Source organism: Schistocerca piceifrons, chromosome 3 (assembly GCF_021461385.2).
Source record: "Schistocerca piceifrons isolate TAMUIC-IGC-003096 chromosome 3, iqSchPice1.1, whole genome shotgun sequence".
Taxonomy (NCBI): domain Eukaryota; kingdom Metazoa; phylum Arthropoda; class Insecta; order Orthoptera; family Acrididae; genus Schistocerca; species Schistocerca piceifrons.
In genome coordinates this window covers 860,231,367-860,808,082 of record NC_060140.1, presented here as the reverse complement: position 1 = coordinate 860,808,082, position 576,716 = coordinate 860,231,367, and the positions used below count along the sequence as shown (strand labels likewise).

The 576,716-nt window shown below is 42.9% G+C and overlaps 1 protein-coding gene across 1 annotated transcript; it reads right to left on the bottom strand.

Annotated features, from left to right (window-relative positions):
* Window positions 1-29,447: 29,447 nt before the first annotated feature.
* On the bottom strand, window positions 29,448-30,539 carry LOC124789128. Its single transcript, XM_047256418.1, has one exon. The coding sequence runs from the start codon at window positions 30,537-30,539 to the stop codon at window positions 29,448-29,450; it is 1,092 nt and encodes a 363-aa protein (XP_047112374.1).
* Window positions 30,540-576,716: the final 546,177 nt, after the last annotated feature.

Here is a 576,716-nt window from a genome sequence, read left to right as displayed (position 1 = left end):
TATTATTTCCTCAACATGTGTTGCACTTATCATTAGTGTAGTACCCAAGGATGTGCAGAACTGAAAATGTTATGTTTTCTTAAAATTCACAGAAAATCAGTTGATGATACTTTTAAGTACTTTGTTTATCATTTCTTCTCTTTTGGTACAAATGCTTCGTTTAATTACAATACTAGTATCATATGCAAAAAGAACTAATTCTACTTGTTGTATATTAGACGAAAGACTGTTTACATAGATGAGAAACAGTTGTGAACCTAAAATTAAACCTTGGGAAACCCCATCTGTGATTTCTCCCCAGTCAAAATTATGCCTCCACATTATATTGCCTGCATTCTTTTAGTTAGCTATGACATTAGCCATTGGTTGGATACACTATCACTCCCATAAAATAACAGTTTAACCAGGAGAATACTGTGATTCACACAGTCAGATGCCTTAGAGAGGAAATACCAACTGGTGCTATTTTATTATTTAATGCTTATAAAATCGGGTGAGTGGCTGTGTAAATTGCATTCTCAGTAGAACAACCCTTCTGAAACCCAGACTGTGGTTTGCTAAGGATACTATTGTTGCTAAGGTGAAATGCTGTTCTAGAATACAAAATTTTACTATCAAAACTTTCGAAGAATGAAGTCGGCAGTGAAACAGTTTGGTAGTTATTCATATCTCTCTTAACATCTTTCTTAAAGAGGGGTTTAACAATGGAATATTTCAGTTATCTCTGGGAAAATGCTTTGAGTTAGTAGTGTATTATAAATTTCAGATAGGACTGCATTTATTACATGGGAACAAATTTTTAATACTCTATTTTTAAGTGACTGTATATTTTAAGAAGGAGAAGTTGGTGATATGTTCATATGATTGAATTTTATGGAAGTTATGTTTTCAACATATTGCTGTGATTTTGCTCTTGTACTGTTTGTCCCTCTGCTCTCTACTGTATGCAAGAAATAATTATGAAATGTGTTTAGTGATATTGTTTTGTATTGTGGCTGGGTTTTCTGTCCCTCATTTAGATTATAGATTAGATTAGATTGAGTTCTCATCCCATGGCCCCAAAAAGAGTTGATTCTCAAGGCTGTAGAACGTGTCAGAAAGTATAACATACAAAACGTAGAACATTTGAATATACTAGTACACACTTCTTTAATCATTTGTCAGGAGATTGTCAAAACATGTGAATACCTTATAGTAAACTGGAACTGTTAACATTTATAGAATTAATAAACTGCCCAAATGAAATACAGTTGTGTACTTTTAATAAATTAATCATATTGAAAATACCCAACCTTGACTGTTGAGACCAACTGAAATGCACAGACTTTTTACTGAAGCTGGTCCAAAAGTCTCTGTTATTCATGGATAGAGCAGAATGAGCCACCTACCAAAAAGTCTTTTAAACTCTATTTAAAACGCACTTTATCTGAAACCAAATTTTTAATGGTTGCTGACAATTTATTTAAAATGTCTACTCTTGAATACCGAACATCTGTTTGGACCAAGGTGAGTAATTTTAGGTCTTTATGTGGATTGTTCTTTTTGCTAGTATTGATACTATGAATTCAGCTATTGGCAGGAAATATAGACATATTATTTTTAAGAAATTTCTTGAAGGAATAAATATACTGAGAAGCAGTCGTTAGAATACCCAGTTTCTTGAACAAGTTTCTACATGACAGTTCAGAATTTACATCACAAATGAGTCTTATTATAAACTTTTGCATTCTTAAAAGTTTTACTTCTTTTGAAGATTCATCACGAAATATGATCTCATATCACATAACAGAATGAAAGTAAACAAAGCATGTAATTTTTTCACATTTATGCCTGCTACATATGACATCATTCAATTGAAAATACCGGTTTCTTTAGGTGTTTCAGCAATTCTTTGGTATGCCCTCCACACCTTAATTTATTATCAAGTTGTAATCCCATAAATTTAACACTGTCAACTTCTGCTGTCTGCATATTTTCATATGTCATACATATGCTTGAAGAAAATCACTTACATATTCTGCATATACTGAGTCTTTTCAAATTTTAATGACAGTGAATTAGCTTAAACCATCACTACCTCAGTGAAAATTTGATTAGCAGCCATTTTCAAATCTGTACCTGACTTGCAATGTGTTGTAATGTTTGTATCATCTACAAACAAAACAAACTTGGCATCTGACAATGTAACAGAAGAGAGTTCATTAATGTACGCAAGGCAACGCAATGGACCCATGATGGAACCACCAGGAATACCACATATAATTAATTCTCAGTCAAATGAAGACTGACTGCTTATTCTGCAGCTATTCTGGAATGACACCCTTTGTTTCCAGTTAGTTAGGTAAGACTCTAATCATTTTGCAACACTGCCAGTAATGCCATAAAATTCTAATTTACTTGAGAAAATGCTGTGATTCACACAGTCAAAGGCTTTTGACAGGTCACAGAAAATTCAATTAGCCTCAGATTTGTTATCTAATGAATTAAGTAAATTCTCACTGTACGTGTATTAAATAGCCTTTTCTATATCAGAACCTTAAGGAATCCGACCTGTGACTTGTACAATATATTGTCTGCAGTCAGATACTTAAGAAGACACTTGATGACAAGCTTTTCAAAAAGCAAACAAAATTTACAGTTACCTAATATACAATTAAACCTAGTTTTTACTTGGTTCACTACAATGGCATCAATATTAAATTTGAACTTTATATTATAATGAACTAAAATGTTGTTAGAGATTTCTCCACTTGTTCCTAAATGTGTCTATAAATAATTGTGAGTGCCTGTGAGTCAGTCATCTGCTCAACATTACACAGTTACCAGGAATCATTCAACATGATAACATTGTTTAGTACTTTGTGTTACGAGTAATATCTTTTGTAAAAGTTCTTGCAGTTTGCTGGAGTCATACATTTTGATAGTAAGAGGAAGTAAATGAAGATGGTGTGGGAGACATGATATGCAAGAAGAATTTGAAAGAGCACTCAAAGACCTAATTTGCAACAAAGACCCTGCAGTAGATGAAATTGTTGAGAACCTTAGGAGAGCCAGCCATCACAAAAATATTCCACCTGTTATACAAGAGGCATGAGATAGGTAAAATATCCCCAGACATCAAGAATAATGTAAAATTCCTATTCTGAAAAAGGCAAGTGCTAACAGGTGTGAGTATTACACGAATATCAGTTTAATAAGTCATGGTTGCAAAATACTGATATGAAATATTAAGAGAGGAATGGAAAACTGGTGGAAGCCAACCTTTGACAAGATCAGTTTGGGTTCCAGAGAAATGTAGGACACCCAAGGTAATACCTATCCTGCAACTTATTTTAACATAAAGATATGCAAACCTATGCTTAAAGCATTTGTAGATTTAGACAAATCTTTTGACAATACTGACTAGAACACACTCTTTGAAATTCTGAAGCTATCAGGTATAAAATGCAGAAGTGAAATGTTACCTCTGGTATCTACGAAAACTTATAATGCAATTGTAGGAGTTAAAGAACATGAAAGGGAAGCAACAGTTAGGAGTGTGGGACATATTTGTAGCTTATTAAAGATGTTTCTCTACCTGCACATTGAGCAAGCAGTAAAAGAAACCAAGGAGAAATTTGAAAAGGAGATTTAAGTTCAGAGAGAAGAAATAAGATCTTTAGCAATTCTGTCAGAAAGCAAAGGACTTCAAAGCAGTGGCATAGCAAACATAAGAGAAACACATATTGTGTTGCATTGTTTTATTGGTCTTTTCCATTTTTGTGTGGAGATACAAACTGATATTGGAGATGTCAGTTTTAGGGAAAGGCGAAATGAGAGAGCATGAATCAGTGTGATGATTATAAATTGCGTATCAATTATAAATATACAGGAGCTAACATACAAAAAAGGTGCAAGCAAATTATTGCTTCACACAGTTATAATTAGTCATTTTAATTCAGACTGTTATTAAATCTAACGAAAAATAAATGGATGAATACTTTTATTAAGAACAAAGAAAAGCAACAGGATGTTTACCATTCTTACCACAATCTGTGATCATAGTCTACATCATCATCTCTTTTTGCACAAAAGACACAAATACACACTATAACATCATACTCTGATTATGGATTTACAACTATTGATCTAGTTTTAAAAATTTACAGTTTTTGCAGTGTGCTTGTGACCATAGTTTAAAACTGCAGCTTTTTGTATAAAAGACACAAATTTGGAAGTGGCGTCTGGCACAGGGCACCATATCTTTGTGACTTTGATTCTTTGGACTGCTTCATTCCAGTCATAAGTTTCGATGCGTAATATGTTCAACTGTCCTGTTTGTTATATACAAGTGGTTAATAAATGCGTATTGAATACTTGGTGTTATCTCTCAATTAATCCTACATGATAACCACAAAAGATATTTACAGTTTATACAACATTGTGATAAACTGTGTTGTATGGTATTCTAGTTTATTATGCTAACAAAATCTATTATACTGTAAAAGCATTTAGTGAGGAAGTTGTAGTGTGCAGATCCTTGAATTTTGCTGTCTGTTTTTACTGTTTCACACTTACAATCTATACAAATTTCCACTATCACTATTTATAAAAATAATCATGTACATGTTTACATTGTAACCTGATAAGTATTCAGCTACACTACAATATTACTTGTGCAGTTGATAGGTATGAACAGCTTCTCTAAATACTAGGAAATTTTTCTTCATTTTTATGTTACAAAGCAGTTTGTTGTACAGATTGTTTCCTGCTTGGATTCGTCCATTTTGTTCCAGTGCTGTATTTGAATGCTCGACACTAATATCCTAGATTCTTTTTGTGTTATGTGAGTAAATACCCTGTTTTCCAACTACAAGCCGGTAATTATTATCTAAGATTTTCCATATAAAAAGTATTACTTACAAAATATGTAAAGAAGGCAATGATAGAACTTCAAATTTTCTGAATAAAGGCTAGCGGGAGCTTCTGGGGGCTGCCCTTAATATAATATACTGAATTTACTGTAACAATAGTAATGATAATAATAATAATAACACAAACGTAAATAAAATGTCGCACCTACCTTAGAATATCCCTAACATATTACAAATATTCACTACTTAACTATGCTTCTACAAAATGTTATGCTGTTTTTCGGTATAAATACGGACACAGGCTCAAGTTAAGCTTCGATTTGAGCCAAAAATACAGTTAAAAAAACAAAACTAGTAAATGTGTCTGTCAGTCGAAAAATCGTACAGTGGTATAATACAGAATTGGTTACAAAGATTCAATTTACATATTTATATAACTGTTTTAAGACATATAGTTATTATACATTTAGATTAGCAATAATAGTATAATATTATAATATAGTAATACAAGTAAGTACTACATTTACATTTCTCTTGCCTTTGGTGATGCAGAGTTATCAATTACATGACCAAAGTCGATCATTTAAAATTTTTCTCTTTCCACTCTTGAAAATACTAGGTTACTTACGACGATCTTGTCTCATCGTTGCCCATAGATATGCGACAATTAATTTGAATGAAAGTTCACAGTTGTTAATTGATGCTGAACTGGTATTTGATGTGCGACTCCTAGCTTTGGAAAAATATCTTCTCCATAGGAGATCGAAACGTTAGAAGCTCCAATGGAATTCTAGGTTCAATACCTTTTTTACTGTGGTGTAACGTCTTGCAGTAACATATTCTGACATAGAGTTATGTTCCATTAAAATATGTATTATAAAATTCACCCAAATGTTTACTCTCCTTTTCAAGACCATTGTCATCATCAGCTTTGTTTAATAAATTTCAACATCCAGTAAAAATCCAAATTGGGAACTAAGATTATGTAGTGAGGTAAATCGTGTATCAATTTCTCGTTGCATACAATCAAGAACGCTTTTCATAACGCGATAAATTTCACTTTCAGGGCGTTTTCTAGCATCGATTGTTATATAAATATCCCATTTTTCATACAGGAACTTAGCCTTTTCTATTGCCCTTTACAGATTTCGTTCAAATTTCTGCAAGTTCAGTCGCTTATGACTCAAAGTCATGGAATGTTTTTCTAAAATTTATTTTAGGATGTCGTAATCTGAGCTGCACATGATAAATTCTCCTCAATATATCATACCAGAAGTGGACTAAGGTTACGAAATTGAAATTCAGTGTATTTTTGCAATGAAACTGCAGCGCCACTTCTGATGTCACTTGTGGCAGTCTGCTAACTCTTCTAACAGTTTTTATAACTCTTCCAGCCCATCGTTAATAAAGCTCACCGCTTGTGGTCTGGTGTTCCAAAGCATTTCAGATTCACTTTTAACAATGTTCTTTAAAGTATTTTCAACAATTCCCATTGTAATGTTGAATATGAGAAAAAGACATAAATGTTAGCAGTTACTGCAAAACATTTTACAACAAGTGGATCTTGATTAGCTGCAGTAACTCCTATTAAATTTAAGGAGTGGTTTTCACAACTTACAAATAATGCTTTACTATTTTTTTCCAAACTTCTTTGTTGAACACCAGATATGTGACCAAGCATTATGACACTACTGTCATAATATTGCGATTTATAGTTTGTTAAAGAAATCTGATCGAAATTTCATTTTTCTATAAATGTATATCAATTGAGTATGTCTCTGCAGCATGTACTTCGATAAATCCCAAAACACATTCTATAACAAAAACCTTTCTGTTGGTAAAATTAACATCTACATACCGTTGATGAGGGCTACTTTGGCCTGATTTTTGCTTGTCTTTTTATATGTGGTAAGATAACAAAGGAATTAGTATCCTGTATTTCAAATGACCTATATAGATCAGCTGAAGAATGGGATACTAGTAACAGCCAAGCTGAAAAAAAACGATAAATTTAAAATTTGTATCCTGTACTTCAGGTCACCTGAAGAATTGGATACTGTTACTAGCGAAGGCGAAAAAAGCTACAAAAGAAAAAAACTGTATCCTGTACTTCAGATGACTTTCATAAGTCAACTGAAGGATAGGGTACAAGTACTAGCGAAAAAAAAGCCACAAACCTGAAACTTTATCCTGTACGTCAGCCAGTGGTGGATACGTATGGGGGAGGGGGGTGCACGAAGTGCACGTCCACCCTCTTCCCCTCCCCCCCCTTGCGGGACCGTGCATTGCCAGCCGCGCTGCCTCTGCCACTCAGCCTGCATGCTACTTATTCGGTACTTTCATCAGTCGACTCGACTGAATCGGATAGTCGTACTTTCCTATGTAGCACGCGCGTCTGTGTCGTCAAATTTGATACATTTCTGTCCAGCACATAGATAGCTAACACACACCTAAGTGAAAAGTCATGGCAATTCTGGTGATCCAAATACGTTACTCTTTCTGCTATTTGTTCGAGAAAAGTCACGAATATTCTACCGTTTTCTTGTACAGAGAACCTTCGATATGTAGCATTATAAATACTGAATATTCGTCAAACAGGAAGCTATTTTACAGAAGTGAAGACTGAATAATGAATAAGTAAAAACTCCTAGTTGTAAAAAGTTCAAATGTGAAGATCAGTCAAGAGTGAGTGTGATCAGTTGATCGTGAAGTATTAATAATAGTAATTCATAGTAATTTCTCAGTAAAAATATTTTTAATTAATAACGTAACAATAGTTTCCTGTACCTAACTCATAATACAAGTTAGGTATAGGAAACTATTGATGCATATATCTCCAGTAATACGAGGTGCATTCAAGTTCTAAGGCCTCCGATTTTTTTTCTCCGGACTGGAAAGAGATAGAAACATGTGCATTGTTTTAAAATGAGGCCGCGTTCATTGTCAATACGTCCCAGAGATGGCAGCACCGTACAGCAGATGGAATTTTACCACCAGTGGCGAGAATGAGAACTGTTTTAAATACTTAAAATGGCGATGTTTTCCTTACTTGAACAGCGTGCAATCATTCGTTTTCTGAATTTGCGTGATGTGAAACCAATTGAAATTCATTGACAGTTGAAGGAGACATGTGGTGATGGAGTTATGGATGTGTCGAAAGTGCGTTCATTGGTGCGACACTTTAATGAAGGCAAAACATCGTGCGACAACAAACTGAAACAACCTCGGGCTCACACAAGCCGGTCTGACGACATGATCGAGAAAGTGGAGAGAATTGTTTTGGGGGATCGCCGAATGACTGTTGAACAGATTGCCTCCAGAGTTGGCATTTCTGTGGGTTCTGTGCACACAATCCTGCATGACGACCTGAAAATGCGAAAAGTGTCATCCAGGTGGATGCCACAAATGCTGACGGATGACCACATGGCTGCCCGTGTGGCTTGTTGCCAAGCAATGTTGACACGCAACGACAGCATGAATGGGACTTTCTTTTCGTCGGTTGTGACAATGGATGAGACGTGGATGCCATTCTTCAAGCCAGAAACAAAGCGCCAGTCAGCTCAATGGAAGCACATAGATTCACCGCCACCAAAAAAATTTCGGGTAACCGCCACTGCTGAAAAAATGATGGTGTCCATGTTTTGGGACAGCGAGGGCGTAATCCTTACCCATTGCGTTCCAAAGGGCACTATGGTAACAGGTGTATCCTACGAAAATGTTTTGAAGAACAAATTCCTTCCTGCTCTGCAACAAAAACGTCCGGGAAGGGCTGTGCGTGTGCTGTTTCACCAAGACAACAATGAAAGACACTCTCCGTGGCCATACATTCACCAGCCATGCTGCTATTGCCTCAGCGATTTTCCAGTGGTCAAAACAGACTCCTAAAGAAGCCTTCGCCGCTGCCATGGAATCATGGCGTCAGCATTGTGACAAATGTGTACGTCTGCAGGGCGATTACGTTGAGAAGTAACGCTAGTTTCATCGATTTCGGGTGAGTAGTTAATTAGAAAAAAATCGGAGACCTTAGAACTTGAATGCACCTCGTAGTGACTTTCAAGAATATTCCTCAATACTCATTGTTACTATATACATCCTCTGTCGAATGCACTAGAAAGGAACAGAAACGACAATAAAAGTTCAGTATTGGAACTAAGTATGCCCTACCACAAAGTACCATTATGCAAGATGGTGGAGATGACGTCATCCAAGATGGCGGCCATTAGTCATTCAAGATGGTTGATTATGGTGGGAAATGACCACGCCCCCCCCCCCTTCTCCAGAAAAAATGGTGGGAAGTTCAAATTCCAACAGGATAATGCACCACACCTCTGTTATCTCTACTAAACAAAGAAAATGGCGGGAACATATTTCACTTGGGCTACCTCCACTAACCTAAGTCACCCAACCGCCACTTTCTCCTACGAACTGTTGCCAACTTTCAATTTTGGTTGGAAGATAGCTCACTTGGGGTTTCGCTGCTAGATCAAAAGAAAGGACACCTGTACTAACCTCAGTCGACTCCCCCACCTAAGGATTCGTTGTAAAAAAGCACTTTTCTTTGTTATTTAACCAATTTCAAGCAGGTGTGTTCGCCACTGGATCTGGACTCCAACTGGCTTAGTTCTCATTGCCACCAGCAGAGGGAGCTCTCAGCTCGTCAGGTGATGACGCAAGTACCATTATACAAGATGGCGCCACCCAGTGTGTCCACCAAGAGGTCCAAAGTCCAACTGACTTAGTTTATATCATCGCCACCAGAGGGCACTACCGTGACGTCAGGTCATGACGCAAGTACCGTTATTCAAGATGGCTGCATACATTTTCTTCACCATGTGCTCTAGGACACACAACCACTGCACGGTCCCGTTACATAGTCCCAGATCGTCTGTTCTACCTCTCTCATGTTTGTGGCCAGTGAGCGCATGACTGCTGATGTCACAACCTCCAGCCAGCACATTCATATCCGCGCCACACATAGTCTTCTTCAAATACCATAACGAATGTAACTGAACACATGTGATACCCATATCGCGCATCCAACCGATCAATTACCTAAGTACTTAATTCCAATTCAATTTTAATTATATTCCATATATGAATATGTTATTTCTATATTCAGTTATCAAATGAGAATTTTCACATTTTCCCAATAGCAGCGCAATACTCATTCATTCATCATGTAGCACCCCCCCCCCACACACACACACCTGGTGCGAAAATGACTCAGCCTGGGCTGGGGTGTTGGGGAGAGGAAGGAAGCAGTGCACTCTATTTATTTTTGAACATTTTATTTATCACACTCATACAAAAGATATCCTTTGGGCCATCTCACACAGTCCCCAGACTTGTAAACTACTTCTAAATAATGCTCTCCAGACATGGAAACAACTCCTAACATTCTACATTACACACTTGCAGACTCCTCCTAACTAATGCAGCACAGGGATGTGTAGACACACTCAGTACTCGTAAACTTTCCAAATAACACATAGCACAGGTTCGATCCCAAAACAATACAATCAACACACGCAAGCACCCTCCACCAACTCCTGTCCAGTAGAGTGCACAGACAACCCCAACAAAAGGGCGTAGCCGTCAGCTTTCAACCCACGCTCAGGTCCCCACTCGGGTCCCACAAGCAAGAGGCAAACACATCCCTTTTCATACTTGACACAAGAGTAATACCTATCACAATACGTGTTCACCCACACACATGTCCTGGCGTGACCAGCCAGGGATGCATGCGCTGTCACAGTTGGGAGTTTGTAGAGAAATAATTTAGATTCTACACTACTGGCCATTAAGATTGCTACACCACGAAGATGGCGTGCTACAGACGCGAAATTTAACCTACAGGAAGAAGATGCTGTGATATGCAAATGATTAGCGTTACAGAGCAATCGCAAAGGTTGGCGCCAGTGGCGGCACCTACAATGTGCTGACATGAGGAAAGTTTCCAACCGATTTCTCATACACAAACAGCAGTTGACCGGCGTTGCCTGGTGAAACGTTGTTGTGATGCCCCGTGTAAGGAGGAGAAATGCGTACCATCACGTTTCCGACTTTGATAAAGGTCGGATTGTATCCTATCACGATTGCGGTTAATCGTATCGCGACAGTGCTGCTCGTGTTGGTCGAGATCCAATGACTGTTAGCAGAATATGGAATTGGTGGTTTCACGCGGGTAATACGGAACGCCGTGCTGGATCCCAATGGCCTCGTATCACTAGCAGTTTACATGAAAGGCATCTTATCGGCATGGCTGTAATGGATTGTGCAGCCGCGACTCGATTCCTAGTCAACAGATGAAGACAACAACCATGTGCATGAACAGTTCGACTAAGTTTGCAGCAGCAGGGACTATCAGCTCAGAGACTGCGGTTACCCTTGATGCTGCATCACAGACCGGACCCCCTGCGATGGTGTACTCAACGATGAACCTGGGAGCATGAGTGGCAAAACGTCATTTTTTCGGATGAATCCAGGTTCTGTTTACAGCATCATGATGGTCGCATCCGTGTTTGGTGACATCGCGGTGAACGCACATTGGAAGCGTGTATTCATCATCGCCATACTGGCCTATCACCCAGCATGATGGTATAGGGTGGCATTGGTTACACGTCTCGGTCACCTCTTGTTCGCATTGAAGGCACTTTGAACTGTGGACGTTACATTTCAGATGTGTTATGACCCGTGGCTCTACCTTTCATTCGATCCCTGCGAAACCCTAAATTTCAGCAGGATAATGCACGACCGCATGTTGCAGGTCTTGTACGGGCCTTTCTGGATACAGAAAATGTTCGACTGCTGCCCTGGCCAGCACATTCTCCAGATCTCTCACCAACTGAAAACGTCTGGTCAGTGGTGGCCGAGCAACTGGCTCGTCACAATACGCCACTCACTACTCTTGATGAACTGTGGTATCGTGCTGAAGCTGCATGGGCAGCTGTACCTGTACACGCCATCCAAGCTCTGTTTTACTCAATGCCCAGCCGTATCAAGGCCGTTATTACGGCCAGAGGTGGTTGTTCTGGGTACTGATTACTCAGCCCCTATGCACCCAAATTGGGTGAAAGTGTAATCACATGTCAGTTCTAGTATAATATATTTGTCTAATGAATACCTGTTTATCAGCTTCATTTGTTCTTTGTGTAGCTATTTTACTGGCCAGTAGTGTATATCTTGGGAATTATGTTGCACTAACGATAGGTAGGATGTCGCCTAGTGCTTGATATCGAAAAGTATGGTGAAAATAGTGTAATATTATGTATAAAATATATGTGTTGTTTAACTCCGGAGTCTGGAGATGTGAGTAGAAAAGCGAGCAATCAAGGAGCAGAAATAGTAACGCGTTTGTGCCAAGGGGAAACAATCTCCAATTTGAAGAAGAGTTCTGACATCGACTTTGATCCGCTCAGGGTGCTCTCATGTAAAAGGGATGATTTTGTATGGCGCTGAATGTCACGTCTGTAGAATGAAAGAAATCGCTGATGGTGCTTCCCTAGGACTGGGGAGCATGGTGACATATAGCCTGTGTGAGTGTAGGCATAGTATTATTTGCAGGTGCTGTACAGATATAAAAGATAATTGTATTGTTTGTGTAAAATGTTTATATACTGTATTGTAAAGTTAATGTGGCTTACGAGGTGTATAGTGTGTGTATATTGCATTGTAAAGTTGTTATGGCTTATGTTATGGCGTGACTCGAGAGGATGACTGTGTGTCCTTTAGTAAGAGTCTTTCTGTATTTGACGATATGTATGGTAGTTTGTATGATTTCATTCTCAGTACAGAATGGCGATCTATGCAAAATAACCCCTGAAAGTCTGGTCTGCAGAAGGAAGAAAGGTAAACAGTGCTTCGATATCGGAGGGTAAATTCGATAAGAACGAATTGTAATGCTCGATTGGTTGACATCGTTTGTGCTTGGATATAGGAGCCTCTACATAGCACTGAGGACGTTTGCGTATGTTGAGTGCAGGAAGAAAATCACTTTAGGTGCGCTGGGACGAGTTTATTGGATGTTATTTTCGTAAACAGGTTCTGTTAGGGTAAGAATTTCCTTGCATACAAGATGAGACAAGTAGAAAGCGAGCATTAGCTATTTCTGGGACACTATACAATTTCAGAGAGGTCTACTTGGCTCTTATTTTTTTTAAAAAAAATCCATGTGACGTAAGAATAAAATTGAGAACGTTTTAGATGGCGAGTCGCCACCCAGACGTTTCGCAGCGAGGCGAGAGCCACGCTGGGTAGTTAAGTATGGTTAAATGGGTGTCTCATGTCGTGCTAGGAGAAATGTGCCACGTGCTTTTCTCTCATTGGTAGTAAAGATATCCGCTGCTCGGAGGTGTCTCGTGTGAGAGTGTCTTGGAATTCAGTGACGTCAGTATAAGCGTGAGTGTATACAAGAAAATGTGGGCAGGCGGAGGCCTGTGTGTGTTTTGACAGCTGACGACCACGCCCCTTCGTTGGGGTTGTTTGTGTGCTCTACTGGACAAGGGTAGGTAGAGGGTGCTTGCGCGCGTTGATTGCATTATTTTGGGAGCAGGCTTGTAGGCTGTGCTTTGCGTTATTTGGACAGTTTACGAGTACTGAGCGAGTCTACACATCCCTGTGCTGCATAAGTTAGAGGGAGTCTTCAAGTGTGTAATGAAATTATTTGGCAAAGTTAGGTGTTGTTTGGGTGTCTGAAGAGCGTTATTTAGAAGTAGTTTACAAGTTTGTGGACTGTGTGAGACAGTCCGAAGGATATCTTTTGTATGAGTGTGATAAATAAAATGTTCAAAAATAAATAGAGTGCACTGCTTCCTTACTCTCCTGAACTAAGTCAGTTGGGCTTTGGACCTCTTGGTGGCCACACTGGGTGGCGCCCTCTTGTATAATGGTACTTGCGTCATCACCTGACGAGCTGAGAGCTCCCTCTGCTTGTGGTGATCTGAACTAAGCCAGTTGGAGTCCAGACCCAGTGGCAAACACACCTGCTTGAAATTGGTTGAATGATAAAGAAAAGTGCTTTTTTACAACGAATCCTTAGGTGGAGGAGTCGTCTGAGGTTAGTACAAGTGTCCTTTCTTTTGCACCAGCAGCAAAACCCCAAGTGAGCTATCTTCCAACCAAAATTGGCGCCAGTTTTTAGGAGGAAGTGGCGGTTGGGTGACTTAGGTTAGTGGAGGTAGCCCAAATGAGATATATTCCCTCCATTTTCTTTGCTTAATAGAGATAACAAAGATGTGGTGCATTATCCTGTTGGAATTTGAACTTCCCACCAAATTTTCTGGAGGAGGGGGGCGTGGCACTTTTCCGCCATAATTAGCCATCTTGAATGACGTAATTGCAAGCATCTTGGATGACGTCATCGCCGACATCTTGCATAACGGTACTTTGTGGTAGAGCATACTTTGTTCCAATACTAAGTTCCACACACATAAATTGCCAGATGATGTCATAAACTCACCCTTATATTATACATTGTAAGGTACATATTGTCGCTTTAACAGTAGGTTTTTGTTCACACTTCATAAAAGTCTGGAAGCGAACATTACAGCAGCCAATGTTCTCGAAACAACCGAGCCACATATATAAGGGAAGCAGAGTCACTGCCCCGTAGCCAGTTTGAAAGCTACAATCGTCGCGATAACTTGGAAGTGATAAAAAATGAACAAATGTGATTATTGGCTATTACCATGGACTCCAGTCAGTGTTGTGTTATACTACAAATACGTGGTGTGTGGCCGTGTGTGCCTTAGTGCTAAGCGTACTAGTGCTGCATTTTTCAGTGTTGGCATCTAATTTACCTACAAAGTAACAATATAATAAAATGGATCGCTATGTAATAAGAAAAAGAAAAGTAGAAACATCTGAAGATTCCGGTCACCATTCAGCCACAAAAGCACCACCAGATGTAGAGGCAGAGCCCTGAACTTCTTCGAAATTTCCACAACAAAGTTCATCGACTAATTACTTTAATCCCACAGATACTGGCAATTATTTGGATGTATTAGCGTCAGGAAATATTAGTGATGATATAAAACACAAGCTTCTCACAGCTCCAAGGTTATGTCTTTCCTACTTCCAAGCACAACAAGAGGGGACAGGTTGAACGCAGACAAGTGCACTTTGAACAGTATCCATGGCTGATGTTCTCACAATTTGAAAAGCGACTTCTTTGCTTTAACTGTTCAATTTTTGTGAATAATAAAATGGTTGGAGAAAAGAAATCCATTATCGCCAAGAAACGTGCGACTGAAACGACGTTTGCTAGACTTATCTGTAAAGATGGTGACCTTGAGACCCACGCTCAGCTCAAGTACCACATTATAGCGTCAACACATGCAAAATTATATTTGGTGACACGAGACAACCGCGAACTTCAGGTGAAAAAATCAATTATCACAGAGAATAGAAAGCATAAGGGAAAACAGAGACCATCTTGTACTTACAATAAAAATAAGTCATATTTCATGGAACGCCAAATTATTCCTCTGCGGGGGCACAAACATGATGGGAGTCTATTAGAAAACGAAAATGATCGTGAAAGTATAGTGGATAACGAGGAAAACTTTAGAGCTCTTCTAAGATTTAGAATTGACGCTGGAGAGTAACAACTAAAACATCACCTTGAGACCACTAAAGCGAACGCCACTTACATAAATAAAACAACGTGTAACGAACTTCATACTGTGAAATAGTGATATTATAGAGAATACTGGAGGAAATCAAAGATTCTTGTTATTACAGCATAATTTTCGATGAGACTGTGGACATGGCGCACATCGCCCAACTGAGCTTAGCTGCAAGATGTGTTGATGGTGACAGCAAATTACACGAAATATCTTTATGTTTCGTTGACATCATTAAGTCAATGATTGTAATGGAAACATTGACGATGAACCTCAAGAGAGTCAAGATGGAGAGTGTAGCATTACTGGTGAAGTGTTAGGTACAGCGACTCTAAGGAGAATGGAAAGCCTTTCTCGGTCACTGGACAACTGTGTGGGTATAGGCTGTGATGGTCGCTCAGTTAATATGTCAGAATTGAAAGGAACTGTGGCTACAATAAAAAAAGAATCTATTAACAGGCAAGTAGCACCGTGTCAAAGTCATCAGCTTCACCTCACCATCTCTCGCAGTTGCAAAGCTACAAGTGTGAGAAACTCACTTAGTACTATTGAAGAAGTAGTATCGTTCTTTACGGAGTCTAGCAAGCGGTTCGCAACATTGAAGAGTCACCTAAAACATTCACTGCAGTCACATTGTCAAACGAGATGGTTGAGCGATGTGATGCTTTATTCAATTCGCAGCTGATCTTGGAACAGTTTTCTAAGCTCTTAAAGAAATACAGTGTTGGAGAGATACAACATCAGCTGTCAGAGCCAATATTATCCTTCGAGCTCTCTCTAATTGCGAGTTTATTATCTCTCTGTTTACACTGAGTGACATTATGAGCATAACATATCCAGTCAGCAAAATCTTACTAGACCCTAGCTTGGACGTCGCGATGGCAAAAGCAAAATTAGATTCGATGCTCAAGGTGTGTAACGGCATGAGAGCTAATTCTGATAGCCACATTGCTCGTATTGTTGAAGAGGTGAAGGCAGTTATTTCCAGAGATAGACGTGGAGATGAGTGCTCCTCATCTTACAGGCATACAAAGACACAGGGAAAACTGCGATCATTATGATGATGCTATGACATATAATGAAAGAACTGTTTTTATTCCAACACTGGACTATGTTATGGCTGAAATGAGAGAACGTTTTGCTCGATGAAATATTTATAATTTAAAATTCAACATACTTTTTCCCTCACAACTACTGAAACATAACGGAAATGATCTGGCACATAAATTGAGTCAGTACTTAACTGAACTACTGTTCTTTGAAGAAGAATCACTCTTTGTGATTAAAAAGAGGCTAATGGGAGAGATTTTTCAGTAGCAGCAAACGAGCATAAACTCCCTCAATGATAGTGATTCTATTATGCCAGCGTTGTCTGTTTGTCCTAGATCTGACTGTCTTACTTTGCACACACTGTACTAAAATTTGCTTGCCCACCTGCATCAATTGCTACAGTAGAAAGAAGTTTTTCGACACTGCAGCGTACAAAGACATGGCTGAGGTCTGCAATGAAGGAGGATCGATTTAATGGCTTAGCTGTGTTGAACACTTATAACACTCCTCTCCGCTCGTTATACTGGCATGCAATTTACCTTGTGACGACAATGTTTATTTTTGCCACAAGGCAGTCACATATAACTCTATTGCGATAGTAAATTTGCCAAATATGGCCTAAACTTCCAGTAAATGTTACCCTCTGAGAGGAATTTAGAAAAGTGATCGAGTAATACTTAATGGTTTTGTCTTATCGAACTTAATACCAATGTTACTTAAAGACACAGAAAGTGGCAGATCCAATTTAGAAAATGTTTTAGCTAATCACATTTACTCAACTGAAATACAAAACGGTCGCCAGCCCAATCAGGCATAAAAATGTGAAACATTTCTTTTAAATAAACAATGAATAGTTTTGATGGAAAAACACAACCTATACCTCTTTCTCACAGAAGTGCAACGAACCCTTTTACAAGCAGACAGTAGTATAGTGGATATAACCAGTTGCAATAGAAAATGCAAGTTCTCACAAACACAGTTGACGCTTTAACACTCATCAACAGTAAATACTTTACCTGTCATAAGTTATTTGATCAACAATAAAAGTGGAAATCAATGTTAAACTAAAAATGGACATGGACCTAGTCCTATTTCATCAGATACTTTCTAAACAGCAGAAATTTAACTAAAATTCACTTGCAGTAAGATTTACACATTCCTTAACAAGCAATGTTGTAACTGTTTTCATGAATAAGGGCACCCACACTAACTTCACCTACAGTAAGAAAAACAGTAAATGGAGGCTCACAAGCTGATATTATACTTTTCGTCCCACAATGTACACAAAATTCAACATTAACTTCAAATGCATTTAGTATATTCGTTAAAAGTAAATTTATGCATTTTGAGCAACTTAAAATGGGAGACCATTTTTCTAGACCATCTCCATAAAACAATCTAACCACACTTTTATAAACAAACCAAAGGAAGCAAACTTTGGAAATGCTCTTTCACAACTTTCATTCACCTGGTATGAATTTTATGACAGTCAATGCAGAAGATCTTTTCAACAGGATTTTCAAATATGGCTTTAGGATCATTTACTTCTAACTAACCTCAAAATCGTGTGGCCTATTTGTCATCAGCACAAACGTAAATATATTCAGACAGAATTAAATCAGTTCTCGTAACACTGACACTTTGAACTAGAGCAATTCAGTTACTGGAGAGGCTTTTATAAAAACATTTAATTCCTTCTTTAACTTCAATAAAATCCATAGTAAATTTAGGCAACTTTTTAGCACTCAGGTTTAAACAAAAGTAATTAAACACTTGGTTTTTCACCAGTTCTCATAATCAGGGTACTCAGGAATCACTGTTTAAGACGAATGGATCCTAAAAGGTATCATGATAGGAAACAAATCAAGGTTGGTACACAAATTTAACATGAGTTACCTTATATTTCCACATACTTTAGTATATGTGCTGATCCATACACTTAACAAAAGTTCTGACTTCTCCTCTCTGCTGAAGTGATTGCTCAATGTTGGTGACGAGTACATAACAACAGGTGGACTTTCCATTGTAAGTAATTTGCTCTGTTATTATCTTCTTGCCGATGATAATCAACTTTTATGGTATTTTCAAGAAACAGAAGAATATTTTAGAGCTATTTATCCAATAAAGGCTTTTCTGTAATAACTCCAAGTACTGGTAGCTTCACTCAGCACCTGTGTTGTGCACTTTCCAGTTACTAGTTGCTGACTGTATGGTTGCTGGTCTCCGACTGACTCTCGTTTCCACCATTCCCTTCGCATCAACCATGTTTTGCTCACACTAGCTCACTTTCGTTGCAGAGGGAAAGTACACCAGGTTTTAACTCGATATAAACCAAAAGCCCTAAGTGTGGATCAGCGTGTACATAGTTACATATTCATATCTCTTGCAAAACCCTTTCATATCTACATATTAGCAATTCAACAAAGAAAATACATTTTATTAAAGTCATCCTCCTCCAAATGAGGCAAAGAGTTTAATCGGTAAAGAAAAACCATATTATACATCTTTCTATATGAAAGATTACATATCAAATTAAACATACTGTATACAAACCATAATTAATCAGAAGAAAATTTGGTATCTTAACTATTGTGTTAATCACTCACCCTGACATTGATAGTCCTATTGACAATGTAATTAACCAATTTGCTAGGAAGAATAGGCGCATAGAAATTATCATTTAAGAAAGAGAACCACAACTGTAACTTTTTTATATCATAAGATGGCATTGTCTTGTATATGTGTATAATCAGTTTAAATAAAACTTTCTTAAATTTTGAATGTGACTTGATTATTTTTATTATGGTAAAAGTGAAGGTAGCTCAAGATGGCTTTAACACCCCCTCCTTGAGGTTTTTCTGTATCTGCCACTGACTTCAGCTGACCTACAATTATAAAGGTCAACTGAAGAATGGGGCACTAGTATTAGCAGAGGTGAAAAACGTGACAAATGAAAAATTTGTATCCTGTACTTCAGCTGACGAATGTAGGTCAAATGAAGAATGGAATACTAGTGCTAGCGAAGGCGAAAAGAGCGACAAACGTAAAATTCGTACCCTGTACTAAGTTTATATAGGTCAGCTGAAGAGTAGACTACAACATTCGTAGTTCAGTTGAGGTACAGGATACCACCGTCACATACGTCGCTTTCTTTATTTTTCTTTTTGTTGTCTTTACTAGTACTAGTATCTCATTCTTCTGTTACCTACATAGTACAAGAAACGAATCAATTGCAGGGGAAACAGCAATTGGGGTGACTCACTATCAGACAAAGGCATGTTTCAAAACATGTGCACAAATGATTTAAAATTACCACAAGTGACAAGAATTGTACATAATATCTCTTAGTACTGCATCAATTTATTTCTGTTTATGATTACGATGCTTTGCACAGAAGATAAGTAAAAGTACTGATAACAACGTCCTCCTAAGTAGTCCCGCCCGAAGACCCGAATGGCGCACTATTTTACCTCCGGAATATTTTACCCAAGAGGACGCCATCACCATCATTTAACCATACAGTAAAGCTGCATGCCCTCAGGAAAAATTACGGCTGTAGTTTCCCCTTGCAAGGCCGTTTTGGTTAGCGTTACAAGGCCAGATCAGTCAATCATCCAGACTTTTGCCCCTGCAACTACTGAAAAGGCTGCTGCCCCTCTTCAGGAACCACACGTTTGTCTGGCCTCCCAACAGATACCCCTCCATTGGCCATCTGTATCGCTGAGGCACACAAGCCTCCCCACCAACGGCAAGGTCCATGTTTCATGCACAGAAGATAACCAAGTTAATATCTATGGCTTGAAAATAAACAAATTAATATCTATGACTAAAATATAACTTCATTAGTCACAGTTGACGAGTTGTCTCCTATTCTTCTCTTAATAATGACAGAATGCAAAGTTTCACTCACCTTACTTTTAGCTTCACTGTCGTGATCTCTCCAGACAGAAGTTTTGGAGACGCAAAAGCCGCCAAAATTTTTAGGATCTACAAAAACTTGAGTGATTCCAAGTTGACAAACACAATTTCACGTCGTGAAACTCACAGACATCTACATCGTTTGTTCCACATTTCAAATGCATAGTGCCTTGTTTGTTCTATGGTAGCGCCGTTACTTTCGTGGGGGAGGGGGAAAAATTAAAACTTTTTCTGACAAGTGGGCAATTGTTACCCGCAAAGGGCCAAAGTAACCACAACTTACAGTACCTAAAGACTTGCAAAATTTGTTCTGGAGGAGTTGAATCAAATAAAACTCCATTATATTTATTTCTTTTGGTGTTATTTATCAGCTGATTTCAACTATGGATGCCAGAAGATGATTAAATTCATTCTGAATTTTTGTTGATGGGTATGATACAGTTCTTGGAGTTTCCATGACATTTGTAAGATGATTTGCCAGTAATGGATCAAATCGAGATACAAGTTTAAGTAATGGTAATAGGTGTCCAATAGTTGTACCATCTTGAAGTGCTAGATTTTCAACATGATCACCCAGAGGAAGATTTTGTACGATCAGACACTTGATACAAACTAATATTCGTTGCAATAAATTTCGCCACAGTTCTTTTTCAGTCTGTATATTTGTTTCCAATGACACACTGAGTCCCATTCCGTTAATTAACCTTCTTTCTCTTTCTTTCCAAGTTGTAAAGGACTTTTGGTGGTTTGGTCTTCTTTCATGGCTTGTCAATTTATCTATTTATTGTTTGCTCCATTTATTAAATCCACATGCAATTACGAAAGATGATTGTGTAGAGGAATTTGATGTAATAAGCAGTAAGTAACAAAAGCAGTATGCTGCATTATTTTCTGGTGAATATAATAATCAAGGTCGATTAACTTCTTCTTCTTCATTACTGACCTGCCAAGAAAACTAAGATTTTCGCATTAGATGATGCTGCTACTGCATTTAGACTGCATTCGTTTTGAAATACGAGAGATCCAAGAATAATCATTTCTGTGAAGTTGTTTAGATATTAGCGGAAGATTATCACTGAATTTTAAATAAACAACATCTTTGAACTCGAGAACATTTGGAATTACAGTGATAGATTTTGTTGCAATTTTTTTCTTTTTGTTAGATATAGACTTTGATTTGAAACTTTAGATGCACTTAGGTCCCTGTATTCATGATCTTCAAAGTCTTGCATTTGTTGTGACGTGTTATCACATAAAAATTTAGCAGAAGTAAAAGTACAACCTGAATCCGATTCTGACTGACTGTACTTCTTCATTGTTGTTATCATTTGGTTTTCCTACTTACAATCTTTTTACTAAATATGATTCCAGTGTTATTCTGGCTTTCTGAGCGCCTTTTCTTGCTTCAGTATTCTTTTTCTTTTCGCTAAGCTTTTCCCAGGCAGTGACACAGGCAAAATAAGAATTCGAAATTTTTTGATGTTAATTAAGATATTATTTTTACACAACACAATAAAAATAAATAAAATATAAAACTAGAAATTACTTCATTGTGAACTGCAACAGAATAGAAATAACATTTTGAATATTGGCTATCTCTTCAATTATTTTATTGAAAACTGTTATAGCAACTTCACTCATACACTGTTTGCCGAATAATAAATTCGGGAAGTTAATGTTAAAAAATGCAAGTTATAGGGAGTGTGCGATTGCAGCGGTTTTGACTGCAAGAGCCTCTAGAGGCATGAGTGGAAAACTTCATGAATGAGAGACCGAGAGGTCAGCTATACATCAAGGCAGTAGGTTGGCAAGCACTTTTAGATGGGGTCTGGATACTTTAGAAAATTTTTATCGAAGTCCAGAAAAAAACCTCATATCTATTATTAATTTTTTGCTTTAATTTTCACTCACAAAATGATATGAAATATAGTAGCTAGCCATAATTGCATTCAAAAATCCAGAAAAAAGCTCATATTCGTTACTAGTCTTTTATTTTAATTTTCACTCACAAATTAATATGAAATACCATAAACAGAGACACTTTTATTTAAAAAAAATCCAGAAAAACTTATGTTGATCATAATTTTTTATTCTTATTTGCACTCAAAAATAAATGAAATAAAATAGGCAGGCATATTTGTATTGAAAAATCCGGAAAAAGTTGTATATTCTGTACTATTTTTATTTTGATTTGCTCTCACAAAATATAAAATACAGTAGATAGGCATATTTGTATTAAAAACAACGGGAGTAATTACATTTGTGGCTTTGGGCCAGTTTCTTAAAGTCAGGTTCATGTGGAGAGCAGCTTCTGCGAATATTGTCTTCAAGGTGGACCATGTCATTAATCTTGAGCGATTCCTGTTCTTCAATAAATTAATTTCTGAAAATGAAATTTCACAATTATATGTGCATCCAAACATAGTAACCAGGTCAATCCCTAATTTTTTTGCAATTTTCATATTTTTCTTAGGATGCACACTCCAAAATTCTTCAGTGGATGCAGTTTTATAAATTTTCAAGGAAATGTCTTCCTGTAAGTGTAGAACCTCCATTTAGAGTAAAGGCTTTGAAAAGCAGAACAACTTCATAGCCACATGTGTCCATTCTACCGCTGCACAAACTTCAAAAGGTCATTTTGACAATCACAACTGCTTCACTATTTATGATAGTCTTGTAATTTAGCTGCAAATTTATTCTTAAGATTTGACATAAAATCTGAGAATACTGAAATGTCTATTTGAGAAATATTTTTATATTCAAAAATTTCTGGGAAGTGAAAAAATTCTTTACTTGTAATGCTTTTTTCCAAAGATGTCCAACTTGCAACAGAGAGAAGACTTACTTTATCTCAGATCATAGATTAATTTCCCATTTCCTTGAAACTCGGTATTAAGTGCATTTAAATGTTTCATAATGTTTCAAGAAAGCCGCAGCTAGCTTACTGCGTTCCTTTGCTAGGATTTTGTGTTTAAATGTTTCAGAATGTCTTTCAAGAAAGCCACAACTAGCGTACCACTTTCGTTTGCTAGGAAATCCAAATGATTTCTTGCTTCCTGTGAACTGAAGTTTTCTAACAAGGATGTTACTACTTCTTTTATTTGCCAAAAAGTTCAGTCACTTGTTCTTTACTTAGCCAACGAACATTGTAGTACCACAGTAAGTAAAAATGCGCAGAGTCCTCCCCAGGGTGAAACTTTTTAACTGCCTGTGCTGAAGAGCAGAACGAGGCCTCATAAAATTGATCAACTTGATCAACCTGCCCATTACTTCTTTCGGAGTCAGACTAAGTTTTACAAAATGGTTCAAATGGCTCTGAGCACTATGCGACTTAACTTCTGAAGTCATCAGTCGCCTAGAACTTAGAACTAATTAAACCTAACTATCCTAAGGACATCACACACATCCATGCCCGGGGCACGATTCGAACCTGCGACCGTAGCGGTCGCTCGGCTCCAGATAAGTTTTACACAAAGGGCTTCCTGATGAATTATGCACTGATAAGATAGTAGCCCAGAATTTTTATCTTTGCTTCTCTTTACTGATCCTTTTTCTTTTCTGATCATCGCTGGGGCCCTGTCAGTTGAAAGAGACACCATTTTATCATAACTAATGTTTGATTTTGTCATGAAGTCATCTTAAGTCTTGAATAAATCTTTTCAGCGAGTCTTGCCTTTCAATGGCAATATTGTTAGCAATTCTTCCCTAAATTCTTTACTTTCATTATTCAAAAATCGCACTAAAATGGACGTTTGTTCTTCATCAACAATATCACTGACTCGTCTAGTGCTACAGCATAGCAAGGCGTCTTCTGCAGAAGTTCGAATGAACTACTTTTATTGTCAGCAGCGAAAATTTCGGCTCGTCTTATATTACTTCTTACTGACACTGAAATAACTTTAATTGCGGCAACAACATCATTTTTCGCTTCAAAAAGGGCCACAGCATGTATTTTTCTATTATTTCAGAGTCTAAAAATGGCTTCTGGTGTTCATTAAGCTTCCAACACACGTGTATCACTGCTTCTGCAAACTTTTCGTGGTCGCTCAAGGAGCGAATTAGGAAGGCCATGCTTTTTTGTAATAAGATAGATTTGGCTGAAGCTTTTCTTGACGAGCTTCGAAACTCAGAGGAAAATTTTTGTGGAATTGCTCATGAGTTGCTTCATAGCGTTGCCTTAAATTGGCACTTTTAACAAGAGCGACTGTTCTGTTGCATATGAGGCAAACTGGAACAGCTCTAGCCCTATCAGGCAGCGTAAAGCAATGTTGTTCAGTCCATTCAGTCAAAAAAATCCTACTTTCACTATCAACTTTACGGTTTTTAGGATCCATATCTACGCAAACGAAACGTTATAAGCCTCGATGATAACGAAACGCTCAGTACGAGATCACAACTACTGACTAATTGCCGATAAAATTTCTGTAGTATATTTAGATTCGTTCTTTAAAAAATAACGGCGCCCGGCGAACAGTATTTGCTGACGACTGCAAAGAAGCTTCTTCCGTGTCAAGGCAACGCCACCTGTTTCTAGGTGGCGTTGGTCAAAGTGTATGCTTTTGTACACCACAGGACCCGAGCCGCAAAGGCGCTTCGTTGCCAAAGATAGCCGTCGCCGAGTGAACTCGCCCGAAGTTTCTTAAGGTAGCTTTAAGCTATCGTTCGAGTTACTAGTACAAAAAAACGGTGTTTAAATGAATATGTCTTCTCCAATTTAATAGAGGTTTCAGAGATTGCCAGAGTCGGAAATCGATGTATAAAATTTCCTTGTTCGTTAAATGAAATTCTTGTGTTGCATACGTGTGTACAGAACTTTAACATGAATCGACTTGGCCTGCTGCGCCAGCTTTCTCCCTTCCACCCCACTCCCCAGCACATTCTGCTGCACTGCACAGCATAGCAACTATGTATTTTATCTACCTATATCTAGCCATTAACAACTCTAAATACTCAGCAGTTAATTACACACTACTAGAAACATTATAAGGGCGGCTCCCAAACGAATTGTTATCTACAGAGAAATATTTTTGTAAATAATGTGAATGCGTAATTTGTACCTTCAAAATATTTTTGGCGGGCCAGTTTTTGACCTTCCTTGGTACGTACCTACACCGCGGTTCGCCAGTTGCCGACCACTGGTCTCAGGTATGGTGTTTGTTACTAAACGACTAATTTATGTTGGCTTGCAGAATGTAAAATGTCACAACTCAGGATAGTACAGTTAACATTTATATAAGTACCTGTAAACCTCCTACCATTTAAAGAATCGATTATCGATGCATAAAAAAATTTAAAATTTCATGAGTTCATGTGTTAAATATTTGACATTCAGCATGTCAAAGAGAAAAAGTTCACAAAATATTAGAAATTATGCTGGGAATTTGTTGGAAGTCGCTAAGTACTTCCGTTAGTTGGGTAAATACAATCTGAGTAATTTGCGCTACATTTGAAGCAAATGCTAGTTATTTACGATTGTGACGTCATTTCTCCACAACTATGCGTCGTACAATGATAGTGTTGTGGATACAATCAGTGGTATATGTGAATGCCATCTGAGAAATGTGACGAGAATGGAATTAGTACCGTAGGAAAAAAGTAAAAAATTAAAACGTCACCCTTGATGTTGAAGTTTGATCGCATGTACAGCGAAATTCTGTGGGGGTTGTCAGAGAGAAAAGTTTCGTAAGGGTTTGAAAATGTGTTTCAAGCTTGCTGGAAGTTGCTAAGTGCAGTCATTTTCAAGAATGGATCAACGAAGTTCGACTATTTGAAGGCCATCAGTTATGCAGCTTCAGACGACTAAATTTTTAAATTTTTTGAGCAGTTTATGCCACAGTATAATAAAATGTAGCGAGTATTTTATTCAATATTATCATCTTCGTAGGAAAACTGGCTTATGAACAGTGATTTTCCTGGAGATACTGACAGATTTCAGATAGATTACATTATGGTAAGACAGAGATTTAGGAACCAGATTTTAAATTGTAAGACATTTCCAGGGGCAGATGTGGACTCTGACCACAATCTATTGGTTATGAACTGTAGATTAAAACCGAAGAAACTGCAAAAAGGTGGGAATTTAAGGAGATGGGCCCTGGAAAAACTGACCAAGCCAGAGGTTGTACAGAGTTTCAGGGAGAGCGTAAGGGAACAAATGGCAAGACTGGGGGAAAGAAATACAGTAGAAGAAGAATGGGTAACTTTGAGGGATGAAGTAGTGAAGGCAGCAGGGGATCAAGTAGGTAAAAAAGACGAGGGCTAGTAGAAATCCTTGGGTAACAGAAGAAATATTGAATTTACTTGATGAAAGGAGAAAATATAAAAATGCAGTAAATGAAGCAGGCAAAAAGGAATACAAACGTCTCAAAAATGAGATCGACAGGAAGTGCAAAATGGCTAAGCATAGATGGCTAGAGGATAAATGAAAGGATGTAGAGGCTTATCTCACTAGGGGTAATATAGATATTGCCTACAGGAAAATTAAAGAGACCTTTGGAGAAAAGAGAACCACTTGTATGAATATTAAGAGCTCAGATGGAACCCAGTTCTAAGCAAAGAAGGGAAAGCAGAAGGTGGAAGGAGAATATAGAGGGTCTATACAAGGGCGATATACTTGAGGACAATATTATGGAAATGGAAGAGGATGTAGATGAAGATGAAATGGGAGATACGATACTGCATGAAGAGTTTGACAGAGCACTGAAAGACCTGTGTCGAAACAAGGCCCCGAGAGTAGACAACATTCCATTAGAACTACTGACGGCCTTGGGAGAGCCAGTCCTGACAAAACTCTACCATCTGGTGAGCGAGATGTATGACACAGGCGAAATTCCCTCAGACTTCAAGAAGAATATAATAATTCCAATCCCAAAGAAAGCAGGTGTTGACGATGTGAAAATTACCGAACTATCAGTTTAATAAGTCACGGCTGCAAAGTACTAACGCGAATTCTTTACAGATGAATGGAAAAACTAGTAGTAGCCGACCTAGGGGAAGATCAGTTGGGATTCCGTAGAAATATTGGAACACGTGAGGCAATACTGACCCTACGACTTATCTTAGAAGCTAGGTTAAGGAAAGGCAAACCTACATTTCTAGCATTTTTAGACTTACAGAAAGCTTTTGACAATGTTGACTGGAATACTTTCTTTCAAATCTTGAGGGTGGCAGGGGTAAAATACAGGGAGCGAAAGGCTATTTACGATTTGTATAGAAACCAAATGGCAGTTGTAAGGGTTCAGGGGCATGAAAGGGAAGCAGTGGTTGGGAAAGGAGTGAGACAGGGTTGTAGCCTCTCCCCGATGTTATTCAATCTGTATATTGAGCAAGCAGTAAAGGAAACAAAAGAAAAATTCGGAGTAGGTATTAAAATCCATGGAGAAGAAATAATAACTTTGAGGTTCGCCAATGACATTGTAATTCTGTCAGAGACAGCAAAGGACTTGGAAGAGCAGTTGAACGGAATGGATAGTCCTCGAAAGGAGGATATAAAATGAACATCAACAAAAGCAAAACGTGGTTAATGGAATGTAGTCGAATTAAGTCGGGTGATGCTGAGGGTATTAGATTAGGAAATGAGACACTTAAAGCAGTAAAGGAGTTTTGCTATTTGGGGAGCAAAATAACTGATGATGGTTGAAGTAGAGAGGATATAAAATGTAGACTGGCAATGGCAAGGAAAGCGTTTCTGAAGAAGAGAAATTTGTTAACTTCGAGTATAGATGTAAGTGTCAGGAAGTCGTTTCTGAAAGTATTTGTATGGAGTGTAGCCATGTATGGAAGTGAAACATGGACGATAACCAGTTTGGACAAGAAGAGAATAGAAGCTGAAGCGGTAACGTGCTGTATCCCCGCTTACAGTCGCTCATGTGCAGTGAACCGGCATTTATCACCGCGCCCACGCACTGTGCTCATGGGAGAGGCTTTGTGGCAATAAATGACTAAAGCGGTTTCTGGACAGGACACATTTATTTTTCCTGCCGTTACAATAAATGACAAATAATATACTTCGCTAATGTCCGCCTATATAGGCGCGTTGCACTGGCGGCACGGCTCGGTCACCGATCCCGGAGGGTGCACACTCCAGTGACGAGCCGTGGCGCGACCGCGTGGACTGAGCGAGACAAAAGGCCGCGTCACAGAATGTTCTGCTCTTGGCGCGACCGGAGGCGCCGTAACGTCCGCGAAGAAGCGAAAGACAATTTAACGGCGACTGCGTTTACGACCGCGCGTACGCATTTACGGCGGAGTCACGTTGACTCGATGCACGTGGTCCGCGGCGGAAGAACTGGGGAGACGTGTGTCGCGTCGCGTCGACTAGCTCGCACTGTTGGCAGCTTTTTCCCGTGCGGTCCGGTGTGCGACGCACCGTTGCCGAAATTCCGCATAACGGTACAGCTGCCCCTACTTGTGTCGGCAGTGCCGTAGTTCAGCCCTTCGTGCGTTGGACGGTGCTGCCGCCACACAGATCCCCCCTTGGAGAGCGGAGCTCCGTAGCTGCGAAAACGCGGCGATCGTTCGCGTGTGTTTAAAGTTCGTGCACTGCGTGATGGCAGTGCGGCAGCTTTGGCGGGGGTCGGTCGGCGTCGGAAGGGTGGCGGCCCGTGACGTCAGCGCGCCGGACCGGCGAGCGTGCGGTGGGCGTGTCCTCGCGCTGGCGGCTAGTGACAGCGGCAGCAGGCACTGGCTGCGACTGTCCGTAGCGATGCGCGTGAAGGCGCGCGTTGCAGGTCATTGGTGGTGACGTCTCGAAGGCGCTTGCGCGAGTGCGTTACCGTCGGAACTCGAATGCGGGTCCGGGAGCTACTACGGACAAGCCGGGTGGTGTGGTGCGCGATGTCCGGAGCTCGACGGAGAAGCGAATGAGGTAAGCAGGCGCGGGTGCCGATCCGGCCTCAACGCCCGACGCGGCGGAGGCAAAAGACGCGAACGCGGGTCCAGGAGCTGTGACGAACGCTCGACTGGAGTTACCGGCCGAAGGCACTTGCAGCTGGAGGTCGGGTCTCTACAGCGGACGGCGGCTCGTGGGCGCCGAATTCTGACGGCGTTCGGCGGCTCGGGCGCGTGACTGCCGGTTTCGGTGTCGTGGCGCGCTGGCGACGCAGCACGGCCGTTTGAATCGGACGCGGCGGCCGGCGCGCGTGACGTAGTCCGCTGGCGGCTGTGGTGGGGGCGACCGGTGCGCCTGTGGTGGGCGCGGTCCGGGCGGCCGTACCAGCTGCCTGGGCGTGGTGGAGGGAGGCGCACGTGGCGGCGCGATGACAGCAGGCTGCAGCTGTGCGTCGCCGGCGGCTCCGGGTGCGGGTTCCGTCTGACCGCTGGCAGAGGAAGTGTCGTCCGTGAACAGATCTTCTGCCGGGTCGAAGAAATGCGTGGCTGATGGAGCGGGCAAGACGTAGGCTGGTTTGACGCGGTCGACTGACACTGTCGACGGCTTTCCGTTGCACTCGAGGACCAGCGTTTTGTCTCCTCGGGCGATCACGCGGTGCGGCCCACTGTAGGGCGGTCGGAGAGGTGGCCGTACTGCTTCGGTACGCAACATGACGTGCGTGCAGCGCTGCAGGTCGGCGTGGACGAATATCTTCCCGGTGCCGTGCCGCGTCGGTGCGTGCGCTCGGAGGCCGGCCATGTGACTGCGCAGACGTTCCGCCAGAGTGGGTGCCACGGCGTCGCGTGGGAGACTTGCATCTTCGACAAAATCGCCCGGGATTGTCAGAGATTGCCCGTAAACGAGGTCGGCAGGTGACGCGCCGATCTCCTCCTTCTGTGTGACTCGCAGGCCGAGCAGCACCAGTGGGAGCGCCTCTGGCCATGAGGTGTCGTGGCAGGTTAGAGCGGCTTTGAGAGTCCTGTGGAACCGTTCGACCATGCCATTCGACGCCGGATGGTAGCTGGTTGTCCTGTGTAACTGGGTGCCACACAGTCTGGCGACGTGCGTGAACAACGCGCAGTCAAACTGGCGGCCGCGATCAGTTGTCACGTGACTGGGACATCCGAAGCGTGCCACCCAGGTGTCGACGAATGCGGTGGCGACGGTCTCGGCTGTGACGTCCGCGACGGGCGTTGCTTCCGGCCAGCGAGTGAAGCGGTCCACCATTGTTAGGAGGTACCGCTTGCCTTGTGAGAGAGGAAGCGGGCCGACGAGGTCCACGTGGACGTGCGCAAATCGGCGTGTCGCGTCCGGGAAGGTGCCCACGGGTGCGTGGGTGTGCCTCCCGACTTTGGCGCGCTGACATGCGGTGCAAGTGCGCGCCCATTCGCGACAGTCCTTCCGAAGCCCGGGCCAGACGAAACGCGCAGCCACGAGCGTCGCAGTGGTGTTGGTGCCGGGGTGTGACAGTCCGTGGACACGGTCGAAGGCACTGCGTCGGAATTTCTCCAGGAGAAACGGTCGGTGCGTGCCGGTTGAGGTGTCACACCAAATCTTCCGTGCGGAGCCGGGGACAGGCACCAGCTCCAGTTGCAGGCCGCTGGAAGTGTCGTGACGGAATCGGTGTAGTTCTTCGTCACTCTCCTGTACTTGGGCCACGTCCTCAAAGTTCACAGGGGGTGAAATAACGGCACACGCTCGGGACAAACAATCGGCGACGATATTGTCTATCCCCGAAATGTGTCGAATGTCAGTCGTGAATTGCGACACGTACTCTAACTGCTGGAGTTGGCGCGGTGAACACTTAGTGTGGTTGTTCTCGAACGCGTGGGTAATGGGTTTGTGATCGGTGAAAATGATGAACTGTCGGGCTTCTATGGACGGTCGGAAGTATTTCACCGCCGCGTACACCGCAAGCAACTCTCGGTCATAAGCGCTCCAAGCACGTTGCGAATCGGAAAGCTTTTTGGAGAAAAAACCGAGAGGCTGCCAACTCCCGCCGACGCGCTGTTGTAACGCCGCGCCGATGGCGGCCTGGCTGGCGTCCACGACTACAGCTAAGTCCGCGTCATGTACCGGGTGCGCGAGCAGCGTCGCTTCCACGAGATTCCTTTTTGAGTCCGTGAAGCTCTGCTCCATTGCGTCTGTCCAATTCACGAGGGTCTTCCCTTTAGAGATAGGACCTTGTAACGCCTTAGTCAGCGGCTCTTGCACCGCTGCGGCGTTGGGCAGGTGTCGACGATAAAAGTTCAACATGCCGAGGTAGCGTCGTAATTCTTTGTGCGTCTGCGGACGCGGCATGTTCTGTATTGCCTTAACTTTCTCCGGTAGCGGTGTCGATCCGGTGGGCGTAATTAAATGGCCGAGGAACTCAATTTCCGTCACGCCGAACTCGCATTTAGCGGGGTTAATGACGATGTCGGCTTCACTCAGGCGCTGAAAGATGGTCGTTAAGTGGCGGCGGTGGAGTTCGGGCGACTTGGAATACACCAAGATGTCGTCGAGGTACGCGAAGCAAAATGGCAAGCCTCGCAAGACGCCGTCCAGGAACCGCTGCCAAGTCTGGGCAGCATTCCGAAGACCGAAAGTCATAAACAGGCTTTCGAAAAGCCCAAAGGGCGTTACGATGGCTGTTTTTTCGATGTCTTCGGGCGCCACCGGAATTTGGGTGTACGCCTTTGCGCAGTCAATCTTGCTGAACACCGCGCAGCCCGCCAAGGCGTAGCTGAAGTCTTGAAGGTGTGGGACTGGGTATCGGTCCGGCACCGTTCGCGAATTAAGGGCGCGATAGTCCCCACACGGGCGCCACGAATTGTCTTTCTTGGGCACTAAATGCAACGCCGATGACCATGGGCTGCTCGATGGTCGCACGATGCCTTGCCGCAGCATGGCCTCGAACTCTGCCTTTGCTGCTGCGAGTCTGTCCGGCGCGAGTCGACGTGGGCGACACGATGTGGGGGGTCCGGGTGTGGTTATAATATGGTGCACCGTCGAATGTTTGATGTCTCTCGGTGCACCGGCTGGGCGGGTGAGGTCGGGGAATTGTTCCAGAATGTCAGCGTACGGTCCGGGGCACTTCACGGGTTTAACGCTGTAGTATGCAGCCTGCCGGCGCTGTCCCGCTATCTTTAACTTAGTCGTGGCGTCGATGAGCTGGCCGTTTGCGATGTCGGCTAGTAGCCCGTAGTGGCCGAGAAAGTCTGCGCCCAGGATCGGCTCATTGACGTCGGCCACGGTAAAAGTCCACGAGAACGTGCGCCGTAGGCCCAGATCTATATTGCGGCTGTGTGTGCCGTAAGTTTTAATCGTGGAGTTGTTCGCCGCTGTAAGGCAGAGTGCCTCGGCCCGCCTGCGGTCTCGTAACATAGAACGGGGGAAGATCGAGAGGTCCGAACCCGTGTCGACGAGGTACCTCACGCCTGCCCCCCGTTCCGCAACAAACAGACGCTTCGATATCATATTGCAGCCGGGCGCGCCTAGGTCCGGTCGCAGCTGGCGTTTGGGTGCGAGCAAGGAGCGCGGCACCTGGTTGCTTCGTTGCCGAAGCGGGCGTGGTACCAGCAGTAGCCGCTTTGTGCGTGCTGTGACGTCGGCGGGGTACCGTTGGAGCGGCTGTTGCTGCGTTGCCGGCTGCGCGAGCCACGCCGCCTGTCGCCCAGTCTGCTGCCGCTGCGGCGCGTGCTGCCCTCTTGCTGCGAGCGCGCCAACCGGTCGACTTGCGTCGAGAGAGCTGCCACCTGTGTGGTCAAGTTTTGCACTAGCTGGTGCAGGTCGGCATCCGATGCGGGTGCGGGAGGCGCTGGCCGCCACGGTGGTGGGGGGACGGAGTCGTAAGCTGCCGCAGCCGCGGTGCTAGGCGCCGTTGTCAGCGCGTCGTGCACCCTGTCGGCCAAGTTAGCGACGGCGTCCGCGCGTGTAGTACGTGCCTGTAGCTCACTCTCTAGCCTCGTGTTGCGTGCGAGCAGTTCCTCGACGGTCTTTTGCAACTCCTCTAGTGTCGCCATCTTAGTTCAGAGTCGAATCCTCGTACAAGAGGAAAGTACACAGTGAAAATAACACAAGGGAAACACACGAAAAGAAAAAAAAAATAACACTAAGCAGTCCGCGATCAAAATATACGCACACAAAAACAATAAAAAAAAGTAAGTTAAAAAAAAATTACTACGGAGCACTGTTCGGCGCGGGCGTATGCGCGCAAGCCTACTCGCGGTTCCACGTCTCTTGTACCGACGAACGTTTGTCACCACGTGTTTTTTTTAGCCTCAGATCACGTCGGGGTCACCAATGAAGCGGTAACGTGCTGTATCCCCGCTTACAGTCGCTCATGTGCAGTGAACCGGCATTTATCACCGCGCCCACGCACTGTGCTCATGGGAGAGGCTTTGTGGCAATAAATGACTAAAGCGGTTTCTGGACAGGACACATTTATTTTTCCTGCCGTTACAATAAATGACAAATAATATACTTCGCTAATGTCCGCCTATATAGGCGCGTTGCACTGGCGGCACGGCTCGGTCACCGATCCCGGAGGGTGCACACTCCAGTGACGAGCCGTGGCGCGACCGCGTGGACCGAGCGAGACAAAAGGCCGCGTCACAGAATGTTCTGCTCTTGGCGCGACCGGAGGCGCCGTAACGTCCGCGAAGAAGCGAAAGACAATTTAACGGCGACTGCGTTTACGACCGCGCGTACGCATTTACGGCGGAGTCACGTTGACTCGACGCACGTGGTCCGCGGCGGAAGAACTGGGGAGACGTGTGTCGCGTCGCGTCGACTAGCTCGCACTGTTGGCAGCTTTTTCCCGTGCGGTCCGGTGTGCGACGCACCGTTGCCGAAATTCCGCATAACGGTACAGCTGCCCCTACTTGTGTCGGCAGTGCCGTAGTTCAGCCCTTCATGCGTTGGACGGTGCTGCCGCCACAAAGCTTTCAAAATGTGGTGCTACAGAAGAATGCTGAAGATAAGGTGGGTAGATCACGTAACTAATGAGGAGGTATTGAAGAGGATTGGGGAGAAGAGAAGTTTGTGGCACAACTTGACTAGAAGAAGGGATCAGTTGGTAGGACATGTTCTGAGGCATCAAGGCATCACCAATTTGGTACTGGAGGGCAGCGTGGAGGGTAAAAATCGTAGAGGGAGACCAAGAGATGAATACACCAAGCAGATTCAGAAGGATGCAGGTTGCAGTAGGTACTGGGAGATGAAGAAGCTTGCACAGGATAGAGTGGCATGGAGAGCAGCATCAAACCAGTCTCAGGACTGAACACAACAGCAACAACAACAACTTACTACTACTGTCTTCTGGACTGTATTTTGAACCAAGCAATGACGAGCGCTTTATCTGAATAATAATTGCTTACAGCTAAATCACGTGTTCGGGATTTTTTGAAAAAGGCATTACATTCTATCCTTCATCAGTCATCAATGGGAGAAGCAACGACGGAGTCATCTGTACCAAGAGGTGAGTAAAACGTAATTAGTGAGGCTAGCTGACTTGAAATGGGATCGAATGGCCACTGTTATAACATGAAAAAACTAGAAAAGAAATTATTCTAATTAGTTAATGCAATCTGCAAACTGATTGTGGTCAAAGTCCCGCGATGCGCTCAACCTAATTCCATGAGCTACTATTTACACAGCCTCAAGAATAAAGTAAAAATTAAGCAAATTTTTCATCCAAGTCAGTTATGTCGTAATAGAAACTACCTCTGGTGTACCCGAGCAAGAGAGAGAAAAAAACGTGCTTAAATGACATACATACAAGCAAAACATACGACATAAAAAAGGAGTATTCTTCCTTTCGCCAATACAACCTGCTTGTGTGCGATGTGAAATAACAAATCGTAATAGAAGCACTCCAACTTCAGACATTGTTTTTAAGCATGCAGAATTATTTGCATTATTCATTTTCTCACAGGCCACACAAATGTATCATTACAGCCTACAAGGCGCACACACACACAATTTCTTATTGGAGTGCATGTTTTAACGTGTTAAATTTGACATTTTACCCCTTAATGTGTAGATTATGATGGCATTTTAAATTTTTAAATTCGGTCAATAATTACGCGAAACACACACACGTACAAAACGTAGTTGCCTCTCGAAGCCTGCAACTGGAACGGGTGACGATTTGCACGAACTGGGTGTCGCCATAGTCGTTTAGAAATATAGATCAGTGAACCTACCGCCGTAATATTCTGAACTGAAACCTGTTAGCCCTGACTGTGTGACAACAACATGGTCCTTCACTGTTTAAGTGCTCTTGTGGTGAAAGTAAGAACGTTTTGTATACTGAGATATTTGATTGATTTACCACAAGTGTTAAGTATAACATTTTATCAGACTAATTAAGAAACGAAATACGATAATTAATTATGTTAACACTGGTTATTAATTTAAAATATCTTTCCCAGAAATCGGTCAAAATAACAATCGAGATTTTCCAGAAAGCCTTGTTTGTCTTGGAGACAATTGAGTGCCCCTCAGCAAGTGGTGCCTGGGGCATGATAGCAGATAGGTCCCCCAACACCCCGTCCATCGCTAAGCAGTTCACATAATATGCAAAAAATTGGTGATTTCTCAAACTGGGGAACAATCAAGAATGGGGTGCTGCAAGGTTCAGTCTTGGGTCCTGTGCTGTTCTTAATATACTGTATATTAATGACTTTCCATTCTATATGCACAAAGATGCAAAGCTGGTACTTTTCGCCGATGATACAAGTATAGGTATCACACCCAACAGACAAGAATTAACTGGTGAAATTGTAAACGATGTTCTTCAGAAAATCATTAAGTAGTTCTCTGCAAATGGGCTCTCATTAAACTTTGACAAAACATGGTGTATACAGTTCCACAAGTTCCACACAGTAAATGGAATGACACCATTAATAAATATAGACTTTGATCAGAAATCGGTAGCTAAGGTAGAATATTCAAAATTTCTAGGTGTATGCTTTGATGAGGGGTTGAACTGGAAAAAACACACTGAGGATCTGCTGAAACGTTTGAGTTCAGCTACTTATGCTATTAGGGTCATTGCAAATTTTGCCGATATACATCTGAGTAAATTAGTTTATCACACCTATTTTCATTCTCTGCTTTCATATGGCATCATATTCTTGGGTAATTCATTGAGTAAAAGAGTATTCATTGTACAAAATCGTGAAATCAGAATAATTACTGGAGCCCATCCAAGATCATCCTGCAGACACTTATTTAAAGAGCTAGAGATCTTCACTGTAGCCTCACAATATGTATATATTCACTTCTGAAATTTGTTACTAACAATCTGAACGAATTCAAAAGTAATAGCAGTGTACATGGCTACAACACTAGGAGAAAGGATGATCTTCACTACTCGAGGCTAAATCTAACTTTGGCTCATAAGGGGGTAAATTATGCTGCCACAAAAGTCTTTGGTCACTTACCTAATAGCATCAAAAGTCTGACAGATAGCCATATAGCATTTAAAAGGAAATTAAAAGAATTTCTTAATGGCAACTCCTTCTACTCATTAGTTGAATTTTTTGATATAGTAAGTGGGTAATTTCCCCAACCCATAAAAAAATTACAAATATCAAGTGTCATGTAATATTTTGTGTAATGTAATATCTTGTATAGACACCTTTTATTAATCTGACACGTTTCACATCATTATGAAGTGTCGTATTCATGATCTATGGAACAAGTACTAACCTAATCTAATCTATTCTTTGTAAGATCAATTAAATGTAAAGAGGTCACAAGATAAATATCAACAAAGATGAAAAAGGTAATGGGATTAAGTAGACTAGTTAGATTAAGAAATGAGAGACTTAAGCTGTAAGAGAATCTTGATATTGAGGCACCAAAATAATTGATAATGGCTACAGTAGAAAGGATGTAAAATACAGGTTGACAATAGTAGGAAATGCATATTTGCAAAGAGGAATTTGTCAAAACGAAATATAAATGTTAGAGAGGCGTTACTGAAATTATTTATAAAGGCATGTAATGTGGATGATAAACGTTGAAGTGAGAATGAGAATAGAAGCATTTGCAATGCAGTGATGTTTAACTTTGCTGTTATTTGTTTTTGGGGAAAACAAAACTCAAATTTCAGTAGCAACATATTTAAGAAAGAGTTAAATTTTTATCAACGTGACTGCTTTAAAATTTTCTTCAGACATACTTCAAATAATTTTTCACTAAACAGTGTGATTGACTCATCGTTTATGAAAGTGCAATACAATATGTTTCTGCTACTATCTGTACCAACCTTGTGGTTTCTTCACCATGACAGTCAAGCCAGTGTGGATAGCTGTGAAACCAATAGTCAGTGGAGCAGTGCATCAAACCAGTCCTCTAACAAAGATGACGACACCAACAGCTCTGTAGATGATGGTGTGATACAATGAAATAAAAAATTACTTTTATTTATTTATTGGACAAGTAAATCTTGTATACAAATGCGGCGTCTCTGGCGCAGAGTGTCCAATCCTTGGCACATTCCTTCTTTCTACTAGTATGTTCTTGTGTGAATTTTCGGCATGCACATGTGTAACAGCCATTCTTTGTTTTATGTATGAGTGACCAATAAATGTGTATTCAATATTAAGTGTGTTATCTCTCGACTAATGTTCCATAATAACCAAAGTGGTGACCCCGACACTGTCAACGTCTCATCCAGTGTTATTTGTGCGTGATTTCATCATTCACTCACATCGCGTGCCAAACTGAATCGTTTACGTCACAATGGATCTAACAGTGACTTTCGGTGCAAGTGTAATGGGCTCCATCAACTCTGCCGTTTGGAACCAGGAGTGGACAAGTGTACCTCCTTTGAACTTGGTTAAAAGTGAACTGTTACTTACTCCCTGCCACGCCGGCAGCCACCTAACCTTACCTGTTTCAACATGGCCACCGCCTAGTGTGGTGGCACAACAACAACAACCACTACATGGACAGTGCCCGCTGCCTAACCATAACATGGAGGACCTTCCAGTTAAAGACTATGTGGTTTATTCTCCATATTCGCCATTACCTTCACGGTGTAAAACTTGCCAAGATGAGGTTGAACATGCCCGCTGACCTTGCTGCGCTGGCATGGAATGCACGCATGGCTCCAGATGTCACAGTCATGCTTCACACCAGGCCAGACAAAGCGCTCCGTAACCAGCTGCTTCGTGGCTCATGTCCCAGGATGAGCTAAACCATGTAAAGACACTATGACGAAGGGTGGCAGGGACCAGAGGGGGGGGGGGGGAGACAAAGGACAGGGTTTGCCGAACCAGGTGCTATATGGGGCTGCACAGAGAGCGATGAGCCATTGTCTGATTATATTCACAGTATATCATCGTCATAAGCTTGTAGTTGGGCAAGTACCTCCGGTTCAGTGGTGCAGTTACACACAGATGCAGGAAAGGTAGTCTGCCACAACATTCTCCGTGCTGTGGATATAGCATGCATCAGAAGAATGCTGATATAAGTAGTCCATATGGCGGAAACACCTAGGCAGAAGGTCCTTAGTTGGATTACAAATAGCATTCACGAGTAGCTTGTGATCTGTATTGATCATGAAGAGTCGCCCCTCAAGGTCACTATGAAAATGTTTCATTGCCTTGTACACAGCAAGGATCTTATGGTTGAAAGCTGACCACTTGCACAGGCTTTTAGTTATTTTCTTGGAAAAGAAGTGGAGGGTTTGGGTGGAGTCGGTGGTGTGCTGCTGTAAAATGGAGCTCACAGCTGAGTCACTGGCATCAGTCGTGATCAAGACATGGGCCTCAGGCCCAAGAAGGGCATGTGTGACGGCTTTGGCGAGGGCCATTTTAAGGTTACCAAAAGCGTTGAGCATGGGTTGGGTCCACTCCAACTTCCATTTTCCAGTGGTGTTCTTGCCAGATAGAGAGTCAGTGAGGGCAATTTTGAATGTAGGCAGCTTGAGGAATGGCGGCGGTAATAGTTTGCCATACCAACAAAACGACGGAGCTGAGCATAATCCTTGGGCAGAGGAAGCTTAAGTATGGTTTCGACATGAGAACTCGTCAGTTGGGGGCCATCAGCAGAGACAGAATGGCTGAAGAAGGTAACGGATGTAGAACACAATTGAGATTTATCATGGTTGATCACCATGCCGTTGGTAATGAGGGCCAAATTGACTGCATCGAGGTGAACTTGATGCTCCTCAGTGGAGGAAGAAAAGATAAGGATATAGTCTAAGCAAGTGTAGGAAAAAGGCAGAGGGAGCAAAGTGGAATCAATGAACCGCTGCCATGATTGCACAGCATTTTTCAATCCCTCAGGCATGTAACAGTATTCAAATATGTCAAAGGGTGTGATGATTGCCGTCTTCGGAATATCTGGTTGATGCATAGGATCTGTTATACCCTTTGTAACAATCTAATATGGAGAAAAAGGTAGAACCATGAAGCAACTGCGTGAAATCTTGGATATGTGGAATGGGGTAGTTATCGATAATGGTGCAGGCATGAAGGGAATTTCAGTCCACACACGTGTAAGGTGCTGTTATGTTTGGGAACAAATTGAATAGTGGAAGACCAGGTGCTATTAAAGGGGCAGAGGACACTCTAGGCCAACTGATCCTGAATGATTTCCTTGGTACACAAAAGTTTGGAAGCGTTAAGGTGCCTGGCCTTATAACAAACAGGTAGGCCGGCGGTGGTGCGAATCTTATGGCATGTACCATTACTGATGGCCGATAATCATGCAGGGAAGTCAACATGAGGAGCCAAGAAGGTACCCTCAGGCAACATTGATTCACTGACCTTGATGAACTGGGACAACGTAGGCTGGGCATTGGCTGCAGTCAGTGACAGGAGGCGCAATGCATGATTGAAGTGACATGAAGAATCTTGACAGGCACATGCAGGTGCACCTTGGAGATTCATCTGCGGCAATCCGAAAAAAGCAGCAAGCAATAGAATGCACGACACTGGAGCAGTTTGGCAAGGAGAGGGTGTAGAGGCGTGTGCTGGACCACCTAGCTGCAGGGCTGCAGATAGGTGAGGTATGGTACACCATGCATGTGACAGTTCGGCAGATGCAGAGGTGGTGTGGGCACTTAAGTCATCATTCTGTATGCCGAGTTCATTGATCTGGGAGCGCACGTACAACAGATCAGAGAGCCGTGTGGTTATGCGTTTGACCAGGGAAGCATACGTGGATAGCATAGCCAAGGAGGCAGAGAGCGAAGTGGTGCTGAACTTGGGTGTGCGCTGTAAAGCTGGACATATGGCAGAGTGGCTGGCCTGCAGGTCAGGTGAAAGTTTGTAATGGTGTAGAAAATCTAACTTGATCTCAGGTTCATCCATGTCAGCAGTGTGCGAGGTCCAAGGGAAGGTGTGAACCAGTGAGAGGTGAAGTAACATCTTGATGGAGCCATGGACGGCAATGGGAGAACAGTTGATGGCGATCAAGGCAATAGTAGAGGGGGATAGCACATTGACAGTGTGTTTGGCTGGGATGACGCTAATGTCAGAGCCAGTGTTGACGAGAAAGTGGATTCCGGTCAAGATATCTGTGGCATAGAACAGTCGCATCACTGGAGCAGATGGTGCAGCATCGGAAGATAGGCACCATGAAGGTATCTGGCGGGACATGGCGCCTAAACTTTCCCAGCAGTCTCGTTTAGGTAGATGCAGGGTGCGTGACAGTTGTGGGTGGTGTTGACATAAATAGTGTGGAACCAGCACAGTGGGCAGGCCAGTTGGCAGGCCAGCGCAGTGTTGGTGGGGGTTGTGGCTGACTGTGTTGGGGCTGGTAGCCGATTGGCCCACTGCTCAGGTGAGGTCGGCAGCTGTTGGGAGCCCACTGGCAGTACATCCTGTAGGCCGCTAGGTGGCAGCTCCTGACAGACAGCCAACTGAGGATGGTGGAGATGTTGTTTGTAACAGGTGGTGTTGGTGACGAATAATGGCGTAAGCCTGATCTGCCATGTGTAATCGAACCTTGACACGGTCAGCGATGTGAGACAGTAGATGAAACTGCAGATCTGAAGGCATTTTAACTACCCAGAGCGTCCAAAGGGTGGTGTCAGACAGTGTGTGGTCATCGATTAGAGCACGTAGACACTTCCAAGGTTGCGAAGGGATGTGGTCATCAAGATTCTCCTCGTGAATGATTTGATGGATCACCTCTGCCAGAGGGCAGGAAAGGTGCTCGATAAGCAGGGATTTGGCCGTCCAATATTTGTGCAAGGTGGGCAGTGAGAGGATCAAGTTGCTTATGAGTCTGTATGTGCATGAAGATGGCACACCAGGCAGGCAAAATGGGTGCCGTCATTGGAAATGCCGTGGATGTCCAGGAGGTGGTCCACTAAGGTGAACCAAGTTTTTGGATTGTCTATTTGCATTGCAGGTTGCCTAGGGAACCTACCTGGTAACACATGTTGGGGCAGCACCGGTAGATGGAGATCTGTGTGGGTAGAGCAAGATGCCAAAAGTGTGGTAGCAGTGAGTGGTGTATTGCCCGAGGCCTGGGGGGGAGCGGTGGCTTCAGGCATCACATGATATGGAGTGGACGGTGGAGGCAGGGTGCATGTAAGAAGTGAGGTGTGTCCAATCGGCAAGACTGACGAGGTGCGCAATGGGCATATAACGGCCGGTGCTGTGGCAACAGTGGACGGGGTTTGGTCATGGTGGAGCGGCGGGCCGGTGGACTTGGTAACTGGTGCAGGCGGAATGGCCAGCGCCATTATGAAAGTGAGCAGAAAGTGTTCATAGTGCAACAACGGTGCAATGGTCACGGAAACCAGCGTGGTCAAGCCGACCGGCATCGCTGAAACAGTGTGTGGGGGGGTGTAGTGACACTATGTAAATGAGAATGTGCTACCCCGTGCATAGAAATGTTTGATTCATGGTCATGGAAATTTACTGGCACATCAAGCCATCCCAAAGGTAACATGTCCATATCAATGTCATTGGTCCCCTTTCTCCATCTGAGGGCTACAGATATATCTTATCAATCACTGACTACGCGACCCACTGGGTTGAGGCAGTCCCACTTACTGATGTCACAGCTGAGACCATCGCCTGTTCCTTCACCTCGGCATGGGTTGCTTGCTTCGGCTGTCCCCTATCTCTCACCACCAACCATGGACATCAATTTGAATTTACATTCTTCACACGACTCTGTGAACTTTGCGACATTGACAAGTTTCATACCACAGCATACCACCTACAGTCGAATGGCCTCATTGAGCAGTGGCACCGCACACTGAAGGCCACCCTAATGTACCACGGAGGCCTATGGTCCGCGGCCCTCCCATGGGTCCTGCTGGGCATCCACTCAGCTCATAAAGAAGATCTTAATGCCTCACTCACCGAGGTTCTGTATGGCAAGCCTCTCCTTCTCCCCAGAGAGTTCATCGAGCATTCACCTTCCGCCGCATCTGAGGATCTCCCCACTCTGGTCTAGAGTGTCCACACACATGTCGCACACCTCTGCACCCCCCTCCCCTTCCCCACACTGCCCCCTCTGTGTTCCTCTACAAGGACCTAGCTATGTGCTACTTTGTTATGCTGTGGGATGACATTGTGCGCACAGCCTTCCAGCCGCCCTACTTGGGCCCTCACTGCATGCTACATTGCGATACCAACACATTCATCATCCACCTTCATGGGTGGCCCCAGACAGTCTTAGTTCATCGACTTAAGCCGGCGTGATCCCTCAACAACAACCTTTCTCCCGACATTGCCATACTGCCTTCGGCCAATTTATCTGTGCCCGATGTCACCTCTCACGTGCAGCTGTCAGAACCACTGAGCTGCAGCAGCACCGGCACTGCGCCGGCCGCCGCCAACAACTGGCGTGTTGGCACCAAGATTATGACTTTGTCTTGTGAGCCTTCCCTCCGCCATTCTCTACATTACTGGGGGGGGGAGTCACTCTGTGGCGCCTATGGCACAGAGTGCCCTATCTTTGGCACCTTTCTTATTTGGACTAGTATGGTCTTGTGTGAATTTTTAGCATGCAGATGTGTAACAGACATTCTTAATTATATGTACAAGTGACCAATAAATGTGAATTCAATATTATTAAGTGTGTTATCACTCAACTATTCTTTCATGATAACCACACAAACAGTGTATTACAAATGTTGGACATATTTTACAGTGCAGTGGTACTACGCAACTATCTGTTTTGTTACTCATATAATCTGACAAAATGTAAAAGGCAGAGTCCATATCAATTCAGGCAGGCTAGGAAAAAGTTTTGCCTTTATAGTCTAGGATGTTATTGAATTTAGCGTATGTTAAAATGAAGGACTAAATAAGGGACACTTATTATTTTTGTTTTCTCCAAAAAAATTTCTGTTCTGAGATACAGCCCTCCAAAGATGACACTATGCATACCATTTTGAAGATGCAAATTTCAGATTTTTTTTTAAATGCTGTATCTATGTAACAGTTGTAGATATTTTGTTAGAATTTTTTTATTTGAAAGATAATTACTTTATGATTACAATGGTATCCTCCATTTGAACATATCTGTCAAAGTTCTTTTACTGTTGCCTTTTGTATTTTTTTTTATACTTTACAGAATTTTTTTTCGCAAATGGCAATCCAGAAAAGTTTTTCTGTTGATTAGTACCATGTATTACTATATTCTCTGTAAAGGAGATTTTCCACTTTTAAGTTGTACAGGTTTTATTTTAAAAAATCATTTTTTTTAACTTTCAAGAGTAATGTATGTCTTCACTGAAGTGGTTTCTTACTAATTTCTTTGTGACAATGTTTATTTCTATTGTCTTTGTTGCAGTTATTTCTTGTCACTTTCTTTGTTTCAGTTTTTTTCACTTTCATTGTTGCTGATATTCCTTACAATTTGTTCTAGTTTCTTGTCAGTTTCTTTATTGTGGTTGTTCATTGCAGGTTTCTGTATTGCAGATTTTCAGTTCTAATTTGTTTAGTGAAGTGGCTTCTAAGAAATCTGAGACCATACAGTGAGTTCTATTTTTGTGAGGTATTTGCCAGCTGACATAGTTGCAGTGTGGTGTGTGAAAAGGACTGTTTGAAATGTCTTCTGACTGGGGCCACAGGAGAGTGAAGTGTGCTGACTATTTGCTAATCCATAAAAGACTGATATATAAGACCAACAAAAAACAGACTTTGTTCAGGTTAGGAATAAGTGTTCTCATTTGGAGACTCTGTTTCAAAATGATGTTTCTAGTGATGACATTTTGTGTTCTAAATGTTTTGACAGAATAACAACTATGACAGCATCTGAACAAGGTGAAGCTTCCCATGGTGCAGATGATGCAGATTTTGTATCAATAGAGGAGAACTAAATACCCTGACTCAGTCAACTGCAGAGGTAGGTATTAGTCTTGTTAACCCTTTGACAGCTCTGGACGTGTTAGTGCACATGCCTTTGTACCTGTCCCTGTGTGCTCTGAATGTAGACACATTCAGAGTACCAGGTAGACGGACTGGTGGCACACGTAAACACGTTCAGAACACACAGGGACAGGTACAAAGGCGTGCACATTAACACGTCCAGAGCGGTTAAAGGGTTAAGAAACCATGGTCAGTGAAGTCGAGTCATAAGTTCTATGCATCAAGAAAGTGCAGAGGAATTAGTAAAGCCATGGATGAATACACTACAGCAAAACTGACCACACTCTTCAAAGTAGAAATTCTATCTTCAGAAGAAAATGAACCAAATACTCGTGCACCTCTTGCTGGGAACTTTCACAAATATCAATTCAGTTGTTGGCTATTGTGCATCCTACAGTGAAAATGTGCAAGTTTTAACTATTATTCCAGAGGCAGTTTCAAAGAAAACAATCTTGAACAGCATTCTATCAGTGTCAAAGTACATGGTAGATAAATCACAAAATGTGAGGTCTGTAAAAGGAGTCTTTGCAAGGTGAGGTTCCTACTACAGTTATCCCGTAGGAGCAGCTCAAATTCAAATGGTGCAGTCATTTTATTTGGAATATAAATGGGACTGTTGTCGCCAGTGTGCCAACAAAAAAGACACTATAACCGTAACAGTTGAAGGTCAAAAAGTTATGAAAATGAAGATATACAGGACTTGCAGTATTAAAGAAACTTTTGCAATTTATAAGAGCAACTATACAACTTCACATGTTGGAAGATCAAAATTTTATGCACTACAGCCTAAGTAGACCCTCCTAGAGATGTCTTTTTATTGTGTGTACTGCACGAAGTGTGAACTTTGTGTGGTAACTTTGAAGAACTTACTGGAGTATTTGGTTGGGCATGTGAAGTCATCAGTAGTCTGTGACAAAAAGCAAGAGATTTGTTTGTTTCAAGAATGTGGCAACTGCTCTGGAAAGGAAGGACCATCTTTTCAGACACTTGGCCTGGAAGACATAGCAGATAACTCTGCAGAAATTACATATGTGTCATTGGAGGAAAATAAACTAATTAAGAAAACTTTTGCCTTTGACAGTGTCATTGATGAACTTGATAAATGGTCAGTAAAAGCAGTAACACACCAGCATCTGAAGAAATTGCAACACATTGCAGAAGTGAAAGGGTGTGTGCAGGCTGAAGAACTATGTTTAGTGCTTCAGTGTGATTTTGCTGAGAACTGGTCTGTAACTCTCCCATGAGAGATACAAGGGTATCATTGGAGTAATGACCAGGTTTCAATTTTTACAGGAGTGACATACTTTCAAAACAAGACCACAAGTGTTGCAGTTATTAGTGATGACACAAGTTAAGACTCAGCACATGCCTTGCTAGAAATGCACAAAATTCTTCAACTGCAAGCAGGGGCAGAGAAGATCATCTTTTTTTTCTGGTGGTGTTCCTTGGCATTTTAAAAATTGTTACCAGCTGTTTGAATTGAGGAAGTTGCTCATGCCAACTGACTGGGTATACAGTGTAACCTATCACAGGAAGAGGCCTTGTGACGGTGTAGGAGGCCTGCTGAAGCACCATGCTACAAAACCTAATCTTTCCAGACTAAATACAGCTGTGATTCAGAATTCTGAGTATTTTATGAGAGTCATGAAATCTTACACATCCACAGCCCTCATTCTCTTGTCCAAAGAGGAAATAAAAGAATTCCATGAGCAGAAAGAAGAAGAATGGTTCAGACAAACTACTCCTGTGTAATGAATTCAGAAGACATATTATTGGACTCTAAGTGATGGGTGAACTCATATTGCACACACTTTAAAGAGCAAGAAAGAAAAAAATTTCATTTGTTCGGCCAACACCTCTGAAACAGCAGGATAATATTCAGATTCACAACCTGAGAAGGGGAATATCTATGGCATGTGTGTACGACAGTGACTGGTAGACTGCAGAGATCATGTACACCAGTTATAAGTTAAATGAAATTGTAGCGAACTTTATGCTACCACATGGACCAGCTGCTGGATACAGGTTTCCAGCTGACCAGCTGAAGGACAGCAAAAATGCCATCAATGCTTAATTCCTGTCCATGCTCCAATTCCTATTGGTTCAACGGGAAAGCTTCACCCTGTATCAAAGGAAGAAACTGAAGCAGTGGAACACATTTTTAGTTCATTGACTGACTAATTTCAGTACAAAACAGAGTGCACAGAAGTTGCATAAGTTGTAACCTTTAACCTTTGGACCTCTCACATACATTTTGGAACCATTTAAAATACTTTTTTTTCCATAAATTATAAAAAAAGTTCAGAATACTACAGTAAAAGAACTTTGACAGATAAGTTCAAATGGAGGATTTCTTTGTATTCATAAAGCAATTATCTTTCAAATAAAAAAATCAACAAAATATTTAGAACTATTCCACAGATATAGCATTTTAAAAAAAATTCCAAAATTCGCATCTTCAAAATGGTATGTGCAGTGTCATCTTTGGAGAGCTGTATCTCAGAGCAGAAATTTTTTTGGAAAAAAACCCAGAAAAATACATGTTCCTTACTTAGTCTTTCATTTTAACATGTGCTGAATTCAATAACATTCCAGACTATGAAGGTAAGATTTTCTCCTAGCCAAGTGAATTGATATTGACTATTCCCAAAGTGTATTCATCTCTTGGCCTCCATCTACAAATTTTAATCCACCATGCTGCCCTCCAATATTAAATTGGTGATCCCTTGATGCCTCAGGACATGTCCTACCAACCAGTCCCTTCTTCTAGTCAAGTTGTGCCACAAATGTCTCTTCTCCCCAATCCTATGCAATACCTCCTCATTAGTTACATGATCTACCCATCTAACCTTCAGCAGTCTTCTGCAGCACCACATTTCAAAGGCTTGCATTCTCTTCTTGTCTAAACTGTTTATCATCCATGTTTCACTTCCATGCATGGCTACATTCCATACAAATACATTCAGAAAAGACTTCCTGACATGATGTTAAGAAACTTCTCTTATTCAGAAACACTTTTCTTGCCATTGCTAGTCTACATTTTATATCATCTCTACTTCAACCAGCATCAGTTATTTTGCTCCCCAAATCGCAAAACTCATCTACTACTTTAGTGCCTCATTTTCTGACCTATTTCCCTCAGCATCATCTGGTTTAATTTGACTACATTCCAGTTTCCTCGTTTTGCTTTTGCTGATGTTTATCTTGTATCTTCCTTTCAAGACACTGTCCATTCTATTCAACTGCTCTTCCAGGTCCTTCGCTGTCTCTGACAGAATTACAATGTCATTGGCAAACCTTAAAGTTTTTATTTATTCTCCATAGATTTTATTTCCTACTCCAAATTTTTCTTTTGTTTCCTTTACTGCTTCCTCAATATATAGATTGAATAACATCAGGGATAGGCTACAACCCTGTTTCACTCCCTTCCCAACCACTGCTTCCCTTTCATGCCTTTGACTCTTATAACTGCCATCTGGTTTCTGTACGAACTGTAAATAGCCTTTAGCTCTCTGTATTTGAGCCCTGCCATCTTCAGATTTTGAAAGAGAGTATTCCAGTCAACACTGTGAAAAACTTTCTCTAAGTATATAAATGCTAGAAATGTAGGTTTGCCTTTCCTGAATCTATCTTCTATGATAAGTCGTAAGGTCAGTATTGCCTCACATGTTCCAACATTTCTACAGGATCCAGACTGATCTTCCCCGAGGGTGGCTTCTACCAGTTTTTCCATTTGTCTGTAAAGAATTCGTGTTAGTATTTTGCAGCTGTGACTCTGTCAACACCTGCATTCTTTGGGACTGGAATTATATTCTTCTTTAAGTATGGTGGTGTTTCGCCTGTCTCATACATTTTGCTCACCAGATGGTAGAGTTTTGTCATGGCTGGCTCTCCCAAGGCTATCAGTAGTTCTAATGGAATGTTAACGGCTGAAAGCAAGGGGAAACTACAGACGTAATTTTTCCCGAGGGCATGCAGCTTTACTGTATGGTTAAATGATGATGGCGTCCTCTTGGGTAAAATATTCCTGAGGTAAAATAGTCCCCCATTTGGATTTCCAGGCGGGAACTACTCAGGAGGACGTCGTTATCAGGAGAAAGAAAACTGGCATTCTACGGATCAGAGCGTGGAATGTCAGATCCCTTAATTGGGCAGGTAGGTTAGAAAATTTAAAAAGGGAAATGGATAGGTTAAAGTTAGATATAGTGGGAATTAGTGAAGTTCGGTGGCAGGAGGAACAAGACTTCTGGTCAGCTGAATACAGGGTTATAAATACAAAATCAAACAGGGGTAATGTAGGAGTAGGTTTAATAATGAATAAAAAATATGAGTGCGGGTAAGCTACTACAAACAGCATAGTGAACGTATTATAGTGGCCAAGATAGACACGGAGCCCATGTCTACTACAGTACTACAAGTTTATATGCCAAATAGCTCTGCAGATGACGAAAAAATTGAAGAAATGTATGATGAGATAAAAGAAATTATTCAGGTAGTGAAGGGAGATGAAAATTTAATAGTCATGGGTGACTGGAATTCGACAGTAGGAAAAGGGAGAGAAGGAAACATAGTAGGTGAATGTTATATCCTAGCCAGTAATGCCACCCGAGCCCGCTGCCAAAAGGTTGGCAGCATCAAAGTCCGGACGCCGTCCGCATAAGCAGCGCCAGCGAGACAGGAAATCGCCGCAAGTCTGCGCGCGCCACCGCTGGCTTCTGGGTTCTTAAGCGCTGGAGTCGCGAGCGCTAGGACAGTTCTGTATTCGCCGCTCAGTTGTATACTCGCCACCGAATTGTGTACTTGCTAGTCAGTTGTGTGCTCATCGCAGCCGAGTTGTTGTTTGTCGTCAGCCGACGCTGACCTAGCCGCTCCGACTCGAACTAGACAGATTTCTGTAGACGCAGAGTTCACTACTGTGTTTCTGTATCTTCATTAATAAAGATAAGTACCGACTTTTATTTAATCAGAGTGTTTGGGTTTTCATCTTTCTGTTCACTGTTCCAGCGGACCGGTCGGCCCGCTATTAAAAGTGTGGCGGTGACTTCGTAAGCCATTTCTACAGCCAAGTGTTTGTCGCTACGAACACCGCCACAAAAGTGAATATGGATTGGGGGCTAAGAAATGAAAAAGGAAGCCGCCTGGTAGAATTTTGCACAGAGCATAACTTAATCATAGCTAACACTTGGTTCAAGAATCATAAAAGAAGGTTGTATACATGGAAGAATCCTGGAGATACTAAAAGGTATCAGATAATGGTAAGACAGAGATTTAGGAACCAGGTTTTGAACTGTAAGACATTTCCAGGGCCAGATGTGGACTCTGACCACAATCTATTGGTTATGAATCGTAGATTAAAACTGAAGAAACTGCAAAAAGGTGAGAATTTAAGGAGATGGGACCTGGATAAACTGAAAGAACCAGAGTTTGTACAGAGTTTCAAGGAGACCGAAAGGGAACAATTGACAGGAATGGCGGAAAGAAATACAGTAGAAGATGAATGAGAAGCTCTGAGGGATGAAGTAGTGAAGGCGGCAGAGGATCAAGTAGGTAAAAAGACGAAGGCTAGTAGAAATCCTTGGGTAACAGAAGAAATACTGAATTTAATTGATGAAAGGAGAAAATATAAAAATGCAGTAAATGAAGCAGGCAAAAAGGAATACAAACGTCTCAAAAATGAGATCGACAGGAAGTGCAAAATGGCTAAGCAGGCATGGCTAGAGGACAAATGTAAGGATGTAGAGGCTTATCTCACTAGGGGTAAGATAGATACAGCCTACAGGAAAATTTAAGAGACCTTTGGAGAAAAGAGAGCCACCTGTATGAATATCAAGAGCTCAGATGGAAACCCAGTTCTAAGCAAAGAGGGGAAAGCAGAAAGGTGGAAGGACTATATAGAGGGTCTATACAAGGGTGATGTACTTGAGGACTATATTATGGAAATGGAAGAGGATGTAGATGAAGATGAAATGGGAGATACGATACTGCGTGAAGAGTTTGACAGAGCACTGAAAGACCTGAGTCGAAACAAGGCCCCAGGAGTAGACAGCATTCCATTAGAACTACTGACGGCCTTGGGAGAACCAGTCCTGTCAAAACTCTACCATCTGGTGAGCAAGATGTACGCGACAGGCGAAATACCCTCAGACTTCAAGAAGAATATAATAATTCCAATCCCAAAGAAAGCAGGTGTTGACAGATGTGAAAATTACCGAACTATCAGTTTAATAAGTCACAGCTGCAAAATATTAACGCGAATTATTTACAGATGAATGGAAAAACTGGTAGAAGCCGACCTCGGGAAAGATCAGTTTGGATTCCGTAGAAATGTTGGAAGACGTGAGGCAATACTGACCTTACGACTTATCTTAGAAGGAAGATTAAGGAAAGGCAAACCTACATTTCTAGCATTTATATACTTAGAGAAAGCTTTTGACAATGTTGACTGGAATACTCTCTTTCAAATTCTAAAGGTGGCAGGGGTAAAATACAGCGAGCGAAAGGCTATTTACAGTTTGTACAGAAACCAGATGGCAGTTATAAGAGTCGAGGGGCATGAAAGGGAAGCAGCGGTTGGGAAGGCAGTGAGACAGGGTTGTAGCCTGTCCCCGATGTTATTCAATCTGTATATTGAGCAAGCAGTAAAGGAAACAAAAGAAAAATTTGGAGTAGGTATTAAAATCCAGGGAGAAGTAAAAACTTTGAGGTTCGCTGATGACATTGTAATTCTGTCACAGACAGCAAAGGACTCAGAAGAGCACTTGAATGGAATGGACAGTGTCTTGAAAGGAGGATATAAGATGAACATCAACAAAAGCAAAACGAGGATAATGGAATGTAGTCGAATTAAGTCGGGTGATGTTGAGGGTATTAGATTAGGAAATGAGACACTTAAAGTAGTAAAGGAGTTTTGCTATTTGGGGAGAAAAATAACTGATGATGGTTGAAGTAGAGAGGATATAAAATGTAGACTGGCAATGGCAAGGAAAGCGTTTCTGAACAAGAGAAATTTGTTAACATCGAGTATAGATGTAAGAGTCAGGAAGTCATTTCTGAAAGTATTTGTATGGAGTGTAGCCATGTATGGAAGTGAAACATGGACAATAAATAGTTTGGACAAGAAGAGAATAGAAGCTTTTTAAATGTGGTGCTACAGTAGAATGTTGAAGATTAGGTGGGTAGATCATGTAACTAATGAGGAGGTATTGAATAGGATTGGGGAGAAGAGACGTTTGTGGCACAACTTGACTAGAAGAAGGGATCGGTTGGTAGGACATGTCCTGAGGCATCAAGGGATCACAAATTTAGCATTGGAGGGCAGTGTGGAGGGTAAAAGTCGTAGACCAAGAGATGAATACATTAAGCAGATTCAGAAGGATGTGGGTTGCAGTAGGTACTGGGAGATGAAGGAGCTTGCACAGGATAGATTAGCATGGAGAGCTGCATCAAACCAGTCTCAGGACTGAAGACCACAACAACAACAACAATGGAATGTTGTCTACTCCCAGGGCCCTGTTTCGACTTAGGTTTTTCAGTGCTCTGTCAATTTCTTCATGCAGTAGTATGTCTCTGATTTCACCTTCATCTGTGTCCTCTTTTTTATTTATTTATTTATTTATTTCTTACACCATGGATCCAACTGTGACAATTTCACATGGATGTAGTGTGTGTCAATTTTTACATTGTCAATGACAAGTACTTGTACACTATGTTTACAGGTAAAGAATATAAAGTTACTTAACCACTACAATGATCCATAACACAATATAATGGAATGAGAATCCTTAGACCTACAGATTACAGGTGTAAAACAAAGTAAATTAAACCTGAAAAGGTCATATAACCCAGACTGTTAAATATAAGCAGGTAACACTAAAAGAGTTACATATGTGACAAGAATGTTCAGCTTAATGTTCAATTTATATGATAATACATCTTATTTTAAGGCCGTTTCTCACTGTGTTTCATAAACTCTTCCAAACTGTAAAATGACATGGCTAAAAGAAATTGCCTCAGAAGCTCTTTAAATGTAGATTTGTTGGCAATTTCACATTTGATTTCTGGAGGAAGAGCATTAAATATCTTTATACCAGAGGACTGTACACCCTTCTGCACAATCTTCAAATTTTTACCTTCAGTGTGGAAATCATGTTTCCTCCTTGTGTTATACTGATGGTATTCACTGTTACATTTGTATAAATCAGTGTTTTTACTTATGAAACACATAAGTGAGTATATATATTGAGAAGTAGTTGTAAGAATTCCCAGATTCCGGAATAGGCTTCTGCAGCTGCATCTAGGATCTACACCAGACATCACTCTTACAACACGCTTCTGAGCAATGAATATTTTCTTTGCAAGAGGTTGATTTCCCCAGAAAATAATTCCATATGCCATCAAAGAATGGAAGTAACCATAGTATGCAGCTTTTTTAATGCTTAAGTTTGCACTGACAGAGATGATTCGCATTGCAAAAACTGAAGAGCTGAGTCTCTTGTAAAGATCTAAAATGTGATGGGACCAGTTTACTCTACAGTCAATCTTCACGTCTAGAAACTTTGTTACTTCCACTCTTTCTATGACCTGTGTGGCATATTTAACAGTCATTTCTTCCTCAGTTTTGGCTGTTGGGGTGAACTGAATATAATTAGTCTTACTCAGGTTAAGTGAAAGACCATTTGCAGTAAACCATTTCATTAAATCTATAAGAATAGTATTGACAGACTCTTGAACATTTTCACATTTAAGACCATTAACCATTATGTTAGTATCATCTGCAAAGATGGTAAAATTGCACTGAATCATTGAAGAATAAGGTAAATCATTTATAAATAACAGGAACAGTAAAGGACCAAGAATAGAGCCCTGTGGAACTCCACAATTTATGTCTCTCCATTCCGATGAAATCATTCCACCACACAAATTGTCTGACTTATCTAAGACTACTTTCTGTTTCCTCTCTGTCAGGTATGACTGAAGCCAGTTATTTGCTACACCACTTATTCCTAGATGGTCTGCCTTCAGTAACAGCATTTGGTGGTTCACAGTGTCAAAGGCTTTACATAAATCACAAAATAACCCTGTTGTCACCATTTTCTCATTTAGAGATTCCAAAACCTTATCTATAAAAGCATATATTGCTTGTTCAGTTGACAGACCTTTCCGGAAACCAAACTGATGTTTGCTGAGAATATTGAATTTATGTAGGTGTTCTAAAATTGTAGAATACATGAGCTTTTCTAGTACCTTTGAAAACACAGTCAGGAGAGATATTGGTCTGAAATTTTTAACATCAATTTTCTCCCCTTTCTTAAAGAGAGGCTTCACGATAGCATACTTTAGTCTATCAGGAACAATTCCTTGCTGCAAAGAGGCATTGAAAATATGACACAGTATATTGCTTACAGAAGTACAACACTGCTTTAACAATTTGCTAGAAATATTGTCTACTCCACAGGAGTTCTTGGTTTTCATGGAGGCAATTGTTCTTTTAATTTCTGATACTGTAACAGGTCTAATATGCATTTGGATGATTTTGTTAGGGAAAGCATTTCGCAAAAAGGTCAGGGCATCATTCACAGAACCCTTGCAGCCCATTTGCTCAGACACTGACAGGAAGTGTTTATTAAAGATTTCAGCTATGATCTCAGGATTTTGCACAAGATTCCCTTCATGTTTGATTATGAAGTTTTCTACAGCTCTTTTTTTATTGTTCCCTGTCTCCTTGTTAACTATTTGCCAGACAGTCTTCAATTTATTATTGGAGTTATCAATTTCTTTTACATAATACAGTGCTTTTGATGTCTGAATAACTTTCTTTAGGATTTTACAATACATGTTATAATGGCTGATTAATTCTCTGTCCCTTGACCCTCTGGTTGCAACATAAAGTTCTCTCTTATATTTACATGACACTCGAATACCCTTTGTGATCCATGGCTTCTTTAAGGACGAGGAAATATTGTTCCTAACAAACTTTTTAGGAAAAGCTTCTTCAAAGTGGGATAGGAATTCATTTATGAATATGTTGAACTTTGTATCAACATCATCTACTCTGCGAACTGAATTCCAATCTTCATGCTGCAGCTTATGGTTAAAAAATTCCAGGGTCTCTTTGTTCATAAGTCTGATTGCCTTCCAGGATGGGACTGCTTTCTTGACAGGTCTGTAGTCATGTAGAGTGAGGAGCTGTCCATCATGGTCTGATATGCCATTTACTATTGCAGTGACAGTGAAGTTCTGGTATAAATTTACATCTAAAAATATGTCTATCAGAGATTGACAGTCAGGTGTGATCCTAGTAGGAAAGTCAACCACTGATGTAAGATTGTAGGAACTCAGCAAATTCTGGAGCTCTACTTTGTTGTTGCATTCCATTGCGAAGTTGACATTAAAGTCCCCAAGTAAGATAATGTCATTATTTTTAGAAAATAAGATTGATAGTAACAATTCTAACTGAACCATAAAGACTGTGAAATTGGTTCCTGGTGCCCTGTACACTGTAACTACTATTAATTTGGAACTGTTTAATGTCACTTCTATTGCACACACTTCAAACTGTTGGTCACTGCAATATTTCCTTACATCTACAGATCTAAAAGTTAAATTATTCTTAATGAAAATTACTACTCCACCTTTTCTCATGCTATCTCTACAGTAGTAGGTGGCAAGGCTATAACTGTCTATATGTAACATTTCAATTCCTTCTGTAATATGGTGTTCTGAGAAACATAAGATCTGAGCATTGTTCATAAAGTTTTTGTTATTTATGTTAACTTCTAATTGATCTAGTTTGCTTCTTATTCCCCTTATGTTTTGATGAAAAATGGAGAAGTTGTTTGGATTATTACCTATTTTGGTGGTTTCTTCTTTCTCGTGCCTGTGGTTAAAAAATCCTTCAGATGAGGAGGACACACAACTTTACGTTTACCTCCTGTTCTCTGTGATGATGTCGATTTTTCTTCAGTAGATGCTTCCTTCTTTACTGAAGATGATGAAACTGATGACTTGCTTGTTGATTTACCTTGAGCTGATGCTGTCAATTCCCTTGGAGATGATGAAGCTATTGACTTGCTTGCAGGTGGGGATAAGATTGCTGTTGCTGTAGGCTCCAGGGGTTGTACTGCTGTTGCAGCTGGTGTTTCTGCTGGCAGTGATATTTTTGACGAACTGCATGTAGGCAGGTGCACAAGTGGTGTTGCTGTAGGTTCACAGAGTGGAAATGCTGCCTTTTCTTCTTCTGTAGTACATGTAACCATTGAGTTATCTCTGTTTGGTGAAGAAACAGAATCATCTGAGCATCTAGGTACTGAAACTTCTGATCCATTCATTTTCTTCGTTTTTGTTATTAAGCATACTGGCAGAGGGATTACAGCACGACCTTCCACTGTGTTGCAGTTAATAGAATTCAACAATTGTTTGCACATAGCTTCCTTTCCCTGTGTGTTCCTGTGCATACCATGCTTTGTAAAGTGAGCTCTCTCCATGCTGTTTGCGTCAATAAAGGTAGCCTGTGGGAAACTGCAGCAGAGTTTTCTTATTTTCCTGTTGACTTTGTTAATTTCTAGGTTAACACACGAGCTACTTATTAAGTCATGCCTATGTGGAACACTAAGCACGAAAACTTTTATATGTGAGAGTTTTTCCAAAGTTTCTTTGAGTGCTCTTGTTGCATGATGGCTTTCATTACGATAAACATCGTTTGCACCACCTATTATGACACAGACAGAGGAATTTTTTGTTAGCTTTTCACAGTTTTTCACAATCTCGCCAAGAGGTGCACCTGATTTCACAACACTAGTAATTTTGTAGCGAGATTGCATAGCTATCATTATACTGGCTACTCCTTTGGCATGGCTATCTCCTAATATACATATTTCACTTTTATTTGGCACTGGATTGACATTAAGTTTCTTCCCTGTAGATTTACAAGTTAAACTCACTTTTTTGAGGTTGCTGTTTTCATCATTGGCAGACTTAAACATCACACTCGCAGCATTTAATTGTTCAGTAGGCCTGTATAATAACAGCTTGCTGCACTTGTTAGTATTTGCCGAGAATAATGTTAACATAGGTTCATGATGTTTTGAATGGATCGTTTCTATAGGATAAGGGAAACGATTACAAATAACACTTTCTTCAGAGTTTCTTCTTTTTTCAAAAGAACTTACCACTTTTTCAATGTCGAGGACGTACTTTCTTGCACTCTGTAAATCCTGTTTCAAACAATCTTCAACGGATTCATTGTGACCATTTAAAAATTTCGTGAGAGCAGTTACTTGTGGATCACACTGCGCCTGGCCACAACAACATGAGTGATCTGTCGTATTTATTTTACACAAACACGATGAGTGAATCCACTTATTAATCACTGGACACAATCTGATACCTTCTATAACCTCTTCATTGCACAATACGCAATTTATATCAATAATACTACTAAATTTCGCGGAGCAGTTTACTATAACGTCTATACTCGCCGCCATCTTACAGTATACGTTATCTCCATAATATTGCCTTCAAGTACATCACTGTTATACAGAACCTCTACATACTTCTTCCACCTTTCTGTCTTCCCTTCTTTGCTTAGAAATGGTTTTCCATTTGAGCTCTTGATGTACAATCAGTTCTCTTTTCTACAAAAGTCTCTTAAATTTTCCTGTAGGCAGTATCTATCTTACCCCTAGTGAGATATGCCTGTACATCTTTACATTTGTCCTCTAGCTATCACTGCTTAGCAATTTTGCATTTCCTGAGGATCTCATTTTTGAGATGTTTATATTCCTTTTTGCCAGCTTCATTTACTGCATTTTTATATTTTCTCCTTTCATCAATTAAATTCAATATCTCTTCCATTACTGAAGGGTTTCTACTAGCCCTCATCTTTTTACCTATTTGATCCTCTGCTGCCTTCACTACTTCATCCCTCAGAGCTACCCATTCGTCTTCTACTGTATTTCTTTCTGCCATTCCTGTCAATTGTTCCCTTATGCTCTCCTTGAAACTCTGTACAACCTCTGGTTCTTTCAGTTTATCCAGGTCCCATCTCCTTAAATTCCCACCTTTTTGCAGTTTCTTCAGTTTTAATCTACAGTTCATAACCAATAGATTGTGGTCAGAGTCCACATCTGCCCCTGGAAATGTCTTACAGTTTAAAACCTGGTTCCTAAATCTCTGTCTTACCATTATATAATCTATCTGATACCTTTCAGTATCTCCAGGATTTTTCCATGTATGCAACCTTCTTTTATGATTCTTGAACCAAGTGTTAGCTATGATTAAGTTATGCTCTGTGCAAAATTCTACCAGACAGCTTCCTCCTTCATTCCTCACCCCCCATTCCATATTCACCTACCATAAAACGGGGTGAATATCAACAAATTTGAACTTTGGTTGAAAAATTTACTTATTGTTTGTCAAGTTTAAACAAAAACATAATACCCAAAACTCAGTCTGTATTGCTCTTATCAGCTTATGATATTATTATCAAATTATTTTCTTTCAATAAATAAGAAAAAATTTAACATGGTGTTTCTAATCACCCCACAGATAGGAGTGAATAGAAACAGTGTTATAGAACTATCATTGTTTCTTTTAAAAGCAAAGAGGGGTTGATAAAAGCTATGAAATATATTTTTATATTATAAAATAAACAGATAAACATTTATTTCAAAAAATAATGGTTCATGAATTTTAAAAGTGAGTAAAATCTACAAAATGTTTGTGTCACAGGGCTCATCAAATCAAACTTAAGGTGAAGTAACAGAACACAGCTGTTTACCATGAGCCTACTACTGTATTATTAATAAATTGTTAAATCAGACAGGTCATTCTCAAAACATAGCATGTCTTTGAAATGACCACTTGAACTGAGACCCAGAGACAACAATTTTAGGACAACATTGTTTCCTGAGACAAAAGATTCTTCTTCAGTCATTGTGAACTTTTTGGTTGAGAAACTCTTTTTAAAAATATTCCAACAAAACCATTGTGGGTAATTAAGTTTCCATACATAACATTGAAAAGATGATGTTTTACCATGTACTTTGACCACCATATAGTCACCTTGGCTTATGGAGAGACCAGTATTTTCATTTTGATCTGAAGAATCTGAAGAGGACAAAATCAAGTCTTCATCTCTCTCCTGCACTGATTATGCATCTTCATCCTCTGATGATGAATCAAGACTTTTTTTGTCTTGGCTTGGCTTGTTTAGATGTGCAAGGGCTTGGATCACTGTAAAGTGAAGAATTGGGGGTTCAGTCCTCCCCATCCATGTCCCAAAGTCATCAACACTAACACTTCTGCCAGGTTGAACATTAACTTTTAACTTTTGTCCTTTTTCTCCTTTGTTTAGGAGTCTGGTCTTGTCTACGACTCTGGAAGAGTTCTTTAAAACTGTTGTCAACAGCATTAGTGGATTCTTCAAGATTGTTCTTATCCTGGTTTTCATTTACTGGTATACCGGTACCAGTACCTGGAAGCATTGACAACACTTTATTGCAATCTAGAGGCACAATCCCACATTTCCTAAGACCTGCACTAACATTTTATTCCTTCTAGGAGTCACACAAGTTTTTCAAAAGTGGAGGAAATTTATCCTTAGGATCGGTTGCCTCATTTTTTCCTGGATCTTTCTTCCATTCTTCTAATATTTGACACCAAGTAATTTTAAGAGGCTGAAAAGTGCCACATCCAGTGGTTGTGTCAGGTGTGTTGAATTAGCTGGTACGAGTATAAATCTTATGTCATTATCCTGACACAGCTTAAATCACTCTATGGACAGACGTGAAGATAAATTGTCTCTGATGAGAAATTTCTTACCTTCCAGCTTTTTCAGATATGGGACAGCAACTGTAAGGACCCAATCATTGAAGCAGAATGAATCGAACCAGCCAGATTTTGTCTGATTGTATCTAGCACATTTTGGCCGACCTTAGGTCCAGATTTGGTATAAATGTAAGCCTTAAACATGACATAAGGGGATAGTATATTGTCATCTGCAACAGCTGCAAACATTATGTAGATTGACGCTTTTGAGGAGTTCATGACCTATTTGGGATATTTAGTTCCCCTTTCATTTTCCTGGATCATGTATAAGGTTTGTCTCATCATAATTTATTATATTAGATGGCGGCACAGTCTCCAATTCCTATGACAGTTCATCGAAGTAACTGTTGATAGTTTCTGCTGTAACACCAGCTCTGGAGTGTTTTATGTATTGGCACATTAGCACTGCTAATTGATCTTTGTGTTGCCTGATAAATGATTCCACAAAATCATGACCAGGGAGATTATTTGTAAGCCTTCTCACTTCCTTCCCCTTATGTCCAGAGAATCCATTACTAGAAGTCTTAAGGTTGTAAAGTCAATAGGATAGCCCCATTCGCTGCATATTTTCAATCGGTCTACAAACAGTTTCTCTTCTTCAAAACACAAAGCAGTTTGTCCACCCCAAGGTTTAATGTTGACGCCTCTTTTTAGGTGTCTGCATAGTATGTTAAAATGAATCCTATGTTTTTCAGCTGCTTTCCACAAGCTAACCCATGATTTGTTGTCAGAGAGGGCATTGTTTATATGATTAGGTCTGTGTTTTTGTAGCCACCTCCTATGATGGGATTGTATTTCCATGGCATATTTGAACAACAACTCTGAAACAAAGAAGATATGTTAGTTGTGAATGTAATATAACTAGAGAATTATATAGCATTAATATGGCACACTAATAGAAACACCAGAATTCATTTTTCTCTATTCACCCCACAAAGTTTACAAACATAACCTAAAAAATTTGAAAATTCACAGATCTGATTTCATTGAAAGTGAAACAAAAACCAACCCTAACTGTTTGATATAGATGTTACACCCAGTACTTACAATGACAGTAACTGCCATATGTAGAATACATGTTTACTTACCAGAGAAATTCAGAGTATGTAGGAAAACAACTTCGAGTCTCGGTCGGGCACACAGTTTTAATCTGCCAGGAAGTTTCATATCAGCGCACACTCCGCTGCAGAGTGAAAATCTCATTCTGGAAACAGGAAACATCCCCCAGGCTGTGGCTAAGCCATGTCTCTGCAATATCCTTTCTTTCAGGAGTGCTAGTTCTGCAAGGTTTGCAGGAGAGCTTCTGTAAAGTTTGGAAGGTAGGAGACGAGATACTGGCAGAAGTGAAGCTATGAGGACTGGGCGAGAGTCGTGCTTTGGAAGCTCAGATGGTAGAGCACTTGCCCGCGAAAGGCAAAGGACCCGAGTTCGAGTCTTGGTCGGGTACACAGTTTTAATCAGCCAGGAAGTTTCATATCAGCGCACACTCCGCTGCAGAGTGAAAATCTCATTCTGGAAACATCCCCCAGGCTGTGGCTAAGCCATGTCTCTGCAATATCCTTTCTTTCAGCAGTGCTAGTTCTGCAAGGTTTGCAGGAGAGCTTCTGTAAAGTTTGGAAGGTAGGAGACGAGATACTGGCAGAAGTGAAGCTGTGAGGACCGGGCGTGAGTCATGCTTTGGTAGCTTGCTTCGGTAGCTCAGATGGTAGAGCACTTGCCCGCGAAAGGCAAAGGACCCGAGTTCGAGTCTTGGTCGGGTACACAGTTTTAATCAGCCAGGAAGTTTCATATCAGCGCACACTCCGCTGCAGAGTGAAAATCTCATTCTGGAAACATCCCCCAGGCTGTGGCTAAGCCATGTCTCTGCAATATCCTTTCTTTCAGCAGTGCTAGTTCTGCAAGGTTTGCAGGAGAGCTTCTGTAAAGTTTGGAAGGTAGGAGACGAGATACTGGCAGAAGTGAAGCTGTGAGGACCGGGCGTGAGTCATGCTTTGGTAGCTTGCTTCGGTAGCTCAGATGGTAGAGCACTTGCCCGCGAAAGGCAAAGGACCCAAGTTCGAGTCTCGGTCGGGCACACAGTTTTAATCTGCTAGGAAGTTTCAACTTAAAAACTATCAACACAGGCACAAGGATAAACATCAACCTGCAATGCTGCCAAGCCAACAAAACATAATTTCCTTGTTAGTCTGAAGTGTTGCCAACCCAAAAACAATAATAGTTAAAATGAATGTCCAGTACAGCCTTATAGTATTCATAGTAATTGTGTATATGAAGTTTTGTTTCTATTCATCCTGCCGTTTCTATTCACCCCATTTCACGGTACTACTTTTCCTTCTCTTGCTTTTCCTAGTATCAAATTCCAGTCCCCCATTGTGATGATGCTCACCCACTTTGTTTCTTCATTTGTTGTCCCGGGTGTCGACATACTGGCTGAAAAAATAGGAAGTGGATGTGTAGTACTGTCTGCTGTAAATGATGTAGCCAACAGATACACAGTTGTGTTTCACAGTCTTTTATTTTCACTTTTACAACCCCCCAATAATACGCAGTTATATGGCCAGTGCACTATTGTTTAACTTCTGATAAACCTCATTAGTAGTTTTCTACCAAAGTAGTTTACTACTGAACATCTACATCTAACCACAAGGTTCACAGTTCTTGATGAATAGAAAGGTATGTATGTATGTCATTGTTTTAACACATAGCCTATTGGTGTAACACTGTTATGTTGACGCATTGTTGTCGTTCTAACCAACACAGGTTCCTCCTCTGAAACTTGGCTCTGGACTGACTGTCTTGTGACAAAAAATTGGGCCCTTATGTATCATCACAATAAAGCGTACTGAAATTACACATTGTTCAAAGTTAAATTTACAGAAATTACAATTAAAACTTAACTCATTAAATTAACTGAATACATTGAAAAATTGGTTCTTTTTAACAGTTTTGTCTACTGCGAGGGTTAAGCTGAATTATCTATTGAAATGGTGACAATAACAGATATCGTTATGGAAACACTACTTCTGACAAAACTGAATTGCTTTGGAATGGATTAAGGGCTGGCTTTGATAAAATGTTTTTGAACAGAGCCAAATAGATACTTTCAGGTTACATAATTTTTATTTGTTTATATTTCAACAATAGAATTTAAGTTACGAAACAGTTACTGATTTCACCCTATGATGAAAGATACTAACTAGTAGTGGTCAAAATAAATTAGAAAATTAATTACATACATGAAACTAAGCACAAAATTAGATCTGGTGTTATATTCTTTAAAACTGAGGGCCAACCTTCCTATTTTATGAAAATGCAGATTATATTCATGTATGTTAACGGTAATTAGTGAAAAATGAGAAAAAGAATCTAAGTAGGCAGATGGCAAAACAAGAGGGGAAATAAAATTATCCCAGCTTGCTTTGTCACACCATGACCATTAAATTTTTGTCCCCTTCACTATCTGAATAACTTCTTTTATTTCATCATACTCTTCAATCTCTTCATCATCTGCGGAGCTAGTTGACATATATACTTGTACTACTGTTGTATTGTGTACAATAATTTGTTCACTATGCTGTTTGTAGTAGCTTACCCATGCTCCTAATTTTTTATTTATTATTAAACCTATCCTGCTTTACCCCTATTTAATTTTGTATTTATAACCCTGTATTCACCTGACCAGAAGTCTTGTTCCTCCTACCACCAAACTTCACTAATTACCACTATATCTAACGTTAATCTACCCATCTCCCTTTTTAAATTTTCTAACCTACTTGCCTGATTAAGGAATCTGACATTCCACACTTCATGCCACAGAGCGCCAGTTTTGTTTCTCCTGATAACTACGTGCTGCTGAGTAGTCCCCACCCGGAGATCTGAATGCAGAATTATTTTATCTCTGGAATAGTTTACCCAAGAGGATGTCATCACCATTTAAACATACAGTAAGGCTTCATGCCATCAGGAAAAATTACAGCTGTAGTTTCTCCTTGCTTTCAGCCATTCACAGTACCAGCAAGCAAGGCCGTTTTAGTTAATGTTAGAAGGCCAGATCAGTCAATCATCCAGACTGTTGCTCCTGCAACTACTAAAAAGGCTGCTGCCCCTCTTCAGGATCCACGTATTTGTCTGGCCTCTCAACGGATACCCCTCCATGGTGGTTGCACCTATGGTATGGCCATCTGTATCACTGAGGCACGCAAGCCTCTCCACCAAAGGCAAGGCCATGATTCGTAGGGAGTGTATCAGAGAAAAATACACAGTTCTTACAATTTCAAGAGTTGCATTGCTGGTTAGCTCTCTGATTTTCTATGTTACTTTAGAGAACTGCGAGTTAAAGGATGTTATGTGAGAGTTCCATTGTAGATTTTCTAGCAGGCAAAGACCAAGAAACTTTTGTCACAAAGACATTCGAAAATTCATGATTGTTCATATGAGTTGCTTGATTTTCAGTATGTTTATTTTGCAGGGGCTGAAAGTAGCGGGCAGAGTAATCATTTTTCCCATTCCTATAGGTCCATTGTGAAACTTTATCTGTGAAGACACCTGCAGCAGTCGTAAGAATTTTACTGTTTTTCACTTCAATATGCAGATTGGTACCATCTGCAAATAGTACTGCTTCTGCATTCTTTACACTTGAGGGGAGATCATTAATACATGAGGACACGTTATTAATATGTACTAGAAAAAGATATGTTCCTAAGACAGAGCCCTGTGTTACATCATATATTAGTCAGGATGGGCCTGAAAGGTATTTCCATGTAGTGTTAAAGTGTCTGTGTTGGACTTCTGTAACCTGAGATCAATTACTTAAGTAGTACATTTCAGCCACTCTCACACACTATAACAGTAATGCTTTTTAAAAAGAATTGAATGACCCATAACATCTAAAGCCTATTAAATCTAAGAAAATTCCAGAAATTATTCAGTACATGAAGAAAGGTGGAAACTTAATTGTGATGGGTAGAGGGTGGGGGTGGGGGTGGGGAGGCTGGAATTAAAAAGGAGAAGAAGAAATTGTAGGAGAACATGTATTGTAACAGAGGAATAAAAAAGGAAAACGTCTAGTAGATTTTTGCACAAACACAATTTGACTATTTTTAATAGTGATTTAAGGATCACAAAAGTACGTTCCATATTACAAGCCGTCAGAAGGTTACCATGAGATGATATAATGATAACAACAATGGACATTCCAGGATGGAGTAATCTTCTTCTTTTTCTTGTGGCTTTGACACCCATAACTGCAGGGTTAGTATTGTTATTAATGGATTGTCACTGTTAATTTAAGGAGTGGCCAGAAGCCCTTGCTGTTGCCACCACATTACCCCCCTCCCCCTCTCTGCCTGGGATGGAATATATGTAACCCCACCTATCTGCTTGTATTGTTATTCATGTGGAAGTGAGTGAAAGTTTCCTAAATGTTTACATATTGTGTAACTGAGGCAAGACCTATGCTGATCACAGTTGTGTGAATTTGGGTGTCTGTATGGTTGTGTGTGTACTTCTAGTAGAGAAAGCGCAAGAGTTTGAAAGCTAGTTTAAATATGGTTTTCTGTTGTGTGTTTCTATGTGCCGCACATGAGTCATCTGTAGGTGAGTCTTTGCATTTCATTTGATATAATGGCAAGTCTGGGTTGGGTTGATTTGGTGGAAGAGACCAAACAGCAAGGTCATCGGTCTCATCGGACTAGGGAAGGATGGGTAAGGAAGTCAGCCGTGCCCTTTCAAAGGAACTATCCCGGCATTTGCCTGAAGCAATTTAGGGAAATCACGAAAAACCTAAATCAGGATGACCGAACGCAGGACTGAACCATCATCCTCCTGAATGCGAGTTCAGTGTGCTAACCGTTGCGCCACCTCGCTCAGTATATAGGTGAGACAGAGGTTAAAAAATATAAGTTTAAACAGCAAAACATTTCCATGGGAGATGTGGACTCTGTAATGTCTTGACTGCTGTTCATTAATATTCATTTACCCACAGTTGGTATTGTAACTTACATGCAATTGGTGATAGTGATGTTACATTAAGGCTGTCAAGTTGGCAAATACAAGGTATATCGCTGGCTGATGACAGTTCTGGCAGCCACTTGCGTTTGAAGCAGCATGGGAAAGGGCTGAGCTACACAACCGGTTCAAATATGCTGTGCAAAAATGATAATTTGGTAAGCATATTTAAAGGAACCAATATTAAATATTTAACTTTTTCTTAAACACTGCATCCTGCAAAAACCGGTATTCTGATATTTTGAAGTGAGTGTCAATCATAAACACTGCAACAATGTGCAGTTAGCAGCATGTTATGTTGCACTTTCTACGAGGCAGCAGCATGTTATGTAGCACATTCTACCAGGCTGAAGAAGACTCAGAAGCCTGTGATCTCATTCATAAAGATGAAAAACATAACACATTTACACACTCTGACCATAATTTATTGATTACTACATGCAGATTCGAACTGAAAAATGGCAGAATTTTAGTAAACCAAGGAGATGGTAACCAGATAAGTAGAAAGAATTAGGGGTTTTTGAGAGTTTCATGAGAAGCATTAGACAACTATTGACTGAACTGTGAAAAAGAAATACAATAGAGATGAAATGGTGAAGGCAGCAGACAAACAACTAGCCATATTGATGAAGTCCAGCAGAAATTTTCTGATAACGGAAAAGATATTCAGTTTATTATGTAATAGCTGAAAGGAGAAAATATAATAATGATGCAGCAAAGAGAACCATTGTCTAAAACATTAGGTTACCAGAAAATTAAAAATGCTAATGAAGGAATTGCTAGAGGGGCAATGCAAATCTGCAGACATATGTGTGTCCATGGGGGAGATAGATGCTGTGTATAGGAAAATTAAAGCAATCTGTGCAGGGAAGAAAATCAGCTGTAGGTTTGTCAAGAGACCAGATGACAAGTGGGTACTAAGCAAAGGAGGGCTGAAAGGTGGAAGGTGCATATAGAAAGGCTAGGTAAAGCAAATAAACTCAAGGTTAATATTATGGAAAGGAAAGAGAGGGTGGACAAAGATCAGACTGATTATGTGATACTGGGAGAAGAATTTCAGAGAGATCTACTTCAGAACAAGGTAGCATTATTAAGATCTTTTTGAAAACCAATCATGACAGAGCTCTCCCACTTAGCATGCAAGGTATATGCCAAAGACAAAATATCCTCAGATTTCAACCCCAAAGAAGACAGATTTAGACAGATTGTTTATTGCTGAACCATCAGTTTGATAAGTTATGGTTGCAAAATACTAATATGAATTTTCTAAAATGGAATGGAATGATTGATATTGATGAAAGTTAAACCTTCATTTGTAGTGTTTTTGTATTCAGAAATAGCTTTTGATGATATTTATTGGAACATCATCTTTAAAATTCTGAAGAAAGCAGGGATAAGGTATGAGGTGCAAATGATATTATTAGTGGATCTTATCAGGCGCAGATTTCAATACAGCATGCCCAGAGGATGTGTATGTGCAACTTGTTGCCAACTTTCACACTTTGGCATGAAGGACCTGGGAGTATCATACTGACAGATCACAAAGACATTGACTGCAGAATGAATGGTGACAAGATGAACTTGGGACAATAATGTGCTAAGAAGAGTAGGCATGCATTCTTCCAGAAGGACTATGCTTTGAGGAAAGCAGTCAATTGTTCAACTGGCTCTGACAAATAGACAGATGACAACAGTTGAGGTTCAGACAGTGTACATATCACTCACACAGGGATCATGAGAATAAGATTAGAATAATTACTGCAGCACAGAGCCATTCAATCAGTCATTCTTCCCAGGCTCCATATGTGAATGGAACAAGGAAAAATGCTAATAACTGGTACAATGGGATGTACGCTGTGCCATGTAGCTCACAGTGGTTTACAGAGTACAGATGTTGATGTAGATGTGTCACCAAGAACAGTCGGCAACAGGTTAGTGGAAACTGAGTTCAGATCTTGAGTTGCCATACATCATTTACAACTCACAGTTAACAATGGAGACCTGCTTGCTGTTAAGCCAGAGTCAACTGGTATGTTGAGTGGTATTCTGTGATTTTCAGCTATGAATCTCATTTCTGTTTGCGTTGGTCAGATTGATGCCCAGGTGACCTGGTGAAGGCCACAGAATGCAACAGTTCTTGAGGCCCGTACCTCTCCAACTCCTGGAATAATAGCATGGGGTGCTAGTGTATATGATAACCTATATGGTTTGGAAGTTGTTCAAGGAAGGCTGATGCTTGCCAATATGTGACAGGGATGGTAAACCCTTTTACTACCATTTTTGCTATAAATGAGTTGGTCAGATTCAAAATATGCCAATTTGTAAGAACTGTATTTTATGTGTCACAAAAAACTTACTAGATTCCACAGAATTGGTGGTTATCCATCCAATATACAAATAATAAGTACGTACTATCAAGGGTGGGCATAAAATGATAATTGGTCTTTCTACTGCCCACCAGACCTGGCACCTGATGTAACCAAATCTTTAGAGGAAGCCTCAGTTCTATTGTATGTCAGTTCCCCAGTCATACTGTAATCATTAGTAGAGACTTTAATCATCCAACAATTAACTGGGCGCTACAGTCTGGAACCGCGCGATCGCTACGGTCGCAGGTTCGAATCCTGCCTCGGGCATGGATGTTTGTGATGTCCTTAGATTAGTTAGGTTTAAGTAGTTCTAAGTTCTAGGGGACTGATGACCTCAGAAGTTAAGTCCCATAGTGCTCAGAGCCATTTGAACCATTTTTTGAATTAATTCGGAAAATCACAGCTTTGTTAGTGGTGGACATGATAAGACATCCTGTGAAACAGTAGTAAATGCCTTCTCTAAAAACTATCTATAACAGATAGTTGGGAACTCCACTCATGACAGAAACACATTGGATCTAATGGCAACAAATAGACCTGACCTCTTTGAGGATGTCTACATCAAAACTGGTATCAGTGACCATGATGCGGTTGTGGCAACCATGATTACCAAAGTACAAATGACAACAAAAACAAGCAAAAAGATATATATGTTCAGTAAACTACATAAAAAATCAGTAGTGTCATATCTCAATATGAACTTGAAACATTGAGCGCAGGACAGGGCCATGAAGATGGTTATGGCTTAAGTTTAAAATAAGTGATAATCAGCAAATTAGAACAAGAACTAAGCGAATATGTGAGCAGTGAAAAGTGGTGTACCGTAAAAAGTGCGTCAAACACACACAATTTAAAATCACAACTAAAGATGCACTCATGTTACAATGTATCTGCAACGCCAACAGTATCCAGAAAAAGTGCGTCTAAACAAGTAAGTGTACTTTCAGATAAAGAAACTGTTCTGATGTCAGTGGAATGTGTAAGAGTAACTGAAGGCAGTGTTTACATGGCAATCAGTGAAAACAAAACTGTAATGAACGATACCAATAGCGTTCCAGAAGATAGAGCACCTGAACATATGAAACAAAATTACAAGTTAAGGAATGCAGTACACAATCCGAAAGTTTTAATAGTGAGCAACAGCCAAGGCAGGTACTGCAGAAACATTCTGGAGACAAAACTAGACACAAAATATGACATTCAAAGTTTTATTAAACCAAATGCTCCTCTCCGTGAAATTTTTAATCGAATTGACAAATTAGCAAAAGACTTGAATGTGAGTGATGCTCTTATATTAATGGCTGGGTCGAACGATACTGAAGACTCCTACAACAACATTGTGGAAAGCATTGATAACGTGTTACCAAGTGTTCTCCAACTCAGTAACAAGACATGTATCATTTTGCATCCAATTCCCAAGAGATTTGACAAAGAATTTATAAACAAAAAAATTGACATGGTTAATCATCATTTAGTGCAAACAGTGAACTGTTCAAAATCTTGCAACAAAAGTAGAATATCCATAAATTTTGAAATGGAAAGACTGTCTGTCTCATGATAAATTCACATGTCATGGATTCCACTTGAACAGACAGGGGAAGGAGCAAGTATGCAATAGACTGTCTTTGTTAATTAAAACTAACAATCATACAAACCAGATGCATTTATCTCTGAATCAACCAGTCTACCTGAAGACATCAGTGTTTCACCAAAATAAATACAATGTGAAAACCAGTGCAATACAAGTGCCTAAAATGAAACTAATGCTACTTGACAAGTGGATCACCTTTAGAAGCACCACAGCACACAAAACATAGGGCTCAGAATCCAGGGAACCAGCTAGCAAGAAGACACCATCCACATCTCAAAACAAGGAGGATTTTTTACATCTAACAATACTAGATGTAAAAAAGAGGTAAGTGGTCAAGCAAGACACAATATAGTCCCTGCTTCATACTTTAAATTGTTCCATCAGAATGTTCAGTCTCTTTCCAATACACTGAATGAAATACAAATTTTGTTAAATGACATGAGTGATATTTTTGTTTTTATGCTTTACTGAGCACTGGCTAAATAAAGACATGATAGAACTAGCACATGTACCTCAGTTTAAATTAGCTGCCACACTTTGTAGAGAAGTGATCAGGCATGGTGGTAGCTGCATATATGTTAGAGAAGGTATAGACTTCACTAATATAACCAAATTTGACAGCTTATCTAAAGAAAAAGACATAGAACTCTCAATAGTAGAACTTCCAACTAGAAATTCTGTAAGCATCTGTGTGTATAGGTCACCAGATGGCGTTAAAAAGGTTTTTCATAATCATATGGAAGAGCTGTTAGAGGATTTCAACACCCTCAAAAAAAAATATTATCATATGTGTAGATTTGAATGTTGACTTCTCCAAACCCAGTAAATTCAAAGATGAAATCAAAGACTTACTGAAGTCTTTTAACCGAAAAACAACTATAACTAACCCAACTCGTATAACCACTACTTCTGCAACAACCATAGATCAGGTGTTTGTAAATACAGATAAATATATCTGCAAGACACAGTGATCACAATGCCCAAATACTATCAATCGCTATTCCAGGAAACACGAAAGCCCAGAAAACTAGAGCTATTGTCAGGAAGTTTAATAATGAAAACATAGATTACTTTTGTTCTCTCTTGAGAAGAGAAATCTGGAGTGATGTTTACAGTTCAAACAACATAGGTGACAAGTTTGATAAATTTGAAGGAGGTAAAGTAATGACCACGGTTCTCTCTTCTAATCATCAATACTTTTATTACACGACAAACGTACAGGCCGAAGACTAGGCGGGAACTGAGGTCCCGGAAGTATACAAAACAAAGATCAACTCGAAGACATAATACACATATGATGTTCTGGCCTATTGATCCGTGGATCGACGCCACATAGCCCCCCCCCCCCCCCCCCTGCAGTATGGAGTACGTACCCGAGGGGAGGCGGGGGTGGGGGTTGGCGAGAGTTTAAGTGGGTTACAGTGAGTTCCTTCACATCTAACGGCACAGGCCATGTGGGAGGAGAGCGTGGAGCAAATCCTGGAATGCTGATGCTGAAGTCTTGAAGCAACGTCAGCGGTCATAGTCATTGGTCAGTGTGGGAGCACTGGTGTGGAAGGGTGTTGTTGGCAGGGAATCTAATGACCACCTTTCCACTTGGCCTAACATAAGCATGTAGGTTGCCACACATAGCACTTCCGAGAGATTTTGAAACGCTTCACTACACGTTGTGACATACCACCTAACAAGTCACATGAATCATCACACGCAAGCAGCACTAATGCGGTATCACCACTAACGACAACAGATAAGCCACAAATGTCATTAGGATGAACGTGGGTAGAGAGATCGTAAGTGGCGCCTGTTAACAGAGAGGTATGCTGAGCCGGTGGGGTGGGGAAACTGTAGCACGGTGAGGGCGGTGTGCTATGAGTAGAGGGGTGAGTGTCAGATGGTGAGGTCTGAGTGGGCATAGTGGAAACCTGCAGGCTGCACCGGTTAGAAGAGCGGCGCGATGTGCTGTCGCACGAAGATGGAACTGTTATATTAGAACCGTGGGAGCTGGGGCCTCTGCTATGGGAGCCAGGAGGCAGAAAACCATGGAATGAGTGTGGGCTCATTTATGAGGCCGGTGTTGGCGTGAGTTTACTCGAATCATGAGCAGAGGAAGAAGGCCGAGGGTGGCCAGAGAGCGTGGTCTCTTCAGTGATGGGTGAGGTAGGGGAAAACTCGACACAAGCAGGTTTAACCCTGTTGAGGGAGACAGTAGTTACTGAGCCCTTAATTACGATTTCCATTGTGTTACTGGTTCGTTTGACAACTCTGTACGGGCCTGTGTAAGGGGGCTGTAATGGAGCTTTTACAGTGTCGTCGTGAAGGAACACAAATTCGCAAGTGTCGAGCGCCTTGGGAACATATGTGTGCAGTGGAGTGTGGCTGGAAGGGGGCGGGGTTGAAGCTTGTTACAGTGTAACCTCACCCGTTCTACCAAGGACGGCAGTTTGGATGGTTTGGCAACTGGAGTAGGAGCAACAAGTTCGCCTGGCAGTGTAAGGGACTGGCCATAAATGAACATGGCCACTGAGCCTTTAAGGTCTTCCTTGAAAGTGGTCTGCAAACCGAGTAAGATGAATGGCAGGGCTTCCATCCAAAGGAGGCCATGGCAACGTAGGGCTGTCATAAGCATCCCATGCCAACGTTCCACGAGGCCATTGCTTTGGGGGTGGTATGCTGTTGAATGAATTTTCTTGATGCTGCACAGCCTACATAGCTCTGAAAACAAGGCAGACTCAAATTGATGGCCTAGGTTGGTCGTCAAGTAAACAGGGCAGCCAAAGCATGAAATCCAAGTGTCTATGAAGGATCGTGCCACTGATTTGGATGTAATATTCGGTAGCGGGGCAGCTTCCACCCAACGAGAGGTTCTGTCTATAATAGATAGCACTTATCTGTAACCCTCGGAGGGGGTGAGGGGGCCCACCAAGTCAATGTGAACGTGCTGGAAGTGACTGGGAGCAGTGGTGAAGCTGCCTAGTGGGGCGATGTGTGCCACGAAACTTTATTTTGTTGTCACGGAATGCAGGCACAGGCCCAGGCTTGGCAGTCGAGATGCATGTCACGCCAGACGAAGCACTCTGAAATAAGTCTGGTAGAGGCTCTCACATCTGGATGAGCTAGGTTGTGTAATTTGTTGAACTGTAGAGGTTTGGGTATGAAGGGACGCAGCGTACCAGTTGATTCGTCACACCAAATCTCGCCTATGACACCGGGAAAGGTGGATCGCACAGGTTTGAGTGACGAGCTGTGATCGGAAATGAGGTCCATAGTGTCCATGTCAGCAGACTGCAGCTGAGGCAAGTTAGAGAGGTCCATCAGAGTTGTGAGAGTGCTGACACGAGACAAAAAATCTGTGACCACATTATCTGCACCCTTGATGTATCGTATGTCAGAGTTAAATTGCAATATAAAGTCCAAATGATGGAAGTGTCTAGGTGGAGGGTCAGTCAGGGGTTAAAATGTAGAAGTCCCTACCCTCAACCTCGGCGCAAAAGTGTTTCACAGCCTTGTAAACTGCCAAGAGCTCCCTATCAAAGGCTGAGAACTTTTTTTGAGCGCTGTTGAGCTCTTAGAAAAAACTGCATAGGAGAGGTAGTATCTCCGATGGTTTGGCTGACAGCACCTACTGCGGTATCACTGGCATCCGTGGTAATAAAAAGTGTGGCGTCCCGATGCAGGTGGGCAACAGTCACTGCATTTGCTAGTAGGTGCTTCAGTTTGTCAAAAGCTTGTTCCATGGCAGTGGTCCAGGGGACCGGGTGGATACCGGTCGTATTTTTGCCAGCAAGGGCGTCTGTTAGGGGAGCCTGAACCTCGGCTGTGGCAGGCAAGTGCTTCCTATAATAGTTAACTGTTCCAATGAACCTGCACAGCTCCTTAAATGAGTGAGGGCGTGGCAACTCCAGAACAGGTTTGATTTTATGCTCAGGAGGAGTGAGGCCCTTAGCTGACACGATGTAGCCTAAGAATCTTACCGAAGTCTGGTGCAACTGGAGCTTCTTATTATTCAGTTCAACACTGGAAGTGGTAAGAGTTTCTTTAACAATCTGCAAATGTTCCTTGTTCTTTTGCAAAGTAGGACTGAAAATAAGAATGTCGTCCAAGTAAATGAAACAAAAAATCCAGATGAAACAACACCTTGTTTATGAAACTCTGCCAAGTTTATGCAGCGTTGCGGAGGCCAAAGGGCATGAACCGGTACTGGAAAAGGCCGAAAGGTGTTGTAACAGCTGTCTTTTCAATATCCTCTGGTGCCATCGGAATTTGATGATAGGCCCTCCTACAGTCCACTACCGAGAAATATTTGGCGCCTGCAAGAGCATGGTTAAAATCCGTGGCATTACGAACCGGCTGCTTGTCTATGATAGTATGAGAGTTCAACTTAGTATAGTCGCCAACCATACGCCAGGTGCCGTCACTTTTTGTGATGAAGTGGATAGGCGAGGCCCAGCATCCAGCAGATGGTTCGATGATGCCGACTGTTAAGAGATCGTCTATTTGTTCGTGAGCCACTTTCATGAGTTCTGGCTTGAGACGGCGTGGTCGGCAAGAGATAGGCAGTCTGTCTTGCAAGCGAAGTTTGTGGGTGGTGCCGTCTGTAACCACGGAAACACGCGACGCGGTACACGAGGCAACTGTCTGTGGTATAGTGTGTGCAGCGGCTGCTAGACTGGGTTGTGGCGCGGACGGCGAAAGTTTGCATAAGTGCCAACTGTTGGGTGGCTCGGAGTGACAAACAAGTCAGCTACGTGAAACAAGGTTAGTACACTGTTTATTAGTAACCGAAGGCACCGCTGTTGAGCTTGGTGGTGGTAGCGGGCAGCTGATGGCAGTAAATCAAAAACATTAACCTGCACCTGGAAAGTTAGCTGCCCAAGTGAGGAGGAGGTTGAATGTGTGCTCGAATTAACACAGTTAGAGCTGGAAGGAGCATGGACACTGTAGATTTTATGTGGCACACAGTCACAAATGCACTCGGGCGCGAGAACACTGTAGTGGTACCGACTAACCTTGTGTTGTTGCCGAGGTGTTGTGTGCTGCAAGCTGCTACTGAAGATAACTCATTACTTAAGTCGTTGAGGCGACGGCGTAGCTCAAGCTGTCCCAAGTGCAGGCATGTAGACTCGACACGCTCCGTGAGCCACTTATTGGTCCATGACAAGAGCTCGGAGGAGGGGTTATTACACTTCCTAGCCAGGTGGACCTGTTTAGCAGTACTATTGACACTCGATGAAGCACATGGGATGTGTTCCTGCATAGGGTGGTAGAACACTGTGTTCTTGATGAGGTCAGGCCACAGTTTGTGGTGTTGTACAAAGTCGATGCCCAAAATGGGATCGTCGATGTCAGCCACCAAGAAGGACCACTTCAGGTTGCAGTCAGGCGAGAGGGACACTGCATATAAAGTAGAACCTAAGCATGACAAACTACGTGAGTTTACAGCATGTCGTACAGTTTTGTGTAGTTGGATCTTTTCAGCAGCAAGACGAGATGGAAGTAGGGAAAGAATCTGCGCCCGTGTCGATGAGACAGTTTGTGCCAGAGTTCAAGTCATGGACATAGACTTGTTCATTTTAAACATTAGTGTCGGACACAGAATGGAGCGTGGGACAGCACCTGTTGTTTACGTCGCAGGAGGTGGCGCCACTGCCTACCTGTGGTTGAAGTTTGGGTAGGAGCACGGAGGTTTACAATTGCGTGCTTGTTCCCCGAATTTTGCATGGAAGAAACAGTATTTATGGGCAGATGTCTGCTCCTGCAAGTGGTCAGACGGTGGCAGCCCAGAATCTTCCACAGAGTCAGATGTGCTGTTGTTGTGCGGACGTGAAGGTGCCGGTAGTGCGGCGAGCTTGACAGACTTAGGTTTAGTGGGGCATCCACGTTGGGGGCTTGGTTGTGGTTAGAAACTGGCATAGCTGCCAGACTACTGGGCATGACGTTCACGTTGTAGAGTGGAGTAAGCTCAGTCAGCGGCGCGCAAGCATTCTCTATTTGGTCTATCTTCATAGGCGGAGATGGCCGTTTGGACAGACAGAGGCAGCTTGCCCATCCAAATTTCGGTGAGTGTGGTGTCTGGCACGTCGCATGCACCGATGAGGAGATGAAGGGATGGAGATCTGTTGCCGAGGCATTCTTCATAGACGAGCTATCAAACGTTTTCTCTTCTTGTCTTGGAGGCAAGTTCCAGTATTGCTTGTTTAGCTGTAGCGTAATTCTCGTTTGGAGGAGGTGACTTAACCAGGTCATAAATTAAATTGACACGGTTGTGGAGGTGGTTCATGAGGCATGTGAAACGGGCATTGTCATCAAGTGCACAGACACTGAAAGTTTGCTCAACCAGGTTGAACCAGAATTCCGGGTGGGCAGGTTTGAATGCTGGAAGTTTTGGTAGATTCGACAAACTGGCGGTCGAATAATGCGGGCAGCTGCTCACAGACGCAGGAGTAGGCAAATCAAAGTTAACTCTGTGGACGGTAGAGAGGAAGCTGTGTTCATAGTAGCTGGAGGGGAAGCGAAATCCATTAGCAGGAAGCCCAGCATGGAGAGAAGTGGGACCAGTTGTTGCGGCAGAAGGTCAAAGTGGTCATGGTGGTTGCTCGACAGGTTATTATGCAATTGATCCTCCACATCTGCAGCGAAATTGTCCATCACAGAGTCACTGATGAGCTTAGTGGAACCTGACGTGCTCAAATTACTGCACTGATGAACACTCGGAGTAACAGGCTGACGAATATCATTCACATATTGTGCAACTGGAGAGGAGTGATACACATGTGGAGCTTGCACATTCAAAAAGGCGTTCTGTTGTGGCACATTATGAAAATTATGCTCCCCACTATTTACAGTACTTGCATTAAAGTTCAGTATCAATGTGTAGTGGTTTCTTGCACTGCTGTGCGGCGAAAACTGAAGCACTTTGGGGCTAACAAAGCTGGAGTCAGAGACCGCTGGCGTCATGTTCAAAACCACTTCACCTGATGAGGTCCCTGGGTTCTCGAGGTTATAGGACTGCGGAAATTCATGTCAGGCACTGACTACAGCTGGCGTGCTTGAATTTAGTTGCTGTTGCTGGTGAAAACCGGGTGGCGGCGCATGTTGTGGAAGGCCATTGTGTAGCGGTCAAAGGTCCATGTGGAACGTGGAAGCCAGCGCGGTAGTCACTTTGTACTCGGTTCGACGGGTTATTCGAACTTCGTGGTCGCCACTGAAGGAGATATCAAGGTTGTGAGGTAATGACCATGGTTCTCTCTTCTAATCATCAATACTTTTATTACACGACAAACGTACAGGTCGAAGACTAGGCGGGAACTGAGGTCCTGGAAGTATACAAAACAAAGATCAACTCGAAGACATAATACACATATGATGTTCTGGCCTATCGATCTGTTGATCCACGCCACAAATTTATGGTCACATACAAAATTTTTTTTGAAATAGCCTTTCCTAAACAAATGTCACTTATAAATTCTGTACACAAACCAAATAAATGAATCACAACAGGAATAAAAATATCATGCCAGAATAAAAGGAACTTATATTTATTTATTCATCTGTAGACAACTTGTGTTGTATGGATGTTGTCAACTGTATACATGGAATGAGTATATACATAATAGTACTTCTGGTAGTAGATATTTCTATGGTGCAACTTAATCGTTTGTACACAAAACAAATACACACCAATCTTAGTTACAAATAAATATAAATTTACAAACGTATTCTTGCATGGATTACACAAAACAAATACACACCAATCTTAATTACAGATAAATATAAATTTGCAAAGGTACATTTATCTGCTAAATAATTTTTTGCAGCTTTCCTAAAGGCATGTATTCCAGTTTCAGCTTTGATCTCCTCTGTAAGTCTATTATACATTTTTAATCCATTAAATAATAAACTATTTTGGGTTTTTGTTTTGTTTTTTTGTATGAGATGCAAATGGTGGCAGGATCTAGTTCAGTGTTGGTGTATAGATCTGTTTTGTGTGTACTGGTCAATGTGTTTCTTTATATATATCACAGTCTGAAAGATGTATTCACATGGTACTGTCAAGATTCCCATGGTTTTGAATAAATCAGTACAGTGAGCTCTCTTGCTGCTTTTTGTTATTATTCGTACTGCCCTCTTTTGCAGCTTGAAAATTGCTTGTATGTTCTGCACATTTGTACCCCAGAAGGTTATGCCATAACTAATTATTGAATGCACATATGCAAAGTCTTAGCATATGAACTATTACATACTGACATAATTATCCGGAGTGCATAGCAAGCAGTAGCAATTTTCTTTTCTAGTGCTGCAATATGGTCGGTCCAGTTAAGCTGTGAGTCAACATGCATTCCTAGGAATTTTGTGTTTGTGACACAATCTATAAGTTCATCTTTAACTTTTAGGCCTATGCTATTATGTTTTTTATTTATGTGGAAATTAATACTGTTTTTTTTTTTTTAATATTGACAGTTAATTTGTTGCTTGCTACCCACTTGTATACATGATCAAGAGTTTCTTCAGCTTTGTCTCTCAATTTGTCTGGTGATTCATCACTGATAAGGATGCTGCTATCATCTGCAAATAGTATTGCTTCCCCGTATTTGACACTCTGGGGAAAATCATTGATATATATTAGGAAGAGTATTGGCCCTAACACACTTCCCTGAGGGACTCCTATGTTAATATGTTCTGGTTTGGAAATGTGTTTTGTCAATCTGCTGAACTTCATTTGTGAGATCTCTACACACTTTACCCTATTTTCCAAGTACGATTGAAACCAATTATTTACTGTTCCCCTTATTCCTAGTGCCTCCATTTTGTTTAGTAGTATTTTGTGGTCTACCATGTCAAATGCTTTGCTAAGGTCGAGGAATATGCCTGTTACATGTTCACCTTCGTCAAGTGCTTCTAAGACAAAATTTGCGAAGTGAGCTACTGATGAACCTGTGCTTCTTCCTGGCCTGAAACCAAATTGTTCTTTACACAGTAGGTTGTACTTGTTTAGGAAATTCATTAGTCTCTTTTTCATTATATTTTCTATTACCTTGGAAAAGGATGAGAGTAATGAGATGGGCCTATAGTTTTCTATATTTTCTGGATCGCCTTCCTTAAATAGAGGCAGGACTTTTGAACGTTTTAAGTATTCTGGGAAGCAGCCTGCAGTGAAAGGTTCATTTATGATGTGTGCCAAAGGATGTTGTATGCTGTCAATGCAGTCCTTCAGTAAGTACACTGGCACTTCATCTAAACCTGCTGATGTTTTATTCTTTAGATTCTTCACAACCATCCTTACTTCTTCTGTAGAAGTCGGTAACAGTAACATTGAGTTATCCATGTTGTTGTTGTTGTGGTCTTCAGTCCTGAGACTGGTTTGATGCAGCTCTCCATGCTACTCTATCCTGTGCAAGCTTCTTCATCTCCCAGTACCTACATCCTTCTGAATCTGCTTAGTGTATTCATCTCTTGGTCTCCCTCTACGATTTTTACCCTCCACACTGCCCTCCAATGCTAAATTTGTGATCCCTTGATGCCTCAAAACATGTCCTACCAACCGATCCCTTCGTCTAGTCAAGTTGTGCCACAAACTTCTCTTCTCCCCAATCCTATTCAATACCTCCTCATTAGTTACGTGATCTACCCACCTTATCTTCAGCATTCTTCTGTAGCACCACATTTTGAAAGCTTCTATTCTCTTCTTGTCCAAACTGGTTATCGTCCATGTTTCACTTCCATACATGGCTACACTCCATACAAACACTTTCATAAACGACTTCCTGACACTTAAATCTATACTCGATGTTAACAAATTTCTCTTCTTCAGGAACGATTTCCCTGCCATTGCCAGCCTACATTTTATATCCTCTCTATTTTGACCATCATCAGTTATTTTACTCCCAAAATAGCAAAACTCCTTTACTATTTTAAGTGTCTCATTTTCTAATCTAATCCCCTCAGCATCACCCGATTTAATTTGACTACATTCCATTATCCTCGTTTTGCTTTTGTTGATGTTCATGTTATATCCTCCTTTCAAGACACTGTCCATTCCGTTCAACTGCTCTTCCAAGTCCTTTGCTGTCTCTGACAGAATTACAATGTCATCGGCGAACCTCAAAGTTTTTATTTCTTCTCCACGAATTTTAATACCTACTCCAAATTTTTCTTTTGCTTCCTTTACTGCTTGCTCAATATACAGATTGAATAACATCGGGGAGAGGCTACAACCCTGTCTCACTCCTTTCCCAACCACTGCTTCCCTTTCATGCCCCTCGACTCTTATACCTGCCATCTGGTTTCTGTACAAATTGTAAATAGCCTTTCGCTCGCTGTATTTTACCCCTGCCACCTTCAGAATTTGAAAGAGAGTATTCCAGTTAACATTGTCAAAAGCTTTCTCTAAGTCTACAAATGCTAGAAACGTAGGTTTGCCTTTTCTTAATCCTTCTTCTAAGATAAGTCGTAAGGTTAGTATTGCCTCATGTGTTCCAACATTTCTACGGAATCCAAACTGATCTTCCCCGAGGTCCGCTTCTACCAGTTTTTCCATTCGTCTGTAAAGAATTCGCGTTAGTATTTTGCAGCTGTGACTTATTAAACTGATAGTTCGGTAATTTTCACATCTGTCAACACCTGCTTTCTTTGGGATTGGAATTATTATATTCTTCTTGAAGTCTGAGGGTATTTTGCCTGTCTCATACATCTTGCTCACCAGATGGTAGAGTTTTGTCATGACTGGCTCTCCCAAGGCCATCAGTAGTTCTAATGGAATGTTGTCTACTCCCGGGGCCTTGTTTCGACTCAGGTCTTTCAGTGCTCTGTCAAACTCTTCACGCAGTATCTTATCTCCCATTTCATCTTCATCTACATCCTCTTCCATTTCCATAATATTGTCCCCAAGTACATCGCCCTTGTATAAACCCTCTATATACTCCTTTCACCTTTCTGCCTTCCCTTCTTTGCTTAGAACTGGGTTGACATCTGAGCTCTTGATATTCATACAACTGGTTCTCTTCTCTCCAAAGGTCTCTTTAATTTTCCTGTAGGCAGTATCTATCTTACCCCTAGTGAGACAAGCCTCTACATCCTTACATTTGTCCTCTAGCCATCCCTGCTTAGCCATTTTGCACTTCCTGTCGATCTCATTTTTGAGACGTTTGTATTCCTTTTTGCCTGCTTCATTTACTGCATTTTTATATTTTCTCCTTTCATCAATTAAATTCAGTTTTCTTCTGTTACCCAAGGATGTCTATTAGCCCTCGTCTTTTTACCTACTTGATCCTCTGCTGCCTTCACTACTTCATCCCTCAGAGCTACCCATTCTTCTTCTACTGTATTTCTTTCCCCCATTCCTGTCAATTGTTCCCTTATGCTCTCCCTGAAACACTCTACAACCTCTGGTTCTTTCAATTTATCCAGGTCCCATCTCCTTAAATTCCTGCCTTTTTGCAGTTTCTTCAGTTTCAATCTGCAGTTCATAACCTATAGATTGTGATCAGAATCCACATCTGCCCCTGGAAATGTCTTACAATTTAAAACCTGGTTCCTAAATTTCTGTCTTACCATTATGTAATCTATCTGATACCTTTTAGTATCTCCAGGATTCTTCCAGGTATACAACCTTCTTTCATGATTCTTGAACCAAGTGTTAGCTATGATTAAGTTATGCTCTGTGCAAAATTCTACAAGGCGGCTTCCTCTTTCATTTCTTCCCCCCAATCCATATTCACCTACTATGTTTCCTTCTCTCCCTTTTCCTACTGACGAATTCCAGTCACCCATGACTATTAAATTTTTGTCTCCCTTCACTACCTGAATAATTTCTTTTATCTCATCATACATTTCATCAATTTCTTCATCATCTGCAGAGCTAGTTGGCATAAAAACTTGTACTACTGTAGTAGGCATGGGCTTTGTGTCTATCTTGGCCACAATAATTCGTTCACTATGCTGTTTGTAGTAGCTAACCCGCACTATTTTTTTTATTCATTATTAAACCTACTCCTGCATTACCCCTATTTGATTTTGTATTTATAACCCTGTAATCACCTGACCAAAAGTCTTGTTCCTCCTGCCATCGAACTTCACTAATTCCCACTATATCTAACTTTAACCTATCCATTTCCCTTTTTAAATTTTCTAACCTACCTGCCCGATTAAGGGATCTGACATTCCACCCTCCGATCCGTAGAATGCCAGTTTTCTTTCACCTGATAACGATGTCCTCTTGAGTAGTCCCCGTCCGGAGATCCGAATGGGGGACTATTTTACCTCCGGAATATTTTACCCAAGAGGACGCCATCATCATTTAATCATACAGTAAAGCTGCATGTCATCGGGAAAAATTACGGCTGTAGTTTCCCCTTGCTTTCAGCCATTCGCAGTACCAGCACAGCAAGGCCGTTTTGGTTAATGTTACAAGGCCAGATCAGTCAATCATCCAGACTGTTGCCCCTGCAACTACTGAAAAGGCTGCTGCCCCTCTTCAGGAACCACGTTTGTCTGGCCTCTCAACAGATACCCCTCCGTTGTGGTTGCACCTACTGTACGGCCATCTGTATCGCTGAGGCACGCAAGCCTCCCCACCAACGGCAAGGTCCATGGTTCATGGAGGAGGGAGTTATCCATATAGTTCAATTTTTGTTCAGGCTGTTTTTTGCCAAACTTTTGCTGTAGCTTGGTAGCAACACTGCTGAAGTACTCATTTACAGTATTTACTAGTGTATTTGGGTTATGTATAATAGCACCATTAGGTTTAATTTGAATGTTTACTGTTTTTAATTTATTACTGTTTGTTTCCTTTTTGGTAACAGTCCAGGCTGCTTTAATTTTATTTTCTGCCTTTTCTATAATACTGTCATTGTGGGCTTTTTTTGCATCTTGTAATACTCTTCTGTATATTCTTTTGTATGTGTGGTAGTAGTTTAGGAAACCAGGATCACTATGGTAGTTTTTTAACCTGTTCAGTTGTTTGAGTGTTGCAGAGGATTTCCTTATTCCTTTGGTCACCCAGGTATTTCTTTTGTGTGAGTGTACTGCAGTTTGCACCTATGGGAATGCTTCATCAAATCTGAGTTTAAATAGTGACATGAATTTCGAAAATTTCTTATTTACACTAGTTTCAGCATACACTTCTTCCCAAGTTATACTGTTTATTTGCTTGGCAAATTCTGATCTGTTTGGTTTGGAGAAAACCCTTCTGTATGTGTATGTTTTAGTTGTATTGTCTATATTTATGTTTAATTTTAGGATTTGACAGGAGTGATCAGAAAGGCCAAGGTTATCTACAATAATTTCACAACTTTCTTTATGTCTGTGATGATGTGATCAATTGTTGATGATGAGTTTTTGGCTATCTTCGTGGCTCTGTTAACTAATGGTGATAACTTATAACAGCGCAATATATTCAAGAATGAGTTACAGAATCTATTTGGGTTTTGTGTGTTTATATTTAAGTCTCCACAAATGAGAACCTTCCCTTTAGAATTCGAAGCCATGTCTAGAATCTGGATTAGTTTTGCAGTGAAAGTATCTATATCACCACTGGGTGAACGGTAAATACATATTATAGTTAACCTGTGTGCCTCATCTGTCTTGCTCATCTCTATGGCTGATATTTCTATGTGTTTTTCCTCACTTACAGAATTAATATCATTTCTAATTTTATAGGCAATTCCTTGCTTAACATATATACATGATCCACCACCTCTAATGGTGGTTCTACTATAATGACATGCTAGTATATATGAGTTTAAATTTATTAATGTTATTTCAGTTCCTCTACACCAATGTTCAGTAATGCATGTGACTGAACTGTTTAAAGTTTGTAGTTCCACTTCTAATTGTTGCACTTTGCTTCTGACAGATTGTATATTTTGATGAAAGACTGAGAAACGAGCACAGCTTACCTTGCCTGTATCTTGTTTGCATTTTGTTGACAGTGACTGATGCTTTGCACTGGTTTGTCCCAGTTTTTTTCTCCTCTTGGTGCTGAACCATAAAAAATCCTCCTTTGGAGTGATGTACTTTCTTGTCCTCTGGCTCCTTCTGATGGGGTGTGGTTTAGCTGGTGGCTTCTCCATTGGTACTGTCGTTTCTGGTGCTACTGCTGTTGTTGGCTTTGCTGTTGTCCGTCCCACTGTTGCTGTGTCTCCTGTTCTTATTGTTGGTGGTGGTGGTGAAGGTTCTGCTGATGTCAGTTCTGCTGCTGACGAGATGACTGCCTTTGTTGATTTTTCTTGTACTGTGGAATGTTCTATTACTGATAGTGGTATAACAGTTGTTTTTGTGTTGAAGGTGTTTTGAAGTAGTTTTAATTCCTTCATTATCATGTTCGCCAGATATTCTTTCCCAAACCTGTTTAAGTGTAGTCCATGTTGTGTATGGAATATGAATACTCAAAGCAAACCACAAATCCTGTATTTATCAACTACTTTAAACAATATAAACAAATACTTAGACAAGTCATAACAAAAGCAAAGTAAATGGAAAACAACAAACAAATAAAAAATTCCATGAATAAGACTAAAGCACCTGATTGCCAAAACATTACAACTCACAACCAGACAGCAATACACTCCAGTCAGATACAAAAATTCTTATAAGAACCCTATTCATGTCTCCTACAACACCTGAGACATTATCTGTCATTATAAAAAGGTTACCCAATAAGTATCTAGCAGGTACTGATGAAATACCAGATATTATCATCAAAGCAAGTGTAGCATCTATCATAGAACCATTAATGGATATTTTCCAGTCATCAACCGTGAGTAGTGTATTCCCGAAAAATCTGAAAATGGCAAAAGTGACACCACTGTACAAGAAAGGGGACAAACATGAAGCTGCAAACTATAGACCTGTATCAGTAGTGTCAGGCTTTGGTAAAATTCTTGAAAAACTATTTCTTAGAAGGCTGACAGCATTTCTAAATAAAGAAAACATAATAAGTGATGTGCAACACAGATTCAGAACTGGCAGACCAACACAGTCAGCTATTTATACCTTCTTAAATGGAATTATAACTGCAGTAGATAATAAGCAACATGTGTCTGGCATATTTCTTGAACTTAGTAAAGCCTTCAATGTAACTGATCATAATACTCTGTTGCAGAAGCTAGGTAATTATGGAATATGAGGCCTGCCAAACAAGTGAATACATTCTTACCCTCATGACCGTCAACAGATCACTCAAATAAAATACAAAGACATAAAAACACAAAAAATTTGTAATTTTTACAGTAATGCACAAAACATTACACATGGAGTTCCTCAAGTGCCAGTCCTTGGGCCAATTCTTTTCATTCTTTATGTTAAATGATTTGTCAGAAAAAATAACTAAAGGGACAACAGTACTTTCTGCAGATGACACAAATATCCTAATCGAATCATGTGATGAGGAAAGCCTACAAAAAACAGCTACAGGTATAATACAAAATTTAACACAGTGGTTCAGAACAAACAAGCTAATAATAAAGAATGCAAAAACAGTGACAGTCAATTTCCACAATTCACAGAAACTACATCCTGCAAGACCAATTTTTAAAATTGATGGAAAAACTGTCTGATCTGTGAGCAATAGGTATACATATTCAGCAAAACTTAAAATGGGAGACACGTCTCAATCATGTAAATAAAAAGTTAAACACACTTACGTATGCAGTAAGAATCCTCGCACAAAATACAAGCTGTGCATTAGTGATCACAATGTACCATGGCAGTATTCAGTCACTGCTGATGTACGGCAGTATCCTTTGGGGAACTCCTTAGGTACAAACAAAACATTTAGGCTACAGAAAAAGATTGTTAGAATAATAAACCATGCTAAGTACAGAGACTCCAGTAGACCAGTATTTAAAAATCTCAATATACTGCCTCTTCCTTGCTTATATATGTATGAAATACTAAATTTCACAAAAGGAAGTATTTTAAAAGATGGAAATATCTTCAAGTATAACTGTGTATACTACCCTCATGATACTAGGCAGAAGCATTATTTGCATGTCAATACAGTAAGTACAAACATTTGTAAGAGAGTAGTGTATCATACTGGCATAATGCTGTACAATGGAAATCACGTGCCATCCTATCTGAAACAGATGCAAAATTTACAAAAGTTTAAAGTGAAACTGAAAGAGTACTTGCATGACCACTGCTTTTATTCTGTTTCTGAGTTTTTAGAGTACCAGAAAAGTATAGTGTAACTGCTCAAATATTCTTAACCAAGATTATTACATAACAGGTGTAAATTAAAGTGTAGGGCTATAGATACAGAGATGCTGAGTGAAATGTATGTGGCTGTCAAGAAAACAATGCATGATGTCTTAGTGACTGCTGTAGCAGAATATTGTCAAATGATCTTTCACACAACCTAAAGAAATTCAGGTTAAATGTAAGTACTGTTAGTGGCACCAAAGTCAATGTTCAGTCCGTAGCAAATGAGACAGGAACTGAAATTGAGGGTAGCAAAGCAAGAGCTAAAATGCCTACCTCCATTTTCAAATGCTCCTTTACAAAGGAAAACTCAGGAGAATTGTTCCAATTTAATCCTCATACCACTTAAATGATGAATGGAATAAATATTAGTGTCAGTGGTGTTGAGAAAGAGATGAAACTGTTAAAATTGAACAAATATCCAGGGTCCGATAGAATACCTGTCAGATTATATATTGAATTTGTGGGTGATTTACCCCCTCTTCTAACTTTAATCTGTTATAGATCCCTCAAACAAAAAAATCATGCCCAGTTCTTGGAAAAAAAGCACACATTACACCCATCTACAAGAAGGAGAGTAGAAGTGATCCACAAAACTACTGTCTGATATCCTTGACATTAATTTGTTATAGAATCTTAGAACATATTCTGAGTTCAAACAATATGAGGTTTATTGAACAGAATGATGTCCTCAATGCCAACTAGCATCACGGGATTTTGAAAACATCGATCATGTGAAACCCAACCTGCACTGTTCTCACTTGACATACTGAAAGCTTTGGATCAAGGCAATCAGGTAGATGCAGTATTTTTTGATATCAGAAAAGCATTTGACTCAGTACCACAACTACACTTACTGTCAAAAGTTCGATAATATGGGGTATCAAGTGAAATTTGTGACTGGACTGAGGACACAGCATGTTATCTTGGATAGAGAGTCACTGTCAGATGCAGAAGTAACTTTGGATGTACCCAAGGGAAATGTGTTGGGACACTTGCTGTTTATATTATATATTAATGACCTTGGAGACGATGTTAATAGTAACACCAGGTTTTTTGCAGTTGATGCAGTTATCTATAATGAAGTACTATCCAGAAGGAGCTGCATAAATATTCAGTCAGCTCTTGATAAGATTTCAAAGTGGTGCGAAGATTGACAACTTACTTTAAATATTCAGAAATGTAAAATTATCCACTTCACAAAATGAAAAAAAAAAAAAAAAAAACATTAGTATCCTCTAACTGTGATATCAATGAGTCAGTCTTAGAATTGGCTAACTCATACAAATACCTGGGTGTAACCCTCTGTAGGGATATGAAATGGAATGATCAATTACACTCAGTCACAGGCAAAGCAAGTGGTAGAATACTCTTAAAGCAGGTGGTAGATTTCAGTTTATTAGTAGAATACTGGGGAAGCACAATCAGTCTACAAAGGTGATTGCTTATAAATCACTCATGTGACCCATCCTAGAATATTGCTCAAGTGTGTGGGACCCATATCAAAGAGAACTAACATGAGATATTAAACGTATACAGAGAAGTGCACCATGAATGGTCACAGGTTTGTTTAATCTGTGGAAGAGTGTCATAGAGATTGTGATGACTGTGATTCTACCCTGTCACTAAGTATCGCCAAAATACCCTAAAAGTACCGTGTTAACTAATGCAGTCCAAATCAAGTCGAATCCAAATAGACGTTTCTCCAAATTTTACTTCCCAACACAATATCTGACCGTGCATTTATCCCAGTTTAGCACAGAACAACCATATTAAATAAGATTGAAGGACATTGACAAAAAAATTTGTTTCTACCATCAATAAACAAAAGAATACCAAAGGTGAGTGATGAACCCACAATTTTACACGACTCTCATTCAAAGTAATCACAACCCGTGTGGTTTGACAGCTACCCACCTTTGAATTACCCACTATAGAATGTTAGCACCAATAGCAAGCGAGCTTCACTGTCATTGGTTGGCGTTTAAGAAATTAATGGCGGGCGCCCTTGTCCAAGTAGCAAAGCATTACAATACTTCTGGTAAATGCTACGGCACACGAATTTACACACATACCCTCCAAAAGTTATAAAAAAAATACATATCAGCGATAGCGGATTTAAAATGTAAAAAAAATGAAAATGGAAATCATTATAAGGGAAATGGCTACTGCTAATGAAAGTCAACAATGTCTACACAGAACACACCACTTCGTGGGGAACACTTTTATTCTAAAGAAGACAAATGTTACGTGTATGTCAGCCAAAAGGAAATTAAAATTGTTTGCAATAATTTTGAGTCTTTGAGAGGAGAGTGCTGCTTTTAAATCTTATCTTGTGTGTTGTGACGATGGTCGCGATATCGACGGCAGCTGGCTGGTCCTGGTGAAACGCTGAGATCTGCCCCCCCGGTCGTGTGATTGCAGCTGATGATTTTTCCTCGTAATCGGGTGGGCGGTGGTATTCATTAAGCTGCAAATCTGATTACAGTGGCGTTTTGCAGGCCACAGGTTGGTCGATGTAATTGTTGTTACAGATGTCCGTATGTGCACAGTATTAATGTTTCTGGCACACACAATTTAAGTTTACTTATGCCACACACAGTTTATAAAACTTGCCGACGGCGAATTCTATAGAAAGTCAATTCGTATTATGACTGCCGCGATCAAGAAAAACCGTCCTGGGCAGGAATGTACTCACACACGATAGACAGTTCGCATAAGTTCATAACGACTGTTACTGATTATAGGCGTCCGACAGTTCATCGAAACGCGAATAAATATGTAAGTTCACAGTACTTGAGTGTACGAAAACACAGTCAAAATACAAGTGCAGTTCAATTCACAGACACAGAGCTACAATACCGCCAATTCTTGGTTGCATTGTCATAGTTACTTCGTCTCACGGCACAGTCTCAGTATTTACTTCGCCCAGTTTCTACACTCACTATTATCATATCACGTACTGGTACCAAACAGTCATTCAAAACGTACATCGCTTGCCACTAAGCTCAATCTTCACCAGTTCGTAAAAGTCACAACTCGCACAGTAAAACATGCGTCTGCCTCTCTAGCTACCCAACGACACACACCCTCTTTGTTGGATCGACTATCGATATTGCTCTCTCTCTTTCTCAATACTCTCACCCACAGTTTATACAACATCAAAGTAAATTACATATATCTTCACACAACTATTTTCTACCAAACTTATTACAGTAAATGAAAAACACAAAAAAATTAAAGCTTTCCACAATCAATAAACTCTAAACATATTTATCTACTTACAAAAAAAGAAATAATTTCCAGTTACATATTACATCTAGAAAACAACTTTTATCTCTATATTACAGGACAAAAGAAAAAAATGCGCTACAACAGATGGGGAAAAAACAATATAAAAATGTGTATCTATTGCAAAATAACGATGTCTTCACAAGATATTGAAGGAACTGAACTGGAAGACTCTTGAAGATAGATGTAAACTATCCCAAGAAAGTCTATTAACAAAGGTTCAAGAACTTGCTTTAAATGTTGACTCTAGGAATATACTACAATCCCCTATATATAGTTCACATAGGGCTCGTGCGAATAAGATTAGAATAATTACTGCATGCACAGAGGCATTCAAATAATCATTCTTCCTACCCTCTGTATGTGAATGGGACAGGAAGAAACCCTAATGACTGGTACAATGGGATGTACCCTCTGTCATGCACCTCACAGTGCTTTGCAGAATATCGACACAGATGTAGGTTTTAAGTACCCCTCTTGCAGACATCTATGTTTTTACAACAAATACTTTGAGGATTGTTGACTGGTCTGCCTGTTCCCCTGACTTATGACACATAGAGCATATCTGAATTGTGATGAGAAGATTTGTACATTAATATCAGCTTCCAGCCAGCAGTTTTCACTACCTGACACAACGTATGTTTCAGGCATGCCAGGAAGTTCCACAAGACCACATCCAGAGATTGTTTATCTCCCTGCCACATACAATACAAGAGTGTATTCACTATGTTGGCCCAGAACTCAAGACTGATGGATATCACTTTCAAATTAAAAGAATGTTTAATTACTTAATACCTATTATGGGATACAATAAGTTATGTAAAACAGATGTTACATTCACACTTTTAAAATATTCAGAAAAGTGTTAAAATAATGTTTCAAGAAACCCTAAATTTCAAAAACACCCCCTATAAGGTCACAGTACCAGAATCCTTTTGCATTGTGTTTCCTCATAACAGTAGTGCAGGTGCATTTTTTATAGCTGCAAAACTGCTAAAACTAAAATTTGGCAACTTCGAAATTATAAGCAACAGTTTCTAAATTATTAATTTAGCTTGAGAAGTTGATCACCATAAAGCAGTAGCCATAGTCACAAAATGTGTCTCAGAGATTATGCCATGGGCACTACTGAACAAAAGGATGCAAGTCAATGCAAAGAGGGAGATTTCTAAGTGCAAAGCAGACAGAAATGAGCTTTTTGGCCTACTTATCCAAATAATGGTGCCACCTCAATTTATTATCCATCTGGATGCCTAAGAACTTCACACAGGGAGCATCACCCTATGTATGCCCATTGATCTCTACTTCTGATATCTGTAAGTCATTTTTATTTCTTTTTGACAATATTGTGAAAAGGATAGTTGCTACTCACAATATAGTGGAGCTGCTGAGTAGCAGATAGGCACAACAAAAAGACTGTCAAAAAGTGAGCTTTTGGCTGACAAGACTTTAATCGGAAACAGATAACACACACATGCACACTCATGCAAACGCAACTCACACACACATGACCACAGTATCTGGCTGCCGAGCCCACACCACGAGTAGTAACACATGATGGGAGAGGCCAACGGGTGGTGAGGGTAAGGGGGAATCTGGGGTGGGGAGGGGGAAGGATTGAAGGAAAGGATGAGGGACAGTAAAGTGATGCTCTTTGGAGCATATATCCTACACTCTCATAACCCTCATGGCCTCAATCTTCATTAGTCATTGTCCTTACCCATCTGCACCCTACCCTGTTCCCATTCCAGCATTTCTCAGCCCTCTATTTCACCATACCCTCTCTCCACCTCATCCTAATGCTGCTCTTTACCATTCCTCGCCCCTGTGCTGCAGTGGAGGAAGTGTTGTAAGGATAACTCCCATGTGTGAAGTTCAAAAATGATGGTGGTGGAGGGGAGGGCCCAGAAGGTCCAGGTTGTGAAGCAGCCATTGAAATCAAACAGTTATGTTCAGCTGCATGTTGTGCCACAGCGTGGTCCATTTTTCTCATGGCCACAGTTTGGTGGTGACCATTCATCCTGGTTGCTGGGTGGTGGGAGGTTTTGGGGTGTGTGGGGATAAGGCACAGGAAATCTGGGGGATAGTGCCTATCTGTGAAGGGCTTTGTGAGACATTCAGCAAAGAGGAGGAGGTCAACATCCAGGTAGGTGACACACTGAGTTGTGGAGGACCAGGTGAAGTTGATGGGAGAGAAGGCATTGAGGTTGTGAAAGAATGAGGATAGGGTTTCCTGTGCCGGAGTCCAGGTCATGAAGGTATCATTAATGAGCCTGAACTTGACCAGTGATTTAGGTTTTTTGGAGGCTAGGAAGGTTTCCGCTAGATGGCCCATAAACAGGCTGGCATAGGAGGATGTGCCATGTGGATGCCTATGGCAGTGCCATGGATTTGTTTGTGTTCCTTTCCTTCAAAGGACACATAGTTGTGTATTAGAACAAAGTTCATAAGGTGTACAAGGAGTGAGATGTGGGTTTGGAGTCTGAAGAACATTGGGAGAGGCAGTGTTCAGTACCAACAAGACCATGGCCATGAGAGATATTGGTGTATGGGAGGTGGTGTCAACAGCGATGAGAAGGGATGCAGGAGGTAAAGGGGTGGGGATGGTGAAGAGTTGTTGAAGGAAGTCATTGGCATTTTTGATATGAGAGACTAGATTGGTGTTGGAGGTGTTGGTCAATGAGGGTTGAAATTGTTTCAATGAGAGCACAATAACCAGCTACACTGGGACATCCAGGATTGTTGGGTTTGTGGATTTTGGGGAGCACGTATAAGGTGAGTGGGCATTGTGTCATAGGGATGAGGAGGCAAATGGATTCAAGGGAGAACTTCTGGGAAGGGCCTAAGACACCAGTAGTCACTGTGATTCACAACAACAGTGATGGTACCTTTGTCCACAGATTTGAGGCTGTGTATGGCTGTCCTTTTTCATGCTGAAAAGTTGGTGTTCTAAAGAAGAGACCTGCAGAAGGATGGTGAGGCCAAGTAGGTGGTAAGAAATATCCTGGAAGGTGACAAGGCTGTACTTAGAAGGGAGAGTGGAAGATTGTGGTGAGGTGGAGGAATGACTGGGAGGCATGGTTCAACATTAGGATCAGGTTGTCATTGGTTGGAGGGATAAGTGCCAAAGAAGGGATTGGGTGAAGGACTGTTGGACTTTGACAAGTCCAACATTGTTATGGACGTTAGGCCTTTGGTTAGGGTTTGAACTACCGTGGGGCTGAGGATTTTGGTGAAAAGTTTAACAAAATTGTTCTGTAACTGTTTCAGCTTTGGATTTAGTAGGGTGTTGTAGGGAATTTTGAAGAATGTGTCAAGTTGAGAATGGCAGCTAGGCGGTGTCTGATGCTATAATGGGCTCATCAGATGGAAAACTGTAGTAGTATAAGGGTGCTTTAGTGGTGCCTCAGTGCAGCAGTAGGATGTCAGCAGACTGGGCAACTTATGGAGGTGATGTGTGGAATATTCTTCCAGATGATTGAGTGCAAGGGATTCAATTTCAAATATCTGATGCATGTAGTAGGGATTGCACAGCACAGTATCTTTCAAAGGGGGCAGAGGTGGTTCTGGGATGCCCGTGCCATGGATATGTGCTTATGCAGTACCATGCTTGTGAGGAACAGGGACTGGCAGAACCTGAAAAGTTGAAGGTCATTGTGAAAGGAGTGGAGGGTTCCACAGACAGTATTTGTATGGGCAGGCCATTGGATGGGACTCCATGGTTTAGACAGCATTTAAGGAAGAGGATGTGGGACTGAGTTTTAGAAACAAATCCACAGCACAGCCATGGGCACATGCAAGGCACCCTCCTATCTACATACATAACCACAAGCTGCTGTACAGTGTGTGGCGAACGGTACCTGGTACCACTACTAGTGATTTCCGTTCCTGTTCTGCTCACAGATAGGGTGAGAGAAAAATGACTGTCTGTATGCCTTCACATGAGACCTAATTTCTCATATCTTATCTTTATGGTCCTCATGTGAAATGTATGTTGGTGTTAGTAGGATTTTTGGGAATCACCTTCAATTGATACTTCTCCTAAATTTCTCAATATTGTTCTCACCAAAAATAGTCACCTTCCCTCCAGGGATTTCAATTTGAGTTCCTGAAGCATCACCATAGCATTTGTGTGTTGTATGGATCTACTGTTAACAAATATAGCAGCCCACCTCTGGTCTAGATTCCAAACGCATTAATGGTACTCAACAATGGATTGTGATAGTGTCCTATATGCAGTCTCCTCTGCAGATGAACCACACTTTTCTAAAATTCTTGCAGTAAACCAAAATCGACCATTCATCTTCCCTACTGCAGTCCTTACACGCTCATTCTATTTCATATTGCTTTGCAACATTAACCCAGATATTTAATAACATGATTGTGTCAAGCAGGACACTACTGATGCTGTATCTGAACATTACAGTTGTTTCTCCTACTCAACTGTCTTACTTTATACTTTTCTACATTCAGAGCCAGTTGCCATTCATCATACCACCTAGACATCTTATCTAAGCCATCTTGTATCATCTTGCGGTCACTCAACTTCAACACCTTCCATACACCATAACAACATCAATAAACAAATGCAGATTGCTGCTCAATTCTTGTCTCACCATCGAGGACAAAATTCTGGGTTCTATTACTTAAGAAGTCTTTGAGCACTCAGATATCTGTAAACCTATTCTGTATGTTCATAACTTTGTTAAGTCTGCAGTGGGGTACTGTGCCAAATGCTCTTCAGAAATCTACAATATCATCACAAGGAGGGAAGAGTAGGTATACAACAGTAGATGTGCTACCACTCTAAGTGAACAATTTTTTAGTAAAAGGCAACAAGAGGCAGAAATCCAAAAGATAAGCCCTGAAAAACGTTTGAAAACCAATCACCATAGTGTTCAGTGTGTTAGCAATAAGAGCATGGATCTTAAAATATGTTACCTTAACGTTCAAGGACTGAAAGATAAAGACCTTATCATAAATGAGTTTGGACTTGATAACCAGTTTGATATTTTTTGTCTGAGTGAACACTGGGCTAATGAGAATGAACTTGCAGTTGCCAAATTTGACAATTTTAGTATAGTAAATAGCTACTGTAGGAAAAAGCACATTAGAGGTGGTGTGGCAATTTATTCCAACCAGTCACTCAATTGTACAATAACCAAACTAGACCTAAATTCCTTGTGTGATGAACAGCACTTTGAAGTTACGGGTATAATCATTAATAGTCATAAGCTAATAGTAGTATCCATGTACAGATCACCAAAGGGAAGCATTAACATATTTATAGAAAAAATGGACATGCTATTGAGTGAATTAAGTAATATTAAATGGCTACATTATGATATTGCAATAGGAGGTGATTTGAATGCTGATTTTGATGTTACTAAATGTAAGGGTAGTGTTGCAGATCTGGAAAACTTGCTAAGACAATACAATTTACATCATGTTAATAACAGGCCCACAAGAAACAAAGCATGTTTAGATAACATCTTTGTAAACTTCAAGACCACTGAAAACACATGCGAAGTTGTAGTGTTCCCATTCTCTGGCCATGACTCCGTATCTCTAAATTATGCAAGTAAAATTCCCCTCAATAGGTGCAATGCAAACAGACCTTTCTCTGACCATGACTCCGTATCTCTAAATTATGCAAGTAAAATTCCCCTCAATAGGTGCAATGCAAACAGACCTGTCCCAACAGTTGTGATTACCAGACCCATAACTGAGGATAAAATTAAAACATTTCGTAATTCCCTTGCTGACAGAGACTGGTTTGGCCATTGTAGTGTCGATGGACATTACACATCAAGTAATGATCTGCCAGCCAAAATAATATTTGATAGATTTTTTAATGCATTCTTGACCCTATTTAACCATAGTATTCCCATAAAGAAAATAAAAATAATGGACAGCAGCCACAAATCCAGATCTCAAAACAGACAAAATATATGGTACACTAAACAGCTGACAGATCTAAAGAAACAAGTTTTGTTACTGTACAACATATACAATAGTATGAAGTCTGACTGTGCCAAATCAGCCTATGTGGAATGCAGGAATGAATACAAAAAAGCCATCCGGCAAGCCAAAAAAACCTACAATGCCAACAGCATACATAATTCCACCAATAAATGCAAAACTGCGTGGAAAGTAATTAACAGTGCTGCCAGAGATACTAAAAAAGACAAAATTAATATCCCACCACAAACACTCAATGAGTTTTTTATTAATTCAGTGAAAGAAATAGGAGACGCAATTATCAAACCAGACATTAGTCCGTCAGAGTTACTCTCCCAAAATTGGGGTAGACAGTCACTAAATACAAGCATGGTAACCTTCTCCGAAGTATCGCCTAGATATGTACAAGGGGTCATAAAACAACTGAAATCATCTGATAGCTTAGATATATATGGCATATCATCCAACCTGCTAAAAAAAAGTGTGTGACTGCATTCTCTACCCCTTAACCCATTGTATAAACAAGTGCTTACTTGAGGGATATTTTCCTGATGAGTTAAAACTGTCTAGGATCGTCCCAGTATACAAAAAGGGAGATAAAGACTCTCCATCTAGCTACAGGCCTATTTCAATAGTACCCACATTCTCCAAGGTAATAGAATGCATCATGTACCAACAATTATCATCTCACTTTGAGAATCTAGGAATAATTAATGCTACACAATACGGGTTTAGGAAGAATCTGTCGACCATTGATGCAATCAACACAGTAGTCAGTTACATGCTCAAAGTTTTTGAGAACAAAGGCTTTGCTCAGGTCTCATTCTGTGACCTAAGCAAGGCCTTCGACTGTGTTGAGCACATGCCACTACTAGAGAAACTAGAATTCTACGGCATCAAAGAAAACAGTCTCAGACTATTAAAAGCTTATCTCAACAACCGTAAACAGGTAGTTTGTGTTGGTAAGGAAATGTCAAACATAGAAAATGTTAGAGCAGGTGTGCCTCAGGGATCTGTACTGGAGCCCTTCCTGTTTCTGATAATGATCAATGACCTCCCCTCGTTTATTAGATCCACCACTGTATTGTATGCAGATGATACGACTTTTCTCCATAGCAGTAACAGTCTTAATGATCTTAAAACCTGTGCTGAAAATACACTCACTCATGCAGCATATTGGTTCAGAGCAAATAGTTTCCTGCTAAATGAAAATAAAACTCAGCAGATAATCTTCACTCTAAGAGACAAGCCACTATCTGATGACCCTAGTTCTGTTAAATTCCTGGGAGTTTATTTAGACGAAAAGTTATCCTGGGGCCAACATGTAAACTATATTAGTAGTAAACTATCTAGAGTAATTTATTTATTAAGACAACTCAGAAATTGTGTACCTGAAACATACATCAGATCATCTTATTTTGCATTTTTCCAGAGTATAATATCCTATGGCATTATCTTGTGGGGTAACTGTAGTCATATACATGACATCCTATTATTGCAGAAGAAAGCCATTAGGATAATTACAAATTCTTCACATAAGGCTCACTGCAAACCCTTATTTACTAAACAAAAAATTATGACTGTAATAAACCTCTATATATACAATGTCTTAATCTTTACGAAGAAGAACCTACAAGATGTGAAACGTAGAGAAAATGTACATTGTTACAACACAAGAAGCATCAAACACATATACACGCCTTACCACAGACTATCAAAATCAATAAATAGCTATGAAGTCACAGGGCACAAGCTATTTAATAAGCTGCCACATGCCATACAGGATCTTCCTGAACATACATTCAAAGAAAGACTGCATGAATGGTTTATTGCCCACCCATTCTATGATATCAATGAATTCTTCAACTGTAAAATGCAGTAATCTAACAGATGACCCACTGTACATTGATTGTAATATAAGCTAAAATATTTCAGTAGTCAATACCTTATCACACTGTATTATAAATTGTAACTTCATTTGACGTTGTCAATTGCTGTAATGGTCTAAAGACAATAAAATCTTTATTATTATTATTATTATTATTATTATTATTATTATTATTATAAGAATATGAATCTGCCTGTTGCCCATCATTTATAGTTTGTAGGATATCGTGTGAGAAAAGGGCAAGCTGAGTTTCACAAGAATGATACTTTCTAAAACTGTGCTGATTCAAGGGAATAAGCTTTTTTGTCTCTAGGAAATTTATTATTTTCAAACTCAGAATTTATTATAGAATTCTGAAGTGAACTGATGTTAAGGATATTGGTCTGTAATTATGCAGGTCCATTATTTTATGCCAATCTGTTTGTGGGCCATCTAGAGGAAGTCTTCCTACCCTCCCAAACCCCCAAAGCCCATGTCTGGTTTAGGTTAATTGATGATATCTTCAAGATCTGAATTCATGGTCAAAACATCCTATTCTCATTCCTTCACACCCTGAACACCTGCTCTCCCATCCACTTCACCTAGTCCTCCTCAACCCAGTGTCACCTTCCTGGACATTGACCACCTCCTCTCTGATGACACCATCTGCACTTCTGTCCACATTAAACCCATCACCCACTAACAGCACCTGCATTTCAATAGCTCCCATTTCTTCCACACCAAAAAATCTCTCCAATGCAGCCTGGCCACCTGGGGAAAATGTATGTGCGGTTGCATGAACATCCTCGCAAAATGTGCTGAATGTCTCACAAATGCCTTCACAGGTAGGCACTAACCCCCAGACGTATCTGCCAGCAGATTTCCCATGTCACATCCCCACACTCCTCCAATTCATCCCCTTACCCCCCAGAACAAGATACAAAGCTGCACCCCCTTCATCACCCAATACCATCCCAAACTGGATCGAATGGACCACATCCTCCTGTCAGGGCTTTGAATACTTATCATCATGCCCTGAAATGAGGGACATCATACCAAAGATCCTTCCTTCCCCTCCTACAGCAGTGTTTCATCGCCACAGCATCCTTGCCCATCCCAATACCACTCCAAATCCCAACCCCTTGCCACAGGAATCATATCCCTGTGGAAGACCCAGGTGCAAGACCTGCCCAATCCACCCTATTCCAGTCCTGTCACAAATGTATCCTACTTCATCAGAGGCTGGGCCACCTGTGAAAGCAACAATGTCATATACCATCTCTGCTGCACCCACTGCACAGCTTTTTCTATTGGTGTGACTACCAACCAGCTGTTCACCTGGATGAACGGCTGCCACCAAACTGTGGCCAAGAGCAAAGTGGACCACCCTGTGGTACAACAAGTGGCAGAACATAACATGCTTGATTTCAATGGCTATTTCACAACCCAGGCCATCTAGATCGTCCCCTTCACCTCCAGCTTTCTGAACTATGGGAGTCATCCTTAAACCCATTCTCTGTTTCCAAAATTATCCCAACCTCAATCTACAGTAACCTACTGTCCCTACACCCTCCGCCCAATAGTTTCCAATACCCCTTCCATCCTATCACCTCCTCCCTATTCTCATGCCCTCACCTTCTTTGTGTGCCACCCTCTATCAGTGCACTCGCCTGTCTTTTCCCTTTCCTGCTTCTCACCTTTTCTACTCCCCATCCTTCCCCCCTCCCCTTTCCACCTTGCTTCTTCAGCATGTGCGCATGAGGTATGCTTGCTTATGTGAGTGAATATGTGTGTGTGTGTGTGTGTGTGTGTGTGTGTGTGTGTTTCCATTTCTGAAGAAGGCTTTGGCTCACTATAGCAAACTTGGTGGCAAGTGAGGGTTAAGTTTTCTCTGCATGTTAGTGTCAGTGCTAAGGCACCTGACAAATGTCTCAGTGGGAAAAAAATACTCCAGCCCATCATTGCCCACAGCAAGCTTTCGTGGAACAACAGCAGGTTCTCACCACCACTCAAAATCAAGTGGAAGGTTACTCTCCTGTCAGTGCAACCATCACCCTTTCCAGTGTATGATGAATCAGCTGAAGATTGGGGCTCCCACAAGATACAGCTATGACAACACTGCCAGGTTTTTCACATAGACAATGCAAACCTGTGTAGGGCTTTCTTTCTTTCCTGGTTTTGCCATGCATTTATCATTTGTTGTGCCAACTTGTGCCTTTGCAAGAACTGGCCAGGTTATTATTTGATAAAATATGTGAGCTTCTCTCAACCAATTACTGTGACAGAACACATGTCATTGTGACATGTGTAGAATTTTACCATTGTCAGAAACGCACAAACCAATCTTACAAAACCTGAGCTGCAGAACTACATGGGTCAGGTCATCATTGTAAATTTTTGCTAGTACTCATCATGAATCCTACCTTGATCACACGGTGCATGATGTTATTATTCATCTGGCTCCAGATAGGGGAATCCACAAAAGAGCACTCCAGTGTGAGAATCCAACACTTACGGATGTGCTCTACATAGCACAGTCCTTTGAAGTGTCACAGGCCACGGGTGATCTGATTACTGAATGAGGAGAGGTATCAGAAGCTGCTCAGTCCACCCCTGTTAGGCACACCGCAAGTGTTCAGGATGATGGGGAAGCCATTGCAGCAGTACAACCTTCAACTCAGTGTAGCATGGGGTAGTGTCAGTTATGGCAACAACAGGAACAGAACACATCACAGCTGTGGCCTCATGCCCCCCTAACATCTTGCCCATACTGGTTCATCCAACATGAGCATGCTGTATGCCTGAAGTGTTGGGTGGGAACTTTGCAACAAGTGTCGAATGAAAGGCCACATTGCATCTGTGTATAACTCCTCTTCAAACATGTTGGACACAATAGTACTGATGGACATAAACTGTATCTCTACAATGACTGTTTCCCTGAACAAATTGTTTATTGACATGCATGTGTTTAATAAATCCCTAAAAATGCAATTGGACGCAGGAATTGCAGTGACTTTAGTAAATGTGCAAATGTACATGGACCTGGGATCCCCTCCCTTCACACAGGTTTCATAGAAGTTGGTTAGCTACAATTAACAGCAGTTATGATCCTAAGTAAGTTCTCTGTCTGTATCTTACAAATCTGTTGCTTGCCCTCTCACCTTCCTCGTTCAGTATCATTCCCACACTGCATACCTGATCAAGTTAGATGTGTTAAATGTTCTCGGTTTCTCCACTTCTGAGGAGGTAAATTTTGTGTCAGATCAAGTGCCATATCAGCAACAGGAGTCCCTTTGCTCTGAGTTTTCATCCTTGTTTTCTTCTGGGCATGGTTGTGCTACCAGTTTTCAGGCCCACACTACCATGAAAGAGTCTGCCCATCCTTGTTGTTTTCAGGCACAACAGATCCCTGTCACTCTGCAGGAGTCTGTCAAGGCCAAATTAGACCATCTGAAATTTCTCAGTGTCCTTTCACCTATTTCTTCCAGTGGATGGGCTACACCACTGGTTATCATTAAGAAGCCGATGGGTAAGCTATGCCTCGATGGTGACTTCAGTGTCATGATTAATGCACAGTCTGTGGTAGGTACATACCCTTTGCCCCACCCTGACAAGTTGCTCGCAAAATTGTCAGGTGGCCACTACTTTTGCAAGACTGATTTTTCAGCAGCATACTTCCAGCTCCACTTGAATTAGGCCACTAGATGCCTTCTGATAGTCAATACACCTTTTGGCCTGTGCCAGTATCAATACTTGTCTTTTGGTGTTGCTACTATGCCTGCAGTTTTTCAGTGTTTTTAGAATAGCTGACAGCCTCTGTATCCAGCTGCATCACTTACCTTGATGATATCATTGTTTTGCGTTCTTCCATTGGAGATCACCTTAGCAATGTCCAATCATTGTTTTCTGTTTTGCAGTCGGCAGGTCTGAAGTGGAGTCTTATCAAACCTCAGTTTCTTCAACCATCAGTTGAATACCTAGGGTTTGGGGTTTCTCACACAGGGTTCAAGCCATTGTATCACCATGTTGACATAACTGTAGCTTTGCTGCCAACCTCCATTAAGGAACTGCTGGTGTTTCTAGGTAAAGTTGCATACTGCCACAAGTTTTAGTGGACACATCCACTGTTGCTCAGCCCCTGCATGCAGTTTTGCATAAAAGTGTGCCATTTTTTGTGGTTCACAACACGTGACTGAGTTTTTGTTTCGCTTAAATCCAAACTTCAATCTGCCCTATGTCTGGCCACTTTTCAGCGAGGTCAGCATCTAGTGTTGGCTACAGATGCCTCTCAGCATGATCTGGGCGTGGTGTTGGCACTCAAATATGCAGACAGAACTAAATGACCCATTGCCTATGCTCCCAAGAAAATAACTCCCATTCAGCAGTGGTATTCTCAGATTGAAAAGAAGGCTTTAGCGATCCCATTTGCCCTCAAGAAATTTTACATCCTCTGTATAGTTCTAAGTTCCATTTAATCACAGATCACAAGCCGTTGACTGCTATTTTTAACCTTCCAGCTTCTGTGACAGAAAGAACAGCACATTGTTTTCAGCGGTGAACTCTCTTCCTCTCCAATTATCATTATCAGATCCATTACTGGCTGACAGCCCAACACGCCAACACCTATGCCTTATCTCACCTTCCGATCAAACCAGACCTGGTGTTTGATCAGGATGAGTTGCTTCACTTCTATTTATATACTGACAACCAGAACACAGTCATTGGTTTTCCCATCACTAGTTCCATGATAGCATTGGCCATCACTGTGGACCCTACACTTAGTCAGGTCCTCTCTTTTATGTAGCACTGTTGGCTGGAAAACACCTGGGCCGTGCCTTGGATCTGTTGTGTAATTACTTCTCCCTCCAGCACCACCTTTCTGTGTCTGACAAGGTTCTTTTGTTAGCTAGGAGGATGATACTCCATAGGTTGTGATTCCCGCTTCCTTACACCATGCTGTACTGCAGCTTTTGCGTGTTGGTCATTGAGGTACCTATCGCATAATAGCATTGGCCCTCTGGCTGGCTTTGGCCAGCCATAGATGGGGACATTATGTGGCTTATTGCTGCTTGCACATACTATATTTAGCAACAGGCAACCCAGCAGTTGTCTTTTTCCCCCTAGCTGACATTCCAGAGCCCGTGGGAGCACCTACACGTCAATTTTGCTGGGCCCTTCCTAAATCGGTATTGGATCATTGTAATAGACATCTATTCCAAGTTTCCCTACATGGCACATTGTCCATTCACCTCTGTGGCAGCCACTATTTGGGCTCTGTCTAAGATTTTTGCAGTTGAGGGACTTCCATATACCATGGTTACTGATGATGGCCCCCAGTTTGTTTCTTGAGAATTCACATCTTTTTGTCAGGCTAGTGGTGTTTGCCATCTCACAATGCCCTCCCCCCACCACTGATCTCCATTTCACCCTCAATCTAGTGGTGAAGCCAAACAGATGGCTCTGACCTTTTAAGCAGAGTGCAAAAAAACTGTGATATACATGATCTTTTACCAGAAAAGACAAAAATTTACAAATAACCTAACTCAACAGATCTTTGTGCCAAAAAAAGTGCTTTCCATGTGGGAGTTAAATTTTATAACAAACTTCCTGAAAAAAATAAAAGCTATTAATGAGGTTAAAACCCTTGAATAATCTGTAAAGTCATATTTACAGTGTCACTGCTTTTACCCCATTGAAGAAGATTAAAATTTTTGAAGTGTGCTATATAAATACTTAATGCATGAAGTGTTTTATTGTAACCTTAAATAAGTAAGCCTAGAAATCACTTTCAAAAGTTTACTTATAACTTGACTTGTCCAATGTCAAATGCAAAAGATGCTTTTGTAGACAACAGGATGAATAAATACAATCCAGTAGAATACTCAGATGCAGAGTTATGTATCCAGCAGGTCCATGAAGCAGCTTTAGACGATTTTTTGAGTTTGTACCATTTCACCCTAGTGAGGGACAAGAGGCCGGCAGAGCTGCTACTTGGGCACCAACTGCGGACCTTCCTGCACCTGCTGCATCCGACATCATGTCTGCTGGCATCACCAGCTCTGTGATAGTTCCGACTGGGTGCACCTGTCTGGGCTCGTGGTTTCAGCCACTGGCCAAACTGGATTCCTCCCATCATCCAGCATTGCCAAGGCCAGCACCTGTGTGTTGTCCACACTCCTCACTCACAGATGTCCTGTCACTTTGACCAGCTGCAGCTGCCCATGTCATGGTCTGTTCCAGCGGGCCCACCACCTCCTCTGCCCCCAGCACCGCTGATGCCTGTCCCTGTGTTGCAGATGGTCCAGTTTGTGCTGCAACAGGGGTTGCTCCCTGAAAAATCACTGTCTGGGGTTCCAGCCTCCACCCCTACTACTCAACTGCCTTGCTGATGCATCTCCCACTGCATGTGATGCCAAAGACTCTGCCACCTCTGTTGGTGGGTCCTGTGTGCGTGTTGTCTCTGATGCCCCTGCTGACACCTCCAGTGCTGACTGCTGACCTCAACAAGGATGTCACAATGGAGATGTCATCTCTGGTCTTGCCCTACAGCCTCTCATGAGAGGGGAGAGACAGCGTGCCAAACTGCTCCCTCGTCACTTTCACACCTGTTGGCCAGTGCCTGGCAACCACATCTTGCAGCAGCAGCCATAGTCATGTGATGAAATGGACATCAGGACAGTCTTTGGTGTTTTCCATGACTTGAAATCTCAGTGCCTTTTGGGATCAGTATCCCCCCCCCCCCCCCCCTCAGTATCGGTGGTTATTTGGTTCTAGTACTTTTTTCTGTGCCATGCATTTTTTCTGTACTATGTATTTTTCTTTGCCTAGAGTTTTTATGTATGTGGTTTTCCCACCTCTGGAAGGGGGGAGTGATGTACCTTCACTCATGACATGCGCAATTTTAGAGATCGCACGTCCATACAGTTAACAGGCCTGCTTATAGAGGGACTGCTCCTGCTCATTCTGGTGAGCTGCTAATGAAACATTGTTATTTAAGTGATCACAAATGAGTGCTCAGTGTATTCTGTAACCTGTATTATTGTAGTTTAGTCAGTGCGTTAGGTGCTACACACAACCTGCACTTTATGGTATCTTACGTGTTTCTCTATAAAGTACTATGTTCCATAAATTGCATTTGTTCTTGCTATTCCACATTTGCTTTACACTGTTCTAGATTGTTTTTCTTTTAGGTTTCAAGTATTTTATTTCTGTAGTTAGGAAAATTTTCATTTTTTGTTACAGATTGAAGAACTTTACAGTACTGGAGGTCATGGAATTTCATCTGCATTTACATACATACTCTGAAAGCCACCATATGGTGTCTGGGGGAGAATATGTTGTACCACTGGAGGGTAGGAAGGTTTCCTCTAGATGGCCCATAAACACACTGGCATAGGAGGGTGTGCCATGTGGATGCCTATGGCAGAGCCATGGATTTGTTTGTGTACCTTTCCTTCAAAGGACACGTAGTTGTGTATTAGAATAAAGTTCGTAAGGTGTACAGGGAGTGAGATGTGGGTTTGGAGTCTGAAGAACATTGGGAGAGTTAGTGTTCAGTTCCAACAAGACCACAGCCATGAAAGATATTGGTGTATGGGAGGTGGTGTCAACTGTGGTGGGTAGGGATGCAGGAGGTAAAGGGGTTGTACCATTCTCTTTCCTGTTCAATTAGCAAATTGAATGAGGGAAAAACAAATGTCTATATGTTTCTGTATGAGCCCTTTTGTCTTTTTGCATGATGTATGTTTATGGCAGTAGGATCATTCTACAATCTATTGAAAATGCTGGTTCTCTTATCTTTCTGAATGGTGTTTCATGAAAAGACCATCTTTTTCCCTCCAGGTATTTCCATTTGAGTTCATAGATCATTTCTGTAGTATTTGCATGTTGACAGAACCTATCAGTAACAAATGTAGCATCTTGCCTCTCAGTTGTTTTGATGCCTTTCTTTAACCTGACTTGGTGGGGATTTCAAACACTTGAGCAGAAACTGTGAGAGGTCACATAAGTGTTTCATATGTGATCTCCTTTATAGATGTGCTATGCTTTCCTAGAACTCTCCCAATAAACCAAAGCTGACCGTTTGGCTACCACACTACTATCCTTCTGCATTCATTACATTTCATTTCACTTTGCAACGTTACTACGAGATATTTAATCAATGTGACTATGTCAAGTGGCACACTACTGAAACTGTATTTGAACATCTGCATTATCTCACATTTTCCCTCATTTAGAGCGAGCTTCCATTCATCAAACCAAATAAAAATTCTCTCTAAGTCATCCTATTGCCATCTTCAGTCACTCGAGATGGCACTTCTCAGTACACTACAGTGTTATCAGCAAATAGTCTTAGATGGCTGTCCACCCTCTCCACCAGATTGTTTATACATGTAGAAAACAAGAGTGGTTCTAACACGCCTCCATGGGGCATTCCTGATGATGCCCTTATCTTTGACGAACATTTGTCCAGGACAGTGTACTATGTAAGAAGTCTTTGAGCAACTCAAATATCCTCAGACCTTCATTAACAGTTTGATTCCATCTGTTCTCTAAACTAAGCAGAGGTCTCACTCCTTGGCAGAATGTCAGTTAATCTCAAGTCCTATATCCAGTTGATGTCACTGATTCTGTTTAGCTCTTTCCACATTTCAGCATATTATTGAGGTGGTACATCATTGTTAGAGATGCATGCACTTGCATGTGTGTGCATGCATGTGCACACACACACACACACACACACACACACACACACACACACACACACACACACACACACACACCACATGCACACACACACACATACATATAGAGAGAGAGAGAGAGTCAGTCTTTCATCTCATGCATCATCTTCTGCAGTTCCCATCAATAAGAAGAACCTTCAGAAATGGGGAACAATTCAAGGTACACGTTAGCAAAAGACAAGCAAATTATGGAAACTTAACCTGTGTGTTGTATTAACAATGGAGTAACATAACATGGCACTGCTTAGTGCTGTTCACACTTATGCCAACCAAATTTAATCAAGTACATCAGAAAGATTAGATTAGATTAGATTAGTACTTGTTCCATAGATCATGAATATGACACTTCGTAATGATGTGGAATGTGTCAGGTTAATATAAGGTGTCTATACAAGATATTACAATACACAAAATATTACATGACACTTAATATTTGTAATTTTTTTGGGTTAAGGGTGGGGAAATTACCCACTTGTTATACCCAAAAATTCATCTAATGAGTAGAAGGAGTTACCATTCAGAAATTCTTTTAATTTCCTTTTAAATGCTATATGGCTATCTGTCAGACTTTTGATGCTATTAGGTAAGTGACCAAAGACTTTTGTAGCAGCATAATTTACCCCCTTCTGAGCCAAAGTTAGATTTAACCTTGAGTAGTGAAGATCATCCTTTCTCCTAGTATTGTAGCCATGTACGGTGCTATTACTTTTGAATTCGTTTGGATTGTTAATAACAAATTTCACAAGTGAATATATATATTGTGAGGCTACAGTGAAGGCCTCTAGCTCTTTAAATAAGTGTCTGCAGAATTATCTTGGATGAGCTCCAGCAATTATTCTGATTACACACTTTTGTGTAATGAACACTCTTTTACTCAATGATGAGTTACCCCAGAATATGATGCCATACAAAAGCAGAGAATGAAAATAGGTGTGGTAAGCTAATTTACTGAGATTTATGTTGCCAAAATTTGCAATGAGCCTAATAGCATAAGTAGCTGAACTCAGACGTTTCAGTAGATCTTCAGTGTGTTTTTTCCAGTTCACCCCCTTATCAATGCATACACCTAGAAATTTTGAATATTCTACCTTAGCTACCAATTTCTGATCAAAGTCTATATTTATTAATGGTGCCATTCCATTTACTGTGTGGAACTGTATATACTGTGTTTTGTCAAAGTTTAATGAGAGCCCATTTGCAGAGAACCACTTAATGATTTTCTGAAAAACATCGTTTACAATTTCACCAGTTAATCCTTGTCTGTTGGGTCTGATAGCTATACTTGTATCATCGGCTACTACTTTGAATAAAACTGCTCTCTCAGTTGTACCTGAAGGCTACTGTTTATCTGCAGTTTGTACCTTCATAGTTTCTTGACTATATTTGTATTTTTCAGAGAAAGCAGTTACTTAGGTCTGTAAATACTGATTATCATTTACAGTACATCACTAACTGCCATGTAGCTTTATTTTTGTAAAGATGAGCTGCACACAGAATTAATGGAGACTAATTCAGGCTTATTAGACAGTTTGAGATCTGTTTCAGAACACTTCCAGATCAGTACAGGCTGTCTTAGAGCAAGCAATCCAATCCAAGTTCAGTTCAGATGGTATCAGAATTCCACCACCAACAACCAGAGTCCGAAATACAAACACCATAAACCAGATCAATACACTGATTGGCATGCACTTCACTGATTGCATTACGGTTGACTCAGACCAGCCCTAGGTCAGCTTATGTGCAGGAATCTTGTTTGGTCTCATCAGAGGGCACTTTGATGACAAGCTTCATCTGTGTAGTGGCATCACATCAGTCAACAGTACTGCTGCACCAGCTACTTAATTTCCATAGTGATGTTGTTTGGCACCAGCACATGTACAGTGAACTCTGCTACTTACTAGGCAGCTAACAGAAGTTTTCAACCCCTGAATGTAGATAGTCAATAATTTATAAATAGAATGGCTAATGAGATGTATTTCTAATTTTATTTTGAATTCGTAAGGATTCTCATATTTATTCATCTACATCCACTGCTACATGATTGCTCTGCAGTTCCCCATCCTGGTAGAGGGTTCATCGAACCACCTTTCAGCTTCTACTCTAATGTTCCACTCTTGAATGGCATATGGGGAAAAGAAACACTTAAATCTTTCCAGGTAAGCTATGATGTCTCTTATTTTATTATGACAGCCATTTCTCCCTGAGTGGGTGGATGCCAAAAAAACATTTTCACACTCTGAGGAGAAAGGTGCTGACTAAAATTTCATGATGAAAGCCTGCTGCAGTGAAAAACACCTTTATTTTAATGACAGGCTCCCCAATTTGTGTGTTGTATCCATGGTGCTTTCTCCCTTATTTCACAATAATAGAAAACAAGCTGCTCTTCTATGAATCTTTTTGATGTCCTCCATCAATCCCATATGATGTGGATCCCACACAACACAGCAGTACTCCAGAAGAGAGTAGACTACCATTGCATAAGCAGTCTCTTTAGTAGGTGTGTTATATTTTCAAAATGTTCTGCCAATAAATCAGTTTTTGGTTTGTGTTCCCCACAACATTATCCATGTGGGTGTTCCAATGTAAGTTGTTCATAATTGTGGTTCCTCAGTATTTAGTTGAGTTTATGGCCTTTAGATTTATTGTGTAACACAAATTTTGTGGATTCTTTTTTAGTGCTGGTGAGGATAAATTCAAACTTTCCATGATTTAGAGTCAATTGCCACATTTTTCACCATAGAGATATCATGTCTAAACCATTTTACTGTTTGTTTTGATCATCAGATGACATTATATGATGGTTAATGACAACATCATCTACAAACAATTTAAGAGAGGCTGCTCAGATTGTCTCCTAAATTTTTTATGTAGATCAGGCATGACAGACAACCTGTAACACTTCCTTAGGGAACATCAAATATTACTTCTGTTTTGCTTGATGACTTCCAATTAGTTATTATGAATTGTGATCTTTGTCAAAAGACATCATGATTCCAGACACACAACTGAGACAATATTCCATAGGCATGTAATTTAATTAGAAGTCGCTTGTGAAGAACAGTATCAAAAGTCTTTAGGAAATCTAAAAATATGGAATTCATTTGATAACTCTCATTACTTCATCAGGATAAAGGGTCAGTTGTGTGTCACAAGACCAATATTTTCTGTGTATGTGTGGGCTATATGTCAATAAATCGTTTTCTTCAAGGTGATTCAGAATGTTTAAGCACAGTATATGTTCCAAAATTCTACTGAAAATCAATGTTTGGGATAAGGGTCTGTAATACAGTGGATTGCTCCTATTTCCTTTCTTGGATACTGGTGTAACTTGTCTGGACAAGAAGCCTTGCCTTCTTAAGTATTTTAAGCTGCTTTGCTACACTGAGGATATCTACTTCTAAGTTTATCATGTAGTCAGTTGTTTTCGATTCCTTTATCACAGATGGGAGCTTTTCAATATCTTCACATCGGAGTACATAACTCCGAACCCATTCCTCACCAAGGAGGTAAAGTTGACCTGAAAATAATTTTTGTGCCTTGTATTGTGACTGTGCAAAGTAAATTTAAGTGGAAATTGATTTTTAATATTAACAAGGAAAACCATTAAGGAGCAAACATAATGGGCAGAGAATTCCAAGACCCTTAAGAAGACTTCTGTGAGATGTATAGTCATCTATTTTACATGTGAATTATTCTACTTGCTTCTCATGAATAAACATGTTATTTGCCTCCCAGTGAGCTACACTGCAATGGCACTGCAGCTTGATTGAAGTGAGGGGCTGTAAAAGGCAACATTTAAAATTGCAAGCAGATCTGCTCATGAGCTTCTCATCACCTGATTGCTGGCAAGTGATTCCTTTACTCATGAGCAGCTTAGTGGGAGCCAGCTGCTGTCAGTTTTTCCAGCAAGCTGAAAGGGCTGCTCCCACTCAGTGTGAATACTACTGTTGCATGGACTATGTGCTCAAATGCAATTTGGTGTGCAGAATTCTCACGCAGGGCTCTCCACACCAGTTTTTTCCTCAAGTGGTTACATTATTCTTCAGTGTATGCATACCTAAAAGTGCATTGTAATTGAAGTGTGTATTATGAGGGCAAATCAGAAAGTCTTTGTCCCTACTTTTTTTAGCCAAATTACGGCTGTAAATGTGAATTCAACATATCAATTCCCAGCATTGGACATTCCTTGGCTCATACTGGCTTTATCTGGCAGTAGTTCTGCCGCTTGGCACTCCTGTCAGTTGTTAGAGGTGGCGGTTGTGCTTCACATGCCCACAGCGTTAGAACAACAAAGTGCAATTCGTTTTCTATGGAGCAAGGGCAAATGCCCACCAAAATCTACAGGGATATGCAGCCTACATGTGGGGAAAACTGTCTCACTTTGAGAAATGTGAGGTGGTGGTGTTATGCATTTGACAAAGGCTGTGAAGTCTCTCATGACAGTGAGTGGTCAGGGAGGCCATGTTCGTCACTGACTGACAACAACATTTCTGTGTGGATGCAATGGTGAAAGCAGATCAGCATGTGCACATTGAGCTCATTTCCCTGGAGCTTGGCATATCATATGGGAGTGCTTACGACATCATTCATGGGTCCTTAGGGTACTGGAAGATTTCATGTCAGTGGATGCCTAAACAGTTGGATGAGATGATGAAAGGCAAGCAAATGATGTCTTCATTGAATCATTTGGAATGATACTCCAAGGTGGGTGAAGGTTTCCTGAACCACACCGTTGCTGGTGATGAAGTGTGGATACTGCATTTCACGTCAGCAGAACATGATGTGAAACATCCAGGGGCGGGGGGGGAATAATAATAATAATTTTAAAAAATCATTCAGTGCCATCTGTTGGGAAAGTGATGTTGTGATGTTAACAGCCTTCTGCGACAGCCACGGGCTGCTCCTGCTCGATTTCATGCCACAAGGTGCAACCATCAATGTCAATAGTTATTATTCCACACTGTCACGTCTGAGGGCTGCTATCAGGTGAAGGGACCAAGGTATTCTCGATGTGGACAATGTGATTCTGCTCCAAGACAATGCATGACTGCATGTGGCAATCAGAACTGCCAAAAAGCTCCAGGCATTTTACTGGGAGATTCTGGACCACCCACCATACAGTACAGACCTCACCCTTAGTGATTTTCATGTTTTTGGGCCATTGAAGAAGTTCCTGGCAGGACAGCGATTCACATGTAATGATGAAGCTGAGATGGCAGTCTGATGGTGGTTCCATAGTCAGCCAGATGAATTCTACCAAAGGGGCATCTCAAATTTAGTGCTGTGATGGGACAAATGTGTGAACTGGTGTGGGGACTGTGGGAAAATAGTGTAAGATACATAGAATATGATGTATGTGTGTCATTACCTGTGTGTACCTTACTTAAGCTACTAAAACATAAGAACAAAGACTTTCTGAGTTGCCCTCATGCTAATGCTGCAGGATGCCACAGACATCCAGCACAACTACAATACTGATGGTCAGCTATGTGTGTGCATAAGAAAAGTGAGAAGGAAAATGTAGCGAAAAATATGGACAGACAATTAACTCAGCACCTCACCTACATGTTTAGTCTTTCCATTATTTATATTCTGTGAAGGGCTTTTTCTTCCCATATTTATTTTGCTACATGCCTCTCTTCCTCCCTGTTACCTCATGGCATCCATACTTTTTTCCTATCTCATCTTCTACTTTGATTTTCTCTCTCTCTGTGAGTGTGTGTGTGTGTGTGTGTGTGTGTGTGTGTGTGTGTGTGTGTGTATGTGTGTGTGTGTGTGTGTGTGTGTGTGTGTGTGTGTGTGTGTGTCCACATCAAGATGTTAATAAATTCATCTAAAAAACTTTAGCCTTCAGGTAACAGTTTTCAATGACATAAGATTCCAGAGCACAAACACAGCTGAAATACAGTTTTTTTTCATTAATCAAATTTTACAAAGAGTACAGCTTTTGCATGAATGAATATGGAAACTTCTGGTAATTTTAACTTATGCATAGGACTACAAAAGGGATTGTTCTATTGTCTCTCTCTTTTTCTCTGACTATGTGATTTTGCAAGGGTATATCTTTTACATGTTTTATGTCTTGGTCTTTACAAGGTGGATAGGACAGCATGTAATAAAGTCGGTCCACAGGTTACAATGAAAGAATACTTTTACTGGTAACATACATATGAACATTTCACAGTTCTGATGTAAAATAGAAAATAAGAGCACTTCTGGTAGAAACATAGAGTTCTCACTGTAGTTCAGTTTGATGTCCCATGTCAGTGTCTGGTCAATACCCAGTTGAGGTCCAAAACGATGATCTGGCCAATGTCTGGGTTGGTGTCCAGCTCGGTCAGATGCAGGTAGGTTGGCATGTTTGCTGTAGTCCTCCACTTCACTGGGTCAGTGTCCAGTCAGAGAACAGGTTGGTACTGAAGACTGATGCTGAAGATCAATACCGACAGATGAACTGCAAGGAGCAGCTGACATTGAGCCCAGAGCAAGAGCAAATGCTTAGGCTACTGGTAGTGCGGCATCTTCAGTACTCTGGTGGTAGAATTTTCATGACCATCATGTGTGATACAATCACATGTCACATTGACTAAATGTAGAGACATGTTTTCAGTGCCATGATCAGCTTCATGTGCTGCCGGTGGGCAATGCTGGTGTCTCTCGTGTAGCCCACTGGATCTGACATTTACACAGGGGGGCTGCTTATCCTCCTATTGTCCTCTGGCGTGTGCATTGAAATGTGTTGCTACCATCATTTGTCATGTACATGAAGTGGTGTGTACGACCAGAACTGGGATTGCCCCATGGGTCTGGCTTCAGTGGATGGCACCTAGGGTACGGCAATGTGCCAGCAACAGATGCATTTCGCATTGGTATGTGGCCAGGCAAGAGGCCAGATACTATAACATGCATGCATATGCAATTTTGGGATACTTCCTGCAATTAAGTTCTCAATAAAAGTTTTGATTTACATTTCAAACATGTTCAGTGTGCCCACCACTGAATGTGTGATGAGCATTCATGTGGTAATCAAACTCAGCCCATACTTTTGAGACCTGTTCACTCATAGTTGTCAGCAGGAAAGTTAAATAGACAGAGTCTTTCACAACCCCACCAAAAAACACCAATGTACAATGAAAACAGATTATCAGTGAGGCCTTTGATGCAATGCAACATATGCACATCCCTTCTGGCCAATCCATTTTTGAGGAACCTCATTGTTAATATATGCTATAACATACAGCCACCAGTGTGTTGGTATTCTGTCCTGCTGTAAAATGTAATTGGCAAGTTCTTGTAATTTTGAAAAAAATTCAATCTCCAACATATCACCAAGTGAGGTGGCATGGTGGTCAACACACTGGACTTGCATTTGAGAGGACAATGGCTCAAATCCCCATCCAGCCATTGAGGCTCAGCTTTTCTGTGGTTTTCATAAATCACTCCAGGCAAATTCTGGGATGATTGCTCTGAAAAGCATATAGCTGATTTCCTTCCCCACCTTCTCATAGTCTGAGCTTGTGCTCCATCCCCAATAAACATGATATTGGTAGCCTTCCTCTCTTTCTTCCAAAATATCTAGATATATGATTCCAAACAAGATAACTGGACCAGTAAATCTTCTACAGGCCTTTACATGAACCGATAATGCACAAATGGCATTGGGGTCAACACTTCTTTTTGAGGGTCAAGTTAAAAGTTACCCCAAGTTTTTAGCTTCATTCATGTAGAAGTTATAGTTTTGTATCACCAGAAGAATCTCTTTTAAACACACTGCAAAACTCACCACTCATTTTTCAGTAAATGATTCCAGCATTTCCTTTCAACTTATCAAGCCAACCATTAGATCTAGTAAAATTTTCTATTTCTATCTTGCTTACAATGTCTAGTGCTTTGCATTAATGACTAATTGAAATACGCTCACTATTTTTATTTACTTAAATTTGGCATATTTCGTGACAGTACCTTTTCCGTGAAATGTTTACAAGATGATATTTGTCTTGGCTTCAGTCGTCTAGTGGAAGTATGATTCCACAATGCAGTTTCGTCAGCTGCAGAAATGACCTGGTTCAATGCGTTTGTCTCATTTTTGGTGCTTCAAATACCATTTCTTCGAATGTGGTTTCTTCTTGAAATTTATGTAAAAAAATAGTAACATAATTCATTTTTTCCTGTTCACTAGCAAATATTTATAATGGCGACCTGCACATTGTTTTACCGTCAACACACACCAAGAGTTCACTGCCGACTGACTACAGTCAAAGACGACTCCAGTGTCAAAGACATTTTACACAACACACAAGCTTCCACTTGTAATCAGTCTCTTTGATATTCTTCGCCACATCTACTAATAGTAATCAATATGCTGCCACTCTCAAAAATATAAGTAAATTAGCATAAAATAAGGCAAATTACAATTAAAAAAATGTTCTGACAAAAATATAAGAAAACATTACCAACTTACCACATTAAATTTGGTATCGACAAATCCAGTAGAAAATAACAGATCTCCCAGATCCATTACATAATCCACTTAGAGATACTGATACAGTCCTACCTTGATGTAGCCCCTGAATTTAAACATTTTCCAGTTCATCCTACCTCCCAGCTTTCACTTTCTGGCAGTTCTTTACCCCTTTGCAAGCTATTTTTTTTCGACCTCCTTCCATCTGCTAACAGTAATTCAGTACATCAAAGATGGCAGCCCAATGGATTATAGATTACAGGTTTTTTCCATTATGGAAAACATTTTACTGTACAGAAATGAAAACATTGTTCCCTGAACATGCTCCTTGTCATATGTAGCTGTGTTTGGAAATCCTTAAGCAACTTTACCTGAGAGATAAATGCAGTCCACAGCTGGAAATGAGGGATGCAGGTAGGAGGAAGGCATCCCATGTCTGGTTGTTAACAATGGCCTGCCCCTTTCCTTGTGTTACCTAGTAAGCCACCCCCCAGTTGCTGACAGGCTTCTTCTAGCCTCTCAAGCTTCAAAAAAAAAAAAAAAAAAAAAAAAAAAAAAAAAAAAAAAAAAAAAAAAAAAAAAAAAAAAAAAAATTTACAGTGTTTTTTGTACTGGTGACAGAAGCTTCAAATGAGAGATACTATGTACCGATCATGTTCTTATGGAAGTTTTTGCAGGGTGGGGGTCCAGGTGTGTTAAGCTTGGAAAACATTTTAGATTGGAGCATTTTAATGGTGTTTTACTCTATTACAATTAATGCATCCCTTCATGTCATACAATGGATGTGCAGGTAGTCACTCATATATTGTTTGTTCAAACAAATGTTTACAAAGATCTTACACAACTAATGAAAGCTTCTTAGCACTGTGACAACATAGATGGTAATTCATGTTGATGGTCTACAATGTTGCATGATCTTATATCTGCTCTTTCACACAATGTAACAATACATGCTTTCCTTGTGTTTTACTTTGGCAACTTCTTGTTCATATGAGTTAAAACAGAGAACATATGTAGATATTTTATAGTTGTGAATTTTAAAATGGCAAACAGTGGTTTAGGGTTTGTTTTAAATGATCCAGAAAGAACTCTTACAACCTTATTTTGCAGTAAAATCTGTCAACAGCAGGAGGGTTACCCCACAAGATTATACCATATGAAGAAATGCTGAAAAAAATTCAAAATAAAATGTTATAAAGCGGACTTCAGGTACACAGTTTATAAGATACTTTAACAAATAAATTGCACTAGACAGTACACCATTAATATGTGGGTTTCCTAGCTATAGCAACTGACCGCGCACAGAAAATTCCAACTTATTGTGAATGAGCACTTTTATTACAGCTCATATAATAACACCAGACACAGAAAAAACCTTACAGACAGTAACAACTCAAACATTTACACCAGAGTCAAAAGTACACAAAATCCTAAAAACCACAGAGTCCAAAGACAATTTACTCTGCACTTGGCAGGCAGCAGTTACTGCATTCGATGGTTGCCACAGAGACAACCTCCCCCCCCCCCCCCCCCCCCCCCCCCGCCCCCCTGGAGAGTGCGGAACATTGGGTGGTGGGATCCTCACTGGTTGATTAGAGGCACGTGTGAAGAGTCCATGCTGTCTGTGCAGGTTAGACTGATGATGGTATAGTCCGCCAACCAGTGGGGAGGATGGACTGGTCGACCTGCATGCGTGAACTGGACTGGCACCGAAGATGTTGGCATTGGAGTACAGGTGGAGAGGGGAATGCAAATCTTGAGTGTCCCCAACAGTGCTGAACGTTGCTGCTGTGCCAGCTGTATCCACCCCACATTGGGTAGGGACTGTATGAATTGGGTAATAAGTGATGTGGGATGTAGTGGGGCAGGAAGGGGGGGGGGAGGGGGAGGAGGAGGAAATAGCATAGTTTGGGGGAAGCAGTAGGACACTCTGTGGAGGCACTGGATGCCAACACTAACAATGGGGTAATGTCACCCGCAAAATTAGGTTGGGCCTGAGGTTGTGATCGTCACACAAAATGCCTGAGTGAAGCGAGAGTAGAACATCATCATACACAACAACTGAGCTGCCTAAAGGTGTAGGGTCAGTGCACATCTGATCAAGGTGGGGCGCAGGGAAGTGGGCAATATGAGTGAGATCAGAGCCGTCGTGTGGTGTGTGGCGGTGCAGCATGGACAGAACAATAGACCGGGCAATGCCCCTGGATGTATCACATCATAGTGGCCTGACTGAGCTCATTAGGTTGCAGGAAATAATCTGGAGGGAAGTAGCAGGGTCCTGTGAGAGGTTGTGCAGTTCAGTATCATTGTCCTGTAAGAAGACCAGTTCGTCAAAATTAATGGGGGACAAAATTGCATTGATAAGTGATAAGTAGTTGGCCCCAACATTTTCTGAACCTCAGATGTAACGGATGTCTGTTGTGTATTGGCAAATGAAGTCCATCTGACGAAACCTACCTGGAGGAAGATCAACAGCAGGGTTACAGATAGTACCTGTGAGGCAGTGATGATCTGCAAAAATTGTTATGTTCCTACCTTCAATGTCTGTGCAGAAATGTTATACAGCTTCATACACTGGAAGTAATTCTCTGTCAAATGCAGACCATTTGTGTTAAGCTGTAGATAGTTTTTTTGGAAAAAAAATAGTGGTTTGTTTACCATCCAATGCAGGGCTTGAATGGCTGCCTCTATCATTAGGTTACAATCGTAGAAATTGATGGTTCCTAAAAACAGGTGTAGTTCTGAAAATGATACTTGGAGAGGTAGATCACGAATGCAGTCAACCCACTCCCAAGGAGGCATATACCTTCAGAGGAGACAGTGTACCTCAGAAAGTGACAGCGGTGCATCGAAGTTGTGACTTGTTATTGATTCGATTGCGTGTCAGTAGGTCCTGTATCATGGCCAGGTGGAGTTCATGTTCTCTGTCAGAGGAGGAAAACATTATTATGTCCTCAAGGTCTGCATAACAATATGAGTAGTTAAAAAAGAAATGAGTCTATAAAACTTTGCCAAGTTTGGGCAGTATTTTTGAGACCATAAGGCATGTAACAAAATTTGTAGAGGCTGAAGAGTGTGATCAACACTGTCTTTGGTATTTCACTCTGTTCCATGGGTATCTGTAAATATACCTTGCAGCAGGCCAAGACACTGCTAAGTACTTACGTGAAGTTTTGTATTTGAGGTACAGGGTAATTGTCTAATACAGTCTGTGTGTTGAGGCAGTGATAATCACCACAGAGGCACACTGTGTTGTCCTTTTTGGGAACTAAATGTTTGGGCAAAGACCAGTTACTGTCCAACAGATGAACAAACCCTGACCGCAAAAGTATCTCCACTACGGCCTTAGCAAGCAGTGCCTAATATTGGGTCTTCTATGTGATCCATGTACAAGGACCAAGTGCAATGTTTGCCAGATGTGAGATCAATAGGTAACTCAGAAAAATTATCAACACAAAGTGATGATTTATTTGGCTGATATTGTGTCCTTTACAGTAAATGGGGGAGGTATGAGGCTAACATCTGCTCTGGTGTTGATGAGAAAATACCAGTGTGAACCTAAATCCATGGCCTACAGGAATCCTTGTGAGGTGGAGGATCTGACAGAATGCATCATCTGTGGGTGCCCTTCCATGTATTCATGAGCTGTGGCACCTACTTCAGCCCCCATGTGTCGTTTGGAAATGCACAGGGCAGGCAACAGTTGTGAGCAGTTTTTCCATAAGTGGAGTGGAACCAGCATATGTGTGAGTCAGCTGTACTTGTCCCACCATCCAAAGGACCTGGCAAAAGGAAGGCAGGGAGTGCAGGCGCTAGCCTGGTTGGGGTTGGGAGTGGCTGGCTCTGAACCACTGGCAATTCCTGGTCTTGGCCACTGGTTGACTGCTGTTCCATGTGCTGTCTGCAATTTTGCATGCGCCTGGCTTCTACCACCTGATGGTGGAAGTATAGTCAGAGTGTTACCAACCTTGGCAGTATTAGGTGCTGTGCTATGTGAAGGGAGGTGGCGGTGCCAGATAATGGCATATGCCTGGTCTGCCAGCTGTAGTTCGTCTTCGAGTGGTGCTGTGGCATGAGGAACTAAATGTAATTGTAGTTCCTGTGGCAGCTTCACCAACCACAATGCCCACAGTGCTAAGTTCAGCAAGATCTCAGTAGTGACCTGTGCACGCAAGAGTCACCACTGCTGGGAAGGGTTCCATCACCTAAAGTCTCGCCATAAGTAATGTTGTGAATAGTATCGGCTGGTGGACGAGTAAAGTGATTGATCAGTAGTGATGCGCAAAGGCATATTGGTTGCTCTTGGGTGGGTTCAGCAAAAAGTCACTGATAAGATCAGGTTGGTCATGCAGGTGGTTCACTAAACACACAAAACGAATGTCATTGTCCACAATGCCAAGTATATCCAACACGTTGTCTATCAAGATAAACCACATCATTGGGTCGTCCAGTTGTAATGGCGGCAGCATTGGAAAATGACCTGGGGCCAGTGCTTGTGGGAGTGTAGGAAATGCGTGAATCGTGTGGGATTCTGCATAGTTTTCGCTGATATTAACTGTGCCTCGGTGACAAGTGATGTGTGTTGAAAGTGTGGTCGCTGTGCAGGTGAGATGTGATATTCAGTCCTTGTAGGAAGGAAATCTGTACAGTCACATGACAAGCATGGTGCGGCAGGTGTGGAAGGGTTGATGGCCAATGCAGACGAAATCTCGAGCAGAGGGGTGAAATCGTGATTGAGTGCCATGTCACAGGGTGGAACCATAGCAGGTGTGTTGCCTTAGGTGTGCACAGGGCAGCAGGATGGATATGTGACATGTGGCCCAGCACAGTTGACACTAATGTCCCTTTGACTGGCATGGATGGGGACACATTAAACGAAGGGCTGCTCTGAGGAGAGGGCAGCCATACGTGTGGACCCCAAAACTAGACAGCCAAATGGTTTGTTTTGGAGTGTGGTAGAAATTTGGGCTAGGGGAATCCAGAATCTTTTGTTGGAGAAGCATCCTGTCAAGTGTAGAATGCCCTAGAAGCCATCTGCACTGATGTGTACAGTGCCCGGTGTGGTGTTCTGGCCGAGGTTAGGATCGTCTGGCCTGTTGAAGCAAACAGTGGTGACATGAACATGCACACAGGGTAAAGCATTGCACTTCGCAGTCGAAATTCCATTCATGGGTTGCGGTGTCCTGCACTCCCGGAAAAACTGGAGGTTGCGACATTGTCTATTGACATGAAACCAGTGATACACAGCAACTGAATGCAACATACTGTCATGTCTTGGTCACCAATGTGGGTTTTCTAGATATGGTGACTGATCATGCTCAGAAAAGTCAACTTATTATGATCAGGTATTTTCATTACAGCTCATATAATTACACCAGACACAGGAAAAACATTACAGACAATAACAACTCAACACATCTACACCAGAGTCAAAAGCACACAAAGTCTTAAAAAACACTGAATACAAGACAATTTGCTCTGCACTTGGCAGGTGGCAGTTACTGGAAGTTGATGGTCACCACAAACATATTGTACATGACATCACCATTATTAGAAGTCTTCCTGTTCCATTCACATATGAAGCACAGGAAGAATGATTCATTTGAATGCCTCTGTACGTGCAGTAATTATTATAATCTTATAGATATAGACAGGGACACTCAGATGTTTAGGACAGGTGGTAGGGACAGAGCATCGAGTGACATTATACTGAGTGCACTATCCGAAAATTACCTCGAGCAATTAAACAGAGAACTGACTCGTGGAGATAACATCTTGGACCGACTGATAACAAACAGACCCGAACTTTTCGACTCTGTAAGTGCAGAACAGGGAATCAGTGATCATAAGGCCGTTGCAGCACCCCTGAATATGGAAGTTAATAGGAATATAAAAAAAGGGAGGAAGGTTTACCTGTTTAGCAAGAGTAATAGAAAGCAGATTTCAGACTACCTAACAGATCAAAACGAAAATTTCTGTTCCGACACTGACAATGTTGAGTGTTTATGGAAAAAGTTCAAGGCAATTGTAAAATGCATTTTAGACAGGTATGTGCTGAGTAAAACTGTGAGGGACAGGAAAAACCCACCGTGGTTCAACAACAAAGTTAGGAAACTACTGTGAAAGCAAAGAGAGCTTCACTCCAAGTTTAAACGCAGCCAAAACCTCTCAGACAAACAGAACCTAAACGATGTCAAAGTTATCATAAGGAGGGCTATGCGTGAAGCGTTCAGTGAATTCGAAAGTAAAATTCTATGTACCGACTTGACAGAAAATTCTAGGAAGTTCTGGTCTTACATTAAATCAGTAAGTGGCTCGAAACAGCATATCCAGACACTCCAGGATGATGATGGCATTGAAACAGAGGATGACACACGTAAAGCTGAAATACTAAACACCTTTTTGCAAAGCTGTTTCACAGAGGAAGACCGCACTGCAGTTCCTTCTCTAAATCCTCACACAAACGAAAAAATGGCTGACATCGAAATAAGTGTCCAAGGAATAGAAAAGCAACTGGAATCACTCAACAGAGGAAAGTCCACTGGAGCTGATGGGATACCAATTCATTTCTACACAGAGTACGTGAAAGAACTTGCCCCCCTTCTAACAGCTGTGTACCACAAGTATCTAGAGGAACAGAAGGTTCCAAATGATTGGAAAAGAGCACAGGTAGTCCCAGTCTTCAAGAAGGGTCGTCGAGCAGATGCACAAATCTATAGACCTATATCTCCGACGTCGATCTGTTGTAGAATTTTAGAACATGTTTTTTGATTGAGTATCATGTCATTTTTGGAAACCCAGAATCTACTCTGTAGGAATCAACATGGATTCTGGAAGCAGCGATCGTGTGAGACCCAACTCGCTTTATTTGTTCATGAGACCCAGAAAATATTAGATACAGGCTCCCAGGTAGATGCTATTTTCCTAGATTTCCAGTAGGCATTCGATACAGTTCTGTGCTGTCGCCTGATAAACAAAGTAAGAGCCTACAGAATATCAGACCAGCTGTGTGGCTGGATTGAAGAGTTTTTAGCAAACAGAACACAGCATGTTGTTATCAATGGAGAGACGTCTACAGACGTTAAAGTAACCTCTGGCGTGCCACAGGGGAGTGTTATGGGACCATTGCTTTTCACAATATATATAAATGACCTAGTAGATAGTGTCGGAAGTTCCATGCAGCTTTTTGCGGATGATGCTGTAGTATACAGAGAAGTTGCAGCATTAGAAAATTGCAGCGAAATGCATGAAGATCTGCAGTGGATAGGCACTTGGTGCAGGGAGTGGCAACTGACCCTTAACATAGACAAATGTAATGTATTGCGAATACATAGAAAGAAGGATCTTTTATTGTATGATTATATGATAGTGGAACAAACACTGGTAGCAGTTACTTCTGTAAAATAACTGGGAGTATGCATGTGGAACGATTTGAAGTGGAATGATCATATAAAATTAATTGTTGGTAAGGTGGGTACCAGGTTGAGATTCATTGGGAGAGTCCTTAGAAAATGTAGTCCATCAACAAACGAGGTGGCTTACAAAACACTCGTTTGACCTATACTTGAGTATTGCTCATCAGTGTGGGATCCGTACCAGATCGGGTTGACGGAGGAGATAGAGAAGATCCAAAGAAGAGCGGTGCGTTTCATCACAGGGTTATTTGGTAACCATGATAGCATTACAGAGATGTTTAGCAAACTCAAGTGGCAGACTCTGCAAGAGAGGCGCTCTGCATCGCGGTGTTGTTTGCTTGCCAGGTTTCGAGAGGGTGCGTTTTTGGATGAGGTACCGAATATATTGCTTCCCCCTGCTTATACCTCCTGAGGAGATCACAAACATAAAATTAGAGAGATTCGAGCGTGTACAGAGGCTTTCAGACAGTCGTTCTTCCGGCGAACCATATGCGACCAGAACAGAAAAGGGAGGTAATGACAGTGGCATGTAAAGTGCCCTCCACCATACACTGTTGGGTGGCTTGCAGAGTATAAATGTAGATGTAGATGTAGATCCTCAAAGTCCCTGTGTGAGCGATACATAGGGGGCTGTGGTATATCCCTAGAGTAACCATTTAAAGCTTGTTTCATGAAACTTTGTTAATAGACTTTCTCAGGATAGTTTATGTCTGTCTTCAGGAGCTCAGTTTCTCAAGTATCACTGTGACACTCTCCCATGGATTAAACAAACCTGTGCCCATCATGCTGCCCTTCTCTGTATACTTTATTTTTAAGGCTATTGAGTATGATGATGGTGTATAAAATACTGTGTTGGATCCTGCAATGTGGATGTGGCAGTGATACCTTTTTGTGTCCTTTATAAAGAGCCTCTCTTAATTTACTATGTTGCAAATGTTAATTTTAAATATCATTACTTCCAAGTAGTAACCTCTTTAGATGCAATAAAAGTACATAACTTTTTAGGAAGGAACCTTTAAAAATTTTTATAAACATGTACTAAAACTGCAAATAGCACCAGCGTCTAGAAGTTGTGATGACTGCATGGTGTTAATAAAAATCATCAGATCCAGGTTTGTTGAATGGACAGGGCAGAAGTATTACAACTTGCTTCCACATATTGGATATTTATTTCAAATCCATACCACGTGCCACAGATTAACAAATGATGTTCATTTTCATAAAATATCACAAACATTTTGAAAACACACATACTGCCTAGTGGTACATACATGGCAAAGGCCCTTATGCACTGATCATGGTTATAGCTACAAAACAAGAAAGCCACTCTTGGTGCCAAAAACAGATAGTCTATGCATTCCACTTTGTTGTAGAAGCTTCTAGGCTGTTCGATAAATCAAGTTAGTAACAAGAGTCTTTTTGTTTTTTAGTTTTAACACAGTTTCAAATTGATGGCTATCATTCAAAAATGTAAATTATTTTAGATAGTTGTGAATATGACAAACATTGACAGAGATATCAAAATAAGGTAAATATTTCTAAAGTTACAGCTTTTGTGTTATGTTGTTAATTTGATCTGATATTCATTATTAAATCAATAAAAACATAAAACTCACAGTTGCCTTGAACAGTAGAAAACCACTTCACAAAATAAGAATAACTGATAAGGTTGTATTCTAAATGCTTCCACTATCATCTGTTGGAAAACTAATTTGCGCAGAATGAGATTTTCACCCTGCAGTGGAGTGTGCACTGATATGAAACTTCCTGGCAGATTAAAAGGGTATGCCAGACTGAGACTCAAACTTGAGACATTTGCCTTTTGCAGGCAAGTGCTCTACCATCTGAGCTACCCAAGCACAACTCACACCCTGTCCTTTACTACACTGTACTACACTGTATAATACAAGAAATTTCTTGAAATTTGGTTCTTCAACAGTTAACATTATTTACCCTATACACACAGAATGAAATGTCTGACCAATGACCAGTTTCTTTATATTTCATTTGTCAAGACACTTTCAACACTTCTTTCCTACCTTAACAATTATTCAAACATTAATTAATGGATTACATAAGTAACATTAACATAATGCAGTTGTTGCTTTTTCCTTCACAGTGAGTGCTAACACACAACAAATTAAAACATAACTGAGTAATATATCATGACAGAATATGTTTATACATCAGTATGTGTTCACCATTTGGGTTCCCACACACAACAAAATGAAACATGAGTAATATATCATGACAGAATATGATTATGCATCTATACATAATACATGTTTAAATCATCCTTATCAAAAACCACCAGTACACCAAGTTGAAAACTGTATACTTGCTCTCAAATTAGCAAAAGTGTATCATCAATTATATCAAAGATTATCTATACATGTGACATCTTTGAAACTCAGTATATTTAATAATTCAGAAATGCTGGCTTGTTTCCCAGATCCTCCTATACAATAGGCTTTAGCAATGAAGACATATGCATGTGGACACAGCAAAGGACAGCTTGGTACTCTGGTGAGAAGTAAGAAATTAAACTGAAGATTCGGAGTGTTGGTGCTGAAGAAGAAAAGATGACAGACCCCTAAGATAGGAAATCCCCCTACCCCCCTACCCAGCACTCCCACTGTTCGAGTGCTTCACTGTGGTACTGGAGGGAGAAATGTGTTCGGCATTCCCTACAGAATGGACTTGCCACAGCTTCACCTTCCCAGTCCCTGAAAATTAACCCCAACACTCCCTATTAACTGACTGACGAAGGGTAAACAATAGCATTCTGCTAGACAGAGTAATTGAAATATTTAACTTTGTATTAGTTAATACACATATCACATGCTAGATATAACCAGCTAACTTGCAAGCAGTTCCTCTGATATCTGGTTCAGATCAAACATAATTAATACATAAACTTGAAAATATAGAAATAAGGTACACAAATATCATATCAAATCACTATAAGTTTCATATCAATAAACAAATAAAATGGAATGCCACTTTGGGCTGATCATCCAAGTGCGAAAAATGCTCTCATTTTGAGAAGAAGTTTCTCATGCATAATTAGGTAAGACAAACTTATTTAATTTAAAAAAAATGAATAGTGTGTTTACCACAAGAAACAACATCTGATGAATATCACTTTGTCAGAATTAGCAATATGTGTCACTGAATATTCATAAACTTTCACATAATTGCTAGACACCTTAAAGTCAGGTGTGAAAACAGTGTGCCAATATCAAGCCCTAACCTACCTAAACATCCAATACATTCATATATACATCATCATCATCATCAAACCAAAATTTCAAATATCAATGTATAATCCACTTCATTGCAAATTTGCTACCACAACAACATCATCATCTCTCACAGACTTACAGAATTTCAATAATTTCTACAGTAACATACATAGTTATCATGCACTTATCTCCATAAGAAAAACATCTCTAGTCGTAATCTAACATCAGTTCATTTCAAAAATAAGTCCCCTTGTCTTACATTTCATAGGCATGGCTTACAAAATCAGCATAAAATCTTACCACCTCTTACCACAAAAATCTTTCTCACTCTGTTATATTTTACTCATACACAGTGGCAAACTACTACACGTTGAATCTTAATAAGAAAAATGGATATCGTTTTTGAAAATACTGGTTACTAAAATATGAAACTGTGTTGTTTTTGTTTCCCACACTGTAAGTTAAGTGACTGGTCAAAATATTGTCTTGTGTCTTACATGTTGCACACTGTATACCCTAGGATAGTAGAAGAAACCTAACTGCTCTTACTATCTAGATAGGATAGTAGAAGAGGAGTGATTCCAGAAAATAAATATGAAGTCACTGGCTGAGGCAAGGCACCATATGCCACATGGTGTATCTACGAAAGTACCACAGATCCCCTACCTGTTAAATTTCACTGCAAAATTACTGAAAAAAATGTTTCTGAGAGGATTTTCACCCCCAAATTTTGCCTTGACTGTACAGTGCACAGAATGCAGTCTTAACTATTTCAACTTCTCACATCACTTTTTAATTCGTAATTTATGATGGATACAAGAATTCAAAAAAATTTTCAGATATTCAGTGATAACAGATGAGAATAAATTTCTTTCTATTAGTTGTTTCGCTTTCACTGGGTTAAAGTACTCACTGTAGGGTTTGCTAAAGTATATAGTATGATCTTGACTGTGTAATGTAAGATGCATTTCAAATAAATTTCGAATGGTGTGTCAGATATCAAAGAACAAATATCATGATGCTAAATGGGTAATTAAGATTGTCTGTACAATTTTAGCTGTGTAACATCCCTAAGTCCAAATAACCTTTTGGACTTTGGATATACAAGTCTGTATGCATTTGGATGTGGATTTTCAACAATTTCAAATGGTCCTACATAAATATCAAAAAAAATTTTAATTTCATTATTTAGACCTTTAGATATGGTGTAACTTTTTGTCAGAACTAAATCCCTAACTTTGAATTCTGTGTTTTATATGTGTTTGTCATGCCATTTCTTTCTTTTTTCATAATAGCCATTCATGGTTCTTCTAAGTACTTCCTCTCTTTCAGCTACTATTATACTTTTACATGCTGGAAACTCTATAAGTTCTTTAATTAAGTAAGGTGGCTTTTTATCAAACATGATCTCATAAGAATGAGATTTTCACTCTGCAGCGGAGTGTGCGCTGATATGAAACTTCCTGGCAGATTAAAACTGTGTGCCTGACCGAGACTCGAACTCGGGACCTTTGCCTTTCGCGGGCAAGTGCTCTACCATCTGAGCTACCGAAGCATGACTCACGCCCGGTACTCACAGCTTTACTTCTGCCAGTATCTCGTCTCCTACCTTCCAAACTTTACAGAAGCTCTCCTGCGAACCTTGCAGGACTAGCACTCCTGAAAGAAAGGATATTGGGGAGACATGGCTTAGCCACAGCCTGGGGGATGTTTCCAGAATGAGATTTTCACTCTGCAGTGGAGTGTGCGCTGATATGAAAGGTAGGAGATGAGATACTGGCAGAAGTAAAGCTGTGAGTACTGGGCGTGAGTCGTGCTTCGGTAGGTCAAATGGTAGAGCACTTGCCCGCGAAAGGCAAAGGTCCCGAGTTCGAGTCTCGGTTGGGCACACAGTTTTAATCTGCCAGGAAGTTTCATGATCTCATAAGGACAGTATCCTGTGGTAGTATGTTGTAGGCTATTCATAATATCTTCAGAATCATTGATATAATTTAACCAGTTGGTATGATCTTTCTGGCAGTAAGTTCTACATAATCATACAATTTCCCTCATATAATGCTCAGCCAGGTTACATTTTGGTGAATAAGATGAAATTAGGATATGTCTGATATTATATTCTTCTGCAAATTTCTTCCAAAACTTGGAAGTAAACTGACTCCCATTGTCTGACAAAATTGCTTTTGGTATACTCACTTTAATATAGTAGTCTTTCACAAATTTGGTTGCTATTTTCTTGCTAGTTGCTTTCTTTAAAGGATAAAATTTTACATGTTTTGAAAATAAATCTGCAATAACAAAAATATATTGAAACCCTCCTTTAGCTCTCAGAAGTTGGCCATACAAATCTGTTCCCACTAAATCCAACTGTTTATGAGGTATCACATTTTGTAAAAGACACTTGTTGGTTTTGTTACTAACTTTTGTTCTTTGACATTGATCACAACTGGTAAGTAAAGTCCTAACCCTCCTAGACATGTAATGAAAATATATACATTCTTGGATTTTTTGAATACATTTCAATACACCTCAGTTTTCAAAACTTTCATGTGTATATTTTATCAAAGAACTGATGTGAGAATCTGGCCAGCAAACTTTCTGTATGTCACTTTATGGGTTTTGTCTATAAAACAGAATACCTTTGAAGACTTGGTAGTACCTTTATACCTTCTCATGACCTTTCATCCCTAAATAACGTTTAACAAGCTTCCAATGATCATCACCATTTTGGTGTCTTCTCAATTGATTACAGATTTTCCTAATTTCATTTCCTTCTTCCACACCTTTAAAGTACATAATTTTGAAATACTTTCCTTGACTGTCATTTTCCCTATCATTTACATTTCCCATTGACATTCTTGAAAGGGCATCAGCAATTACATTTTCCTTTCCTTTTATGAAATGAACTGTATATCTAAACTGCTGTAAGAACATTGACCACCTGGCAATTCTCCCATGATACAATTTACATTCCTGTATGTAAGTTAATGCTTTATCATCTGTATAGACTTTGACTTCATGCCCAAACAAATAATTTTTAAATTTTTTTGAATCCCCACACTATTGCCAAAAGATCCTTTTCTGTAATCATATAATTTCTCTCATGTTTTTGTAAGGTTTTACTTGCAAATGCTATAGAATGATGTTCTATTTCTCCACTGATTTCCTTTTCTTGGAACAAATGTACCCCCAAACCATAATCACAACTGTCAGTCATCAAGCAAAATGGTAATGATAAATCAGGCCTATAAAGGATTTCACTTTTTATCAACTCTTTCTTAATTTCCTCAAAAGCTAATTGACATTCATCAGACCAATCCCACACTTCACTTTTTCTTAACAGGTTATTTAAACATGGTGCTTTAAGTGCCTGTGTTTTCACATATTTTTGATAAAAGTTTGCTAATCCAAAATATAACTTCAAATCTTTTGTTCTATGGGATTCTGGATACAGATCATAATATATGTAATAAACGGTTCCCTATATACACATATATTTTACCATAAAGACTGATACACATGAACACTGCATGAAGTACAAAAGCAGACTGAATTAAATGTGGCAGCTCGTCAGAGCAGTTAATGTTCCAAAGATTGTAATTTGTGTGGTCGATGTGACCGATCGACGCCACCCCCCCCCCCCCCCTCCCATGCAGTACAGAGTATGGCCTATGAGCCCTGAGGGGAGGTCGTGTGGGTGTCAGCATTGACATGAGTGGTGCTAGGCGGCAGGCACATGGCCGGAAGCTCCATCTCCGTCAGGTCAGCGTGCAAAGGTACGGCAGGCGGCTGCTGGTGCAACTAACAATCCAAAAACGAGCCGGGGGGAATGATGCATCAGCCAACTCGGGAGTAGTGGTATAGGAGAGGAGGCGGCATGTGAGCGTGGCTTCCCCGAATGCATACTGAGCCATTCGAAGAAATGTAAGATCGAGCACATGACGGGTCTCACTCTTGTGGGAGGGACAAGCTGTGCACTATCTTGATGTTGAGTTCCTCGGTGAGGGTCCGGTCTGTGCTGTCGGTGAGCAGTACAAGCACATGAGTATCTAACACCATAATCAACACGTCGTCGACATGGTCAGGTGGTACGTTGCAGTGCAAAACGAAGGATGGGGCGTCTGCGTCTCTAGTACCTGAAATGTCTTCAAAACCTGTGAATGGGGATGATGATGACGTGCCTGAGGAACCCACGAACTGTGTTGGTGACTCGTTGGAAGGAGAAAACCCAACCGTAGGTTGAACGGACTCATTAGCGGGTTTGTCAAAACAACACGTGCTCGGGCAGTGCGACTGGGACGGCAGAGGGGTGCCAGAGTCTATGGAGGCAGGCTTGAGCCTGTGTAGAGAAATGATTTGCGGGCGATGTTTTATCATAATGTCGAACGTCATCTCGTCCCTCCGGAGTAGTTTGAAAGGGCCCGGGTAAAGGGGTTGTAAGGGTGGTCTGATAGAGTCGTCCCTGAGCATGACGTGTGAGCAAGTGCTGAGTGCAGTCGGCAAGTAAGTGTCAAAGTGTCAGGTGGGGAATGGCTGACAGGTGGGTGTAGCCGGGTGTTTCTAAAGTGTGCACGCATCCTTCCAAAAAAGTCTGGGAAGGAGGGGGAATCCTCAGGATCTTGGGGGAGAATTAGTTCCCCAGGTAAAACCGGGTTTTCGCCAAAAACGAATTCGGAAATTGTCCCATGTAAATCTGGTTTACTGGTTATCACTGTTAGCATTCAACCACGATTCTTATACATATATTTTAACAACGCGTTTCAAGAGACAATGCTCTCATCATCAGGTTGTAAAGTCTATGTTATGAAATTAAACAGACTAAAAGGACAAAATACCATCACAAGTAGTTGGGAAATCCATAGAGTAAAACAGAGTTATGGAAAAGTAATAAGGGCAAAAAGAAAAAACCTGATGGAGAGAAAGTGAAAATTATCACGATGCCATACTACGGAACAGTCTCACAAAAGATAGCAAATATTTTTAAGCCATACGATGTTAAAATAGCTTTTCAGACTAATAACCTAGTGAGGTATAACCATAAGCACGATATTGGTGAGAAGAGAAATAAGTTTGAAAGATCGGGAGTTTATAAGATTCAGTGCAGAATATATAGGGCAGACAGGAAGATCATTCGCGATCTGGTATAAAGAACATAAAGATGCGTTCAGGTTAGGAAATTATGACAAATCAGCTGTTGCAAACCATATATATGAAATATGCCATCACCTTAATAGCATTGAAGATAATGTAGAAATATTGCATATAGTAAAGAAAGGGAGGAAACTTGATTTACTAGAGGAATTTGAGATAGCTATCCATGAAAAGAAACAAAGCAATATTCTCAATGCACAAGATAATTTTAAAGAAATGAGATTTTTTGGCGGGTTTTTAGAATTATTTTAGGGTAGATATGCGACTTTAAACTTGTAGCATGTCACTGACGGAGTTGCGAGAGGCTAACGATGGCAGACCAATGCAAAAAGGAAATAAGGCACCCAATAGCATAGCGTTACTGTCAAGCACATGGCTGTAACCACGCCACAACACCTAGGCACATCAGTCCGCAACAGCTCCCGAGCCGGCACAGTGCGACAGCATACTTGGTAGCTATGGGACGGCCATCGACTTGTGTCAACAACTTCAATGTAAGACGAGGACCCACAGTCCAATATACTTTTAATTTTTTTTTACTCTATGGACTTCCCAACTACTTGTGATGGTATTTTGTCCTTTTAGTCCGTTTAATTTCATGACATAGACTTTACAACCTGATGATGAGAGCATTGTCTCTTGAAACGCGTTGTTAAAATATATGTATAAGAATCGTGGTTGAATGCTAACAGTGATAACCAGTATAACAACAACTGATACCTCGACTCCATATTGATTATATTAAATCTGATTTAAATGTAGAATGCAGGCCCAGCAACACCCAAGGAAGTGCCTCGGATCAGAGACAGTCATGGCACTTGAGTGCCTTGTAAGGGTGCGGTGCCATTGTTCCACCAACCTGTTGCTTCGTGGGTGGTAGGCTGTCATATGGATCTTTTTAATACTGCAAAGATTACAGAGAATTGTAAAAAGTACAGATTTGAATCGGTTGTGATGGTGGATGGGCAGCTGAACCTAGTGATCCAAGAAGAAATGAATCCTTTGGCCAAAGTCTGCTGTGATGTTGAATAAGGGGACGGCTTCCAACCAATGAGAAATTTGGTGTATTGTGGACAGGATATACCTGTGGCCCTCTGACAAAGGCAGGTGACTGATAAGGTCGATATGTACATGACAGAAATGTCCCTTAGGGATGTCAAACTTGCCAAGTGGTGGAAAGGTGTGACGTCCTATTTTGTTTTGTTGACAGGAAATGCAGCTGTGTGCCCATGTTTGACAGTCCCGTTTCACATCTTTCCACACAAGACACTCAGTGACAAGGCGATTGGTGGTTCGGACGCCAGGGTGGGCGAGATTATGCAAGGCGTAGAAAACCTGTCGGCAGAGCTTGGGCGGGTGCAAAGGCTGCAGAATGCCCGTAGAAGAGTCACACCACATTTCATCCAAAATGCCAGGGAACTTAGCCTTAGTAAACACAAACGAAGACTACAGGTCCATGAGCAGACCCTCGGCGTCCTCATCCAAAGCCTGTAGAGCAGCGAGGTCAGATAAATTGACGATGCTTGAAACAGCATTGATCCATGAGTGGAAATCAGTGGGGATGTTCTCTGTGCCTTTGATGTAGCGTATGTCTGTAGTAGATTGAGAGACCAGGTCGAAGTGGCAGAAACGTTGGGTGGGGGATCCTCTGGAGGGTTGCAGAAGGCGTCTTCCAGCGGTTTGTGATCAGTAAGGACGGCCCTCGATGTCAGGGCAGAAATGTTTGACAGCCTCATACACTGCCAGAAGCTCTCTATCAAAAGCAGAATATTTCTTCTGTGCTGTAGACAGTTGTTTGGAGAAGAAAAGAAGTGGTGAAACTGTTCCGCCTTTGCTCTGCTGTAATACTGCCTCAGCCGCGATGTCACTGGCGTCTGTAGTGATGAACAAATCAGCAGACGGATCAGGGTCGGTGAATACGACTGCGTGAGCTAAAGCTGTTTTAAGAGCCCTGAAGGCCTCTAGCATGGGTTCAGTCCAACCGACTGGTTTAATGCCTGAAGTTTGTTTGCCGGAGAGCGAGTCCGTCAGAGGAGCCTGCACGGCGGCAGCAGAAGATAGATGATGGCAGTAGTAATTTTAGTACCTAGGAAACATCTGAGTTCTTTGTATGTAGCTGGGGGTGGCAATGACATGATAGCCTACATGTGGGATTTGGGAGGCTGTATTTCATCTGCGGAGACAGTGTGGTCTTCAGTCGATTCGCTGGAAATGAGTATGATATCCAGGTATGCGAAGCAGAACTCGAATCGTCGTAAGATTGAGTCAATGAAACGTTGCCATGTTTGTACCGTGTTCTTTAAACCAAATGGCATGAAGTTGTACGGGAATAAACCGAGCGGTGTGATGATTTCAGTCTTTGGAATGTCTTCCTGTGCTACGGGAATCTGGTGATAAGCATGTTTGCAGTCAATCACAATGAAGATTGTGGCACCCGATAATAATAATAATAATAATAATGTTTATTTGTCCATGTTAACTTCACAGTCTTGGACATCATCGATTTTTGTACAATTATATCAATATCATGTCATTTCAAGAATGAATATATACCTCAAGTAGCACATTGTACATCATTCCATGCAATGATGTTATAAACACATTAGCACATTATATATCACTCCATACATATAATGATTATATACATCAATTAGACAATTATAACAATACCACCACTAATATACTGCAGTATGTAAAAGAATAAACTAACAGTACTGCAGCTCAGAATTCTTTTAATGAGTATAAACATCTTTCTATTAACAAATTTTTCAACTTGCCCTTGAAAAGATTGCCTTGGAGTTGCTTTATATTGTTATATATTTTTGGCAAGTCTTAAGAACAAGGGGAGCTATTATATTTGCAAGACATTTTAGTAAGTAAATATTACTAGAAACCTTTTTACAGGTGGAGCCAATACGTTCTTTCCAAGTGAGATGTTCATGAATCAATATGCCTAAAAACTTATGTTTGTCAGATGTTTCAACTGTAGAAAGTGATTGAGTATGAGTATTATTAAAATGTAGCAAGAACTTTATTACTGCAGTCTTGTCCTTATTCAGTGTAAGCTTATTCACTGTTAGATATTCTGTGATCATTTCAAAGTTCTCTTTGTTGCTTTGGAATGCTGCCCACTCTGTACAGCCCCAGCTAATAATAGATGTATCATCAGCATAGTTCACTAGTTTGGAGTTTTGTGGCTGTGTTATATCATTAATATATACTATAAACAAGAATGGTCCAAGTATACTTCCTTTGGGACCTCCACAATTGAGAGTTCTGTATGCTGACTTTACTGTTTGGATCTTACCTTCATTCTTATAATTTAGTTTTGTGCACTGTCTTCTATCAGATAAGAACTTAGTAATTTTAGAGCTACTCCTCTTATCCTGCAATTTTCTAATTTGTGTAACAGTACTGCATGATTCACAGAATCGAATGCTTTAGACAGATCTAGGAAAGTCCCTATAACTTTGTTTCCTTCATCCAGCCTGTTCAGTAGTTCATGGAAAAAAGTTGCTAATGCTGTTATTGTAAATTGTCCTTTTTGAAACCCATGTTGTGTTTTGTTTAATAGTTTGTATTTACAGAAGAAGGATTCCATTTGATCCAGGATTATTCTTTCAAGCAGCTTACCAAGTGTTGAAGTCAAAGAGATTGGCTGGTAGATATTTATGTCTGTGATAGCCCCCTTTTTATACACTGGTTGTATCTCAGTGATCTTTAAAAGCTCTGGAAAGCTCTCCTGGCCAATTGAACTGTTAATTAGATGTGTTATTGGTTTTATTAACTCATTTTTGCATTCTTTAAGTAGTGTGGACGATATGTCATCCCAGACGCTAGATGATATTACTGTGAGTTTTGAGATTATATTCATGACCTCAAACTCTGTTATACTCCTTAGGAAAAATGAATTACTCATTTTAACTGTGTTTATTTTCAGGGCTGATTCATATTTTTCTTCTCTGCATGCCTTACTAAAATGTTTAATGAAGGCCTCACATACAGACTTTGGTTCATTCAACAGTATTCAATTTTCTTCTAATGCAATGTTGCTGCAGCCTGGTTTTTCTATATGTTTACATTCTTTGTTTACAATATGCTAAGCTGTTTTGCTAATGTTACTAGTTTTTCTTATCTATTCAGTGTAATGAAGTGCTTTTAGCCTCTTCAGGGAAATATGAGTGAAATCTTTTATGTTTAGCATGGGGTAATTGTTCATGACAGTGAGAGGATTTAAACATCTGTAATCACCACACATTCAAAAAGAACCATCGTGTTTGGTGAGAGGTGAATTGGTGAAAACCAATTGCTGTCCGATGGCTGTAGGATGCCTGCCTCTAGAAGTTCGTTAATTTGCTGCTGGGCCACATGCAACTTAATGGGGTTGAGGCATCTAACCTTGTGTCTAATAGGAGGGCTGGCAGTGGTAATTATCTTGTGTGTCATTCTGTCAGTGACGGAAGAGACTGAGAACTGCACAAGAGGCTGAGTAACATTCTGACGTGGAGCTTTGGGATGACTGGGGCACGATGAGGTGTAGCCGTTAGCGATAGTGGGAAAAGGCAGCATGAAAGTCACATGCCATGCAGTTAATGTTCCAAAGATAGTAATCTGTGTGGTCGATGTGACTGATCAATGCCACAGTTCCTAGGTTTTGGGAATTTTGTGATGGCCTCAATCTTTTCTCTATCAGGCAAAAACCCTCTTTGACTTATGCCATGGCCAAGAAATTTTAATTGTTTCATTGCAAATTTACATTTTTCTAATGTTAGTGTCAAACTCCCATGTCTCATTTTCTCTCCAATTTCCTTTAAAATTTGTGTATGCTCTTCCCTGGTCTTGCTTGATACTAAAATGTCATCCACATATATGATCAATTTTTCCAAGAGTTCTTTACCCAAAACAAAGCCTAATCCCCTAATGAATTCTGCTACAGATACATTTAAACCAAATGGTACAAGACAGTACTCAAAACTTTTTTCATTAAACAAAAATGCAGTGTACTTTCTAGAATCTCTCTCCAGTTCAATCTGATGAAACCCAGAAGTTAAGTCAAGGCTTTTCAAACTTGTTAAGCAGTTCATCTATACTTTCTGCATAGTCAGTTTCTCTCTTTAAGTATCTATTTAAATGTCTTGAATCAAGAAATAATTGGATATCCCCATCTCATTTTGAAACCACCACTAATGGGTTATTGTATGACCTACAACTTTTTTCTATTATTTTCCACCTTTCCCTTGTCTGAAGCTCTCTTTCCACTTCTTTTCTTTTGCAGATGGGAATAGCATATGGTTTAATTAAGAATGGATCATGCACTTTTAATTTCATTTTATATCAATACCCTTTTACTCTCCCAGGTTTTACATCAAATATGTCATTATAATCCTGCAAAAAATCCTCAAGTTCTCTTCTGTTCTCTACATTAAGGCTTTCAGTTTCAGACACTTTTTTAGCTACCAGTTCACTTTAGGAGTCAACACTGTTATAATTAATGCAAAATTCTTCCCCTTCCTCACAATAACCATCACCGTTAGTCTCTTGCACCCCTCTAATCAGATTACTTTGGCCATGATCTTCCATTACAATACTAGCTTCCCCATGAACTCCATTCTTTGGTTCAACAAACGTTATTTTCATGTCACCCTAGATAAAATTTACTTTTGCCTTAGCTATCCAGTTCATAACCAATATCAAGTTTTCATTCAAATCATCAATCATTAAACATCCCTGTACAAATCGCACATCATTAATTTTAAATTCTAGTAAGATGTAAGACTTGTCTGGTAATCAGTTTACTACTTTTTCCTGTTGCACTCATTACCCTTACCCCTGTTACTAGAAATTCTGCGAAATTCTCATTATTTTTAATCCTATCTCTTAGCTTCTTTGATAATCCTGTAATTGGGCTACCTGTGTCCAGAAGACAGTTTCCAATCAGAAATCTGTACTACAATATATGGACTTTCAAGTTCTTTACGAATTTCATTGACTTCATTTTCAAATAACAGATCTTCCTCTATATCCCAGAAATTCGCTCCTTTGTCACAATTATGTCTTTCTTCTGTTTCTACACATCAACTGATTATTTTTCTATTAGATAACTGTTTTAGATTTTCAAAACAACTTTCCTTTCCTAAATACACATTTTGACAAATTGAAAAATTGGTCACTATGGTTACATTTGTTATCGTAGTCACTAACTACTTTCACTATTTTATCACTGATCAAATTTTCTCTCTCATTTTCATTAATACAGTCAGACACAATATCACTAATATCTACTGGCAAAATTAACCTATCATGTACTTTTTTACTTGTTTTAAAATCATCACTCAAGCTTACATCAGAGTTTCCAGGATCATTCAGCATACAATCATCAACCTTAACTTCTGCATATACCATTCCATCCAATTCTGTGAGCAATACAGTATCACCAACCTCATCATCATAATCAACATTAGAAACATTATCATCACACTTAATATCATTCTCAACACTAAATTCATTTCCATCTTCACACACTTCTTCAAATACACCAACATCTTCAGTACTATGATGATTCTGTTCTACCACATCATCATCTTTTTCCTGTTTATTGCTTACTGAAATTTTATCTGGAATAACACTGTCATCTTCACTTTCATTTCTAAGTACATGATCATCAGCTTCCATACATACAACACCATATCAGTTCTTTCATTCATTTCACAATCACTCCACATTTTACTAAACCGTTCTCATCAGATCTGTTCTTATGACTATCAGTAACTACTATTACATTACTACTATCAAAGAAATTTGCCAAAATGTTTTCCTCTATTTTAAATTCAGATTTTCTTTTCCTTTTTTGTTCATCTTTGTTTTCAGATAAAAAATGTTCCAGAAATTCCCTATCAAAATTTATTCTGTTCATTTCAGTTTGTCTTCTGGATACATAGTTTTGGTACACCTTATTTGCTCTACCTGTTCCCCTTCTGAAATCCCCACAATGTGCCTGATTATAAACACCATTTGTATTTGCCTCACTCTGCCAGGCTCCAAAAGAGGCAGGCCTTAGTTTCCTGGATCATTCCTTCTGTTATCAAAATTGTTACCATTATTTCCATGATGTCCCCACTGCCTATTTCTTGATTCAAAATTTCTCTTCTCTGGTCTCTGCTTATCATTTCTTTCCCCATTTCTTCTGTCATCATTTCTGAATCTACTGTTTTTCATTTCTAAAATCTCCCCTCCTATCCCTATGTTCAAAATGATCATTGAAAGCTCTGTTGCTTCTATTTCTACTGTCATCTTTCCTGTCATTATACCTTTCATTTCTTTCCCAGGCTAAGTCTAATCTGTCACCATATCTCAAAAATTCCTCAATAGTGCCATCAGGTCCATAGACCAGACTCCACTGTACTCTTTGTGGCAAACGTCTTTTCAAAACATCAATTTGAATCATCTCATCTAGTGGCTTACCTAAATGCACTAATGTTTTTAACTGCTGTTCACAAAATATTTTCATTCGACCACTACATTGCTTGAAATTTGGACCATTTAAGAACTCAGACTTGATTCTGGCTTGTCTAGTTTCTGACCAAAATTTATTCATAAAAGCACGTTCAACTTCACAAAAAGTCATGTCAGGTTTGATTGCCTGGTTAGCCCATGAGAGAGCCTCGCCATCCAAGAATTTTTTAATGAATTTAATTTTTAAATTGCCACTCATGATACTTTCAAAATTGTCTTTAATTTGAAACATCAAGTCGACAGGATGTAAATTCCCTTCCCCTGAAAAGGTTTTAATATTCATATTGTTCCAAAATCGATTGTAGTTGCTGAAAGATTTTATAGTAACAGTGTCCTCAATTTCCTGAATTTTTGAACAGAAATTTGAAATTTGCCCTAATCTTCTTTTAGTTCTGTAAAATTATCATTTGCAATTTTGGTAAAGTTTTGAATACTTTTATCCATCTTTGTTAAACTTTTTTAAATGCTGAAATTCTGAGGTTGAAAAGTTTTTGAAACTATCATCTTTTCTTTCTACAGAAACTAACCTTCCTTCAAAATTCTGCTGTCCTTGTTTTAAAGTAGAAATTTCCCCCTCTATAACTGACACATTTTTGGTATTTTTGTCTACTTGTACCCAACATTTTTCTAAGCTATCTTTTGTTTCACACTTTTGGTTCCCATAGAGTCAAGTTTTTGATCAAGAGAAATTTTATGTTCATCAATCAACTTTTTCTGTTCCTCCCTTAGTTGAACTAATCTATCCAAAACAGACACGCTTGACTCGAACCCACAAAAAGGTGAACATACACTTACATTATTGTGGTCACTGTTCTCCCCAATTCCATTGTTTTGATTAGCTACATTATCTTCATCACGGATCGATGAGCAAATACTTGCGCCATTATCATTTATTTCCTCCCCACTAACATTTACACCATTCTGATTATTTATGTCAACCTCTCTGTTGTCTTCCATATTAACAAAGCTAGGGAAAAATTAAAAAAAAAAAAAAAAAAAAAAATTGTACGTACAGTACTCTTCTTCTTCTATGCTTTTTGATTATTTAAGTTTACCTCATTTTTGGCATTCTTCATTACATTCTTCGTATTGTAGTGCTGCTGATTACCATCTCGTAACTTTCAAATACAATATAGAATGACAAACTTTTTCTGAAACAAAGTGTAAGATTAATTTACAAAATCATGACATATTCCAGCTCCATTCACCACATGTGAAATTATTATTAAAATTCTTATAATTTTGTAGGGTGTACTCATCCAACTGCTTTTTTTTATCTGATGCTGCCACAAGCACTGTGTTCCTTCATGTCCACTGTAACTTGGTTTTTACACCAATAATGACCAATCCTAACATTATGTTTCAGAGCCTTTATTCTATATCATGTCATAATTATTATGTTACATTGACAAAATGCAAAAATACTGACATGCTTACAACACTGAGGTACATCTTTCTTAAGCAATTACATGCTTCTTACACAAAATCTCATAAGACACTGACATAAAATGCAACATGGCTGCCCCTTTATATATAATTCCGAACAATCCTTGGTATTGTTATAAAGGGTTTTTTTAATAAAATTACAATTAAAACTGTTGCCTCAAAATTTATGACATATTTGAACAGTTGCACTGGCTATTATAGAGCAAATGCATACATGGATTTTCAAGCATTTGACATTTTAGGAGTGTGCAAATACTCAAGGGGACTGATGACCTTCGCTGTTTAGTCCCCCTTAAACATACCAACAACCACCACCACCAAATACTCAAAATATGAAATATTAACAATACTTTTATTATTTTTATAAAATACAAAAGATACATGGTTTGGAAAATGTTCCTACCAATTACATGACCTATACACTTCAATACAATTATAACTGCAATAATTCTAAACGCACAGATCCACTTTTTGTTTACATGAGTTATTACTGTTTATTTCAAACTGGATAAAAATGTATGTGTTTTAAATGGGTTTCAGTGGACTGATACATCTCAGTAGTGAGTAGCTTTTGTACTGTTAGGTATTTTATTTCTCATGCTGGTGCAATAAATTACTTTTATTCACAATGTCAGTGTACATCCTGGTTTTATAGTGAACAGTATTCCCACAGAGGAATTGGTTGCAATACATGTAGTGTGCAAATTTATGTGTAGTCACAGGACCAAAATTTTGTCTCTTAATAGAGCAGATGCCACTATTACCACATTTTGCAAAGAAGGCAGCACAGCTTACATGTTCCTTTACTTAATTCATTTATCTTTTATCATTTTCATGCAATAGATATTGTCATTATGTATACAAGTGTATATTGATTCTTGATTCTTGTCTATCTACATGATAAGGCAGTTATATTAACAAAATATTAATATAAATTATTCTTTCTTCCATTACAAGAGAGAATGTGGAAAATTCAGCTATTCATGGTAAATTAAAATAATTAATGTTTCTTCATTCATTGATGTTATCATATATATGACTGATTGTCATACCATGAAGCTACTGGTTACATCATTAACACATTGTAACTAAACATTTCTATACCTTACATATATTAAAAATTACCTGAAAGATGGACACTGGAGAGTAGCTACAAATGAAACAGTCTAAATGAAATAGAACCGGTAATGAGTACAGTCAGGAAGAAATGCATTTCATTTTTCGGACATCTAATCAGAACACCAGAGGACAGGATCATCAGGAGAATATTAGAAAAATTGTGGAATAGTAAGTGCAACATCAAGTGGCTTACAGAAATTGAGGAAAATATGGAATAGCTACAGATCACATTGGAAGATCTACGAAACAAAACTAATAAAATCAGGAAACTCACAGACAAACAAACCAGACTGCAAATGAGAATCCACAAACAGACAATAGGAAGGATGATTTCCGATGAAGAAAGAAGGATGAGATCTGAGAGAATGAAGAAGTACTAGGATAACAGGAAACTGAAAAATTCTTTGTTTAAAGTTAGCTAGAATGGTCCAACGAAGGCTATAAAATGTAAATAAAATAATTTTAAAAATTACAACAGATCCATATGAAGACTAAGCTGAATGAGACTTTTAATATCTCTTCCTGCTTTGAAAATTGTGTACCATTCCAGCACCTACACTAAAAATATTATTTGGATTTATAATTATATCCTTTGTCAGATGTCACTATACTCTCTTGTACCCCTCCAGTACTCACCTAACATTTCGTTGCAGATCAACTTTTCATTTGTTCCACTTTACCATGTTATTACTATGACATCACAAGCTATTCATAGTACATTATTCAAACATATATGTTTAGCTGCAGTTTGCATTTTCTTGCCTACTTCCTGCCCCACCACCTTGCCCTCTACGAAACTCAACAACATCTTCAAACTCCATCTGAACTAGTTTTTATTCTGGTACAATGAGTGGCTTCCGAACACCACCATCAATCCTTCCAAGGTACAGCCAATAACTGTAGGATGATCCAATGACAGCTTTCGCCTCCATTACTTGTACCCCACTAGTTCCCAGCAAGCTAAGACTCTCCAGAACGCACACTCCCTTGGGGAATATGCCATCGAAACTGGGCTGCACACCACCTTGAATTACAGCAAAGGTGTTGTGACATGCAGGGATCTGGTGGACATTCCCCAAGAGGAGCTGAAAGATGAGTAGGGTCCAGCAGGAGTAGTTGACATGCAAAATATCATGAGGAGGGTGGATGGGGTTCTTGTGAAGTCCAACTCCTTTATCCTGACATTTAATATCACGAAACAGAAGCCACAATCATGGATGATTGGCAAGGCTAACTGGACATTGTTCAGCCAGTTGGCTGTGTTTGAACACAGTAACAGCATCCAGGAATGGGTGGATCACATCACATATGCGATCCATCATGCTGCTGATCTCTCCATCCAAAAGTCCTTCAGCTCTCTCCAGAGGCGACCTGTCCCTTGGTGGACAGAAGAATGCCATTTAGCTATCCGGGACAGGTGTGTGGCTCTTCGACAGTTTAAATGCCTCCCGACAGAGGACACTCTTTCAACCTTTCAAATCGCAAGAGCCAAGGCTCACCGTGTCATTAAAGAGAGCAAAAAGCGGTCATGGCATGAGTTCCTGAATTCAATAAATCATTCCACTTGTTCTTCAATAGTATGGGCAGCCATTGGGAGGATTGTATTGTATTGTATGTTAACCGGGGCCTAGAAACAACAGAGAGGCTCCGTCCCCACCGCAGCCACAGTGGTCCACAACCCCATGATGACCACCACAGTCCACATCACCCCTCCATCGCCCCACACTGAACCCAGGGTTATTGTGCAGTTCGGCCCCCGGTGGACCCCCCAGGGAACGTCTCACACCAGACAAGTGTAACCCCTATATTTGCATGGTAGAGTAATCGTAGTGTATGTGGAGAACTTGTTTGTGCAGCAATTGCCGACATAGTGTAACTGAGGTGGAATAAGGGGAACCAGCCCACATTCGCCTAGGCAGATGGAAAACCGCCTAAAAATCATCCACAGACTGGCTGGTTCACTGGACCTTGACAAAAATCCGCCGGGCAGATTCGTGCCGGGAACCAGGCGCTCCTTCCCGCCTGGAAAGCCGTTAGACCGCATGGCCAACTGGGCCAGCTACCGGGAGGATTACCAGTAAACATAGCCATTTACCAATAGCTGCAGTCCTGAACCATGGGTTGCCTCCAAACAACGCCCACAGACATTGCTCAGACACTGGAAGAGCATTTTGCACAAACTACTGCCAATGCAAGCCAGGATCCAGCATTTTGTCACTACCGTGCGACTGTTCAAAGAGCAAAATTGGACTTTCGGTCAAACAGTTCTGAGGCATACAACTCCTCTTTCACCATGTGGGAGCTCGAATTGGCACTGACTGAGACTTCTGACACTGCACCAGGTAACGACCACATCCAGTATTCCATTCTTCAACATCTGCCAGCGGCATCAAAGGAAATCCTCCTTGAATGTTTTAATCTCATATGGCAGACAGGCATGTTCCCCACCTTGTGGAGGGAGGCAATTCTCATCCCTCTACTCAAACCAGGAAAGGACTGCACATGTCTCAGTAGTTATCGGAGTATCACCTTGACGAGCTGTCAGAAAGACCCTGGAACAGATGGTTAACCGTTGTCTGGTCTGGCTGTCAGAGACCAGTCAACTACTTAGCCGCTCTCAGTGCGGATTCTGAAAATTTCGGTCCATGGTCGAGAACCTGACCCTCCTAGAGGTGGCTGTTCAGCAGGCTTTCCTCCATCAGCATCACTGTATCAGCATATTCTTCGATATCAGAAGGCATACAATACTACTTGGAGACACTGTATTCTGAGACAACTGCATCAATGGGGCTTTCGTGGCCACTTCCCCATTTTCATTCGGTCTTTCCTGTCTCAGCAGTTTTTTCAGACCCGAGTTTGTCACACACTGTCTGATCAATTCAAGCAGGAGAATGGTGCTCCCCAGGGCAATGTTTTAAGTGTTACCCTCTTTGCCATAGCCATCAACAGCATAACGTCTACGGTAAAAAGTCCAGTACAGTGCTTCTTATTTGTGGGTGACTTTGCTGTTTTCTGTTCCTCCTCCAGTGCTGCAATGGTGAGCCGTCAGCTGCAATTTACAGTGCGGCAGTTAGAAGAGTGGGCTACAAACATGGGTTTTCAATTTTCTGCCAGTAAGTGTGTTTGTCTTCATTTTAATCATTCTCGTCGTTTTTTTAATTTGCCTGCCTTGTATATGGGGGACACTATCCTACATTTTAGAGACACAGTGTGGTTTCTGGGCCTCATTTTTGACTCCAGATTGTCGTGGTTGCCACACCTGCGAGACTTAAAAGCCTGAACCCTGAAGGCGCTGAACATCCTCAAGTGCCTTAGCCACACATCTTGGGGAGCAGACAGGGCACATCTCCTCCAGTTTGATTGGGCTTTTGTGCATTTGTGGCTGGACTATGGGTGCATGGTGTATGGGTCAGCTAGGCCCTTTTATTTGCAGATCCTTGATGCTGTCCACCATGCGGGGATTCGACTGGCTACGAGTGCTTAATGGGCCTGTCCCATACCCAGCCTCTGTGCTGAGGCCAGGGAACTGCCACTTACCATCTGGCAGCATCTCCTACTAGTGCGCCAGGCTTGTAAGTTTCTTGCACCTCCAACCTCGCCTGCTCACCATATTGTTGCTCATCTGTCTCTGGACCGTCTTTTTTCCCACTGTCCCTGGCCCACGATGCCGTTTGGGATCTGTGTGCAACGTGTGCTGGAGTCCCTCAGTGTGGAGTCAGTATGACACCAAATCCAGGGTTTTATCTGCCTGCCATCCTGGTTACTGGAGAGGCCCAGAGTGGTTTTGGACTTGGTGTGGTACAAGAGAGATAGCACTCCTGCCACCGTTTTTCATGCAACATTTTCTGCCATGTCATGTAAGCACCACAACTATGTCTCTGTTTTTATGGGTGGGTCGAAACAGGGGGATTCCATTGGTTGCTCTGTTGTTTTTCCAGGTCATGTCCTCAAGGTCCGACTGCCTCCAGCGTTACTGTCTTTGATGCAGAATTGTCTGCGATCTTGCGGTCACTGGAGCAGATGAGATGTTCTTCCCATCCTAAATTTCTTCTCTGTTTTGATTCACTAAGTGCCCTTCACACATTGCACCATTTGCATCCAGTGGATAAAATAGTCCAGACCATCCAGATTGCTCTCCTCCAACTACAACAACTGGGGAAGGAGGTGGCTTTCTGCTGGGTTCCAGGGCACATCTGCATTGCTGGGAATGAAAGGGTAAATCTCACAGCCAAGGAGGTGTGTCTCGATCTGCAAGTATTTCAGTGTGCCATCCCCCTGCATGCACTCACCTCACTGTTGAGCTCACAAGTCATGCATCGGTGGGAGGATGAGTTGCTGGCAATGACTGACAATAAGCTCCATTTAGTCAAGCCCACAATGCATGTGTGGTGTACTTCCTTCCAGCCCCATAGAACAGAGGCTGGCAGGTGTGGCCAAGTGGTTTGAGGCACTTCAGTCTGGAACAGCGCGACCGCTATGGTCGCAGGTTCATATCCTGCCTCGGGCATGGGTGTGTGTGATGTCCTTAGGTTAGTTAGGTTTAAGTAGTTCTACATTCTAGGGGACTGATGACCTCATATGTTAAGTCCCATAGTACTCAGAGCCATTTTTGAACCCATAGACAGGATGAGGTTCTCCTCACTCGGCTTTGGATAGGCCACAGTCCTATGACGCATGGCTTCCTGCTCCAGTGAGAGGACCCACCACTGTGTGGTGCTTGTGGTGTCCAGGTCACTGTGTGCCACATTTCATTGGATTGCATTTTATTTTCTGACCAGTGGGCCACAGCTGACTTGCCGACAGATCTGCCATCTCTTTTAGGAAATACTCAACTGAATGTGGTTAAAGTTTTTAAGTTCTGTGAATTGTCCAATGTTTTTACCAAGATTTTAGGGAGAGGGTCATAATTTGTTCACAGGGTGACTGGCTCACCCATATTTTATGTAAGTGGCCAGCCAGTGACAATTTCCTGTGGCATTCTTGATGCTCTGTTTTCGTTTTAATTTCTTATACAGCATTTTTCTTCTTTTCCTGCTTTCTTTGCGTGTATGCTTCCATTTTGCTAAGTTTGTCCACATTCGTTTCATCTAATATGTGTCACGGCTCTGATGACCTCGACATGGAATGCCTGTAAGCTCAAACACACACACACACACACACACACACACACACACACACACACACACACACACACACACACAAACATACACACACACTGTTTTAAAAGGCCATTTATATCTAAAATAACAGCTAGACAATGGAAAATTCAGGATGGAATGTAACAGCATTACAAAAAGGATAGTTGCTACTGACCATATAGTGGAGATGCTGAGTTGCAGAAAGGCGCAACAAACAGACTGTGAGAAAGTGAACTTTTGGCCAATATGGCCTTCATCAGAAATAGACAACATACACACACACATACACTCACGCAAATGCATCTCACACACACGTGGCCACAATCTCTTGCTGCTGAGGCCAGACTGCAAGTAGCGGTGCATGATGGGAGAAGCAGCCCAGTGGTGGGGATAAGGAGGAGGAATAGCACAATCGGGTTGGGGGACAGTAAACTGCTGCTTGTAGGAGCATAAAGGGAGGAGGTGGAGGAAGGGTAGGGCAGCTAGATGCAGTCAGGACAGTGTTGGATGTTTGAGGACAATGACTAACGAAGGTTGAGGGCAGGAGGGTTATGAGAATGTAGGATATACTGAAGGGGAGTTCCCTTCTGCTCATTTCAGAAAAGCTGGTGTTGGTGGAAAGGATCCATATGGCACAGACTATGAAGCAGTCATTGAAATGAGGGATGTTATGTTGGGCAGCATGCTTAGAAACACGGTGGTCTACTTGTTTCTTGGCCACAGTTTGTCAGTGGCCATTCATCTGGACAGACAACTTGTTGGTTGTCATGCTCACATAGAATGCAGCACAGTGGTTGCAGATTAGCTTGTAGATCACATGACCGATTTCACAGGTAGCCCTGCCTTTCATGGTGATGTTCATGTCTGGACTCGAATAGGTGGTGGTGGGAGGATGTATGGGACAGGTCTTGCATCTAGGCCATGAGGTAAGGAGTAGGTAGCAGGGGTTGTGTTGGGATGGATGAGTACATTGTGTAGGTTTGGTGGATGGCAGAATACCACTGTGGGAGGGGTGGGAAGACCTCTTGTCGTACCCTGAAATGAGAAATGTCTTGCCCACCATTCTTCCCACCCCTCCCTCAAGAAACAAGTGGACCATCCTGTTGCTGAGCATGCTGCCCAACATGACATCCTCCATATCAATGACCGTTTCACAGCCTGTGCTAAATGAATCCTTCCCACACCTTTTATGAAGTGCACAAGTGGGAATTCTCCCTGCAATATATTTTACGTTCCCGTAATCCTCCTGTCCTGAACCTTTGTTAGTCATCGTCCTCGCCCACCCAGCCCCTTTCCTGTTCCCATTCCAGCACAACACAACCCTAGTCTTTTTACTTCTCTCCTTTTCCACTACCCTCCTCCCCCCGCCCTCCTCTGTCGTGCTCTCTGTCTAACCTCCCAACTGCACCTAGGTGCCTTCCCTTTCTCCACCTCATCCCTGTGTGCTCCCCAGCAGCACTTCACTGTCCCCCACCCATACCCTACTATCCCTTCCCCTCCCTGCCCCAGCCTCCTCCTTACCCCCACTCAGTTACCACTCCATCATGCACTGCTGCTGCTCCTTGCAGCGTGACTTCGACTGCCAGAGACTGCAGTTATGTGTATGTGTGATGTGTTTGCATGAGTTTGTGTGTGTGTGTGTGTGTGTGTGTGTGTGTGTGTGTGTGTGTGTGTGTGTGTGTGTGTTTGTGTGTGTGTGTTGTCTATTTTCGACAAAGGCCTTGTTGGCCAAAAGCTTATTTGTGACAGTCTTTTTGTTGTGCCTATCTGTGACTCAGCACTTCGCTGCCATAATATTGATACCTTCAGATTTCCTACATTTTCTGCAAACTCAACACAAACCATCCAATTGCATTATTGCTTATAGAACACTAATGTGTCCCATCCTACAATATTGTTCAAGTGAATGAGAATCATACCAAATAGGACTAACAGTGGGTATTGTACATATGCACTGAGCAACTTAGCACAGTAGTTAGCACACTGTACTCACATTCAGGAGGAGGATGGCTTCCAGCCATCCTGTGACTTAGATTTTCCATGATTTCCCTAAACTCCTTAAGGCAAATACCAGGCTGGTTTGTTTCAAAAGGGCATGGCCACTTTCTGTCTTTATTGATCTCTAATCTGACTAATCAGAGCTTATGCTCTTTCTCTAATGATCTCATTGTCGGTGGGACATTAAACACTGATCTCCTCCCCCTCCTGGATGTATGCAAAGAAGGGCAGCACAAATGGTCACAGGTTTTTTTTACCCATTGGAGAACATCATGGAAATGCTGAAAGAACTGAATTCCAGGGAGATTTCAACTAGCCTTTAAAGTCTTCTTTCAGGGAGCAGTATTGAATGAGGAATCTAGAGATATGCTACAGCACCTTATGTATTGTACATGAAGGGAATGTGAACACACACACACACACACACACACACACACACACACACACACATATGCATGCACACAAACACACACATACACAAAACCACGCACAATTACATATTCTTTCTGCACTCAATATGTGAACAAAATGGAAATAAATCCTGATATGTGGGTCATTGTGGAGACCCTCTGCAGTTCAGTTACAATTATTATCAGAGTATAGATGTAGATAAAGATATAGAACAGTGATTGCTGGAAAAATGTAATAAATACGTTATCATCATTCTTTGCCTATCTACAGTCTAATTTAAAACTGGAATGTATGTATAACTGTATATTCATTCAGAAGTCAAGTATGATGACTCATATGTAAGGTTATATGTTAGCTTATCTGTTCTGTTATTTATATGATAAGAACACTGTACTTGTGAACTAAACAATAATTTGTAAAAAATTGACTCATTCTATATCCAGAGATATATTATCATATGGATCTACAGAACTTAAAATAAATAAATAAAATAAAATAAAATAAAATAAATAACCAGCCAACCATTCCTCAGACAATTATAGACTGAACTTACATTTACCAAGAAAGAATAAACATAAAACTCAAAACAGCATTTTTTACCAAGGAATAGGACTGTACAACAAATTGTCCAAGAGTAAAGAGATTACTAAAATGAACTTATTTAAAAAGACAGTTCCTATTAAGCAGTATACTAGACACAGTGAAGGAATTCTTATATGATGCAGAATAAGGTTTGATAAAAATGCAACCCATATAAACAATAATAATGCTAATAAAAATCTGTAATTTCACATAACACTTTCACACTATGTTCTTTCTTTCTTTTGTTTTCTTCTTTTTATTCTTTTCTGGACAGCTAATTCGAAAAGTTATGCATCATATAATACTAAAATCTTACCCTCTCTCGGAGTTCAACTCCTCACTCATTATTGAGGGACACTAATTCAGTTTTCCAGGCTATCAAATGGAAAATAGCATTACATAAAATGGAAAATGAACATAGTCACTATGTTCTTGATGTCTGCTTATAGTGTGAGTAGTGTTTAATTATGAAATAATGTGTGTATTGTGTGTAATGTAGCAGTGAATGGGTGCAAGAAATGAATGGACACTGTAACACCAGCCTTTTAGACCATTAAATAACTTCTTTGTAAAACTTCTTTGTAAAACCTACATGCATACTGAGGATAAACTGAATGAGGTAGCACTATTTTAAACAGACTGCCTTGTACTTAGGAGGGTGGAGGCTTCAGTCTTCATCAGGCCATCCTGATTAAAGTTTCTTTAAATTACTTGAGGTAAATACTAGGCTGGTTCTTACTTTAAAGCTACAGCCAACTACCTGTCCCATACTTGTCCAACTAGACCTGTAAGTATGTAATTGCCTGTATATATGAATTATGTTACTTTTCTTCTTCTTAAATTGTAGCACCATGGCATGTCCAGTATCCTACTACTCTAAAATAAAATTGCTGCTTCTACTGTATTGTTTATTACTTGGTGTTACTAACAATACTGTATGAGAAACCCCACTCTGCCTTCTTTCATGAGTATATTTATATAGGCTAAGCTGAAGAACTTTTATACCAATTGTAGTACAAAAACCATCTAAACAGGCTTATTTCATACAGTTTATGCTAGAAAAAGTTTAATTAGTTAGTCATGTTAGTCATGTTGTTGTGGTCCTCTGTCCAAAGATTGCTTTCATGTAGCTTTCCACATTGATCTATTCTTTACAAGTCTCTTCATTTCTCCATAACTAGTGAAACCTACATGCATCTGAATAAGCTCACTGTAGTTGTGCTTTCACCTTCCTTTACAGTTCCTACTCCCAGCATTTCACTCCATTGGCATATTGATTATTCTTTGATACCTCAGCATATCTCTTGTCAACTTATCCCTTTTTTACCAAGTTGTTTAAAAATTTCTTTTCTCACCTAATCAATTCACTACTTCTTCATTTGTTACCTGATTTCCTATCTACTCTGTTGCAGTCTTCTGTAGCACTACACTTCATTATTTATCATCCATGTTTCACTTTGGTACAAATAATCTAAGAAAAATTTCACAACAATGTCATGTTGACATTGAGGTCATTAGGGATGGAGCACAAGCTCAGATTGTTTGAAGGATGGGGGCCATGCCCTTTCAAAAATGCCATCCCGGCATTTGCCTGGAGCGATTTAGGGAAATCACGGAAGACCTAAATCTGGATGGCCAAATGTGGTTATGAACCATCATCCTCCCAAATATGAGTCCAGTGTGCTAACCTCTATGCTGCTTCACTCAGTAAAGTACTTGGAATTCCTGAGTGTTTTCAGTTGGGCTAATTTGTGTTTTTACACTCTTAAAGCACATTAATGCTTTTCACATGTGTGAGCTGGACAGCAGTCTGCAACTCTAAGTTGCTATGGTGCTACAATTTATGAACAAGAAAAGTAACATAATTCATATATAGAGTCAATTGCCTACAAGAAGGCAGGGCAGCTTCTGGAATAATTTTGGGGGATCCTCTTGCCCTCGGGGTTGCAAAGTGCCCTCAAAAGGTATCAGAACTAGCAATGACACACAACATGTTCCTTATGGTTAATACCTGTGCAGAAGTCATTGTGTATCACGAAAACACCTACATCTATAATGCACCGTTATTGTTTTCCCCCATCTTTGTTCTAATTGTGAATGGTGCACAGGAAGACCAACAGTTGGTAAGCCCCTGTGTGAACCTTAATCTCTCTGATTTTTCCCATGTCATGATTTTGTGAAATATGTGAGGGAGAAATTAATATTTTACCTGGCTCTTCTTGGAAAGTATGTGCACGGAATTTTGGTAGTAAGCCTCTCCATGATGCAGAATGCCTGTCTTGGTATATCTGACACTCGAATTCACTGAGAAACTCTGTGATGCTCTCATGTTTCAATGAATTCATGATGAAATGTGCTGTTCTACGTTGCATGTTCTTCGTTTCTGAGACTGATGAGCAGTACTCAAGAAGCAGCTAAACTAGTGTTTTTTAAGCCATTTCTTTTGTGTCTGACATACATTTCTTTAAGCTTCTTTCAATAAGTGTCATCTTGTCATCTACTACTCCTGCAACTAGTTTTACGTAGTCATTCCATTTTAGATTGCTCCAGACTTTTACTTATAGATGTTTTGCCATTGTTATTGTTTCCAGTGTTTCATTGTGAACAATATAATTGATGAGGAATGGGTGTTGTAAATGTAAAATGCTATTTGAGGGTCAACTGCCCACCCTGCACCAAGAATCAGTCCTCTGCAGCTTTTCCTGCATCTCACTGCAGTCTACTGGTGTTTCAACCGTCCTATAGATAACAGTCTTGATGAGTTACTAGTGTTATCCACTATATCTTTTATGTACAGTGTAAACAGCTACTGCAACATTCACTCAGAGTAATATAGCACTCTGTCTTCAGGTCACGAGTAGCCTACGGGGACCATCCGACCACCATGTCATCCTCAGAGGAGGATGTGGATAGGAGGGGCGTGGGGTCAGCACACCACTCTCCTGGTCGTTATGATGGTATTCTTGAGTATTCTTGACCGAAGCCACTACTATTCGGTCGAGTAGCACCTCAATTGGCATCACGAGGCTGAGTGCACCCCGAAAAATGGCAACAGTGCATGGCGGCCTGGATGGTCACCCATCCAAGTGCCGACCACGCCTGACAGTGCTTAACTTCGGTGATCTCACGGAACTGGTGGATCCACTGCAGCAAGGTCATTGCCCACTCAGAGTAATTTGAATGTATTTTACATCTGATAATTTTGCCCCATAAAGCACAGCATGTTGAGTTCAGCCTGGTAGAAATTTTTGAACACATTCAAAAAATTGGTTGAATATTCTGTACAGGTTCGCTAATTATGTATAAGTAGTGATAGTGCGGAATTGGATTGAAGGGTTTCTGGAATTCAGTAATCATGACATCAGCTTGAGCTCCGCTACCAGCTGTCATATGGATCTCTCAAGTGAAGAGAGCAAACTGGGTTTACACTATCAGTGCTCCTAGATATGAGTTGGTTGATCTCGAGACAAATCCTAATACACGAATACCAAATATGTTTCATTTCCTGCCATTGGTTCCTCATCTCAGAATAAATTAGTATATAACCGTCTACCGTCTGTATGGTTTTGACCCCTTTATCTCGTAGAGTAAAGTACGGGGTGGTTCAAAACATTTTGTTTTACCCTTACATGGGAAAGTTAGTCATAATACCAGAACTAATACAGTCTGCCACGTGTTAATGTAGACTGCGAATGGCACTGCAGTGACTTCATTCTACTGAAAATGGAGTAGACATCTTTTCACAAAGACCTGGACCTGCACCACACTGTAATGCGGCCATGCAGACTTCTAAACCCTGCAATCTCCAGAAGAGAAATAACTTTTCCTGCCGTTTCTGCTTTGTTAATGTAGCTATAGCTGACTCCACTACTTTCTGACGACTTCACGGGTGAATTGCAATCCGACGATGACAAAAGCACTTCTTACACTCTGCTAAATTTTCTGTTATAGAGTGCAACAGTTGAGCTTTTGCCACAAAGCTTCAGGCCAGTAGATTCTTACAGGTCGTGGACAGAGAGAGCCAAGTTAATTATGTGTCTATAAGCTTCCCATCCAGCACCACGTCGTCACCTACTGCACAAAATAAGTTCCTATAAGATATATAGCCAGGTTTGCGAGCAGATCGAACATTTCGTGGCCGGCCGGAGTGGCCGAGTGGTTCTAGGCGCTTCAGTCCAGAACCGTGCGACCGCTACGGTCGCAGGTTCGAATCCTGCCTCGGGCATGGTTGTGTGTGATGTCCTTAGGTTAGTTAGGTTTAAGTAGTTCTCAGTTCTAGGGGACTGATGACCTCAGAAGTTAAGTCCCATAGTGCTCAGAGACATTTGAACCATTTTGAACATTTCGTGACAGGCAAGACGCAGAATGTTAGCCTGAAAAAATGGTTCAAATGGCTCTGAGCACTATGGGACTTAACTTCTGAGGTCATCAGTCCCCTAGAACTTAGAACTACTTAAACCTAACTAACCTAACGACATCACACACATCCATGCCCGAGGCAGGATTCGAACCTGCGACCGTAGCGGTCGCGCGGTTCCAGACTGTAGCGCCTAGAACCGGTCGGCCACCACAGCCAGCTGTTAGACTGAATCGAGAGTCATCTAGAGGCAGTCAGATAATATATGTGTCTTAGGGAGGAGTGTAATATTATTGGCGCTGTTCATCTTGAACGTTAATGAGTTAGCGGATAGTATTGTTTGGAATGGCATGTTATTCCGGATGATGCAATCACGTATGAGAAAATTGTGTTCGGCAAAAACTGAAGGAATTTGCAGTTATGCGCTGACAAAATATCATTTTGGTACTAAGGCGGCAACTGGATCTTTATAAAGAGAAATGTGCGGTTCTGCACATTGATAAATGTACACTACTGGTCATTAAAATTGCTACACCAAGAAGAAATGCAGATGATAAACGGGGAATCATTGGACAAGTATATTATACTAGAACTGACATGTGATTACATTTTCATGCAATTTGGTTGCATAGATCCTGAGAAATCAGTACCCAGAACAACCACATCTGGCCGTAATAACGGCCTTGATACGCCTGGGCATTGAGCCAAACACAGTTTGGATGGCGTGTACAGGTACAGCTGCCCATGCAGCTTCAACACGATACCACAGTTCATCAAGAGTAGTGACTGACGTATTGTGACGAGCCAGTTGCTCGGCCACCATTGACCAGACGTTTCCAATAGGTGAGAGATCTGGAGAATACGATGGGCAGGGCAGCAGTAGAACATTTTCTGTATCCAGAAAGGCCCGTACAGGGCCTGCAACATGCGGTCGTGCATTATCCTACTGAAATGTAGGGTTTCGCAGGGATCGAATGAAGGGTAGAGCCACGGGTCGTAATATATCTTAAATGTAACGTCCATTGTTCAAAGTGCAGTCAATGGTTCAAATGGCTCTGAGCACTATGGGACTCAACTGCTGAGGTCATTAGTCCCCTAGAACTTAGAACTAGTTAAACCTAAGGACAACACAAACATCCATGCCCGAGGCAGGATTCGAACCTGCGACCGTAGCGGTCTTGCGGTTCCAGACTGCAGCGCCTTTAACCGCACGGCCACTTCGGCCGGCAAAGTGCAGTCAATGCGAACAAGAGGTGACTGAGACGTGTAACCAATGGCACCACATACTATCACGCCGGGTGATATGCCAGTATGATGATGACGAATACATGCTTCCAATGTGTGTTCACCGCGATGTCGCCAAACACGGATGCGACCATCATGATGCTGTAAACAGAACCTTGATTCATCCGAAAAAATGACGTTTTGTCATTCGTTCACCCAGGTTCGTCGGTGAGTACACTATCCCAGGCGCTCCTGTCTGTGATGCAGCATCAGGGGTAACTGCAGCCATGGTCTCCGAGCCGATAGTCCATGCTGCTGCAAACGTCGATAAACTCTTCGTGCAGATGGTTGTTGTTCGCAAACGTCCCCATCTGTTGACTCAGGAAACGAGACGTGGCTGCACGATCCGTTACAGCCTTGTGTATAAGATGCCTGTCATCTCGACCGCTAGTGATACGAGGTCGTTGGGATCAAGCAGGGCGTTCCGTATTATCCTCCTGAACCCACCGATTCCATATTGTCCAAACAGTCATTGGATCTCGACCAACGCGAGGAGCAATGTCGCGATACGATAAACCGCAATCGCGATAGGGTACAATCCGATCTTTATCAAAGTCGCAAACGTGATGGTACGCATTTCTCCTCCTTGCACGAGGCACCACAACAACGTTTCACCAGGCAACGCCGGTCAACTGCTGTTTGAGTATGAGAAATCGGTTGGAAACTTTCCTCATGTCATCACGTTGTAGGTGTCGCCATCGGCGCTATCCTTGTGTGAATGCTCTGAAAAGCTAATCATTTGCATATCACAGCATCTTCTTCCAGTCGGTTAAATTTCGCGTTTGTAGCACGTCATCTTGGTGGTGCAGCAATTTTAATGGCCAGTAGTGTAAAAGCGTGGTAACGTTTGGCAATAGTATTAATGAGTCAGAGGTGAGCTAATATTTGAGGGTAATAACGTGTAGAGACGTGAAGTGAAACGACGGCATAGGCTCAGTTGCGGGTAAAGCTTACTGCTGGCCACAACTCGTTGAAAAGGTACTCACATTGTACTGAAAAACTAAAGTTGGGCTGCAAAAGTGACTGCGCACAAAAGACTCGTACAGCGTGTACTGGAATACTACTCTACTGCGTGCGGCACACGCCAGAGTGGACCAGGTGGGGACTCAGCGCAAAAAAAAAAAAAAAAAAAAAAAGTGTGATGCACGTCGCCACGGGATTGTTTGGCTGAGTGTGGTGGTCGACTGCAGACACTCGGGAAAAAAGAGTACTCATCGCGAGGAAATTCTTACAAGCGAACCTCTCCATCGCACCCCCCTCAGATTTAGTTATAAGTTGGCACAGTGGATAGGCCTTGAAAAACTGAACACAGACGAATTGAGAAAACAGGAAGTTGTGTGGAACTATGAAAAAAGTAAGCAAAATATGCAAACTGAGTAGTCCATGCACAAGATATGCAACATCAAGGAGAGTGTGAGCTCAGGAGCTCTGTGAGCTCAGGAGCTCCGTGGTACCGTGGTTAGCGTGAGCAGCTGCGGAACGAGGGGTCCTTGGTTCAAGTCTTCCCTCGAGTGAAAAGTTAACTTTCTTTATTTTCGCAAAGTTATGATCTGTCCGTTCGTTCATTGACGTAATAAGTTTAGTGTCTGTGTTTTGCGACCGGACCGCAAAACCGTGCGATTAGTAGACGAAAGGACTGCCTCTCCAATGGGAACCGAAAATATTTTATCGCAAGGTCATAGGTCAGCCGATTCCTCTCTCTTCCGTGCGCTGTAGTCGACTGACGTCAAGTGTTTCGATGTTTGTTTCGGTGTAGCGTCCCCATACTACGGCGCAGTTACATCGCATCGGACGGACGGACGGACAGATAATAATTGTGTGAAAATAAAAAATTAAAATTTTCACGCCAGGAAGGACTTGGACCTAGGACCTCTCGTTCCGCAGTTGCTCAGCTCACAGCATCCTTGATGTCGGTTATCTGGCTCATGGACTACTCAGATTGTAAATTTTGCTTATTTTTTTTTCATAGTTCCACACAACTTCTTCCTGTTTTCTCGATTGATCTGTGTTCAGGTTTTCAAGGCCTATCCACTGTGCCAACTTATAACTAAATCTGAGGGGGGTGCGGTGGGGAGGTTCCCATGTTAGAAAACTTCGAGAACCGACTTTCAGATGGGACACTGCGAATTATGTCGAGCCCCTGTAGACGTGGTACGATTGGGATCAGACGAGCACGGGCTCGCAGTGACGCACAAGCAGTCGCGTTTACCGCGATTCGGCCTTCAAAGGAACCAGACGGAACGTCGTACCTTCAAATCTGGCGCAATACGCGTACTGTCTGCCATCTGACTGACAGATGTAGATGTAGACCCCATCGAAGAACAGCTGCGGTATCGCGACGTAGAGCAGGGCCCGTGTCGCCAGGTTGCGTAACAGCGCACAGGCACTGCCAGGTGGATGCGGCGCCGGTGCAGACGGGCTGATAGCGAGGGCGAGGTGTCGCGGACAAAGGGCACGGCGGCGCGGCGCAGACAGTGCAACGTCCCCCCGCGGGCCACCGAACTGCGCTAGCCGCAGCAGGCGCGGGCTGCACGGGAAGCAACCGGTTTGCACACATTCTTTGTTTTCTGCAGGTCGGCCGCCGCTGCACGGCCGGCGACGGCGGGAATTTTCGGCGGTCCTGCCGCGGACTGCAGACAGGCGGTGACCCCGCCGCGCCGGCGACACACTGCCGGCGGTCCGTCAAGGTCGCCGGCCAGGGGGAAGGAGCACCGACAGTCGGACAACTTATTAAGGCGTACCTGCGATCCCCTCGACAGTGGCCGCTGCCGGGTCCTGCGCCGAGTTTGAGGCAGCATCTCTCACTGCTCCCACTCGCGTTCTTAATGTACACTACTGGCCATTAAAATTGCTACACCACGAAGATGTGCTACAGACGCGAAATTTAACCGACTGGAAAAAGATGCTGTGATATGCAAATGATAAGCTTTTCAGAGCATTCACACAAGGTTGGCGTCTACAGCGTGCTGACATAGCAAAGTTTCCAACCGATTTCTGATACACATACAGCAGTTGACCGGCGTTGCTTGGTGAAACGTTGTTGTGACGCCTCGTGTAAGGAAGAGATATGTGTACCATCACGTTTGCGACTTTGATAAAGGTCGGATTGTAGCCTATCGCGATTGCGGTTTATCGTATCGCGACATTGCTCCTCGCGTTGGTCGAGATCCAATGACTGTTTGGACAAAACGGAATCGGTGGGTTCAGGAGGGTAATACGGAACGCCCTGCTTGATCCCAACGACCTCGTATCACTAGCAGTAGAGATGACAGGCATCTTATACACAAGGCTGTAACGGATCGTGCAGCCACGTCTCGATTCCTGAGTCAACAGATGGGGACGTTTGCAAACAACAACCATCTGCACGAACAGCTTGACGACGTTTGCAGTAGCATGGACTATCGGCTCGGACACCATGGCTGCGGTTACCCTTGACGCTGCATCACAGACAGGAGCGTCTGCGATGATGTACTCAACGCCGAACCTGGGTGCACGAATGGCAAAATGTCATTTTTTCGGATGAATTCAGGTTCCGTTTACAGCATCACGATGGTCGCATCCGTGTTTGGCGACATCGCGGTGAACGCACATTGGAAGCGTGTATTCGTAATCGCCATACTGGCGTATCACCCGGCGTGGTGGTATAGGGTGCCATTGGTTATACGTCTCGGCCACCTCTTGTTCGCATTGACGGCACTTTGAACAGTTGACGTTACATTTCAGATGTGTTACGACCCGTGACTCTACGCTTCATTCGATATCTGCCAAACCCTACATTCCAGCAGTATAATGCACGACCGCATGTTGCAGGTCCTGTACGGGCCTTTCTGGATACAGAAAATATTCGACTGCTGCCCTGACGAACACATTCTCCAGATCTCTCACCAATCGAAAACGTCTGGTCAATGGTGGCCGAGCAACTGACTCGTCACAATACGCCAGTCACTACCCTTGATGAACTGTGGTATCGTGTTGAAGCTGCATGGGCAGTTGTAGCTGTACACGCCATCCAAGCTGTGTTTGGCTCAATGCCCAGGCGTATCAAGGCCGTTATTACGGCCAGATGTGGTTGTTCTGGGTACAAATTTCTCAGGATCTATGCACCCAAATTGCGTGAAAAAGTAATCACATGTCAGTTCTAGTATAATATACTTGTTCAATGATTCCCCGTTTATCATCTGCATTTCTTCTAGGTGTAGCAATTTTAATGGCCAGTAGTGTACATAAATGATCTTCCAGTGACATGACGGGAAGCTCGAAATCTGTAACGTCTGTCACGATGTCACAGGCGTAGTAATGAAGAGTCCAGACTCGACAACAAACACAGCTCATGTGATATCAGAGCAATCCTACAAGGTGCTTGCGGCCAACAGTTTCTTAATCCCACAAGCATTCGAACGACGTGACGTCAAACATCCAAAAACGACCTCCTAGTATACATTAATGGGCACAAACTAAGTGAAAAGCCCTGTGTAAAATTTCGCTGCGGCCATTATTGAATGACAAGTTGAAATGGAGTCAACACATAGACGAACCAATAAAGAAACCCACTCCAGTATGTTTTGTCCTTAGAAGCATCTCACATTGTGTTAACCTAAAAAGAAGAAAGTTGTTTGTTTTGCATATCCCTGTCGTCTTATGGGAGTAACTCCTGGAATATTGCACCTGTTAAGTAAATAAAGTGTTTATTTGGAATTTTGGAAATTTGTGGCAAGTTCAAATGGTTCAAATGGCTCTGAGCACTATGGGACTTAACTACTGAGGTCATCAGTCCCCTAGAACTTAGAACTACTTAAACCTAACTAACCTAAGGACATCACACACATCCATGCCCGAGGCAGGATTCGAACCTAACCTGCGACCGTAGCGGTCACGCGGTTCCTAACTGACGCGCTTAGAACTGCACGGCCACACCGGCCGGCCCTTTGTGGCAAGTTCCTGTGGGACCAAACTGTTGAGGTCATCGGTTCCTCGGCTTACACACTTCTTAATCTAATGTAAACTAACTTACGCTAAGGACAATACGCACGCACCCATGCCTGAGGGAGGACTCGAACCTCCGACGGGGGAAGCCGCGCGAACCGTGTCAAGGCGCCCTAGAATGCGCGGCTACCCCGCGCAGCAAAAGCGTTTATTCCGCACAAGTGAACAGTGAGATAGTGTCAAAAGTAGGTAACCGTACGTACGTTTTATAGAACCCTGCATAAACATTTTGTAATTCATGTACTCACTTTCCAAAACATTCGTTCCTTAATGGTTTCTGTTGCTGACAATAAAAATGAGCCCCAGCTGAGCTACGAATTGCGCCATCATAGTATAAAGTGCAAAAAATTACTTTCGTGTAGGCTTTGTCTTCTTGTCTACGGCTCGGATTGGAGTAATTCACTCTCGCCCAAAGGTATTCAGAAATGGGGACTCCCAACCAGCCTGAATTGTTCCACGTTCTTGTACATTCTCATTACTGATGGGATTTACGGAGCACAGCGAACAAATGAGTGGTTTCCGCTGAGTTTACTGCATGTACAGCTGCTCCAGGAACCTAAAATGGCCTTCAAATAGCCATCTTGTGAAGCTGATTACTCGGCCTGTTTGGGAGACAGTTACCATTGTATCGTATACGCTGCTCACTGACCTCTTCTAAGCCTCGTCTGCCTGTAAGATTGTCGCTGCGCCGCTGAATATCAGGAAGAGGTGCGAGATTCCCTCTGCCCTCAGCCGGCTGTTGCTGACGTGCCAGGCGCCGCTAGACGGTCATTACAGCAATTGTGTCTCCGGGTACTTAAAAGTAGAAGGAATTCCTACAAACGGGGGACAAAGGGCATAAAAGTTGACATTCCTTATGAACAGTTATTTATTTGACACGAAGAAACAAATATTTCCTGATTTTTGTTTGGCCTTACTAGCAGAGATGCTTGCATTAGGCTATCAGCTATCAATTACCAGTGCAAACGTTAACGACAGGAGTGTTCAGTTCACCTTCATACTAAAAGAGAGATATCCTACACCTCAAAATATTCTCTTATTAACTTGTTGCCATGTGTATTCAGCTCTAAATGCCAGCAGGAGGTAATGCTAACCGTATCCAGACTGCGCCCATCTGCTTACACAATTCAGGGCTGTTTGACATAACCACACCCCTTTAAAGCGACAATGGAAAGCGTCGTCTGCGAGTTAGACGAGCAGAAAGGCAGATCGTTACCAGTTGTCAGTGGTATCAGCAGCTGTGTTGTCCAGCTGCCTCCCTACCTGGAGCTGGAGGCCTGGGTCGACGACAGTAGAGCAGAGCGGGGCGTCCAGACAGTGTACGGTGTACGGTATGTACCGTAGTCCCGCACAGACATACCGTCGTGTCCACCCTCAGCTGTGTTCTCCGGACTACTGGTGCGTGCATGTGTTTTGGTTTGGGAACTTATAGACGGCCTCCTCGGGCCTTTTTCAGCTTTTTCGTTCTGCTGTTGTAGCGTATCCAAAATCTGCTCCTATGAAGGCGGTACTTTAGAGCCCAAGCAATACTTTGTAGTCCAAGACGATCGTACTGCAATAAAGACAAATATGTGGCACTGTTTTTGGACACATGATGACGTCGCCTTTCCCAAGGAGTGTTCTCACAGAGGAACTACACAGTTCCTCTCTCTCCAGTGAGCGTCCTTCCACCGAGGGCAGGGTGGGATCCAGAAAAGACTCCAGGAAGCTAAAATGGCCTTAAAATAGCCATCTTGTGAAGTTGATTACTCGGCCTGTTTTGCCATATTGGGCACTGGAAGTTCGTCAATAAATCCACACAAGAATAGCCTCCATGTCGCCCACTAAAAAGTTTATTTACACGATATCAAATAAAATTTATAGCAGGTAAACTGTAGATAAAGTTTCGTTTTAAATTTAACTTACGAAGTTAGAAAATAAATACATTAGTAGATTCATTGAAGGAAGATGACTGTTCAATGTCCCGTCGAAAAACGGAGCAGAAGCTTATATTAGGGAAGGATTAAGAAGAAAATCGTCCGTGCCCTTTTGAGTGAACTGTTGTGGCGTAACAAGACAGCCACGCCACTCGGAAGTAGCCGAAAGGCACGCGCTAAGCTCACGCGGAATAGAGATAGGTCTGCAACAGGATACGTAATGAATGCTATAAAGAAAAGTACGTAGCTCCTGGAATACTTAACTTTAATCCATCCTTGTGGTACATCGCTCTTGACGATACAAGTGAGACTCTTTAGATACAAGCTATGTAAGGCTAATGGCGCCTTGCTAGGTCGTAGCCATTGACTTAGCTGAAGGCTATTCTAACAATCTGCTCTGCAAATGAGCGAGGCTTCGTCAGTGTGCATCGCTAGCTACGTCGTCCGTACAATTGGGGCGAGTGCTAGTAAGTCTCTCGAGACCTGCCGTGTGGTGGCGGTCGGTCTGTGATCACTGAAGTGGCGACACGCGGGTCCGACATGTACTAATGGACCGCGGCCGATTTAAAGCTACCACCTAGCAAGTGTGGTGACTGGCGGTGACACCACATTCCTCCCCCGCAAATCGGCGAACGGTCGTGTTACAAGGCTTCCGCCCGCCGTGGGGAGGACCCCATGTTGACGTATGCGATGAGGTGGGGAGCCTAACAACAGGCGAGGCTGTGCCACCCGCACCCGGCCATTCGGTCCGAGGGGAGCTAGGAAACGCCGGAAAACCTAGTCCAGGGTGCACGTCAATATGCGGTGTATGCGCCCTTAGAGATATAGGAGGGGCCGAAGGGTCGACCTCCATGTGGTCGGGGCACCCGACGGGCGAAGACGACATCTGGTCCGGAGCGGGCAAGAGTTCCATGGCGGAGGACATCTGGTCACGGGAAGCGATCGGCGGCGCGTGACCCAGGGAGGCGCCAGGCGGTTGCAGCGACGCGTCCACTGCGGGCGGCGCCGGCGGGAGAACAGGCGGCAGCGGCGGCGCGTCGCCATGGGGCAAAATGGAAGGCAGCGTCGGTAACACCTGGGGATGAGGCGAGCCAGTAGATGGGTCCCCAGGGCGCTGACCGGATGGCACCGTCGCTGTAAGCAGACGGGGAGCGGCAGAACCCGGGCGACGACAGAGGCGCAGCTGATTGAGATGCCGACGCACCTCACCAGAGGCCCCCAAAACCAAATACATCGCGCGGCCGAGGCAGCGAAGAATGCGCCCTGCGAGCCAACGCCGTGACCCTCGATAGTTGCGATAGAATACAACGTCGCCGGGATCAAAAACAGGAGTCTGCCGCTGCAGAGGAACCTGATGCGGCGGATGCAGCAAAGACATCAAGGTTCGATGAGGACGACCGTGGAGCAACTCAGCCGGCGAGCGACCATCTCGGGGCTGAGAGCGATACGAAGACAAAAAGAGCAACAACGCGTCCTCCCGAGAATGCGACTCTTTCAACTTCAACATCTGTGCCTTGAAAGTCCGGACCAATCTTTCAGCGGCACCGTTTGACTGAGGCGGAAACGGCGCGGATGTCAGATGTTGAATACCATTGGCCCTGCAGAATGACTGAAATTCTGCGGACATGAATTGTGGGCCATTGTCGGAAACAATAGTCAGTGGAAGGCCTTCAATTCAAAAGATAGCAGATAACGCTTCGATGGTGGCAGATGACGTCGTGGAAGACATCCGGACAACAAAAGGAAAATTACTGAAAGAATCGACCACAACCAACCATCGAGCATTCCAGAACGGACCAGCAAAATCGATGTGCAAGCATTGCCAAGGGGAAGTGGCTTTCGGCCATGCAAAGAATTTTCGCGGCAGTGCGGATTGTTGTTCGGCACATGCCATGCAAGAAGAGCACATATTCGTAATCGCAGCATCGATTCCAAACCAAGTACAGTGCTGACGAGCAAGTTGTTTCGTTCGCACTATACCCCAATGTCCTTGGTGAAGAAGCCGTAAGACAGAGGACTGTAACGAACGTGGGACCACGACTCTGGACTGATTATTATCAGAACGCAACAACAAAACACCACGTCATACAAAAAGTCTCTCCTTGTGAGCAAAAAATCGGCGAACCAACGGATCCTCGATCCGTGACTTTGACAAGGGCCATTGCGTAGCAACAAAACGCAAAACGGTAGCAAGGACAGGGTCAGCAGCTGTGGCTGTAACTACACGACGAAAATCAATCGGAAACGATTTGACCACGTCATCGGTTTCCGCATCAATGAACATGCCAGCAAGTTTGGAAGAATCGAATGCTTTATCCTCAGCAACAGGCAAACGGGACAACGCATCGGCGTTGCCGTGCTTAGCAGTGGACCGATACAAGATATCGTAGTGGTACTGCAAGAGGAAAATAGACCAGCGAATGAATTTCTACGCTGTACGTGGAGGTACAGGCTTGTTCGGATGAAAAAGCGATGTCACAGGTTTGTGGTCTGTGATGATGGTAAAATGACGACCATACAAGAAATCATGGAACTTAGTAACACCAAATACGAGAGCCAAAGCTTCTTTCTCGATCTGTGAATAATTTCTTTGCGCAGACGACAGCAATTTGGACGCAAAGGCAATAGGGCGATCATGTGAGCCATCGTTGTGCGCAAACACAGCACCGATCCCGAAATCCGATGCATCTACCATCAACAAAAGGGGTTTCTGGGGATCGAACGGCGTAAGTCAAGTATTTGAAAGCAACGCCGATTGCAACTGGCGAAAGGCGCGTTCGCATTCCGTCGTCCAGACGAACGGAACACCTGTACGGCGTAAGCGATGAAGCGGAGCTGAAAGAGAAGAGGCATTGCGCACATTCAATCACACCTTGTGATCCCAAATCGTGTAATGTTCTTGCTACCTCATCACGCAATGCATGGGGAACATTGCGCGCTCTGAAAAATTTCGGTTGCGCGTTGACTTTCAGTTTCAAATGTGCTTCATAGTTCTTAGCGCAACCAAGGCCCATGCAAAAATGTCTGCAAATTCGTCACATAGACGAGAAACATGGCGGAAGGCACAGTATGGTTCACTGATAGGACCTGATTGACTATTGACAAGTTAAACAACTGAAATAAATCTAAACCAAACAAGTTCACTGCAGTAGAAGAATGAAGAACGTAAAATGGCACAAGTTGAGTTTGTCCCTTGTATGTTGCAAGAAGAGTGCACTGTCCTAACACAGGGATATGCTGTCCTGAATAACTAGTGAGCTGAACATTTGCGGCACGCAATGGAGGTTTGCGTAGTTGTTTGTACGTGTCGTGATTGATCAACGAAACTGCAGCTCCGGTATCGAGCTGTAATGGTATCACTTTGCCTTCAAAGTCCAAAGTCCACAAAAAGTTTATTGTCCTGCTGACGACAAGAGCGACTGTCTCGTGCAATTTGAACTGATACAGGTACAGAAGCACTTGCGACCTGACGGGATTTCCGTCGACGTCGACGCACACGTTTTGTGGGACGAACAAAGTCACTGTTAGAGAAAGTGGCACTGGGCGGAGTGGAATTAACTACATGAACGTCCATGGGTGAAGGTTCACGAGCCTGAGTATTCGTGGTTCTATTCTGGCGCGAAACAAAGGGCCTGGAATGGTTGTGATTGTCTGTTCGAAGCTTTTTCTGGCAAACACTTTGAACATGTCCTTTCTTATTACAGTAAAAGCAAATAGCACGGAGTGATGGGCAATTGTCACGCGAATGTCTAGTTGCACACTGCGGGCAAGATTTTAGAACTGCATTGGCATGATTACGTGGCACACGTGGAGAGCTAGGCGGCAGCTGCGCGGACGAGCGCGAGGGCTGTTTATCGTTCCGTGCAGCGCGCCCGGCGGGCCGGTTAACGTGACAAACGGCTGGCGAAGTTTCAAATGATTCCTGTGCAAAGTCAAGTGTGTCTTGCCTATCTAATACGTCGATCACTTGTTGAAGGGAGGGATTAACTAGTTTCAAAATCTGTTCCCGTATACGAACATCAGAAACGTTCTGTGCAATTGCATCACGTACCATTGTATCTGAATAAGGGAGTCCACATTCACACTCAAAAGCACAATCCCTAGTAAGGCCTTGCAATGTTGCAACCCACTCCCTATTAGTCTGACTGGCCGTACGTTTTGTACGAAAGAACGTATGCCTTTTTGCAACGACATTGACTGTTTCTTTGAAATAGGCATCTAATGCCGACAAAATTTCTTCGTAGGATAGAGTTGCTACATCGCATCGGGGAAACAATTTCACTATCAGACGGTAGGTGGACACACCTACACAGGCCAGTAAAAAAGGCTGCCGCTCGTTACCTTGAATTCTGTAGGCGGCGAGATGGAATCCAAATTGGCGTGACCACTCCGTCCATGTTTCCACGTCCGCTTGAAAATTACGGAATGGGGGTGCAACTGCATGTTGTGGCTGCGGTAGCGGTGAAGCGGCGGTCGCCGCATCGGTTTGCATTGCACGTTGACCCTGGACGAGCTGTCCAAGGGCATCCAATAACGCCTGCGTCTACTGAGTCTGCAACTGATAAAATTCGGACAGTACATATGGAGATCGTGGCGAAGCCATGACACAAGTAAATTTAAGCAAAGCAAGTATAAAGAAGAAGACCGCTTTTACTCTCGTCGCCAACTGTTGTGGCGTAACAAGAAAACCACGCCACTCGGAAGTAGCCGAAAGGCACGCGCTAAGCTCATGTAGAATAGAGATAGGTCTGCAACAGGATACGTAATGAATGCTGTAAAGAAAAGTACGTAGCTCCTGGAATACTTAACTTTAATCCATCCTTGTGGTACATCGCTCTTGACGATACAAGTGAGACTCTCTAATACAAGCTATGTAAGGCTAATGGCGCCTTGCTAGGTCGTAGCCATTGACTTAGCTGAAGGCTATTCTAACTATCTGCTCTGCAAATGACCGAGGCTTCGTCAGTGAGCATCGCTAGCTACGTCGTCCGTACAACTGGGGCGAGTGCTAGTATGTCTCTCGAGACTTGCCGTGTGGTGGCGGTCGGTCTGCGATCACTGAAGTGGCGACTCGCGGGTCCGACATGTACTAATGGACCGCGGCCGATTTAAAGCTACCACATAGCATGTGTGGTGTCTGGCGGTGACACCACAGGAACCATCCCAGCATTTGCCTGGAACGACTTAGGGACACCACGTAAAACTTAGATCTCGATGGCTGACGGGGATTTGAAACATCGGCCTCCGCAATGCAGCTTCGTTAAAGGCATGGACGTTAGCATCACTTCTAGAATTGTCACAATGTGCTACAGACACTGAACAGATTACACTTTCATAGACTGCCACAGGCGATGAGCACACACTAGTACATATACAGAAGAGACAAATCAGCTGAATACGCACTCAATAATGCAGTGTCTCTAACGACAAACACCCATTCTACGTACGCTCTGCGAGTATACTGGTACTTTCCACAACCTACTGTAACCTTTCTTTGGTCGCCTTAGGGAGCTGGAGTGACCAGGTGCCAGACAGCTGCCTGAGAGACTATTGCCATGGGAGGCATCCAGCTGTAATATGTGCAGCAGAGGTAACGACAAATACCATATGAAACGGCTTTTCCGCAGGGATCAGTGTATGGTCAGGAACTTCGGGATATAGCATTGGAGCCCATACAATAGAAATCAGATGACAGCAGTAACATAAGCGGACTGGTGGCATTTGCAGATGACGTGTTTTTCATCTTAAGCGCTGACTGCAGAAGAATTACAGAAGCCAAATGTAATGCAGCATTGCACGAAATTGAAGGTTGGTGTCGAAGTGTCAAACTGCCAGCAGCCTCACAAAACTACGTACCACCTGAAGAAAGGGAACCTAGCAAGAAATCCTAAAATAAAATTAAACGACGTGATGATTAGAAGAAGCGTAGTAATGAGATTTCTTGAAGTATTCCTGGACGAAATTCATAATTTCACACATCGTACAGAGGAGGCAGGCAGAAAAGGTACAACGTGGTGCACAAGATCGTCAGTATACAGCGTGACGATGTTACAGACTTGCAAGGATGATGCAGAAGGGTAAAAGTGTCAATTAGAGGCAAGGGGCCTTAGTCTGGAAACGACTGAGTCGAAAGATATAAGCGAAAATCTACTCATGTTCGGCAGCGCTTCAAAATCAAGGTGTAGACACATGCGAAAAAAGAAGAAGTTCACGTGACGTGTACACTGGCACCAAATTTCATCACAATTCTGCCCAACGTCACCGTGAACGTCTCACGCGATGGGAAAGTCGGCACACCTCCATTTTTCACCCCTTCTTTTAACGGCTCTGCTTTGGAGGTCACACTGACGGTCAGAATTGATACAAAAAGGCCTAGGCCCCCTCCACGAGTTGTCTTCGTACACGTACATTTTTTGTGTGCTCAGCAAAGGTGCGTGGGTGAGACTGAGGGCTCTGACGAACCGGGGTATCTTAAAGGGGCACTTTGTTACTTTTATTGACGCATGTGTCAAAAAGTTACTCCCCCCCTGTGATCACGCCACAGCAGGGTGCGAAGCAGAAGGTGTGAAGAAGAACAAGAAGAAGAAGAAGCACCGTTTGGTGCTTTGAATCACGTTCTCATAGAATGGTTTTGAATGGTCCATAGTGGTTCCGCCCTGTAAATCAGACTACAAATTGCGGTCGCACTACAGTCCAAAAGGGTTCCATTGTGGTCAGTGTAGGACCACGATGTCCTTAGAGGAGGTTTGAACCGCCGAGTCCAGCAGTGTCAAAGCACGTCGTCCCGTTGTTATTTGACTGCTGAACTTTTCACTTGAGTACTCACGGTATTATCTAGTTCCAAGAACTCAGATGTGTATGAGGTGACAGGAAGTAAAAAGTTTTGAGGGTCTTGATTAGGATGCAGTATGGTGAGGTATGGAAGAAATTGGCTTTCGTGACATCGAACTCGCTTAAAAGTCCCAAAATTCCGTTAACAATTCTTTTAAAATAGTTCAAATGGCTCTGAGCACTATGGGACTTAACTTCTGAGGTCATCAGTCACCTAGAACTTAGAACTACTTAAACCTAACTAACCTAAGGACGTCACACACATCCATGCCCGAGGCAGGACCGTAGCGGTCGCGCGGTTCCAGACTGTAGCGCCTAGAACCGCTCGGCCACTCTGACCGGCACCATTCTTTTAAAAGAAAGTGATTTTTCCAGCTTAAGTATCAAGCTTTTGACCCGATGCACTTGGAGTCTGACGTCAGGGAGCATGGGACTAGAATGATGAATTCTGACATACACTAGCTGACCAAAAAGTTCTCGCGCTCAAATTATTCTTGCGACCGAGAGCTGGCTGAAACCCAAAGTGAAAAGCTGTGAGATATTTAGCGAGTCATGGAATGTATATCGTAAAGACAGATTAGAGGCCATAGGAGGGGGAGTGTTCACTGCACTTGACATAAATATTATCTCTTTTGATGTCGAAGATGAGTGTGACAGGGAAGTTATCAGGCTACGTATTACAGGTGTATGTGAAATCAAGTTAATTGTTTGGTCTTTTTACTGACCACTCGACTCCGCTGTGACAGTTCTAGAGATATTCAAAGAACGTCTACGGTCAGTAGCGCAGAAATACCGAAATTACGCAATACTGGTTGGATGCGACTTTAACCTACCGAGTGTAGGCTGGATATTTATGAATTCATTGCGGGGGGTATAGAGAGACAGTCATGCGAAATACTTGTGAAGATGTTTTCTGACAACTGTCTTGAGCTGTTACCCCGGCAGCCCACATACAATGGAAATATTTTAGATCGTGTAACTACAGATAGGCAGGACCTTATCGACAATGTCGATGTAGAAAAGTTGGTTAGCTCATGATGTATACCAAGCGAGGTGGCGCAGTGATTAGCACACTACACTCGAATTCGGGCCATCCTGATTTAAGTTTTCCGTGATTTCCCTAAATCGCTTCAGGCAATTGCCGGGATGGTTCCTGTGAAAGGGCACAACCCATTTCCTTCCACATCCTTCCCTAATCCGAGCTTGTGCTCCGTCTATAATGACCTCGTTGTCAAAAAAATGGCTCTGAACACTATGGGACTTAACATCTGAGGTCATTAGCCCCCTAGACTTAAACTGCTTAAACCTAACTAACCTAAGGACATAACACACATCCATGCCAGAGGCAGGATTCGAACCTGCTACCGTAGCAGCAGCGCGGTTCCGGACTGAAGCGCCTAGAACCGCTCAGTCACAACGGCCGGCTGATCTCGCTGTCGACGGGGCGTTAAATACTAACCCTTTCCGATCATGATGTCATTATAGCGACTATCGTTACGAAAGTTAATAAATCAGTGAAGAAGGCTAGAAGAATATTTCTGCTAGATGGAGCGGATAAGCGGTTGTTAACATCTCGTTTAGACAGTGAACTGGACAGTTAGTTCCAGTAAGATGGCTGTAGAGGAAGTATGGGCAAAGTTTTATCTGATTGTAAATCGTGGTCTGGAGAGCTATGTGTCTTGTAAGTGGATAAAGGATGGAAAAGATACACCATGATTTAATAACGAAATTCGGAAGATGCTGAGAAAGCAGAGGGCTGTTGCCCTCCTGGGCATTTGAGATGTGGTGCTATAGACGAATGTTGAAAATTAGGTGGACTGATAAGGTAAGGAATGAGGAGGTTCTATGCAGAATCGGAGAGGAAAGGAATATGTGGAAAACACTGATAAGGAGAAGGGACAGGATGATAGGACATTTGCTAAGACATGAGGGAATGACTTCCATGGTACTAGAGGGAGCTGTAGAGGGCAAAAACTGTAGAGGAAGACAGAGATTGGAATACGTCAAGCAAATAATTGAGGACGTAGGTTGCAAGTGCTACTCTGAGATGAAGAGGTTAGCACAGGAAAGGAATTCGTGGCGGGCCGCATCAAACCAGTCAGTAGACTGATGACCAAAAAAAAAAAGCCATCTCTGACAACTAGCTGTGACGGCTTACTGCTACAGACTGGATAGTGGTTTAAATGTGTCGTCTTTAGTGCTCCTCGATACATCACAGTCGACTCTGCCTTCCAGTGGCATTTGCTGTTGTTTCTGTTCCATCATGCAGTAGAACTTTCCTCCCTCCTTTCTAGCAGAGAGAACCAGTATAGGAAGTCTATAGTACTTTTAAAAACCCAATCACGACATCAGATTCCTGATTGTTTAATTCATTGTTTCCAATAGTTGTAATGCGTGCACGCATGCGTTTGATATGGGAGGGAATGGTCTGTGTCGTTGTGGGTCTCTCTCTCTCTCCGAGCCGGCACGGACTGGGTTACCTTACAGTTGGCGGATGGCGCGCTTCGTGTGATCGTCAGGACTCTTTTTCAACAGATATGATTAGTGGAAACGTTATGTTGGAGGAGGGTGTTTATGCTCTCAAAACTTCGGTGCTTACAAGACCTCAGATACATTTAGTGCTACGATATACTTGAGGCGGAAATTTCATTACTGGATTCGTGTAATGTCTGCATGTGATACTGAAACGTTGAAAATATGTTTTACTATGAAGAAGGATCACTGTAGGTGAAAAAAGTGAGTGTTTTAAGCGATCTATTTGACTTCTGTAAATTGTTAAATAATTAATGTGGCAGGGTAGTACAAATGTATTATTTCGCTCTACTTTTGATATCGAAATTGTATCAGCTTTCCCCCGTAGACTTTCTTTGAATATCTCTAGAATTGTCACAGCGGAGTCGAGTGGCCAGTAAAAAGACCAAACAATTAACTTGATTTCACATACACCTGTAATACGTAGCCTGATAACTTCCCTGTCACACTCATCTTCGACATCAAAAGAGATAATATTTATGTCAAGTGCAGTGAACACTCCCCCTCCTATGGCCTCTAATCTGTTTTTACGATATACATTCCATGACTCGCTAAATATCTCACAGCTTTTCACTTTGGGTTTCAGCCAGCTCTTGGTCCCAAGAATAATTTGAGCGCGAGAACTTTTTGGTCAGCTAGTGTATGTCAGAGTTCATCATTCTAGTCCCATGCTCACCGACGTCAGACTCTCAGTGCATCGGGTCAAAAGCTTGATACTTAAGCTGGAAAAATCACTTTCTTTTAAAAGAATGGTGCCGGACAGAGTGGCCGAGCGGTTCTAGGCGCTACAGTCTGGAACCGCGCGACCGCTACGGTCCTGCCTCGGGCATGGATGTGTGTGACGTCCTTAGGTTAGTTAGGTTTAAGTAGTTCTAAGTTCTAGGTGACTGATGACCTCAGAAGTTAAGTCCCATAGTGCTCAGAGCCATTTGAACTATTTTAAAAGAATTGTTAACGGAATTTTGGGACTTTTAAGCGAGTTCGATGTCACGAAAGCCAATTTCTTCCATACCTCACCATACTGCATCCTAATCAAGACCCTCAAAACTTTTTACTTCCTGTCGCCTCATACACATCTGAGTTCTTGGAACTAGATAATACCGTGAGTACTCAAGTGAAAAGTTCAGCAGTCAAATAACAACGGGACGACGTGCTTTGACACTGCTGGACTCGGCGGTTCAAACCTCCTCTAAGGACATCGTGGTCCTACACTGACCACAATGGAACCCTTTTGGACTGTAGTGCGACCGCAATTTGTAGTCTGATTTACAGGGTGGAACCACTATGGACCATTCAAAACCATTCTATGAGAACGTGATTCAAAGCACCAAACGGTGCTTCTTCTTCTTCTTCTTCTTCTTCTTCTTCTTCCTCTTCACACCTTCTGTTTCGCACCCTGCTGTGGCGTGATCACAGGGGGGGAGTAACTTTTTGACACATGCGTCAATAAAAGTAACAAAGTGCCCCTTTAAGATACCCCGGTTCGTCAGAGCCCTCAGTCTCACCCACGCACCTTTGCTGAGCACACAAAAAATGTACGTGTACGAAGACAACTCGTGGAGGGGGCCTAGGCCTTTTTGTATCAATTCTGACCGTCAGTGTGACCTCCAAAGCAGAGCCGTTAAAAGAAGGGGTGAAAAATGGAGGTGTGCCGACTTTCCCATCGCGTGAGACGTTCACGGTGACGTTGGGCAGAATTGTGATGAAATTTGGTGCTAATGTGATACCTTCAACCCACCTTACACGTCACGTGAACTTCTTTTTTTTTTCGCATGTGTCTACACCTTGCTTTTGAAGCGCTGCCGAACATGAGTAGATTTTCACTTATATCTTTCGACTCAGTCGTTTCCAGACTAGGGCCCCTTGCCTCTAATTGACACTTTTACCCTTCTGCATCATCCTTGCAAGTCTGTAACATCGTCACGCTGTATACTGACGATCTTGTGCACCACGTTGTACCTTTTCTGCCTGCCTCCTCTGTACGATGTGTGAAATTATGAATTTCGTCCAGGAATACTTCAAGAAATCTCATTACTACGCTTCTTCTAATCATCACGTCGTTTAATTTTATTTTAGAATTTCTTGCTAGGTTCCCTTTCTTCAGGTGGTACGTAGTTTTGTGAGGCTGCTGGCAGTTTGACACTTCGATACCAACCTTCAATTTCGTGCAATGCTGCATTACATTTGGCTTCTGTAATTCTTCTGCAGTCACCGCTTAAGATGAAAAACACGTCATCTGCAAATGCCACCAGTCCGCTTATGTTACTGCTGTCATCTGACTTCTATTGTATGGGCTCCAATGCTATATCCCGAAGTTCCTGACCATACACTGATCCCTGCGGAAAAGCCGTTTCATATGGTATTTGTCGTTACCTCTGCTGCACATATTACAGCTGGATGTCTCCCATGGCAATAGTCTCTCAGGCAGCTGTCTGACACCTGGTTACTCCAGCTCCCTAAGGAGACCAATGAAAGGTTACAATAGGTTGTGAAAAGTACCAGTATACTCGCAGAGCATACGTAGAATGGGTGTTTGTCGTTAGAGACACTGCTTTATTGAGTGCGTATTCAGCTGATTTGTCTCTTCTGTATATGTACAGGTGTGTGCTCATCCCCTGTGGCAGTCTATGAAAGTGTAATCTGTTCAGTGTCTGTAGCACATTGTGACAATTCTAGAAGTGATGCTAACGTCCATGCCTTTAACGAAGCTGCGTTGCGGAGGCTGATGTTTCAAATCCCCGTCAGCCATCGAGATCTAAGTTTTACGTGGTGTCCCTAAGTCGTTCCAGGCAAATGCTGGGATGGTTCCTGTGGTGTCACCGCCAGACACCACACTTGCTAGGTGGTAGCTTTAAATCGGCCGCGGTCCATTAGTACATGTCAGACCCGCGTGTCGCCACTTCAGTGATCGCAGACCGAGCGCCACCACACGGCAGGTCTCGAGAGACTTACTAGCACTCGCCCCAGTTGTACGGACGACGTAGCTAGCGATGCACACTGACGAAGCCTCGCTCATTTGCAGAGCAGATAGTTAGAATAGCCTTCAGCTAAGTCAATGGCTACGACCTAGCAAGGCGCCATTAGCCTTACATGGTTTGTATCTAAAGAGTCTCACTAGTATCGTCAAGAGCGATGTACCACAAGGATGGATTAAAGTTAAGTATTCCAGGAGCTACGTACTTTTCTTTATAGCATTCATTACGTATCCTGTTGCAGACCTATCTCTATTCTGCGTGCGCTTAGCGCATGCCTTTCGGCTACTTCCGAGTGGCGTGGCTGTCTTGTTATGCCACAACAGTTGGCGACGAGAGTAAAAGTGGTCTTCTTCTTTATACTTACTTTGCTTAAATTTGCTTGTGTCATGGCTTCGCCACGATCTCCAGATGTACTGTCCGAATTTTATCGGTTGCAGACTCAGTAGACGCAGGCGTTATTGGATGCCCTTGGACAGCTCGTCCAGGGTCAACGTGCAATGCAAACCGATGCAGCGGCCGCCGCTTCACCGCTACTGCAGCCACAACATGCAGTTGCACCCCCATTCCGTAATTTTCAAACGGACGTGGAAACATGGACGGAGTGGTCACGCCAATTTGGATTCCATCTCGCCGCCTACAGAATTCAAGGTGACGAGCGGCAGCCTTTTTTATTGGCCTATGTAGGTGTGTCCACCTACCGTCTGATAGTGAAATTCTTTCCCCGATGCGACGTAGCAACTCTATCCTACGAAGAAATTTTGTCGGCATTAGATGCCTATTTCAAAGAAACAATCAGTGTCGTTTCAGAAAGGTATACGTTCTTTCGTACAAAACATACGGCCGGTCAGACTAATAGGGAGTGGGTTGCAACATTGCAAGGCCTTACTAGGGATTGTGCTTTTGAGTGTGAATGTGGACTCCCTTATTCAGATACAATGGTACGTGATGCAATTGCACAGAACGTTTCTGATGTTCGTATACGGGAACAGATTTTGAAACTAGTTAATCCCTCCCTTCAACAAGTGATCGACATATTAGATAGGCAAGACACACTTAACTGTGCACAGGAATCATTTGAAACTTCGCCAGCCATGTGTCACATTAACCGGCCCGCCGGGCGCGCTGCACGGAACGATAAACAGTCCTCGCGCTCGTCCGCGCAGCTGCCGCCTAGCTCTCCACGTGTCCCGTGTAATCATTCCAATGCAGTTCTAAAATCTTGCCCGCGGTGTGCAACTAGACATTCGCGTGGCAATTACCTGTCACGCCGTGCTATTTGCTTTTACTGTAATAAGAAAGGACATGTTCAAAGTGTTTGCCAGAAAAAGCTTCGAACAGACAATCACAACCATTCCAGGCCCCTTGCTTCGCGCCGGAATAGAACCACGAATACTCAGGCTCGTGAACCTTCGCCCATGGACGTTCATGTAGTTAATTCCACTCCGCCCAGTGCCACTTTCTCTAACAGTGACTTTGTTCGTCCCACAAAACGTGTGCGTCGACGTCGACGGAAATCCCGTCAGGTCGCAAGTGCTTCTGTACCTGTATCAGTTCAAATTGCACGAGACAGTCGCTCTTGTCGTCAGCAGGACAATAAACTTTTTGTGGACTTTGGACTTTGAAGGCAAAGTGATACCATTACAGCTCGATACCGGAGCTGCAGTTTCGTTGATCAATCACGACACGTACAAACAACTACGCAAACCTCCGTTGCGTGCCGCAAATGTTCAGCTCACTAGTTATTCAGGACAGCATATCCCTGTGTTAGGACAGTGCACTCTTCTTGCAACATACAAGGGATGAACACAACTTGTGTCATTTTACGTTCTTCGTTCTTCTACTGCAATGAACTTGTTTGGTTTAGATTTATTTCAGTTGTTTGACTTGTCAATAGTCAATCAGGTCCTATCAGTGAACCAGACTGTGCCTTCCGCCAGTGTTTCTCGTCTATGTGACGAATTTGCAGACATTTTTGCACGGGCCTTGGTTGCGCTAAGAACTATGAAGCACATTTGGAACTGAAAGTCAACGCGCAACCGAAATTTTTCAGAGCGCGCAATGTTCCCCACGCATTGCGTGATGAGGTAGCAAGAACATTACACGATTTGGGATCACAAGGTGTGATTGAATGTGCGCAATGCCTCTTCTCTTTCAGCTCCGCTTCATCGCTTATGCCGTACAGGTGTTCCGTTCGTCTGGACGACGGAATGCGAACGCCCCTTTCGCCAGTTGCAATCGGCGTTGCTTTCAAATACTTGCCTTACGCCATTGATGGTAGATGCATCGGATTTCGGGATCGGTGCTGTGCTTGCGCACAACGATGGCTCGCATGATCGCCCTATTGCCTTTGCGTCCAAATTGCTGTCGTCTGCGCAAAGAAATTATTCACAGATCGAGAAAGAAGCTTTGGCTCTCGTATATGGTGTTACTAAGTTCCATGATTTCTTGTATGGTCGTCATTTTACCATCATCACAGACCACAAACCTTTGACATCGCTTTTTCATCCTAACAAGCCTGTACCTCCACGTACAGCGCAGAAATTCATTCGCTGGTCTTTTTTCCTCTCGCAGTACCGCTACGATATCTTGTATCGGTCCACTGCTAAGCACGGCAACGCCGATGCGTTGTCCCGTTTGCCTGTTGCTGAGGATAAAGCATTCGATTCTTCCGAACTTGCTGGCATGTTCATTGATGCGGAAACCGATGACGTGGTCGAATCGTTTCCGATTGATTTTCGTCGTGTAGTTACAGCCACAGCTGCTGACCCTGTCCTTGCTACCGTTTTGCGTTTTGTTGCTACGCAATGGCCCTTGTCAAAGTCACGGATCGAGGATCCGTTGGTTCGCCGATTTTTTGCTCACAAGGAGAGACTTTTTGTACGACATGGTGTTTTGTTGTTGCGTTCTGATGATAATCAGTCCAGAGTCGTGGTCCCACGTTCGTTACAGTCCTCTGTCTTACGGCTTCTTCACCAAGGACATTGGGGTATAGTGCGAACGAAACAACTTTCTTGTCAGCACTGTACTTGGTTCGGAATCGATGCTGCGATTACGAATATGTGCTCTTCTTGCATGGTGTATGCCGAACAACAATCCACACCGCCGCGAAAATTCTTTGCATGGCCGAAAGCCACTTCCCCTTGGCAAAGCTTGCACATCGATTTTGCTGGTCCGTTCTGGAATGCTCGATGGTTGGTTGTGGTCGATTCTTTCAGTAATTTTCCTTTTGTTGTCCGGATGTCTTCCACGATAGGTTACAGTATTAGTAGTGTCCTGCTTGACACAGTCAAGACGTTTAAATGTCTGTGTGTAACGTTGCAAAGCGAAATGAAATGGAACGAGCATATGTGAACTGTGGTAGGGAAGACGAATGGTCGACATCGGTTTATCGAGAGAACTTTAGGAAAGAGTGGTTCATCTGTAAAGGAGATCGGACATATGACGCTAGTGCGACCTATTCTTGAGTGCTGCTCGATTGTCTGGGATCCGTACCAGGTCAGATAGAAGGAAGACGTCGGAACAATTGTTACCAGTAGGTTCGAACAACATGTAAGTGTTATGGAGATGCTTCAGGAACTCAAATGGGAATCCGTGTAGGGATGGCAATGTTCTTTTCGAGAAACAATATTGAGAAAATTTAGAGAACCGGCGTTTGAAGCTGACTGCCGAACGATTCTACTGCTGCCAACATACATTGCACGAAAGGACCAGGAAGAAAGGATACGAGAAATTGGAGGTCATAGAGGGGTATCTGCCGAGAGACCAGAAAAACGTGTGGTTCCTGAAGAGGGGCAGCAGCCTTTTCAATAGTTGCAGGGGCAACAATGTGGATGATTGACTAATCTGGCCTTGTAACACTAACCAAAACGGCCTTGCTGTGCTGGTACTGCGAGCGGCTGAAAGCAAGGGGAAACTACAGCCGTAATTTTTCCCGAGGGCATGCAGCTGTACTGTACATGGAGAGCGGCATCAAACCAGTCTCTGGACTGAAGACCACAACAACAACAATAGAGAGGCACACAGACAGTCGTTTTTCCCTCGCGCTATTTGCGAGTGGAACAGGAAAGGAAATGACTAGTAGTGGTACAGGGTAGTCTTCACAACGCACCATGCGGTGGTTCGCTGAGTATCTACGTAGATGTAGGTATAGATGTGCACGTTAACATGGGCTGTGTCAGTCCTTAGCATTTGTGATGGCTTGACTTCTGCTGGGGATACTTTCAGTGAGGTACCTGATGTCTCTGGAGGAATGGCAGCCCATTCTTCTTCAAGAGGCGAAGCAAGTGGAGGTAGTGATTTTGGACACTGGAGTCTGAAGTGGAGTCAACGTTGTAATCCATCCCAAACGTGTGTCATTGGGCTCAGCTCGGGACTTGGAACTCGCCATTCCATTTTTGGAACGTTACAGTCCACAGACCAGGACGTCACAGATGCCGGTTGTGACAGAGTGCTTCGTCTCTGAACCAGTACTGTACGCAGTACACAGTACTCTAAAATGTATTACGGCCAGAGGTTGTTGTTCTGGGTACTGATTTCTCAGGATCTATGAACCCAAATTGCGTGAAAATGTAATCACATGTCAGTTCTAGTATAATATATTTGTCCAATGAAAACTCGTTTATCATCTGCATTTCTTCTAGGTGTAGCAATTTTAATGGCCAGTAGTGTGTTTATATATAGTAGTGTTACATTTCATATCGCTCCACATTTGGCATTTTCTTGAGGACGATGAGAAGATCACACCATAAACACGAAACGCACCCTCATATCACAACACTCACACTTTATTTTAGGCATTATACATGACGGTAACGTTCTCTAGGTACTCACCAAACTCAGACTCTTCGATCACATTGTCACAGGGTATATCGCGATTCACTGCTCCAAATCACTTGTTTCCAATCATCCACTATCCAGTAGCACCACTGTTTAGTCAAGTGTCGCTTAGCGTTGCCTACCTAAATGTGTGATTTATGAGGGGCTGTTCACCCTATGTATCTCATTCTTTGAAACTCCCTACACACATTCATTGTGTTGGATGAACTGATGGTAGCACTTTGTAATACACGAGCGATTCCTCACATTGACTTCACACGATTTTTTACAACCACTCTCCGTAGTGCTCGACGGTTCCTGTTCGTCAGTACATGAGCTCTGCCTGGTCTCGATTTAGTTGCGGTTGTTCCTTTGCGTTCCCACTTCAGTAGTCCATGTTCGGAGTCAATGAGCTGTCCTGAGTGACCCAATGCGCTGCTACTGCTTCACTACTGACAACACAGTACTGTCCACCTCCTTTTATACTGGCAAGTCCTCATCTTATGATATCAAGTGGTCAGTTCCACATTACAAATGGTTCAAATGCCTGTGAGCACTATGGGTCCCCTAGAACTTAGAACTACTTAAACCTAACTAACCTAAGGACATCATACCCATCCATGCCCGAGGCAGGATTCGAACTTGCGCCGTAGGGACGCGCGGTTCCAGACTGTAGCGTCTAGAACCGCTCGGCCACTCCGGCCGGCTCCACATATTACACATGGGTGTCTGGATACTTTTGGTCGTATTGTATACAAGCACATTAGCTGTCCACTGCAAAATTCAGTCAAATAAACCCATACAAAATATTTATTTGTATGTTTTCTACAATTACTAGGTGAGCTGCGTCACAGGGAGATATTTCATAGCTTTACATTTTTGTCATGCAGGACTCTAGGCTGTGGTTTGGTAACATGCTTTAATGTGGCCCTGCTTGTGAGAATGTTAGCAACAACTAGCTCATATCGCAGGCAAATGTTAGCAACAATTGGCTCATAATGCATGAGAATGTACACTGGCACGCTTCGCGAGGCGAGTCAGGTCTGCAGTCTGCATTATCGTCAGACAACAATGTATGAGCACATAAAGTGGGAGCACTTCACATACTTAGGTACACCTGTGGCAACTGGCAGGGTACGGGTCATTAGTGGTACAAAGAGAGCCTGCAGTTTGTCTACAAAACAACTGCATACAGGACACTAGAGTGCCTTTATGCCGGAATACTACTGAACTCGGTGGTATCCGTATTCCGTTGCATTGACAATGGATTCATATATACACTACTGGCCATTAAAATTGACACACCACGAATATGACGTGTTACAGACGCGAAATTTAACCGACAGGAAGAATATGCTATGATATGCAAATGATTAGCTTCTCAGAGCATTCACACAAGGTTGGCGCCGGTGGCGACACCCACAACGTGCTGACATGAGGAAAGTTTTGCAACCGATTTCTCATACACAAACAGCAGTCGACCAGCGTTGCCTGGTGAAACGCTGTTGTGATACCTCGTGTGAGGAGGAGAAATGCGTACACTCACGTTTCCGACTTTGATAAACGTCGGATTGTAGCCCATCGCGATTGCGGTTTATCGTACCGCGACACTGCTGCTCGCGTTGGTCGAGATCCAATGACTGTTAGCAGAATATGGAATCGGTGGGTTCAGGAGGGTAATACGGAACGCCGTGCTGGATCCCAACGGCCTCGTATCACTAGCAGTCGAAATGACGGGCGTATTATCCGCATGGCTGTAACGGATCGTGCAGTCACGTCCCAATCCCTGTGTCAACAGATGGGGACGTTTGCAAGACAACAACCATCTTCACGAACAGTTCGACGACGTTTGCAGCAGCATGGACTATCAGCTCGGAGACCATGGTTGACATCGCGGTGAACGCACATTGGGAGTGTGTATTCGTCATCGCCATACTACCGTATCACCCGGCGTGATGGTATGGGGTGCCATTGGTTTCACGTCTCGGTCACCTCTTGTTCGCATTGACGGCACTTTGAGCAGTGGACGTTACATTTCAGATATGTTACGACCCGTGGCTCTACCCTTCATTCAGTCCCTGCGAAACCCTACATTTCAGCAGGATAATGCATGACCGCATGGTGCAGGTCCTGTACGGGCCTTTCTGGATACAGAAAATGTTCGACTGCTGCCCTGGCCAGCACATTCTACAGATGTCTCACCAATTGAAAACGTCTGGTCAATGGTGGCCGAGCAGCTGGCTCGTCACAATACGCCAGTCACTACTCTTGATGATCTGTGGTATCGTGTTGAAGGTGAATGGGCAGCTGTACCTGTGCACGCCATCCAAGCTCTGTTTGATTCAATGACCAGGCGTATCAAGGCCGTTATTACGGCCAGAGGTGGTTGTTCTGGGTACTGATTTCTCAGGATCTATGAACCCAAATTGCGTGAAAATGTAATCACATGTCAGTTCTAGTATAATATATTTGTCCAATGAAAACTCGTTTATCATCTGCATTTCTTCTAGGTGTAGCAATTTTAATGGCCAGTAGTGTGTTTATATATAAAGAAGGGCAGTTGAATAATAAAAAGTTTGTTTTGTTGGCGAGAATGTATAACAGGAATCTCAGTTGACATACACCTGAAAACAGCCGTCGAGAATCGCGTTAAACACTTCCTAGAAAGCTGTGTGAGCTGATTTTCTCGTAGTGTTCTTACAAGACAATCTCATAGGAAGCACGCAAGTAAAAGCATGCTGTCAGCAGCTCGACACAGGTTAAGGGCAGACATTCTTTCCTGCGTTTCTACAGCTACATACGCACTCCACAAGCCATTGCGCAATGCGTGGCGGAGGGTATTGTGTACCGTTGCTAGTCATTACCTAGCCTGTTCCACTCACAAATAGGGAGTGAGAAAAAGTGAAACAGTCCTGGTTGGCCGACTAGAAGGGTTTCAGTCAACAGAGTAATTTTCTGTGGTCACTGTGTAACATGTCTTATATGGAATCTTCAATTATGGAAGTGCGTCGACTTCCCGACCAGAAAATTCAGGCTGACGCTATTAGAAGGTCTTATCCTGGCTTAATTGAGGTTCTTCGCATGGCTCATTTATTTGTAGTTGTATCAGTGGCACAAAATGCGTCCGACTTTTATTTGCCAGATACACAACGTTGATCTGATGTCTTTGCCGGCCGGTGTGGCCGAGCGGTTACAGACGCTACAGTCTGGACCCGTGCGACTGCTACGGTCGCAGGTTCGAATCCTACCTCGGGCATGGATGTGTGTGATGTCCTTAGGTTAGTTAGGTTTAAGTAGTTCTAAGTTCTAGGGGACTGATGACCTCCGAAGTTAAGTCCCATAGTGCTCAGAGCCATTTGACCGATGTTGTCTTTGGTCTGCCAAAACTGGGTCCTAGATGACATCATTTCCTAGTAACAAATGAAGAAATTACAACGTCGTCTCTGCAGATTCCAGGCGTCTGTCACACAACGTCGCAAGTAAGCGATTAGCATGAGAGGTGGCATGAGCCCCCTCTCATATTTCTATCTTACGATTTTCGTCTCTAATCGCATGCGGTGAAAAGTTGCTATTCCTTCCCACACGGACTTCCCATGCAGCGTCTCTCGTCACCCGGGTGGTCCAGTGACAGGCGGGGTCTCCTGATCTGGAAAGGGTTAAGCCGACGGGTGTGAGGAAGTCGAGTGAATGCTTTGCAGACGCCGACATTGTCAAAAGACACGCCCGGAGGGGCCTGAAGTAGCACCTGGGCTAGAGGTTCCGTTACTTCGCAGAAACTTAGCGAAAACACTTTCTGGCGGGCTACCAGCGAGGCGAGGGAATGACTTGTGTACCCAGGCAGTTGTGGCGGGAAAATTCCCGCGCTTTCTGCAAAATAGTAACAGTGATTGGCTTGCTCAGGGCATAGCTCCGTGACGTAGCAAAATCAGCGCAGAAATTGGCGCCAAGAATCTCCATTGGTGGAATGGTAGTGCTCCGGCAATAGAGTGGAATTTTCCGCCGGTTTTCGAGTTGCTGATTGGAATGTTTAACCACGGCCACTGTCGTGGGGGCGGGAATGTTGTGTGTTCGGCCTGTACGGGTGCTCTTGTGTAGAGTCGGCTCTCGTCTTTCGGTCGAGGACGTCGAAGCAACCAGCCATCGCCTCCGGTACGCCAGATTGTGTTCTGGCAGATAAGAAGACAGTTTGGTAATGTATGTCCGCAGCACCGGCAGATAGGGATTTTCCTAGGTGGTAATCAGAGCTCAGCAGAGCGCGCCTGTTCGTCTTTTTCTAACTTTGTTCTGTCTTGAGTAGCAGCTATTAATGTTGGGTTAGCTGTGTGTCTCTCTTAAGATTTGAGTGGCAAGAAATTGGCTCCACATACCACTTCATCATAAACCTCACAATCTAGTTTAGGGACAACTTCACCTTCACAGCGTTTGTTTGAGTATCCAATTTGAGCCAATTTGATGTATTATAAATGTTTCATGTGTTTTTGTTTATTATTTTGTGTTTAGTCTTAATAAATCATATTGTTATTTTGGACAGAAATTTCATTCTGTTAATCGGTAGAGTAACCCATCATTTCTCACTACATTAATGAAAGCTTCCTTTATTTAACTTATTTATCAAATTAAATTATTGCAGGTGCCAAACTCTTTTCTACTCCACTTGCAGGGTTGATTAGAGTCAGTTCGCGTATATTTTTTAATCCATGTGCAACAGCAAAAGTCGGAGTTAGAATAGGGGGGGGGGGGGCCTTAGAGCATCATTTACATATGTAGATTCTAGAAGAATTTAGTGTTAAATACACTGCTTGCCCCGGAACCTCGCAAGCAATGTTATCAGAAATTCCTCCTCAACGTCAGCTCAAGCTAAAATGTGACGCCAGATAGATAAAAGTTCTAATCGTAGTAGTGGTTGTTAGTGTAGTGATAGTTTGCAAAGTGTTGCAAAACTAAGGAAGTTCTGCATAGTGTTTCTGCTATCACAGGCAACTCAGCTTGTCATCGACATTGTGGATGAGGGGTTTTCTAATGGATACCAGTGCTTTCGTATCCCTAATTAATGCTGAAGTGTAATATACTGGTATATATGTTGACCAACTTTGAACCAGTCGCTGTGGCAAGGTACTGAAACACTGGGTTCATGCTTTGGATGATAGCAGCTCGAATCCTCACCCACCTATCCAGGTTTAGGTTTTCCTTTGAAAGGTATGGCCAATATCCTTCCACACACTTCTCCAATGCAACCTAGTGCTCCGTCTAATGAACGGATAACCGGTTCGTCGTTAAACCCTATTTTTCTTTCGTTTTCTTCTTTGCCACGTTTGGCAGCAACTACACGTCTTGTAGTAACATACACTTACCTAACTATTGCTCTCCAAGGACAACTAACAATCTGTTACCTTGAATGTCCCTGTAGCCACAGTGAATTAATGAACTGAAGTGACATTGAGAGAAAGAGGGGAGTCTCTGATGCAAAAATTGATGCAGCATACGGAAAGTATTCTGTGGCTAAGCATCGTAATAGTAGTAGAAATACTGCACTCTAACAAGCCAGAACATCGAATACCGCCGTTTTGCGTTGCGGACTGATTATAATGGAAGTACATAAGAGGAGTAGAGATGAATGGGGAACCATCGTAGTTACGACAATGGGAAATCCATCGACATAAGTGACTGTGATAAAAGGGAAATCGACCAGGTCTGGCGCCTAGCAACGAGCATTTCGCAATCAGGGAAGATGGTTTGCTGCTTTAAGTAATCCGAGGCACATGTCCCCCATTATCCACATTAACAATATGCTGTAAATTCAAGCACCCAGCACTTATCTCTCTCTTAGTAAAATACCCCCAAACTGCAACGTTTCTTTCTTCATTATCCTTCTGAGTGTATAACTTGCCTGCAGCAAAATCCGATTTATATTTTTTTGCCATCAACCAATTCGTCCCTAAATTAAACCCATCAGATGATGATTTAATCATCAAGAAAGTTTCTTCACATTCCTTGCCATCACTGTAAAACTTCAGTAATGTCTGATTCATAATCAGGTTGCACCTGTTTCACACAGCGCTGATAATACGCTACTGGCCATTAAAATTGCTACACCACGAAGATGATGTGCTACAGACGCAAAATTTAACCGACGGGAAGAAGTTGCTGTGATATGCAAATGATTAGCTTTTTAGAGCATTCACACAAGGTTGGTGTCGGCGGCGACACCTACAACGTGCTGACATGAGGAAGGTTTCCAACCGATTTCTCATACGTACAGCAGTTGACGGGCGTTGCTTGGTGAAACGTTGTTGTGATGCCTCGTGTAAGGAGGAGAAATACGTACCATGACGTTTCCGACTTTAATAAAGGTTGGATCGTAGCCTATCGCGATTGTGGTTTGTCGTATCGCGACATTGCTGCTCACGTTGGTCGAGATCCAATGACTGTTAGCAGAATATGGAATCGGTGGGTTCAGGATGGTAATACGGAACGCCGTGCTGGATCCCAACGGCCTTGTATCACTAGCAGTCGAGACGACAGGCATCTTATCCGCATGGCTGTAACGGATCGTGCAGCCACGTTTCGATCCCTGAGTCAACAGATGGGGACGTTTGTAAGATAACAACCATCTTCACGAACAGTTCGACGACGTTTGCAGCAGCATGTAGGTCCTGTACGGTCCTTCCTGGATACAGAAAATGTTCGACTGCTGCCCTGGCAAGCACATTCTTCAGATCTCTCACCAATTGGAAACGTCTGGTCAATGATGGCCGCGCAACTGGCTCATCATAATACGCAAGTCACTACTCTTGATGAACTGTGGTATCGTGTTGAAGCTGCATGGGCTGCTGTACTTGTACATGCCATCCAAGCTCTGTTTGACTCAATGCCCAGTCCTATCAATGCCGTTATTACGGCCAGAGATGGTTGTTCTGGGTACTGATTTCTCAGGATCTATGCACCCAAATTGCGTGAAAATGTAAACACATGTCAGTTCTAGTATAATAAATTTGTCCAATGAATACCCGTTTATCATCTGCATTTCTTCTTGGTGTAGCAATTTTAATGGCCAGTAGTGTACATACACTACTCATAGGAAATATGGGGTTTGTGCAACCTCAGTTAAGTGTAGATACAATTTATTCATCTATGCACAGGCCTGACCACTGCTGTCCATAAGTTCATCAATATTAATACCTCAAACATTAGTATTAATAATGAACATTAACACATCTTCAGCAATCATTTCTCACTATCGCATCAGGTCACGTCTTACATCCTAAATCATACCACACTGAATATTATTAATGGTAAGTGTTGATTTGTTAATTGCAGTTATGGTTTTGGACCAAGGCTCATGCAAAATGTCATATAGTTTGACTGTAAAGGTCGGGATGGCACATGGCCGTCATTCTCAATCCACTCATCTGTCTTGAGTTTATCATTGTATAGCTGATCGTTCTCTTCATAAAGATTAAATGTCCTCTAACTTGCCTGTAATGCATGTTTTTGCGTGGACCATCTTCTCTTCTATCAAAGCGATCTGGTGCCCAGTAATTTCAGTGAAACCTATCTTAATGTGGTGAAAAACGTGCCTTGGGATTTCTTCTATCAAAATTTCCGCGCTCACATTGTCTACTTTCTTGATCAGTATTTTCCATGCGGTATAATATGACATTCGCCTCTTCAATTTTATGGTGCAAGGAGAAAGACAATTTTTCTCTCACCACAAAAGGTAACTTTCGAAGTAAAGTTTCAGTTAACTTCTGATGCTTTATAGGGTTATCTAATTACTCATTTTATCCCATTCTTTTTGTCAGTATCCTAACATGATTTCATCATTCCATGTAGAATTTGGTGGTGGCAACAGTGATTTAATGGCCCAGTGCTTTGATGACCAGTATTTGTTCCATAAGGCTGTTTCAAATTCTTTAACTGCTTCACATTTTTCTGACACTTTACTACCGCAAAATGAGCTTCATCTTTTGAGTAGGTGCCTCATATGTCAGTTTTCTGTCTTTCTGGTTGTATTTTAGAGAAAGCATTCTGATATTGTTTGATAAGAATGACTGTATCTGCGCCATTAGCTGGTTTGAGTTCTTCAAGGCTTTTGAAATTTCAACTGTGATCCATAATAAGTCCCGGTGTCATAGTCCCGGTGTCATAGCAGTAGGTTCACTACCCTGCTCATTGAATACTGTATTAATCTCAGTTTCCAAAATTTTGCAACCAAATTTTGCTATATTGTCGATGCAATTGCATGCCACTTCATTAATGTCATTAAGCTTTGTATGAAGTTCTTTATACTGGACCTGTACACCACGAATCATTTCCGTCACAGCATTCGTGTTTTCAATGCAGTTTTACTTTACTGTAGCAATTATTTGATTATGCTGTATGAGCAAATCAGAATTTCAGTTGCAGATTTTTGAACTCAACCGTTTATACTTCGAAATCTGTTACTCTGCAATGCTTTCACCTCCGAGATTATCGCATTTACCCTGGAATTTGGCCTTAATAGCATCATGCTTTTACGAAATTAAGTGAAGAAATTCACTCTTTACGTTTCTTAATTCATCCTGTACTCCTTCGACTAGATTACTTGCTGCAAGAGTTCTTTCTTTAAACTGTGAAGGAATTCAAATAATGCCTGAAGCTGTGTCCCACCAATATGTCTTCAAGCATGGTTTCAGGCTCAAAAACGGTGTTGTTGTGGTCAAATTCACATTATAGTTTTCACTTATTTGTACTGCTATCAAGATTTTGTGTAATTTATTCTGGTTTAGAATAATTAAATGCGTTTGCTGCCAATTCAGAGTCACTGTTCTCTGTACCATTAGTCACTGCCTATCACATTCCATTACGTCCAACAACATAAAAAGTACAAATAGTTTGTAACGATTCTCACTGAAATTTAAAATTCACGGTCTATTCTTCCCATATCGCTATCCAACGTTGCACGTAGAGTTTCTTATGAGACACTGCTCCACATTTCATATCGCGAACAGACTCACCGCATAACTGTTACAATCTGTATCCGCCGCACGTCACCCGTCATCCAGGAGCGGTAGCCGCATTGTAAGCTCCTCCACTGTCATTGTCCGTTACGGAGTGCGCTTACAAACTTCATTGGAAAGATGTAGGTGAACATATAACTCAACGAGCGTGGAACAAAGGCCACATTTATTCATCAATTCCATGCAACATTTATCCTGCCAGTTATTGGATCATCTATAACAGTGTGCCACTATTATACCTAAAAGATATAAACGTATTATGCGCCCGACCAGTCCACGCCTCTGCGCTCATGCACACACTCCTGTGTACTACTGCAGTGCACTGAGACTCGCCAAAAACCTCTGGTCCATTGTTATGAGAAACAAAGAGCAATGCACTCTCCCATTCAAGTAGCAGAAAACTCACATACCCAGTGGAAGACACATACAGATCAACATAAAAATCATTTCCGACCTTTTTATTGCTCATGAAAACCACACATTGCATGTTGTACCACCATACAGCGAGGCATTCAGAGGTGGTGGTCCAGACTGCTGTACACACTGGGACCTCTAATACCCAGTAGCACGTCCTCTCGCATTGATCCATGCCTGTATTCGTCGTGGCATATTACCCACAAGTTCATCAAGGCACTGTTGGTGCAGATTGTCCCACTACCCAACGGCGATTCGCCAAAGATCCCTCAGAGTGGTTGGTGGGTCACGTCGTCCATAAACAGCCCTTTTTAATCTGTCCCAGGCATGTCCTATAGGGTTCATGTTTGGAGAACAAGCTAGCCACTCTAGTCGAGCGATGTCGTTATCCTGAAGGAAGTCATTCACAAGATGTGCACGATGGGGGCGCGAATTGTCGCCGTTATGGTTGCACTATCGCTCGGAGGATGGCATTCACGTATGGTACAGCCGTTACGGCTCCTTCCATGACCACCAGCGGCGTACGTCGGCCCCACATAATGCCAACCCAAAATAGCAGGGAACCTCCAACCTCCACCTTGCTGCACTCGCTGTTTCTAAGGCGTTCAACCTGACCGGGTTGCCTCCAAACACGTCTCCGACGATTGTCTGGTTGAGGACATAAGTGACACTCATCGGTGAAGAGAACGTGATGCCAATCCTGAGCGGTCCATTCAGCAGGTTGTTGGGCCCATCTGTACCGCGCTGCATGGTGTCGTGGTTGCAAAGATGGACCTCGCCATGGACGTCGGGAGTGAAGTTGCAACCTATTGCGCACAGTTGGAGTCGTAACACGACGTTCTGTGGCTGCACGAAAAGCATTATTCAACATGGTGACATTGCTGTCAGGGTTCCTCTGGGCCATAATCCGTAGATAGCGGTCATCCACTGCAGTAGTAGCCCTTGCCTCAGCGAGGCATGTCATCGACAGTTCCTGCCTCTCTATATCTTCGAACAATATTGCTTTGTTTCACTCCGAGACGCCTGTGCGCTTCCCTTGTTGAGAGCCCTTTCTGGCACTAAGTAACAATGCGGACGTGATCGAACCGCGGTATTGACCTTGTAGGCATGGTTGAACTACAGACAACACGAGCCGTGTACCTCCTTCCTGGTGGAATGACTGGAACTGATCGGCTGTCGGACTCCTCCGTCCAATAGGCGTTGCTCACACATGGTTGTTTACGTCTTTGGGCGGGTTTAGTGACATCTCTGAACAGTCAAAGGGAGTGTGTCTGTGATACAGTATCCACAGTCAACGTCTATCTTCAGGAGTTCTGGGAACTGCGGTGATGCAAAACTTTTCTTTATGCGTGTACAGCCGGCCGAAGTGGCCGTGCGGTTAAAGGCGCTGCAGTCTGGAACCGCAAGACCGCCATGGTCGCAGGTTCGAATCCTGCCTCGGGCATGGACGTTTGTGATGTCCTTAGGTTAGTTAGGTTTAACTAGTTCTAAGTTCTAGGGGACTAATGACCTCAGCAGTTGAGTCCCGTAGTGCTCAGAGCCATTTATGCGTGTACAATAAAAAAATGCAGTTTCTATTGGTTTGACCTATGGCAGCGCCATCTAGTGGGCCGTCTATAGGGTCATTTGTTTTCCCCAACCACGTTCGAGCAGATTTGTTCGTCTTATTTTTTCATTTGATGCTAATTTCGTGAGATATTTGTTCCAGCCACTATCAATGGACCACCCTATATAGATTAAAACGCATTTAAATTCAGTGATTTTTTATATGGAGTGTAACTTGTTATGCTCGAGCTCTACGTACACAAGACAGTGTAGATTTCATAATACATCTCTTTATCTTTTTTTCCGAATGTAAAAACGACGGTGCTGAAACCACAACTAGATTGTCAGTTGGCTTTGCCGTGTTAAATGTTTGCATGTATCAACTAAATACGCACAAAAATATTGGAAATATACACTAAAACAAGGAAAATATGCGACAAACGAATACAAATATGCAGTTAAAATAAACGAACCTTATTTACAACCAACCACAACCAACACATATTAGAATTAGAAAAACTAACAACTTAACAACGTGTTAAGCGTTTCTAACATTACAGTAACAATAAACCAATTCTGAATTGATTTTAGGTGTGTCTTAACTAGGCAAATACTGTTTTTTACCTGGTTTCACAAATTTTATTATTGCTACCGCACATCCTAGATTTTGGGTTATAACTTGAAACCTAGGTTCTGCAGTAACAATAATAAAATTTGTAAAGCAAGGCAAAAAAAAAACAACGATTGTTTAGTTAATTTGCAATGTTTCACCGAAAATCCACAGTTGATTTAATTAAAATGATTTAGGTGTGTCTGTTACAGTAAATTATTGAATACTTTTCCAAATATATTAGAAAGGCCTTCCTTACATCTGTCAAAATAGTTCTCACATTCGGAAATGTCCTCACTGTATCACATTATGTCAGGAGGTCGAAATTCATTGTTGCAATGTTATTTGCAAAATAATCCTCGAAAAGTACGTCCAGAATCATAAAGCCTGATGTAATATTTTTCCTCAATACGCACATGTAACAGCAAGCAAGCATATGTCTGTTTTGTAATGTATTAAAAATTGAGGGAACCATAGATTACTACAGAAATTGCAACGACTGTAGCGATTCAGCGTTTTACTGTATTTTTTTATTTTTTAAGAAGCAAAAAATGGCTGATTCAGCTGTGATACAGGTTAATGTGATACATTGACCTGTTTCCGCTACCAAGACAACTAGCCAATGATAACTGTCACAGAAATAAACTCGATTGATATGCATTCTTATATTTTGTTTTCGTGATATTTTGTAACTGTTGACCACACGTTAGTAAAAGTTGACTATAATAGTAGTAACTTTTACATGCACCACTACAACCATACAAAATTAGGCACCTAGTGAATTATAGTCTGTGTAATAATAAATAAAAGAATGAGAAGTCTTCTAAATTGTACAATGATAATTTTAAATATTACTCACCTAAACAGCCACTTTATTTGCTTTTTGAGCAGTGGAGACCTTCAGAAACTTGTCTGTATCGAGCGAACGTGCAACCTGTCTTGTCACTGTTATTATGGCAGGATATCTTCACTGCCCGTTGCTCATTGTTCGTTGCTTAATGCTCTTTAACTTGCAAAAGCTATGTTATACACAGGCTAGAAACACTGACATGAACAAAAATATTCTTAACGTAATTGTTACATTTGGGAAAACGGAAGTTCTTTTCGAAGATATACTAAAGTGCTTTTAAACATGTGTCGATAGTTTGTGGAAGTATAGGGGACTTTATTTCATTTGTAGGATCCGGGTGAATTTATGTCTCCTGGTTGCATGCTAGGCCCCAAATCATCTACAAGATTTATAAATACTCTGCTGAGATCCCATTTCCTTGTTTCCAAGTCCTTGATGCCACAGATGACACTGATCATGTCATAGCACTTACTGAGCTATCGAAACCTTCCCTTCAAAGACATAACAGCGTTCTCCACAACATAGACGAAGTTTTCCATAAAGCAGCCCTCTTCCCTTGGAATGGGTTCAATCTTACTTTCGTACCAAGACTTCCTTTTAACAGCTGCAGATCTGCATTCTGTTAATTCAACATTTCCTAAAGCAGCAACCAATTCCCCTGCTTCTTTCTTAGCCTTATTATAACTATTGACTTTATATCCTTCAATAAAACTAAGCGTCACGTTTATTAACTTTATTGTAGTGTCCAATTGCAGACATTCTTGCTGAACTTGAGAGGTGGCATGAGCCCCCTCTCATATTTCTATCTTACGATTTTCGTCTCTAATTGCATGCGGTGAAAAGTTGCTATTCCTTCACACGCGGACTTCCCACGCAGCGTCTCTCGTCACCTGGGTGGTCCGGTGACAGGCGGGCTCTGCTGATCTGGAAAGGGTTAAGCCGACGGGTGTGAGGAAGTCGAGTGAATGCTTTGCAGACGCCGACATTGTCAAAAGACATGCCCGGAGGGGCCTGAAGTAGCACCTGGGCTAGAGGTTCCGTGATGTAGCAAAATCAGCGCAGAAATTGGCGCCAAGAATCTCCATTGGTGGAATGGTAGTGCTCCGGCAATGGAGTGGAATTTTCCGCCGGTTTTCGAGTTGCTGATTGGAACGTTTAACCACGGCCACTGTCGTGGGGGCAGGAATGTTCTGTGTTCGGCCTGTACGGATGCTCAGGGTAGTCGGCTCTCGCCTTTCGGTCGAGGACGTTGAAACAACCAGCCATCGCCTCCGGTACGCCAGATTGTGTTCTGGCAGTTAAGAAGACAGTTTGGTAATGTATGTCCGCAGCACCAGCAGATAGGGATTTTCCTAGGTGATAATCAGAGCTCAGCAGAGCGCGCCTGTTCGTCTTTTTCTAACTTTGTTCTGTCTTGAGTAGCAGCAATTTATGTTGGGTTAGCTGTGTGTCTCTCTTAAGATTTGAGTGGCAAGGAATTGGCTCCACATACCACTTCGTCATAAACCTCACAATCTAGTTTAGGGACAACTTCACCTTCACAGCGTTTGTTTGAGTATCCAATTTGAGCCAATTTGATGTATTATAAATGTTTCATGTGTTTTTATTTATTATTTGTGTTTAGTCTTAATAAATCATATTGTTATTTTGGACAGAACTTTCATTCTGTTAATCGGTAGAGCAACCCATCATTTCTCACTACGTTAATGAAACCTTCCTTTATTTAACTTATTTATCAAATTAAATTATTGCAGGTGCCAAACTCTTTTCTACTCCACTTGCAGGGTTGATTACAGTCAGTTCGCGTATATTTTTTTATCCATGTGCAACAGCAAAAGTCGGAGTTAGAATAGGGGGGGCTTAGAGCATCATTTACATATGTAGATTCTAGAAGAATTTAGTGTTAAATACACTGCTTGCCCCGGCACCTCGCAAACTGCTTCACTGACGCCGTTGACACAGTACAGGGCGCTGTGCAATATCACAGCACACAAAGAAAACGTAAATTTTGTGATTTTTTTTCAGAGACTAGATACTTCACTGAAACACATCGATGATTTTCGTAAGTGTTCTTTAACACTGGTAATGCAAGTCTTTTTTTTTAAGCTCAGATATCACCACCCAGACACTTTAAATCTTAGTGTCCCATCTTGTATCACACGGTGGCTTCACAGAGAAAATAAAATAATGTGAACCATCTTTGAAGTACACCAAAAAATGTAGTGCAAGTGTAGATGACTTATCTGCATCACTAACAACTAACTTCAAGCTATGATCACAGCAAGGGTTATAATGTGCCGTTGGAGTTTCTTTGATGATATGAGCTTGAGTACCATTCTTCTTCCCCTTTGTGTTGCGTCTGTTGGTGTAAGATTGTCCCTGATAATCTCCTAGCATTATGCTATGCTTATGAAGTATCTGAAGCAACTATTATTTTACTCCTTTTTCAGTAGCGTCACTCGCTTAAAAAAAAGTTTTCTTGAGCTGCAACTACAGTAATTTGAAAAACACATCTACAACTCTTAAAAGCACGCTCAGTTGTTGCTCCTTGTTACTTACATCTGGCTTACAGTCCAATGCGTTTATTTTTGGGTGTGGTATTGTTCATGATAGATACTCTCTCATCAGAAGTTATGGCAATAATTTCATTTTATATGCTCTTACTTAAGTAAGTAATCAATCTTCCTGGCTTAGCCACACTATTAATGTGATCATTTAATATGGGATCGAACTGGGCCATTATTTCTACTGGCACTAAAAGTTTCCATCACCTGGATTTCCCAACTTTTCAGTGTTGCCTCTTAATGGCAGATTTCTTTCGCGAAAGATATGCTATGGAAAATAACCTTAACAAAACAGATCTCCAACTGATCTCTTCCTGATCAATTTGATCTTGAGTAGCCTGATCCATTAATTTTGCACATAACAGTAATATGGTTACAGGACAATTCACGCCGAGAGAGAACTTTTGACATGCTTGGTAGTTTTTTAAACCATCTCTTGTGAGAGAGCCAACACTCGAATCGAACAACTTGCAACAAAAGAAATACACACCATCTTTTGTTGGAGAACATACAAGCCACGTTCGCTTAAGATTTTCGTCATTTCAAAGATGAAAGAAGGAATGAAAAACAGTTAAACACCTTCTTGTCCAGCTATAAATAGGAAATTTTACATTTTCTTTACTAATATATTCCAGACCTTCCTTAATCTTTCTTATCCTAAAATTATCATTTATAATACGCAGCCGGTTCCTGGATCGCTGAGATCGACAGCTGGAAGCCTGTTACCGCTTCAGATGATTTGAACCCTTTTGCTGCAGCTGTTCTTTCAGGATGTCACACCAATATCTTTTTCTTGTGGCACCTGACGAGTACTTACGATCCATTCTACACTCCTGCGTAAAACGAATCGCATGCTCTGATAGCACCAGAGATGGACACAAAGACTGTGTCTGTGCTTCTTGCCTGACTGCTATGTTCGACCAAGACGTTAGGACTGTTTACTAAAACGCACCCAGCACACTGATAGGCAGTGGAAATTGCAAACAGCTTGATAGTCACAAGGGTTGAGAGCTTTCAATACAGGCTACCTGTCGGTCTTGGTCTACATGCTACGCTTTGTCTAGAATTGTAAGTAAAAAGGCATATCACATCAGTCAGTAATATCAAACACTTATGGTATTTTATGCACAGGCAGGCCGCTGACTGGGTGTAAAATGAAAATCTGTAGTGTCACCAGTTCATGCAGAGAACGTCTGTCATGGTATTCATCAAAGCTGGCTGGGTGTAGGAAAAATGAAATCAACAATGAAGGTGCTTTCGACAGAGGGACTCGTGTGAATCCAGCCTATTAACATTCTGAATTTGAAGTTTTTTTTTCTTTTGTCAGGAAACGAGACTGTTCACTAAGTAAAGACGAATTTTGACAAGGACCATGGCATGGCCCTCTCAAGTTCATGGCCTTCCATGGGTGTTGTTCTTACAGTAGCTTTAATCTGGCCCTGGAAGTAACACTTCAGTACACAGGTAACCATACAGCGTCTCTAAGCACCTCTAACCGATAATGGAAGAATTTTTCGACCAGCAGTTGGCTTATGGCATTAGTGAACATAGTGGTAGCCCCTGCGTAGCACCAATCATAATTGTCCCAAACAAATCACAAGATGGTACAAACAAGTACAGGTTTTGCTGCAAATACGGGTACTTGAATGCAAAAATATCACCGATGCATATCCTCTACCAAAAATAATGGAGTCTTTCAACATGTTAGATCAATGTAAATATCTTTGTTCAATTGTTTTAAAAAGTAATTATCACCAGTCAGAAATAGTTCCAGAAGACCAGTCCAGTACCACATTTAAGGTACCACAGGGTGGTTACCAGTATAGCAGACTGCTGTTCGGTCTTAAAAGAAGGCACCAGTCACTTTCCAAAGGTTGTTAGATGGAGTACTTAAAGGGTTAAAACTGAAACAGTGCATAGCTTATCTTGATAACATAACTGTGTTTTCTAAAAAGATGGAAGAACATGTACAAAGATTGGCAGCGATTTTCAAGAGGCTATGTGCAGCATATTTGACACTGGGTGTGAATAAATGTCACTTTACAATGATGGAACTAAATAATCTGGTGCATGTATTTAGTCAATAAGGTGTGCAACTGATCCAAGTATAATTTCTCTGCAGTGGGTGATTTCTTACCACCACAGACAACAAAACTCCCTCAGTCATTTCTAGGACTCTGTAATAATTATCTAAAATTCGTCAAAGGCTTTGCGTAAATTGCTGAGCTGTTCAGCCATTTGTCAGAGAAGGAGCGAAGTTTCAGTGGTCTACTGATTGTCAGAATGTATTCGATAAGTTAAAACAGGCACTTACGTGTAGCCCAGTATTGGTGATTCTGAACTTTGAAAAAGAGTTTATTTTATCTTGAGATGTAAGTAATATGGCGATTGGAAGTATTCTAAGTCAAAGTGTGGTTGGTAAGGAACACCCAGTGGCATATTCATCAAGACAGTTAAATAAAAAGCAGAATTATATTGGTATGGAAAAAGAAATGCTGGCTGTCATCTATGGTATTACGTACTTCTGTTGTTAACTCTATGAAAGAAAACTTAAGGTAGTAACAGACCACGCTACACTGAAGTGATTACATAGATTAAGAGACCTGTCAACTACACTGATGTGAAATTAAGTGCTCTTGCAACCTGCAGCCTTTAAAGACGAAGTACTTGGGCAAGCACATTACTATGTTCTGTCAGATCATGGAGGAGAGCAACTGATTAATGGGCAGCCGAAAAATTTTAGTGCAGAATAAAGAAACAATTTGCAGAACAATACTTTGTAAAGTGTATATCGTGCCTGCAGCATCCAGATTTTAGCCATCAACATGTCCCACTACAAAGATTTCTGTAAGACTCCAAACCATTTGAAATGGTAGGTCTCAATATTCTCAGACCATTTAACTGACCACCATTGGGTATCTTTACATATTACCTGTGATAGGCCACTTTTCATGTTATCTTGAACTGATTGCAGTTCCAGATCAACAGATAAATACAGTGACTCACGTCATGTCTAACAACTGGCTTTAAAAAATCGGTGTTTCTGACACAATAATCACAGATAAGGAACTAATCTCATTTCTGATCTGGTGAAACAACTATATCATATACTATGAATTCATAAGCTTGTGTCTAGCCATTTCCACCCTCAATTGAATGGAAGAATGGAAAACATTCATCATACAATTTCAAAAATATTGAGCTATTATGTAAACACACATCATAATGATGGGGCGTCTATCTTCCATTGATCATGTCCACGTATTACTCTAAAATTCACTATCTACAAGGTAGTAAATGGTAGGAAGATGCCATCACTTTATGACTTATAAAGCCCAAACTGGGAAAAATTGACTCAGTTAAGAAATTTGTGAAGCTGTTGCCTTAACGTTTGGCAGAAACTGGAAAAGCAGATACGAAAGTACTCGAGTCACAAGAATGGATGGAACACCATGTCAGTTACTTCGATATAGAATGAACAATGGATTCTACTGATGAATCCCAAGAAATTCATAAACTGGTATCAAGGACCGTATAAAATCATTGAGATGACATCACCTGCCAACATGAAGTTGCAACTACCAGTGATGACCTCTATTGTGCCATTGGATGTGTCCAGCCATTTAAAGAAGCTGTAGATGCACTACCAAAAGTGCAAGTGTCATCGCGAGTGCAGTACGCCATGTCCAAGAAGAAAAGAAAGAGAGCAAAATTCAACAATAAAGGAATACAAAACGTGTCATATGCACTTAGACCACATTGCAGAATAACTGAATGACATAGGTTTGTGAAACGTTTCGTCGTTAATATCTGAATAGTTTATTTTGACTGTCATTTTCTTGATGTATCTGGGTTATACCACATGTTTATTTTGTTACTATGGATTGTTATATTTTGGTGACTTTTCTTTTTTTCTTTGTTAATGGTGTTACACGTTATAATGATATGATGTAGGATACTTCAAGCTGTGTGCCTAGAACAGAAATTTGAATGCATACAAAGCTGCATCAAACCAGTCTCAGGACTGAAGACCACAACAACAACAACAGTTTTGAAAGGCAGATGAAAGTGACATAAACTCCTCTTTCCCAAGTGACTAGCATGGATGCACACTATCAATGCTTTATGAAACATCCTTATTCAGTGGAGTGTAAAAATATGGGTTAATGAGTGCAGGTAACAACATAAGTACTGTTGGTGTCAGAAAAAAAAGAAACGTATATGATAATATCAGCAGAAGAGTTAAATGGTTGCCAGGGAGAGTATTATGAGCTGCCCAACTAGGATGGTTCAGACTATTATGCAGGCATGCGATGTACAACTGTTTTGAGATAAGATAACGTCGGAAGGAAGTGTTGTCGCCGCACTCTTATTTTCAGAAAGTGGGCATGCATTGATTTTACTCAGTATTCTCTGCAGAAGTTTTTTTGGTAAACTGTTATGAACAAGGGAATCCAAGAAGTATGAGAAGGATGCAATCGCGAGGTAGTGGGATGTTAATTAGTGGTATGACTTGCGAGATAGCTGGTACAACATTCTGTCTCCCAGCCACTTTCAAGTGGAACGATTGTCATAAATCTGACACAATCTACGTTGTATTGGCCAGGGAAGCCGCTAGATGTATTGCCATCCCAGAACCTAATCTTTCCAAATGAGACCTTAAAACCAGACCTTCTACATTCTTGAACAAATTCAGATCATCGCAAAAGAGACAAATCACTGTGGAATAGCAACACCATACCTTATTCACCGGAAGCGTCACAGACCCTAGCGCAGTACTGGCTCTGGTTATGCTTTGCGTGACCTATAGCCGTCATAACACAAAAACTGTAACCCCTTGCGAACCACTTGTGCACCAAATGCCAATGGAAAGGTACATTAATACAAGTGAGGATAGTTAATATAGAACTAGAGAACGAATTACCTGCTAAGTATGGAGAAGTGAGTGAGATAGTAAATAATAACAAGATTATGAGTGGAATTTGAAAACTAATTGCACTAGTAAAAAAGTAATTTAGACAAAATGTGTTTTTTAAGAATATGGCTTTCCTAGACTGAGTTTAAGAAAATGAGATGAAACTGTTTCGGAGGCACCGCAGTGAAAACTAAGGTAGATTTCTTAAAGGTTGTGGATATGCTGCACAGCATAATGGTATACTTGGTGCAATGCTAGAGGCAGAGCTAAGTGGGTCAACTGCCGTGCTGAATTCCAACGAGGAAGAATCGCTGTTGACGCTGCAACAAACACGGAAGCTATTGTGACACCCTGAATTGTCTGAGCACCTGAGCAAGCAATACTGGAAAATGATATCATGATACTGTTATAATGGAGGCTGCACAAAATGTCACAAAAAGCTTACGTCAGATGCAAGAGTAACTAAGCAGGTTACTGAGAAGGCAGAAAAGAGCGTCAGAAAAGCACAGTTACTAAATCCTGAAGCGAAAAAGAGAAGTGACCAAATGCTAAAACCAGAACGAATGATGTCATTGCCACCCCACCATAGTAGGCCACATCGGCTTGTCCTGTATGAATGCTTTAAGTGGCAGTCGAGTGGAAACGAAACGCTCGGAAAGAAATGTTGCCAAGGTTGTTTCTACAACACTCCAGAAGTTGTCTCGGGAAGCTTTTCCATACAGTCCCGATGTCTCCCTATATGACTACCATGTTTTTGGAGTCCTGAAGAAACACATTTGTGACCATCGATTTGCTTTGGACAAAGAGGTACACGCACAGTACAATCATCATTCCATACGCAACCACAATCGTTTTTCCATTATGGCATTGACCAGCTTGTCCGATAGTGGAGTAAATGTGTATTGGTAATTGCTTTCGAAATAATAAACACTTTACTTATGTTTTTTTCCCATCTGTCTCGCTTTTATTTGACTGCCCCTAATACATCTGATCAGCTGGAGTTCTATTCAGTTTGTAGGCATCCTATCAAAAGGAGAGGCCTACTCATCTAATCGCCTTGGATCTTTCAAGGAGCAGCAAGTCCTGTGTGGAGGGCCTTGGTCGCCGTGAGGAATGGCATGAACTACAGAGTCAAGACTGATGGGAAGCTATGGTTTTCACAATTTGGCAGACCTGGAGGATTAACCAGCAGGGCTTGGGAGCTGATCATCATCCGTCATCGTGTAGATGAGCCACTCCTGCTGCCCACCTCGATTCCTGTAGCAGACTTCGATGGTGCCAGACTCTCTCTCTTGATGGGAGGCGATGGCACTTCTATGCATCACTTGACATACTCCAGCAGAGCTGGTAGATGCCTACCCTATGTGCAGTCTATGACGGGGCCATGGGTATCCTTGCCATCGTATCGCTGAAGCTGTGTACAGCCGTATTTGACGCGCAAGGCAATAACTCACGTGGGCTGATCGGCCTCATGACATCATGACTGCTGAGTTGACATGCTGCCATCTGTGTGTCGAGTGGTGACCAGGATATTCCATGGTGGTACAGTACCACCAGCTCTGCCCACCCTGACTGCCTGGAAGTCGTAGTGCCAACTGTCGTATTTTATGGACAATATATGTTGAAGGCATGAGACGGGCATCTACCTTCTGAGTTGGTGAACCCAGCCTCCTGATCTCGACCTTGCCTCAGGGCACCACTCACCATAGCGTCCTGCCCCCAGCCCACTACAACATACAAAGACATACAAAATGGGTACTAAGACATATAAAACGAAAAGTGTACATTAGCTATAAATGATCAACCGCCAGTCAAGTGTAAACGTAAATTTTAGGTTAAGAAAATCCTAAAAAAGGTGAGTATAGAATCTTATTAATTAAGTGTTGATACGTGCCATTTCGGACTGATAGTGTAGCAGCAATTCATTGTCTTTTCGGGTATTTTGGAGATGTGGCAAACAGCTGACGCTTCCATTTTATGCTGCAGAAAACTTACACCAGAGATGCAGGAAAAATTCATAATTCAAGAGTGTTTCGCATAAGCCTGTGCAAAGAACTGAAAATTCTTAGTAATGCTTTTTCGTCTATTTATTTATCAATGAGATTGGTCCTGAGCAATACATCTTTCTCAAACCAACAGATCAGTCCATAGAATCAGTAACAGCAACAAGAACAATTTTCGTGAAAATTTTAAGACACTCATTTTGGTCCATAAAGTTATCACTATTCATTAACACGTATCTTCAACAGCTTACCAGCACCTATAAAATGTTTGGCTTTCAATAAAGTGCAGAGAAGCCAACATGGGTTGTTGATGGCCATTTTATACTCTACTCATAAATTTCTAAGTAGAACCACTTGTCATACTTATTATTAACTAATGTCACTTATGAAGAATGCTGTGTAACTTCTTTCTCCAGTTGAGCTTGAGTGCTTTAATATAGTCTTCTTAAATAAGCCTTGCATATGTGTATTAGACTCTTCAGATACTTCTCTATATTATGGTAGGTATTCTGCTATGCACTCTTATATAGCTACATTTCAGGGTTTGTGGTAAGCTTTTTAACTAACACATGAATAAAATTTTGACTTTTTGTTTATTTTTCATCCACTGATTACATTATTTGCACACACACACAAGTATGTACCTGAAATAAATTGCTCTCCCAATTTACATAAATCTCAAATTTGAAGTAAAGTGTACTGTACAGGATGCAACAAAAATGTACAGGACACATTCCTCACAAGTAGATGAATAAATTATGTTACATGAATATGCGTCTGGAAATGGTTTGTTTCCATGTCACAACTCATTTTCTCCAACTCATTAATCATGGGGAACACACTGAATGGAGTGGACCAGCATACCACATGCAACTCATTCTCACAGGATATGTTCAATATGCCCTCTGTGGGCACTGATACATGCATCAACCCGCCATAAAAATGGGTCTCAGATGTGCTGATATATCCCTGGAGTACTGCATATGGTTTCAAAGACTTCCATAACATGGGCATGGAGACTCTGAACATTTTGTACATAAATTCCACACATAAGAGATTTCAAACAAAAGTCGAGTTGGCTTAGGTCCTGAGAGCATGGTCCATTTCTAATTATCCATCTGTCAGCAAATCTGCTATTTAGAAGCTGATGGGCATTAACACTAAAATTGAGTCCACAACATAACCAGACATCACCAAGAGTGCATGTTCTCCATGATTCTAACGTTCTATTCTTGTGTATATCTCATGATTAATAAGTTGGAGAAAATGAGTTGCAACATAGACCCATGTTCATATAACATAATCTCTTCGTCTATGTGTGAGGAATGTGTCCCGCAATTTGTGCCATACATTTTTTTAATATCCTGTATACAGTTGTATATATGAAAAAAAATGTCTTTGTGTGTTATTATTTGGTGGCTGGTAAAAGAACAAGGAGGTTAATGTATTCTTATTTCAGTTTATTATTTGAATAGTGTTGTTGATGTTGTTGTGGTCTTCAGTCCTGAGACTGGTTTGATGCAGATCTCCATGCTACTCTATCCTGTGCAAGGTTTTCATCTCCCAGTACCTACTGCAACCTACATCCTTCTGAATCTGCTTAGTGTATTCATCTCTTGGTCTCCCTCTACGATTTTTACCCTCCACGCTGCCCTCCAATACTAAATTGGTGATCCCTTGATGCCTCAGAACATGTCCTACCAACCGAACCCTTCTTCTGGTCAAGTTGTGCCACAAACTTCTCTTCTCCCCAATCCTATTCAATACTTCCTCATTAGTTACGTGATCTACCCATCTAATCTTCAACATTCTTCTGTAGCACCACATTTCGAAAGCTTCTATTCTCTTCTTGTCCAAACTATTTATCGCCCATGTTTCACTTCCATACATGGCTACACTCCATACGAATACTTTCAGAAATGACTTCCTGACACTTAAATCAATACTGGATGTTAACAAATTTCTCTTCTTCAGAAACGCTTTCCTTGCCATTGCCAGCCTACATTTTATATCCTCTCTACTTCGTCCATCATCAGTTATTTTGCTCCCCAAATAGCAAAACTCCTTTACTACTTTAAGTGTCTCATTTCCTAATCTAATACCCTCAGCATCACCCGACTTAACTCGACTACATTCCAGTATCCTCGTTTTGCTTTTGTTGATGTTCATCTTATATCCTCCTTTCAAGACACTGTCCATTCCATTCAACTGCTCTTGCAAGTCCTTTGCTGTCTCTGACAGAATTACAATGTCATCGGCGAACCTCAAAGTTTTTATTTCTTCTCCATGAATTTTAATACCTACTCCGAATTTTTCTTTTGTTTCCTTTACTGCTTCCTCAATATACAGATTGAACAACATCGGGGAGAGGCTACAACCCTGTCTTACTCCCTTCCCAACCACTGCTTCCCTTTCATGTCCCTCAACTCTTATAACTGCCATCTGGTTTCTGTACAAATTGTAAATAGCCTTTCGCTCCCTGTGTTTTACCCCTGCCACCTTTAGAATTTGAAAGAGAGTATTCCAGTCAACATTGTCAAAAGCTTTCTCTAAGTCTACATATGCTAGAAACGTAGGTTTGCCTTTCCTTAATCTTTCTTCTAAGATAAGTCGTAAGGTCAGTATTGCCTCACGTGTTCCAGTGTTTCTACAGAATCCAAACTGATCTTCCCCGAGGTTGGCCTCTACCAGTTTTTCCATTCGTCTGTAAAGAATTCGTGTTAGTATTTTGCAGCTGTGACTTATTCGGTAATTTTCACATCTGTCAACACCTGCTTTCTTTGGGATTGAAATTATTATATTCTTCTTGAAGTCTGAGGGTATTTCGTCTGTTTCATACATCTTGCTCACCAGATGGTAGAGTTTTGTCAGGACTGGCTCTCCCACGGCCGTCAGTAGTTCCAATGGAATATTGTCTACTCCGGGGGCCTTGTTTCGACTCAGGTCTTTCAATGCTCTGTCAAACTCTTCACGCAGTATCATGTCTCCCATTTCATCTTCATCTACATCCTCTTCCATTTCCATAATATTGTCCTCAAGTACATCGCCCTTGTATAGACCCTCTATATACTCCTTCCACCATTCTGCTTTCCCTTTTTTGCTTAGAACTGGGTTTCCATCTGAGCTCTTGATATTCATACAAGTGGTTCTCTTCTCTCCAAAGGTCTCTTTAATTTTCCTGTATCTATCTTAACCCTAGTGAGACAAGCCTCTACATCCTTACATTTGTCCTCTAGCCATCCCTGCTTAGCCATTTTGCACTTCCTGTCGATCTCATTTTTGAGAAGTTTGTATTCCTTTTTGCCTGTTTCACTTACTGCATTTTTATATTTCCTCCTTTCATCAATTAAATTCAATATTTCTTCTGTTACCCAAGGATTTCTACTAGCCCTCGTCTTTTTACCTACTTGATCCTCTGCTGCCTTCACTACTTCATCCCTCAAAGCTACCCATTCTTCTTCTACTGTATTTATTTCCCCCATTCCTGTCAATTGCTCCCTTATGCTCTCCCTGAATCTCTGTACAACCTCCGGTTCTTTTAGTTTATCCAGGTCCCATCTCCTTAAATTCCCACCTTTTTGCAGCTTCTTCAGTTTTAATCTACAGGTCATAACCAATAGATTGTGGTCAGAGTCCACATCTGCCCCTGGAAATGTCTTACAATTTAAAACCTGGTTCCTAAATCTCTGTCTTACCATTATATAATCTATCTGATACCTTTTAGTATCTCCAGGGTTCTTCCATGTATACAACCTTCTTTCATGATTCTTAAACCAAGTGTTAGTTATGATTATGTTGTGCTCTGTGCAAAATTCGACGAGGCGGCTTCCTCTGTCATTTCTGTCCCCCAATCCATATTCACCTACTATGTTTCCTTCTCTCCCTTTTCCTACACTCGAATTCCAGTCACCCATGACTATTAAATTTTCGTCTCCCTTCACAATCTGAATAATTTCTTTTATTTCATCATACATTTTTTCAATTTCTTCATCATCTGCAGAGCTAGTTGGCATATAAACTTGTACTACTGTAGTAGGTGTGGGCTTCGTATCTATCTTGGCCACAATAATGCGTTCACTATGCTGTTTGTAGTAGCTTACCTGCATTCCTATTTTCCTATTCATTATTAAACCTACTCCTGCATTACCCCTATTTGATTTTGTGTTTATAACCCTGTAGTCACCTGACCATAAGTCTTGTTCCTCCTGCCACCGAACTTCACTAATTCCCACTATATCTAACTTCAACCTATCCATTTCCCTTTTTAAATTTTCTAACCTACCTGCCTGATTAAGGGATCTGACATTCCACGCTCCGATCCGTAGAACGCCGGTTTTCTTTCTCCTGATAACGACATCCTCTTGAGTAGTCCCTGCCCGGAGATCCGAATGGGGGACTATTTTACCTCCAGAATATTTTACCCAAGAGGACGCCATCATCATGTAATCATACAGTAAAGCTGTATGCCCTCGGGAAAAATTACGGCTGTAGTTTCTCCTTGCTTTCAGCCGTTCGCAGTACCAGCACAGCAAGGCCGTTTTGGTTATTGTTACAAGGCCAGATCAGTCAATCATCCAGACTGTTGCCCTTGCAACTACTGAAAAGGCTGCTGCCCCTCTTCAGGAACCACACGTTTACCTGGCCTCTCAACAGATACCCCTCCGTTGTGGTTGCACCTACGGTACAGCTATCTGTATCGCTGAGGCACGCAAGCCTCCCCACCAACGGCAAGGTCCATGGTTCATGCTTTGTTATAAAATATACAAGTAACTTTTTTTTATATGACCAACTAAAAGTAGTCAGGTAAATCAGTTTGTGGGAAACTGGATTTGGGAATGCATGTTGGTAAAGCTATGGCTCGACACACATCAAGGAGCATCTCTCGCAATGGCTGTACTCACAGTTTCAACATGGTGCAGTGTCCGGCCCTATAACTGCTGATTGAATAGTGTAACAATGTTGAATACTACATTCTACAATCTCCCTTACACTGTAACAACAAACCAAGATCAGATGACCTCTTAAATTATAGGGCAATGTACATAATGTTTTATATATTTTTATTTATGATGCTTTGTTATAAATTATAGAAGTAACTTTTTTTTATATGACCAACTAAAAGTAGTCAGGTAAATCAGTTTGTGGGAAACTGGATTTGGGAATGCATGTTGGTAAAGCTATGGCTCGACACACATATTTTGCAGACTGATGGGTGATCAAGGAGCATCTCTCGCAATGGCTGTACTCACAGTTTCAACATGGTGCAGTGTCCGGCCCTATAACTGCTGATATCCAGATTGGGACAAAGTGGCTAGATTCTCTTAGTGGCTAATGTTGGTAACTGAGGCAGTGTTTCTAAGATATTGTCACCTACAATGCTTGTAAACTGGCTCATTTTCACCACATTAGCATTTTGTGGTTATGACTCTTCTTAATCTTTATTTTATTGCTTGTCTTGTTGTCATGAGACATTCAATAGGCTGCATAAGATTGCTATTTTTCCTACGCATTCTCTCTTGCAAAAGAAACCAAGTATGTGAGAGGAAAAACAAATTTAGCTTTTACATACTTAGACAGGGATAAAGCTGTAACTGTGCAAACATAAGAACTTAGACAAATTTCTTTTAAAAAGGAAATTTTTTAAGAGTGTAACTGTCAACTCCAGATTTTTTGGTGACCATTTGTAAATTAGAATGAAAACAAGACACTAAGGATAAAGCGAGAAAGCTGAAAAGTTATGACTTGTATATACTGGTGCGGTTTGTTACATTTGTATGTATGTATTTTATCGTGAAAATAAGTGTTGTTGTTTCGAAACGTTCTTGTTACATTATTCCAGTCCTTGCAATTTCTCTGCAAAGTGTAAAATTCATCACATAACGTTTGTAAAAGACACGCTTTATGAATTTTGTTTCCATTTATAATAAAGTATCCTAGAATTGCTAATTTTAATGCTGATAATATTTTCAGAACTGCTGTAAGACAGATTGTCCCTCATAATCTAATTTTACAAATGGTAATGGACTGATGATGAGATGTTATGTTGTTGATCCTAATCTGAGCACGGTGTTATTACATTCCATCACATGACGGTCCATTGAGTTCTAATAAGAATCAGCATTTACAGATGCCTTTATCTAAAAGCATTGATATTCTGGAAAGTTATACATGATCAGTCTTCCGATTCAATTCAGGTGTAACCTACAACATGACAGTGACAAATAGATTCTAAAATTTGATTTTCATGCTCCATGTATGATCCAAATATGATGAACGATGATCAACCGAAAATAGTGTTTGGAAAATGAGTTTATGGAAAAGAGGGTTTAGGAACCCATGTTCATGCAGTAATTTAGGTTAGGCATATTTTCACATGTAATATTCGGTCTTTAGTGACAGTATTTTTTGTTTCTGTTTCAGTCCAACACCTTTCGCAGCTACAACTCCACATCCAAGGAGTGCATCTACAACTACATCTACATCTACAATACTCGGCATGCTACCGTACAGTACGTGGCGGAAGGTGCCTTGTACATTGCTAGACATTCTCTTCCTTCTTCCACTTCCAGATATAGCGAGGCAAAAGCGACTGTTTGTATACCTCCATACGAGCCATAATTTCTCGTATCTTTGTGGTCCTGATGCACAATGTACGTTGGCTGGAGTAGAATCGTTCTGCAGTCAGCTTTAAATGCCGGTTCCCTACATTTTCTCAATAGTGTTTCGTGCAGAGAATGACGTCTTTCCTCCAGGGATTCCCATTTGAGTTCTAGGAGCATCATGGTAATACTAACCAGTAACAAATCCAGTAGGTCGCCTCTGAATTGCTTCGATGTCTTCCCTTAATCCGACCTGGTGAAGATCCCAAACACTAGAACATTTCTTAAGAATGGGTCACACAACCGTTCTGTACAAGGTCTCCTTCATAGATGGGCTACACTTTCCTAGAATTCGACCACTAGAATGAAGTGGACCATTGGCCTTTCCTACTACCGAGCTTAACTGTTCGATCCATTTCATATCGATTTGCAGTGTACTTCTAAATAGTCAGCTGACGTGTCTGTGGCAAGCAGTGTACCACTCATACTGTATTTGGTCTTGACAGGATTGCTTTTCCTACTCATTCACATTAACTTACATTTTTCTATACGTAGAGCGATGAAACGGAAATTTTGTCTACCATCCTGTGTGTTCCTACAGCCACTCAACGACAACACATTCCTGCACAATACTGGTGATTATGGCGAGGTAGCCATCTCTCCCAGTCGTGGCCTTTTTTTTTTTTTTTTTTTTTTTACGGCCGCCACGAATTTCTCTCCTGTTCCAACCCCTTCATCTCAGAGTAGTAGTTGCAACCTACGCCATCAGTTATCTGGCGGATGTATTCCAATCTTTGTCTTGCTCTACAGGTTTTGCCCTCAACAGCTCCCTCTATTACCATGGAAGTCAGTCTCTGATGTCTTAATAGATCTCCTATTGTACTGTCCCTTCTCCTTGCTGTGTTTTCAACATATTCCTTTCATCTCCGATTCTGCACAGAACATCCTCATTCCTTACCTTATCAGTCCACCCAATTTTCAACATTCGTCTGTAGTACTTCATCTCAAATGCTTCGATTCTCTTCTGTTCAGGTTTTCCCACAGTCCATGTTTGACTATCTTACAATTCTGTGCTCCAAACGCATATTCTCAGAAATTTCTTCCTCAAATTAAGGCCTATGTTTGATACTAGTAGACATCTCTTGGCCAGGAATGCCATTTTTGCCAATGCTCGTCTGCTTTTAATGTCCACCTTGCTCCGTCCGTCATGGGTTATTTTGCTGCATAGGTAGCAGAATTCCTTAACTTCATCTACTTCGTGATCATCAGTCATGATGTTAAGTTTCTCACTGTTTTCGTTTCTGCTACTTCTCATTACTTTCGTCTTTCTTCGATTTACTATCAATCCATATTCTGTGCTCATTAGACTGTCCATTCCAGTCAGCAGGTCATGTAATTTCCCTTCACTTTCACTCAGCATAGCAATGTCACCAGCGAATCGAATCATTGATACCTTTTCACCTTGAATTTTAATTCCACTCCTGAACCTTTCTTTTATTTCCATCATTGCTTTTTCGATATACAGATTGAACAACAGGGGCAAAAGACTCTATTCCTCTCTTACACCCTTTTTAATCCGAGCATTTCGTTCTTGGTCGTCCACTCTTATTATTCCCTCTCGGCTCTTGTACTTATTGTATGTTACCAGCCTCTGTCTGTGGAGTGCAGGAAATCTACAACAGACTTGTACCAGATGTCACTTCACTGCAGTCAGGGAATCAAGTGCATACGTCATGTATGCCATCGATTTGTCTGACCGACTGCCTTACGAGCTAAACCGCTGCGGAATTTATGGAGAAAAGTAGTACCGAATGTTTACCCGAGGTCATTCGTCATGACCACATATGGCTTGTTTTTACGAAGGTGTTAGCGGTTTTCCTTCTGCCCTTCTTGCTTAACGAATTTGTTATAGTACAGACCTGGTTCGTAAAAACTTTTGGTACCGTTTGTTGCATTCACCTTAGCCTTTCTGTCGTCACATAACGAAGGTGACGGGACACTGTGTGCCTGCTCTGACCCTCTACACTCTGCTCAAGTCTGCTGCCTGGCTCGCAAGAAAAGCCGATGTCGTGTTTTGCTCTGACCCAGTCTTTGTGTGGAAATAGTTTCATTGCGGCAGCCTCATGTTGACACAGGTGTAATGTAGCGAGATAGCTTCGCTATGGAACTTGGAAAATTTTACTCATTTTACTGCCTTGTACAAATCTGGCATGCTACATATGCCTCTTGTCTGAGAAAAATTCATCCTGAATTTTGGGAAAAAATACTTAAATTTTAATACATTAATCTTACTCCACTTACAAAACTCTTTATCACTGTAGCCTGTGTTACAACTTCTCTATTCCTTTCTGGTGCACCCCACTCCAGAGGGATCTCGTGTGTGAGTTGTAACTCTGTTTTCCTCATTTTAATCCTTAGGAAAAGATAAACTTCAGAAAGAACTGCTAGTACTGTGATTATTCTAGTTGTTGCTATACTGATGATAACTGTGTTCTGCTTTCGCCCCCGATGACATTCCTGAACATATCTTAACAACTGATCGACAGAAGTTTCCCCCTTTTCTGCACCGACCAGTTCTGTACTACTATAGAACCTTATGTGTGATTTCGAAAGAAATATTCTGAACAGATAAAAATGTGAAGAGATTTTATGGCCAATACAATGTCAGCTGTACACTAGTAATCACTGTAGTGCCCACGATGGTTGATGGTAGATGAAAGTCTTCTCCAGCTATATCACATTCAGTCTCATTGATTAATATACCACTAAGCTGTAACTCCTCCCCATGAACCATGGACCTTGCCTTTGGTGGGGAGGCTTGCGTGCCTCAGCGATAAAGAGAGCTGTACCGTAGGTGCCACCACAATGGAGGTGTATCTGTTGAGAGGCCAGACAAATGTGTGGTTCCCGAAGAGGGACAGCAGCCTTTTCAGTGGTTGTAGGAGCAACAGTCTAGATGATTGACTGATCTGGCATTGTAACAGTCATTAAAACGGCCTTGATGTTTTGGTACTGCGAACGGCTGAAAGAAAGGGGCAATTACAGCCGTAATTTTTCCTGAGGGCATGCAGCTTTACTGTGTGGTTAAATGATGATGGTGTCCTCTTGGGTAAAACAGTGCGCAGGTAAAATAGTGCCCCATTCAGATGTCTGGGCGGGACTACTCAGAAGGACGTCATTATCAGGAGAAAGATGTTCAAATGTATGTGAATTCCTAAGGGACCGAACTGCTGAGGTCATCAGTCCCTAGACTTACACACTACTTAAACTAACTTATGCTAAGAACAACGTACACACTCATGCCCAAGGGAGGGCTCGAACCTCCGACGGCAGGGGCCGCTCAATCCGTGACATGGCGCCTCAAACCACGCTGCCACTCCGCGCGGCCAGAATAAAAAATTTAAAAAAAAACTGTGTTTTACGGATCGCAGCGTGGAATGTCAGATCTCTTAAACGGGCAGGTAGGTTACAAAATTTAAAAAGGGAAATGAATACGTTAAAGTTAGATATAGTAGGAATTAGAGAAGTTCGGTGGCAGGAGGAACAAGACTTGTGGTCAGGTGAATTCAATATTCTGAATACAAAATCATATAAGGGTAATGCAGGAGTAGGTTCAATAATGAATTTAAAAAATGGGAGCGCGGATGAGCTACTATGAACAGCATAGTGAACGCATTATTGTAGCCAAGAGAGAAACGAAGCCCACGCCTACCAGAATAGAACAAGTTTGTATGCCGACTAGCTCCGCAGATGAAAAGATTTAAGAAATGTTTGATGCGATGAAAGAAATTATTGAGATAGTCAAGGAAGTCGAAAATTTAATAGTCATGGGGGAGTGGAATTCGATAGTAGGAAAAGGAAGAGAAGAAGAGGTAGTAGGTGAATATGGACAGGAGGTAAGGAATGACAGAGTAAGCCGCCTGGTAGAATTCTTTGCAGAGCATAACTTAATCATACCTAACGGTTTAAGAATCATGAAAAAAGGTTATATATGTGGAAGAGGCCTGGAGACACTGGAATATTTCAGAGAGATTATATAATGGTAAGACAGAGATTTGGGAACCACGTTTCAATTTGTAAGACGTTTCCAGGGGCAGATGTGGACCCTGACTAAATTTATTGGCCATGTACTATACATTAAAACTGAAGAAACTGTAAAAAAGTAGGAATTTAAGGAGATGGGATCTGGATAAACTGAAAGGACCAGGGGTTGTAGAGAGTTTCAGCTATTGAACACCAGATGCAAATGTTGAACATAAAATTAATTAAGAAAGTGACTTGGGATTTCAACTACTTGATTGAAAATAGATGCAGTCGATTATCACAAATTTATTTTAACTCACAACCTTCAATCATCACATTACATGACTCTCCTACCAGGCAGTGGTAATAAATTGCGTTTGCGTGGAGTAAAGCTCGATAACTCAAAAGTAATTCCTATCGACTGACCCAGGCGTAATGCGAAGTGCGAGAAGAATTCTACAGTACACGGCCCATGAAACCCTCGTGGAAACTTTGCAGACGTGATCCGACAAATTAATCAGTGGCCGGAGCGGGTGCAATATCACCGAATACAGCGTGGCGGAGCGGCGGCGTTGTGTGGACGTCGGCCGACCTCGTGGTGCTGCAAGGCTGCGCTCGTCTATTCACTCCTAGCTATCTTGCTCAGTACATAGCTGAACCAAAACTTTCAATCTCCAAGCTCAATCGTCCCATTTGCTAGCTATCTTGCTCAGTACATAGCTGAACCAAAACTTTCTATCTCCAAGCTCAATCGCCCCATTTGCTAGCTATCTTGCTCAGTACATAGCTGAACCAAAACTTTCTATTTCCAAGCTCAATCGTCCCATTTGCTAAGTCCTAAACTGCAGAGATGCTCACTAGTTCTGAGGCAAGCTGAGTAAAGAACTTGCTCAGTACATAGCTGAACCAAAACTTTCTATCTTCAAGCTCAATCGTCCCATTTACTAGCTATCTTGCTCGGTACATAGCTGAACCAAAACTTTCCACCTCCAAACTCAATCATCCCATTTACTAGCTATCTTGCTCAGTACATAGCTGAACCAAAACTTTCTATCTCCAAGCTCAATCGTCCCATTTACTAGCTATCTTGCTCAGTACATAGCTGAACCAGAACTTTCCATCTCCAAGCTCAATCATCCCATTTACTAGCTATCTTGCTCAGTACATAGCTGAACCAAAACTTTCCATCTCCAAGCTCAATCATCCCATTTACTAGCTATCTTGCTCAGTACATAGCTGAACCAAAACTTTCTATCTCCAAGCTCAATCGTCCCATTTGCAAAATTCTAAACTGCAGAAATGCTCACTAGTTCTCAGGCAAGCTGAGTAAAGAACTTGCTCGGTACATAGCTGAACCAAAACTTTCTATCTCCAAGCTCAATCGTCCCATTTGCTAAGTCCTAAACTGCAGAGATGCTCACTCTTTCTCAGGCAAGCTGAGTCAAGAACGCCACGTCCGCACTCTAGGCAAGCTGGGAATGGAAGACCTCTACGGAGACTTCTCACAGTCCGCTCTTTGCTTCGGTTTCCCCTCCAGGAAAATCACTTGCGCCAATTGCAGCGCAAGTCGCGTTAATTACGCGTCGCTTCCCAGCGCCGACTAATGCCTGCTCTGGGAAGTGAACAAATTCCCACAAAATTTCCCTTCTTCTCAACTTCTGCTATATAGCTCCTCCCAGGCCCCCCATCAAGGTTAGTGTCTGCACAAACACCAAGTTTTCCGGAATTCTGACTCCCAGGAGAGTACTTCAAATTCCTTGGTCCTACGTTTCCATCAGAGGCTGGTGTATTTCATGCTGTCGCTCTTCACCTGATTTACTTCAGGCTCTGCGGACAATGAATTCACCGTGAAGTTGCTATAGTCACGAACATGCATATTTTGACCTCTGTTGACCACTCCACCGTAGCTTTGCGCGGCTTTCTCGCATGTTTCACAGAAAACGGGATGACGGACATTTATCAACAAGCGTAAAGTTCTCCGTCTGTTTCCCAGTACATCAGCATGTGGTCGGGGTCAACCACCCATGCTGTCACTCATCTTAAGGCGGCTGGAGGCCGCACCGCGTTACCGCTTCCTCAGAGCTTGAGCCGCCCTAAGCTGCCTGTTGTTGCTTCCCTTCACTGTTCCCCATCCGGCCACGGTCAATTCTAAATACTTCCCTGGGGGTAAACTAGCGTCCAGTAAGTCGACTCGTTTCCACAAAGTTTTCATGTCGTGTGAATTACTTTAAAACCATCACCCGACATTAATTATTCCACTACGTCCATACTATACCCTCTACAAGATCCATTGCGCCTTGTCAGTCATTTTGTTCAGCCCTACTGTTCGCTCAACGTGACTTAGGTGAACTTTAATGACTTCGTGTAAGGGGCATAGTTCTTGAAATCTTACAGAATGGGTACCTTTGAGAGATGAAATAGTGAAGGCAGCAGAGAATCAAATAGGTAAAAAGACAAGGGATGAGGGCTAGCAGAAATCCTTGGGTAACAGAAGAGTTACTGAATTTAATTGAGGAAAGGAAAAAAATATTGAAATGCAGTAAATGAAGCAGGCGGAAAGGAATACAAACGTCTCAAAAAAGAGATCGACAGGAAGTGCAAATTGGCTAAGCAAGAATGGCAAGAGGAGAAATGTAAGGATGTAGAGAAATATATCGCTAGGGATTAGGTTGATACTGCCTGCAGGAAAATTAAACAGACCTTTATTGAAAAGAGAACCACCTGTATAAATATCAAGATCTCGTCTGGAAAACCAGTCCTAAGCAAAGAAAGGAAAGCAGAAAGGTGGAAGGAGTATATAGAGGGTTTATAACAGGGTAATGTCCTTCAGGGCAATATTATGGAAGGGGAAAAGGACGTAGATGAAGATAAAATGTGAGATATGATACTGCGTGAAGAATTTGACAGAGCACGGAAAGACCTAAAAGGCAACGGGAGTAGACAACATTCCACTAGAACTACTGATAGCCTTGGGGGAGCCAGCCATGACAAAACTCTACCATCCGGTGAGAAAGATGTATGACATAGGCGAAATACCCTTAGACTTCAAGAAAAATACAATAATTCTAATCCCAAAGAAAGCAATTGTGAAAATTACCGAACTATCAGTTTAATAAGTCATGGTTGCAAAATACTAATTCTGTAATTCCTTACAGACGGATGGAAAAACTGGTAGAAGCCGACCTCGGGGAAGATCAGTTTGGATTCGGTAGGGATGTTGGAACACGTGAGGAAATACTGATCCTACGACTTAACTTAGAAGATTGTTAAGGAGAGGCAAACCTACGTTTCTGGTAATGGTAGACTTAGAGAAAGCTTTCGACAACGTTGACTGGAATGCTCTCTTTCAAATTCTGAAGGTGGTAGGTTCCAAATACAGGGAGCGAAAGACTATTAACAATTTGTACCGAAACCAGACAGCAGTCGTAAGATTAGAGGGGCACGAAACGGAAGCAATGCTTGAGAAGTGAGTGAGACAGGGCTGCAGCGTATCCCCGATGTTATTCAGTCTATATACTGAGCAAGCAGTAAAGGAAACAAAAGAAAAATTTGGAGTAGGAGTTAAATTACATGGAGAAGAAATAAATCTTTGAGGTTTACCGACGACTTTGTAATTCTGTGAGCGGCAGCAAACGACCTGGAAGAGTAGCTGAACGGAATGGACAGTGTCTTGAAAGGAGGATATAAGATGAACACCAACGAAACTAAAACGAGGGTAATGGAATGTACTCAGATTAAATGAGACGATGCTAAGGGAATTAGATTAGGAAATGAGTCACTTAAAGAAGTAGATGAGTTTTGCTATTTGGGCAGAGAGGGTATAAAATGTAGACTGGCGATGGCAAAGGAAAGCGTTTCTGAAGAAGAAAGAACGTCGAGTATAGATATAGGTGTCAGGAAGTCTTTTCTGAAAGTATTTGTGTTGAGTGTAGCCATGTATGGAAGTGGAATATGGACGATAAGTACTTTAGACAAGATGAGAAATGCGGTGCTACAGAAGAATGCTGAAGATTAGATGGGTAGATCACGTAACTAATGAGGAGGTACTGAAGAGAATTTGGGAGAACAGGAATTTGTGGCACAAGCTGACTAAAAGAAAGGATTGTTGTTAGGACACATATGAGGCATCTAGGTATCACCAATTTAGTTTAGAGGGAAGTGGGGAGGATAAACATCATAGAGGAAGACCAGTAGATTAAAAAGGATGTAGGTTGCAATAGTTATTCAGAGGTGGAGAGGCTTACACAGGATAGAGTAGCATGGAGAGCTGCATCAAACCATCTCTGGACTGAAGACGACACAACAACAAGCTGTAATTCTACTCTTGTCATTCCTGGAAAAGTCTTGATTTTATAATAGTTCACTGTTACCGCTTGGGGGTTGTAGACAGAATAAATCCAGTGATTTCTGACTCGCTGAAAATTTTTGCATGACTTCCTAACTCCCTTCTTACACTCTGACGCATTCATATTTCCCAAGAATGATTGCACTTCAAACGATCAGTTATACGTTTGAACTGCTCATGCGGGACAAATAGTAATAATTTCATTAATACACGTACCAACATCTTCTACTGACAGAGCTACGTGCATCTCGTGTTGTATAGATACAAGTAATACTTAATTAACCGACAATTTAATCCATCTGTTAAAAAAAGCTACGTGCATCTCGAGTTGTATAGATACAAGTAATACTTTATTAACCGACAATTTAATCCATCTGTTAAAAAGACTCCATTCATGTGGATGTGCTTGAATCGTATAACACTCAGATTGTGACTTAAAGCTAGTTACAGGGAACTGTATATTAATATACGTACATGCTTTATCAGAATAAACTTTAACTATGGAAACATGATAGCAAAAAGCTATACTGCTTTCATTTAGGGAAATATGCTACACACCAGCGGAAAATTCCTTTTTCGCTTGCAATAGCCCTTGCTACAGTTTTTCCGGGGGTAGCAGTGTAATGCTTAATTTTTTATGCGTAGCGTGCTGGATAGTTTATTGAATTCTTTCCAATTCCATTCTAGCGTTACTTACACTGTTTGCTCTATCCCTCAGTAGCTTATCTTTGGCTACTTTGCTGTCCAACGTTTTTAGATGATTCTGTATTATTCCTAAATCCTTCTCGTTGTATCATTAGCATACTGTTGTAATTATTTTATGCATTCTTTTAGTTATGATTAACAACCCTTGCTTCATACCCACAACTTGGGTCGTGTGCCAGTTCATTGTTCTTTCTGTATGTCTCGCTACTTCTTGCACTTGGCCTACTGAACTATTCAAACTTGAAATATCTTCACTATCTGCTGTGCCAAACACGGTTTTTAGTAGTTTTTCCAACCAGCATTCAGCCATCCCGTCTCCTTCTGTGCAACGGAATATGGAATAGTACCTGTCACTTGCTGCAACTGCTCTCTCAGCTTATCATACGAGAACTTAAGTTCATAATAGTCATTTCGTATATCCCCTATCATACTGCCCCGTTTCGTCTCCTTTAGTGCTTCGAAGAACATATCTTGCAAGCTTCTCACTTCGGTCTTTACCTCCCAGATGTCTAATGTAAATCTCAACGACTACTTGCGATTCGTGAGGATTACATCCAGCTGCTGCGCGAACAAAACTCTGTTCTGTAAAGACTGGTTGACAATTCCTTCTGCTTCAGCGGTGGGCATGATCGCAACACTCGCTTCATTCCATCTATGCGTCATCCTCGCCATCACCTAGAGGAAATACTTTTTGTGTACTCCCTTCTTCCTTAGAAAAAAGTTAGAATATAACAAAGATACCTATATTCCTAAATAAACTACGTAAATCAATGAAAACAAATAATAAAAAAAATCCTAATGTTACCATGCATCTCTACATCCACAACTACATATTCCTTGGTCTCAACCGATATGGACTATTCGGCGGTGTTTACTCTTTTGCTTCTTAATTCTCATATGTGGCATCACCGCTGGTACTTGAGGAAAGGAATCTATGGCGCTTTGAAAAGGTTTAATTCTGCTGATATGGACTACTGAAGTTCGTCCTGGTAATTGTAACTTTCCATTTACAGGTTACTTTATCTCGACCACCTAGCAAGAACTCTGAAACTTCGTAAAAAAATTTTTTGTCTTACGTTTGAGAGGGTAAGGGTTTGTAAGTAATACCCACTGACGTATCCAATACTGTGGTGATTCGTATAACTTAACTCCACAGGCTCTTGACGTTCAAGCGCTTTTGTGTTAGCTCGTTTTATCTTTTGCCAGACTTCCTGTAGAGTTTTTGCTAATACCTTGAAGTGTTCACCTTCTTTTCCCACCTTTGGTTGATTCACAGCAAATGGAGAAGGCATTTTGCGTCCATATACCACCACGTAAGGTGATAACGCTGTTGCTGTATGAGGTTGATTGGTTGGTTGGTTTTGGGGAAGAAGACCAGACAGCGTGGTCATCGGTCTCATCGGATTAGGGAAGGATGGGGAAGTCGGCCGTGCCCTTTCAGAGGAACCATCCCGGCATTTGCCTGGAGTGATTTAGGGAAATCACGGAAAACCTAAATCAGGAAGGCCGGACGCGGGATTGAACCGTCGTCCTTCCGAATGCGAGTCCAGTGTGTAACCACTGCGCCACCTCGCTCGGTGCTGTATGAGGTTTTGAATGTAGGCACAAATTACAAAATCTAATTTTACATCCCTGTCCGGGCGTTGAGAATTCACGCAATGGCTTAGCATCTTAGATATAGTCTCTTGAACTCTTTTTGTACCACCATTTGGCTGTGGGTGGAATGTATCTGCATGTAATTTCTTAACTTTCGCTAAGCAGCACAACTGCTTAATGAGATCGGACATGAAATTTGTCCACTGGTCCGAAATAATAGTTTTCGGCACCCCAAATTTAATTATCCAATGATTTACCATATCGTGAGCTACTGTGTTTGCTTTCTGATCTCGTATCGGTACCATTACCAGATACCTTCAGAAGTGATCGATAACTTTTAACACATATTTGTTACGCGATTGATTCCTGTAAAACGGCCTCAACATATCTGCTCCTACTGTTTTTAATGGATAGTCAGATTCTGGTACTTTCTGTAATTGTATCTTTTGATGTCATAAATCAGCACATTGTGCACACTGAATACAGTTCTTGACGTATTGTTGAACATCAGCATGTCTTGTTCTCTACCAGAACATTTCAGCTACTCTTCCATCTGTTGTTATCTTACCTCCACGACCAAATGAGATATGATCATGTGGTTGCTGTGGTACTTCTGTTTGCAAAGCTGCTGGAACAACAACACGCACTCAGCACTTGGTTGATCTATACCAAAAACCTTCTTGTATGACGAACTGTGGCTGTTTGCAATACTCTTTATCATTTGCTTGTGCTTTCTGTAGATCTTTTAGATCGAATAAGAGATTTACAATGCACCAATTTTCCTACTAACTGTGTCTGCATTTGTGTGTTTAACACGCGATTTGTGAATTTCATCGCACTGAAATTCATTTAGTTTAAAAGTCCACCTCATTAAACAACTTGAAGGATCTCGTAGCCCTAGTAGTCATTTTAAAGCTGCATGACCGGCAATCACTGTGGACTTAGTCCATATAAATAGCATCTAAAATAAGAAATACCGTATATTAATGCTGACATCTGCTTTTCAGTGGTAGAATAATTTTGTGTGGCCTTATTAAGCTGACGAGATGCATATGCAACTGGGTGTTTTTCCCCATCAATGATTTTCCCTAAAACTGCTCCCAAAACATTACGATAAAAATTCTTTTGTGAAATCCGGAAAAATCAAAACTGGATCTGAAGTTCATATATCTTTTAAATTCTGAAATGTTGTCTGACACTCAGGTGTCCAACTAAACGTAATATCTTTTCACAATAATTTTGTTATGGGTTGTGCCACTTCAGCAAACCCCTTCACGAATTTTCTATAGTATTTTGGTACTCCAAGGAAAGATTGTTATTATTTTACTGTCTGAGGGCCCAGAAAGTCATGTACTGCTGATGTAAGGCTTGGATCTGTCCTTACTCCTTCTTGGCTTATTATTTGCCCCAAATCGTTTACTTGTGACTGTCCAAAGTGACATTTATCAATGTTAAGCACAAGCCGATCCTTTCTCAACCTGTCAAATATCAACTCCAAATGCTAAACATACTCTTCCAGGCGTTTTGCGAATATAATTACATTTTCGAGATACACCATTCCTTTGTTTGATTTTAAACCGCTGAGAACTCCATTTAATAAACGCTGAAGTGTAGCTGGTGCGTTTTTCAGCCCAAAAGGTATCCTACAAAATTGGTAGTGGTCGTAAGTTGTGGTAAATGCTGTTTTAGGTCTATCTTCAGGGTGTACATCAATTTGATGATATACATTTCTTAAATATAGGGTTGAAAAGAACTTGCACTGACCCAAATTACCTTATGCGACAGTAATATTAGGGATCGGGTACACATCTGTTATTGTTTTTTTTTTTTTTTTTTTAAGGATCTGTAGCCACAACAAAGTCGATATTTCCTTGTTCCATTGTGTGACTTCTTATCCACAATCATGATGCTCGGTGACCACGGGCTTTTACAATGTTCTATAATCCCACCTGATGACTGCTGATTCACCATTTCCTCTACTAACGGCTGTAAATGATCAGGTAGCCGATACTGTTTCCTAAATACTGCCAAATGATTGCCTGTTGGCATTCTATGTTGTGTGACTGGTGTAACAGGTAACACTCTTTGTGGATGAACAAATGCTTATACCGTATAACACTGATTCCATTAATGACTTGTCTTCACCCTTAAGTTGTTTGACTTTTCCTCGCATTGCAGGTACGTTGACGGTCTTTAGAATCCTCAATATCTTCCTCTTCGAGAACCTCTAACGTGGTTATCAGTAATCCTTTTGGAAGACTCGCTTCATCTCTCCCAAAAACATCCAGGCTTATTGGCCCCATAACCTGACCATCAATATCCCTTGAACGCATTATACAACTACGTTCAAATCAATGTTGCTCATCCAGCATGTCATTACTCGTTATTGGCTCCAGCAAACACACGACCCCCTGTTGGAATGTTCTGCCTCCTGGTAACCAGACTTGTTTTCCTGCACCGGCTGGTATTTTGTCATCCAAAACAACTTTTAAGGCAATTATACACAGTTTATTCGATTCCATCTTTGCAATGGGTGCATCTTGTGATACAGAAACATTTGCAACTGTTGTATCGAACGGAAATAAATTGCGATCGAATTCAATAGTCCGGTGCCAAAGGTTGATTCTAGCACGATGCCTAACCAGAAAATGTGACCCAAGTATCAAAGCGACACTTTATCCCACAGCTGGCAACACTTCCATTTGCTCATGAAACCTTGAGTTTCCTATTTTAAATCCGAGCCGTGTTGTCGCGACTGAACTTGGCGTAATGTGGTGAGATAGCTTCGCTCTAGGACTCTGAAAATTTTACCGGTTTTACTGACCTACACAAGGTTGGCATACAACAATATGCTCAAGGGTTCTGCAGCAAACCGATATTTAGGATATTGAGTATAATTTTGCGGGACCATTCTTTTACTCTTCTTATACAGGGATAATCACCTAAAACTTGCACCGCAAATATTGCTGAAATGGTAAGTGCTACTGATGTGCGGTTTTCACAGAATAGATTGGCAGTCAGGTGCTCCGTTGTTAGCTAATAAACAGCTTGTAATAGTACTTCGAAAGTGTATTTTTCTGCAGAAATACACTTTTTAAAATGGAACAATGCCTATTGAAATTAAGAACCCAAAAGCAGGTTAAATTAGAATGTTCAAATGTGTTTGAAACCTTATGGGTCTTAACTGCTGAGGTCATCAGTCCCTAAGCTTACACACTGTTGTTGTTGTTGTCTTCAGTCCTGAGACTGGTTTGATGCAGCTGTCCATGCTACTCTATCCTGTGCAAGCTTCTTCATCTCCCAGTACTTACTGCAACCTACACCCTTCTGAATCTGCTTAGTGTACTCATCTCTTGGTCTCCCTCTACGATTTTTACCCTCCACGCTGCCCTCCAATGCCAAATTTGTGATCCCTTGATGCCTCAGAACATGTCCTACCAACCGGTCCCTTCTTCTTGTCGAGTTGTGCCACAAACTCCTCTTCTCCCCAATTCTATTCAATACCTCCTCATTAGTTATGTGATCTACCCATCTAATCTTCAGCATTCTTCTGTAGCACCACATTTCGAAAGCTTCTATTCTCTTCTTGTCCAAACTATTTAACGTCCACGTTTCACTTCCATACATGGCTACACTCCATACAAATACTTTCAGAAACGACTTCCTAACACTTAAATCTATACTCGATGTTAACAAATTTCTCTTCTTCAGAAACGCTTTCACTGCCATTGCCAGTATACATTTTATATCCTCTCTACTTCGACCATCATCAGTTATTTTGTTCCCCAAATAGCAAAATTCCTTTACTACTTTAAGTGTCTGATTTCCTAATCTAATTCCCTCAGCATCACCCGACTTACTTCGACTACATTCCATTATCCACGTTTTGCTTTTGTTGATGTTCATCTTACATCCTCCTTTCAAGACACTGCCCATTCCGTTCAACTGCTCTTGCAAGTCCTTTGCTGTCTCTGACAGAATTACAATGTCATCGGTGAACCTCAACGTTTTTATTTCTTCTCCATGGACATTAATACCGACTCCGAATTTTTCTTTTGTTTCCTTTACTGCTTGCTCAATATACAGATTGAATAACATCGGGGAGAGGCTACAACGCTGTCGCACTCCCTTCCCAATCGCTGCTTCCCTTTCATGCCCCTCGATTCTTATAACTGCCATCTGGTTTCTGTACAAATTGTAAATAGCCTTTCGCTCCCTGTATTTTACCCCTGCCCCCTTTAGAATTTGAAAGAGAGTATTCCAGTCAACATTGTCAAAAGCTTTCTCTAAGTCTAAAAATGCTAGAAATGTAGGTTTGCCTTTCCTTAATCTATTTTCTAAGATAAGTCGTAGGGTCAGTATTGCCTCACGTGTTCCAGTATTTCTGCGGAATCCAAACTGATCTTCCCCGAGGTCGGCTTATACTAGTTTTTCCATTTGTCTGTAGAGAATACGCATTAGTATTTTGCATCCGTGACTTATTAAACTGATAGTTCGGTAATTTTCACATCTGTCAACACCTGCTTTCTTTGGGATTGGAATTATTATATTCTTCTTGAAGTCTGAGGGCATTTCGCCTGTCTCATACATCTTGCTCACCAGATGGTAGAGTTTTGTCAGGACTGGCTCTCCCAAGGCCGTTAGTAGTTCCAATGGAATGTTGTCTACTCCCGGGGCCTTGTTTCGACTCAGGTCTTTCAGTGCTCTGTCAAACTCTTCACGCAGTATCGTATCTCCCATTTCATCTTCATCTACATCGTCTTCTCTTTCCATAATATTGTCCTCAAGTACACACTACTTAAGCTAAATTATCCAATGGACAAACACACACATCCATGCCCGAGGGAGGACTCGAACCTCCGCCGAGACCAGCCGCACAGTCCAAGACTGCAGCGCCTTAGGTAGAATGTCAGTGTTGTTCATTACAGGAATCGAGTGCCAGTCGTTTAGGAGATATCGTATTGTTCAAGGTTTCCACACCAACACATGTTTGTGCCATTCAACTTGCGTAGTTTCTAGGTACGATGTTGTTATACACTCCTGGAAATTGAAATAAGAACATCGTGAATTCATTGTCCCAGGAAGGGGAAACTTTATTGACACATTCCTGGGGTCAGATACATCACATGATCACACTGACAGAACCATAGGCACATAGACACAGGCAACAGTGCATGCACAATGTCGGCACTAGTACAGTGTATATCCACCTTTCGCAGCAATGCAGGCTGCTATTCTCCCATGGAGACGATCGTAGAGATGCTGGATGTAGTCCTGTGGAACGGCTTGCCATGCCATTTCCACCTGGCGCCTCAGTTGGACCAGCGTTCGTGCTGGACGTGCAGACCGCGTGAGACGACGCTTCATCCAGTCCCAAACATGATCAATGGGGGACAGATCTGGAGATCTTGCTGGCCAGGGTAGTTGACTTGCACCTTCTAGAGCACGTTGGGTGGCACGGGATACATGCGGACGTGCATTGTCCTGTTGGAAAAGCAAGTTCCCTTGCCGGTCTAGGAATGGTAGAACGATGGGTTCGATGACGGTTTGGATGTACCGTGCACTATTCAGTGTCCCCTCGACGATCACCAGTGGTGTACGGCCAGTGTAGGAGATCGCTCCCCACACCATGATGCCGGGTGTTGGCCCTGTGTGCCTCGGTCGTATGCAGTCCTGATTGTGGCGCTCACCTGCACGGCGCCAAACATGCATACGACCATCATTGGCACCAAGGCAGAAGCGACTCTCATCGCTGAAGACGACACGTCTCCATTCGTCCCTCCATTCACGCCTGTCGCGACACCACTGGAGGCGGGCTGCACGATGTTGGGGCGTGAGCGGAAGACGGCCTAACGGTGTGCGGGACCGTAGCCCAGCTTCATGGAGACGGTTGCGAATGGTCCTCGCCGATACCCCAGGAGCAACAGTGTCCCTAATTTGCTGGGAAGTGGCGGTGCGGTCCCCTACGGCACTGCGTAGGATCCTACGGTCTTGGCGTGCATCCGTGCGTCGCTGCGGTCCGGTCCCAGGTCGACGGGCACGTGCACCTTCCGCCGACCACTGGCGACAACATCGATGTACTGTGGAGACCTCACGCCCCACGTGTTGAGCAATTCGGCGGTACGTCCACCCGGCCTCCCGCATGCCCACTATACGCCCTCGCTCAAAGTCCGTCAACTGCACATACGGTTCACGTCCACGCTGTCGCGGCATGCTACCAGTGTTAAAGACTGCGATGGAGCTCCGTATGCCACGGCAAACTGGCTGACACCGACGGCGGCGGTGCACAAATGCTGCGCAGCTAGCGCCATTCGACGGCCAACACCGCGGTTCCTGGTGTGTCCGCTGTGCCGTGCGTGTGATCATTGCTTGTACAGCCCTCTCGCAGTGTCCGGAGCAAGTATGGTGGGTCTGACACACCGGTGTCAATGTGTTCTTTTTTCCATTTCCAGGAGTGTATTTCCTTACCGTGGGCTAGTATCTCCGTTTAGTGCATTGGGACTTGCTAGTCAGTTAGTGTGAGATGGTCCAAACAGTAGGTGGTGAGTGGACGATGGGATTTAGCAATGCAGATAAAGGCGACAAGCTCGTGGTGTATGGATAGTGCAGGAAGAATGCAATTCGTTTTTGTACTGTGTGTGCTGAAATATATCCCAACTGACGTCCACTATCTCGACAATTATTTACCAGTCTCTCCAACCAGTTATGTGAAAGTGGTAGTGTAACACAAGAAAACGTAACGGAAGGAAACAAGTAGCTGATCCGCACGTTAGCTCCCGCACAGTCTCACGAGGAAGCAGCACGAGTCGGGCAAGTGTCCTTCGCATTCTCCAGCGACATAGGTTCCAGCCCTACTACATCTCTCTCGATCAAGTGCTGCAAGGAAACGATTTTAAGACTCGTGTTAACTTCCGTACATGGGCTTTAAGATGGGATGTTCCATATGTTTCATGTACCTTGTTTAGAGATGAAGCCACATTTGCCAACCATGGCCAGATGAAGCGCCGAAACATGTACTGTTGATCTGTTGACAACTCCGTTGGCTTCGGCAGGTGAAACGTTAGCGTCCATGTAGTGTAAACGAGTGGTGTGGGATAGAGAGCCGGTCGGAGTGGTCGAGCGGTTCTAGGCGCTACAGTCTGGAACCGCGCGACCGCTACGGTCGCAGGTTCGAATCCTGCCTCGGACATGGATGTGTGTGATGTCCTTAGGTTAGTTAGGTTTAAGTAGTTCTAAGTTCTAGGGGACTGATGACCTCAGAAGTTAAGTCCCATTGTGCTCAGAGCCATTTGAACCATTTTTTGGGATAGAGAACGATCAGCGCAGGAACGTATGCTTCCAACATGATGGCTGTCACGCCCATAGTGCATGAAGTACTACCGCATATGTCTTCACGAATTATTCCGAATCGTTGGACTGGAGGCAGAGGACCTGTACCTTGTTCGGCCCGTTCGCCAGATGTGACACCTGTAGACTTCGTTATGTGGGGAAAGCTGAAAGACGCTTCAAGGACTTACCAGACTGGAAGTGTGTATTGCCGCTGCAGGTGGTCGTTTTCAACACAACCTGTGATGGTCAGTTGTCTTTTTACTAGAATCGACATAGTTAGTGTATGCACTTGTGTTGTTCTTTAGTGTATGCTCCCACGTGTATTGTAGAAGTGTCGGTGTGCAACTTTTCAAAATACGATATCTTGTAAATGACCAGCACTAGAATCCTGCCGGCCGGAGTGGCCGAGCGGTTCTAGGCGCTTTCAGTCTGGAATAGCGCGACCGCTACGGTCGCAGGTTCGAATCCTGCCTCGGGCATGGATGTTTGTGATGTCCTTAGGTTAGTTAGGTTTAAGTAGTTCTAAGTTCTAGGGGACTGATGACCTCAGATGTTAAGTCCCATAGTGCTCAGAGCCACTTGAACCATTTTGAACTAGAATCCTGCAACAAACACCACTGACATTCTAATTTACCCTGCTTTAAGTTTGTTAACGTCCATGGACCTTGCCGTTGGTGGGGAGGCTTGCGTGCCTCAGCGATACAGATAGCCGTACCGTAGGTGCAACCACAACGGAGGGGTATCTGTTGAGAGGCCAGACAAACGTGTGGTTCCTGAAGAGGGGCAGCAGCCTTTTCAGTAGTTGCAAGGGCAACAGTCTGGATGATTGACTGATCTGGCCTTGTAACAATAACCAAAACGGCCTTGCTGTGCTGGTACTGCGAACGGCTGAAAGCAAGGGGAAACTACAGCCGTAATTTTTCCCGAGGGCATGCAGCTTTACTGTATGATTACATGATGATGGCGTCCTCTTGGGTAAAATATTCCGGAGGTAAAATAGTCCCCCATTCGGATCTCCGGGCGGGGACTACTCAAGAGGATGTCGTTATCAGGAGAAAGAAAACTGGCGTTCTACGGATCGGAGCGTGGAATGTCAGATCCCTTAATCGGGCAGGTAGGTTAGAAAATTTAAAAAGGGAAATGGATAGGTTGAAGTTAGATATAGTGGGAATTAGTGAAGTTCGGTGGCAGGAGGAACAAGACTTCTGGTCAGGTGACTACAGGGTTATAAACACAAAATCAAATAGGGATAATGCAGGAGTAGGTTTAATAATGAATAGGAAAATAGGAATGCGGGTAAGCTACTACAAACAGCATAGTGAACGCATTATTGTGGCCAAGATAGATACGAAGCCCACGCCTACTACAGTAGTACAAGTTTATATGCCAACTAGCTCTGCAGATGACGAAGAAATTAAAGAAATGTATGATGAAATAAAAGAAATTATTCAGATTGTGAAGGGAGACGAAAATTTAATAGTCATGGGTGACTGGAATTCGAGTGTAGGAAAAGGGAGAGAAGGAAACATAGTAGGTGAATATGGATTGGGGGACAGAAATGAAAGAGGAAGCCGCCTCGTCGAATTTTGCACAGAGCACAACATAATCATAACTAACACTTGGTTTAAGAATCATGAAAGAAGGTTGTATACATGGAAGAACCCTGGAGATACTAAAAGGTATCAGATAGATTATATAATGGTAAGACAGAGATTTAGGAACCAGGTTTTAAATTGTAAGACATTTCCAGGGGCAGATGTGGACTCTGACCACAATCTATTGGTTATGACCTGTAGATTAAAACTGAAGAAACTGCAAAAAGGTGGGAATTTAAGGAGATGGGACCTGGATAAACTAAAAGAACCAGAGGTTGTACAGAGATTCAGGGAGAGCATAAGGGAGCAATTGACAGGAATGGGGGAAATAAATAAAGTAGAAGAAGAATGGATAGCTTTGAGGGATGAAGTAGTGAAGGCAGCAGAGGATCAAGTAGGTAAAAAGACGAGGGCTAGTAGAAATCCTTGGGTAACAGAAGAAATATTGAATTTAATTGATGAAAGGAGAAAATATAAAAATGCAGTAAGTGAAACAGGCAAAAAGGAATACAAACGTCTCAAAAATGAGATCGTCAGGAAGTGCAAAATGGCTAAGCAGGGATGGCTAGAGGACAAATGTAAGGATGTAGAGGCCTATCTCACTAGGGGTAAGATAGATACCGCCTACAGGAAAATTAAAGAGACCTTTGGAGATCAGAGAACGACTTGTATGAATATCAAGAGCTCAGATGGAAACCCAGTTCTAAGCAAAAAAGGGAAAGCAGAAAGGTGGAAGGAGTATATAGAGGGTCTATACAAGGGCGATGTACTTGAGGACAATATTATGGAAATGGAAGAGGATGTAGATGAAGATGAAATGGGAGATATGATACTGCGTGAAGAGTTTGACAGAGCACTGAAAGACCTGAGTCGAAACAAGGCCCCCGGAGTAGACAATATTCCATTGGAACTACTGACGGCCGTGGGAGAGCCAGTCCTGACAAAACTCTACCATCTGGTGAGCAAGATGTATGAAACAGGCGAAATACCCTCAGACTTCAAGAAGAATATAATAATTCCAATCCCAAAGAAAGCAGGTGTTGACAGATGTGAAAATTACCGAACTATCAGCTTAATAAGTCACAGCTGCAAAATACTAACACGAATTCTTTACAGACGAATGGAAAAACTAGTAGAAGCCAACCTCGGGGAAGATCAGTTTGGATTCCGTAGAAACACTGGAACACGTGAGGCAATACTGACCTTACGACTTATCTTAGAAGAAAGATTAAGGAAAGGCAAACCTACGTTTCTAGCATTTGTAGACTTAGAGAAAGCTTTTGACAATGTTGACTGGAATAATCTCTTTCAAATTCTAAAGGTGGCAGGGGTAAAATACAGGGAGCGAGAAGCTATTTACAATTTGTACAGAAACCAGATGGCAGTTATAAGAGTCGAGGGACATGAAAGGGAAGCAGTGGTTGGGAAGGGAGTAAGACAGGGTTGTAGCCTCTCCCCGATGTTGTTCAATCTGTATATTGAGCAAGCAGTAAAGGAAACAAAAGAAAAATTCGGAGTAGGTATTAAAATTCATGGAGAAGAAATAAAAACTTTGAGGTTCGCCGATGACATTGTAATTCTGTCAGAGACAGCAAAGGACTTGCAAGAGCAGTTGAATGGAATGGACAGTGTCTTGAAAGGAGGATATAAGATGAACATCAACAAAAGCAAAACAAGGATAATGGAATGTAGTCTAATTAAGTCGGGTGATGCTGAGGGAATTAGATTAGGAAATGAGGCACTTAAAGTAGTAAAGGAGTTTTGCTATTTGGGGAGCAAAATAACTGATGATGGTCGAAGTAGAGAGGATATAAAATGTAGGCTGGCAATGGCAAGGAAAGCGTTTCTGAAGAAGAGAAATTTGTTAACATCCAGTATTGATTTAAGTGTCAGGAAGTCATTTCTGAAAGTATTCGTATGGAGTGTAGCCATGTATGGAAGTGAAACATGGACGATAAATAGTTTGGACAAGAAGAGAATAGAAGCTTTCGAAATGTGGTGCTACAGAAGAATGCTGAAGATTAGATGGGTAGATCACATAACTAATGAGGAAGTATTGAATAGGATTGGGGAGAAGAGAAGTTTGTGGCACAACTTGACCAGAAGAAGGGATCGGTTGGTAGGACATGTTCTGAGGCATCAAGGGATCACCAATTTAGTATTGGAGGGCAGCGTGGAGGGTAAAAATCGTAGAGGGAGACCAAGAGATGAATACACTAAGCAGATTCAGAAGGATGTAGGTTGCAGTAGGTACTGGGAGATGAAAAAGCTTACACAGGATAGAGTAGCATGGAGAGCTGCATCAAACCAGTCTCAGGACTGAAGACCACAACAACAACAACAACGTCAGTATGTATTATATTAGAATGAATAAGCCCTCGGTCACAAATATTAAGTCAAAATTGACCAGGTTGCAACCCTTATTCACTCAAGTACGAGCAGCCCTTAGCGGCTCGCCATCTTATTTACAACTATTCATGACGTCGCCTTTCCGGCTTAAATTTTTTAAAATGTGACTTGTAAGTACTGCATCTCTTCCCAGTCAGTACAAACTTTAATTTTATTAATGTATTATACACCTAATATGTTTTAGAACAGTTAGTTTAATTCTGAAGACGACGCTCATAGTAGCGTCGAAACCTGGTCAAGTTTGACTTAATATTTGTGACCGAGGGCTTATTTATTCTAATATAATTCTGACACGGTCACTGAACCTTAGCAGCTATGTTCAAAGTTTTCAGTATGTATTGTTCAATTTAAAAAGATGTATGTTTGCACGAAAAATACACTTACTAAGTATTATTACAGTCTCTTTATTGGCTAACAATACAAGCCCATGATTACCAATCCATTCTGTGAAAACAGCACTTTCCATTTACGTAATATTTGCTGTGGAAGTTTTAGGTGATTCCGGAGTGGCTGTGTGGTTTGAGGGGCCATTACACGGATTGCGCGGCCCGTCCCGCCGGAGGTGGATTCCTCCCTCGGGCCTGGGTGTGTGTGTTGTTCTTAGCATAAGTTAGTTTAAGTAGTGTGTAAGTCTAGGAACCGATAACCTCAGCAGTTTGGTCCCTTAGGGATTCATACACATTTGAATATTTTTTAGGTGATTCACCCTCTTTATAGGTGTCACCTGTGCTTTTCCCAGTCGCTCAGAACTTTGCGTTGGGCGAGAGATTCACGATAAATGCAAGCTATGTAACGAGTCGGTGCCGAGGAGAACTCTCTGTAAAATCGATATGGAATTCCAACCAAACCTGGCGACTTATTTGTTTTCAAGTCTTTCAGTTGTTTCTCTACGTCTGGGGTGCCAATTACTATGTCCCCCATACAGCAGTCTGTACTACTGTTAAATGGTGGTACTTCTCTACAATCCTCCTGCGCGAATTATTTTTTAAAAGCGAAATTCAAAACTTCGGTTTTCCTTTTGCTGTCTTCTGTTGCCTCACCAGACTGGTCGCCGAGTGACTAGATAGAATCCTTCGACCTGCTTAACGATTTTGTGATGGAACGGAATTTTCTCGGGTTCTCGACTAGATCATACGCTAAGGTATGACGGTGGAAGTTGTTTTATGTTTCGCACATCAGTCCTTTAGTACACGGATAAATTTCTACTAACTTTTGCCGTTGACAGCTCCGTATTGTTTTTTGAACGAAAATTTGCTATTACCAACGTGAGTTTTTACTGCCGTTGTCTCACTTAGTGTGCACATACTTCTCCAGTGCGCGATTTTCAATCAGTTTGAAAGTTGCCCATAATCCTTCTAAGAGCGTCATATCGGAGCTGAATGACGCCCATCATTGTCTAAGTAGGAGGTTGAGCAACTGCTTATCTGCTCCTTCCAGCAGACTTTATAGACATATCACCTGTCCTACCTTAATACATCTTTGATTAACAATTAAATTGTATCATTCGAGTCACGTTGTACAGTCACAAACAAGTCAAATTATTGGAAGTAAAGTGCAAATGAGTATGTTTTCGCTATTGCAGAAGATGAACATATTGTGACCAAGTGAAAATAAGTTAGGACACTTTTCTCATAAAACTGAGGATGCGTCTTTCATTTACTGCTAGGTGATAAAAAGGAGCAGCTTTTATGCTTAAAAAGGTGTATAGTCTTTTAATATGTTATAGCTACAAAACGTGCTGGAGTTAAAAAAAAGTGTAATAGATTAATTAATTATATAGGTTTACTTTCCAGCAAGTCACTGCATTTCTGAAACAGAGAAAACGAAACGTCTGTCGTTAATTACAGTCTGTCATTCATACAGGTAGTTTACTGAAATTCTGAAATTACATCGTGTTCTAGCTGTAAATGCACTTAAATGCCTACAACTGAAATCGGAAGAGAAATTACTGTAGGCTGCTGTTGTGGCCTTCAGTCCAGAGACTGGTTTGATGCAGCTCTCCATGCTACTCTGTCCTGTGCAAGCCTCTTCATCTCCGAGTACCTACTGCAACCTCCATCCTCCTAAACCTGCTCAGTGTATTCATCTCTTGGTCTCCCTCTACGATTTTTACCCTCCACGCTTCCCTCTAGTACTAAAATGGTGATCCCTTTATGCCTCAGAACGTGTCCTATCAACCGATCCCTTCTCCTAGTCAGTTTTTGCCACAAATTCCTCTTCTCCCCAATTCTATTCAGGACCTTATCATAATTTACATGATCTACCCTTATAATCTTCACCATTCTTATGTAGCAACACATTTCGAAAGCTTCTATTCTCTTCTTGTCTATACTATTTATCGTCCATGTTTCACTTCCATACATGGCTAAACTCCATACAAATACTTTCAGAAAAGACTTCCTGACACTTAAATCTATACTAGATGTTAACAAATTTCTCTTCTTCAGAAACGCTTTCCTTGCCATACCCAGTCTATTGTCTTCTCTACTTCGACCATAATCATTTATTTTGCTCTGCAAATTGCAAAACTCATCTACTACTTCAAGGGTCTCATTTCCTAATCTAATTCCCTCAGCATCACCCGACTTAATTCGACTACATTCCATTATCCTCATTTTGCTTCTCCTTTTAAGACACTGTTCATTCCGTTCAATTGCTCTTCCAGGTCGTTTCCTGTCTCTGACAAAATTATAGTGTCATCCGCAAACCTCACAGGCTCGATAAATGTGGTTTGATTCGAAGTTATTCCTAGGGTGACTAGACGTCCAGATTAATCCGGACATGTCCTCCTTTTTAGCTCTTTGTCCGGGGCCCGGGCGGATTTTTACAGTGTCCGGCTTTTTGAGAAGTTGAGCGTAACATAGTTAAATTTACTATTCGTCCCGTTCTATTGCTCTTTTCTTAAATACTTTAACTATTGGCACAGCCTTCGTGATAAAGAAGCGCGAAGGCAGTGTTAGTAGGTGGCACCAGGATCGTCGATGTTATCGTTGATCGACCTATAAGCGAATGCAAATATCGATAATTTAAAATTTCGTTTCGTATCTTCGCTTTGTATAGGCTTGGCTGCCTGTAGTGCACGTGTGATTAGTGAGTGAAATTTTTAACCGAGTGAGTTATGTAAAATATTTGACTATGCCTAAACGAAAGTGTTGATTTTCTGATGTCCTTTTCTGCAAATATCCGGCTTTCAAGAAAGGGAGAAATGAATTTGAAACGGAATGTAAGATATGTGGAGCAGGCACGTAAGTCTGAGTGGCCAATAAAGGTAAGAAATAACTCGACGGATTAACTGTCATGGTTTTATTCATTGTTTCATAGTCATTCAATTTATTTGTATTCAGAATGTTACAGTGCAGTTTACATGTCGTCAGCTGCTGCTTGAATTGTAGATGTTGGTAGCGGTGCGTCGAATGAAGGGAGGTGAATGGTCTTACGTTTTTCGCTTTGTAAACAATTCCGTGTTGTTGACATAACAAAACAATTGACGCCGCACTGTCACCACAATCAATGTTTTTAATTTTTTTCATATTGCTCAGTTAACCACCACTTGACCATCAGTAACAGTTAACTGCTAGTTTTAACAGTTATTCCCAGCGGTCACGTGACTTGTCCAAAGCTGACGGCTGGTATCCTCATCTGTAATTGACCCGTTTGATGTGTCCTCTTTTTTCTTCCTTTGTCCTCCTTTTTGAAGCTGTTTGTCCTCCTTTTTAAACAATTGCATCTGGTCACCCTAGTTATTCCTGTTATTGTTAAGTAATTTACTAGGGGCTAAATAACACCGGGACGAATGAGTGAAGTTCTGTTGTTATTAACTCACATAAACCGTTTCCACGACGACTCGTAATTTAGTTACAGTGAATTTTCGTGTTCATTTGTATGTTCGATACCTACGAGCTGCTTCTGCGCGTCATCCAATTTTGGGCTCAAAAGTTCTTTTTTTTTTTCCTCTTAATTGGTTCTCGGAACAGCTGTACTGTCAAAACCTGCGCTGTGACAAAATCGTGCCCGCCCATACGATTTCAGATGAATGATTATCGAAAACCGGGCTGCGGGAAGTTTCACCGTAGCTCGTGGAAGCAGCAGTTCTCGTCGCAGCTGCCCTTCGAACCGTCTTGCCACTTGTGGTTGCTGTGTGGGGAGGCCCAGCTTTAATAACGTATAGTTCAGGTGGTGCGACTGCCCGGTCGATATTCTGCAGATCGATAACGCAGGCTGGCGACCGGTGCAGCGCGCCTCTCTGGCTGCTCGAGGAGCCTCTCTGGCGGCCGCGGACTCAAGATGGCGCCGCTCGGCGGGCTGCCGTGAGCACGTGATGGTGTGTCCGCGCCGCGTCAGCCCCGGCCCGCCGGCTGTTGTCTGCTCTTTCCTTCCCACGCGGTCGCCTAGGCTGGAGTGGACGCTAGACTCCGGGCCTCGCCGGCAGATGGTAGCAGCGGGGCCGGGCCGGACGGGGCTCCAAAAAGTGCGCGCCGTCTGCTGGGTTCATTGCTCACGCGTCGCCTCCCGAAAGTGAAGGTCGCCCCCACACACCCGCCCCGCCCCACCCTCCGCCATCCCCCCCCCCCCCCCCCCCCCCCACATCCCACTCCCGGCGACCAGACGGCCCGTTCCCCTCTCTCACAAAGCCGGCGGGCCGGGCCTTGCGCACTCGCCCCAAACTTGTCTCCGCGCGGTTCTGGCGGGCCCGCTACAGCGCCGCGCAAGAGAACCGCAGCCGCGCGCCGGACCACACGGGCGCCCGAGCTCTGGCCCGCTCCAGACGGGACGCCCCAAAAAACGAGCAGCTCGGCGCAGACGGCGTGCCTCGGCGCCCGCCGTGCCATTTGCCTCCGCAAGCAGGCCGCAGCGCGAGTGCGGGACCCCGCGGGCTGCTGTCTCACGGGGAAGGTCGAGGGGTCAACGTCTGGCCGGCGAGCTGTCTCCCGCCGGCTGTCGTTTTGGACACCAGACCTCGGGTCGCTCTGTCACAGTTGTGCGTTCCTCCGTCGCGCCGGCCGCAGCTCGCCTCAGCCTAGAGCCGGCGTCACGACTTGGCTAGCGCTGACGTGGCACTCTACTGCTTTTCTGGCGTCACCTCCCGCTGTTTCACGTTCAGGAGTCATTTCGTCGCGTGAAACACAAAATACGCTTCGCGATATTTCGGAAACATGCCACGTAAAGCACAGCCAATAAGAATCGAAAACGCCCTCTATGTCACGGGCAAAACTTGCGAGACGCCATAGTGTATTAACCGTTTTCAGCTGAAACCACAGACACACATTATTAGAATGCAAAAGACGTCGCTTTTACTGAAGCACGACGTTTGGTGAGGGAAGATGGTCGGCGTCAAGAAGTCCTAACACGATTTTCTGAAACGAAATGGCGTTCTAAGCTTTACGAGGTGATTTAAAGAATTTCTGCAGTTGAACAAATATTTGCGTACTAGTCGAGTCCAACACATACAACGTAAATGTAGACTCGTGTAATAAGAAAATCATCAAGATACATATATACACCTGTAAAGCAGACTACACTTTTCACCTGAACATTCAAATGAAGAAAGACACTTGTTGTCAACGATAAATACCACGTTCTACTTATAGGAACACTTTCATAACGAGCATATTATTCGAAGAAAAGCCAAAGTTCATCAAAACTGCTTGAAAGCACATCATTAAGCTATGTCTATTAATACTAGATTTATTAAACCCCTTAAAATATACATGAACTATTTAAATTGTGCCAGTATTTTGGATAAGACAAACTTTAATGTAATTATTTAGGCTTACATAAAGTACAAAAGCAGAAAGTAAGTAAGATGTTTCTAGTTGCGGTTGTATTGACACATTTCTTTAGTTTTTGTCTTCCATCTGCTGCACGAAAAGTTACAGCCAAACACGACGCTTCTATTGACCATTATGTGAAAAGTATAAAGGCAACGTAGCTACACCAGTTTATTCCCGTTTCTTACGAGTGTTTAATTGCTAAATAAACAGCTGTTTACACGTCCTTTGCTCTCGCCACCATACTGCTGTTCTTAACTCCTGGCTTCAGTGGCGCCGGCCGCAGTGGCCGAGAGGTTCTAGGCTCTTCAGTCTGGAACCGCGAGACTGCTACGGTCGCAGGTTCGAATCCTGCCTCGGGCATGGATGTGTGTGATGTCCTTAGGTTAGTTAGGTATAAGTAGTTCTAAGTTCGAGGGGACTGATGACCTCAGGTGTTAGTCCCATAGTGCTCGGAGCCATTTGAGCTCCAGTGACGCCAGTGATACTGTATATGGTATTGCAAGTCTAGTAATGTATGTCTGTGATTGAAACCTGTAATCGGTGGGTTGTGTGTGCAACATAACCCTTCGCTCCATGTAAGGACCGGTACACTGACGGACCTCTCGAGATCGCGTCGTTATTGGCACGGTTTGTTCATCAAATGACTTGCGACGATTAAGTATTTTCGTAGTTAGTTATTCTAGCGTGTTATGAGAGTACCCTGTTTTAAGGCAGCGGCACGTGGATGATCAATCAAAACCGTGTAGTTCTTGCTGTGGTTTGTAATAAATGAATGTCAGTTATTAACCCATCGACGCCGCTATTCGATTAAAGTTTTCACAACACCGTAACATGAAGTACACTGTCGCTTAATTCAGAACGTCAGCATGAAGTAGTTGGCAGGGATGTCATGCTACGAAACGGTAGAAATTTTTTTTTAACTTCGCGTTTTCTGAAAGGTTGTGGGATTCTTTTACTACATTAATAGAAATAATTTCTGTGATATTTGATGTTATGTGAATAAAAATGCGCTCTCTGTCACGAGTAAGTTCTATTTTGTGAACTTTTATAAGTCAATGCCCTCACTGACTGGATATCTAGCTTTCCTTTTCGTCTTACATGTTCATGAATACCGAAGTTTTCATTTACATATGCAACAGCTAGAACAACATTACCAGCATATGGACAAAGGGAAGGAAATGTGCGTTTCATTAGGGCTAATGTAGGAATTGCACATGCGTCCATTTTCCTAATCAGTCTGTGTCATTTGCGAGTCAGATAAAACCGATAATTGCAGCTGCGGAAAATCACGTTAACCCTCACGTCCCGTGTGTCGGCGGCGCTGTGTTTCGCACCTGTATGTTAATTGCCCCCCCCCCCCCCCCCCCATGAACCATGGACCTTGCCATTGGTGGGGAGGCTTGCGTGCCTCAGCGATACAGATGGCCGTACCGTAGGTGCAACCACAACGGAGGGGTATCTGTTGAGAGGCCAGACAAACGTATGGTTCCTGAAGAGGGGCAGCAGCCTTTTCAGTAGTTGCAAGGGCAACAGTCTGGATGATTGACTGATCTGGCCTTGTAACAATAACCAAAACGGCCTTGCTGTGCTGGTACTGCGAACGGCTGAAAGCAAGGGGAAACTACGGCCGTAAATTTTCCCGAGGGCATGCAGCTTTACTGTATGATTAAATGATGATGGCATCCTCTTGGGTAAAATATTCCGGAGGTAAAATAGTCCCCCATTCGGATCTCCGGGCGGGGACTACTCGAGAGGATGTCATTATCAGGAGAAAGAAAACTGGCATTCTACGGATCGGAGCGTGGAATATCAGATCCCTTAATCGGGCAGGTAGGTTAGAAAATTTAAAAAGGGAAATGGATAGGTTAAAGTTAGATATAGTGGGAATTAGTGAAGTTCGGTGGCAGGAGGAACAAGACTTCTGGTCAGGTGACTACAGGGTTATAAACACAAAGTCAAATAGGGGTAATGCAGGAGTAGGTTTAATAATGAATAGGAAAATAGGAATGCGGGTAAGCTACTACAAACAGCATAGTGAACGCATTATTGTGGCCAAGATAGATACGAAGCCCACACTTACTACAGTGGTACAAGTTTATATGCCAACTATCTCTGCAGATGACGAAGAAATTGAAGAAATGTATGATGAAATAAACGAAATTATTCAGATAGTGAAGGGAGACGAAAATTTAATAGTCATGGGTGACTGGAATTCGAGTGTAGGAAAGGGGAGAGAAGGAAACATAGTAGGTGAATATGGATTGGGGCTAAGAAATGAAAGAGGAAGCCGCCTGATAGAATTTTGCACAGAGCACAACTTAATCATAGCTAACACTTGGTTTAAGAATCATGATAGAAGGTTTTATACATGGAAGAACCCTGGAGATACTAAAAGATATCAGATAGATTATATAATGGTAAGACAGAGATTTAAAAACCAGATTTGAAATTGTAAGACATTTCCAGGGGCAGATGTGGACTCTGATCACAATCTATTGGTTATGACCTGTAGATTAAAACTGAAGAAACTGTAAAAAGGTGGGAATTTAAGGAGATGGGACCTGGATAAACTGAAAGAACCAGAGGTTGTACAGAGTTTCAGAGAGAGCATAAGGGAACAATTGAAAGGAATGGGGGAAAGAAATACAGTAGAAGAAGAATGGGTAGCTCTGAGGGATGAAGTAGTGAAGGCAGCAGAGGATCAAGTAGGTAAAAAGAAGAGGGTTAGTAGAAATCCTTGGGTAACAGAAGAAATATTGAATTCAATTGATGAAAGGAGAAAATATAAAAATGCAGTAAATGAAGCAGGCAAAAAGGAATACAAACGTCTCAAAAATGAGATCGACAGGAAGTGCAAAATGGCTAAGCAGGGATGGCTAGAGGACAAATGTAAGGATGTAGAGGCTTCTCTCACTAGGGGTAAGATAGATACTGCCTACAGGAAAATTAAAGAGACCTTTGGAGATAAGAGAACCACATGTATGAACATCAAGAGCTCAGATGGAAACCCAGTTCTAAGCAAAGAAGGGAAGGCAGAAAGGTGGAAGGAGTATATAGAGGGTCTATACAAGGGCGATGCACTTGAGGACAATATTATGGAAATGGAAGAGGATGTAGATGAAGATGAAATGGGAGATACGATACTGCGTGAAGAGTTTGACAGAGCACTGAAGGACCTGAGTCGAAACAAGGCCCCCGGATTAGACAACATTCCATTGGAACTACTGACGGCCTTGGGAGAGCCAGTGCTGACAAAACTGTGCCATCTGGTGAGCAAGATGTATGAAACAGGCGAAATACCCACAGACTTCAAGAAGAATATAATAATTCCAATCCCAAAGAAAGCAGGTGTTGACAGATGTGAAAATTACCGAATAAGTCACAGCTGCAAAATACTAACACGAATTCTTTACAGACGAATGGAAAAACTGGTAGAGGCCAACCTCGGGGAAGATCAGTTTGGATTCTGTAGAAACACTGGAACACGTGAGGCAATACTGACCTTACGACTTATCTTAGAAGAAAGATTAAGGAAAGGCAAACCTACGTTTCTAGCATATGTAGACTTAGAGAAAGCTTTTGACAATGTTGACTGGAATACTCTCTTTCAAATTCTAAAGGTGGCAGGGGTAAAACACAGGGAGCGAAAGGCTATTTACAATTTGTACAGAAACCAGATGGCAGTTATAAGAGTTGAGGGACATGAAAGGGAAGCAGTGGTTGGGAAGGGAGTAAGACAGGGTTGTAGCCTCTCCCCGATGTTGTTCAATCTGTATATTGAGGAAGCAGTAAAGGAAACAAAAGAAAAATTCGGAGTAGGTATTAAAATTCATGGAGAAGAAATAAAAACTTTGAGGTTCGCCGATGACATTGTAATTCTGTCAGAGACAGCAAAGGACTTGCAAGAGCAGTTGAATGGAATGGACAGTGTCTTGAAAGGAGGATATAAGATGAACATCAACAAAAGCAAAACGAGGATACTGGAATGTAGTCGAGTTAAGTCGGGTGATGCTGAGGGTATTAGATTAGGAAATGAGACACTTAAAGTAGTAAAGGAGTTTTGCTATTTGGGGAGCAAAATAACTGATGATGGACGAAGTAGAGAGGATATAAAATGTAGACTGGCAATGGCAAGGAAAGCGTTTCTGAAGAAGAGAAATTTGTTAACATCGAGTATAGATTTAAGTGTCAGGAAGTTATTTCTGAAAGTATTTGTATGGAGTGTAGCCATGTATAGAAGTGAAACATGGACGGTAAATAGTTTAGACAAGAAGAGAATAGAAGCTTTTGAAATGTGGTGCTACAGAAGAATGCTGAAGATTAGATGGGTAGATCACATAACTAATGAGGAAGTATTGAATAGGATTGGGGAGAAGAGAAGTTTGTGGCACAACTTGACCAGAAGAAGGGATCGGTTGGTAGGACATGTTCTGAGGCATCAAGGGATCACCAATTTAGTATTGGAGGGCAGCGTGGAGGGTAAAAATCATAGGGGGAGACCAAGAGATAAATACACTAAGCAGATTCAGAAGGATGTAGGTTGCAGTAGGTACTGGGAGATGAAGAAGCTTGCACAGGATAGAGTAGAATGGAGAGCTGTATCAAACCAGTCTCAGGACTGAAGACCACAAGAACATGTTAACTGCGTTCTACTACGAGAAGAGGGCTTAACTGCCGTATCCCACATCGTCGGCGACCTCTCTTATACAGGGTAGGCCACAAATGCCTCAAAATATAACGATGGCTGCTAGTGTTATGCGCAAGTGAAGAACCTCTATCTATTTTTTCCCTGCCGCGCTTATTGTTCACTAACTTGAATAAGAAAAATTATTTAACGAGGCACTGAAAAATCTTAAGATATGCACATGTCGTTCTCCCACTCATGTGTCAAATCAGCTAGAAAAGTCCCAATTTGTATCAGACGGCGCTGGGAACGGCTCGCAGCAGAGTACAAGTAATTGTGTCACAATTTGTGACCCACATGTTGCCGAAAGCGACAGAGGCTCTAGTGGCGGTTCATGCCACGTGGAATTACAACTGCGGACGGAAAGAGCGGCCGATAGCTGGAGGAATAACGCTGATCACAATGTGGGCAAATTGTGCAGTCTTTCCCCTGTTCCCTCCTGGCTTATGTAGCCGAACAGGTATACTCGAATGGTTCCCCTCACACTTTACTATTTTATCAACTTTAATTGCATTACTATTTATTGCACAAGAAAACGAGGAAAACTATTTAGTGCTTGTACTTCAATAGATGTGACCAGGCACGAAATGCTTACCACTCTCCCCGTCCACTCACATGTAGGACTGCCGCTGCGATTGATTTCCTTCCGCCACCATTCAGCAACAGTCTCGTGTCGTAATACGTGCCTGGTCATTGTCTTTCCTCGTTTAGTACGTTACATATTTATTGCTTTTCCTCATTAATCCTGTGCAGGATGACTTCGTTCCTTACTCGATCAATACGTCTGATCTTCAACAGCCACCTGTAACACCACATGTTAAAGACTTCTAATCGTTTTATTTCTGTCTTTGCAGCTCTTCACATTTCACACTCACAGAAAATTATGACCCAAATTTTATTTCACGTACTTTCCTGGTCTCAAGATGTATGTCTGTTTCTTTTTACAGAAAGCTCTTTTCCTCTGCGCAATTCGTGCTGTTGTGTCTTTCTCGGATCTTCCTTTTTTATCTATTGAAACCTTCCCTTAGAAAAATTTATGAATTACTGTGCTTCGATACCCTGCGAGGTGCCGGGGCTAGCAGTGTATTTAACACTAAATTCTAGAATCTACACATGTAAATGATGCTCTAAGCCCCCTTATTCTAACTCCGGCTTTTGCTGTTGCTCAAGGATTAAAAAATATACGCGAACTGATTGTAATCAACCCTGCAAGTGGAGTAGAAAAGAGTTTGGCACCTGCAATAATTTAATTTGATAAATAAGTTAAATAAAGGAAGGTTTCATTAACGTAGTGAGAAATGATGGGTTGCTCTACCGATTAACAGAATGAAAGTTCTGTCCAAAATAACAATATGATTTATTAAGACTAAACACAAAATAATAAACAAAAACACATGAAACATTTACAATACATCAAGTTGGCTCAAATTGGATACACAAACAAACGCTGTGAAGGTGAAGTTGTCCCTAAACTAGATTGTGAGGTTTATGACGAAGTGGTATGTGGAGCCAATTCCTTGCCACTCAAATCTTAAGAGAGATACACGGCTAACCCAACATTAATTGCTGCTACTCAAGACAGAACAAAGTTAGAAACAGACGAACAGGCGCACTCTGCTGAGCTCTGATTATCACCTAGGAAAATCCCTATCTGCCGGTGCTGCGGACATACATTACCAAACTGTCTTCTTAACTGTCAGAACACGATCTGGCATACCGTAGGCGATGGCTGGTTGCTGCGACGTCCTCGACCGAAAGGCAAGAGCCGACTACCTAGAGCACCCGTACAGGCCGAACACACAACATTCCCGCCCCCACGACAGTGGCCTTGGTTAAACGTTCCAATCAGCAACTCCAAAACCGGCGGAAAATTCCACTCCATTGCCGGAGCACTACCATTCCACCAATGGAGATTCTTGGCGCCAATTTCTGTGCTGATTTTGCTATGTCACGGAGCTATGCCCTGAGCCAGCCAATCACAGTTACTATTTTGCAGAAAGCGCGGGAATTTTCGCGCCACAACTGCCTGGGTACACAAGTCATTCCCACGCCTCGCTGGTAGCCCGCCAGAAAGTGTTTTTGCTAAGATTCTGCGAAGTAACGGAACCTCTAGCCCAGCCGCTACTTCAGACCCCTCCGGGCGTGTCTTTTGACAATGTCGGCGTCTGCAGAGCATTCACTCGACTTCCTCACACCCGTCGGCTTAACCCTTTCCAGATCAGGAGATCCCGCCTGTCACCGGACCACCCAGGTGACGAGAGACGCTGCGTGGGAAGTCCGCGTGTGAAGGAATAGCAACTTTCCACCGCATGCAATTAGAGACGAAAATCGTAAGATAGAAATATGAGAGGGGGCTCATGCCACCTCTCATAGCTCCTACGCCATTTTAGATTGTAATTGGTGAGCGGTTGGCTCACTTAGGAGCAAGGTAGTGAGTCAATTGCCCAAGAACAATCTTACAAACTGACTCCACATGCCGCACTCTATAAAAAAAATTACTGCAACTGAAAAATGCAGCTCATAGAGGGAGGATTATTTATGGTGTAGCCAACTTCACCTTCTTAATATGGAACACTAACACTCACATCACACATCCATACCCAGGGAGCCCCTTCCAAACACCGATTCACACAGACATTCACGCTCTAAATATGGCCCGGGCATGTGAGCCAAATATGGAGAAGTTTATTCTTTACAATCAGAGTTGGAGTGCTCTGCAATTAAATGCCCAAGATTTTACAACAATTTGAATCATTAAACTAACCTGAACTCACTCACACATGATACTATTTAAGTTAACAATCTCTTTTTGTGAGCTTTCAGAATCTAATTAGAACCTCCGATTCATTCTGTCTCCCTGCACCAAGAATAACCTTTACAAAATGTTCCCTGAACTAATGGTCCATTCACAATGACAGTGGTGGTATCTGCTTCAGTTTATGGGGACTTCAGGCACACTGTTTGAATACACACAACAATAAATACAAAAAAAACATGGTGAGGAGAACAATACAGTAATTTGTAATAAGAATTACAGTGTAAAACACAAACACATACAAGGTATAACATACATTACAAAAACAACACTAGAGAAAAATTTAAGAAAGAAAAGAAAGAAAAAAAAAAAGCAAGGTTCATGGGGCATCAAGTTGTGCGTGCACATTGCACAATGTTCACGACTGTGCTGAGAATGAGGCACTAAATCACATTGTTAGAAATATTCGAAGCACTTCACAAATTCCACAGTACTGACATCACATAGGACTAAACGTCGGGTGTTGTTGCTACGTTGTTGCAACGGCAATAGGGTATGCTGGAGCATCTGCAGTACTCTGTTGAGATTGGACCAAGACCCACGCATATGATGATGGCGGTACGGTAGGAAGACACAGTGATAGGCTCTCCTCACGTCGATTAATTGGCTCTGAGGATACATCACTAGTCTAGGTCTCTTCTCTCGCTGGACAGTACTTTTACGTTTCCCAATACTGCAGTCCGACGAGGGATGATGGCATGTGGAGTGACTCCACAAGTGTGTGAGGTCATCCATACAGGATCGAACTAGGAGCGACGATTGCTACACCTGCTCTCTAAGAGAGAGGGGAAGTTAGAAATGAGACCATTCATTTGTTAGAGTGTATGGCACGATACTGCTTTGTGTATGCAGATCGGCCAATGCTAGTGAGTTGTAAAAACCCAAACAGGTAAGTATATAGCGTCCCTTTCTGTCCTGAGGCACATGAGGCGCAGGTTCTGACACGATATGTGATCTTCGTGTACTCACGACAATGTGGTCTGCCGCAGGGAATCCCTCCAAACGGCTGCCGCGTCCGGAGAGCTAGCAGGCTGTCGCGTGTGGGTCGCATGTCAGTGTCAACGGACAGCCTCACTTTCGCTTGTGGCCCGGCGAGGATTGTCTGCCGCCTAATCTCGCAGGTATACGGCCCGGTGACTGTCAGCTTGTAGGACCGGATGCTCTCGCGCCCTTCACGTCAGGTGGCGCGCTGACGCTCTCTTCTTGCAGGTAGCCGATGACCTCTTGCTTTTGCTCCGGCTGGCCTCTGCATTGCCACGATACCCGTCATCTGCACAATTCTGACAAAAATCTTATACCTAACTTTTCCCTATGACCTTCTATGTTATAATAAATTTACATAACGATACATTGATGGTCTGTCATTTCAGACACTCTAATTTTAATTTTATAGTTATTTATCTGTTGCTATCATAACAAAATCATGGAAATAATTTATCTTAATATTTGTGTAGAGACCGATCTCACTATTGTACATGGTGTGTGACGCTATATTGGATGAAGAAATAAATGTGCGGGCCCGCACTAATATTACTATTAATTATATAGATCGACAGTAGACATGCTCAAGAATTAACTACCATTTACCAACGCTCTACATTCTATGTCTTTTAATTCAATTATGTTGTTATGCAGGTCTAAGTTTTACTGTGCTATAAAGAACATGCAACTATGCTACTTTCGCTCGCCCGTCGTCCCTCCATCTCCGGTCTGTGGTTTGGTGACCTGAAAAATAGCATCTCAACAGGCGCGCGCCAAACACTTGTGGTAGAAAACCGCCACAATATTAAGGATCTAGTTATTGTAAAAGCCTAAAGTTTAATTTATCCTAGTATATGGTACTCTCTCTATTATTATTATAATTTTTTTTTATACAACACTCTTAAATAATTCCTGTTACGCTGAAATGTCTCGCTGCTCGCCGCTATTGACGACAGTGATGTGCGCGCCGTACGACATGGCCTCCGAGTTCTCACTACGCCTCACTGAAACTCCAGAGACTGGGTTAGCCATGGCTATACAAGACAATAAATTTATTGTTGCAACTTCTTTTTCTATGTTATGCAGTATTCGCGATCAAAGCACACCCTTCCAGAGGCAATGTAATATGACCAAGCCAGGACTGGTTCCTGTTGAGGATTCAGTCGCCCAACACACGCCAGCTACACAGTATGTCACGAATATCCAAGTATAAGTCCCTGGTTATTCATCTGTGACAGTCACGAGCAGCACGCTAAATCCCTAACCAGCACATTGGCATGGTAGGCTTTATGCCCGCATTTCTCTCGTCTAGGGCACCATTGGAGTCAAACGCTCACAGGTTCACCCCGACTTGCAAGACAACGATGCTGGCGCAGCTCTGCAAAAAACTATACTGCCCATATTCATCCTCGAAATCACGCAATATACCACAATCTTGCAGTGCACTGACGCGTGCCTGCAAGCATTGGTATGAACGTCGCACGAACTGGTTGTGGCCGCTATGGAGCGTATCACGACTTCTCAGAACGCTTCTAAGAGCACGTTCTTGTATGCGCCCGTTTGTGCGACATCTCGTCACTCATCTTTATCCCTTAACATGGACACCAGATAGGAAAGGACAAAAACATTGCTCATGGAAAGGTAGTGCCTCTTATCGCAACGACAGAGGAGATCCCGAACATAGACAAAAAGTTAACAGCAGTAAATTCTTATGCGAGAAAACGCAGCGTGTTAATACTTTAACAATCTTAATCTATTAATGCAACGATTATTGTTCCCCGAAGAAAGGTTCATATATTTGCCTATTCTACTATGTACACCACTTACACTACTACTATAGCAAGGTTCATGTATTTGCCCATTCTACTATGTACACCACTTACACTACTACTATTCCACGAACTCCTTTATGTGAGAGATGTGGTGGAGTCCTATGGACTTCTTTCCTTTCAGCGTCTCCAGTTCATAAGCATTGTGGTGAGCTGCTCTCCTTATACGGTACAGGCCGTTGTAAACAGAATAGAATTTTTGGCATTTCATTTTTTTGTTTGTTCGAAAGTCGGAAAGACTTAACGAGCACCTTTTGTCCAATTTGGAAGTGTCGTAGACGAACTCCCCTGTCGGCACTTCTCTTCCTGACCTCTGCTGCAGCCCGTATCCTCTGGAGAGCCAAATCCACTATGGCTTGATGCTGCGTTCGCGCCCTTGGTGGGAAGTTTACGACCTCGGTTATCAAGTCCTTAGGAATCCGGTTTTTCAGTACTGTAATGGGTGCCAATTTTGTTATCCCATGGGGTGCCTCATTGATCACCTCCTGGAAGTCTTTAAGGAAAACGTCCCATGTCGTGTGCTGTTTGTTACAGTACAACCGGCACAAGTTTCCGAGTTCCTTAATAACCCGTTCTGCAGCATTCGAGCTCGGATGGTGTGAAGATATAAAAATGGGATCAATTTTACATCCACGCAATGCACCCTTCCATGTTTTTGACTTAAACTGTGGCCCATTATCAGAAATAATTTTACTCACATGACCAACCTGTGGTAGGAAATCCCGGATTAGGGCTCGTGATACAGTTCGTCCTGTCGCCCTCTTCAGTGGCGTAAAGGTAACGTTTTTGGACGTTAGTTCAACAAACACTAATACGTAAGTATATCCTCTTCTTGTTCTTGGCAAAGGTCCCATCAAATCTGTTGCTGCTAATTGTCTTAATTTGGTCGGTACGATTGGGTATAATGGTGCCTGCATGCTCACAGTGGTGTGCTTAGCCTTTTGGCAGTCTTTACACACCGACAGTACCCTCCGTATTCGACGCTCCATGTTTCGAAAGTAACACATGGTCCTTAGCTTGAGATTGCACTTGCGTGGTCCGAAGTGTCCATAGCTGAGGTGAGTATGCCATATACCCTTGTTTATTAGGTGTTCAGGGATGCAGTGTCATTGGCATAATTTCGGTGGAAAATTATGCCTTTCCGCAAGAGGTAGAACTGCCTGATGGTGGCGTCTCTTCTGTCTATCCACTTCTGTTTCAATAACACTAGGGCAGGGTCCTTGTCTTGCTCCTTCTTGATGTCCTGCATACTACAGGTAATAAAATTTTCAAAGGCTACTTTCTGCATATAGAAAAGGCAGTAGTGATTTTCCTCCAGATCTTCTTCCATGTTGTGCTCAGATCCGATCGGTGACCGTGATAAGGCGTCTGCAATAATGTTCTGACTGCCGGGGATATATTCTATCGAAAAGTTATACTGCTGCAGATATGATGCCCACCTAATGAGCCGCCTGTGATTCAGGTTTGCAGTCATCAAGAACTCGAGTGCCTTGTGGTCTGTGTAGACCCTCGTCTTGCGACCAAACAGAAGGTATCTGAATTTTTCAGACGCCCATACAATAGCCAGCGCCTCTAACTCGGTTATTGAGTAATTCCTCTCACTCTTGGCTAGTACTCTGCTACCAAACGCAATTGTCTTCCACACCCTGTTTCCTTCATGTACATAGTCTTGGAACACCATGACACCCAGACCTGAGTATGAACTGTCCGTTACTATGCAAAGCTCTTCTGCTAAATTAGGGTGTGATAGGATGGGTGCTTGTAATAGTGCGAATTTTAATGCTTTCCATTCGGATTCGGCCGCCTCATCCCATTCCCAAGGAATCTTATTTCCTGTAAGTTGATGCAACCTAGGACTGCTCTGAGTTTTGACATGTATAAAGCGGTTGTAAAAATTTATGATCCCCAAGAACCCCCTTAACTGCTTCTTTGTCGTAGGAATGGGAAACTTTTCAATCGCTTCGATCTCTTCGGGATTTGGCGCAATGCCCTCACCCGTGATGATATGTCCTAGAAATTTGACAGAGGACGTCCCAAAATTCGATTTTTCGATATTGATAGTCACTCCGTATTCCTTGAATGTCGCAAGGAGTTCACCGAGGACCGCATTGTGCTCTCCCCAAGATTTCTCTGCGATCAGCAAATCGTCCACATAGCTGGTGACATGACGTTTCAAATTATCCCTTAGTATGCCGTCCAGCCCCCGAATGAATGCGGCAGACGAAATGTTCAAACCAAATGGGAGACGACGAAACCGGTAACATCTTCCAAATGCTAAAATGGCTGTGTACTGTCTGCAATTTGGATGGAGCTCGATCTGCCAGAAACTCGATTTTAGATCAACTGATGAGAAGATTGATATTCCATGGAAGTTTTGTAAGAGTTCCTCTAATCGTTCCGGTCTGTCTGTTTCGGGTTCTATTATGGTATTAATTTGTCGCGAGTCCAAGACTAAACGAATACTACCAACTGCCTTCTCGACTACTCTTAACGGGTTATTATAGGCTGAAGCCGTAGGTTCTATTATTCCTTCACTCAGCATTCGCGTAATTTCAGCTGCTACTTTCTGTCGATATGCCAAGGGGATTGGATAGGGTGGCACACGAAACTGGTTGTGCGGACGTACACGAAATTCATATTGGAAGTTCTTTATTGATCCTGTCTTGGGAAGGAAGACCTCTGTATGTTCTACTAGTAATTTATGAAGTTCTTTGCGGTGGTCGCATCTTATATTGTTTATTGCTTCCACTTTTTCTCCTATTTTCTCCTTTATTTCTCCCATTATTCCGACTTCATTCTCATCCGTGTCCTCTCCCCTACCCGCAACGTCGACCTGTTCTTCCTTTCTGTCTTTAAGACACGCATAGTTTATCCGTACACAGTTAGACGGTAGTTGAGCTGGGATCAGCTGGTCGTCGAACTTAATGTGGACGGGATTCCCTTTCCTCAAAACCACTTCACCTCGTCCTAGATCAACTATCGCTTCATGTTCATTTAGGAAGTCCGTTCCTATTATCATGTCTATCGCCAGATTTGGCACGATCCAGAAGTTAGACTCTATTTTGTGTCCTTGGCAGGAGAATTCCAGTCTTGTTTGTTGGGTGACCTCCGCACATTTACCCGCTAATGCCCCTTTTATTTTGGCTTTCTTAACCGATAGAACAGGCCAGTCCATCTCCTGAGAGCACCTCTTGTATGCTGCCTCAGATATTACTGTTATGTAGCTTCCACTATCTATTATCGCATTCATACTCTTTTCAGCTATTGCTACTGTGACAAGAGGCTGCCGATCTTGTCGAGGAGTTGCTTTATGTTCCTCGAGCGGGATTTCTGATAAATCTTCGTAATGTATCATCCGTAGTTGGCCAGGTCCGAGATTACGTGCGAAATTCCGGCGGCCTGTGTTCGCACTAGTCTGGCGTCAATCCCTTGTTAAGCTCCCCCTTCTCTGACGTGCATTAGGATTTGCGGGTCTAGTTTCAATCTCCTGGTTCCACTGTTGTCCTTGGTTTCGCTCTCTCCAATTACGGTCGCTTTGCCGTTCGTTATTCCTCCTATCCCAGATTCCTTGTCTAGATTGACCCTGTTCCTTGACGTTCTGGTTTCCGTGTCTCTGGTTTCCATAACCTTGAATAGCGTAACCTTGATTTCCGTAACCCTGGTTTCCTAACTGACCAGTGCGATTATGCGATCTGTTGTCGTCTTCCCTTCCTGGCCCGTGGTATTTGTTACTTTGCCCTTCTTCCTGTCCTTTGCGTCTTGTTTATCAAAGACTACTTCGGGTTCGCGCAATAGACTCTTGAATGCTTCTATGTCAGATCCACACTTCCCGACAAGTGTCTGTTGGTACCTAACTGGCAATTTGGAAAAGCAAAATTTAATTATTTCTCCGTTGCTATATGGACTATCTAAAAATTGATTCTTCTTGAGTAAATTATCAAGAACTTTGGTTGCGCTCCTATGCCCAGACACTTCCAGTTCAGGACAAAATATTATTTCCTCTTTAATCCTGTCTTGCGTTTCCTTTGACCAGTAGGTCCGCAGGAATGCACCAACAAATTCCTGATAAGTCCGACACGTCACTGCCACACCCCGCAACTTTTCCGCCGCTTGGCCTTCGATGTGTCCACACATGAAGTCTAATTTTGCCTGGGTTGGCCATGATGCCGGTAATGAATTTGTAAACTGCATCACCCAGCTCCTCGGATGCATCGACTCTCCATTTTCTTTGAACTTCTGGAATTTTGGTATCGACAGGAAGTGATTGTGATCAAAATCCTGTCTGATCCTCGCACTGGTGTTGTCACTCGTTTCCGATACTTGCACGTCTGCTGAGTGTCCTGTTCTATCTTGCTGATAACTGTGATGTGCTACCTCTGTATCACAGTGGAAGTGGCACTCAGAATTCACTCTCCTAAGTGGGCTATAATTATTGGAGCTATTACTCGCTGTTTCTGCGAGTGCATTGTTAGTTCCGCACTCTATCACTGGGCTAGAGCACGGCGGGCTTTTCCTTGGAGACACAATTCTGTGTATTCCATCATTGGTATCCGAACGCGCAGTGCTCGTGTGCCCGTTTTGCTCTAGTTTTGCTATCCGACTCTCTACTTCTTCCATTCGTTTCGTGGTGTTCGCAACCGCGATATTACCTTGAGTTTATAAGAATGCTAGGGATTTTGAGTGGGATTGTGTTGTACGTCGCAAGCGCCCTGCGAGTTTAGAAGTTGCTTCCGCGACTTTCATGGCCCCTATTGCTGGCGTTTTGGCCTGGCCTGCTACTTTTTGTGCAGCCATTGACATTTGTTTTACTTCTCCACATTCTTTCTTTATTGTTAGTAATTCCCCTCGAATTTCTCCTATATGCGAAATTATTTCCTGAGTGTCCTTCTTACGCTGTTCGTCAGCTTCTTCCTTCTCCTTCTTCCGTTGTTTCTCATCTTCTTCCTTCTCCTTCTTACGCTGTTCGTCAGCTTCTTCCTTCTCCTTCTTACGTTGTTTCTCCTCTTCTTCCTTCTCCCTCTTACGCTGTTCGTCAGCTTCTTCTTTCATTGATCGTAGGAAGCTCAGTATTGGGTTTACGTCATCTTTTGATCCTCTTCAAACGTGGGAGATGTAACTCTGGACACCTGGGCGCTAGAGCTCTGACGTGGCTGAGCTAGCCCCTGTCTGCTCTCGTTCGTTTGATTATAAACGCCCGCATCTCGTGGTCGTGCGGTAGCGTTCTCGCTTCCCACGCCCGGGTTCCCGGGTTCGATTCCCGGCGGGGTCAGGGATTTTCTCTGCCTCGTGATGGCTGGGTGTTGTGTGCTGTCCTTAGGTTAGTTAGGTTTAAGTAGTTCTAAGTTCTAGGGGACTGATGACCATAGATGTTAAGTCCCATAGTGCTCAGAGCCATTTGATTATAAACTTCTGCTACCGTCTCGACTTGTATGCCTGTCTCTGTTTCATCCTCTACCTCACTATCATAATCATGGCCGCGACGTTGCTCTAAGATCGCGTCCAAATCACCGTCCTCATCAATGACCCTGTCGTCCTGTCCTGCTAAAAATGTGCCCATCTCATCTCCTAACCTATCCCCGTCAGTAACGTGCCTCTTATCCATTATAGTATCCACTTTTGTTTTAGCTTCGCTCACTAATAGTCGTGCCTTACTTCTCGTGATCATTTATGAGAAACAAAATTTATCTAAAATACACAATAAAAAGAATCTACTCCCTGTATCTTTACACATAGACATAAAAATTTCAACAACGCCTCTCCAACGCTGTAATTATACGCACGATTTGTTGTGGTACAGAAACCGCACACGAACCCGACAAAGTGTGATGTGATACGGACACACCATCAAAGGAACACAAAAACAATGAACAAAAGAATATATACACTGAAAACAAAAACTGTAATCATGCGCCGCTACTTAAAACTAAACGCAGAACTACCAGCAAAAAACTTGGGTATTAATCAATAAAAAAATTAAGCAAAAAAAATTCTGGATGTCCCTACTACTAATAATACTTGCTTATCAGCGATTCACAGGAAAGATCTGAGGCTAAGGGTCGCCATTTTATGCGAGGTGCCGGGGCTAGCAGTGTATTTAACACTAAATTCTAGAATCTACACATGTAAATGATGCTCTAAGCCCCCCTATTCTAACTCCGACTTTTGCTGTTGCACAAGGATTAAAAAATATACGCGAACTGACTGTAATCAACCCTGCAAGTGGAGTAGAAAAGAGTTTGTCACCTGCAATAATTTAATTTGATAAATAAGTTAAATAAAGGAAGGTTTCATTAACGTAGTGAGAAATGATGGGTTGCTCTACCGATTAACAGCATGAAAGTTCTGTCCAAAATAACAATATGATTTATTAAGGCTAAACACAAAATAATAAACAAAAACACATGAAACATTTATAATACATCAAATTGGCTCAAATTGGATACACAAACAAACGCTGTGAAGGTGAAGTTGTCCCTAAACTAGATTGTGAGGTTTATGACGAAGTGGTATGTGGAGCCAATTCCTTGCCACTCAAATCTTAAGAGAGACACACAGCTAACCCAACATTAATTGCTGCTACTCAAGACAGAACAAAGTTAGAAACAGACGAACAGGCGCACTCTGCTGAGCTCTGATTATCACCTAGGAAAATCCCTATCTGCCGGTGCTGCGGACATACATTACCAAACTGTCTTCTTAACTGCCAGAACACGATCTGGCGTACCGGAGGCGATGGCTGGTTGCTTCGACATCCTCAACCGAAAGGCGAGAGCCGACTACCTAGAGCACCCGTACAGGCCGAACACACAACATTCCCGCCCCCACGACAGTGGCCGTGGTTAAACGTTCCAATCAGCAACTCCAAAACCGGCGGAAAATTCCACTCCATTGCCGGAGCACTACCATTCCACCAATGGAGATTCTTGGCGCCAATTTCTGCGCTGATTTTGCTACGTCACGGAGCTATGCCCTGAGCCAGCCAATCACAGTTACTATTTTGCAGAAAGCGCGGGAATTTTCCCGCCACAACTGCCTGGGTACACAAGTCACTCCCACGCCTCGCTGGTAGCCCGTCAGAAAGTGTTTTCGCTAAGATTCTGCGAAGTAACGGAACCTCTAGCCCAGCTGCTACTTCAGACCCCTCTGGGCGTGTCTTTTGACAATGTCGGCGCCTGGAAAGCATTCACTCGACTTCCTCACACCCGTCGGCTTAACCCTCTCGAGATCAGTGGTCCCCGCCTGTCACCGGACCACCCGGGTGACGAGAGACGCTGCGTGGGAAGTCCGCGTGTGAAGGAATAGCAACTTTCCACCGCATGCAATTAGAGACGAAAATCGTAAGATAGAAATACGAGAGGGGGCTAATGCCACCTCTCAACCCCTTATGTTATTTGATTCTCAAACAGCTGAGCAAAACTGAACGTACACAGACTGTTCTCTCTTTACTTATTCTGATCGTCACTAAACTGACACACAATATTTTTAGCGCAACGCAATCTGACTTTAAATAATCCCTACAAAAGAATGGCCCTGACTAACAATAACCTATACCTTTCATGAATCACTTACGTCACAGAAATCTTCGTTACTCGAACTACTGCAATACAACGAGCGCCAATACTGCCAGCTAAATAAAAGATTCTAACTACTGAAGGCACTAACTACTGATAGGCATACTTAGCAAATAAAAGATTTTGATAGAGAATAAACAATGTATTTACCTTAATAATGTTCAAAAGTCATAATATATATATCAGTTCATGACATCCAGTCTTACAAATTTACTGTCTCTGATGGACACATGTCCAGATCATCTGTTCTCAAAACTCCGCCATCTCTCTCCCCACATCCACCACTGCTGGCGGCTCACCTCCAACTGCGCAACGCTACGCGCTGTTCACATCCAACTGCCCAACACTACAATAGCGAATATTCCAACAATGCCAACCAGCCACAGACTGCACACAGCACGGCCAGTGATTTTCATACAGAGCGCTACGTGGCGTTACCAACATAAAAACCTAAACAGCCTACTTACACTATTCTGCTTCCTAGGTACCAACATTCGTCCAGCCCCTACAGAGTCTCTTGTCGAAGTTTGACTTTTAGACGTGGACGTCTACAATTCCACTCGATGTGCACTCCGTTAACACGTTTTTCATTTTGTTCACTTAGTTCAATGTGCGCCTCAGTAGGTGAGTGGCCAGCGCCTATGCCTGCCACGTGGAAGACCCTGGTTCAACTCCCGTCAGTGTCACTGATTTTTCCTTGGTGGGAGAAATGTAGCCTCATGATCCCACTTGAAGCTGACAACGACCCTGATGTGCTGACGCAATGCCCCTCCATAAGTAAAGTAGTCATCAATCGGAACATAGTTTAGAGCACCACAGTGCTCTTCGAGGTGGTATGCCGTCTCCACCCTCCTTCCAGCTCTTGCGCTGCCTCACCCAGCTTGTTACCCACAGTTTAACATCAAATACGAACAACGGTGCAACTCGCCATTTTCACATTAACAAACATTTCCAGAGGCAAAACAAGTGACAAAAATCCTACGATTGACCGTAAACCGAACCCATGATCTATGGCTTTGTACTCCGGCAGTTTACCACCGAGCCGTCGAGCTGCATACGCCAGGCGAATGCGCTATATGGTAGAGGAGGGCACAGCGAGCCGTATGCATAACGAGGTACTCTAGGTCCGATGGCGGAATGTTTTTTCCTTCTTCGTTTTTAAGTTCCACACCTCAGATGGAAGACGATAGTGCAAACAATCTTACGTGACGTCATTTACCGAACCATTATGGTACTGGTTTCTATTTATTCAATTTGCTTCTACATACAACTGGTGAAAATTTATCACGAAACAGGCAATCTACATCTACATCTGCATCTACATGGATACCATGTAAATCACATTTAAAAGCCTGGTAGAGCGTTCGTCGAACCATCTTCACAATTCTCTATTATTCCAATCTCGTAGAGCGTGGAGAAAAACGAACACCTATAGCTTTCCGTGCGAGCTCTGATTTCTCGTATTTTATCATGGTGCTCCTTTCTCCCTATATAGATCGGCGTCAGAAAAATATTTTCGCATTCGTAGCAGAAAGTTGGTGATTGGAATTTCGTGAGAAGATTCCTTCGCAGCAAAAAACGCCTTTGTTTTAATGATGTTCATCCCAAATCCTGTACCACTTCAGTGACACTCTCTCCCCTATTTCGAGATAATACAAAACGTGCTGTCCTTCTTTGAGCTTTTTCGATGTACTCCGTTAATCCTGACTGGTAGGGATCCCACACCGCGCAGCAGTACTCCAAAAGAGGACGGACAAACGTAGTGTAGGCAGTCTCCTTAGGAGATCTGTTACATTTTCTAAGATTTTCTGACCTCTCTGGCAGGAAATCACGAATCGAGTCACATAACTGAGGCGATATTCCATAAGCAGGCAATTTCACTACAAGCCGCTTGTGTGGCATAGTGTCAAAGGCCCTCCGGAAAGCCAGAAACACGGAATCTATTTGAAATCCCTTGTCGATAGCACTCAACGCTTCGTCCGGGTACAGAGCTAGTTGTGTTTCACAAGAACGATGTTTTCTAAATCCGTGTTGACTGTGTGTCAATCAACCGTTTTCTTCGAGATAATTCATAATGTTTGAACACAGTATATGTTTCAAAATCCTGCGGCATATGGGCCTGTAATTTAGCGGATTACTCCTACTACCTTTCTTCAATATTGGTGTGACCTGTGCAACTTTCCAGTCTTTGGGTACGTATCTTTCGTTGAGCTAACGGTTGTATATGGTTGTTAGGTATGGAGCTATTGCATGAGTATACGCTGAAAGGGACCTAATTGGTATACAGTCTACACCAGAAGACTTACTTTTATTAAGTGATTTAAGTTGTTTCACTACTCCGGGGATATCTATTTCTCTATTACTCGTGTTGGCAGCTGTTTTTGAGTCGATTTGAGGGTCCTTGAATCCCGTCCTCGGGTACCTCACTCACTGGTCGCTCTGATGGCTGGTGGCCGTCGCGGCTTCGTGTTCTGGGCTGGCTACGGTGCTTCAGGAGACGATCTGAGTACCACGAAATACACTGCATGTGCGGTAATAGATTTTAACACAGCACGTTCGTGTGGAAAAGTGAATTTAATAAAAGGAAGTCAGATGCAACAGTTGACCTGCTACAATGCCGTCTTGCTGCGGAATCTGCAACATTCTCGTAGTATTTTGTAGTGTTCGTTTATCCTTCTTATTTTGTCTTCTTATTGTTTTGTATTCTTTTGGTGTTTCACTTCCTTATCTGTCCCATATAAATTAGATAATTATGTGCGTGTAGGCTCTGTCTTGTGAGTATAAATAGTATAACAATAAAATATTGGGTTCGTATTCTGTACATGTGGTTCTGGAAACATAAAATTCTTTTGCATTATTAATACATAGAAGACATACAATAACTTTTCAAATTACCTTGATGCCTTAATTTTCCTTGGTTCAGAAAATTATTTCGAGCAAGCATTTTAATTATCTTCGTTGCAGTAATGTTAAGTACTCCGCCGCTTTCATATGCTTTCTTCAATTGCGAGTATGTGATGATGGCGGATCAGTTTAGACAAACCGTCTTACTGTTTTCAGTGACGAACAAGAGCTAACTTCTGCGGCAGTGTCTCCATCTTTGAAAAGAGACAATGCGTAGAGAGTAATACGAATCTTTGCTCTACTTTATCGTAGGTAGTAAAATCTATTTAATATTCAGATTTCGATATGATTTATTGGTAGGTTGGAGGCAGAAAAAGACAGAGATAGTAAAATTTTTCAGGAAGTTACTTAGGGACTTCGTGTGCTACGTAAATCAAGATGGCTGGAGGGAGTTGAACTTCAATAATTCCGAATGCAAGCAGAGCGCCGGCCGGAGCGTTGCGCCAGAAATGACTGCCCCCATGATCCAGGGAGTGTCACATATCAACGCCGGCGTCTTCTGGGTCCGAGCTTCAGTCTGAGGCGATTGGGTAAACCTTCGGTTCGTAATGAAGGTGTGGAATAGCGCGACTGTCCAAGTACCAAATCTGTACTCTTAGAAATCACTGTGGAGTGTGTGAGAGGGGACGCTTCTTATCGAACCATATATCACGTTTACTACCTTTTCCACCCACGCATGGGTACCCGTGAGAATGGCTGCTTGTACGCCTCAGTGCCAACTCTTACTCAGCCGACTTACTTGCGGAACCTGTACACATCAGACCGGGAGGAGGCTGAAGATCTGCAGGTTCTGTCCTGGAAGACAGCTCTCGAAGTTTCCAAGGTAGGTTCTCGCGAGATGTATAGCGTCTTTCTTCGATCGGCACCCATTTAAAACTTCTAGACATTTCTGTTACACCTTCTCGACAAGCAAACAGTGCTGCGATCTTGCATTCACCTAATTATAGGTTGGATGCTCGCTGTTACTCTCACCTGATACGGGTCCCGTGCACTTGAGCAGTGTTCAGGTATGGACCGCACAAGTGTTCTGCGTGCAGTCTCTACTGTAAACAAACCGGGGTTCGTCGGTATCCCAGTGACGAGTGGCTGCCGCCCCCACATTGGTACAAAAAAATATTTGTATGGCCCCACTGGTGCTAAATGTCACGAAATAGAGCGAAACCAGTCAGGCATCTACTTAAAAAGATCGTATGAATCGTTGTTATTTGTTTTAATTTTCATTCGGAAAAACATGGACAACGTGATGATTATTTAAATCATGTTTGGCCTGAACGCAAGTTAACTGTCTCAAACAATCGGTTGAGACCGCTGTGTGTGCAGCAAACCAGTGGTAAAAGGTGACCTCTATGCCAGACGAGCAGCTATTGCCTACTGCGGTTCCCAGGGCTGCCGGCCGCCTCGGCACTTTGCTGCCTGCGGATTCAGCCCTCTGGCGCGTCGATTCGTTTATTCGATGGAAGTGTGACGGTATCGCTTTTCGTTTCTTTTGAGTTTCAAGGTCCGAGCAACACGTAGCAGAAGGCATTTCGCTGATTTTAGTCTGTCCTCAAATTCCTTTCTCTCCCAACTGTCTACATCGACCTGCAGATTCCGTAAGCTTTGTACATTGCATGGCGGAGGGTATATCCTACCAGTATTACCGATTCTCTGTGCTGTGCCGTTCACGTGCTGAGTGAGGGTGAAATGGCTGCTTGTCCACCTCTCTACACGCACCAACTTCTCTCATCTCACCCTCAGGGTCGCCTTGCTAGATACACCACAGTGGCAGAACAATATTCGCACACTCTTCTTCGAATGCAGGTTCCCTGAATTCACCCAAAATGCTTTCGCGAGAAGTACGTCGTATTTTCCCACAGGAAGCCCACTTAAGTAGCCGGCATTTCTGTTCCTCTGCCCCTGCCTTTGATGACCCTAGCAGTGTGTCTTAATTCATGCGTTGTTTGTTGCTACGCCTACTTGATGAGGACTCGCGACAGTAGAACAGTGTTCTGGGAATGGTTCTCGTGTGCGATTTCCTTTACACGTGCAATGCAATTTCTCAGTACTATCGCAACGTGTCTGGCCGTAAGTGTTCCATGGGGATTCCCTAATAACGTTCACATTGGTTCTTCCTGTTATCCGTAAACACTTACAAGATGCGAGGTGCTCAAGACGCTCACCAGTAACCTCGTAATCAGATATTGTCGAGTCCCTTCGCTCCGTTATGAGCATTATCTTACATCCATCCACATTCAAAGATAGTTGCCATTCATTATATCAAGTGCAAATTTTGCCCAAGTCTTTCTGCATTTTCTTAATAGCGTCCCAGAACACACCAACGTCGTCAGGAACAGTCTTATAATTCTGCTCATCTGCCATTGTTTATGTGCACTGATAACAGTGGAGCTCCGTTTTCCACCTGGCTGGGTCACGCGCGATACCACTCTCGTCCCTGTACAGCATTCACCGTCCAGCACAACGTACTGCATTCCTTTCAGTCGAATATGCATCGGGCCACCGCACATATGTGATGACACTCCGTAACATCCTATGATCGTTAGTAGTCGACAATGCGGCACAGTGGCGAACGCCTTTCAGAATGCGAGGAAGCCAAAGACGGGAGCTACCCGTTCACCTGCACCTGTTGTTTGCGAGAATCGAGTGTGAGTAGAGTAAGTTGCTTTCCACACGATTGCTTTTTCCTAGATCCTTCTAATTCTTTGGCAGAACCTTTTTTCCCCTCCAGGACTCTTAACATCTTGCGTAGATACATTTTTAGCCGCGGAATTTAAAATTTCCGCCTTCAATGTCAACACCAGACAAATTCGCGAGAGATGAATCGTAAGGTTTGATCATTTCAGTGCCTTTATGTTGACGAGAACTTCCTGGGATTTGACAGATCTTTCGCCAGGATCTGACGGTTAAAACTGAGTGTGTGATTCTCCTTATGCATGCACCAGCCGCTACTATATTTTCTCTATCCTTTTCCCTGATGACTTCTTTGTATCGAGAGTCGGTACTCTCTGTTCTTGCTATATCCTCCGAATCATACCATTAAACCAGGATGAGCCTTTGTCGTCTTTACTCGGATTGTATTTATCCAGAAGTAGGTCTGTAAAGTTATCTAGCTTTTAACCATAACTGTTTTGCGTCTGGCAGATCTGAACGAAATGTTCTCAGTTTGCCCTTTAAACAAATTGATAGGACTACCTGATGGACCAAACACAAACATTCACCTAGTTTACTTTATGACTGTTTTGCCTTTGGTGACCAATGTTCCTGTAACAGAGTCATGGTCGCTAAACCCTCTCTCGTTGGTGACGTAGTCGAAAAGATCGGGCCAATTTGCTACTAGGAGGCTTAGAATATTTATTTACCGTAGTTCGTGAGAGTTTTCAGACAATCTATGCACTATAAATTCGCGGCAGTGTTTGTCCTTACAGCCGATATGTGTACTTACTCTTCCTAGTCGATACTGACAAGGGAACCTCCCCATCGCACCCCCCTCAGATTTAGTTATAAGTTGGCGCAGTGGATAGGCCTTGAAAAACTGAACACAGATCAATTGAGAAAACAGGAAGAAGTTGTGTGGAACTGTGAAAAAATAAGCAAAATATACAAACTGAGTAGTTCAAGGGAAGATAAGCAACATTAAGGAGGATAGGAACGCAGGAGCGCCGTGGTCTCGTGGTAACGTGAGCAGCTGCGGAACGAAAGGTCCTAGGTTCAAATCTTTCATCGAGTGAAAAGTTTGATTTTTTCTTTTCAGTCGATGTGACAAACTCTTATGTTTTCATCACTTTTTTGGGAGTGATTGTCACATCCACAAGAAACCTAAATCGGGCAAGGTAGAAGAATCTTTTTACCCATTCGCTAAGTGTACAAGTTAGGTGGGTCGACAACATATTCCTGTCACGTGACGCACATGCCGTCACCAGTGTCGTATAGAATATATCAGATGTGTTTTCCTGTGGAGGAATCGGTTGACCTATGACCTTGCGACAAATGTTTTCTGTTCCCATTGGAGAGGCACGTCCTTTCGTCTACTAATCGCACGGTTTTGCGATGCGGTCGCAAAACACAGACACTAAACTTATTGCAGTGAACAGAGACGTCAATGAACGAACGGACAGATAATAACTATGCAAAAATGAAGAAAGGAAAATTTTCACTCGAGGGAAGACTTGAACCAAGGACCTCTCGTTCTCCAGCTGCTCACGCTACCACGGGACCACGGCGCTCCTAATGTCACATAGTCCATTATGTTGCTTATGTGGCCCATTGACTACTCAGTTTGTATATTTTGCTTATTTTTTCACAGTTCCACACAACTTCTTCCTTTTTTCTCAATTGATCTGTGTTCAGTTTATCAAGGCCTATCCACTGTGCCAACTTATAACTAAATCTGAGGGGGGTGCGATGGGGAGGTTCCCTTGTGAGCAGGTTAAAGTTATCACCTACCGCCAGGACTGTATGCTGGGGTGTTACCATGCCACTGAGTTTAGGTTATCTTTGAATCATCCTACGACCGATGTGTCTGCATCTGGTGCTCGGCAGAAACATAGCGTCATTAATCTAAGTCGACCAGTGTACTCTTGTCCGTATTATTTCACAGAAGGATTTCTTTTGGACCTCAATGGATGTACCATTTCTGCTCGTCGTGTTGATCAATCCTCCCGTGTAGAGCCTAATGTGTCTTAGCGATGCACACTCCACATGTCGAAAATTTCGCTACTCTCTACCCCAGGTTTCAATCAGCTGTCACTTCGCAGTATGATGTGGCGGGTCCTATTTTCTGCGAGAGAGTAAGATCTGGCGGTTTATTGCAAGTACCCTGGTAGTTAACAACTAATACTTTGAGGTTCTCACTCTCCAGATTTGTAATTGTATATCAGCAATACGCTATCCCGAAATCTGGCATCGGGGTATATAACGGCTTCCAACTGTGACAATAATTTGATTTTCACTAGTGTGTGCAATTATTGACTAAATTTAAAACTTTAAAATGCTGTCATAATCTACTCATTAAGACGTGTAATCGTATGTTTCACACAGTAGGACAAGTTTATACTTACAAACTATGTGACCGAGGGAGGTGGCGCAGTGGTTAGCACACTGGACTCGCATTCGGGAGGACAACGGTTCAAACCCGAGCCCGACCATTCTGATTTAGATTTACCGTGATTTCCTTCAGGCAAATACCGGGATGGTTTCGTTGAAAGAGCACGGCCGACTTCATTTCCCATCCTCCCCTAATCCGACGGGACGGATGATCTCGGTGTTACGTCCGCACCCCCAAATCAACGAACCAACCTGCGTGTTTGCCTTGAGGCTGCGTAAGCAACGGCCCACAAATTCCCGGACTTTATTCACTATGTTTTGTATGTGGGAATGAGAGCGCTTAGCGACTGCGAACAAGCTTTATATGTAATTTCAAACATTACGAATCTTTCTTTCGTTTATACCTCCCACAAATTGATGAAACGAAAAACGTTTATCGCTTACGCCATTTTTCGCTGTTCACGCAGACCAGCCTGAGCATCAGGCACGACAATTTGTTACTTCTTTACTATTGACTCTATTCGCAATACAGTGTGCAGCCAGTATCCCATACACCACTGAACGTACCTCCGAAATTGTATCATCGTACAATACACAGCTGAGATGCGTGAAAAATTAGTTTTTGCTTCAAATGCAGCGCAAATTTCTCAGACTGTGTTAATCAACTGCTTCGTAATGAGAGGACTTAGCAACTTCCAACAAATTTACGCATAATTTCAAACCTTTTTCTCGTTTTCATGCTTAACGTCAACTATTTAACGCGTTACCTCATTTGTAGATAAGCGAGACATTTGAAGCTGTTTTAGCCAGAGGAGTTGGACCGTTAAAGAGTCGGAAATTCTCTGGCGTTTAAAACGCTCGCAAACCGCAACGCTCGACGGTCCCTGTGCATCAGTGCACGAGGTCTGCCCTACTAGGACAGCCTTGGAAGGCTTGAAATGTCCATGATGAATTTGTCACTCAGGTGAGATAAGAGGACTAGTCCACGTGCCAAGTCACGTGCCGTCACTGCTTCTATACTAATGCTCGGTTTACACTAGCAAGTTATTGCAGCAATTTACTTGCGCGGAGGAACTTGCCGCGCGATTTGACAGTGTAAACATATCGCTAAGTCGACTTGCGACCGTAGCAATTTATTGCGGAAGTGACTTGCTGCACGTTTTCCGCTTCCAGTGTGAACACCAAGCAAGAAGTATCTGCAAGTAACTTGCAGCTTTTAGGATTTATTTCCATTTCCTGCAAGTAGGAAGCGCAAGTTATAGTAAGTATGTCGTCTGCATAACACTCATATTTAACATTTTACTTAGTGTGGTGACTTAATTTTATGCAACCATCTTGCGTATTATATGCAAACAAATTCCAGAAATGGAGGAGAAACGGGAATGGATGAAGCAGGGTACAGAACATTTTATTGAAGCCGTGGAGAGCTACCCCGAAATATGGAACGTGTATAACCGAGACTTTAAGGATAGAGTGAAGAAGATAAGCGCATTAAATGAAATGTCGTCAATATTTGACACATCTGTAAAAGAAGTACATAGAAAGTAGCATAACTTGAAGACACAACCCCTTTGCCACTTGCATCCACCCGCTTGTTGTTTTAGGAGTTTAGAAAAAGACGATGTGTAATTATTACATGGTCTATTTAATTAGCTTGTCACTTGCAATTTTATGAGCATTAGAAAAAAACATTTTTATAAGCATATCATTCTGTAAAATGCAGTTTATTTCAATAAAAATTTAATGTCATTGTTGTGTTTTCACATACCTTCAAATAAGTTTCCCTTTTCAAGACGTTAAAAATGGCTCTACATACATCAGGTACGATCAGAGAAATCGTGCTGACGGGAATATGAAACAAGTACATTAGGGACTTGTATGAGTCTCCTACAAAGAAAAGATTTCAAAATTCAAACTTTTTTTGGTTGTATGTTTCACACAAATAAATGAAATGCCTACTTTATTCGTAGCTCACCAGTAGCTATAAATCATAGAGTGACTAACAAACGTTCCTTTGCTGAAATAGCAGTATGGAAGTTTGTGTCTCGTTTTGATATGACGGGCGCTATTAACATCAACAAATACTCCAGATCATTTGGGGACATTCTGCAAAAGTTTTCAAAAGTATCCATGCTCTCGATACTAAGTTCTTGCGAAAGATTATTTTAGGCACCATTTTGCGATCTTCTCATTATCTACTTTCTAAACCAAATACTTCTCTTTTTCACGTTTTGCGTTACAATTACAAGAGCTGCAGCATATCTCACCGGCCTACTTGTCATTTTACACTTCGGCTGACACTCGTAGTGGTACTGAAAGCGTATATAAACAGTATCAGCAAGTTGTCGACGCAAGTTTCTTGCCAAAGAACTTGCTGAGGAATCTTGCTTAATTCTTGCGCTGCTGTGTAAACACAGCTGCAAGCGGCTAGCAATAACTTGCAGCAATAACTTCTGCAAGCGACTTGCTAGTGTAAACCCACCTTAACAACACAGTATTCGCTGCTTCCTTTTACACTGGCCAGTGCTCCTCTCGTGACATCTACCGGTCGATTCTGCGTTACGCAGTGGTGTCGGCGTACTTTTGATCAGACACTGCACGTAGAGGTGCGAACAAGTGGAGAGCCCCCCTTTGGCTTTTAGTGCAGCCGACACTTGCGACGTGTGTGGCGGGCAGCGGTGGCTGGAATACCCGTGGCAGCGACGGTACGCGCGTGTTTGGCTCGGCCACTCAAGAGGTTAGGTTAGGGTGAGTGCTCGGGAGGCCCGCCCCAGGCGCCGCGGCCTTCAGCTTGCGTCTGTCTAGCCGGCCAGAGAGCCACACTCGTGCCAACGTGCCTCGTGTCCGCCGCACCGAGCCACGCCGTGGAGCGGCTGTACACTGCAGCTGCTAGAGCCAGGAGGCTGTCAACCCTCCCTCCACCCGTGTATCTTTGGCGTGAAATTGCTGTGTGCGAACTGTATCTGCGGCTACGTTACGCTCTGCGAGTGACTGTGGAGGGTTTTCTTTTTACTTGGCCTCATATCAAGATATCTTTCCGGTCAGGTCAAAGATGGGGTGTGGTAAGAATGACCGCACGTATGACTCTGTGGCGGATTGTTGTTTACCTGATTCCTGCTGCACGAGCTCTACAGTACAGATACACAGGGCACTCACACTCATTGGTAATTTCCTCTCTGAGAAATGGTTTACGAAGTTTTCCAAGCAGGATGTCGCGTCTTTCTTGCAGCGTCTGCCACGTAAGATTTTCAAGCATTTCTGTTCTACTGTCTAGCCAGGCAAAGACGCCTGTGTCCACTCTCGATATCCCCAACTAGTCTGACCTGAATTGAGTCCTACAGACTTGAGCAGTATTTAGGTATAGCCAGTATAAGTGTTTTGTTTACAAACTTGCAGTGTTCCGGTACCGTACCAACGAATCGCAGTCTGCTGCTTGCTTTACCCACAACTAAGTGTATGCGATCATACCTCTCCACACTGTTAAAATGCTTCAAATGGCTCTGAGCACTATGGGACTTAACTGCTGAGGTCATCAGTCCCCTATAACTTAGAACTACTTAAACCTAACTAATCTAAGGACAGCACACACGTCCATGCCCGAGGCAGGATTCGAACCTGCGATCGGAGCGGTCGCACGGTTCCGGACTGTAGTGCCTAGAACCGCTCGGCCACCCCGGCCGGCTCCACACTGTTACTCCTAGATATTTGTAATACGTCACTGGTCCTGGGTGCGACTCATTAATCGTAGAGTCAAACAATTACACCAAGCTGATATTTTGTCGACATATGTATCTACATTTTACTGTAGTTTTTACCTGATCGACTTTTCTTATAGACTTTGCATCATCTGAAAATCCTCTGATTGCTACTAATAACTGTCCGCTATGTCATTACTGTGGAGAATAAACAAAAACGGACCTTTTACGGTCCCTAGGACACAGCAAACGTCATTTCAATGTCTGTTCAGGACTCTCCACCCAGGAGAATGTAGCGAGACGCACTCACAACACAGTGAAACCGATAGTAAGGCACGTGAGTCTCAGACAGGAGCGCGCCGGTTCAAATCACCGTCCGCCCCTCCATTTCCGACAATGCCGACTTCCTTCCACGTGTTTCCCTAACTCAAACTTGTTGTCCTCTCGCTCTCTCTAATGACCTCATCCCGACGGGCCGTTAAACCCTAAAATTGCATCAGCGAAAACCAGTTTTTAAAATCTATTGTCATAGTTTAGCGACTAAGGAGAGCTGTAAGTGGAACATAACCAGCATCCTAATTAGCAGTTTCACGGATTGTGGTTCTCACTGCAAGTGGGATTCCAAGTGCGGGGGAGGGGGGGGGGGGGGGGGAGACCATGACAAACCTACGAAAAAACACTTCATTAAAAGCATTTGTGTGCGGTTCTAGGTGCTACAGTCTGGAACCGCGCGACCGCTAGGGTCGCAGGTTCGAATCCTGCCTCGGGCATGGATGTTTGTGATGTCCTTAGGTTGGTTAGGTTTAAGTAGTTCTAAGTTCTAGGGGACTGATGACCACAGCAGTTAAGTCCCATAGTGCTCAGAGCCAAAGCATTTGTGTGAGTAAATTTCAAAACTCGCCTCCTAACTTTAGGGGAATAAAATGGGATGAAAATTTAAAGTCTCAGAAACGCCAAGGAATTCTAGAAGCTACGGCTACGTTTAGTATAGGACACTTCCCAGTTGCTAGCGTGACAGCCAGCCCACGTGGACGTGCTTGCAGCCTGACCTGAAGCTTTCCAGCCACGAGAAAGGCGCACAGCCTGACCCATGCCTGTTGTTGACAACGGATGCAGCACAGTTTATAAGTGCACAGGTAGAACTGGCAAAACACAGGCAGCTGAGCTATGGAAGGCAGGAAAAAAAAGTGATGAACCAGCGTTCGCACACGTACACGTAGGCATAGTCCGTGATCCGTGATAATGCTGAGTCCACACTACGATTTTCTGTTGGGTATGTCGTCAAAGTTTTGAGAGCTTATTGCTATTATTGTTCGTAAATGAACTGTATGACACATGTCATTCTCAAATTTTCGGACGAATCCTTTTCAAATGTTGCGTTTCTCTGATTTGTAATGTCTGGTAAGTTATGCTAAAGACGTGTATTATTTACATTAAAACATTTTGTTCAAATTAAACAATTCCTTATTATTATATTAAAACATTCACATTTTTATTGTTGTTGTTGTTATGTCTGTAACTTCGCTTCCGTCATTTTTTCTCGAAGTTCCAGAATATATCGTGAAAAACTTACAAATAATTTACGATTCAAAGTATTGGCTGTCCCTAGTCACTACTTTCTCGTATATTTCGGGCAGCATACGAATCCCGTGGCGGAATAACTGGGCGTCTTTTGAGGAGGTCCATGAATCGATCCAATTTTGCACTTGTTCATATGCTTATCAGCCAGGCCGTGTGGCGGTCAGAGGGAGCTATGTCTGGAGAATACTGTGCGAGGGGCAGGACTTCCCATTTCAGCGGTTCCAAGTATGTTTCGACGGACTTCACGACAAGGGTTCGAGCACTGCTGTGCTGCAAGATCGCCTTTTCATGTCTGTCACTTTATTGTGGACGTTTGTCTTAGTGCTCGGTTCAAACGCATCAGTTGCCTTCGACAACGATCTGTGAGTGTTTCTGTCTGTTTCAGTAGCTTCGAAAACCTCTTCCACCGCCATGTCATTCTCCGACGTCAAAGTCACCGTTCTTGAAGCGTTCAAACCATTATCTGGACTTTCTTTCAGCAACAGGTGCCTCAAAAATGGTTCAAATGGCTCTGAGCACTATGGGACTCAACTGCTGAGGTCATTAGTCCCCTAGAACTTAGAACTAGTTAAACCTAACTAACCTAAGGACATTACAAACATCCATGCCCGAGACAGGATTCGAACCTGCGACCGTAGCGGTCTTGCGGTTCCAGACTGCAGCGCCTTTAACCGCACGGCCACTTCGGCCGGCAACAGGTGCCTCATCACAGGTGTTACCCAGCGCTTTATAAGCCCCAGCAGTATATTTTTTCGTGTTATAGCAGAAAGTTAAAAATTCCCGAAAATGACGAGAATTTGACTCCTAAGTTGACGTATTCAGTCGGAAATAACTTTACGATGCAATCACAAATGGAATAATATTTTGATGGCATTATGGTTTCAAATGCTTAAACTTATTGTGCGACACTTGCAACTTAGACCTACACCACGGTTTACCACTGTTGCCATCTACTATAAAACGACGGAACCAAAGTTGCAGACCCAGTATTAAAATTATATGTGTGTTAAGTGGGGGTGTCAGCATTATATTTGGGTTGGTTGGGGAGGGGGGTGAAGTAGAGGGGAGAGAGACAATAAAAAAATCTTGAAAACTCTCCTTCCCTCCTCCACAACGGAACCCTGGATCGCTCACTCGTGGTACAGTGCGTAACGTGCACAAATACCTGCAAATCAAAAAGTAACAGCCGTGGTAGAATAATGTTCTAACATTCACTAACTTAGCGGGTGTAGTACGCCATATGAAGAAAATGATTGCTCCCTTATAAAAGTTGATAAAATAAAAATGGGCCAGGTGCAAGTCAGAACGGTAAACGTGCAACATACGTGGGTATAATGACTATGAAACTTCTTGTTTCATTACTGCTATCTGACCTCCGCTCTGTTTAAATGCGCGAATATACCCTCAGTATCGTTTGCATCGAATTAATATGATAATTTATTTTATTAATAAAACCCTTATTCCATCAGTAGTTTGCTACCTACGGAAGTGATTATGCGTTGATTATGATCAAGTAGGTAAAAAGACGAGGGCTAGTAGAAATCCTTGGGTAACAGAAGAAATATTGAATATAATTGATGAAAGGAGAAAATATAAAAATGCAGTAAGTGAAACAGGCAAAAAGGAATACAAACGTCTCAAAAATGAGATCGACAGGAAGTGCAAAATGGCTAAGCAGGGATGGCTAGAGGACAAATGTAAGGATGTAGAAGCCTATCTCACTAGGGGTAAGATAGATACCGCCTACAGGAAAATTAAAGAGACCTTTGGAGAGAAGAGAACGACTTGTATGAATATCAAGAGCTCAGATGGAAACCCAGTTCTAAGCAAAGAAGGGAAAGCAGAAAGGTGGAAGGAGTATATAGAGGGTCTATACAAGGGCGATGTACTTGAGGACAATATTATGGAAATGGAAGAGGATGTAGATGAAGATGAAATAGGAGATACGATACTGCGTGAAGAGTTTGACAGAGCACTGAAAGACCTGAGTCAAAACAAGGCCCCCGGAGTAGACAATATTCCATTGGAACTACTGACGGCCGTGGGAGAGCCAGTCCTGACAAAACTCTACCATCTGGTGAGCAAGATGTATGAAACAGGCGAAATACCCTCAGACTTCAAGAAGAATATAATAATTCCAATCCCAAAGAAAGCAGGTGTTGACAGATGTGAAAATTACCGAACTATCAGCTTAATAAGTCACAGCTGCAAAATACTAACAGGAATTCTTTACAGACGAATGGAAAAACTAGTAGAAGCCGACCTCGGGGAAGATCAGTTTGGATTCCGTAGAAACACTGGAACACGTGAGGCAATACTGACCTTACGACTTATCTTAGAAGAAAGATTAAGGAAAGGCAAACCTACGTTTCTAGCATTTGAAGACTTAGAGAAAGCTTTTGACAATGTTGACTGGAATACTCTCTTTCAAATTCTAAAGGTGGCAGGGGTAAAATACAGGGAGCGAAAGGCTATTTACAATTTGTACAGAAACCAGATGGCAGTTATAAGAGTCGAGGGACATGAAAGGGAAGCAGTGGTTGGGAAGGGAGTAAGACAGGGTTGTAGCCTCTCCCCGATGTTGTTCAATCTGTATATTGAGCAAGCAGTAAAGGAAACAAAAGAAAAATTCGGAGTAGGTATTAAAATTCATGGAGAAGAAGTAAAAACTTTGAGGTTCGCCGATGACATTGTAATTCTGTCAGAGACAGCAAAGGACTTGGAAGAGCAGTTGAATGGAATGGACAGTGTCTTGAAAGGAGGATATAAGATGAACATCAACAAAAGCAAAACAAGGATAATGGAATGTAGTCTAATTAAGTCGGGTGATGCTGAGGGAATTAGATTAGGAAATGAGGCACTTAAAGTAGTAAAGGAGTTTTGCTATTTGGGGAGCAAAATAACTGGTGATGGTCGAAGTAGAGAGGATATAAAATGTAGGCTGGCAATGGCAAGGAAAGCGTTTCTGAAGAAGAGAAATTTGTTAACATCCAGTATTGATTTAAGTGTCAGGAAGTCATTTCTGAAAGTATTCGTATGGAGTGTAGCCATGTATGGAAGTGAAACATGGACGATAAATAGTTTGGACAAGAAGAGAATAGAAGCTTTCGAAATGTGGTGCTACAGAAGAATGCTGAAGATTAGATGGGTAGATCACATAACTAATGAGGAAGTATTGAATAGGATTGGGGAGAAGAGAAGTTTGTGGCACAACTTGACCAGAAGAAGGGATCAGTTGGTAGGACATGTTCTGAGGCATCAAGGGATCACCAATTTAGTATTGGAGGACAGCGTGGAGGGTAAAAATCGTAGAGGGAGACCAAGAGACGAATACACTAAGCAGATTCAGAAGGATGTAGGTTGCAGTAGGTACTGGGAGATGAAAAATCTTGCACAGGATAGAGTAGCATGGAGAGCTGCATCAAACCAGTCTCAGGACTGAAGATCACAACAACAACAACAACATGGTCTGTTATTAAATCTTATATTTATTCATTAAAAAACAGGATGAGCAATATTCCTAACCTAAAACATTACAATCAAATTAATTCCCTAAACTAACTGTCCTACCATCTGCACAATGGGGACACGACCCCTAATCGTCCCTTTCCCTAACTTACTCAGGTTAATACTGGCCACGCAAGTGGTTTTACTGATTTCTACCTAGACGGACAAAGAATCATAGAGCTAAAGCAAAGAGCTAGTGGAACGCGTACGCACTTTCAGTTACAATGCCCTACTTTGCCAGCTGTTTGCTCTAATATCACCATAATTCCGCACGTAGACTACGACAGTCCCAGGCACCAGTGTGACATCGCCTGTCCCCTGTGAGAGCTCTTGCGAAGCAGACCCTCAGCGTCCTCATAGCACCACCGCCGACACCAGAGTACCGATCTTGTTGACGCCAAACTGTGCCGTTCCTCGCACATGTATCCATACGCGTTTTTTGGCCAATCATGACTCTGAATTTTCACGCGGCTCTTGTTGCCGCCAAACTTTGCCTTTCCTCTCACATGTATTCCTACGCTTTTCGGCCAATTAGGACTCTAAAATTTCGCGCGGATCTCCCGCCTTTCTTGGGCGCGCCGTAGTTGCGTCCCGTTAGCCGCAACGGCGGGAAGCAATCTCTCTCTGTTTCGCACGTACGCCCTCTCTCTCTTCTTCCACCTGTGCGGTCTCAGGCTCCCCTAATACTCCCTGTGGTCACAAGTGCCACTCAACCGACAAAGCAGCCGCCGTGTGAAACACCGACATCACAAACAACTCTTTCCTGTGTCCGTCCAAACCACTTTCCCAATGATAATATGCACGGTTCTAAATTTTACGTACCAGTACTAACCTTGATATGTTGATACTAGCATCGTTCTGTCAAATGGCTATCTCTGTCCGCGTGGTATTTGTCATATATTATTTTCTGAATAAATACCATGTAAGGTGCTAAAATATGCCACCTTACTTAATATACCAGTCAGCAAACAAATTTCGACTTATATCTGGCAAATACCGGCAATATTGACTGATCAAGCTCGTAGTTACTCTATTTTTATTTTATTTATTTATTTTTTACTGACTTCCATTGTGCCAATCTGCCACAATCATCCAGATTTGCATGGAGAGTACCTCAAAAAGATTCTACAATCAAAAACTTAAACTGTGGTCATCAATTACTTGTCTACTGGTCACCTCTTGATAGAACTTCTTGTTCTGTGACTCGTCATGGATACATGTCTAACCAGATGACCCAGAGCAATAAAGTATCAAAAATATTTAAAACAGATGAGACTAATAGTAACGGCTGGTCCCGCCCAGAGGTTCGAGTCCTCCGTCGGGCATGGGTGTGTGTGTTTGTCCTTAGGATAATTTAGGTTAAGTAGTGTGTAAGCTTAGGGACTGATGACCTTAGCCATTAAGTCCCATAAGATTTCACACACATTTGAACATTTGAACTAACAGTAAACAGTGTAGCTGTCTGTCTGTACTGCAATGGTAGCCCCCACATACTTATTTGAGGCCTCAGACGTACCTCATACATAACAGCTACCACACTCATTCTCTTATCTTAATACCCATAACTACTTATTAACTGTGGCCGCCCGCCGGGGTGGTCGAGCGGTTCTAGGCACTACAGTCTGGAACCGCGCGACCGCTACGGTCGCAGGTTCGAATCCTGCCTCGGGCATGGATGTGTGTGATGTCCTTAGGTTAGGTAGGTTTAAGTAGTTCTAAGTTCTAGGGGACTGATGACCACAGCAGTTAAATCCCATAGTGCTCAGAGCAATTTTTGAACTGTGGCCGTCCACCCTTAAATTTATTGTTTTGATATGGAATGTGACTCAAAATTCAAATATGCAAAATTATTTCTCTCGAATAAAATACAAAGGTGAAGCATGACCACGATCTGTTCAATTCTTCTGACCTGCACATTTACTGTTAATTTTAAGACACGAAACTTTACATCCAAACTAGCAGTATCACTCGAGTTAACTTAAAACAATGATTCTACGGTGATCTGCGTACCTTTTCTGGAGCGGTATTAAATCGTCAAAGAAGCAGCATCACAAACTGCTAACAACTGTACATGGCATTTTCTTACGTGATGTGCATTTACAAAAAATGACTCTGAGCACTATGAGACTTAACTTCGGAGGTCATCAGTCCCATAGAACTTAGAACTACTTAAACCTAACTAACCTAAGGACATCACACACATCCATGCCCGAGGCAGGATTCGAACCTGCGACCGTAGCGGTCGCACGGTTCCAGACTGTAGCGCCTAGAACCGCTCAGCAACTCCGGCCGGCGATGTGCATTTACATTTATTGAATGACTGAAAAGGTGTTATGTGGATTGAAGCAGTATCACCAGCAAACACCCTAAACAGAGCACATTCGCGTTACCAGTATTAACCTTGATATGTTTATATTGAGCAAGCTGTGAAGGAAATAAAAGAAAAATTCGGAGTAGGTATTAAAATCCATGGAGAAGAAATAAAAACCTTGAGGTTTGCCGATGACATTGTAATTCTGTCAGAGACAGCAAAGGACTTGGAAGAGCAGTTGAACGGAATGGATAGTGTCTTAAAAAGAGGATATAAGATGAACATCAACAAAAGCAAAACGAGGATAATGGAATGTAGTCGAATTAAGTCGGGTAATGCTGAGGGAATTAGATTAGAAAATGAGACACTTAAAGTTGTAAAGGAGTTTTGCTATTTGGGGAGCAAAATAACTGATGATGGTCGAAGTAGAGAGGATATAAAATGTAGACTGACAATGGTAAGGAAAGTGTTTCTGAAGAAAAGAAATTTGTTAACATCGAGTATAGATTTAAGTGTCAGGAAGTCGTTTCTGAAAGTATTTGTATGGAGTGTATCCATGTATGGAAGTGCAACATGGACGATAAATAGTTTGGACATGAAGATAATAGAAGCTTTGAAATGTGGTGCTACAGAAGAATGCTGAAGATTAGATTGGAGGATCACATAACTAATGAGGAGGTATTGAATAGGATTGGGGAGAAGAGAAATTTGTGGTACAACTTGACTAGAAGAAGGGATCGGTTGCTAGGACATGTTCTGAGGCATCGAGGGATCACCAATTTAGTATTGGAGGGCAGTGTGGAGGGTAAAAATCGTAGAGGGAGACCAAGAGATGAATACACTAAGTAGATTCAGAGGGATGTAGGTTGCAGTAAGTACTGGGAGATAAAGATGGTTGCACAGGATAAGGTTGAGAGGTGGCATGAGCCCCCTCTCATATTTCTATCTTACGATTCTCCTCTCTAATTGCATGCGGTGGAAAGTTGCTATTCCTTCACACGCGGACTTCCCACGCAGCGTCTCTCGTCACCCAGGTGGTCCGGTGACAGGCGGGCGCCTCTGATCTCGAGAGGGTTAAGCCGACGTGTGTGAGGCAGTCGAGTGAATGCTTTCCAGACGCCGACATTGTCAAGCGACACGCCCGCCGGGGCCTGAAGTAGCGGCTGGGCTAGAGGTTCCGTTACTTCGCAGAATCTTAGCGAAAACACTTTCTGGCGGGCTACCAGCGAGGCGTGGGAATGACTTGTGCACCCAGGCAGTTGTGGCGGGAAAATTCCCGCGCTTTCTGCAAAATAGTAACTGTGATTGGCTGGCTCAGGGCATAGCTCCGTGACATAGCAAAATCAGCGCAGAAATTGGTGCCAAGAATCTCCATTGGTGGAATGGTAGTGCTCCGGCAATGGAGTGGAATTTTCCGCCGGTTTTGGAGTTGCTGATTGGAACGTTTAACCATGGCCACTGTCGTGTGGGTGGGAATGTTGTGTGTTCGGCCTGTACGGGTGCTCTAGGTAGTCGGCTCTCGCCTTTCGGTCGAGGACGTCGAAGCAACCAGCCATCGCCTACGGTACGCCAGATCGTGTTCTGGCAGTTAAGAAGACAGTTTGGTAATGTATGTCCGCAGCACCGGCAGATAGGGATTTTCCTAGGTGATAATCAGAGCTCAGCAGAGAGTGCCTGTTCGTGTTTTTCTAACTTTGTTCTGTCTTGAGTACCAGCAATTAATGTTGGGTTAGTTGTGTGTCTCTCTTATGATATGAATAGCAAGGAATTGGCTCCACATACCACTTCATCTTAAACCTCACAATCTAGTTTAGGGACAACTTCACCTTTACAGTGTTTGTATGAGTATCCAATTTGAGCCAATTTGATGTATTATAAATGTTTCATGCGTTTTTGTTTATTCTACTACATCTACATCTACATCTATACTCCGCGAGCCACCTTACCGTGTGTGGCGGAGGGTACTTATTGTACCACTTTCTGATCCCCCCTTCCCTGTTCCATTCACGAATTGTGCGTGGGAAGAACGACTGCTTGTAAGTCTCCGTATTTGCTCTAATTTCTCGGATCTTTTCGTTGTGATCATGACGCGAGATATATGTGGGCGGTAGTAATATGTTGCCCATCTCTTCCCGGAATGTGCTCTCTCGTAATTTCGATAATAAACCTCTCCGTATTGCGTAACGCCTTTCTTGAAGTGTCGGCCACTGGAGCTTGTTCAGCATCTCCGTAACGCTCTCGCGCTGACTAAATGTCCCCATGACGAATCGCGCTGCTTTTCGCTGGATCATGTCTATCTCTTCTATTAATCCAACCTGGTAAGGGTCCCATACTGATGAGCAATACTCAAGAATCGGACGAACAAGCGTTTTGTAAGCTACTTCTTTCGTCGATGAGTCACATTTTCTTAGAATTCTTCCTATGAATCTCAACCTGGCGCCTGATTTTCCCACTATTTGTTTTATGTGATCATTCCACTTCAGATCGCTCCGGATAGTAACTCCTAAGTATTTTACGGTCGTTACCGCTTCCAATGATTTACCACCTATAGCATAATCGTACTGGAATGGATTTCTGCCCCTATGTATGCGCATTATATTACATTTATCTACGTTTAGGGAAAGCTGCCAGCTGTCGCACCATGCATTAATCCTCTGCAGGTCTTCCTGGAGTACGTACGAGTCTTCTGATGTTGCTACTTTCTTGTAGACAACCGTGTCATCTGCAAATAGCCTCACGGAGCTACCGATGTTGTCAACTAAGTCATTTATGTATATTGTAAACAATAAAGGTCCTATCACGCTTTCTTGCGATACTCCCGAAATTACCTCTACATCTGCAGATTTTGAACCGTTAAGAATGACATGTTGTGTTCTTTCTTCTAGGAAATCCTGAATCCAATCACAAACCTGGTCCGATATTCCGTAAGCTCGTATTTTTTTCACTAAACGTAAGTGCGGAACCCTATCAAATGCCGTCCTGAAGTCCAGGAATACGGCATCAATCTGCTCGCCAGTGTCTACGGCACTGTGAATTTCTTGGGCAAATAGGGCGAGCTGAGTTTCACATGATCTCTGTTTGCGGAATCCATGTTGGTTATGATGAAGGAGATTTGTATTATCTAAGAACGTCATAATACGAGAACACAAAACATGTTCCATTATTCTACAACAGATTGACGTAAGCGAAATAGGCCTATAATTATTCGCATCTGATTTATGACGCTTCTTGAAAATGGGAACGACCTGCGCTTTCTTCCAGTCGCTAGGTACTTTACGTTCTTCCAGCGATCTACGATAAATTGCTGATAGAAAGGGGGCAAGTTCTTCAGCATAATCACTGTAGAATCTTAAGGGTATCTCGTCTGGTCCGGATGCTTTTCCGCTACTAAGTGATACCAGTTGTTTTTCAATTCCGATATCGTTTATTTCAATATTTTCCATTTTGGCGTCCGTGCGACGGCTGAAGTCAGGGACCGTGTTACGATTTTCCGCAGTGAAACAGTTTCGGAACACTGAATTCAGTATTTCTGCCTTTCTTCGGTCGTCCTCTGTTTCGGTGCCATCGTGGTCAACGAGTGACTGAATAGGGGATTTAGATCCGCTTACCGATTTTACATATGACCAAAACTTTTTAGGGTTCTTGTTTAGATTGTTTGCCAATGTTTTATGTTCGAATTCGTTGAATGCTTCTCTCATTGCTCTCTTTACGCTCTTTTTCGCTTCGTTCAGCTTTTCCTTATCAGCTATGATTCGACTACTCTTAAACCTATGATGAAGCTTTCTTTGTTTCCGTAGTACCTTTCGTACATGATTGTTATACCACGGTGGATCTTTCCCCTCGCTTTGGACCTTAGTCGGTACGAACTTATCTAAGGCGTACTGGACGATGTTTCTGAATTTTTTCCATTTTTGTTCCACATCCTCTTCCTCAGAAATGAACGTTTGATGGTGGTCACTCAGATATTCTGCGATTTGTGCCCTATCACTCTTGTTAAGCAAATATATTTTCCTTCCTTTCTTGGCATTTCTTATTACACTTGTAGTCATTGATGCAACCACTGACTTATGATCACTGATACCCTCTTCTACATTCACGGAGTCGAAAAGTTCCGGTCTATTTGTTGCTATGAGGTGTAAAACGTTAGCTTCACGAGTTGGTTCTCTAACTATCTGCTCGAAGTAATTCTCGGACAAGGCAGTCAGGATAATGTCACAAGAGTCTCTGTCCCTGGCTCCAGTTCTGATTGTGTGACTATCCCATTCTATACCTGGTAGATTGAAGTCTCCCCCTATTACAATAGTATGATCACGAAACTTCTTCACGACGTTCTGCAGGTTCTCTCTGAGGCGCTCAACTACTACGGTTGCTGATGCAGGTGGTCTATAGAAGCATCCGGCTATCATATCTGACCCACCTTTGATACTTAGCTTAACCCAGATTATTTCACATTCGCATTCGCTAATAACTTCACTGGATATTATTGAATTCTTTACTGCTATAAATACTCCTCCACCATTGGCGTTTATCCTATCCTTGCGGTATATATTCCATTCTGTGTCTAGGATTTCGTTACTGTTCACTTCCGGTTTTAACCAACTTTCCGTTCCTAATACTATATGCGCACTATTTCCTTCAATAAGAGATACTAATTCAGGAACCTTGCCCTGGATACTCCTGCAGTTTACCAATATTACGTTAACTTTTCCTGTTTTTGGTCTCTGAGGACGGACGTTCTTTATCAACGATGATAATGTCCTCTCTGGTAAGCCGTCAGGTATTTTATCGTTTCGCCCAAGGGGGGGTCCCTCTAACCTAAAAAACCCCCGTGTGCACGCCACACGTACTCTGCTACCCTAGTAGCTGCTTCCGGTGTGTAGTGCACGCCTGACCTGTCTAGGGGGGCCCTACAGTTCTCCACCCAATAACGGAGGTCGATGAATTTGCAACCATTATAGTCGCAGAGTCGTCTGAGCCTCTGGTTTAGACCCTCCACACGGCTCCAAACCAGAGGACCGCGATCGACTCTGGGCACTATGCTGCAGATATTATGCTCAGCTTGCACTCCGCGTGCGATGCTGGTTGTCTTCACCAAATCAGCCAGCCGCCGGAAGGAACCAAGGATGGCCTCAGAACCCTAGCGGCAGGCGTCATTCGTTCCGACATGTGCTACTATCTGCAGCCGGTCACACCCAGTGCGTTCAATAGCTGCCGGAAGGGCCTCCTCCACATTACGGACGAGACCCCCCGGCAAGCACACCGAGTGCACACTGGCATTCTTCCCCGACCTACCCGCTATTTTCCTGAGGGGCTCCATAACCCGCCTAACGTTGGAGCTCCCTATAACTAATAGGCCCGCCCTCTGTGACTGTCGGGACCTTGCCGGAGAATCGGCCACTGGCCCAACAGGCGAGGCATCCTGTGGTGGCTCGGAAACGATGTCATCACCACTAGGAAGCACCCCGTACCTGTTGGAAAGGGGTAAGGCAGCTGCCACGCGGCCAGATCCCACCTTCGCCTTTCGGCCAGGCACGCGCGAGCCCACCACTGTCCGCCATTCACCCTGGAGTGATGGCTGACCGGTAAGATGCTCACTGCCGGAAGACGCAGCGACATCAGGGGTTCCATGTGATTCCAAGGCCACCGAAGTAGGCATAGGTCTCACCACAGTTGCCCCAACGCCACTACGAGCCGACGCCTGCGCCTCGAGCTCGATGAGCCTAACAGACAAAACCTCCACCTGCCCCCGAAGAGTGGCCAATTCTCCATGCGTCCGCTCACAACAACCACAGTCCCTACACATGACTATGTTTACCCTACTCTATACGGTGACAAATTCCCAAGATAATCTTCTGATGAGCTACTCTGATAATCAAGAAACACTCACTGAAATACGAGACGCGAAAACTACGCTAGGTTTTCCCAGAAAAACTATTTAAAAGCTAAGCGCAGCAAATAAGTACAAAAACGCTTTATACAAACAGTACTCGCTGCTGCTGGTGCTCTCGCTCTGGCTGTCACAAGACAACTGCTGATTCAAGTGACTAGTGGCTAACGGCCGCGAAACAAACAAAAGACGGTTTTAGGGCGCTTTCTGTTCTAAACGATCAAGAAAACACTAAGAAATCTAACACGAAAACTACGTAAAGTTTTATCAAGAACTGTTAGTTACTATGCAGAGCAGATAAAGACAAATAGAATCCCTTCCTTAGTGGAAGGTCGTAAACAAAATGCAAAATAAACGCTTTATACAAACAGTACTCGCTGCTGCTGGTGCTCTCGCTCTGGTTGTGTTAGTCTTAATAAATCATATTGTTATTTTGGACAGGACTTTCATTCTGTTAATCGGTAGAGCAACCCATCATTTCTCACCACATTAATGAAACCTTCCTTTATTTAACTTATTTATCAAATTAAATTATTGCGGGTGCCAAACTCTTTTCTACTCCACTTGCAGGGTTGATTACTGTCAGTTCGCGTATATTTTTTAATCCTTGTGCAACAGCAAAAGTCGGAGTTAGAATGGGGGGGGGGGGGGGCATCATTTACATGTGTAGATTCTAGAATTTAGTGTTAAATACACTGCTAGCCCCGGCACCTCGCATAATATGGCGACCCTTAGCCTCGGATCTTTCCTGTGAATCGCTGATAAGCAAGTATTATTAGTAGTAGGGACATTCAGAATTTTTTTGCTTAATTTTTTTATTGATTAATGCCCAAGTATTTTTTCTAGTAGTTCCGCGTTTAGTTTTAAGTAGCGGCGCATGATTACAGTTTTTGTTTTCAGTGTATATATTCTTTTGTTCATTGTTTTTGTGTTCCTTTGATGGTGTGTCCGTATCACATCACACTTTGTCGGGTTTGTGTGCGGTTTCTGTACCACAACAAATCGTGCGTATAATTACAGCGTTGGAGAGTCGTTGTTGAAATTTTATGTCTATGTGTAAAAATACAGGGAGTAGATTATTTTTATTGTGTATTTTAGATAAATTTTGTTTCTCATGAATGATCACGAGAAGTAAGGCACGACTATTAGTGAGCGAAGCTAAAACAAAAGTGGATACTATAATGGATAAGAGGCACGTTACTGACGGGGATAGGTTAGGAGATGAGATGGGCACATTTTTAGCAGGACAGGACGACAGGGTCATTGATGAGGACGGTGATTTGGACGCGATCTTAGAGCAACGTCGCGGCCATGATTATGATAGTGAGGTAGAGGATGAAACAGAGACAGGCACACAAGTCGAGACGGTAGCAGAAGTTTATAATCAAACGAACGAGAGTAGACAGGGACTAGCTCGGCCACCTCAGAGCTCTAGCGCCCAGGTGTCCAGAGTTACATCTCCCACGTTTGAAGAGGATCAAAAAGATGACGTAAACCCAATACTGAGCTTCCTACGATCAATGAAAGAAGAAGCTGACGAACAGCGTAAGAGGGAGAAGGAAGAAGAGGAGAAACAACGTAAGAAGGAGAAGGAAGAAGCTGACGAACAGCGTAAGAAGGAGAAGGAAGAAGCCGACGAACAGCGTAAGAAGGAGAAGGAAGAAGATGAGAAACAACGGAAGAAGGAGAAGGAAGAAGCTGACGAACAGCGTAAGAAGGACACTCAGGAAATAATTTCGCATATAGGAGAAATTCGAGGGGAATTACTAACAATAAAGAAAGAATGTGGAGAAGCAAAACAAATGTCAATGGTAGCACAAAAAGTAGCAGGCCTAGCCAAAACGGCAGCAACAGGGGCAATGAAAATGGCAAAAGCAACTTCTCAACTTGCAGGTCGCTTGCGACGTGCGACACAAGCCCACGCAAAATCCCTATCGTTCTTAAAAACTCAAGGTAATATTGCGGTTACGAACATCAAGAATCGAATGAAAGAAGTAGAGAGTCGGATAGCAAAACTAGAGCGAAACGGGCACATGACCACTGCGCGTTCGGATTCCAATGATGGAGTACACAGAATTGTGTCTCGAGGAAAAGCCCGCCGTGCTCTAGCCCAGTGATAGAGTGCGAAACTAACAATGCACACGCAGAAACACCTAGTAATAGCTCCAATAATTGTAGCCCACTTAGGAGAGTGAATTCTGAGTGCCACTTCCACTGTGATACAGAGGTAGCACATCACAGTTATCAGCAAAATAGAACAGGACACTCAGCAGACGTGCGAGTATCGGAAACGAGTTACAACACCAGTGCGAGGATCAGACAGGATTTTGATTACAATCACTTCCTGTCGATACTAAAATTCCAGAAGTTCAAAGAAAATGGAGGGTCGATGCATCCGAAGAGCTGGGTGATGCAGTTTACAAATTCATTACCGTCATCATGGCCAACCCTGGCAAAATTAGAATTCATGTGTGGACACATCGAAGGCCAAGCCGCGGAAAAGATGCGGGGTGTGGCAGCGACGTGTCAGACTTATCAGGAATTTGTTGATGCGTTCCTGGGGATCTACTGGTGAAAGGAAACGCAAGACAGGATTAAAGAGGAAATAATATTTTGTCCTGAACTGGAAGTGTCCGGGCAAAGGAGCGCAACCAAATTTTTTGATGATTTACTCAAGAAGAATCAATTTTTAGATAGTCCATATAGCAAGGGAGAAATCATCAAATTTTGTTTTTCCAAATTGCCTGTTAGGTATCAACAGACACTTGTCGGCAAGTGTGGATCTGACATAGAAGCATTCAAGAGTCTATTGCGCGAACTCGAAGTAGTCTTCGATAAACAAGACGCAAAGGACAGGAAGAAGGCGCAAAATAACAAATACCACTGGCCAGCAAGGGCAGACGACAACAGATCGCATAATCGCGCTCGTCAGTTAGGAAACCAGAGTTACGGAAATCAAGGTTACGCAATTCAAGATTATGGACACCAGAGACACGGAAACCAGAACGTCAGGGAACAGGGTCAATCTAGACAAGGAATTTGGGACAGGAGGAATAACGAACGGCAAAGCGACCGTAACTGGAGAGAGCGAAATCAAGGACCACAGGAGAATCAGGAGATTGAAATTAGACCTGCAAATCCTAATGCACGTCAGAGGAGGGGGAGTCTGACAAGGGATTGGCGCTAGTCCATAGGACTCCACCACATCTCTCACACAAAGAAGTTCGTGGAATAATAGTAGTTTAAGTGGTGTACATAGTAGAATAGGCAAATATATGAACCTTTCTTCGGGGAACAATAATCGTTGGATTAATAGATTAAGATTTTTAAAGTATGAACATGCTGCGTTTTCTCGCGTAAGAATTTACTGCTGTTAATTTTTTTATCAATGTTCGGGATGTCCTCTGTCGTTGCGATAAGAGGCACTACCTTTCCATGAGCAATGTTTTTGTCCTTTCCTATCTGGTGTCCATGTTAAGGGATAAAGATGAGTGACGAGATGTCGCACAAACGGGCGCATACAAGAACGTGCTCTTAGAAGCGTTCTGAGAAGTCGTGATACGCTCCTTAGCGGCCACAACCAGTTCGTGAGACGTTCATACCTCTGCTTGCAGGCACGCGTCAGTGCACTGCAAGATTGTGGTATATTGCGTGATTTCGAGGATGAATATGGGCAGTATAGTTTTTTTTTTTGCAGAGCTGCGCCAGCATCGTTGTCTTGCAAGTCGGGGTGAACCTGTGAGCGTTTGACTCCAATGGTGCCCTAGACGAGAGAAATGCGGGCATAAAGCCTACCATGCCAATATGCTGGTTGGGGATTTAGCGTGCTGCTCGTGACTGTCACAGATGAATAACCAGGGACTTATACTTGGATATTCGTGACATACTGTGTAGCTGGCGTGTGTTGGGCGACTGAATCCTCAACAGGAACCAGTCCTGGTTGGTCATATTACATTGCCTCTGGAAGGGTGTGCTTTGATCGCGAATACTGCATAACATAGAAAAAGAAGTTGCAACAATAAATTTATTGTCTTGTATAGCCATGGCTAACCCAGTCTCTGGAGTTTCAGTGAGGCGTAGTGAGAACTCGGAGGCCATGTCGTACGGCGCGCACATCACTGTCGTCAATAGCGGCGAGCAGCGAGACATTTCAGCGTAACAGGAATTATGTAAGAGTGTTGTATAAAAAAAAATATAGTAATAATAGAGAGAGTACCATATACTAGGATAAATTAAACTTTAGGCTTTTACAATAACTAGATCCTTAATATTGTGGCGGTTTTCTACCACAAGTCAAGGAACATAGCCACAAGTGTTTGGCGCGCGCCTGTTGAGATGCTATTTTTCAGGTCACCAAACCACAGACACGAGATGGAGGGACGACAGGCGAGCGAAAGTAGCATAGTTGCATGTTCTTTATAGCACAGTAAAACTTAGACCTGCATAACAACATAATTTAATTAAAAGACATAGAATGTAGATCGTTGGCAAATGGTAGTCAATTCTTGAGCATGTCTACTGTCGATCTATATAATTAATAGTAATATTAGTGCGGGCCCGCACATTTAGTTGTTCATCCATTACATAACATCAGTTATCACACACCATGTACAATACTGAGATCGGTCTCTACACATATAACAAAATAAATTATTTCCATGTCTAGATTAGATGTTATAATGATAGCTACAGATAAATAACTATAAAAGTAAAATAAGAGTGTCTGAAATGACAGACCATCAATGTGTCATTATGTAAATTTATTATAACATAGAAAGTCATGGGAAAAAGTTAGGCATAAGATTTTTGTGAGAACTGTGCAGATGACGGGTATCGTGTCAATGCAGAGGCCAGCCAGTGCAAAAACAAGAGGTCTTCGGCTACCTGCAGGAGGGCGAGCGTCCGGTCCTGCAAGCTGACAGTCACCAGGCCGTATACCTGAGGGATTAGGCGGCAGACAATCCTCGCCGGGCCACAAGCGAAAGTGAGGCTGGCTGTTGACCCTGACAAGCGACCCACACGCGACAGCCTGCTAACTCTCCGGACGCGGCAGCCGTTTGGAGGGATTCCCTGCGGCAGACCACGTTGTCGTGAGTACATGAAGAAGATCACATATCGTGTCAGAACCTGCGCCTCATGCGCCTCAGGACAGAAAGGGACGCTATATACTCACCTGTTTGGGTTTTTACAACTCACTAGCATTGGCCGATCTGCATACACAAAGCAGTATCGTGCCACACACTCTAACAAATGAATGTTCTCATTTCTAACTTCTCCTCTCTATTAGAGAGCACGTGTAGCAATCGTCGCTCCTAGTTCGAATTTGTATGGATGACCTCACACACTTGTGGAGTCACTCCACATGCCATCATCCCTTGTCGGACTGCAATATTGGGAAACGTAAAAGTACTGTCCAGCGAGAGAAGAGACCTAGACTAGTGATGTATCCCCACAAGTAGACCTCAGAGACAATTAATCGACGTGAGGAGAGCCTATCACTGTGTCTTCCTACTGTACTGCCGTCATCATATGCGTGGGTCTTGGTCCAATCTCAACAGATTACTGCAGATGCTCCAGCATACCCTATTGCTGTTGCAACAACGTAGCAACAACACCCGACGTTTAGCCCTATGTGATGTCAGTACTGTGGAATTTGTGAAGTGCTTCGAATATTTCTAACAATGTGATTTAGTGCCTCATTCTCAGCACAGTCGTGAACATGGTGCAATGTGCACGCACAACTTGATGCCCCATGATCCCTGTTTTTTTTTCTTTCTTTTCTTTCTTAAATTTCTTTCTCTAGTGTTGTTTTTGTAATGTATGTTATGCCTTGTATGTGTTGTGTCTTACACTGTAATTCTTATTACAAATTACTGTATTGTTCTCCACACCATGTTTTTTTTTTTTGTATTTTGTATTTATTGTTGTGTGTATGCAAACAGTGTGCCTGAAGTCCCCAGGAACTGAAGCAGATACCACCACTGTCATTGTGAATGGACCATCAGTTCAGGGAACATTTTGTAAAGGTTATTCTTGGTGCAGGGAGACAGAATGAATCGGAGGTTGTAATTAGATTCTGAAAGCTCACAAAAAGAGATTGTTAACTTAAATAGTATAATGTATGAGTGAGTTCAGTTTAGTTTAATGATTCAAATTGTTGTAACATCTTGGGCATTTAATTGCGGAGCACTCCAACTCTTGATTGTAAAGAATAAACTGCTCCATATTTGGCTCACATGCCCGGACCATATTTAGAGCGTGAATGTCTGTGTGAATCGGTGTTTGGAAGGGGCTCCCTGGGTATGGATGTGTGATGTGAGTGTTAGTGTTCCATATTAAGAAGGTGAAGTTGGCTACATCATAAATAATCCTCCCTCTATGAGCTGCATTTTTCGGTTGCAGTGATTCTTTTATAGACTGCGGCATGTGGAGTCAGTTTGTAAGATTGTTCTTGGGCGATTGACTCACTACCTTGCTCCTAATTGAGCCAACCGCTCACCAATTACAATCTAAAATGGCGTAGGGGCAATGAGAGGTGGCATGAGCCCCCTCTCATATTTCTATCTTACGATTCTCCTCTCTAATTGCATGTGGTGGAAAGTTGCTATTCCTTCACACGCGGACTTCCCACGCAGCGTCTCTCGTCACCCAGGTGGTCCGGTGACAGGCAGGCTCTTCTGATCTCGAGAGGGTTAAGCCGACGTGTGTGAGGCAGTCGAGTGAATGCTTTCCAGACGCCGACATTGTCAAGAGACACGCCCGCCGGGGCTTGAAGTAGCGGCTGGGCTAGAGGTTCCGTTACTTCGCAGAATCTTAGCGAAAACACTTTCTGGCGGGCTACCAGCGAGGCGTGGGAATGACTTGTGTACCCAGGCAGTTGTGGCGGGAAAATTCCCGCGCTTTCTGTAAAATAGTAACTGTGATTGGCTGGCTCAGGGCATAGCTCCGTGACGTAGCAAAATCAGCGCAGAAATTGGCGCCAAGAATCTCCATTGGTGGAATGGTAGTGCTCCGGCAATGGAGTGGAATTTTCCGCCGGTTTTGGAGTTGCTGATTGGAACGTTTAACCACGGCCACTGTCGTGTGGGTGGGAATGTTGTGTGTTCGGCCTGTACGGGCGCTCTAGGTAGTCGGCTCTCGCCTTTCGCTCGAGGACGTCGAAGCAACCAGCCATCGCCTACAGTACGCCAGATCGTGTTCTGGCAGTTAAGAAGACAGTTTGGTAATGTATGTCCGCAGCACCGGCAGATAGGGATTTTCCCAGGTGATAATCAGAGCTCAGCAGAGCGCGCCTGTTCGTCTGTTTCTAACTTTGTTCTGTCTTGAGTACCAGCAATTAATGTTGGGTTAGTTGTGTGTCTCTCTTATGATTTGAGTAGCAAGGAATTGGCTCCACATACCACTTCGTCTTAAACCTCACAATCTAGTTTAGGGACAACTTCACCTTTACAGTGTTTGTATGAGTATCCAATTTGAACCAATTTGATGTATTGTAAATGTTTCATGTGTTTTTGTTTATTATTTTGTGTTAGTCTTAATAAATCATATTGTTATTTTGGACAGGACTTTCATTCTGTTAATCAGTAGAGCAACCCATCATTTGTCACTACATTAATGAAACCTTCCTTTATTTAACTTATTTATCAAATTAAATTATTGTGGGTGCCAAACTCTTTTCTACTCCACTTGCAGGGTTGATTACAGTCAGTTCGCGTATATTTTTTAATCCTTGTGCAACAGCAAAAGTCGGAGTTAGAATAGGGGGGGGGGGGGGCTTAGAGCATCATTTACATGTGTAGATTCTAGAATTTAGTGTTAAATACACTGCTAGCCCCGGCACCTCGCAAGGTAGCATGGAGAGTTGCATCAAACCAGTCTCAGGACTGAAGACCACAACAACAACATGTTGATACTAGTATCGTTCTGTCAAATGGCTATCTCTGTCCGCGTGGTATTTGTCATATATTATTTTATGAATAAATATCATGTAAGGTGCTAATATATGCCACCTTACAAACGCTGGAGTCGTTGTAAATGGAATGCGTTTCAATCGGTTTAGTCACTTGGGGACTTTCTGTCTCGTCTCTTTTTCTTTTTCTTGATAAATATTCCTTAATTCTTTGTTCTTTTGCAGACTGTCTGGTACATAAAAGAAATAAATTGATAAGTTAACGTCTTTCTTCATGCGAAACATACAGCTCTTCGTCTATGCTCGACCAGATATGTGGTTGTCGCTTTGAGTTACGCGGATCGCTACGTTTTCGGCGGTGATGACCGTTCTGACTGCATCGCCGAAAATAGTTCATAGAAGAGCGAATGAAGGTGAAGCCGTAATTGGTCTTTCCAATAGTAACGCTCATCCGATAGCGACTGACCCCAAGAAGTGTTTCAGCACTGAGACGTCGCAGCTCGTCTTTCGGACACACGACCTTTGTTTCTGCCAGATAAGCCCGAACCGCGACTTCTTGCGGCGCTGTTTGTTGACGGGCAAATCCAGCACGAGTGCCGAACGCCGTTAACTTCACTTGAGAGTCGTTCGAGTGCGCTACCACGCACAAACGGTTCTTTCTGCGAGCGAAAGATGAACTGAAGGATTACTTGCAGATCGTTACTTTCAAGCACCTACTTTCTGTGACGTCGAGTTCTCAAGTTTGTATAGGCGAGTGACAGATGAAACTTGATCAGCTTCCTGTAACCAAAAGAACGCGTGTCAATTTACTTCTGATTCTGGTCCTGGGATTCTCGCTTTAGCGGTCTGTAAGTAGATGAAATTGGAAGCCCTTGTTCTCATTTTGTTAGCTGTTGTAGCATGGCTGTCGCAGTTGGATATAAGCTGTTTGGTTCTACGTTTTGCGCACGATATCTTTTCCCGTTTAAAACTTTGGATTTAATTATGTCCGCGTCTAATACGTAGGAAATACCGGTTAATTTTCTTTAGTTTGCCGACTGTAGCGTGTATGTTCATTATTTGTTTGCAGTATTGCCCCTAGAGCCCTTTAGTCTCAGATTTCACGCAAAAGAGAGTGTAACCCTAGTGAATGTTTCTCTTCGCGTTTTTTGTCATAGCCTTTGCATGCACAGCAAATGTCGTAGGCTCAGAGATTTCTTGGAGAGGCAGATCTGCACGTAACTTGCGTGTGGTATCGTATTCCGCTCTCCAGTTCTTGTAGTTTCTCCTTTCTTTTTCCCTTTGGCTTTTTAGAGAGGCAGATATAATAGATCGGGTGTTGTTACAGCAAATGCTGAGTTTGTTGTAACTTGAGAGATTTTTAAGTAACGGACGAAATCATGTAAGCAAGTCCACTTTTTTCGAGGGACTAATTTTTCTTTTAGTTTTCCAAATGTTTCACAGAATGTTCACAAAATTAGTATGGTTGTACGCAGCTGCGCCAGTCTTCGTTAAGTAAGGACTCTAACATATGATAATACAGTGCAAGAACAGCATCATCTTCTTCGTTTAAAAAATCCATTAAACGGATACGTTTATTTCTTGAATATTTTGCCTTTGTGTGTGGATAATCTAACTCCTGATGGTATTTTTGTTCTGTCGTTGCAACTACAAAAATACGTGATTTTTTCACCAGACGCATTTCGCTGTATTGAGGTAAAGCATAATCAGTGCGCTGTAATTAAGTTATTTACATTTCGATTTGCTTTTAGATAGAAAAACAGTTCGTTAAGAATAGGTCGATTTGTACTTACGGCGATTTTTCGGCCGATTTCTCGCTTACATCGGGAAATGCCGTCTGCTAGCACATCTATGTTTTTCAGTTTTTGACACTGATAATTTTCGTCTATTATTAACATGTTCTGCAGCACTATGCATTTCTTATGTTTTTCACAACACACTTTTATGCAAACTACTGTAATCTGTTTGTTTTAGTACGCCGGCCGTTGTGGCCGAGCGATTCTAGGCGCTTCAGTCCGGAACCGCGCGACCGCTACGGTCGCAGGTTCGAATCCTGCCTCGGGCATGGATGTGTGTGATGTCCTTAGGTTAGCTAGGCTTAAGTAGTTCTAGGAGACTGATGACATCAGATGTTAAGTCCCATAGTGCTCAGAGCCATTTGAACCATTTTGCTTTTGTACTTCAATTGTATTTCAAGTATGTGTTGTTGTTTGTGTTTTGTAGTGTTGCCAACATAACCTTTCCACTACTTTGCATTTGATCTACAAGATTTTTTCAAAATTAGGTTATTGTATATGTGTAAGTCTATTTAATTATGTTCCTGAGTATTCATTTACTGTGTAAGAGTAGAGAAGGAATAGCGCTGCAGGTTTTTTTTTCTTTAGGAGAGGGGGAAACCATGAAGAGTGGACATAAGTACATAGCGGTGTGATGGAGTGTGAGTTAGAGGGGAAGGTGAGGAGCGAGAAGTGAAATGAAACTGTGGGTAAGGTGGGGCGGGTTGTGGGAGAGTGGGAGGGGGTGAAGAATGGAGAAAGCTCTTTCTTTTTCATGTAATTTCATCAATTATTCTATATAGAGTCTGGTTTCCAATATTTATCTAGTCATTGAGCAAATTTTTATTTTGTGTTAATGCTTTTTGTATGCGGAAATTTTCTTGGAAAGGGAGAAGGTGTCTGTCTTTACTGATTTTTATGATATTCATATCGATTTCAATATTGCCTGGTCTATGGTGTTCTTCTTTTAGATGACCCGCAAATATTGAATGATTTTTACCGTATTTAAATGCTCTGATGTGTTCTTTGTATCTTGTGTCGAATGTCCTGCCGGTCATTCCAGTGTATATCTTCTCACAATCTCTGCAACTGAGCTGATAGATACCACATTTTTGATATCTGTCTGGTTTTGATTTCAGTTTTGGGATGTGGTTTTGTATGGAATTGTTTGTTTTGTAAGCAATGTTTATGCCTTGTTTTCTGAATATGTTACCTATTTTATGAGTGAATTTGTTGTGGTAGGTCATTGTATGCCATTTTTTGTTGTAGTGCAGGTTGTACAAGTTAGTGTGGTGTGGATAGTTTTTTTCATTATCTGCCTCTTTATTTTTTGTTTAGTTTGTCTACCATCGTTTCTTTGTGCCAATTTTTAATGCTGTTTCTTTTATAATGGCTAACTCTTTCTGGTAATTAGAATTGTTTAGGGGGATCTTGTTCAGCCTGTTATCATGTATCTGACTGCGGCTTGTTTGTGGTTCTGTGGGTGGTTTGAAGTTGGATTTAAGATAATGTCACTTGTTGTGGGTTTCTGTATATGTCAAATGTGTGTTTATTATTGTCTTTTCTTATGTTTATGTCTAAAACGTTGAGTATGTTTTCGTGTTCTTCTTCTATTCTGAACTTTATGTTTTTGTGTACAGTATTTATGTCTTTGTCTAGTTGCTGTATTGTGTTTTTAGGTTCATCTAGCATATGCATATTGTGTCATTCATGTATCTGTACCAGCTTGTTGTAGCCTTTCTTTGTTATTATGTCTTCAAATATTAATTTTTCTATGTGATTCATGAAAATGTTGGCTAATGTAAAGATTTCCTCTGGCAATGCACTAGCACTTTACGAGCCAGAAAAACCTAAATGGTTTTGAACAATTCTGCTTTTGGAACTTCCTGGCAGATAAAAACCGTGCGTTCGATGGATCCCTCCTACTTATCCAGTGATCTCCAAACTGTTCCTCCAGAAACTGCCTGACTTCAGCAGCATGAAGGGAAGCGCGCCGTCTTGTTGGAAGAAGGTTGGGAAATCACCATGCAGATTCAACAGCGTTAGACGCACATAATCATGGAGCATGTTAAGATACCTCTCCCATTTAAGATTCCATTAATAAACACCAGACCGACGATTTTTTGTGTCCCAAATCCCACACCAAAGATCAGTTTTTTTACCATCAGCATGTTTACAGGGATCCACCCATAAGGGTTTGCATCTAATAAATAACGATGATACTGTTTGTTAACTACTCCTTGTGCGTAAACATTAGCTTTTTCACTGAGAAACACTTGTATGAAGTTTAGTTCCAGTTACACTGATCCACAACCCATTCTGCAAACTGCACCCGCCGATCAGGTCCATCCTCTAGGAGATGGTGTTGCAACTGTAACCTGTATGGGTGCCATTGGTTTGTGTGCAAGACACAAGATTGAAGGCTGACTGACATCCGATATCACTGATAACCAGCAGGTATTGCGATGTGGATTTTTCACAAGCGATGCCATAATTCTTGGACGTTCACTGCACGGCTTATCCACCACAGAAACTGCTGCACGAAATTTGTCCAATAATTTGGATACCGTCATACGTGAAATGTCGTTTCTCTCAGGATGTCGGGCATTGAAGTCAGCAGTAATCACTGTGGTATTGTCCGCCCCTGGTAGCTGAGTGGTCAGCGCGACGGAATGTCATACCTAACGGCCCAGGTTCGATTCCCGGCTGGGTCGGAGATTTCCTCCGCTCAGGGACTGCCTTTTGTGTTGTCCTTATCATCATCATTTCATCCACATCGACACGCAAGTCGCCGAAGTGGCGTCAACTCGAAAGACTTGCACCAGGCGAATGGTCTACCCGAAGGGAGGCCCTAGACAAGCGGCATTTCCATTTTACTCTGGTATTTCGTCCGCCACTCATTAACAAAATTTCAATATGTTCCTGCTGTGTATGTGCCATTGTGGATCTCCTGCAACGATAAACAGGATTGATCACCTCCTTGCAATTTCAAACTTTTACAGCTCATATCTCCTACACAAATAATGATACCTTAAAACAGATTTGACATTTGTGTGCCTGAGAAAGAGGCAGTTCAGAATGATGTGCCACATGACCCCCTTCCCATATAAGACACATAACCCAAATCCAAGATGACTGCTTTCAAGATGCCGCCACTGTCACCATAGGTCCTATAACTGCGCCCACTCACAGACACCGCATACCAGACGCCATTATTGTTCCTCACACTATTCGACCTTTATAGGGGTGTATCTAGCCTTTTCGTCGCCCTGTACACTGAACCTCAACCCTTTGATTGTGCAGTTTGATAGGTCGATGCCATTTATTGGCCATTAGCATATAAATTGGAATTTGTCTGTGGACATTTGGAGGGTTTGGAAGCGGAGAAGTTGCGTCGTATTACAGCCACCTGCAAAAGAATTCGGAGATGGGTTCCTTCCCAGCTATTGGTCACGAGAAATGCAAGACAGGACAAAACAGGAAGTCATGATGTGTCAAGACCTCGAATCATCAAGGTTCAAGAGTCCTTAGAAGCTTTTACAGTCACTTCTCAAGAAGAACCAGCTTTTGCAAGAGCAGCGCAGCACCAGTGAATTTATTCGTTTCTGTTACATAAAACTGCCGTTAAGTTATCAATAAATACTCACAGGAAGGCGTGGAGACAATATTGAAGCATTTGAAAGCATTCTCCGTGAGCTGAAGTTCGCGTCAGAAACACACAAAAAAGAGAAGGAATTGTGACAGAAAGTTCCACGATCTGCAGAAGAGGAATAACAGGATAAGGAATAATAATAACAGAAACGGATTTTTGAGAGAACGTGATAACCGGCGACAACAAGCAGAGGTACCCCTGCAGATAGACAGAATAACGGAAATAAGTTTCATGAAAGAGAGAGTTCGTACCATGTCATTCACATACAACCATGAGTTTCAGGGAGCGGGAAATACGTGAAGAATTATACAGAAATGGACCGTGTTCGTTATGCACCACAACAATATTAACCAAGGAGTCTCCTATACAAAACCGAGCCTATCATCACCAGAGTAATCTAGACCCACGGAAGAGTGTAAGTGTCTGTTGTTAGAAGGTAAGAGGACATATAGCTTACCATAAGCTTTTAGTCCATAGCATCACTTTGGTGTTACCAAGACCACATATTATATGTTTAAGTCAGCTTGAAATAAAAGTACAAAAGTTTGCTATTATTGTCTGTTGTTTGTGACTGAGCATGTCCACGGGTTCCACTGCCTGTTGTTCAAGGCTGTGCACCACCGCAGCGAACGTTCAAATTAATTTATTGAACAAGCAGTAGAGTATCTGCGCAGATCCACATTAGTTTTGCAATTATATCTTCAAATCTATTCGTAAGTGCATGTTAGAATAAAAAGAATGTAGCTTAATAGTGAAGGGAATAGTTAGACATAATCTTAAGAAATAATAGGTTATGGGTGATGCATGATTAATAGAATGCCACAAGGTAGATAATAGGATTTGGTAATTTCCTAACTGCACACTACATCATGGACAGTCACATCATATCCTCATATGTCCACCTTTTTTGTACTTGTGACCCATCATGTACATATTATAAGTAGTAGATATGCAAGTATAATACCAATTTTTATTAGATATTATGGAGTTCATTTTTGTATCCACATACTCAGTATCCTTTTTATTGTAAGTTATTGTGATAAACAAATCGCCACTAGTCGATTACTGATGACATGTATGAGGTGAATGCAGAGTTGGACGCAGCACGAATCATACACACAGTGTCAGCCCAATTGGCAACTAGGCAGCAGGGACTGGAGGTGACTCAATTGATGGTGGACAGCTGATGGGGCATTCCTGTGGCTGCTGGCAGCCTTTAACACAGTGGGATCTCCGAGGCATGTGGCTTCACTTGTGTGAGCAGACATAGCAAGGCAAAATAGGCATGATAGTGGGCATCCCAGGAGGATGGGCCCGCTATTGACAAACTCCTAGAGGAAGCAGATGGCATGGCGCCTGGGGCACCGCATCCACAAAGTGCTTCCCCTGGGTACAATTACGACTGGAGGGTTTCTGAAATGGCAGACCATTTATCATGACCCACTACAGTCATATTTCTCTATAGTCAGATCCCACCACTTGCACACATTCCTTCTCGACGATTATGTACCAGTGACTCATTTCCTACAGCCAGGTAGTAACCAAAAGCAGCTGTGTGCTATGAGATTACCTACAACGCGCAAGTATATTTTTTTCTCCAAGCCAAAATAGCCGTCTCCTATCGACCGAGAAAATAGAACCAATCAGGACCGGCTTACATCAACTGGCATTTGGATGGCAAGAACATGCCTGTTGTGCTATTCCTCTTTCTTTGTATATATCTAACTCATCATAGAGCCATGCTTCATGCACTGTCAATGTTGTCAGCCAGTCACAACCAAGAAGATGAATTGGAGGAGATACATCATGTATGGGTTGTGTCAAGGAACAGTTTAGTGGAGTGAATATAACTGTCTGCCTAAATTGTCTTAACTGCCAATCCATCACATTGTGCTGCCAGCATGTCAACGAGAGTCTACTGTTCCATCACATACTGTCTTTGAGAGGAGGGAAGGATGTCCAGTACTGCCAACAGCTGTTTCACACCCAGAGACACTACTGTAAGGAGGTCCTAGCCCCTGCCTGCTGAGCCTAGAATAATATGCTTACCCAATAACTCCATCCACAACTCACCACTCAGCTTCAAGTGTTATTATTGTCATGCAAAGTGTAATGAAAGGTTATTGTAAAGACGTGAGATGCATTCAGTGCTACAACTACTAATTTATGAGATTGTCAAAGTTTTCTCACCTTGCCTAAATGTCACTGTAAAAAATCTTTTTTGACTATGTGAACAATTATGTGTAATAATTTGCATTTTTCCTGTAATATCTTATTCTTATTTTAATGCTGTTACATTTTACACTGTTCTAGTCCTGCACTTCATGCCCACATCTAACACATATCTCCGTATACTCATTTTGTTAACTATGTCATCACTCACATAATGCATTTGTCGTTGATATTCTCATATGTATTTAATATTTACGTTTAATCCATACACCATTTCTTGTGTTTATCATTGCAAAGTTAATATGTTTCTTTTCGATGATAGTATTTACAGTGACACATACATAACACAACTATTTTATTTGGAAGTATTTTCAGGTTTAATGTTTAGCTTTCTGTCCACAAACTATAATTTACAGTATGTACTTACTCAGATGTAGACTTCAGCTTATTACTGTCACAAGTCTTATCACAAGTCTTATCTGACACATTTACTATTAAGTTACATTCATATTTACTAATGTATTTAATTTCCAATGACATTGTGATTCACCATACGCACTTACACATTTCTACATATTAGTATTATTTACACGTGCCACACATGACTTGTATTACCAGTTATTGCATTTGTCATAACTGAATGAGTGTTGACAGGAGGATATTAATCAATATTACGATACTAACTCAATAACAAGTCCTGTTTCTTGAAAATGCAATCAGGGTTACCACATTTTTGTAGAGGTACAGAGGTTCTTTAATATCTTTGAATTGTTGTGGACATTTCTTCTTTGGCTTCAGTAAATGTGTCAGGTTTTTGTCACACTGGATACTTCTCATTTGAGTTTTCCATTGTGTAACTGGGTGACTGTGATGCTTGCAGAGACCATACGATCCTATCAGATGTCAGCAGCTTCAAGCATGGCCTTCAGCCAGTTATTCAGCTTTAAAGTACACATACTCATATCTACAGCAATCCCTGAGTATGTTTGTTGTGTTGGTTCTTGGTTCATTTTGTTTCATCTTTCTTGTGGTTGGAAAAGTTATCCCCCTTCCTTTTTTACTTTTGTTCAGATTAATTGATATGTGAGTAAATTTTAAAGTTGAGACTTTTGCTTGTCCACGCCCACTATCATAATTTAAGCGGAATACGAGGTGTGTTCAAAATGTAAGGTGACTTTCTACACTCCTGGAAATGGAAAAAAGAACACATTGACACCGGTGTGTCAGACCCACCATACTTACTCCGGACACTGCGAGAGGGCTGTACAAGCAATGATCACACGCACGGCACAGCGGACACACCAGGAACCGCGGTGTTGGCCGTCGAATGGCGCTAGCTGCGCAGCATTTGTGCACCGCCGCCGTCAGTGTTAGCCAGTTTGCCGTGGCATACGGAGCTCCATCGCAGTCTTTAACACTGGTAGCATGCCGCGACAGCGTGGACGTGAACCGTATGTGCAGTTGACGGACTTTGAGCGAGGGCATATAGTGGGCATGCGGGAGGCCGGGTGGATGTACCGCCGAATTGCTCAACACGTGGGGCGTGAGGTCTCCACAGTACATCAATGTTGTCGCCAGTGGTCGGCGGAAGGTGCACGTGCCCGTCGACCTGGGACCGAACCGCAGCGACGCACGGATGCACGCCAAGACCGTAGGATCCTACGCAGTGCCGTAGGGGACCGCACCGCCACTTCCCAGCAAATTAGGGACACTGTTGCTCCTGGGGTATCGGCGGGGACCATTCGCAACCGTCTCCATGAAGCTGGGCTACGGTCCCGCACACCGTTAGGCCGTCTTCCGCTCACGCCCCAACATCGTGCAGCCCGCCTCCAGTGGTGTCGCGACAGGCGTGAATGGAGGGACGAATGGAGACGTGTCGTCTTCAGCGATGAGAGTCGCTTTTGCCTTGGTGCCAATGATGGTCGTATGCGTGTTTGGCGCCGTGCAGGTGAGCGCCACAATCAGGACTGCATACGACCGAAGCACACAGGGCCAACACCCGGCATCATGGTGTGGGGAGCCATCTCCTACACTGGCCGTACACCACTGGTGATCGTCGAGGGGACACTGAATAGTGCACGGTACATCCAAACCGTCATCGAACCCATCGTTCTACCATTCCTAGACCGGCAAGGGAACTTGCTGTTCCAACAGGACAATGCACGTCCGCATGTATCCCGTGCCACCCAACGTGCTCTAGAAGGTGTAGGTCAACTACCCTGGCCTGCAAGATCTCCGGATCTGTCCCCCATTGAGCATGTTTGGGACTGGATGAAGCGTCGTCTCACGCGGTCTGCACGTCCAGCACGAACGCTGGTCCAACTGAGGTGCCAGGTGGAAATGGCATGGCAAGCCGTTCCACAGGACTACATCCAGCATCTCTACGATCGTCTCCATGGGAGAATAGCAGCCTGCATTGCTGCGAAAGGTGGATATACACTGTACTAGTGCCGACATTGTGCATGCTCTGTTGCCTGTGTCTATGTGCCTGTGGTTCTGTCAGTGTGATCATGTGATGTATCTGACCCCAGGAATGTGTCAATAAAGTTTTCCCTTCCTGGGACAATGAATTCACGGTGTTCTTATTTCAATTTCCAGGAGTGTATTTTTATGAAAAAATATTTACATATCCATCAATATTCTTGCTGTCCCTTCAAAGTAATACCCCCCGATACAATACACTTGTGCCAACGCTTCTTCCAATCCTCGAAGCACTTCTCATAAGCACCTTTTTGTACCGCCTTAAGTACTTCCAGCGATGCAGTTTTAATTTCCTCAATCGTTGAAAATCGCCGTCCTTTCATAAGTCTCTTCAGGTTTGGGAACAGGAAAAGTCACAGGGGGCCAAATCCGGTGAATATGGTGGCTGAAGCATGATTGTCGTGTTGTTTTTGGCCAAAAAATGTCTCACAAGCAACGATGAATGAGCAGGAGCATTGTCATGGTACATGAATTGTTTTTCGACAATTTCGGACTTTTTTTTGCGTATTGCTTCTCGCAAATGGCGCATAACGTCAAGGTAATACCTTATTTACCGTACGACCTTGAGGCAAAAATTAATGATGCACCACGCCACCGTAACGGAAAACTACAGAGAGCAAAACTTCAACATTTGATCGAACTTGGTGTGTTTTTTCCGGTCTTAGCTCTCCGGGATGCTTCCATAGGGAAGATTGGGCTTTGGTTTCTACGTAATAACCGTAAACCCATGTTTCGTCACCAGTTATGACCCTTTTGAGAAAATCGGGATCATCATTGACGTCATTCAAGATCTCGTGAGCGATTCTCATGATCAAAATCGAGAAGTTTTGGAAAAACTTTGATGACACATCCCATATCCAAAACACCCGAAAAAATTGCATGAAACTAACCGACCAATATGCTAGCATCCTCAGAAACTTCTCTTACGGTATTTCAACGATTTTCCAAAATAATTTCCTTCACAGCTTCGACTTTATCTTCTGTTGTTGATGTGCTTGGGCGTTCAGAACGAGATTCATCAGTAACATCCTCTCGGCCATTTTGGAAGAGCTTGTACCACCTGTAAACCTTTTTTTTTTTTTACTTAGTGCGGACTCACCGTATTCCACTGTCAACATTTCAAGTCTTTTAGAGCCTTGATTCCATTTTTCACACAAAATTTGATGCAAATTCTTTGCTCCATTCTTTATGATAATCAAAAATCACCGAATACACTAAAACACGTCTAACCTTTCTATCTATGAAAAACAAACGAATTATGCTGTACACTTGAAACTGTGAACATATGTTCGGGATATGTGCACCAACATAACAAAGAAAGATCGATGATAGAATGTACATCGCCCGTGCAATTCGAAAAATCACCTTGCTTTTTGAACAGCTCTCGTATGTCCGGCTGCCTCCGTCAGAGGTTCGAGTCCTCCACCGGGCATGGGTGTGTGTGTTGTCCCTAGCGTAAGTCAAAGTTAGATTAAGTAGTTTGTAAGCCTACAGACCGATGGCCTCAGCAGTTTGGTCCCATAAGAACTACGTGCCACCTCGTGTGTCCCATGCAAACATTTACTGTGAATGGAGGCTTGTGAAAGGTGGAAAGTTCTTTTGACCCGCCTTTCTTCCACTTCATTTATTTAACTGAGCAGACAGAGACAACTGTTTTATTTTCATTGGGTGGGGAAGGGTCTACGGTCAGTGAGATTACGAAGTCAGTGAGATTACGAAGAGGGTTGACAGTAGTTGTAATACTGAAATCAGTGGTAGCTAGATGCAGGAAGTTATTGGAGGTGGTGGAGCTGGAAGCTTGTTTTGTCAGGCAGCCACAGATCTGGCAAGGATCGCAGCGTTCTGTCGCAGGGGCACAGGCACAACATTTACGACTCCTTTTGCCGAGTTGTGACTGATTGGACCACTGATGTTTGTTTTCGGACGAGGAGAAACGCAATCTGCCGTTTCTGCAAGGGTGCTCAGGTTCATTCCTGGGGGAACCTTCCTGTAAGATTGGCATCAGTTAGGCCTGTGAAAACATTTCGCTGAAGTGGCCGAAATGTGGCAGCACTGCAGGACACCCAAAGCTGTGTCGTTAGGAGAAGTGTTGTGTGTTTTTCGAGGCTACATAGGTACAAAAGTTGCGCTGTCTCCCCTGCATGCAAAATACAGTTTGCTGATTGGAACGCCGACTGTGATTTCCAAAACTGTAACAGTGGATGCCTGTTCGATAACTCGAACTTTGTTAGGATCGGAGAAACTGTTTATTCCGGTTTTATCGAGTAATTCACTAAATTACAGACCCATATCATTAACGTCGATTGCAGCAGGATTTTCGAACATATATTGTGTTCGAATATTGTGAATTACCTCGAAGACAACGGTATATTGACACACAGTCAACACGGATTTAGAAAACATCGTTCTTGTGAAACACGACTCGTTCTTTATTTGCATGAAGTGCTGGAGTGCTATTGACAGGGGATTTGAAATAGATTCCGTGTTTCTGGCTTTCCGGAAGGTTTTGACACTGAACCACACAAGCGACTTGTAGTGAAATTGCACGCTTATGGAATATCGTCTCAGTTATGTGACTGGATTCGTGATTTCCTGTCAGAGAGGTCACAGTTCGTAGTAATTAACGGAAAGTCATCGAGTAAAACAGAAGTGATTTCTGGGGTGATTTCTGGGCTTCCCCAAGGTAGTGTTATAGGCCCTTTGCTGTCTCTCATCTATATAAACGATTTATGAGACAATCTGAGCAACCGTCTTAGGTTGTTTGCAGATGACGCTGTCGTTTATCGATTAGTAAAGTTATCAAAAGATAAAAAAATAACAAAACGATTTTCAAAAGATATCTTTATGGCGCGAAAGTTGAAAATTGACCCTAAATAACGAAAAGTGTGAGGTCATTCACTTGAGTGCTAAAAGGAATCCGTTAAACTTCGGTTACACGATAAATCAGTGAAATCTAGAGGCCGTAAAGTCAACTAAATACCTAGGAATTACAGTTATGAACAACGTAAATGGGAAGGAACACACAGAAAATGTTGTGGAGAAGGCTAATCAAAGACTGACTTTTATTGGCAGGACACTTAGAAAGTGTAACACATCTACTAAGGGGACTGCCTACACTACGCTTGTCTGCCCTCTTTTCGAATACTGCTGCGTGGTGTGGGATCTTTACCAGGTGGGATCCACGGAGTACATCGGAAAAGTTCAAAGAAGTGCAGCACGTTTTGTATTATCGCGAAATAGAGGAGAGAGTGAACACTGAAATGATATAGGACTTGGGATGGACATCATTAAAACAAAGGCGTTTTTCGTTGCGGAGAAATCACCTACTTTCCTCTCCGAATGCGAAAATACTTTATTGACCGCGACCTACTTAGGGAGAAACGATCACCATGATAAAGTAAGGGAAATCAGAGCTTGTACGGAAAGATTTGGGGTTCGTTCTTTCCGCTCACTATACGAGATTGGAATAACAGAGAATTGTGAAGGTGGTTCGACGAACCCTATGCCACGCACTTAAATATGATTTGCAGAGTATCGATGTTGATGTGGATGTAGATGGAGGGAGACAGTATGGTACACAGGGTGATATACAATTTGGGGAGGAGAGTGCAACTATTTTCCACTGGTGGTTTTTAGCTTCTTGGCTTTTTGTTTCACAGGCTTGCGTGAAGTGCGAGGAAGAGAGGAATCCGGTTGGGTGCTGTGGACCAGAGAAAAAGTAGGTCAGGTGCGGTGGAGCAGAGAAGTGGCTTCTGTTTTGAGCCATCGACGAGGGAACCAGATTTTAGCTTGAGCCGTGAGGTCTGGACGTGAAGCCGGATCCAGAGAACAGGAGGAAATGGAGGTCCACCGTTCAGTCATACACAGAGGCGCGCTGACCATCCCGTTCGATATTTCTACATGTGCACAGTGAGCATTTTGCTGCATGGGCACCAGGAACCTTTAGAGCGAATTTCACTCACTGCGCCAGCAGCCACTCACGGCAGGAGCAGTCGTTGCCTGATTTAAGCGCACTGTGCTATTTTGCTCCAATCAATACATCTCAGTCACTGTCAATCATATTAGTTACAGTCAAATCGCGTTATCCCTTTTTAAAGTCAGAATTAGTGTCGCTTTCCCACCCTCTGTTCAACTTTGTCAAGTATAGATCAGTACTCTTCATTTTATGAACACGAGCATAAAGATAATTGATGTGATGTGTTGAGCTATGTTATATGTCATTTATATCTTTTGGGAATAATTCCGTGGCCATACTGAATTATTCGAGGGTCGTTCAATAAGTAATGCCCCAGATTTTTTTTTAAGCTGTTAATATACATAGTCAAACGCCAGTGAAGTTTCGAACCGTTCTGGCATATGGCAGAGCTGTATTACAGCGTCAAAATGGCGTCTACATACGACTTAAGCTACAAGCAGCGAGCTCTTATTGAATTATTGTCTGCAGAAAAAGAAATCGTGGTGAACATCCTTAAAAGTTTGCGTGCAGTGTACAGCGATGCTGCAGTTGATAGGAGTACAGTAGGGCAATGGGTAAAGAAAGTTACAGCCTCATGAAATGCAGAAAGAGAACTCCATGATCCACGCTCGGGACGTCCTGTCACAGCCACTGCTCCAGACCTGCTGGATCGTGCGGATGCTGTTACGCATGTCGACCAGCGCATCATAACTTGACAGGTGGCTCTACAGTTGTCGGTCAGCATTGCAATGATCAAGAGTCTCGGATATTCAGAGAGGTGCTCACAATGGGTTGCACGAATGCTCGCAGCGGACTACAAGATTCAAGGAAAGGCCATTTCGTCTGAATTGTTGGAGCGTTTTGAGACCGACGGAGAGGCCTTTCTGTCACGGACCGTTACGTATAACAAAAGCTGGGTGCACCACTTTGCGCCGGAAACAAAAAGCAGTCCACGGAGTGGTATCATCCTTATTCACCACAAAAGAAGAAACTCAAGACAATACCCTCTGCCGGAAAATTCATGGTGACAATCTTCTGGGATTGTGAGAGCATAATTCCCGTGGGTGTGATGGAAAAAGGGTCAACCATCAATTCACTGGCATACGTGAAGAATCTGAATAAACTAATGAACCGTTTCCGACGTGTTCGATCGGACAAGAATCCATCATAAATCTTGCTCCAACACGATAATGCACGCCCATACACAAGTCTGAGAACTCGGGAACACATCGCCAAATCGAGTTGGACATCATTGCCCAATCCACCCTACGGTCCAGACGTGACACCCTCGGACTTCCATCTTTTTGGGCCGCTTAAAGATTCTTTACAGGGAACACACTTTGAAGGTGAAGAGAGTGTCAGTCATGCAGTGAAAACATGGCTACGCCTACAGGACAAGAGATTTTACCCGCAGGAAATACACGCTCTTCCACAACGTTGGCATACGGTCATAGAAAGTGATGGAAACTGCGTAGAAAAATACGACATGTACTAGACATATTGATGTATATTGTCACCAGATTCTGACTCCTGATATTAAATATGTTCTCAGAAAACAAGTGGTGCATTACTTATTGTTCGACGGTCGTATTTGTTATTCAGGTAGGAAAGATTACTTGATCATCTGTATTGATTTTATTTATCTATGTGAGGAGTAATAGGAGCAGTCTTGGAGTAAAATGCGTTGCATTGTCTTTAGTTTCACTACACAGGGACAAATATTTTCTCATTTGCATTTAATTTTCGTTGTGTATAAATCTTAAAGTTTTGTAACTGAGGGGTGGTTGTGTGTCTTTGCGATATTTAGATGCAGAAGTCCACCAGAGCTACTTACATATCTGCCCTCCAAACAGAGCACTTTGTATGGTTTCGTTTTTAAAAAAGTACTTGCTTCCTTCACTTAGATAGAAATTTATGCACACTTCTCTGCACCATCAGTTCCTGAAAACCACGTTCCATCACCGTGAACAGTCCATGACGTTAAATGGGTGTTACGTGACTCGTCCTATATGTAAGGTGTCCCATCTTCTTCCTGGAAAGTAAAAAAAAAAAAACAAAAAATCCTATGAACCGATGTACAGAAAAATTACTGACTGAGATAGAGCAGTTTCTCCCCTATCATAGCCCTCTGTCCATTGGCACCGGATGAGGTGCTCAATGGAATTGTAACATATCCTAGAGACGTGCTCCTCAGAAAATCACGCAGTCGTGCAGAAGCATCTGACTTCTCTAGTATTTTGTCGCATCCATGACACGCACGCTCCTGCAACTTGTGCACGCTGTTGATGAGTGTGTAATACACTAACGCCATTTAGGTTTCCACAGATGGCAATCTGAGGGATTAATGTCAGATGAAAAGCAAAGCCCTGCTTCTGGACGTCCTTGACCAGTCTATTGCTTACAGACTGCTTGGGTTAAAGACTATCGTACGTGGTGTGGAACATGCTCTGTTGCCGCTTTGACAAAGGGCACAGTTGCAAGCGTTACATGTGCGACTTCAGCATCACTGTCGCAAAGCTCAGACACGTACACAGCCAATAAGATATGAGCAGAGGTGGTCAACAGGAAGGCGGCCCACACGATCCAGTACTAAGCATTATCGACACAAGTGGAATGGCCAGTATCTCAATACGTATTTGTTTCCGTCTGTATGTTTTTGGGACTTTCTGTCATTTTGACCAGTACTACACTATGTGATCAAAAGTATCTAGACACCTTGCTGAAAATGACTTACAAGTTCGGGCCGTCCTCCATCGATAATGCTGGAATTCAATATGGTGTTGGCCCACCCTTAGCCTTGATGACAGCTTCCACTCTTGCAGACATACATTCAGTGAGGTACTGGAAGGTTTCTTGGGGAATGGCAGTCCGTTCTTCACGGAGTGTTGCACTGCGGAGAGGTATCGGTGTCGGTCGGTGAGGCCTGGCTCGAAGTCGGCGTTCCAAAACATCACAAAGGTAGGATTCAAGTAAGGACTATGTGCAGGCCAGTCCATTACAGGGATGTTACTGTTGCGTAACCACTCCGCCACAGGCCATGCATTAAGGTGTTCGATCGTGTTGAAAGGTGCAATCGCCATCCCCGAATTGCTCTTCAACAGTGGGAAGCACCAATGAGTCTTTTTAACTTTTAACACCCCATATATGCTGTGAACAGTGGCGGCTCTATCAGTCTACCTTAAGGTACACCCGACACTACATTGACTTCCACATACAGCAAAACCAAGATTTCCCCAATCCTTTAACAAACCTTCATATGACTAAGGACCCATCTTCATAAAAAATGTAACAAACTTTTAATCGATCTCTTACATAAAAATTAAATCTTTTGAATAACACTGAAGGATGGGGAAAAAGCCTTATTGCTCACTAATGAAACGAGTGAAAAGTCAGTTGTATTTAATATTGGAATAATTAAAAAATATTAAATTGGGCTTTTATCAAAATTTAGCAAATAGTAGTGTCATTGGTAGTAGATTAATCATTAATATCTGTGAAGGTAACTAATAATTCCGCTAAATGGCTCTGGAATACTGGAATGTGATAAGTTCTTACATGTACACAAACTCTATTCAGCAAGACACTGTACAGTTTAACGCTTTCCCTTGTCTAAACATTCTACCAAGAGAAATTTAGCTATTTCGCCATGACTGGTCGAAGTTCTCTAGTTCAAAGTGCACACTTTCGTACGCTCGTATTTGACCAACACTTTGAATGAAATATACTGAAGTGACAAAAGTCATGTGATACATCCTAGCCTGTCGAAGTGGCCGAGCGGTTCTAGGCGCTACATTCTGGAACCGAGCGACTGCTACGGTCGCAGGTTCGAATCCTACCTCGGACATGGATGTGTGTGATGTCCTTCGGTTAGTTAGGTTTAAGTAGTTATAAGTTCTGGGTGACTGATGACTTCAGAAGTTAAATCCCATAGTGCTCAGAGCCATTTGAACCATTTGATACATCCTAACACTGTGCCAGATCTCCTTTTGCACGGCACAGCGGAGCAACTCGACAGGGCATGGACTCAACATGTCACTGGAAGTCCCTTGTAGAAACACTAAGACATGCTGCCTCTACAGCCGTCTATAATTGCGAAAATATTGCCAGTGCAGGATTTTATTCACGAATGCACCTCTTGATTATGTTCCATGTTCTATGGGATTCATGTCGGGCAATCTGGAAGGCCCAATCATTTGCTCGAATTGTTGAGAATGATCTTCAAATCAATCACAAACTATTGTGGCCCGGTGAAAATACCATCATTGTTGGGGAACATGAAGTCTACGAAAGGCTGCAAATGGTCTTCAAGTAGCAGAACATACTTTCATTTCCAGTGAATGATCGGTTCAGCTGGACCGGAGGACCCAGTCCATTCCATGTAAACACAGCGTACACCATTATGGAGCCTCACCAGCTTGTACAGTGCCTTGTTAACAACTTGAGTCAATGGCTTTGTGGGGTCTGCGCCACACTCGAACCTTATCAGCATCTCTTACCAACATAAATCGGGACTCATCTCACCAGGTCATGCCTTTCCAGTCGTTTAGGGTCCAGCTGATATGGTCGTGAGCCACGGAGAGGCAGGCACTGCAGGCCATGCCCTGCTGTTAGCAGAGGCACTCGAGTCAGTCGTCTGCTGCCACAGCCCATTAAAGCCAAATCTCACCGCACTGTTCTAACAGACACGTCCTATATTGATTTCTGCTGTTATACCACGCAGAGTTGCTTGTCTCTTAGCAGTGACAACTCTACGCAAGCGAGAAGTACTTACAGATCAGCGTCTAATTCATTATGTGTAACACAAACAGCTTTCTCTTAGATTTCTGGTTGAAAGTTTGAAGTTTTCCTTGTGGTCATTGTTTTCGAAACACAGTACTGCAACTGCCATTTTGTGTGTCTAGATTGTCATTCGTTGCCAACTTTCTCAGGTTTAGTTTTCAATTGTTTTTTATGTAACTGTATGTGTACTGTTGTAAGTTCTGTCTGTGTGAGCTGTATGTGTGTGAGCGCATCACTTTTATTTTTTATTTTATTATTTGTTCATTTACTTTCACTTTTTTCTCCATTTATGTACTTGGAAGAGGAATGTGATTTGTGATCATCTAGTGGGATTACTGTTAATTATATGATGTCATTGTAAGCAGTAAGTGGTTAGTCATATTCGCTTGCTCATTTAGCAGTAGCTTCTTTTCAGCCTTTGCTTTCTATGTGTGGTAATTTTCTTGTAAGTTTAGGAGCTGTCTTTCATTATTTGTTTTTACATCTTCCTCTCTTATATTATTTTGTGATTGTTTTCTCGAAAATTCTTCGTAAAAGTTGATTGGCTTGTCCTATATTTCCATGCTCTAATATATTCTTTTTTTGTTCTCTGTGGTGAGCGTTATTGTGTTGATCACAGAAAACTACCAGAAAGAACTAGACATCATCACACAAACAGCAGCAGACAATTGGTACAATAGTAATCTAGTCAAAAAATCAAACAAAAAATTAAACTACAAATACAGTCAATAAACACGACACATAGTCAACGAAAAACGACAGAACAACAACACCACACCAGCAGGCACACATGGCAGTAGAACAGCTACGACACAAAGAATACATGAAAACAAGGAAGAAGGTTCAAGATGATAACAATGACCTAAAGCACAACTTCACACATAAAATAGCAAACATTTTCAAAAGACAAGGCGTAAATACAGCTTTCAAAACAGACAGTTCAATCCAAAAGTACATTCCAAAAGTAACAAAAGACACAGACATCTGCCAGAATGCAGGAATATACCAACTACAAAGCAACACAGGTGATGGAAGATATGTAAGACAAACCAGCAGAACATTTGACACCCAGTACAAAGAACATACCCGAGCATGAAAATATGGAAAAAAAACTTTTGAGGAACATTTAAGGGAAAATAATCACAAACCTATTACAAGAGAGGAAGAGATGAACATAGTTCGAAAAAAATACAGGAAGAGGCCTCCTGACCTTACAAGGAAATTACCACATACACAAAACAAAGACTGAAAAGAAGCTAAGTCCATTATAATTATCCGGGCTGTTATGCCGTGGTCGGTTGATGAATTCTGTGTCAATTCCCAACGTTTCGTTTCCGTCTGCGGAGGACATCTTCAAGGGGGTCTGTAGCTCGATGGAAGGTCCAATACACCCACTAGCTCGCTGCTGACTGTATTATAATGGACATGACATTTCCGGCCGTAAAAGTCTACATTTTAGTATGAAAAGAAGCTACTACTAAATGGCCAATTGATTACGACTATTCACTTACTGTTAACACTGATTGATCATATAACAGACAGTAATCCCAACAGATAATCACAAATCTCATTTGTCTCCCAAGTACATTAATGGAGAAAAAGTCGAAATGAATAATAAAATAAAAAATGAAAAAGTAACATAGACATACACACATTCACACACACAACTCACACAGACAGAGTTTACATCAGCACACATATAGTTACAGAAAAAAAATAGTTGAAAGCAAAATATGAGAAAGTTGGCAACACTTACAAGAATGAATGACACTCTAGACAAAGAAAATGGTAGTTACAGTGCCACATTTCGAAAACAGTGACCACAAGGGAAACTGCAAACTTGTTTGCCACATAAGAGAAAGCTGTTTGTCTTACAAATAATGAATTAGATGATGATCGGTAAGTACGTTTCCATTTAACTATAAAAATTCAATGAATTGTTTTAAATTGCTTACCTGTATGTGCAAACTAAAAACTTTATGTGCAAATGAAAAATCTTGTAATTTCAGGACACTCACTGAAAATGCTTCGTAACTAGGACGAAACGCGTCTGGATGCATAAGTAAATGCAAACGGCGTTTTTCATTTGAACTACTGCAATTTTTATACAGCTGCTGCGAAAATTGCCACCACAGGAAACTTGTTACAAATAATAAAATAGAATATCTGTTATTACTGTAGGATCTCAAGGTGTAATGCGGGCAAGTGCTAAAAGAATTTAACGAAAACATATACCCTTTAATTAACATCTTACTGTGAAAAGCCTTAATGGTCAATTCTGTTTTAGTTCAGTGCTCTAAACTACTGGAAAAATTATTTAAATTATGTGAGGTAGCTAACAATAACGAGAGAAGCTACATTTGAATTAAGCAAATCTAAATTAATTTTTTGTTAAAGAAACCATTCTAGAACACATATAAATCAGGGATGGAGAGCTGACTAACTATTACAAAGTTCGGCGAAAGAAACTTAGCTGTGAGGAACGGCGAATAGTTGCGCCACGTTTGCGGTACACAAACATATTCTGGTGACTAACCCTCGTTCAGTGACGCCGCTACAGCTTCCTTCTTGAAAAAGATAGTTAGTGTGAAAATGCAGTAAAAGATGCGTATCACCCTCTTGTTGGCAGAAGCACTGATGGTTGTCAATGGAAAACAATGTCAACCGTACTGAACGACGCAATGTTTGCCAACGTCACCACATATAATAAACACTTGTAACAAGTGCTCGTATGTAGCAGTTTTGTATAAGTTACACAGTTCGGAGTATGTGTTCAATTTTAAAACCGGTTCAGTCGGTAAACTTGTCCATTCGGAGACACTTTTGTACGCTATACAATACTCCTACGATAAAGAGCACGTTGTCACTGGTACACGGTGGTACACGGTTCTCAGTACTGTACACGCTCAATACCGTAATTACTTCTACTGTAATCAGTTCACTCGCAAACCTATTCTTTTAGTCACCGCTTTCATATTTCTCCATGATAACCGACCCATCTACACACTCGGCAATTCGCGTGGCGCTTCGTACACCGTCGCAATAGCGAACGTCTCTCTGCACTAGTCGTGTCACAGTCTTTATACTGTTCTGTGGAAGAGTAATCCAAGACCCGTAACATTTAAGTACACCTTTTCCAGAATTTTTTCATTTCACAAGACATTGGCAAACAGGCTGTATGTCCGCGGTCATGAAGTCGCTAACCACGCTAGCGTACTGTTCGACAATGCGCCATCTTGTCTAACTGCTGCCCACACACTGTTATATCTTCTGTTGCTGCCTATCGACACACATCTAAATTTTCGCTCTCGCAGAATATTACTATAGTTAAATCTTATTTTTTTTAATTGAAACATAAATGATTTTGACTTCAACAGCATCTATTAAATAAGAACCAACGAATACAACAAAATGAAACCCATTCAAATATGGCTCTGAGCACTATGGGACTTAACATCTATGGTCATGAGTCCCCTAGAACTTAGAACTACTTAAACCTAACTAACCTAAGGATATCACACAACACCCAGTCATCACGAGGCAGAGAAAATCCCTAACCCCGCCGGGAGTCGAACCCGGGCGTGGGAAGCGAGAACGCTACCGCACAACCACGAGCTGCGGACGAAACCCAGTCGGTGTGTGACTATTACAGAAGAGAACAAAGTATGAGGCGTTACATTCTTCGAGGGTTGCCCAGAAAGAAATGCACCACCTTTTTTCTTCAACAATTATTTATTGAACATAATGAGAATTACACGCACGAAAGAGTGGTGTTTTATAAACACACCCTGTTTTTCCAAGTAATCGTCCCGTTCTACGGTCTTCCTCCGGCGCGAAACAAGTGCGTGTATGTCCTGTCGGTACCATTTATTTCACTTTATCATGGTGACTTTCCTCAGGCAAATATAAATCACTTCGCAGGTTTCAGGAATCATTTTACTTGTGGGAACACAACTCCACCGAATTTGAGAGCCCTGTAACTTATGGCAGTGGCTAGAAATCATAATGTAGCTGACAGCCTCTCCTCGCAGGTTACGGCCTCTCTCGTGACTGTACTCCTTTTCGTTAAGAATGGTTTCGCGATTCAGCAGCTCCGAAAAGCATGTTCCATCCATACCTAGGTGAGTAGGAGAATCATCGTCTCCCAGCTCTTCAAGTAACAGAGCGCGGGTGAATTTCTTTCTTTGCACTAGCCACTTCCTTGCCCACAGCTTCCTCTCGCCTTTTCTTGGTCTTGTTACCTCTGCAATAGCCAACGCAAATCCCAGTTTTTGTTTCTGTCAGACCAAGCGGCATCCCGTCAAACGAACCTCAGTGAGCTTACTATAAGCAGTTCACAACCAGCGAAAGGAACAGGGCGGCGCTGTAATCGCTGACTGAAGTCGATCCGGGCCTGAAATTGGCGGTCGGTCGTTTGATACGTGTGCGGGGCCCTTTAATATCCACTGAAGCGCCAAAGAACTGGTATACTGGTATAGGCATGCGTATTCAAATACACACATATGTAAACAGGAAGAATACAGCGCTGCGGTCGGCAACACCTATGTAAGACAACAAGTGTCTGGCGTAGTAGTATTTTCCCGTACGACCATTGATGAGTGTACCGTGAATATCAGGACTGCGGTAAAACATCAAATCTCTCCCATCACTGCGGCTGGAAAAAGATCCTGCAAGAACGGGACGAACGACGACTGAAGAGAATAGTTCAACGTCACAGAAGTACAACCCTTTTGCTAATTGCTGCAGATTTATGCTGGGCCATCAACAAGTGTCAGCGTGCGAACCATTCAACGGAACATCATCGATATGGGCTTTCGGAGCCGAAGGCCCACTCATGTACACTTGATGGCTGCACGACACAAAGCTTTACGCCTCACCTGGGCCCGTCAACGTTGACATTTGACTGTTGATGATTGGAAACATGTTGCCTGGTCGGACGAGTTCCGTTTCAAATTGTATCGAGCTGGTGCATTTGTATGGGTATGGAGACAACATCACGGATCCATGGACCCTGCATGTCAGCAGGGGACTGTTAAGGCTGGTGGAGGTTCTGTCATGGTGTGGAGCGTGTGCAGTTGGAGTGATTTGGGCCCCTCATACATCTCCATATGACTCTCACAGGTGACACGTACGTAAGCATCCTGTCTGATCACCTGCATCCATTCATGTCCATTGTGCATTCCGTCGGACTTGGGAAATTCCAGCAGGACAATGCGACACCCCACACGTGCTCAATTTCTATAGAGTGGCTCCAGGAACACTCTTATGAGTTTAAACACTTCCGCTGGCCACCATACTCCCCAGACGTGTATTGAGCATTTCTGGGATGCCGTGCAACATGCTATTCAGAAGAGATCTGCACCCCCTGGTACTCTTACGGATTTGTGGACAGCCCTGCAGGATTCATCGTGATGTCAGTTCCCTCCAGTACTACTTCAGACATTAGTCGATTCCATGTCACGTCTACGTACTCGCTGGGGCCCTGCACGATATTAGGCAGTTGTACCAGTTTCTTTGACAGTGTGTATTCGACGTGATTGTCAAGCAGCGGACACTACTACTGTATCCACATATTACATGACTGATCATCTTATTCATCTGCATAAACTTACACTTTTAAACTGCCATTGATCACACCGAATAGAAATTCTGTCTTAAGTCATCCTGTATTCTTCTACAGTCACTCAACGACGACACTTTTCTGCACTCTACAGGGTCATGACCAGACAGCCCCAGACTGCTATTCACCCTACCCGTCACATCATTTACCTAATATAAAGAACAGACCGCGCCCGGTAGCTGAGTGGTCAGCGCGACAGGGTATCAATCCTGAGGGCCCGGGTTCGATTCCCGGCTGAGTCGGAGATTTTATCTGCTCAGAGACTGGGTGTTGTGTTGTCCTAATCATCATCATTTCATCCCCATCGACGCGCAAGTCGCCGAAGTGGCGTCAGATCGAAAGACTTGCACCAGGCGAGCGGTCTACCCGACGGGAGGCCCTCGTCACACGCCATTATTATAATATAAAGAACAAGAGTGGTCCAGTCACCTTTCCGATGGGCACTCCCAACGATATCCTTGTCTAGTCGGCTCTGGTGAATACTCATCCAGGACAACGTACTGGGTTCTATTACTTAAGGAGTCTTCGAGCTACTCAAGTATCTGAGAACATACTCGTGTTTCTATATTGGTGCGAAGTACAACTTGTTGAGGAAAGAAGAGAAGACAGACAACGTCATCCACGTTAATTAAAGAAAAATCTGTTATAGTTTTGCATTTCAAGTATCAGTAAATTATCAAGAGGCATAGGGAAATAAATGTAATAAGAACTGAATCGCTCTGATTCAGTAACATAAGCTACAACTTATTCATAAAGAAATACTTTCGAATACGTGTATAGTTGTAGCTTACTCCTCTGAAAGCGAAAGAATATAATCACAGTATTTCACCATGAGAAGCATATATTTCTGTTGCTATCAGTTCTTATTATGATAGGTACCTTTCTTGACACATAAGAATTTTGTATACTGTCTAATGATTCGCATATTCTTCACTCGAAAATCTTATATGCGAATCTTTTGTAAATGTAATTGCTTCTTCTTTAAGAGAAGACTATGTTGAAGATTCTTGCCGATTGGTAGCAGACAATCATAGAATTGGCTTCTTCTGTGTTGGGAAATAGTTTAATGGCTTTCGACGTTTTAGTATCACATCTATGTGGGCTTCTCTCCAATAAAAATGCGCTGACTTATCTGGCACGTTAAATTATGTAGGTATTGTGTTCCATACAATTTTCCTACGTTCCACATTCGCTTTATTTTCTGGAAATGTAGCGAACAGATCTTTATTTTGTTGGGTAGGTAAACGTCTTTTATGCAGAAGATCTTCTGAAGTTTACTAGCCATTTTTTGTTACTGAAAAAAAAAAAGATATCTGTACGTTACAAGATAATCGTAAATAAACTGCCCTGTAACGTACCATTTCATACCTCCTAGAGTTCATAGGAATTCAAAGAAAGACAATTATGATTTTTTAGTTATTGCTGATTTTTATTGCACTACATACTCTCCCTTTTGTAAGAATTATGTCACAGATCAAAATAAAAGATACTATTCGCACTTATCCGAAATCGTTTTCAGAGGTGTAGCTCAGTGTACGCTTGGAGCGTTGCTGCTACGATTTTTAACAAAAAGAGAAGAGTCGTGACCGTATGCGTTGGACTGTACCTCCGGCCAGACGATGTATTGCAGTGACAGAGAAAAGAGAATTCTTGTTCATAAAATCTTTGTTAGTTATTCAGTACAGTTCCTTCCGAGAACTAAAAGCGTTAAGAATCTCTCTTCATGTTGTTGTTTCTGAGTGTAATAATCAGCAATATTAAAATTTCGAGATCATTCCGAGACCACAAGAGAAGGGAAAGAGGATTTAAGTTCATCTCGAAGATTTTCTAGAGTGCAAACTCGAAAATTACGAACTCATCATTCTACACTCAGCAAAGCGTAAGTCGCATCTTTCGCAACACCATTTCTGACCGCAGACTATATTCTGTTCATCATAAGAATAAACCTGAAGTAAACAAACACAAACGCGATGGTTGGTCAGAAGCCGTAGCACACATATACAGGTGTTTTTACGCGCTTGGAAGCAGATCCTACTTATGTATTAGGTACCATATTACTAAGTAACGTTATACGAAACTTTAAGATTATCTAATGTATTAACAGCCATAAACCTTTTTCTTAATCACACTTTAGCTATGTACGTGGGCTGGAACTTTAATAGTGGCAACTATTTATTTACAGCTCGTACATAGTAGAAACGTGTTTCAAAGTTTTACTGACCTTCAAACTAGTCACCAGCATTTTTTATAACCCGTTGCCAGCGATTTGGAAGTCGTAGGATACCCTTAGCAGTGCCAGTTGTGTTGACAGCTCGAGCGGCGCGGTCTATTGCCCGACGAATTTGTAGCAGTTCTGAAGCGAATGCTGTGAAGTGTTTCCTTCAGTTTAGAAATCGAGTTGAACTCACGAGGACTTAAGTCAGGGGAGTGCAGTAAGTGGTATACCACTTAGCAGCCCCATCAGTCAAATCAGTAACAGCTTGCACTGTACGTGCTTCAGCATTGCCCCGCAAAATGATTGTCAGGTCCTGCAGAGTGTGTCATCACTTCTGTCTCTATGCTGTTCATTTTTGGAACACAACCTACGACCAGCTACACACTCAAAAAGTGCCGAGAAATAGGTTGTTCTTAAAGTTTTCCTTAAATTAAAAAAAACCGGTTTTGAAGTTTTCCGAGGCATCGTATTTGATACAGTTAACATGCAAGCACATAGTGCATGTATAGCGGAATAGGTATCAAATTGGCTTACTAAACTAGTGTGGCTTGTGGATTGCTAGGTCAAGTCTCTCCATAGTTACCATTTTCTTCGTTCGATTTGAAATATATTATGTAATTGTAAAATTAATTATTTTTAATGAATAATGCACGTCTTGTTTCTAATTACATATTGAAAGCGAAATTCCCGTTTTCATTTCAAATATAAATTCTTAAGTACCGATATTTTATGAAAGATCGTTAATAAAGGTTGCTTAAATAAAGAAAATTTAACAATGTAATTTTCTGGGCAAAAATGGAAAACCAAATAACTTTATTCAGACTATGTCCATCGTTTTATATCACAGATGTAGATAATTGTCGTAGAAACATGAAAAAAAAAACATTTTCACAGCATCGAGCATACCATACAAATGCTTACATTTTACATTTGCCGCTGTACCATTACGATATGAGCCAAACAGAACTGATTTGGAGCCAAAGGAATTTGGCCCGGGAAATAACATGACTATTTAGCTGCCAGACGAATTAGAACTAACGTGTGCAGCTTTTTCACGTGTCACTGCAGTACACTGGTAGGTTATGCAACGGCGCGTCATAAAAAGAGGAAATGCGGCGCCTGGGTGGCTACGTGGGTTCTATTCATTATCGACTCTTTATCGACGTAGTAAATGACAGTTCCAAAACTGAAATGTATTTCTCGGATTCAGATACAGAAGGACCTAACAGATTATCATACGACTGACTGTAATCACCTTCAGTGGCTTCAGTATTCAACAGTACAGTGAAATCCCTGTGGTATGCTTTTGTATCACACATAGATCGCTCAGAAAAATTAACCTGTGTTTAAGTTAGGAATTTTCATCACTCGTGTTTGTACTTAGAATATTACGTTAGGTGATAGCAGGAGCATTTTGTGCTTTCCGTCTGGTCACCTAAGAAGAGTGCAGGAGTGTTACCGAAAATTATTTCATTCCCTTTAAAAATTAAATAACATTCTAAACTGTTTTGTTTCTTTGTTTGTCTCTTTTTATGTCTGAACTGCAACTGCTCACATAATTGCAGATTACTTCGACCAGCTGGCTGGCCAGTGCTGTCTAAGTTTAATGCGCCGGTAGAGCTGTAATCCCGCATTATCACTCAGTCTGTGTACGTGTGACACAGCATAAAACGTATCCTTATGATGGTACTTGACTGTACTGGATACAGCTTGGCTTCCTCTCCACGTGAAAAGAAATCCAATCGCGGAAGAATACATGGCGTAATGTTTTCATCAGGTTTATTCTTATTCTGGTCCACGTATGTCTATATATGTATACATAGACCTGCTATTGCTGAGCTGATTCTTGGAAGTAATAGCACTTCAGCATAGTTAGGCCATAACAGACAATCTAAGCACAGCAGTTGTCAAAATTATGTGTTGTAATTAAGACAGAAGCGATTAGTTCGAATAAAGTGTGAACGACACACTTTAGATTCAAATTCTAAAAGTTTTGTAAGTCAGATTAATACGTTTGACATCTGCACGTGAGTAGCAGAAGCAAAATACTCCCAGGATCGAGTACGAGAAGTGTTGGATGGATTAAGCACACTATCCTTTGCTGCTGAATATTACGCCGAATCAATGAATACATGTAAATGCAAGCTGGCTGTTCTAAAGGCTTTTGTGGAAGACTAATACTGGTATTCAGTATCGCCAATTTAGTTGTTTTCGAACTAGATCTAATTTTTTGATAGACCATCTGGTTGAAAAAATTAAGATCTTGTTGCCAATGGGAAATTGAGTCTTCTTATAACATTATCCTGCTGAATTCTAGTCTTTTTAATATTAAATTCTTCGAAAAATGTGTTTTGTTCATCCCTAAAGATTAGTGTTGTGTTTCAGTATCTTCAACTTGCTTTTAACAGGTTATAAAAAAATTACTTTCCTGCAATTGGTTGTATTACAAAATCAGTTAAGAAACATAAGCTTAATTGTTATGGATACACAATAATGTAAATAATGGCTGCAAGATGTATGTAAGTAGGGGATTATTATACTTCGTTTTGTATTGTTTAAAGATGTAAGCGTAATATTCAAATTAAAAAAAGGTTAAAGTGCTTTAAAGGTTTGAAACAATGACATGATGAGTTAACTAACTTCAAATGTACGTACAATGTATAATTCCATTATAATTATTGGATTTCCATCGTCGAGGACTGAACAGTTGAACCAGTGTACAAATTCACAAATACTGCTTGCTATTATTCATATAAATCACTTATTGTTCAGTTCGTGTTAGTAGTAGATGTGCTCGTGCTTCTCATTCAAAGCCGTGGAGGATTCGTAGGACATAAAAGAGCTGAATGGTCACTTCTCCTTTTTGTGTTCGGGCATTGCGCTATACTGTTGAGTTATCACTCATGAGAAATGTATAAAAACAGGTTCAAAGATAAAGCCAGATTAATTTACATTGTACAGTGTGTAGTGCTATTATCAAGAATGTTCCTTTGCAAAACATCTGAGAAATGTTTTTGATGACATTATGTACAGTATTTTAATTGGCAAACCAACTGATATCAGTATCACTGAACTTCTAGCAGCAGCTATAATTTATCATAGCAAAACATTTCACAAGACTGCGTCGACACTTCTCACACTAATAAAGCTTGAAAAATGTAATGCTGAGTCTGTTTTATGAGCTATTAAAGAGGCATAAGAAGTTAATTTAGGTTTGAAGGAATTGCAGGAAGTAGCAACAGATAATGATAGTGTGTTGGTCAGTATTAATAATGGAGTATATGAAATACTTAAAAGGGAGATTCCACATTCAATACTTATAAGGTGTGTCTGTCATTCCATTCAGTTGGCAACCTCTGCAGCAACTACAGAATGTCTTCCAAGAAATTTGGACTTTTTGATTAGGGAAATTTGCAACTGGTTTTTTTCTATCTTTTTCATGACAGCTCTTTAACTGCCAGATTTTCCCAGACCTAAATGATGGGGAGCTACCATTGAGAATTCCCCAACCTCATGACATGAGATTATCCACTGAACCTGCAGTATGTAGAATAATTGATCAATCTTTGTACATCCATATTTAAAATGGATTATGTTGGGACACAGCTGGTATAATTTTTTATTAAAAATTCAATTCCTCCAGCTGTACTTAAGATTTTATATTTATTTGGCTACTAGTTTTGACATTGCATCAATGCCATCTTCAGGCCCGTACACTTTGATGAAATCAATTGTGTGTGGCTGAGTACTAGAAGTTTGCAGTGAGACCAAATTGTGGTCCACATGGATGGTGGGCAGTAATTACCTATATATGAAATTTTATTAATAAACAAAAAATATATTAAAAATTATCTTAATTAACTGGAATGAATGATCGACATCATCCACAACAACCTTCTATGTAATAATGAACAAGTTATTATGATTATTGGTGAGTAAAATAATCCATAGATTAAAGCTAAAGATTTTGCTTTAATTCTAGAATACAAAAGAGTATATAAAGCTTTCAAACACATAAATGAAGATGACAAAACAATTTTACAAAATTTAAGGCCCTCTAATTTTTCGAGGTCAAATGTATAATGAAAAATTTACACTATTCATCAATGGGGGAGGACTCTATTCTTTAATTTTTAAACTAAAAAAGAAGAAGCTAAATAGTTTAACAAATAGGTTACACATGAATTTTTGCCATCGATTCATAACAATGGAGAATATAAAATTAAAGAGGAAGTAACTCACCTGAAAAATTTAAATGAAATCAAAGATGAAAATCTACAAGGCCTCAGTGGAATAGTTCATGATGTGGTAGGAATAATAAGCAAAAGAAACAGAGAAGTAGATACATTATTACCATATGCTGATCCTCAAACATTGGATTAGAATTTAAGACCAACTTCATTCTTTTAAGATTATTTGCGTATGAATATAATTATTATGTTATAGAACACAAAGAAAAATTTCCAAAAGCAACTGTACATTATTCAAAATAGACATCCAGTTTTTGAAGAAATATTAAGAATTAATTATGATCCTAATTCTAAAAATTTATATCAGACATAGAGAGAAAATTTACGTACTATTTGCTATTGTAAATATTTTAATATATTGAATGATTATACTTAAGAATAGTCGCTTAATGACATATTTGATTTTGTTCAACAAACTTTTAATTATATTCTTTTAATAATATTTCTACACATTGCACAAGAAACATGTTCCCAGTCCACACATTCTTTATGAAAAATATGATTATAATTATTTTTTAAAATTGATAATTTTAATCAGTTAAGCATAGAGAACAAGTGGCTGCTTCAGCAACCTCCTGGCTATGTATTCACTACCTTCAGCCTGCTGCATTGTTTCATAAGGTTTTATTATTTTTAGTATGAAAGTGCTGATAGTTGTTAATATTTCAAAACAGATCCCTAATTAACCTTTTCTTTAAATTCTATTATAAAATCTTCAGGCAGTATTTGTGTATGGATATATCATTCCAAATTGATTTGTCCTGAAATTCTCTTAAAAAATCTTCAGACAATTCATCATCAAATACTGTAATATCCCAAAACAATTTGTCTTGAAATTCTTGCATACCTTCATCAGTCAATTCTTGATCAACTAATACATATTCCCAATATAATGTATCTTGAAATTCTTGCATAAAATCTTCAGCTAATTCTCGATCATATGAAATATCCTTCCAACTTATTTTATCCTGAAACTCTGTAATGAAATTTTCTAGACAATTTTGGATTATATGGCATGCTAACCCAATCTTTTTTGTCTTGAAATTCTCCTATAAAATCTTCAGATAATATTTGATATCTTGATATACATAGCCAGTTGACTTTAAATGGAAATTCTCTTATAAAATCTTCAGATGCTTTGTGATACTTCGATATGCACAACCAGCCAAACTTATTTTGAATTTCTGTTTTGAAGTTTTCAGTTATTTCACAACATTTTATTGTGTCTTCCCAATTTAATTTATAATGAAATTTTCTCATAAAGGTTTCAAATAATATACAACATAGTGATCTTAGATATTTCTATGCCATTTCATCAAGTGGATTTTCATTTTTAATATAATCAACAGCTATTTTCCATTAATATCATTTGTTAAAAAAATACATGTTATTGCCAAAAACTTAATTTTGTACACATAAGATAAATCATTTGAATAAATTGCTGTTGATTTGTTTTTAGTTCATCTGTCTCATTATTTTTGTTAATATCATTTTTGCTATTGTTAATAAGAACAAGCACTGAAACTAAATTTGTGTCAGGGAGATGATCAATAAGTTGTTGCTTTCTCAGTTTAGAATAATCTTTTATTCTTAGATGTTTTGCTCTACCTTTAAATCGTTGACTTTTAGGCTCTCCATTTATAAGAATTATTTTCATTAGAAAATGGAAACTATTTCCAGACACCTGTAATTAAGAAGATTTTAAGCTTTATTCATTATGGAATTTCAGAGTGTATGAGCATACACCCTAGAAATTAAAAGATACTGGTTTGGTGAATGTTATACTTGGGAAATTGAACAATATAAAATGTTTCTGTTAAATTTCTTAAAGAGAATAATTATTAAAACATAATTTTCTTAATAAAAATGATTTTCATTTAATGGCACCTCCAGCAAGTACACCTAATTCTGTTTGCAATTCAGAATCATCTGTGTTGAATATTTTTGAATGTATTCAGAAAAATGATTGTCAACTAAATTTGGGAAATTAGTTTAAAGATATTTGATGCAGTAAAAGACCGCTTTAGAATTGCTGGTTTTCTTTATTTGAAGAGAATAATGTATTGATCACAAAGGTTATTTTATGCTTTACATATCCAGGGGGCTAAATTTTTAGCTGTTATTATAATATAGATTTCATCACCATAAAAGAAATTACAAAGATTTTCAAGGTGTCAAGAATTTGACAACCTGCAAAAATGTAATACTCCAATGGATAACAGTTTATCTTCTGAAGAATTTAGAATATTTAAAAATGTAATAAGAATTATTTTCCTTAAATGGCAGCTATAGCAAGTACATCTAATATTGAATCATTTATGATGAATATACTTGAATGTATTCAAAAGAATAACTATTAGGTTTATTTAGGAAGTTCGTTCAAAGGTATTTGGTTTCTATTGTTTCAGGGAAAATGTGTTGATTACAGATGATACTTGTTTTATTCATTATGGTCTGACTTATAATGCAGATCCCATGAAGACAGGCTGTGAAAAAATTAGAAAACTAAAGCCAAACTTTACTCAGTCTTTAAATAATTATGATCTTGACTAATAACAATAAATACAAATGACAATTCACTTGCTTTAGAATATGAATACATACAGAATGAAATAAAAATATAACACCTAATAATTTATATAAGAAAACTTGAATACTTGTAACAACAAAAAATTTTAAGAAACTTGTAATGAGTTTAAAAATAAAAATAATTGATGAAATTAAAGATTAGTATATAAAACTTGAATATATACTATTTAATTATCTGAATATACAAGGAGTACAGAACAAAACAAATCTCATCTACTGGAAAATGAATCAAAAATAGAAGAACAAACACAACAACTACAACTACAACTACAAGAAAAAGAAAACAGAATGTTTACATTTAAAAGATGTAGTAGATAATTTGGGAGAAATGAAGTAAGAAGAGTTTAACTATATTGCTAAATCTAAACATTATGCCAAAAAAAACTATTTTAATGTATTTGGTGTTCAATCTGAATTATATTTAAAAGGTAGATTTTCTAAGTGTAATAGCAACTGACTGGATGATGATAAATTATTTTATGTGTTTTATGTGTTATGCTTGTTGAAAGCATAGTTGAAAAATATTTAGATGTACATAAAAATAACATAGAGAAAATATTTTAATGATCTAAAACATTATATCAAATTATTCTGTGAAGATACAAACAAGTTTGTTGATTTAATAAATTCTCATAGAAATAAAATATATTTGTATATAAGAACTGTACAACCTATAGAGTTTCATACGATTTTTACTGAACAAGAAGTGTTAGTACAACTGAAGACTGGAAGTAAAACACATGAAATATAAACTATTGTGTTCGATAATTGGTCTAAAGGAAATCTGGCTGTATTTATTTGTGAAATTTATGAAGAACATCTGGATAAAAGTAATAATCGACAATGCAATTTTGTCATATGATGACATGATGGAGACTGTGGCTATTGTTTGAAGACAAATGTTGATGGTGTTAGGACAGCAACCAGCCACAAATTTTTTTTTAGTTCCTTTATTCAAAGGGTACAATTACTGGTTTTGAATCGTTGTGATTCATCCTCGCACGGTTTACACGGTTTCTTTATGACATGTGGTGTGTTTTTTACAGATTAATTGTCCTAAAAGATAAATAATACATAATTATTTACATGTGCAACAATAAGATTACAGTGGGAATGTATTCACATCCGTTGGACGAATATTTTGAAAACAAACACTCCAAGCCGACATTTCACGTAAGTCACGTGCAACGAAAATCTATAACGCAACCATCTGTGTGTGGCGTGTTTATAATTATGTATTATTTATATTTTAGGACAATTAATCTGTAAAAAACGCACCACATGTCATAAAGAAAGCGTGTAAACTGTCTGAGGATGAATCACAACGATTCGAAACCAGTAACGGTATCCTTTGAATAAAGGAACTGATAGTAAATTTGTGGCTGGTTGCTGTCCTAACACCATCAATAATCGACAAGTATGAATATAACAGTTTACTCAATACTGCACATCAAAGTTTAACGTCTGCAGGAACGAACTTCTGAAACTAATGATGTGCGAGACAGGTAGCTGCATGTGGGTGTAGGAACAAGAAGACATGCGGGAGACTTTGTCATTTGTGTTGACAGTACGTTGGGGATGTGTAAAAGGAAATGTCTGCGACTTTCACTCGACTGGACGACTGCCGACTGGAAACTGTAAAAGCCAATGTACCCTTGATGACTGGCTGCACGACACAAAACCTTTACACCTCGCATGGGCCCGTCAACACCAACATTGGTCTGTTGATGACTGGAAACATGTTGCCTGGTCTCGTTTCATAATTGTATCGAGCGGGTGGACTTGTATGGGTATCGAGACAACCTCATGAATCCATGGACCGTGCATATCAGCAATGGACTGCTCAAGCTGGTGGAGGCTCTGTAATGGTGTAGGCAGTGTGCAGTTGGAGTGATATGGGACCCCTGACACGTCTAGATACGACTCTGACAGGTGACACATATGTAAGCATCCTGTCTGATCACCTGCATCCATTCACATCGGCGTAGGCAGTGTGCAGTTGGAGTGATATGGGACCCCTGATACGTCTAGATACGACTCTGACAGGTGACACACACGTAAGCATCCTGTCTGATCACCTGCATCCATTCACGTCAATTGTGCATTCTGACGGTCGATTGCAGCAGGAAAATGCAGCACCCCACACGTCCATAATTGCTACAGAGTGGTTCCAGGAACACTCTTCTGAGTTTAAACACTTCCGCCGGCCAACAAACTCCCCAGATATGAATATTATTTAGTATATCTGGGATGCTTTGCAACGTGCTGTTCAGAAGAGATCTCCACCCCCTCGTATTCTTACGGATTTATGGACAGCCCTACAGAATTCGTGGTATCAGTTACCTCCAGCACAACTTCAGACATTATTCGAGTCCACGCCGCATCGTGCTGCGGCACTTTTGCGCGCTCGCGAGAATCCCACCCGATGTCAGACAGGTGTGCCAGTTTCTTTGGATCCTCAGTGTATAACCGCCTGCTTGATAGCGAATCCGTCCACCTTTAGAACGTGCTAAAGCACTGCCTCTGTCTGCCACGGATTCGACGTGTCCTCGATAGATTTATTCTACATCTACATTTACATTTACACTCCGTAAGCCACCCAACGGTGTGTGGCGGAGGGCACTTTACGAACCACTGTCATTATCTCCCTTTTCTGTTCCAGTCGCGTATGGTTCGCGGGAAGAACGACTGTCTGAAAGCCTCCGTACACGCTCGAATCTCTCTAATTTTACATTCGTGATCTCCTCGGGAGGTATAAGTAGGGGGAAGCAATATATTCGATACCTCATCCAGAAACGCACCCCCTCGAAACCTGGCGAGCAAGCTACACCGCGATGCAGAGCGCCTCTCTTGCAGAGTCTGCCACTTGAGTTTGTTAAACATCTCCGTAACGCTATCACGGTTACCAAATAACCCTGTGACGAAACGCGGCGCTCTTCTTTGGATCTTCTCTATTTCTCTATCTCTTCCGTCAACCCGATCTGGTACGGATCCCACACTGATGAACAATACTCAAGTATAGGTCGAACGAGTGTTTTGTAAGCCACCTCCTTTGTTGATGGACTACATTTTCGAAGGACTCTCCCAATGAATCTCAACCTGGTACCCGCCTTACCAACAATTAATTTTATATGATCATTCCGCTTCAAATCGTTTCGTACGCATACTCCCAGATAGTTTACAGAAGTAACTGCTACCAGTGTTTGTTCCGCTATCATATAATCATACAATAAAGGATCCTTCTTACTATGTATTCGCAATACATTATATTTGTCTATGTTAAGCGTCAGTTGCCACTCCCTGCACCAAGTGCCTATCCGCTGCAGATCTTCCTGCATTTCGCTACAATTTTCTAATGCTGCAACTTCTCTGTATACCACAGCATCATCCGCGAAAAGCCGCATGGAACTTCCGACACTATCTACTAGGTCATTTATATATATTGTGAAAAGCAATGGTCCCATAACACTCCCCTGTGGCACGCCAGAGGTTACTTTAACGTCTGTAGACGTCTCCCCATTGAGAACAACATGCTGTGTTCTGTTTGCTAAAAACTCTTCAATCCAGCCACACAACTGGTCTGATATTCCGTAGGCTCTTACTTTGTTTATCAGGCGACAGTGCGGAACTGTATCGAACGCCTTCTGGAAGTCAAGGAAAATAGCATCTACCTGGGAGCCTGTATCTAATGTTTTCTGGGTGTCATGAACAAATAAAGCGAGTTGGGTCTCACACGATCGCTGTTTCCGGAATCCGTGTTGATTCCTACAGAGTAGATTCTGGGTTTCCAAAAACGACATGACAGGCGAGCAAAAAATTGAGGTACTTGGTACCGTCAAGCAAATCCTGCAAATTACTCGCAAAAAGCTCAGTAACGCGAGAGATGATCCTTTGCGTCTGGTGCAAGTTCGGCTATCGCGTAGATGTTTGCCACGCAGAACGAAGGACACAGATAAAAGTTTATAATCCTTGTTTGCTAACTTCGTAATCTTTTGCTTTGATATGTATAAAGATTGTCTGTTCAGTCTGTATATTATAAAATAAACATTAAATAAATTGGGTCCATGTTTTTGAACGACCCTCTATATAAAGAACGGTTCAAACTGCTTGCAGCATCATAGAGCTATACTGGAACGCATGTAGGCATACACAAATCGATTTTTATACAGGGTGGTCCATTGATCGTGACCGGGCCAAATATCTCACGAAATAAGCGTCAAACGAAAAAACTACAAAGAACGAAACTTGTCTAGCTTGAAGGGGGAAACCAGATGGCGTTATGATTGGCCCGCTAGATGGCGCAGCCATAGGTCAAACGGATATCAACTGCGTTTGTTAAATAGGAACCTTAATTTTTTATTACATATTCGTGTAGTACGTAAAGAAGTATGAATGTTATAGTTGGACCACTTTTTTCGCTTTGTGATAGCACTGTAATAGTCACAAACATATGGCTCACAATTTTAGGCGAACAGTTTGTAACAGATAGGTTTTTTAAATTAAAATACAGAACGTTGGTACGTTTGAACATTTTATTTCGGTTGTTCCAATGTGATACATGTATCTTTGTGAACTTCTCATTTCTGAGAACGCATCCTGTTACAGCGTGATTACCTGTAAATACAACAGTATTGCAACAAATGCTCAAAATGATGTCCGTCAATCTCAGTGCATTTGGCAATACGTGTCACGACATTCCTCTCAACAGCGAGTACTTCGCCTTTCGTAAAGTTCGCACATGCATTGACAATGCGCTGACGCATGTTGTCAGACGTTGTCAGTGGATCACGCTAGCAAATATCCTTCAACTTTCCCCACAGAAAGAAATCCGGGGACGTCAGATCCGGTGAACGTGCGACCAATCCACCTGTTATGAAATATGCTATTCAATACCGCTTCAACCGCACGCGAGCTATGTGCCGGACATCGACCACGTCGGAAGTACATCGCCATTCTGTCATGCAGTGGAACATCTTGTAGTAACATCGGTAGAACATTACGTAGGAAATCAGCATACATTGCATCATTAAGATTGCCATCGATAAAATGGGGGTCAATTATCCTTCCTCCCACAATGCCGCACCATACATTAACCCGCCAAGGTCGCTGATGTTCCACTTGTCGCAACCATCGTGGATTTTGCTTTGCCCAATAGTGCATATTATGCCGGTTCACGTTGCCGCTGTTGGTGAATGACGCTTCGTCGCTAAATAGAACGCGTGCAAAAAATCTGTCATCATCCCGTAATTTCTCTTGTGCCCCGTGGCAGATCTGTACACGACGTTCAAAGTCGCCGCCATGCCATTTCTGGTGCATAGGAATATGTTACGGGTGCCGTCGATGTTGATATAGAATTCTCAACACCGACGTTTTTGAGATTCCCGATTCTCGCGCAGTTTGTCTGCTACTGATGTGCAGATTAGCCGCGACAGTAGCTAAAACATCTACTTGGGCATCATCATGTATTGCACGTCGTGGTTGACGTTTCACATGTGACTGCACACTTCCTGTTTCCTTAAATAACGTAACTATCCGGCGAACGGCCCGGACACTTGGATGAAGTCATCCAGGATACCGAGCAGCATACATACCACACGCCCGTTGGGCATTTTGATCACAATAGCCATACATGAACATGATATCGACCTTTTCCGCAATTGGTAAACGGTCCATTTTAACACGGGTAATGTATCACGAAGAAAATACCGTCAGCACTGGCGGAATGTTCCGTGATACCGCGTACTTATACGTTTGTGACTATTACAGCGCCATCTGTCACAAAACGAAAAAAGCGGTCAAACTTTACGTACTACACGAATATGTAATAAAAAATAGGGGTTCCTATTTAAGAAAACGCAGTTGATATCCGTTTGACCAGTGGCAGCGCCATCTAGCGGGCCACCATAGCGCCATCTGGTTTCCCCCTTCAAGCTAGACGAGTTTCGTTCTCTGTAGTTTTTTCGTTTGATGCTTATTTCGTGAGATATTTGGCTCTGTCACTATCAATGGACCGCCCTGCATAGCTGTGTAATTTTTTCTGTTGATACATGCAACTATCAAATGTATTGGAATTTATGTGTGGTCTTTTAACAGAATTACGTCCAATTTGCACATGTGCTTAGTTTCAGTCAGTATTCACTGTGAGAACTGCCGCGGAAGCCTACGTTTACATGTCCTTAGTTTGTTTGACTGTAAGCTATGAAGTGTCCTCTATTATTCTATGTTGTTGTTCCGTGCGTGATATGCAAATTTGTGACTTCTTAAAAATGGCTTTGTTGACGCTTGAAGCCGCTCGTGGATGACTAAACAAACAATGTGCATGTCGAGCTATCTTCTTATTCACTGCCATTCTGCAGTTGGCCGTTACAGTGGGACTGATTAACTGTTTCAGGGAAGGGCGAGGTTATCACTGCTGCCAAGGGGAACACGGAGGCATTAGCTCTCATCTCGTGTTACATAATTCCTTACGGAACTTGTTACGTAACCAAGGACACTAAGTGAAATGACGAACAGCCCGCGTACTGTAATATCGCTATGCATAAAGAGACTGATAGACCCACACACACACACACACACACACACACACACACACACTCCTGTCAGCACCCAAATACGCCGCGACAGGCGCACACTCCGATTCTAGCCCTCCCAGAATCCACGTGCATTCTGTTCAAAGCTCCGATACAGTCAGTCACTGTTTGGTAAGTTCCCCCTATGGAGTCTGTAACTAACTACGTGGTGTGATGCTGAAGACAGTAAGTGGCGCAGCTCACACAATCAACGAACACAGATACGAAAGTGAGTTTTTTTCCTCTCCAAGGAAGACGGCGTGTATTTTTGTGGTGATATCGTGTTTATTATGGAGACTCTTGGCCATCAGTTTCTTATAAATGACTGCGACTTATTCATGGACGCTTGTAAAGTAAGTGTGAAAGCAGTACATGTTCGTAATGCGAACAAATTGCGTTCTGTTCCGTTTGCTCATGTAGTTAATCAGATGAACTCATACGAAAAACTTTAAACTACGAGGTGCATTCAAGTTCTAAGGCCTCCGATTTTTTTCTCCGGACTGGAAAGAGATAGAAACATGCGCATTGTTTTAAAATGAGGCCGCGTTTTTTGTCAATACGTCCCAGAGATGGCAGCACCGTACGGCATATGGAATTTTACCACCAGCGGCGAGAATGAGAACTGATTTAAATACTTAAAATGGCGACGTTTTCCTTACTTGAACAGCATGCAATCATTCGTTTTCTGAATTTACGTGGTGTGAAACCAATTGAAATTCATCGACAGTTGAAGGAGACATGTGGTGATGGAGTTATGGATGTGTCGAAAGTGCGTTCTTGGGAGCGACAGTTTAATGAAGGCAGAACATCGTGTGACAAGAAACCGAAACAACCTGGGGCTCGCACAAGCCGGTCTGACGACATGATCGAGAAAGTGGAGAAATTGTTTTGGGGGATCGCCGAATGACTGTTGAACAGATCACCTCCAGAGTTGGCATTTCTGTGGATTCTGTGCACACAATCCTGCATGACGACCTGAAAATGCGAAAAGTGTCATCCAGGTGGGTGCCACGAATGCTGACGGACGACCACACGGCTGCCCGTGTGGCATGTTGCCAAGCAATGTTGATGCGCAACGACAGCATGAATGGGACTTTCTTTTCGTCGGTTGTGACAATGGATGAGACGTGGATGCCATTTTTCAATCCAGAAACAAAGCGCCAGTCAGCTCAATGGAAGCACACAGATTCACCACCATCAACAAAATTTCGGGTAACTGCCAGTGCTGAAAAAATGATTGTGTCCATGTTCTGGGACATCGAGGGCGTAATCCTTACCCATTGCGTTCCAAAGGGCACTACGGTAACAGGTGCATCCTACGAAAATGTTTTGAAGAACAAATTCCTACCTGCACTGCAACAAAAACGTCCGGGAAGGGCTGCGCGTGTGCTGTGTCACCAAGCAACGCACCCGCACATCGAGCTAACGTTACGCAACAGTTTCTTCGTGATAACAACTTTGAAGTGATTCCTCGTGTTCCCTACTCACCTGACCTGGCTCCTAGTGACTTTTGGCTTTTTCCAACAATGAAAGACACTCTCCGTGGCCGCACATTCACCAGCCGTGCTGCTATTGCCTCAGCGATTTTCCAATGGTCAAAACAGACTCCTGAAGAAGCCTTCGCCGCTGCCATGGAATCATGGCATCAGGGTTGTGAAAAATGTGTACGTCTGCAGGGCGATTACGTCGAGAAGTAACGCCAGTTTCATCGATTTCGGGCGAGTAGTTAATTAGGAAAAAAATCGCAGGCCTTAGAACTTGAATGCACCTCGTATTACTCACATTTACACACTATGGGAAATACAAATAGCGTATAAGTGGAGACCTCGAGGTAACTGGAATTCTTCTCGGGATGCAAAAAACTTTGCGCAAGCCGAGAATAAAACTTAATATTTGAGGACCATTGAACAAGTAATGCGACAAATGTTTTTTTGAAAGCTGGTTGGGTTTTGTCCAGGCGTCAAATACATTATTATTCTCTACTCTATTGCTACAAAACTCTATTTTTCAACATAATCTCCATTCGATGGGACGGCATTACGCCACCTTACCGGGAGAGCTTTTATGCCCGTATGGTAGCACTCTGCTGGTCGAAGCCGGAGCCAACGTCTTGCTGCCTCAGCAACTTCTCCATCATCCACGTACTGTTCCCTCGGAGCGCATCCTTCACTGGGCCACGTGTCGGAAGGTGCGAGATCTGGCCTGTAGGTCGAAGAAAAGTCCAATGAAGTTTTGTGGGCTCCTCTCGGGTGCGCAGACTTTTGTGAGGCCGTGGGTTGTCATGGAGAAGGAGAAGTTCGTTTGCTTTTTGTGGCGACGCTTCTTCCGTTTCCTGAGGATAGGAAAATACATTTCAGAGTTGATCGTTGGGCCATTACGGAGGATGTCAAACGGAATAACCCTTTCATAGTTCCAGAATATTGTCGCCTTGACCTTACCGGCTGAAGGTGCGGCTTCGAACATTTTCTTCAGAGGAGACGTGGTGTGGCGCCACTCTGTGGATAGCTGATTTGATTCCGGTTCGATGTGATAAACCCGTGTTTCATGGCCTGTGATGATGTTCGACAAAAAATTGTCACGAACAGCTTCGTAACGCACAAGAAATTCTCCACAGACATATGGTCTTCCGTTAGACGCGAGGAACTCAGTGTTTCAGCACTACCGACGAAGACGTTCAGCTGTGCAGCAAGGTGATTGATTATGGTCCGTCGATCACATTGAACGAGAGTGGCCGCACGTTACAACACTGAAGGGTCACAGCAGTGTTCGGCCTGCTAGCACGTGGGTAGGTTTGCGCCATCTTGTTGGGATGATGAGGAGACGTCTCGCCCAACGATTCACTGTGCTTTTGTTCACTGCCAGGTCTCTGTAGACACGCAGCAAGCAGCCGTGAACATTAGCGACGCCCTGGTTTCACATCAAAAGAAAGTCAATGACAACTCCCTGCTTGGAACGCACCTCCATTAGTCGCCTACTGCACTGCAGAACTGTTTGTGATCGTGTTTCCAAGTTCCTGTTATGTTAGTGACAATTTGTGAACAGTGACCAGGAGAGGCACGGAAATGGAGGCACCCCAGCGCATCACTGCGAGACTACCACGGCAGAAGAAAAAAGATGACCACAGCATTGCCGGCCGAAGTGGCCGCGCGGTTCTGGGCGCTGCAGTCTGGAACCGCGAGGCCGCTACGGTCGCAGGTTCGAATCCTGCCTCGGGCATGGATGTGTGTGATGTCCTTAGGTTAGTTAGGTTTAACTAGTTCTAAGTTCTAGGGGACTAATGACCTCAGAAGTTGAGTCCCATAGTGCTCAGAGCCATTTTGAACCACAGCATTTACGAAAAGACTATGTAACATCAGTATGGCCTTATTTTAAAGTAGTTTTTGCAGTGCCATTTAGCCTGAAGATGAGGTTTACCTCAAAACATGTCGCTAAATAAATAAGTAATACAATAGTTGACAAAGTTTGTGACTGGTAGCGGTAATTTAAAAAAAAAGTCCTTTACATATGCTGATTTATAACAAAAGACATCTGTGTGTGACACTAAATGCTATCAACGTTTTGAGACAATTTTATGGGGATACATTAGAAGAACATGGGATGGATGAACTTGCGATGTAAGAACAAAATGAAAGAGGGCAACTTGGATACTTTCGGTATATCACATCTGTTGAAAGACTCTCCCTGTAACTCGTTCCCAACATATTTGAGAAGCTCTGCAACTATTCAGCCCTTGCACAGATATTTTGTTATGTTTTCACTCTTTATTATTTTTTTATTGTCGTCTTATCTGGTACTATTCAGTCGCGAGGCTTAATCAGCACTTCAGATTATTTTCAGGATGTTCACAGTTCAGTACGTGTTTCAGACGTTTGACTAGATGATCATAATTATGTTTGTTGTTCAAAATTTATTTTATGATTTATGTGGTGTCTGTTCTCTTGGACACGTCTACACCCACTATGAACTGAGACCCAAATGAATTAAAGGGATTAGCAGCCAGTGGGCAGTGATTTAGATCCGTGGGGCAATTTGAAAATTTCTACCATACTGGAATTTGAACCTCCTCCCTAATAGGCAGATACACTGACCACTACGCCATCCGGACACAGTGATCATCACCAATGCATGGACTACCCTAGCACACTTCCCATCAGATCATCACACATGAGATGGAAGTCCTCTGATGACTGAGAGGTTTGCTGTTAACGATCACGAGTAGCTAGTGCTCTAAGTCACACACAGAACGCGCAGTTGTATACGCGTCGAACGCAGGTTATGCCGCACCCCGACAGAACAAGAGAAAAAAGATGTTTAGAGGACCTGCAGCAACATCATCCTCTCTCTCTAGAATGCATCGTCAGTCTACCATTAAATCATGCCTCGTTACAACTCCGTCTCAACCGATGATTCCATCCACTCTCTGTCACTCTTCAATGTAGGTGCAAATAAGTTTAGAGGCAGACGGTTCTCTTTTGTCCAGGAAAGCATCAAACACAGCAGTCAACTCGCGTTATCATTGTTACCTCAATAGAAATGCTGTAGAATGTTACCATACGGCAACTGTTTGTTAGCTGACATCACAAGATTGCGATTGGCGGAGAGTACAGAGAAGCACTATGTAAATACTGAATAAACTTGTTGTAGATGCATTTGTGACTAGTGATGGTTTAACGAACACGTGCACTTACAGATTACGTTGTTTTACGATGTTTGAATACGTGTGCTCACACTGTGTAACAGTGTCACGAGTGTATTTAACAGTATTGACAACGACACACAAATTCCCCTCCTCTGCCTTTCCCCACTCCCTCTCGCGTCTGCCCTCCGGGGGGGGGGGGCAATCGAAATCCAATAAAGGAAAAAAAAAAGTTACACAAATGTGTCAGCTTACATTACGTTGACATGGCGTAAAGCCGTAATATCAGCACTTGATAATGGCCTATGGCCGAAATTGCAATAGTGTAATAAAAACTTATAACAGTCACTAGTGGAAAGGTGATGTCCTTCAAAAAATATGTAAATTCTGTTTGTTAGGATTTAAAACACCTGTTCAGTCCTGCACAGGGTCAAACACGTGATCCATTCTGTAGTTGTATATTGCAGCCGCCCCAGCTCATAACACAACGCTCTTTAGCTAAGGACACACAGCGTCCCGCCGTCTGCCTTCTTGCAACACGCGTCTTTTTGTGGGCCGCGCGACACTGGTCATGGTGCGTGCTTGGGTGGGCGCTAATCCTAGCCACAATTCCTGTACCTCGGGAACTACCTCAGCCTTCCTTCTTTGTGACCGTGTGAAGCCGGCAGCAGGCCTGTAGCCACTCTGCCTTCCTCCCTGAACCACCCGTGATACATACACATACCAAGAATAGAGCAAATGCCGTCCGAATGGAGAGGCTGACTGGGGTACAAGAATGTAGCTGACCTAACAGTGTCGCCCTCTAGACGGCTGAATATCAAACTAACAATCAGTACGTGTTGGGCAGCCTTTGTGATCACGTGTGTTCTCCGTGGAAATTTGTGTTGTCTGTTGTGTGCACCTAGATGGTGAAACACGGGTGGAAGACACGTTTGCTGCTTCTCTAGACATGAGAAACACCTTAGTTGACTTTGTAAAGTAGAGGGGTGATTTGGAATCTGACATCGGTATTCGCGAGTGATAATATCAGTTTCCTCAATTTTTTTGTGTCTCCATGTAAAGATCTTCGCAGGCGAGATAAGTTACTAGATACTCAGTGGTTTGCAGCATGTTCTACCTCGCTGCACCTCGCTAAAGTTTCTAGAGAAATGATTTCCAATCTTTATCTTCAGAATTATACTTTGCAAGCGACCGGTATCATACTGCTATGTGCTTGATATCGGGAACTATGGCGTAAATGGTGTGATATTCTGGCAAACCATGTAAAAATGCATGAGTTCTTGTAATCCCAGAGTCTGGAAATGTGTGTAGAAAGCAAGCAAGAAAGCCTGTCGGGGCCAGAAACAGCAACGTCTTTGCGGCAGGGGGGACCAGCCCAGCCTTTGTACAACAGTTCGGTTTCACGCCGAAATATTCAAGCCTTCCTTTACAGTATCAAAGCAGTGTAACTGAGAAAGCGTCTTCGACGGAAGTTTCCATATATTATGAACGGTAGACCACTTTTGCGGGGTTTAACTGTCAGTGTCCATGATGTTACTCCAGGCGGGTGTAAAATGAATGTGCGCAAAGAAAAATAATAAACGCTAAAAAGAAGATTTGGGCCTGTCTGACTACCCCCTGAGGCAGATCTTAGGATCTCTTAATTCTATAAATCACAATCCAAACATAAATGAATGATGACGCAACTAATCCTACTAAATGATAAACGTTGTTCTTGCTTATGTATTTATTGTAGTCAAAAAAACCTTTATATTACAAAGTTTACATTTCGTAAGTAAAATTACTAATCAACTGCCCAACTCTGCCCCTTATTATGACTGTGTGGTCTAACATCAATAACGCGAAATGACTGACATCATCTACATACCAAACACTAGAAGACACTATTTTCAGAGATGATCTACGGTGGTGTGGAATCTCAGTGGAAATAAACTAACGTCATCACAGCTGTTTAGCTTTTATAGCCCTAATAAGCCGAAGCAATATGCGGTATCACCGTATGTACTGCGTCCGGTGCGTCGAAGTGATGGTTCTCGTACTCGTACTGGAAGAACTCCAGCCACAAATAAACTCTTTCAAACACTAGGACGGCAAAAGGCGGTCATCTGACTAGTATACTCTAATACTGTCTTCTCCTCTTTGTGTTCTACAGACGAGAAACGCGACCTCCCACCCACAAGGACTCAGTTCAGATAAAGTCTCAACGTAAGTATAGGCAGAGGAAGTGCTCTCAATTACTGAACGCTGCGTACTCAAAGACGACTTCCAACCCGGAGATGAAGTCCAAAATCGTATAGGTTGGCAACAGTTCAGTGTCTTACTGTTCTAACTATAAACTCTCCTGAGAGCAAAGACAGCAAGTCCGTGTGTATCAACAAAGCTGATACCGAGCTACTGTCACACAAGCGCACTCACAACAGAAGACCTCATCTCTCCACCACTGGCCTCCCAGCAAGGCTCAGCTCCCCACCCTCGTAATTCCGTAAACGAATCATATTCTCCCCCTCTGCAAATTCTTGCGAACGCCAACCAACCATATTTCAGTCTTTTGTCCTCCACTGCGGGAAGTTTGCGAGGAAAAACCTGTACTCGTACAATGATACGCTTCTGAGTAAAAATCCTTGGAAATAACCCAGCCTCGTTCCTCTCAGCTGCATCCAAGATTTTCGTAGTTTCTGAAGTATAATCCTTCCCATCCGGCTACAATCCGGCCGTCGCGACTCTATTGTGCCCCAGTGCTCAGGTGTCACGACGTCCGTCTAGCTACTTCCTGTGTTTAAGCAGGACCAACATCTGTGCTGGCCTGCCATCCAGGGCTTGAGTTCAGCCTGCCGGTTCATTTCCACTGTCGTTACAACCTCTAATAGTATGATAATAAAGACACTTCGTCACCTTTAATGCAACAAGCGTTAACAATTATTTACAAGGCGTACGTGACAATGTCAGTCTCCTTTATATATTCATATATACGATGTACAACCTATCACATGATACCTAATTGTGTTTGTAGGTCACGGCACAGTATGTGGATGGGTGCTTGTAAGGAACGAAATTATAGCCACCTTACAAGTGCAATACGACTGCTGTATGTTTTTTTGTTTCAGTCTGTACAAAATAGTTTTACTGCTGGAAGTCCCGTCTGCAGAAAATGGCGGATAGTGCTCCCACACCGGCAACAGCTGCAGCATTTCGTTGGGTAAACTGATTAACAGCCAATCAGAATGCTCCATTCACAAGACATCCTTTGTGAGGAGTATAGGAGCCTCTACAGATTGGTTCCAACACGACAGGAGTAAGGTGTCTACTGCAATGTCAGTAATGTCTAACAGTAACGTCATGTCTTCTTTGTTCGAGTGTTCAGAGACCCATCCAAGCAGATCATCCATCTCTGGTGGGATACTGACCCTCACCTGCCATTGTGGCTTTAGAGCATCTCCAGACCAGCAGCTGTAGGACATCGAAAATTCACCGAAAATTCCCCCCATTTTTCTCGTCTGTAGGACAGTGCTTCGAATTCTGTTTGCGTAATTGCTCTGATTTCTCTGTCTGTGCTTAGACATCAGTGTGTGCTTCGAGAAGTGAGGAAAAAAACATCCCCGGCTCCAACAGCAGCAAATATAAAACTAAGCCCACCCACCGTTTCATAAAAGTGATGAACACCACAGCAGCTGTAAGACTCAGAAAATTTTCTCTCTCTCTCTCTCTCTCTCTGGCAACGCCTTCAAACAAGCAGCAAAAGCTCGAAAAGTGGTGAGTGTCTGGTTTAGAGTTACAGAGATATTTATTTCGACTTCCAAATATTATCATTTTGGTGTGTAAAATTAGGTATCATAGCTGACATCGGCTTCGGGAACTGTTTCCCACAAAAGCATGTGAAGTGTCTCAGGGAGGTTTCACAGGAGTGCGACATTCTACCCTACCTGCAGATGAATTCTGGTCAGAGCACGTGTGACAAGTTGGTGCCAGCCATGGTTTACGCGCACACTTGGATCCATCCAGAAAACCCCAGGCTTCCGGTCTGCACGACACTCTGTGGTCAAATGAGGCTGCAGATAGACGCGTTGCCTCTTTAGAAGTCCGCCAGTTACGACCATGTCTCGTGTAGCAAACCACTGTGACAGCGTATTTAACAATATTTTGCAGGATCGTCTTCAGAGTTCCAACTCAGTTTATTTGCACTCATTTATTTTAGCGATGAATTTTTTCGAGTATATTTTGCCGTCATGTATTTCCATTCCACGTACACCTGGGAGGACAGTGCAGTGTTTCGTGCGAGAGTGTATTCGAAACCAATTATTTAAAGCAACATCTGAAAACGTGTTGAGGCGTTAAACACTTTACCTAATTTGTTTGTGCATGCAAGTATTCCGCAGTACTGGAGGAAGACTGAAAGGTTTTACAACTGTGCTGCAATCTTTTTTTAGAGTCCATGTTCGGGTGTGGCAGTATACATCGCAAAATTGAGGTAATCTGCTGAGCATAGATCTTTTTTAAAGTGGGTTTAGAGACATTTCAGTTAGATTTAGTAACTCCTGAAGCAGCTTGTTCTCAAAGACAAGTGTATTTCCCACAAAAGCTCTTGAAGCGTTTCAGGGACGGTTTCACAACTGTGTCGCGATCTTTTTAGTTCGTGTTCAAATGCGGCGGTATTCCTCAGAATAAAACGTGTAATTCTTTAAATGTTCTCGCGACATTTTTGTTTTTAACGGCCAGTGTCGGTTGGTCACAGTCAGTGTGCTCCCTGCCGCCGTTGGATAAGCAGCTGCAGCGGCAAGTCGTATACCCCTAGCTCACTCATTTGTTCCATAGTTTAATTCTTAATTTCTTTGCGTGTTTTTGGTACTTGCATTGTTTAATTCATAAATTTCGGGCGTATTATAGTATTTGAGAGTTGTAGCATCGCGTTTTAGTACCTGAATAGTGTAAAATCGCGTAGTCTCCTTCCGCCGCCGAGCAGTGTGTCAGCAGTGCGCAAGTAGCAGCATTACTGCATTTACTAGGCAATCTTAAAATTTAAACGGTTATTAAAATACAAGATTGCCTAGTAATACGTAATACGTGTCGATTTGTTTGCGCTCTCTGTAGGTTAGTTCAGACGTTCTTTGCACAACAGTTTTTAGCATGGATAGGGACTGCAACTGCTGTGTTCGGATGCAGGCTGAGTTGGCATCCCTTCGCTCCCAGCTTCAGGCAGTGTTGGCTTCGGTCACACAGCTTGAGGCTGTTGCCAATGGGCATCACTGTGGGGGTCCGGATGGGGGTTTGTCGGGGACGGTCAGCTCGTCCCACGCATCCCCCGATCGGACTACGACTGTGGTTGCCCGGGATACTGCCCGCATTGAGGCTGATCCCTCACCTGTGGTAGAGTGGGAGGTCGTCTCAAGGTGTGGCAGGGGGCGAAAGACATTCCGGAGGGCTGAACGGAAGGCCTCTCCAGTTTGTCTGACGAACCGGTTTCAGGCTCTGTCTCAGGCTGATACTGATCTTCGGCCTGACATGGCTGCTTGTCCTGTTCCAGGGGTTGCCCCTCAGTCTGCAAGATCCGGGCGGTCGCAGAGGGTGGGCTTACTGGTAGTTGGGAGCTCTAACGTCAGGCACGTAATGGGGCCCCTTAGGGATATGGCAGCAAGAGAGGGGAAGAAAACCAATGTGCACTCCGTGTGCATACCGGGGGGAGTCATTTCAAATGTGGAAAGGGTCCTTCCGGATGCCATGAAAGGTACAGGATGCACCCATCTGCAGGTGGTCGCTCATGTCGGCACCAATGATGTGTGTCGCTATGGATCGGAGGAAATCTTCTCTGGCTTCCGGCGGCTATCTGATTTGGTGAAGACTGCCAGTCTCGCTAGCGGGATGAAAGCAGAGATCATCATCTGCAGCATCGTCGACAGGACTGACTGCGGACCTTTGGTACAGAGACGAGTGGAGGGTCTGAATCAGAGGCTGAGACGGTTCTGTGACCGTGTGGGCTGCAGATTCCTCGACTTGCGCCATAGGGTGGTGGGGTTTCGGGTTCCGCTGGATAGGTCAGGAGTCCAATACACGCAACAAGCGGCTACACGGGTAGCAGGGGTTGTGTGGCGTGGACTGGGCGGTTTTTTAGGTTAGATGGCCTTGGGCAAGTACAGAAAGGGCAACAGCCTCAACGGGTGCGGGGCAAAGTCAGGACATGCTGGGACCAAGCAGCAATCGGTATTGTAATTGTAAACTGTCGAAGCTGCGTTGGTAAAGTACCGGAACTTCAAGCGTTGATAGAAAGCACCGAAGCTGAAATCGTTATAGGTACAGAAAGCTGGCTGAAGCCAGAGATAAATTCTGCCGAAATTTTTACAAAGGTACAGACGGTGTTTAGAAAGGATAGATTGCATGCAACCGGTGGTGGAGTGTTCGTCGCTGTTAGTAGTAGTTTATCCTGTAGTGAAGTAGAAGTGGATAGTTCCTGTGAATTAATATGGGTGGAGGTTACACTCAACAACCGAGCTAGGTTAATAATTGGCTCCTTTACCGACCTCCCGACTCAGCAGCATTAGTGGCAGAACAACTGAGAGAAAATTTGGAATACATTTCACATAAATTTTCTCAGCATGTTATAGTCTTAGGTGGAGATTTCAATTTACCAGATATAGACTGGGACACTCAGATGTTTAGGACGGGTGGTAGGGACAGAGCATCGAGTGACATTATACTGAGTGCACTATCCGAAAATTACCTCGAGCAATTAAACAGAGAACCGACTCGTGGAGATAACATCTTGAACCTACTGATAACAAACAGACCCGAACTTTTCGACTCTGTATGTGCAGAACAGGGAATCACTGATCATAAGGCCGTTGCAGCCACCCTGAATATGGAAGTTAGTAGCAATATAAAAAAAGGGAGGAAGGTTTATCTGTTTAGCAAGAGTAATAGAAGGCAGATTTTAGACTACCTAGCCGGCCGCGGTGGTCTCGCGGTCCTAGGCGCGCAGTCCGGAACCGTGCGACTGCTACGGTCGCAGGTTCGAATCCTGCCTCGGGCATGGACGTGTGTGATGTCCTTAGGTTAGTTAGGTTTAAGTAGTTCTAAGTTCTAGGGGACTGATGACCACAGCAGTTGAGTCCCATAGTGCTCAGAGCCATTTGAACCATTAGACTACCTAACAGATCAAAACGAAAATTTCTGTTCCGACACAGACAATGTTGAGTGTTTATGGAAAAAGTTCAAGGCAATCGTAAAATGCGTTTTAGACAGGTACGTGCCGAGTAAAACTGTGAGGGACGGGAAAAACCCACCGTGGTACAACAACAAAGTTAGGAAACTACTGAGAAAGCAAAGAGAGCTTCACTCCAAGTTTAAACGCAGCCAAAACCTCTCAGACAAACAGAAGCTAAACGATGTCAAAGTTAGCGTAAGGAGGGCTACGCGTGAAGCTTTCAGTGAATTCGAAAGTAAAATTCTACGTACCGACTTGACAGAAAATCCTAGGAAGTTCTGGTCTTACGTTAAATCAGTAAGTGGCTCGAAACAGCACATCCAGACACTCCGGGATGATGATGGCATTGAAACAGAGGATGACACGCGTAAAGCTGAAATACTAAACACCTTTTTCCAAAGCTGTTTCACAGAGGAAGACCGCACTGCAGTTCCTTCTCTAAATCCTCGCACAAAGGAAAAAATGGCTGACATCGAAATAAGTGTCCAAGGAATAGAAAAGGAACTGGAATCACTCAACAGAGGAAAGTCCACTGGTCCTGACGGGATACCAATTCGATTCTACACAGAGTACGCGAAAGAACTTGCCCCCCCTTCTAACAGCCGTGTACCGCAAATCTCTAGAGGAACGGAAGGTTCCAAATGATTGGAAAAGAGCACAGGTAGTCCCAGTCTTCAAGAAGGGTTGTCGAGCAGATGCGCGAAACTATAGACCTATATCTCTGACGTCGATCTGTTGTAGAATTTTAGAACACGTTTTCTGCTCGAGTATCATGTCGTTTTTGGAAACCTAGAATCTACTATGTAGGAATCAACATGGATTCCGGAAACAGCGATCGTGTGAGACCCAACTCGCTTTATTTGTTCATGACACCCAGAAAATATTAGAAACAGGCTCCCAGGTAGATGCTATTTTTCTTGACTACCGGAAGGCGTTCGATACAGTTCCGCACTATCGCCTGATAAACAAAGTAAGAGCCTACGGAATATCAGACCAGCTGTGTTGCTGGATTGAAGAGTTTTTAGCAAACAGAACACAGCATGTTGTTCTCAATGGAGAGACGTCTACAGACGTTAAAGTAACCTCTGGCGTGCTACAGGGGAGTATTATGGGACCATTGCTTTTCACAATATATAAAAATGACCTAGTAGATAGTGTCGGAAGTTCCATGCGGATTTTCGTGGATGATGCTGTAGTATACAGAGAAGTTGCAGCATTAGAAAATTGTAGCGAAATGGAGCAAGATCTGCAGCGGATAGGCACTTCGTGCAGGGAGTGGCAACTGACCCTTAACATAGACAAATGTAATGTATTGCGAATACATAGAAAGAAGGATCCTTTATTGTATGATTATATGATAGCGGAACAAACACTGGTAGCAGTTACTTCTGTAAAATATCTGGGAGTATGCGTGCGGAACGATTTGAAGTGGAATGATCAGATAAAATTAATTGTTGGTAAGGCGGGTACCAGGTTGAGATTCATTGGGAGAGTCCTTTGAAAATGTAGTCCATCAACAAAGGAGGTGGCTTACAAAACACTCGTTCGACCTATACTTGAGTATTGCTCATCAGTGTGGGATCCGTACCAGATCGGGTTGACGGAGGAGATAGAGATGATCCAAAGAAGAGCGGCGCGTTTCGTCACAGGGTTATTTGGTAACCGTGATAGCGTTACGGAGATGTTTAACAAACTCAAGTGGCAGACTCTGCAAGAGAGGCGCTCTGCATCGCGGTGTAGCTTGCTCGCCAGGTTTCGAGAGGGTGCGTTTCTGGATGAGGTATCGAATGTATTGCTTCCCCCTACTTATACCTCCCGAGGAGATCACGAATGTAAAATTAGAGAGATTAGAGCGCGCACAGAGGCTTTCAGACAGTCGGTCTTCCCGCGAACCATACGCGACTGGAACAGGAAAGGGAGGTAATTACAGTGGCTCGTAAAGTGCCCTCCGCCACACACCGTTGGGTGGCTTGCGGAGTAATAATGTAGATGTAGATGTAGATTTGCAAAGTTCTCTCTCTGTCTCTCTCTCTCTCTCTCTCTCTCTCTCTCTCTCTCTCTCTCTCTCTCACCCTCCCTTTGTGCAGTGGTACATTTAACTCCTGTGAGATCTTGAAGCTATGTATGTGACAATATTCCGCAACACCAGATTGTAATGGAACACCCTCCTCTGACATTACCTTTCTTTACAGATACCTTTCTTTATAGATACCAGGGATATTTTCGAATCTCGTGTAGGGCAACACTATCTCGGCTGTTTCACTGAAAGAATTTCATGTGATTTTGTATATGATGTGTTGTATTTCAGGCTAATATGTATAAAAAGAAATTAATTTGTTACAATCGTTATTTATTAGCTCTGTTAGTATACCTAATACTTCTTCTTTTAGAAATATTTGAAATTTGAAATATCTGGCTCTCTTAAAATTCATATTATTAATTGCACAATCGAATGCTAATTATTAAATTTATTTTTGGATTAATTTACAAAATAATGATATAACTTCGTGACGATTCTTCTTTTGTCAAGAAAGTTTGTAAACTCTTTTGTTTTGTTAACCCTTCAGAATGTGTTAGTACCGCAGAATGAGTTAGTAGTAATGGGAATGCCTCTGATGGAATCGGACATGTTTTTTAATTTTGTCAATAACAATGTAATTTGTGGTGTTCTAGAAGTGGAAATTGTAAAGACCGTATGGTACTGAAAAATGCGACAAAAATTAAATTCAGTAGTAAGACAGGCAAATCTTCAAACATTATCTAGTCATCTGGAACCCACAAGGCAAAAAAAAATTCAGCCTCAAGAATCCACCCCCAGCCATGACTGCAGCCAACAACAAGAAAATGTGAATAAGTAAAAAAGTTTTTTTGAGTATCTTACACCTCTCGAAGCTTTTTAAACTAATGAAGAGACTGGAAAATTTACAGGTCATGTGTCGGAAGATAAGATTACAAGATGTAATAACTCCTGAAGCAGTTCGTGTTCAACAACAAAGGGTATCCATGCACTGTCCATCCTCCCAGTCCAGTAGCTAGACACAGACTGAGTCCTTTCCCTGCCAATTTTTCCCCCAGACTGCCATCATGGATTACCTCATGGGAGGAGAGAGGGGGAGAGGCGACAGCACGCTCTGGTGGCAGTACTGTGAACTACATTAGTTAGACTCTGCACCTCATGGTGAACACACTGGATGGAGCTACTGCCTGTGACAATTCAAACTGTTTAAATAAACAATGCATGCAAAATAAAGACTTAAGTTCATCCTATCCAGCAGCCTAGCACAGACTGAGTCCTTTTCCTGCCAATTTCCAAATGGGAGGGGGGTGGGGGAGGGAGTTAGATAAGTGGAGGTAGCCCTATTGACCTACCTTCTCATCAAAATTGAAACTTCCACCATGACGTCACTACGATATTGCCACCTTGGATCTACCACCTTGAATAAATTTGGCAACAATGCAATGTGGGGTTATACTGGCTTTGCCCTACTACTGCTGTCAATCTAGGTCCTCGATTATTTATTGGATGTATTCAAGTCTCTGTCTTTCACTACAATATTACTCTCTGCAGCTACCACTAGTAATAAGGAAATCGTTTTGTGAGTCTTAACAAATGTCCTACAAACATGTCGCTTTTTTTGACAGTGTCTTTTGTATGTTCTTGATTTTTGCAGATTTTGCGGGAATGTCCTCATTTCTTGTCTTATCAGTCCACCTGATTTTCTACTTTCTTCTGCAGCACCATATCTCGAACGCTTGGATTCTGTTCTGTTCCGGATTTCCTGCTGTCCATGATTCACTACCTTACAGTGTTGTGCCAAACGTAAATTCTCAGAGATTTCTTCCTCAAATTTTCTTCCTCAATTCTTTCCCTGTGCTAGTCTGCTGTTCACATCCTCGTTGCTTCGTCCGCCATGGGTTATTTTGCTTCGAAGGCAACAGAAGTCCTTAATTTTGTCTACTTCATGATCCCTAATTTTGTAGTTAAGTTTATCACAAATCTGATTTCTGCTACTACTTATTACTTTTTTCTTTTTCCAGTTTACTCTCAATCCGCACTGTGTACTCGTTAGACTGCCATTCCATTCAGCAGATCCTGTAATTATTTTCTACTTGTTCTGAGGACAGCAGTGTCATCAGAGAATCTTATGATTGATATCCTTTTACGCTGACGTTAAATCCCACTATTGAATCTTTTATTTCCGTCATTGATTCTTAAATGTATAGATTGAACAATAGGAGCGAGACACTACATCCCTGTTTTAGTCTTCTTAATCTGAGGCACTTCCTTTCTGGCCTTCCATTCTTATTGTTCGCTCATGGTTCATGTACGTATTACATATTTTCCATCTTTCCCTACAGATTACTCGATTTTTCTGATAATTGCGAACATGTCACACGATTTCACATTGTCGAGCGTTTCTTCCTGGTTGACAAATCATATGAACTTGATTTTTCTTAAGACCTTCTTCCATCATCAAGCGCAACGTCAGGACTACTTCTATGGTACCTGTTACCTTTTCGAAAGCCAAACTGATCGTTTTCTCTTCCACTCTTCTGTCTATAATTCGTGTCAGTAACTTGACTGCATGAGCCAGAAAGCTGACTGTGCGATAGCTCTCGCACTTGTCTGCCTTTGGTATATCCTGGACTGTGTGGATGACGCATTTTCGAAAGTCTGATGGTATATCGCCAGTCTCACATATTCTGCACACCAGAATTAATAGTCGTTTTTTTACCACTTCTCCTAATGGTTTCAGAAATTTTGAAGAAATGTAATCTATCGTCCCTGCTGTGTGTAATTGCAAGTCTACTCAATCTCTGTTAAACTCTGACTCCAATAACGGATCCACCGTTATTACTGTTGTGTTCTTCCCACGCTACTCTATCCTGTAGAAGCTTCTCCATCTCAGAATAGCTATCATAACCTGCATCCACTCGAACTTGCCTACTGTCTTCATCTCTTGGTCTCTCTGCATTTTTTACCCCCTACACTTCTCTCCAGTATTGCACTGACAGAAAAAAATCACAACATCAAGAAGGAGTTGTGCGACATAAACGAAAGTTAGTAGGCGTGTTTCTATATCTGAAAGATGATGTCTGTTCAAATTTCATGCCAGTCGCCTAAGAATGGCGATAGTAGCGCCACTGTGATGATCAAATTAGTTTTGCTTTAAGCGCTGTAGCGGTAGCGAGCGTAAGTTACCTTTGAGACTGGACGAGGTGAGTTGATGTTAGTCAAGAATGCCTTTAAGACGACAAAGACGCCATTATCAACACCTCACTGAGTTTGAACAAGGTCGTGTAATAGGGCTACAAGAAGCTGGATCTTTCTTCTGCGATATTGCAGAAAGACTTGAAAGGAATGTAGCCAGTGTACATGACTGCTGGCAGTGGTGGTCACGAATGAGCCATGGTAAAAATTGCTGTTTGGAAGAGCAAGCCGCAGTGTGTAGTGTGAAGCAGTCGCCCTCTGTTTCTGGCGGTGACGCTGCTGTAGCAATTGCAGCTTTGGTGTCTCCCTCTGGTGGGAAAGGGGAAAGGTTGCCTGTTCACGTGCATTTAAGGGGCGCTATGAGCTCGCCAGTCGGATTCACTACGACCTCATCCCCTTCCCTCACCTTCTCCTTTTCCTTGAACACATCCGCACACTATATATTGTCCGCCGCCTTGATCCCCCTCACCCCCTGGTGTCTCCCTTCCTCTCCACCCCCAACCTGTTGCCGCGCCTTTACCGTTGTGTCCCACCCTCTCTCCATCTCTACACCCTCCATCTCCTTTTCCAATGCAACTTCCACCATCTACCCCTCCCGGATGATGAGCTTTGCCCTGACATCAACCCTTCCTATGAACTCTAACCCCATCTTCCTGTCTCCTCCTCAGGGCTCCCCCTCCTTACCCTCCCTTCTCCTGAGCGGCTTCCCCCTCCTACTCACCATCCCTCTCTTGTGCCCCCTTTCAGTGTCTCTGCACTTCCTCCAGCCTTGTCTTCCCTCTTCATCTCCCACTCCATGTGTCTCCTGCCTCTTAGTGTACCCGCTGACACCCCTACTCTCTTCATCCCGCCGCCTCCCCTGCTGCCCCTTGCTCTCCCCTCCTTTTCCGTCCACTCTGACCTTTCCCTCGGCAGGTCACACCTGGCAGTTTTATTCTTCATCGTGTTTGCTCCAAGTGGGTTTTAAGTGTGTTGTTCTGGAGTGTTTTTAATACTATGGCCGACTTTTAACCTGTGCATGTGCATTCAGTGTCTTCTTTTTTGTTTTAAGAATCACCAACTGTGTTTTTTAACTTGCTGGTGACTTTTTTAATTGTCCCCCATGAACGTCTCCATATCAGTGTATTTTTACCTCCATTTTCTCCCCTTAATCTGTTTTATGTTCCCCTTTTTTATCAACTTATATATGTAACATTTTATTCTTGTTTTAGTTGTCATGTCACTTGGCTGAATACTGGCGGATTGTGCCGCTGACAGCCCTCCCCTGCCCACATGGGGCAGGGGAATGAAATCACATATTCTCCCGTAACTCCTTCTTCTATTATTTTCTTTCCTTACTACCATGTTCCACTCCCCCACGGTTAGTGTGGTGTCACATATCGATTCCACACCTCGTGCGTCAAAGTTGGCAACGGAATTGCTATTTTCCGTCAGACGGCGACAGTTGTCGTGCTGGTTCTGGTGGACCAGTGGTGCGCGCCTGCTGAGCCATACCCCCTGTGGCTCCGTACCGCGAGAGCCGCCTGCCGCCACAGCACAGGGGGGCCGCCGGCAGCCAGCCACCTCTCTCCACTACATGATGGTAACGGAGACGCCACATAGTCTCGGCTCCGACTTCGTGGTTTAGTACAGTGAGCCTCATCCTTGTTGCTATCGTACGAGCTGAACTCTAATTCTTGCTGCATTATTTGTTATGCATCTTCGTACACTCGGAGAAATACAAGTTATGCAAATTTTCTATTTACTGTGTTAACTCTTTCGCTAAACATTTCTGCTCCTGTCCACGTTTTCCAAGAGGACAGTTGTCACACCACTCTGCAGCCCATCTCTCCTTATCCTTGTGTATAAAATTGTTCACAGCAATTATAAGACAACCATCTTCTTTCATGTACCAAACTATTCATTCGATATGCACATAAACTGTCTTTATCTCTTCAGATTCTGTTTGTGACGCCAGCGTGTATACCTGAACTATGTTGTTGGCGATGGTTTGCTGTCTATTCTGAAAAGTACAAATCTATCACTGAACTGTACACAAGAACTCACTCCCTGGCTTACTTTCCTATTCATAATGTATCCTACGCCAAGTTATGCCATTTACTGCTGCTGTCGACATTACCGTCTATTCGTCTGCCCAGAAGTTATTAGGCCTATCTTCTATCCATTTCACAAGACGCTACTGAGACCGATTCTAGAGTACTGCTCCACCCTTTGAAATCCTTGGGAAGTCGGCATGATACTAGACACTGAACAAATCCTGATTATCGGAATGGATCGGTATTGCTGATACCAAAGAGATAGTAGAAGCTCTTATCAACCAGAAAGTTGGTTAAACGTCACAGTGCTTTAGTAGGTATGGCCCTGTAGGAGGTGGTTGGCCTTTACCTGCATCCAGTCTCTGAACTGACTCGTCCAGCCAGTTGTAACAGAGGGCCTAACGTACAGCATGTCGTGGAGTGAGAATCACGATGTAACGTGGAATTTTTCAAGTTAACGAGCATTGCCAGAGGCGAGAGAAGTGGTAAGTGAGACATAAGAAGGACTGACCGAGTATGGACCTGAGACCTTTGGATCTGTAGTACGGGACTTAACTACATTTTTTCATCTCGGATATTCCTTTTCCGACATAAAAGTTTTTCTTGGTGTCTGCTACGTTTTGTGACAATAAACATCGATGTCGTTCCAAGGCCTCAAACATAAAATTAAAATTTATAAAATAAGAATGTACATGTAAAATAGAAAGAAAGGTTGCTTTCCTCCTTTGTGTTATAAAAAGTAAACGTGTTGTTTTCCACAGGTATTAGAACAGTATTAATAATAATAATAGCAATAGTAATAGCAATAAAATTCTTTTTCATTTTCTCGATCAAAAATTAAAATCAATCCATACGTTTTAAAATTAAGTAATGGCTTTTTCTCTTCTGACAAAAACATTTTTTTAATTTTTGTTGCTTTTCTTTTCTGTAAGTAATTGAGATAAATAAAACGATATTACTGGACAGGTAGAGGGAATCTTGGGAAGAAAGACAAAGCTGTTGTCGCGAGACTCCGTTGGCTAAATTTAGAGAACCGTTATGCGACAAGGACTGATCGAATGTTCTGCTGCCAGCATCGTATGTCTCACTCAGGGATTACGAGAATTAGATAAGAGAGATTACAGCAGGTGGAGAAACATGTAGACACTCAATACGCGAACTGAATAGGACAGAAACTAGATAAGACTGGTACGAAGTAGCCTCGAGCACACATTGCACAGTGACTTGCGGAGAATACGTGTGGGGGTAACGCTCTGATTGGTCCATAGCTCCTTGTTTGGTAAGACATGTTCGTCTGCAACTGTCAGGATGGTATTATTGTTCCAAGGCAATATTGCTTTGCTCTGTTTTCTGTAAAAACAGACTTACGATATTCACTCATATCAAAGTGCAGGTGTATTACTTTGAGTACGTTTTTCCGTAAGGCTCTGACGTTTTTGTGTTTTTGTAGTATTTGTGACTACGTTGGTGCATTTATTTTCCGAATTAGTGCATTTCTGCTCCATGTCTAAACTCTGCAAAACGCTTTGAATTTTATGGACAGTGACTCACGCATTAGGGTTTCTTCCTGTGCCGCTAACATTTAGAATTCGGGAAGAATGAATGCTTAAATGACTCTGTGTTCGCTGTAATTAATCTTGTCACTTCTTCTCTCCACTGGGAGCTGAACCGCACAATAACCCTGGGTTCGGTGTGGGGCGGCAATGAGGTGAGTGGGCTGCTGTGGCCTGCTGTCAAGTTGTGGACCACTGAGGGCTATGGCGGGACGAAGTCTCTCCGTCGTTTCTAGGTCCCCAGTTCAATACACAATACACATCTGTTCACTAAGTAACCTAACAGGGTGAAAGGAACTACCTAATCTGTAGAGTTCTGTTTGGACTGCTTATTGTGAAAGTCATTAAGTTCAGGCGTTTGAATCTGAATTTCACCAGACGCTCGGTGTTCAACTGGCCGACGACCATTCGCAAATAGCGGTTTGCTGTTACTGCGGTAATTGTTGATGTCGGCTGATGGCAAGTGTAGACAGAAACTGCACGAACTAAGAGGTGGATCAGCAGCTGGGTGAATGTGTCCAGTGTGCCCCCATTTACCGGCGATATGTACAATGATTTCCATCCGCGCTCTACTTTCCGCTAGAGAGAGGTAGTTCCAGCTGTCAGCGCTCTTTGTGACGGCTGGCAAAACTAGCATCGGATTAATTTCACTCTTCGAAGGACCTGTGGCGGAAGCATAAGAGAGTTTCAGTATGCGAACACCGGCCGATTGGCGACATGTCGGAATTGAGCGGCGTCTGCTGTAAAAATGGTCTGAATGGTGGCGCCCTCCTGTGAGACCGCAGCTGTTTCTTACATATACGCGGTCCAGTCACGTTAACGTGACCACCGCCTATGTTCGGCGCCAGTGTACAACAACCACTTACACACTGCAGGTGTCAGCACTGGCGGTGGAGGGTATACAAATTTTTACCGGGGAAGGAAAGGGAGGGGGGAAACAGAGCAGACATTGTCGTAATACGGAAATGGAGCGATGTATCTGACGTCTAGGAGAGCATGATCATTGGCTTTCGGGCCAAGGGTGGAAGCTTTAAACTATACCGTGTATGGCGAAATGGCGCAGTGTAAAACCGACGCCAAGGTCGCTCTGCTGCACCTCGGGGCACATATGGTAGTGGTAAATGACGCTGTGGAGTTGTGTGCGGCCGAATAGTTGTGCAACTGTTGAGCAACTGACCGCCCAGATGAACCGAGGGGCTACCAACAGTGTCTCCACAACGACCGTTCAGCGAATATCACTGCGGAACAATTTGTAACTTAATTTCTGTTCTCTTCGTTTCTTAGGCTGCTTTAGAGGTAAATGGACATGCTGATTGCAAAACTGTAGCCTAATTAGTTTTTCCTATCACGTCAAGTTTTGTTTCTTCAGTTGTTGCGCCTGCGATTACGCTTGATAGGTAACTTGTTTGTTACAGAAAGCAGTGCTGCACTCTGTCGGCGAACCTTAAACCAGTGACGACAGGAGGGGACAGTGACGCCGCGCGACAGGTTTAGTTTCATATTGTCTAGACTAATGTGGTCAGTTATGCATAAGACGCTGCAGTAAACAGGTGTATTTGTCGCTCTGATATAGTGAAACCGGTTTCCGACGCGTAGTGCAAGAATTTGTATTTACACAAGATTAGCAGTATTTACTTCTTATTTATATATAAACGAAACAGTTTCTTTATGTCTGCCGCTGGTAGTTCGGGTAGTAAGTAACAGCCCCGATTCGTTTTGTTATATATGTGGCAGTTTTACCATTCCCAGTCAACGGACAAACTTCAGTAATTTTGTCAGGGAAGCCTATTTTGCTTATTTTAAAGTAAAAATTGGCGACTAAGATAAATCATGGGCCCCTCACAAAGTCTGCAAGCTGTGTGTGGAAGGTTTGTGAATGTGGACAAAAGGAACACGCGATAAACTTCCGTTTGGTATACCAACGATTTGGTGAGAACCCAAAGACCACTCCAGTGATTGTTACTTCTGTATAGTAAAAACGTCAGGATATAACAAAAAGAAAACAAATATAAAATAGTTTACCCCACTTTAAAGTCAGCTATACGCCCTGTGCTGCATTCAGCTGAAATTCCAGTGGCAGTGTTTCAAGAATTACCCTCTTTGGAAATACAAGAAGATGCGTCGGGCAAAGATCGAAGTGAGCCTAGCGACGACTAGTTTAAAGGTGACGATGATTCTGTTCGTAAAGGATTTAATCAGCATGAGTTAAACGACTTGGTACTATCCAAAAAAGCATCAGAACTTCTAGCATCAACACTGCACGAAAAAAACTTGTTAGTAAAATGAGCTAAAATCACCTACCTCCGATCGAGAGAAAGTGCATTTCTGCAGTTCTTTCGGAGCGCTGATGGATTTGTGTATTGCCGTAACATACCTGGTTTAATGAAGGAATTGGGAATTTCAGACTATAACGGAACCGAATGGCGATTGTTTATAGATAGCTCAAAACGTAGCTTGAAGTGTGCTCTCCTCTACAATGGAAATTTATACGGTTTAGTCCCAATAGGCCATTCAGTTTTCTTGCATGAAAAATACGACGACATAAAGAAGGTCATTGACGTGTTGCAATATACCTTGCATCAGTGGATCATCTGTGTTGATCTTAAAATGGTTTCTTTCCTTCTTGGCCAACAACGTGGATATACCAAGTACCCGTGTTTTGTGTGTATGTGGGGCATCAGAGCTCGTGAGAAGCATTGGGTGCAGTCATAGTGGCCGCCAAGATCTGACCTGAAACCTGGTGATCCAAACGTTGTAAATCATGCACTTGTCGACAGAAAAAAACGTTAAATTTCCGTCTTTGCATATAAAAGTAAGTCTCATGAAGCAATTTGTTATACTGAAGGGGACTGTTTTAAATATATCATTTCAACTGAAGGGGACTGTTTTAAATATATCATTTCGGCATTTTCTAGCTTGTCATTTGAGAAGATGAAGGCTGGTGTCGTTGATGGGCCACAGACTCGGCAACTTATTAAAGATGTACGTTTCATAGAAACAATGACCGAACTTGAAAAGAATGCTTGGTTGGCATTCAAAAGTATTGTCAAGAACTTTCTAGGAAATACACGAGCCCACAATTAAGTCGAAATTGTTCAACAACTCTTAGGGAGCTTTAAAAAGCTTGGCTGTAACATGAGTATCAAACTGCATTTCTTACATATCCATTTTGCTAACTTTCCAGAAAATCTTGGTACTGTTAGCGATGAACAGGGCGAGTGATTCCACCAAGATTTAAAGGTCATGGAAACAAGGTATGCCGCTCGGGATTAGCCGAGTGGTCTCAGGCGCTGCAGTCATGGACTGTGAGGCTGGTCACGGGGGAGGTTCGAGTCCTCCCTCGGGCATGGGTGTGTGTGTTTGTCCTTAGGATAATTTAGGTTAAGTAGTGTGTAAGCTTAGGGACTGATAACCGTAGTAGTTAAGTCTCATAAGATTTCACACACATTTGAACATTTTTTGAAGCAAAGTATCGAGGTAGATGGGATGTCTGTATGGTGGCTGACTACTCTTGGAGCATCAAGCGGGAGTGTCCCCAGATGGAACATTGTAGGAAAACTTATAAGCGAAAATTTGTGCCCTAATATCTTTGTTTTTATTATTTGTATAAACACAATGTAACTTTGAATATTATAACAACCTTTGAATGAATAAAATATTCTAATATTCTGCTACGCTTGGTTAGTACCTACTTTATTTTCCTTTGTATGCCCAGTTTTAATAACTTTTATGGTAAAGAGAGAGTATCCTGTAGCTTAAAAACTGAACGTGATACAGAAAAACTGCTAACAGTTTGAATACAGAGGCCAAAAATTAGTTGAGAACAAGTCAAGATCTAGGACAACAAAATGGCTGCTCCCCAGTGATATCAGTGCAATTGGCCTCCGCAGCAGGCGCCTGGTTCGTGCACCCACGCTGACTGCTGTTCATCAGCGACAAAAGCTGGAATTTGTACGTCAGTACCGAAACTGGACGTCCAAATTGGACGTCCACTGATTGGCGACAGCTGGCATTTTCAGGTCAATCACATGTTATGTTCCATGGCCGTGGAACGTCTGAAAGCAAACAACCTGCAACAGGGTTGCAAGGTTCCATGGCCAGAGGGGAGAGCGTTATGGTCTGGGGATTGGTTTCGTGGCATTCCGAGTGTGATTTAGCCACTCTGGAAGGCACAGCGCATCAACACACGTACGCTTACATCCTTGCGGACCACGTCCACCCGTTCATGCAGTTTGTTTTTCCTCAGCAGGATGGCTTCTACCAGCAGGACGATGCAATATGTCATACAGTTAGCAATGTACGTGCATTGTTCAAAGAGCACCAAGATGAGTTTACGATACTCCTATTACCAGTAAACTCACTGGATTTAAACTCATTCGACAATCTGTGGGACCACCTGGATTGAGCCGTTCGCGCCACGGATCCTCAACCGAGAAACCTGTCGCAGCTAGCAACGGCACTGGAGTCTCCATGACTCCATATCCCTGTCGGCACCTTCCAGAATCTCACTGACTCGCTTCCTGCACGCCTCGCAGCGATCCGTGAGACACGTCGTATTAATGTGCCTGGGCAGTGTGTAAATGACACTCGTTGTGACACGACAGGCGATTCTAAAATATTGCTGTCGACACCAGCTTGGTAGTGAAGGATGCTGACAAGGGGACCCTCCATACCGTAAATCAGCTGGTGGCCGAGCGGTTCTAGGCGCCTCAGTCCGGAACCGCGCGACTGCTACGATCGCAGGTTCGAATCCTGCCTCGGGTGTGGATGTGGTGTGATGTCGTTAGGTTTAAGTAGTTCTAAGTTCTAGGGGACTGATGACCTAGTGCTCAGAGCCATTTGAACCATACTGTAAATCACGGATTTTGATGCGCTTCAAATATGTTGTAGAGGCACTTACGCTGAGTACCTGGCTATCCGGTTTCTTAGCGACGGGCCGTGGTTTTTGAGAAAATGGATTTTGAAGTTCATTGCGTGCTTTATATATCCGTAGCATTACATAGCGCATTACGTAGCGCAGCGGTAAAGGTTCACGGCTACCGCGCTGGGGGTACCATGTTCGAATCCTGGTCATGTACTTTTTTCTCGAAATCGACCGAATTTTTCAATTTTATTTCAAAGAATATCAACAAACAGTGTAAAGTGTGCGAAATTATAAAGATATATTCATTTATTAATTTTGTCAAATATTCATTCAGTTTGTGGTTCGCATCATATTCTCCCAATTCATCTTCTTCGTTGAAATCTTTCAATTCATCATCAATAATGATCTGTCTTTCGACCAAGAGATCCTGTATTGCGATACATATCTCATCGCCAATTGCAACGGAATTGGCGGAGATCACGCTAGCTGGTGTATTCGTTACGAAATTCAAATAGCGGAGTAGATTTTCCGCGTATTTAATGGCACTTGTGATTTCGCCTTTCGATTCTTCGTTGAACTCCTCTACTTGTGGATCATCTTCTGGCTGTATTACTGCAGAAACACTTGGTTCTTCCATTTCACGGAATTTTTCTAACACACGGCACTAGAGACGCTTTGAGTGCAACCGAATCTGTAGTAAAATGAGAAAGTAAAGGAACGCAAATCGCATCCTCATTGGCCTATGAGCTGGGGTTCCCATTAGGGCTAATGGTATTCACGGGAGAGGGGGCGATAATGGGCGGAGATCGATTTCAGGTAACACAAGAAGCGACCATTGTACGAACATTTGGAACTCCAACTGCGAACCACAAACGGAATGAATATTTGACAAAAATTTAATAACTGAACACATCTTTATAATTTCGCACACCTTACACTGTTGATAGTCTTTGAAATAAAATTGTAAAATTCGGTCGAGTTTGAAAAAAAAAAAAAGTACCCATACAGGATTCGAACACGGTATCTCTGGCGCGGTAGCCATAAACCTCTACGGCTGCTCTACGCTGATTAGCTCGAAATATGTGTAATGTTGCGGATATACAAAGCGCGCAATCAAGTTGAAAATCGATTTTCTCAAAAACCAACACCTGTTGCTAACAAACCGGCTAGCCAGGTACTCTGAGTAAGTGCCTCTACAACATATTTGAAGCGCTTCAAAATCCGTGATTTACAGTATGGAGGGACTCCTTGTGAGTGAAAAATAGGTAATGTATCAAACAGTGCAGTTCGAGACATAAGTTCAAGGACTGTAGAAAATAAATTGGATGCTAAACCACTGCTTATAACACTCTGTTCAACTAACACTGATATTTTTATTACACAGAATGGGCATAAGATTAGTGAGTCTGAACAATCCAAACTGCCAGCTGTTCAGATACATGGTAAGATGTCATGAAGAGCACAAGTTCAGGATCCTGTTCGAGAACTAAATGCTACTGTATTTGCCATTAGAATAGTATCTGTAGTAAGTGATAATCCAACACGAAAATTAATCTGATTTGCTTATGTCCATTCGCATGTGGCACATGGCGTTATATTATGCGGTAACGTTTCCCATTCACAGAGGGTATTTTTGCTTCAGAAGCGGCAGTTGGAGAAATGCGTTGTGTAAATGCTCGAACCTCTTGTCACCCCCTGTACAGGAATCTGGGAATTCTCACATTGGCCTCTGAGTATATATTTTTAATGTCGTTTGTTGTTAACAGTATATTTCCCAGAATTAGCAGCTTTCACTCTTAACAATAGGCAAAAATCAGTCTGCATTTGCATCATGCGACATTACCTGACAATTACTGCTGGTGTAATGTCTCTTCCAAACAGTGTTCTACACGAGTAAATCAGTTGCATCTTTACTTGGGGTTACTCGTACTTCGATACTTGCTCTATGCACGGCTCTGTATAAAAAGAATAGTTCGTTGTAGTTACAGGGTCGAGCCACGCATATCAGCTTTCATGCCCTGCAGGTAATTCGCTGTGAAACCGCAGTCAAATAGTGTCTGCATTTGCTAGAACTGGCAGTTAGTGAAATACACAGAAATACGAAATAAAAATTAAATGAATGATTTAATAACAAGGAGTCTATTCAAACATCTGTAATTGATGTTGACGACAGAGAAATATGTCGAAAAATCTTTATTCAAGAAAGGACATATCAAATAATCGGGAAGTGGTCCTACGATATGCCCTTAAAATACGGACAGAAAATGCCCTTATCAAATGCGATAAAGTTAAGTTCAGAGCGTTACAAGAAAGATAGCAAAATCCCCAAACTAAATAGTCATCAAAGTAACACGAAAACTAAATCCATTTCGCAATCACAGCATACGAAAAGCTGACCAGCTCAAAAATTTCAGAGTTCAGCATGATGATTTACAAATTAACACATGCGACATGGCGAGTACAAATTCATACCCTATCTGTCCTCTATTCGGTAATAATAGCGGAAACGTTAGAGTCCCTATGGAGAACATTTGTTAGGACCGCTCGAAATATAAAGTCTCTTCAGATGTGAAAGTATGGTAGCAGCTATATACCGTCCACTCCATCAAAAACCAGACAATACCACAGGTAGGGCTGCCTTCTTCCAGGATGAACATCCAAGTGTCCATAATTCTCCCTTGAGCTGTTCACAGGAAAAATTCCCGACTTCACTTGACTCCTGTAGTGCTCTGCTACTGCCTGCTCTTCCACTGGCTGAAGTCCATCCTCACAAAAAATCACATTGTCCTTTAGCTCTACTGACATGATTTGAATCAGCTTGACCATTTCCTGGACTAATCCAATACATTACAACAATATTTAAATAAAAAAATGTTATGAACATTCTGTCACATGCAGATCATTCACAATAATTACAGATAAAGGTTTGTTCATAAATAAGCGAACCAGTACTCTTGTACAAGTGACTTACGTTAAATGACAACGAATTGTCGTTAAATATTGTTTAAACAGTTATTTATGCCTTCTTCACAGAAGGGTCTTTTGGTACTCTTTTCAGCTGTGGTGTCCACTAACACATGCGATTGACCACCTTAAATTAGTACAGTTTTTTTAAAAGACTTGCAAACAGTATTTAAATGGCAAAGTAATTGAATGTTCAGTAACTACACAAGTATGACAATACGTGAGGTATTCACGCTGTATTCATTTGCTGTGTAAATATTGGAGATCATGATGTTCTGACAAACATTTTTGTAATAAAAAAAGGTATAAAGGACGTCAAAAGTCTATAAATAAAATAGATACGGATGAGTGGTTTTCTGGAATGATGGATGTCGTGCAATGGTGTCCGCTGAGATATCGGTTGTTGAACTCGCGTGGAGTGTTTAAAAGTTAATTCCGAGGTCCATTGTGAAAATGGATACTCTCGTGACATATTCATATTTTTAAAAATATTGAAAATATCGTTATGTCACGGAATGCACCTCATTTCTCCGAATTTGCAGACGTATTCAGGATTTCTTCTGTGAATTCATATAGATTTTCAAAGAACCACAAGAAGTCATCTTTCAGCTTGTCCGACCCGCCGCCACTTCTTGGCAGCAATCTCTGCGCTCTTAAAGGGTCAAATTCCCCACACCGGAATTCATCCGTTTCCCGGCCGGGCGCTCCTTGTCTCTCGACACCCTCGGCCTGCCGACTTGCACTCAGCCAAAGAAGCAAACTCAGCTCTGTTCAGTAGCAGGCCCAAGTAGGTGCTAACTCAGCTAGGTACAACGTTACAATCGCACCTCCTTCACTCTTGTGCAGAAAGGCGTGCAGTATTTTGCTGCCTCTATTTCCAGTAAACTTCCGCAAGAATTAAAAAACCTTAGCAGTAATCCACGCACTTCTCAAGTCTAAACTGAAGAATTTTCTCATGGCTAAAGCCTTCTATTCTGTCGGAGAGTTCCTGCAAAAGATTAAGCAAATTCGTGTGTTACGTTGTTGATTATGTTGGTATGTACTCAGCAGTTTGTTTCCTGATAGGATTCATTTAAATTTCGGTTTTTATTTGGGATAACGTTCTGATGTTAATTTTATATACTGACTAGTTCCGTGACCACGGACATTTGCTGCTCAGTTTGGTCCTACGGAACTAGACGTGTATAATAAAATTAATAAAGATAGTGCTGTGTACCACATGGCTACCTACAAAGCACAAATTCTCCCAGTTTCTTCTTGTCTACATTTCTGATGGTCAGAATTTCATGTACATGCAATGCTGCGCTCCAGATGAAGACTATCAGCTACTTCTTCCGCATTGCTGTAACAATACCTGATACCAGCAGTTCTCGGCGAGGAGTGTGCCTTCCCTGTAGCCCTACCCATAATGCTGCGTTGCACAGTTCGTATGCGAGTTCATCATTAGTTTGACCGCACTTGTTAGCATCTGCACACCGGCTGGGAACCCACGTCATCTCGTGTGGCTCCTACAGTTTCGACAAGGTCCCACTGCGGTCCCGCCTGCTCCTCGACACACCAGCACCAAAATGACGCATGCCGAGATAAATGCCTGCTTGGTAGAAAATCAACGGAAACCGCTCAGCAGATGAAGGGTGACTGGATGTGATGGGGTACCTGTACAATTGTACACATATACAATACGCGAAAGAACTTACGCTTCTTCCAGCAGTGGTCTATCGTACGTCGCTTAAGTAAAGAAGTGTCCGTAGGGATTGGAAAAAAGCGCAGGTCATTCCAATTTGCAGGAAGGGACGTCAAACAAATACACAGAAATACAGGTCCATATCACTAATACCACTGTGCTGCAGAATTTTGGAACACATTTTACGCTCGTTGTTCACAACCTTCCAGAGGACAGAAAATCTCCACCGTACGATCAATGTGGCTTTTCCAGATAACGACCATGTGAAACCCACCTTGTTTGTTCCACCCCGAGACTCAGAAAGCAGGTGGACAGTATGAAACTTCCTGGCAGATTAAAACTTTGTGCCGGACGGAGACTCGAACTCGGGACCTTTGCCTTTCGCGGGTAAGTGCTCTACCATCTGAGCTACCCAAGCACGACTTCCGACCCGCCCCTACGGCTTCAATTCTGCCAGGAAGTTTCATACCAGCGCACACTCCGGTGCAGAGTGAAAATCTCATTCAGGTGGGCAGTATGTTCCTGAGTTCCGAAAGGTGATCGGTACAGTTTGATACAATTTTAAACTGTGGCCAAATGAACAAAATACGTTTGTACAGAACATCAGAATAGCATTGTGACTGGACTCAAGAGTTAGTATTAAACTACTGAACGGAGCGTGTCAATCTTAACAGAGAGCCGGACGGAGTGAGCCGCGCTGTCTAGGGCGCCTTGTCACGGTCCGTGCGGCTCTCCCCGTCGGAGGATCGAATCCTCCTTCGGGCATGGGTGTGTATGTTGCCCTTAGCGTAAGTTAGTTTAAAATATATTAAGTAGTGCGTAAGCTTAGGGGCCGATGACGTCAGCAGTTTGGTCCCATCAGACCGTACCACAAATTTCCAATTTCTTAACGGAGAGGACACAGTAGTCGTGAAAGTAGCATTGGACATGCCCGAAGTCAGATATTGTAAAACCATTACCCTCTGTGTATATATATGACCTAGTGAACAGCCGGAAGGTCCATGAGGCTGTTCGCGAATGATATTGATTTACGTAGTGGAGTTCTGCGCAAGAAAATTGCAGTGAAATTCGGGAAGACCAGCAGAAGATTGACAGTTGGTTCAAGAGGGTTATCAGTCCCTAAGCTTACACACTACCTAACCTAAATTATCCGAAGGACAAACACACACACACACACACCCATGCCCGAGGGAGGATTCGAACCTCCGCCGGGAACAGCCGTACAGTCCATGACCGTAGCGCCTGAGACAGCTCGGCTAATCCCGCGCGGCTGACAGTTGGTGGAACTATCGGCAGTTATCACTCAACGTAAGAGAACGTAATGTATTGTTCAATATAGACACGTTATTGTTTTATTCTTCAATTGCTGAACAAGTACAGTCTTGATTCAAATGGCTCTGAGCACTGTGGGACTTAATATCTGAGGTCATCAGTCCCCTAGAACTTAGAACTACTTAAACCTAACTAACCTAAGGACATCACACACATCCATGCCCGAGGCAGGATTCGAACCTGCGACCGTAGCGGTCGCGCGGTTCCAGACTTAAGCGCCTAGAACCGCGCGGCCACACCGGCCGGCCAAGTACAGTCTACTCAGTAAGAAAGTATGTTTCCAGAGTCTGGGTAAATGTGGCAGGGTACGTAAGAGCTGAAGAAGAGCGTCACGGAGATTATCATCCAACAACAGTGGTAGACATTCCGCGAACGAACGTTCGTATTCTTCAGATCCAGAGATGCTCCAAATACGAACGAAATCAGTTTCGGTTGCTCCTTATTTCATGGGGCCTTTTGACTGATTAAAATACAGCAGACTTGCTGGGGGACTAACTTGCCATTATTGCTTGAAGATGTTAAAGTCTGATCCACGAAGGATGGCGTTTCGCGCATGTCGAGGCACGGACGGGAATGGCATTGTTCACGATTGCTGGCGACAGTTACGGTACGCGCGTGCACTTGCTTTCCGCTTGAAGAAAGTGTATATACTGAAAATTACGTTGTCGCTCGCTTGTGCAGAATTTATCACTCACCATCACAATCGACGATGACAACTCGCGACAAATAGAATCGAAATTCACTAAACAACTCGCTAGGATCACGTCTAATGCTCGCCTTAGCTACGGCATTCACAGCAGAGCGCCCGGAACACTATTGAACGCTCATTGGCTGTCTGAGAATACGTGACCTAGGTGGGCACAGAACGCAGCTTGTCATTCTCAATGGAGAGAAGTCTTCCGAAGTAAGAGTGATTTCAGGTGTGCCGCAGGGGAGTGTCGTAGGACCGTTGCTATTCACAATATACATAAATGACCTTGTGGATAACATCGGAAGTTCGCTGAGGCTTTTTGCGGATGATGCCGTAGTATACCGAGAGGTTGTAACAATGGAAAATTGTACTGAAGTGCATGAGGATCTGCAACGAATTGACTCATGGTGCAGGGAATGGCAATTGAATCTCAGTGTAGACAAGTGTAATGTGCTGCGAATACATAGAAGGATCATTTAGCTACAATATAGCAGGTCAGCAACTGGAAGCAGTTAATTTCATAAATTATCTGGGAGTAGGCATTAGGAGTGATTTAAAATGGAATGATCACATAAAGTTGATGTCAGACTGGGATTCATTGGAAGAATCCTAAGGAAACACAATCCGAAAACAAAGGAAGAAGGTTACAGTACACTTGTCCGCCCACTGCTTGAATATTGCTCACCAGTGTGGGATCGTACCAGGTGGGGTTGATAGAGGAGATAGAGAAGATCCAACGGAGAGCAGCGCGCTTCGTTACAGGATCATTTAGTAATCGCGAAAGCGTTTCGGAGATGATAGATAAACTCCAGTGGAAGACTCTGCAGGAGAGACGCTCAGTAGCTCGGTACTGGCTTTTGTTCAAGTTTCGAGAACATACCTTCACCGAGGAGTCAAGCAGTATATTGCTCCCTCGGGAAGAGACCATGAGGATAAAATCAGAGAGATTAGAGCCCACACAGAGGTATATCGAAAATCTTTCTTTCCACGAACAATACGAGACTGGAATAGAAGAGAGGACCGGGGAGGTACTCAAAGTACCCTCCGCCACACACGTCAGGTTGCTTGCGGAGTATGGATGTAGATGTAGATGCGCAGAAGTGGGCTAGACTCGACCGCCATTGTTCATGACTCCAACTATAGCCTTCGAGAAGGTCGAACTTTGTGCCTCCAGCATCACGTTACTCTCGGAACCTTTTCGAAAGTCTAGAAACAACGAAGCGGTTCCATTGCTTCTATTCAGGGCACTGCTGGTCTTGTGTTTGAAGACAGCGAGCTGACATTCGCGTGATTGAAATTCTCGGAATCCATACCGGTTTTCAGGGTGAAGCTCACATTTGTTGGCGTTGCTGCTCTGTTTGTTTCACTCAGTGCTGCCTTCGTTAGTGAGGAATGTTTCACAGCAGAACCTGGGGACCGGGCCGAGGATACGGCGTGGGGCGGCCGCGGCTGCTGCTGCGGCTGCGGTTTTCCGGCCGCAGCCCACACGTCCGACGCATCCGCGCCAGCCAGGGCCGGCGGCTCGCTTTGGACGCCACCCAAACGCGTACTTTGCGATTCGCCGTGCGTTAAGCCGTCCGTTCTGCATCAAACATTCGAGACGGCAGGCAGTCTCACATGAAGGATTGTGTCTGAAGACACAGAATCTGTTCTGAGAAGAACTTACTTCTCCACTGAAACGTTTTTCCTCCAAACATCGGTGCATAGGTTATCGACGACTTGTACAGAGATGAGACTATACTTACAAGAGTCGCAGCATATGAAAGGGAGGCAGTAGATGTGAGGAATGACACACGGCTGTGGGGTACTTTCTAAAACGAATTAAAGTTTAGGGAGAGGAAACAAAATTTTTAAAGTTTACTGATGCCGTCGCATAAGGTGTTCCCAAATGAAAAGGAGACTACAGTCATATGTAAAGAAATTTTAATAAAATTACACTCAAGAGCCAAAGAAACTGGTACACCATCCTAATATCTTGTAGAGCCCCCGCGAGCACACAGAAGTGCCGCAACACGGCGTGGCATGGGCTTACTGTCTGAAGTAGTGCTCGAGGGAATTGACACCATGAATCCTGCAGGACAGTCCATAAATCCGTAAGAGTACGAGGGAGTGGAGAACTCTTCTGAACAGCGCGTTGCAAGGCATCCCAGATATGCTCAATAATGTTCACGTCTGAGGAGTTTGGGGACCAGCGGAGGTGTTGAAACTCAGGAGAGTGTTCCTGGAGCCACTCTGTAGCAATTCTGGAAGTGTGCTGTGTCGAATTGTTCTGCTGGAATTGGCCAAATCCGTCGGAATGCACAACGCACATGAATGGATGCAGGTGATCAGACAGGATGCTTACGTACGTGTCACCGAGTCGTATCTAGACGTATTAGTGGTCCCATATCAATCCAACTGCACACATTCCACACCATTACGGAGCCTACACCAGCCTGTACAGTCACCTGCTGACATGCAAGGTCCATGGATTCAAGAAATTGTCTTCATACCCGTACACGTCCATCCACTCGGTACAATTTGAATGAGACTCGTCCAACCAGGCAACATGGTTCCAGTCATCAACAGTCAAATTTGGGTGTTGACGGGACCAGGCGAGGTGTAAAGCTTTGTGTCAAGCAGTCATCAAGGGTATATGAGTGGAGCTTCGGCTCCGAAAGCCCATATCGATAATGTTTCGTTGAACGGTTCGCACATTGACACTTGTTGATGGCCCAGGATTGAAATCTGCAACAATTTGTGAAAGGGTTGCACTTTTGTCACGTTGAATGGTTCTCATCAATCGTCGTTAGTCCTGTTCTTGCGGGATCTTTATCCGGCCGCAGGGATGTCGGACATTTGATGTTTTACCGGGTTCCTAATATTCACGGTACACTTGTGAAATGGCCGTACGGGAAAATCCCCACTTCATTACAACCTCGGAGGTGCTGTGTCCCACCGCTTGTACGCCGAGTATAAGACCGTGTTCAAACTCACTTAAATCTTGATAACCTGCCACTGTTGCAGTAACCGGTCCAACAACTGCACCAGACACTTGTCTTATATAGGCGTTGTCGACCGTAGCGCCGTATCCTGCCTGTTTACATATCTCCTTATTTTAATAGGCATGCCTATACCAGTTTCTTTGGCGCTTCTGTGTATAATAACTACAGTTCATGTGTAACAGTTTAACTATACATAATTGCCACTGTCACTCATACACTGATCCCAGCCGGTATGAAGATACTGGATGGCTTCCTTAGATGTAGACACTACTGGGTTGCTGACGGATCCAGTTTTCCACGCTGCCCCGCGCTTATTTGTGACAGGGGAACGTCTGACAATTCATACATTGTTTTAAGTGGCCGAAGATATGCAAGTTAAATGGGGAGAGATTGGGATTGTGAGAATGATTTTCTAGGCACACCCATCGAAATTTTTGGAATCCCTCAGGGTCTTCTTGGTCATATCTGGCCTAGCGTTCTCCTGGAAAAGCTGTATCACTTTAGAGAAATTGCTCCTGCATTTGTTATTGATGGCCTGTTTCAAACTCAGAAACATGCCACAATACTGCTCAGCACCCGTGGTAGCCAGGTGATGAGCAGAAGTCCTTCTTCGTCGAAAAAAGAAACAGAGCTTCACTTTTTCGGCCTTCGGGCCATAGTAGTTATTTTTGGATGAAGAGAGCCGGATGTCGCCACTCTACGCTCGTCCGTTTGAGGCAGGGTCGAAGATGTGACACCGCGTTTCATCAAATGTCACAATCTAAGCAATGAAATGCTTTCCTTGCTCCGCGTATCTCATCAGGTGGGTCACGCAAGCACCCACTCTCACCGTCTTCTGATTCTCCGAAAGATGCTTGGGAATCCACTGCGCACAAAATCTGTCGTAACGAAGCTTCTCGTGGATATCGGGGTGAACGGTTCGTTTGCTCATCGACGGTTCAACAGCAATGTCACATGTGGTGATCCCACAGCTAACCTGTATGAGGTCCTCACAGCCGAAAACCTGGCCCAGGGCGTGGCGTGTCCTTGATGCTTGTAGATGTCCCGCCTAATAGCGCTGACACCACAGGGACCATCGTGCGAGCCACTCTTCTCCGTGCAATTCCTTCATTCTGCGGTAAATCTGTGAAGCTTGTGCCCCTTTCGGACGAAGAAACTGCGCAAGCACTCTTGGCGCTGATAAGTAGGAATCCATCATGCAACGAGCTGCGGAAGCAACTCTCTAGAAATGAAGAAATTGCTGCGAAGCCGTTGACTGTGCTGTGGCAACTGAGAAGATCACCATCTCAATATCTCGGCAAACACATTCACTCGCTGGCAATACATACCACGTCGCTACAGCGAATGTCTCCTTTTCAACTGGGCATAACTCGCAGTTGTCCCAGACGGGGAAAGGATCTGTGAGATCAGTCTTGTTAAACGAATATAAGGTGAACATCAGTATAAGTGAGATGTGGGTAGTGGAGTGTACTCGAGTTAAGTGAGCTGATGCCGGGGAAATTAGAGTAGGAAATGTGACGTTCAACTTTGTAGACGAGTTTTGCTGTGTGAGCAGCAGATTAAGTTATGGTGGTAAAAATAAAAATGAAATAAAATGCAGACTGGAAAAGACAAATTAGGCTTTCCTGAAAAAGTATGTTTACATCGAATATGAATTAAGTAAAGTGGAATTAAGAAAGGTGGTACTGAGGATAGCCTATAACAAGACAAGACATTAAATACCACTGCATACTGGGAAACACTGGAAAGCACTGTGGAAATGGTGGACAGATTTAAATACCTGGGAGAATTTATAACAGGAAGGAACAGGAGCAGGGAGGGAATAAAGAAAATGACGCCAACCTTCTGCATGACGAGAGAGATATACAATAAAAATAATATATCCACAGAGGCAAAGATAAGTCACTACAAGGCAACGGTTAGGAATGCAGTATTATATGCTGCTGAGACGATGACACTAGGAAGAAATGGGGCAGAACAACGAGAGAAAGAAGAGAGAAAAATAGTAGGTCCCAAAAGAGGTGGAGAGAGGTGGATGAGAAATCAGACTCAAAAGGGCAAGGTTTGCTGGACATGTAGTTAGGATGAGTATGGACAGAACGACGAAGAGAGTGTGGGAAACAACAGGGAGGACAAGGGGAAAGACAGGAACGAAGTGGGTTGTTGAACTTCGGAAGGACTGGTTTGAATTGGTTATCAAGGTCGAAGGAAAGGAAAATTGCAGGAACAAATATACACCGACCAATATGCCGGAGATCAATGACAGAGAAGAATACAGAAAAAGATTAGAATGTCACCAGTGGAGCCGACAGGAAAAACGGACACTGAAGATCTCGGAAGAAGAGCGGGAGAGACGAAGAGAAAGAATGAAAAAAACGGCTCTGAGCACTATGGGACTCAACTGCCGAGGTCATAAGTCCCCTAGAACTTAGAACTAATTAAACCTAACTAACCTAAGAACATCACAAACATCCATGCCCGAGGCAGGATTCGAACCTGCCACCGTAGCGGTCGCGCGGTTCCAGACTGTAGCGCCAGAACCGCTCGGCCACCAGCGGCCGGCAGAAAGAATGAAGAGGTTCTGGGAGAAGAAGAGGAGAATGCAGTCCACGAAGGGGCTACCCATGGTCCTACAGAGGCCATAATCCAAAAAGAAGAAGAAGAAGTCTTTTCTGAAAGTACCAGTGAACTCCCTTTTATTTAAAGAGTCGAACTCCCATGTGTAAAACAAATTCAAACGTCTGATTACATTACAACTGGGTTAATGTGTTAAATATTTAACGTTAAGTATCTAAGCGAGAGAAAGTTTAGAAAACGTTAGAAATCATGCTTAACTTATTTATGGAATAAAAAAATTATTTTCAAAAAATAATATATGAAAGCTATTTGGGAAGCAAGGTCCGATGCGTCACGAACTGGAACACACAGTGAAAATCAAAAAATTTTTTTCTTTGCAAAAGTTTGCTACACCTTCCAGCTACTTCCCTGCATAGTCTCCAATCCGACTGAGACATCTGTCGAAACGTTGAACCAACTTTCCAGTACCCTCGTCACAGAAGGCAGCTGCCTGTGTTTTCTGACGCTTATCTACGCTGGTCTGCACTTCGTTGTCTATGCCAAAACGTTGTCTTCATAGCCAGCTGTTCATGTGAGCAGAGGGAGCCAAGTCCGGTCTGTATGGTGGGCGATCAAACACTTACCATCGAAAACGCTGCAGGAGTGTCCTCATTGCCTCAGTAGCGTGCGGTCGAGAACTGCCATGAAGAAGGAAATACATGACAGATATGTTATGTGGGTTTGCAGGAAATCAGGCGAAACCTCACAGCAGTCACCCATACTTGGCGGGAGACACTACTGTTCTAGGGATCTTTACGTGTTCACTGTGCACGCACAGCTCAAAAGAGCGGCGACAAGACGCGATTGGCAGGCGTACTAGGGACACTGGTCAACATATCTGTGCAAAGCTTTATCGGGTCTCACTGTGGTTTCTATTTCGCGACCTATCGGATCTTACTTTCCGAACGTGCCTAGTATATACCCCTTTCTCAGAAACTATGCAAGTGATTTCTACAAAGTTTTTTCTCTTTAATCTCTTAGCGTGTAGTAACCTTGTCTAATGGATTTTTTGAATATATCGAATAGGAGAAGTTCAATAATTTTTAATTATAATTCTTTAAGTATAATGTGAAATTCATGCAAAATTCCGAGCGCTTTGCCCCGTTTCTCAGATTACACTCAGAATTTCAAAATTTGCTCTTGAGACAACATTTATTGGGTCTATAGAAATAAGTGTACAAAATTTCGAAATTATAGCCTTTATAGATTCTGAGAAGAATGTACATAAACTTTAAAATACATATTTTTCAGGAAATGCAGTTTAAATTTCAACCTAAAGCTTTTCTATGACACCTTTTCAGAGGGCACCAGATTTGTAGTCAGGGTCCTCTTTCCCTTCTAGGTTTCTCTGCTGGTTTCTTATTTTCTGTCTTCTTTCCTTTATCTGCAGAAAGGCGTGGCATTGTAAATCTTTTTTTTTAAAGACTTGTTGAATGAAATTTCGTATCTTAAAGCCCATTCTCTCTAATACGTTCATTCTCCGCACGTTACCATCATTAAATACAAGAATTGCATTGTAAGTTGCAGTTCTGACTAGTGTAGCAGGTCATCGATTCCATGTGAGTTAATTTAAGGACTCATGAATGAGACCCAACTGGTAAGGGTCCCATAGAGACGAACAATACTCTTAAGACTGGACGCACGTATTGTAAGCAATTTCCTTTGTTGAAGGACTACATCGCTTCAGGATTCTACCAATAAACCGCAATCTAAAGTTCACCTTTCCTGTTACTTGTGTAATCTGAACATTCCATTAGAGACAATTTCGAATAGTCACACCCAGATACTTGACGGATGATAACGCTTCCAAAGACGGAGCATTTATTTTGTACTCGCCTTGTTATAAGCAGTAGGTTACACTTTGCGATACTACTTTCCTGCAGACTACAGCATCATCGGCAAACAGTCTAATGCCGCTGTCAATACCATCAAACAGATCGTTTTTGTAAATCGTAAAAAGCAGCGGATCTATTACACAGCCCTGGGACACACCTGAAATTACGCTTGTTTCTGTTGTGACTTGGCAAGACAGCCAAGCCACTATGAGAGGAAGGCGAAAGGCACGCGTATAAGCTCACACAGGTTGGCGTGAGGTCTGGAACAGTTAAAGGAATAGAGACTAGCAAAATAGGTACGTAGCTTCTGGAATACTTAACTTTAATCCATAATTGGTGAACATCGGTCCGACGGTACATGCATCACAAGATAAATAGCAAATGATAATGGCCCCCTGCTAGGTCGTAGGAAATGACGTAGCTGAAGGCTATGCTAACTATCGTCTCGGCAAATGAGAGCGTAATTTGTCAGTGAACCATCGCTAGCAAAGTCGGCTGTACAACTGGGGCGAGTGCTAGGAAGTCTCTCTAGACCTGCCGTGTGGCGGTGCTCGGTCTGCAATCACTGATAGTGGCGACACGCGGGTCCGACGTATACTAACGGACCGCGGCCGATTTAAAGGCTACCACCTAGCAAGTGTGGTGTCTGGCGGTGACACCACAGTTTCTGTTGAAGTCTCCCCATTCAGGACGACATACTGCACCCTGTCTGTTAGAAAACTTTCTATCCAACCGCATATGCCATCGGATAGACAGTAAGCGCGCACTTTTTGGAGCCAGCGACAGTGCGGAACTGAGTCGAACGCCTTTCGAAAGTCGAGGAATAGCATCAAACTGGGAGCCGGTATCTAGAGCCTGTTGTATATCATGCACAAAGAGGGCCAGCTGTGTCTCGCATGATCGCTGTTTCCTAAAACCGTGCTGGTTTCTGCAGATGAGTTTCTCAGAGTCTAGAAAGGTCATTATGTCTGAACACAAAATATGTTCCCTGATTCTACAACAAATCGATGTCAGTGAAATTGGCCGGTAAACATGTGCATCCGATTTCCTACCCTTTTTATAGATTGCTATGACTTGGGCCTTCTTCCAGTCCTGTGAAACTTACGGCTGTTGCAATAATCTCTGACAGATGATGGATAAGAATGGTGCTATATTTGTAGCACAGTCAACATATAATCTTACGGGAATACCGTCTGGGCCAGATGCCTTCCTGGCGTTTTACAATCCAAGATACACTAAACACTATGTCAGCCATCCTTGCGTTTGTTCGATAATTGAAAGGTGGAATGGTGCAGCAGTTCTCTACCGTAAACGATTCCTGGACTTGGGTAGGCGCGCCGGCCCCGGGTCGAATCCGCCCGGCGGATTAACGACGGCGGCTGGTGTGCCGGCAGCCTGGATGTGTTTTTAGGCGGTTTTCCACATCATCCTAGGTGAATACCAGGCTGGGCCCCACCTCCCGCCTCAGTTACGCGACTCACAGACATTTGAAACACATTCACACTGTTTCACGATTTACACTAGACACATGTCTGCGTACACTAATTCCATCCCAGGGGGTATGGGGTGGCGGCAGGAAGGGCATCAGGCCACCCCTTAACATTAACATGACAAATCCGATTAACCATGGCCGACTCTGCGTCACCGCGGTACAAGGCGCAAGCGATAGATAGATAGATAGCTGTATTTAATATCAATTGCCAAGTAATATTTTGCATTTACCCAGCAATCACTAAGGTAACACTGGTTGGTAACTAAACTTCTCTGCATACGGTCTTAACATTCGTTGTTCCGAAATAACGTACTGCGTTGTGTCATCCAAATATTCATCCAGCCCTTACTACACCTCGGAAGATATTCCTTATGTCTGTATTTCACTTACTAGTCGTTTGCGTAACGTACACGATGTGGAAGGTCTTTCAGACATGTACGAAGACTGTCTACTTGAGCACCTGCAACAACTCTTTCCAAAATATCATCTCCGTGTAAAACAAGCTGTACTTCGCACGATTAGTGTTTCCTGCAGCCAGTCGTACGCATGTAGCACAAGTGAGCATGTTCAGAGCATCCACAAAGTTATAAATGGAAACAGTGGGCTACCAGCTGCCACTGTGTCAGCAGTTTGTTGTCTATGAGACTGTGAATCACCATCTGCACTGACATCAGATGAAACCAAGGAATACACTATACCTAAATGAGTTTATTGAAGAATAAAGACAACAACGCTACAGCTTCAGTTCTGGGAAGTTCGCAACTGATAGAGGAGCTAGGATCCGCAGCTTGTGGTCGTGCGGTAGCGTTCTCGCTCCCTACGCCCGGGTTCCCGGGTTCGATTCCCGGCGGGGTCAGGGATTTTCTCTGCCTCGTGATGAGTGGGTGTTGTGTGCTGTCGTTAGGTTAGTTAGGTTTAAGTAGTTCTAAGTTCTAGGGGACTGATGACCATAGATGTTAAGTCCCATAGTGCTCAGAGCCATTCGAACCATTTTTGAAAGGAGCTAGGTAGGGCTACTCAATTTCACCCAAACTACTTCCACAGCCTTCCAAGTGGTTTTAAATTATTAAAGGCATATCATTATTGAAGCTGTCAGTTGCTCGAAAAAGAGTACTTTATTAAGCAACAAAAATCTTTGATCATTTCCCAACAACATAAAGTGTCTGGCAGGTAGCAGATCAATTTTTAAATCTAGCTTAAAATCATTTCTTTTGGACAACTCCTTCTATTCCATGGACGAGTTTCTGTCTCAGAACTGGTAAAAAAATTGTACCTCTAAATGTAGTTGCATGTGTAGAACTACAAATTTCAATAATATTAATATTAGCACTGTGCATCTGTATATATATATATATATATCTTGTAATCTGACTTGTTCCACATCATATCGATAAAATAATCTTAAAAATGCTCTATGGAACATGACATACAGGGCTATTACAAATGATTGAAGCGATTTCATAAATTCACTGTAGCTCCATTCATTAACATATGGTCATGACACACTACAGATACGTAGAAAAACTCATAAAGTTTTGTTCGGCTGAAGCCGTACTTCCGGTTCCTGCCGCTAGAGCGCTCGAGAGCGCAGTGAGACAAAATGGCGACAGGAGCCGAGAAAGCGTATGTCGTGCTTGAAATGCACTCACATCAGTCAGTCATAACAGTGCAACGTCACTTCAGGACGAAGTTCAACAAAGATCCACCACATGCTAACTCCATTCGGCGATGGTATGCGCAGTTTAAAGCTTCTGGATGCCTCTGTAAGGGGAAATTAACGGGTCGGCCTCCAGTGAGCGAAGAAACGCTTAAACGCGTGCGGGCAAGTTTCACGCATAGCCAGCGGAAGTCGACGAATAAAGCAAGCAGGGAGCTAAACGTACCACAGCCGACGGTTTGGAAAATCGTACGGAAAAGGCTAAAGCAGAAACCTTACCGTTTACAGTTGCTACAAGCCCTGACACCCGATGGCAAAGGCAAACGCTTTGAATTTTCGGCGTGGTTGCGACAGCTCATGGAAGAGGATGCGTTCAGTGCGAAACTTGTTTTCAGTGATGAAGAGACATTTTTTCTTAATTGTGAAGTGAACAGACACAATGTGTGAATCTGGGCGGTAGAGAATCCTCACGCAATTCACCAAAAGTTAATGTATTTTGTGCAATCTCACGGTTTAAAGTTTACGGCCCCTTTTTCTTCTGCGAAAAAAACGTTACAGGACACGTGTATCTGGACATGCTGGAAAATTGGCTCATGCCACAACTGGAGACCGACAGCACCGACTTTATCTTTCAACAGGATGGTGCTCCACCACACTTCCATCATGATGTTCGGCATTTCTTAAAGAGGAGATTGGAAAACCGATGGATTGGTCGTGGTGGAGATCATGATCAGCAATTCATGTCATGGCCTCCACGCTCTCCCGACTTAACCCCATGCGATTTCTTTCTGTGGGGTTATGTGAAAGATTCAGTGTTTAAACCTCCTCTACCAAGAAACGTGCCAGAACTGCGAGCTCGCATCAACGATGCTTTCGAACTCATTGATGGGGACATGCTGCGTCGAGTGTGGGAGGAACTTGATTATCGGCTTGATGTCTGCCGAATCACTAAAGGGGCACATATCGAACATTTGTGAATGCCTAAAAAAACTTTTTGAGTTTTTGTATGTGTGTGTGCAAAGCATTGTGAAAATATCTCAAATAATAAAGGTATAGTAGAGCTGTGAAATAGCTTCAATCATTTGTAATAACCCTGTAACTAAATTAAACTAAACTTACGTTAATCACCTTTGAGAAAAATGTTTCTTCAGCAAATAGTGGAAGAGGACAAGTAGGGCGGTAGATGTACTTTTACGATTGTTGGTTTATGTCTCTCTGTGTGCAGCTGAATAAATGCAAATTCCGTAGGATTTCTGAGTGACGTAGACAGAGGAATAACTTAACCAGGAGAAAAAAAAGCGTAGATGTGGACGACACCAGTATTTACTGCCACTGAAGATCCTCAGTAAATGAAGGCGTAATCCGTCTGGAATTACGCATTTTGCATTTATTGAGCTACCCAAACAGAGACATAACCTACAAATCGTTAACATAACATTACTAATAGCTGAATTTGACAGACTAACAACATTAACATTACACAGTCATTGATTAACCTTACCAATTGCGGATATTTTAGAGTCTCTGACTGTTAAGTGAATGTAAATAAGTTACATAAAACTGCAACCAGTCACTTTTTCGGATAATTATATTTTATTCCATGAACCGGTTTTCGAACCTTTTAAGGTTCATCTACATATAGTTTCTGGAAATTACATCATTATGCTAGAAATAATGATGTAGCTTCCAGCAACCATCTCAAGATGAACATGAAAAAGTTCGAAATCCGGTTCATGGAACAAAACATAATTATTCAAAAAGTTACTGGTTGCAGTTTTGTGTAACTTATTTACATTACACAGTAAGTTTGTCAATAGGAGAATCGTAAAGACTAATGAAGATTTAGAAACAGTTGACCGATTTATCATGTTAGGACAACTGAAAAAAAACAAAGAAAAAGAAACAAGTGGATTGTCACTTGTATACATGAAAAGGATAACATAAATAGCTCAGATACCGTTTCGAAAAATGAGTTCTTTGTTCACAGGCAAATTCCTAATTCACTCCAATCGGACAGCTTGTAGGCCGTGTACACAGCCAGTGCTAACTGACGGAAATGAAACACCGACGTTAGATACGAAAATACTAAAATAATTGAGAGTTTTGTAATAAGCAAATGAGTAAAGGTTTTTGTTAATTACCGCTACCAGTCACAAACGTTGTCAACTATTGTATTACTTATTTATTTAGCAACATCTTTCGAGGGTTATACCTCATCTTCAGGCTAAATGGCATTACAAAAACAACTTTACAATAAGGTCATACCGATGTTGCATAGTCTTTTCGTAAATGCTGTGGTCATCCTGTAGATGATATAACATCAGTATGACCTTATTGTAAAGTTGTTTCTGTAATTCCATTTCGCCTGAAGATAAGGTGTAACAATCGAAAGATGTCGCTAAATAAATAAGTACACTACTGGCCATTAAAACTGCTACACCAAGAAGAAATGCAGATGGTATACAGGTATTCTTTGGAGAAAAGAGAACGATTTGTATGAATATCAAGAGCTCAGATGGGAACCCAGTTCTAAGCAAAGAAGGGAAAGCAGAAAGGTGGAAGGAGTATATAGAGGGTCTATACAAGGGCGATGTACTTGAGGGCAATGTTATAGAAATGGCAGAGGATGCAGATCAAGATGAAATGGGAGATATCATACTGCGTGAAGAGTTTGATAGAGCACTGAAAGACCTAAGTCGAAACAAGGCCCCGGGAGTAGACAACATTCCATTAGAACTACTGACAGCCTTAGGAGAGCCAGTCCTGACAAAACTCTACCATCTGGTGAGCAAAATGTATGACACAGGCGAAATACTCTCAGACTTTAAGAAGAATGTAATAATTCCAATTCCAAAGAAAGCAGGTGTTGACAGATGTGAAAATTACCGAAGTATCAGTTTAATAAGTCACGGCTGCAGAATACTAACGCGAATTCTTTACAGACGAATGGAAAATCTGGTAGAAGCCGACCTTGGGGAAGATCAGTTTGGATTCCGTAGAAATATGGGAACACGTGAGGCAATACTGACCCTACGACTTATTTTAGAAGCTAGATTAATAAAAGGCAAACCTACGTTTCTAGCATTTGTAGACTTGGAGAAAGCTTTTGACAATGTTGACTGGAATACTCTCTTTCAAATTCTGAAGGTGGCAGGTGTAAGAAACAGGGAGCGGAAGGCTATTTACAATTTGTACAGAAACCAGATGGCAGTTATAAGAGTCGAGGGACATGAAAGGGAAGCAGTGGTTGGGAAGGGAGTGAGACAGGGTTATAGCCTCTCCCCGATGTTGTTCAATCTTTATATTGAGCAAGCAGTAAAGGAAACAAAAGAAAAATTCGGAGTAGGTTTTAAAATCCATGGAGAAGAAAAAAAACTTTGAGGTTCGCCGATGACATTGTAATTCTGTCAGAGACAGCAAAGGACTTAGAAGAGCGGTTGAACGGAATGGACAGTGTCATGAAAGGAGGTTATAAGATGAACATCAACAAAATAATTAAGTCGGGTGATGCTGAGGGAATTGGATTAGGAAATGAGACACTTAAAGTAGTAAAGGAGTTTTGCTATTTGGAGAGCAAAATAACTGATGGTCGAAGTAGAGAGGATATAAAATGTAGACTGGCAATGGCAAGAAAAGCGTTTCTGAAGAAGAGAAATTTGTTAACATCGAGTATAGATTTAAGTGTCAGGAAGTCGTTTCTGAAAGTATTTGTATGGAGTGTAGCCATGTACGGAAGTGAAACATGGACGATAAATAGTTTGGACAAGAAGAGAATAGAAGCTTTCGAAATGTGGTGCTACAGAAGAATGCTGAAGATTAGATGGATAGATCACATAACTAATGAGGAGGTATTGAATAGAATTGGGGAGAAGAGAAGCTTGTGGCACAACTTGACTAGAAGAAGGGATCGGTTGGTAGGACATATTCTGAGGCATCAAGGGATCACCAATTTAGTATTGGAGGGCAGAGTGAAGGGTAAAAATCGTAGAGGGAGACCAAGAGATGAATACACTAAGCAGATTCAGATGGATGTAGGCTGCAGTACGTACCGGGAGTTGCAGAAGCTTGCCTAGGATAGAGTAGCTTGGAGAGCAGTCTCAGGACTGAAGACCACAACAACATACAGGTATTCGTTGGACGGATATATTATACTAGAACTGACATGTGATTACATTTTCACGCAGTTTTGGTCCATAGATCCTGAGAAATCAGTGCCCATAACAACCACCTCTGGCCGTAATAACGGCCATGATACGCCTGAGCATTGAGTCAAACAGAGCGTGGATGGCATGTACAGGTACAATGGCCCATGCAACTACAACACGATACCACAGTTTAGTGAATGGCGTATTGTGACGGGCCATTTGCTCGGCCACCATTGACCAGAAGTTTTCAATTGGTGAGAGATCTGGAGAATATGCTGGCCAGGGCAGCAGCCGAACATTTTCTGTATCCAGAAAGGCCCGTACAGGACCTGCATATGCGGTCGTGCATTATCCTGCTAAAATGTTGGGTTTCACAGGGATCGAATGGAGAGTATCGCCACGGGTCGTAACACATCTGAAATGTAACGTCCACTGTTCAAACTGCCGTCAATGCGAACAAGAGGTGACCGAGACGTGTAAGCAATGGCACCCCATACCATCACGCCGGGTGATACGCCAGTATGGCGATGACAAATGCACGCTTCCAATGTGCGTTCACCGCGATGTCGCCAAACACAGATGCAACCATCATGATGCTGTAAATAGAACCTGGATTCATACGCAAAATGACGTTTTGCCATTCGTCCACCCAGGTTCGTCGTTGAGTACACCATCGCAGGCCCTCCTGTCCATGATGCAGTGTCAAGGGTAACCGCATCCATGGTTTCCGAGCTGATAGTCCATGTTGCTGAAAACGTCGTCGCACAGTTCGTGCAGAAGATTGTTGTCTTGCAAACGTCCAACGTCCCCATCTGTTGACTCAGGGATCGAGACGTGGCTGCACGATCCGTTATAGCCATTCGGATAAGATGCTTATCATCTCGACTGCTAGTGATACGAGGCCGTTGGGATCCAGCACGGCGTTCCGTATTACTCTCCTGAACCCACCGATTCCATATTCTGCTAACAGTCATTGGATCTCGACCAACGCGAGCAGCAATGTCGCGATACGAGAAACCGCAATCGCGATAGGCTACAATCCGACATTTATCAAAGTCGGAAACGTCATGGTCCGCATTTGTGCTCCTTACACGAGGCATGACAACAACGTTTCACCAGGCCACGCCGGTCAACTGCTGTTTGTGTATGAGATATCGGTTGGAAACTTCCCTCATGTCAGCACGTTGTAGGTGTCTCCACCGGCGTCAACCTTCTGTGAATGCTCTGAAAAGCTAATAATTTCCAAATCACAGCATCTTCTTCCCTGTCGGTTAAATGTCGCGTCTGTAGTACGTCATCTTCGTGGTGTAGCAATTTTAATGGCCAGTAGTGTAATACAATAGTTGACAAAGTTTGTGACTGGTAGCGGTAATTGTAAAAAAAGATTAACATGTGTTTTGAGACAGTCACGGTCGAAAAACAGCCAAAATGGCTTCAAAGCAAATGAGTGATGTTGGTATATGAAGAATGGACAGAAGAAAGCAAATAGATAAGAGAAAATGCAGTCAGGGATAGTGTACTTTACAGAACTGAAATGCAGAAGGTCTGAGCACGCAGCGAGGTGAAATGCTGGGCGAACGACGAATCAGATTCTGCGTTGAGACTGCTCGTGACCAGAAGTACCGAGGGGACGGACCACCTTACGGAAGAAGGCAGGTGACGGCGTGGAAACAAGGAGGACAAACTAGCGGTCAGGAGAGCTGATGATCGTAGTGTGAGGCGCAGCCTGGAATCGGCCTGTGTCCACCTGCGGGCGATAACTGGCTAGTGGCTATGACGGCGACTCCGTACGACCGTGTCTCGGTGAGTAGTCGCCGACGTGCAGCAGTGATGAACCGCCTCCCGAATTCCATGAAGGCGGAATGTACCTGTTAATACATTACAGTCCGCTAACGGCTGGCGCAACGAGAAATACCAGAATGAATCTTCCACTCAGCGGCGGAAACCTTCTGGCAGAATGAAACGCTGTACCGGGCCGGGAAGCGACTCTGTTAAATTGAACGGGAGAAAGGGACAGAATTTAAGAAAGATAAACTCCAGAGGAAGACTCTGCAGGAGAGACGCTCGGTAGCTCGGTAGGGTAGGGGCTTTTTTTGAAGTTTCGAGAACATACCTTCAACGAGGAGGCAACCAGTATATTGCTCCCTCCTACGTATATCTGGCGAAGAGGCCATGAGGATAAAATCAGAGAGATTAGAGCCCACACAGAGGCATACCGACAATCCTTCTTTCCACGAACAATACGAGACTGGAATAGAAGGGAGAACCCTCCGCCACACACTGTCAGGTGTGGTTGTAAATGTAGAAGTGACAACGGGGGGAGGTAGGCAAGCGGCAGGTAGCAGGTAGGCAGTGCCCACGCTGAGCTGGGCGGCTGGCTGAGGCCATCCCTCTATCTCTATCTCTGTCTGTCCCTAGTCGCACGCCCGCCAGCCGCTGACGCCGCTCGCCGCGCGTGGAGGTCGCTGTGGCCGGGCCGCACTTTCTCCGTCCTCGCGGTGCATTAGCAAACCAGCCTGGGCGCGAGCATCGCGAATTATTCATCCTACCAGCAATTTGGAAACGCTGGCCGGGCCACCTGCTTATTACGAAACGCGCACGGCCCGCTACCGGGCCAGCAGCTCCACAAGCACACCAGACGTGGGCTTTCCTTTCCTGTCTCGTTTTTCCCTTTCCTTCCCTAGGCTACCTCTGCCCGCGCGGCAGCCTGTTACCAAAAACGCTGGGACTAGAATTCGCCCCTGTGGGACGCCAGGTTAGTGCGCGGCCTGCGGCACCTCAAGCTGCAGAACGCCTGCGGTGGCTAGTCGCCGCATGGACAGCCACGCCTGCTCACGTCTTCACATCAGTACTGCTCGGTCCTAGGCCAGAGAACGCTGACGCTCGTACACCCTACACACCACAGTACAGCCTCTGTAACCCCGTCCCTGCAACATCCGACGGACGCGCCTATTGCATAATGCTAACAAACATAATGAAGCCACGCGGAGTGATCGCGCGGTTAGAGGCGCCATGTCACGGATTGCGCGGCCCCTCCCGTCCGAGGTTCGATTCCTCCCTCGGGCAAGGGTGTGTGTCTTGTTCTTAGCATAAGTCAGTTTAAGTAGTGTGTAAGGCGACTGGTCCCGACGGAGGTTCGAGTCCCCCCTCGGGCATGGGTGTGTGTGTTTGTCCTTAGGGTAATTTAGGTTAAGTAGTGTGTAAGCTTAGGGACTGATGACCTTAGCAGTTAAGTCCCATAAGATGTCACACACATTTGAACATTTTTAGAGTGTAACTCTAGGGACCGATAAATAAATAGCGTGTGACGAGGGCCTCCCGTCGGGTAGACCGCTGGCCTGGTGCAAGTCTTTCGATTTGACGCCACTTCGGCGACTTGCGCGTCGATGGGGATGAAATGATGATGATTAGGACAACACAACACCCAGTCCCTGAGCGGAGAAAATCTCTGACACAGCCGGGAATCAAACCCGGGCCCTTAGGATTGACAGTCTGTCGCGCTGACCACTCAGCTACCGGGAGCTGACTGCAGTAGTTTGGTCGCTTAGAAATTCACACACATTTGAACATTTCAGCATTATGAAAATCGAGACATTTACACGTAATTTGCCGGATCATGAAAAGCGACCGACTACTTAAAGAGGTGGAAGATATATGAAATACTCACAAAACTAAGTATATGGTGCAGGAAAGACGTGTAATGTAGCGAAATGTAGCTACAAACAACTGGGAACAATAAGAATAGAAGGTCAAGAGAGGTGTGCTCAGATTAAAAAGGCCGTACGATATCTCCGCCTTTCTGTTCAACCTGTACATTGCAAAAACAATGGTGGAAATGAAAAAATGGTTTGTAAGTGGAATTAAAACTAAGGCTATCACTGGCAAGATTCGCTGATGACGTTCCTATTCCCCCTAAAACTGAGAACTACACGACCAATGAATGGAAATAAATCGGCCGACGGGGTGGCAGAACGGTTCTAGGCGCTTCAGTCCAGAACCGTGCAACTGCTACGGTCGCAGGTTCGAATCCTGCCTCAGACATGGATGTGTGTGATGTCCTTAGGTTAGTTAGGTTTAAATAATTCTCAGTCTAGGGGACTGATGACCTCAGATGTTAAGTCCCATAGTGCTTAGGGCCATGTGAACCGTTTTGGAACCGCAGTGGCAATAGAAGGTTGAGTCGAGCCTGGAGGTATGCTCAGACAGCCTAATGCCTAATCCGGGTACAAGTTCCGGCCTGCTCAAAATTCCAACTGTAAGTGTGTAAGTTTTTGGTAAGGTTCCATGGGACGAAACTGCTGAGTTCATCATTCCCTAGGCTTACACACTAATTAAACTAACTTACGCTGAGGACAACACATACACCCACGTCCGAGGAAAGATAGATACCAGCTACACGAAAATTAAAGACGCGTTTGGAGAACAGAGAAGCAGCTGCATGAATATCGAAAGCTCTGACGGGAAACCAGTCCTAAGCAAAGAAGGGGAAGCTAACAGGCAGAAGGAGTTTATGGTTGGTCTATAAAAGTGAGATGAACTTAAAGGAAAATTATAGAAATGGAAGAGGTCAGAGGTGAAGATGAGATGGGAAATTAATATGATACTGCGAGGTGAAACTGACAGAGCACTGAAAGACTTATGTCGATACAATGCCTGTGTAGCAAACGAGATTACATTAGAACTAGTGACAGCCTTGGGAGTGCCATTCATCTGGTGTGAAAGATATATGAGGCAAGCGAAATATCCTCCAACTTGAAGAAGAAAGTAATAATTCAAATTCCAGAGGGAGCACTTGCTGACAGGTGCGAATATTACCGAACTATCAGGTTAATAAGTCACCATTGCAAAATACTAACACGAATTATTTACAGAAGAAAGGAAAACTGATAGAAGCCGGCCTCGGGAAAGATCAGTTTTCATTGCCGAGAAATGTAGGAACACGCGAGGCAGTACTGACGCGTCGACGCGTCTTAGATGGTAGGTTAAGGAAAGGCAAACCTACATTTATAGAATTTGTAGACTTGAAGAAAGCTTTTGACAATAGTGAGTGGAATAGTCTCTCTGAAATTACGAGGGTACAAGTACGAGGAACGAAATGCTGTTTAAAACTTGTATATAAAGCAAACGGCAGTGAAAGGAGTCTAAGAGTATGGAAGGAGAGCAGTGATCGAGAAGGGAATGAGACAGGATTGTAGCCTGTCCCCAATATTATTCAATCTGCACCCTGGCCAAGCATTAAGGGAAGCCAAAGAATGATTTGGAGTAGAAATTAAAGTTCAGGGAGAAGAAATGGAAACCTTGAGGTTTGCCGATGACATCGTAATCCTGTCAGAGACAGCAGAGGAGTTGGAAGAGCAGCTGAACAGAATGGCCTGTGTCTCGAAAGGTTGGTATAAGGTGAGCATCAACAAAAGCCATACAGTGATAATGAAATGTAGTCGAATTAAATGAAGTGATGAAATGGGAATTAGATTAGGAAACGAGACACTTGAAGTAGTAGACAGGTTTTGCTATTTGGATAGTGAAACAACTGATGAAGGCCGAAGAAGAGAGAAAGAAAAGCCTTTCTGAGGAATTTGTTAACATCGGTTATAGAGTTAAGTGTCAGTTAGACCGCCTGCTACTAATAAGGCGACCTTGTTACATATTTTTACGAGCTTCAAACAGGAGCGACTGCAGTAATGGATAGGAACTGTGACTGTTGCGTACAGATGCGAGCTGAGCTGGCGACCCTTCGCTCACAGCTTCAGGCTGCGTTGGCTTCCGTCACACAGCTTGAGGCTGCTGCCAGGGGGCGTCACTGCGGGGGATTGGACGCGGGGATGCGATGGACGTCGAGCACGTCCCACGTGTCCTCCGATCGGTCCACTGCTGTGACCTGCCCGGGTACTGCCTGCACTGAGGTTGACCCCTCACCCGTGGTCTAGTGGGAGATCATTCCAAAGTCTGGCAGGCAGCGAAAAACTTTCCGAGGGGCTGATCGTAGGGCCTCCCCGATTCGTTTGACGAACAGGTTTCGGGCATCATCTGTGGCTGGCGATGTCTCTGAGCCGGATGCAGTCGTTCACCCTGTTCCAGAGGAAGCTTCTCGGACCGCAAGGTCTGGGCATTCATAGAGGGTGGGTTTGCTGGTAGTTGGGAGTTCCAACATTAGGTGCGTAATGGGGCCCCTTAGGAACATGGCTGCCAAGGAGGGGAAGGAAGCCAGTGTGCACTCCGTGTGCATTCCGGGGGGAGGGGGGGGAGTCATTCCAGATGTGGAGAGAGTTCTTCCGGATGCCATGAAGAGTAAAGGGTGCAGCCAACTGCAGATGGTGGCTCATGTCGGTACCAATGACGTGTGTCGATTTGGATCGGAGCAGATTCTGTCTGGTTTCGGGCGGCTTGCGGAAATGGTAAAGACTGTCAGTCTTGCTTCCGAGATTAAGGCAGGGCTCACCATCTGCAGCATCGTCGATAGAACCGACTGTGGTCCTTTGGTGCAGAGCCGAGTGAAGGGTCTGAATCAGAGGCTAAGGCGGTTCTGTGACCGTGTAGGCTGCAGATTCCTTGACTTGCACCATCGGGTGGTGGGCTTCTGGGTTCCGCTTAATAGGTCAGGAGTCGACTACAGACAGGAGGCGGCTATACGGGTAGCGGGGGTTGTGTGGAAGGGACTGGGCGGTTTTTTAGGTTAGAGGATCTCACGGAACCACAGAAGTGGCGTTCGTCTAAATGTGGGCGGGTAAAACACAGTAAGGTAATTGTAGAAACGATTGGTATTGTAGTTGTAAATTGTCGTAGCTGTGTTGGGAAAGAACCAGAGCTCCAAGCCCTAATAGAAAGCACTGAAGCTCAAATAGATGTAGGTACAGCCAAAATTTTTTCAAACGATCTAACAGCGTTCAGAAAGGATAGATTAAATACAGTTGGTGGTGGAGTATTTATTGCTGTCAGAGGTAGTTTGCCTTGTAGCGAAATTGCAGTAGACAGTTCGTGTGAAATAGTATGGGTAGAGGTTATACCTGACAATCGGACTAAACTATTAACTGGATCGTTTTACCGACCCCCGACTCAGAAGACATAGTTGCTGAACAGCTCAAAGAAAACTTAGTCTCATTTCAAATAAGTACTCATACAATTATAGTCGGTGGTGACTTCAATCTACCCTGGATATGCTGGAAAAACTGTATGTTTAAAGCTGGCGGCAGGCATAAAAATTTCTCAGAAAATTATTTTGAACGATTAGTTCATGGGCCCATTCGAATTATAAATGGTCGCGAAAGCATACTTGACCTTTTAGCAACAAATAATCCTGTACAAATAGTGAGTGTTGTGACGAATACAGGGATTAGCGACCACAAGCCAGTTGCTGCTAGGCTGAATACCATAACACCTACAACCATCAAAAAGAAACGCAAAGTATATCTATTTAAAAAAGCTGATGAAAATGCTCGTAACGCCTTTTTAAGAGACAGTCTTCACTCCTTCCGATCTGATCATGTAAGTTGTGAGCGTGTGGGTGCTACTCTGTCATTCTGCACAACGGATTTATCTGAGATGTACCCTTTACCCTGTGGCTCCTGTGAGATGCAATTTCCACCCCCACACTACTACAGAAGTCAGACAGACGCTCCTAACGTTCTGAAGAGAAATGCCTTTAAAAACTTTCAGCAATCAATATCTTCTGGAGTCGTCCGCTGTAAGGAAATGACACAAAAATTCACAAAATTTCTTACGTAACTAGTGGGATGCTAACAAAAATTATTATTTATTTTTGCAAACATTCTGAGAAATCACAATGGCACTTTTAGTTATGAATTAAACATGTTATTTCCGGGTTCTTTTCGGAATGTGAAGTTACCTCTTAAGGATAGGATTCGCTAATGAAATTTCTATACAAAGTTTAAGATTGTTATTGACTTGGCAGAATGGCTGGGAGCCACGCCTACTCAACTTGAATAATTATCCGTTAGAATGTTGCTAGGCACAGTCGAGGCTGTTGCGTGAGATATGAAGTGAAGTGTACTGTTATGGGGGAAATATGTGGCTCGCAAGAGCTGTAGCGCACAATACCTATCTGCGATGACTGCTGTCTGCGCCGCTCGCTGCTGACAAATAAGGTAACTCTCGTTCTATCTGGATTGGCCTTCGCCAATCAAACTCTCCTTACGCCTTGATGAAATCGAGGACTGCTATTCGCCCCTAGTCTAACTACTGGCGTGGTACACTAGTCAGATAACCAGTCCACCGCGATGCCACTCAAAAATTCGCTCGCAGGCGTTTAACTATAACTCTGTCCGTTCACACTGCACCGTAAGTGTGGCGGCCAACACAGTGAACAACACTTAATCACAAGGACTCAATATAGAGTCGCACTTCGATTCGCTCTCGACAGAGGTGCTCTCCCAGTGAAGTATTGAGGAGAGACTTGTTCCTTGCTCTTTGAGTATACGTACGAGCACGCACGCTCTCGTTACGTGTTCTCACTCCAAGAGCGACAACGGAACGGCTCCCGCTCCACGCCAGACGTGAAGGGGTATATCTTTCGGTCTCTTCCATTACTCCTTCAGCTCAAGGCGTCAGAAATATCGTCTGCCAATCAGCATTGCTCTTCTAAAACGGGAGAATGACGTTTCTTTTAAGGCGACCAATCCGGAAATCTGTAGCATCGGCGTTTGGCGTTTGCTGTTTCCGTGTGAAAATCTCTGGAACTGCGTGCCATCTACATCTACATCTACATCTATACTCCGCGAGCCACCTTACGGTGTGTGGCGGAGGGTACTTATTGTACCACTATCTGATCCCCCCTTCCCTGTTCCATTCACGAATTGTGCGTGGGAAGAACGACTGCTTGTAAGTCTCCGTATTTGCTCTAATTTCTCGGATCTTTTCGTTGTGATCATTACGCGAGATATATGTGGGCGGTAGTAATATGTTGCCCATCTCTTCCCGGAATGTGCTCTCTCGTAATTTCGATAATAAACCTCTCCGTATTGCGTAACGCCTTTCTTGAAGTGTCCGCCACTGGAACTTGTTCAGCATCTCCGTAACGCTCTCGCGCTGACTAAATGTCCCCATGACGAATCGCGCTGCTTTTCGCTGGATCATGTCTATCTCTTCTATTAATCCAACCTGGTAAGGGTCCCATACTGATGAGCAATACTCAAGAATCGGACGAACAAGCGTTTTGTAAGCTACTTCTTTCGTCGATGAGTCACATTTTCTTAGAATTCTTCCTATGAATCTCAACCTGGCGCCTGCTTTTCCCACTATTTGTTTTATGTGATCATTCCACTTCAGATCGCTCCGGATAGTAACTCCTAAGTATTTTACGGTCGTTACCGCTTCCAATGATTTACCACCTATGGCATAATCGTACTGGAATGGATTTCTGCCCCTATGTATGCGCATTATATTACATTTATCTACGTTTAGGGAAAGCTGCCAGCTGTCGCACCATGCATTAATCCTCTGCAGGTCTTCCTGGAGTACGTACGAGTCTTCTGATATTGCTACTTTCCTGTAGACAACCGTGTCATCTGCAAATAGCCTCACGGAGCTACCGATGTTGTCAACTAAGTCATTTATGTATATTGTAAACAATAAAGGTCCTATCACGCTTCCTTGCGGTACTCCCGAAATTACCTCTACATCTGCAGATTTTGAACCGTTAAGAATGACATGTTGTGTTCTTTCTTCTAGGAAATCCTGATTCCAATCACAAACCTGGTCCGATATTTCGTAAGCTCGTATTTTTTTTCACTAAACGTAAGTGCGGAACCGTATCAAATGCCTTCCTGAAGTCCAGGAATACGGCATCAATCTGCTCGCCAGTGTCTACGGCACTGTGAATTTCTTGGGCAAATAGGGCGAGCTGAGTTTCACATGATCTCTGTTTGCGGAATCCATGTTGGGTATGATGAAGGAGATTTGTATTATCTAAGAACGTCATAATACGAGAACACAAAACATGTTCCATTATTCTACAACAGATTGACGTAAGCGAAATAGGCCTATAATTATTCGCATCTGATTTATGACCCTTCTTGAAAATGGGAATGACCTGCGCTTTCTTCCAGTCGCTAGGTACTTTACGTTCTTCCAGCGATCTACGATAAATTGCTGATAGAAAGGGGGCAAGTTCTTTAGCACAATCACTGTAGAATCTTAAGGGTATCTCGTCTGGTCCGGATGCTTTTCCGCTACTAAGTGATAGCAGTTGTTTTTCAATTCCGATATCGTTTATTTCAATATTTTCCATTTTGGCGTCCGTGCGACGGCTGAAGTCAGGGACCGTGTTACGATTTTCCGCAGTGAAACAGTTTCGGAACACTGAATTCAGTATTTCTGCCTTTCTTCGGTCGTCCTCTGTTTCGGTGCCATCGTGGTCAACGAGTGACTGAATAGGGGATTTAGATCCGCTTACCGATTTTACATATGACCAAAACTTTTTAGGGTTCTTGTTTAGATTGTTTGCCAATGTTTTATGTTCGAATTCGTTGAATGCTTCTCTCATTGCTCTCTTTACGCTCTTTTTCGCTTCGTTCAGCTTTTCCTTATCAACTATGATTCGACTACTCTTAAACCTATGATGAAGCTTTCTTTGTTTCCGTCGTACCTTTCGTACATGATTGTTATACCACGGTGGATCTTTCCCCTCGCTTTGGACCTTAGTCGGTACGAACTTATCTAAGGCGTACTGAACGATGTTTCTGAATTTTTTCCATTTTTGTTCCACATCCTCTTCCTCAGAAATGAACGTTTGATGGTGGTCACTCAGATATTCTGCGATTTGTGCCCTATCACTCTTGTTAAGCAAATATATTTTCCTTCCTTTCTTGGCATTTCTTATTACACTTGTAGTCATTGATGCAACCACTGACTTATGATCACTGATACCCTCTTCTACATTCACGGAGTCGAAAAGTTCCGGTCTATTTGTTGCTATGAGGTCTAAAACGTTAGCTTCACGAGTTGGTTCTCTAACTGTCTGCTCGAAGTAATTCTCGGACAAGGCAGTCAGGATAATGTCACAAGAGTCTCTGTCCCTGGCTCCAGTTCTGATTGTGTGACTATCCCATTCTATACCTGGTAGATTGAAGTCTCCCCCTATTACAATAGTATGATCACGAAACTTCTTCACGACGTTCTGCAGGTTCTCTCTGAGGCGCTCAACTACTACGGTTGCTGATGCAGGTGGTCTATAGAAGCATCCGACTATCATATCTGACCCACCTTTGATACATAACTTAACCCAGATTATTTCACATTCGCATTCGCTAATAACTTCACTGGATATTATTGAATTCTTTACTGCTATAAATACTCCTCCACCATTGGCGTTTATCTTATCCTTGCGGTATATATTCCATTCTGTGTCTAGGATTTCGTTACTGTTCACTTCCGGTTTTAACCAACTTTCCGTTCCTAATATTATATGCGCACTATTTCCTTCAATAAGAGATACTAATTCAGGAACCTTGCCCTGGATACTCCTGCAGTTTACCAATATTACGTTAACTTTTCCTGTTTTTGGTCTCTGAGGACGGACGTTCTTTATCAACGATGATAATGTCCTCTCTGGTAAGCCGTCAGGTATTTTATCGTTTCGCCCAAGGGGGGTCCCTCTAACCTAAAAAACCCCCGTGTGCACGCCACACATACTCTGCTACCCTAGTAGCTGCTTCCGGTGTGTAGTGCACGCCTGACCTGTCTAGGGGGGCCCTACAGTTCTCCACCCAATAACGGAGGTCGATGAATTTGCAACCATTATAGTCGCAGAGTCGTCTGAGCCTCTGGTTTAGACCCTCCACACGGCTCCAAACCAGAGGACCGCGATCGACTCTGGGCACTATGCTGCAGATATTAAGCTCAGCTTGCACTCCGCGTGCGATGCTGGTTGTCTTCACCAAATCAGCCAGCCGCCGGAAGGAACCAAGGATGGCCTCAGAACCCAAGCGGCAGGCGTCATTCGTTCCGACATGTGCTACTATCTGCAGCCGGTCACACCCAGTGCGTTCAGTAGCTGCCGGAAGGGCCTCCTCCACATTACGGACGAGACCCCCCGGCAAGCACACCGAGTGCACACTGGCATTCTTCCCCGACCTACCCGTTATTTTCCTGAGGGGCTCCATAACCCGCCTAACGTTGGAACTCCCTATAACTAATAGGCCCGCCCTCTGTGACTGTCGGGACCTTGCCGGAGAATCGGCCACTGGCCCAACAGGCGAGGCATCCTGTGGTGGCTCGGAAACGATGTCATCACCACTAGGAAGCACCCCGTACCTGTTGGAAAGGGGTAAGGCAGCTGCCACGCGGCCAGATCCCACCTTCGCCTTTCGGCCAGGCACGCGCGAGCCCACCACTGTCCGCCATTCACCCTGGAGTGATGGCTGACCGGTAAGATGCTCACTGCCGGAAGACGCAGCGACATCAGGGGTTCCATGTGATTCCAAGGCCACCGAAGTAGGCATAGGTCTCACCACAGTTGCCCCAACGCCACTACGAGCCGGCGCCTGCGCCTCGAGCTCGATGAGCCTAACAGACAAAGCCTCCACCTGCCCCCGAAGAGTGGCCAATTCTCCTTGCGTCCGCTCACAACAACCACAGTCCCTACACATGACCATGTTTACCCTACTCTATACGGTGACAAATTCCCAAGATAATCTTCTGATGAGCTGCTCTGATAATCAAGAAACACTCACTGAAATACGAGACGCGGAAACTACGCTAGGTTTTCCCAGAAAAACTATTTAAAAGCTAAGCGCAGCAAATAAGTACAAAAACGCTTTATACAAACAGTACTCGCTGCTGCTGGTGCTCTCGCTCTGGCTGTCACAAGACAACTGCTGATTCAAGTGACTAGTGGCTAACGGCCGCGAAACAAACAAAAGACGGTTTTAGGGCGCTTTCTGTTCTAAACGATCAAGAAAACACTAAGAAATCTAACACGAAAACTACGTAAAGTTTTATCAAGAACTGTTAGTTACTATGCAGAGCAGATAAACACAAACAAAATGCAAAATAAACGCTTTATACAAACTGTACTCGCTGCTGCTGGTGCTCTCGCTCTGGCTGTCACAAGACAACTGCTTTGTAAAGAATGCGTAGGTTGAGCGCTCCCACACAATGTAGCGGAATTAGCTTTTAAGCCGAACACGGGGTCGTTCCTCCTTTCACTTGGGCGAACGCTGTCCGCTCCACGGGCGGCCACCGACCGACGTAGATAGGTTGCGGCGTGCGATTGCTCTCCCGAACTAAAAGCTCCTGTGACCGTCGTGTCTGGAATGTGTGTGTGTACGCCAGCCTCGAGTATTTCAACCACGGTGTGCTTACTTGTTAATTCCATATCGTTTACATGAATTCATACAACATAGACTTTATCTTATCGAGTTTGGGTTCGAACGAAGCGTCTTGATGTGCGGAATATGATTGTGAGGGCGGAATATGTAAGCAATGAAGGTCAGGAGACCACGACGTCTTACAAAGTGTAGAAAGGTTGTGGAATGTTTTCAAAGATAGAATATCAACAGCAGTTATATATCACATAAATTAATAAGTGATCGTACTGATCCCCCATGGTACACAAAACGGGTCAGATCGTTGTTGCAGAAGCAACGAAAAAAGCATATCAAATTTAAAAGAACGCAAAATCCGCAACATTGGCAAAGTTTTAGAGAAGTTCGAAATAAAGCGCGTACAAAAGTGCGAGATGATTTTAATAATTTCCACAACGAAATTCTATCTCGAAATCTAGCAGAAAACCGAAAGAGATTCTGGTCATACATAAAGCACACTAGTGGCAGGAAGCAATCAATACCTTCACTGGGCGATAACAACGGTGAAGTCACTGATGACAGTGCCACTAAAGCAGAGTTATTAAACTCTGTTTTCCGAAACTCCTTCACCAAAGAAGACGAAGTAAATATTCCTGAATTCCAATCAAGAACAACTGCCAAGATGAGAAACATAGAAGTAGATATCCTCAGTGTAACAAAGCAGCTTGAATCACTTAATCAAGGCAAGGCCTCCGGTCCAGACTGTATGCCAGTCAGGTTCCTCTCAGAGTATGCTGATAAAATAGCTCCACATTTAGCAATTGTATACAACATCTCGCTCACAAAAAGATCCGTGCCGAAAGACTGGAAAATTGTTCCAGTCACACCAATACCCAAAACGGGAAGTAGGAGTAATCCGATGAGTTACAGGCCTATATCACTAACATCGATTTGCAGTAGGTTTTTAAAACATATACTGTATTCGAACATTATGAAGTACCTCGAAGAAAACGATTTATTAACATATAGTCAGCACGGATTCAGAAAATTGCGTTTTTGTGAAACACAACTAGCTCTTTATACTCATGAAGTAATAAGTGCTATCGACAGGGGATGTCAAATTGATTCCATATTTTTAGATTTCCAGAAGGCTTTCGACACAGTTCCTCACAAACGTCTTCTAACCAAACTGCGTGCCTATGGAGTATCGCCTCAGTTGTGCGACTGGATTCGTGATTTCCTGTCAGAAAGGTCACACTTCGTTGTAATAGACGAAAAGTTATCGAGTAAAACAGAAGTAATATCCGGCGTTCCCCAAGGAAGTGTTATAGGCCCTTTATTGTTCTTGATCTATATTAACGACATAGGAGACAATCTGAGTAGCCGTCTTAGACAGTTTGCAGATGATGCTGTCATTTACCGTCTTGTAAAGTCTTCAGATGATCAAAACGACTTGCAAAATGATTTAGATAAGATATCTGTATGGTGCGAAAAGTGGCAATTGACCCTGAATAAGGAAAAGTGTGAAGTTATTCCCAAGAGTACTAAAAGAAATTGATCAGCTAAATAAGTCACACAAATCTGTGGGCTGTAAATTCAACTAAATACTTAGGGATTACAATTATAAATAACCTAAATTGGAACTATCACAGAGATAATATTGTGGGTAGAGCAAACCAAAGACTGCGATTCATTGGCAGAACACTTAGAAGGTGCAACAGGTCTACCAAAGAGACTGCGTTCACTACGCTTGTCCGCCCTATTGTGGAGTACTGCTGTGCGGTGTGGGATCCGCATCATGTGGGACTGACGGATGACATCGAAAAGTACGAAGAAGGGCAGCTCGTTTTGTATTATGGCGAAATAGGGGAGATAGTGTCACAGACATGATACGTGAATTGGAGTGGCAATCACTAAAACAAAGGCGATTTTCGTTGCGACGGGATCTTCTCATGAAATTTCAATCACCAGTTTTCTCCTCCGATTGCGAAAACATTCTGTTGGCACCCACCTACATAGGGAGAAATGATCATCACGATAAAATAAGAGAAATCGGGGCTCGCACGGAAAAATTTAAGTGCTCGTTTTTCCCGCGTGCCGTTCGAGAGTGGAACGGTAGAGAGACAGCATGAAGATGGTTCATTGAACCCTCTACCAGGCACTTTATTGTGAATAGCAGAGTAATCACGTAGATGTAAATGTCAGGAAGTCATTTCTGAAAGTACTTGTATGGAGTGTAGCCAAGTATGAAAGTGAAACATGGAGAATTAACAGTTTAGACAAGAAGAGAATAGAAGCTGTAGAAATGTGGTGCTGCAGAAGAATGCTTAAGATTAGACGGGTGGATCGCGTAACTGACGAGGGCCTACTGAATAGAATTGGGGCGAAAAAAAAATTGTGGCACAACTTGACTAAAAGGAGAGATCAGTTGATAAGGCACTTTTTGAGAAATCAAGGGATCATCAATTTAGTATTATAGCGAAGCGTGGGTGGTAAAAAATTTAGAGGGAGGCCAAGAGGTGAATACAGTAAACAGATTCAGAAGGATGTAGGTTGCAGTAGTTACTTGGAGATGAAGAAGCTTGCGCAGGATAGAGTAGCTCGGATGGTGCATCAAACCTGTCTTCGGACTGAAGACCACATTTTTGTTAGCATACTGTGCACCCATGGTAAGTAAAATTTCATTTCATGCTTTCTTTCGTTGTGTTGGAATTTCAATATCTGCTGTGTAGTTAAGAGGAGTGCTCACAACGAGGAGAAAAAACTTTTGAACCGGTAGATGAGGTGGCAGGTAAATACATCATCTACTAAAATTAATATGTTTATTTACACGATGTACACTTGATAACTGAATTACGTTTGAAAACTGTTAAGTTCTTGTGTGGTACTGAGTTACATACAAATGACAGTAATGTTCTTAGTTGTAAGAAATGGCATTTCTCCTCCTTACACGAGGTATAATAACAACGTTTCACCAGGCAACGCCGGTCAACTGCTGATTGTGTATGAGAAATCGGTTGGTAACTTTCCTTATGTCAGCACGTTGTAGATGTCGCCACCAGTGCCAACCTTGTGTGAATGCTCTGAAGAGCTAATCATTTGCATATCACAGCACCTTCTTGCTGTCGGTTGAATTTCGCGTCTGTAGCACGTCATCTTCGTGGTGTAGCAATTTTAATGGCCAGTAGTATATTTATTCTTTACTTTTGGCACAGTGGTGCCGAAATTTCTGGATCACTTGTGTGTTAATTACTACAGGTAGCTTGTCATGTTTTCGTGTGGCAAGTACTTCCATTCTCCGCACAATGCTGAGGTGTTGTGATGTACACATTAACTGTAACAAGTATTTTTCACAAATTACGTAGTAAAACACTTTTCACTCCACCAGAACACAGTGTGATTGTGGTGCCGAGACATGTTTGGTTACTGAGAAAAACGGTGTTTTGCATAACTGACGGACCTCACATCCAACAATTTTAACTGCAAACACTGCCAATACAAGGAGCTGCAAATCAAAATGATGAAAAAAGAAAGTTGTGTTACGCCGTATGCATTTCGCCTCAATTTACTGAAGCAGTTCCAGTCGCATGAAATGCAAACATACTGCAACCTATATGCAGCGCTCTTAACTCACATATTCTGCCATTGCACTTGCGGGTTATACCAACAGTGGATCAAGAAAGAGCTACAGCCTGAAAGCGGAATTTGTAGACGAGGACTGCATGTAATGGGAAAAGTTAACTTGCAGGCTTCCCATTGCCTTCTACACTGCGGTACTGGAGCCATAAAAGCCGCCCCGATCCGCCGCTACACGGCGCCTCTGTCACTGTAACTGCCTGTCTCTCGACATCCGCCACTGGAGGAACGCCTGCCTCCTACCGAGCACGAAGCTTCTGTGTGTACCTATCCCAGCAGAGGGGGCTGCTGCCCCGTGTGAAGAGACCCGTTTTGGTGACCGTCTGGTCACATTCACCTCAGACACTACTGCAATCTCTTTTTTAACTCTGGCAAGAGGCCCTTCGAGGCACCAACAGCTGGGCCAATTGGATCAAGAATTGTTAAGGAGGTGTCACTCCCTGTCACTCTCGATTTATCCGCGCTTGTGGCAGATAGAGGTAGGCCCCCTAGGAGAGACATCTAGTTTGTAGGATTACTATTGGTACAGGAGACGATGTGCAGGTAGAAGTATATTGGGTGGTCAGTGCTGAAACTGTGGAATTGTTCGAATGGATGTGTCTACTGTGGGAAGTTGAAGGGATGAACTGTGCAGTCAGCAGCTGAGAGCAAAGTAAGACTCTGCATGTGATGAGGGCACGGTAGGGCGGGGCTGCAACTCGGTTTGGAACAAACGAGTCTGCTGGAGCTGACTCAAGCAGGACGTGTGGAGTTGACGAGAAGGTGGCTCATAGGATTGTGGATGGAGCAAGTCAGGTATTGAGAGACTCAAGACACTACAGGACTCTGAATTGTGTAGAACGTAAACTTCGTCCACAGGTGCTGGCATCTCCGTTGGTACCTACGACCACCGTTTCATCCTCCACCAGTGTGGTCATTGGACCCTATATGAAGGGGCGTGCAGTCAACTCATTGCTCTCCCGGCCGTTGTCAGTTTTCGTGACTTGGACCAAGCTACCTCTCACTCAGGCAGCTCTTCAATTGGCATCTCAAGGCTGAGTCTTCCTACCAAGAAAAACTTCCAGGCAGTACCGCGAATCGACCCCCGGGTCATCTGCATGGCAGTCAGTCGCACTGACCACTCAGTTAAAGATAATGACACTCTAAATTATGGGAGGTACTGAATTGCCGGAGCTGTCCTAGAAATCTGAGGAATGGTGGGAAGTTGAATAAATAATAGGAAACCGATCACAAATTCAGTCTGAAGTTTGGAGCAAGCAAGAAGGCCTAGTGCTTGAACGAGTCCTTTACCACTACTTCATTTGCCCAGTCTTGCAGCTTACAGCGATTTACTCTCTTGCACCGACCCCATCATCTCAGAGCTGTAGTCACACCCAGTGACCTCAATTACTTGGTGGACGTCTTCCGACTTGTCTCTTCTCCTACGCCCGAATTATTTGCCCTGTCCCGCGGAAGTCCCAACACAAGTCTTCCCATCCCGTTCCTTAATCAAGTCAGCGTTACTCATCATCACGTCTCCGGGGCACCTCTTCATTTCTTTTTATTAAAAAGGAAATTCCTCCAGCTGTACTTAAGATTTCTTATTTACTTTGCTATTAGTTTCGGCGTTGCGTCAACGCCATCTTCAGATAACAGAGGGTGCGGGTTCCTCATAAGCACGTCGTTTACATAACCATGGCCGTAGCAAACGTCAAACACGTGAACTTCTAGCCTACAAGGAATCTAAGTCCTTCCGAAAGTGACGTGACATGGTGTTTCTACTTGTATACAATGTGGCACTGTCACGTCACTTTCGGAACGACTTAGATTCCTTGTAGGCTAGAAGTTCACGTGTTTGACGTTTGCTACGATCATGGTTATGTAAACGACGTGCTTTTAAGGAACCCGCTCCCTCTATGGCCTGAAGATGGCGCGGACGCAACGTCGAAACTAGTAACGCAGTAAATAAAAAATCTTAAGTACAGCTGGAGGAATTTAATTTTTAATAAAACTTATACCAGCTGTGTCCCACCTTCATCCAGTTTAAATATGGATGTATGAAGATCCTCATTTCTTGTCTTATCAGCTTACTTAATTTTCGGCTTCAGTCTGTGACACCGCACCTGAACGCTTCGGTTCTCTTCTTTTCCGATGTTCCACTTTCTTACAGGCCAATTGCCCAGAGCCTCAGAAATTTATTCATCACGTTAAGGCCTATGTTTGACGCTAGTGAAATTCTTTTAGTTAGGAACGCCATCTTCTTCTTTTTTTGTTTTACTGTAAATCTGAGTGCTTCCTCAGAAGAACTTTCGCCCCATTCGAGATCTCCAGTAATTATTCTTCACTTCTACAGAGGATAGCAATTTTATCAGCGAATTTTATCACTGATATTCTTTAATCCTAAATTTTAATCCCTGCACTGAACCATTTCTTCATTTACGTCATCGCTTCTTCGACAGACAGATTGAACAGGAGAAAGATTGCAATCCTGCCTCGTGATCTTTTTGATGTGATCACTTGTGTCTTTGTCCTGCGTTCTTGCTGTCCCCTCTTGGTTTTTGTACAGGTTGTATTTCGTGTACCTTTGCCTACATCATACACCTATTTATAAGTGTATTTCATCTTACAGCATGTGACATTGTCGAAAGGCTTTTTTTAGGGCGATAACTGTCTTGATTTTTCTTAAAACTTACTTCCATTATCACTTCCTGAAGCCAAAGTGATCGTTTTTAGAATGTAAATCCTGTGTAGTACCCTGCTCAGCAACTTGGTTGCATCAGCACTCAGACTGACACATCGACAGCCCTCGTATTTATCTGGCCTTGCTATCTTCATTTCTGTGTGGATGATATTCTTCCGACAGTCCGATTTCATATCTCCTGTGTATACATTACCTCGAATAATAAATAATCTGAATGAACGCCTTTTTGCAATTTCTTTCATAAATTCCGAAGGAATCTCACTTATCACTTCTGCTTTGTTGTTCACGAGAGTTCCAGACTTCAGTCTAACTTTGAATCGCTTGTGCCCTTCAAAATGATACTCAATTATTTCCCTATCGCGCGGGTAGCAGTTCCTCTCCATCGTAGAATGGATTTCTCAACAGTGCATGTAGCTGAAATTTACTGCACAACTCAATGAATTAGTCTTTTTTTTTTTTCAACGGTGTTAGCGGGCCCGTATTTTTCCTAAGTCTCTGTTACGTTCTTTGCTCTACTATAACGTTCCAGCCCCCCAGGATTATTAGATTTTCATCTCCCTTCACATACCGATTTACCCACGCAATTCCGCCACACATTCTCTTTATTCATTCATCTTCTACTTGTGATGTTGGCACGTGAACCATAATTATAGCTGTTTTGTTGGTTTGTTTTCGATACTGACGAGAACAATCCTACCGTTGAACTGTTCGCTTTAACTCCCATCTTCCTATGCTGTCGTTATGTCATTTTCTGTTGCTGCCAGTTTAACCCAATATTCGTATGAGCAGAAATTTTTATCTTCTTCGCATTTTATTTTTCTGATCGTACTAGATCTATATTTCGTCTATGCATTCCCCCTATCAGATTTTCTTATATTCCACGTTGTGACTCGTTGGTTTGTTAACCTTTTCACTTTGTCAGTTCCACCCTCAAGATCTGAAATGAGGAGTAATTTTGTATATTTTGTTAATGGAGAGATCTTCACGACGGCTTTTCCAGGTACAGACCACATTTGCTGTGGATACACATTATGTAGCTTAAATTCAGTGTTTTCCATTGCGTTCTGCATCGTCATCGGTTTTCATTGCCTTCTTCATCCTCGTGCCGTCGATAATTGCTAATTCTACGTTTTTCTGGAGCGGTTTCCCACTACAAGAACAACAGGGTGTCCTGAATCAACTTGTCAGCCATCTTTCGACAAGCCTTTAAGAAGAACGTGGGTGACTATTGTACCGCGAGTTTTCGGCTGTCATAGGTGATAATTTTTGTCAGAAATACAAACAGTAATTAGGTCCAATCTGGGACTCGCGACATTTTCATTGGTATTCGAAGATGCTATCCTAGACCGCGGTGCCAATTCATGATAACACACGATTAATTCGGTCGGTCGCTACATGAAATGAATGGCGGCCGGATGTTGCGGGAGCTGTTTGTGGCGCAGCGGCCGCTGGTGCAGCGCTGCGGGCTCTGAGCTGCTCATGATTTACGGGCGAGTGTCGAACCGAAGAATTTACACCTCCTGCAGCGGCGGCCGGAATGCAAATGGCTCGCGACGTAGCCTCTGAGAATTCCAGGCGGTACTTGTTTTGGTGAGTGCCTAACAGCGCCGGTGTTAAAACAAAATTCGCGACTATCCGCTCAAGGAGAGCCGCTGCTGCAATCGCGACAAAGAAATGAAAAAAAAGGACGTGGTATCTATAAGTGGCAGTGGATGCGGGAGCGGTCTGCCGTTCAGAGGCGCTGGGGCGGGGCGCCCGCAATGCCGGCCGCGAAAACTAGTCAGTGCGTAGTACGGTATACCTCAGGAAGACGTCACGGGAGTAAGATAAGAGTGATTAGAGTGTGTGCCAGGAAATTAAGACATTGTCACTGGATCCGTTCTAGAATGGAGTAGGACAAAAAATCGCTAACAATGGTACTCAGGACCTATCCCCAAACACTGTACAGTGGTTTGCCGACTAGGAGATCGAAGAGGTGGAAAAAAATCCTCTCTTGATTTTCAGTATCGTAGAATTATTTGCGAGATTGTCCTGTATTTTAGCATTTCGTTAATTTATTACTGTTATTTTCACTTTAATTTAAATGACTATGTGGCAACTCAGTTTTTAAGCAACGCTGTCTCAGAGCACTACACCTCCATTTTGAACATAAACAATCCAGTTTAGGTTATTCAAGTTGTTACGGCGTAAAGTCAAGCGCCGGCAGCCCAGTCGGGAAAGATAGACCTGAGAGGGCTGTGAGAAAACGGCAGCCACCCTTCTCCAGGACGACAACGCAACAGTGGCCTCTATGCGAAGAGGACACAAGCGCCTCGCCAGAATTGTCGAGGCCCAGTTCTACAGCAGCTTCAAGACTAGCGACTTGCATAGAAGCGTCAACTCTAATCACTTGCTTGCACGGATTCGGGAACTGTTTTACTGAAGAGACTTGTTATTTTGTCTGTCGCCCTTTGCTTGCGACCCGTATGTGTAACATAAAATTAAATATTGTGAGCGTTAAGGCTCTACAGGATTCTGAATTGTGTAAAACGTTAACTCTGTCCACAAGTCATGGCAGGTCCATTGGTACCGACTGACGACCGTTTCATCCTCCACCAGTGCGATCATTGGACGCGATACGGAGTGGCGTGGACTCAGCTCATCGTTCTCATTTATATGATTTGTCTGAATGTTGTCTAGCGATCCGAGAAAGCAGGTTTCCTAGACACCCCACAATTGACGACTAGTCTGGAATTTTTTTTTTTTTTTTTTTTTTTTTTTTTTTTTTTTTTTTTTTTTTTTTGATACGGTACACTACAGCATCACCCGCCTTCCGCGGTCTAACTCTGTTGGTGAGCCAGTAAATATAAACCATAGGGCAGTGACTGTGCGTCACTGCAATACACTTCGGAGGTGAGGTGTGGCGGTGGGACCATACCACCCTGAAACGGTGACAGTACTCTTCTGTCCGGTATGAAATGTCGTGTGGCTAGGATCTCCCGTCGGGTAGACCGTTCGCCTGGTGCAGGTCTTTCGAGTTGACGCCACTTCGGCGATCTGCGTGACGATGGGGATGAAATGATGATGATTAGGACAACACAACACCCAGTCCCTGAGCGGAGAAAATCTCCGACCCAGCCGGTAATCGAACCCGGGACCTTAGGATTGACATTCTGTCACGCTGACCACTCAGCGGTATAAAAACGTAGTCCGACACGGGCAGGTAAAATTGGAAAGCCATGGACGTGGAATGGAGGGCTGGTCCTGGCAAAGGAGGCAGCCGTGGTGGCCGTGCCAGGCCCAGCGCTAGTCCTGTTCGGAAGCCGATTCCTCGAGGATGGTCAGCGGAACCGGATGGCGGTGCCAGCGAGGTGGATGTGTAGCCCCAACGTGGCGTAGCCCATGGACAGTGTCCCGTAGGGCAGCCACTTTCTCATAGAGCCTCAGCGCGTTGTTGCGTATGGTCTGGATAAATTCTAGTGTCCGATACCACCCGTCGGCTTTGACCAATGACGTCATAGGTAAGGCAAAGTATCTATGAATGGAACGGATCGTAGTCATATACAAACGAATGTAGCATGCCATAAACTAATACATTTAACGCGACTATTATTTTTATTTACGAACGAATGTCAGTTAAACGAGTGGAAGATGACTGAAATAACTAAGAACACGAGAGCAATTACGAGTGCATATATTATATTACCCGCACGTACTACAAGAACGGTGTAAATAATGAACCGTCGAATATTTGGAATCGGTAACTGGAAGCAACCTATGCAGGAAGTCGTTTCTAGTTATCGATTCCAATACTGCTGTTTGTTGCGCAAAAATCTTAAGACATATCCGAAACGTGCTTAAAAAATGATCTTGTTAGTGAACTACAGAATAAGACTAGACTTTCAAGAAATGAAAATCTTTACGCACATTACTGCGCACGCAAGGAAATAAAACGCAAAAATAACCAAACCTTGTAACCGATAACTATACTACACGAAAGTCACGCTAAGTACAGTAGCTCCAAATAACACTCAATAAAATCGATACAGCAGGAGTGACAGTAAAAATAAGAAAAGTGTAGTAGAAACATCGGTAAGGAAAACATAAAAGTGGGTACATAAAAAGAAACTTACCGCATATGAACTTCCAAAGGAGTTAAAGATCGAGGCTGACAAGAACGAAATAAGGACATAACAGAAAATAATAATGGTACAAGGTGAAACTGTAACGAAAGAAGCAAAATCCAGAAAACAAATGAAGAAAATAATAAAAAACTCAAACTGTCTCGCACGAATGAGGTACCACCCAAATCAGTTCTTACCTACCACCCGCCCTCAATCAGAAGCAAAATTTTAAAATAGTAAAAAAAATGAAACCACGAGTCAATGACATAAACCCTCCGGCAAAGAAACAGCAATACCCCTCGTCCCAACCATTGTAACCAGAAAATATTAAAAGGACAGAAAAACTTCCCTCCAGAAAAACCAAAAAATTATATCTCGCAAAATACAGTAACAAAATAAAAACGCAACGCAAAACAAGAGGAAAGTATGAGACCCACTAACACCTAACTAACAAAACGAGGCTTGTACATGTTACTGACAACTTTCATAAATGCAAGAAATAAACAATAACCTTTAAGAACACTCTTCCTCCAGAAGTATTCATCTAAATGGCCTTGCAAAACTGAAATCCTTCTCTTTTCCCGCCCGACAACAGATTTCACTGCCCCCCAATACCCCTCGATAGTATTAGTACATGCCCCCGTCTTATAATCTTTAAACTGAATATTGTGATTCACGACCAAATGATGATAACCCCTTTCACCCAACCCCTTGTACGAAGGAAACCCATCCGACATGACTACAGAACCTTCTTCCACATATTCTTCTATTAAAGATGTCAAAATTTCCTTTGTCCGATTTGGTACAACCCTAAATACAACATCAGCACAATCTCCTCCAGAAACTACTACTCCAAAAACCTATAGCCCAACAACCTCGTGCCCCCTTTCGTACTTTCTCTTTACAAAATGTGATTCATCTACTTCAATTATAACCCCTGCCCCCTCCCCCCCCCCCCCCCCCAATGGCCCTCTATACTTTATAAATTCCCCGCAGACTTCTCTACAAAATGAAAACCAGTCGACTACAGTGCCACAAGAAACAACTGCTTCGTGCATGACAGATTTACAGGAATATTCATAGCAAAAATAGTAGGTTAGCATGACAATTACTTCGAAATTCAGCCTCGATCTCTCGAACCAAGTCCCCCTGCGTGTGGATCTCCATATGTTATTTTTTCTGCACCACCACATGTATTCGTCGGAAGTTCGTGAAGGCGCAACCTTCGTCAAAACCATATAATTTCCACAGACACTGCACTTGCAAAATTCAGTAATAACGCCCAATGATTGTAAAAATTTTATAGTTGATGTACGGTCACTCATTTTCTGAAGCAGAATTTTTGCAGTAAAAACAACCGACTCATCCATAACGAACAGTGTGCGAAATCAAACCCTTATAAATCACTACTACTTATAAATGACGACTACTTTCATTAACAAAAGATGCTGAAAACAAATTACGAGATCAAAACAATACAATCTACATCGAAGTTTTAATATACGCGCGTAACGAGGAAATCCAGGGAAATCATTTAACTTTCATTGACAGCAATCTGTGGCACAAACAAAGTAACATAGCACATTACGTCATTGGTCAAAGCCGACGGGTGGTATCGGACACTAGAATTGGCCCTATGGTCTCCTTGAGGGGGACGATACCTGCTTCCTCATGGAGAGTCACAATCCGCGTGAGTGACGGGGCGTGCAGGCTCCACCTGAGAAACTTGTTCTGCAGGCGCTGCAACGTCCGCATCCTGGTGACCCATGCAGTGGAGCCATACGTCAGGGCAGACAGGACAACTGCCCGGTAGATACGGAGCTTTGTAGGCAGATTAAGTTCCCTACTGCGGAAGAGGGAGCACGAGACCCTGGTCAGCTTTTGCCCCTTGTTGGCGACATACTCTGCATGACAGTGGAACAGCAGCTTGTGGTCCATCCGGACCCCGAGATAGGTGGTCGTCGGGGGCCAGGGTACCCGCACGCCTGCAATCGAAATATTGCGGCGGAGCACTGGGCGCCGTTTCGTGAAATAGACCGCCGTAGTTTTGGCGGCATTAAGAGCGATTTTATTTGTCCGGCACCAGGTGATAGTGGCGTCCACCTGTCGTTGGAGGAGGGCGATGACGGCGTCAGTGATACGTCCAGTGGTACAAGTAGTGTCCATATGCCAGGTGAGATAAATAACTCACTGACAATCATGAGAAAAAGTAGAAACGTTCTTGAGAAACGACGACAGAAAATCCAAGTACACAGAGGAAAGAATGTAAAAAATGAAACAGTGAAGACTAGTCCTAAAAATCTGAAGACATAAGGGCGTGCTGAAGAGTAACGCCTCCGAATTTTTTTTATCCTGTTCTCAGCATCGATTGAGTTGAGGTTTTACATGTCACGCATATTACACGGTCGACATTCCGCTCCGCTGACGCGAGTTGCAAACCTCTGCCGCTAGAGGGCTCCGAATTGCAGCGTGCAACGTGGCTGCTTGTTAGGCAATTATGTCTGTACATATTAAACAACCTGAGCAGCCGTGTTAGGTTGTTTGCAGATGACGCTGTCGTTTATCAACTAGTAAAGTCATCAGGAGATCAAAACAAACTGAAAAATGATTTAGAAAAGATATCTGAATCGTACTAAAATTGGCAGTTCACCCTACATAACGAAAAGTTTGAGCTCATCCACATGAGTGCTAAAAAGAAACGCGTTAAACTTCCGTTGCACGATAAATCAGTCAAATCTAGAGGCCGTAAATTCAGCTACGTACCTACGAATTACAATTAAGAACAACTTAAATTGCAAGGAACACATTGAAAATGTTTTATAGGCAGGGCACTTAAAAAATATAACAGATCTACTAAGGAGACTGCCTACACTACGTCTGTCCTTTTTTTTGAATACTGCTACGCGGTGTGGGATTCTTACCAGATAGGACTGACGGAGTACATCGAAAAAGTACAAAGAACGGCAGCACGTTTTGTATTATAGCGAAATATGGGAGAGAGTGTCACTGCAAGGATACAGGATTTGGGACAGACATAATTAAAACAAAGGAGTTTTTCGTTGGGGAGCAAATTTCTCACGAAATTCAAATCACCAACTTTCTCCTCCAAAGGCAAATATATTGTGTTGACGCCGACCTACGCAGGGAGAAACGATCAACATGATAAAATAAGGGAGATCAGAGCTGGTATGGAAAGATGTAGGTGTTCGTTCTTTCCGCGCGCTATACGAGATTGGAATAATAGAGAATTGTGAAGGTCGTTTGATGAACCGTCTGCCAGCCACATAAATGTGATGTGCAGAGTATCCATGTAGATGTAGAAACACCTTGGAAAACTGGAAGTACTTGTGGAGCATGCCCTGCTTCAGAATGAGAATACCAGACCACACATGAGCGCTGCGACATCTGCAGCAATACGACTCCTTGGGTTCACTGACAGCGATCATCCTCCATGCAGTCACAGCATGGCCCCATCCGATTTTCATCTGTTTCCAAAAGAAGGTGACGTTGTGACTCCATCAACAAAGTCAACGGTATCGAAGAACTGGTCTCTTATTGGGAGAAATGTGTTCGTCATCAGGGTGACTGTGTTGACAAGTAAATGCGTAGGCACTGTAAGGTAGCGTGGTCTTCTGACCTTCATTTCTTAGATATTCCGTCCTCACAATCGTATTCTGCACATCAAGATGCTTCATTCGAACCCAAACTCGATAAGGTAGAGTCAATTTTGCATGAATTCATGTAAGCGATATGCAAATCTAATAAGTAAATCACATGTGCACACCGAGGTAGAAAAAGTCGAGGCTGGCGTACACAACATGACGGCCAAATGAATTTTCGTTTTTTCGTTCTGAAGAGGCAACCAGCCTCCTGGGAGCCCCGTCCCCTTGGAGGGTTGAGTCAACACACACCTACTTTGGCAGGAGCGACCGCCCAGAGAGAGGACAGCTTTTGCCAGAGTGAAGGGATAAAGACTTAAACTCAAATTCTGCTACATTGTGTGGGAGCACCCAGAAGATGCATTTTTTGACGGATCGACTGCATAGTTACGGAGTTCTCACAGGAGGACAGTATATGCCTAATGGAGATGCTACATATTTCCACATTGGTCGACTTAAACGAGACGTCACTCTCTCGTTTAAAAGAGCAACGCTGATTGGCGGAATATTTCTGACACAAAGATCCAGAGGAGTGAGGGAAGACAGCGAATGATATACCCTTGCAATTTTTCCAGAAAAAGGGGCCATTTTGTTGTTGCTCTTGGAGTGGGAACACGTAACGAGAGCGAGTGCCCTCGTATGTGTACGCAAAGAGCGGGGAACAAAGTCTCTCCTCAGTACTTCACGAGGAGAGCACCTCTGTCGTTAGCAAATCGGAGTGACACTCTACAGGGTATCCCAGCTATCTTGTCCACCCAAAATATCTCTGGAACAATAACAGCTATTGGAAAACGACTTTCACCGGTATCAATGTAGGGCTGGGGCCCATGAATGTACATGTTTGGAAACATTCTAAAACGAAAGCATATGTGTTTTTAACACAAACTTATGTTTTTTTAAATGGACCGCCTATATTTTTTCTTCAGCAATCCATAGCATGACAAAGCACATACACAATGGCGTTGATTGCATCGCAATATTCCCATTACATCCCGAGATATTGAGACGCGAAGTTGACGCTTGAAACACCCGACATGCGCTGCTAGCGCACGTCCTGAGGCTCAGGCGTGAACCCCATGCTGCCCGTAATCCCAGTAGGATGGCAGCAGACCGTATTATTCGTTTCGGACCTCTTGATAAGTATGGAAGTGTGATTACGCATGTCAATCACATCGCGATTACGGGCAGCATGGGGGTTCACGCCTGAGCCTCAGGGCGTGCGCTAGCAGCGCATGTCGGGTGTTTCAAGCGTCAACTTCGCGTCTTAATATCTCGCGATGTAATGGGAATATTGCGATGCAATCAACGCCATTGTGTATGTGCTTTGTCATGCTATGGATTGCTGAAGAAAAAATATAGGAGGCCCATTTAAAAAAACATAAGTTTGTGTTAAAAAACACATATGCTTTCGTTTTAGAATGTTTCCAAATATGTACATTCATGGGCCCCAGCCCTACATTGATACGGGTGAAAGTCGTTTTCCAATAACTGTTATTGTTCCAGAGATATTTTGGGTGGAAAAGATAGCTGGGACACCCTGTATATTGAGTCGTTTGCGAGTAAGCATTGTTCACTGTGTTGGCCGCCACACTTATTGTGTGGTGTGAATATGGACAGAGTACTAGCTAAATGTCTGCAAGTGAATATTGAGTGGCAATGCAGTGGTCTGGTTATCTGGCCGGTGTACCACGCCAATAGTTAGATTAGGGGTGGACAGGTGTCCTTGACTTCATCAAGGCGCAGGGAGAGTTTGATTGACGAAGGTCAGTCCAGATAGAAAGAGATAGTTGTGTTATTTGTCAGCAGCGAGCAACGCAGGCAGCAGTTGTCGTAGGCTCATGGTATTGTGCGCTACAGCGTATGCAAGCCCCATCTTCCCTCCCTAACAGTACACTCCATTACATTTCTCACATGACAGACTTGACCGTACCTAGAAAAGTTATTCAAGTTGTGTAGGCGCAGCTCTCAGCCTTTCTGCCGAGTAAATAACATTTTTAAAGAAAAGGGAGAAAAGAACCTTTCCATACTTTGTAAAATAATAGCATTCCTATCCATAAGAGGCAATATACTGTTCCGAAAAGAGCTCGGAGATTTATTAATTTATAAGAAAAAGTTTCACTTGATTTCTCAGAATTTTTTTGCAATAAATAATATTTTTCGTTCGTTTAATGTTTTTCTTACACTAACTAGCAATACTCCAGTACCCAAGTATTCCACTATTTACATAAGAATGTAGAATATTTTTGTGTCTTTTCCTTACAGTGGACGACTCCAGAAGATATTTGTTGCTGAATGTTTTTCAAGCAGTTCTTGTTATTACATTAGGAGCGTCTGTCTGACTTCCGTAGTAGTGTGAGGTGGAAATTGTTTCTTGCAGGAGCCAAAGGGTACTTGTTGGATCAATCCATTGCTCAACTTGACAAAATAAAACCCACACACTCACAGCACGAAGACTAAACATGAAGAATGTTAATACATTTTGTTCTATTTTAAAAGCTTTAAGAGTTTTCAAAAAAAAAAAAAAAAACGGAGCATTGCTTTTCCGCACGCCGTAGTAAAACCTTGTTACATGAGTTCATAAGGACAACAGAAGGCGTCCTAGTAACCCTCCTCAGCATCGCCACCTGACTTGCCTCACGGACAGTGAACAGGAAAGTTGGACGTTTGTTGCTGTTCATGTGTGCTTCTGTAAACAGCATCTGTCTTCAGAATCTTGGAATTGGCCATCAGTGTTTCTTACTCCTATTCTTTTAGCTGTGTACCACACGCCTCCACAGCCGAGATCGCTAACGCACGCTTGTTCGGTTGTGTTAGACTCCGAGATATCCTTTCGAATGGTGTTAGTGGAAGAAGTTTTCATTGCTGGCATTTAACCGGACAGTTTTAAGATTCGACACAGGACATGGAGCAAAGTCAGGGGTGGCCTAACATTTCTGAGCAGTTGACTCTGCTTCAGTCCCAACGCTGGCCACCGTGTTTGATGGGATGAGGGCCTGCTGCACTGTTGATGGCGACCGGTCCGTCCAGAGCGGGCGTTAATACCGGTGGCTCGCTGGTCCCGTTCGAGAGGAAGAGGCACCAGATGTGAATCTCTCACCATCGTACAGCTCCAAAATATCACCAAATTATACGCACTTGCAGTCATCTAGGCGACGCAGTTACGCTTCAGACCCCCTAAGATACGAGACATTAATTGGAAAGAGGTTTGCAGTAGATAGTGAGGCACTAGAGTTTTCCAGCCGTGATGGTACCTGCATCACAATGTGCCTTTTCTGCCAAACAAAGATACAGCGTGCGTGTTTTACGTACGGCGCAAGTGTGGCGTCTCGTGACCAATACCAGCGGGGAGGGGCAACCTCCAGTCACCAGAGAGGCTAGAAACGGTCGCTCGGAGTTGTGTGGCGGCGAACGAGGTAGCGCGGTGGATAGCACACTCAAGTCGCATTCGTGAGGACGACTATCGGAATCGGTGAGCCGTGTGTGTCTCGTGTTCCCGCCATCATGTATTTTACACCCTGCTTTTAATGTACTCCCACCTCAATACGTTAGTTTAAAATTTCTTCTGTCACTGAGTTACTGCTTTGCCTGACCGCGACCGGCGCTAGCAGTGCGTATCGATATATCCCCTGTCGTAGTATCTTTGCTCGACTGCTATTTCTTCCCGGTCGTTGTCTGTCGTAAATCAGTTCGGATAGCCAGTGCGGGTCGCGAGTTCGGGCTGCCAGTGAGATGGAACGCGTGTGGAGCGCAGTCCGGACCTGCCAGTCGGGGAGTTGCAATGCGGCACTAGTGCAGACTGGTTGGAGCAGCAGTGAGGTCTGCGGCGACATGGCTCGCCCGATCATTGCCGCCACGCATTACTTGACCCGGGCCACGGTCTTGGTGAATCGTCGGTCGATCGTCCTACCGGACGACGCGTTTTGGCTCGCCGTTCGTTCATGAGTCGGCTGTGTGTGTGTGTGTGTGTGTGTGTGTGTGTGTGCGTGCGTGTGTGTGCATCGACTGCCGATTTGTCTTCGTGCGTGCTTATTGTTGGGTACCGTTCAAGTCTTCGTGCAAGTGTCTGTCAAACTGTGTGCGTAGTTGGTGTGATTTTTACTGACAACCTGTTTTAAATGTTGTCGGCCTACTGGCTCTGAGAGGTCGGTCGTCTCATCGGGCGACGTGTAACTGGTTCTCTGAACGCTTCTGGGCCCCTTGAATTACCATCATATGGAACTTGGGTAGATCCTTTCCTGGTGCAGGGATGTCGCTTAGCCAGTGGGCGTGTTTGCATGATTTCCGCCGTCGTGTGTCTCGAAGTGATTGGGAGACGGACCAGCGGTGCAGTCTCGACGGAGCAGCAGTCGCGGACGGACCAACAGGAGTCGGTCGGTTGGTGCGGACCAGGGAGGATATCCGTGCGATGCAATCGGCTGGGTCCGTTGCCCGTCCCTTGCAGTGTCGGAGCGTGTATGGAGCTGTTCGATCGCTACGAGCTTCGTGGTTCACCGACCCAGGACGTCAAAGTTGAGTAGTGGATTCAACTACCCAAGCCACGGCCATTCATCTTGTGCGGTTCGTTTCGGTGGTTCGCTGTTGGGGAGGTTTTCCTGTGAGCAACACCGAGTGTTTCCATTGCTGAAATTTAGACGCCATGCTGTGCAATTAACTATATTGGTTGACTACATTTCGGTTGCACTAGCGGAATTTTCTGCTTTGTGACCGTTAGTGTTCTGGTTACCTGCCCTGGCCACTAAAGTAATTTCAGGCAGCGTCCTTTCCTCACCTGTTGTCGCTGTCCAACATGGTGTGTAATTTTGACGGCTAATACATACCTCATTGTGGATTATCACGTTCGTACGTTTGGTGTTTGAGTTCTCCTATACTGATTGATGGCAAACAAGTCGTAGTGTCGGTCGGTCCGTGGCTGTCCCCTGATTGGGCTCAGACGGATCAAGTGTAGTTGGGCCCACCACCTGTCTCACCTAAGTGAACGAGGGCAGACCGACCTCCCTGGAGGGTTCTGAGTGCCGTTGTCTTTATTGTCTTTCCCATCGGTTTTAATTATCTGTTTTCAGCTACCTAAGATTTAAGGCTTGTGGTTATTTAAAAAAAAATTGGTAAATTAATTGTGGGCCTTCAGCCTTGCAACTTGTTCTTAAAATTTCTTTCAAGCTTAAACATTGCGGCCTTCTGCCTTTAAAAGATTACGGTAATATATTTTAAAATTTTTGAAATTTAATTGTGGCCTTCAGCCGTTTGCATTGCACCATCCATATGTTTGTTCTATCTACCTTGCCTTGAGGATTTCCACCTAACTGTGATAAATGTTTTTTAAAATTACTTTATTCTCTATTTTAACTGCATCTTTTTATCTTGTTGATTTTTAAGATATCTTGTTTGGAGGCCTTCAGCCGTGAAAGAGTCGCATTTGGTAAAGGTTCGGCTATGTGCCGCTTTGGTTATAAATGTGTTATTAAATTACAATAAATTGCAATCAGAAAGTGAAACTGGCCCCAACCTTATTTGGACTTTTCCACAGTCCTAGTTACCTGTTCTGCCCAGCAGCTTTAGCTGGCGTTTCAATCGACGTCCTGCTACAGTCGTTTACGTTTTTTCTAATCTTATTTCCTTCTTTTTTTGTGACTTACCGTTTCGGTCTTTTGCCTAACTGTACGATTTAGGGGAAACCCGTGGCACCGGTTCGCGCTGCTGTGTCTGTAGCAGCTGGTCGGAGAACTGCGCAGACAGTCAAAGCGGAAATACACGAAGTAACGGCGGTGTATCGACTGACCAGTTCAGATACTGTTAGATGCTAGGGGTTGCATTTCTAGGGGTATTTGAATTGGTGGTGCAGTCGACGTTGGGCTTCTGCCTCTTCGTTGTGTCAAGACAGCTCTGATAGGTGAACAGCACACTGTAACAATTTTTTCAGAGAACTGAGAACTCAGGGAAAGGTGTATGATCACTTAATATACACTACTGGCCATTAAAATTGCTACACCAAGAAGAAATGCAGATGATAAACGGGTATTCATTGGACAAATATATTATACTAGAACTGACATGTGATTACATTTTTACGCAATTTGGGTGCATAGATCCTGAGAAATCAGTACCCAGAACAACCACCTCTGGCCGTAATAACGGTCTTGATACGCCTGGGCATTGAGTCAAACAGAGCTTGGATGGCGTGTACAGATACAGCTGCCCATGCAGCTTCAACACGATACCACAGTTCATCAAGAGTAGTGACTGGCGTATTGTGACGAGCCAGTTGCTCGGCCACCATTGACGAGTCGTCTTCAATTGGTGAGAGATCTGGAGAATGTGCTGGCCAGGGCAGCAGTTGAACATTTTCTGTATCCAGAAAGGCCCGTACAGGAGCTTCAACATGCGGTCGTGATTTATCCTGCTGAAATGTAGGGTTTCGCAGGGATCGAATGAAGGGTAGAGCCACGGGTCGTAACACATCTGAAATGTAACGTCCACTGTTCAAAGTGCCGTCAATGCGAACAAGAGGTGACCGAGACGTGTAACCAATGGTACACCATACCATCACGCCGGGTGATACGCCAGTATGGCGATGACGAATACACGCTTCAAATGTGCGTTCACCGCGATGTCGCCAAACACAGATGCGACCATCATGTTTCTGTAAACAGAACCTGGATTCATCCGAAAAATGACATTTTGCCATTCGTGCACCCAGGTTCGTCGTTGAGTACACCATCGCAGGCACTTCTGTCTGTGATGCAGTGTCAAGGGTAACCGCAGGAACGGTCTCCGAGCTGATAGCCCACGCTGCTGCAAACGTCGTCGAACTGTTCGTGCAGATGGTTGTTGTCGTGCAAACGTCCCCATTTCTTGACTCAGGGATCGAGACGGCGCTGCACACAGCCATGCGTATAAGATGCCTATCACCTCGACTGCTAGTGATACGAGGCCGTTGGGATCCAGCACGGCGTTCCGTATTACGCTCCTGAATCCACCGAGTCCATATTCTACTAACAGTCCGTGGATCTCGACCAACGCGAGCAGGAATGTCGCGATACGATAAACCGCAATCGCGATAGGCTACAATCCGACCTTTATCAAAGTCGGAAACGAGATGGTACGCTTTTCTCCTCCTTACACGAGGCATCACAACAACGTTTCACCAGGCAACGCCGGTCAACTGCTGTTTGTGTATGAGAAATCGGTTGGAAACTTTGCTCATGTCAGCACGTTGTAGGTGTCGCCACCGGCGCCAACCTTGTGTGAATGCTCTGAAATGCTAATCATTTGCATATCACAACATCTTCTTCCTGTCGGTTAAATTTCGCGCCTGTAGCTATTTTAATGGCCAGTAGTGTACAACAAAGCAAGAGCACACGCCGTCTGTGATCCTGTGACACTATTAAGGGGAGTTTGGGATGATAGGGACTATCCTGGCGTCAAAGAGACACGTCGTATCGTAACTGGTCAGTCGTTCGATAGCCGTTTCAGTTTGTGCACTGGGTCGCGTTCAGACGGCACCGCGATCCGATACTGAACTACTGAATGTCGCAGCGACTTCAGAGTCCTGTCCCAGCTCGTGTAGTTCAGCTATAGTCGAAGTGCCGCATGTCAGGTGGGAGGAACAGGCAGGAGCATTTGTGGAGGTGCTAGCCTGCCCATCCAGCACCGTTTCCCGCGGCGCGCCTGAAACTCCTACTGCTCGCGTCGTAGATGAAACGCACTGTGTGTCTTTTTTTCTGGCGTATAAAGATATTTAGTAGCTGCGCTGTGAGTTCGTTTCGATGAAATGGAAAAGTCGTGTGATTAGGGCCTCCCGTCGGGTAGACCTGTCGACTGGTGCCAGTCTCTTTTGAGTCGACGCCACTTCGGCGACTTGCGTGTCGAAGGGGATGAGAAGATGGTGATGGAAACAACACAAAACCCAGTCCTTGAGCTGAGAAAATGTCCAACCCAGCCGGGAATCGAGCCCGGGCCCCTTAGCATGTAATTCCGTCACGCTGACCACCCTTTTCTTTTGTTGATTGATCTCAGTTTCTTCATAATTGGTAATTGTTCGTTGGATATGGTCGGGACACCTGTTAAGTTTCAAGTTTCATTGTTGATACGTTCACTCAGTGTTGTTTCTTCTTTTTTTTCAGTGGGCGGCTAGCCCTCTGACCGAGCGCGCTGAGCTACGTGCCGGCTAACAGCTATCGAGGCGGACAGTTCGTTTCGATGTACAATGGATACGGCAGGTGCATTCCGAGAGCGTTCCACCACACTGTTTAAAAGCCTCATTAACAACAACATGCAAAACAAAAGTGAAAATATCGAAGAAAGGTAAGAGTTCGTGGTTCCGTCAATTTATTGACAGGAAGCACCATCTCTAACTGGACCAGGCCGCAGGCTATCTAAACGAGCTATCAGAGCAATCGCCCGCTCTGATTTAGAGAAACCAGGTGGAGAGCAGACGCAGAGGTCAACGATTGCGTAGGACTGACAGACGCAGCGATAGGAGCAGGCAATAGCGGTGTTTCGGGGCGCACGGAAGAGTGGAGGGTGGATGCGGTCGCGCGCGCGCGCGCACGTGTGTACACGTGTGTGTTCTGCCAGTGAACCGGGCCTGCGACACGTGTCAGGAGCGGCAGAGGACGGGCGCGCCGCTGCGAGTGAGTGAGTTGCGCGCGCATTGCCCGCTCGCGAATTAGCTGTCAGCGCGGCGGCCCTGTATCGAATTTTCTATTCGCAGTCAGTGCGGCGGGCGGGGAGGGAAAAGTTGCGAGAAGAGAGCGAAAGTGCGGCCCGCGCTATCGACCCCCAGCCGCGGCCGCGGGCGCCGCCTAGCCTTAGGAGAGCGCTAGCTAGCCCAGGCCGCCATCTTCCCCCACGCACTAACCTCGTCCGTCGGTCGATGACGGCTGTTTGCCTGCCTGACTCCTCGCGGCCCTCCGCGAGCGGCACCCCACGCACGTGCGCGCAATTAAGAGTCACCAGAAAAAAAAAAGTTCCGTCTAACATTTCCGCTTTCGAAAGGCAATCGCTTCTGTATCAGGTTGCATGAGGTTCGAATGCTGAAAGCGGTGGTCCCATGCTATAAGAAAAATAAGCAGGCTGTTGGAGTAGAAATCAGCAGTGGTTTCCAGGCTTTCCTTTGCAACATAAAACTGACTTATACCTCCCCAGCTTCCCATTCTGTATCTTGTACAAAGGTCCCTGAGGCTGACGAACAATCAGTATTGACATAAACACGTTGTAATCTGTCCCCTCCTTCCTAATTCCGGCTGTTGTCCACAATAAGCAAAGTCTCTTATGAAAAATTTGAGAGGGGCGAAGATTACACTAAACTTCCCACTTTACTTAGCTTTTCGTGTAGAGTTGGCTCCAGTTCCTCTTGTCTATGGGGCTAATTCTTGAAGCTGAAATTCTCACATTTTAGGTCCTCATAGTTGAACTGATCTAAATAAATTTGAAGATTATTGTTACAGAATTTTCGTTGTTGCGGTCTTTCAGACAGTCTTTTGATTTTTCAGAGTAACAAAGGCGAAATTACATTGTTCGCACAAAATACAAAAATACGTCCGATCACATCAGAGGCATGCTTACTACCCTCTCACTCAGCAGAAATAACAAAATTCCCAAGGGTTTACAATTTTTCTTGGCAAATGAATTTCTGTTAGTTTCGGTTACTGTTCCATAAATGAATCTAGAAATAAACATAGTAAACAGTGCTAGATTGCGTAATTAGTAATAGAAATTTTAACTGTGGCAAATAATTCATAATTTCAAAGGCTTCTAAAAAAGATAATTTTAATTGTATTCGTAACTAGTGCTTATCAATCATAACGTCCAAAATAAAGTAATTCCTTTTCATAAATTTTAGCTTGAAATATAATATACTGTTGACGAAAAGTAATGCTAGAGGAGAATGTTCCATTACAACGTCTTCCTAAAAGCATAGGAATCATCGAACTTTCAACTAGTTTCGGGCACATCGTATGGATATGTTATAGCACCGTGATATTTATTTATTTATTTTAAGTGTCCAGGGCTTTGATAATGCAAAATATTGAAAATAATGAGAAAATTCAGCCAGGCACTGATGATTTCTGGTAGATGGACAGTAAGCTCCAGAATTCCTCTCTCTTGACGGCCTAATGACTTGCTTTATATACATCTTCCGTGGCGCAAGCATCGGGCTGCTTTCTACAGACCAATAGATGTTCTGGATCTTGCAGAACACCACGCTCACTGGACTATCTTCAGTCGTGACATCCCACTTCCTGACGTTCACCATACATCCCCTCTCCTCTGTTGGTTTAGCGCCTATCGTGTCATATACTGGAAATGTAAGCCCGCAGCAGGTTCCTCTTTCATGTTCTCCGCAACCCATTCCGTTGGTAAATTTCACCGCTGATAATACATATGCAATGACGGACCAAGCCATTATGATGACTGACCACGGCGGCACTGAACGCTGCGTGCTGGGGCGTCGGGCACGTGCCTTGTCAAGGAAAGCGTATAAATAGGTCGAAGACGACTGGGGAATCATTCGGGCGACGATACGGGCCGCGAGTGGAGGAGTCCACACACGTGACGTGGGTGACGGACTACTGTGGGTGGCTCGGCGCCCTGGGGGTGAGCGTCTAGCAAACGGCGCAGCTGCTCACCTCGAAGGCACCACGACTGCTGCAGACCGGTCGCACCCTACTGACCACCACCACCACCGCCAGCGGCTGGCTGACCTCTTTCAGCAGGATAACGCCCGTATCATACTTCAGCGCCAAATAACTTAATAAACTGATCCAAGGTGTCAGTAAACTGTACGGGATAGGCGTATGGGAAGGTGGTAGGCGACATTAATTAATCAGGATAATATTTAGACAAAGCCCATTTACTGGGGAAAGCATGTTAAAAAGGGGTCACATAGCCCTGCTAGGGAGGCGAGGGTGAGCCAGAGTGTAGAGTCTGGCGAAACATAGTTCGCGAAGCTAACGAAAGTTGACGTCGGCCAATCGGGCTAGTCCGAGCGGCATGCCGGCTGCGAAAACTAAGTCCCCGGCTCCACAGCACCGGGAGAAGCGGGAGATGTTCAGTGCTACAGGGCGCGCGCCCAAGAGAGGGAGATGACAAGAGAGCAGGCCCGGCGACGGGCGGCCGGGTATATTCGATGCACCATGCGGCTTCCTCCGCCCTGATTGATTGGGACCGAGAAAACAGTGCGGGCGGCATGGAAGTTTCCACAGCGTATATTGTACCCTCTTCAGCACATGAGGGCGGCGCGTGGTCAAGGTGCCCTTCCTCGGTGCTGACTTCCTGTTGCTAGACCGTGGGACGAAAGAATTTACAGGCAGCCAACACTGCCGGCTGTGGGTTGGCTGTAATGGTAAAATGAAGTTACCTCTGGCAGCTAATAAAATAAATTAAAATTTTCCTACCTTCTGGCCCATCTTTTACAAAACTATAGTAACTGCTTGCTATTAATTTTCATATTGTGATTTGCTAACTCTGCTGTAACATCTTGTTCTTTATGCAATCCCAAATCGTGATAAACATAACTAATTATGGTTGATCGTATACGGTGGCTGAGAGCCCATCGTTTATGTGCTGAGATTGCGTTGGTGAGTTGTGTTATACATGTGAGCTGTAATCTCCCCTCTCCCAGTCCAAGTAATTAATAAGCAAAGTCTTTTATGAAGATTTGAGAGGAGCGACGGTTGGTCTGAACTAAATAAATTGGAAGATTGCTGTTGCAGATTTTTTAACATAAATATATTTTCCACTGATTTTCTCACATTTTAGTATTTTATGCATAGTTTTGATTTTTCACATTAACGAAGCCTAAATTACATTATTTGCCCTATTATACAAAAATACGTCCGATTACATCAGAGGCAAGCTTACCACCCTCTCACTCTGCGGAAATAACAGTATTCCAAAGGGTTTACAATTTTTCTTGACAAATGAATTCCTAATAGTCTTCGTTACACTATTATTATAGATTATTATTTCATAAATGAATCCAGGTAGTAAACAGTATTACATTGCGTAATTAATAATAGAAATTTCAAGTGTGTTAATAATTCGTAATTACAAATATTTCTACAAAAAAAAATTAATTGTACATCCAGAACTAGTACTTATCGATTATAGCATCGAAACTGAAATAGTTTGTAAAGTAATTCCTTTTCATAAATTTTAGCTTCAAATATAACAAACTTTTTATAAAATTATATGAAAGTTTTAGATAAGTGACTGATCTGTCCAAAATTCGAAAAATAATACTGGTATCTACAGCTACTCTTGAGGAAAAGTAATGCTAGGGGAGAATGTTCCATTACAGAGCTTCCGAGCTGAATCTGAGTTGATTGTTTGTTCGAGAACTCAATCGACTGGTTGTTTTGGAAACGATTTATTGGTTCTCAGAATACTGAAGTAACATCGTGGAAAATGTTCAAACAAACCACGGTGAAGTTAAAGCAGTTACAGCCCTCAGTTACAAAATTTAAGTCTTTTGACCAGGTTTCGACACTTCTATGAGTGCCTTCATCAGAAATTAAGTATTCAAATTGGCCTATAACATAAGTATAAAATTATGAGAAATTCTTTTTATAAAGGTGTAAGTACTGACTAACAGTACAAGAAAGAAACTGTACTTACACGTCACGTATAAGACAAATATCAAGCGATAAAGGCTTCAGTCACAAAAATTTAAAAAAGAGTACATGGAAGGGAGACACTATGGGCTGCTCATACATACAAAACCACAGGTAGCAACAGACTGAGGTGCCCGCATTAGCAACTGCGGGCAGGTCAACATTACACCAAGATTGCCACCTAATAGCCATAAATACAAGTAGGCTACTTAACATTTAAAATATAGACAGCTGAATGTTGAGATGCACAATATTTAGTACATGAACTAACAGGCAAAGTTTTATTTGACAGCAACAGACATGGTAACTTTTTCTTTATGTAAAACTTTAAAACCACAGTGAGTTTTGGCACCTTTTCAAATTTTCATTGAATTTAACTGGCCAGCGAGCATAATTTTGTTGATTCATATGAAAAATATGTTGATGATTTTTGGTAGTACAGATTTAAAAAAATCAAAATCTCTCGTGTACAGTCTTCTTGATAGATTTAAATAATAATGAAATAGTTTAAGATAACATAAATAAAATTTCTCCGAATTCGCCGTTGAGAGATCGCTGCTTCTAAATATTGTAATTATGTAATAGTTTAATAAGGTCCTCATACTCTGTCGTAAGTCAAGATAACGAAGATGTTCTCAGTCTCTCAATTTCTATGGCCATTTACGTCTACAAATGATCTGAAAACTAAAACTTCCAAGCCTACAGCCATCAAAAGATGAAGTTTCTTACATCTGTTCAACTGTTTCAAGAAACCCATTTGCGGTGCTCGAAGCTAACAAATTACTCTGGACCATAATACCGGTTAAACCATAATCTACTATGATTTTGCATATAGGTTTGAAATAAGCCCTCACGATATGGAAAGGCCCCAGGTATATGAATAAATCATTTAGATTTCCTGCTGGCTTGAATTTGTATATGACTTGGATGGAAGACTGTTGGACTTTTTTACAAGTTTCCGGGCATCGTTTCACAGTTTCCAAAACTGATTTATCTGTTGGGAGTTCATTAACTGGATGCAGATACGAGACTATTTGATTTGAATTATCACTCAGTAAGCTATTGAAACCAACCCACATTGGAACATTTGGTAACTGAAGAGCATGGCCTACCATCCACATCGCAACAATAATTCTGTGTAATTCTTCCACCTCTAAAGATATAACCACAAGTGTTACACATTTTCGTTTTTTCGTGTTTGAGGAAATCAAGCTTTTAGCAGCGGATAAATCTGTGAACTGTGAAGTGCTAACGATACTACGTAATGCACCTTTTGCACAAATGATTTCTATGAATTGATCATTGTCAAATCAACAGCGATTCAGAGATGTGGTGATTTTTTAATTGTTTTAGGACATATACTTGACTTCTGCAATGAAGTATATATCGCTTCTATTTTCAGCACTTACACTCCTTTGTAACTAATGCAATGGCCATATCTATGAATAATATCAATAATTTTGCGACTGCTTGTTAAACTCTTCAAATTCATTCCAAGCTTAACATGTTCTCGAGTTTTGACTTTATTATGGACAATACGTACTATTTCTTTGCAATAAGATTTGACTTGCCTAAGAAATTTAGGATTTTATTTGCCTTTTCGATTGCTGCTGGCTTTCAAACTGTAATAAAACTCCATTAATTCTTGTGGGACTGATGCTTCTCCTTTCTTTGAATTCTGTACTGATATACGCTGTGATACCTTTGTCTTCTCGATTTGAAAAACGGATTTCCTTAGTAACAAAGCAACCTTGTGTAGAACGTCTTCATCCTTCAGATGTTCATATGATCGTTCATCAATATTTATTAAATGTTTTGGATCTAATAACTTTTTATTTTGTATGATAAGAAATTTAATCTCATTATCAAATGATTTTATTAGCCAATTTCTATTTTATGTGGTGTGAAATTCCCGTTGACTTCCCCAGAATTTTCATTTTCATTTTCTTCTACTAACTCCATGTAATATATATGAAGATTAGTAAAAAAACGCCGTTCCTTTTTCATTACGTTTTCTTCCGTAAAAGCACACATTTATTCAAAAGAAATTTGATGATGCTCTCGAAGATCATGTCAATGACAATTAGTTATTATTTTATTTGAAGTTGCTTTATAAGAAAACTTCAACTGACTTATATGATGGTAGTGCAGTTTTAAACCCAATAATTTGTTATTTCACTAATTAACTCCATATTCATCCTATTGATCGACTTCAGAAATAAAATATTTGTTGGTTAATGGAAATAATGGCAGTCTTTTTGAACGATGTTTTTTGGTCCGTTTTTCACAAAATATACAAGTAGCATTATTTGTAGTAGTACTAATATCATTTTCAGCAGAGATATTAATGTCATAGTGGTAAGTAATATTTGCCAGCTCTACATTATTTTCTTGTGAATTTATTGGGACTGGTTCGTCTACCTTAACTGTATTCGTTGGCTCAGGTATTGTATTGAATTCAGGTATAAGAGAAGTTACTGAACTTCAAGGCTATGAATTAGATGACTGTGGCTCAGTGCACTGTGTACTAACCTATTTCTTGATGAACACGCTGTCGATGGATTCCATGTATTATTTGCCTACTTGTCTTTCGAAGGGCCTTGTTGATTTCGGCAAAAAATATTTTTTTCATTACTCCTGTAAGTGACTTATAACACTGTCTATGATACCCACTTTCAAACAAAAAAAATCCTTAAATTTTAGATTTTGTTCATTCCTATGTTTTAACATTGTTCGATACTTTCGTAACGCCTCTTGCGTAAACAGTGTTAGATGCTCATCAGAATCATTACAAGAAACACAGTTCAATAACTCACCCATAATTTTTTTAAAACATTGCAAATATTTGTATATCACACACACACACGTTGAAAGCGCAGTAACAGCTACGCTTAGCACACTCAATACGACTGAATACTGACCAAAAGAACGAGAAATTGACGCGCATCGACATCTCGCTCGCGCTTAGACGTATGACCAATGATCTCGCGCTCATGCTCATGACGACATACTAAACGTGTCTGAGGGATGTTTGGCCCCTACAATTTGTCGGCCTGCTTGCAAATGATATTGCCATAGTTTGCTAAGTATCATATATATAAAAATCGACACTCAGACTGTAGGTAAACTTACAGTACTTTTTCGCAAACGTGGAGGTGTCTGGTGGCAATTACCGCCGACGGAAACTGTTTAGCATCACTGATTACTAATTTTTAATGATATTGTCTAGCTTATTTAAAAAATTCAGCTCTCAGACTTTAAGAAAAGTGACAAATGTTTTTATGTACCTTTCTCATCTGGTACTTGTAAATTGGCCGCCGCCCCACGCTAGCAGGTATGTATGCCTACAGAGTATATACTAATACTACTCTGTACGACATATTTCGATGTTATTGTTGTTGTTGTTGTTGTGGTCTTCAGTCCAGAGACTGGTTTGAGGCAGCTCTCTATACTACTCTATCCTGTGCAAGCTTCTTCATCTCCAACTAACTACTGCAACCTACATCCTTCTGAATCTCCTTAGTGTTTTCATCTCTTGGTCTCCCTCTACGATTTTTACCCTCCTCGCTGTCCTCCAGTACTAAACTGATGACTGTTACTCAGAAAATAATAACTTCTAGTGGTCCTGAGATCTTGCAGTAAATACACTCCTGGAAATGGAAAAAAGAACACATTGACACCGGTGTGTCAGACCCACCATACTTGCTCCGGACACTGCGAGAGGGCTGTACAAGCAATGATCACACGCACGGCACAGCGGACACACCAGGAACCGCGGTGTTGGCCGTCGAATGGCGCTAGCTGCGCAGCATTTGTGCACCGCCGCCGTCAGTGTCAGCCAGTTTGCCGTGGCATACGGAGCTCCATCGCAGTCTTTAACACTGGTAGCATGCCGCGACAGCGTGGACGTGAACCGTATGTGCAGTTGACAGACTTTGAGCGAGGGCGTATAGTGGGCCGAGTGGACGTACCGCCGAATTGCTCAACACGTGGGGCGTGAGGTCTCCACAGTACATCGATGTTGTCGCCAGTGGTCGGCGGAAGGTGCACGTGCCCGTCGACCTGGGACCGGACCGCAGCGACGCACGGATGCACGCCAAGACCGTAGGATCCTACGCAGTGCCGTAGGGGACCGCACCGCCACTTCCTAGCAAATTAGGGACACTGTTGCTCCTGGAGTATCGGCGAGGACCATTCGCAGCCGTCTCCATGAAGCTGGGCTACGGTCCCGCACACCGTTAGGCCGTCTTCCGCTCACGCCCCAACATCGTGCAGCCCGCCTCCAGTGGTGTCGCGACAGGCGTGAATGGAGGGACGAATGGAGACGTGTCGTCTTCAGCGATGAGAGTCGCTTCTTCCTTGGTGCCAATGATGGTCGTATGCGTGTTTGGCGCCGTGCAGGTGAGTGCCACAATCAGGACTGCATACGACCGAGGCACACAGGGCCAACACCCGGCATCATGGTGTGGGGAGTGATCTCCTACACTGGCCGTACACCACTGGTGATCGTCGAGGGGACACTGAATAGTGCACGGTACATCCAAACCGTCATCGAACCCATCGTTCTGCCATTCCTAGACCGGCAAGGGAACTTGCTGTTCCAACAGGACAATGCACGTCCGCATGTATCCCGTGCCACCCAACGTGCTCTAGAAGGTGTAAGTCAACTACCCTGGCCAGCAAGATCTCCGGATCTGTCCCCCATTGAGCATGTTTGGGACTGGATGAAGCGTCGTCTCACGCGGTCTGCACGTCCAGCACGAACGCTGGTCCAACTGAGGCGGCAGGTGGAAATGGCATGGCAAGCCGTTCCACAGGACTACATCCAGCATCTCTAGGATCGTCTCCATGGGAGAATAGCAGCCTGCATTGCTGCGAAAGGTGGATATACACTGTACTAGTGCCGACATTGTGCATGCTCTGTTGCCTGTGTCTATGTGCCTGTGGTTCTGTCAGTGTGATCATGTGATGTATCTGACCCCAGGAATGTGTCAATAAAGTTTCCCCTTCCTGGGACAATGAATTCACGGTGTTCTTATTTCAATTTCCAGGAGTGTATATGATTTCGAAATCTCTGCCTGACCATGATGTAATGTAACTGAAATCTTACTGTATCACCGGGCCTTTTCCAAGTATAGCTCCTCCTCTTGTGATTTTTGAACAGAGCATTCTTATTACCTTCCGAAATTTATTGTAGAACACAGTTAGCCTTCGTTCTCTGTCATTCCTAGTACCAAGCAAATATTCTCCCGTAACCCTTTCTTTTTCTCCTTCTTCTAAAACTTCATTCCAAGCACCCATGTCTATTAGATTTTCGTCTCCCTTTACATACTGAAGTATCCATTCAGTATCCTCGTATACTTTCTCTGTCTCTTCATCCTTGATCCTTGGCTTCCGTCATCGGCGAATACACTTAAACTATCGTTGTCGGTGTTGGTTTCCTGTCGATTCTGATGAGAACAAAGCTGTCGGTGAACTGTTCACAGTAACTGCCTATTGGCTTCTGTCCGGTTTCTTCGGCCGACGTTCATCTAATGATTTTACTGACGTTTCGCCAGGACGAGTGGCTGGAATTGTCAAAGCTTCATCCTCCATTGCCGGTGGTGAAAACTGGAGCCGAGCTCTGTTTTATTATTTTTTTTTTAAGCATATTTCATTTCTTCTCATAGGGGGAAGGGAAGGCGGGCGTTACTAGAGCTTGCTTTGCTCTTTTTCGGCCGAGGGTGTACAGGGGACATCATTTGGTTATTTTATTTTACATGTTTGCATGTGTGCTAACGGAAATTAGGGGGGGGGGGGGGGGATTTATTTGCAGGAAGTTCGGGGGACAGCTCCGGTATTCGCCTTACGGCCTAAGGAAAAACTGCAAAACCCAGCCAGAGCTGCTGGTGTTGCCACCTTTGGTTGTTGTTTCTTCTCATCCCTTGTCTTCCACTACGAGTCAGTATCGGTAGTTGCGGTGGAATTTGGAGTAGTCTCCGTTTCTTCGCCGTCGCTCCTCCTACTCGTCCCAGTAGCGAACTTCTTCGTCTATTCTTTTCTGACCGCTACGGTCGCAGGTTCGAATCCTGCCTCGGGCATGGATGTGTGTGATGTCCTTAGGTTAGTTAGGTTTAATTAATTCTAAGTTCTAGGCGACTGATGACCTCAGAAGTTAAGTCGTATGGTGCTCAGAGCCATTTGAACCAAGCCATTACTCTTTTCTTGATCGGTCGGTATACCAGCCAGCTTACCTGACCCTTGTTTCGCTCTCATGATTTGGACATACTTCTTCCATGATCTCGAGGTCAATGACGTCTCTGGCATCTGTGATGACTTGTTTCGTTATCACTTCTTGGTCGATCAGCGTGGCTCGGTTTGTCTGCACGGCTTGGTCTCTTGCAGCAAACGGTTGTGATTCCGTTTGTATCGCCACCGTCGTCCTTCGCAGCTTGTTCTCGAATGCCTCCCGCAGCATGTGGCAAGCAGCTTCCATCTCCGCATGCAGCGCGATCTTGAAACGCGTTTCCGCTTCTATCAGCGCGGCCTCGATGGATGCGTGCGGTTCTTCTCTGCTGCTGTCCTCTCGTGAGCCGCCTTCTGCCACTGCGGCGTCTTCGGCTTCTCGGCGGTCTGGCGCCTTCCGACGTCGCCTGTTCGCGGTCGGCAGGCCCGCCCCTGTGCCACTCTCACTGGCGGTGGGGGCGGCTGTCCGCTCTGGTGTACAGCTTGTTGCCACCTCGTTGTTCCTCTGCGCTGGGGAAGAGCGTGAGGATTTCTTGCGTCTTCTTCTCCGTCGTCTCTTGTTTTGGGTCTTGTCATGTTTTCCAGGTGCAGCTCGCTGCGCCTTGTCGTATTTGGCACGGTCCGCAAAAGCCTTGCAGCCACGCCAGCTGGCCACGTGCGGCCCGCGACAACGGACGCCCATCGGTGCTTCATCTCGGGTCCTGTGCGTGTGTGGCTGTCATGATTGCCAGCGCACTTGACACAGCTTGACTAGTTGCGGCAGTATTTTGTCACATGGCCCCCTTGTTAGCACTTGAAGCACTGAGGCCTGGTATCCCACAGGCAGAGGTTCCATCGTCACGTCGAATCCCAGGATGCTGTTGATCCCGAGTATTTGATCCACTGGGGTCAATCCTGGTGTGTTCACGGCCAGGATGAATAGTGGAGGTCTTCTCCTGTTGGTTCGGTTGTGTAGCTTTATCGCTACGTCTCCGAACCCGTCGTCTCGTAGTGCTCTCCGGACCATATCCTCGGAGCACAGCCAGGGAAGCCCTCTGAGGAGGGCCTTGGTGGTTTCTTTCTTCTCTTTTGGCTGGCGCTTCTCTTGGGCCGGCGCTCTGTATGTCTCCAGGATAGGTGTGAACACCTTGGAGTCATAGATGCAGCTGGGTTGTACTTCCAGTAAGGTGTCATTATCCTGACACCCCACCTTCAGTGGGCCTGTCGCGACGTTCTTCAGTTTGCCGTATATATCCCACCAATCATCCCTGCATCGGATATAGATCGGTGGTGGCGGCAGCGTGAGGTAGTTGACGGCTTGTTCTTCTTCACATGTCGTATCTTCTCCGTCGTTCGCCAGGTTATCCTCTACGGCGGATACTTGGATCGACAGACTCCTTCTTTCTGCGTTCCTATTCTTACTCGATTTTCTGCCCATGCTGCAGTGCACACTTTACGTAACAATTTTGCTCTTGCCGTTAGAACGACAACACGACAATTTGCAGTGTGCGCGCACTCTTTGTCAAGCAATTCTACTGCTCTGCCTCTGCAAGCGACCCTCTCGCCACGGCTGCACAAGCGAAACTACTGGGGAGCCGTATGGTATGGAGTGTCGGATGGGATTTCTGGATCCCTCGGTTTGTTTCGAAGGACCGGGACTGCTCGAGCCCATACCTCTTGTCTGATGATAGCGGGGGGGGGGGGTTTGGAATGATGGGTTTGGGAATGCGTAGTGAGTAGTGTTTCTTGGTTAGTTGGTAGAAGAATGATCTTGAAGATATTTCTGGGATGATTTAAGGTGTGGATTGGTCTGGGATTGGGATAATGTCGGATGTCGACGTCTTCTTGACTTCTTTCGCCCCAACGCGCCGACTGCGTTGTGGCTCGGCGAACGAGCATCCCCTCTTGAGGGCAGTGAGATCGATCCCGGCGTCTTGTGATAAAATTTGGACGGCTGTCGTGAAACAGCCTTCTTCTGTTCTTCATCGGAGACTTGGCTTGGTGGCTGCCACAATCTTTTCGGAGGCGGCCAATTCAAGCAACCCTTCCAAGTCCTTGGAGATCCGCACCGCCAACTTCTTCTTGGGAAGCGGCGGGGCGGGATCTGGATCCGAATCCGTTGTGTCCATTGCCTCTATGGGCTCCCTCCCCGATGGGGGCGGAGCAGGTGGGGTGAGCCGCAATGCTTTAGTGGCAGAAGCCACTTCAGCCCGCAGCCGCTGGATTTCCCTGCGTGCCGCGGCCGGTTCGACTCGTAGGGCGGTCCTCTCTGCCGCGAATGCGGCTTTGAGGTCCGCTATTGCGTCTTCTGTGGCCGCACGGAGCTTGTTGTGCGGCGAGGCACAGCGTCGTCATGGCGGCGTCTTTCGGGGGGCGGAGGAGCCACCTCCTTCTGCTGCTCAAATCCTGCCGCAGGCGCTGGCCCGCGGCCGGAATTTATCCGTCGTCTCTTCTTCTTCTTCTTGTTGCCTCCGCGACCCCAGTTAGCAATGTAACTGCAGCCACGAAAGCTCGCGACGTGCTTTCCTCCGCAGTTTGCGCACTTTGGCGCGACTTTTTGCAGTCGCGAGTGTCGTGCGACTCTGCGCACTTCATGCACACCGCGTGGTCGTGCCGGCAGTATTTAGCGACATGGCCAATCTGCTGGCAGCGGAAGCACTGCACATCTCGGCGTGGTTTGCCGCCACCGAAACCGTGCGCCTCAGTAAAGACACGCTCCATTACGGCGGCAACAAGACGGCGGCCCGGCCTCCCATCTCTTGTGGGCGGCATCTGGGCAGCGACGGCAGCAACAGCAGCAAGCGCTCCGCTCTAGTCAGCGTCTCCCCACACAGTGGCCGCTGGGGAGCCGAGCTCGCGGCCGCAGACTATATGTACCTAGCGCGCCAACGTCCGAGGGCTTCGCCGGGGTCATTTCCGGTGCGGTTCTCCTCTTGCTACCTGCGACGCTCGTTCGTTGCAATACGGGAAGCAAGGATCCGTTTACCTTAAGGCTTTCTCCTATCTTGTTGAAGCTGCTCACGTGTTTTTGTATTTCTACAGCTTCTCTGAACAAGCGCGTGTGATAGTGCTTCTCTACAGCTGTGAACAGCTTCAACAAGAAAGAGGAAAGCCTTAAGGTAAACGGATCCTGGCTTCCCGTACTGCAGCGAACGGTGTGCGGACATTTGCCACGGCAGACATTTGGCACGATTTTACCTGCTCCGAAGGGTTGGGTCCCTTGTCTCCCCCTCCTCCTCCTCCTCCTCCTCACTCGCCGCCCGACCCACAGTAAAGGTACTTACTGAGCCTTTCCGCTGGTTTACTTAACATAGGACCAGAATCTCTATGGATTTCTAGAGAGAGTTTCGTTGTGGAAACTATTAAATGCATCTCGCATTGATCTCCGCACCAAATTTCGAGCCACAGTAAGACTTCACCAATCTCGTCTAAATTATACGCTCCTTTTTCGGTGTTCCTGCAGCAGCTTTCTGTCGTGTTTTGTGTACCATGGGGGATCAGTTCCGTCTGATATTAATTTATTTGGTATGAATCTCTCGAGTGCTGTTGGTACTATTTCTTTGAACTTAAGCCACATATGGTCTTCACTTACATAGTTTGGAAGGATTGGAGACTGTCTCTTAGAAAGACGTCAAGAGAATTTTTAGTTGCTTTTATATATATATATATATATATATATCGCGTTTAGTTTTGGTGAATTTCTTTGTTACGGAATTGAGCCTCGCTACGGCTGTGTATTCACTAATTCCTGTACCCGTGTAATTTTATAAAAAGTATTTAGAACAATTATAGAAGTTGTTTTCTGTCTACAGTAGGGTCTGAAAATGTATTTTTGTCAACATACGGAAGGTAGATTGAAGTCACTGCCAACTATAATTGTATGAGTAGGGTACCTATTTGCGATGAGACTCGGGTTTTCTTTGAAATGTTCAGCAACTGTTTCATCTGAGACCGGGGGTTGGTAAAAGGAGCAAGTTATTAATTTATTCTGGTTGTCGAATATAACCTCTGTCCATACTAAGTCACAGGAACTACCTACTTCAATGTCGCTTGTGAGATGAAACACACATTAAATTATTTTTCCTTAAGTTGTGCTTCTTGTTTCTGTTGTGGTGGAGATCATTAAAATTACGGCTTTTCCCTCCAAAACCTAGGATGCTTTCTCTGTGACCCTGTTAATACCAGAGCTAAACAATGTAGAACAACAACGTACGTTACAAGCATAGTATTCTGTATTACTTCATTTCCTTATTTCTAACATTTTAAAATTGTACGTCGACTTTAGATGACATGTCAATCATAGATGTTCTTATCTCTGTTTATGAACGTACTTTCATTCATATTTTGAACATTGTCCCGCTACACTTTTTTAACTAATGTTTCGCCGGAAGGGATATCGGATTTTAGAGAGTAAATTAATATGGAATATGTCGTTCTTCTTTTCAAACTTTCACATACCCATTTCTTCTTTCCTTATTGTCTTTTGGGCATGCAGTTGTAGTAATTAAAGTAGGCACAAATGCAGCGATCAAAAAGAAATGATTAGCGTACATTCGCATTCTCTTTCTTGTTGCTCCCATGGTGATGGACTGTTTCTATTGCAATCAGTAAGCGTGAAAGAAAGCTACCGTACAAGCAGAGGGATCTATATTTATACTTGGCAGAACTAATTACATACTGACATAATCGTCGGAATTGCTTTCGTTTCCCAAAAGATATAAATATTTCGATTTCGGAAAAGAAGCTCTGTATTTCGCCAAGATGTCGAAGAAGAAGGTCCCTTACGTACTGGTGGTAACGAGTAAGATGTGGAGACGGCAGTTTGAAAGCGGACAGAAGAAGTACGGGAAAGGGCGTCCCTTACCTGAGGGATCGCTACCTGGCGAAGGGGCAAGTGTGGCAAATGTCCAGCGCGGCAAATTTCCGGCGTGGCAAATGTCCGGCACTCCAGCGAACGACCGCCGCAGGCAGCAAGAGGAGAACCGCACCGGAAATGACCCCGGAGAAGCCCTCGGACGTTGGCTCGCCAGGTACATATAGTCTGCGGCCGCGAGCTCAGCTCCAGTTCACCACCGGCAATGGAGGGTGAAGCTTTAACAATGCCGGCCACTCGTGCTGGCGAAGCGTCAGTAAAATCATTAGATAAACGTCGGCCGAAGAACCCGAGACAGAAGTCAATAGGCAGTTTGTCAACAAGTGGCCACGAAAGCCTTAACAATTTTGTTCACAGTCACTCACTCTCTGCCCTACCTTCCCATTCATAACTAAACCTACTCCCGTAGTACCATTTTCTGCTGCTGTTGGTATTACCCTAAACTCATCTGACAAGAAATCCTCGCCGCGCGGGATTAGCCGAGCGGTCTGAGGCGCTGCAGTCATGGACTGTGTGCCTGGTCCCGGCGGAGGTTCGAGTCCTCCCTCGGGCATGGGTGTGTGTGTTTGTCCTTAGGATAATTTAGGTTAAGTAGTGTGTAAGCTTAGGGACTGATGACCTTAGCAGTTAAGCCCCATAAGATTTCACACACATTTGAACATTTTTGAACAAGAAATCCTCATCTACTTTCCGTTTCACCTCACTGACACCCCGCTGTATCTAGATATAGCCTTACCATTTCCCTTTTCAGATTTTCTAGCTTCCCTACCACGTTCAAACTCCTTACATACAACGCCCGACTTGTAGAACGTTGTCGTTTCAGTGGTTATTCAATTTTTTTCTAATGGTCACGTCCACCTTGGAAGCACCCTACCGGAGATGCGAATGGGGGACTATTCCGGAATTGCCAATAGAGAGATCATCATAATAGTTTTTCCATTACAGGTGCCACTACCTGTGGATTCACAGTACGTGTATTTAATGCAGTGGTTTCCATTACCTTCTGAATCCTCATGCCCTTAACCTTTGCTGATTCTTCTGCCTTTTAGGGGCAGTCTCCCACCCCAAGGGGTGATTTCTTATGCCGGACGTTTTCGGCCGCCATTGCTGATGATTTTTGATTAAAATTAAACAATGGCGGAGTTCGAACTCGGGACCGAGGATGTTTGATCAGTCATCAAAGACGCCGCTCCTACAACACGGGTGAACTCCAACGCACATTTCGCTTACTGACTGCAAAGATAAGAGAAATTGCGGCTCGCACGGAGACACATAAACAGTCGTTTTTCCCTCGCTGTATTTGCGAGTTGATCAAAAAAGGAAATGGCTCGTAGCTGTACAAGGTATTCCCGCTACTGAATGTATGTTGCTGTAGGTCTTAACTGACTTTAGCAAGATAGTTGCCACTTTACTTCAGTGAAATTACGTGCCACGGCGCTACTCTATGATAATGTTGTTGACAGTAGGAAACTCGTAAAATCAGTAGTGTGAAGCAAAATGTAGGATGACCAGCTGAGGATCAATGGCAGTTTCAATAACTGGTACCTTTGTTCATCGTAAATAAATGTCACGTATCGCGTAAAAATAGGCGCTAACATACATAATTGTTCGATTACATCACCCCCGACGACTCTCTAGAAGAAGCACTAGCGACAAACATCTAGCGGAGTACCCGTGCAGGCCGACCTAGCCGGCCGGTGTGGCCGTGCGGTTCTAGGCGCTACCGTCTAGAACCGCGCGACCGCTACGGTCGTAGGTTCGAATTCTGCCTAGGGCATGGATGTGTGTGATGTCCTTAGGTTAATTAGGTTTGAGTAGTCTAAGTTCCAGGGGACTGATGACGTCAGAAGTTAAGTCCCATAGTGCTCAGAGCCATTTGAACCATTTGAACCAGGCCGACCTAAACTGGAGCGACAACGTAAACCAGTTGCAGAGAAAGCAGATTCCAGTCTCAGATTCGTTGGAAGATTTGTTCCACAATCTGAGACGCTCACCAGATGAGATCGCAGACGAGACGGAGAGAAGAGCGGCGCGTTTCGCCACGAGATCGTTCAGCAATCGCGACAGCGCCACTCACACACACGGGTACTGGCACTCAGACTGCCGTGGATGGCGCTGCGAGAGAGGCGTCTACGTCTGCGTCTGCATCGATAACCCACAAGCCGGATCACGGTGTGCGGCGGAGGCTACTTTGTGCACCACTGTCAATGCGCCACCCCCCCCCCCCCCCCCCCAATCCCCCCTCGTCCTTCTCCTGTTCCAGTCGCGAATGGAACGCAGGAAGAGCGATTGCTGGTAAAGCTCCTCGTGGAATCTCAGCTTTCTAATTTTATCTTTATGTTTTTTTCGCGAGATATCAACATGAGGGAACACTATATTGGTCGACTCTTCTACGACAGCTCCGCGATATGACGCCTCCTAAAATTGGTCGAGAATCCCAAATGTGGGGGCGCTGCAAATCAGCTGACGAAATCGCCAGGTACGCACCAGGTTCTAACGTCACCATTTCCGCACTCACGCCGCACTCTTTCTCGTACCGTCACGCAAAGTGTGATCGCCCTTTGTCCATATCAGTACAAGACCCGCAAACGAACGTACACTCTCGCAACTTCAACACTAAACCAAACCGTGATGCAGGATGCCTCTCTTGCACTGTCTGCCACTGGAGTTGACAGAGCATTTACGTAACGCTTTTGCGCTCGCTAAACGAATCTCTAACGAAACAAGCTGCCCTCCTCTGGATCTTCCCTCTTTCCTCCATTAGTCCCATCTGATACGGATACCAGAGTGACGAGCAACATTTGAGTATTGGTGGAACGAATGTTTTGTGAGTTACTTCCTTTGTTGATGGGAAATATTTCCTGGTGAGTCTTCTGATGAATCTGACTCTGGCGTCTGCATTCCCCGCAATTAGTTTTAGGTGGTTGCAGATCGCTCCGTAAAGATACTCCTACATAATTTATGGAAGTAACTGCTTCCATTGATGTTCTGTAATTTTCTAATCGTACAATAAACGGTATTTCTGTTTATGCATATGCAATACGTTACATTTGTTTACGCTGAGGGCCAATATTGCCACTCTCTGCACCAAGCATCGATCCTCTACAGGTTTTCCGGCATTTCCCTACAAGTTTGTATCGTAGCGACTTCTCCGAATATAAGAGCACCATCCACGAAAAGCCTCATGTAAGTGTCCGCCACCATAGCTGAATCCCGGTGCGGTAGCTCAGCGAGCTCGGTCGGAGGGTTAGCTGCCCCCTGTAATGAAATAAACTGCGTGAACGCTTCAACACTGAACCTGAGTGGGTGTCATGGGAATTGGCAGGGTAAGGACTCAGCCTGTACTGGATAGGATGAACGTAAGTCTTTATTTTGTATACAGTGTTTGTTTAAACAATTTGAGGCAGTAGCTCCATCCGGTGTGTCCACCATGATGTCCAGAGTCCAACTGACCTAGTACACAGTACTGCCACTAGAGGACACTGTCATCTCTTCTGTGGCATAATTCAAGATGGCGATGTGTGGGAAAAATGGCGGGAGAAGGACTCAGCCTGATCTGGGCTGCTGGAGAGAGGAAGGAGTGTACTTTATTTATTTTGGAGCAGTTTATTTAGGCATGGATTTCACGTAGTTTATTTATTACATTGATACAAAACACTCGCTCTGACATGCTTGGGGTCACAATATACAGCCAACAGAGTTGCAAACTATTCCTAAATTATCGAAATAATGCAGTACACTGATGTGTGGACACGAAAACAACTCGAAAATTGTCAAAATAATGCATGTAAAACACTCTGCAGACACGCTCACTGTTCGTAAACTCTCCAAATAATACAGTACACAGCATACAGACCTGCATAAAACTTGTAAATCACTGAAATAATGCATAGCACAGCCTACAAACCTGCCCAAAAAATAAAATACAATACACGCAATCAACTCATAGACTGTCAACCGCAACATATCAGCGAACTGTTCCAATGCGCGCACTCACTGCTGCGAGCCACCACTAGACAAACAAATGCAGGGGCACGAGCTATTGCTCTTAGGCCGCTACAACGTACATCCAGTAGGTGAAAGTCACGTCTGTTTTCAGGGTATACAGTTAGAATTCTTCTAGTGTTATACTGACGTTACATGTCTACATAAATCAGATCCAAGTCACCCTCTGGACGTACATGATGCCTCTCTACCTGCATCACAGCACAGACCTAATTGCCGATCGACTCACCTATGTAGATGCAGCTAAAAGGTTCTCAATGCTATACTGATGTCACAGGTCGCACTATAGAAATATGTTCCAATGCTTCCCAGAATAGCATAGGGTGCATTGTTCCTAGTGATCCTAGCAGGACATGTCAGATGCCTCCAGCCATGCATGTGTTTACTGTGACTAATGTCTACTTGCAAGTCCAGCATCAAGTGAGAAAAAAGTGACTCACACACACAGGTGCATGTAAAAGGTTCTCAATGTTATACTGACATCACATGACTATGTGAATAAGATCCAAGTCGATCTCTCAGAGATTGCAAAGTGTCCAGAAATAGTTAGCGGTCGCTTTTGCAGGAACTTTTGTGATATCTCAGCATGTCCGCAAGGAAATTCTTGTCCTAGCAGAATCTATTGACGAAAATAGCCCAGAATAATGCGGAATGCATTCCTCCTGATGGTCCTAAAGTGGCACCCCATCCATCACGTGTTACCCTTCCTGGAAATCGTTAAGTCCTGCTTTCAACAAACATCTCTGAAACACAAACATTCTCACCGCTGTATAGAGGATCCTATGCCTCGGCACAAAGGATGTCTTATGAATGAATGGAGCATGGATCATGGAGCAGGTCGTAAGAAATATACACAAGCTTTTCAGATCTCTAGTGCTACATTTTCCAGTAGAAATGTTGTCAATGATATGGAATCACATCCTTCCATTCAACCACATACCTGTGTTGTAACTGATGTATAAGTCCTTTAATGATTACAGCCAGTAGTGAATCTTTTTTCTGGCACTCTCATATCTTGAAACGAGTCACCTTTTTCTAAAATATCTGCTACAGCAAAATTTCAGATAGTCCCTACGCCTCTTGCAACTCCTGCCATTTCTGCAGCTATGGGCATGTGATCGTTCCAATTTAGGACGGAACTGAGGAGAAGTTGGACAGAGCTATAACCACCACCTTCTGCAACCCACATAGAAACAGATGGTTCAAATGGTTCAAATGGCTCTGAGCACTATGGGACTTAACATCTGAGGTAATCAGTCCCCTAGAACTTAGAACTAATTAAACCTAACTACCGTAGTGGTCGCGCGGTTCCAGACTGGAGCGCCTAGGACCGTAGAAACAGAGTGACTGAGTTTGTGCTTGACCATTTGGTGAAAATTGGAACAAGTTGTCATAGCTCTGTCAGCAGTGTACGGCGTGTAAGGTCAGCGCCAAACGGAGCATGCTACTGCAACACGAGATAATACGGGAACTGGGATAAGGTTGAGGATTTTGCTACTGGATTGTGGTGTGTCACCAAACTACATATATATACTGCAGTCCTAAGCAGATCTGCGTCCATCAGGACCAATTCACGTCTATCACACCAACATGCTATCATCATTATTCTGTACCACCAAACAGAGAAAAATTACGAACTATAAAAGCTCCACTAACTTCATCTGATAGAGAACTTGATAAGATTTTTACTGCATCTCTCTCTTCCCATGTATCAAAAACAAATACCGTATGCATGCTGGCACTGAGCACATGTGCATTAAATATACAGATATTGATTCATTGCACAGACCAGTATAAAGTTGCATCACCTGTACTGTAGGAGGGGGACCGTATCCTACAAACTATACTGTAAGTCGCAAGAGATACTCCCTGTGACCCTGTGTCATTGTTTTTTTCTGCTGTAACGCGCTTTGTACACTGTCATATATTTTTTTCCCACGATGACTTCGAGATTTGTGTCAGGTTCTAAACTGACATTAACATTGAAAGGGTACAATACCGCCCGACATTGAAAATAGGTACAACACTCTTCGTTATTCTTGTCAGAACAACATATTTTTTGTAGTAATAACTCAATTTCACTTAATACACCGAAGCCGGATACCAGTGTAGGAAAGAATGACAATTTATTTATTTAATTGATCACATGTGCACTTCCACAAAATAAATCCCTACATCCAATTTGGTGAGATCTGTGTAGTGAATGAAAGTATGGTCGTCTGCTAACCGCAGATAGTGAATGTGAATATATGATCATCTTTGAGACGGTCCTTTGGTCACCTTTGGTGGAACCAAAGAGATGAAATTTACCTGAGCTTTGAGCATCTGAAATGTGGCTGACCAATACGGTAGCAAGGTGCTCCCCCACTCCGACAGAGGCGCGAGACGACCTGAAGAACGGCCATGTGTCAGCATTCTGGCGCTGGATCTTGTGTTGGTAAGACCTGTCTTAGGTGTGCTTCGTAAAGACAAAAGAGTGGACAGAATGGTATGCATGTGGAATAAATGGTTCAAATGGCTCTGAGCACTATGGGACTCAACATCTGTGGTCATCAGTCCCCTAGAACTTAGAACTACTTAAACCTAACTAACCTAAGGCCATCACAAACATCCATGCCCGAGGCATGATTCGAACCTGCGACTGTAGCAGTCGCGCGGTTCCGGACTGAGCGCCTAGAACCGCTAGACCACCGCGGCCGGCATGTGGAATACTTAAGAGTAGTTTGTAATAATAATTTCTCTATTTCAGGAACTTTTGTGGGGAGAATTAAATGTCAGGCAGGTAATATTAAGGGGATCATAGTAATCTTCGTAAGTGACCAACGGTCACAATGAAACCACGTGTACCAATAAGTTGAAATACTTCCGAGTGCTTAAGTTAAGCTGAACTACTAGCGTGTGTACTATAAGTTGGAAATATTTAAGAAATGGCGTGAGCAGGACTTGAAATTAGAGACGAGTACTTCCACGTGGTGAGTACTGTGTGAGTCTCAATCTGGGTATGAGACAAAGGATAAGGAGAAGTACTCGTCCATGGTATCAGTTGAGGACTCGCGTGTGTGATGAATATGTTCTTAATATTACTTTGCGTGTTATGTTTCCGTGTGATGCGTGATTCAAACTATAATACTCTGAGAGTGCAGCAAGGTGAGTCAGCCGTCTATCCAGCAACGCCTCTTGGCTTGCATTGCACAGGAAGACGTGCATATATCCTCCAGAATTCATAGTAGGAAAGAAAAGTTACGAAGTGGGGCAGTGTCGTGTGAAACTGGGATGAATACTAATTGAAGTAGGAAAGCTGAAAGTTATGTGATTATAACGTTGTGACTATTCCTTGTGTTGTATTCCATGTTGCCAGTGTGGTGTATTTCATGTAATTTAAGTATGTGCGGTTTGCATGAGAGAGCAGCAAGATAGTTTCAGAGGCAGTGGGTTATGCATGTTTCTTTTTGTGATGATGGGTGTGAGAGTCGAAGTGTGAGATACAGCAAAAGATCCACCATCCTATCCAGAAAGTGCACTGTAGTGTTAGATAATTACGAGACCATAAGATAGAGAATCACCAATGTAAAGCCATGCCCACTGGGCGGAGTTTCTCACGTGTAATTGTTGTAGAAAATGTAATGGTGTGTTTAGGTTATAGAATTTATCGGAATAAAAAGGATAGTGAAAAGAAAAAGATTGGTGGCATTTTCCTTCGAATAGTATGTTGTCATGATATGCCGAATTTATAATGTGTGCGCCATTCATATTCAGTGCGATGGCCACGTGTTGATAAAAGCCGTTGGGTGAGAAAGAAAATGTGGTATTGCCAGTGCGTAGTGAACAGTCAGAGTTGTGTAAATTACTAATAGTCAGACGTGCGTTATCCGTTTCCGTTGCGTAATATTCAAACAGGAGAATAATTTGTAACTTAACTGTGAGTAGTAGAGCTCATGTTCATTGATAAATAAAAAATGAATCCACTCGCTTGGCAGACCACTCATCTTGCAGGCCTGACTGCTTGATGGCACAGTATGAGCAAGGCATGTGGGTGCCTCTCAACACGTACTTATCCAATGCTTCTCAATGACGTCGCATGGTGTAAATCATGTTGTTACTGCTGCTGCCATAACAAACCAAACACACTTGGTGATTTTAAATAAAAGATAGTTACAACATAAGAGTTTGGCGGTGTCGTGGAGCGTTTCCAAACTGCAGTCCAAATGTGATTGACCACCTTTACATATAAACTCATCTGTCACAGTGATAGAATAGCTGATGCCTCTGTGTTCCATTTCGATCGATTCCTCATATTGCAGTCATGTACGCGATTACTGTTTCGGTACTAGCCATCCCCAGAAGGTGTTGCCCCTCCACCAAAACTCTTTCCGCATCTCGAACAAGCGACGTCAGTCAATCATTATGTGGTACCTAACAGCGTAACAGTGGACAGATGAGATGGAAAAACACCGTTGATGTACTGTAATAATAAGATCACAGCTGATAGTGTGAACAATTTTAGCAATTTTACAGTAATTTCAACGCCGTCCAATGATACAACAGTATGTTTCCCAGTTTCAGTATCATCGCTAAACCGCCCCTTCTTGGACTATGATTGCGCATGTAGATAGATGACTGTGTAGTGCGTCCATTAACTGCTAATTCTTGAACATATACATCATCAAAGTATACCAGACAGCACTCTACATATTTCTACCGCCTCAAGCATAGTGCTTAATTTACGATCTATATGTGGATGGGAGTCAGAGTATTCCTGCAGTCTTAGGATAAAATTAAAGACTGGAAGGCCCCCCTTGCACAGTCTTTGACAAATCAGCCCTGCAGCCCCATTACCGATTTAATCTGCAGCCGACCAGAAGTAGACCACTACATTCCGTGTCTCGTGAATGAATGGAGCTTGCCGAGTCCTCGCCCATCCAAGTGCACAAGATTTCTGCAGACGCGCCCATGTCGAGGAGGTTAGCACTCCTTATCGGTGTATAGTAACAGATTTGAAAATGTTGTGATGTAATAGCAGACGGTTAAGAGAAACAAGCAACGGGTGATTTTTATGTGCGATGGAGCACCAGATGGATGGAGTTCGAAGTATTTTAGGTAAATCAACTACACTATCAATTTTGAACTATTGTTCTAGTGTCTGGGATCAGTACCAGGAGGGTATTGGTAAGAGAGAACATAAAAACATGCACACCTAAGGTTGCACAGTTCTGCTCTTAAAGCAGGCTATAATGTTAGATCGTTTGAGTTTCCAACCTATCAGTAGCGTGGAATGTGGTGCTCTTAATATTCCAGTATAAGAAATATATTTCCAGCGCATGACACACATCCTTCTTGCAGATTTCACTACGATAAACTATCGTAACAAACTGTAAAACCAAAAAAGTACTTCCTTAAAACATTGGCTCTATGTGATACATGCACAATATAACTTTTCAGAGATGTATAGTGTCCACTGTTCACATCCGATCACAGTTCAGAAATTATACTATGCCTGCATCAGACCTATATAAAATTATGGATAGTAACGGGAAATATGTCTTACAAGGAAAGAGATAACCGCATAGCAGCAGCGTCCGACATGTGAAAATAACAAGTCATTCCGCCACTAACTCTGGAAACAGCACATCAGTCATGAAAATGAATACACGGGCATTGCAGTACCTCACAACCACCTATCGCTAACTTAGTTATGAATCTGAAGTCTTGAGTTACACCCAAGATGCGTCAGGGGGATGGAGTACATCGCATAAATCATAGTTCGTTCAGAGGAATGTGTCACGTTTTATCACACATGAGATGGAGGTCCTCTGATGACCGAGAGGCTTGCCGTTAACGATCGCAAGTAGACAGTGATCTAAATCACACACAGAACACGTGGTTGTATACGAGTGGAGCACAGGCTATGCCATGCGACTGATGCATCCTGACAGAACAGCGCAAAAAATGGTCAAATGACCTGCAACATCTCCCTCCCCAGAATGCATCATCAGTCTAACATTAAATAGTACCTCGTTATAGCACCATCTCAATCGATCTCCCCGTCCACTCTCTGTTATCCTTTAACTCAGATTCATACAAGGTTAGAGGCAGATGGTTCTCTGTCTTCCTGAAAAGCGTCAAATACAGTAGTCAACATGCGCGTATCACTGTTATCTCAATAGACATACGGAATAATGCTGCCTCGACGGAAAAAAGTGACTGTTTCCCTGGTTCCGTTCGCTTGCATGTCGACGTTTTCTCAGATTCCTCTTGCTGCCACATACTTGTTCCTATGTACAAATTGTTCTTCTCCAACCAGAAGACACGCAAGTACTTCCTCGGTTTCCCTGCATTTTGGTGTATATTCCCTCAATTTATACGTATACTGGATGCAATCTAGTACAGTGCTATACTATGCCTCCTGATCAGAAAAATAGCGCATTTGTGCTAGGTGTTGGTAGCTGTACTGCATCTATAAGAAATTTTAGAACACGGAACGATAGGTTATCTTATGATCGCATGGGTAGAACTGACAAAAAATCGACAGAATTGCGAAAAATGACAGGAGAATGGTCAAAACATGGTCCTGTCGCACTAACTCAGGTCACTGAGTTTGTACACAGGTTGCAGAAGGTGGTGGATATAGCTCTCTCCGACCTCTGCTCAGTTCCGACATAAATTGGAATGATCACATGCACAAAGCTGCAGAAATGGTAGGAGTTGTAAGATGCATAGGGACTATCTCAAATTTTAGCAGATAGTTTAAAGATGACTCGTTTCGAGATATGAGAGTGCCAGAAATATGGTTCACTAGTGGCTGTAATCATTAAAGGACTTCTTCTACAGAAAGCGGGCTGAAGCCAGAGATAAATTCTGCCGAAATTTTTACAAAGGCACAGACGGTGTTTAGAAAGGATAGATTGCATGCAACCGGTGGTGGCGTGTTTGTCGCTGTTAGTAGTAGTTTATCCTGTAGTGAAGTAGAAGTGGATAGTTCCTGTGAATTATTATGGGTGGAGGTTACACTCAACAACCGAGCTAGGTTAATAGTTGGCTCCTTTTACCGACCTCCCGACTCAGCAGCATTAGTGGCAGAACAACTGAGAGAAAATTTGGAATACATTTCACATAAATTTTCTCAGTATGTTATAGTCTTAGGTGGAGATTTCAATTTACCAGATATAGACTGGGACACTCAGGTGTTTAGGACGGGTGGTAGGGACAGAGCATCGAGTGACATTATACTGAGTGCACTATCCGAAAATTACCTCGAGCGATTAAACAGAGAGCCGACTCGTGGAGATAACATCTTGGACCTACTGACTACAAACAGACCAGAACTTTTCGACTCTGTAATTGCAGAACAGGGAATCACTGATCATAAGGCAGTTGCAGCATCCCTGAATATGGAAGTTAATGGGAATATAAAAAAAGGGAGGAAGGCTTATCTGTTTAGCAAGAGTAATAGAAGGCAGATTTCAGACTACCTAACAGATCAAAACGAAAATTTCTGTTCCGACACTGACAATGTTGAGTGTTTATGGAAAAAGTTCAAGGCAATCGTAAAATGCGTTTTAGACAGGTACGTGCCGAATAAAACCGTGAGGGACGGGGAAAACCCACCGTGGTTCAACAACAAACTTAGGAAACTACAGCGAAAGCAAAGAGAGCTTCACTCGAACTTTAAACGCAGCCAAAACCTCTCAGACAAACAGAAGCTAAACGATGTCAAAGTTAGCGTAAGGAGGGCTATGCGTGAAGCGTTCAGTGAATTCGAAAGTAAAATCTATGTACCGACTTGACAGAAAATCCTAGGAAGTTCTGGTCTTATGTTAAAACAGTAAGTGGCTCGAAACAGCATATCCAGACACTCCGGGATGATGATGGCATTGAAACAGAGGATGACACGCGTAAAGCTGAAATACTAAACACCTTTTTCCAAAGCTATTTCACAGAGGATGACCACACTGCAGTTCCTTCTCTAAATCCTCGCACAAAGGAAAAATTGGCTGACATCGAAATAAGTGTCCAAGGAATAGAAAAGCAACTGCAATCACTCAACAAAGGAAAGTCCACTGGACCTGACGGGATACCAATTCGATTCTACACAGAGTACGCGAAAGAACTTGCCCCCCCTTCTAACAGCCGTGTACCGCAAGTCTCTAGAGGAACGGAAGGTTCCAAATGATTGGAAAAAAGCACAGGTAGTCCCAGTCTTCAAGAACGGTCGTCGAGCAGATGCGCAAAACTATATAGACCTATATCTCTGACGTCGATCTGTTGTAGAATTTTTGAACATTTTTGCTCGAGTATCAGGTCGTTTTTGGAAACCCAGAATCTACTTGTAGGAATCAACATGGATACCGGAAACAGCGAACGTGTGAGACCCAACTCGCTTTATTTGTTCATGAGACCCAGAAAATATTAGATACAGGCTCCCAGGTAGATGCTATTTTCCTTGACTTCCGGAAGGCGTTCGATACAGTTCCGCACTGTCGCCTGATAAACAAAGTAAGAGCCTACGGAATATCAGACCAGCTGTGTGGCTGGATTGAACAGTTTTTAGCAAACAGAACACAGCATGTTGTTATCAATGGAGAGACGTCTACAGACGTTAAAGTAACCTCTGGCGTGCCACAGGGGAGTGTTATGGGACCATTGCTCTTCACAATATATATAAATGACCTAGTAGATAGTGTCGGAAGTTCCATGCGGCTTTTCGTGGATGATGCTGTAGTATACAGAGAAGTTGCAGCATTAGAAAATTGTAGCGAAATGCAGGAAGATCTGCAGCGGATAGACACTTCGTGGCGGGAGTGGCAACTGACCCTTAACATAGACAAATGTAATGTATTGCGAATGCATAGAAAGAAGGATCCTTTAGTGTATGATTATACGATTACGGAACAAACACTGGTAGCAGTTACTTCTGTGAAATATCTGGGAGTATGCGTGCGGAACGATTTGAAGTGGAATGATCATATAAAATTAATTGTTGGTAAGGCGGGTACCAGGTTGAGATTCATTGGGAGAGTCCTTCGAAAATGTAGTCCATAAACAAAGGAGGTGGCTTACGAAACACTCGTTAGATCTATACTTGAGTGTTGCTCATCAGTGTGGGATCCGTACCAGATCGGGTTGACGGAGGAGATAGAGAAGATCCAAAGAAGAGCGGCGCGTTTCGTCACAGGGTTATTTGTTAAGCGTGGTAGCGTTACGGAGATGTTTAGCAAACTCAAGTGGCAGACTCTGCAAGAGAGGCGCTCTGCATCGCGGTGTAGCTTGCTGTCCAGGTTTCGAGAGGGTGCGTTTCTGGATGAGGTATCGAATATATTGCTTCCCCCTACTTTTACCTCCCGAGGAGATCACGAATGTAAAATTAGAGAGATTCGAGCTTGCACGGAGGCTTTCAGACAGTCGGTCTTCCCGCGAACCATACGCGACTGGAACAGAAAAGGGAGGTAATGACAGTGGCACGTAAAGTGCCCTCCGCCACACACCGTTGGGTGGCTTGCGGAGTATAAATGGAGATGTAGATATAGATACGACGCAGGTATGTGGTTGACTGGAAAGAACTGATTCCAAATCATAGACATCATTTCTACCGGCAGGCGTTGCACTAGATATCTGAAAAGCTAACGTACATTTCTTACGCCCTCAATCAGCACACCATCTACTGTTCGTGATTCTTCTCAGTCAACCATCACCTATAATTCAGTCGATATATCACTGAACCTCGGACTTGGCATCGGGACAGTATGCATCATAACTTGTTTATAAATACCTAGCAGTGGCATAGGGGGGGTTGCAAATACCGGTTTCATACCATGTTCCTTAGCCGAATCACTTTCAAAGTTAGGTAATTTTATTATGAGGATGCACCATTGGCGACATGTAACCGAACTGTCGGTCTGATAACATACACTCCAGCGATCACCATCTACAGGATGGTCCATTGATCGTGACTGGGCCAAATATCTCACGAAATAAGCGTCAAACGAGAAAACTACAAAGAACGAAGCCTGTCTAGCTTGAAGGGGGAAACCAGATGGCGCTATGGTTGGCCCGCTAGATGGCGCTGCCATAGGTCAAACGGATATCAGCTGCGCTTTTTTAAAATAGAAACCCCCATTTTTTATTACATATTCGTGTAGTTCGTAAAGAAATATGAATGTTTTAGTTGGACCACTTTTTTCGCTTTGTGATAGATGGCGCTGTAATAGTCACAAACATATGGCTCACAATTTTAGACTAACAGTTGGTAACAGGTAGGTTAAATTAAAATACAGAACGTAGGTAAGTTTGAACATTTTATTTCAGTTGTTCCAATGTGATACATGTACCTTTGTGAACTTATCATTTCTGAGAACGCATAGTGTTACAGCGTGATTACCTGTAAATACCACATTAGTGCAATAAATACTCACAATGATATCCGTCAACCTCAATGCATTTGGCATTACGTATAACGACATTCCTCTCAACAGTGAGTAGTTCGCCTTCCATTATGTTCGCACATGCACTGACCATGCGCTGACGCATGTTGTCAGGCGTTGTCGATGGATCACGATAGCAAATATCCTTCAACTTTCCCCACAGAAAGAAATCCGGGGACGTCAGATCCGGTGAAAGTGTGGGGCATGGTATGGTGCTTCGACGACCAATCCACCTGTCATGAATTATGCCGTTCAGTACCGCTTCAACCGCACATGAGCTATGTTCCGGACATCCATCATGTTGGAAGTACATCACCATTCTGTCATGCAGTGAAACATCTTGTAGTAACACCGGTAGAACATTATGTAGGAAATCAGCATGCATTGCACCATTTAGATTGCCATCGATAAAATGGGGGCCATTTATCCTTCCTTCCATAATGCCGCACCATACATTAACCCGCCAAGGTCGCTGATGTTCCACCTGTCGCAGCCATTGTGGATTTTCCGTTGCCCAATAGTGCATATTATGCCGGTTTACGTTACCGCTGTTGGTGAATGACGCTTCGTTGCTAAATAGAATGCGAGCAAAATATCTATCAGCGTCCCGTAATTTCTCTTGTGCCCAGAGGTAGAACTGTACACGACATTCAAAGTCGTCGCCATGAAATTCCTGGTGCATAGAAATATGGTACGGGTGCAATCGATGTTGATGTAGCATTCTCAACACCGACATTTTTGAGATTCCCGCTTCTCGCGCAATTTGTCCGCTACTGATGTGCGGATTAGCCGCGACAGCATCTAAAACACCTACTTGGGCATCATCATTTGTTGCAGGTCGTGGTTGACGTGTCACATGTGGCTGAACACTGTTTCTTTAAATAACGTAACTATCCGGCGAACGGTCCGGACACTTGGATGAGGTCGTCGAGGATACCCACAGCATTCATAGCACACACCCGTTGGGCATTTTGATCAGAATAGCCATACATCAACACGATATCGACCTTTTCCGCAATTGGTAAACGGTCCATTTTAACACGGGTAATGTATCACGAAGCAAATACCGTTCGCACTGGCGGAATGTTGCGTGATACCACGTACTTATACGTTTGTGTCTGTTACAGCGCCATCTGTCACAAAGCGAAAAAAGTGGTTCAACTGAAACATTCATATTTCTTTACGTACTACACGAATATGTAATAAAAAATGGGGGTTCCTATTTAAAAAAACGCAATTGATATCCGTTTGACCTATGGCAGCGCCATCTAGCGGGCCAACCATAGCGCCATCTGGTTTCCCCCTTCAGCTAGACGAGTTTCGTTCTTTGCAGTTTTTTCGTTTGATGCTTATTTCGTGAGATATTTGGCCCGGTCACTAACAATGGACCACCCTGTATATTCACTGTCGCGCTATTTGTCTGGAAAAACCACTTCATTTGGAGGTAATGCCATACCTCGATTTATAAAGCCGGTATAGCTTATAACATGCATACTTGTGTGCATGTGTAGAACCAAGACCTATTGTGATAGTAATATGGTCGTTGCGATCCAGTTTTTTTTTTAACATCTAGCGGTATCCAAGATGATTATGCCTCTCTTTCTAAGACACAGTCGTATCACTCACAAGAAAAACTTATGAGACATGTCCACCCATCGCTGATTTTCTCTCAGTATAATTTGGTATCGCTAGGAATCAGTTATTGGCGAAGTATTACACTTAGTAGTCGGGGAAGCATGATAGGTTCACCTTGAGCATTAGGGTTATAAAGTATGTGTGTGTTCCAACATGTGCAAAGGAAATGACTATGTCCAGTAGTAAGGAAGGTATGGATTTGATGTAGAACACTGTGGCAGCAAAGGAATGAGTATGTCAGGTCTTAAGAATGGTACAGATATCTCTATTTCCAGAGCCACAGCCGTCAGCAGGGTATATTTCCAATACTTCGCTCATTGTCGATTGTCATCCAATTGAGACCGCAATTATAATATTTAATTGTAAGTTCAGTGATAAAATATATATGTGGCAGGTTTCCTAGGATGATTCTGTCTACGTGTACTTGGCGTGCAGCGCCTTTGCCCTTTGGTGGGAATGATTCACGTTTCCGGCTAATAGCAGGAGCTGTCTGAATGGAGAGGCCTGTTGGGATGCAGGAATGTAGCTGACTTAACCGTGTCGTTCTCTAGACGGTTCAATAGCGAACTAAGCCTGTGTTGGACAGCTTATGTGATCGTGTGGAAATTTCAGATGATTCAATATAGACGATTTGTAGGCCAATTTTGCAAGCTTTGACTTTCAGTGCAATATGGCGATGTGTACAAACTAGTTTTGTCGCTGCAAGTCTCGTCTGCAGAAAGAAAAAGACGAACAGTGCTTGCACACCAGCAGCATCAGTAATTTTGCGGGTAATTTCAGTAAGAGCCGGTCATAATGCTCCATTCATTCCCAAGACATCCTTTGGGCATAGGAGCCTCTATATAGTGGTGAGAACGTTTGCGTTTTGGACATGTTTGTTTAAAGCAGGACTTAACGAATTCCAGCAAGGGTAACACGTCATGGATGGGGTACTACTTTAGAACCATCAGGAGGAATGCATTCTGCTTTATTCTGGGCTATTTTCGTAAATAGGTTCTGTTAAGACAAGAATTTCCTTGCGGACAAGCTGAGACATCACGAAAGTTCCTACAAAAGCGACCGTTAACTATTTCTGCGACACTTTACAATTTCTGAGAGGTCGACTTGGCTCTTATTTACATAGCCATATGATGTCAGTATAATACTGAGAAGCTTTTACATGCGCCTGCGTGGGTGAGCCGCTATGCACACATCTCTTGCTTGACACTGGACTTAGAGGTACGCGTCAGTCACAGTAAACACTTGCACGGGCGGAGGCATCTCACATGTCCCATTAGGATCACTAGGAACAGTACTGTGGTGTCACCGCCAGACACCACACTTGCTAGGTTGTAGCCTTTAAATCGGCCGCGGTCCGTTAGTATACGTAGGACCCGCGTGCCGCCACTGTCAATGATTGCAGACCGAGCGCCACCACACGGCCGGTCTAGTGAGACGTACTAGCATTCGCCCCAGTTGTACAGCCGACTTAGCCAGAGATGGATCACTGACAACTACGCTCTCATTTGCCGAGACGATAGTTAGCATAGCCTTCAGCTACGTCATTTGCTACGACCTAGCAAGGCGCCATAGCATTTGATAATTAATATTGTGAAGCATGTACAGTAACGAGAGATGTTCTACAATTGTGGATTAAAGTTAAGTATTATATCAACTACGTACTTTATTTGCTACTATTAATTCCCTTAACTGTTCCAGACCTCACGCCAGTCTGCGTGTAATTAAACGCGTGCATTTCGGCCTCCTCTAGCAACACAGTGTTGGCTCTTCTGCCAACACTTCAAGTACACTCTGTGCTATTCTGGGAAGCATTGGAACAGATTTTTATAGCGCGACCTGTGAAGTCAGTATGGCATTGAGAACCTTTTAACTGCATCTGTGAGGGTGAGTTGCTCGGCAATTAGGTCTTCGCTGGAACTCAGAGATGCATCGCGCCAGCAACGGTAAAAACGTGCATGTCTAGAGGGTGACTTGGCTCTTATTTACATAGACATGTGACGTCAGTATAACACTCGAAGAATTCTAACTGTATACCTGAATACAGAGGCAACTTTCACCTGGTGGATGTATGTGGTAGCGGCCTGAGAGCAATAGCTCGTGCCCCTGCATTCATCTGTCCAGCGGTGGCTTGCAGTAGCGTCGCTGGGTGTGCACATTGGAACAGTTTGCTGATATGTCGCAGTTGACGGTAGTTCGAAAGTGTTTTTTACTTGCACTGAATGTTTGCGAACTGCATGGTTTTCGGCTGTTTAAGCTTTGTGAGCTGTTTGCAGAGCCTTTTATATGCATTATTTTTTGACAATTTACGAGTCGTTTGCGTGTCTGTTGCATTATTTTATGAGCAGGTCTGTAGGCTGTAGGCATTATTTCAATAATTTACGAGTTTTATGCAGGCCTTTATGCTGTGTACTGTATTATTTGGACAGTTTACGGGTAGTGAGAATGTCTGCAGAGAGTCTTACATGCATTATTTTGACAATTTTCGAGTTGTTTTCGTGTCTGTACATCAGTGTACTGGATTATTTCGGTGATTTACGAGTAGTTTGCAGGTCTATTGGCTGTATATTGTGACCCCAAGCACATCAGAGCGAGTGTTTTGTGTCAGTGTAACAAATAAACTATGTGAAATCCATCCCTAAATAAATTACTCCAAAATAAATACACTCCTTCCTCTCTCCAACAGCCTAGAACAGGCTGAGTCCTTTTTCCACCATTTTTCTCACAGACCGCCATCTTGGATTATGTGATGGAAGGGACGACAATGCCCTTTGGTGGCAGTACTGTGTACTAGGTCAGCTGGACTCTGGACCTCATGTTGGACACACTGGATGGAGCTACTGCCTCAAATTGTTTAAATAAACACTGCATTCAAAATAAAGACTTAAGTACATCCTATCCAGCACAGGCCGAGTCCTTCCCTTGCCAATTCCTAGGAAGAGGTGGCGGTCGGATGACTTAGGTTAGAGGAGGTAGCCCAAGTGATCTTTTTTCCCGCCATTTTCTCAGGTTAGTGGACGTAGCCATGGTGTGTTGCATTGTCCTGCTGGAATTTGAACTTCTCATCATTTTCTGGGGGAGTGCTGGGGGAGGGGGGAAGGGGAGAGGGGAGGGGTTTAGCTTAGTGGAGGTATCCCACAAAATGTGAACTTTCCACCATGACATCATTGCGATGTTGCCGCATCTTGGATCCGCCATCTTGAATAAATTTGACAACAATGCAACGTGGGGCCGTATGAAATTTGCCCTACTACTAAGACGCATTCAAATTATTTAGCTAAATTTCTCTACGGTACGGCTATTCACCACGTCTGACATATTTCTCATTTCGTCAGACGTACCGAGACGCTGCAGTAACATTTCAGTGAAGTGTGATGTCGTCACTGGTTGAAACTGCTTAGCCAGTTAACCTCGAGCACTGCCACAAAATAACGGTTTTTAACATGCGTGGCATTCTTCACATTAGTGTTTGATAGCATTCGTTGGGTTGTAAGAACCTGTTTCCACTGCAGCTGGAAACTGTGAAATCCAACTCACTCTGAATAGTAAAAGTCTCACTTTCTGGTTCGTAGTATTGGTTAAAGCCGGTTTTGGAATGTGTGATCCACAAAAGTCGTAACTTTTTGTTTTGTTACTTCAGTTGTTCTGCAGTTTAATACCCTGCAAAATAAGCTAACCATATTTTTGTATAAATACTGTATTGAATAATTTACTTGACAAAAAACACAAGTTAATTTCATAAATACGTCGGTTGCAATAAACTGCTCCAAGAAACTCGAATAAGCTTAGTCTATAATGTGTTTAAATGTCTTTGCTAAAAATTACGAATGCTGCATCTGAAGTATTATTGACTTCTGATCTTCAGTCTTAATAAAACTTACCGTTCTCTGCCATTTCGGTTTAATAATATACCGCACTAAGAAAGACGTTGTCGCGTTTTCGGGTACGTGTAACGTTCGCAAAAGGAATTTCTATGCTGTAAGGACAAACTTTATCGAGCAGATAGGCAGTACACCATAGACCCATTAGAAGCCATAGGAGACGTTTGGCGCCCTTCAGTTACGAAAAGCGAATATTCATCAACTACAGGAGTGTTGATGTTCAACTGGCAGAATTACTCTGAGGAAAGAATCGCGGGCTTAAAATCACAGTGCGTGTTTTACGGTACATAAAATTTTTAGTTCTCTGTACGAATAGTCACACGAGCGTTAAATTAATAAATCGCTGTGGTCAAACAGTGCCTGGTGTTTAGCCGGAGATAATGAGCTCTGACGCAGATCTAGCGCCAGCTGCATGTTGTTGACCCGCTGTACTGCCTCTTCTTGTGCCGAACGTATTAGAGGATCTTTTATTTTATTTACTTTTTTATTTCTCCTGCCACAATAATACAAATTATACACAGTTACGGGTATATTAGTTTTGCCCAAAACTTGGCCACTTCTAACTTATTTTCTGTTCCTTGATAAAGTTCATCTTTTGTGGAGGAGGGTCTGGACACAGCATATGATGAACAGTCTGGCCGGCGTAGCCGCGTCTGGCCAGATTAACCTCTGATCTGCATCTCCAGGTCTCAGTCTGTTCGGGGACTTCCAAGTCGTCCATTTCCCATCATAGCCAGGAGGTGGAGTTTCTGAAATTCTGTTCCAGCCCGAGGGAAAACAGGCCGTGACCCCCTTATACTTACCAGCTAGCTTAGCTTTTTCAGCAGTGGTTCTGAGTGCCGTCGATTTTTTAAGGAAGCTAATGTTTTGATCTACACTTTACCACAAAATTAATTTTACGTCTAACGATGGATCCGCTCACTTCGAGGCCTCGCTGCATTCTGCTTCCCTCTGCTGTTGTGCACGTGACCACGGAGTGCACCAAGCCAGCCGTTCAATCAAAATGCTTGACTTCTGTGGCAACATTTTTACCTTTCATTAAATGCCCATTTACGCCCTTGCAGTAGGGCAGTCATTTAAAATTATAGATATAAGTTTTACACCTTTTCATCTTTTCAAAGTAATACACCTGTAAAATTAATACCCTTCATAAATTATAAAGATGTCTCTCCACATTCAAAATACACATATCGATATTAATCGATCGATGGTTGCATCGAAAAGTATTTTGAAAAATTATTACAACTGTGTAACGTTGTTACTTTAATTTGTGGTGTATGCGGAACTGATGGACAAGACCATAAAAGTGGGTTAAAAGCTGTGAGCTGTCTGGGGAAGATAACCTTGCATTACTGAGAAAATGTTTCAGCAGGTATCCAGTCTAGCTTACCAAATTCCAACCAGACTAATATTAATTATAATCTTTTAATAGTCATTTATATTTTTAATAGTCATTTATATTTGGAAATTTATTTTAACATTGATCATTGAAATTTCAGCATATTAAACTAAACTGGTGCCTTATTTAGGATTGTGAAAATGTGAGTTTGTAATCTTACGGAACACATCAAATATGGAGCCAAGATTGGGAGACTGCATACAACACTGCATTCATAAAATAACACACGAAGAACGTTGAAACATATGCAAGAGGAAATTAACCACAACCAACCGATTCAATTTTCACCCAAAGAAGTTACGTTCGTAGCACAATCCTGTCCGTCAAGTTAAGTCACGTAATAAAGTGAAGCGATATTTCATGTGTTGTCCAGTTGAGCCACGTACCAGAGCAATCAAAAAACCCACAGTTATGGCCGTACGACTGTAGTTTCTTCTGGTCATAATAACTCGCGCCGAGAATTGGGATTTAACTGCTCGTCTTTCATGCCAGCCGCCTGCCCTGTGCACAAGTTGCGCATGTTTTTCTGTCTGTTGCTCCGTTTTGCTTCTGTTATATTAGTGTGTGCCCTACTACATTCCACCATGTCTGAGCCGCCACACGAGATGTCTCCAACCGGTCTTGCACAGTTCCAGGCACCGCAGATGCAAAGCCTGCTGCTCAATGTTAGCCATCTGACGTCATTACTACAGAAACAAACAGCACTGCCGCCGATAGCTGCTGCAAAATCTGCCCCATACCACAACCAAGACGAAAAATTGTTGGAATGTAGGTTACAAGTACGCAGCACAATGCTTAGTTGTTGTCCACCGTCGGTCCCGACCTGTACCGCCACTGTGTCAGATCATGTGCCGAAACTGTTCCCGTTAAAGTCATGTACGATGATCTTGTGAAACTGTTGGATGATCATTTTGATGATGAAGTCCCTTTAGCAGCTGCACGGTTTAACTTTTTTCGTCTGAAGCAGCAGTCTGGTCAGTCAGTCAAACAGTCAAACTCAGAGTTCTCACCAGACGTTGCGAGTTTAATTGTTCACGAGGAATTAACTACAGTGACGTCATGTTAGGTGACCTATTACCCGGAATTTGGTGCAATTCTAATACTGCCAGACCCTGATTTACAAACAGTTCTGTCTGTAACGGAATCTCAAGCAATTCCAGACTCAACAGAGGTTGATATTGAGCCTCCACGTGTTTTTTTTTTTTTGTTCGTAGTGCATCAGACACTTAGTCTCAAGTACAGAATAGATTCCAAGTAGTTACGAGTAGAGCTCAGACAAACAGTAAGAACAGCGGAAGTAAAAACTTCCAGTCTGATGGTACACGTCGTGTGTTGCAACGCTCTGGGAGAAAATCATGTCCAGCGTGCTTTTCTAGGCGTGACCGGAAACATTGACCTTGTCGTAATGATAGTAGACGTGGACGTGAAGCTACATTCAGTCAGCGGAGGCCAGGGCGGCAGGCAAGCGCCGAGGTGCGAGCCGCTGCCTTTCGCGATCACACTTTTTGTTCATTTAGATGCGGGACAAAAGACAGTTAAGTTACAATTGGACACTGCTGCTTCTTTTCCCTGATAAATAAAGACACTTACGACAGCATCCTACTTCCATTTTGTCCATCTACAATGTACGGCCGGCCGGAGTGGCTGTGCGGTTCTAGGCGCTACAGTCTGGAACCAAGCGACCGCTACGGTCGCAGGTTTGAATCCTGCCTCGGGCATGGATGTGTGTGATGTCCTTAGGTTAGTTAGGTTTAATTAGTACTAAGTTCTAGGTGACTGATGACCGCAGAAGTCGCATAGTGCTCAGAGCCATTTGAACCATTTTTTACAATGTACGTGAAATTCCAGACCTTGGCATGTGCAGTTTGCTAGCAACTTTTGAGGCGGTGACAAAGTTTGGTCCTTTTCATATACTCAATTATGAAAACAATGCAAGTAATTTTGGGTTAGATTTGTTTGATTAGTTCATGCATTCAGAACAATGTGTTACAGATTTGTGTTTCTGTGCCTCATACTAACGTTTCTGACTTCTGTAGTAAGTACGAGGAAGTACTTGAACCAGGTGTAGGAGGTTGTAAGGACGTTGAAGCGCATACAGTGGTGAAGGACAATGCACAGCCGCGATTTTTTTGCGCACGATCTACACCCGTGATCAAGTTGTTCAGAAATTGCGAAGACAGCAAGACAGTCGAGTTATCCAACACATTTCTGCTAGCCTGTGTGTCTGAGAACACCTTCTTCGCCAATACCTTATCTAATTCGTCATTTTGTTCCGATGACAAATGGTCGGTTTGTGCTGCAATTTGCCTAAGTTGTGCTCTTCTTCCTTCGAGTCCGTAATTCTGAACATGGTAATCGTCTGAACGATTTTCAAAATCGTCGTTATAAGCTGACCTAATAAACTCTCTTGATTCCATTGAAGGCTCTTCAGTTTCATTCAGTGATTCAAACAGCACTTGTAATCTCTGATTTTGAACTTGGCGCACTGTTACTGTTCTGTCGCAATCAAAGATGGCTCATTGGTTTAGCAACCAGTTAGCGGCCAATAGAACTTCTGCATTCCATTGCGGCACAGCCAAAAACTATTGGGTAAATAATTATCCTTGAATTTTAAAATCGAATAGGATCTGGTACCTGACGGCCTTGCTCACCTTAGCGGTCGACCTCATTAAATTCACACCGTTTACTGGCGCACCTTCTACATCAGAATTATTTTTGATCATTTCAAAAAACGCATTAGATACAGCACTTATTTGTACTTCTGTATCTAGGAAAACAAATAAATAATTCCCATAGATTTCTATAGGAATTACAGAGTCCAGGTATTCGTTTTTCCGTTTTAGTTATCTTCCAACAACAAATTCTTTTCTACTGCAAGATCTCTTCATAAAATTCTCCTGACTTTTACTGTTTGTTCCTTGTCTGCTGGTTTCTTCTCCCTCCTATCCTCTACATCTTTCACAGCCTTATCTTTTTGTTGAACACTTCCATCTTCTCGATTTTCTGTTTTTCTGTTTTTCCTGAGCCGCTCACTAACCACTGTTTCACTTTCACTATAGTTGCCATCCTAATTCTTTTCCAACGAGATAACACAAAATTTTACGTGAATCCATATGTCTCTTTCTCAAATCTACTCGCTTCTATCACAAAACCATCAGAATCATAAACTACTTCATCAACTACGCACGTAATTATTATAACTTCCTGCTTCACATCAACTTCTACATACGTACTTCGGGGCAAAGTTGTTACTCCATCATCTTCTTCTCTTTCGTTATTCGATGAATCACTATCGCTGTTGTGTTGCTGTTTCGGGGAATTCAAATTTTTCATCACCAGTACCACCAAAATCGCACTTGTTAACGTAATTTTCTGCTTTCACTTCATAAATATCGAAATAAACGTGGTTTCCACTGTCCTCATGCTTGGATCGTGTTAGTTTCCTTCGAAAGTTTGTGCTTTAAGTGCACTGCCCCAAGTGCTTAAATAGTACTTAATTAAAAGTAATTATGTTGCTGTGAAAGTCAAGCGTTTTGATTGATCGACTGGCTTGGCGAATCCGCTGTCAATGTTCACAAATATAAAATTAATTTGGTGGTGAAGTGCGCATTAAAAGATTCTTAAAGTGGCGTGGCGTTTGTTTACACGCTATTAAGTCGTCTCTGAAATTATAAAGTTGTGGATGCAACCATTCCGTTGTGAATTTCAGAGGCAGTATTTCCTAACGTACGTAATGTGACCAGTAATACTATATTCTGAGCAGATGAAACTGAGTTTCTTAACTCCTAAATATCTGCATTTGTTTCTGCAGAATTTCGATTTTTAATACCGGAACTAGTGCTCGTATCTTTCCACCTACCGTTGGCTGAACACACTATTCCATTCGCTGTGTATCGGAATCGAATCTAATGTTATATCAGTAAGCTGCGTCAGAAAGGGTGATATATCTTTCTTCATTGCGCTCATGGTAAATAAGCTGAGTTATTCCGTCAGTTACAGTTACAGAATAGGGCGAGCACTGGTTGTACAGAAATCTAAATTGTTAAGAAGAAAAATATGAGGCGTTAAAGAAACAGGGGGTTTATAAAGAATTATGAACGAATACTATCGAATCATATGACAAATACGAAGGAAATCGACACTGTGGCAGAACTCCTAGCGGGTGACGTAAAAGGGTGGTGTTTGAATCCAGACCTAACTTTTGCAAAATTTAAAGATAAGTTTTTGGAAGAATTCTGATTTATTCAAGAATTCTTATCTATTCAAAAACAAGATAATTTGTGGCGCGAATTAGTCGTCACACGAATGTCAGACAATCTGGAAGGAATAGCTAGACAGACATTTGAGAGTTATGCTTTCGAAAACTTTGGTACCTAAAGGACAGAAGGTCAGAAACTGAGGCTGCAGGAGAGCTCTGGAAAAAGCTTCCAGAGGAATCAAAACAATACGTCGGGAGTCACCATGAAACGTTCGAAGAATTTCTGAAAAAAATACAGAATGAAAACCACAACGAAACTTCAGATGAGTGAATGTGTCCGACTGGGGTGGTCTGAAGGCACCACAAACTAGCATGATGAGAGGACGCGGCTGAGGCAGTTCTGCTGGTCATGGGCGTGGTAGCTTCCATACAGTAACAACAAAATGCATCATGAATGGAAATCTAGTTTCGCACAGCTCGATGTCCTGGCCTTCGCACATACAAGTTGTTAGTCCAGAAACGAAAGGAAAGAAATATTTTTTCAAGATGAGGTTAGCGGCAGGAGGTCAAAGCGTTGTCAGAATGGAAATCTGTGTCAAAGAAGGAGCTCTAATCGGAATTCACCAGGAGTGAAAACATTGGATATAAGAACATAATTGGTCACACAAGAAAAAGTTTAAAGAAAGCACAAGCAGTCGCAGTTTGAAACAACTGGTGATGAGTGAACTGAAGTAAGGGATCTGTGTAAGGGTAGACTGGTAGTACTAGAAGGAAACCATGATGTCGTTCCGCATTAGAGTGCTGAAAAATGGACGAGTCAGAAGGGGAAGAGGTATTTGTGAATAAACTCGATCATATGTATGACATATTTCGAGAATAGGAAAATGCAGATGATAGTGCCCTGAAGGAGGCTCTGTCGACATTAAAGAAAAGGAAGGAAGAAAAATGGCATACCTCAGAGATGGATGCTAAATGAAATCATCCCATTCTCAGATTATGTACAAAGATTCGAGCCAGTTAAAACGGTAACTTTTTAAGGAAACCAACACGATCCAAACACGAGGTTAGTGAAAAGGCATGCTGATTTCTATATTTATGAAGTGAAATTTTAGACCTTTTTATCTTTTCAAAGTAACATGTATATCAGGTCAATACATTTCAGTAGTTACCAAGATATCTCCATTCCTAACATATTCATATTGATATTAATTCATCGAGAGTTGTATCGATAATTATTTTGAAAAATTTATTATTTAATGTGTTTGCTATAGCTGTTCTGTTTTGGATGTCGAGAGGCATTATTATTAATCAAATTTACAGGTTTAATGCACTTTTGTAGGACTTACTTATGCTGCCAAACAATGAGAAGAATGCTGATTTGATTTAATTTATTACTCATTTAGAGACTTCTTGCCTTATATTATATAACAGGTCGTTCATTTTAATTTCATGTAGATTACAAACATATTCCATATTACAAACAGCAATTATTGTTTTTAGCAATTACAATGGAAATAATAACAGATTAAAAATACTTTAGAAACTGAAAGAAAAGAAAACACAAAAATATTCAGATTTTAAGAAGATATGATGACAGATGAAGGGAAAGATTTGGATAGTAAGAGAGAGAAAGAGAGAGAGAAATATTACTCTGTCTGAACCAGCCTGGTCTGAAAGTTTCGGAACTACTTCGAGCCTTGCAGACCCAGTTCGCTGCAGTTTAATTTACCTGTTAATATTTCCAAACTCTATTTACAAAAAAAATAACTATTATGTACATTGTGGAAAGCGCAGTGGTTTGTCAGTGTAAAGTATGTTATTGGTTCAAATGGTTCCAGTGGCTCTGAGCACTATGGGACTTAACATCTGAGGTCATCAGTCCTCTAGAACTTAGAACTACTTAAACCTAACTAACCTAAAGACATCACACACATCCATGCCCGAGGCAGGATTCGAACCTGAGACCGTAGCGGTCGCGCGGTTCCAGACTGAAGCGCCTAGAACCACTCGGCCACACCGGCCGGACAAAGTATGTTATTCTTTGGGGTTATTAATTAACGTCCAGTTCCTATATTATGCGTCTTGAATTTTACCCGTTATATTGCTTGTATACTAAGTGTTCAGTTACAAATGTTACAACCCAACAGAGGTATGATGACGGCGGGATTGCTATGCCTGCTGTTTATAATTAAGTTGGAACAGGTTCAGAAGGTTGATTGCGTTACACTGTTTATTCTGAAACAATTTAGTTATTTTACATGTTGTGTAAGGTTGTCTGTGGTATGTATCGGTGAAAATGTTCGCTGATTTTTCGGTACTGCTGTGTCTGTTGGTGCACGAACTGGAACTGCTGTCTTCGTGTGTGTTGCAGTGTTCCGTTATACGCCCGTGTCTGTCCGTATTCGTCATATAATTTCCTTGAGACGTCGTCAGCGGCTTAATTTACTATTTCCCACTAGTCTTTGTCTCTTATTGCCCTTATGTCATTGTCGTAGTGCGTTGATGTCTGGTTTGCTGCTCTGTATCGCTGACAATGTAAAAGTAAGTGTTCTGGGGATCCGTGTTCCCCACATCTACAAACAGCAGTCTGGTTGCGGCCTACGCGGTGTAAGTGCTTAGACTGAGGGCCGTGACCTGTCAGAAAGTGAACCATACCCCGGATGAGATTGACATGGCTCAGTCTCAGACGTTCCATGATGTCCGGGAGAAACTGATATACCCTGCGGCTCTTATCACTTAATTCCCATTCCCTTTGCCAGGTATTCACCCGCCATTTCACGAGTTGGCGCTTCTCGGTAATGTCCTGACTGGTAATCTCGATTGCGTAACAACAATCTCCAGAGGGTGGACAGTGTTACCAACAGTGACAGAGAAAACAGTGACAATGAGGAGGAACAGGAGGAGGAAGACGAGATGTGACGGTAAATGAGCGTAAGGTGCTGGCGACCTAGTCAAGAAATCATCAAATGCTGTACATGGATCGGCACCTGAAGTTAATACATAGGATTAGTGATACATCTACATCTACGTGATCACTCTGCTATTCATGATAAAGTACCTGGCAGAGGGTTCTATGAACCACCTTCAAGCTGTCTCTCTACCGTTCCACTCTCGAACGGCACGCAGGGAAAACGAGCACTTAAATTTTTCTGTGCGAGCCCTGATTTCTCTTATTTTATCGTGATGATCATTTCTCCCTATGTAGGTGGATGCCGACAGAATGTTTTCTCAATCGGAGGAGAAAACTAGTGATTGAAATTTCATGAGAAGATCCCGTCGCAACGAAAAACGCTTTTGTTTTAATGATTACCACTCCAATTCACGTATCATATCTGTGACACTATCTCCCCTTCTTCGCGATAATACAAAATGAGCTGCCCTTCTTTGTACTTTTTCGATGTCATCCATCAGTCCCATCTGATACGGATCCCTCACTGCACTCCAGGATAGGGCGGACAAGCGTGGTGTAAGCAGTCTCTTTAGTAGACCTGTTGCACCTTTTAAGTGTTATGCCAATGAATCGCAGTCTTTGGTTGGCTCTACCCACAACATTATGTATGTGATCATTACAATTTAGGGTATTTGTAATTATAATCCCTAAGTATTTAGTTGAATTTACAGCCTTCAGGTTTGTGTGACTTATCGCATAATCGAAAATTTAGCGGATTTCTTTTAGCACCTATCTGAATAATTTCACATTTTTTTTATTCGGGGTCAATTACCACTTTTTGCACCATACAGATATCTTATCTAAGTCATTTTGTAGTTCGTTTTGATCATCTGATGACTTTACAAGACGGTAAATAACAGCATCATGTGCAAACAATCTGAGACGGCTACTGAGATAAATAGGATAAGCAATACTATCTCTCTACTAATAACCATTCGTGTGTGTGTGTATGTGTGCGTGTGTGTGTGACACTGGCGGTCAACGGCTCGAACCAACCATTCCGAAGAATTCACCGTCAGTCACATTCGGTGATGGTACCATCAAATCTCTCCTCTATCCTATCACCTTTTTATATTCTTCTTAAAAAAACAACAAAATATTATTTATATTTCAACCTTAAATTACTGTTATTTTGAAAAGTATTATTCTTTGTAAATGTTGTAGATAAAACAAAAGAAAAGAAAACTGTAAAAAGATGAAAAGCGAAAGTTGTAATATGTACGACCTCTCGATTACCTTCTCCTGTCTCCCCCTCCTCAGCCAGTACATTACAGTCCGAAACCGAACGTTTATGTCGATAGGGAAGGTTCCAGGCATCACGCAGAGTGATTCCACTGATGTGGTCTTGCAAGCTCCGGACAGCCTTACCAGGACATTTCTCTGCCCTTACCGCAGGATGTCCCGATTCGTCACCAGACGTACACAGTGGACCCATGCACTGGCTGCAAAACAGACCACAGACTCAAAGAGCGCACAATGGTAAGTTCTCAGTGTGTGTAATGGTACCCTGAAGTGTGTTATGTTGAGTCTGCCTAACTTGCGCATGATCTTGGCAGCCTGTCGGTCATTGTTCTGATGTGTTCGTCAAAGGACAGTCTTTCGTCGAGTTGCACACCAAGATATCGTGTTTTCCGTTGCCTTCGTGTGCCGATGTCGTGTAGTTTTATGACTGGAATATTTTGTAGTGTCCCTGTGAGTAGTATATAAACTGTTCTGTGTAGAGCCATCTGAAATATATTACGTTTGCTCCACTGGCTGATGCTTGTTAGTAGCTGTGTTGACCAGTGTTCGAGACGCCCTCTTGAGTCAGCAGAGACCACTATCAGAGGGTCATCTGCGTGTGCTGTTGCACCGTTCGCACGGTTATCCCCATCCAGTTGATGGAGGAGGGGTTCAAAGGCGGTATCTCAAAAGACGGGGCCGCAGATTGAGCTTCGCAGGCAACCTTTGGTGATTCTTTCAACCACTTTCTGATTTCCTTCGCGCCATTCAGCCACCCTGTTTCTAAATTAGTACGAGACGCTGTCGTAGAGGTCCTTCGGTACCTGCATCTCTCTGAGTCTTGCAAACACTGCGAACCGCCAGAGATTATTAAAGGCGCCCGAAATGTCTATAAGAATAGCAACTGCATATTTGTTTTCCATGTTATTAACAGTGGTTAGTACCTTATTTTGTGCGTCATTTATAGATTTTCCCGTCCTGAAACCGAATTGGTGCGGAGTAAGGCCAAGGAGCTCCCTGTACGTTTGCAAGCGATCGCTCAGAAGTCGTTCCTGTACCTTGTCCAAGGTGTTAATTAAGCATATAGGTGTATACGTTTTTTGATCTGACGGATCCTTGTCCTCTTATTTTTTAATTATGACGGCATTTGCTGTTCCAGACCGCAGGTACCCGCCAGCCGTAACGTTTCGTTGAGTACATCCGTCAGGTATCGAACAACCTGTGGAACGACGATATTCAGTGTGTCGAAATGGATACCATCTGACGCAAGGGGTTTTTTGTTCTTTGGTTTGGCGTCGCAAGCGCGACCTCCTCTCATAAAAGTGAATAATAACGGTACCATTTTCATAGCAAGAGTTCATTAACGTTCGTTGTCCAGTTTGAACCTGTTCATCCGACTTTCGCTCGTCATCGGGGAGGAGTTTGTTTAGGAGGAATTCAGCAGAACTTCCCCATCCCTCTGTTTTGGTACTGTCATCTCGTCTCAGCGTTGCTAAGACTAGTGACATCTTCAGAAGCTCCGTCTGTATTTTGAAGGATTTCTCCAAAATGTTGGTTTGGAGCTGTTTCTGCACGTGGGTGTTCCGATGTTCTTCTCGTGATTTTTGTAACCCTTGTTTGTAGCGTTGTTTCGCTTTCCTGAACTGTGTGAGTCTGGCATCTCTGTCCCTTGCTGCTGTCACTCTTTGATACCATTTCTGTCTGTTTCTTGCTTCTTTGCCCAACCTTCTTAGTCTTCTAGTCAATGGGATGTTTAGCTTTCATCGTGTGTCAGCGGTCGGGATTACAGCCCTTTGTGCTTCTTTTTAGTAAGTCAGTCAAAATATATGCTTTATAATCCACTGACCGCTCTACTGCTTGTGGTGTAAAGGTCTCAATCATTTATCTTAGTTTTGCTGAGTCCGCCTTACGAAATAACAATCAAAAAAAATGGTTCAAATGGCTCTGAGCACTATGGGACTCAACTTCTGAGGTCATCAGTCCGCTAGAACTTAGAACTACTTAAACCTAACTAACCTAAGGACATCACACACATCCATGCCCGAGGCAGGATTCGAACCTGCGACCGTAGCGGTCTTGCGGTTCCAGACTGTAGCGCCTAGAAATAACCATCGCTGATGTCTGTCCTGTGTAGGTGTGTCTGTGTTCATGATGATAGCGTTGTGGTTGCTGTGATTAGCGCCATCCATACCTCCCACCCCGTTGTAAGTAGAAGTGCATTTGCATTTGCAATTGTAAAATGTCAACCCTGCTGCTGGCTCTCGAAGCGCTATGTAGGTGGGAGACTGATTTGCACTTTTGACGATACATGGGTTGCGTTCAGTTAGCATCTGATGGAACTCGTCCGTTGCGTGGACCTAGCATTTATGCCTGCAGCAATTAGTAAATTTCTGTTATTGGTATATTCGACAGCGTCTGTAATGTAGCTGAGATATCGTTCAATGTCGTGCGAGTACTGCGACTGTAACGATGCAATAATGTACTTCTTGCCTTCGTGCACTATTTCCAATGTTGCGAGGTGCTCGGCACATAGACGAGCTATCTGTGTAGCTATAAAGTTTCGATTTGTGACAACAATCGCAACCTGTACAGTGATTTGTTTGTGGTCAAAACCTACTAGTCTGCCGTTCCTGGTGTAGGGTTCCTGCTATCAGACCACGTCCGCATGCACTTCATCCACTAGTTTTGGTGACTGTACACTAGAAATACACATTTGTGTAAGTAAGCAACGGGGGCTGCAATATTTTTAGCTGTCCACTTTCAACAATTTCTCATTGTTATCCAAACATTAGAGAGGCTCCCCGTTAGAGTATTAAATTTATCTTGCAGTAAAAAATTAGTGTCATGTTCTGTTGATAACGCCAATTCATGAAATTACACACTACTGACTATATTTCACTTAATCCAACACACCATTTTACAGCAAAATTGAAATAAAATGTCCTCCTCCTTCATACATCACGCTAGCAAAATCGTAACAAACTGCACAACTGTAGCAAGATCGTGTGAAAACACAACCGCTGCATTTTGACCAGTTTATATTTACATGCTTGTACTTTGAGAACTTTACATTCGTCGGTTAACATGTATCCAGGTGCCTGTTTGAGCAAAATATGGTTGTAGAAATAGATTTTGACACATTTCTAAAGGTTATATTACGTGTCTATGCTATCAGGACGTCACGTTCATGGACGTCGAAAACTTAAAACACTTGTTACTCACGCACATGTTGAGGTCTCCATGTTTGTTAAAAATACTATATAGCTATTCAGTGCATGGCAGAACTTTTTAATATTTCATTATGTTTGACATTCTTGTCATTTCAGGACAAACATTTAAGTTCAAGCAGAATTGGAGCGGGTATTCCGCAGTTAAAGAAGCGAGGATGGGTAGAGTCAAGACACCTGTTATTCGAAGCTTTCTCATCGGCTCTGGTTATAGACATGTACAGTTACTTAATATCACAATCTTTGGACCTATACAAGAATTTGCAGGAGTAAAGAAGGGGAGACACGGTGCACTTCACACACAGAATCTACGAGAACATAGCCAACAGCAACGCTTATGCCTGAGACTTCAACCATCTTAAGAGGCTGCTGTACACTAAATACAGAAACCTCAAATTATACGTGGAAATCGATACCATAAACTCGAAGACTATTTATGATTTGGTATCCATCTTATCCATTTTATGCGGTGCTGTGATATGCTTCTTCCTGTGTGAAGAACATGGTATTGCGGGACTGGAAGCTACAATTTACAACTATTGTGTTTGACTGTACAGACATAAACAATATTTACGAGACACTCAATGCTTCTATGTGGCGTAAAATAAAGAGCAGTTGCTGTGTTGTGTTTAACAGCGTCCAGCAGGGCGTCCACACGGGCCATAAAGATACGACAGTTTGCATGTAGCAACTGAAAAGCCGTTTGCAGAGTTCAGAACCAATGGAATGACTACAGTTGTTGACCATTCATTTGATAAACTGATAAAATTACTTGTAACCTACGTAGAAATTGATAACACAGGCTCCAACTCCAGTTACAGTTCGGTAGCCATCTTATCAGTTCTACAAAGTGACCTGATTTACGTCATTCTGAATAAAGAACGCGGCATTATTAGACCGGAAACTACGATTTATAACTGCTGTCTTTGACCCTGATCACGTGAACAGTATTAACAATGCACTTCATGCCAGATACTTCTGTGTGGCATAAACTAAAGAACGGTTGCAGTGTTGTGGGGTGTACTAAGTTTAACAACCATTCGTTTGCTAAACTGTTGAAGTTCAGTCATCCAGGAAGGTGTATGTTATGTCTGCCTATTATGTAATTATTTACCTGTAAACTATATGGTACGTCAGTAGGAAAAAACAATCGAGGTTGTAATGGCGGCGCCGGCCGTTGTGGCCGAGCGGTTCTAGGCGCTTCAGTCCGGAACCGTGCGACTGCTACGGTCGCAGGTGCAAATCCTGCCTCGGGCATGGATGTGTGTGATGTACTTAGGTTAGTTAGGTTTAAGTAGTTCTAAGTTCTAGGGGGCTGATGACCTCAGATGTTAAGTCCCATAGTGCTCAGAGCCATTGGAACCATTTTTGTAATAGCGGCAGATGCTCTATTGACGCATTGCGCGTTTTTGAGGCGAAAATTGTTTAGGAAGTGAATACATGACCGTATGTGCGCATACGGTCACATATTGACAACCACTAAATTTGTATACTAATATTTGTGTCAAGATTAGAAGAGTGACCCTATCTAAGCATAGCTGCTTGCCTTCGCCGAAGGTGCACACCGAAAGTTTTGGCTACTTCAGACTAGTGTTTTACCCACAGTTCCTTCACAAACTCTGAAAATGCCTTTAAAAGGCAAAAGGCCTCAATAAAGCGCCTGCCCTCATTGCAACGTAGACTGCTTTTTCCGTCTGAAAGCATATGACGGTTGCTGCACCATGACCGCAGATTGGGAGGATTTATATGTGGAAATTGTTAACCATACTCCAATGAAAATGAAAAATTCTAGTAGAATATGCTGTCGTCAGCAAGAAGGATGAGGAATGTCTCAACAATATATTATTATGCAGGGACATTTAAGAGGTAAGAAGTAAATTGACCAATTTTCAACAAAGATCACAAATTCCTCAAAAAATGGTTACACTGGCTATGATTTTAATTATTGAGTTACCTCACTGGTTCAGCTGTAACAGTTACACGTCTTCAGAAACTTCTAATTGATTTTTGGAAATTGCAATCCTCCAGCACAGAGCCTGCCACTAGTGAGGGAACACTGTTATACAGTTCTAAATTTGGAGCACACTTAAGTGTAAAACCGTGTAGCTTTAGAAATACGTCTGTTCTAATGGAAAGTGATACCTTCGATCTAAACGTGAAGTGCTAGGGACAGTGACACAGCCTGGTGTAGTAGTATTGGTGCAGGTGATTTCTTGCTGTGCAGACTACGGTGGAGAGGTATAGCTGCGGCAGAGGTATGGGCTGGTAGAAGCGTCAGTTATTTAAACAAATAAATAAACGACCCCATCGTAACCTGCTACAGACAACAGCAGTGGAAACAGTGGAGGCTGGGCCAGTGAGGTGTAACGTCACAGTGTTAAACTAAGGACGAGTGACATAAATCTGAAAACCATACAGACATTGCCAGCTGTACAGCAAGTGAGCTCTGACATCGGAGGAGAGGTGAAAACACGGAAACTTAGGACAAGTACATGTTTGATTCTTTTGAGTTTCCCACTATTTTAAACTTTGGAAAACTGCACTAGTTCCACCATCTTGGATAGTGTGAATTTCCCATCATTTTTAACTTACGACAAGTGGTTTTTGACTGTCATCTTGGATTCTATACTTAGCACAATAGACTATGTATCCTGTCACTTCAGAGAAAGACTGGGTGGAGGTGGTGGGTTAAATCTGACAATATCGCGTGACATCATCGGACATCTGGCACCAATGGAATCTGGCCTCACTGCTTGTAGTGTGGTGAATAAACTAATCCACACTGCGAGGGGTTAAATTTTATCACTGCTTGTTCTCAGGCTGTCACAGTAGCCACCGGTTTATGAACAAACCATTTTCTCAGTTTGGAAGCGGCCATTTCGCAACGAGCGCCTTTCATATATTGCAGTACAGCTCCACGCTCGGCATAAGTCACTAACTGTTTACAGAAACTCAGTCAGTCACGAGCTGCCTCTGGCAACGAGGACGCGTCACCCTTGCTATAAACGAGGGAGTACTAGTGTATTTTACTCCAAGGCCAAAAGCTTTGACTCGATCTGATCAGTGGGAAAGTTAGGCGCCGGAATTCGGTCGAGTTCTGTCATGGTTTGGCGGACAATGGCACTCTGCCCTCGTTCTTCACCCTAGCCAGTACGCTGTGGCAAGCAATATTTCAGACGTTTGTCCATTCAGCCTGCAAGCTTCCGAGTGAAGGCGAGATCACAGCAAGCTGTGAAGATCGCTCTTGTTTTCATGTGATTGGGTTCCATGATATTATTCAAACTAGGTAAAGTCGTGTCTTTTTTGTCTTGTCTTTTACATGTGGATTTCGAGTGCTGGCATCTGTCCACATTTTCGTTTGCTTCAGAACACGTGCCAATCTGAATCAATCCGTAAGTTAGGAATCTGTAAGTTTAGGTGATCTACAAGCAGCTTTTCCCTTCTCGCGACGATGAGTTCAAGTGCTTTGTACTGTTATTTATTTTGTGATACTGTGATGCTGCTCGGAAGGGATGTTACACACCTCGATTCGGTACTTATTCCCAGCGGCCATCACGAAGCTTTATGGATAATCTACCTGTAAATTACACTGATTCTCTGACACATTTCTATTTGGCGGAATCGATATGTCACACTTTTCTTCTCTGGTTACCAATTTTCGCCACGCGTATTTGCCTCTGCCATTTAACACCTTCCTACGAGAGTGTCTCCACTCCTTCCAATACAACTATGTAAGCGTAGACCAGATGTGGTTTAAATTCAAAGAAATAGTGTTGACGACAGTGGAGAGCTATATTAATAAGACATGGTACTGATCCCCCTGGTGCACAAAACAAGTCAGATCACTGTTTCAGAAGCAACACAAAAAGCATGCCAAATTTAAAAAATGCAAAATCCCCAAGATTAACGAAATATTACAGAAGCACGAGATTTAGTGCAAACTTCAATGAGAGATGCTTTTAATAGTTTCCACAACAACATCGTCCCTTGAAATCTGGGGGAAAACCCAAAGAGATTCTGGTTGCATCTAAAGTACACCAGTGACAACACGTAATCAATGCCTTCACTGTGCAATAGTAACGATGATGTTATTGTTGAGAGTGACACTAAGGCAGTCTTACTAAACACGGTTTTCCGAAATTCCTTCACAAAAGAATCCCTGAGATCGGCGAAGTATTACAGAAGCACGAAATTCAAACTTCAATACGGGGATTCTTTTAATAGTTTCCACAACAACATCGTCCTTTGAGATCTTGCAGAAAACCCAAAGAGATTCTGGTTGTATTTAAAGTACACCAGTGGCAAAACGCAATCAGTGTGCAATAATAATGGTGATGTTATTGATGAGAGTGCCACTAAGGCAGTCTTACTAAACACGGTTTTCCGAAATTCGTTCACAAAAGGAGGTGCAGTAAATACTCCAGAATTCGAATTAAGAACAGCTGTCAACATGAGTAAGATAGAAGCAGATATTGTAGTCTTGTACCGCAAGGAAGCAAGAGAGAATATGTTTTTATGGGTGATTGGTATCATTTTTCTACAATGCAAATGCACACGTGGATTAATATGGTTCTTTACTTCCATGAATTGCAGGCATTTACTTAACCTGAATAGAGTCCATGTTTTGTAGTACAAGCTCTTCAGTAACAGTAGTCTTTCAGACTGATGTAATATCAATATCGGTGATCTTACTATTACAAACTTCAGTTTCTCATTTCTAGTAAAGTGCAATTCCGGTTGAGGTAAACTAGTCCCACTATAGTCACTAATTTGTTCGCCATGTACTGTCATAGCCTGAGACGAACCAAACCCACTCTGTGAGTAAACTGACAGACGCCACACTGGAGTCGTGCCCTCTGTTCAGCGACGGCGGTCTAAATACATGCTGTCGATGGGGTGTTGGCGGCGTGTTGCTTGTAGGTGTGTCTCTGGCGCTTGATCCAGCGCCTGCTAATCGATCTTCGCTCTTCATCTTTGCTAACTGGTGTGCTGGCGACAGCTTACGCTAGCACAGATATTCTCAGTGTAGCGAAGCAGCTTAAACCGTTTAATGAAGGCATGGCCTCTGGTCCGACAGAATACGAGTTAGGTTCCTCTCAGACTCTGCTTATACAATAGCTCCATCAATAATATAGAACACTGGCTCGTAAAAGGATCTGTACCAAAAGCTTGGAAAGTTGCAGTAGTCATACCAATACACAAGAAAGGAAATAGGACTAATCCTCTGAATTACGCACCCACATCACTAACGTCGATTTGCAGTGGGATTTTGGAAAGTATCCTGTGCTCGAATATTATAAATTAACTCGTCCTTGTGAAACACAACTACCTCTTTATTCTCACAAAGTAATGTATGCTATCGACAGGGGACATCAAATTGATTCCATATATTTATATTTCCCTAAAGGTTTTGTCACTGTTCCTCACAAACAACTTCTAATTAAATTGCGTTCCTAAGGACTATCGTCTCAGCTGTGTGACTGGATTCCTGATTTCCTGTCTGAAATGTCAGAGTTCACCATAACTGACGGAAAATCATCGAGTAAAATAGAAGTAATATCTGGCGTTTCCCAAGAAATTGTTACAGATCGTCTGCTACTCGTGATGTACACAAAGAATTTAGGAGACGATCTGAGCAGACACCGTAGATTTTTTGCAGATGATGCTGTCATTTGCCGTCTAGTAAAGTCATCACTGATCAAAACGAATTGCAAACTGATCCACACAAGATATCTAAAACGTGCTAAAAGTGACAACTGACTCTCGATAATGAAAAGCGTGTAGTCATCCACAGGAGTACTAAAAGAAACCCACTAAATTTCGGTTACACGATAAATGACCCAAATCTAAAGGCAGGCAACTAAACAGTAAGGGATTACTATTACGAATAAAACTGGGACGATCACAAAGACAATAGTCTGGGGAATGGAAACTAAAGGTGTGATTTATTGGTTGAACACTTATTAAATAATGTAACAGGTCTACTAAAGAGACTGCTGACACTACGCTTGTCCGCCGATTTCTGGAGTACAGCTGTGTTGTGTCATATCCTCCTCAGATAGAACTGACAGTAGAATTCGAAACAGTTCAAAGAAGAGCAGCTCGGTTTGTATTATCGTGAAACAGGAGAGAGAGTGCCGAGGATATGATACACGGAGTGGGGTGGCAGTCATTAAGACGAAGGTGTTTTTCACTGCGACCGGTCCTTCTCATGAAACTTTAATCACCAACTTTATCCTCACAGTGTGGAAATATTATGTTGGCGCCCACCTACATAGGGAGAGAACTGATAATCGTAATGAAATAACAGAAATCAGGACTCGCACAGAAAGATTTAAATGTACGTTTTCCCTGCACGTTCTTCGAGAGTGGAAAGGTAGGGAAGTAGCTTCTAGATGATTCGATGAACCTTCTACCAGGCACTTCATTGTGAATTGCAGATTAGCCGTGTACATGCAAATGTAGGTGATGAAAGATTTAGATATTTTCACGCGGTGGCTTGTTTCTTACACTTGTGTTGCATCGAGGGCTACGTTGGACATGCGTTCCTGGATAGCATTTCTTGTTTTGTAACTGATTTGCAGCAAACCAGGAACGCTGGCGCTGTTGCAGTTTCTCTGACATTTCCTGTGGCTCATCTACGTAATTGAAAACCATTATTTTCACCACACACTATCTCTTTTGTTTTCAGATTACGTTTGTTCTTGCGCAGATCAGACCTGTACTGTACGTTGAAGCTGTATAGTGTGTGGTTTCCGGTTCACGCACATGTTCAGTATTCGATTATGTTATATCCAAGTAATTACTTCCCTTCTCGTTGTGTTCTTGGTGAACGTACTATTTCCTGTTTCTAGCAAAGACTCAGAATGCGTTATCATTGGGTCACGCTAACTGTCTGGGGGTGTATAACAGGGCATAAATTGTGTTCATCATTTTGCATGAACAGAAGTTTAGCTTTTAAATGAGTGTAGCTTACAAAATAAAATACATTATTTGAATATTGAGCATTTACTTCTACATCTACATCCATACTCGGCAAGCCACCTGACGGTGTGTGGCGGAGGGTACTTTGAGTACCTCTTTCGGTTCTCCCTTCTATTCCAGTCTCGTATTGTTCATGGAAAGAAAGATTGTCGGTATGCCTCTGTTGGGCTCTAATCTATCTGATTTTATCCTCATGGTCTCTTCGCAAGATATACGTAGGAGGGAGCAATATACTGCTTGACTCCTCGGTGAAGGTATGTTCTGGAAACTTCAACAAAAGCCCGTACCGAGCTACTTAGCGTCTCTCGTGCAGAGTCTTCCACTGGAGTTTATCAATCATCCCCGTAACGCTTTCGCGATTACTAAATGACCCTGTAACGAAGCGCGCTGCTCTCCGTTGGATCTTCTCTATCTCTTCTATCAACCCTATCTGGTACGGATCCCATACTGGTGAGCAATGTTCAAGCAGTGGGCGAACAAGTGTAATGTAACCTACTTCCTTTCTTTTCGGAATGCATTTCCTTAGAATCCTTCCAATGAATCTGTCTGGCATCTGCTTTACCGACGATCAACTTCATATGATCATTCCATTTTAAATCACTTCTAATGCCTACTCCCAGATAATTTATGGAATTAACTGCTTCCAGTTGCTGACCTGCTATATTGTAGCTAAATGATAAAGGATCTTTCTTTCTATGTATTCGCAGCACATTACACTTGTCTACATTGAGAATCAATTGCCATTCCCTGCACCATGCGTCAATTCGTTGCAAATCTTCCTGCATTTCAGTACAATTTACCATTGTTACAACCTCTCGATATACTACAGCATCACCCGCAAAAAGCCTCAGTGAACTTCCGATGTTACCCACAAGGTCATTTATATATATTGTGAATAGCAACGGTTCTGCGACACACCCCTGCGGCACACCTGAAATCACTCTTACTTCAGAAGATTCTCTCCATTGAGAATGACATGCTGCGTTCTGTCATCTAGGAACTCTTCAATCCAATCACACAATTGGTCTGATAGTCCATATGCTCTTACTTTGTTCATTAAATGACTGTGGGGAACTGTATCGAACGCCTTGCGGAAGTCAAGAAACACGGCATCTACCTGGCAACCTGTGTCTATGGCCCTCTGAATCTCGTGGACGAATAAAGCGAACTGGGTTTCACACGATCGTCTTTTTCGAAACCCATGCTGATTCCTACAGAGTAGATTCCTAGTCTCCAGAGAAGTCATTATACTCGAACATAATACGTGTTCCAAAATTCTACAGCTGATCGATGTTAGAGATACAGGTCTATAGTTCTGCACATCTGTTCGACGTCCCTTCTTGAAAACAGGGATGACCTGTGCCCTTTTCCAATCGTTTGGAACGCTACGCTCTTCTAGAGACCTACGGTATACCGCTGCAAGAAGGGGGGCAAGTTCCTTCGCGTACTCTGTGTAAAATCGAACTGGTATCCCATCAGGTCCAGCGGCCTTTCCTCTTTTGAGCGATTTTAATTGTTTTTCTATCCCTCTGTCATCTATTTCGATATCTACCATTTCGTCATCTGAGCGAAAATCTAGAGAAAGCTTCGTTACGTAACACACTCTTGCACATCCCTTTGATCTTAAACATGCATGCAGTCATCCGAAGACACTCTTCGTTTCTTATTAGTATCAATGGAAGGTTAATTAATGTGAAGATCAAGTAATAACAAGATTTTTCATTTTTTCTGTTATCTCTTGTTAAGCCTCTGTGTTCAGCGAATACACAGCCATGCTCCATTATTTCGTTGATCCGCAGCTTTGTGTAAATAACTATGACATGTTCCTTGTGCCTTTAGTTCCTTGGACTAAAATGGTTCAAATAGCTCTGAGCACTATGGGACTCAACTTCTGAGGTCATCAGTCCCCTAGAACTTACAACTATTTAAACATAACGAACCTAAGGACATCACACACGTCCAAGCTCGAGGCAGGATTCGAACCTGCGACCAGACTGTAGAGCCTAGAACCGCTCGACCACACCGGCCGGCTTTCTTGGATTACTGTTGAAATGTCACGTGCTCCTGAGTGCTCAGGCAAACATGAGATTGTTTAAAATATTAGCATTGTTTTCACGGTTTCTGTGAATGAGTGTAATTTCCCTGCGCTTATCTCTTCTCGAATAGGCTCCCTCTTGTAGGGACTCCGAGCATTGTGTTCATGGAAGCTTTATTGTTTATAAATATTTGAAAGTTAATTTATCGCACAGCAATTTTATTGGTGCAGTGGCCTTTAAGTCTGTAACACTATTCTGTGTCTTCAGCCGCTCCTCTCTTTCCACATTCTAGTGCATGTTCGCCCGTGCCTCTTCCTGTCCTGAGAACAGAGAAATCAGTTTTATCTCATATATGTGTTGGCACGTGGTATCTGTAAAGAAAGTCTTTTATCTGTGTTTATGTAATGTGGTGTGAACGCTCTTTCATAACGCCTTTTAAATATTGATGCTGTTCTTCACTGTTTCTATGTTTTTTACAAACTGTTAAGTTAATTTACTGTACTCTTTAGAAAATTTTAAGATCATTTACCGTATAATATATTTTTTTAGTGCAATAGCACTATAAATCAATAATTATGTTTCTTCCCGTACCCAATGCCTGCCCCCCTCCCCCACCCCCCTGCCCATCATAGTGCATGCGCGAAACCAGTTACAGTTGGTCTTTTCCCGTAGTTTGGTTACAAATTCCCCGCGTCTCTCGTATTTACGAGACAGGACTGGTTTCTGTGAACCCCTGTACGTCTCCTCTCCTCTCCCCTCCGCCATGTCCCATCGTCCCCCAGCTTGAACCATGTGATTTAATAATGTACTTTGGTCTGTACACTTTTAATTGTAATTTTTAATTTTACTTTACAGATTTACTGTTATTTTATGCTCTTACATTTGTTTCTGATAGCGTTTTTGTTAATAATTATCCGCCGACTTTCAATGCAACGCCATTACAACCGTTCCACATGGTGATGTACGAAAAAAGTTGTTGCGTAACAGTAAGAAATGCATAGGTCTGCAGAGCAACGAAAAATTATACTACAAGTCGCAGTGTCTAATAAAGAAAGATGCCAAAGACATGGTAGCAGACGGCATTTCCTGACGTAGGTGAGAAACCGAGCAAAAATCGCCACCGCTGATGATACTTTACCTCAACAAAGCGAAACGCGTCTGGTGAGAAAAACACGCATTTTCTTGTGATTGTAACGACGGAATGAAAATAGCCTCAGGAACGGTAAAGCAACTACGGACAATATGGCCATAAAAGCGAAGAATTTAAGTTGACTGTTGTTATTAGCGGCGAAATAAAAAGAAGAAAACGACGTTCACAGTATTCACATAAATAACTTTAGCCAGTCATTTATTGATGCCCCCACAGCGCTTACGGATTATACTTCTGTCATCAGGTGCGTTTATTGAAACTGATAATACAAGGACGTTTATTATACACGACTTTTGCTTATATCAGTTTGTAAGAAAGTGTGTGCGACGTAAATAAGAGTCGAAAGGCAGTTTGTGCCCCCTGAGAGACAGCGCAATAGTTTCTCAGAAACGTCTTGTATACAAGTTGTGAACGTCTTCTTAACTTGAAAAAATGCGTTTGACGATAGAGGTATACTCCACAGAAACGAGTAGTGAGAAAATCAGTAAAAGAGAGCAATTATAGCTATTTGTGCATATCAATAGCTATTCATAACAGTCACGATTTGGCCTAACCTAAAATGTTCCCATTCCGAACGTTTCTGTAGTCCACAAGCTATTGTTACCCATCAAGTATTTGTAAAGTGATTCACGTAAGACACCACGTCTTTCACCGTGGGTCACGCAGGTAAATGACGTTTGTCCTGACACTTCAGCCTACGCCAGTTCGACATTTTAATTTTTTGTTACCGTTTTCATTTGCTGCCGTTTACATTTAGGCTACCACCTAATGATAAAGACAGGCCATATTTTAACAATATTAATGATTTTACTTCTTTTCTTCTCAATTCGTAGACTGGTCGGCAACAATTCTCGTTCTCCATTTTTTCCCTCTCTTCTGCAAGTCTCTTCAGCCCAACAGCTCTCGTTTTATCTAGCTGATCTGCTGAAGTCTTGCTCCTCCTGGGTCATTCTTCCCATGCATTTTTCCTTCTGTAGTTTCACTTTGAACGGACGCTGTCTACATAGGTGTCCAAGCACTAGGACGCTTAGTTCCTTGACGGACCACCACAACAATATTTTCTGTCCTGTGTTGCTGAAAACTTCTTCGTTGATTATTATCTCTGTCCATGAGCTCTGTAGGGCTCTACTCCAAAACGATGCCTCAAAAGCCTGTAGCCTTCTTTGTTCTGGCTTCTCTATTGTCCATGTCCTCGAGCTATGTAGGGGAACACCCCAAACAATAGTTTTACATATTGTTTCCTGATCTTTAATATTTTTCGGTGTTATTAGCTTTTTCTTCTTGTTGAATGCCATTTTAGCTACAGCAGTTTTACATTTAGAATAACAGAGGATGCTAGGTCATGTCAGAAGATTACTATCCACGTACTTAAACCTTCAGATTCTCACTATCATGACGTACGTTTGCTACAACTGGAACCACACTACGTACAAAGATTTTGGTGTTCTTCTTCCTTATTTTCATAATACGTATTTCTGAAAATATCTTGTTCATGCCTTCCATGGCATTCTGGAGACAGATTTCAGGTTCGGCTACCACTGATATGTCACCTACAAACCTTAAGAATTTTATGTTTTGCCCATGTATTCTTTCAACATATACAGGGTGTTACAAAAAGGTACGGCCAAACTTTCAGCAAACATTCCTCAAACACAAATAAAGAAAAGATGTTATGTGGACATGTGTCCGGAAACGCTTAATTTCCTTGTTAGAGCTCATTTTAGTTTCGACAGTATGTACTGTACTTCCTCGATTCACCGCCAGTTGGCCCAATAGAAGGAAGGTAATGTTGACTTCGGTGCTTGTGTTGACATGCGACTCATTGCTCTACAGTACTAGCATCAAGCACATCAGTACGTAGCATCAACAGGTTAGTGTTCATCACGAACTTGGTTTTGCAGTCAGTGCAATGTTTACAAATGCGGAATTGGCAGATGCCCATTTGATGTATGGATTAGCACGGGGTAATAGCCGTGGCGCGGTACGTTTGTATCGAGACAGATTTCCAGAACGAAGGTGTCCCGACAGGAAGACGTTCGAAGCAATTGATCGGCGTCTTAGGGAGCACGGAACATTCCAGCCTATGACTCGCAACTGGGGAAGACCTAGAACGACGAGGACACCTGCAATGAACGAGGCAGTTCTTTGTGCAGTTGACGATAACCCTAATGTCAGCGTCAGAGAAGTTGCTGCTGTACAACGTAACGTTGACCACGTCACTGTATGGAGAGTGCTACGGGAGAACCAGTTGTTTCCGTACCATGTACAGCGTGTGCAGGCACTATCAGCAGCTGATTGACCTCCACGAGTACACTTCTGCGAATCGTTCATCCAGCAATGTGTCAATCCTCATTTCAGTGCAAATGTTCTCTTTACGGATGAGGCTTCATTCCAACGTGATCAAATCGTAAATTTTCACAGTCAACATGTGTGGGTTGACGAGAATCCGCACGCAATTGTGCAATCACGTCATCAACACAGATTTTCTGTGAACGTTTGGGCAGACATTGTTGGTGATGTCTTGATTGGGCCCCATGTTCTTCCACCTACGCTCAATGGGGCACGTTATCATGGTTTCACACGGGGTACTCTACCTGTGCTGCTAGAACATGTGCTTTTACAAGTACGACACAACATGTGGTTGATGCACGATGGAGCTCCTGCACATTTCAGTCGAACTGTTCGTACGCTTCTCAACAACAGACTCGGTGACCGATGGATTGGTAGAGGCGGACCAATTCCATGGCCTCCATGCTCTCCTGACCTCAACTCTCTTGACTTTCATTTATGGGGGCATTTGAAAGCTCTTGTCTACGCAATCCCGGTACCAAATGTAGAGACACTTCGTGCTCGTATTGTGGACGGCTGTGATACAATACGCCATTCTCCATGGCTGCATCAGCGCATCAGGGATTCCATGCGATGGAGGGTGGATACATGTATCCTCGCTAACGGAGGACATTTTGAACATTTCCCGTAACAAAGTGTTTGAAGTCACGCTGGTACGTTCCGTTGCTGTGTGTTTCCATTTCATGATTAATGTGATTTGAAGAGAAGTGATAAAATGAGCTCTAACATGGAAAGTAAGCGTTTCCGGACACATGTCCACATAACATATTTTCTTTCTTTGTGTGTGAGGAATGTTTCCTGAAAGTTTGGCCGTACCTTTTTGTAACACCCTGTATATCTTGAAATTCGTTTATAGCATCCAACTTAGTGAGCAATAAAACTTTCATCATTTTAGACCAGTCTACATGGTCGAAAGCCTTTTCTAAATCAATAAAGACTATAAACAGTGGTTTATAAATTCTGAGAATTTTTTCCACACAGTATTCATAAGCTCATTATTGCTTCTCTAGCTCCTCTATCTTTCCTGGATCCAAATTGAACTTCAGCATGGTTTTGATTAATTTTGTTTGATGTTCTGTCTTTATGATCTTTGTTAGTCTAATAATTTGAAAGCATAGATCAGCAAGCTAAGTATCCGATGGTCTTCACACGTCTTGGTTTTCTTAGGTACTGGTACAAGGAATAACCTTTACAAATCTTCTGGAATTTCTCCGTTTTCATAAATCTGATTAACGCACTCATGTAGAAACTTTTTATTTTGTCAGTCTAGCGCTTTAGTTCTTTAACTGCTTTGTAGAATTCTTCTCTGAGTACTTTTAGTCAAAGTTCATCCTGTAATGCATGTGTTGCCTTTTCTATTAACTCATCCTCTACCTTAGGTGCGTCACACATCTCCACTGTTCTGCTAAATCGTTATCGTCTGAGTTGAGCACTCCGTCTTTGTTTTTAAAAAGGAAAGAAGAGTGGGTTTAACTTCGAGTCGTCGTCGAGCTCCTTAAGGATGGAGGACAAGTTCGTATTGTGTCAAGGATAGGCAAGGAAATTGGCCGTGCCCTTTCAAGAGAACCATCTCGGCGTTTGAATGGAGCGCTTTAAGGGAAATCACAGAAAACAAAAACCAGAATGGCCGGACGCGGATTCGAACTGTCGCCCTCCCGAATGCGAGTCCAGTGTGCTGACTAACGACTGCGCCAACTCGCTCGATTTTCTGACCGTGGTTGCTCGATCTTTTCACTTTCTAAATTGTGCATTGTCTATCGGGTGGGCTTTTTCTACGTAACTTTCTCTTCAGACTTTCTTCAATTTTAGTGCATTGTTTCTCGGTCGAAGTTTCTTTAACTCTCTTTGATCCTCTGTTTGGCAAGTTTTTTGAGTCTGCTATAATTTGCATCACAAAGTGACATCTTTATGTGCTTGGAATCTTAAAACACAGTAGAAAACTGGAATTCTTGAAATTAATAGTTTATGTATGAAGGAGACAGAAAAGAGTTTAGACTTGTAGACTGTGAACGCCGATGCTGTCAAGGAGAGTACCTCGGATAAACATTGGCCATTCGCTTCTGGGCAGCCAACTCCTAATACACTGCAACTTGCCATCCGACAGCGAGGAGCTGGGCGGTACTTTGAGTCTCTTTCGTCTTCAGATGGTGTGCTCCCACATCTAGGTTACCATAGGAGCTATTTTTGTCACCTCGCACTCTACAGGGCAGCGTGTTCCCCAGTGCGACAGACGCGCAGGAGATGAAACGGGAGCCTCCGGTGTTGTAGTCCTCAGCGCCCGTCAGTGGTTTCGCCACACCACCGCCGTCAGGATTACGCCTTCTCGACTGGGGCTACGACCTGTTTACTTTTCCCGACTACGAGCGACGCAGTTGGTATTTCGACCTACACGAAACCTCACTCTCCAATCTTTATTTTTCCTTCAAGTTCGCTGAAAGAAACGCATTTCTGTCAGTGTAAGATACTTGTCAGGAAGTTTTTACTGAAAGTATTTCTATGAAGTGTAGCCATGTATGGAAGCGAAACATGGACGATAAATATTTTACACAAGAAGAGAATAGAAGCTTTCGAAATGTGGTGCTACAGAAGAATGCTGAAGATTAGATGTATAGATCACGTAACTAATGACAAGGTACTGAATAGAATTGGCGAGAAGAGGACTTCTTGGCACGAGCTGACTAAAAGAAAGGATCGGTTGGTAGCACACCTTCTGAGGCATCAACGGATCACCAATTTAGTACTGGAGGGAAGTGTGGAGAGTAAAAATCGTAGAGGGGCACCACGGAGATGAATACACTAAGCAGATTCAGAAGGATGTAGGTTGCAGTAGTTACTCGGTGATGAAGAACCTTGCACAGGATAGAGTAACATGGAGAGCTGTTAACAAATCAGTCTCAGGACTGAAGACCACAACAACAACAACAACAAGATATTTGTTATCAAACGCTAGCATCACTTGCAGTGAAATAATTCCAAAATTTATGCAGTCCGTAACACGTTGCACAAACAGTTGACATAAAACTCAGAACTCAGCACGACTGATTAAAAGAGACGGCTTTCGGAGAGCAGTGATGGAGGCCGCTAAGGATCGTAAAGATAATTATTTGCTAATAACAGCCGGCCGGAGTGGCCGAGTGGTTCTAGGCGCTACAGTCTGACTCTGCGAATGTTCAAGGGTCTGGCAGACTGGCGAAAGAGTGTAACAGATATGTTAAAATATCTTACATGGCAGACACTCGAAGAAAGTGCCATACGTCTCAGGAGGACTTGCATACAAAAGTTGAAGTACTGTTATTCAGCGCAGCAGCTAGCAGTGTCCTTGAGTCACCTACACATCTGTGCGGCAGAGGTCGTGATCGAGCGGACAGAGTTAGGGAGACGTTCGCATTGAAATCTACGAGCAGTCGTTCTTCCCACGCTACCTCCGCGAGTGGAACGGGAATGTGTGGTGCGATAGATCGAACCATCTACCCTTCAAAATGATTCGAAAATTATAGAGGTAAATGTCAAGCAGTAAAAGAAACTAAGCAGAAATTTGGGAAAGCAGTTGAAGTTCAAGCAACTATATGATTGCCCTATGACACTGTAATTTCGCCAGAGACGGCAAAGGACCTGCAAGACAGGTAACAACGAGTGGATAATCCCTTGAAAAGTCCTTATAGGACGAGCATCAACAAAAACGTAAAAGTAGTGCCACGGGCTGTAGACGAATAAAATCTGATAACGATGAGAGGACTAAGGCTATCAAATGAGAAACTCAAAGCAGTTAATGAGTTTTGCTGTTTGGGCAGCAAAATAAGCGACGACTACCGAAGTACAGAGGCTTCAAATGCATAAAGGGCACAGCAAGAGAAGCGCTTCTGAAAATGATGAATTCGTTAAACTCTAATAAACGATAAATGTAGGAAGTATATTTTTAATTTATTTGTCTGGAGTGTAGTCTTGTTCGGAAGTGAAACGTGGGCGATAAACGGAACAAGCAAGAAGAGAAGAGCTACACAAGACTACTGAGAACTAGAAGCATAATGAGCACAGTTAATGAGGACGTACTGAACGGAACTGAGGGGAAAAAAATTAAGGCACAACCTGGCCAATAGAAGAAATACGTTGACAGGATAAATTCTGAGGTGTGACGGAATCGAGTTGTAGACACTTGTGAGAAGCGACACTTGTGAGAAACTGGAATGTGGCGACACTTGTGAGAAATCCGGGATGCTAAGGGATCGCACAGGGTGTGTCGCAAATGCTGCGCCACTACCTGCTCGGCCACTACCTGCTGCCGCTTGGTGTGACTGAGCGCTCGGCTTGTGCCGGCCCGGGCAGCTGCCGAGGGATATTCACACTCCTCCAGTGCAGCCAGGTTACATTATTTCAGAATTTTTTTTGGGCAAGGAAGAGTAGCCTTAATCAAATTAGAAATCGGAGCTGATTTTGCCTCCACGATATCATGTCAATCATTAGTTGCAGCATGGTTATGTGTAACACCTTTTTCATTGGAATTATTATTCTGATTAATCTTACATAGGGCATAATTTTGGCTCAACCTCATACTTAACGATGTATTTTACAGAAACTATGTTGTTGTTATTGTGGTCTTCAGTCCTGAGACTGGTTTGATGCAGCTCTCCATGCTACTCTATCATGTGCAAGCTCCTTAATCTCCCAGTACCTACTGCAGCCTACATCCTTCTGAATCTGCTTAGTGTATTCATCTCTTGGTCTCCCTCTACGATTTTTACACTCCACGATGCCCTCCAATGCTAAATTTATGATCCCTTGATGCCTCAGAACATGTACTACCAACCGATCCCTTCTTCTAGTCAAGTTGTGCCACAAACTTCTCTTCTCCCCAATCCTATTCAATACCTCCTCATTAGTTACGTGATCTACCCATCTAATCTTCAACATTCTTCTGTAGCACCACATTTCGAAAGCTTGTTTTCTCTTCTTGCCCAAATTATTTATCGTCCATGTTTCACTTCCATACATCGTTAAACTCCATACAAATACTTTCAGAAACGACTTCCTGACATTTAAATCTATACTCGATGTTAACAAATTTATGTTCTTCAGAAATGCTTTCCTTCCCATTGCCAGTCTACATTTTATATCCTCTCCACTTCGACCATCATGTTATTTTGATCCCCAAATAGCAAAACTCCTTTACTACTTTAAGTGTCTCATTTCCTAATCTAATTCCCTCAGCATCGCCCGATTTAATTTGACTACATTCCATTATCCTCGTTTTGCTTTTGTTGATGTTCATCTTACATCCTCCTTTCAAGACACATTTATAAAGGCACATTTGCATGCCGAGCGTGAGTTTCCTCGGAAACGCGAAATATTAATTAAATAAATAATCTGTGACAAATAAATAAAGCCTATGGCACACAACTGCAGCGCTGTGTCGCTGATAAAACAAAAGCACGATTACGTTACTCTTATGTTTGATTAAGAAAGAGAGAGCTCTGGTTGAAGTGGTGCGAGAAGCACGTATTTTTTTTATTGTCTGGCACACCGCCATATTTCATGTTATAGAAGAATACTGCGAGTTGCAACCACACTAGGCACTCGATTCTGTAAAGAATTTATATTTATAAAAGTAAGTAGGATCATGAACTGTAGGCTTATTCATTGAATATATCTGATTTAACTAACTGTGTAACTTTTTTATGTTTAGTAGACAATCACCTCTGTACGACGTATTGGCATGGCTGGCAAATTATTCTAATATTGAGATTTAGATTATGAGTCCGCACCTACCGCAGCAGTCTTTGGAAACGATTTAATTACGAAGTCCGATTATTCAGTTTTATTTCACGGTCAACTACGAGTAACATTGCCTTTACGAAAAAGCCATTGTCAAGCGTCTGATACCGAATAATTAAACGTCCACGTTCCAGATAAGCAAATACAATTGCAATCACAATCACCATCATACAGATAGAATAATTAACATATTTAAAATAACATTTTTTATTTATTTTATTTATTTTATATTGGCGACTGCGTGTCGGACTTGTTATTTTGTCATTTGTTACATTGTTCTCTTTGTTTCATGTAAAAAATCAACTTTCTGGACCTGGACGTCAATGTATGAGAGATAACAAAATCTGAAGATATTTTCCAATTCTGAAACTTTGCGGGAAGACGCAATTAAACTTCCAGCAAAATAAGGTAAGACGCAGCATCTTTGCATTGGTAGGCTTGACCAGACGTATAATTCAGTGTATTAGCTTTTCAGTAAATTCTGTAGTGTTTCTTTTCTGCATAACAGTTTCAGTGATAAATTTCATTCTCAGTACTTTTCCCTAAACAATAACGTATGCAACAATACCAATACACGAGTGTACAATATGGCCGACTTCTGTACGATATAATGTAACATGGCCAGCAGCCATTACCAATAATCTCAAATTCAGTTTATATTTTTAAATTAACAGACAGCCATTGTTGCTACGAGCGATTCATGCTCAACTACATTTTATTTTAAAATCAGTGTCAAAAATTTTCTTGAAACATATATCACGTGTGGCATGGTAATAACTAGAAAACAATACGCAAAATGGAACAGCAAGGACGTACTATTCAGACGCAATCCGACTCGGACGTGAGACAAGTGTTAGAAAATGACTTTACGACAGCAACCGGTAGTGACGATTCATCAAACATTGACGCAAGTGTTGACGAAAATTTTGACGACAGGCCGTCCACTACAAAAATTTCAAAATCTCAATCAGAGCCCATGTTAATGCATGACGTCACGTCTAATGACGCGGCGGGGGCAGAGACCTCGCAAACGGTAAACATTGCCGACATGTTACAAATGCTAATGAAACAAAACGCCGAAAACATGGCAACCTTAAAGGCACAATTAGAGACACAAAATGAACAGTTAAAAACACAAAATGACGAAATCAAATCTGATCTCATAGCAATCAAGATAGGTAATGACACTTTATGTAAGCGTGTGGAACTTATAGACGCCACACTGACCAAACAGATGACGGAACTCAGTATTAAATTTTCCCAGCTTAATACGAGACAAGAAAAGACTACAACTGACGTAGCACTTTTACAGACACAAGTAAAAAACCTCAATGTCACGTGTGAAGTTCTTACTGAACAAATTCAAACATATCCTTCAGTACATGACAACCTTGAAAAACGAATTACTGACGTACAGAATAAATTTGACAATGTTGAACAACACCTGACTGACATCTTACAATCTGATGCCACAGCTCATTCTCAAAATATTAATAAAGAATTTCATGATTGGGTTGAGAACAAAGACAAACATTTTGATAGATGCTTACGTGAAAATTTACCAACAATTGTGCACGACTCCGTAGCGCAATACATTACTAATAACAAACAGCTGATCAGTGACGCAGTACAATCCGTCACTGCACCCATGAGACAATTCACCGATCAACTACAGTCTGAATGTAACGAAAATATCAGTCAAAATGTACAGTTCAGAAACCAATATACATTCGAGTATGATACACACATTCCGCACACGACAAATACACAAGAACAAAACACACCACGACTACAACACATACCACGATGTGGAAACACAAACACAAGCTATTATCATGGTAAACCACAGCAACATTATCGTAATTACTCGCCAGCTGAACATACCAGTAATTACAGTGGAATAAATCCATATCACAATGCGAAGGAAGATGAAAGCTTAATGAAACACAGGCAATTTCAGATTTTTATCCCAGAAAAACGAACCATTCATCCGGTGATTTTTCTTAAATCTTTTAGTAACGCATTTCCACGCACTTGGAGTGACCGGAAAAAGATTTCATATATTGTCGGTTACATCCAAGGCGATGCAGCTGTCTGGGCATACAGTCAAGCTGACGTATGTACCACGTACAGTGAGTTTGAGCGTGCTTTTCTGAACAAATTCTGGTCGCAATCCGTCCAGGAGCGACTCAGAAGACAAATTTTAGAACCTGAAACTTTTAACAGTAAAAATGGTAACTTACGCAGATATTTTGAAAAATACTTGAACATGGGACACTTTTTAGACGAACCAGTCGCAACGCGTGATATACTCCGAGCGTTGAAGGCCAAATTGCCTTTCAACATTAAGGAAAAACTTCTACATATCCCGGATGACGATTCAGATTATTTTTTAACAGCTTTAGATTCGGTTGACATGTTACTTGAAGATCAGCGCTTCGCGCGGCAAAACAGCAGCCACAATGTTTACACTAGTGGTATGCAAAACATGCAGGCTTGCCAACACAATTCTGGCGCGCCCACAGTTGGATACGCGGTACAACAAAAACAGCAAACTCACATGCCGTCTCAGTACGGAAATCAAAATCAACACGCGTATTCCAATACAAACAATAGTTACAACAGTAATAACATTTCATGCGGCAATCCATACAAAAGGCACCGCGGTAATAACTACAACGGTAACAACGGATACAAAGGTAATAACAAAAACACAAACAGAAATAGAAATAATAATAACTACGAGCCAAGACAGCATCAAGGTTGGACTCGTAACGATCAGTACTTTCATTCAAACTCTGCTTTACCACAGCAGCCACCAGGACAAAATTGGAGCATACCTTACGACCGACAGGTAAGTTATAATGCGCAACAGCAACAACAACCGCAAAAGTTTGGAGATCATAATAGGCAATATCCGAATGTGAATATAATAGAAATGACACCTGATGCACAACCTCAATCTGTGTCAGTACCTAGTACAAATGATAATCCAACAAACTAGAAACAGTCACTACTTTGCCCCAGGTCGTGGCTGAAGAATTCTTGGGGGGCGACTTCAATGTTAATCAGTTATTTGACACCACACTTGAACAACAGAATAATGATATGCCGAGTAATTCTAAACAAAAACTACCTGTTTTATTTATAAGATACAACCACAATAACAATATATCAGATGAACTTTTACAAGACAGTACACAATGTCGTTTAAACACAAATGAAATTGTTTTAGCATCTACTACTGGTGTAGTAGGTGGGATTCCAACTACTATTATCCTAGATACAGGTGCAGCTGTGAGCGTTTTGTCTTTTAATTTCTATAAAAAGATGTGTGAATTGGAACCTGTGCCTGAGTTTCCTGCCCAAAACTGTAAAATAACTACTGCACTAGGTAATAAGTCATGTAGGGTTACGAAGCAAGTTTTTGTAAACGTTAAAATAGGTAATGGAACCGTACAATGGCCATTCCTGGTTGTACAAATCCTTGTGACAAATTGCATATTAGGAATAGATATTATGAGTGAGAAGGACTGCATTATAGACTTCTCCAAAAGTAAATGTATTTTAAATGATAAAGGCAGTGTAATTATTATTGATTTGGACAGGAGAACTCTAAAGCATGACAAACACTGTACAGGGTACAAGGTTCAGTTAGTACTTGACAATGACATTCAAGACATGGAAACACACTCATCTGACACAGAGCTAATGGACTTGAAAACATTGCTTGATCATAAGATAAGTGAAGCTACAGCTCTCAGTGTACATGAACGTATAAAACTACAGGAAGTGTTATCCAAATATTTACAAGTTTTTACCAAACGATTAGGTGTTATCAACACGTATGTGTACAAGATTGAAGTTAAGCCTCACAAGATCTTCTACCATAAGACATATAACGTACCGTTATCTCAACGACCTGCTGTGTGGCAAGAATTAAAACAAATGTTAGACTGGAAGGTCATTGAACCATCCACCTCACCTTATTGTAGTCCTCTACTTGTTGTCAAAAAATCAAATGGAAGCATTAGGTTAGTGTTAGACGCACGAGCTATTAATGAAATAATTTTACCGGTTCACACAAAACCTGAAAATTTAGAAGAGCAATTACAGAAATTTCTAGATGCAAAATATTTTTCCACAATAGATCTCGCTAATTCGTTTTGGCAGGTGGGTATCACTCCTGATTCTCGGAAATATACTGCATTTATGTTCGGGGGGCGAACCTATCAGTTTTGTGTTCTACACTTCGGACTGAATGTCAGCTCTGGGGTATTCATTACAGCCCTGGATACCGTGCTTGGCGACGATTTAGCTGAGACAGTCACACACTATGTAGATGATATACTGATAGCTACACAATCTTGGAATGAACACGTCGACACACTTCAAAGAATTTTAGAAAAATTTGCACAAGCTGGAGTCACAGCCAACCTAAGAAAATCAAAATTTGGTTGCAGTGAGATAAAGTATTTAGGACATATCATTAATTCACAGGGCATACGTCCGGATCCCAGTAAATTAGATGCTATCAGAAACTTTCCTAGCCCTCGAACTAAAAAGCAGTTAAAATCATTCCTTGGGCTATGTTCATTTTTCAGACGTTTTTTGCCACAACCACTTTTGAACAGTAAACATCTGCTAAATCTACTCAGAAAGAATCAAGTTTGGATCTGGTCGGAACAGTGCCAGAATGACTTTAATACAATTAAACATGCTTTAGTGAATGCTAACATATTGAGCCATCCAGATTTCAATTTAGATTTTTGTATGACTTGTGACGCTTCACGTACTGGCTTGGGCTGTTGCTTATTTCAAGTAGTAAAGAATAAAGAGGAGGAACAGATAAGAATTATTGGGTTTGCGAGTCGCACTCTAACTGAATGTGAGCGTACATACTCCACTACTGAGTTAGAAACACTTTCCATAGTATGGGCATTCAAGAAATTCAATTATTATTTATTTAGAAAACATACAGTAATTTACACCGATCACCAGGCCCTGACATTTTTGTTAACTTGTAAACTTGTACATCCTAGACTATCACGATGGGCAGTTACACTTCAGAACTACTCTTTTGAAATTAAGTACATAAGAGGTAAGGACAACACCATTGCAGACACTTTGTCTAGACTTCCACAAGGTATGAATGATACCAACAGTGACTTAGAAAATATAAATGACTACAGGATTCTCTTAATGCAAGACAAGCAGTATCACCAATATTATATTGATATGTGCAGAAACATGGCTGAATTACAAAAATCTGATCCTCACTGGTATAAGATAATAACATTACTGGTAGAAAAACACAATCATCCTTTGACTAAGTATTACAAGTTACACAATGATGTGTTATTTTACCGCCGACATCCAAATGCTACTAACTGGTGTGTATGCATTCCCAAAGAGTCTGAACGTAATATAATTTGGCACACACACTTAGTTTGGGGTCATTATGGGACGAAAAAGTGTTTGGCAAAGCTCAGTACATACTGTTATTTTAGCAATATGAGAAGAAAAATTTACAGGGAACTAAAAACATGTGTCATATGTCAAAAATCAAAACCTCAGAATTTATCCACAAAAACAGATTTACATTCTATTTTACCTAGTAAACCCCTGGAAATTCTGTGTACTGACATCAGTGGACCGCATCCAGCAAGCTCTGGAGGCGTCAAATATATCTTAGCTTTTTACGATATATTTTCTAAACATGTAAAACTTTATGCTTTAAAATCCGCCACTGCAAATGCTATAATACGAAGATTCTCAAGTGATTACCTGACGCACGTGGGAAAACCTAAAGCAATTCTATCAGATAATGCAGCATACTACTCTGGGTACAAATGGAGAAATTTCTTGAAGGACAATAACATTAAAAGTATATTTATTTCGAGGTTTAGTCCACAATGTAACGCGACTGAGAGACTTTACCGAGAATTAAATCGATTCATGAGGACCTATATTTCATCAAAACATACTAATTGGGTGTCCTACCTAAGTCTTTTCGAAGACGTACACAATAACTTAAATTTTTACGATACGAATTACACACCTAACGAGATCATGTTCAATTGCAAACAGAACGATCAGTGGATAGAACCATTACCTAAGTTGTCAGACAAGGAAATCACACCTGAACAGAAAATAAAAGAAGTATTGACTACATTGACACATCACGCACAAATACGAAACAAACATCACAGAAACATAATAAAAAGAAAACAAAAATTCGAGGTAGGAATGCTTGTACTACTTCGTACTCATCATAAATCTGTAGCACTCAAACGACGCAACGCTAAGTGGCGTCTGCTATATGAAGGACCTTATATAATTGTTAACATACCGCATCCTGGTGCGTATCTGTTACAACATCCTAGAACTAACAAAATTATTGGGCTATACGCACACCGAGATCTTAGAGCATTTCATGCTGAATAATGTCAAAGTCATACCCATCAAAATATTGCTAAGCAACTCGAAAAACTCTGTTGTTACAACACAGATAATAAGTAGTATAGAAATTTTCATTTCAGCGGTTCCAGTGACGCAGTTGAAGACAGAAGAACTCTTCTTTCAGCGCGCGCCTCCACCTGAAAGACGGAATATTAAAGTAAAATTTATGATTACGTAGCAGTGGATGACATATTAATTTTTCACGGAACATTTGTTACTGAAGGTACCACTGACTTGGTGTGACACCTGACGAACTGACAGACGTCATCTGTGAAGCGATCTTTTACTTTGAGAAATAGATTAGACGCACATCTCTCAACACGAAAAGTATCTATCAGTAGTCAAGGCCACACAGACACTCTACACGCACGCACAAAACGCGAGGAATCGAACATTTTCTCTCTCTTACTATTTTGAATATTTATTGAGTAGTGAAAACGCCTGGTCTTGCCTACTGATGTAATGAATGTTGTGTCTAACCTATCTTAATTTCAGATGACATCACAAAAAATATCGATAATATCCCAGCAAAACCGCTAAAGAGGATGTAAATATCTGCAATTCATGTAATCAAATGTGACACAATGTAATAACCTATAGCGATGTAATGATGATGTAAACATGTTTATGTGCAACTATATTATGTTTATGCTAAGAAAATATGTGACGTGTGTATGTATAATTACTTATTTTTTTAACTGATGTATAGTGTAACTGTTACTATGTAAAAATTTGAACAAAACGAGTGCCAAAAAGACATTGCATAGTGAACCACTGTTCACGGACATTAACGAACATTACTAACTCTGCAACTACGCGGAAACCTATGTGAAAGAAACTGTTAATGCCATTCATTATGCAGCGTATCTATGTGAACGCGATGAACGATTTCCTTGATTAATAACTACGAACATTTAGGTGAGCTATATTCAGCAAAAAACTGAAAATGTGAAGTGCATAATTCGTGCATCGTCTAGTGATATTACTACAGTACCCAACTTCAAGATGTTAACTGGATTAAATGGACACAAAGTGCCTGTCCAGAAAACAACACGACGGGTGGAAGAATTTTGGTTGGAACTTCAGGGAATGAAATGTTCTCGAAATGTGACGGACACTCTTACCTGGACTGTCCAAGGATCGACGCCAGCTATGTGCCGTCCGAGGTTCTGCAACCAAGCTTCCACGGAATGTAAAAAACGAGCTGCACGTGGACCAATTACTCGACGGGTCACGTCTGATCTGTAATAAGCAATGCTTTTAGTCACAACGAACTGCATCACTATGACTATAATGGAAATGAGAAATGGACACGCTTATGTATTAATCACGTTGTTATACAACGATGTTACTGTGATCAAAAAACTTTACCACGACGATACTAACCTGTAAAAAATTATTGTGCAGCGGATGAATATGAACTGTAATAACGACACGATGTGTATAGGTCAACGCACCTGAAAAATACGGACATTTTTCTTTGAAGTATTTCAAAACAATACTATGTAACTAAGAACATTCAACAATCTAAGTTGTATTGTGTTATAACAAATATTGTAAATTTAAAACTAAGTTACCTGTCATAGAATGTAGTCTTCATATGTAATCTTGGTTGAATATTTTCTTTGTGCAACGACTGAAAAACGCGCGCACACCAACAATATGATCTGCAATACTGTGCCGCGTGATCTAACTGTACGATATAACGGCAGTGCCGCAGTTACACAGACGATTCTGCGCATGCGCGCACTCTATCTGCCAACATTAGAACTTTTACGGCGCACCCGCGTCATTCAAATTTTGTATATAATGTGTATAATGTGTAATGTAAGTCATGTAAATAGTTGTAGATAACTTAGATTTTCTTGTGCCTTTAGGTGAATTGCTCGCCTGCAGGTGTGTCCTTTCGCCTCGCAATTCAGGGGGCAATATAAAGGCACATTTGCATGCCGAGCGTGAGTTTCCTCGAAAACGCGAAATATTAATTAAATAAATAATCTGTGACAAATAAATAAAGCCTATGGCACACAACTGCAGCGCTGTGTCGCTGATAAAACAAAAGCACGATTATGTTACTCTTATGTTTGATTAAGAAAGAGAGAGCTCTGGTTGAAGTGGTGCGAGAAGCACGTATTTTTTTTATTGTCTGGCACACCGCCATATTTCATGTTATAGAAGAATACTGCGAGTTGCAACCACACTAGGCACTCGATTCTGTAAAGAATTTATATTTATAAAAGTAAGTAGGATTATGAACTGTAGGCTTATTCATTGAATATATCTGATTTAACTAACTGTGTAACTTTTTTATGTTTAGTAGACAATCACCTCTGTACGATGTATTGGCATGGCTGGCAAATTATTGTAATATTGAGATTTAGATTATGAGTCCGCACCTACCGCAGCAGTCTTTGGAAACGATTTAATTACGAAGTCCGATTATTCAGTTTTATTTCACGGTCAACTACGAGTAACATTGCCTTTACGAAAAAGCCATTGTCAAGCGTCTGATACCGAATAATTAAACGTCCACGTTCCAGATAAGCAAATACAATTGCAATCACAATCACCATCATACAGATAGAATAATTAACATATTTAAAATAACATTTTTTATTTATTTTATTTATTTTATACGTTCCGCTAAACTGCTCTTCCAAGTCCTTTGCTGTCTCTGACAGAATTACAATGTCATCGGGGAACCTCAAAGATTTTATTTCTTCTCCCTGGATTTTAATACCTATTTTAAATTTTTTTGTTTCCTTTGCTGCTTGCTAAATATACAGATTGAATAACATCGGGGAGAGGCTACAACCCTGTCTCACTCCTTTCCCAACCTCTGTTTCCCTATCATGCCCCTCGACTCTTATAACTGCCATCTGGTTTCTGTACAAATTGTAAATAGCCTCTCGCTCCCTGTATTTTACCCCTGCCATATTCAGAATTTGAAAGAGAGTATTCCAGTCAACATTGTCAAAAGCTTTCTCTAAGTCTACAAATGCTAGAAACGTAGGTTTGCTTTTTCCTTAATCTTTCTTCTAAGATAAGTCGTAAGGTCAGTATTGCCTCACGTGTTCCGACATTTCTACGGAATCCAAACTGATCTTCTACGAGGTCGGCATCTACCCGTTTTTCCATTCGTCTGTAAAGAATTCGCGTTAGTATTTTGCAGCTGTGACTTATTAAACTGATAGTTCGGTAATTTTCACATCTGTCAACACCTGCTTTCTTTCGGATTGGAATTATTATATTCTTCTTGAAGTCTGAGGGTATTTCGCCTGTCTCGTACATCTTGCTCACCAGATGGTAGAGTTTTGTCAGGACTGGCTATCCCAAGGCCGTCAGTAGTTGTAATGGAATGTTGTCTACTCCCCGGGGCCCTGTTTCGACTCAGGTCTTTCAGTGCTCTGTCAAACTCTTCACGCAGTATCGTATCTCCCATTTCATCTTCATCTACATCCTCTTCCATTTCCATAATATTGTCCTCAAGTACATCGCCCTTGTATAGACCCTCTATATACTCCTTCCACCTCTGCTTTCTCTTCTTTGCTTAGAACTGGCTTTCCATCTGAGCTCTTGATATTCATACAAGTGGCTCTCTTTTCTCCAAAGGTCACTTTAATTTTCCTGTAGGCAGTATCTATCTTACCCCTACTGAGATAAGCCTCTACATCCTTACATTTGTCCTCTAGCCATCCCTGCTTAGCCATTTTGCACTTCCTGTCGAACTCATTTTTGAGCCGTTTGTATTTCTTTTTGCCTACTTCATTAACTGCATTTTTATATTTTCTCCATTCATCAATTAAATTCAATATTTCTTCTGTTACCCAAGGATTTCTACTATCCCTCGCCTTTTTACCTACTTGATCCTCTGCTGCCTTCACTACTTCATCCCTCAGAGCTACCCATTCTTCTTCTACTGTATTTCTTTCCCCCATTCCTGTCAATTGTTCCCTTATGCTCTCTCTGAAACTCTGTACAACCTCTGGTTCTTTCAGTTTATCCATGTCCCATCTCCTTAAATTCCCACCTTTTTGCAATTTATTCAGTTTTAATCTACAGTTCATAACCAATAGATTGTGGTCAGAGTCCACATCTGCCCCTGGAAATATCTTACAATTTAAAACCTGGTTCCTAAATCTCTGTCTTACCATTATATAATCTATCTGATACCTTTTAGTATCTCCAGGATTCTTCCATGTATGATTCTTGAACCAAGTGTTAGCTATGATTAAGTTATGCTCTGTGCAAAATTCTACCAGACAGCTTCCTCTTTCATTTCTTACCCCCAGTCCATATTCACCTATTATGTTTCCTTCTCTCCCTTTTCCTACTCTCGAATTCCAGTCACCCATGACTATTAAATTTTCGTCTCCCTTCACTACCTGAATAATTTCTTTTATCTCATCATACATTTCATCGATTTCTTCATCATCTGCAGAGCTAGTTGGCATATAAACTTGTACTACTGTAGTAGGCATGAGCTTCGTATCTATCTTAGCCACAATAATACGTTCACTATTATGTTTGTAGTAGCTTACCCGCACTTCTATTTTTTTATTTATTATTAAACCTACTCCTGCATTACCCCTATTTGATTTCGTATTTATAACCCTGTATTCACTTGACCAGAAGTCTTGTTCCTCCTGCCACCGAACTTCACTAATTCCCACTATATCTAACTTTAGCCTATCCATTTCCCTTTTTAAATTTTCTAACCTACCTGCCCGATTGAGGGATCTGACATTCCACGCTCCGATCCATAGAACGCCAGTTTTCTTTCTCCTGATAACGGCGTCCTCCTGAGTAGTCCCCGCCCGGAGATCCGAATGGGGGACTATTTTACCTCTGGAATATTTTACCCAAGAGGACGCCATCATCATTTAACTATACAGTAAAGCTGCATGCCCTCGGGAAAAATTACGGTTGTAGTTTCCCTTTGCCTTCAGCCGTTCGCAGTACCATCACAGCAAGGCCGTTTTGGTTAGTGTTACAATTCCAGATCAGCCAATCATCCAGACTGTTGCCCCTGCAACTACTGAAAAGGCCGCTGCCCCTCTTCAGGAACCACACGTTTATCTGGCCTCTCAACAGATACCCCTCCGTTGTGGTTGCACCTACCGTACGGCTATCTGTATCGTTGAGGCACCCAAGCCTCCCCACCAACGGCAAGGTCCATGGCTCATGGGGGTAGGACAGAAACTATAGAAACCGAAAATGTTTTCATCTTTCAACCCATCACCCAAAATTTGATGTGATAGGAGTGGCAACCTTTTACCATATATTAAGAGGACCCAACTAAAGAATTTGGTTCTAGATAGAAACTTTATCTTTAAGTATTTCGAAATAAACCTTAATTTTTCCGTACCACGCATGGAAGTGTACTGATGTCTAATGTGAGTCCTGCTAGCAATTAGCGTTAAGGAATGAAATTTATGTATTGAAACAAGATGTATTCATCGTCAACTCAAACAGACACTGTTTCTAAAATTCCCTACACAAAAATGTTGATTGTGATCGTTAGAATAGCTATGACTTTTCAGACTTCATTAGTGAATCTTTTACAATTTGCAAGAGACATTTAGTCGACTTTGTGTCGTTTCCAGGGAACACCACGAGGAGGTAGTTTCTCTTCGTCCCGCACTATATTTATTTACGAAATTTACAAGATGATTATTTATTTACAATTTTTACAATAGGGCTATCGGCGTGAACTGATCCTCTTTTAAATATTTGCAAGTGTTGCTGTAGCTTCAGCCATTTCCTTTTCATTGTAATTTCTGTACATAAGCCACGCAAGTAAGAAATCATTTTGTATTGCCGTCAACTTGGAGTCTTGTAAGGGTTTTAGAAACTATCTCATCTGTCTTAATTGCGGACTTCTTTCTTCTTTTCCCACCTAGATTTAAAACTAGTCGGTGCCCATGATATTCTGCATCTTATCTGAGAATTTTTACTAAGGAGTAAAATTTTGGATGAGCCTTCAAAATTAATGTATTTATCCTCCGATTCCATCCTTCTGAAACATTGTTGGGGCGGTGACGCCTTCCTGCGCAGTTCCATATATCTCTTGGCATGTCTTCATTATACAGCCATTGTTCAACAAAATAGTCGTAAAAATCCTGCAGTTTTTCATTATGTGGCGTGATCTCCTGAATGCATAGCCACTCATCATCTAACATGTGCAGGGGAATGTGAGCCAAAGCGGAACACAATCTTATGTGAAAACGAATTTGTTCGTTTTCCTTGTAGGCAGCAACAAGGCCGCAATTCTGCACTTGCCTCCACAAGCACTGATTGAAATGGTAGTTGCAGCCATTAATCTCTGCATCAGGAAACAAATGTGTTACTGATTGGATGATTGCAGCTTCAAAATCTATCATGATAGCTGTAGCATTCCATTCAGGTACGTTGCTCTCAACAGCTGTGAAAAAGCGATCGTACGTTTCTCGCTTTTTATTGGGTAGCAAGGCGTACACGGTTGGAACGGTGTTTGTTTCCCCCTCAGAACTAGAAATATCGGCATGAACAATAAATAACTGTCCAAACTGCTTGCTGGAGCTTTTGAACGTTCCATCGACAAAAAACGAATTGCAGTCTGTTAAACAGGATTTTCCCCTTTCGTTGGCGAACGCCAATAACCTATCATTTGGTCCTCAGTCGACATCTGCAAGTAAAAATTTGCTCCCGTCATTCATTAGCAAATGATGTTCTTGCAGAAATATTCCTGCAGTATCGGTCGGATCTTGTGTAGATCCCATGCTTTTTGCCTGATGCGTTGCAGCGATCGTTTTGCACTCCTGTGTGACGGCAGTGGTGTGACGATGCAGCACTGAACTGCGGTGCGCTACCTGTTTGGTGTCCCTGTAGATCGCCCGCTACCTGTTCGGCCGGGTCTCCTCACAAATGTCGCTCCTCAAAACTGTCGCACCCAACGAGTTAAAATTTCATAGAGTGGCTATAGGTCCGCCATGTTTGAAGCAAATTGAAGTTCTGGCCGCCATGTTTTCTTTAGTCAAGGCATTCGTCTGCTGTGACCCGCCCCCTTGTAACTGCGTTTGACTTACTTGAAATAGCCCATACTAGCTTTATTTTTTCTAAAACAAGCAATAGACAGCAGTGATTTCAGTGTACACTGACAGCAAAAAGGGATGTTTTTGTCGAAATATGGCTAAACTTTTCTATGTAGATAACACTACAAGACAACTCAAATAAGTCTGTCCATCCACGATAACGTTACTGGTTACCCATAAATTAATGCAATTAGAGCAGGTACCACCAGAATATTACGGCGAAACTTCTAAACATGCTGTGGTTAACTATTAGAAACAGTAACGGGTGCAGAAATGCGATATTTTTGTCGCTATTTCAAAGTAATCAGTCAAAGCCTCAAAAACCAGTGCACTGTGAACGAGAATTTATTTGAAATATGTGTTACAAGTAGTTAACACAAGCATAGTAATTCAATAACAAAGTCGAAGCGTTCTTGGGTGGGGTAATTTCACAAATTTTCGTAAGTAGCTGTATGCCTTGGCAGAATAAAAGTGTAGGGTCAGGGCAAATTTCCTTATTTGCTGAGAATAATGGCATACTTTAGCACTGCACTGAAGTTCCAATAGCTCCTTCAACAAACCAACTACATGTTCACTGTTTAACATATCAGCAACTGAACTACATAGCCTTCTTCTCAAACCAGCATCTAAAGTCTGTAACTGCACTATTCTTCTTTTGTGTCGTACACTAAGTTGCTTCATTTGCTTTATCCGCTTCTTTAGTCGCACATTCTCTGCTTGTACTCTGTTATATTGTGTTTTCAACTTCTTAGGGCTTGGTAGACAGTAATTGTGGTCAGCAGAAACAGATGTGGGTCCGACAGGCACTGAAAGAATGTAGTTACATCATAAGTTTATAACAGAGTTACACCATAAGATTATAATAGAAAGTATGTAATTCAAAGTAATAAGAACACGGAGTAAAATTAAATTATTGACTTACTTTGTGCTAATGATGTCACTGTAATAGCACTATCTTGCAAATTGTCGAAAGATCACTTTCTGGGTTGTGGTCGTAATACTTTATCTTGCTTTTGTAAATGTGGTGGAAAGTTAAAGATAGTAGGTACTGGTTTTGACAAAAGGCGCCTCTGGACATTTGTGTGGTACATATATTTCTCTTCAAAATGAGCTGAACAGAGGTAACTGGCTGTAGTAGGAAACCAGTTTTCTCGCTTCATATTTATAACCCATCTTTTTGTAATTTCCTTATCTTTTAAAGGAAATCTGTAATCAACGATAAATAAATTACTTCCTGCATTTGTCTTAAGCATAATTACAGTTCCAATGCAAATGACACTTTAATAAACATTAAAAAACGTGTGTCGTATTTCGGTACTAATATACTTACTTATAATATGAAATATTTGTTGTTTTATCGCTGCGATTTGTGCAGTTGAACGCTGAACACACTGCAGGCATGTTGACTTTATATTTTGTAACAAAAAAGTCAACTAGAAAAGTTAAATATTGCAGTAATATCACAACAGCTGACACACTTCCAACACAAATAACAGTAACGGTTTCCTAATGTTTTGACTAAGGAGAACATGGCGGCCGAGTTAGCGTTGGTTGCCGCTAGGAGCGCTGTAACTAGTATCTCAGCCACTCTATGAAATTTTAACTTGTTGGTCGCACCTCACAAGTGTCGCAACCCCGACCGAATCATCAGTGCTGTAATGGAGGCTATTGTGGGAGGGAGCTGGCGGGTGGGAGGGGCGGGGGGTTGTAGAGGTAGGCCAAGGATTGAATGCAGCGAGCAGTTTTACAGTTTGAGTGCCTTCGGGTTGCGGTAGCGATGCAGAAATGGAGAGAACAGGGCGGCACAGTGCGGCCAGCCTCCGGACTGACTGTAGCGACAGCAGGTGTAGGTGAAGGTGAAGGAGAATGGAGCGGGGACGGGCGATCGCACTCGCACCCCGCACCTCAGTCGCTCTGGGCAACACGTGTCGTCACACACTTAACGCCGTCCCGGCACTCGTACTGAGTGTTGCAGGAAACCGGTCAACTACAGCAACCGCGTGACGGAAACCCGTTCTGCCCGAAACCTACTTCTTCGCCACCTCCGCAAATCTACAGATTGATATACCAGTAGAAATTCTTCCAATCCATATGTGGCGTACAGCAAACCAGCGCTTAACAGTATTGGTTAAAAACAGTCTTGGTTGCAATTTTAGTTTTTTTTTTTGTTTTTCAACGCCGCGTTTCGCCTTATTTAGGCATCTTCAGGTTATCTACATAGAAAACAGAGAACAAATACGTCTATTTAAGAATCGCGATCGCGTTGTGCAGACTTGGATAGTCTATAGGCATGTTTAAAGAGATCACTTATTGAAAGAACCAAGTACGTTGTCCTCGATGGTGAGTGTTCATCGGAGGTGAGGGTATCATCTGGAGTGCCCCAGGGAAGTGTGGTAGGTCCGCTGTTGTTTTCTATCTACATAAATGATCTTTTGGATAGGGTGGATAGCAATGTGCGGCTGTTTGCTGATGATGCTGTGGTGTACGGGAAGGTGTCGTCGTTGAACCCAGTTCCCTCTGAGCAGCCATAGCGTACGGATCTCCGTGCCGGCACGTTCACAGGAGCTCAGTCCGTCAGTTCACCTGATGATGGCGACATGTTTGATCGCCGAAATATTGTGCCCGTTGGACACTATAGACGGGCAGCATACCCGTGGATATTTTGATTATCAAATACGCCGGGAGAAACTCAAGAATCACAGTATCTTGATAGGTTTGTGGAGGTATGTGGCATTAGAAGTCTATGCATAAGTCATGTAATTTACATTAATAATGGGTCGCTGATTTGCGCTCGTCTTGATGTCGCTGATTGCGACCCAGATGGGTTCCATACGATTTACACCAGACGATTTTGGTCGCCGTGACATCAACGTGATTTCACATTTATGCTACTCAAACCACTGTAGCACGGTTATGCCTCCGAGACACGGACAATTATACTATTGAAAAATGACATCGCCGGGGAAGACATCAAGCGTGAAAAGATGCAGGTGGTTCGCAGCTGTAAGCGTGTCTTCGATTACTATCACAGGTCCCATGCAAGCGCAGGAGAATGTATCCCATAGCGTAATACTGCTCCCACCAGATTGCGCCCGTGGCGCGTTGCACGTCTCGAGTCGCCGTTCACCGCGATGACGGCGTTTGTGGAGGCGACCTTCGACCCAGTGTAGCAAAAATGTTATTCACCCGAACAGCCGACATCTTTCCATTGATCGACGGTCGAATCCCGATCGTCCCGTGCCCGCTGCACTCGTAATTAATGATGTCGATGGGTCAGCATGTTAACATTTAGGGGTGGTGTGGTTCAAATGGCTCTGAGCACTATGGGACTTAACATCTGAGGTCATCAGTCCCCTAGAACTTAGAACTACTTAAACCTAACTAGCCTAAGGACAGCACACACATCCATGCCCGAGGCAGGATTCGAACCTGCGACCGTAGCAATCGCGCTGTTCCAAACTGAAGCGCCTAGAACCGCTCGGCCACCGCGGCCGGCAGGGGTATTGCGCTGCCGACCTCCAACAATATTCACTGAACGGTGTCCTTGTACGTGCACCAGTATTGTGCTCTTTCGGCAGAGAAGCCACAGGTGAACATCTATCCTACTTTGCATAGCAGGTAAGCCTTCGAACCCCACGTTCAGTGAAGAGTCAAGGACGTCCAACCATTTAGCGCCTAGTGGTAGTTTTACTGTCGTTCCACCTCTTTCCGTAGATGCTCACGACGGTAGCACGTCAACATTCGACCAGCTTCATCGTTTTCGAGCCACTCGTTCAGAGACACTGCGCAAGAATAATCTCTAATCTCAGTGGATTTCCCTATCTGCAGCCTATTTCTAGCTAGGATCATTCCCTGACCATGTCTGCTCAGCTTACACACTTTTGTTACCATGTCAAGTGCCACCAGAAGGCATCCAACGCTTCAAAGACATGGTGAGTCGATGTCAGTCAAGGATGCATTAACGCGACAAAGAAGCTATTATCAACATCTCCCTGAGTTTGAACAAGGTCGTGTAATAGAGAAGCTGGCTACTCCTTCTGCGATATTGCAGAAAGACTTGGCGAGAACATAGCCACTGGCAGAAGTGTTACAGGAATGTATGGACACAAGAAAACCGGGCACCGGACGGCCACTACTGAAAGAGAAAAAAAAAATGTGTGTGAAATATTACGGGACAGTCCCTAAGCTTACACACTACTTAAACTAAAGTATCCTAAGGACAAACACACACACCCATGCCCGAGGGAGGACTCGAACCTCCGCCGGGACCAGCCGCTCAGTCCATGACTGCAGCGCCCTAGACCGCTCGGCTAATACCGCGCGGCTACTGAAAGAGAAGACCATTGTGTTTCGCATGTGGCTCTTCCGCATCAGACTGCATCTGCAGCAGCAATTTGAGCTGTAGTTGGCACCACAATGACACTATGAGCTGTTACATTTCGGTTACTTCGAGGAAAGGTCCCAACCAGACCCCAAACCACAATCATTTGCGACTTCAGTGGTGTCAAGCGAGAGCTCACTGGATGGCAGGGTGGAGGTCTGTTTCTGATGAAAGCTGTTCCTGTCTCGCTGCCAGTGATGGCCGTGTGTTAGTTAGGACCAGGTCATTTGAGGGCCTGCAAACAACCTGCCTAGACACATTGGACCTACATCTGGCGCTATGGTCTGGGGTACGATTACGTATGACAGCAGGAGCACTCTCGTGACAATCGCTAGCAGCCTGACTGCATATTAGTACGTCAGTCTAGTGATTCGACTTGCTGTGCTGCCATTTATGAACAAGGATGATTTCCAACAGGATAACACTAGCCCACACACCGCTGTTGTAACGCAATATGATGTCGACATGTTGCCTTGGCCTCCTCGATCACCAGATATATCTGCAATCGAGCACATGTGAAGCATCATAGGACGACAACCCCTGCATCATTCACAAACAGCGGGATGCACTGCAGTCTATATGAGTTGAACTAAAGAAATTTCCCTCTTGAAGGTAAAGGAAGATTAAATAATTTTGATTATGGGATCGAAGGAAAGCTTGGTTTAATGTCATAAGGATGAAGCAAAACATTTGTCATTTAAACTACAGGAGGATTCGGATCTTTTGTGTCAGTTGTAAGTTCAATATGTTAAGATGAAACTGTTTTACAGAATAGAGGAGACCACAATTTTGCCATTCACGAGAAATGAATCCAGAATAACCACCATAGGCGAAATAACTGATTTGGAAGCGAAAGGTAACTTAAAGAAGGAACGAAATTGGAGCAAATTGGGTAAGAAAATGTAGTATAACCTGTACGATGAAAATATTTTTACCCTTCTCAGAGTCATCTGTGTGATTAATTCTTGTGATAACGTAATTTTAGATGAAATTGTCTTACTGTTTTATGTATAAACATATGAGTATGATAAATGTATAATTGCGAGTCTCTTATCAGGTGTGTGAACTGCTATAAATGTTTTGGAGTCTAAATAACCATTGTTCTTTTTACTGTGTATGTTTAAGGAAAGTTTCTCCATATTTATCATGTGACAAGATATATGCTGCGAGCATCAAGAAGAGGACGAATTAGAACAATGTTGTAGTGGTATAAACACTGTATTGAAGTAGCATTGAGGAAGCTTGTTGGATTAACTAGTAGTGGATTGAAGTAAAATTTTGAGCAATTCATGTTTATGGGTAGTTAGTTTGTAGAATAGATAATAGGTGTGCATGTGCATGTGTAAATAACATGTGAACCCTATGCTGTCCTGACCTATACTTGCACATGGCATAATCCTATTCATTTTAGTGAATTAATAAGTAGCGTTTGATTTATTAAAATGCAAGTGAATTGTTTAAATTAGAAGCATACCACATTAGTGATGTGGATTTAGATATTATATTGTCAGTTCATTTAATTTTTATTTTTAAACTGTCAAGTCATTTCACTTTTATTTTTTTTATATTGCCAAGTCATTTAACTTTAATTTTTATATTGTCGATTCATGTAACTTTTTTATTAATGAAAATTAAGTTTCACTTTTACTCTTAAAAATTGTGGCATTATGTATGATATTTTGTAATCACATAACTATGATGAACAATTTCTGTCAATGCAGTTGAGAACGTGAAAGCGAACCGGCTAAACTCTTACGAGACAGCGGGAGCAGCGAGGAGGAGGACTAGTTGTAAACAGGTGGGTTTCCCAGCAGGACACACTGTTAGCCGGGCCACTTCGGGAGCGCGGCCGACAACAAAAGAAGGGTACGCGGCAAACACTTTCCCTTGCACCCAGAGCTAACGGGCGGCAACACCAGTGCGACCCTTCGTGGAGGTGATGACCTGAGATGGCCGAACAGTCTACCGCGCGGAAATCCATCTGCTGGCAACGCACCACACGCACGCGACCGTGACAAGACGGCCGCAGTGAAACGACAGAAGACAGGGGATAAAGAGGCGTGGAGCCTTTTGACAGGTACTGTCTAGAGAAACTTGCAGACGTCAACGACGCCTATCAACATTTCCTGCCGGAAGCCCATTGTCAGGCGACAGTAAATCATGGTTCGGTGTTCTCTGGTTGCTAAGGGTGGCACAAAGAAGAGCGACTAAGTGTCATCCTTGCCCAGGAATATCAAACTGACGAGCCAGTTTAGGATAACACAAGAATTTAACAACACAAAGAGCGTGGAGCCTTTTGACATGTATTGTCCAGAGAAACTGGCAGACTTCAACGACGCCTATCAACATTGCCTGGCAGATGCCCACTGTCAAGCGACAGTAAATCATGGTTCGATGTCTCTGGTAGCAAAGGGTGGCACAAGAAAGAGGCATTAAGTGTCATCCTTGCCCAGGAATATCAACTTGGCGAGTCAAACGAGGATACCGCACAAATTTGACAACACAAACATGGAAACAAATCGAGATGTACGTGACACGGGCCACTAAGAGAAGCTTCATGAGAGGGAAGAGACGGTGGTATTGCACGCAACAGATGGACAAAAATCCCCACTCCCTACTGACAGCTGCGGCGACGAGTCCCCGCCGCCCCCGCTCCCCCCCCCCCCCCCCCACCCCCCCCCGCCCGTTATATTGTGCCTCGCAACAGTGCAACTACTGAGTGTGCTAGTGAACAGTGATTATATGGTTCTTCAGCCAATGCTTATATGTGTGTTTCTTTCAGAGAAACCTTGACTCGTGTATTTTGCAGGGGTCCAATTTATTGGTGTTTTTTTTATTAGTCTGGCTCGTGTATTTTGCAGGTGTTCTATTTATTGTTTTTTTAGACATTGACTCTTGTATTTTGCAGGTGTCTTATTTATTGTTTTTTTTTTAGAAGTTGACTACTGTACTTTCAGAGCTGTTTTATTTCTCAGTGTTTGTTTTTGTGTGATGTATTAGATTTGTGACATTTTGTGTCATAAATTCATTCCTGTGACATTGCTTCGTTTATCAGTCAGATAGCTATTCATTCTCATTGGACTGTGATCGATTAGCCTTTGCATGGGGCATATTTATAGTGAGGAATCCCATAAGGGTAACAATCACATAATTAATTGTAGTTTCACTATAATGACACAGAGATCATTGTTTGCTAACTAACTGAAATATGGTAGAGTGATTAAATTAGTGCCACAAAGTTATTTTAATTCTACAAATTCTTAGTTTTATAAGATATAGAATTTTTTTGTGATAACCACTTTGTAAAACATGTTTTTTTCTTCTCGTATTATCTTCTTTTTTTTAAGGTTTGTGTATTGTAAAGTTCTGCTTTAGAATACTGATGTTTTTTTCAAATTTTACTTCTTAATAAACAGTCATAAATTTTCCTGTGATCAGTTAGCTCTTGCAATGAACAAATACTGGTGAACTCCATAAGGGTAACAACCAGAAATTGTTTTCATATTAATGACACAGGGATCATTGTTTTTACTTGCTGACCGAATTTGGTCTACACTATCTTTTAAATAGGTGTCACAGATTGTTTTCTTTTTTTCTGTTTTAAATTGGTAGAGTCTAAACATGTGTTGAAATTATTTTGTTTTAGCAAATAGCTGGTGACCTTTTACGTTTTCTTCACATTTTTGGTTTAAGTTGGGTGTGAGAAGCCTGCTTGGGAATGTCCTAGCATGGCCAGAAAATTCCCTGCACAGTCTTTTCCCGGAGCGTTGCGGTTATGAAAGGTCTCTGTTGGATTCCTTTCATGTTAATTTCTTAAAACTGTTGTCATTTGCGGCATACATTCCACTTCTAAATTTACTGTGGTTTTTCTATCTGGGAGGAGGCTGAGCGTTGGAACGTGTTACTTTTACACATAAACAAGAATGATCGGTCACACTACTACACTTTAAAACACAGTTTATATGTAATTCATGTCACACAGTCTCATACGGAACCTACATCTGCTTTCTTTTATATACCGTATATGATAAGATACTGTCATCCCCCTTCCCTTCTGTGTGATAGGATGCATGCTCGATGGTAGCAGACAAGCCTGTCTGCTAGAGAACAGTAGGACCAATGTCGGAACAGGTAGCTACGGTTTCGAAAAGCAAAGAGGTTCCTATTCTTAGTATGGTCCTATCCGTCCCTTGTCATGTTGGAATAGGAAGCTGCCTCTCTGGTCACTTCCGTTTTGTATCTGTGAAGCACCCTCGGTAGGGACCAACGGCAGGCTGTCCGCGGCGAGCGTCTGAAGTGGTAAGATCTCTGGCTAAGCGCATCTCTGCTAAGTCCATAGGACAATGGATTTCTTAAGTTCAGCCTAACTGAAAATTTAATCACCTTTATTTCAGGTTTAGATCTAAAATATCTAATGTTATCTTAAATTGCAACACAGTGTAATATTTTCCAGTAGTTGCTTTGTCACTACTTTGTGAGTAAAGTGGAACTAGGTGTTGAGGATCCGTAACTCTAACTAAGATCATCAGTCTTAAATGCGAATGTGCGTGAGATTATAACATCTCGTCCAGACAATATTTTTCAATATAGCAACTTTTTCTTTATGTTTAACCCACGTGGGATGTACTTTGTGAGACCAGTGCCACATTGACCCTATCATGTTAATAGTAAGATGGTAGAAACCAGTTCGAGGTTTTTCTTTTGTAAATTGCGTTTCTATGTAATTTATTTTAATTATCAAAATTATTGTGGAGTTACACTCTTTGTGTAAACCAAGTTGACCACGTGAAGCATGTGGTGTAATCATCGAAGTAGCCCTCAGCTATTCTTTTTTGGGAAGATTTCACAGAGAGTTAGTATGAATTTAATATACCAGTGTGTGGTAATTTCATGATGGACAGGATTGCGCTACGAACGTGACTTCTTTGGGTGAAAATTGAATCGGTTGGTTGTGATTAATTTCCTCTTGCATATGTTTCAACGTTCTTCGTGTATTATTTTATGAATGCAGGGTTGTGTGCAGTCTCCCAGTCTTGGCTCCATATATATATATATATATATATCACCGGTTGTCGGAAGATGACTATTAAAAGATTATAATCAATGTTAGTCTGGTTGGGAATTTGGTAAGCTAGACTGGATACCTGGTGAAACAGTTGCTCAGTAATGCAAGGTTAACTTCCCCAGATAGCTCACAGCGTTTAACCCGCTTTTATTGTCTTGAATATCAGCACCGCTTTCAGATCAAATTAATGCATCAACATTACAAAATACTTAAACCTAACTAACGTAAGGACATCACACACATCCATACCCGAGGCAGGATTCGAACCTGTGACCGTAGCGGTCGCGCGGTTGCAGACTGAAGCGCCTCGAACCGCTCGGCCACACCGGCCGGGACTCGTGTGATTACACACTTTATTAAAGTACTAGGATTTCACATTTTCAAATGCTTATCTCGCGCTTAGATTAACCTGTAGTCTTGCAACGTTAATCACTTAAATATGTTACCTGGACAAATGCATCCCGAAATTTCGTTAGTCTACACTTCTTATTTATTTTTTGGTGGTGCGATTTTTTCCGTCAGTGTATGTACGTACAATATTTGCAAACTCAAGTCTATCAAGAGGACAACCACATCTGGAAGAAATTCTTCAAGTTCCACAATCTGGTTTTGCACTGAAACGCCAAACAAACTGGGATACGTAAAAAGGTAGAATACGGCGCCGCGGTCGTCAGCGCCTATATAAGACATCAAGTGTCTGGCGCAGTTGTTAGATCGGTTACTGCTGCTACAATGCCATGTTATCAAGATTTAAATTAGTTTGAACGTGGTGTTGCAATCAGCGCACGAGCGATGGAGGACAGCATCTCCGAAGTAGCGATGAAGTGGGGAATTTCCTGTACCACCATTTCATGAGTGGACCGTCAATAACAGGAATTAGGTAAAACATTAAATCTCCGACATTGCTGCGACCGGAAAAAGATCCTGCAAGAACGGGACCTACGACGACTGAAGAGAATCGTTCAACGTGACCGAAGTGCAACCCTTCCGCAAATTGCTGCAGATTTCGATGCTGGACTATCAACAAGTGTCAGCGTGTGAACCATTCAACGAAACATCATCGACATGGGCTTTCGGTGCCGCATTCCCAATCGTGTACCATTGATGACTGCACAATACAAAGCTCTAAGCCTCACCTGGGCCCATCAGCACCGCCATTGGGCTGTTGATATCTGGGAACATGTTGCCTGGTCAGACGAGTCTCGTTTTAAATTGTATCGAGCGAGTAAACGTGTACGGGTATGGAGACCATCTCATGAATCAATGTACCCTGCAAGTTAGCAGTGGACTACTCAAGTTGGTGGAGGCTCTGTAATGGTGTGGGGCGCTTGCAGTTGGAGTGATATGGACCGCTCATATGTCTAGATAGGACTCTGACAGGTGACACGTACATAAGGATCCTGTCTGATCACCTGCATCCGTTCATGTCCATTGTGCATTCACACGGACTTGGGCAATTCCGGCAAGACAATGCGACACCCCACACGTCCAGAATTGGTACAGAGTGGCTCCAGGAACACTCTTTGAGTTTAATCACTTCCGCTGACATGAACATTATTGAGCATATTTGGAATGCCTTGCAACGTGTTGTCGAGAAGAGATCTCCACCCCTCGTAGGGATTTATGGACAGCCCAGGAGGATTCATGGTGTACTTCCCTCCAGCACTGCTTCAGACATTAGTCGAGTCCATGCCACGTCGTGTTGCGGCGCTTCTTCGTGTTCGCGTTGGCCCTACATGATATTAGGCAAGTGTACCAGTTTCTTTCGCTTTACAGTGTAGAAGAAACAGATAAACACTAGATATGATGTCCACTTTGGTTTTTACTGACTCTGAGAAAGCTTTGATATAATTTACAGAAATACCTGTGTGTGAAAATGGAATAATTTTGTACCCCGAAAAAAGTTAATACAAATTGTAAAAATACGGACCTACTTTAGAGTGAAGGTATAAAGCAGTCTATCACAAATATTCTTTGCTACTTCTGGAGTCAAATAACGTATGTTACGTCTCCCCCAATTCTCTACCTTGTTATGGAGCAGATCATCAGGAAAATAAATTGATCATCCATTGGAACAAAACTAGAACATAGGATTATCATCCATACGTAGATAATACAATGCTACTAGAAGAAAAATCACTCATTCACTCATCACAGTATTACACAATATCTTACTTGGAACAGCTTTGAAAAAGTAGTATCGATGAAATCAAGTACTTCGTTGTACTACGGCAAACTAACGCGGAATATTCATTAAAAATTATTCAAGAAACACTGAAAAAGTAATTGAGTTCACTTATCTGTGAATGATGTTATCTGCAAATCGTTCAAATGGCTCTAAGCTCTATGGGACTTAACATCTGAGATCATCAGTCCCTTAGAACTTAGAACTGCTTAAGCCTAACTAACCTAAGGACATCACACACATCCATGCCCGAGGCAGGATTCGAACCTGCGACCGTAGCAGCAGCGCGGCTCCGGGCTGAAGCGCCTAGAACCGCTCGGCCACAGCGGCCGGCTGTTATCTACAGACATCAACGTCAAAGAATAAATAATGGTAGAATACAAACAACATATAGTCGTTATTTTCCACTGCTATGTGTAATGAAAATAGATTCAAAGGCGTGCGAATGAAAACGGCTTGGCACACCTGTTCTAACGTATAGTTGTAGAACGTAAACATTCACTAATGTAGAAGAGATGAAACCCAAAATCATTGAAAGGAAAGTTCTGGGAAAGAGATCAGGAGGAATCCAAGTCAAACCACAGAAGAATGGAAGAAAACAGAAAACTCAGAAGTGTATGATTTATATGGAGAGCCAGATATGACGTGGAAACTTAAAATAAGAATACTTAGTGGGAGTGGGAACGAAATTGGAGCTGCAGATGAAAGAAAAATGCGCCAGATGTGTACAGAAGACTTTGAACCACGAAGAATTCTCGGACGACCAAGACTACATTATTGTGACATCAAAGAAGATACGAAAATCTTACCTGTGACGAACTGAAACATGCCAAGACAGAGCTACCTGGTAAAATGTTATGAGATCAGCAGCTTGGATCTATCAAAGATTGTGTACTTTGTTAACATTAATAATAATAAGAATAAAATGTCGTATATGCACCATATTCGCTCGAAGTCTGGGTGTAAAATAGGCTTCCATGTAACCCCCCTACCTCTGCCGCACCCGCTGCCATGTGGAGGACTGCTACAGATGTCTGCGTTATAAAGTATTTTTTTCAGAGAGCAAGTCATATCTCTTCAATGTTTGGCTAAAGTTGTCCCAAGCCTTGCAGAGGTATTCGTATTCGCCACTCCCACACCCCAAAAAATTATATTTTGAGTGTCTTACCCAAGAGTTAAGCTTATAATGCAGATACTTTCCCACCTCATCACGCCTAGGAATAGAGCTGGTAGGAATATCTTACGCTCATGGTATTTCAGTCCTGTTTTACTGAGTCATACCTGTGGCAAGTATGGTTGAAAATACTACACGCTTTCTACGGTATGTAAAGGAAAACACACAAACATACATTTTTATAACTACAGAGGTACACAAAATGTTGCTAAATAAACTTGTAAAATAGTGGGGTAAATAGAAAAATTAGAGAAGTTCGGATGAAATATTGTCGTGCTATTCTTTTCATTTAGCATCGCTCTCTATTAGGAACCCTTCCTGAGATTTTGTTTGCCCATGTTTCCCAACCTGCGTATTCAATGGCTGCCTTCGACATATCGCTGTGATTTTTCCGCCCTACTTGTTCAAGCAGCTTAGAGCACTGCCAGCAGGGGTGTGGAGGCCGCCGCTACAGTGGCTTCTTTGGTGGACACGCTTTACTTTTCGCGGTTCCTTTTTTTTCCGCGGCGGCAGAACGCGCGCGCCCACCGCGACATATTACTCTCACTTTTTGGAGAGGCGCGCGGTCGCGTGGGCGGCAGGGCGTGGCCGCCGGCGGTGGGGGTGGCGGCGGGGGCGGCGGTGGGGGCAGGCAGAGAGGAGGGCGGCTGTATTGATGTTTTCAGATGTTCGCTGTTATTGCATTATTTATGACGTCGTAGGCCGCGGCCAAAAATAAAAGCGAAAAGGATAGAGGTCGCCACGGGGTCGCAGCACCCGGCGACAATTAGGCGTGGGCGGAGGGGGCGGCCGGGGCGCCGAAGTACTTGCCGCTGTTGTACGCTGCCTGGCAGGTGTCAACTTAACAAGCCTCGATCCCTGGAGAAAAAACAAAAAAAGGTGGCGAGCTGCAACTGCCGCGCTGTCCACAAATCGGTACAGATTTAGGAGGCATCTCCCGTGCGAAACTCAGCTCGTCCTTTTCTTGCGGCATATCCTGCGAACTATTGATGAGAGGCACCAAAAAAAAAAAATGGTTCAAATGGCTCTGAGCACTATGGGACTCAACTTCTGAGGTCATCAGTCCCCTAGAACTTGGAACTACTCAAACCTAACTAACCTAAGGACATCACACACATCCATGCCCGCGGCAGGATTCGAACCTGCGACCGTAGTGGTCGCTCGGTTCCAGACTGTAGCGCTCAGAACCGCACGGCCACTCCGGCCGGCTGAGAGGCAACAAGCAGATTCCATAATCTTTGTTTCCAGAAAGCGTCGAACTGTGTACCGCACAGCAGACTGTAAGTAAAGGTCGAAGAATACGATATGGGTCTCAGATTTGTGCAAGCGGAGTAGAGACCAATGAGGAATCGTTGCTAGCGCCGATACGGGCCGCGGATGGGTAAATAGACTATCATAAGGGTTTTGCAAAGAAGGGCCTGTGGAGCTGGGAAGCTGTTCGCGTTCTACCGCCGTGAGCGCCTGTGGAATGTGGCTGAGTAGGCTCATCACAGAAGGCGTTCTGTCCGCCCTGTAAAACAGGGTACGCGGCGACCTGTGGCAGATCTCACGTCACAATACAGTGCTGCTGCGGGAACAAGTGTTCCGGAGCACACTGTTCAGAGCACGTTGTTGGACGTGAGCCTTCCCACAAGACGACACGAACCTGTCCCCATGCTGTCCCAATGACGTCCTGAATTACGACTACAGTGGGAACTGATTGAACAGGACTGTGTCGTGAATCAATGCCAATGCATCGCTTTGTCGAACGAATTGCGTTTCCTTCTACACCGGATCAACGTCGGGGACCGAATACGTAGGCACCCGGGCGAACGCACCACACCACTGACGTTGATCGGTGGGGACAGCACTCTATTACTGGTATAAGTGATATTCGTGCGGGCTCTCGTGGGAGACGTGCTACTGTAGTAATCGCAGACGACTGTGGACTATGTGAACACTACTGCGAGCCTCCTGCAGTAGCCAAAGATTGCCCACAAGGATAAATCTGCGGCCCCCTCTTCTGGGATATCACCTTTGAACTACTCCTCCATCAACTGGATGGGGATAACGGTGCGAACGGGGCTTTAGCATACGCACAATACCTTCTGGTGATGATCTCCGTGGACTCAAGACCTCAACTCGAACACTGGTCAGTACAGCTACCCGCAAGCATCAGCCAGCGGTGCAAACATAATAAACTTCAGATAGCTCTACACAAAACAGTTTATATACTACTCAAAGGAACACTGCAAAGTACGAATAACCAGATTTAAAGACGCAAGGCATTATCATAGCATAGCTCTCTTTAAAAAAGAAGCTCATTGTAATTATAGGGTCGAGTTGCGCACATCCGTTTTCATTCCCCGGAGCTAACTCGCTGCAGCTGTGATGCAACAGTCAGCTAGCCTATGCAATGGCTAGAATTACGAGTTAATGAAATATACATAAATATGTGAAATACATTTTAGATGAATAATTTAATAACAAGGGTTCTATTCTAATGTTTGTAATTGATGTAGGTGGCGAAGAATTCTGTTGATGACGTTTATTCAAGAAAGAACATCCCAAATAAACGGGAAGTGGCCCTAAAAATTAATTTAAAATACAAACAGGAAATATTCCTATCAAATGCAGTAAAGTTACATTGAGAACGTTACAAGAATGGGAGCAAAATTTCCAAACTAAATACTCATCAAAGATGCGTGAAAACAAAGTCCATTTCGTAATCACAATACACGAAATATTCATCAGCTCAAAACAGTGAAGAGTTCAACGTGACGATTCACGTGACGATTCACAAACTGCCAAAGGCAATACAAAGTATAGTATGAGTTACTATACTTATACTCTGTCCATCCACAGTTCCGTAAAAGAAGCAGAAAAAGTTAGAGTCCTACACTGGAGCACATTCAGACCTCTCAAAACTTCCTTCATAAGTTAACGTATGGCAGCACCCATTCACTGCTCAGAATCGGTCACCTCCACAATCAAATACCACTCTTTACCGAATGCAGAGCCGGCCGGAGTGGCCGCGCGGTTAAAGGCGCTTCAGTCTGGAACCGCACGACCGCTACGGTCGCAGGTTCGAATCCTGCCTCGGGCATGGATGTGTGTGTTGTCCTTAGGTTAGTTAGGTTTAAGTAGTTCTAAGTTCTAGGGGACTTATGACCACGGCAGTTGAGTCCCATAGTGCTCAGAGCCATTTACCGAATGCAGGTCTGACTCCTTCAAGCACAAACACAGATGCACCCTCAAAAATTAAAGTCTTATTCCGGCCATTCACCTCCCAGAATCAACCACCCTCTTGATCAAATATCACTCGATACCACAGGCAGATCTTTCTTATTTCACAAGGAACACACAAGTCCAGAATCACTCCCCTGAGCTCTTCATTCGAAAAGTCCTAGTCTCCTGTTGACACCCTTCGTGTTCCGCTGCTGTCTTCTTGTCGATTGGCTGAAGGCGATTCCCTACAAAAATGTGTCGTTCTTAAGTTCTACAGACATCATTTGACTCAACATGACCACTTACTGGACTAAAATAATACATTACAACAAGACTGTAATAAAGAAATGCCATAAATATTCAACTACACTCAGACGATTTACGATAAATATTAGTAATAGTTGGTTCATAAATAAATAAACCAGCATTCTTGTACAAATGTGCTCAAGGTAAATGACAACAGATTGTCATCAAATATTTTCTCCAATCTTGTGGGTTTTGCATTCGTCAAATCTGGCACGCGTTTTTCGTTACTTCTGCAACAGTGTTCTGACCTGTTTTGTGTACCTTTTGGGATCAACTCCATCGTTTGTTTATTATTTGGTATAAATCTCTCAATTGCTCTCAATACTATTTCTTTGAATTGAAGCCACTTCTGTGGCAGGTGTCCTTGATTCGAATTCTAGAGTATTTACTTTGTCTTCCTTGCTGAATGAATTTCTGGAGGCTCAGTTTAGCAACTGTGCTTTAGTAGCACTGTCGTCGTGCGACTGTACCAAACGATTACTTGTACCAAACGATTACTACTGAGTGCATTTGATCTTTCAAAAAACTGTCGATAGGAGCAAATCAGTTGCGTCTTTACCCGTGGTTACTCGTACTACAGGTACCTGGGCTATGCACGGCTCTATTTAAAACGAACTGTTCGTTTTAGTCGTAGGGTCGAGCCGCACATGTTTGCTTTCATGCCCCGCAACTAATTCGCTGCAAATGATGAACTGTAGGTGTGATCCTGCAGTCAAATAGTCTACGCATGGTCTAGAACTGCGACTTAATGAAATACAGAGGAACATAAAGTAAAAGTTAAATGGATAATTTTATAAAACTGGTTCTATTTTAACTTCAGTAATTGTTGTAGTCCACATACAATTATCTCGAATAGTGTTCATTCAAGAAAGCACATCTCAAATAAAAGGGAAGTGGTCCTACGAGATTCAGTTAAAATGGAGACAGACAACAGCCTTGTAAAATGCAGGAAAGATACGTTGAGAGCATTATGAGAATGTTAGCAAAATCCACGAACTAAGTAGTCATCAAAGACTCGCGAGAACTAAGTACATTTCGTGCTCACAATACACGAAAGATTCTCCAGCTCAAAATAGTACAGAGTTCAGCATGATGATTCACAAACTATTGTACATGATACGAACCATTGCAATTCATACTCTGTCTATTCTCAAATCTGTAAGTCAAGTGACGAAAACTAGAATCCTAAACTGAAGCACATTCAGACCTTTCAAAATTTAAGTTCCTTCAGAAGTTAAAATATCGGAACTGACTCTCACTACCAAGAATCAAACGCCTTCACAATCGAGTACTACTCGTTACTACAGGCAGGTGTGCCTCCTTCCAGAACTCGCCATAAAATCCTGAATTGCTCCCTTGAGCTCTTCACTCGAAAAGTCCCGGTCTCGACTTGACTCCCTCAGCGTCCTACTACTGTCTGCTTCTCCATTGGCTGAAGGCTGTGCCCACCAAAAATACATCATTCTTAAGATCTAAACACATGATTTGACTGAACATGACCACTTGCTGGTCTAAATTAATATGTTACAACAATATGTTAATAACGAAATATCATAAACATTCGTTTACAATCAGATTATTAACAATGTTATAAATAAAGGTTCGTTCATTCATAAATAAGGCAGCATTCTACATTAAATGGCAACAGATTGTCGCTAAAATTGCTTAAACAGTTGTTTATGACTGGTTGACAGAAGCGTCTTCTGGCACCCTTTTCAACTGTGATGTCAGCTAATACATGAGAGTGGCCATTTTCAGTTAGCACAGGTTCTGTTAATAGCACTTGCAATCAACATTTAAATAAACTTACTGGCAAAACAGTAAACTGTTCATTACACAAAAACACAAGTATGACAAAATGTGAGGTATTCATGTTGCATTCATTTGCTGTGTTCTTACGGAGAATACAATTTTCTGACAAATACACTACTGGCCATTAAAATTGCTACACCAAGAAGAAATGCAGGTGATAAACGGCTATTCATTGGACAAATATATTATACTAGAACAGACATGTGATTACATTTTCACGCAATTTGGGTGCCTAGATCCTGAGAAATCAGTACCCAGAACAACCACCTCTGGCCGTAATAACGGCCTTGATACGCCTGGGCATTGAGTCAAAGAGAGCTTGGATGGCGTGTACAGGTACAGCTGCCCATGCAGCTTCAACACGATACCACAGTTCATCAAGAGTAGTGACTGGCGAATTGTGACGAGCCAGACATTTTCAATTGGTGAGAGATCTGGAAAATGTGCTGGCCAGGGCAGCAGTCGAACGTTTTCTGTATCCACAAAGGCCCATACTGGACCTGCAACATGCGGTCGTGCATTATCCTGCTGAAATGTAGGGTTTCGCAGGGATCGAATGAAGGGTAGAGCCACGGGTCGTAACACATCTGAAATGCTACGCGCACTGTTCAAAGTGCCGTCAACGCGAACAAGAAGTGGCCGAAACGTGTAACCAATGGCACCCCATACCATCACGCCGGGACATACGCCAATATGGCGATGACGAATACACGCTTCCAATGGACGTTCGCCGCAATGTCACCAAACACGGATGCGACCATCATGATGCTGTGAACAGAACCTCGATTCATCCAAAAAAATGACGTTTTGCCTTTCGTGCACTCAGGTTCGTCGTTGAGTACACCATCGCAGGCGCTCCAGTCTGTTATCCAGCGTCAAGGGTAACTGCAGCCATTGTCTCCGAGCTGATAGCCCATGCTGCTGCAAACGTCATCGAACTTTTCGTGCAGATGGTTGTTGTCTTGCAAATGTCCCCATCTGTTGACTCAGGGATCGAGACGTGGCTGTACGATCCGTTATAGCCATGCGGATAAGATGCCTGTCATCTTGACAGCGAGTGATACGAGGCCGTTGGGATCCAGCACGGCGTTCCGTATTACCCTCCTGAACCCACCGATTCCATATTCTGCTAACAGTCATTGGATCTCGACCAACGCGAGCAGCAATGTCGCAATACGATAAACCGCATTCGCGATAGGCTACAATCCGACCTTTATCAAAGTCGGAAATGTGTTGGTACGCATGTCTCCTCCTTACACGAGGCATCACAACAACGTTTCACCAGGCAACGCCGGTCAACTGCTGTTTGTGTATGAGAAATCGGTTGGAAACTTTCCTCATGTCAGCCCGTTGTAAGTGTCGCCACCGGCACCAACCTTGTGTGAATGCTCTGAAAAGCTAATCATTTGCATTTCACAGCATCTTCTTCCTGTCGGTTAAATTTCGCGTCTGTATTACGTCATCTTCGTGGTGTAGCAATATTAATGGCCAGCAGTGTGTGTGCATAATGAAAAGACATAAAATACGCCGTAAGTCAGTAAATAAAGTAGATACAGATACATAGCTTTCAGGGATGACAGTTATGCAATGCTATCGTCTGAGATATTGTTTGTTGAAATCTCATGAAGTGATAAGAAGTTTTTAATTCTAAGGTTAGTTGTGTAAATGTTTATTCTCTGTGATGTACTAACATCCGTAGTTCTAAAGATATTGAAATATTGTTGTCACTAGGTGTGCCTCACCTATCTCAGATCGTTGATGTATTGGGGTTTTCATTAATTCTTTATTGTGAGTTACTGTCGAATCTCAAAGAGTTGTAATTCAGTCATCTTTAAGATTCGCTAACACTCCGCCATTTCTTGGAGTATCTCCCGCACAAAATCCACGCGAGGAACAGCCGTCCAAACTCCCAGCTGCGGGATTATACCCATTTCCGGTGACGCTGCGAGTCTCCGTACCTAGACCCGCCCGTACCGGTCAGCTAGTCGGCTAGTCGGAACTGCCAAGGCGCACAGTCACCCCTGAGTCTGCTAGCGTTCAGCCTTAGAAGCAAATTAATCCTACTTCGTACCAATACTGGGCGGCCGATTAGCTCACCTAAATATTTGTGAACAGTAGCCAGGTGGGTAGGTTAGCAGGCAGGGGTGGACCCGCACGGACATCATTCGTCTCAGACGTCGTAGTACAGTACCAGTATTTCGGACCTTGGCTTCTGACGTCACAGAGCCTGTCGTAGTATAGAGTCTTGGATTTCCTCTACCAGTATTCCAAGTCATCCATCTTGCTTCGCCATCTAGTATAGCAAGACTGTGCCAGTATTCCAAGTCCTGTGTTGTGACGCCATACCAAGACTCCACCAGAATTCCTCGTCGGCCGTGTTTTACCCGAGTCGACCCTATTTTATCCAGGTCGGCCATCTTGCATTTCCGTCTTGTATTCTGAGATCAAGTCTTGGAGCCTGTTCCAGTATTCTTTGTCAGCCAGCATGACAAAGCACCGGTTTGAATTTTCGCCAATTCATACTTAGGACAACATCCCTACCCCCACACTAGTGCAACTGGCTATTTTGGAATTTTCCGCCAAAATTTAATTCCGCTATTTTACACACAGGGCAACTGGCCTTTCTCAGATGAGATGGGAAGTCCCATGACGTCACCGACTCTCAGTCCGAGACCTCGCCTTGGTGTGTGCCTGTAAACGCTTTTATTGGCTGTGTCCCTGCAAGAACGCCGTGACATGCCGACTCATAGCCACATCGCTCGCCGCCCGGACGCACAGTTGAGGCTGGGGCGGCCTGCGGCTCCAGGTTCCGGACCATGGAGGTAAAAATAAGAGGAGTTGTCATGACGTCACAAACTTGAAGCTGACTCAAGTGAAGATCCGCCATGTTAGCTACCCAAAAACATTCGCTTCTGGTGGTTTGATTCCGTGTAGCTGTGAAGTGTTTTGATAAAAAATGCCGGCATGCGTCGCTTACGGGTGTACTAAAAATGTGTGTGAAATCTTATGGGATTTAACTGCTAAGGTCATCACTCCCTAAGCTTACACACTACTGAACCTAAATAATCCTAAGGACAAATACACACACACACATGCCCGAGAGAGGACTCGAATCTCCACCGGGACCAGCCTTACGGGTGTACTAATCGTTCTGATTGTAGTCTAAAGTTTAAACAAATCACATTTCATTCGTAAGTGGACTTATTTAAGCGCTATTTTCTTACATATACTTGAAATTCTGATGCACTGTAAAGTTTTACAGTATTGTTTTATTTCTGTGATTTGACTTTAGATTTCCTATCAATCCAACACGAAGAGCTCTATGGAGGTGAGCAATACACATGGTTTTCAGTGTTTCGTTATTCCCAAGTAACTGAAAAGTTCTGGCAAGAAATATCCTGGAAATGGGGGCTAACGTTTTAAAATGCTATAATTTAATATAAAAGTAATGTAATTACATGTAGTCAGTTAAATCTTCAGTAACATGTGTGGAACACCTGTTACAGTGATTAAATTATAAGTACTTAAAGGGTTACATATTTGTTACAGCAAAGTTCCCTATCTAAGTCCAGGCTATTTAGATCATTACATTAATCACTGTATTGTCGTGTTACCCTGTAAACTACTGTTATTTGCCACACTGAACGTCACTTGGTAGGTACAATTTATGAACAAAACAGATGTGTAAACTACAATGGGCCTGACAATCTTAAATCCCATTCTTTTCCTTCGTAATTTAACGAATCTTTCACTTTGTTGACATAACAGCTGTCTTGTTTATATCATCCCTGCATACATCTATGGGACATCAAAGGAAATAAAGTAAGTTTCTTGCAAACTTGAACATTTACAATTTGCAACGAATACAAATCGGTGCCTCTAAACTATCAATCATTGCTTTTGGAGTTCTGGCTTTATCAATTATCGACACAAACACAATGAAAGTGAATAGAAATGGATTACGAAAGCACGCTTTTCATAGCACATACTTCTCTTCTCGGTTATTCGAAGTGTATAAACAAAAAGGAATTACAGTACTCAGGCCAGAAGCGTCATATTTTCGTGCCATATTATTGTATCGAATACGCATTTAAGACCAGAAGAACGTTTCAATTTGCGTTCATTATGCTGTGTTGTTTACTAAAACAGTGTAACATTTACTATGTAAAATAAATATCGCGTGCACCAGACAGAAATAACGAACACGAAGCAATTGTAAACACTCGTCTGCTAATGTTTTTGGGGGTCCAAGATGACTACAGGCCTCGCCCACTGACTTCAAAACAACTTACAGTGCCATCTCCCCTTATTCTGCGTTCATGCCCTGGATAGGCACCGCTGGCTCTGGAGCCAATCGCCTCTTGGCCGACTCACACTGGACATCAACAGAACGGAAGGGAACGGACGTCAGGCGACGTCACCGTCAAATGGTCGAGGGTTCACGTTGGACACAACGTCAACACCACTCAACACCACGTCATATTGCTTAGCCCAGTACCGAATGGTAAAAGCTGCATTATGCGACACCATCCGTGATGCAATAAGTCAGAATATAGTAACGGAAATAAAGTTTATTTAAGGTCAAAGCAAGGTTCAAATGGCTCTGAGCACTATGGGACTTAACAGCTGAGGTCATCAGTCCCCTAGAACTTAGAACTACTTAAACCTAAGTAACCTAAGGACATCACACACATCCATGCCCGAGGCAGGATTCGAACCTGCGACCGTAGCGGTCGCGCGGTTCCAGACTGTAGCGCCTAGAACCGCTCGGCCACAACGGCCGGCTGCCAAAGCAAGGTTCACCATGGATGCTATCGATAAAGTTTGTTTGGTAAACTGCTGAAACGTGGACATTTCGAAACATTGACATTTATTTGCTAGAGAAAATATACAGGGTGGTGTACTGTAACTGAACAGAGAAGCCTACACTCTGTATAAATTAGACTTTAAACTGTTTTCATTACGTGTCTTCATTTCTTTTTTTTCTCAACACTGAAGAACTTAGGCCTATTGAAGGAGAAAAATGGAGTTCTTTTTGTTATTATTTGATACTTAAAAAGAAAAAGAGCAACGAAAAAATAAAAATCAGCTCAATGTATGGTCCTATAAATGTGGTTGATGTGTTTGTATGTAAACGTGGTGGTCCATTGATAGTGACCGGGCCAAATATCTCATGAAATAAGCAACAAACGAAAAAACTACAAAGAACGTAACTCGTCTAGCTTCTAGGGGGAAACCAGATGACGTTATGGTTGGCCCGCTAGATGGCGCTGCCACAGGTCAAACGAATATCAACTGCGTTTTTTTAAATAGGAACCCCCATTTTTTATTACATATTCGTGTAGTACGTAAAGAAATATGAATGTTTTAGTTTGACCACTTTTTTCGCTTTGTGATAGATGGCGCTGTAATGAAAACAGTTTATAGTCTAATTTATACAGGGTGCAGGCTTCTTCACTGATCACCTACAGTACAACGTCAATCATTGTCTACTTTCAGGTATCTGACATCTCTTCTGGAAGAAGGCTCATTGGATATAGTATCCAAGACGTAATGCAACAAATGCGATGTACCGCGAAAGAAAAACGAACTAATAAAAAGTAAACTAACAAGACGCAGAAGTACGCAATCTAATACCGTAACATTAGAGAGATTGACACAAAACATGTTAACTTCCGGCGTTAACACATGGCGACACCGCCCACCCCCTCCCCCACTAACGTCAGCGACAAAATTACGGTATGTTGATAATTTTTATTTTTGGATCGTATAACTACGACTGTATGAAATTTTCCTGCCATACGCATTTCGCCTTTATTCTTTGCAAGGCATCTTCAGTGGCATTGAATGTGTACATATTTATACTATTTAGTTTACATTTTGGAGCCATGTATATATAGGTTATAAACAGTTCTGGTGGTTGGCTTCTCTATGGCGTAGTAATATTTTAAATCCTACTTACAGGATCCATGGATGATGTTCTACATGTTGTATTTTTGTTCCATTTTCGGCTCTGTTCTTCTTCTTCTAGCATTCTTTTGTTTTCCACACTTCACAGCGCTAGGAACTGAACACTTGTTTTGATGCTATGTTTAGGTTTGTGATATGTGTGTGTGTGTGTGTGTGTGTGTGTGTGTGTGTGTGTGTGTGTGTTGTCAGAAGTGGTGATTGTCTTGATTTGGTACGGTTTCTTCTATTTTTTGTAACTTTGTGAGTGTGCATGTGTATCTATATGTCTGTGTGTGTGTATGTGTGTGTGTGTGTGTGTTTGTATGTGTGCCTATGTGTGTGATCAGAAGGCATAAAGAAAGGAGTAAGGAGAGAGAGAGAGACCGAACGACAAAGAAAGTTAGAGAGAGAGCGAGAGGAAGATATGTATTTGCTTTAATGTGGCTGCTTGAGCAAGAGTGATGATATGACACATCAGTACAGACTCCTTACTACATTTAACAAGAGAAACGATGAGATAAAAATCATCGGTCATGCACATGCAGCCACATTAAAACACATACATATCTTCTTCTCTCTCTCTGTGTATCTATCTCTCTGTCTCTTTCTTCTCTCTCTCTCTCTCTCTCTCTCTCTCTCTCTCTCTCTCCCCCTCCCTCCTTCCCTCTCTCATCCTATCTTCTGATCATGCACACACACACACACACACACACACACACACACACACACACCTCTCTCTCTCTCTCTCTCTCTCTCTCTCTCTCTCCCCCTTCCTCCCTCTCTCATCCTACTTTCTAATCATACACACACACACACACACACACACACACACACACACACACACACACACACTTGCACACGCACACTTGCACACACAAACAGATCATAGATATCTCAAAAATTACACCTTAAAGCTGGCAATAACATTCGATCTCTGGCAATAACATCGGACAGTCGGCAACACAAACCTAAGCATAGCATCAAAACAAGTGTTCAGTTCCTAGCGCTGTGAAGTGTGGAAAACAAAAGAAGGTTAGAAGAAGAAGAACAGCGCCGAAAATGGAACAAAAACACAACATGTAGAACACCATCCACGGATCCTGTAAGTAGGATTTAAAATGTTACTACGCCATAGAAAAGCCAACCACCAGAGCTGTTTATAACCTATATATACATGGTCCGAAAAATGTAAACTAAATAGGAAAAACGCGTACATATTCCAGGCCACTGAAGATGCCTTTCAGAAATAAAGGCGAAACGGGTATGGCACGAAAACTGTGTTCAGTTTTAGTTAGACGATCTAAAAGTAAAAATTATCACTATACTGTAATATTACACGCAACTGAAGACGACAAGATTATAAAAATTGAAGACATCGACGCTAAAACTTTCTTGCTGAGAAACCCTGGCGCTAACGTCCCGTTCCGTTCCGCTGACGATACATGTGAAGGCCGCCAGCCGAAATGTACTGTGGAACGTCCAGCGTGAGTGGACGTCAGGCCTCGATGTGCGGCCAGCGGCGTGTGTGACAGAAAACTTCAGCAGGCATCTTTTACGACGAAACTTTAGTTCTTCACGTCTTACGTCTCAGTCCCGTTGACAGTTTGCAGATAAAAGTTAGCCACGTACCAGTTCGTACGGAGCCTTACGAACAGAAGCCCTCCTACGTTGATAATGCGACCTCCGTTTTATTTAATACAGACGCGTGACTTTCCAGGACTCATCCAGCGGGAGTGCCTCTCGAGAGCACTGGGGTATCCTTGGAAGAACATTTCCTGGACATTCCAGCAGAGGCCCTCACTGGAGTCTGCCAGAGGCGTTACGACTCCAGAAGACGACGCTCGCTGCTGCCTCAGCACCACAGCCGTATCTCCGTCTCCCTGCACCCTCCACGGGTTGTCGAGGGCAGCTGCTGAGAGCCACTGGCCACATTTCTGCCTTATTTTCTTCTTTCTTCCCTATAGATTTCTTGTCCTTCTTTGCTGGTATCTCCAGGAACAGCGTAGCCAAGAATCCCGAGTGTTCTCAAGCGGTACACTCGCTGGATGGGTGCTGGAAGGTCACCCCAAGCGTCGTAATTACCATCATCATGGACAGCTTGCAAGCCAGGCGTCTCCAGCACCTTCTGTCTTCCGACTCATTCTTGTCCGTTCTTTCTCTTCTTCTCTACACTTTGCTGTACTGCTTTCAACCGTCTGTCTTTTGGTCCATCTCATGCGCCTCTCTTCCTCAAATTCCACGAGGAACACCTTCTGTAGTATTCTGTCTCCTTTTCTTCATCTCTTATGTTCATACCACATCGCTCTTGAACTTTTTACTTCCTCTTCTTGTGATTCCTCTTGTAACAGCCCCCTCACTGTTTCACTTCTGCAGTCTATTTAGTGATGTCAGTCCGATTCTACGCCTCGAGAATTTCAATACAGAGGCTAGATTTCTGCCTTTACTTGCCTAGTCTATTATCCATTTTTCTGCGGCGGAAGTTCAAATCACACAAACTGGTGCTGAGTATGGCTCACTACTTCCTTTGAGCGACTTCTTTCTCCCGAACTAGGTCCCTATATTGTTGAAAAATTGTTCGACTTTCCTACTGCATTCAATTATGTCTTTCGTTTTTTTCTCCTTAATTCGTGAATATCCTCTCTTTTGTAGCGTCTCTTGTCGCTTGTAACTTTTAGTGATGAGTATCACCGCTGCCCACGGCGAAACTAAATGCTGTCTGAAGGCATTCCGGGCGCGTAAGAAGGCAAGGAAAGTATTTATGCGGGTCAGAGGAGAGCAGGGAACCATTCTAGCTACGGTACGGGCCATAGGTGGAGAAGAGCAGCGACTGTAATCAACGGCAACTCGTGCCACTGAGGATCTCGGAAACGGGGTCGGTACTTCGGTTGCAGCTGGCATCAGCATCTCTGGAATGTGGTTGGACGACCGTGAGACCACGAGAAGCGTCAAGACGCCGGACGGCCGCGCCTCACCACAGAACGTCGATGTCGATGCCCTGGTGCTCTGCACAGCAGCACAGGCGGCCATCTACGGCATAGCCGACACAGTCGTGCCACTGTGGTTTGAGGAGCATGTCAGTGAACTCACGTTAACGTCTTTGCCAGCAAATTCGCCTGATCTGAACCCCGTGGAACACACCTGTGACGTTACCAGCACCAGTTCCGCGCCCAGAAACTGACGGCCCTAATTTACGGGAACTGCGAGACCTGAGCGTAGGCACCTGGTGCTACACACGACACTTCTGGAAACCTAGCGAGGACATCTGTAGTCCATGCCACGCAGACTCGCCGCCGTACTGCCTTCCCAGACATGGACTGCACTAAACAGGTGATCGTGACGTTTCGGCTCAGCACTGCATTCTCCTCAGAGACTAAGAGCGAGTGTTGAGATTAATGCTAGGAAACCGCTGGTCGCCATCATCAATGCAAGGAGCTTCTCGCGTCTGCAAATCGCTCCCATTGCACGGGCGCGAGTACCGTCTCGGTGTTCACCGGAGGCCGGCCGCTGTGACCGAGCGGTTCTAGGCGCTTCAGTCTGGAAAAGCGCTGCCGCTGCGGTGGCAGGTTCGTAACCTACCTCGGGCATGGATGCGTGTGATGTCCTTAGGTTAGTTAGGTTTAAGTAGTTCTAAGTCTAGTCTACCCCTATGAACCATGGACCTTGCCGTTGGTGGGGAGGCTTGCGTGCCTCAGCGATGCAGATGGCCGTACTGTAGGTGCAACCACAACGGAGGGGTATCTGTTGAGAGGCCAGACAAACGTGTGGTTCCTGAAGAGAGGCAGCAGCCTTTTCAGTAGTTGCAGGGGCAACAGTCTGGATGATTGACTGATCTGGCCTTGCAACACTAACCAAAACGGCCTTGCTGTGCTGGTACTGCGAACGGCTCAAAGCAAGGGGAAACTACGGCCATAATTTTTCCCGAGGGCATGCAGCTTTACTGTATGGTTAAATGATGATGGACTCTCTTGGATAAATTATTCCGGAGGTAAAATAGTCCCCCATTCGGATCTCCGGGCGGGGACTAATCAAGAGGACGTCGTTATCGGGAGAAAGAAAACTGGCGTTCTACGGATCGGAGCGAGAAATGTCAGATCCCTTAATCGGGCAGATAGTTTAGAAAATTTAAAATGGGAAATGGATAGGTTGAAGTTAGATATAGTGGGAATTAGTGAAGTTCGGTGGCAGGAGGAACAAAACTTTTGGTCAGGTGAATACAGGGTTATAAATACACAATCAAATAGGGGTAATGCAGGAGTAGGTTTAATAATGAATAAAAAAAATCGGAGTTCGGGTAAGCTACTACCAACAGCATAGTGAACGCATTATTGTGGCCAAGATAGACACGAATCCCATGCCTACTACAGTAGTACAAGTTTATATGCCAACTAGCTCTGCAGATGATGAAGAAATTGATGAAATGTATGATGAGATAAAAGAAATTATTAAGGTAGTGAAGGGAGACGAAAATTTAATAGTCATGGGTGACTGGAATTCGAAAGTAGGAAAAGGGAGAGAAGGAAACATAGTGGGTGAATATGGATTGGGGGAGAGAAATGAAAGAGGAAGCCATCTGGTAGAATTTTGCACAGAGCACAACTTAATCATAGCTAACACTTGGTTCAAGAATCATAAAAGAAGGTTGTATACATGGAAGAATCCTGGAGATACTAAAAGGTATCAGATAGATTATATAATGGTAAGACAGAGATTTAGGAACCAGGTTTTAAATTGTAAGACATTTCCAGGGGCAGATGTGGACTCTGACCACAATCTATTGGTTATTAACTGTAGATTAAAACTGAAGAAACTGCAAAAAGGTGGGAATTTAAGGAGATGGGACCTGAATAAACTGACTAAACCAAAGGTTGTACAGAGTTTCAGGGAGAGCATAAGGGAACACTTGACAGGAATGGGGGAAAGAAATGCAGTAGAAGATGAATGGGAAGCTTTGAGGGATGAAATAGTGAAGGCAGCAGAGGATCAAGTAGGTAAAAAGACGAGGGCTAGTAGAAATCCTTGGGTAACAGAAGAAATATTGAATTTAATTGATGAAAGGAGAAAATATAAAAATGCAGTAAACGAAGCAGGCAAAAAGGAATACAAACGTCTCAAAAATGAGATCGACAGGAAGTGCAAAATGGCTAAGCAGGGATGGCTAGAGGACAAATGTAAGGATGTAGAGGCTTATCTCACTAGGGGTAAGATAGATACTGCCTACAGGAAAATTAAAGAGACCTTTGGAGAAAGGAGAACCACTTGCATGAATATCAAGACCTTTGATGGAAACCCAGTTCTAAGCAAAGAAGGGAAAGCAGAAAGGTGGAAGGAGTATATAGAGGGCCTATACAAGGGCGATGTACTTGAGGACAATATTGTGGAAATGGAAGAGGATGTAGATGAAGATGAAATGGGAGATACGATACTGCGTGAAGAATTTGACAGAGCACTGGAAGACCTGAGACGAAACAAGGCCCCGGGAGTAGACAACATTCCATTAGAACTACTGACGGCCTTGGGATAGCCAGTCCTGACAAAACTGTACCATCTGGTGAGCAAGATGTATTAGACAGGCGAAATATCCTCAGACTTCAGGAAGAATATAATAATTCCAGTCCCAAAGAAAGCAGGTGTTGACAGATGTGAAAATTACCGAACTATCAGTTTAATAAGTCACAGCTGCAAAATACTAACGCGAATTCTTTACAGACGAATGGAAAAACTGGTAGAAGCCAACCTCGGCGAAGATCAGTTTGGATTCCGCAGAAATGTTGGAACACGTGAGGCAATACTGACCCTACGACTACATTAAGGAAAGGCAAACCAACATTTCTAGCATTTGTGGACTTAGAAAAAGCTTTTGACAATGTTGACTGGAATACTCTCTTTCAAATTCTAAAGGTGGCAAGGGTAAAATACAGGGAGCGAAAGGCTATTTACGATTTGTACAGAAACCAGATGGCAGTTATAAGAATCGAGGGGCATGAAAGGGAAGCAGCGGTTGCTAAGGGAGTGAGACAGAGTTGTAGCCTGTCGCCGATGTAATTCAATCTGTATATTCAACAAGCAGTAAAGGAAACAAAAGAAAAATTCGGAGTAGGTATTAAAGTCCATGGAGAAGAAATAAAAACGTTGAGGTTCGCCGATGACATTGTAATTCTGTCAGAGACAACAAAGGACTTGGTAGAGCAGTTGAACGGAATGGACAGTGTCTTGAAAGGAGGATATAAGATGAACATCAACAAAAGCAAAACGAGGATAATGGAATGTAGTCGAATTAAGTCGGGTGATGCTGAGGGAATTAGATTAGGAAATGAGACACTTAAAGTAGTAAAGGAGTTTTGCTGTTTGGGGAGCAAAATAACTGATGATGGTCGAAGTAGAGAGGATATAAAATGTAGACTGGCAATGGCAAGGAAAGCGTTTCTGAGGAAGAGAAATTTGTTAACATCGAGTATAAATTTGTGTCAGGAAGTCGTTTCTGAAAGTATTTGTATGGAGTGTAGCCATGTATGGAAGTGAAACATGGACGATAAATAGTTTGGACAAGAAGAGAACAGAAGCTTTCGAAATGTGGTGCTACAGAAGAATGCTGAAGATTAGATGGGTAGATCACATGAGGAGGTATTGAATAGAATTGGGGAGAAGTGGAGTTTGTGGCACAACTTGACAAGAAGAAGGTACCGGTTGGTAGGACATGTTCTGAGGCATCAAGGGATCACAAATTTAGCATTGGAGGGCAGCGTGGAGGGTAAAAATCGTAGAGGGAGACCAAGAGATGAATACACTAAGCAGATTCAGAAGGATGTAGGTTGCAGTAAGTACTGGGAGATGAAGAAGCTTGCACAGGATAGAGTAGCATGGAGAGCTGCATCAAACCAGTCTCAGGACTGAAGACAACAACAACCACAACGAGTCAAGGGACTGATGAAATCACATGTTAAGTCCGTTTGAACCATTTGTTCACTGGAGTAAATATCAGATAACGTGCGGTTCGAATCCTTAACGACCCAAAGACTATCCAAGGCTCTCACCGTAAGTACGAGTACTCAAAAATCTACTCTTCAAGACTGATTGAGAAATTTTTTTCCAACTTGCGCAGCTGATTTACTGAGACCATCTTATTCTGGACCACTTCTCCAGATTCTCTACGGCCTCCATAGACAGCTTCTTCTTGTGTTGCTTTCGTCGTTCTGATTCCACGTATGACATCTGCGAGGATTTCACAGTACCACTCATCACAGAAACTGTTTGCATACACACTTGTTAGATTTGTATCAAATGCAGCTTTACAAATGAGAGATTCCACATGAAATTGGCTACTGAAGGAGAATAATCAAGATATCACGGACAGGCAGAGGTTGAGAGGGAGCAATGCTGAGGAGAGCATGAAAGACGAGGAGCCTGTTCACCAAATTCTGACCCTTAACAATAAATATGTTCTGAGAAAAAAACGTGGGGTATTACTTATTGAACGATCCTCGTATATGTTACAGTAGAACGTACCCGCAGCCACGCACTTCATGCTGATTCGGTGAGAGTAGATACAGGCGAAGTTATTAATAGTTTTTTCGCAAAAGGCTAACACATTCATTCTTAATGTTTCTGTACATTTTTTGCTTACAATCGGCAATATTGTTACTAGCATTGGCCGACGTTTTTCGTTTTTTATACTGATTTGGAGACTGAGATGAAGAAAAGACTAATGAGATGTCCTGAGACCCTGAGCGGGAAGTAACCTTCTACGAGTGTGATTTAGCGTGCAATCTATGAACGAGGTAATGAGTGGCTGGGAACAGGATACCAGCCTTGACAGGTGGTCCTATCTTAAAACAGTCACGAGGACAGCGACTTAGCGGAGACAGGCTGCCTTCGGCAACAATTCGCGAATAATTCGTAGACTCCCAGCTGTTTCGGATACAGGCAAAACCCCTAGGAGTGTCGGCGAGGGACGTCAAACGCGTCTTCGCTCTGTACTGTTTGACGTGATCGAAGAACGGCTGCTGTGAGTGACAAAGTAGGACAGGCGGTTTCATTTCTTGCCGGTTTTGCGAAAATGGCGAGTAGGACAGCGCGCGTCGCGATAGAAGAGAAAACCGGTCAGAATTCGCGCGTTGCGTAAACGGCGGGCGGGAATTTCGCGCTGCCCGAAGGACGCGCGCGTGTTTGGCGGACGGCGGGCGGACCGCGAGGATCCGGTAGGCGCTGCGCCGCGCCGGCCGTGTCGCAGCCACTGCAGGAGGGGCAGAAGAACGCGTTGTTGTTGTTGTTGTTGTTGCGATCTTCAGTCGAGAGACTGGTTTCATGCAGCTCTCCTTGATACACTATCCGGTGCAAACTTCATCTCCAAGTACCTACTGCAACCTACATCCTTCTGAATCTGCTTATTGTATTCGTTTCTCGGTCTCCCTCTACGATTTTTACTCTCCACGCTTCCCTCCAGTACTACATCGGTGATCCATTGATACCTCAGAAAGTGTCCTACCTTCCGATCCCTTCTTCTAGTCAAACTCTGCTACAAATTCCTCTTCTCCCCAATTCTATTCAGTACCTCCTCATTAGTTACGTGATCGACCTACCTAACCTTCGCCCTTCTTCTGTAGCACCACATTTCGAAAGCTTCTATTCTCTTTTCGTCCACACTGTTTAACGTCCATGTTTCACTTCATCACACACTAAAAATACTAGATGAGTTTTGCAATTTCTGGAGCAAAATAACATCACCAGTTACTTTGCTCCAAAAATTCCAAAACTCATCTACTACATTTAGTATCTCGTTTCGCCAGCCGCTGTGGCCGAGCGGTTCTAGGCACTTCAGTCCGGAACCGCGGTGCTGCTACGGTCGCAGGTTCGAATCCTGCCTCGGACATGGATGTGTGTGACGTCTTTCGGTTAGTTAGGTTAAAGTAGTTCTAAGTCTAGGGGACTGATGACCTCAGATGCTATGTCGCGTAGTTCTTAAAGCCATTTGAACCATTAATTTTCAAGTGTCTCGTTTCCTAACCTAATTCCTTCAGCAACGCCTGACTTCTTTCCACTACATTCCATTATCCTCGTTTTGCATTTGTTGATATTTATCTTATATTCTCCCTTCATAACACTGTCCATTCCGCTCAAATGCTCTTCCAATTCCTTTGCTGAATTGCAGTGTCATCCGCAAACCTGAAAGATTTTATTTCTTCTCCCTGAACTTTAATTTCTTCTCCAAATTTTTCTTTGGTTCCTTTACAGCTTGCTCTGTGTGCAGATCAAGTAACAACGGTGGTAGACTACAACCCTGTCTTGCTCTCTTCTCAACCAGAGCTTCCCTTTCTCGCCCTTCGACTCTTATAATTGCCATCTCGTTTCTGTACAAGTTATAAATAAACTTCAGCTCCTTATATTTTACCCATGCTACATTCAGAGATTAAAACAGTGTATTTCACTCAAGAAGAGCTTTCTCCAAATCTACAAAAGCTATGAACGTAGGTTCACCTTTCCTTAACCTGTCATCCAATATAGGTCGCAAGATCAATATTGCCTCACATGTTTGTCCAGAATCCAAACTGATCTTCCCTGAGGCCGGCTTCTGTCAGTTTTTTCACTTACCTGTAAATAATTCGCGTTAGTATTTTGCACCCATGCTTATTAAACTGATAGTTGGGTAATAATCACACGTGTCAGCATCTGCTTTCTCTTTGGGATTGGAATTATTACGTTCGTTTTCAAGGTAGTTCGCTTGTCTCATACATCTTGCACATCAAGTGGAATAGTTTTATTATGGCTAGTTCTCCCAAGGATATCTGAGTGAATGCCATCTACTCCAGGAGCCTTGCCTCGACTTAGGTGTTTCAGTGCTGTGTCATATTATTCTCGAAGTATCTCATCTCCTATCCCATGTTCCTTTACGCCTCATCCGCTTCCATAATATTGCCTTCAAGTTCATTTGCCTTGCGTAGCCACTCTATATGAGCCACCTATGAGCTTTCCCTTCTTTGCTTAGAGCTACTTTGCATCTGAGACCCTGATATTCGTACAGGTGGTTCTCTTTTCTCCAAGGGTCTCTTAATTTTCCTGTAGGCGGTATCTGTCTTCTCCCTGCTTATAAATGCTTCTACATCGTTGCATTTGTTCTCTAGTCGTTCCTGGTTAGGCGTTTTGCACTTCTTGTCAGTCACGTTTTTTCAGACCTTTGTATTGACTTTTCCTCTTTCGTCTATTAAATTCAATATCTCCCGCGATATCCAGGGATTTCTACTAGGCTTTGTCTTTTTCCCTAATTGATCCTCTGCCGCCTTAACCGTTTCATCTTCTACTTTATTCCTTTCTCCTGTTTCAGTCGATCGTTGCCTAATACTCCCTCTGAAACTCTCATCTAAGTCCGGTGCTTTCAACTTATCCAGGTCTCATATCCTTAGTTTCTTACCTTTTTGCGATTTCTTCAGTTTTAATCTACAGTTCATAACCAATAAATTGTGGCCGGAGTCCCTTGATATGCCTTGCAGTTTAAGATCTGGTTCCGAAATCCCTAGTTATAATAGCATGTCTACTATTACAAATTTTTAATTGATCACGCATGAATTCAGCTCAACAAAATGACGATACTATCCAGCTACGTTATGTTAATATGTTAGTATATTACAACTACGTTTCTGAAGCTATACCACTAAATTCCCGATTCTTTAAAGAATTGAACTTCCATGTATAAAACAGGTCTCAACTTCTGATCGCAAATTAGATAATGTGTTAGGTATTTCACTTTTAAAATATAAGCGAGAAAAAGTTTAGCAAAGGACTAAAATTATGTTTAAAGTTTGTTGGCACTTGCGAAGTACTCTCATTATCAAACACTGTGTGTGTAGTCACGCCTCTCATTAACCATGACGTCGCATTTCCTGAACTACTTTTCGTACAGTGACATAATTTTGCATGTACATTAAGCGGTATATGTGGAAACTTTCTGAAAACGGTGTTGTGAAGAGAATTAGCACTAAAGAAGTGAAAAATTAGAACAGCCCGCCTTACGCTGATGTTTGACTGCATCAACAATCAAAATGTGATAATGGAGAAACTTTTTCCCCTTATATTTGTTAGTATGAGAGAGAAAAGATTGGAACTATGTGTAAAATTTGTCAGAAGCCGCTGAGACTCTGATTGCTAAATACTGGCCGAACGTAGCCTGGGTACTTGCGTCCCACCAGTCACGTTGCCTTAAGACAAAAACTGAGTCTCTTACTGTAACACGTGTCTTAATATGAAATGCTTTTAACATAAAATTATACCTCTTAAAGACTAGATTATCAGAGCATTTTAGTTTTAAAGTCGGTCAAATATTACGCAAAATATTCAGGATCAAATTTATTTTGCCCTTGGAAGAAGCTGGACAGGCAAACTGAAACTGCTACTGGTCTAAGGGATAACAGGTTAGGAATATTGTGTTGGTACACTAAAACTGAGTCACAAGTACAGTATAAGCTAGACATGTGTTAACATAATTCTGTTGTGTATGCTCAGTTGTATATGTTTATGACGATATAAAATTCTTCACCAGTTACACTACTGGCCATTAAAATTGCTACACCACGAAGATGACGTGCTACAGACGCGAAATTTAACCGACAGGAAGAAGATGGTGTTATATGCAAATTATTAGCTTTTCAGAACATTCACACAAGGTTGGCGCCGGTGGCGACACCTACAACGTGCTGACATGAGGAAAGTTTCCAACTGATTTCTCATACACAAACAGTAGTTGACCGGCGTTGCCTGGTGAAACGTTGTTGTAATTCATTGTGTAAGGAGGAGAAAAGCGTACCATCACGTTTCCGCTTTGGTAGTAGCCTATCTCGATTGCGGTTTATCGTATCTCGACATTGCTGCTCGCATTGGTCGAGATCCAATGACTGTTAGCAGAATATGGAATCGGTGGGTTCAGGAACGTAATACGGAACGCCGTGCTGGATCCCAACGGCCTCATATCACTAGCAGTCGAGATAACAGGCATCTTATCTGCATGGCTGTAATGGATCGTGCAGCCTCGTCTCGAACCCTGAGTCAAGAGATGGGGACGGTTGCAAGACAACAACCATCTGCACGAACAGTTCGACGACGTTTGCAGCAGCATGGGCTATCAGCTCGGATGCCATGGCTGCGGTTACCCTTGACGCTGCATCACAGTCAGGAGCGCCTGCGATGGTGTGCTCAACGACCAACCTGGGTGCACGAATGGCAAAATGTCATCTTTTCGGATGAATCCAGGTTCTGTTTACAGCAGCATGATGGTCGCATCCGTGTTTGGCGACATGGCGGTGAACGCACATTGGAAGCGTGTATTCGTCATCGCCATACTGGCGTATCACCCGGCGTGATGGTATGGGGTGCCATTGGTTACACGTCTCGGTCACCTCTTGTTCGCATTGGCGGCACTTTGAACAGTGGACGTTACATTTCAGATGTGTTACGACCCGTGGCTCTACCTTTCATTCGATCCCTGCGAAACCCTACATTTCAGTAGGATAATGCACGACCGCATGTTGCAGATCCTGTACGGGCCTTTCTGGGTGCAGAAAATGTTCGACTGCTGCCCTGGCCAGCACATTCTCCAGATCTCTCACCAATTGAAAATGTCTGGTGAATGGTGGCCGAACAACTGGCTCGTCACAATACGCCAGTCACTACTCTTGATGAACTGTGGTATCGTGTTGAAGCTGCATGGGCAGCTGTACCTGTACACGCCATCCAAGCTCGTTAGACTCAATGCCCAGGCGTATCAAGGCCGTTATTACAGCCAGAGGTGGTTGTTCTGGGTACTGATTTCTCAGGATCTACGCACCCAAATTGCGTGAAAATGTAATCACATGTCAGTTCTAATATAATATATTTGTCCAATGAATACCCATTAATGATCTGCATTTCTTCTTGGTGCAGCAATTTTAATTGCCAGTAGTGTATTTCGTAGTATTATTGTACCTCATTTGCTGAATGAAATTTTTGCTGTGCAGCGGAGTGTGCGCTGTTATGAAACTTCCTGACAGATTAAAACTGTGTGCCGGACCGAGACTCGAACTCGGGATGTTTGCCTTTCGCGGGCAAATGCTCTACCATCTTTATTTTTCTTATTTTTTGTTAATCTCATTGTGTTCGTAATTGATCGTATTTGTTCAGGGCGGACGTCCTATGATACTTGTTGAAATTCATCGTTGATACATTAACTCCATCTTTTTTTATTAGAGAGAGCAGCTAACCCTCTGACCGAACACGCTGAACTACCGTCCCGGCGTCCAGCTGAGCTACCCAAGCACGACTCAAGACCCGACCTCACGACAAAGGTCCCGTGGTCGAGTCTCGGTCCGGCACACAGTTTTAATCTGGCAGGAAGTTTCATATCAGAGCACACTCCGCTACAGATTGAAAATTTCGTTCTGGAAACGTGCCCCCGGCTGGGTTCAAATGGCTGTAAGCACTGTGGGACTTTGCATCTGAGGTCATCAGTCCCCTAGACTTAGAACTACTTAAACCTAACTAACCTGAGGACCTCACACACATCAATGCTCGAGGCAGGATTCGAACCTGCGACCGTAGAAGCCGCGTGGTTCCGGACTGAAGCGCCTAGAACAGCTCGGCCACAGCGGCCGGCCCCGGCTGAGGCAACGCCGTGTCTCCGCATTATCCCTTCTTCGAGGAGTGATAGTTTTGCAAGGTCTGCAGTAGAGCTTCTGTGAAGTTGGGAAGGTAGGAGACCAGGTACTGGCGAAATTAAAGCCGAGACGACGGATTGTGAGTCGTGCTTGGCTAGCTCAGATGGTAGAGCACTTGTCCACGAATGGCCAAGGTCCCGATTTCGAGTGTCAGTCAGGTACACACTTTTAACCTGCCAGGATGTTTTATACCTCAGTTCTTTGTTTATAGGACCATGGCACCTGAGGGTCGTGAGAAAGTATACAGCTCAGATTGTACTTTTTACTCAGTTTTAGCCGCTGCAGATTTGAAGTGCGCAGTCTCTAACCATTGTCGCCAGCGCGTGCCGTACTGCTGCACCGAGCTGCGAGACGGGCGTATGAGGGAAGACGTGTACGCATGGAGCAGAGCTAGCAATCTTCACGTGCCCTCTCTCCCAAGGGCGCACTGCTTCCATTGCCAGTCCGCTCCCAGCTTCCTGCGTTTGTGCCCATACGCTGTCTGGTCACAAGTATGCGGAATCGGCTACTCGGAGTCACGAGATGAGAAACCACCGGTGTAAAATGAGGCCGGGAGAGCTGTGTTGTCAGTAACAGCTTAATGGGTCGGTCAGGAGAGCTCAGTCAAACGTGGAAGTAGTCACTGGATGTCAACTGAACAACAATTCCATCAGGGGCATTTCAGCTGTCCAAATCGACTGTGATTGTCAGGCAGAAACCTCACGGAATAACCACAGCTAAATATAGACAAATGCTAAACGTACCCCCATTTGGCGAATCGTGGGAACGTGTAATGCACCCGTAGAAAGTGTTGAGCATGATCGTTTTGCTGGACCAGGTGGTATGGTGTGGAGATACGCAATGTTGCATGGGCGTACTGACCTCCAAATCTCTGAACACTTTACACTCGCTGGTAAACGTATTGTGACACTGTACTGTTTCCCCATGTGCTTCTTTTCTAGGGTGGATTTGTCCCTCACTTCATGCTGGTGGATGGCAACCCGCGACCGCATCGAACAGCTCTTGGGACGAGAGGATGTTCGGTGAATGGGGCGGCCTGCCCCTTCCCCCTTCCAGCAAGTGTGGCGTGTGTTGGCGAGGCGTGCTGTAGTACGTCCACATTCACCGATGTCCAGTGAGTAGATGTCAACGACTCTGGCGGCGGAACGTAATGCCCTGCCACGGGAACTCCTCACCAACGTTACGGTCGGCATCGAAGGACGTTGTACAAGACACACTGTCGTTCGTGGTGATCGGCCACCCTATCAAGTGGCACGTCACGCCTTTTGTAACGTCCACCGGACCACCATGAATCGCGGTGATTTCTGTATAGTTATTGACTTTGAAAAGAAGTTAGTGTCTGTTCGTGACATTACGTATTTCCTTCAGTCACCTTCTATAATATACTGTAGCAGTTCCTTCTGTGTATGGTGCGGGCTTTCAAACAATATGAAATGATGTCCTGCGGTGGCCCTCAACTACACACCCTAAGACTAAGGGTTGCAATATTAAAAGTTTTGGCTGGTTTCGTTGTCTAGGGGCTGGGATACGTAGTCGCCGGATTACAAGCCACATACTGCTGAGTCTACAGTATACGATAAGGATACACACATGAATCGAATGGTCGAAGGTTTCTATCACTCGGATATTGCGAATTATGAAAGTAACATATAAATTTATAAATGGAAGATTGCAATTAAATAAAATCTGCAGGTACTATCTTAACGATTTTAAATGATGAGTACGATAGTAGAAGTACTTTTGAGAATGCGGTATATTTCTGCAAAACACTTACTGGTGTCGATGGTCCAGCAATTAAATACAATATAAGTTGAATAACAGGGAAACAATAGATTCCTACTGCACGTAATTAGCTATGAACAACAACATAGCTCGAGAGATATTCACTTCTAAACGCACACTACGTCTTCACTGTAGAAGCCACGGAAATCTCACAAATGCACAAGTCGGCACTCCGAAGTATTTCTCTCTGCCGCGACCACGCGCAAACCGCTCCACTCTCCAAGTCCTTCCCGCGACTGTGCGTCCGTCGCGTCGTCGCGTCCAGCACTTCTCGTGTCCTGTCCGACTGTCCCCGCTTCCATCCAATCTTCCCATTCACGAGCGCTGTGACTGGCTAGAGCACTCGCGCCACGTCTCCAAGCTAACGCACCCACACAAACATAATGAAACACATTCGAAATACTGGATTTACATTTAAATAACTTGAAATTAAATAAATGTTCCTACAGCTGGACCAAAAACACGCTCTAACACACATTATTAGATACATAAACAAATTAAAGAAACATATATCAAAGGAATAAAACAAAAGGTAGGCCAGTAGCCTAATGTCTCTGTGCTTTCTAAAACACAGTAAATATTTAACCAGCGTGTTCATGAATAGTATATATCGGATGTAAACAAACACATAGACGAGTAAATATACAGGGTTATTACAAATGATTGAAGCGATTTCACAGCTCTGCAATAACTTTATTATTTGAGATATTTTCACAATGCTTTGCACACACATACAAAAACTCAAAAAGTTTTTTTAGGCATTCACAAATGTTCGATATCTGCCTCTTTAGTGATTCGGCAGACATCAAGCCGATAATCAAGTTCCTCCCACACTCGGCGCAGCATGTCCCCATCAATGAGTTCGAAAGCATCATTGATGCGAGCTCGCAGTTCTGGCACGTTTCTTGGTAGAGGAGGTTTAAACACTGAATCTCTCACATAACCCCACAGAAAGAAATCGCATGTGGTTAAGTCGGGAGAGCGTGGAGGCCGTGACATGAATTGCTGATCATGATCTCCACCACGACCGATCCATCGGTTTTCCAATCTCCTGTTTAAGAAATGCCGAACATCATGATGGAAGTGCGGTGGAGCACCATCCTGTTGAAAGATTAAGTCGGCGCTGTCGGTCTCCAGTTGTGGCATGATCCAATTTTCCAGCATGTCCAGATACACGTGTCCTGTAATGTTTTTTTCGCAGAAGAAAAAGGGGCCATAAACTTTAAACCGCGAGATTGCACAAAACATGTTAACTTTTGGTGAATTGCGAATTTGCTGCCCGAATGCGTGTGGATTCTCTACCGCCCAGATTCGCACATTGTGTCTGTTCACTTCACCATTAAGAAAAAATGTTGCTTCATCGCTGAAAACAAGTTTCGCACTGAACGCATCCTCTTCCATGAGCTGTTGCAACCGCGCCGAAAATTCAAAGCGTTTGACTTTGTCATCAGGTGTCAGGGATTGTAGCAATTGTAAACGGTAAGGCTTCTGCTTTAGCCTTTTCCGTAAGATTTTCCAAACCGTCAGCTGTGGTACGTTTAGCTCCCTGCTTGCTTTATTCGTCGACTTCCGCGGGCTACGCGTGAAACTTGCCCGCACGCGTTCAACCGTTTCTTCGCTCACTGCAGGCCGACCCGTTGATTTCCCCTTACAGAGGCATCCAGAAGCTTTAAACTGCGCATACCATCGCCGAATGGAGTTAGCAGTTGGTGGATCTTTGTTGAACTTCGTCCTGAAGTGTCGTTGCACTGTTATGACTGACTGATGTGAATGCATTTCAAGCACGACATACGCTTTCTCGGCTCCTGTCGCCATTTTGTCTCAGTGCGCTCTCGAGCGCTCTGGCGGCAGAAACCCGAAGTGCGGCTTCAGCCGAACAAAACTTTATGAGTTTTTCTACGTATCTGTAGTGTGTCGTGACCATATGTCAATGAATGGAGCTACAGTGAATTTATGAAATCGCTTCAATCATTTGTAAATAGCCCTGTATTTACAAGCATGCTGCTACCGTTTTCTTGTGTCACTGTGGAGTACTTATGGCCTGACGCGATCAATAGTAATCGGCCACTTTGACCTCCAATAACTCATGTACTATTGAAGTTACATGCCTGTAATTTATACCAATTTAGGTTTACACTAATAGCTTTCTAAAGACACGTAGATCGACAAGCTCCACTGTAGAAGCCACGGAAATCTCACAAGTGCACAAGTCGGCACTCGGATTAAGCGTTTATATTTTGGAAATTCGTTGCTGTGTGTTACTTGTATAATTTACCGTCAGACACTAAACTTTAAACTAATAACGAAATTGAAAATCTGATTACATCAATGTGCAAATAATGGTAATGTACATGATTCTTTTTAAGGTACCATGATTCACCTGGCTACTATTAATTTCTATACGAACTGCGAAATATCTGCCATTAAGGTTTCACAAAGTCCGCCCTCTTTGGCACTCCCACCCACGCGGCTGGACCCTTCTTGCTTTGGCCAACGTCCGGCACCACGTGCGGCCGCCCCAACTCAGAACATTTAATATTTCCAGGGCGCCACAACTCGCCTGTTGTCTCACAATGGGCAAGTTTCATTGAGCTATGTTACTTGGCAGTGAGGATCATCTGAAACTTATTTTCGTCCTTATGTTTTGCAGAGCAGAGGTGAGACGAATGAGGAAGCGTAGTAGTAACGATACGGGTCATTATGGGGAAATCGACAGTGTCAATTACAATTACTGCAATCAACACGGCCCCACGGAGACTGGACATAGATCAGCAGAAACGTATTGCCTGGTATCATGAATCACGTTACTTGTGACACCAGGTCAAAGGTCGTGTCCAGATACGCCGCCGTCCAGGCGAATAGCTGCTCGAGGAGGAGAAGGAGATTCGTGTTTAATGTCCCATCGACAACGAGGTCATTAGAGGCCAAGCACAGGGTCAGATTAGGAACAGATGGAAATCGGCCGTGCCCTTTCAAAGAAATCAACCTGGCATTTGCCTGAAGCGATTTAGGGAAATCACGGGAAACATAAATCAGGATGGCCAGATGTGGATTTGAACCATTGTCCTGCGTGCTGACCACTGCACTACCCCACTCGGTACTCAGTACTGCTGCTCGAAACCTGCAGGCCGGTGAGGCAATATTAGGCTGTGGGCGACATTTCCTTCGTTCCCATGAGACTTGTAATAATAATCGAGGCCTTTTAACAGCTGTGTAGCGGCACTACCGTTTGGGATAGGAAAAGTCAGTTTTGGTGCAATATTTCTGAGCGCACAAATTGCAGCCAGGCGCGGGCCTGTTGACAATAAGTTACACTATCAGCGTTTGCGAAGTAGAATGGAGGCTACAGAGCTGTAGACCCGCTGAAAAGAGTAAACGCAGCAGTTTGCGTTGCGCAAGTCCCAGGCAGAAAGGGGCCACTGGCCAACCTAAGTGTTATGAGTATGTGACATGGATTAGCGCGTTTGGCAAAACAGAGGCACACAGCCGCATATAAATAGGTGCCGGTTCACTAACAAACCATTCAAGTGTTACAGCTCTCCTGGACGGCAGGATGTGTCACACCACCGGCTACACACAGCAGCAGATGGGGCGCCAGCATTCCAGTCCACGGCGGGTCGCTGGTTCGAACCTCTGAGGCCAATGCGGGGTCCGCAGTGGTGGGCCACGCCATGGTTCCCTACCGCAGGCAGGGGTCTTGGCTCCCAACGTGCACCAGAGGCATCTCGAGGCGAGGGCCGCAGATTCGGACACCAGATCGCGGGCCCTTGTTGTTGCCGCGATCTTAACCATGACGGTGAAGAAGCAAGCAGTGGGCGCCATGCGCCTCCCAGTGGAGGAGTGCAGAGGCAATGGGGATGGAGACTGCTGAGTCAGCTGCCGGCGCATCCTGATGACGTCACAACTCTGCAGCCGTACAACGCCGACACTCAGCAGTGCGTGTACGGCTCACTGAGGCATCCATTCCTCGCCAAGCCGTTTTGCAGACAGTGAAGTGGTGTCCTCAGCATTACGGGACCCAGTGACACTGACCGAAGGGAACGCAGCACTGTAGTTGGAAATAATAAATCACTTGGAAAGCTCTGACAAGTTTAATATGGTGCCTTCTACCTCTTCCCGCTACATTTGGTGTTGCTGTTACATTTGGTTTCAGAAGTTGCCACTACAGCTGTGGTCCATGTAAATATTACTGTGACTGAAACTTCCTAGCAGATTAAAACTGTGTGTCAGACCGAGACTCGAATTCGGGACCCTTGCCTTTCGCGGGCAAGTGCTCTACCAACTGAGCTACCCAAGCACGATTCACGCCCCATCCTCACAGCTTTACTTCCGCCAGTACCTCGCCTCCTACCTTCCAAACTTTACAAAAGCTCTCCTGCGAACCTTGCAGAACTAGCACTCCTGAAAGAAAGGATATTGCGGAGACATGGTTTTGCCACAGGCTGGGGGATGTTTCCAGAATGAGATTTTCACTCTGCAGCGGAGTGTGCGCCGACATGAAACGGTAAAAGTCCCGAGTTCGAACCTCGGTCTGGCACACAGTTTTAATCTGTCAGGAAGTTTCATATCAGCCCACACTCCGCTGCAGAGTGAAAATCTCATTCTGGAAACATCCCCCAGGCTGTGACAAAGCCATGTCTCCGCAATATCCTTTCTTTCAGGAGTGCTAGTTCTCCAAGGTTCGCTGGAGAGCTTCTGTAAAGTTTGGAAGGTAGGAGGCGAGGTACTGGCGGAAGTAAAGCTGTGAGGACGGGGCGTGAATCGTGCTTGGGTAGCTCAGTTGGCAGGAGCGCTGTGGTCCCGTGGTTAGCGTGAGCAGCTGCGAAACGAGAAGTCCTTGGTTCAAGTCTTCCTCGAATGAAAATTGTTTTGTTTGTAAGGATAGCCCTAACCTTGATTTCCCATATTTCCCCTGGTATATAGACAGCTCTCTGGGGTAGATTTAGTCAGAAGCCAACGCCTGAAGTGGACCAGATTTTTTTGTTATAGGATGAAAAGTGGCGGTGGCACTTAGGTTTTTTTCTAGTTCCATTTTATTAAGGGGCTTAAAAAAAGTAAGAAATTGAAAAAAGAAAAAAAAGTTGGTAGAGCACTTGCCCGAGAAAGACAAAGTTTCCGAGTTCGAGTCTCGGTCCGGCCCACAGTTTTAATCTGCCAGGAAGTTTCATATCAGCGCACACTCCGCTGCAGAGTGTTAATCTCATTCTGGATTACTGTGACTAGCTACAGCCCTTCATTCTTGATGTCTTCCCTGATGGCATCACGGGGCAGAATCGTGATGCAGTGCGTTTAGGAGCATGACAGCCAACTCATGCGCTGGTCTTCGTACTCGCCTGATCCGGACCAATAGAACGCACCACCGGCGCTGTAGCATGCCAGATCCGCGACCGCAAACCACCTGCCTGTAATTTATTTACATTGCCTGACATCTGCCCAAGACACCCGGCGCCACACACCTCACCTCCGGGAACCTACCTAGGACTTGTCTGATCCATGTGTACTGAGTTCCGACACGCCGTTAACCATTTCCTCATAATGTTTGCTCATCATTGTACGAAGATACTCGTATTTCCAGCTCTGATGTGTAGGCGCTAGCTGGCCACAGTTAGACGTGCCAGTAGGGCGTTTCTTAATGCTTTTAACTTTCTCTGTGGCATGTCAGACAGTCCCTCGCCATTTAATTCCTGGAGTCCAGCGGCCCCACCTTACGCTCTACACTCTGCCTAGCACACACTTGCTCCCCTACAGGACGTTAACCTCGGCAAATCAAACGACCTTTGGACCTGAATTGGCGTCCCACTGGTAAATTCTTCAATGAATGCTCCACACTCTGATATCCACAAGCAACCGGCGGAGCGTGACAGTAATCGTCTCATTGACGTCGGTATTGACTTACGGCACATCAAGTTGAGAGCCACACTGTCACAACGCACATCGCAGCGACAACAGTTAAGCTTGTGAAACACGAGTAGCTGACTTTAGCACTTTTTGTTAATGGAAGGAACCACCCCCATTTTTTATTACATATTCGTGTAGTACGTAAAGAAATATGAATGTTTTAGTTGGATCACTTTTTTCGCTTTCTTATAGATGGCGCTGTAATAGTCACAAACATATGGCTCACAATTTTAGACGAACAGTTGGTAACAGGTCGGTTTTTTAAATTAAAATACAGAACGTAGGTAAGTTTGAACATTTTATTTCGGTTGTTCCAATGTGATACATGTACCTTTGTATCATTTCTGAGAACGCATGCTGTTACAGCGTGATTGCCTGTAAATACCACATTAATGCAATAAATGCTCAAAATGATGTCCGTCAACCTCAGTGCATTTGGCAATACGTGTAACGACATTCCTCTCAACAGCGAGTAGTTCGCCTTCCGTAATGTTCGCGCATGCATTGAAAATGCGCTGACGCATGTTGTCAGGCGTTGTCGGTGGATCACGATAGCAAATATCCATCAACTTTCCCCACAGAAAGAAATCCAGGGACGTCAGATCCGGTGAACGTGCGGGCCACGGTATGGTGCTTCGACGACCAATCCACCTGTCATCAAATATGCTATTCAATACCGCTTCAACCGCACGCGAGCTATGTTCGGACATCCGTCATGTTGGAAGTACATCGCCATTCTGTCATGCAGTGAAAAATCTTGTAGCAACATCGGTAGAACATTACGTAGGAAATCAGCATACATTTCCGTTATCAGTATACTTTATTGAAGAAAGCCTCTTTCGCCTATGCCATTGTACACCTGGTGTCTCCCTTGCTTGTGCCATATCTGCGAAGCATGTTCTGTACTAAGTATAACAGTATATTCAAGTCTTCTAAGTATTTTGTTTTCTTCTACACTCCTGGAAATTGAAATAAGAACACCGTGAATTCATTGTCCCAGGAAGGAGAAACTTTATTGACACATTCTTGGGGTCAGATACATCACATGATCACACTGACAGAACCACAGGCACATAGACACAGGCAACAGAGCATGCACAATGTCGGCACTAGTACAGTGTATATCCACCTTTCGCAGCAATGCAGGCTGCTATTCTCCCATGGAGACGATCGTAGAGATGCTGGATGTAGTCCTGTGGAACGGCTTGCCATGCCATTTCCACCTGGCGCCTCAGTTGGACCAGCGTTCGTGCTGGCCGTGCAGACCGCGTGAGACGACGCTTCATCCAGTCCCAAACATGCTCAATGGGGGACAGATCCGGAGATCTTGCTGGCCAGGGTAGTTGACTTACACCTTCTAGAGCACGTGGGTGGCACGGGATACATGCGGACGTGCATTGTCCTGTTGGAACAGCAAGTTCCCTTGCCGGTCTAGGAATGGTAGAACGATGGGTTCGATGACGGTTTGGATGTACCGTGCACTATTCAGTGTCCCCTCGACGATCACCAGTGGTGTACGGCCAGTGTAGGAGATCGCTCCCCACACCATGATGCCGGGTGTTGGCCCTGTGTGCCTCGGTCGTATGCAGTCCTGATTGTGGCGCTCACCTGCACGGCGCCAAACAAGCATACGACCATCATTGGCACCAAGGCGGAAGCGACTCTCATCGCTGAAGACGACACGTCTCCATTCGTCCCTCCATTCACGCCTGTCGCGACACCACTGGAGGCGGGCTGCACGATGTTGGGGCGTGAGCGGAAGACGGCCTAACGGTGTGCGGGACCGTAGCCCAGCTTCATGGAGACGGTTGCGAATGGTCCTCGCCGATACCCCAGGAGCAACAGTGTCCCTAATTTGCTGGGAAGTGGCGGTGCGGTCCCCTACGGCACTGCGTAGGATCCTACGGTCTTGGCGTGCATCCGTGCGTCGCTGCGGTCCGGTCCCAGGTCGATGGGCACGTGCACCTTCCGCCGACCACTGGTGACAACATCGATGTACTGTGGAGACCTCACGCCCCACGTGTTGAGCAATTCGGCGGTACGTCCACCCGGCCTCCCGCATGCCCACTATACGCCCTCGCTCAAAGTCCGTCAACTGCACATACGGTTCACGTCCACGCTGTCGCGGCATGCTACCAGTGTTAAAGACTGCGATGGAGCTCCGTATGCCACGGCAAACTGGCTGACACTGACGGCGGCGGTGCACAAATGCTGCGCAGCTAGCGCCATTCGACGGCCAACACCGCGGTTCCTGGTGTGTCCGCTGTGCTGTGCGTGTGATCATTGCTTGTACAGCCCTCTCGCAGTGTCCGGAGCAAGTATGGTGGGTCTGACACACCGGTGTCAGGAGTGTATTTAGATGCCCTCCAATACAGGCGAATATTTTTGCGAAGGAGGCCAGTGTCGGCTTCTCACGCTGTAGGTTGCTGCGCGTCTTTTGCCTCTCTTGTGGCGTTTTACTATTTACCGTGTACCTGCAGTATATCGGAATAAGCAGAAAGAGATCCGAAAAATTGAAACTTTCCTCTACAGTCGAAAATTATCACATTTTATATTGAGAACCTGCTCATAATTATTATGATTGAAATTTTCATTAATGATTGCTGTTGTTATTTATTTTTAACATGATACCAGTTACGCGCGTCATTGCGCAAAAATGTATATTCATGTATTTAAATAATTAATGCTATGAAAACATGCGCAATACTAATTTGCAGTGTTTCAGTTTTTCCGTTTATTTCGTAAGGCTATTTAATTTTAATAGTGAACATTCCAGTTTTTACTTTTAACGCATGAGGCTTTGTCTTTGCGTATATTGTAAACAGTCTTCTTTCTTGTACTTCTAGCACTGTTTATCCTTTTTTATAATCATGTTTCTGTTACAGATTCATTATTACGTAGTTTCTGGAAGGATACTACTTTCAGCTTGAGTTGAGACGTAAGAGAAGCTACTAGGACTTGGGTAACGGTTTTCATGCGGTTATTCTCGTGGGTGACTTGTAATTTGAGGTCGCGGCATTTGGTTTTCCTTTTGGTTTTATTTTTTGTTTCCTAATTTTATCTGTAATCCTTGCAGCATCTCTACGTGTTTTAGCAACTTCCTAGAGCATAATAGTGAAAGCCTACAATGATTTAAAAATTGAATCATTATTTTCATATTAATTTACCTTTTTGGTGAAGGAAAACTGTCATATTATTAAAAAAGGTTGATTTTATCCAAATAACTTTGGTGAAAACAGTCTTTGCTAGTTTCATTAGAACAACGTGCGAAAGATTGGTATTGCATACACTGGTGTCCAAAATAAAGCAACAGATCGCTGTTTTCCCGGCCTGTGTCTACGATGTAGTTATACCACCTGTCAACCACATGTCGGTACTGATGTGCTCTGCACGGAAAATCGCGTTCTGGTCAATGGGCAACCATGCCAACCACGGCTTCACGGCACCTATGAAACGAGGCAGCGTTTGCTGGGTAGCCCCACATTCACAATCGCTGTGCAGACAGTCACAGACGGTGCAGTATGGCACAGAGATGACGCCTACCGGACACTCTGCTGTGGAGGGCCATAGGAAGAATGGAAGCAGGACAGTCACAAACTGATGTGGCCGATGGCTTACTGTGAATCGTTCTGTTGTTTCGCGGATATGGCGACAGTTTATATAGAGACCGAAACAGTATCCCGAAGACCAGGGCAGAGCCGACCACGTGTATCATCAGAAAGAGAGGACCGTTATTTGGCTGTAAGGGCACGACGGTACCGAGATAGTATTGGCATGTGAGTTCGTGTTGTATCCAGGCAAACGGTGTGCAGAAGGCTTCGCCAGAGTGGCCTTTATTGCCGGAGACTTGCTGTCTGTGTACCTCTGACACGTGTTCACGGAATGGACCATCTAGAGTGAAATCGTCAATGTGCCACCTTGACAGCCGAACAGTGGGTCAATGTTGTTTCCACAGATGAGTCCCGATTTGATCTGGAGAGTGATTGTCGGTGAATTCCCATCTGGAGGGAACCTGGAACACGATTTCGAGCCCCTAACATTGTGGAAAGAGACCGATATCGAGGAGGATGCCTAATGGTGTGGGCAGGGCCGGCCGGAGTGGCCGTGCGGTTCTAGGCTCTACAGTCTCGAACCGAGCGACCGCTACGGTCGCAGATTCGAATCCTGCTTCGGGCATGGATGTGTGTGATGTCCTTAGGTTAGTTATGTTTAATTAGTTCTAAGTTCTAGGCGACTAATGACCTCAGAAGTTAAGTCGCATAGTGTTCAGAGCCATTTGTGGGCAGGGATTATGTTTACCACTCGAACCCATCTTCATGAATTTGTAGGGGTGAATCTCGAGGTTTAACTGCTGTTTGGTATCGGGAAGAGTTGTTGGAACCTCATGTGCGGTTGTTGCGAGGTGCTGCGGGCGCAGACATCGTATTGATGGACGATGATGCTCGACCTCGTAGAGCACGGGTGGTTCATGTTGTCTTGGAAACGGAAGATATTGCATGCATGGCGAAGCCTGCTTGCTCTCCAGATTTGAGCCCCATAGAGCATGTTTGGAATGCACTAGGGAGACAGCTTGCATGGCGTCAGCATCCATCAACCAGTCCCCAAGTCTGCGAGCAGCTCTGCAGAAGAATGGACGTTATTGCCTCAACATGAGGTCGATGACATCTCTCACAGAATGCTCCGTCATTGTCAGGCCTGTACTGCTGCCAAAGGCGGTCACATCCCATACTGAGCACATTAACCAGTCGTCGGAATGTGTGTGTAAATCCGTTAAGTTGAAAAAAAAACAAGACATTTTTGTCTCTCGTTATGCTTGTTGTTTACGTTGTGAATTCTTTACTTATGAGCTTTATGGAGCATTATGGAGCTTTTACTTTGTGGCACATGTGTTTGGAAGGACTGTGCCGTAGTATTTTACGTAACACTTCCTTTTACTGTTTTTCGAAGCGTGATGTACATCTTTCCACTGTCATCTTGTCTTTCCTTATGAACTGGTTTAAACGTAGAAAAGGAAAGGACGGACAAAGATTATATTTGGAATCAGTGAGATTTAGTGGACAGGAGAGGGAGATTTTTGGAATAAGGCTCATTGAATTATTCATACGGAGTCAGAGGAGGCGCAGGAATAATAATGAATATGGGCAATGGCAAGAGTGTGAAGGGTTACCTGCACTGAATAGAGAGAATTTAGAGTATGAAATTATATGGCTGTCCTACAGACATCGTAAACACTGAAGCATACGCATCAAACAATGATGCAGATGTAAATTAAACTGAAGAACTGTGTAACAACAATCATGAACTCGTAAAATATGCCAAAGACGACGAGAACTTGAACAGTGGAAAGAAGGAAAGGAGGAAGCAAGAGGAGATTCTGAAGTCCTGTTGACAGCGCGCCCGTCCAAACGGAGCAGAATCTCGGGCTGGGGAACGGTGGGAAAGGAGAATGGGACGTGTGTCCTTTTCAAAGGAAGCATACCGATGTCTGTCTGGAGCGATTTAGGGCGATCACAGTAGGCCTAAATCTTGATAGCTGGACGGGGATATGGATCGTCGTCCTGCCGAATGCGAGAGCAATGTGCCGGCCGTTTCCTCAGGCACCTCGCTCTGTGACACACTGGAGCAAAGTCGTTGCTAAAGTCAGGAGCAGAAGATGGTGGAGGAATCCGGTCTCGCAAGCGAAATAAGGCGCCCGAATTAGTCACTGTGACCCATCCGCCGAAAAACATTTCACAATGAAGTGTACATGGAAGATGACGTGGAATCGAAAAAGGTATGACATTGAGTATGTTTTGGTAAAACAAAGATTCAGGACTGCGGGATTTATCCAGGGGCTGACGTTAAGGGAGGCCATCACCTAGAGCAAATGAAAGGCCAACTGAAAGTCGGAAGGTATATTCAACGTCGATAACTGATTGGCACCTGCGAACTGGAAGATAACTGGAACTATGAAATTTCTTGGCAGATTAAAACTGTGTGCCGGACCGAGACTCGACCTCCGGACCTTTGCCTTTCGCGGGCAAGTGCCCTACCACCTGAGCTACCCAAGCACGACTCACGCCCCGTCCTCACAGCTTTAGTTCCGCCAGTACCTCGTCTCCTACCTTCCAAACTTTACAGAAGTTCTCCTGCGAACCTTGCAGAACTAGCACTCCTGAAAGAAAGGATATTGCGGAGACATGGCTTAGCCACAACCTGAGGGATGTTTCCAGAATGAGATTTTCACTCTGCAGCGGAGTGTGCGCTGATATGAAACTTCCTGGCAGATTAAAGCTGTGTGCCTTTCGCGGGCAAGTGCTCTACCACCTGAGCTACCCAAGCACGACTCACGCCCCGACCTCACAACTTTACTTCTGCCAGCACCTCCTCTCCTACCTTCCAAACTTTACAGAAGCTCTCCTGCGAACGTTGCAGAACTAGCACTCCTGAAAGAAAGTATACTTCAGAGACATGGCTTAGCCACAGCCTGGGGGATGTTTCCAGAATGAGATTTTCACTGTGCAGCGGTGTGTGCGCTGACATGAAACGGCAAAGGTCCCGAGTTCGAGTCTCGGTCCGGCACACAGTTTTAATCTTCCAGGAAGTTTCATATCAGCGCACACTCCGCTGCAGAGTGAAAATCTCATTCTGGAACTGGAACTATACTTGCGTGACGACCTCCTCAAACCGGGCTTTTTTCTTCCCCCGTCATTCTACCGACTGATCTGATGCCACCCACACCATGATTTCCTCTTCCGTTCACATCTCTATCCCCCAGTTAAACTCATCAGAAAAAATACTAGTGACCGCCTAAAAAAGTCACAGTGGGCCGCTTTTGATCCCTGCAGCTGGTATGGAACTGGTAGCGGGAGGTCACGTGACCCTCCACCGTGGACGCAAGCAACAGCAATGGAGTGGGGTTTATCTGATTGTAATCGGTGGTACGGAATCACCGCAGAAGGTTGCATCGACGCCGAGGCGTGACGGAATGGCGGAAATGAGCTACAGTGTTTAGACGTGTCCGTGACCACAGCGTGGACGAAGTTGCCTAACTTCTTAGTGTACCAACGCACAGTGCCGGATGTTTCTACACGTAACGGCCTACTACTCGCTGCCACACAAAATACCCCGAGAAACAAACCAGAGACGATTTACAGGCGCCGGCCGGTATGGCCGAGCGGTTTTAGGCGCTTCAGTCTGGAACCACGCGACCACTACGGTCGCAGGTTCGAATCCTGCCTCGGGCATGGATGTGTGTGATGTCATTGAGTTTGCTTAGGTTTAAGTAGTTCTAAGTTCTAGGGGACTGAGGACCTCAGATGTTAAGTCCCGTAGTGCTCAGAGCCATTTTAACCACATGATTTTCAGGCCCTGTCGACGACAACCGGTTTCAAAGCCGGCGTTGCTATTGTTAGTGAATGGATGTGCATCTCAGCCAGCTTCCGAGCGAACACTGTAGTGCAAGCAGTCGTCGTTTGGAGTGGGCGCCTCCCAGAAGAGCAACGCTGGCAGCAGCAGGTGGAGCTGAGCTGCGCGCCTCCAGTGGGCCAGGCGACTCGGGAGGCGACCGGCTGTCCGCCGGGCACCGGCTGCAGGTTGAGCGGCGGGTTGCCACTGCGCCCGCCTCTGTGTTTGCAGACTGTACGAGCCGTGGGATGCAGCGGCACGGTGCGTCGTTTGACACGCAGTCCGTGATTACTGCTGCGACATCTAGAGGGCGATCCTCGCGGCCTGACTTGGCGCCCGCCCATGCAGCGCACAGCACTCTCGTCGGCCAGTCATCTACGTCTTCGTCCTCTGCACACCCCTGCCTTCGGGATGACGACGGCCGTTTTCACAGGGCTGGAAGCACGCTTCCCGGGTGTGACGAACACTCGATCAGCCTACTCAGGCTAGACAGGCCAACTCAGTCACCCGATCTTAATCGCACAGAAAATATTTGGGACTGGTTGAAAGAGCGAGCGCAGAGAGATCAAAATCCCCGCAGTTTGCTAGTCCTACAGAATCTACACTACTGGTCATTAAAATTGCTACACCACGAAGATGACGTGCTACAGACGCGAAATTTAACCTGCAGGAAGAAGATGCTGTGATATGCAAATGATTAGCTTTTCAGAGCATTCACACAAGGTTGAAGCCGGTGGCGACACCTACAACGTGCTGACATGAGGAAAGTTTCCAACCGATTCCTCATACACAAACCGCAGTTGACCGGTGTTGCCTGGTGAAACGTTGTTGGTTCAAAAAATGGCTCTGAGCACTACGGGACTTAACATCTGTGGTCATCAGTCCCCTAGAACTTAGAACTACTTAAACCTAACTAACCTAAGGACATCACACACATCCATGCCCGAGGCAGGATTCGAACCTGCGACCGTAGCGGTCACGCGGTTCCAGACTGAAGCGCCTAGAACCGCACGGCCACACCGGCCGGCAAACGTTGTTGTGATTCCTCGTGTAAGGAGGAGAAATTCGTACCATCACGTTTCCGACTTTGATAAAGGTCGGATTGCAGCCTATCGCGATTGCGGTTTATCGTATCGCGACACTGCTGCTCGCCTTGGTCGAGATCCAATGACTGTTAGCAGAATATGGAATCGGTGGGTTCAGGAGGGTAGAACGGAACGCCGTGCTGGATCCCAACGGCCTCGTATCACTATCAGTCGAGATGACAGGCATCTTATCCGCATGGCTGTAACGGATCCTGCAGCCACGTCTCGATCCCTGAGTCAACAGATGGGGGCGTTTGCAAGACAACAACCATGTTCACGAATAGTTTGCGACCTTTGCAGCAGCATGGACTATCAGCTCGGAGACCGTGGTTGCGGTTACACTTGACGCTGCATCACAGACAGGAGCGCCTGCGGTGGTGTACTCAACGACGAACCTGGGTGCACGAATGGCAAAACGTCATCTTTTCGGATGAATCCAGGTTCTGTTTACAGCATCATGATGGTTGCGTCCGTGTTTGGCGACATCGCGGTGAACTCACTTGGAAGCGTGTATTCGTCATCGCCGTACTGGCGTATCTCCCAGCGTGATGGTATGGTGTGCCATTGGTTACACGTCTTGGTCATCTCTTGTTAGCATTGACGGCACTTTGAACAGTGGACGTTACATTTCAGATGTGTTACGACCTGTGGCTCTTCCCTTCATTCGATCCCTGCGAAACCCTACATTTCTGCAGGATAGTGCACGACCGCATGTTGCACGTCCTGTACAGGCATTTCTGGATACAGAAAATGTTCGACTGCTGCCCTGGCCAGCACATTCTCCAGATCTCTCACCAATCGAAAACGTCTGGTCAATGGTGGCCGAGCAACTGGCTCGTCACAGTACGTGTGTCACTACTCTTGATGAACAGTGGTATCGTGTTGAAGCTGCATGGGCAGCTGTACCTGTACACGCCATCCAAGCTCTGTTTGACTCAATGCCCAGGCGTATCAAGGCTGTTATTACAGCCAGAGGTGGTTGTTCTGGGTACTGATTTCTCAGGATCTGTGCACTCAAATTGCGTGAAAATGTAATCAGATGTCAGTTCTAGTATAATATATTTGTCCAATGAATACCCGTTTATCATCTGCATTTCTTCTTGGTGTAGCAATTGTAATGGCTAGTAGTGTAATAAGGAACAAATGACTTCAGCTGGGTACGATACACTTGAAGAAACTTGTCAAACAGGGGGGCGTTGCTTACTACGCGCTACTATCGTGGCAACTCCTCACAGAAACAAATTTTTCGTCTCGCTTGCTGATCTGTTTTGAGCAGCCCATCTCTCTCTCTCTAGCTTTGCTATCTGAGGGTCGCCCTAATAACCTGGACGTTATTTTTTGGTTTCTCAACACACATCCCGTCACCCTGTCCAGTGTCCGCCCCCGGGAGCTGAGAGATCAGCGCGACATATGTCAATCCTAGGGGCCCGGGTTCGATTTCCGGCTGAGTCGGTGATTTTCTTCGCTCAGGGACTGGGTGTTGTATTGTCCTACTCGTCATCATTTCATCCCCATCGACGCGCAAGTCGCCGAAGTTGAGTCAAATCGAAAGACTTGCACCTGGCGAGTGGTCTACCTGACGGGAGGCCCTAGTCACACGATATTCACATTCACCCTGTCCAGTCCTCTAGTTGGTGTCCTCCAAACGTTACTTTCCTCGCCGATTCTGCGTAGAGCCTCCTGACTCCTCATCAGTCAACATAGTTTAGTGTGCTTCTGTGACACCATCTCTCAAACACATCGATTCTGTCCTATTCCGGTTTTCCCACAGCCTCTGATTTACTTCCACACAATACTGTCATCTAGTAAGGAACTTCTGTCTCTAAGGCGTGCAATTGATGCCAGAAGACTTCTTTTTGCGAGGTGTGGTCGCTTTGTCTTGTGTGCTAGTCTGCTACTCATCTCTTCGTTGCTCCGTGTGTCATGCATTGTTTTGCTTCGAAGCTAATACAGTTCCTACACTTCGTCTTCTAATTGGTCCCGAGTTCTGATGTTAAGTCTGTCACTGATGTCGGTTCCTATGTTTCTCAATACATAACAAGACCAGGCGGATCGGATGAGCAGCAATCTGCAGCTGTCGGTACTGTAACAAGGCCGGTCCCATTCCAAAATACCGTTATCCATGATGGTGGCCATGACGTCAGAGTCATTATGAAATGTTTTCATAACACCGTCATCATTCTAAAGCATCGTTAGTCGACAACAACAAGGTCGCACGCAGTGTATCTGGCACGTGTTGCCTCTCTAGTCTTTATTACCGGCGCGGGTTGTGACATAGAGAGAGAGTTAGCGCCATCTCTCTCTATGTCGCAACCCGCTACCGTAATAAAGACTAGAGAGGCAACACGTGCCGGATACACTGCGTGCGACCTTGTTGTTGTCGACTAACGATGCTTTGGAATGGTGACGGTGTTATGAAAACATTTCATAATGACTCTGACGTCATGGCCGCCATCATGGATAACGGTATTTTGGAATGGGACCGGCCTTGTTACAATACTGCTGTCTGCTGATGACGCTGTGGTGTATGGCAAATTGAGGTCATTGAGTGACTGTAGGAGGGTTCAAGATGTATTAGACACAATTTCTATTTCGTGTGATGGATGGCAGCTTGCTATAAACGTACAAATGTGTGAGTTAATGCAGATGAGTAGGAAAATTAGATTACAGTATTGGTGCTGAGCTCTTTGACACAGTCACTTCAATTAAGTATCTAGACATAACGCTCCTAAGTGATGAGAAATCGAACTAATATGTCAGGTCTTGAGAATTCTAGGAAAGTGTAGCTCATCTATAAAGGACAACGCTTGTAGGACACTATTACGACCCACAGTTCAGTACTGCTCCAACCAACCACGTCACGTTAAAGGAAGACAACGAAGCAGATGTGCTGCTCGCGTTGTTACCAGTAGCTTGTATATTGGCACGGACCACAGCCACAGCTAACAAACATGTCCAGCGTGTCTAGGGCTATAGCAGCGCTCTCCGGCAGCTGGAGTGGTTCACCCGCTGACGCAGCTGCCAGCTAGCGACGAGCCGCTTCCGCGGTTCCACCCACTGCAACAGCCGGCCGAAGTGGCCGTGCGGTTAAAGGCGCTGCAGTCTGGAACCGCAAGACCGCTACGGTCGCAGGTTCGAATCCTGCCTCGGGCATGGATGTGTGTGATGTTCTTAGGTTAGTTAGGTTTAACTAGTTCTAAGTTCTAGGGGACTAATGACCTCAGCAGTTGAGTCCCATAGTGCTGAGAGCCATTTGAACCCACCGCAACAACCGTGTCTAGGTACGTCGCTGCCCGCTTTTCAACACGCTTCCGCGTGGCACAGAAACGCATCATCTTCCACACACACACTCCGCTCCCGGCAACGAGGTCTGCCCGAAGGCTCGACACATCGGCAGACGCCGTGCGGCGCGGAGTGGCCGCGCGGTTTGAGGCGCCATGTTACGGACTGCGAGGTCCCTCTCGCCGAAGGTTCGAGTCATCCGTCGGACATGGGTGTGTGTATTGTTCTTAGAATAAGTTAGTTTAAGTAGTGTGTAAGTCTAGGGACCGATGTTCTCAGTAATTTGGTCCCTTAGGAATTCACACACTTTTGAACATTTGCAGACGCTGTCTCCATGTGTTTCCCGCATACGCCAGGAATAAACACTAGCAACCTCAAAGACTGAACGAATGTATATGAACAACGGCAAAGAGTTCCTTGTATACACGACCTGCCTTCTGCTGCTGCACGCACATCTGTCTCTGGTACAGAAAGCCACGCTACACACCCCGTTATAGTCTCGTCAGCACGTGTGTATTACGGAAACGCCCCGTGAACTCAAGTTGCAATCCATGGAGAAAAGGCGACGTTCTTTTCCCGAAACGCTATCGAGAAAATTCAGAAAACTGACATCTGCGATGACTGCAGATTGATTCTGCTGTCACCAACGTGGACAAAATAATGTGAACACTATGAAATATCTTGTTGTAAGTTCACACCGCTGCATACGTGTAAATACCGTGACACGGCTGCAGTGCACAGCTGATGTGACAAGTCTTGGAGGTTAGCTTCCATTGTAATTTACTCTTTGTTCTGCAACAGTTAACATAAGCGGTGAGTGAAATATGTGATCTCTCAGACTTCCAAATAGGGCAACACTTTGGTGTATTGTTAGCGGTAGAATCTAAGAACGAAGGCGGCTAAACTGTTTAACATTTCACGAGCGACAGTATCCACGGTAATGACAGGACACACGAAACATGGTGAAGCATCGTGGACGAAGAGAAATAGTGCACGAAAGTCGAAAGTAACTGCCTGTGACCCACGAGAATTCAAAAGTATTGTGACCAGACAACACAAAAGTAATGCGGCAAAAGTGACTGTAGAACTCAACACTCACTCGAGTGATATACTGTGTCAACAAAAGCAGTACGGCGGGAGCATTCATGGAAGGGCTAAAATTGCGAAATCCTTACCGTCGGAAGCCTAAGAAATGCTGCGAAGGAAGTAGCGCCACGATCATAAAACCTGGATACTTGATGGCAAGAAGAATGTGGTATGGTCCTCTGAATCATTGTTTACATTCCAGAAAGAGATTTTCACTCTGCAGCTGAGTGTCCGCTGAAACTTCTTGGCAGAGTAAAACTCTGTACCAGACCGAGACTCGAACTAGGGACCAGGTACTGGCAGAATTGAAGCTGTGAGGACGGGTCGTGAGTCGTGCTTGGGTAGCTCAGTTGGCAGAGCAGTTGCCCGCGGAAGACAGACGTCCCCAGTTCGAGTCTCGGTCCGGCAGATAGTTTTAATCTGCCAGGGAGGTTCATCGTTTACGTTGTTTCCCACAAACGGCTCGTTTTATCTATGGAGTGCACCAAAAGACGCCTACGACGTGGTCTGCCCGCTTCCTACAGTCAAATTTAGGGGAGATTCCGTTAAGATTTGGCCGGCTACGTCGTGGTATTCAACTTGTCCTACCATTACTCTCACTGTCCGGATTAGTGCGAATGAATATCTCGACATCCTCGAGAATGAAGTGCTTAGTATGACTATCATATTACTGCCGAACATTCCCATATTCCAAGATGATAATGCACCAACAAACATAGCCAAAAATGTTCAGGTATCATTTGCGGAGCATCATAATGTCATCAAACTTCCCTGGTCAGCACAATCGCCAGACCTCAAAATCAGTGAAAAGTTACAGGGAGTTTCAGAGCACAGACTGAGGACGAGATTTGCAGCCCCAACATCGTTCAAGCCAATGGCGCGCATTTTAGTACAAGAATGAGATAAGCTATTCCGCGAAGAGTTGCAGCTATTCACAAAGCCAACAGTGGCCCAAATCTTTATTAACAAGTAAATATTGTGAGGTGTTCATATTATTTTACTCACACCCTGTCATCTAGCGTAAACACCACGAAGACGAGACAAATAAGCGCTCGTACGCAGTGGTGTACCAATAGACAGTCGTTTTCCCCTCGCTCCATTTGCGAGTGCAGCAGGGAATGAAATGGCTAGCACTGGTGCAAGGTACCCTCCACCATGAACTGTGTGGTGCCTTGCTGGTATCTACGTAGATGAAAATGTGCAATACCCATTTGTTCTGACCACTTCAAACATCTTGCTCCATTTTACGTCCTCTGGCGCTTATTCTGAGTGCATAAATCCTGTGAAAAGTATTTTTCTTAGGTCTTCCTCCCACTATCAAAAACAACGTTCTAACTGGTTTACCTTCTGAAAAGGAAAATTGATCGTCGTCTAACATATCGCCGGTTCTCCTTTCCACTCTCGAGTGTTCATTGTTGTGCGCCCTAAAACACTAATCATCATCATCATCATCATCGAGTGTTCACCTTACGATCACGTCAACAACAGCTAGAAACTGACGCTGCTGCCGTAAGTTACCCTCAGAAGACTCTGAATCAAGTAGGAAGACGACCAAGTAATCCATTCGCACTCGCCGCAGATCCTAACATTGCGTGAAAGTTCTCCAACTTTCCTCTCTACTTCGCTTACTGCTTCCCACATGCGTCCATTAGCAACTAACTACATTCCCGCCTTTCCTGAAATCCCGAGGACGCCTCCTTAAAGCCGAGTCGCTAAATCCCGTTGCCTGCCCAGCTCTTGGTTTGCTAAAGCTCGCCTCACCCCCCCCCTTCCCCCCCCCCCCCCCCGCCCCCCACCCCTCCGACGGGTTTCGCCTCTCTATCGGCAGCCAGCCTGCTCTGCAGCAGATTCAGTCGGCTACCAGGTGCTGATCCGGAAATTCTTCAGGAACCTATCCTTCCTAGCTCTCCTTTCTTCTTCTGATGCCTCACTTCGTAAAACGCAACCCGATACTTACCTTACTGAATACCCTCATCGACTTAATTGTTGTCACGTGACTGGCTAATCTGTTTGTATGTGTGGGTGGATATTTCATTCTTTGTCTTTCACCACCCGTATATCTATCAAATGAGTACCAGGTGGTAGACGGCGTCCAGTGGGGCCATAGGCCTGCCATCCTGCCCCTCCTGGAGCCACGGCGAAGAATGGTTGCACTGGTCAAGTATTTGTGACCCACTCCCTCCCTGTCTGACGGCGGAAGGGGCGTTTAACTATTCCAGAATGTTTGGAAGGCAGGAGACGAGGTACTGGCAGAAGTAAAGCTGTGAGTACCGGGCGTGAGTCGTGCTTCGGTAGCTCAGTTGGTAGCCGGCACGGTAGCTCAGCGTGTTCGGTCAGAGGGTTAGCTGCCCTCTGTAATAAAAAAACTGAGTTAATAGATCAACAACGAACTTAAAAGGGTGTCTTACGACGTCCGCCCCGATCAGATTCAACGAACAAAAACGAACAAAATGGGATTAAAAAAAAAAAGTTGGTAGAGCACTTACCCGCGAAAGGCAAAGGTCCCGGGTTCGAGTCTCGGTCGGGCACACAGTTTTAATCTGCCAGGAAGTTTCGTATAACTATTGTGTAATATGACCAGAAAGATGCAAGTCTGCTGTTAAATTGGAAGTGACGTGTGTCTCACTTCAGTATCAAGCTAAGAATTCTTATTTAAGTTTCTCTTTTTTAATTGTTTTAATTTTTGGAAATTTGTGGTAAGGTCGTATGGGACCAAACTGCTGAAGTCTTCGGTCCCTAAGTTTACGCATTACTTAAACTAACTTCCGCTAAGGGCAACACACACACTTGTACCCGAGGGAGGACTCGAACCTCCGACGGGGGGAGCCGCACGGACCGTGACAAGATGCCTGAGACAGCGCGGGTTCCCCATGCGGCCTAATTTTTAACGTACAGCACTCGGTGGCATAAAGAAACGTCATTAATTACCTCCACACGCCTTCTCTCGGTGATAACTATTTTAGCACGGAAATATAGTACTTTAATGCTCACTTGGCTGTTCATTTATTTATTTACATAGACTATGCCCACATTGGAGCACTACAGTCAAACATTATACAACAGAGTCTACAATGAAAAAGTTTAGATCTTAGCAGTCAACAATTTCTTCCTGTCCAGCCTTGTTCATTCGGAGTGATCTACAGATATGACGAACTTCTTCCATTGTGATGTTTTGGGTGTCAGTCGTATGTATTGTTCTTCAGCAGCAGTTTCTCTTTTCTAGGTTCAATTTGATGTTTGGTAATGTTCAGTTCATTTAGATCCATTTGTACTTCTTTAAATCAGTTGTTTTTTTGTCTTAGTGTGCTAAATGTAGTGAAAAGGTTGTTCAGGGGTCTAGTATCCGGTAAGCGAGAAATGTGGCCAAAAAATTGTAGTCCTTCGTATTTGCAGTGGATTCACTTTCTTGATAAACCACCGAATTGCGGTAGAGTCTCCGCTGACCATTTATTTGGTGTTGTTTTCTTATTGAAAATCGTTCGGAGTATCTTCTATCAACTTGCTAGAGTTCGTCAGTTGTACTTTGACTGTTTAGTTTCAATAGTGTTTTTCTTGCATATGTTGCCTCCGGTTTAACGACGAAGGAATAATGCCAAAGTTTAGCATTTATTGAAAGATATCGTTTCTGCTAAATTGGGCACGTAGATCTCTATGCTCTTTGTAATTTTAATGTTGTAATATCTGTTGATTCTCTTTCGTTGGCATTCTAAGTAATAATCTCAACCAGATCCTGAAACATTTTTACCACGTTAATCTTTTTAAGCATTGTGAAGTATAATGTAGGATGTGTCAGTTGGGAACGTGGGCATCATACCAGTTTTCTCAAAAGAAATTTGCAACCCAAATTTTGCCGCTAATCATTCTAGTTCTTCTACCTGAAACTTTGCTTCATCGATACTATTTGCTAAAAATGTCAAATCATTTGGAAATGCAAGACAGTTAATTCCAATCTTTCTTTCAGTCTTAACAAACGGTGGACATATCTTGTTCCATTCGCACATGATTTGCTCCAGCAAGCAGTTAAGCAGTAATGAGACAATCGATCACATTGTGGAAGGTCAGTTCGAATCTCAAAAGGATCAGAGAATTTATTTCTGAAATACTCTAGATTTAGCATTTCTAAGAGTGACCGCAATGAGGTTGACAGATTTCTGATGTAAACTAAATTCTGTACGAACAGACAGGAGAGGTTCACCATGGTATTTTTTTTTAATAGACGTAGGTGGTCACTAGCTTCTTCTTCCTGATGCTTTGGTGTTTCATTATCGATTTGAGACTAATAATTTGGTCAGGACAGATTCGTACTGGACGATAACCTCCTTGATATTCTATTTTAACTAAAGTTCAGTCTTGATCACAACACTTATGTCTCAATAACATAGATGACCGGTTTTAGTTATATTTATATAATCATCTTCAGACCCATGGCTTCCTTGGAGGATGGTAGGCGGAGCTCTCCTCAGCTGCTACAAAGTCAACTTGATATTCACCTAACTTGATATTCACCTAATTCAGCACCAAGCTGTTCATGAAATCTGAAATACAGAACCTTAGAGAAAATTTTGTATGTGATATCCAGCAAAGATATACCGCTAAAATTATTTGGATCCGATATACCTCCTTTCTTGTGTAGCACATGGATTATTGCAACAATTAAATTATACTTTCGATTTCATTTAAAAGTCGCTGTGTTTCAAACCCTCATACCATATCACATCGCCGGCCGCTGTGGCCGAGCGGTTCTAGGCGCTTCAGCCCGGAACCGTGCTGCTGCTATGGTCGCAGGTTCGAATCCTGCCTCTGGCATGGGTGTGTGATATCCTTAGGTTAGTTAGGTTTAAGTAGTTCTAAGTCTAGGTGACTGATGACCTCAGATGTTAAGTCCCATAGTGCTTAGAGCCATTTGAACCATATCACATCCACGAATACCATCCCATACCATTCACATTAAGCTCATTACAGCCATGCCCTTCATCATGTAACTCTGAATCATCCATTTAATATTTCTAAAATTTTTTAAAAAAACTCTCTCACACCGGCCTGATTTAGCTTCACTGATCAGGATAATAAAAACATGCGTATATTAAGGGAATTTTCATTGACAAAGCAGGCTTATCACATTCTCACAGTTCAATACTGTTCTATCCTGATTAAATTGAGCTTAACTTTGATTCCATAAGGCAGTGAAGCAATTTCGAAGTCTCGGTGCGACGAAAATTGTCAGTCGATCTCCTGGAAACATTTGTAATAATTATTAACTTTCGGTGATCACATGGGGAAGATCGGAGATCTGCTGGTAAGACCGTGTTAGCCCATTTATTTGAAGTAACTGGATATCTTGAGCATACAAAACGGCAGGTTCGTCGAGTGTAAATCAGACGTTCCCCACTGATCCCGTGCAACACAGCGTAGTAAGCAGACACTGTCAATAATAAACAGTTAAATAATAGGCAAACACACTTACTTCAGTTTAGTTCATGTATTAAATTCCTTCTCATACAGAATCTCATCAAGATGGTGACTAGCTCAACAATACATACATACACATCCTCCTTTCACGACTAATCGGCAAGAAGTCCTCTTTCTTTTCCTAAGAGAAAACATAGATAGCAGAGAAGCTATTCCATGGAGTAAATGGACGCTCCAAGGAATAATTGGGCTTGAAACTACTTTGCATTGATAATCGGTAAGATAAGAAGAGATATTTAGAGATATGTACTGAGTTATATAATTTATTAAAATTTCTGAAAATATCGCGGAGAGACCGCTGCAAGAGACATTACAACCACTTAAATTTAAAGATGAGGTGCAGTACTCGCAGTCAGCTCACTGTAAACAGCCGAATCTCCTAAGTCATCACTTTTTATACAGGGCGTCCGAATATTCTGTGGTCAAACTTAAACAACTGGTGTAGTACTTTGAGGTACGGACCTGATGATTATGTATGAATAGCTACATATTTATTGACTTAGCAGCCATTCTAGTGTGAGACAACAGGTCTCACTGCATACATTATAACGTTACCCACTGACAGGGCTCAACTTTGGATTGGCCCCACTGCCCGCACAGGCTGTTTACGACAGACGGGGCTGTGATTTGCTGCCCCATCAGAACTTCCCACATTGCACTGTGCATTTCATAAAGCTGCTGGAAGACGCTCGTGGGTGAATATTCTCCCTCACGATTCCGAGACATCTTCTCAAATTGTACGGGGCAAACAACTCTACAGGTATTACGCGACCATTTTTTCCGGAAACAGCCATATAACATAGGTAAACTCACAATGAAAGACCCTCTTGATCAGAACATTTAATCGACATCAAAGGATATGATAATGTTTGTCAACAATTGACTAATGTAAACTTACTTTTCATTTACGCTTGATTCATATTTGCATGACTTACATTAAATGAGAGGACGTTGAAAGCATTATGGGCAGTACTTAGGTTGCCAGGGGAGTGAAAGCAGGCAACCTCACACCGAGCCATTTCACAGAATGATACCCGAGGTAGGCGCGGGCCAATAGCCCACCGCCCTAACAGCTGTCTGTATTTGCTGCACCGGGGCGTCAGGCATTGTGGGCAACCACAGATGGGATCTCCTGTGACGAAAGTATAAATTTAAGTTTTTTCTCCATTAAAGCGCCAGTCACCACAGATAGACTTCTCGAAAACTGGGTGGGGGAGCCACTGTTTTGAGCCTTTGGAAGTGTGAGCCGCCGCTGGACATGATGACTTAACAAAACACTAAATGTTTATTCGATATAAGAATCACAGGGGTTAGTTTAGATAAATAAACAAGAGCTTAGACGGAAAAGTTCAGCTGTTCTGAAGACGACCGCCTCATTGGTCGTAGACAGACAGACGGAGAGAGGTGAGACGATTTTTTTTCTGTGTAAATTTTAGAACACATTTTTGGTTAAACGGAGAGAGGACAGCCCAGGGAAGGGGACTAGCCATGTTCTGAGGAGCAGTTTGGTCGGTCAGTGTTCAGAAGATCGGAAGCCCAGCCAATCTGAACTCAGTAAGAGACGCAAAATGCGGCAATGGGAAGCTTCCTTGTAGAAAACGTTGGATAAAAAATCACTCCACCTTCTGCTTCCTCATCGGGGTTTTCTCCAGCGACTGCATCAACTGGCACCGTTGCCAGAGTTGATATGGAGAAGTTCGGGCTTTGCGGATGGTCGTAGGTGGAGCCAATGACTGGTTCTGCAACCACTTGACCGTCCACCTTAACACCATGGTGAGGTGAGGCTGCAACCGCGAGGCGATTTGTGGAGAAACTATAAAGTGAATGCATAATATTTTTGCCGCTTCACGCTACACTCTGAAAGTCTGAATTTTTAATGCAGTGAACAGACTGCTTCCAACTCCGACCACAGGTACGATGTATTAACTTCCGTAGCACTATTTCCCTTTCAGTTAACATCATGACCGTCACTTAGCATTTGGCAACTGCAAATTCACTTTTGTGGTTATTAGAATCTTTCCTCGAAGCCCTTTGTCAGGTATGCCAAGGTATTTTATATTAGTATTGGCACAGTTTATCAATTGTTTATGCATAATTTATCGGAATAAATCAATGTAGGTGCAGTTCTTTTCTCATTTAGTAGTTCGTTATTATGGAGGGTGGTTATATTAAACTTATGTCAGAGACGGGGTCCACTTTTACATTTTTAGATATATTAATATTTCTCTACCTGCGCGACATGTTGCACATGGTTTGTCCAAAAGTTTCAAGAATAAAATTCTCCAGCGAAGCAAAAGGGCGAGAGCAATGTGGGTTTCGGCAGGAAAGCTGATGAGTCGCCTTGGCCTACGAGTGCGACACACTGGGGACGGCGTATTGCGCGTAGTGTCGAGATTCCAGATAGAGAGGTTAATCGAGCAGCGATATGCACTCAAATTTCGCGTTAAAATTGAAACATCGGGCTGTGGGACGACGGCGCTGACTCGGGAAGAACTCGGGGAGGAAGCCCACCCAGCAACTCAGGCGTGGCACGAGATGATCTGCAAAGGCCGAGGAAACGTCTAATGCAACGAGGGCATCGGGCGTCCGCCATTCTCCCAGACGCACCAAAATGTGGAATGCAAAAAGTTTTGAACGAGAATAAACACAGCCCTCTGAGAGCGTTAGGAAATGATGCTGTCACTTACCGTCTAGCACAGTCATCGGGAAGTCAATACAAATTAAAAAATGATTCAGATCTGCGATGTGCGACAAGAGGTAACTGTCCCTGAACAATAAAAAGTTTGAAATCCTTCACATGGGCCCTAAAAGGATTCCGTTAAATTTCGGTTATACGATAAATAATTCAACTTAAAGATCGTCGATTGAAATAACTATCTAGGGGTTATGTTACGAACAACTTAAACTACAACCGTGAAAGAGAAAATGTTGAGGGGAAGGCAAACCAAAGATTGCATACTATTGGCAGGACACTTTGAAGATGCTACAAATACGATAAAGACACTACCTACAGTACGTTTGTCAGTCCTCTGCTACACTCCTGCTCATAAATTAAGGATAATGCTGATACATGGTGAAACAACGCTCTGGTGGGCGGTTTGCGGGTTTAAATCACCTCGGGGTATGACCTTGCGGCGCATTTCACCTGCGGTCGTCGCACGGTGGCGCTGGCAGCAGTCCACATACGCAGAGGTGTGTCGATGCATGTCAGAGTACGGTGCAGCGAGTAAGTGTGCAGACGTTTTCAAGTGTGCTAATGGTGGCTGTGTGTTGAAAATGGCTAAAAGAAGGCATATTGATGACGTTAGAGGGGTAGAATACTAGGGGGATTGGAGGCTGGTCAAACACAGAAGGTAGTAGCACGGGCCCTCAGTGTGCCACAAAGTGTGATCTCAAGATCATGGCAACGATTCCAGCAGACAGGAAACGTGTCCAGGCGCTACAGTCGGGACGCCCACAGTGTACAACACCACAAGAAGACCGATATCTCACCGTCAGTGCCCGCAGACGGCCACGGAGTACTGCAGGTAGCCTTGCTCGGGACTTACCGCAGCCACTTGGACAGTTGTCTCCAGACACACAGTCTACAGACGACTGAACAGACATGATTTATTCGCCCGGAGACCTACAAGGTAGATTCCACCGACCTCTGATCACAGGAGAGCCTGTAAAGCCTGGTGTCATTCGAACAGTCGTCCCAGGTAATGTTCACGGACGAGTCCAGGTGTTGTCTGAACAGTGATTCTCAGCGGGTTTTCATCTGGCGTGAACAAGGAACCAGATACCAATGTCCTTGAAAGGAACCTGTATAGAGGTTTTGGTTTGATGGTGTGGGGTGGGATTATGATTGGTGCACGTACACCGCTGCATGTCTTTCACAGAGGAACTGTAACAGGTCAGCTGTATCAGGACGTCATTTGCACAAGAATGTCCGCCTTTTCAGGTGTGCAGTGGGTCCCACCTTCCTCCTGATGGATGATAACGCACGGCCCCACCGAGCTGCCATCGTGGAGGAGTACCTTGAAACAGAAGATATCAGGCGAATGGAGTGGCCTGCCTGTTCTCCAGACCTAACCCCCATCGAGCACGTATGGGATGCTCTCGATCGACGAATCGCTGCACGCCTACAAACCCCTACGACACTTTAGAAGCTCCGACAGGCACTGGTGCAAGAATGGGAGGCTATACCCCAGCAGCTGCTCGACCACCTGATCCAGAGTACGCCAACCCGTTGTGAGGCATGTGTACGTGTGCATGGTGATCATATTCCGTACTGATTTCGGGGTACATGCGGAGGAAACAGTGGCGTTTTGTAGCACATATGTTTCGGGACGGTTTCCTCAACTAATCACCAGTACCGTGGACTTACAGATCTGTGTCGTGTGTGTTCCCTATGTGCCTATGCTATTAGCGCCACTGTTGTGTAGTGCCACGTTATGTGGCGCCACATTCTGCAGTTATCCTTAATTTATGAGCACGAGTGAAGATTATTGCAGCGCGACATGGGATCCTTACCAGACAGAATAGAGGGAAATCATCGAAACAGTTCAAACAAGGACAGCTCGAAACAGGGGTAGAGACACGGATATGATAAGCGAGTTGCAGTGGAGTCATTACAACACTGGCGTCTTCGTTGTGGCGAAATCTTTTCTCAGTATTTAACGACAAATTTTCTCCTCCGAACATGTTAACATTTTGTTGACTTTCACCTACATAGAGAAAAATTATCATCGTAAATGAAGTGTTGGCAGAAGAGCCAACACCGTGTTGCTAGAGGAGGCCGAAATATACGCTTTTAAGCTGACGCAGATTGGCGTGAGGTCTGGAACAGTTAAGGGAATTAATAGTAGCAAATAAAGTACGTTGTTGATGTAATACTTAACTTTAATCCACAATTGGAGAACATCGCTCTTGTTTAGATATTATTACAATCTCAATATAACTGGTAATGGCGCCTTGCTAGGTCGTAGCAAATAACGTAGCTGAAGGCTATGCTAACTATCGTCTCGGCAAATGAGAGCGTATTTGTCAGTGTAGCATCGCTAGCAAACTCGGCTGTACAACTGGGGCGAGTGCTAGGACGTCTCTCTAGACCTGCCGTGTAGCGGCGCTCGGTCTGCAATCACTGACAGTGGCGACACGCGGGTCCGACGTATACTAGCGGACCGCGGCCGATTTAAAGGCTACCACCTAGCAAATGTGGTGTCTGGCGGTGACACCACAGTAAAAAATTAGAGAAATCGGACCTAGGGCGGAATGTTTAGGTGTTCATTTATCCCTCGTGTGGAGCGGTCGAGAAACGGTCTGAAAGTGGTTATGTGAACCCTGCACCAGGCACTCAACTGTGAACTGCAGAGTAATCATGTAGATGCAAGAATGGTACCAGTGAAATGCAATACGGCAAAATCGAATGTTTATAGCACTTTGAGAGTCGAATTAGGGGTGAGGGAGGAGCGCACAAAGACGGTCTCTAAAGTGGTGGTCGATGAACAACAGAACATGCCGGTGCTGCAGTGTCGCGAGTTGCTGGGACGCCATGAAAGTAGCCTCGATGTTTCGGTAAGAGCAGCGACGGGTGACGAGACGTTGATTTTCGAGTACGATCCTGAACCACGTCAGTTGGAGGGGATCTTAAGGATGCATCAGACGATGCCTTCCAGTCAACCTATGTGGACTGGGCGAAGCGGTGGCAGCGACACACAGATGCCAAACGAATGTAATCCGAAGATTTTGAAGGTTTTATACAGTACGTTAAAAAGCAATAAATCTCTTTGAAATAAATTATTCTTGAAACTTCTCGAGGACTGTCCGCTCTTTCTGGCTTTAACTACCCAATTTTGTCGCAAGCTTCACTCCACCGCGATGAATTAGTAACAGGCCTGTTGTGAAACTTACTAACGTATTTTCTTTCCTCCCAGGCGCTACACGTTTAAATGCAAATTTGAAAAGTTCCTGTAACAAGTACGGCCTCATTTTACAGTCATGGGCCGTAGTCAGTGGTAAATTCCACCATAGACACATCACAGACACTTGTGTATTAGTTTCAAGGGCACTTCTTTGTTACGAGACGTAAGCTTTCAGCAAAAGCTTGTTCACACACATTGGTTATTAGAGAGGTCGTAGCGCCTGAGATAATGGTTTCTGACCTTTTTAGTAGCGTGGTCACTGATTACACACTTATTACATTCTATCCCCTCCAAGTTTATTCAACAACATATAACAAATCAAAGAGGAAGAAATCTCAATTAAAGTTTCTCGTTCTCGGCTGAGACCAAGAATCTTTACTCACTGATAATACTGATTTCAATTTTTACATTTCAGGTTCCACTTTATGGAGCATGAGAGGGAAAAAATAATACGATACGTAATTCTGACATGAGGACTGTGATAAAGTTGTAATACATCTGTTGTCAGCAACATTTGCCAAGCCGCCACTGAGCGGCAGAGAACTTCCACATACGATTCAAAAATGTTAACTGCAGTTCTTCTCTCCCAAAACAGTCTCTATATAATTTTTGTCGTATACGTCACAAACTCCCCTGGACGCTGTAGCTTAAATTAAAATATAAGCTCCAAATAGAATTATTTTCCGTATCTTCCATAAAATTCAATACATTCAGATCCAAGACAAATATTCCTCTGATTTTCAGTCCTCAGTAAATAAAAAAAAAAGTTCAAATGTGTGGAAATCTTATGAGACTTAACTGCTAAGGTCATCAATCCCTAAGCTTAGACACTAAATTATCCTAAGGACGAACACACACACCCATGCCCGAGGGAGGACTCGAACCTCCGGCGGGATCAGCCGCACAGTCCATAACTGCAGCGCCCTAGACCGCTCGGCTAATCCCGCGCTGCCTCAGTAAATATTTACTGTTGTTATAAGCTTTTACATTAAAATGAACGACTCTATCTGATAAACTAAACTCAACGCAAGTCAATTCAGTTAACATCAAATTATGAACGACGATAAAATTGTTACGGAAAAACTATGGAAAAACGACAATACGTGATCGTTGCTGTGAGGGACGAGGGCCTTCGGCACATTGCGGCTTGTGAGCAGATATTCTACAGCACCGCCCGTGTTCGAAGGCACTGCACGTTCTCCCCGTGGTCAGCCGTTACGTGACAAGACAGAAATACAATTCCTGTAGTGACATGTAGATGTACTTCAAAACTTAGTAAAAACTTGAATTAAATGCGCTGAACATACATTACGTCGGCTGTCGCGAAAAATGTTTGTGACACTACACCATCCATTACTAATCTCAGAATGTTTAGTGTAGGATTCTTTGCCACCCTCTATAATTTTGGCTGTAGAGTTTTGTGACGTGCTGTCATTGTAACCTATTTTACCCGTATGTTGAGAAAAAAGTCATGTTGATTGCAGAGATGGTCCCCAGGTGGGTAAATGAAATGGCGAAGGAGCAAGAATGAAAGTTGGAATGGAGACATATTCGTGTTAGGAAGGGTGTAAGATAGGTCTGGTGCAGTCGCTATTAGTTTTCAGTGATCTAATTTCTATTGACAGTCGTGGCTTTATGTGCTAAAAATCACAGCGGTACATTTTTCGGTGTTTACACCAGGGACACATATGAAAGAAAAATTAGATTCAACTGGCTTCCTGGTCATTTGGTCGTTTCCCATGGCTTCTCCAAGTCACTGTAGGCGACTGCCTCATGTTACTTAAAAGATCAACGAACGCTCAGTCGTCTGAATGCCTCTCAAACTGGGTGAGTCTTCAGTCGTGTAGGCTCGACACCTGCCAGACACTCAGTGCGGACATTCCTTTCTCGCTCAGCCGCCCTATATACGCCACACTGCATATGTTGTGCAATCACTCTATGACTCTTATGCCTTGTACTTGTAGTACGTATTTCCCGCCTGTAATCGATAAGGAGCAGGTAGGGAGCCATCCACAGACAAAGAGGTGATTTCCATCGTAGCTTGATAGATACATGAATGTTGCGTGTAACATACTGATGAGTTAGCAGGTAGTATTACTCGCAGTCACGACCTTTTGTTAGATGACGTAGTCAAAAACAAGAGGCGGTGTTACCCAACAAATACTGCGGCAATGTGAGAGTAGGTCCACAGGTTACCAGCCTCTTGGAAAGCGAAAGTGAAAATTTATTTGGAAAATATCGGTAACTGGATGTGACAGCGAAGTAGACAAATGTTCCTCACGCGCCCCTGATTCTCCATCATACGAGGGTTGTTCAATAACTAATACCCCACATTTTTTAAAAAGCCATTCATATACATAGACGAACGTCCTCGTTGGTGCTTCACATATGATGTTTGTTCTGTGGACCGGTAAAGTTCCGAACCGTACTGTCATATGGCGCAGCGTCAATGTGGCGTCTACATATGACTCACGTTACAAGCAGCGTGCTGTTATTGAATTCTAGTATGCAGAAAACGAAACCTTGGTGTGCAGTGTATGGCGATGCTGCAGTTGATAGGACTACAGTTGGGCGATGGGTAAAGGAAGTTACAGTCTCAGGAAATGCAGAAACAGAGCTCCACGATCAACCACGTTCGGGACGTCCTGTCACAACCACTGCTCCAAACATGCTGAATCGTACGGATGCCATTATTCGTGCCGACCGGCGCATCACAACTCGACGAGTGGCTCTACAGTTGTCGGTCAGCATTGGAAGTGCGTCTGCAATGATCGAGACTCTCGGATATTGAAAGAGGTGCTCACGATGGGTTCCAAGAATGCTCACAGCGGACCACAAGATTCAAAGAAAGGCCATTTCATCTGAATTTTTGGACCGTTTTGACACTGATGGAGAGGCCTTTCTGTCACGTATCGTTATGGGGGACGAAAGCTGGGTGCGCCACTTTGCTCCGAAAAAAAGGCAGTCCTTTGAGTGGCATCATCCTCATTCACCACAAAAGAAGAAATTCAAGACAACCCCCTCTGCCGGAAAAGTCACACTGACAGTCTTCCGGGATGGCGTCATTCTCGCGGATGTGATGCCGAGAGGGTCAACCCTCAATTCAGAGGCATGCGTGAAGACTCTGAATAAACTCAAGAACCGTTTACAATGTGTTCGGTCGGTGAACCCCGCAAAAAACTTGCTCCAACACGATAATGAACACCCACACATAAATCTGAGATCCTGGAGCCACATCGCCAAATTGGGTTCGACATCATTGCCTCATCCACCCTACAATCCAGACCTGGCACCCTCCGATTTCCATCTCTTTGGGCCGCTTAAAGATTCTCTACGGGGACCACACTTTGAAGATGACTAGAGTGTCGATCGTGCAGTGAAAACATGGCTGCGCCTACAGGACGAGAGCTTTTGCCAGCAGGAAATACATGCTCTTCTACAACGTTGGCGTACGGGCATAGAACGTGATGTAGACTACTTAGAAAAATAGGACATGGACAAGACGTGTTGATGAACAGGGTGTTTACAAATGAATATCGGGGTTTTAACGCTTTACAATATTTATTATATTAAACTTTCAGTATTAATGATATAACAAATGAAACAGCAACTCAAGCAGCTTTACCAAGAATCTTATAGATGTTCAACGTAAGTACCATTTGTCACAAGGTACACATCAAGTCTATAGCCAGGTTCTTCCCAAACGTTGATAAGTGTGTCTTCAGTGATTGTAGCAACAGCTGCTTCAATACGGTTTCTTAATTCAGGGAGGCCCACTGGTAGCGGAGGCACGTACACACGATCTTTGATGAAGCCCCAAAGGAAAAAAATCGCATGACGTTAGGTCGGGTGAACGTGGAGGCCATGCAAAGCAAGCCCTGTCATTGGGCCCCTTGCGGCCTATCCAGCGCTTGGCTATAGGCTTGATGTGACAAACGATGCTCACATTGAGCATTTATAAGGTTCTTGGTAAAACTGTTTGAGTTGCTCTTTCATTTGACATATCATTTATAACTGGAAATTTAATGTAATAAACATTATAAAGCGTTAAAACCCCTATATTCATTTATAAACACCCTGTATATTGTCACTAAATCCTGACTCGTAACAATAAATATGTTTAAAAAATGTAGGGCATTAGTTGTCGAACGACCCTCGTATTTACCACCCCGGCCGCCGCTGCACTCGCTCGCACCGTGCGTGACAGAGTGCGTGAGCCGTCGCTGGCGCCCCTGCCACACGCACTAGTCGGTATCCTGGCCTACCGCAGCCGCAGCCGCGTGTATCGAGGCCTGCGCTAATCTGCGGCCTAGCAGCAGCCTAGCAGCGCGCCAGCAGCGCAGCCGGCCGGCCGGCCAGCCTTGGCGGTATCTGCAGTTGCGAAACGCCCGCCTGCCGAATCCCGCGGCCTTGGCTGCCCGCTATTCGCCGCTGTGCTGCCCGTACACGCTGGCCGCCTCCTGCACAGAACAGAACACGAGGTGTCGCATGTAAAACACTGACAACATCTTCTCTGTACTGACCACGATACTCGACGATCTGGAAAAGACTAGGCTTAGAAGCGAATACTCAGCACCACGTAGTGAGGTAAATCACAGAACAGAGTGATGAGCCTGTTTCACCAGTGTCTATGGCATTGGTAAACACCGAGGAAGCCTCTGACTCAACAAAATCTGCAGTAACTGTCCTAGAAATAACCAAGTTACCGGCGTACGATGTATCCTTACAGGTATCCGATTTGTCTCATTAGTGTTTGGCTAAAAGAACTCACTGTGCTGCACTCGACGACGAACCTTTCTACAGAAACAACAGCAATATCGGGTCTGTCCATAAAAAAAAACCACGACTTGGTAGAGCACTTGCCCGAGAAAGTCAAAGTTCCCGAGTTCGAGTCTCGCTCCGGCACACAGTTTTAATCTGTCAGGAAGTTTCAAACTTCTGTTGTTCTCAGTACACATAACCCATGTACCACCAAGGGTGAGCACCACTAAAGATTCTTCGCTGACGATAATGTTGTCCACTAAATACCTAGCAATTACAATTACGGACAAATTAAATGGCCGGCAGCAGTGGCCGAGCGGTTCTAGGCGCGAATCCTACAGTCGCAGGTCCGAATCCTGCCTCGGGCATGGATGTGTGTGATGTCCTTAGGTTAGTCAGGTTTAAGTAGTTCTAAGTTCTATGGGACTGATGACCTCAGATGTTAAGTCCCATAGTGCTCAGAGCCATTTGAACCATTTTTTGAACAACTTAAATTGGAAAGCACACATAGAAAATGTTTTGGGGAAGAGAACCAAAGACTGCGTTTTATTTGGATAAGACTTATAAGAAGATGCAAGATTGCCTTCACGACGCTTGTCCGCCTTATTTTGGAGTACTGTTGCGCAGTGAGGGACCCTTTTCAGGTCGGATTAATGGAGTACATCCAAAAAGTTCAAAGAAGGACAGCACCTTTTGTATTTCGAGTAACAGAGGAGAGAGTATCACTGAAATGATACTGGATTTCAGGGTGGACATCATTGAAACAAAGACATTTCTCGCTGCCGCAGGATCTTCTCACGAAATTTCAGTCACCAACTCTCTCCTTCGAATGCGAAAATATTTTGTTGTCGCCGACGTACACAGGCAGAAACGATCGTCATAACAAAATATGCTAAGTCAGAGCTCGCGGGGGAAGACGTAGTTGTTCGTTTTCTCCGCGCGCTATTTGAGAGTGCAGTAATAGAGAATTAGTGTGAAGGTGGTTCGATGATCCCTCTGCCAGGCACTGAAGTGTGAGTTGCAGAGCAGTCTTGTAGATGTAGATGTATACGAAGGAAGAAAGGAAGGAAGGCAGGAAAATTGACTTTAACGTCCCGTCCACATCGAAGTCATTGGAGACGGAACGAAATCTCGCATTACGAAAGGGTTGAGAATGAAATCGGTTGTGCCCTGTATAAAGAAACCATCCCGGTATTTGCCTGAGTGATTTAGGCAAATCATGGAAAACCTGAATTTGGATGACAACACGGGGATTTGAACCGTCTGCTTGACCACTGCCCTAGCAACCTTGCTCGGTGTGTCACCATACTGAAGAAAGAAATCTGTCAGTAGCGTTTGATTATAAGATAAGTGATCAACATGTTGAACATCCTATAATTATTCACAGCTAATACTAACAAGAGTATAGAAAAACATACAGAAAAGTCAAAGAGCCATTTGTGAAATTTAAAATAAGGGTGGTAACATTAAGAGTTCAGTGAGAATTCCACTAGAAAACGCAGAGGAGTACACTAAGAGCCTCATTGTGGGGGAGGATATATATATATATATATATACATATATATATATATATATATATATATATCGATGTATAATTGGTTTGTTTTGTAAATATTATTTGTACTTCGCCTACTTCAACCAATAAGTCTGCAGTTGTACTTCCAACGGACATTCAATGGAGTATGACAAAACTTCTATTCTGTCCACAGCAACAACCTTTCGCGACTCCATTATAAAAGAATCCGTTGAAATACGCATTGCGGAAAATCTAATGAACCGGACAGTGGTTACCAACTGAATAACGCGTGGAATCCCGTCATCTCCGAAATGTGCTCGAGACGAGGACGCCAGAAGACTCCGATAGCTGCGGCCAGCGACAATAATGACGTCAGCTGAGTCTTGCAGTTCCACCAGCGAGGGCGCTGCCGCTGGGCGGTTGCTCCTTCTGTCTCCGCGACTTCAAGGCATGTGCGGCAGTACCATCAGAGCACTATATAAGACGGAGCGGAGAGTGTCTTCGTTAGTCCTCTTCGGCTCACCTGAAGATGGTTGGCAGTTGTCCAGCCGAAATATCGTGGAATGAAGTTTACGACTACAGGCTGCAATCCCGAAACCTTTTGAACAGTTGATTCGCTGGGAAGATTTTAAATTTTACAAGTGCGGAGCTGTTTTCCAGTGAAGAGATGATCATGACGCTTTTTCAGGTACATGTCACGCGTCCTGTGGATACCCAATACGTGTCTTATATGCGGTAATCTTGTTATAGGACAATTTTTTTTTTTTCGGAAACAGTCACATTATATATGCAGATTCGTAATGAAACTCCCATTTGATCGGAAAACTTAATTCACGTCAATGAAAATGATAGACAGCAGTACCGTTGATTATTAACAATTAATAACTAACACAGCCTTGCTGTTCTCTGACTCTTAGTTCGAATTTACATGCCTTGTGGAATTGGGAAAACTTTGAAAGCACTCTTGAGCTGTGAGTGGGGACGTGGACGACAGCGCCAGTCCACAGGAGCCTGCTGTACGTAGAGAGCCGAGGGGCAATGGCCCACCAGCCAATGGCTGTTGCCTTCCTGCACAGCCGCAGGATGTCGGGCTTCCTGTAGAAACAGATAGCGTTCCCCATGGAGCGAACATATGGGAAAAACATTTCTGTCCTGCAAGTGAAGTCAGAGGATCGTCCTGTTCAGAAAAAGGTGCCATTGTACTGGGAACGTAGAAAGCTGGCCATTTCCCGGAAAGCACTGACAGTCTTGAATCTGCAAAAATGAAACAAATGCTTACGTAATGTAAAACCAGCCAGCATTGTCTCATCTAAATAAATTATAAATTAGAAAAAGATACTGGATGGTGACGACACAGAGCACCTCACTGTTTGAACGAAGGGACAGAGGGAAAGTGATGCGACTCTGTACTTTAGAGGATGAAAGGATGAAAGTCATTGCTCAACCAGCCAGAGGCAGGAGACAGGTCGGCACCCAGTAGTTCTCGAGCCGAGCTAATCAAAGTAAGCGACAATCGCAAAATGCGGCAATGCAAAGGTTTTTTCTTTTAATTAACCCTCGGTTAGAAATGAGATTTCGTCTACATCCTCCAACTTTCAAAACGGCGCCAAACTTCTGCGCTGAGAGCCTCCGCCAGCCGCTGAGCCAGGTGAGCTGATGCACTGGTGACTCAGAAAACTTTAGAGCTAATCTCAGTCTCCTCCTGACGTGATGATGTGAATGGACAGGAGCTCGAGCGGTCAGGACTTGTGAGTGGGCATCTAGGGTTGCCGTTATGTGACAGAACAGAAAATTAGGTAAAATAAAGAGAATACATTTCAGTGTACGAAATAAGAGGGGCGCGCCTTGGGAGGAAGTTACCAGGTACAGGCCAGTCTAGGAGATCGAACAACTAAATAATTGGGCAACGGACGGGGAGGCGGTTCATGGGGACCAACCCTACAGTCCATGACTGCATGGACAGAACTGCCTCGGTTCTGAAACAAAGGGAACTTGTGCCACATACATATAGCCGAAGTTGCTCTGGGAGAAAACTTGCAAAGATTTGACTGGCCCTTTGTAATAAATATTTTAAACCATTTCCCAAAAATATTCTTTGACTGGCTGCCACCATGTACAAAATGCCTCCGAATTTTTTTATGTCAAAAGTGTTCTATCTTTTTAAATAAGACAAACGTTATTAACATTTTTCATCTTTATTCTCCATGTCTTCATTTTTGCAGCCCTCTGCTGCTATTGACTTCGAACTGTAGCGTGTAACACGGCAGAGTGTAACGTAACTAGGTCGGTGCGTGAGAAACAGTGTGCTGTTACACACAATTACACACATACAAGAAGCAAAAAAGTATAAGTCAAACTAGTGGCAAGCATGTGTTGGCAACACTACAAAAAAAACACAACACATACTTAGAACCATGAAAAGAAACAGAAAACAGTTGTGTGCGAAGAACTGTGCGGTGTAAAACATAAAAAATGCGTAGTGCTGGAGAGAAACTAAAAACTAGACCACAACTATTAGTGTCTAAAGAAGAAAAACATCAGCGACGCGCTAGCAGGCGTCATTTCCCGATGTAGGCGATAAATCAAGCGAAAATCACCGTAAGTAAAAACCAGAATATTGTTAACGAACTGTTTTTCGAGCTTAAAGTAAATCAGAATGTAAATACCTTAATTACAGACCACTAAAGATGCTTTACCTCAATAAAGCGAAAGGCGTCTGGTGAAAAAACACGCATTTCTTGTAGTTGCAACGACAGAACGAAATATCCTCAAGAATTGTAAAGCAACTAAGACAATATGGCAAAAGTCAAGAATTCATTGCGATGTTTTAATCTGCAATCAGATTCATGTTCACTTGTACTTCTCACAAATTTCTTTTTTATATGAATGTGTCTTGTATTTACCAGTTCAATATTTTTATTTCATAGTTGATACATACCCGCCCCTCCCCCCACCCCCCCACCCTCCCGTGAACCATGACCCGTTCCGTCGGTAGGGTGGCTTGCGTGCCTCGGCGATACAGATAGATGTATCGTAGGTGCAGCCACAACGGATGGGTATCTGTTGAGAGACCAGACAAACGTGTGACTCCTGAAGAGGAGCCGTTTCAGTAGTTACAGGGCAACAGTCTGGATGATTGATCCGACGTTCTAACATCAACCAAACAGGCCTTGCTCTTCTGGTACTGCGAACGGCTGAAAGCAAGGGCAAACTACAGCCGTAATTTTTCCTGACGGCATAATGCTCTACTGCATTGTTAAATGAAGATGGCATCCTCTTGGGTAAAATATTCTAGAGGTAAAATAGTCTCCCATTCGGATTTCTTGGCGGGGACTACTCAGGAGAAATACGTCATCAGGAGAAACAAAAAAATGGCGTTCTACGGTTCGGTGCTTGGAATGTCAGATCCATTAGCTGGGCAGGTAGGTTGGAAAATTTAAAAAGGAACTGGATAGACTGAAGTTAGATATAATGGGAATTAGTGAATTTCTTTGGCAGGAAGAACAGGACTTCTGATCAAGTGAATACAGGGTTATAAATACGAAGTCAAGTAGGAGTAATGCGTGGGTTTAATAATGAATAAGAAAACAGGAATGCGGATAAGCTCCCCTGAACGGCATAGTGAGAGCATGATCGTAGCGAACATAGACAAGAAGATCACGTGTACCTCTGTACTACTAGTTTAAATGCCAGCTAGTTCCGCAGATGATGAAGGGATTGAAGAAGTGTACGATGAGACAGAAGAAATTATTTAGATAGTTAAAGGAAACTAAAATCTAATTGTGATAGGGGACTGAAATTCGAAAGTGGGAAAAGGAAGTGAAGGAAAATTAGTAGGTTCTTCAGGAGTGGAAAAAAGGAATGAAAGAGGAAGCCACTTGCTATAATTTTGTACAGAGCGTAATTGAACCTTAGGGAAGGTCAGTATTGATTCTGGAGAACTGCAGGAACACGGAAGGCAATATTGACCCTAATACGTCTCTTAGAAGGTAGGTCAAAGAAAGTCAAACGTATGTTTATAGCGTCTGTATACTTTGAGAAAGCTTTTGACCATGTTGACCGGAATAATGTCTTTTAAATTCTCAATGTGGCAGTGGTAAAATACAGGGAGCGAAAGGCTATTTATAATTTGTCCAGAAACCAGATGGCAGTTATAGGAGTCGAAGGGCATCAAAGGGAAGCAGTGGTTGAGAAGGAAGTGAGGCAGGGTTGTAGCCTATCCCCGATGTCATTCAGTCTGTACACTGAGCAAGCACTAAAGGAAACAATAGAAAAATGTGGCGTAGGAATTAAAGTCGAGGGAGAAGAAATAAATTTTTTTAGGTTTGCCGATGACGTTGAAATTCTATCAGAGATATCAAAGGGCTTGGAAGAGCAGTTGAACGGAATGGACAGTGTCTTGAAAGGAGGCTATAAGATTAATATCAATAAAATCAAAACAAGGGTAACTGAATGTAGTCGAAATCAACCAGGTGATGCTGAGGGAATTAAAGCAGGAATAGAGACAGTTAAAGCAATAGATGAGTTTTGTTATATAGGCACCGAGGAAGGCGTAAGTAGAGAGGATATAAAATGTAGACTGGCGATGGCAAGAAAAGCATTTCTGAATGAGAGAAATTTGGTAATATCGCATATAAATTCAAGTGTTATGGAAGTCTTTTCTGAAGGCATTTGCATGGAGTGTAACCAGGTATAGAAGCGAACCATGGATGATAAATAGTTTAGAGAAAAAGTGGGTAGATCACTTGACTAATGAGGAAGTACTGAACAGAATTGAAAAGAGAAGAAGTTTGTGGCACAACTTGACCAAAAGAAAGGATCGATTGACAGGGCACATTCTGAGACATCAAGGGATGACCAGTTTAATATTGGACGGAAGTGTGGGCGGTAAAAATCGTAGAGGGAGAGCAAGACATGAATACAGCAAGCAGATTCAGAAGGATATAGGCTGCAGTAGCTATTCGTAGATGAAGAGCTTATCACAGTGTGGAATAGCATGGAGAACTGCATCAAACCTGCCTTCGGTGTGAAGAGCACAACAACAACAACAACAAAAAGCAGTTAATACACTGCTCAACCATAGTTAAAGGATCACTTTTTCGGCATCCCGTAACTATCTTCTATTCCTACGCATAAGTTTGAAATTTGGCCCAAAGTAGCGGTGCAAACGCGTGGCGCCCTGCCGTGTCACCGTCGAGTTCGGTGACGCTTGAAACAGCAACACATCGCAGACAAATGCAACGGCTCAGAACTTCACGTGAGGTGTAAAGTTGGTTAATGATGTCACATTGGCACCAGATTTCACCGCAACTTGGCCCAAGGCCACCATGCACGTGTCAGACATGGGAAGGTCGTCACATCCCATCTTACCCGTACTTCACACCTTCTTTTGACGCCTCTACGGTGGAGGTCAGGACTGTGACATTCCGCGTTGAAATCACGTCGTTTTCTTATGCGTTGTCAACGAAAGCATTTCAGACACTCAACCGCAACTCAGAGTCGACACGGAAACGCCTCAGAGGGGGGCATAAACGGCGTCAGTGAATCCACACCTCACCTTGAGTCGTTGGTCAGTGCACATTTCGCGGTCGAAAACGACAGTTCACAAAGTGATCAGCAAACCTACTCTAATTACATCGGAGGGCTGCAACCCCATTGTACGTGATCTGTGGATTGCAGCGCGGCCCCAATTTGCTGTACGGCTTGCATTCACTAGGGACTGTGAAAAACCATTCGACGAAATCTCAACGGGATTCGAAGCAGCAAAGACTGCATATGATTTTTCATCCCTCCTTCTTCGCGCCCTACGATCGCCAGATCGCGGAGCGGCGAGGGGGGGGGGGAGGGGGATGGAGGAGAGGAACATTAAGAAGAACGTGAATAAAACGGCAAAGCGTCCGTCTAAGACCCGCCAGGTCCGAAACGCTTTCGGTACCATCCACTCACCTAAGTTGAGCACCTTACGTACAGGGTGAATAATCAAAATTCGCGCATTTGGGGGACTGAGAATCCTCATTTCGTGTTCGAGTAGTCCCTTCAACCCCAACGGATGACTGTGTGGTGTGCAGCGTCCAGTCACGGAATAATTGGTGCGATATTCCTTGATTTCACGGTGACTACCCAACAGCACGTGAAGGTTTTGGAAGATGATTTCATCCCCATTATCCAAAGTGACTCTGATTTCGACAAGATGCAGTTCATGCAAGACGGAGCACGACTCCATCGAATCAGGAGAGTGTTGCACGACCTGGAGGCACTTTGGGGACCGCATTCTGACTCTGGGGCCTCGATTGGTCACCATATTCTCTGATCTGAACACATGCAATTTGTGAGACTATATTGAAGACCAGGTGTACAGCAATAACCCCAAAACCATTGCTGAGGTGAAAAAAGCCATCCCGGAGGTCACCGAAAACATCGATGTTCCGACACTTCAGCAGGTCATGCATAATTTCGCTATTCGTCTACGCCGCATCATCACCAATGATGGCAGTCGTATAGAACATGTCATAACCTAAATACGAATATCACTTTGACATGTTGAGTGAAGTACGGGCACGCCGTACTGTGTAACTAATTTACGTTTTTCGTCATATTGTTGTTGTTGTGGTCCAGAGACTGGTTTGATGCAGCTCTCCATGCTACTCTATCCTGTGCAAGCTTCTTCATCTCCCAGTACCTACTGCAACCTACATCATTCTGAATCTGCTTAGTGTATTCCTCTCTTGGTCTCCCTCTACGATTTTTACCCTCCACGCTGGCTTCCAATACTAAATTGGTGATCGCTTGATGCCTCAGAACTTGTCCTACCAACCGATCCCTTCTTCTGGTCAAATTGTGCCACAAACTCTTCTTCTCTCCAATTATATTCAATACCTACTCATTAGTTATGCGATCTACCCATCTAATCTTCAGCATTCTTATGTAGCACCACATTTCGAAAGCTTCTATTATCTTCTTGTTCAAACTATTTATCGTCCATGTTTCACTTCCATACATGGCGACACTCCATACAAATACTCTCCGAAACGACTTCCTGACACTTAAATCTATACTCGATGATAACAAATTTCTAATCTTCAGAAACGCTTTCCTTGCCATTGCCAGTCTACATTTTATATCTTCTCTACTTCGACCATCATCAGTTATTTTGCTCCCTAAATAGCAAAACTCCTTTACTACTTCAAGTGTCTCATTTCCTAATCTAATTCCCTCAGCATCACTCGAGTTAATTCCACTACATTCCATTATCCTCGTTTTGCTTTTGTTGATGTTCATCTTATATCCTCCTGTCCATTCCGTTCAACTGCTCTTCCAAGTCCTTTGCTGTCTCTGACAGAATTACAGTGTCATCGGCAAACCTCAAAGTTTTTATTTCTTCTCCGTGGATTTTAATACCTACTCCGAATTTTTCTTTTGTTTCCTTTACTGCTTCCTCAATATACAGATTGAATAACATCGGGGAGAGGCTACAACACTGTCTCCCTTCCCAACCACTGCTTCCCTTTCATGTCTCCCGACTCTTATAACTGCTATCTGGCTTCTTCAAAATGGTTCAAATGGCTCTGAGCACTATGGGACTTAACTTCTCAGGTCATCAGTCCCCTAGAACTTAGAACTACTTAAACCTAACTAACCTAAGGACATCACACACATCCATGCCCGAGGCAGGATTCGAACCTGCGACCGTAGCGGTCGCGCGATCTGACTTCTGTACAAATTGTAAATAGCCTTTCGCTCACTGTATTTGACCCCTGCCACCTTCAGAATTTGAAAGAGAGTATTCCAGTCAACATTGTCAAAAGCTTTCTCTAAGTCTACAAATGCTAGAAACGTAGGTTTGTCTTTCCTTAATCTATTTTCTAAGATAAGTCGTAGGGTCTGTATTGCCTCACGTGTTCCAATATTTGCACGGAATCCAAACTGATCTTCCCCGAAGTCAGCTTCTACCAGTTCTTCCATTTTTCTTCATGTAGTTCAATAATTGTCACCCTGTAAGTAGCAATGAAAAACTTCGACGCACAATCTGCCTTGCGGCTGGTTTACCGCCTGAACGTAGGCAAACACCACGTGAGGAGTGTCGAAGGGCTTGCCTATATCACTTACAACGCGCTCAACTGAGCTGCGTGGGTGGCACTAAGGGTGCGTCTTAGGGTCACCCTTTTCCGTTTCATTCACGCACATCTTAATGTTACACCCCTTTTGATCATTCCTTAGGAGGGTGCGAAGAAAGATGAATGAAAGTTCGTATGAACCCTTTGCCGCTTCGGATCACGTTCAGATTTTATCTTATGGCTGCGCTACAGCAGAGCTAAAATTGCTGCGCTCCAAAGGGGTCAGATCACGTACAACGGTGTTGCAGCCCTGTGGAGTGTTTAGAGTAAAGGTGGAACGCCCAGAGGGTGGCAGGAGCGTCGTCCAGAACGTCGTCCTGTTCCTAATCACTCTGCGAACTGTCGTTTTCGACCGCCAGATGTGTGGAGACCAACGCCCCGAAGGAAGCGGCGCTGTCATGGACGCCGTTTATACCACACTCTGAGGCGCTCTCGAGTCGATTCTGACGGCGATATGTCTGAAATGCTTTCGTTGCAAACTCAAAATAAAACGACGTGATTTCAGTGCGGGATGTCACAGTCCTGACCACCGTAGAGGCTTCGAAAGAAGGTTTGAAGTATGGGTAAGATGGGATGTGACGACCTTCCCCATATATGACACGTGCGTGGTGGCCTTGGGCCATGTTGCTGTGAATTCTGGTGCCAATGTGACACCTCACGTGAACTACTGAGCTGTAGCATTTGCTTGCGGTGTGTTGCTGTCTGAAGCGTCGCCAAGCCCCGGGGTGAAGGGGCTCGGCGCACGCGTTTACTCCTCTCCAGAGGGCGGTGGCGGGCCCCTATGAGCCAAATGTCGAACTTACGCGTAGGAGTAGTACGAGGTGCGACAATAAAGTAATGAGACTGATGTGAAAAAAATGTTGCTTACCGTTTTAGTCAAGTTTAGGGTGTCTCCTTCAAAATAGTTCCCTTCTGATTGCACGCACTTTTTCCAGCGCTTCCGCCATTTATGGTAACATTTCTGGAACTCATCTTCTGTAATATCCTCCAAGATCCTCGTCACAGATTTCTGGACATCTTGTGTTGTTTGAAAATGGTGTCAAAAAAATTGTTCAAATTGCTCTGAGCTCTATGGGACTTAACTTCTGAGGTCATCAGTCCCCTAGAACTTAGAACTACTTAAACTTAACTAACCTAAGGACATCACACACATCCATGCCCGAGGCAGGATTCGAACCTGCGACCGTAGCGGTCGCGCGGTTCCAGACTGTAGCGCCTAGAACCGCTCGGTCACCACGGCCGGCAAAATGGTGTCCCTTGACCACCGTTCTGACTCGTGGATATAGAAAAAAGTCGCACGGAGCGATATCTGGTGAATAAGATGGCTGTGGTTTGCTCTAACAGATCGGCTGCCACATTTTTCCGTGTTTCTCGCGGTTGTGGTGTGAGATTTTTGGGGACCATTTTTGCACAAATCCTTCTCATACCAAGAACTTCAGTTTTTACTAGACGAACCGTTTCTCGATTGATATTCAGTTCTTCTGCAATCATTTTCACGGATAATCTTCGATCAGGGCGCACACCCTGCCCAAGTTGACATCTGTCTGTGAGATTGATGGTCGTCCACTGCGGTCTTCATCTTCAACATTCGTTCTGCCTTCACTAAACATTTCATGCCAAGGAAAAACTTGAGCTCTTGACATAAACTCCTCCCCAAAAGCCTTCTGAAGCTTACCGTAAGTTGTCGTCGCGTTTTCACCTAATTTAACGCAAAAAATGGCACACCATTGCGCATTATTATGCGGTTCCATTATCGTAATAGGAGACACAAACACGTGTTAACTTATTACAGCACAACTTACGACTGAGCATTTGCATCGTTGTGCCACTTGGACTAGAAGCAGATTACAGACCAAGGTCAAAGATATTGTGCCTACGCAAGCATGCAGAGTTGCCACAACTTGCAAAGAAAATCAGCCTCATTACTTTATTGTCGCACCTCATAGATAATTACGGGATGTCGGAAAAGTGATCCTTTAACTTTGTTCCGGAGTACAGAGTATATTGCGGACTCAGGTACTTCTACTATATACAGTAGGTAAGATCTCTCTGACATCAGGAACTTTTTTATGTGTTTCTGTAATGCGGAACAGTTGAACTTTATCAAGTAGCATGATCGTTACTTGGGGGTAAACTATCATTTTTGGTTGACTTGGGTTGATAGTAGGCAATTAAATGTGCATTTGCTTATCCAGAGAGTGATGGCAGAGCGGTATTTCATGGCCGTCATCCATCATTCCTATTTATAATTTTACTTTCTTTCATTTATTTAGTTAGGCGACAAATTTAGGAAAGTGATAAGCTATTTGCATTTATTGTTTTTTTATTTAGTTTAATCTGTATATGTTTATCGGTACAGAGTTACAGTACGCTGTCCGTGCTGGCCGGAGTGGCTGGGCGGTTCTAGGCGCTACTGTCTGGAACCGCGCGACCGCTACGGTCGCAGGTTCGAATCCTGCCTCGGGCATGGATGTGTGTGATGTCCTTAGGTTAGTTAGGTTTAAGTAGTTCTAAGTTCTAGGGGAATGATCACCATAAAGTTAAGTCCCATAGAGCTCAGAGCCATTTGAACCATTTTTAACGCTGTCCATCTTACCCATTGGCACCAGCTGCTCGGTCTCTTCTCGGAAAAACTGCTGTGAGGACGTCTGATTTTTCTGGGTGATCTGGTTGTTTGTCCATTTCTTGTGCAGCTTTCTTGATGTTCATGTACAGCAGCATTTTTGTTTTCTGGTTTAGAGTGAAAGGTTTTGACGATGCGTTTTGTCCATTTCAGTTAACTGATTCTTCTTTGTACTGAAGGTAAACAATGCCGTCCTCAGTGAGAAGGCTCGGTATGAACAGCACAGTGCCACGTTGGCAGCGATGCTCCTGGAGGCGCAATGCCGTTACTGTGCTCCGACTCCTGAGCTGAGTTGTCCAGCCAGCTTCCAGATCATGGCGCAGCCCTGCGTTTTCCACATCAATAAACTTTGTCACAGGTGAGAGAAGTGACAAGTGAAACATACAAATCCTAGGCCCGTCCGCGGGTCGAATCCGAGACTTTTTATCCTCACTCTTCTGCTCGTGTGGCTGTAACGATGGATGCTGCGTTTTCACGCTGTGTCATTAATATTTTTTTATTTATTTTAGAAATTACTCGTTGGCTAGGTTTTTTTAAATATAGGTTCTGCTTTGATAAGCTGGAGCCAGTACCTTGTATTTCGATCTTTGTGCCTTCTACTTCTAATTCCGCTGGGAAACATGTGTAAGACAAGGTACCATACTCAGATGAGTAATATAGACACGCCATCTTTATTGTTGTGAGGACTATTTCTGAGATACATTATAAAACTGTTTTTTTGTAGATGTCTATGTGGTATGCAAATTATTATACTCTGAAGCGCCAAAGAAACTGGTATTGGCGAGCGTATTCAAATACAGAGATACGTGAACAGGGAGAAAACGGCGCTGCGGTCGGCAACGCCTATATAAGACAACAGGCGTCTGGCGCAGTTGTTAGATCCGTTACTGCTGCTGCAATGTCGTGTTATCAAGATTTGAGTGAGTTTGAGCGTCGTGTTACACTCGGCGCACGAGCGATGGGACACACCATCTCCGAGGTAATGATGAAGTGGGGATTTTCCCCTACGACCATTTCACGAGCGTACCGTGAATATCAGGAACCCAGTAAAACATCAAATCTCCGATATCGCTGCGGCCGGAAAAAGATCCTGCAACAACGGGACCGACGACGACTGAAGAGATTCGTTCAACGTGACAGAAGTGCAGCCCTTCCGCAGATTGCTGCAGATTTCAAAGCTGGGCCATCGACACGTGAGAATGTGTGAAGCATTCAACTAAACATCACCAATATGGGTTTTCGGTGCCGAAGGCTCACTCACGTACCCTTGATGACTGCAACGACACAGAGCTTTATGCATCGGGTGGGCCCGTCAACACCGACACTGGACCGTTGATGGCTGCAAACATGTTTCTGGTTAGACGAGTCTCGTTTAGAATTGTTTCGAGCGATGGACGGTGAAAGGTCTCTGTTGGATTCCTTTCATGTTAATTTCTTAAATATGTTGTCATTTACGGCATAAATTCCTCTTCTAAATTTACTGTGGTGTTTCTGACTATCTGGGAGGAGACTGAGCAGCGGAACGTGTTACTTTTACACATAAACAAGAACGATCTGTCACACTACTACACTTTAAAGCACAGTTTATATGTAATTCATATATGTAATTCATGTCACACAGTCTCATACGGAACCTACTTCCGCTTTCTTTTATATACTGTATATGATAAGATACTGTCATCCCCCTTCCCTTCTGTGTGAGAGGATGAATGAACAAATGTATTTCTAGTTGCATGCTGGATGGTAGCAGACAAGCCTGTCTGCTAGAGAACAGTAGGACCAACGTCGGAACAGGTAGCTACACTTTCTAAAAACAGAGAGGTTTCTATTCTTAGTATGGTCCTGTCCGTCCCTTGTCATGTTGGTATAGGGAGCTGCCTCCTTGGTCACTTCCGTTTGTATTTGTGAAGCACGCTCGGTAGGAGCCCAGCAGGTCAGTCTGTCCGCGGCGAGCGTCTGAAGTGGTAAGATCTCCGGCTAAGCGCGTGTCTGCTAAGTCCGTAGGACCATGGATTTCTTAAGTTCAGCCTAACCGAAAATTTAATCACCTTTATTTCAGGTTTAGCTCTAAAATATCTAATGTTATCTTAAATTGCAACACAGTGTAATTCGAGTGTGAAGTTCAGAATATATTCCGGTAGTTGCTTTGTCACTACTTTGTGAGTAAAGTGGAACCACGTGTTGATCAGTAACTCTAACTAAGATCATCAATCTTAAATGCGAATGTGCGTGAGATTATAAAGTCTCGTCTTGACAATATTTTTTCAATACTGCAACTTTTCTTTATGTTCAACCCACGTGGGGTGTACTTTGTGAGACCAGTACCACGTGCTTATACAATTTTTTGACCCATCAGGTTAATAGTAAGACGATAGTAACCAGTTCGAGGTTTTTCTTTTGTAAATTGCTTTTCGATCTAATTTATTTTAATTATCAAAATCATTGTGGCGTTACACTCTTTGTGTAAACCAAGTTGACCACGTGAAGCATGTGGTGTAATCATCAAAGTAGCCCTCAGATATTCTTTTCGGGAAGCTTTCACAGAGAGTTAGTGTGAATTTAGTATACCAGTGTGTGGTAATTACATGACGGACTGGATTGTGCTACGAACGTAACTTCTTTGGCTGAAAATTGAATCGGTTGGTTGTGGTTAATTTCCTCTTGC

Coding starts and splice junctions, on each gene's coding strand:
- LOC124789128 (XM_047256418.1), bottom strand. CDS start 30,539: ATGGTGGACCGCTTCACTCGCTGGCCGGAAGCAACGCCCGTCGCGGAC.